The following is a 576,716-nucleotide window of genomic DNA, read 5'->3' on the forward strand; positions in this document are numbered from 1 at the left end:
TTTGGGAAATACTTAGGCTTAAAAAATTATTTATGGTTTCTCTGAAATTCAAATTGAACTGAGAGAGTTGGGGTAGGGAAAATTGGAAGATTGGGATGGACATATACACACTACTATATATAAAATAGATAACTAATAAGGGCCTACTGTATAAGCACAGGGAACTCTACTCAATACTCTGTAATGACCTATTTGTGGAAAGAATCTAAAAAAGAGTGGGTATATTTATATGTATAACTGATGCACTTTGCTGTACACCTGAAACTAACATAACATTGTAAATCAAATATACTCCAATAAAAAAATTTTTTAAATGCACAAAAAACCCCCCCAAAAAACACAAAAAAAACCCAAATTGAACTGAGAGTCCTGTATTTTTATTTACTAAACCTGACAACCCCCCCAGTGCCAGCAATTCATCACCCCCTGCCTCAGCCTCCTCAGGGCAGGACTTCATTTTAATACAAGAAGAAACAGCAAATACACATCAGACAGATGCTGTGTCCAAGGCCTTTCACTCTTGTTGGCTTAGAGTTCTCTTTGTGTGAGGGATGATCAAAAGTAGCTACAGAAGCATTTCTTTTTAATTAATTAATTTATTTTTGTCCACTTGGGTCTTTGCTGCTGCGCACGGGCTTTCTCTAGTTGTGGTGAGCTGGGGCTACTCTTCGTTGCTGTGTGCGGGCTTCTCATTGCGGTGGCTTCTCTTGTTGCAGAGCACGGGGTCAGTAGTTGTGGCACACAGGCTTCAGTAGTTGTGGCTCGCAGGCTCTAGAGCACAGGCTCAGTAGTTGTGGTGCACAGGCTTAGTTGCTCCACGGCATGTGGGATCTTCCCGGACCAGGGCTCAAACCCACATTCCCTGCATTGGCAGGTGGATTCTTAACCACTGTGCCACCAGGGAAGCCCTTCCAGAAGCATTTTAAAGCTTCTAAATCTGACATGTATGGATTGAGGAGTGCAGATCCTAAACTTTTATGTTTGGAGGGATTCATGATTTGACTTTTAACGCAGAGAATCACTGTAGAGTAATTAAGAATATAGCTGAAAGAAGGGGGACATATATACAATGGAATACTACTCAGCCATAAAAACTGAAATAATGCCATTTGCAGCAACATGAATGGACCTAGAGATTATCTGACTAAGTGAAGTAAGTCAGACAGAAATACAAATACCATAAGATACCATTTATATGTGGAATCTAAAATATGACACAAATGAACTTATCTACGAAAGAGAAACAGACTCACAGACACAGAGAACAGACTTGTGGTTGCCAAGAGGGAGGGGATTGGGGGAGGGAAAGATTGGGAGTTTGGGGTTAGAAGACGCAAACTATTATATATAAAATGGATAAACAACAAGGTCCTGCTGTATAAGACAGGGAACTGTATTCAATATCCTGTGATAAACCATAAGGGAAAGAATATGAATAAGATTTATATATATAAAGTATATAGCTGAATATGATATCTGATGTGATTATGTGTGTGTGTATGTCTATGTGTGTTGAATAAGTGTATGAGCGTGTGTGTATGTTGTGTTGAATTTGGGTATATTTGTGTGCGTTTGTGCATGAGGGCATGTGTGTATGTTAAGCACATCGCGCACTTGCATATGAGTGTGTACACGCTTTTGTGTAGAGTGTGTGCATGTTTCTATAGATGTGTGTGCATATGTGTGTGCATATGTGTGAGACACTGTAACTTAGGGGTCATGAGTGAGGGTCAAAGCCAGCCTGCCCTGGGGGGAGATCTCACTTCTTCCCCAGTCACCCGTATGAACCACAGCAGCCCCTTCAAATGCACATGCTTGGGTGGCCTCACGTGTTGAAGTGAATAACAGAATCTATATCATGAAGGGATTGAAACTATTTAATAAGCAAACATACCTAATACAGATCAAGTGGTTAGAATGATGTCTGTTATATAATAAACCCTCAGTAAATGTTGGTTATCATTATTTCTGTTGTTATCATCGGTAAGGTCGAATGCACAGGAAATTTTTCCCCTGGGAAATCAGTTACACTCTTTGTGCCTTTGATTCTTCATCTGTACATTGTGGATAATAATAGTTCCTACCTCGCAGGGTTGTTGGGAGGGTGAAATGGTTAATTCACATCACTTGCTTGGGGGGCAAGGGAAGTTCTTCCTTGAGAATGGGGAATCTGGAGCAGACGGCCTAAGGGTGAGTCCCACCTTCACCAACTATTGGCTGTGTGATCCTGGACAATCAGCCTCTCTGAGCCGCAGCCTTCTCATCTTTGAGTTGGGGGTAGTCCGAGAACCCATTTCCTGGGGTCACTGTGAGGGTGAAATGTAACCATGTAAAGTTCTAAGAATAGCACATAGTCAGTGTCATGTAATTGGTGAAGGGACTTGAAAGCGTTCCTTTCCACTCTCCCTCCCCTGGGTCACGGCCCCCCCTGCTCCACTGCTAAGCCGTGTACGTAGCCATGAGTTTTTCTGAGCATAAACCAGCTCATCTGTCTCCAGGCAAGGACAGGAAACTGCTGTCCCCTTTAAAAGAGAGAAGGTTTGCAGTGACGCGGTTATACGTTGAAGGAAGAGGTTTACTGTCATGAAAGATCACGATTAGGTGTTGCCTTGAAAATAATCCCTCATCATGGTTGATACACTCCGTCCTGGTCCAGGTGGGACAGAACGTTATTCAATGAAAACACAGGTTCCAGAGACAGATGGTCTGGGTTCAAACCCTGCCTCCACTGTTTACCAGCTGTGCTCTTTGTGTGTATTTCTCTACTTCCAGAATCCTGTTCTTTGCATTCAAAACACAGATATTAAACTAACTGTATACACCTCAAACAACTTTAAAAAATGTTTTCATTTTTATGCAAATTAAAGGTTACTTTCCATTTACAGCTATTACAAAATTATTGACTATATTCCCCATGTGGTCCAGTACATCCTTGAGCCTATTTTATACTAAATGGTTTATTCCTCCCACGCCCCCACCCCTATATTGCCCCTTCCCCCTCCCTGCAGCCTCATATACATATATTCAGAGTCCCCAAAGGAAAGTTGGGGCAGAAAAATAGTTTAAAAAACAATGGCCAGGACCTCCCTGGTGGTGCAGTGGTTAAGAATCTGCCTGCCAATGCAAGGGACACAGGTTCGAGCCCTGGTCCAGGAAGATCCCACATGCCACGGAGCAACTAAGCCCATGTGCCACAACTACTGAAGCCTGCGTTCTAGAGCCTGTGAGCCACAACTACTGAGTCCGTGCGCCACAACTACTGAACCCACATGCCGCAACTACTGAACCCGCATGCCACAACTACTGAAGCTTGCACGCCTAGAGCCCGTTCTCCGCAACAAAAGAAGCCACCACAATGAGAAGCCCGCGCACTGCAATGAAGAGTAGCCCCCGCTCGCCACAACTAGAGAAAGCCCGCGTGCAGCAACAAAGACCCAATGCAGCCAAAAATAAATAAATATAAATAAATAAATTTATTTTTAAAAACCTATAACTCTACTTATACTTCAGCATATTCTAAAACACCATATAATTGATGTAATTAATTTAGTTACACATATATACAGCCAAATGATTAATAGAATAAATGAAATTCATACATACACATGCATATGTGTACACAAATACCGGGTACTTGTTTAAGTTAAAATGTCCTATTAGGGACTTCCCTGGCGGTCCAGTGGTTAGGACTCCATGCTTCCACCGCAGGGGACATGGGTTTGATCCCTGGTCGGGGAACTAAGATCCCGCATGCTGTGGCACAGCTAAAAAAAGGAAAAAAAAGTGAAAAAAAAAATTAAATGTCCTATTATTTTTTTCCTTTTGAATCAGTTTTTCTTTGAATAAATTTAACTCATTGCCTTTCACAAACTCAATTTATTTCAATTAACCATAAACCGGTACTATGAGTATTTTGTGTTTTAATGCTCAAGATTTTCACAACTGGGCCAGCATGAGTCTTTCGTTAAAGATCTCTTCCCCTTTAGAATTCCTTCCCATGTTTTAAAAATATTCTTGCTTTCTGGCAACAACAGCAAGTTGCTGACCTCATTTTTGCCCCAGGGCTTAGAATCAGCCACTTTCCAATAAGTGCTGGGTTCCTTTGGCTGAGTTAGTGTTGGAGACCAGAATCTAGGGTCTAGTGGGCACTGGTGCTCGGCAAATGGGCTGATGTCTTGGTATCTTGCCTATTCTTATGGTTCTTCCAACTACCGTCTCTATGATGATGACTGCCAAATAGGTACCCCCAGGCTGAAACTTTCCTCTGAGATTCAGGTGTACATCACCAGTTATAGAGTAGACCTGGAATTTTAAAATAAGGCTTTCAACAAGTAGAGATGTTTTGCTTCATGTAGGCAAAATATTGGCCTGAAAGAACTCTTTTTAATTCAAATTGTAGTATTCCCAAAAAAGAAATGGAACAAGAAGGAAGATCTATGAAGATCAAAATTCAGCCTAGCTTTGAGGAATAACCTGTTTCATGGATGCTTAAACAGAGAGAAGAAGAAATAAAGAAAAACAGAAACAGTAAAGGGAGGAAGGAAAGAAGGAAAAAGAGGGAAGGAAGGAGGGGAGGGAGGAAGGGAGGGAGGGAGAAAAATAGGAAGATCAGAAGGAAAAGATGAAGAGAAGAGGGAGGAAAAAATCAGAAAATCCTAGCAAATGAGCTAGGATTTTTCCTTTGCACAGCAATGGAAACTATAAACAAGACGAAAAGACAACCCTCAGAATGGGAGAAAATAATTGCAAACGAATCAACGGACAAAGGATTAATCTCCAAAATATATAAACAGCTCATGCAGCTCAATATTAAAAAAACAAACAACCCAATCCAAAAATGGGCAGAAGACCTAAATAGACATTTCTCCAAAGAAGACATACAGATGTCCAAGAAGCACATGAAAGAATGCTCAACATCACTAATCATTAGAGAAATGCAAATCAAAACTACAATGAGGTATCACCTCACACCAGTCAGAATGGCCATCATCAAAAAATCTACAAACAATAAATGCTGGAGAGGGTGTGGAGAAAAGGGAACCCTCTTGCACTGTTGGTGGGAATGTAAATTGATACAGCCACTATAGAGAACAGTATGGAGGTTCCTTAGAAAACTAAAAATAGAATTACCATATGACCCAGCAATCCCACTACTGGGCATATACCCAGAGAAAACCATAACTCAAAAAGACACATGCACCCCAATGTTCACTGCAGCACTATTTACAATAGCCAGGACATGGAAGCAACCTAAATGCCCATTGATAGACGAATGGATAAAGAAGATGTGGTACATATATACAATGGAGTATTACTCAGCCGTAAAAAGGAACGAAACTGAGTCATTTGTAGAGACGTGGATGGACCTAGAGACTGTCATACAGAGTGAAGTAAGGCAGAAAGAGAAAAACAAATATCGTATATTAACACATATACGTGGAATCTGGAAAAATGGTACAGATGATCCAGTTTGCAAGGCAGAAATAGAGACACAGATGTAGAGAACAAACGTATGGACACCAAGGGGGGAAAACGGGGTGGGAGGGAATTGTGGTGGTGGGATGAATTGGGAGATTGGGATTGACATATATGCACTAATATGTATAAAATAGATAACTAAAAGAACCTGCTGTATAAAAATAAATTAATTAAATTTAAAAAGAAAAATATATTTGGGAGACAGAATCCACAAAAAAATAGTAAATAAATAAAATAAAATAAAATTATGGGAGTCGAGTGGCAAAGGAAGCCACAGATCAAGATTCAGGTTTATGCTGGAAGTTTTCTTGGGCAAATTACTTCAACTCTTATAATTTTTAGTTTTTTCTTCTCTAAAATGATGATGCAAACATATGCAAACTTAAAAACAAATATGAGTGAACCTAACCAAACACCTGGCTATTTAGCACGAAATTCACCTCTGTCAAAATACCCAGATAATGAGTGAATCGATGACATACACCTGGGAAGTGGATGCTAAGGTCCTAGACCATGTGCGTCACCATTGGACGCTGCTCTGCCTGGTTCCATGCCTTCAACGGCTGTGAAGAGAGATTGGTGATGAGATGTCATTAAATGTGAATTGCGCTTTTGTTAGTTCATACCGTTTATGATTCACTCAAAATAGTATATTTAACCTGAGTGTACCTTAGCCCCTTAGATGTTACAAAAGGAAAATTATTTTTTATGTGTGCCAACAAGGCTAAATATTGTTAAATGGTTTTAAAACAACAGCGTTGAACCACAGAATTAAATACTTTCCATCTGTCCTTCATGGCCACTAAATTATAGTTTGGGTACTAATAGCTGATTGAAATTAAAATTAGAACAGTCCCTTGATTAGATCCTTTGATCTTTCCTCCATCTTCCCTCCACCCTTTTAAAGGGTATAATTTAACGACCAATAATGGGACAAGGTAATTTTTCCAGTGGCTAGTGAGTATAAGGAACTCACTGTCTTTAAAGTCTGGGCCACTGAGGTTTGAAATTGGCAAACGAGGGATTTCAGTAAATGAATGAGGGTGTGCAAGAAAATGGCCTTAAGTGTATTTCAGAAAGACTTGTATAAGAAGTTTTATAAGTCCACAGCCCAAATCTACAGGCAACCCACAGGGGACACTGTCCTCAATCAGGGTGGAAAGTGAGAGAAGATGCCCAATGGGGGCGTAAGTGCGGGGTCTGTGCCTTGGGCGAGACACCAGGCAGGGTGAACCGCAACAACGGAGAGCAACCTCACCTGCCAATGGGACCCATCAGCTGTAATCTCATCATGATTAAGTATTTCTCCTTTCAGTCCTGTTTTGCTTACAATTCATATTGTACCAATCCCCCCTTCCCCATGATGAAGCGGGAAACACACTTAGGCTTTGGTCTGTCTCCTTCATCCCCTACTTCCCCAATTCTCCAACTCCAAAACTAGAAAAAAAAAAAAAACCCAACTTAACCCACCAACCTAACTTTTAAAGTCCTCTTCTAAAGGTTGCCATCCTGCAGCTTCCAGCATAGAGAGGGTACCCGGGTTAGCTATTTGCAGATTAAATAATGGGCGCATTTGGAATCTCAGTCTTTCCCAGGAGTAAGGCTGAAGTCTGCTTATCTCTACTTAGCGTCTCTTGTTTGCCTACCTCTTGAGTTTCTAGCACAATCTCTGTGGAGGGTTGACGTACTGAAGGGACCACAGTTTAATAGCTAGATAATCCAGTCACAATGACAGGCGGACTTTCGGAAAGGCGAAAATCTCCTAGCACTAGGACTTAGCTCTGTAAAGCTTTTCAAAGACCAGCTGGCTCCACAAAGAAAGCGGCCTCTGCGCTGATAAGGGGGAGATTTCCAGTCAGTGCCCCTGATAATTAAATGGCCTTGTCAGAAGGCTGAGATACACACTGATGCATTGGGGAATATTTCATTTTAAAAAGATATAAACACAGAAAGGAGAATAAAAAAGAATTTTAAAGAATTGTCTTTGACTCTTTTGATGTCAATCAAACTTAAAACGTGTTGCTACCAAAAGACATCCAATCCTTTACTTTGAGGTTCTTTTAGGAAAATGTGGGACTTGACGAAAGCTTAAAACGTGCTTGTGTACGCTTGTTAACTTTTATATATGTGCATCGTTGAATTTTTATCATGTAAATCTGGCTTGGGTAAGGACGCAGCCTGCTTCTTTAGCAAATGTAAACAAGGGACATTTTAGGCAATTAGAATAGAAAGAACATTTGGCCAAGGTAGATCCAGGCTGATGGTGGAAATTGCTTTGCCGCTGGAACACACTTGGGCAGCCACATGGAAGGTTAAACGCGCCACCTTCTTCAAAACGAGTGATCCTTATGAAGTCTGCCATTACCTGATTAATTTATTGCAAGCAAGAGGGATCTTGTCAACAGCTTTTATTGCTGTACATACCGATTTATAAACAGAAAACAATAGTTCTACGTTATTCTGGAGGGTTTGCTGGCAACTGAGTAGCTGTCATGGTAGATGATGTTTAATCTACGCCGGTTTTGCGTCGTGAAGCATTGCGGCTTTGTGAAACCCTGCAGCCGGGGGTCCAGAGGGACTTAGGAGCCTGTGTTCAAATCCTGGCTCTGCCACTTCTTAGCTGTGCACACCTGCGCGACGTCATCAACCTCCATGGCCTCATTTTTCTGTTCTGTGACACAGGGATGATGTTAAAGCTACTGCCCATGTTAATAAGTTAATGAACGTGAAGAGCTTAGTCTGGTGTCCAGCACCTTGTGCTCTGTACGTGCGAACCGTCATCATCCCCTAAGGACCAGCCATGTAGACACCTAGTGCCTCTCTGGCTTCTGTTTTCCACTCGTCTTATACCTTCCAAAAGGCAATGAACAGAGGGCTGCCTCTGGTGAACAGCAAAGGGGAGAAAAAAGAGAAACTCCGAGGAGAAGATTATTACAAAATGGTAACATTGCAGAATGTTATTTTAGCCACAAAATACTGTGAGAAAATGCCAAGGGAATTTTCATTCTCTGTGCTTATGTTCTGGTGCCTTAAATGAAATTTTATGTGAAAAATTACTTATGTGGCTTCATTTTTCATATGCGAAAAGAGGCAAAGAAATTTGTGCATTGACTACTTGGAGTGTCCAGAGGCTATGGGCGACTGAAGATTCTTTTTCTCCCCCGCCTCCTTCTTTCCATCCCTTCTTCCTTCTTCTCCCTCTCTCTCTCTTCTCTTTCTCCTCTTCCTTCATTCCACTATTATTACTTGATATTCCCCAAGAGCCAGTAGTGCTGTTTTGACCGTACAAAAATAGATTCCTCCAAATGGCTTTGTCTCCCCTAAGAGATGATAGGTTGCTTTTTCCCCTCGGTACAAACCAGAAATTGAAACAGATGACCTGTCTTCAGCAGTGTCAGGCAAAGGGATCTGGCTCATGGAGAGTCCGTCTCTGGACATATTTGGAAAACAGTAAGAGAAGGAAGTGATATTGGTCCACAACTGGATGTGGAGATGAGGGTCCACGCTCTCTAGGGCTCTCTTCTAATGGCATCCTCACTGTACTATATGCCTTTTTATTGTTTTTGCACAATCTTCTCAAAATAACAACAGTTTGACTGTTCAGGGTATCAAAAAACAAAAGAGTAAATTTTAAGGTCTAATTGGCTTTATTAAATGATTCATGAATTGGGCAACATCTCACCTAGCAAACGGCATGGGGGTAGCTTTTATAGTAAGAAGGGTGGGACAAGGAAAGGAAGTCATCAGCGAGGAAAAAAATGAAAGTTCATTGGAGGAAAGTAGACGTTCAGGTGACCACGGCTTCTCATTGGCTGAGCTGCGGCATTTCCCATTGGCTGGGAAGGAAGAAAGTCTTCTTCCTCCTGTTGGGATAGTGAGTAGCTGGACTTCCTGTTTAGGAGTGCCGGTGTCTCTTCCTGATGGTGTCAGTAACTGATGTCTTCCTGTTTCGGATAATTGCTGACGGGTGCTGGGATTTGAGAGTTCTCTATACAGGCCTTCCAACCACAATTTTAGTTGACGTCTTCTTTTATGCATTTTCACAAGCGGTAAATAAATCAATTCAGTGGATTTAGGGAATTTATTATCATTACTCACAGTACTCTCAGGGTCATTCAGGGGTGTATTCAGAGCAGCAAAAAATCTAAGTCGCCAATGTGCAGGGTCCCAGGTAAGGTCGAATAAGGTGACACTCTGCCTTCTGTCTCAGCTCTCTTACTGTAAACAAGCACCCTTTTCATGACCTATGTGTTGCTACTGGTTTTTTTTTTTTTTTTTTGCATTTTTGTTGATGATTTCTGGTTTAAAATGGACCCTAAATAGTGCTTAGAGCTGAAGTACTGCCATGTGCCTTAAAGAGAATCATCAATACATAAGGATGAGTTTTGGTGCTAGTTCTCACACCGAGAATTCAATGTTAATGAATTAACAATATATATTAAATAAGTTGTCTTTAAACATAAACACACATTTTAAAACGTTATGGGACTTCCCTGGTGGCGCAGTGGTTAGGAATCTGCCTATCAGTGCAGAGGACACGGGTTCGAGCCCTGGTCCGGGAAGATCCCACATGCCACGGAACAACTAAGCCCGTGTGCCACAACTACTGAGCCTGAGCTCTAGAGCCGGCGAGTCACAGCTACTGAGCCCGCGTGCCTAGAGCCTGTGCTCCACAACAAGAGAAGCCTCCGCAACGAGAAGCCCGAGCACTCCAACAAACAGTAGCCCTTGCTCTCCGCAACTAGAGAAATGACAAGAGCCGCCCAGGAATCCATATCTGTATTTCCTCTAGAATCACTAGCTCCGTATTCGCTAATTCAATGTTCACGATGACTGTATACAACACAACCACCACGGACAACAAGCATTGACTTCTATTTGGGGAAACAGTGAACTCGGTTATTCCTGCTTCTCCGTCTTTGCAGATTTTTTGATTCAAAGAAATAGAAAGTCAGTTCAGGGTTAACATTTGCCCCACCATCTATGGGGGCTACATTCTTTTCAATCCATTGACTTTTCTTTCAGAGCTGGCTTAATTAAAACTGCAACAAGAACGTTATGACAGGGAACGGTGTTTCCAGGCTTGTGCATATGGTAACCGGCCGTGTTCTTAGCTGCTTGTGATATTTATTGTTCTTGGTCTGTTGGCGTTTTTATGATGCTGTGACTCAAATTTTATAGCTGTTTGACCAGGCTAATTTTCCATGTTGCATTTCGTCAGCCCACCCCAGACACCCAACTAGTTCACTCTGAATCACTTGTGCTGTGAACTGCATCACTCGCGTCGTCCAGAAAGCCTCTGGCACACTCTGGCTTCTCTCCAGCAGCTTGGAAACAGAGGTCAGGGAGGAGAAAAATGCAACATAAAAAGTTCCCCCCAACCTTTTCTCATATAATTACTAGAAGATGATAATTCCTAGTAATTCCCATGAATATTTCTAGCTGTTGTGACAGCTGTAAAGAGTACCTACAAGACGAATGGGATAAATGTTGAATTACGCACCCGGTCTCCACCATAATAGTTAACATGGCTGAGTTAATATTCTCCCCTCCTCTGATAAAGATCCTTTGTGAAATCTCATCGTGATGTGGCTCAGATCAAGGAGGATTTTGTTTTCAGTTCCAGAAACAGCAAAAGGACCGTGACATTTTGTTTCAAAACATGACACTTGATTTGAAGACCAGGGACCCCATCTTCTTCAGTGCCCCCAACCATAATGAACTCATATATATTTTTTAATCGAAGTATAGTTGATTTACAATGTGTTAATTTCTGCTGTACAGCAAAGTGATTCAATTATACATATATATACATTCTTGATCTATAATTTTCCATTATGATTTATCACAGGATATTGAACACAGTTCCGTGTGCTCTACAGTAGGACCTTGTTATTTATACATTCTACATGTAGTAGTTTGCATCTGCTAACCCCCAACTCCCAATCCACCCCTCCCCTGCTCCCCTCCCCCTTGGCAACCACAAGTCTGTTCTTTATGTCTGTATGAACTCATGTGTTTTAAATCCACACTCTGATCTGACTTTGACTATGTGCAGATAAACCGGGTTGGGCTCCTTCCTTTGAGCAGCTCCAATTCCGTTCTCGTGGTCTGCACATCCTCCAGGTAGAGAACTGCATGCGGTGGATATTAGCTCTTTGTGTCTGAATATGAGAAAGCCAAACAAAAAATATTCTAAACCTAGGGGGGCGACCCCTGCAGTATGGTTGAGACTGGGTTTTTTCCCCACGACAAGGGGCTTTCGGTGCTTAAACTGGGAAAGTCCCAGAAAAACTAAGAGGAGTTGGATCCTTAATGCAATTAGGTATCTTGCAAATCAGTCGTGCTCTGCCTTCTTTTGGGTGTCTCCGTAAGAGAACTTTAATTAATCAATTAGATAGATTATATCTATCTATTTGGCTGTGCCTGAGCTTAGTTGCAGCATGTGGGATCTATTTCCCTGACCAGGGATGGAACCCGGACCCCCTGCATTGGGAGCACGGAGTCCTAACTACTGGACCACCAGGGAAGTCCCCATAACAGAAGTTTAAAAAGGAATTCCAGAACATAGCCAGAAGGCCAAAGAGGAATACTGAAGTGTGGGCCCTTTTGTTTGTGAACTTACTCTGGACGATGCCTCAAGAAAGCCCTAGATGTCACCCAGTGTTCATCTCCTTGGACACAGTGTCTGAGAGCAGGAAGGGACATTAAGGGGTCACCCCCTCATCCAATACTGAAGTTCCTTCAATTTTGAGGCTTCAAATAGACTTGAAAGAAATAAGAAATACAAAATGAGGTTAAAATTCGAATCTATGTTCTCATTTTGTTTTAGTTTTTTAAAAATTGCTTTCATTTAGCGTATGTACATTTAAAAGAGCCAAGGAGGAATTTAAGTCTCTGAGCTGGGGTCTGTCCTCACTGGTCCCAGGACTCTCCAGGCTCTAGCCACACTGTCGTAGAAGAGAAGCTCTGGTCTGGAGTTTCCGGCCAAGGACTTATTAATTCAAGACTCAACACTTCTGAAGCCTGTTTCCATTAGTGGCCACATTTGAAAAGACCCAGATCGGCACACTCATTCATATTCTTACCAACGTACTTTGGTTCTAAATAATAGACGATCTTGAACATTTCCCAGGTAGTTTTATTTTGTATCATATATTTTATTCAAACTTCTTTGAATTATTTAGTTAGAATTTTAAAAGGCAGTAATCATGCCATTTACCTCTTCTGATTTTCCCACTCAGCAGGATCTTAAATTATTCCAATATTTTGCATCACCAACAGAAATAAATAGTCCTATATAAAATTTAGGTCACATCAAGATTTTCTGACCCAATAAAAATGTCAGTTGTCTGAGAAATACTTCCAGCCAATTTTAAATATGTCAAAATGTGTAAAAGCATGGCATTTGAGATTGAGTCGAGAGTAAGCATTTAAAAGTGGTTGTAGGGCTTCCCTGGTGGTGCAGTGGTTGAGAGTCCGCTTGCCGATGCCGGGGACATGGCTTCGTGCCCTGGTCCGGGAAGATCCCACATGCCGCGGAGTGGCTGGGCCCGTGAGCCATGGCTGCTGAGCCTGCGCGTCCAGAGCCTGTGCTCCGCAACGGGAGAGGCCACAACAGTGAGAGGCCCGCGTACCACAGGAAAAAAAAAAAAAAAAAAGTGGTTGTAAACAATTATATTTACAATTAAATATATGCTTAAATATACACACCTCTGTGTACTCTTGAGAGCTGGCATAACCAAAATCCAACTTTGAGATGAGAGTCACAGTTGGCTAAGCAAGGTTTTGAAGGTGATCAGGAAATTTAAAACGATCATAATAATATTGATAATATGAGTTCAATTGGGTTTCAGGAGAAGATGGGGAAGGGTGAACATCTTTCTGTTCCCAAATCTTGAGATTATAGGATTTGTCAGCCCAGTCTGTGAAGCATTGGAATTTTTAAAATATATTTTTTAAATTAATTAATTAATTTTATTTTTGGCTGCATTGGGTCTTTGCTGCTGTGCGGGCTTTCTCTAGCTGCGGTGAGCGGGGTCTACTCTTTGTTGCAGTGCGCGGGCTTCTCATTGGGTGGCTTCTCTTGTTGCAGAGCACGGGCTCTAGGTGCGTGGGCTTCAGTAGTTGTGCCACTCGAGCTCAGTAGTTGCAGCACGCAGGCTTAGTTGCTCCGCGGCATGTGGGATCTTTCCGGAGCAGGGCTCGAACCCCCTGTTCCCTGCATTGGCACGCAGATTCTTAACCACTGTGCCACCAGGGAAACCCCAAGCATTGGGTTTTATATTTAATATTTATGGAGGTCAGAAGAACTACTTTGTATAAAATAAGTAAGCTACAAGGATATATTATACAACACACAGAAGATAGCCAATATTTTACATTAACTACAAATGTAGTATAACTTTAAAAAATTGTGAATCAGTCTGTTGTACATCTGAAACATATAATAATTGTACATCAACTATACCTCAATAAAAAACATAAAAAGGAGAATTGGAGCACCTGAAACGGGATGAATTGAGAAATTTTCACCGTCAGTAAATTTCAGCCTGTAGGATACCTTTTGTTTTACATGAGCTGTATTTCTATGACTTTCGTGGGTCAGTAGTTGAGACTTTAAGGGTCATAGTTTATGGACACAGATGTCCACTTGTGTCTGTTTATTGAACTTCTTACAACCACAACTGAAATAAAACAGAACCTTTTCTCCACTGCCCCCTGACAAATGGGTTTTAGCCCTATTGATGACCAGGTCACGTGTCATAAATTCTTATTGAATTGACCAGGAGTGGGGTCCAGACATGGGAGAATTTTTCAAGTTCCGTAGATAATTCTAACATATACTCAGGGCTGAGAACCATTTCCAAACGATGGAAGATGTATATTTGTCCCCCTTTCAAGAACAAAGCTTACACTGTAGGTTTCTCTCCTAGAAATCTACATTTCCCTTGTGTCAGGGAATAGAGAAGAAGGTTTGGATTTCAAAAGTCTGAGTTCTCCCTGGTGGCTAGCTGAATCTTCCCTAGAAAAGAGGGTTCTAGGTGTTCCATCAGAGGGGGTGTAGCCTATTTAGAGGGTTACCAAGGCAAGTGACGCAATTTGTAGGAGGAAGAGCTGTAATTTAGGGGACCAGCTGTCCTGGTTTACCCAGGATTGGTGGGTTCCTGGGAAGTGAGACTTTCTGACTTTCTGTGCTAAAATAAGAGTCCTGGGCAAACTGGGCTGGTTGGTCACTCTGTCTTGTAACTCAAGGACAGCATCCTAAGGGGCGGCAAGTGGGGACCTTCCCAGGCAGGGCGGACACAACTTCTCTGGCCCCAGGGTGGCTTAAAAGGAGGGAGCTGATGTCTCTGAGCAGATGCTGTGAACCTAGGTTGGAGGCACCAAGGAGCAGCAGCCACGAAGGATGGAAGGCCAGAGGGTTTCCTTAATTTCTGCAAGCTCCGGGAATCTAGAAAGTTCCATGACAGATGGGGTAAAGAGTCCCCTGAAAATTACCAGGATTGATTTCTCGCCAAACCAGATGGATGGAGCAGAGCCAGAACTGGGCGGCACTAAGAAAAATAATCAATGTGATACGTGTTGCTCGTTAGCACACAACGCATTCAGTTTCTTAAACTCCTGCATTAGCGGAAATGAAGAAAGCAGAAAGACCACTTAAAGAAGCAATGGGATTCTTTTGCTTCTCCCTGTGTTACACAGTCCTGGGGAAAGCGCAAATGGCTTAGATGCTCGTTCCTGTGAACCAGCTAACAGCTTACTTATCAAGACTTGCTTCAAGTCTGCCCTCCGTTGTGCCCACCAATTCAAAACCATTGTGGCAAAGCAGCAGAGGGCTCTATGCGACTCTCTCTGGGAGCCATTATGTGCCTGAGCGTGATTCTTAGTGGGGCCCAAGCTGGAGTCCGCGATGAGCCTGCTTTCCACTGAAAAGCTTCCAAATGCCTCCACATAACCAGACCTGGAACACAGGGTTTCTTCTGTTCTGGATTGAGCATCACAAGCGTTCTGGAGAGTTCCACGACTAGCCTGAATTCCCATCAAACCAAGAATTCAAATCCAACACTTTTGCTCCCGGATGAAGAGGAAACATTTTATCTCAAAGATGGAGGGACCAAACAAAACCCATTTGCCCACAACCTGTTTCTAACAACTAAATCTCCGATATCATTTGTGATAAGTGAAGGTCAGACAGCTGTTCAGAAACCCAACATCACAATGACAGGTGCCCAGATCTGGGAGCAGAAGCTAGGCTCAAGAACCCTCCTGAGGGTCCAGGAGAAGTGGCAGGGACCCCTGGCCCCTGTAACAACAGAAATGTTACAAGCAAAGATTTTCACATCTGGCCGTGACGAGACGCCACTCAGCCACAACCTGAGCTGTAGTATTAACGCAGCAGGCCAGCGTGTTGGGTCCAGAGGGAACAAGCCTGTTGGATTATGACAACCGCCTTCTGCCAGGGATCCAGGGATTTTGCCCGGCGTGCCACCTGCTAAGCTGAGAGAGAGCTGCTGGACCAGGAGGAAAAGTAGTGCATGGTGAGGATGGATGCATAGCATAGGAGGTGATGCTGGGCCGGAATGCACACGGAGGGAGGGTCCGTGCTTTGCGGAGCTGGAAAGGAGGAAGGACGTAAGGTGTAGATCCGATGAGCTCCAGAACCCCTCCTGAGCATCTGAACTATGTGCACCATTCCATGGTGTGTCGGGATCACTGAGACAGAGAATTGATTTCCCCAGGCAAAACGCCAAGGGATGTCCCCGGAGACCCTGTGTCCCTGTCAAGCAGGACCACCTGAAGGACCCATGATGCACAGACTGCGGGACTCCGGAAGAGCAGGACACGATGCCGCTTATCATCATACACTGACGCTGTGCTGTGCTGTGCTGTGCTGTGGACACCCGTATCTGGTCCAAAGTGGCCCTTCCCCTCAGCAGCACCAGAATGGCCTCGAGGCTCTGCGATTGTTCTGTGTGAGCAAAAGGTAAAGCAAACTTTTCTCCAAAAGCACAGCCAGGGACAGTGAAACCTGGCAGGGTGAAGCCGTGCGATGGGCTGCCTCTTGTTTCTACGGCTCAGTATTGAGTCGGGCTGATGTTGCCTAGGCTTCCGGCCAAGGGACAACAGGGGGGTGAGAGCGTGTGTGCACTGGGTCAGGTCCCACCAGCTTCCCGCCTCACAGGACCTGCCACAGCAGATCACCCATCCCTGGCTCTAACCCTCTGAGGACTCTGCCCTGCTCTCCCATTTGTAAACTGCACCATCGAGATGACGTTCTCCTGACGGTGAGCCCAAAATACTTAGCTGTGCTTGACCAACACATTCTTCTGTGTGTCCTTCTGATGTTGATAAACAAGGAAATCCTTCTCTACTTAAAAGTCTTTAAATGCTAGAGATGACACAGATGCCAGCCCAGAGAGACTTTGAAAGGGCACAGACAACACTTACCCTAAGGGAAGGAGGGGGAGGGTCGACTGGCATCTTTGATGTCTCGATTTCCATAACCATGAACGTGGGAGTCTGTGACTCCAGGTGAAAGGAGTCAAACCAAGTGATGAGAAATGATCATCATACAAGTTCTTTTCATTTGGCTGAAAGTTGGGGAAAAAAAGAAGAATCCCATTGGGTTCCACTGTGTCATGCAGTTGGAAACCCTTCTTTCATTTTTGTTTCAAAAGAAGTTCCAGAAATTAACTTCCATTTTAAAATAAAAGGACAAGGACGTTTGTTTGTTTGTTTATTTATTTATTTATTTTTGGCTGCATTGGGTCTTCGTTGCTGTGCATGGCCTTTTCTCTAGTTGTGGCGAGCGGGGGCTATTCTTCGTTGTGCCGCACAGGCTTCTCATTGCGGTGGTTTCTCTTGTTGCGGAGCACAGGCTCTAGGCACGCGGGCTTCAGTAGTTTTGGCACTCTGGCTCAGTAGTTGTGGCTCGCGGGCTCTAGCGCGCAGGCTCAGTAGTTTGTGGCACACAGGCTCAGTTGCCCTGCAGCATGTGGGATCTGCGCGGGCCACAGCTCGAACCTGTGTCCCCTGCATTGGCAGGCGGATTCTTAATCACTGCGCCACCAGGGAAGCCCAAGGACAGGACATTTGTAAGAGCGAATTTCCAGGGAATGATATAAAAATGTAGAAATTATTTTTCTTCTTGTAGTCAGGATCCGAGTTATTTTCTAAATATATGCAAATGTAAGATTCCTGAGCCTTTTTTTTTTTTTTTTACAATGCTGACATAGTATTTATTTCCTACAAGTTTAGATGAGGAGTGTCTTGATATGATAGTGAAACCATTCTGATACGATGTTAAGAAAATGCATTCCTGACTCCAAATGGGCATAGAGCTGACATTGCTCATTTACATATTCAGATGTGAGAAATTATTCTATTTTTTCCCAGGAGTATAATGATGTATTGATTTTTAAAATCAATGTTGAATTTTATAAAGAAGGATTTGCCTCTTAGTAGTAAAGCTGATGGGCAGACACACCAACTTTGTCTCTTAATTATCTGCAACCTTCTACCTGTATACAGTAATGACTTTTGGGTGAGACCTTTCTTAGTTATTTTGTATTTGCCTGGTAATCCCTGTGTCTGACTGCTTCCATTTTAACTGTATTTTAAGTCCTTACTGGGAGAGCAGCTTATATTCAAAATGATTGCTAGTTACAGGTTGTTAATTAGTGGCTGCCTAATGAGAAACTACAAAACAATTTGGTCCCTTCAGGGAGATGAGTGACCAGAGAACAACTGCTATTTAGGGACAGTGTGTTTTTCGTTCAACTTCCTTCCTGCAGACAAGAGTTCCAATGATGATAGCCTGTTTGGAACGTGGCAGAGTACAAGTAGGAGAGAAAACAAGGCAGAGGGGTGTCCTAGTCTTTCACATTCAGAAAAGGCCAGAAGAATCAAAGAGAGGTCTGAGACTTAAGACCAACCCCAATCCAGTGTGACCAGTCATGAGCATCTAGGAATTCTTCAGAACGACAGCCTCCATGGACACCCAGGGATGGTGTCTACAACCCAAGCCTCCATGGAAAGGTCACATTGAAAGGCAATTCTTTGACCCTATTGGTCTTCAGGGCTGTTGGCAACATTGCAAAAACATCTGCTTTGTTCTCCTTCGCCTTCTCCTTGCCATCCAGACTAGTCATCATGAGCCAGGATCCTTCTTACCAGATGATAAATGAGAAGCGAATTCATTAGAATTGAATGAACATTATCAGGACATGTGGGCTTAGTGACTTGCCTGCAAATGTCATGTCTGTGTGTGTGAGGCATTCATTCTAGCACTTGTTTTAATTTAGTCTGCTCAAGGCAAGGATTCACTCCTTACATACACAAGCAGGAGGAAATACCAGCTGAAAATGACAGCGCCTCTGAGATCAACATGGCACATGATCCCCCAGAGGTTGCTACCTTCTTTGAACTTGCCTACAGACGCTTCTGGAAAGGAGCAACCCATAACATGCTTTCTAGTACGCTGTTATGTTAATGGTTCACTTATGAAGATATTACAGGTCAATGGTCATCAACATAAGAACCACCTGGAAGGCTTGTGAAAGCAGAGACCCCAGGGTTTCTGGTGTGATTGCTCTAGGACCTGAGAATTTGTACCTCAGGCAGGATGCCGCTTGTCCAGAGACTACTCTGGAAACCATTGCTATAGGTTAGGAAGGGCATTTCAGGAAACTGAACATTTCATTGGAAGATATGGGAAGTTCAAGTTAAAAAAATTGTTTTCCCTGTTGCTCTCACCGCGGTCCTGATATACAAGGGCTCTTTGCAGCCCCAGTGAATATAGTCTGTTTGCATGGGATATAAGCACGGGGAGAGAAAGGGTAGCAAGCCTGCTGCTTCTCATAAGAACTTAAATTTAGAAACGGCAGTGGCACTGGAGGAGAAGAGACTGAAGCCAACAGAAGGGAAGAGACTAAGGGGCACTTAATTATGGAAATCATACTCACTCCTGTGATAGAGGATTTGAAAAATCAATAGGCAGAATGTAGGAGCACATCAGCCCAGCCTTTGGGGTCACATCGTCTCAGGATCCTGGCTCCATGACTCAGCTGGCCCTGTGAACTTGGTGCGGGTCCTTAAACAAAGTAAGCCTAGTTCTTTCTCTATAAAATGAAAATAGCAGTACTACCTGTGTTGCAGAGGTATGGTGGAAATCGAATGGACCACTTAGCTTAGCCTATAGTGAGAGCTCAATAAGTGTTAGGTACTGTCATCAACATCATCATCATCTTCAAGCTATCAGGAGGAAAATATAGGTGAGTAGAAAATTTATTTTTTGAATAAGATTTTACTTAGTTGTGAAATAAGCTATTTATGTATTTATTTGACAATTCTTTATTAATCAAATCATCATGCCAATGAGTGAATAAGTATAAAAAGAGATGTGTTTCCTGGGGAAAAAAAAAAGAAATGAGGTTGTTTGTGCAGTTAAAACATGGGGAAAATTGGCCCACACAGAGGGCTGGATTTTCTAGAGACAAAGTACAAAGGAGATGAGATTCTAGGCGTGGCATTGAAGAGAAGTCCCAACACTTGATGGCAAAGTACACAAGGATGAACCTACAATTGACACTGATACTTTATGACCCCCAACTTAGTTCATGAAATCCAGGAGAGCAAAAAATAAGTCACCTCTGCATTATTCAAGGCTCCCTGTGTATGATCTTCAACCTCCCTTGCCCCACCATGCACTTCTAACTCACCTGGATTAAAAAAAAAAAATTGTTCACCAGAATATTCTGACCTCTGCACCTTATTTTGTTCCAAACCTTCCTCCTATGTTGAATATCCTTTACTATCCCTCAATCTGCTCACCTGTAAAATTCAGATAATAATACCGTCCCGTAAGATTGGTGAATAAAGTATTTAGACGTACCTGGTTTGCAGTAAACGTGGTATAAATGCTTGCTGCTATTATTATTATTATTATTACCTTCTCCATCATTTATTTCAAATGTCAACATGAAGCTGGCAGCCGCAGCCGTGGGATCATTTCCTCCCTGGATATGACAGAGAGCATTGACCGGAAGGTCAACCTATCAGACTGAAGCTGAGAAAGTATATTGTTGTATAGAATGAGCCTATAAAGGAGGTTTGGTTATTATTTTTGCAAAACTGTAGCTCTAGAGAGGTATTTTGACTTTCCTTTTAAACTGAGGAGCGTCACATAAGGGAATGCAGAAGAAAACGACGTATCATCAGGGAAGACATTGGAAGAATCTGTGGCAGAAAACAGAGGGGCTGGAATTTGTATATTACCTCAACTCTCAGAGCAGAGAGTCTGCAGTGAGACACATCCCGAAGCATCACACCGGGTTGCCCTGGCAACAGGCATCTCCTGTTCTCACAGTGAAGATGTTATAATGAGAAAAAGGTATATTCCGAAGAAGTGACCGTGATGGGAGGGGCACAGCAGCACGTGGTCTGTCAGCTCCTTTTTAGGGACAGTTGGAGAGGGAGTTTCAGAGAAGTTGTCAGAGGCAATGAAAATTAAAGGGTCTGATGAACAACGAAATTGCTTGCTGGCATCCCTGGGCTGCCACCTGCGCACCAGTTCTCTAGAACACCGAAGGTGATCCCACACTGCTCCCCGCGCCCTGTCTGCATCTGTATGAGCAGATGCCTTTGGCTCCAAGTAATGATGTAACATAATGGAAAAGTTTTTCATTATTCCACTGATTGCCTAGTTGTTTAATTCTTTGGCTTCCTAATGGAGCCGGTGTAGAATTTTATTGCCTGCACTTCTGTATTAGAAAATAAAGGGAGAGAAGCATTTGAGGACTACATTAGATTAAGTTAAAACAGATTGATTTCTCCATATATATTAGCTCCTGTTAATGAAAGACAGGAAGTCTACCCTCAACAGGGGATGGCTGGTCCACAGCTGAGCTGCTGGAGCTCAGAATATGCTTGTGTGGATTCGGCTGCTGGTCAGTACACTGTGGTCTGAAGGCCCTGTCCAATCTTCCACCCACATCTGCATGACCCATGAACTAAGAATGATTTTTACATTATGAAATGGCTGAAATTAAATCAAAAGAAGATAGTATTTTGTGACATTTGAAAGTAATGTGACATTGACATTTCCGTGTTTATAAATAAAGTTTTATTGGGACACAGCCAGGCTCCACCATTTATGGATGGTCTATGGCTACTTTTGTGCTGTAACAGCGGGGCTGTACCACAGAAACCTAAGCTGTTTACTATACGGCTCTTTACAGAAAAAGTTTGCCAACTTCTAGATTAGGGAAAAGGTTTCTGAAATCTCACTTCCTTTCACTTTGAGCAATAATTTCCCCCTTCCTTTCATGTGTCGATTGATTCATTCAACAAAAAGTGAAGGGTCCCTGATTTGTTCCTGCCACTGAGCTCAATCCTGTGGCTTCAGGAAGAGACAGTGTGAGCCCTGATGATGAGAGTTACGGTCGAGGACTGGGGGAATGTGCATCCCAGGGCACAGGCTTCGCTGTGTCCTCACTGTCGTTCAAATGCTCCTCTCAGCTGACACGCACGGCCAAGCAGCCGTGCCTCCTGTGTTAGCCGTAACTGTTCCCCCTCATGAACTTAGACCTTTTGGGACACTTGGAGAATATAGAAAGGGAGGAAGACAGTCCCTTCCCACGTGGAACTTGTAGTCACCTGGACAGTCCAGTGTTGCAAAATTGAGATGAGGGAGCACAAGAGCATTGGCTTATCAGGGGTTTAATCAGGTCGTCATAAAGGGTATGAAGGTCTTTAAACTGGGCCTGAGCCATTCCGTGTTCACAGCAACAAAGAATCATTAAGGGGTTGGGAAATGCTCGTGGTCTCCTGAAGGTGTTCTGATTTTTGTTACCTGTTCCTGGACTAGAGATCCTCCTGTCTTTGCTTGGACCATTTCTGCTCATTACAGGCATCATATACCCTGATAATTGCCCCCTGACCAACACAGTCTGCATTAAGACCCCCTCCTTTGGGCCCTCACAGTTCTTCGGCCATTTCTCTAAGAGACGGCCATCACTGTTGGAATCGACCCTTGGCTACACCCTTTCTGTGACTGATTCTGCGCTCTTTGAGGAAAGGGTTGAGTTCTCTTCATCTGCATTTCCAGGGCTTGGTACAGTAACCCTGGGACATCATAGGTGGTTAAATACTGTTGATGAATGAACATGGGAAGGGGTCACGCAACCAGAGGTTTTCAGGGACCAGGCGTGACGCATAGTTAGCAGTCTAGGTGAAAGAGACAAGAGGGAGTGGTGGCAAGTTGAGTGGGAGCCCCATTTAAAGGAGCAGCTGCTCTTCCACTCTACCTGTGTAAGCGAGTAGGACCCTATGGGGCTGTCCTAAGACAGACCCTCTCCCCTACATCCTCTGCTTTAGCTCCTCTCTGAAGTACCTAGATAACAGTATCTCATGCACATTTCCTGAGTTGCTTTCCAGATGCTAAAACCCCGATCAAGTGGAAGAAATTAACTACTTGATTGCCACGAGCACGTAGCCCCCAGACTTATTGGTGCCTGAGGATTGATAATATGAACCCCTGTAACACCACCCTGTTACCACGCCATCAACCAATCAGAGAATTGTACACGAGCTGATCACACACCCTGGGATGCCCCTCCCTCACCTGGCCTTTAAAAATGCTTTGCTGAGGGCTTCCCTGGTGGCTCAGTGGTTGAGAGTCCGCCTGCCGATGCAGGGGACATGGGTTCGTGCCCCGGTCCGGGAAGATCCCACATGCTGCGGAGCGGCTGGGCCCGTGAGCCATGGCCGCTGAGCCTGTGCGTCTGGAGCCTGTGCTCCACGCCGGGAGAGGCCACAACAGTGAGAGGCCCGCGTATCGCTACAAAAAAAGAGTCTTGGCTGCTGGATGCAGAACCCTGGGTCTTATCATCTCCAGGCTCCATGTGGACAAACAGTCACCATCGTGTCCTCTAGAAAGTTCCAGGAGTGGGTGCAGTGTGGGGTCACATGCTGATCTCTGGGAGGGAAGTGAAACAGGAGCAGAGAAAGACAGCTTCTCCGGTCCAGCGGCTGAAGGTTAAGTGTGAACGACCTGAACGTGACATTTAAGTCCTAAACGTATCCACTAAGTGGATTTCAGGAAGTTAAAGTGTACAACGAGAGAGAAAACGATCATTACGCTAACGACTCATAAGTAAGCCAAACATGACCTTGCACCTTTTCAGCTATTTTCATAGAAAATGCTCTTCGTTGTGGTCAGAGGGGAAGAAGTTCCAAAAAGGAAAAAGAAAGAGGCGCGTGCGCACGGGCACGCGCACAAGAATTGCACTGGCTCCGAAGCCTTGGAGATTACGCTGTTTGCGCAAAGACAGACGAAGGGTATCATGATATAAGGACATCTCTGCCATGAATACCGATCGTTCCGTGAGATTAATGTCTTTAAGTACAGTGGGCTTGATTTGAATGTGCCCCCTGCCTTCTTTCCGGGCAAAGAGAATTATCAGGGAACTGGGCAGGGGAAGAATATTAGTGTTAATAAAACAGTTTATTCCATTGCCCTCCGCTGGCTTCAAAAAAGGGAGTTGTCTAATGACAATTACTTCCCTCAACTGAACGGAGAAGGAATTTCCAAGGAATAAGAACCATTGGTCGTGGCTTCCTGCTTTCTTGTCAAAACACTCTTTTCAGCCCATTGGGCCGTATTTTCAGCAGAAGGGTGGGCTGGCGTGGCTGATATCTCTTCTCCACGCCTGCTCGGCACCATTCACCCATCCTCTACCCACGTTTCCCCCCACCCCAGGTTCCCCAACAGGAGAGGCAGGGACTGCAATGAGGAAGAGAATGTGTCCCACCCAAGGGGGACAGCTGTTATTCTGTGAGCATGAGGTCCCAGTGGTGCCACAGCCCTGATTTTCCAAAGGAGAGGTCCTGAAATTGAAGCCAACACATAGGAGAACAGAGAAAGAGAGACTCCAATCCTTAACTGAGTCCTTTGACCAAGCAGTGCCTAAACCGATACTCAAAACGATTCATTTAGAGACCCAGGTCATAGCCCCATTTTTTTTTCTTTTTGACTAAGGCGGTTTGAGTTGGGTTTCTGTTTCCAGCAACACAAAGGGGATGGACGTCAACCATGACATCAGTGTTCCAAGAGGCCAAGCGTTAGGTAAGTTGAAGACTGAGACATCCCTGGACCCGTGTCAATCAAGGATGGGAAGTCTTCATGGAAGAGGTGGCATTTGGCCTGGATGGGGCTCAATCATAGAAGAGGGATATCGAAGGAGAGTGGACAGTAAGAGATCAAGCAGGGGAAAAGGCTGCTTAGCAGGATGTCCCTACATCTCGTTTTGCCCCGGCAGTGCTGACACATGCTGCTGTCCTAAGATGGTGTTCATAGCGCCCCCTCCCATGGCTTAGAGAACCTGAAAGTACCCAGGCTCCCGACGCCCTGATTCCCAACTGTCCCATATTTAGTGTTCAGCTTTCAGTGTCACTGTGCTGTGATCTTGAGCTCCGTCCAGGAAATCCAGAGAGAGAGAGAGATCCTTAAAGTGGGCCAGGGATGAGCTCATTCTGGAACTAGATGAGCGAAATTTGCCTTCCTGAAAATAGCAATGCTCGGAGGGCGGCTCCACAGCGAAGATGACTCACTTGTGAGTTGCATGCTTGCCATAAGTCTGTCTCTGAACTAATTATTGTCTGCCGATAAATGACAGGCATTAAAACAATAAAAGTAAACTCAGTTCAAGGACACACACCAAAAAGGAGCAATTAACATTCTGAAAGGGCCTTTAGTGCAGGAGGCTTAGGATACATCTTTTCTTGTCAACTCTTCATCACTTTTGGCATTTCAGAGCCAGGGTTATGAGTCTTGTGTTGGCTAATAGCTAAACAGTACTCACATAGTGTGTCCCAAGAGACCAGGGTCAGAGCTTTAGAATAAGTGTCTGGGTTTGCAAAATATATGCTTTCTCAAGCTGCATGTGTGTGTGTGTATGTGTGTGTGTGTGTGTGTGTGTGAGAGAGAGAGAGAGAGAGAGAGAACCACTATTTGACTTTGTGTGTGAACATACGTCATTCTATGCATGTGCGGTTTCCCTCCTAAAGGAATATTGTACTCTACAGGGTAAACGTGTAAAAATTATTTTTAATCTAATGATGCATGCTATTACATTGTACTCCAGTGTGTATTAAAAACATCCAGAAACTAGGTTCTAAGGATTGGGAAGTGCTTCCGAGAATTCAGAAATATTTGCAAGTACCCTACACTCCTGTGTAACTGAAACAAATGATTTTTTTCTTCCTTGGATTTCAAGCCCCTGATTCTTGAAATAGCTTCCTGATTTTCCATGGTCGAGACCACCCCCATCACACAGGGACTCCAGATGCCCTCCAGGGTAGGACTGTAACCCAGGAAAAGCCAATCCAAGTAGTCTATCAAATTGGCAACTGTGACTGGCTCAGTGTGGTCGTGTGACCCATCAGAGTCCCACTTGCTGTGGGACCACCTGCCAAGGGATGAAGGTACATGGGAAGTAAAGCATCCCTGCACACCCAGAGGCCTTGCAGGAGCCCTGTGCCGTATGGAATGTCAGCCTGCCTCTGACATTTGCCACAATCCAACCATATTGGGCTTAGCCTGCCTTGGGCTCGTCCGATTTGGGTCAGAAGACAGTTCCTGTTGTCATAGGCCTTGTTTTCTCATGAAGGCTTAATTAATTGCACCAACATTTCTAGCCTTGATTTTTCCTATTTAGTTTCAGTTTGTGAATTAGCAATTCCTTGCCAGGCACAGCTTGGAAGGCAGTGTCTTGAAGAGTCACGTCATAGAATCCAGCAGTTCACTCCAGCCCTTTCCGGTCTAAGGTGGCGTCCACCAGGTGTTCCTGCCGGATGGATTCTCACTAAATCTGCAAGAGAGAAGATGTGTAGTCTCTCTCGGGAAAGCCTCAGGTTGGGTTCTCTCTGAGATTGGAGACCAGCCCAGTGGCCTGAGGCTGCTGGCATCCCTCCCAATGACCCTGAATGGGATGTCCGGATCCAGGGAGAGTCCGAGGCTATTTCCGCCTTAGGACAAGGCAAAAAGCTTCTCGCACCTCACTTCAGCCAGACCAGAGCCATCGACCCTTCCTTGGCCACCCTGAGGCAGGAAATGGCTTCTGCCCATGGGAAGGCCACAACTCGGAGAGATTTCATGGGCTGACTGGAAAAATCAGACACAAATAAAATGAGTCCTCCAAAATCGACGTTTGCACCGCTGTGGTGTCCTCCCATCTGGGCAGGCTTAGAGAGCCCAGGACAGTGGTAACTCAGAAAACGGGCAAGGAGAAAATGGTTAGAGCTAGAATGTGTCTAGATTATAGAACGTTCATTTGCAGGTACCACCTCAGTGGACATTCCATTTCCTAGACCTAAACCATGGGTCAACTCTTAATGAGCTCCGACATTAATTTAAGAGACTTCTATCATATTTTAAGTGCATAGAATAGAATTTTAAAAAATCAGAGTATATTCTTGGAACAAAGGTACATATTCTTTCAAATAAATTTTTCATTTAAATTGTGTGTGTGTGTGTGTGTGTGTGTGTGTGTGTGTGTGGTGAGTCCCAATATAAAATGCATTTCTCCTTGTGGATTATGATAAAGAAGCTGAAAAGCACAAGCTGACCAGCTGTTCCTGACCTTGGTCATCCTTCAAGACCTAGATAGTGTCATCATTTCCAACAGGCGCCCTTTCTACTCCAGCTTGAACTGCCTCCTTCCATCTCTGAATGTTCTGAACCAGCCAATTTAAAGCCCAATTTTACACGTCCCCGTCTGGATCTTTATTATTCAGCATAAATCTTCCATCAATCATTCAGTCAGCAAGTGTTTCCTCTCCCACATGACTGTTCCTCCTTCGAGCAGGTCCTCTGATATAACATAGAGCCCTATAGCAGGTGCCCAAGCAGAAATAACCTCAGGCCAGCCTGGGAAGTCAGTGAGAGTAGCAGAATAGACCCCTTGTGGCACAGCCACGATTTGCCTACGAGACGTGAAGGAAGAGTGGTCATTGCCACAAAGAAGGCTCCCTTCCTTTCTGCCGGAAACACACGGGCCACTCCAGTTTTAAAATTTCTCACTCGGATAGGGACATTGACACATGAAATATTTCATGCTTCTCTCAGCTCTCCTGTAAGAAAATAACAGCTCAGGTGCAATGATAAATGGCACTGATGCTCAGTTTCTACGACAGGGAACAACAGGGAGAGATGGGGACTGTAGTCAGGTGGAGAATGCATGACAATTGCTACTCGGTGGGCGTGTAGGACCAGTGGTACCACAGCATCAGTTTTCCCAAGGAAAACCCCCAACCATCTGTCTGTGGACCACCGGGATCTCATCCGTGCCTTAAGGGAACAGACTCCTGCTGGGGATATGCATGATGGATACTGATTGATGGGACAGGGCTGTGCTCAGCAACAGCCCTGGGGTGACGGCAACCTCTAGGTTTTTGCCTGGGATGAAGTTTCACGTTAAAGGAACACGCATGTGTGAAGGTGCACTAACGCATGTTTTTTTATAAGATCTGTTGCTTCTTAAAGGAAATCACACAAGCAAAGCCGACTTCTACTGCCCGGGGACTGTATGAACCCTCGTTAGCATGTTTATCTGGAACAGATAATTATCTGCATATATATTCTCATCATGGACACTGCTTACCGTACACCGTCAGGTGCCGTTTCTCAGTTTCCTTCCTCCCCAGATACGTGAGCTCCTTTTAAGGTTAAAAGAACAATTATTTCCCCCTCTTGCCCAGCTCTATGTTAAGCAAGTTCTGAAGGTACTTCAGCTCCCTTACAGGATTACAGAGGCTTGAATCCCACCCAGCACCCTCCCTGCAGTGTTGGACGTTGGTAAATTCAGCCACTTATATCCAGCTTCTCAGGCTCTGTAGTTGCCACAAGGTTCTCAAAGACGGTCCCTAACTCCCTTTAGGGGCGGGGGCATTTCCCAGAGGAAAGTGAAGCTTTGGGATGGAAAAGTGGCCATCCTACACGGTGTGTTGCACTGGGCTCTCCAATCCCTCCTCTGATGCCCAGTGGGTAGGGGTGTAACAGAGAAGAGCAAACCGGACTCTATGTTGGATCTATTCCTTTAGCTCTAACCCTTGTGTCCTGTTGCCTGTGCTGAGTCATGCTGGCTCTGCACCTTTTGTAAAAGAATGTTGCCTAGAGCCTGAAATATACAGGAGAGCTCATTCTCAAGGCCCTGACCTTTAAAGGTGTAACACTTTTCCATTCATATAGATAAAAATTGCCGAACAGAAAATGACAATAGTCTTGTGGAGGTTTATAGGAACATGGTGACCTGACCTACATGCACAGCTGAAAGAACAAAGGATTCCTGCACCAATAAGTTTGCAAGGACCAGCCACAGCCCCTCCCCTTTCAGCACAAAAGAAACCTGAAATCTAACTCGCGTAAGATACTTCTTTGGGATGCTACTCCACTATCTTCCCGGTCTGCTAGCTTTCCAGATAAAGTCGCTATTCATTGCCCCTGCACCTCGTCTCTCCATTTATTGGCGTGTCGTGTGAGCAGTAGAGATCCGACTTGGTAACAGGGGCATCCTTCTTCCCAGAGGCTGCCTTTGTTTCCCACCCCTGGTGGCCTCTGTCATTACACCCCAAGCCCTGGAGTGTAACATAAGCCAGAGGTGAGACACTGTTTTCTGGGCAAAATTACAGAGAAAGAACTATCATTTTGGTGAGGGTCCTCTAAGCTCATTGGGGCCTCCCCTTGGAAAAGGAATCTGAGTGCCTAAGCTCCTCCTCGGGTGGCAGCTAGCAGAAACACTTATGGGGGAGGCCGATTGGGGTCATAATTGTGAAGTATGGCCCGAGAGAAGGGAAGCTATGAGACCGTGATCAGATGCTGAAACCAGATGCTGCTGGTCTTCCGTATCAGAACAGGCCCCGGACATACGTTACCCAAGAAGCAATGATGCAGTTTGTCCCATTTTTCTTACTCTTACCTGTTCTTGGGGGTTATGGTATTAATCCAGGCTTGGGATTTGAAGAATGAAAATCACTTCAGGGCCAAAGCTGGTGGCCTGAGGATTAATATCCCATCTGTTTATGGCTCACTCGTCACTTAGTTTGGCGGCGTCTTCTTTTATTAATTCAATGGATATTATTTTTTAAATTATAAAATCACATACATTCATTGGGAAAAGATAAAACTAAAAAATATACAGGAAAATAGACTACTTAAAGATAGCCGACTCATGTTTTAATGAACCACATCTCATCCTCTTTCTTCGCAAGTGGAGGCACACACACACACACACACACATACGCGCACGCACACACATCAGCTAAAGCCAATCTGACCTTCGATATTTAGCTAATTAGCTAACCCTCCTTTTCCACATCTTTAGGAGAGTTCGTTATCTTCACTCTGAATTTCCATGCGTGCTAAGGGAATTAAATTTCATTTTGTTTATTCACTCCATAATGTCTTTTGGGTGCCAGGTTCCCTGTAGCATACACAGTAGGCAGATGAGCCCCTGCATCATGGGTCTTTCACCGCAGAGGATTTTCCGGTGATTTCCAACTCTGTGCCTAACTAGATTCTTGGTTTCTCTTCTAACTTCAACTCGTTTCCTGCTCCACTGCGGCTTTCATGGGATACAGCCACTTGGACTTGATTTCTGCCTCCCAGCCATGAATTCACCCTTTTTGCTTGGCCTATGCGATGCTTAATGTTAGGTGTCAACATGAATGCGCTAACGGATGCCCAGAGAGCTGGCAAAGCATTATTTCTGTGTGTCTGTCTGTGAGGGTATTTCTGGAAGAGATCAGCATCTGATTCAGGACACTAAGAAGATCACTGTCACCAATGTGGGTGGTTATTCCCCTCTGCTCTGAGGGCCCAAATAGAACAGAAGTCAAAGGAAGGGCAAGTTCTCTCCTCTGGAACTGGGACATCCACCTTCCCCTGCCCTCGGTCATTGGAACTCCGGGTTCTCAGGCCTTCGGACTTGGGTTGAATTACACCACCAGCTTTCCTGGTTCTCCGGCCTGCAGATGGTAGATGGTGGGACTTCTAGGCCTCTGGAACCAGGTGAGCTAACTCCTGTATAAATCTCCTCTTCTGTACATCTCTCTGTATATCCAATTGGTTCTGTGTCTCTGGAGAACCCTGTATAGTACAGTCTGCAAAAATGAATCTGGGCCCTTATTTTTTTTCCCCTTTACCAGCTGACACTGAAGCTTTGTCTGTAGAGGGCGGTGGAGAGGCACTGCAGAAGACATGTATGTTGCTCCTAGGTTCCAGAATGAGAGGAAGGCACTGGAGGATAGGGGTGGGGGGAATGCTTGGAGCGAGGGCCGTCAGTCAGGATCACGAAAGGCTTCTGAGAAGTTTTTAGATGGGGGACAATGCAGTAACGTAGGGGCATAGAGCAATCGCAATTGACCTTTACTGTTTCCTTCTGCAAAATGAAAATAAAAGTTCCCAAGTTGTCTAAATTCAGTGTAATTAGCTCTCTGGGGTGATGTGTTAGATGATTAAATACTTTAAAAACGTTGCCTCCTGGATCATCCAGAAATAGGCCAATGTTACCGTTCATTATTCCACTGTCTACCTGGACAGCGCTCTCATTGGCCTGGGTCACAAAAAAAGGGAGGCGGGTGGATTTTGTTGAGTCTTTTTATCCTGGTTGAATTGACCAGAGCTAGATCTGTGAGATCAGAGTCAGCAGTTTAATTATCCTAAGTTCTTGAGTAAAATCAATGCCTTTGGCAAACTAGTTTATATCATTAAAGTCATCTGTTTGTTTTCCAAACATTGTCTACCAAATATAGCTGTCAGTAACAGCACTCACAGGTTCATGGTTAAAAATCAACAGTCCTGGGCTTCCCTGGTGGCACAGTGGTTGAGAGTCCACCTGCCGATTCAGGGGACACGGGTTCATGCCCTGGTCCGGGAGGATCCCACATGCCGCGGAGCGCTGGGCCCGTGAGCCACGGCTGCTGGGCCTGCGCGTCCGGAGCCTGTGCTCCGCAATGGGAGAGGTCACAACAGTGAGAGGCCCACGTACCAGAAAAAAAAAAAAAAAACAACAGTCCTTTTAATCATTAAATACAAATACATATATCAATATTACAAGAACATCATTTGCCTTTTTTTAGAAACAAACTCAAATTTATGATGACATGATACAGAATAAGAATAAATCTGATTTAAATGTTAAGATAAAGGTGGAATGTAAATGTTGGCTAGCTTTTCCTTTTATTTATGTAAATATTCATGTCAATAGCTTCTGACTGTTTCTCTGAAAGTTGTTAGACAATTCTGTGGTTTTGTCTTTACTTTTTTTTTTTTTTTTTTTTTTGCGGTATGCGGGCCTCTCACTGTTGTGGCCTCTCCCGTTGCGGAGCACAGGCTCCAGACGCGCAGGCCCAGCGGCCATGGCTCACGGGCCCAGCCGCTCCGCGGCATGTGGGATCTTCCCGGACCGGGGCACGAACCCGCGTCCCCTGCATCGGCAGGCGGACTCTCAACCACTGCGCCACCAGGGAAGCCCCTTGTCTTTCCTTTTAATCATGGCTGAATTAAGAATTTTGCAGTTGACATATAATTGCAGTTGACATATAACAGTTTTTTCTGTTTATATTTTGTTGCTGATCAACCTCTCTAATCAAATATTTTCACCTCCCACTTCGTTCAAGTTGTGATACGTTTGCTAGCTTTTTCTCAAAAGCAACTCATCTAAAAATTATCGTATATCCAGGCAACCCATGTTACAGGTTGAAAGCGAGTATGTCCCTCCCACCTCTGATATGAGCTGGACAGTGGATTTCAAAGTGGCAGCCATGTTGCTAGTTCCCTGTGGCCAAGAATGCAAACCCAAAACGTCAGAGTAAAGACAGCAACCCCACATCTTAGGCTGGTTTGCTTCACATAAATAGTAAGACCTGGGATACCCAGACAGTTACAGGTAGCATTTGGGTTACTTCCTGTCTGTGTTTGGTTTATATTTATTTCTGCTGCAATGTATGTCTCAAACAGTAATAGAAATTCTTGATCAAGCTAGCTTTTCCCAGATTTCATTTAATGATCCCTTATTGCCTGTTCTATACTAATAGAAATATATATTTTCGGGGAGATAAATATTTTTTCTGCGTGGATGAGCATGGCCTTGGAATTTCATCCAGTTGGGTTTTATTCCCTGTCTGCGTTTTCTACTGAAATACTGATTTTGTCTACATTAATCTGACAACCTGGGTGAGAATTCATTCAAAATTTATATTTTTGTTGGTTTTGTTGCTTGATTTACCCTGACTACAAGCACAGTATAGGAATTCATACTAATGTCATTTATTTTACAGTGTACTTTGCTTTTTAGTTACCAGTATTCTATGAACTACCATACTGGCCTTTTGTTATCATAACGATACATGTAAGGAATAGGTCCATTTCACTGGCACAGCTGTGGTATTTCTTCTGCTGTATTCCAGTATTATTCGCTGATGTATTTCTTTTAACTATGTGATTTTATAATTTTTCAGCACTGGTTGGCTATTATTTCAACTCCAGAACTGTTTCCTCATATATAATATACAGCATATTGTATTTACATGAGCAACGTTATATATTTTTCCTACAAAACAATTTTAAAATCATTTCCCAACCGTGTATGATGTAAAGTACTTGGATTTTCCACCATAAATATCTGTCTTAAAGAAATGAGTGTGTTTTATACTCGGTTATGTCTTATGGACTAGAAAATAAACTATTTCTGCAAGGCATACTGAATGAATAACAGGACAGTAGCATTTACCAAGCACAGAATTTTTGTAAAACATAGGGCAGCTAGTTAAATTTGAATTTCATAGAAATGACAACTTTGGGTTTTTTTAGTATAAGTATATCCCAAATATTACATAGGATATACTTGCACTAAAATTATTTATTGTTTATCTGAAATTCAAAGTGAACTGAATGTCCTCTATTTTCTTTGTTAAATCTGGTATCTCTATCCTCAGACAACCCTGTCTGGCCCCAACTTGCATTTTTTTTTTCTCTTTCCTCCCCTTCTATATCCCTTTTCCTCACCAAAGAAGAGATTTCTTTGGAGAATGTGGGAAACTTGAAATAGCTTCCAAAATAAAGACTTGGAAGCTTAAGATTTTAAATGAGGGTATTCATAGCATTGCCCCTTATGTCTGAAAATGTAGCAAAATAAAGACTATCTTCACTTTATAGAGCATAGGATTATGGACTTCTAAATTAGAATAACAGAATGTTCATGCTGGAAGCAATCTTGGGAGTCGCCTCACTCGCCAACCTTGTTTCACAGATGGAGGGCAGGTGCCCAAGGTCCCCTCTAGCAGCAGGCTATCTCCAGTTAGGGGGATATTTCCAACAGAGGGGTTTTTGCCAAAATATGATTCATGTAAAGAGTGTGAAATAATTTTGAGGTGACACACTGACAACGGAGAAAGTTACACAGGCTGAGGCCATACCGTGTGTGGAGCTGGGGAAGGAAGAAGCAGAGCTGGAAGCAGGAAAGGTGGGCTGAAGAAGACCTCATATTTCCTTAGCGGCTCCTAGACCCTTGTGAGAGGTTCCCCACCCTCTCCACCCGTTCCTCCACTTTTCTTGGGACCACCACCAATAAAAAAAGAGCTCCCTGTTTTGCACAGCAAAGGAAACCATAAGCAAAACGAAAAGACAACCTAGAGAGAAAATCTTTGCGAACAATGCTACCGACAAGGGACTAATTTCCAAAACGTACAAACAGCTCAGACAGCTTTAATATTAGAAAAACAAACAACCCAAACAAAAAATGGGTGGAAGACCTAAATAGACATCTCTCCAAAGAAGACAGACGGATGGCCAACAGACACATGAAAAGATGCTCAATATCGTTAATTATTAGAGAAATGCAAACCAAAACTAAAATGAGGTATCACCTCACACTGGTCAGAATGGCCACCATTAAAAAGTCACAAATAATAAATGCTGGAGAGGGTGCAAAGAAAAAGGGAACCCTCCTACACTGTTGGTGGGAATGTAAACTGGTACAGCCACTATGGAGAACAGTACGGAGGTTCCTCAAAAAACTAAAAATAGTTACTTTATCATCCAGCAATCCCACTCCTTGGCATAGACTCGGAGAAAAACATAATTCAAAGAGATACATGTGCCCCAATGTTCATTGCAGCACTATTCACGATAGCCAAGACATGGAAACAACCTAAATGTCCATCGACAGATGTATGGATAAAGAAGATGTGGTACATATGCACAGTGGAATATTACTCAGCCATAAAAAAGAATAAAATAATGCCATTTGCAGCAACATGAACGGACCTTGAGATGATCATATTAAGTAAGTCAGACAGAGAAAGTGAAATATCGTATGATTTCATTTATATGTGGAATCTTTAAAAAATGATATAAATGCATTTATTTACAAAATATAGACTCTCAGACATAGAAAACAAACTTATGGTTACCAAAGGGGATATCGGGGGTGAGGGATAAATTAGGAGTTTGGGATTAACAGATACACACGACTATATATAAAATACATAAATGACAAGGACCTACTGTAGAACACAGGGAACTATATTCAGTATCTTGTAATAACCTACAATGGAAAAGAACCTGAAAAAGAACGTATCTATGTGAATCACTTTGAATCTGAATCACTTTGCTTTACACCTGAAACTAACATGACATTGCAAATTAACTACACTTAAAAAATGGTAATGGGGCTTCCCTGGTGGCCCAGTGGTTGAGAATCTGCCTGCTAATGCAGGGGACACAGGTTCGAGCCCTGGTCTGAGAGGATCTCACATGCCGCGGAGCAACTAGGCCCGTGAGCCACAACTACTGAGCCTGCGCGTCTGGAGCCTGTGCTCCGCAACAAGAGAGGCCGCGATAGTGAGAGGCCCGCACACCGCGATGAAGAGTGGCCACTGCTTGCCACAACTAGAGAAAGCCCACGCACAGAAACGAAGACCCAACACAGCCAAAAATTAAAAAATTAATTAATTTTTTAAAAATGGTAACAAATAAATAAAGGTCCAGAGCAAAGGAAAAAAAAAGTTTGCTAGAATTTACCTGTTGCAGGGGAGGGAATAAAGGAGGCCCCTGGGGACAGGTCTCTCTTTAATATCCACGTTCCTTTCAAAGAGAAGCCAAAAGGCATTTCACGTCACAGACACCTCCTTCAGCCACTGGGATATAATTCTGATAACTCTTATTCCTCTTTTTAAAATTAACAGAAAACATCACCTGTGTCTTTGAATCTCCAATGCAAACCTAACATGTCAGCTTTACGTTGCTCATGCTTGCACAAGCCAGCTTTTAAATCCTGTTCCGCTCCAAATGAAGAGTCAGCGACGGGCTAGACGTTTATAGCTCATGATCTGTAAGCGGATATAATGCTGCGGACCAGGAGTGCTAACACTGAAAGAAAGAAAGGGAATCTTTGATTGGACTGTGAATAAGCATCACAGTATTTATTAATTCTCCAAACGCCAGCTTTCACACTCAAAGTGCTGTCAGAGTTGGGCCCAGCTGGGGAGTGATTCATCTGAGTACACATCTCCACCCCCCAGACAAAACTTGAATCTCTAGTTCAAGGATAGTTACAACTGGACATGGCGCCAAGTAGCTTGCAAGAGCGCAGAACGGAGTACAGGAAGCACACATTCAGAGCCCTGAGGGCTTTCTGAATTGGTGGAATGATTTTTTTTTTTTTTAATAAATTAAAACTAGGGAGAATGTTGGTGACCCAGCGTCTGATGCCTGCATTTGTGAAAGCATTTGGAGTTTTCAAACTAATTAGTTTTCAAACTAATTTCTCTGTACCTCTCCTGCTGACGTTTTTATTACAAACATCTCTTCATATGGATCTCAGTGGAGGACTCTATTCCCCAGGGACATATGGACCCAATTATCTGTGTTTTTGTTACAAATGTCTCCTCTTTTTTAAAAGCGCTGGATAGAAAAAAAAAGCTTTTGTTTTTCTCCCTAACCAGGACTTTTAGTCTGTGGAAATGAAACTCAAAACCCCAGGATGTTCTGTGAAGAAGCAACACACACCATAAAGAAGCGGACATGTTATTTGTTTGTCCTTCTGGAGCAGATCTGAACAGAAATTTCAATCCATTAAAAAATCTGACTCCTGTCACTCCTGCCCAGTTCCAGGAACAGTCACTGAGCAGTGAAGAGAACATCTTTCAAATGTTAATCTCAGATGTCCTCTTAAATCGTTAACTTTGTGACCACCTAGAGGGGTGGGATAGGGAGGGTGGGAGGGAGACGCAAGAGGGAGGGGATATGAGGATATATGTATACGTATAGCTGATGCACTTTGTTATACAGCAGAAACTAAGACACCATTGTAAAGCAATTATACTCCAATAAAGGTGTTTTTTTTTTTAAGAGTACAAAGTAAAAGAGAAAAAAAAAAAGTTGATGCAAATGCTTGGCTTGTGTCAATGTATTCAAATTTACACTTGAGATACACTGTAAAGACAGTTCCGAGGGAAGAAATGGGATTTGTGTGTAGTTTTTAAAGGCAGACAATGGCCATTTCAAAATCCAGTTGTTTTTAAATAAAACCAAATATGTCCAATAGTCTGACATGGGGAGGGAACCAAAGGCTGATCTTTTTGGAATCATTTGATTTTTTAAATTTAATTATTATCTTACATTATAGCTGATTTACAAAGTTGTGTTAGTTTCAGGTGTACAGCTAAGTGATTCAGTTATACATGTACATATATCCTTTTTTTTTTTTTTTAATTTCGGTACGCGGGCCTCTCACGGCTCCGGACGCGCAGGCTTAGCGGCCATGGCTCAAGGGCCCAGCAGCTCCACGGCACGTGGGATCTTCCCGGACCAGGGCACGAACCCGCGTTCCCTGCATCGGCAGGCGGACTCTCAACCACTGCGCCACCAGGGAAGCCCCCATTATTATTAGTTTTTAAATTTATTTTTGGCTGCATTGGGTCTTCATTGCTGCGCGCGGGCTTTCTCTAGTCGCGGCGAGCGGGTGGGTGCTACTCTTTGCTGCGGTGCGAGGGCTTCTCATTGCGGTGGCTTCTCTTGCTGCAGAGCACAGGCTCTAGGCGTCCGGGCTCAGTAGTTGTGGCACGTGAGCTGAGTAATTGTGGCTCGCAGGCTCTAGAGCGCAGGCTCAGTAGTTGTGGCGCACAGGCTTAGTTGCTCCACGGCACGTGGGATCTTCCCGGACCAGGGCTGGAATCCGTGTCCCCTGAGTTGGCAGGCGGATTCTTAACCACTGCGCCACCAGGCAAGTCCCCATATATCCATTCTTTTTCACTCTTCTCCCATATAGGTTATTACAGTTATTGAGCAGAGTTCCTTGTGCTATACAGTAGGTCATCTGATGTTTACTTTTGGAGTTTGTTTGGTACCAGAGAGTCAGTGGTGAGATGGAGGGAAATCTGGGTGTAGGGATGTCACCTGGCCCCTGGAGCACTTGGACTGACGTCATGAGGATGCAACCCATCTGACTTCCTCCAGGCCCTGCCTCATGGCCACAGCCTGGCACACCTTCCGGAACAGCCATGAGGTGTGGTCCCTGTTCCCTGACACGGGCACCCCTGTTGGCCGGAGATGAAGGATGCTGCAGGGCTGAGGACCGCTCGGCATCCAGGTGCACAACGGGTGTGCAAAGGGTTCACGCTCACAGGGTGAAACTATGACCGATGGAAGGTGGTGGGGGATGAAATCGACTTCCTTCCTCCTTCACGGTGGACCGCCTCAGCCCCCCTCCTTCCCGCCCCCTCTCAGGAGCCGGCGCCACGGGTGGAACAATGATTCCTGCTGGACGCCAGGCAGCGGCCAACTTGGCAAAGCCCCTCCTCCCTCCCACCTCCCCTGCTTCCCCTGGGTCCTGCCCAGCCCCACCCCCAGTTTGCACAGCCTAATAACGTCAGCCTGCTGAGACATCACGGTGGTCTCACCCCGGATGTAGGCACTGGTGGGCCTGCCACCCAGGGTCTGGTTAGACGTCTGCTGGGGAGGACATCCCTTCCTAAATAAACCCCCAAGCTCCACAGGCAGGCTTGCTGTCTTTGCGCCCTGCTCCCCTCCACCTGCCTGGAAAACAGACAAGATACCTGCAGGTACAATAGCCATCTCACCATGGTGACATGACAAGCCAACCTGCTAATGATGGGGGCAGAAAATGGAACGGTCCTGGGTTCTTATGAACTGAGCCATTGTCTGAATCCTGGGCTCCCTACCTCCACACTCCTTGTTATGTGAGTCAAACAAACGCTTACTTGTTTACGTCTAATAATCGGTTCTGCTAACTCTGCCCCATCCTACCTCGTACCCTAGCCCTGTGTATCTTTCTGATTTCCATGAATGTTCTAATCCATCCCAAAGGCACACTTGCTTCCTTAATCAGAGATGGAGAAGGCGGTGAGAGGCAATTTCTCCCGGGCTTCTGAGTTCTCAGCGTCCAAGGGCACATCCGGGGGGAGATGAAAATGAGGATCCCTTTCCCAGCCATGTCAGGGGTCGCAACTCCGTCGCCCAGCTCCTTCTAGCTCACATTAATGACTCCATCTTCTCGTCCCCTCCTCTACCCGTTACAGCACATCTGAATTCAGAGCTTCAATCCCCACAGCAAACCTGGACGGACCTAGAGATTATCATGGAAAGTGAAGCAAGTCAGACAGAGAAAGACAAATACCATATGATATCACCTACATGTGGAATCTAAAATATCACACAAACGAACCTATCTACGAAACAGAAACAGGCTCACAGAGGTAGAGAACAGATTTGTGCATGCCAAGGGGGAGGGGAAGGTGGGGGAGGGATGGATTGGGAGTTTGGGGTCAGCAGATGCAAACTAGTATATATAGAATGGAGAAACAAGGTCCTACTGTACAGCACGGGGAACTATATGCAATATCCTGTGATAAACCATGCAAGAAAGAGCCGTCCCTGCTGCTACGTGTGGCCACGGGCAGCTACGTCCACTGAGTCTTCTCCACATGAAGTGGAGAACTGGGAAATTAGCGTACTTCGTTGAAAAATTAATTTTCTGCTCGCATCTAGAACTATAAGAATCAGTATTTTAGAGTTAACCTTTTTGGTTGGAAGCGTTTTCTTAGCTGCGCTCTGCTCCTGGCCGGCAAGTAGAATTAATTTTTCCCCAATCTCAACCGTCCAGTCCCCTTCCTGAGGCAACCACTATCTCCCAGTGCTGTGTGGCCACACACAATTGTGTGCTTTTACACACACACACACACGCACACACAGTTTTTGCCCCATTCTAATTCCAGACATCCGAACATCTCGAAGAGTGTCGACCACCCTCCCCCTCCCGCAGTGACTTGGTGAGCCGTATCAGAACTCACCAGGGCTACGCAGCGGGGAGGTAAGGCACGAAGGTGCACAAAGTAGGGTTTAGCGGCAGAGAAGCGAATTTCTGAAGGTCCTATGGAAACCGCCCCTCTCCCCTTCGCTCTTTCTCTCCCGAAGCTTCTGGCGGCCTAGAGGGATGCTCTCCCGCGGGTGGGCGCACTTTCTCACACCACCTCCGGCGGGGCGGGGCCGGGGCGGGCGGAGCGCCTGTGGGCGGGGCCGGGGAAGGGGTGGGGCCAGGGTGGGGCGGGGCCGAGAGTCCCGAGGGTCCGGAGCCTGGGAGGCCAGAGACTGGAGAAAAGTTGTGGGATCCGAGCCCCAGCCGTCGCCAGAGCCGGAGCCGCCGGGGCGAGGACCACCCAGCGGGGATCCGGCACGACCTACGGAGACGCAGCCGGACCCGCCCAGTTCGGCTGCCCGGGTAGCGCCGGGGTCGGGGGCAGCCGCGGGGGCCGCGGGCGGGAGGCGTGAACCCGGGGGCTGCATGATGCGCTCCAAACACAGGGCCCCGGGGCTGTGCGGGGCACCCTGCCGGGTAGAGGTAAGGCAGGGATGGGGGCGTCTGTCGCGCCGGCCCTTGGGCGGGGGTCGCTTGAACTTGGGGTTTGTTGGGGAAATCTGGAGAGGGCGCTGCTGCCACCGGCAGCGCCTCTGTGGGGCCCCTTCCCTGGATGGGCAGACCCTGGGGCAGCCTCGTCGGGGGCTGGGGCAAACGTGTCCGTTCCAGGATCTTCAGAACCCCGACCTGAAGCCATCTGAAGCACCTGGAGTCGGAGAGGAGGGGGCGTGGCTGAGGGCATGGGTTTACTGCAGCCCACTCGGGCTTTCGTGGGGTCTACACCTGGGATCCAGTAAGCGGGGTCCGATTATGTGAGCCCCTTTTCCGCCAAGCATAGGATTACCTCCAACCCCCCATCTGCACCTTGTCAAACTGGGACTGGCGGAGAGCCTGGCTTTTCGCACCCCTTCTGCCCAACCCCAGGTCCCAGAGCTGCTCGTGGATAACGGAGGAAGGCGCGCTCACAACGCAGCTACAGCAAACCCGGGCTTGGCCGGGTTTGAATTCGGGGACTCCCCCTGACACCCCAGATTCGGTCCGATGTGATTTGGGGGGTGCAGGTAGTGGGTGTCGGGCCCAGAGACGCTGGTGGGTGCGAGTCTCTGGAACAGAACCGGGCTTCCCAGGAGTCCCCTACCTGCAGCCTTTCACCCCAGGGGAACGCGCGGCCTCTTGGAGTGGAGGGAATGTCATGGACACATCGGACACAGCCCAGAGCCTGGAGCATTCACTAGAAGACCAGCTGGTGATACGACTACTGTTATTTTCACTGTGCACACTTGGGGCGGGGATCACCGCGCCGACTCGGCGGGTGGGGCGGGAGAGTGGTCTCCAAGCTCCTGGCGCAGGTGGCATCAAGCGCCTTTTCTCGCCCAGCACTGGCTTTGGTGGCCCTGGGGACCTGCGAGGGGACAGGCCTCAGCCCCGCAGGGACGCAGGCGGCGCACGGCTTCTGCCAGGGTCCTGGGGTGCGGATGCAGGACAGAAAGTGAAAATGTGTTTGTCTTGCCGCCTGCGCAGTAGCGAAGGGTCTGCAGGGCCGCATGGGTTAAAGGCACTGGCAGCGGGGCCAGGGCATCTCTGCGTCTTGCTTCCCTGCCCAGGCTCCACTCCAGCCCCTGCATGAGCTGACGGTCAAAAACTAAATCCAACTCAATGGGAATCTTTTTTTCTCTTCTTCCTGAGACTCTTTAAGCTGAGCTTGATGCACTTTGATAGATACTGAGACACACCACCAACTGATGTTAAAAAGTTGCATTTGCTCTTCAGAAATCCACCTTTCCTGAAATTTGAAATTCTCCTTCTATCAGTCTAGTCTTGAGACAGCTTTCAGTCTCCGTGTGTTTGTGCACAAGTTGTGTGTGTGTGTATGTATACCTGCTGTTTTTTTGTTGTTTTTTTGTTTTTGCGGTACGCAGGCCTCTCACTGTTGTGGCCTCTCCCGTTGTGGAGCACAGGCTCCGGACGCGCAGGCTCAGCGGCCATGGCTCACGGGCCCAGCCGCTCCGCGGCATGTGGGATCTTCCCGGACCGGGGCACGAACCCGCGTCCCCTGCGTCGGCAGGCGGACTCTCAACCACTGCGCCACCAGGGAAGCCCCTGCTGTTGTTTTTTTAAATGTGCCTAAACTCAAGTTCATCTAGAGATGGGCCAAAGAAACAATAGTCTGACACAACACTCCAGAAGAAGCTGGCCATTCTGGATTTATTAAGAGGTGGAATTGTTCTGTTCTTTATGGGCAATTTAAGGTGCTTTTCAGGCATAATCTTGACTGCATACTTTAGAAATTGACATCCTTATATGAGGAGGAGAGATTTTAACAAGCTGTTTAAACAAACTGGAGTGTGTGGTGTCCCTGTAATTTATGCTCAACTAAGCAGGCCCTTCCAGGAAAAAAACTAAGGTGCCAACATCAGGTGAAACATAAATCTTCTAAGATCTGCTGTTTGAAAGAGTCACTCCACAACTGGGCCAACACTCAGCGTATAAAACAGTGTATAAAATCTTGAGAAAGTTCTGTCTTCATCACTATTCTAAACCCCCTCCCACTTCCAGTGCAGATAAATATTCTTATTCAAGGAGACTGTACAGAAAAAAAGAAACACTTTGATTCTATTCCAAGCCAACCAGTAGTCCAGATCAGAGGAAATAGCTGTGTAACCGGAGCAACTATGTCAAGTGCGAGTATCACATGGGATCAGGGATGAGGAAACTGCACATTGAATGGAAGGATTGCTAAATTCTCTCAGCTCATGGGACTACATGTGATTTATTTAGAATCAAACATCGATCATCCAGAAAGGCATATATTAAAAAGCAAAATTGTCCTCCATTTCTCCCTATTTCTAGCCTTGCTCCTAAGGGGAGCCATTTAAAACTCTTTATCAGTTTTTGTTTTTTATTTCTTTTGGCCATCGCCTCCTAGTAGAGCTGTTTATCAATGTGGCCAACTCTAATGCTACTCTATCTGTAATCATTTTCCTACCTTCTTCACTTAAAGAATCCAGATTGTGTTTGCAACCCAGTATGCCCAGCTCAGGATAAAAAAATACTACATTTCCCAGACACCCTTGCAGAAATGAACGGTCACATGACATGAATATGCCCAATGAGATGCAAGTGTCGGTTCTGGGGCGGGGCTTCTGGGGGAAGCCCAGCGTCCCGGATCTAAGAGCGTGGCACAGAAGACGCGCTGGGCCTGGGGAGGCCGACTCTCAACGCCAGGGCTTGTGAGAAGGCTACACGGTCCGGGTGGGTTTCTCTCCCTTCTGGTGCGGGCTTGCGTAGACAGCTCGGGCAGCCCCTGGGTTCTTGGTCTCCCAGCTTCTTGCATTAGCATCAGGTTTCCTCCTCAGAGAGAGTTTCCTGTCCCTGTGGGTTGCATGGGGATCCCTGAATTAATTTCTATGGTCACGTCGGGCTGACTTTGCCCAAACCCTTGTACTACTTGGACTTCAGTGGATCCCAGCTCTGAGGCCAGGAGGCTGAGAGTCTCCTGGTGGGCAGAGACCTGGATTCCATGGCAAATTTACCCAAGGATGGAGGAAGGGGCATGAAAGTTAAAAAGAAGTGATGTTTGGGCCCAGGGTCCTGGCTGCTCACCAAAAATGAACTCTGAGTGAGAGAAGAGGATATAAAAGACCGTTCGTATACATTTTAGACACATGCAAGTGATCACTCATGCAAATTCCACTTCACACACGTATGTAGTGTGCAGGCTGTTTCCAAGGATGCTACCACGTTACTCATGTACCACGGAGAGTCATTTCCTGCAAATTACAGAACAAATTCCTTTCACAGACATATGACATCACTAACGAAGTGCAGCTCAGATTTCTCTACTTCATTTGTAAACTGCTTTTTGATCTAACTCAGCATCTTTCTTTTTCTTTCCTTCGTCTTCCTACTTAGCCATAGAAGACCAAGGAGGCCATTGACATCATACAAAGATTGTTCTCACTGTGAACTCTCTTCCTGTGACAGGTCACATCCTCAGAGCAGATATCACCTTCCTGGAAGAAACCAGTGTTTTCTGAGGAACTCAAGTTCACAGTGCAGAGGTAAGTCATAATTTATATTCAAAGCTAATTGGTTGCCAGTGTTACATGCAAGCTATCCTTACGGGCTAGTATTTTTCTTTTGGAGAATACTTTCTTTTTGGGGGATTAATGCCGGATTTAAGCTTTTGAAGGCAAACATGTTAGTTGCATTTTAATAGGAACTCAGAAGTTCATGTGAGGTGTGTCATTTGCCTGAGCTGATCCAAAGTGCAGATTATTTTCTACATTGAAGAAATAGATTAGGAAGACCAAGCATCATGGGAAAATTGCTGTGCTTTTCAGAGGTGTCAGACTGTGTCATGGGATTGGAACTTCTGTTCAAATGAGGATACCAGCTCCTGTCCAGAAGGTTCAGTTTTCTCACAGGGGTTGCTTTAAGATGTCTGTGGGCCCATCAGAAGGGAGTCTTGAAGGCTCATTTCCAAGTGCAGCTAGGTGAGCACTGTACCATCAGTAATATCAGGATGGGCGGTGCTGTCCAGCTAGGGAAGGAGACGCTGGATGAAATCATGTTCCACTTGCAGAGAGGTTGGCACCCTTGGCCTTTATGGGGCCCGGAACATTCTCAGCTCAGCGGGCTGTAGTTGGAGACAAAGTTGTCATCGGGGCATTGCCAAACAGGAAGACGTGGTGGTCAGTGCCCTCATGACTATCACTGATTTGTTCATTGTGAGATACTTGCCCTGGGGTCGGCCAGTGGTTGAAGGCATGAAGCAGGTGAGATTTTTGCCCAGGGCTCGGGAGATGTATGTTCAAGAAGAGAAAAAATAGTTTCTAATGTCAGAAAGCCTTTGGCGTGAGACTGAAGGACAAATCATGTGCATGTACAGAAATACAGTCTAAACCTAAAGGGAGGGAGTGGGCCAGCAGGGATACCAGTAGAAAGACAGGACAGTGACGTGGCCACTTAGACCTTGTGTTCTCATTGAAGGGGAGGAGGCTGTCACCTTCTTTTGCAGAAATGAGAATACTAGCTGAAAGGTCGAATGCATGCAGCAAGAGGGTGTAAGAAGAAGATCTAAGTATTTTGACATCACATTCTGGGTTAAAAAAACGCTGAGACTAACACCTATTTTTTTTACTTGTTGAGATAGAGTGTTAGCACATTAAAACCTGGGAAAGTCTCAATTATTAGGGTGACATGACAGTGGCAGACTAACAGAAGGCTGTCCACAAGAAAATTACTCAGCAGAGGTATATCATGTCTTAATTAAAAAGCAAACAGTCATTTTTCAATGTATGGTACTGGGGTCATTGGACATCAATGGCAAAATAAATGAACCTTGACCTTAATGTCACACTTTTTACAAAAATTAACTCAGAATGGATCACAGATTTAAATGTAAAATGTAAACTAATACAACTTTTATCAGGAAACCTAGAACCTCTTTAGGACCTAAGACTTGGTGAGCAATTCTTAAACTTGACACTGAGAGCTTGATGCATAAAAGAGAAAAAAAAGATAAATGGGACCTCATCAAAATTAAAGATATTTAATCTGCAAAAGACTCTGTTAAGATGGTGAAAAGAAATTATAGACTGAAAGTATTTGCAAACAACATATCTGACGGAAAAAAATCAAAGTTCAATAATATTTAAAAAAAGGTGTATTTTGGCAAGATTGGGCAAACAACAAGAAAAGACATTTCATTGAACAAAAATATGAATGGCAAGTAAGCATATGAAAAAGATGTTTTACATTACTAGCAATTGGGGAAATACAAAGTAAGACCAAGACGAGATGAGAAATAACTACACACCTATTAAGATAGCTAAAATTTATACGTGTATGTATATCATCATTTATTTTATATATATTTATGCGTGTGTGCACACACACACACACTGCCAGATGTTTGTGTGAATTTGGAGAAATGGATTTCTCACGCGTGTTGCTGGGAATGTAAAATGGTACAGCCAATGTGGAAAACGGTTGCGCAGTTTCTTCGAAATTCAAACATGAAATTCAGACATTTACCATGCAAGCCAGCAATGGCACTCCTGGGCGTTTACTTCTTTTATTACTTATTTACCTGTGCATGAATGTTCATAGCAGCTTTATTTGTAATAACCTTAAACTGGAAACAATCCACAGGTCCTTTAACGGGTGAATAGTTAATACATAGAACATCCGTACCATGGGACACTACTCGGCAATAAAAGGAGTTTAAGAAAAATTGTTTTGTTTGTCCGAGCGTCGGGGCATGCGGGGATCTTAGTTCTCCCACCAGGGTCCGAACCCCGGCCGCCTGCAGTGGAAGTGCGGAGTCCTAACCACTGGACGGCCAGGGAAGTCCCGGGAGGTACTGTTGATACAACAGCTTGAATTGATCTCAAGGGCTTTAGGTTGAGTGAAAAAAAACCACCCCAAAAGGGCCAGAAAGGCCATGCATACTGTTTCCCCATATATAACAGTTTTTGAAATGACAGGTTTATAGAGCTGGAGAGGAAATTGTTGGTCACCAAGAGTTCGGGGTGGTGGTGAATTGCTGGATTCCAGAAGGTCATGAGTGTTGCCCTTGAAGCTGTCTCTGGGCCTCCCCCAGAGACAGTGTCTGTTGGCACTGCCAGGTCAGGAGATCTTCGCCCAGAAGTTTCTCTCTGCCCGGTGCACACCATGGACTCTGGCTGTCTTTCCAAACTCTGCACTTAGTTCTCTCCTGGGCTCCTAGTCAGGGTAGTGACAAGGGTGGGGTGGGAAAGCAATCTCAGGAAACATGGGACCACATAGAGCTTCATTTCTCATTCAGCACATGGACGTCGGTTGTAACACCCACTGAGTGACTGGCCACTGCACTGAATTTTGAGATTAAACGGAGGGAGGATGGCTTGTGCGAGCACGAGGCATTTATCGGTACACATCCCTGTGGCTTCATGACATGTTCCTACATTCTGATACAGCATTTTGTGGTCAGCTGGCTCTGGGACAAAATGAGGATCTGCCAGCAGATGTTTATGACTTTCAATATAAGCTTTCAGACAAAATTTGCCTTCCGTTTGGCTTGAGGTGTGGTGGATCAGAAGTCTAAAGCTCCTAGAATTCCCAGAAGGATTTGCCACATGAATTGCGAGAGAGGACAGAGCCTTAAATTTTTTGTAAATCGATCTTTAGGAGATGTCATAAACCTGTCTGTAATTAAAGCTTACTTAAGAGTTGCATTTCCTTTAATTGCCTTTTCTGTATTTAAAACACAGGGAGAATTTAAAGATCTGCTTAGAAGGTTCAGTCTGAATGTTTTAGTCTCAAGTCTGTCTGGCGGTGTGTCTGCTCCCTTCAAATGGAAAATATTCTTGTGCTACAGCAGGGGTTTTAAGGAAGGTTGCCTAGCCCTATACTTCCATCTCAAGGTCTCAGTGCTAGGCGTGCTGGTTGCTACTGAGGTATCATTGTTCCTAAGCCAACTTAGTAAAGAGAGCTACGAAATGTACATATGCATACTAGCCCTTGTATCCACATACACACACATCCATCTATCTATCTGTCTATCCATCCAGCCATCCATCTATCCATCCATCCATCCATTCACCCATCATCCATTCATCCATCCATCATCCATCCATTCATCTATCCATCCATCATCCATCCATCCATTCATCCATTATCCATCCACCCATCTGTCATCCATCCATTCATCTATCCATTCATCATCCATTCATCCATTCACCCATCATCCATCCACCCATCCATCATCCATCCATTCATCTATCCATCCATCCATTCATCCATTATCCATCCACCCATCCGTCATCCGTCCATTCATCCGTCCCTCATCTCTCCCCCGCCAAAACATGATTCATATTGATAACACTGATTCTAATAAATCACCAGGGTTCACGCTAACCTTCCCCCTTTCCTTATTTTTAACTTCTTTTTCTGACGGTGAGAAACCTGGTTTTCATGTTCTCACACATTTACGTATTTCTTCAATCCTAGTGTGTGTGGTTTCAGAATTGCTAGTTGTTTATAGCCTTACACTATCCAATGAATACAGTGTCTAAAGTTACTTAGACTAGATCTTTTCTTTCTCGCTTCCTTTAGGGTGGCAGGTTGCTCGTGTGTACTATAGTTTGGCTCATTATTACCATTTATATTCCATTTTGGGTTGTCCTACATCCTGAGTTTTAAAAAATCATGTGTTTACTTTTAGAATATCTGAAACGCTGCTCTGGTTCTGAGTCAGAGCTATACAAATTGTCTGCTCAGAGAGGTGCGCCTTCCCCCTTCATCCCTACTCCCCCGTTCCCATACCCCCCTTCTTTCCACACCAATCTCTTTAGTTTCTGGTTTTCCTTCCTATAACGATTCTGCACCAGTAAGTAGATACCCGTGCATTTTCTTAGATCTTCTTTCTGCCATGAACCAGAGTGTATTATGGGCGCACTTCTGTGCACTTAACAGTATAGCGTGGAAATTCCTCCAGTTCGGGTCCTCATTCTTTCTTCATCCCCCTTTTAAATAGATGTTGTGTTTTAAAGCAGTTTTAGGGACGTCCTCAGTGGTCCAGTGGTTAGGACTCCGCACTTTCACTGCTGAGGGTGCGGGTTCAATCCCTGGTCGGGGAACTTAGATACCACATGATGCAAGGTGCAGCCAAAACAACAACAACAACAGCAACAAAAAACCAGCAGTTCTAGGTTCACAGCAAAGCTGCACAGAAAGTACAGAGAGTTCCCGTATACCCCCCGCACACGTCTCAACTTCCCCTGCCGTGAACATCCCACACCCCATTCTTTTTTATACCTGTGTAATGCTTCATTTATAGACGCGCCACCGGCTCTTCAGACCCTCCCCTATGTGGAGATATCTTTTATTGTTTCCAATATTTTGCAGCTACAAACAGTGCTGCAAGGAGTAAACTTGTATGCATGGATTTTTAGGTATTTGGAGGAATATCTTCAGGGTGGCTTCCTAGAAACGGGATTTCTGGGTCAAAACATGTAAGTGCGTATGACGTTTTCTTACGTTTCGCCAAGTTTCCCTCCAGAGGGGCGGTGCCAGTCTGGACTCTCGCCATCCATATACGAGAACGTTTCCACTCAGCCTCGCCAGCAGAATGTGTTGGGGTGCTTTTTAATTTTTGCCAGTGTGTTAGGTGAGAAATGGTATCTCAGTGTTGTTTCAGATTGCATCTAATTATAAAGTCAGTCTGAACCCTTTTTCTTATGTTTGGGAGCCATTTTTGTACCTTGTGAATTTTCTGCTCACATATTAGTTACATTGCTGTTTCAGTTTGAGTTTGAGAAGTGCGGATTTCAGGGGGAATTCAATTTCTTGTTCAAAAACATGTAATTGGTTTCAGGTTAAGTACTGGTACCTGAATCTGACAGTGCCCTGAGAAACTTTCAGCAGTGGCCGTGACATGTGGTTTGGAGGGTGTGCGCTGCTGGGGGCTGGGCAGCGTTGCATTGGGATCGGACTGGTCTTGGTACCAAGAGAGTTTGAAAGAGATCTTGGGGAAGTTCATTCCTGATTTCTAATGGCAGTCCTTCTTCCCATCACAGAGAGACCCTTCAGATCTGAGAAACCTCATAGGACAGTGGGGCAGAGAGGTTCAGAGTGAGGACTAAATTCCAGCTGCCTGGGTGTGAATGCCAGTCACCCCCCAACTACCTGTGCAACCTTGGGCTTGCCATGTGTCCTCTTGGTGGTCAGTGCACGTTTGTTGGGGGAACAGTTGAATTTAGACGTAGTGTAAGACTCTGATCCGAAAATGAAGTATGTGGGATTGTCAACGCCAGAAGGATGGGTGACACAGCAAATAAAAGTGTAATGGGTATGAAAGCTTAGGACCTTTAGGGACATTTGTCTAATTCTGGGAAAGGTTTCCTCCTCCTGCCTGGCATTAGAGATGATTTATCATTTCAAGTATATATGCTTTGTCTTGTGTTTCCATAATGCCAACCATCTACCATTTTGGTGACTTTACTTTTTGTCATATCAGTGATGGGCCTGATCTATTTTCTTTTTTTTAATTAGAGCGTATTTGGTTTACAATGTTGTGTTAATTTCTGCTGTACAAAAAGTGACTCAGTTATACATATATATACATTCTTTTATATATTCTTTTCCATTATGTTTTATCCCAGGACATTGAATATAGTTCCCTGTGCTCTACAGTAGGACCTTGTTGTCCGTCCATTATGATTGGTCATCTTCATGAATTTAACTATGATATGCACCCCATGTAGAATCATTTACTCACAACTTAAGTCAACTCACTTTAAAAAACATATAAATTCATCTAAAAAGGAAGCTTGACATCCACCACCGTAAATAGAAAACTGACTTGTGATAAAGAAAAGGTTATCATAAATATAAATACCACATATGCAAAGCAACAATATTGAATTCCATCTAGGCACCATTGCTTACAGAAGGGCCTGGGCTGGAGGCCTGCTGTCTCTATTTCAAAGGAGAAGAGTCAGTGTTACAGAAAGGTTAGCAATGAACTGAGACTTCTCCTTGACGTCTCAATACAGAGGGTTGCAGGAGAACTTGAAGGAGACAGCTGTCTTACTCGGTCACTCGATGTTATTTAAGATCTGGTCTGTGCATCAAACCATATCTAGAACCAGGAGCAATGTCAGGCCTTGGAAAAACTGGCCCACAATTTCTTCATCATCAGAAATTAGAAAAACTGAGGCTCAGATGTACCCAAGTCAGCCCCTTGGTGGTCAGCCTCAATGGTCCAAGATCCCTGACTCAGACTCAAGAAATCTAGTCGACTCCTTCAGGGTTTGTAGTTTGTAGTTCCTAGAGATGGCTAGAATGTAGTTTTCATTTTACAGGTATTTTCTGACCATCTCTTATGTGCAAATTCTGGTTAATTTCCCCCCTACCTCTCTTAGTTTGTTCATCCATTCGTTCGTTCGTTCATTCATTCATTCCTTCCCTTCTTCTCTCCCTCCCTCCCTTCCTCTCTCTCTTTCTCTCTCTCTCTCTTTTTTTTTTTCTGATAAATAATCCTGACCCTCATGGAACTCACAGACTCTCTAGAGGTAGAGAGAAGGCAAATGTGTAAATTAACAAATATTCTTCCCTAGGCAAAAATGTAGCTATTGAATAAATGAATCCAGAAATAGATATGATAGCAGAATTCAACATTCCATTTAGGAATTCTAGAATGAGATGAAGCAATACTGATGAGCTTCTGCAGGAGGCATCAGGATTTTCTTGCTGAACCAAAGAAGACTGTCCATCAACATGAGTCAGCAGAGTACCTACTATGGAGGCCTGTGTGGCAGCTTCAAGGGAGACGGAAACCTCTGAGCTGGGGGTTCTCTGACCATACAAGCTGCTGTTCAAGCCCCCGAGGAAGTGTTGTGGACAGGAAGTGACCTGAGAAAGAGAAGAGAGAGGACAGTGAAGTCCAGGTGGAAAACCAGAGGAGCCTTCCTGGAGGAGGAGGCTTGGGAGGATGAGTGGGGCTTGGCTTGATGAATGCAAGCTGGTGAAGGTCCACTGCTCTTCGTGGGGCATTAGTAAAATGGGATTGGAAGTTCCACTCCCTGGAATGTCAACTCTGCCTGTTTCAGCATCTCGAAAGTTCCTAAAAACTTTTTGTCCACCCGTCTAAATTCCTCACAACAGTTTTCAGAAGTACTCATGAGAAAGCCCCCCACTTTCCAGATGAGAAAAAGGAAGGTCAGGAAAGTGAAGTGCTTTCACAAGAGAGCAAAGTTAAGGAAGCTGGTTTGAAGCCAGCTCTTTCCGTCCCCGGAGTCTGATTTCGCACTCTTGTGCTCTGTTCAGAAAGGCAGCATCACAGAGCGTTTAAGCCCAAATGCACACCAGCAGGCGAATGGAGATGCAGGTGCGCCTGTGTTTATCCAAGGACGCATTCACCGGCCATGGAGAGTATAATTAGCGCCGCGCGTTTCAACTTGGACCCGCCTTTAAAGCATAAGACTGAATAGAAAAACGGAAAAGCAAGTTGTCAGAGTGTACCTAGACCAAGATGTCACCGCACGAGCTTAAAACGTGCAAAGTAATTTCATGCATTTCTGTGAGTACATATGTATGTGGTAAAAGTAGAAAATAAAAAATATGCATGGAAATAATACATATAAACGTCAGGTTGTCTCTGGGGAGGGCAGGGGGTGGGTGGGATGAGGTGGGTGTCCCCAGGGAACCTTAGGGCCTCTCTGAGACTTACTTCCTAAGCTAGGTGGTGGGACAGAATGGTTGGTATTTGCAGTATTTAGCTGCCTGATGTATTTAACCATTTTCAAGCGATGGCCATATAGTGGTCACACTGGCACATTTTCTGTGGACTTTGAGACGAGGAACTTGAAGGGGTTGGAGACATATAGATGAATTTACATGGGCTCTGGCTCAGTTTTGCATGTAATACACATCAACTATTTGATCCACTGGGCTGCATCCTGCATCGGGGACCCCCACCCGTCAGCTGAGGCTTTCTTAGAGGCAAAGTACAATGAGTCTGTTCTTGGCACTTGTTTCTGAGGGAATTAGACTGAGAAAGTTGTATACAGCTGTGTTCACTATTCCCAAATCAAAGAACCAGAATTCAAACTAAATACTCAGCTCCAAACATAAGATCCAGGAAGAACAACAGTACTGAGGCTGGGAATGGGAGTGTCATTCATTCGTTCAATCAATATTTCCTGAGCAAACATAAGATCCAGGAAGAACAACAGTACTGAGGCTGGGAATGGGAGTGTCATTCATCCGTTCAATCCATATTTCCTGAGCAAACATAAGATCCAGGAAGAACAACAGTACTGAGGCTGGGAATGGGAGTGTCATTCATCCATTCAATCCATATTTCCTGAGCAAACATAAGATCCAGGAAGAACAACAGTACTGAGGCTGGGAATGGGAGTGTCATTCATCCATTCAATCCATATTTCCTGAGCAAACATAAGATCCAGGAAGAACAACAGTACTGAGGCTGGGAATGGGAGTGTCATTCATCCGTTCAATCCATATTTCCTGAGTGCTGACAGCGTGTCAGGAATTCTACCAGGCATTGGGGCTACAGCAGGAAACAATAGCAATGTGATCCTTGCCCTGGTGGAAACTTACACTCTATCAGGGGAAACACCTCCTCCCTCCAAAGTAAGCAAACCTATAGAGATAATCAGTACAGACATTAGTTAAACCATTGCCAAAATACATACGTATATTTGCCAAATCTGATTTGCTTGCAATAAAATAACACATATCTATTTTTCATTTATTAAATGTTCGTTGAGCACCTACTCTGTGCTAGCCACTGTCCTAAACACTGAGGTTGCAGCAAAGATCCTGAGGCTGCCTCTGATTGGCCTGATTTGAGGCAGAAGCTCATCTCTGAACCAATGACTGTAAACCCAAAAGATGGGATACTCTGATTGGCTAAGTCTGGTCACATGTCCACTAAGCCTGGTCACATGTCCACCCCTAGAAAATGTGGGCTCGGGTCAAACCACACGGGCCGAATCAAGCCAGGGTGGCTTCTCAGAAAGAAAGTAGGAGACTTTTCCGTGAACGGTGGAGGATACTAGATGTTAGTGATGAGATGCCGCTGAAACGATCTCCAAGCTCTTTCTCTGAGGTTCACCACAGCCTTTCCTTTTGCCCTGTTACTTCAGAAACACATTCTGAACTAGAACTCCTTGCTCAACTTGTGCTTTCCGTCTTGGGCTCCTGGCTGGGTGGTTTCCAAGAATAGCATGCCAGGAGCCTGGACTCACAGGAGACATAAAGGGCTCCCTTCTCTGGGGTGCTTTCTTTTGATGTTATGGTTAATCATACACATGCGTGTGCCTGGGGCGTCTCCAAGGCAGGACGCCCCATCTGCTGCAGTGCACTCAGATGACAGAGAAGCCAATGCACTGTCTATTTTTAATGTTCCTGGCGTGCCAATCAGGTTGCAGCTCATCGATGAAGACATCTGATGACAACCCCTGCTGCTCTCTTTACAAAGGCACACTTACCGATTCACGAGTCTCCCGAAAGGTTGACCAGCCCTGTCATCTAGGCAAAACGGTATTTCCTCTCTAAATCTGCAGTCGTCCTTTGCTCCTGCCGTAACAAGTGACCACGGACTTAGTGCCTGAAAACCACACACATTTACTGCCTCACAGTTCTGTAGGCCAGAAGTCCAATGTGAGTCTCATCCAGGTGTCGGCAGCGCCGCATTCCTTCTGGAGGCTCTCGGGGAGAATACGGTTTCTTGCTCATTCAGGTTGTTTCTTATGGTTGTGGGCTGAGGTCCCTGTTTCTTGGCTGGCCGTCCACTGTCCTCAGCTTCCAGAGGATGCCCTCATTCCTCGCCTCAGAGCCCCCTTGGTACATCTTCAAAGCCAGTCGTGGTGGGTTGGTCCCTCCCATGCTTCCAGTATCTTCTGCCTCTTCTTCTGCTACGGCACCTCTGTGTCTGACTCTTTGGCCTTCCTCTTCCGCGTTTAATGGTTCACGTGATTACATTGGGGCTGCAGGGATAATCCAGGCTAACCTCCCTTTTGTAAGGTCCCTAACCTCAATTCCATCTGCAAAGATCCTTTTGCCACAGGACGTAACATATTCATGGGGTTCAGGGATTTGATCAGGGGCATCTTTGGGGGGACACTGCCTACCACAAAAGCCTCAGAATGCTGGAGGATCACGGATGGACAGGGTCGGGGTGGAAGGTTGAGGTCACGGAGTCCCCCCACTGATGTGAGCTTCTGTCCTCCTGATCTCTCCCGTACGTACTGGGAGCCTGCTGCTAACGGAGCAGGTGTATTTCTGTGCCCTCTCCCCTGGGTCACAGAAAGAGCCCAGCCTGGCCCGGCGAGGCCGGCACCCTAACTCCTCTGTGAGGGCCTTCGCACTTGGGTGTGAACAAAGGGGCGGTCCAGCCTGCTGGTTAGGACTGTCTGGGTAGGAATCCCAGCACGATACTCTCCAGCTCTGCGACTCCGAACAAGCCACCTAACTCCTCTGCCTTGGTTTCTTCTGCAGTGTGGGGAGACTCCAGGGCTTTCTCTGTTTTCAGGCTCAGTTCCGGGCCGCATGGATATAGTGCGAACCAAGGCTGATCAAGTCCTTCTCTCAAGGTGTTTCTACTGTAGCGGGAAAGTCAGCATCGAAACACAGTTGTACAGAAATCCACAGGCTGATTTCAAATGGTAGAAAGGAGTTTGAAGACTAAGCCCGAGTACTGTGAACAGAGTGATGAGCAGGGCTTAGGTGGGGAGGAGAGCTTATCAGAAAACGTCATCTAGGAAGGGAAGCTCTGTTAAGGGATGAAGCAGAGAACTGAACGGTGGGAAGCTGCCAGCCACGGAGGGCTCCAGGGAGAGGATTGCAGATGAAGCCACGAAGTGTCAAGGCCCTGAGGCAGGAGCATTTCCCAAGAGATCCCTGTGAGGAGGGAGATGAGAGAGGCTCAGAGCACAGAAAAGGGGCAAATGCCCCGCCCCTTGCCCCCTGCCCCGCCCCCGCTCTTGGGAGGAAGTGGAGAGAGACCAAATATCGAATTTGGATTTTGTTTTTTGTTTCACAGTTGCTGAAAGAAAAAACCTGCCTCTGCGTAAAGGCAGAAGCGAGGCTCTGAATTCCAGAGTCCTGGAGGTGAAGACAGGGTTGTTTCCTGAGGGCCTCAGAAGGCTTTCTCAGTTTTCCATGTGCATTTCCAGGAAACCCTTCTTTTTGCTCACTTGAGAGTTTTTTACTTAAACAAATAGCAACAGCAAAAGCCCGTGGTCTGCTGAATCGACCTATTACATTTTTGCATTTGGTTCCTGTGTAGATAGCTGTTTCTGTTTGTTTCTCCCACTTTTTATAGTTTCATGGCTGCTTAACAATGATTTGTGCAGTAAACAATGTAAAAAAATTCAAAGGGACAGCGCTACTCAGGGGTATAAGGCACATACTGTGATTTTTATCCTAATTAGAGGGGTGTTGTTTGGTGAGAATTGGATTTCTTCTATAAATGGAATATACCTTTATCGCTATTAACTTCATTTTAAAAAACCCTCTACTTCTGTTGTGTTTTAGGTTGACTGTCGCTCAGTGTCATTTAGACAGGACTTCAAAGACCACTTAATGAGTGAAAAGAAGAAGATAATGTATTCCATATTGTTATAATTTATAATCCCTAATTATGAAATTAGATATTTTAATTATGGTAATTGGCACAGTTTTTGAGCCATGTAGCCGAAATCCACAAAGCTCTTTGCAAATAATTATTCACACTACCTTCTTTGTTCCCTTTATATTTTATTCAAAACACTAGAACTTACTATCTAAATTTGTGTCATCCTTTGATTATGTGCTCCTTGCTGACAGTTGCTGACTGGTTGCTTCTACATCCCCAGCCCAAGACTCGCAGCTTGTTAGAGCTCATTAAATATTTGCTGAATTGAATTAAATTTGAAATACTGTATTAAAAATCTTGCATGAAACTCCAGGGTCCTCAGTGGTGATTTTGTTCTCACCATAGCAATGCACTTGCACTTCAGACTTAATAAATATATTGGAGCTTTCCCTCTAAATGGAAATCAGAACTTTTATACCATACTTGTACTTCACTGGGTTTGGCTAAAGATTCTTTCCACCTGCCCTTGGGGTCGGCACATCGGGATCAATGTTATAGGAGCTGTTTCTCTGGAGGAAAGAGAAATTCTACTGAGCCAGCAAAGTGATCATTTTGAATTGCTTGGGATCCGACTTCATTTTTTTTTTGCATATTGGAAGTTTTGCATATTGGAAATCTGGCTTGGGTGTCAAATAGAGAGGCCGATTTTTTTCTCTGCCCATTTGAGAAAGATTTGGCTGTGAACAGATGAGTGGTGATGGAACAGGAGGAAAATTCAATCCCAGGGCTCAGAAACTCGAATACTTCTCCAAACATTGTTATCCGCCCTCACTTGCTCCCATAAGCCCCCTTCCTTGCTCCTGCGCTCCAGCCACGTGGGCCTTCTGTGGGCTCCATGGGTCACCAAGCTGGTTCCCATCTCAAGACGTTCTGTTCTTCTGCTCTTCATCTAGAATGCATGGCTGGTTTCTCATCATCATTGAGTGTAATGAGCCTTCCTATGCCATCCCAGAGAGACTCATCCAGTCACACTCTCCCATTACCCAGCTTTACTTTTTCCATAGCATTCATCACTCCCTGAAATAATCCTACTTATTTCTTTAGCATCCGTGGCGCTCTCACCATGACGTCAGCTTTGTGCAGGCAGGGACGGTGCCTGAAGTACTGAAATTTTCCCCAAGGCTAAGAACACTGCTTGACATGTAAATATTTGTGGCATAAGTAATGCATGATCAACTCATGTGCTGTGGTACCTTGTGATAGAAAGCAAGAAATACGGTTTCATAAATCCTATCAGATTCAAGTTTCTCCAAGTCAGAGCCCCTGGCCGTGTCCTGTCCGTCTGACCCATATTTTGCGTAACTATTCCTCACCAGTTTGACGATTTCCGGAGGGCAGATGTTACTTGTGGGATGGATCGACTTGTTGGCGCCTCTGCTGGGCAGAGGCTCCCGGTCTGATCTTTGGAATTCCTAATGAGGGATCTTCCTTTAGGCTGGGTGTGGAAGAAATTGTTAGCAAGAAAAGAAAGGTATTCTCATGCTCCTCTCACTTCCTGAAATTCATCTCCCTGGAATAACTTCTTCCTTAAAATCTGAAATACCAGGATCTCTCCCTCTGTTAGGGAAGGTCAAGAGAATGAACGCGTGAGCCATAGACACACCCAGTTCAGCCAGACCATCAGGAGGGCACTTGAGGGGCGGAGACTTGTCTGTGATTATCTTACTTGACTGCATAGCCTGTATTCTGCTTCCACTTACCAGTGGTTAGATCTTGGACGTGACACAATTTCTTTGAGCCTCGGTGTCTGCACCTTCCTATACCAAGATTTGGTGGAGCCAGTTTAGAGACACTAAAAATAGGCCATTTGCTTCTTTGGGCAAAGTTGCCAGAGGGTTGGACGAAAGATACAAGGCAGAGGGTGTGACGTGAAACTGAGTCAAGCAGAGCCTCTTAGGAAAGACTTTCCCACATCACGAATGTGAGACCGCTGATAACTGGCCTTTTATACTCAGAGGATGGTACTCATCAATGGAATGATGTCCATCTAAAGCAGTGGTTCTCCAAACTAGTGGGTTCCAGTGGGGAGGGGCAGTATAGGGGTATGGGATGAAGATGTACAAACTATTGTGTATAAAATAAGCTACAAGGATGTATTGTACAGCACAGGGAATATAGCCGATATTTTATAATAACTCTAAATGGACTCTCAACCACTGCGCCACCAGGGAAGCCCAAAAAGTGGTCATTTTAAATTAAATTGTTATTTATATTAACACTTAACAGTTTATTGCTATTTTTCATTGGGTTAATGAATTTTAAAAAATTTCTCCAGGGACCTCCCTGGTGGCGCAGTGTTTGAGAACTGCCTGCCAGTGCAGGGGACACGGGTTCAAGCCCTGGTCCGGGAAGATCCCACATGCCGCAGAGCAAGGCCTGCGCTCTAGAGCCCGTGAGCCACAACTACTGAACCCGCGTGCTACAACTACTGAAGCCCGTGTGCCTAGAGCCCGTGCTCCACAACAAGAGAAGCCACCGCAATGAGAAGCCCATGCACCACGCTGCAACTAGAGAAAGCCCGCGTGCAGCAATGAGGACCCGACGCAGCCAAAAATAAATAAACAAATGTCCTTGTCCTGTTATTTAAACATGGAGGTTAATTTCTGGAACTTCTTTTGAAACAAAAATGAAAGAAGGGTTTCCAACTGCATGACACAGTGGAACCCAATGGGATTCTTCTTTTTTTCCCCAACTTTCAGCCAAATGAAAAGAACTTGTATGATGATCATTTCTCATCACTTGGTTTGACTCCTTTCACCTGCAGTCACAGACTCCCACGTTCATGGTTATGGAAATCGAGACGTCAAAGATGCCAGTCGACCCTCCCCCTCCTTCCCTTAGGATAAGTGTTGTCTGTGCCCTTTCAAAGTCTCTCTGGGCTGGCACCTGTGTCATCTCTAGCATTTAAAGACTTTTAAGTAGAGAAGGATTTCCTTGTTTATCAACATCAGAAGGACACACAGAAGAATGTGTTGGTCAAGCACAGCTAAGTATTTTGGACTCACTGTCAGGAGAACATCATCTCGATGGTGCAGTTTACAAATGGGAGAGCAGAGCAGAGTCCTCAGAGGGTTAGAGCCAGGGATGGGTGATCTGCTGTGGTAGGTCCTGTGAGGCGGGAAGCTGGTGGGACCTGACCCAGTGCACACACGCTCTCACCCCCCTGTTGTCCCTTGGCCGGAAGCCTAGGCAACATCAGCCCGACTCAATACTGAGCCGTAGAAACAAGAGGCAGCCCATCGCACGGCTTCACCCCGCCAGGTTTCACTGTCCCTGGCTGTGCTTTTGGAGAAAAGTTTGCTTTACCTTTTGCTCACACAGAACAATCGCAGAGCCTCGAGGCCATTCTGGTGCTGCTAAGGGGAAGGGCCACTTTGGACCAGATACGGGTGTCCACAGCACAGCACAGCACAGCACAGCGTCAGTGTATGATGATAAGCGGCATCGTGTCCTGCTCTTCCCGAGTCCCGCAGTCTGTGCATCATGGGTCCTTCAGGTGGTCCTGCTTGACAGGGACACAGGGTCTCCGGGGACATCCCTTGGCGTTTTGCCTGGGGAAATCAATTCTCTGTCTCAGTGATCCCGACACACCATGGAATGGTGCACATAGTTCAGATGCTCAGGAGGGGTTCTGGAGCTCATCGGATCTACACCTTACGTCCTTCCTCCTTTCCAGCTCCGCAAAGCACGGACCCTCCCTCCATGTGCATTCCGGCCCAGCATCACCTCCTATGCTATGCATCCATCCTCACCATGCACTACTTTTCCTCCTGGTCCAGCAGCTCTCTCTCAGCTTAGCAGGTGGCACGCCGGGCAAAATCCCTGGATCCCTGGCAGAAGGCGGTTGTCATAATCCAACAGGCTTGTTCCCTCTGGACCCAACACGCTGGCCTGCTGCGTTAATACTACAGCTCAGGTTGTGGCTGAGTGGTGTCTCGTCACGGCCAGATGTGAAAATCTTTGCTTGTAACATTTCTGTTGTTACAGGGGCCAGGGGTCCCTGCCACTTCTCTGGGACCCTCAGGAGGGTTCTTGAGCCTAGCTTCTGCTCCCAGATCTGGGCACCTGTCATTGTGATGTTGGGTTTCTGAACAGCTGTCTGACCTTCACTTATCACAAATGATATCGGAGATTTAGTTGTTAGAAACAGGTTGTGAGCAAATGGGTTTTGTTTGGTCCCTCCATCTTCGAGATAAAATGTTTCCTCTTCATCTGGGAGCAGAAGTGTTGGATTTGGATTCTTGGTTTGATGGGAATTCAGGCTAGTCGTGGAACTCTCCAGAACGCTTGTGATGCTCAATCCAGAACAGAAGAAACCCTGTGTTCCATGTCTGGTTATGTGGAGGCATTTGGAAGCTTTTCAGTGGAAAGCAGGCTCATCGCGGACTCCAGCTTGGGCCCCACTAAGAATCACGCTTAGCCCTCGCTCACCGCACCTAGAGGAGCCCGCGTGTAGCAACGAAGACCCAACGCAGCCAAAAATAAATAAATGTATTTATTTTATTTACTTATGTAATAAACCGTTAAGTGTTAATATAAATAACAATTTAATTAAAAATGACCACTTAATTAAAAATGACCACTTTAATTAAAAATGACCACTTTTTTATGTAAATAAATGTATTTATTTTATTTACTTATTTTTTTAATAAATGTATTTACTTTAAAATACATTTATTAAAAAAATAAGTAAATAAAATTTCTCCAAAAAATCTGAACTGACTTTTGAACCTTGAATTCCACTGAAGGCAGCTGGTCTTAAAGGTGCTGGTGACTTGGCCAGTCATTTATCAATTCTATGAGTCCTAGTCTAGGTTGCCAGGGTTCACCCTGAAACTCGGAGAGAGGAGGGAAGATTATCTCCCTAAGGAAGTTTCTGGGCTGTTCATCCAAGGCTCCCTAATGCAGCTTCTACTGCAGAGTTCCAGGCCCCCTCCCCCATCTTTTTTTTTTTTTTTTTCTGGCCTAGACTTGCTGCTGGCCCGGTATTTTGAAGTTTGAATGCGTCAACCTGTACCTTTTTGTGCTCCTGGCCAGTGATCATTAGGTACCGGAATGAAGGGAAGAAAGGAGAACATTTGTGGCTTGATGGAAATTGATACTGGGTGGATATTTCCAATGCTTCTTACAGCATAAATTCAATAACTGAATTCTGGCGGTTTCCTGTTGTGGAAAAAAAAAAAAAGCCATGAGGAGTTAGATACTATTTTGCAGCAGGGCTGGAGTGCACAGCTGGAATCCAGAGCATCGGGTACGGCATTTCCATCACCGAGAACGTTCATAAAGCCCCTGATAGGATTTGCTGATCCACAGACCAAGGCGTAGCAGCAGTTGTTCGCCACGTGTATGTAAATTTCGCATATAATGGATATTGTCTCAGAAACTTTATTGCAATTGGAACACAATGCACTATAATATTTGAGCTGAGACCGGAAAAGAGACAGCCTGTGTGTATATGTGCATGTGAAAAACCCAGCTCCTGGGTTTTTCTGTAAAAAATCCTGGATTCCTGTAAGAAACTCAATCTCCGATCTCAAATCTCTGATCACAGTGATTGAGCTCAGTTAAAAATACAGCAGCCGCTCACAAGCTGGGAGGCGGGGAATGAACTTTGAGTGGAGACGAAACATCTAAGCCGCGTCTTATTAATAGCTCTTAGAATGCAGCGCCAATGTATAGTATATCAGCGATGCCTCCAGTGACTGTAAAAAGTGCTGTTATGCGAGTGAAGGACAGATATTTCTGGAGTTAATTATAGCCAGTCATAGAATAGGGACACATTGTTCTTTGCTTTTTTTATTGTAAAGAGAATGGACTGCCATGAGGAAATCCACAGATCAGGATTCAAGTGTGTGGGTGTCATTTAGTTACATGATTAATTAGTTCCAAAATTATGTATGTATTTATATATATTTTGTTACATAATTAATGTCAGGAGAGGAAGGGGCAGCTAGTGGCTGCCACCTCTTTTTAAGAAGTATAGATCGCACTCCACACTCCATCATTAATAGGGTTTTCTTGCTGTAGCTGAACTATTTCATAGTGATGGTCGGTGGAGAGAGAATGTGATAGGCTGACTTTTAGCCAGACTGGCCTCGAAAGTAAAGCACCTTCTCTGTAGCCGTGTGTTTTAATCTCTTCTTCCTCCTTCAAGTGGCCACACTGGGAAGTTGCCTTAGAATCAGTTTTGGTGCTACTGGAGACAAGAGATACCTGATCTTCTTTTTAATTTCAGGTGATAAAATCTCAGAGTGTTGAGATAACCTGAACCCAGCGCACACGGCTAACGTCTGCTCGAAATGCTTTCGCTGCCAAGTAAAAGAAAACTCCAGTGGCTTAACCTACTTGAGATCGTGCTTGATTTTGCTGACTTAGCAGGATGTCTGGATCTAGGCATCTGCTGGTGTCAGTTTAGTGGTTCAGATATATTAGGCCTGCAGTCGCTATGGTGGGCTCTGACCTTCCCTCTTGGTCGCAGGATGGCTTCTGGAATTCCGAGCATCACAGCCATATTTAAGGCAGGAAGTATGGAAAGAGCCAAGCCCTGATACTCGTCTTACTTATCAGGGAAGTAAAGCAGTCCCAGTAGCCCCAGCAGGTACCTCGGTCTGTCTCACAGTGTGGTCAGCACAGCCCGCCTCCCCCTCGGTGCCCTGGATGGCACGGCCCCTGTGACCTCTCAGACCCTCCCACCTCATGGGGGCCCTTCCCGTCCCCAGGGGCAGAACCGGCCCCCAGATTCCATCCACGCCTGCCAGACACATCCGTCTCATCTCCGTCACTTTTCTGAAGCAGAAAGTGATTTGGTTCTCAGACTCCGATTAAACAGAAAATGAACACACGTGGCAAAGTGCTGGAGCTCCTACTTCCGGGTGTTGGTAAATAAAAGGACGTTTTCAAAGACAAAACCGTCTTTGGTCGCCCTGCCCGTATCTCCAGAGGAAAGGGGAGACATAGATTGTCTTCCCCTAGGGACCAGCTCTTGCCTCACCATCTATTTAGAACCAAAGGACCGTTTGGATACATTTTCCGACGAGCACACTGAAGTGCAGGAGTAAAGACGTCTCTGTAAAAGTCAGCAAATAAGGCCAGTGGGAGATCCTGGGAAACAGAAACGAGCTGCATTTAGAGAACTATCTTCCGCCATCCCTCACCTGTGTGGCCGCAGTCCAGACACAGAGAACAGCTGAAACCCTCAAGGCAGCAGAAAGTGCCCGCGAGACCCGATAGCAGAACGATGCATCATTGCACCTCTGTAGCGTGATGCCCCTCGACGTGACCAGCACAGCTGAGTCCTGCAGCTTCTGAATGGCTCCATGGCAGGCCTGTGAGGCTTTTATTCTTTGGCCTTTTATACACAGATGACTTAATTTGATTTAAGGTGGCAAGAGTTACTTGGGTTCACGTTTGTCATAGGGAAGATTCTGGTAACGATATTGTAAAAATTTATCGTTCTTTTTTTTTTTTAACATCTTTATTGGTGTATAATTGCTTTACAATGTTGTGTTAGTTGCTGCTGTATAACAAAGTGAATCAGCTATACATATACATATATCCCCGTATCCCCTCCCTCTTGCTTCTCCCTCCCACCCTCCCTATCCCACCCCTCTAGGTGGTCACAAAGCACCGAGCTGATCTCCCTGTGCTGTGCGGCTGCTTCCCACTAGGTATCTAGTTTATACTTGGTAGTGTATATATGTCCATGCCACTCTGTCGTTCTTGTTATTTTTACTGTGTTTGGCAGTACAGAGTTGAGGACTGAAACGGAAAAATTAGACACGGCTAGAGAGCCGACAGCAAAGGTCACACCTTGATGTGCAAAGCTGGGGTAGCGCCCCTGTGGGGTCATTGGTCCCTTGGGCTCACGCTTGTCACCCTGCGTCTTGAGCACCTGGGTACGTCCTGGCTTTTTAGTGAGAGTGAAAACATCTCACGATTTCAGAACAGTGACCCAGGTGAGCGTTGCATTTCTGGTGGGCATCCTTTCTTCTCTGTCTTGAAGGTCATTCTTGGAGTTGACGGGGACTCACCTGGAAGCAGAAAAAGGTCATGATGGAAGCTGCGCATCATCCAATAGGCAAAACAAGTTGTGGTCCCTGTTGCAAAAGGCATCTACCCGATCCTCTTGTGCTTCCCATTCACTGAGCGCCTCTCCTAGGGGCTGCTCAAGCGGTCAGGCCAGTGGGCCACTCTGGGCTAGGCCCTCCCTTGCTTTCAAATCACTGTCAACTCACAGGCCATTCGGTTTGGGGTTTGGTGCTTATCGCCATATATTTTGTTACAATTTGTTATCTGTTTCTCTTCTCTAGGCCGTAAATACCTTTTTAAAAATTTTTTGTTATTTATTTTATTTTTTGGCTGCATTGGGTCTTCGTTGCTGCACACGGGCTTTCTCTAGTTGCGGCGAGCGGGGGCCCCTCTTCGTTGCGGTGCGCGGGTTTCTCATTGCGGTGGCTTCTCTTGTTGCAGAGCACGGGCTCTAGGTGCGTGGGCTTCAGTAGTTGTGGCTCGTGGGCTCAGTAGCTGTGGCTCACGGGCTTAGTTGCTCCGTGGCACATGGGATCTTCCCGGACCAGGGCTCGAACCCGCGTCCTCTGCATTGGCAGGCGGATTCTTAACCACTGCGCCACCAGGGAAGTCCCTAGACTATAATCACTTTTAAATTCAGTGTTGGAAACAAAGTGATGCTTAATAAACTATTTTGTGTGAATGACTCACTGACTGAATGAATGAATGAGTGAATGAATGAGGAATTGCATAATGGATAGAACTCGCCTTTTCCAGTGGGTATAGACAGGGACGCTACATTCTTGGTAGACTGAAGCAAACGTTATCCAGCGATGTCTTCTGCCTTCTTTTCAAGTTTTATTTCAAGGGAAAAAGTGACCCAGTAATCCAATGCCTCCTACTTCAAGATCTACATCCGGGTCAGCATCCATTACAGCTACTGAAAGAGACTGGCCGTCTGCCACCTCATTTAAACTATAGCACTTTGGGAAATCTCTGTTTGCTGCTGAACAGTTTCAAACCTCGAGTGAAAAATACATGGGAAAGAGCCCTTACTTCAGCAGTTTGCTTTCAACTGCATGAGACAGACACCTGCTTAACAGTGGCTGAAACAAGAGGGGATTGTTACCTCTCATAATAAGTCCAGCGGTAGGTAGTTCCACGGTTGGTTGATTCTGCAGCCAAATCATGCCACCCAGAGGCTTTCTCTGTCATTCCACTCAACCACATCAGTAGGCTGGCTCCCTCATGATCTCAAGATGGCTGCAGAGCCTCCAGACATCACAAACACACACAGCTCTTTCAGCAAGAGAGGACCTTGTCTTCAAGCATCTCATATTTAACCATGGAGGAAAATACTTCCCACAATTTGAAAATTACCTTTGAAAAGAAATCCATAATTTGGTTATTTCCTAACTGTTTGCCTGGGCAATAATGTTGTAATCGACATCTCTGCACTCCTGCACAGAATAAATACTTGTAAATTTTTTTAAATATGTATTTTATTTGACTATATGACTGATTGAGTTGTAATATTTTTTTAAAAAAAGAGTAATGTAAAATCATTTTGGTTTGTGAGGATTAATTCTTCTTCTCTTTAGCTGGGATAAAAGGTTATGTGAGGGGAAAAAGAAACCTTTAAGCAAAGTAACATAGATATGAGACCTTTCGCATTTCAATATCCTTTCTTCTCCTTCTTCCTGTTACCTATTTGAGCCCACCTGGGCCATAAGAAGTGCTTTTTTTCCTTTCAAATGATATTTTATGCCTGGCTAATATCCCTGTAAAATCCATTTAACATGTGAAAAAATAATTGCCTCTTTTTGTTGGTTGTCATTGGATGATGCTATCAAATGAGATGTGACGCGTGTGCTCAACAGAATGAATGTACTGGGCTGCAAACCGGGTGGATATGAATATATTCCCAAGAGAGCACAGCACAAAAAGCTGCAATCTCTGCATTCTGTCTCAACCTTGGGCGCAGTGTAGTTACAACAATATAAGGTGCAAAGTGCCTGAAAGAAGTTTTCAAGTGTTGTGAAGAGTGCTCATGGATGAGAATCTCCTACATTTTCTGCTCTTGCTTTTTAGCCTGTAAACCTGAAATTTATCTAAAAAAATAAAATCTACTAATTAAAAAAGAGTGTTATAAGGAAAGACTTGGTGGATTCTGTTTAAAGAAAAAGAAAAAACTCTTCATTTGAAATATTTTTGTGGACTCATTGTGAAGAGATGTGAGCGATGAAAGTATAAGCCATGTAGTAAAGAGCAGTGTTGCCAAAGTGGAAGAGATTAGAGACAGCAAGCAAGGCTCAGAGTGTTCTGACAGGTAACATGGGACCAAAGGAGATGCAGGCCACCCAGGGGACGTGTCCTGCGGAGACCCTGTTCCACCAGCTAGCACGCACAGGGCATTGTTCGCTGAACGACTGTTGTCTGTGTCATTGGGAAGCAATTCTCAAAGGAAGTAAACTGCATCTTCTTATGTGACCAGAAACCATCCTACAGAGCCTGACTTGACCTTAACAATGGGAATAGAGACTGACTGAAAAGCTCAGTGGTCCGGCCCAGGAAGAAAAGTTTGTGCTTCTTTATGGTCTAGAAGAATAGAAGAACCCTTTAAAAATTCCCACCCACTTTGTTCTATCATAATCCCAACTCAAGATACGATTAAGACCAAAGGCATATTCTCCCTGCTCTCCTGTTTGGAAATCCAAAACCAATCTTTCAGGGGGTTCTGTTTGCATAGGTAGGGGTATTAATCCAGCAAAATATTTGAAGCGGTTAAGGGGAGGCTAGGATCACATTGCTGAGTAACTTGAGACCCACTGCTTTTTGTGCAATGAAAGCATTGATAGTGGCTGGGGATGGAGGCTTTGGGGATGGAGCTTCTGGGGAGAGCGGGCCTGGAAGGGAGGGCTACTTTGAGGAGATGAATCAGTCCCTTACGAGGGTGGGCGTAAGTTTCAGAAGCAGTTAGATGCAGATACCACTGGGTTAAACACTAAGGATGCGACTCCGGAGGCCATGTGGAACGTTTGGATGGATTCCAGGCAGTAAGAGCCCTGTGCTGAGAACGGGCTTGATGTAACATCCCCTGTGACACATCCCACGAGGTAGGAATCCAAGTCGAGAACACTCATGCCGACAAACTCAAGGATTTCTGATGGAGGTCAAGAGAGTTAATCCAGAGAAACCAGTCTCTGGCGGCATCAAAGGCACTCAGTACATACTGCTTTTACTCTCTCCTGTGTCTTCTCGTCACCCTTTCTTCTTTCCCCACCCACCCGACCTAGAGATGTTTGCGTCTGTGACACGGTCCCAGGTCTCTGGGATATTCACAGTGATCTCACCAGGGAAGGACCATGCTCCTGCTGCCATCTGGGGCGTCTCCTCTGGAGGGCTTTCTCAGCCCTGGAGCTCAGCTGTGTCCAGTTCTGTCGTGTCGCGCCCTGCTGCTGTCACGCAGATTAAGCACGCAGGGCATTCATAGTATACACATGTCGTGTCGCGCCCTGCTGCTGTCACGCAGATTAAGCACGCAGGGCATTCATAGTGTACACATGTCGTGTCGCGCCCTGCTGCTGTCACGCAGATTAAGCACGCAGGGCATTCATAGTGTACACACATGCAACATGCACATGTTTCATCTGAAACACTTGCGGAAAAGAGAGAAACTACAGTAATGAGGTAGACACAATGCAGCCAGTTCTCACCACCATTCCGCTCGAGAGGCGTCTGCTGTAGAATTGGTGTAGGGTGCGGAAGTGGCTCTGTCCTTCCCCTGCTTAACCTCAGTTTGTCCAGCAAGTGCACGGCCGCCGCTTCTCCCCACGTGTGTGATTCTGGTGTTTATGGGTCTACAAACAAGCTAGTTACTTAAAACCTAGTTCTCAAAAAAAAAAAAAGGGTGGTCCTTTCCTAGTAAAAGCTACAAATTAGGTGCATTACGTCCAGTTTAAGGGATATTCAAAGGAAGTGGAAATAATAGGCCCCCCCTTTTTTTTTTACCTTATGCACATGTAAGGGTTAAACTCTCACATAAGATTCAAATCCATTCTCCTACCTTTCCAAGACTTTCTAAGAATCTGACCTATTTTTAAAAATTGAGAAGGCAATACTCTTTAACAGAAGCTAATAGGTGTGGGAGCTTCAGGTTTGCAATGGGGGTCGTTAGTCTAACAGGAAACTTTAACAGGGTTTGCTACAGATAGGAGACAAGCCAGGGTCAAGTCTCAGACAGGTGCAACACTTAAAGAGCCGGGGAAGCTAAGCAAAACCATCTCCTGTTAAGAAACAAAGCAAAACTGGAAGCAAATAGAAAAAGAAAAAAAAGATAGTTACTTTCAACCATGCTGTGGGTTCATAGGTGTGCCTTGGAAACAAAGGTTTCTACTAAAATTGTGTTTTTAACTTTAAAAAAAGTTATGAATTACTTGAACCATACTTAAATATACACTCTAGCTTTGTTACAGATTAACATTCTGCCATACTGGCTTCAGAAACCTATTTTTTAAAAGGCAGAAAACGGGACTTCCCTGGAGATCCAGTGGTTAGGACTCTGCGCTTCTACTGCAGGGGCTGTGGGTTCAATCCCTGGTGGGGGAGCTAAGATCCAGCATGCCGCAGAAGACATGAGAATTACGGTTGACTGTTAACTCCCTTCCTGTAAGGAACCAAGCCTTATATTGCGGTGCGAAGGGCCATTCTGGACACAGGCTGGGGGCGGGGGGGGTGTGTGGACTCATTTGATTTTGCTTCTCCTTCTTGTACCAAGACCTGGGAAGAGGTAATAAGTCCATTCCCACTGTTGCTGGCAACCCAAGTCAGTTCACAAAGGCCACCTCACCAGGAGAGCAAACCCTGCTGTCTCTTTATTCTGGCTGTATTAATGTTATTTCCCGTGCTACCTTGACCTCAGGCAGGACAGACAAGACAACGCAGATTCACAAACATTTGCTTTAGGAGGTTTGTTATGTAAGAAAAGCCAAAGAGGGCCCCTGTTTACTGGCCCTCTGTTGCTCACTTCTTCACAGCGAAATTCATTTGCTATAAGGCCTGCTGGCACCCAAATCAGATTTCTGTACATGCAGTTGTTTTAAATATAACCCAACTAAACATATTTTAAAACAAAGTATAGTTGATCTACAGTGTTGTGTCAATCTCTGCTGTACAGCGAAGTGACTCAGTTATACACATGTAGACACTCTTTTTCATATTCTCTCCCATGATGGTTTATCACAGGATACTGAATAGAGTTCCCTGTGCTCTACAGTAGGACCTTGTTGTTTATCCATTCTATATATACCAGTTTGCGTCTGCTCATCCCGACTTCCACTCCATCCCTCCCCCAGCCCCCTCCCCCTTGGCAACCATCAGTCTGTTCTCTATGTCCGTGATTATGTTTCTGTTTCATAGATAAGTTCATTTGTGTCATATTTCAGATTCCACTATAAGTGATATCGTATGATATTTGTCTTTCTCTTTCTGACTGACTTCACTTAGTACGATCATCTCTAGGTCCATCCATGTTGCTGCAAATGGCATTATTTCATTCCTTTTTATGGCTGTGTAGTATTCCATTGTATATATGTACCACATCTTCTTTATCCATTCAACTGTCGATGGACATTTAGGTTGTTTCCACGTCCTGGCTGTTGTGAATAGTGCTGCTGTGAACATAGGGGTGCATGTGTCTTTCTGAATTAGAGCCCAAGGAGTGGGATGGCTGGATCCTATGGTAGTTCTATTTTAATTTTCTGAGGAACCTCCGTACTGTTCTCCACAGTGGCTGCACCAACTTACCTTCCCACCAACAGCGTGGGAGGGCTCCCTTTTCTCCACACCCTCTCCAGCATTTGTTACCAAATAAACAGATTTTTAGCCACCTAGCGCCTGCCTGCTTTGCATAACTCACAAAACTGCAGTCAGCGTCTGCTAGCCATAGATAAGACCCTAAGCCATTGCTGCCCTTAGGAGCTCTCTGACTCAGAGATTCCCCGCCAGGCGCTGAGAGACATTGCCTAGAAATGTGAGGTCCTTTCCAGTTGCCCTCTACCCCAGCCTTCCTCTCCTGGCCGGTGGGCCCTGCACTTCAGCAGGAAAGTCCCACACTGAGAGGGACTTCCCCTACCTGCCATCCTGTCCTCGTGCCCAAATAAACGCATTGTGTGTTGCTGCCGTCTCGTGGTTATGTATTTCACTTGATGGGCCCCCAAATCCCCACAACACACTACAGAGACGGATGGACACTGAGCTACGGACCACAAGGCTTGTTGCTGTCCCTCTTCTAGGAACAATTCAGGTCGATCTTCTGATAAATTCATCTTTTGTCTGTTATACACCCTCCTCCCAAACGCCTCTGTTATCCTGTGCTTATGTGAGACTAGCCATCCTGGGGCTCCAGGCCTGATTACTTACTTCAAACATGACCGTGTAACGTAGCGTCGTTAGAAGGAGGAGGGCACATAAGAGCTTGGGTACCGGCCGTTGGAGACCCTGCAGTTCAGGTAGACTGGAGGCTCCTTCCACACTTAGTAAGCCACCCGAGCTAATCCTGGCTCGCTCACTCCGGAGGTCGTAGGAGTGCAAACCCTGTAGCTTTCTTCTTGGCCTCACGTTCTTCCAGTGTCTCACCGGCCAAGAGCCGACCTGCAAGATTGACTGAAAACATGTGTTTTCTCACTGAATCGAACACACGGTCCCTCCTCCAGTACAATCCGCCTCAGTCTTGGACAGAACCGTGTCTCCATTTCCACTTCTTTCACCTTGTAGCCACGAGTCAGCGGGGGAGCAGCAGTTGCAAGGTGATTCCAGAGCTTCTTTGGGGGCCAGTGCTGTTAGTCAGTGTTTTCATTGGCACAGGATTTGAAGGAAACCCGTTCCATTGGGGTCAGGCTACTTGGTGTCACTTGCAAGTTATTCACCAAGAAAGGTCCGGACCATGATTTTAATAAAATCCAATCTAGATCTCTCTCAGAAGAACTTGACATTACCAGTTGTTTAAAAGGCTGCGCTAATGCAACTGGTGAACGGTGTTAATGTGAAACCAGCTGAACTCCTTCTGACCACAGGGTCTTCTAGGCTGGGAAGAGATGGGGTGAAGCTGGGGCAGCTGCAAAAGTGATGGAGGGTCTGACTCAAATCTTCTTGGATTCACGATGTCAGACGTCTTCTTGGTGAAGTAATGTACAGCGTTAACTTTTGGATTTGGGGGAAGAGCAGAAGTTAGAGGCGGCATAGAGGATGATACTGTCATTTTTCCAAGTTGATGTTGTGACTTTTTTTTTTTTTACGTCTTTATTGGAGTATAATTGCTTTACAATGGTGTGTTAGTTTCTGCTTTATAACAAAGTGAATCAGTTATACATATACATTTTTTTTACATCTTTATTGGAGTATAATTGCTTTACAATGGCGTGTTAGTTTCTGCTTTATAACAAAGTGAATCAGTTATACATATACATTTTTGTTTTACATCCTTACATCCATCCTTTTACATCCTTACAATGGCGTGGATGTTGTGATGTTTTGTAAACGCCCTTAAACAGACAACAAACCTCTCAGCATCTTGTGTCGTCCTTATATTCCTACTTTCGAACACAGGCTGTCACACATGAGGTTCTCAGTGACCACTGCAGAATTAACAACTGTCTGTTTTTCAGAATTAAACGCCGTCTGAGTAAATATCAGCCATCCTTCATGTTTTATGGCCTGCAGCACACTGGGTAATTTTGCTGTGGCTCTAATATCTTCTTGTATAAAGCAGTCAATTGACCTGAGAATGGCTCAGAATATATTGCTCATTAAATTGAGTTCCAGACAAGACTGCAAGGGTATTAGCCTGACGCTCCAAAGTAGCAGGAAGCCTCAAGGGCATAGTGTAATCATTCATTTGCTAAATAACACACACACACAACGGCTTAATTACAGCATTTTGCAGCGAAAAAGAATTGGGGTGATTTCCACATTAGAGTATCTCATTAATGAGATTTGCTAACTGTTATTGGCAATATTCTGAAATGCCCTTTTGTTTTAAATTGTTTCTTAAATGGCTAATGTCATTTGGGGGAGAGGAAATTTCCCAAAACCTCTCATGGACGTGAAATGTTAGTGATTCAGAGACTCCTCAATGTTAATTTCTTCCGGGTTGGCAGGACTCTACGGTATGAAAAAAAAGGCATTTTTAACATCTCTCTGTGTCTCCACATCACCACCGTTGAAGTTATTACAAGCAGTAAGGATCCAGGTGAAAGAAGGAATGCAAATGTGAGGGTTCTTTCACCAAGAGTTCGCAAACCCAAGCACACTGAAGGTCACAGGTCATGCCTTTGTATCCCAGCTCTGCCACTAGTGATCTATGCCAGCGGTCCCCAACTTTTTTGGCACCAGGGACCGGTTTCATGGAAGACCATTTTTCCACGGATGGGGGTGGAGGTGGGGGATGGTCACCTCCTGCTGTGCGGCCCGGTTCCTAACCGGTATTGGTCCGTGGCCTGGGGGTTGGGGACCCCTGATCTATGCGACCCCCATCAAGATACTTCACATTTCTGGGCCCCAGTTTACTTTTCTATAGCATAACTAGGTTCGTTCACTGATTCAACAGATATTTCTAGATTGTTCCAAATTCTTCTAGGCACTAAGAATACAGCAGCAAATGGGACTAGACCAGGCTTCTGACTTCCAAGAGCTTATTTTCTAGTAGAAAAGAAAGATAATAAGCTTCTCACTGAATGTATACCTGACCTAGTTCAAGCTAGGTATAATTTTATTAGGCCAATTAAATTGGGTAATTCCACTTAGAAGTACTTGGGCATTCCTACTACAGGAGGGTGGCCAGGGGAAGCCTCTTGAGGATACTGGCCTCCTAGCAGAAATTTGAATAATAAAAAGGAGTCAGATTTAGAAGTTTCCTAAGAAGAACATTCTAGGATGAGGGAATACCTAAGACAGAACCCAGGATAGGAGTTCTTTGATCTCTTAAAGTGACATCAAGCAGTCAAATTCAATGGTTCCGACACGGGGCATTTCAAAATAGTGTCTCATCTTTTTCCCTGGTTAGTCAGTGATATTCTAGGTCATCCTTTTACATGGGTTTTATTTTATTGTCCTTATTTGGACTTAGATTTTTCATTCTTAAGTAAATGTGTGTGTGTGTGTGTGTGTGTGTGTGTGTGCGCGCGCGCGCGCGCGCGCGCAGGTATTTTAAGCCCAGCTTCCTGGACTCCATTTACGTCATTCTTTGACAACACCCATCCCTCTTAGTCACTCACTGTGACCAGAACAAAAAAATTCTTCCAATCACACCTTCTTAGAGATCGCCATTTCTTGCTTTCCTCCTAGTAACTTGGAATTGCTAAGAAAATGGATGGAATTGAAAGGATATCATTTACCTATTATTTTTAGTCAGTTCTGAATATAAAAAGAGCAAAACTTAGATTCTGGTCTTTGTCATTTCAGACCCTGTTGCCAGCCGTGGAGTTCTTTCTCCTTGTTAATCCATGTTCCATGAAACTCTCTTGGCACCTTTAGGTTCCAGACCCTGTAGAGAGCAGTGGGTTTAGGTTTCCTCTCACTCCACAAGAAAGCCACCTCCATAAAAGCAGGGGCTGTTTTCTCCACCCCTTACCTCTGGAGTCTAGAACATTTCTAGGACCAGAGTTAGCACTCAAAAAGCATTCATTGAATGAATGAGCCTCGTCATCAGATCAGATGAGTTGTTTGTTTGTTTTGTTTTTTTTTGCGGTACGCGGGCCTCCCACTGTTGCGGCCTCTCCCGTTGCGGAGCACAGGCTCCGGACGCGCAGGCTCAGCGGCCATGGCTCACGGGCCCAGCCGCTCCGCAGCATGTGGGATCTTCGTGGACCGGGGCACGAACCCGTGTCCCCTGCATCGGCAGGCGGACTCCCAACCACTGCACCACCAGGGAAGCCCCCGATGACGTTTTATTGTGACGTGGCTGGGTAAGGCCACATAGGAAGGCTGGAATTCAGAGCAATAATGACTTGAAATTATCTCACAGATAATTATCACATTCAGCTTTTTTTTTTTTTCCCTGCCTTTATTGAGATATAATTAGCATACTATGTAATTTTAAGGTATACAATGCAGTGATTTTTTTCTGTTTTTCTTTTTCTTTTATGGAAGTACAGGTGGTTTACAGTGTTGTGTTAGTTTCAGGTGTACAGCAGAGTGATTAAGTTATACGTGATATATATATACCTATTCTTTTTTATTTAATTTTTATTAGAGTAAAATTGATTTAAAATGTTGCATGTTTTGTAGGTGTACAAAATCTTTTCTAGTTATACATATACATATATCTACTCATCTTCAGATACTTTTTTTTTCCCCCGGTGACTTTAACTTTTTATTTTCTATTGGAGAATAGCTGATTAACAATGTTGTGATAGTGTCAGGTGCACAGCAAAGCGACTCTGCCATGCATATACATGTATCCATTCTCCCCCAGACTCCCCTCCCATCCAGGCTGCCACATAACATTGAGCAGAGCTCCCTGTGCCGTACAGTAGGTCCTTGTTGTTTATCTGTTTTATATATAGTAGTGTGTATCTGCTAATCCCAAACTCCTAATTTATTTCTCCCCCTCCCTTTCCCCTTTGGTAACCATAAGTTTGTTTTCTATGTCTGTGGGTCTATTTCTGTTTTGTAAAGTTCATTTGTATCATTGTTTTAGATTCCACACATAAGCGATATCCTATGTGATACACATCATATGTGATACAGTGCAGTGCTTTTATATGTGTATATATTGCAGAATAATTACCACAATAAAATTATTGAACACATCTATTGCCTGACATGATTACAGTGTTTTTTTGCGTGGTGAGAACTTTTAAAATCTACTCTCTTAGCAACTCTCAAATGCGCAATACAATATTGTTAACTGTAGTCCGCATGCTGTACAGTACATTGCCGGCACGTATTCGTCTTATGATTAAAAGTTTGTACACTTTGGCCTCCTTCACCTACTTTCCCCTCTCTCCATCTCCCCACCTCTGGCAATCACCAGTCTGTTCCCTGTTTCTGTGAGTTTGTTTTTTTTTAGATTCTATATATAAGTGGAATTATTCAGCCAGGAGAACGAAGGAAACCCTGCCGTTTGCGACAACTTGGATGAACTCCTTATTTTTTGCTTTTGTTCCTCTCTCTGTCATTTGAAGTCAGGTGTGCAGATCTGAGGTAGCGAGTGTACAGTATTCCTTAGGTTATTTCATGAAAACTACCAACTAAACTTAATAAAGTCAAATTTTTGATAAATAGGCTTATGAACAACTTCCACAAAAACGGATGGGCTTAACGGGTGCAACTTAAAGAGGGGAGATTTAAGGGAACAGGATCTAATACATCTGCACTAATTTATTCCTGCCTTGTGAGTGACGAGCGTAAATCAAGTAGCTTGATAATCCCTTGACAGACTAATAAATGAGAACCAGATTTTTTTAAATGGAAAATGGATATAATTAGAAAGCTATTAACTTTTTTTCCCACTCCAACATCATGGGATAAGTAAGCCATAGGGGACCTGTCCTTCAAAATAATTAAATTTCCAAATTAGCTTTTTGGTTTAAGAACGATTTGATTTAATCATTGTGTTAAGTTGAAATATATAAATGTGACTATTTGCAGGTCTGTTTCCTGCTTTTTTCCCGTCCCTGTAATTTTGCGAGCTCTAAAGCGCGCATCCCGGGATTACTATGGGCTACGCCCGAGCCTCCTGCTCTGTAGGGTGTTGCGGGAGGTAGTATTACTATCCCATTTACAGGCAGGGAAACTGATGCACTGAAGTTGCATTTACTAACAGCCCTGGGGTTTGAATTCACGTTCTTATCTTAACTCACTACACTGTCCTGTTAACTAAATACATAAGCAAGTAGGAAAGTAGAGAACGGATCTTGGACTAAACCTCAGGCAGAAAAACCCAGAATCCTTGAAAGGGGCTGAATGGAGTCACCCTTGACGTTCCAGACTAATTCCTCAGGTCACAACTGTAGGAGTCCAAGAACAAATTCCAATGAGACCAGCGGCTCAAGCACCTCTGACTGTCTTTGGTGCCTCCTTCTTGAAGCTCTTTTTCAGGAAGACTTTTCTATGTTTTCTCATCTCGCTCACCCCCAAAGGGGTGCTGGTGACTGTGTGACAGTGTGTGCCTCAGGGGACAGTGAGAGGGGATTGCATCAGTGTCATGAACAGGTAGACTCAGGTGCCCAAGGAATGTTTTTAAGATTCTGACTGTCCATCTCAGAGCTCTGCTTTCTTCTGTGTTACCTTCCTTTTAAGGCAGTTTCCTCATATGTTGAAAGACAGCCACCAGTATCTGTAGATTGTCTTCCACCAGCTTAGTATCCAGGAGAGAGAATATATAAAAAGTTCTAGTAAATAGCCCCGAGTGGATAGCACTTCACATTGATTGGTCAGGGTTAGGCCACGCCTCCTCCTGTACAGACGTGTGTGTAGGGAGCCTGCGGTGCCATCATCGACCACCCCTGACAAGTGCAAAATTGTTTGTAATTGTTCATAGTTACATGAGAGGCTCTCTTTTTTTAACAAAGTACCTTACCCTCATTACATGTCAACAGGTATCTATTTATAGCCTAATAAGTGTCAGTCACTAATGGATATTAGCTTACGACAGTATTAAAGCTTGTTAAAGCTTTCTCTCTTCAGTGTGTACCGTCTGCCGTCACCTAGAGCCTCTTGTGATACTTGGTTATGTTCATTTCCTTTTCTACTGTAGAAAATTACTATAAACTTAGTGGCTTAGAACAGCACACATATAATACCTTACGGTTTTGTAGGCTAGAACTCAATAAGGGTCTCACTGGCTTAAAAGCAAGGTGTTGACAGGGCTGTATTCCTTCTGGAGGCCCAGGGGGAACCCATATCCTTCCTCTTTCCACCTTCTGCAAGCTACTCCCTTTCTTCACCTTCCTCTTTGTTTTGTTTTGTTTTGTTTTGCGGTACGCGGGCCTCTCACTGTTGTGGCCTCTCCCGTTGCGGAGCACAGGCTCCGGACGCGCAGGCTCAGCGGCCATGGCCCACGGGCCCAGCCGCTCCGCGGCACGTGGGATCTTCCCGGACCGGGGCACGAACCCGCGTCCCCTGCATCGGCAGGCGGACTCTCAACCACTGCGCCACCAGGGAAGCCCTTTCCTCTATCTTTGAAGCTGGCAATAGCGGGTCTAGTCCTTGTCACACTGCCTGCCCTGGTTCCTCTTCTACCCCCTCTTCCACATTTAAGGACCTTATGATTACATTGGGACAATCCGGGACCATCTCCCCATCTCAGGGTCAGCTGATTAGTAACCTTAATTCCGTCTGCAGCCTTCATTCGTCTTTTCCATGTAACCTAGCCTATTCATAGTCCCAGGGATTACGATGGGGGTAGGGCTAATATAATAAAAATAATAATGATAATGGCCCAAAGGGGCCATTATTTTGCCTACCAGAGTGGGACAGGAACCTGACATAAGAAGCCACAGGAAAACATGCAGTGACTTGTACAAGGTTTTATGAGTCCGGGGCAGAATCTGATAGGTGTTGCTCTCCCTATTTTATCTTCCCTTCAAAACGATGAGATTTCTCTTTGTTTGTTTCGTTTCACGTCATTTGCTCGTAGAAATATTCCAACTGCAACTGTTTAATGAAATGGCCGTCTGGATGTTGAGGAGTTTGTGCAAAAGGGAAAGGGGCGTTCTCCTTTCTTTTCTTTCCACTTGGGAATTGTGCATTAGTGTGTTGGTATCAGGAACTGAGCAGCATTTGCTGTGCCTCACAGCTGTGAACTTTCCTCCGTGTTTCCCATAAGAGCTTCTGTGGGGTCGGTGCAGCCAGATTTGCTCAGGGAGACATTTTCCAACAAGAGTAGCCAAGACAGGGATGACTTCATAAGTCCCCAGCATTAAAATACAACTTATTTTATCTTTTGATCATCATTTCTGGAAGGCATGCAGAAGTTAAAAGTCCCAGTTTGCTGGTTAGAGCTGGGAACGCCCCATGGCTGAGTTACATTCCTGTGAAATGGATTGTATAAATGGGTCTAATAGCAAATTTCTTTTCTTCTCCTCTAATCTCTGTATATGAGCTACTGCATGAAGGCTCTTTATGAACTGCACCTTAAAAGCATCTTTTCATAGAGAACAGACTTGTGGTTGCCAAGTGGGGGAGGGGGGAGAGGGATGGGGTGGGAGTTTGGGAGGAGCAGATGCAAACGAGTATATATAGGATGGATAAACAACAGGTCGTACTGCAGAGCACAGAGAACTATATTCAATATTCCGTAATAAACCATAATGGAAAAGAGTATGAAAAAGAATATCTATATAGTATCAATATATTATACATATGTATATATGTATACAGTGTAACTGAATCACTTTTCTGTACATCAGAAACTAACACAACATTGTAAATCAACTATACGTCAATAAAAAGTAGATGTGGGGCTTCCCTAGTGGCACTGTGGTAGGGGGTCCGCCTGCCGATGCAGGGGACACGGGTTTGAGCCCTACTCTGGGAAGATCCCACATGCCACAGAGCAACTAAGCCTGTGCGCCACAACTACTGAGCCTGCGCTCTAGAGCCCGTGAGCCACAACTACTGAAACCCACGTGCCTAGAGCCCGTGGTCCCGGGAGAAGCCACTACAATGAGAAGCCCGTGCACCGCAAGGAAGAGGAGCCCCCACTCGCCGCAACTAGAGAAGGCCTGCGCGCAGCAACGAAGACCCAATGCAGCCAAAAAAATTAAAAAAAAAAAAAAAGTTTGAAAAACATCGTCTTTTATTGTTGTTAAATTTGTAGAGCAAGAAATAGCAGAGAGAAATTGTAAATAAGAGATGCTTGTTAATGCCATTTTGAAAATGAATTATGATGGGGGAGGTCTCATTTGGGGGATTAGCTCCTTCTCCAGATTTCCTAATTATTTGTAAGACAGAAACAAAATGATTTGTGTCCTTTGACAACTTTTAAGTTTGCGCTTTCCTCTGGGAGTCTTTTTTTTTGCTTTTGGAAGCCAGTCACCCCTTACGATGACAGTTTCTCCAAATGCTCCTTTTCATGGAGAATGAATTAAAGGAGAAAGACGTACTCTTGTCCAACAGACGTAAAATTGAATGGAAGGCCCTTCTTCTACCGCCGTCAGCTGTCAACCTGAATACTTTCTTTGCAGTCCTGGCTGGAAGGTAAAAGCTACGGTTTTGAGCTAGTAGACTCATGCCCGGCTGTGCATTGTTAAATATTTTGATGGTTTCCCTACTTGGAGGTGAGGTTGAATGACATCAAAGTGCCTGAGGGTGACAGCAAGTTCTTTGTCAGTTTTCCTTTCCCCTCCCCTGCTTCTTTTGAAGGTGGGGAATATTTTGAAAGGGGACGTCCCTGAGAGGCAAAGGTAGCATCTTCCTTTGATACTGAGCGTGAACGCGGCTGCCAAGCCCCCAGAGCACGCACTAAGGATGGGGTTTCTTCTACGGAGGATTGAATGTGACTGTCCGAAGCAGGTCTTAGCCTTTCACGTAGCATGATTGCAAGAGCTGTGGTGAAATCTTCAGGCCAAGCCAAATGACATCATACGGTTCACCAGTGCAGGGGCCCCCAGTTACATCCACGTACAGTACGTTCTAGTAGTAAGTGTTCCGAGGACTTCTCTTTGATAGAAAGCACGAAGATGATTCTAGAGTTATAGTTGTCTCTGCATTTTCTACTACGTAGCATAATTATAATTCAGTCATTCCGTTCCCCGTGTGCTCTGGGGTGTGGTGAGTTCTGCAGACAAGTCATCAGATGAACAGTATGTCTTACATTACATTTGAGTAGGCCTGCGTTATACAACTCTGCACTCAAACCAGGTCACACGGCATACACCATTGTGCCTTACCTTGGGTAGAAATTATCATAGCACTACCTGCTGGGTCTGTACCATGGAGGGAATGATACATGAGACTTCTGGGCTGCTTAACTGTTAGAGACCATTTGGCCTGGCTGAAAGAGTCCCTGGCCGGTCTCATCATTTTATGTGCAGCTGGTCGCATATGTTGAAATGATGTACCCAAAGGGGAAAATTCTACCCTGTGGGATTTTTAGAGCACATGCTATCTGGTCTACACTTTGCTCAGAACATCGTGTATATAATTCAGTTGAATCCTCCGACCTCCTATCAAGGTTGGCATTAACCTTATTCCCACTTTAAAGATGTGGAAATTGAAACTTAGAAAGTGAAGTAACTTTTCTAAGGCCACCCAGGCATCGGGTAGGGTCTGGGAGGCAAGAGTCAAATCCAAGTCTGACTGCAAAGGTCACGCTTTTTCCTACATCTGTACGCTTCTACGTCTATATACCTATCTATATTTTATCTATCTATCTATCTATCTAAATAAGTAAATAACTGGGTCTAGCTTACCCTCCTGCTACAAACAATGAGAAAAATAAACAGTATGAGCTATTAGGAAAATGTAAACTAAAACCACAGTAAGATACCACTACACATCCATTAGATCATCTAAAATTAACAGGCTGACCGTATCAAGCATTGGCCACTATGTAGAAGGGCGAGAACTCTCAGACGCTGCTGGTGGGAATGTAAAATGGCACAAGCACTTGGTAAATAACTACGTTCAACATGACTGATTCACACTGCTGTATATTATATGTGAAAGTTGTTAAAAGAGTAGCTCCTGAGTTCTCATCGCAAGGCAAAATATATTTTTCTTTTCTTCTGTGTCTATAGGAAGTGATGGATGTTCGCTAAACTTACTGTGATAATCATCTCATGAGGTACGTAAGTCAAACCGTTATGCTGCGCACCTTAAACTTGTACAGTATTGTATGTCAATTATATCTCAATAATACTGGGGAAAAAATGAAGTGGTTTGGTGGTTTCTCAAAACGCTGAACCTAATGGAATCCCATAAGGTCAAGGACGTTAGACTACTGTACAAAAGATCTATGTAGAAAGTTCAAAACCAAAAAACTGTTTATCTTAACATACCCTCCATTACAAGACCAAAGAGGAAAACTGAAGACCAGAAATTCATGCAAGAATGTTTCTGCAAATAATGAGACAGTCAAGGATCAAGGCCTATTTGGGGGAACATAACATCATGAAAGAGTGCACGAATGTACCAATATGGTGTACTGATGGTTTTCCATTAAAAGCTCCCCTAGTAGGTCAGAGGACTGATGGACTCCTACACGTGAACCTGGATGCGGGGTAGTTTCTGGCCCATTGGTCCCTACCTCTGTGCGTGAGGTTCACAGGTGAATCAGTCATGATGACCTGTACCAACTTGGCAAAACCTTCCAAACATAATTAGGGCATCATGTGACCGTAACTGAGGAGATGCACCAGAGTCTAAAACAAATCAAGGCACCGTCAAAAATCTCTCTCTCCTCTTCCTCTCAAGCCCAGACTTTCGTCTAAAGGTGGAAGACAAGTTTGAAGAGATGAATTCACCCTTATTCCGCCAGACATCAGATGCTTCTAATTAGCTGTCTAAAAGGCATGAAACAATATTTGGAGGACACTTCAAGACACGAAGAAGAATTTTAAAAGCAGCCATCAGAAGGGATGTCGTGAGACAGATGAAAGGGAGCTGCCATCACAAAAACTTAATGAGCCAAAAAGCAGTTGTGACAGATGTGCCAAAGGAAACCTTCCCATCCCAGTTCCGGGGTCGGGGGAGGAGAGAGAAGAGCGAGGTGAAAGACCACAGACCTCAAATATAGGCAACCAAATGGCCACTTTCTTTAAAAAGATGATTACCCCTCTTTGGCCAATTTTCACCCTTTTCTTACACTTTTCTGGCACTCTGATGTATTTCTTGACTTCACAGCCCTTCTGAGAGCCGCCCTTAGAGTTTTCCTTTTAGCTGAACTGTTGGCCTGAGAGAAAACCTTCCCATTTTAGCAAATTACAATAGTTCTGCTTTAAATATTGTATTTATTTGACCCGTAATGGCGTCAGGGAGAGAGAGAGGCAGTCTGATGCCCCCTCTCAAGATTATGATTAGAGGCAGATGGACTGCAGTGGAAATGCCAGGTCATTATTAAAAGCAGAGCATTGGAGGGAGGTCAAGGAATCCTTTCCTCTCGGGCTCTGGAGCTGGGTAAACTTCTGGCCTTATTATTACAACTTTCGATTTCATAAGTGAGCCCAGCATACCGTCAACAAATCCTGTGCTTTGCTTAGTCTAGCTATGATGGTGCTGTGTTCTTCTCAAGGTAACATCCCCTTTCCAGATAAGAGTCGAAGCTCTCCCTAGAGCTCCAGTCAGCCTAGCGCACAAAAACAGAGTCCATGCTATCCACTCTAAGAAAGAAGCAAATTAAAATCCCAAATACCCAGTTAATTATGTTTGAATTTTACCAAATATGTCAACAGCTGATCAACATTAACTAAAACTGAAAGAACGTAAGTTTCCCAAAGCTAAATAAAATTTATTTCAGTAAGAACCATAATAAAGGCCCTAGAAACAAATGTATCTGTTTTACTGAGAAAGAAAAAGAAGGTGAATAAAGAATGATCTCCCCTAGAGAAATACTTCTGCTGAATTCTCTCTCATGAGGCCAGAGCGTTGGCTAAGTGAGACACAAAGAATCTATCCAATAAATCCTAATAGTTCTACCACTTTGCTATTTGGTCAGCTCATTTCCTTTTTTCTGATAAACTTTGGACATGATTTACGACATGATTGCTTTTGAGTTTGACCCTTTTGGTGACTCATTCTCACACCTCTACGTGAAAGTAAAATATATAGTATTCTTAAAAAAGGGGTATGAATTTGAGTTTGATTTCAAACACAGTGGGAGGAATGTGTACAGGCCCTGAAGACACAGGTTATCGTTTGTGTGCGGTAGATGAGAGCTTGGCGCTAATAGAGCTGGCATAGAATCGGAATTGTTTCCTTAGTCTAATTGCAAGTGTCCAGGCATCTGGGCATATATCCAGACAAAACTCTAATTCAAAAAGATACACACATGCCTATGTTCACAGCAGCACTATTCACAATAGCCAAGACATGGGAACAACCTAAGTGTCCATCAGCATATGAATGGATAAAGAAGATGTGGTACATATAGACAATGGAATACTACTCAGCCATGTAAAACAATGAAATAATGCCATTTGCGGCAACATGGATACAACTAGAGATTATCATACTAAGTGAAGTCAGAAAGAGAAAGACAAATACCATATGATATCACTTATATGTGGAATCTAAAATATGGCACAAATGAACTTATTTATGAAACAGAATCACGGACATAGAGAACAGACTGATGGTTGCCAAAGGGGAGGAGGTTGGGGGAGGGATGGAGTGGGAGTTTGGGGTCAGCAGATGTAAGCTTTTATACATAGAATGGATAAACAACAAGGTCCTACTGTAGAGCACAGGGAACTATGTTCAATATCCTGTGATAAACCATCATGGAAAAGAATATAAAAAAGAATGTGTATATATATTATATGTGTGTGTGTATAAGTGAATCACTTTGCTGTACAGCAGAAATTAGCATTGTAAATCAACTATACTTCAGTAAAAAACTTTTTTAAAAAAAGTGACCAAGCATCCTCTTCCAAAACACCCTCAACACTCCACATCGAGTGAGTTCCCATCCACCCCCAAATGTAAAATGGTGTGGGGAGGAAGATTGGTTTTATGATGTTTCTCACGAATTATTTCACACCTTTTTGCCCAAGTCTCACCATGATGTATGAAATTAGAATAAAATTTTAGATTCCTTTCCACAGAGTTACATGTGTGAGAAAGTCAAGTTTTAAATAGTAGTGGTTCCTAGGAGACAGATGTTCCAACTTGTGTTACCTTTCTGAATTAAGCAACTATTTTATTACTACTAAAAAAATCTTATCTTTCATTCTTTTACACTGCGCATCATAATTTTTTCTTATTTTTTTACCCCCTTTTATCATTTTCTTTCCCCAGATATTCACTAAAACATATTGTGATGTAATTACATGTGCAGAGTTGATGTGACATTACATTAGCATCTGATGCCAACTTAAAAGCCAGCATGAATTTTACAACAATGTTTATACCCACAGGTGTAGAGCGGCAACAGTAGCAACATTAAGAGAAGCTTAACCAATGTTTCAAACGATACCATGGTGCTCCAGCACATCCCTGACCAATAAAACTTTCTGCGATGGTGGCAATGTTCTATATCCGTGCTGTTGAACATGGTAGCCACCGGCCATGGAAGCTTATTACTTATCTTTTAGCAAGAAGGGACTTAACGCATAATCATCTGGCCCAGTTCCCCTGTTTCAGGCTGGTCTGGTATACCGACCCCCTTTTTATGGTCAAATCTTGTGACTATCATGAAGCAGCATGAAAGGCCTGGGTTCAAGTCCCCAGACCCTTCAGATGGTGTCTGGGAGCCATGGAGAGGGCACCCCAGTCCACGTGTAATCAGGGCTGGCGCTAGGATGCAGGTGTGTGGGGCGTGTTTAACACCCCGAGAGCCACAGCCTCTGTGATGCCGCCTGCTAAGAACATCGCCTGTTGCTGTGTTCTGTCCTAGTCTCTGAAGTTGACAATTCTGTGATGCTGAACAAGGATATTCTTACCCCTCCTTAAAGAGTGCGAGACAAGGCTAAGTGAAGTTTCGTAACTCATCCGAGGTCACATAGGTAGTTTCTGACTAAATCACATATCACCTGGGAAGTAACTGCGCAATCAGGACTCCCATGATTACACATGACAGAAAACCCAACTCTTAATGGCTTGAGTAATAAAGATCATTATAGGCTCAGGGAACTAAAAAGCCCAGGCACCCAAATGAGTTGAAAACTTATGTCCTCACAAAAACCTGCACAAGGATGTTTATAGCAGCTTTGTTCAGAATTACCAGAACTTGGAAGCAATCAAGATGTCCCTTAGTAGGTGAATGGATAAATAAATGGTCCATGCAGACATTGGCATGGTATTCAGAGCTAAAAAGAAATGAGCTCTCAAGCCATGAAAAGACATGGAGGAACCTTGCTGCTAAGTGAAAGAAGCCAATCTGAAAAGGCTGCATAATGTGTGATTCCAACGTTATGACATTCTAGAAAAGGCAAAGTTACAGAGACAGTTATAAGATCACTGCTTGCCAGGAGCCGGCAGGGAGGGATGGAGAGTCAGAACACAGAGGATGTTGAGGACAGTGAAACTACTCTGTATGATACCGTAACGGTAGATGCGTATCTTTATATATTTGCCAAAACTCATAGAACATACCAGAAGAGTGAACTCTGTGGACTTCGGGTGACAATGATGAGTCAGTGTAGGTGCATCGACTGTAACAAATGCAGGATGTTGCTAATGGGGAGAGGCTGTGCACGTGTGTGGTCGGAGGTAGCTGGGAAATCTCTGTACCTTCTGCTCAATTTTGTTGTGAGTCTAAAACTTCTCTAAAACACAAAGTCTATTAAAAAACTAAAACCCAGGCATAATGGGTCGAGGGTCTCAAACGTTTACATCATGACCAACTTTTTAACCATCTCTGGGCCATACCTCCTCTGTGTCTCTGGCAGACTTTCTTCATGTACCAACACCTGGCAGCTCCAGACTCAGGTCCCTATAGCTCTAAATCCCGAAAGGACAGAGAGGTGTGCTTTACCGACAACTCCTAAAAGTTTCTTTTAACGTCCTGCACGTGGTGCTTTGTCCCCATAGGGTCTCGTGGGCTCCTCTGCCTACGTGGATGGGATGCTCTGATGCGCTTGCCTGAGGCCATGTGGCCCTCCCTGTGTTAGGAAGTGGGGTCAGTTCCATCCACACTACACGGAAGAGAGCAGGGCTGGGATTGGAACTATTCGGGAACCAGCTAGTGGACCCTGCAGTAACACACGTGGCCCACAATTTATAGATGGATATACGTCTAGTGTAGAGCAGTTTCATTCCTGGCAACTGCCTCCAGCCTGGGAGAATTCGTCCCCAGATGCTCAGGGACTGTTTACTTCTTGTGACGAGTCTAAACAGAGACCCTTGAGAGCTGCATAGGAAGATCGCAGCGGTGAGTTTTTATCAGAACCTGGGCAGATGCCTTGGAAGGAGGACCTGTCAGTTACACTGTTCATGTGGAGGTGGCGCTTATAATTAAAATTATGGTCTCATGACCATTTAACTAGTAAGCGACTAGTTTGCAATTTCTAAACTATTTGCAAAATGTGACCTTGGAAAGAAAGAAAAAGTTAGACTTTAGCAGAATGTCTATCGCCTGGTTCCATTCTGCAATTTTTTGACTCAAGAACCAGTGTATTTTAATTATCCCTATGGTAGGGAGATGATAGCCCTTTCCCTATGGTGTAAGGAAGTGTCCTGGTCAGATGGCTGGGCAAATAATTAGGACAATAAATACAAATTTAATTTAAATGAGGCTCTTAAGAGTTGAAGCTTGACATTTACCACTTAGCATTATTAGTTATATGTGTAACAATCTGTTGCACTAAAAACAAAATGACGATAGATCAGCTAGTGTAATTTAGAAGATCCCGTTTACTCCATGTGTAGTTTGCGGCTCCCCTCTCTTGCTAGTTAAGTCTGTTAAGCATAATAGCCATTCTTGGCTGGTGGTGTTTAATCACGTTTTGAAGGCGATTAGCAGCATGTATCGGCGATAAATGGCATGCGTTTCTGACAGAGAAATGACTGAGATTAGGCCATCTGTATGCAGTCATCTTTTTTACCCTGTGATTTACACACCAGCCTGGCTGGCTGGTCCTGGGTAGAGGAGCTCAGAGGGCAGCATTCAGAGTTCACGTTCTAGCTGCTAAGCCTTGATTCCCTGGAGGAGAAAGGGGAGCCCTAGAGGGCACTAATCACTGCAAAAGGGCAAGCCTCCTTCACTCTGAGGTTCAGTCCTGATGCTCTGCGTCCTTTCTTGCTCAGGAGACGTGAGCATTGGCGTCCGACTGGATTAACCCCATAGGTGGCTTGATGGCAACATTAGCACATTTCCTGGGAAGACGAACACTCCCTTGGCTTTAAACTCCCCAAACTGTATTGCTAACGTCTGGAGACTTTCACCTGCACCTCTCCCTGCCCTGACTATTTTGGGTTGAGATTTCTTGTATTCTGCGTGAACAAAGGCAAAAAAATATATTAAAGTTGGGCTTCCATCATTTAGATGTTCTGTGTCTTATTTTCATTTGTCCACTCACATGGGAACTACAATGACAAGAGTTTGGGATGGGAGCAAAGAGCTGGCCACCCACAGATACAAGAAATCAAAGTCATCTTGTCCTGCACTCGGGGCACGTCTTCAGTCATAACTCTGTGTCCCGGATCAAAATAACAGATGAACAGAGTGAACTAGGGAGGAAATCAAGGTCAGGATATTCTGGAATGCTCCAGGGAGATTTACTATTTTTCTCGCTTTTACTTTGAACAGGGAAGTCATAGATGAGTTTGGGCTTGAGAATTGTAACTATCCAAGGGGTCACTCCTCCCAAAGAAGAACAATGATGCTTTGAAATGTTAGAGCAGGAGTACAGCAACAATTTTCATCTATGCTGGAGTTAGTCGGATTCCTGGAACTCTGGAGAACGGCTCCATCAGAGGGGAGGGTGACACGTCACAGAGCACTGTCAGAATTACTGCATATGGAAGGAGGTGATGCCTGCTGTGGGTTGACACCCGACTTTTGACGGATGAGAGAAATCTACTGGTTGAATTCATCTGGAGGTATGCAGATCCTGTATTGTTTTTGGGGGTGCCAGGAAAGTAAGCCCCCAAAGTGGATGCGGTTCTAGCTCAGAGGTAACATGGTGCAGTAGAAAGAACATGAATTTTGAAGTCAGAGTTGTTTTGAATCTTGGCTCAACTACTTATTGACTGGGATACCTTAGGCTTGCCACTTAACTTTTCCAATTCAATTTCATTTTGTACCATTTGATGGTAATAGTAGCGTCCTCAGAGTGTTCTTTTGAGACGTAAATGAAAAAGGCATCTTGCCCAGCTACTTGGGGGATACAGAGGGATGTGATTGAAAACACTAAGTTTCAGGGCCCTCATTGGAGTGGTAAATAGCACCTCATGGGGGAAACCTGCACAATTCTTGGTTGTCTAGTTATTTTCGTAGTTGAGCTGTATCTTGCTATTAATCTGTGCCAATGGTCAGTCACAAGGTGTTAGGTCTCTGCATCCAAAGGAGGACCAAAGTTCAGCCTGCCCCCTGGAAAATGCAGCCAGTGCTTGGATGGTGCAATGTTTTACCGAATTGACTTAACCACCGATGGACTGGATCTCCTGGATGTGCCTGCAGGGGGGCCAAGGGCAGCCCTTCCTCACCTCCTGCCTCCTTCTTGTCTCTTTCCATCCGAGTCTTTGTGTAAGGGTGTGTGTACAGATTGCTTGGACATGACATGCTGTTCCTACCCCAGGACCTTTTCTCCTGATGTTTCTGTGTCTCCAGCCCTGAGATTGCAGCTCCAGTCGAAGGCTCTCAGAGAAGCTTCCCTTCACGACTATATCTAAATTATCCTTCTCTCCTTCACATCTTTGTCTTTGCATTATCTCTGTATCAGTTAAACAGACTAGTTTATGCTGAGATGTCAAACAACCTTAAAATCGTTGAATAACACAGGCTTATTTCTCCCTTGTGCCACGGGGCCATCTCAGGTCAGCTGGACGACTCTGATGGCCGTCGTTGCCCAGGGAACTAGGCTGAAGCAGCAGCCGCCATGTTGTACGTCACCGGTCCTCGGAGGGTCTTGTATGAGCAATGAAACGCTCCTGCCGGCAACAGAGACACATCAGTTCTGCTCATAAAGTGCTCAGAGAACCAGTCCCAGGGCCACCCAACCACAGGGGCCAGGAAGTGCAGTCCTGCTGTGTGCTGAGCAGGCTGTGTGAGCTGAAGGTATCTGAGAAGGGCACTCATGTCTATCCCATTCACTACGGTTACTTGTCTCCTCCCACTAGTATATAAGGAACTATACACACAGCCACCCTTGCCTTGTTCTCTGCTGTCTACTCAGTGCCTAGGACAGAGCCTGACATGCAGTAGCTGTTCAAGATGGGCTGTGTGTCCACTGGATGTGTGTCTGCCCAAGGCACGTGCATGTGTAGACTGGCCTTGGTGATTGTGTGTCTTCAGTGTCTTGTTTCATCCTAGGGATGTTGGCCTGGGCTTTCTAGGACTATCCTAACTTCAAATATGATGCTCCTTTAATAAGGTACCACCTAATAGACCACGTGTTCTGATTCTGTATTCAAGGAGCGTGGTTTCCAGACTCAAACCCTCTCATTAAGGTGAGTCAGCCCCCCCCCCAGATCAGAGAGAAGACACGTTTCTGCTCTGGGACACAACCCTTTTCAAAAATATGGGCTCTCAGGGCTCTGACCTTGAATGTTCAGAGCTGGAGCAGAAATCGGCTCTTTGTTGAGATTTGGGGCCTGAGACCCAACGCCCCAGGAGGCTGAGCTTGTTTCCAGAGCACCCTTGACCCTCCCCTGCGGCAGCAAGTTGGGTAGAAAGTGGAGGCGTGCTCACAATGGCAAAGGTCGGTCTCCCGGAGGACCATCACACGGCCCCCGGCCCCTCACTAGTGCAGCATGGGCAGAGTCAGCCCAGCTCACCCATTAAAAGGGACATCACCTTGCATTCCGGGGCCTGCCTCCTCCAGAATCTGGCCTGGGACTGACTCCCATCCGGATTTTGGTATTACCTGGAATTCTTGTCATATGAAAATGCACTACGGATGCTATCTCTCAATCCATCTTTATCATCTCTCTTATGTGCTCCGGAGCACTGAGTGAATTCATTTTCCCCTCTCCTGGGATCCAGAAAAACAGCTCCTCAAGTAATGAACATGGAGGCCGTTCCTTATACGGAGCCTCTTTCTGTTTTCATGTCCCATAACTGGAGCCATGAGCAAGTCTTAAGGGACAAAAGAGAAATGTATTACTTTTTATCCCTACTTGCCATCACCTCATACAGGCATTTCACTCATAATTACTCAGAACAAATGCATTTTTCCGAATAAAACTACTGCAGATGGAAGCGTGAGCACAGTCCCACGGATGATATTTCAGGGGCGTTTGAATGGCTGTAACCAGCAAAGAACAAGTAAGAAAAGTTATATCCCCATAGTCCTTTCTAACTGTGTGGTTAGATTGAATTACTTTAGAATAATTGTCCAAGGTCAGTGGTTTGCAGAGGGGGGCATTTTGTCCCCAAGGGGACAGTGGACAATCTGTGGCTACACCATTGGTTGTCACACAGGGATGTTACTGGCCTCTAGTTGGTGGAAGCCAGGAAAACTGTTCAGCATCCTACAAGGCACAGGACAGTCCCCCTTACAAAAAATAATGATCTAGTCTATTGAATCAATAGTGCCCAGAATGAGAAACCCTGTCTGGTAAGAACGAGTTTGAAACTACAGTGTCATCCTTTGTGTGTGAAGATCTTGATGCTGAGATGCCAGGGCAGGTGAAGAGTGAGAACAAATTGGTACTGATGTCAGATGCAGCTGCTATTTCGTCCCCTGGTGACCAGCATAGCCTGCAGGTGGCTGGCGTTTTGGTCACCCTCCAAGGTCTCTGTGGAGAAGCTAGCTAACCAGCATGCAAAGGAGTTGGTACTCTGGCCACAGCTGTTCTTATCTGGAGAAGTCAGCCTGCCCTCTAGGTGATGAAGGTACCAGAGCTAGTGAGGCTCTTCCTAATGCCGGGGCAGAGCAACCTTGCTCAACATAGCAGAGGATCGCGTCATGTGGAAGCAGACATTTTTGGAAAAGTCGAGGGTGCTCTGCTTCCTTAACTGTATGTGTTGCCATGACTGAGATGGGGCCGAGTTCTCAATAAAAGGGAAATCCATGAGACGGTGACGGGAGAGTTACGATCAGGTTCTGAGTCCTCGGGGAAGGCTGTGGACTCTGGCTCCTCTAAGCCTTGATGTCCTCATGTTAATGATGCTGTTCACCAAGCATTCCTGCTCTTTTAACTTCTGGGCAGATGGTAGGGTTGAGTTGCTGGCTCCCTTGTGGTCAAAGGTGGCATGTGGCTGCTCTGGCTAGTGAGGCTGTAGTGGAAATGATGGACATCACTTCCAGGCCAGGGCTTTCCTTGGTCTGTGTGGAGAACTGCCAGGGCACCTTCTGCCTTTGGGCCAGTCCGAGTGTTACAGATGTGCACAGTCAACACCATTGTTTTAGATGCGCTGATTATCTCTGTCAGGTTCGTAAAGAAACTGATAATAACACTGTTGACATGAAGAGGGGGGTGTAGAGGAGCTAGGGTACAGGAACGGGAGGCCAACTTTTCACTGTGTAATTTCTGAGCTTCTCACCATGTGAGAATGTGTTATTTATCTGAAACATCATTAAATGAAACAAATCAAAATGCAAATCCCCAAGATCCTGGCTCAGACAAATCCCGTAACATCCACCTCTGGGATAATGAGGAGAACCACTGCAGTCACACCCACCCATTACGGATAGTGTGAGGGTCTGTCACATTCTTTCATAAGCCGATAAGCATGGGTTTCATTTTTTATGTTAGGAGACTTAAAAAGGAGCATTTGCTTACAGAGGAAATTTAAATTATTATGCACGATAAGAGCTTTCATTCTGGACCTTAACGTGGAGAATGGAGAGAAGAACAGCTCCTAAAGCCTGCATTTAGAGAATCAGCGCAAGATGCTTTCTGTACCTGCATTTTCTAGAAGGGGTTGGGGATATCATCAAAGACAAAGAGAGACAGAAAAAACTGTATAATTGGGTCAGTTGTCTAAGATGTCCCCAGACGTGTCATGGTGATTTCTACACAGCCGCGTGAGCTGGAAGTGAGGACGAGCTATTAGTATGAGAAACAGTTGTAGATCTGGCAGAGAAAACCGAAACCCCTGACGTTTGCTCGTTATTGGGATTTATTGTTTTGGATTCTGGAGAAGTGTTAGCTCAGCAAAAATGAGGTCACTCAAACCAATCCGCAAGGTAGGTGCTTCTTTAATGGAAAAAAATAAAACAGAGAAGAAGAAGAAAAAGAACCCCCTATATTTTTCCTATGGTTGTAAAATATTATGAGATGAATTAGGAGTCAGATAGGAGTTTTCTTGGAGAATTTCTGATAAAAATATGTTGTTTAGACTCAAACAACACCAGTGCAATCCACCAAACCACAGAGAGTTGGGATGATGATAGCTTTCTATTTTTAAATTCAGTATTTCCAGTTTACAGAACACTAAAGAATAGAGCATAACAAACCCCATGGACCTGTCATTCGGTTTGTCAAATCCTAATACTTTTGTCAAACGTCCTGTAGTTTAAAAGAAAGAAAACACGACAGATAAAATTGAAGCCTTAACATACCAATTCTGGCTGCATTTTCTCATCTCCCTCCCAGGAGGTAGCTATTCTTCCAAACTTGGTCATTCTGAGGAATGTGTGTGTATGTATATATATATATATATATATATATATATATATATATATACATACACACATATATGTATATAGAATGCTGTATTTATAAATAGAAAGCTATCATCCCAACTCTCTATGGTTTGGGGGTAATAGTATTGATATTATACTATTATACTGTGACGATCCATTTGCAATTGGCTTTCTCTTTAAAATTCTTATGTTTTATGTGTGTGCATGTGTACAAACACATTATATATATGTGTACGCACAGATACATATACGTGTATCTGTATGTGTATACACATATGTACAGCCACATACATACAGTCAGGAGTAGGAGTTCTGATTTGCAGGACAAGCGCGGCTTCAACTTCACTACATATCCCTAAATTGTACCCCCAAAGGGTGATGCCGATTTACCCTCCCATCAGCAATGTGTGAGCGTTCCTCTTCTCTACATCGTCTCCAAAAATGCCTGACATTTTCATCCTGGCACATGTTCACAGCTGAATCCTCTTTCGTGAGCATTTTTCTAGGTTTTGGCAGACGTGTTACACACATTAAGTTCCTGGGAGAGGGGCTGGCAGGGCTGGCAGGGCTGAGTACGTCAGAGCTCTTCAGCATCAGGCTTTTGGAGAGATTATTCCTGTTCCAGGGAGAAGACTATCCTGATAAAATTTCTGGCACAGAGGATAAAACCATTTTTGCTAGTAATGGCGTCCTCTCTTGTGATGCGTCCTGAACGCTCGACTTACAGAACACGGGCGCCCATTTGCTGGGTCAGTCCTCATGGTGTGGAAGCTGATTGAGAGGCAAGAGGACACAACTGGGAGGGAAGGAGCCTATGAAACTTTGGGAGAAGGAATGAAGCAGACCTTGAGTCCTCTGTTTTATAGAGGGACAGGGTAAGTTGGGAGGGGCTGTTCTAAACAAAAAGTCCATTGGAGGAAACTGGGAGATTGATGTATAGTGGCCTTTCATTGGCTGAGTTGTGATGGTCTCTCATTGGCTGAGCTGTTGCTAGGCATAGAGAAAATTTTTCTTCCTTCTGCTGCAGGTGGTAACGTAGTGTCATTTCCTGATGGAGATGCAGAATTTGTCTCTTCCTCTTGGGATCTGTATTGACATTTAGTGGTATGTGCATGAGAGCTCCCCTTTCTGGTCTTCCGACTCCATCTCAGTGAGGTTTCCCTTTATTAATTTGCACAGTAGGAAATATGATGGTTTTCTCGGAATTGCAGAAGTGTGAATGCATTTCTTCTTTTTGACTTTTCTGTGCTTTCTAACTGTTATACAACTAACACTAATTATGCAACATAATTAAAAACTTATGCTTTAAAGTGGCTATATCTCTTTACCAACTAGAGTTTGGTGAGCTTTTAGGTACCTCTTAGATTATACTTGCACTATGAAAATTGAGAGAGTCATGATCTTTTCTTAATGATTTTTTAAACCGTAATGAAGTAACATTGAAGTGAACTAACAAGCACAATGTGTGCAGTTTGCTGTTCTGACATGTAAACACCCAAAGCTACATCATCGCAATGAAGATAAGAAATATCTCTATTGCCCCCAGAAGTTCCTCATACCTATTTTTACTCATCCAGCCTCATCCCCAGGCAGCTACTGATCGATTGGTATCAGTAGCTAGATACCAAGCTAGATTGGTTTGCTTCTCCCAGAACTTTATACCAGTGGGCATTATGAAATCTAATTTGCATGGCTTCTTTCACTCAGTATAATGATTTTGAGACTCACCGATGTTTTCTCCTTTTTCTTGCCGATTATACTCCATTAGATGGACATACCAAAATGTGTTTTTCCATTCATCTGTCAATAGACATTGGAGTTGTCTCTAGTTTTTGGTTTCAAAAATAAAGCCGCTATGAACATTCGTAAACAAGTCTTTGTGGGCATGTGCGTTTTTTTGCTCTTAGGTAAACAAGAGGAATATGTCAGTCATATTTACTTAACATTAAAAAACGCTAAACTGTTTTCCAAAGTTGTTGGCCATTTAATAGTTCCACCAGCAGTATGTCAGAGTTCCACTTGTATGGCATCTTTGCCAACAGTTGGCAAGGTCAGTTTGTTTGTTTTAAAATTTAGCCATGAGAATAGGTTTGCTGTGTTATCTCGTTTTGATACTAATGTGCATTTGTCTATTGTCTAATGATTTTGAACATCTGTGCTTACTGACAACTCATGTTTCTTCTTTATAAAGTGTCTTTTCACATTCTTTGTCCACGTTCTTATTGGGTTGTTTCTTTTGTTGATTTTGTTGTTGATTTTAAGAGCTCTTTTTTTTTTTTTTTTGCGGTACGCTGGCCTCTCACTGTTGTGGCCTCTCCCGTTGCGGAGCACAGGCTCCGGACGCGCAGGCTCAGCAGCCATGGCTTACGGGCCCAGCCGCTCCGTGGCATGTGGGATCTTCCCAGACCGGGGCACGAACCCACGTCCCCTGCATCGGCAGGCGGACTCTCAACCACCGCGCCACCAAGGAAGCCCTTAAGAGCTCTTTATAGATTGTCTTCATCTGATACAAGTGTTGTGAATATTTTCTCTAAGTTGGTTGCTTGCTTTTTTGATTTCTTAATGGTATTTTAAAAAGATCAAAACTTTAACATTTTTATGAAGTCTAATACATTTTTTTGTGATTCATACATTTAGTGTTTTATCTAAGAAATATTTCCATAGCCAAATTTGCCCCCAAAATGCCATATATTTTCTTCTAGAAATTTTATACCTTTACAAGATTGTATTTAGTTATATGATACATTTATGTTTTATCTGTGGTATGAAATAAGGGTTTTTTTTTCTAATATGGATAGCTAGTTGATCCATCACCATTTGTTGAAAAAACTTTCTTCTCTCTATTGAATTCTCTTGGCACCTTTGTCAAAAATCAGGACCATTCATAGATGGATCTATCTCTGAGTACTATCCTGTGATGTTGATGATTATATGTATTTTTTTTTAATGTATCTGCCCTGAGTATTGTAACTTCAGAGTAAGTCTTGAAATCAAATAAGTCCTCCAACTTTTCTCTGGTTTGGGTTGTTTTGTTTTGTGGTTGTTTGAATTTCCATGAGAATTGTAGAATCAGTTGGTGAATTTCTACCAACAGCCTGCTGGAATTTGTATGTGGATTACTTGAATTTATAGATCAGTATGGGGAGAATTAACATCTTAATCATACTGAAGTTTTCCACTTCAATGAACATGGTATACATTTCTATATATGTAGGTCTTTTTTTTTTTTTAGCATTTTTTTAAAATTTATTTTTACCTGCATTGGGTCTTCATTGCTGGGCCCAGGCTTCCTCTCTAGTTGCGGCAAGCGGGGGCTACTCTTCATTGAGGTTCACGGACTTCTCATTGCAGTAGCTTCTCTTGTTGCGGAGCATGAGCTCTAGGTGCGAGGGCTTCAGTAGTTGTGGCACATGGCCCCTAGAGCATGCGGGTTTCAGTAGTTGCGGTGCGTGGGCTCAGTAGTTGTGGCTCATGAGCTCTAGAGCGCAGGCTCAGTAGTTGTGGCTTAGTTGCTCCGTGGCATGTGGGATCTTCCCGGACCAGGGATCAAACCCATGTCCCCTGCAATGGCAGGCAGATTCTTAACCACTGTGCCACCAGGGAAATCCCTATGTAGGTCTTCTTTAATTTCTCTCAGCAGTGTTTTGTAGCATCCAAGTCCCAAATGTATCTGTTAGACTTATTCCTAGGTATTTTATATTTTGGGTCTTCTATGACTTTTAAAAAATTTCATTTTCCAATTGGCTGCTGCAAGTAAATCCAACTGATTATTTTTTAATCTTGTATGCATAACCTTGCAGAAATCTTTTTAAAAATTAGTAACCATTTTGTAGATTCCCTGGGATTTTCTATCACCTGTAAATAAGGACAATTTCATGTCTTTTTTTTTTTAATTAATAAATTTATTTATTTATTTATTTTTGGGTGTGTTGGGTCTTTGTTTCTGTGCGAGGGCTTTCTCTAGTTGCGGCGAACGGGGGCCACTCTTCATCGTGGTGCACGGGTCTCTCACTGTCGTGGCCTCTCTTGTTGCGGAGCACAGGCTCCAGACACGCAGGCTCAGTAGTTGTGGCTCACGGGCCTAGTTGCTCCGTGGCATGTGGGATCTTCCCAGACCAGGGCTCGAACCTGTGTCCCCTGCATTGGCAGGCAGATTCTCAACCACTGTGCCACCAGGGAAGCCCAACAATTTCATGTCTTGCTGACTGCCAGACCGATTTTCCTTATGTTATGACATTTTATTTTATGTTATTTTGTATTTTAAAATTGTTATGTTATTCTATTCTACTCTATTTTAGAATTAATAGAATAATTCTTTTTTTTTTTTTTTTTTTTTGCAGTGGCTAAAATCTTCAGAACAATGTTGAATAAAAGTACTGTAGTGAGAGCAAGTATCCTTGCCTTGGTTCTGATCTCGGGGGGCTGGGGGGGAACAACTCAGTCTTTCATCGTTGAGTCTGATGTTTATTAAGATGTAACATAACTGTCCATTTCCATTCCTTTGGGTGGGGTATCCTATCCTATTCCTATTTTCTTAGAGCTTTTATTATGGATAGTACTAGGAGTAGGGCCATTTCTAAGAAATCTGCTTAGAAAAGCTGGTGTGGAATTCCAGGCCGACTTGTCAACCTTCCCAGTTTCCCATGAACCATCTCTGGCTCTGGAACATTTCCACCCTTGGCTGATAAACCAAATCGTTCTAAGTGATGATTATAAGGTCCTGCTCTGTCTCCAAGGGGGAGAGGAGAGCTTGCAGATGGAAGCAGTAAATTAGCACACTAATCTGCCTTTTTGGCAGAGGGAACCTACTGGGACAGAACACAGTCTAATCTCCTAGGATGGAAGGGGCCTCCACACTGTGATTTTATGTCCACATCAGAGTTTGCCTGTGACTCTCCCTTACGAGCCTAGTCAGTATTTACATTGCAGATGTAGTCATGCAAAACAGTCAGATTTTTTTTGAGTAGTGGGTTGGGACAGGGTATGAGAAGGCTGTCCTTGGTGCTGAATTTCAAGCTGGCTCTCACCTTTCTATTCCTTTGACCTGCCAAGTTTTGAGGAAATGGTCCCAGAGCTCTGGCCTTTCCGGGTGTGGCCGCATCAGCTGTCATCTCTAGGAGGGTGTGCTGACCGACCCTGCTCGGCGTAGTGATGAGTCTATGGTAGGAGGAAACTGCGATTAACTTAGAAGAGAGAGGATCTCCATGGAGGACTCACCATTCTGAATCCCCACACTGTAAAGGGCAGTGAAACTCAACTAAAGAGGAACACTGATCTATAGATTTCTAAGGCACTACTGGGTCTCCTGTACCATCAGCTCCCGAGGGCGCGACCGTGGTCAAATGTTCCAAAAATTCTCATGGTGCTCAGCACAGGGCTTCACACACCGTCAGTGCAAGAATCTTACAATGAAATTTCCTGAGAATCAGGCGTGTAAGGTGGATGAGTGAATGGGGTGGGGTGTAAGCAAAATTTTAAGGAATAACAGAGACAGATGACCTAGAGAACACTTTTCCATTTAAATAAAAGAGGCACCAGGACTGATTCCAACTGATGGTTTACATGTGGGGATGGGAGTGCAGGATGGCCAGACCCTCCAATTTCTTTTTTAAGACAAGCAAAAACCAACTGGCCATTTATAAAATGTCCAACAAGCAAACAAACAAAAAGTACATTTGCAACCTTTGGAGGTGGTTATTTGTCAATCCTAGCCCTCTTAGAGAGCACAGGCTATGCATTTTTCTTTGTTTTTTTCATCTCTGAAGCCTCCAGAGCTGCTACAACGATGCTAAGTGTAGGACCGCGAGGACTGGGTTTGGGGGTCCCCAGGGAGTGGTTGGCAGGGTCCTTGCAGCATCTGTAAACGTGTCTCAGGGTCCTGCCATATTGTTTTAAAATCCTGTACAGATGGGACCTGGTCTGGCTGAGACTTGAGGGTCCGTTACCCTCACTGACCAAGACATTGAAACAGGGCACCTGAGCCACCGCACAGCTGAAAGGAGGGTGTGAAATAGTCTCTGGGCCCAAGGAAACACGTGCTGGCCCCAGGGCGTCACTGCAGGCGACGCTGGTGGGTGGCTGCCCACAGCGTCCTCCCAACGTTGAGGATGGTTGTAGGAAGTTCATGAGAGGAACCCAATATGCTGAGATTGAAGCCAAATCCAGCCTCTGCACCCCAGCACCGAATTAAATCTCAGAGACAGGGTTTTGGGTAAAGTAGACAAGAATAGCTTCATTGCTTTTCCAGGCAAAGGGGGCCACAGCGGGCTAACTGTGGGTCCCAACCTGGAGGAGGCAGGGAGCAGTTTTATAGCAATGGTTCAAAGAGGAGGGCGTGGTCAACTCGTGGACCTTCTTCTGATTGGTTGGTGGGGACGTAATCGGGAGTCGGCATCACCAACCTTCTGTGCATAAGTGAAAAGAAACGTCTAAAAGGATAGACATTAAACTGACAACACTGCTTACCCAGAAGTGACAGTGACTGAAGGAGAAGGGTCAGGAGAGACTGACTTCATCTGTAATGCTTGCGTTTTATAGCACAAATGTAGTCATGCAATACTTTTGTAAAGAAAAATATTTAAAGATTAATACATTATAAAGAAAAAACCAAATATTTTTCAGTTTAATACAGATTTTTAAGAGTTTAGATTAATATTCCTTCAAACATTTCTCCCACAACAGTACCATTAATTATAAGCCCTTTCTCATGGCCTAGAACAGATGAATCTAAATACTTATTATTTGCCAGTGAACATTGTGAAGTATTATTGTGACTACATTAATTATAAAACAAATTGAAATTATTACAAAGGAGAAAACATTTATATATGCTCTGTTGTGGGCCAGGAGCTGAGCTGGGTGCATTACAAACCGGTCTGGGGTCTACGTGCTTGTGGGCAGCCAACAGTTAACTTCTCCCACCTGATGGGGGTTTCAGTATCTGCAACATGGCTCAAAGATATTGTTCTGTGTATCCCTTGAGGGGGAGCCAGGACCTGCCCCAAGGCTGCACTCTTGTCTCCTGACTGCTCCTCCCTTGTCTCTGCATCCCATCTCTTCCTTTACTAACAACTGCTTGAACCTGCCCGTTGGAACTCAGGGAAGGTCATGGAGGCTGAATGAAGCCTATTTCCTGTAATCAAGAAACGGGGGACACAGAAAGGCTTTTGTGCCCAGGAGCCCCACAGGGTCCTGCTCAGTATCAAGATGGGTTCACAGATTGTAGAGACTGGACCTCCCTGATACTGGACCTCATGGATTCTTCTGATTGTAAAGCCCTCTGTGAATGTGGCTTTATCAGAATGACAAACCCCTGTATCGAAGTTCTCAACTGGGGTGATTCTGCCACCAGATCAGGCTTAGCGATGTCTGCAGACGTCTTTGGCATTCTCCCCGAGGGTGAGGAGATTGCTATTGGCACTCATTGGGTAGAGGCCACGCCAGCACCCGACCCTGCAGAGGACAGCCCTTCATGACAGGGAATCGCGTCTGGCCCCAGAGGTCAGCGGCACACAGGTGAAGAGAGCCTGCCCCAATCATCCCAGGACCATGTTATGTTGTGGTCACTCTGGTTAATTTGCATACAGGGACCTCGTGTAAGTGTTTATTCAGGTTTGTAAGTAGAACTCGGTGAAGACAGTGAATTCAGCCCTTTGGTGAGGGGGCTATAGAAACTCTCTGGATCATTCTGTATCTGCACCGGCTGGAATCGGTCTGTGGACCTCCAGCTTGCACGAGCTGCTTTCTGCATTGTTCCTTCCACAAAGGGCTGAGCTAATTTCTCTTTAGCGTCAAGAGGTTTCCATTGAGCTCCAACATGGATCCTGTTCTCTAGGAGTGTGAACATCGATGGCCTGGTTTGGGTCTCAGTAGCGGTTCCAGTTTCCATCCGGCCAACACTGTACTGACTCTTCCTTCAGCCACTCCAGCTGAGCCTGGACCACTTTTCTAGCCTAGAGGTTCAGTGCACAGACAACTGGCTACCACTTACTAGGCTTCTCCCATTGGGGAAGCTGCGAAATGCCTGTGTATTCGTTTTCACATCTGCAAAATGGGATCGGTATTAATATTCAGTTCACATGTTGGTTGCAAAGATGACATTAGTTAATTCAGTGCCTAGAACAGTGCTGGAAAATGCTAAGTATATGCTCTTTATTCATCATCGCCATTATCTTCTACAGGCAAGTTCTTTATCAGGGGAATTGCTGGCGAATAATCAAAATAACAACACGATAAAATCTTACTATTTTGTGGCATTTCTCAACATCATTGGGCAGATCCTCAGGCATCTTCCAGCGTGAAGGACCCGAGGAGCGGGGTGGCGGGGTGAAGTACTCTCTTACTTTAGCTCAGATAAGGACCGACTTTGTAGAGTCCTGTAAGGAAGGCCATGTCCCTCTGGACACAAGCTAGGTTTCGGGGGAGAAAGCGGACATTTCTTCCTTTTTCTACCAATTCTACCACCTTCTGAAAAGTATGGACTTGGGACATAATTTTAAGAAAATAATTCTTTGAAAAAAATAGCTCTGAAAAGCCAGCTAATTTTAATCCTCTAATGAAGTTTTCTAGACCTAAAGGAGGGTTGTACTATGTGCCTGGAGGGAAATTATAAAAAAGGAGGCAGGGCAGTCTCTGCCTGCGGCCTGCTGAGCCACCAGCACGTCCATGCAAATACCAATCAGGGAATCATTAGACGCTGGGGCTGAGAGAAGGAGAAACCTGTTAGCGTTCTTTCCTCTTTGGGACTGAACCCTGCTGTGGTGATGAACAATTGTCCTGCGAAGAATGAATCTTGGAAAGGCTCCTTGTCCCTCCAGAGATGTTTCAGATGGCAGCCCTGAGCCCACTGCTTTAAGGAGAAGGCTCCAGTCTCTTTTTAATACTTGTCGACTAAAAAAAAGAAAGTACAACCTAAAAGTTGAGACTCGTGTCTTCTTTGGCAGACAACACTGAGGACTTAAGCCCGGGACACAGCGTCTCAGAGAGCTCTGAGGGACTGCTCTGAAGAGGCCAGGGGGAAGAGTCAGGATGTGCAGGAGTTTTTGCAATAAAGACCAGGTCATCGGAACATCGGAAGATTACTGTTCATGGAAGAAAATCGGATATCTCACGTTAAGGAATTTAGCACTTTTCTTTGTATGGGGAGATGCAAGAGTCTAGGCTCACGGACACCCTTCCTTTGATGTGCACCTCAGCTCTCTGGGGCCAGCATCCTGTGCTTTCTTATCCGGAGTCTCCTCGGGGTGCATGTCGAGGGGAGACTGCAGTGGCTGAGGGCTTGTTGGAGGGGCATCCTGTTTGTTTCTTTTTTTTTTTTTTTGGGCCGTGCCTTGTGACTTGTGGGATCTCAGTTCCCCAACCAGGGATTGAACCCGGGCCATGCCAGTGAAAGCCTGGAATCCTAACCACTAGGCCACCAGGGAACTCCCCAGGGCATCCTGTTTCTATGCTGACTTCCCTCAGGGCTCACCCCTGAGGCAGCTGTAATGTGATGGCTTGATGCCTGCAGCATGGTGTGTTTACCAGTACGGCAGGCAATATTTTTCATTCACATACTCTCTACAGGTGTCTCTGAAAACGGAGAAATAACATTTTCAGTTGGCAGGCAATTCCCATTCATGACCACTGACCCTTATAAGCGAAGCCCAAAGAGAGTGTGTTTGTCTTTTTCAAGGAACATGGAAAAGCCAGAACTCAAAATAAGTGATGAGGTTTGTTGAGTGAATACAAAAGCCAGTGATACCTCTGCCGCTTTCGATTCTTTCTGTTAAGGAAGAAGGGATGAAGAACAGAGAGAAGGAGAGAGAAAGCCCTTGCATCAGGTCCTGACAGCATCATCAGACAGGGTGAGTAGGATCTGCCCCAGCCAGCACCTTCCTGGGACGTTCCAGCAGGAAAGCAGGTGAGGATGGGAAATGGTACCTTGCAGTCATTCAGTGGGCTCTGAGCCAGCTCACTGTGTTTAATTAAACATGGATGTAGCACATGATGTATACAGATCCAAACAGAGATGTCTGCAGGGGAAACAACAGCTTTTACTTAATACTTAGCAGGCACATGGCCAGCACAGGCTGCTGAAAGCTCGGTCATTCCATTACAGGCTGTTTCTCTGTGCTAAAGGCAGAGGCAGGCAGGTTAGGAAGCAGATACTCCTGCCTGGGGCTGCTTAAGGCCCGATGGAGACATGGGCCCGGTTGTCACTTCGGCTGTTGTCTGTCTCTGGGCAGGGCAGGTTGAAGAGCAGATAGGCTGGACGAGAAGCAGGAGAGAAGCCCTCCTTAAGTGGATGGTTTTGGGATTCGGGAAAACCTAGCTTCAAGTGCCTGCTTTGCCCCTTACAGGCTACAGGCACTGGGCGAGTCTCTCCATCTCCCTGAGCCTCAACATTCCCACCCGGTTCCGGGGGTGATACTGCCCGGCTCAGAGGGCACGTCAGAGCCCCTGGGGATTAGTGGACAGGATAAATTGTAGAAGGAGCCGCGTCGTTGCCAGGCTTTCGCTAAGCGCGCGCGCCTGCCTCACCGCAGGCGATGTGCGTTTTGGGTTCTGTGCTCTGGGGAGACCCTGTGTATCTCTAGTTTTATCATCCACCACTGTGATAGGAAGGGGTTAAAGCAGGGAGGTCTGATCGTAGGTGCATCCAGACTGTAGTTTTCAAACACACATGCTTATTCATACAGAACAGCTGCTGTGTCTGCGTGCAATTCTGTGAGAGCTCTAGTTTGATGAAAGGGGGACCCACCGTGGTCCCTGACAGGCAGAATTCAGGCTGGGAGAGCATGCGCCGTGGGACAAGCCAGGCAGGCATTTGCATCCTGGTTCTTCTACATCCCAGCTGTGGTGTCCTTGTGAAGTTACCCAAATCCTTCAAGCATCAGTTTCTTCATTGACAGAATTCACTAAGTACGTTATTCGGTGAATGCTTTCTGGGTCCTTATGACATCCAAGCGCTGTCCTAGGCACAGTGGGTAGAGCAGTAAACAAAACAAATGTGGTCCTTGACCTCACAGAACTAATAGCTTAGTGCTGTAGTATCTTTTCTTTTCTTTAAACATATTTATTGGAATATAATTCTTTACAGTGGTGTGTTAGTTTCTGCTTTATAACAAAGTGAATCAACTATACATATACATATATCCCCATATCTCCTCCCTCTTGCATCTCCCTCCCACCCTCCCTTTTTGTTCTGCAGATCCTTTTGGTGTCTGATGGAAGCTGTAGACTCATCTCACATTAATGCTTTTTTTTTTTGCGGTACGCGGGCCTCTCACTGTTGTGGCCTCTCCCGTTGCGGAGCGCATGCTCCGGACGCGCAGGCTCAGCGGCCATGGCTCACGGGCCCAGCCGCTCCGCGGCATGTGGGATCTTCCCGGACCGGGGCACGAACCCGTGTCCCCTGCATTGGCAGGCAGACTCTCAACCACTGTGCCACCAGGGGAGCCCCACATTAATGCTTTTAAATGCATAAAATAAAGCACATAGCATTACAAAGGGAACGAATTATACTAGGATGTAGCATCAAAATCTGTGAAATAGTAAAACACGCACTTCTTTATCACTATGTTATAATAGTAACAAGCTCTAGTGGCAGGTCTAATAGCTACTATAATTTTGAAGTAGTGGTGAGTATAACTGACATTTTGAAACATCTGTTATAACTGTAATATGATATGAAAATATCTTTAATTTCTCCTGGTGACAAAGTCACAGACACTGCTAATACTACAATGTTTTGTTGCCTATATTTATAATAGAATATTTGAGGGAAATGTTACATTTACAGTAGAAGTCCACGGACATAAAATTATCATTTTTATTGCACCCAAGATTATGAAATCCATCCCTGGGCTCCCAAGTGTCTTCAGGTTAATAACCCTTAGAGTGTGAAGAGGTACACAATAGATAGATAAAAAATATATGCAATAGCAGGGTTTTAAAGTATTATAAATACAAATAAAGCAGGGAGGGGGGTACAGTGATGGGGGTGACGGTGGCACTTTATGAAAGTGGTCCTGGAAAGCTTCTCGGATAAGGTGGTACCTGAGCAGAGAGCTGAAGGAAGTGAAGGAGTGAGCAATGTTTTCATCTGGAAGGGAGCCTTTCCCGGGGGGGAGCAGGAAGTGCAAAGGCCCTGAGGTGCGGGTCATGTTTGGTGTGTTGCGAGAACGGTAAAGGTGTCGGTGTTCAGGGTGGGTTGAGCTAAGGGGAGAAGGGGGCGTGATCAGACCGTCCACATGGGCGCAGGCATACAGCGTGGGCTTACCAAATGGGGATGCTTGTACCCCCTTCAAAGTGCTGTTGGGGAACCAAATATGCTGAGTGACCGTGGACTTTGAGGTTTCCACGGTTGCTGACACCCCCGGGACAGGGTGCCGCGTGGCGTTCCAAGTGGGACCACGCAGACTACAGTGCTTTAAGCTGTGTCAAGGACTCTGTAAGAGGAGTTAAGTGCCCTTTCAGTTCCCTCTTTCTCTCTAACAGATTTTAACTGTTAGAGCAGTTTTAGGGTCATGGCAACATTGAATGGAAAGTCCAGAGAGTCCCTGAATACACCCCTGACACACACACACACACACACACACACACACACACAGTCTCCCCGACCTTCGACATCTACAGCAGAGTGACGCTTTTGCTACCGTCTGTGAGCCTACATTATTTAGCCACCACTGTCAACTCTGCTCCCTGTCGTTTCTGGTTGTTAGCTCAAGGAGTCACAGCTGCTTACTTAAGTGTCTTGGATAAGCGACAGGACCCACTTTCCACTGAATAGCCCTGTTTTTCTTTCGTGAAATTCAAGTTTCTTTTATCGATGACAAGTGGTACTGACATTTTCCATTGATGCAAAGGGAGACTTTATTTAAGAATACGTTTATTTAAGTGCAAATAAAGAAAGAAGGCAACTGAGAGGAAAATACGATGCGAGTGATAGTAGCTACACAGTGATGGCAGAGCTGTGAACGGTACGTGGATGCCTGGGGTGAGGGAAGTGTTGCTGTGGGTGTACAGAGCCAATGAAGCTGGCTGAGCGTAGGTGTGGCTGCTTCTCTGAGGTGGTGTCTGCTTAGAAAATCCAGCCTCTTCCCAGAACTGCTTCCCCAGATGCCACCTCAAGGATGGCCTGGCCCTAATCTAGGCGGTGGTTCAGGAGCTTTCTTTCCAGGCTTCCTGCTCTGGTGAAGAAGCCCATGCAGGGGGCACTGCTGCTCTTAGCACCGGCATCCTCCCACAGGGTTGATCCCAGCCGGAGGTGAGCCATCCAGGCCTGGGGTGGGGGGTCGGGGGTCACAGAAGATAAACATTCACCTGCTCAGGTACAGTGGTAGACGGTGGGTGGGGGTGAGAGGTCTTGTCTTGGAAGGGAACACACTGCTTAACACAGGAATTCGGGGGGTGTGAGGACACCAGGCTGGGGACTGAGGGAGGCTGTGCCCTATTCACTCTGAGGGTGTTTTTCTCTTCCACCAGCACTTCTGTTAGGTCTGCACTCCTGTCTACCTTGCTGTGTGACCTTGGGTGAAATACTCCCTGTCTCTGGGCCTCAATTTCCTTTTCTGGGAAAAGAGAGATTGAATCAGATGGTTTGTTTCTTTCATTTATTGTTGTTTTTGTTCTCCCAGTTTTTCTAATCCCCCACATATGCAATGTATCCCACCCTGTGTGTATCCTTCTGTAATTTTCTTCATGTCTATAGAAATGTATTCAGAGAGATTAGTTCAAGATGGCGGAGAAGAAGGACGTGTTCTCACTCCCTCTTGTGAGAGCACTGGAATCACAACTAACTGCTGAACAATCATCAACAGGAAGACACTGGAACTCACCAAAAAAGATAGCCCACATCCAAAGACAAAGGAAAAGCCACAATGAGACAGTAGGAGGGGCGCAATCACAATAAAATCAAATCCCATAACTGCTGGGTGGGTGACTCACAAACTGGAGAGGACTTATACCACAGAAGTCCACCCACTGGAGTGAAGGTTGTGAGTGCTACGTCAGGCTTCCCAACCTGGGGGTCCGGCAACGGGAGGAGGAATTCCTAGAGAATCAGACTTTGAAGGCTAGTGGGATTTGACTGCAAGACTTTGACAGGACTGGGGGAAACAGAGACTCCACTCTTGGAGGGCACACACAAACTACTGTGGGCATCGGGACCCAGGGGAGGAGCAGTGACCCCACAGGGGACTGAACCAGACCTACCTGCTAGTGTTGGAGGGTCTCCTGCTGAGGCGGGGGATGGCTGTGGCTCACTGTGGGGACAAGGTCACTGGCAGCAGAAGTTCTGGGAAGTACTCCTTGGCATGAGCCCTCCCAGAGTCCACCATTAGCCCCACCAGAGGGCCCAGGTAGGTTCCAGTGTTGGGTTGCCTCAGGCCAAACAACCAACAGGGAGGGAACTCAGCCCCACCCATCAGCAGACAAGTGGATTAAAGTTTTACTGAGCTCTGCCCACCAGAGCAACACCCAGCCCTACCCACCACCAGTCCCTTCCATCAAGAAGCTTGCACAAGCCTCTTAGATAGCCTCATCCACCAGAGGGAAGATAGCAGAAGCAAGAAGAACTACAATCCTGCAGCCTGTGGAACAAAAACCACATTCGCAGGAAGATAGACAAGATGAAAAGGCAGAGGACTTTGTACCAGATGATGGAACAAGATAAAACAACTGAATGAAGTGGAGATAGGCAACCTTCCAGAAAAAGAATTCAGAATAATGATAGTGAAGATGATCCAGGGCCTCGGAAAAAGAATGGAGGCAAAGATCAAGAAGATGCAAGAAATGTTTAACAAAGACCTAGAAGAATTAAAGAACAAACAAACAGAGATGAACAATACAATAACTGAAATGAAAAATACACTAGAAGGAATCAATAGCAGAATAACTGAGGCAGAAGAATGGAAAGGGACCTGGAAGACAAAATGGTGGAATTCACTGCCATGTAACAGAATAAAGAAAAAAGAATGAAAAGAAATAAAGACAGCCTAAGAGACCTCTGGGACAACATTAAATGCACCAACATTCACATTATAGGGGTCCCAGAAGGAAAAGAAAGAGAGAAAGGACACGAGAAAATATTTGTAGAGATAATAGTCGAAAACTTCCCTAACATGGGAAAGGAAATAGCCACCCAAGTCCAGGAAGCACAGAGTCCCAGTCAGGATAAACCCAAGGAGAAACATGCTGAGATGCATAGTAATCAAATTGACAAAAATTAAAGACAAAGAAAAATTATTAAAAGCAGCAAGGGAAAAACAACAAATAACATACAAGGGAACTCCCATAAGGTTAACAGCTGATTTCTCAGCAGAAACTCTACAAGCCAGAAGGGAGTGGCATGATATATTTAAAGTGATGAAAGGGAAGAACCTACAATCAAGATTATTCTACCCGGCAAGGATCTCATTCAGATTCAGCTGAGAAATCAAAAGCTTTACAGACAAAGCAAAAATAAGAGAATTCAGCACCACCAAACCAGCTCTACAACAAATGCTAAAGAAACTTCTCTAAGTGGGCAACACAAGAGAAGAAAAGAACCTACAAAAACAAACCCATAACAATTAAGAAAATGGTCATAGGAACATACATATTGATAATTACCTTATACATGAATGGATTAAATGCTCCAACCAAAAGACACAGGCTCACTGAATGGATACAAAAACAAGACCCATATATATGCTGTCTACAAGAAACCCACTTCAGATCTAGGGACACATACAGACTGAAAGTGAGGGGATGGAAAAAGATATTCCATGCAAATGGGAATCAAAAGAAAGCTGCTATAGCAATAGTCGTATCAGATAAAATAGACTTTAAAATAAAGAATGTTACAAGAGACAAGGAAGGACACCACATAATGGTCAACGGATCAATCCAAGAAGAAAATATAACAATTATAAACATATATGCACCCAACATAGGAGCACCTCAATACATAAGGCAAATGCTAACAGCTATAAAAGAGGAAATTGACAGTAACACAATAATAGTGGGGGACTTTAACACCTCACTTACACCAATGGACAGATCATCCAGACAGAAAATGAATAAAGAAACACAAACTTCAAATGACACAATAGACCAGATAGATTTAATTGATATTTACAGGAATTTCCATCCAAAAGCAGCAGAATACACTTTCTTCTCAAGTGCACATGGAACATTCTCCAGGATAGATCACATCTTGGGTCACAAATCAAGCCTAAGTAAATTTAAGAAAATTGAAATCATATCAGGCATCATTTCTGACCAAAACGCTATGAGATTAGAAATCAATTACAGGGAAAAAAACCGTAAAAAGCACACACTCATGGAGGCTAAACAATACATTGCTAAATAACCGAGAAATCACTGAAGAAATCAAAGAGGAAGTCAAAAAATACCTAGAGACAAATGACAATGAGAACACGACGATCCAAAACCTATGGGATGCAGGAAAAGCAGTTCTAAGGGAAGTTTATAGCAATACAAGTCTACCTAAGAAACAAGAAAAATCTCAAATAAACAATCTAACCTTATACCTAAAGGAACTAGAGAAAGAAGAACAAACAAAACCCAAAGTTAGTAGAAGGAAAGAAATCATAAAGATCAGAGCAGAAATAAGTGAAACTGAAACAAAGAAAACAATAGCAAAGATCAATAAAACTAAAAGCTGGTTCTTTGAGAAGATAAACAAAATTTATAAACCTTAAGCCAGACTCGTCAAGAAAGAGAGGGAGAGGACTCAAATCAATAAAATTAGAAATGAAAAAGGAGAAGTTACAACGGACACCGCAGAAATACAAAGCATCATAAGAAACTACTACAAGCAACTCTATACCAATAAAAATGGAAGAAATGGACAAATTCTTAGAAAGATATAACCTTCCAAGGCTATACCTTCCAAGGTTATAACCTTGAAGAAATGGACAAATTCTTAGAAAGGTATAATTTTCCAAGACTGAACCAGGAAGAAAGAGAAAATATGAACAGACCAATTACAAGCAATGAAATTGAAACTGTGATTAAAAATCTTCCAACAGAGACTTCCCTGGTGGCACAGTGGTTGAGAGTCTGCCTGCTGAGGCAGGGGACATGGGTTCATGCCCCGGTCCAGGAAGATCCCACATGCCGCGGAGCGGCTGGGCCCGTGAGCCATGGCTGCTGAGCCTGCACGTCTGGAGCCTGTGCTCCACAACGGGAGAGGCCACAACAGTGTGAGGCCCACGTACCTCAAAAAAAAGAAAAAACAAATCTTCTAACAAACAAGAGTCCAGGACCAGATGGCTTCACAGGTGAATTCTATCAGACATTTAGAGAAGAGCTGACACCCATCTTTCTCAAACTCTTCCAAAAAATTGCAGAGGAAGGAACACTCCCAAACGCATTCTAGGAGGCCACCATCACCCTGACACTGAAACCAGACAAAGATACTACAAAAAAAGACCAATATCAGACCAATATCACTGATGAATATAGATGCAAAAATTCCCAACAAAATACTAGCAAACAGAATCCAACAACACATTAAAAGAATCATATACCATGATCAAGTAGGGTTTATCTGAGGGATGCAAGGGTTCTTCAATATAAGCAAATTAATCAATGTGATACACCATATTAACAAATTGAAGAATAAAAACCATATGATCATCTCAATAGATACAGAAAAGCTTTTGACAATATTCAACACCTATTTATGATAAAAAAAATCTTGAGAAAGTGGGCATAGAGGGAATCTACATCAACATAATAAAGGCCATATACAACAAACCCACAGCAATCATCATTCTCAATGGTGAAAAACTGAAGGCATTTCCTTTAAGATCAGGAATAAGACAAGGATGTCCACTCTCACCACTGTTATTCAACATAGTTTTGGAAGTCCTAGCCACAGCAATCAGAGAAGAAAAAGAAATAAAAGGAATCCAAATTGGAAAAGAAGAAGTAAAACTGTCACTGTTTGCAGATGACATGATACTATACATAGAGAATCCTAAAGATTCTACCAGAAAACTACTAGAGCTAATCAATGAATTTGGCAAAGTTGCAGGATACAAAATTAATGCACAGAAATCTCTTGCATTTCTATACACTAACAACGAAAGATCAGAAGGAGAAGTTAAGGAAACAATCCCATTCACCATTGCAGCAAAAAGAATAAAATACCTAGGAGTTAACCTACCTAAGGAGGTAAAAGACCTGTACTCAGAAAACTATAAGACACTGATGAAAGAAATCAAAGATGACACAAACAGGTGGAGAGATATACCATGTTCTTGGATTGGAAGAATCAATATTGTGAAAACGACTATACTACCCAAATCTACAGATTCAATGCAAACCTTATCAAATTACCAATGGCATTTTTTACAGAACTAGAACAAAAAATCTTAAAATTTGTATGGAGACCCAAAAGACTCCAAATAACTAAAGTAATCTCGAGGGAAAAAAAAAGAGCTGGAGGAATCAGACTCCCTGACTTCAGACTATACTACAAAGCTACAGTAATCAAGACAATATAGTACTGGCACAGAAACAGAAACATAGATCAATGGAACAAGATAGAAAGCCCAGAGATAAACCCACGCACCTATGGTCAACTAATCTATGCCAAAGGAGGCAAGGATATACAATGGAGAAAAGACTGTCCCTTCAATAAGTGGTGCTGGGAAAACTGGACAGCTACAGGTAAAAGAATGAAATTAGAACACTCCTCAACACCATGCACAAAAATAAACTCAAAATGGATTAAAGACCTAAATGTAAGACTGGACACTATCAAACTCTTAGAGGAAAACACAGAAAGAACACTCTTTGACATAACTCACAGCAAGATCTTTTTTGATCCACCTCCTAGAGCAATGGAAATAAAAACAAAAATAAACAAATGGGCCCTAATGAAACTTGAAAGCATTTGTGCGGCAAAGGAAACTATAAACAAGATGAAAATACAACCCTCAGAATGGGAGAAAATAATTGCAAATGTATCAACAGACAAAGGATTAATCTCCAAAATATATAAACAGCTCATGCAGCTCAATATTAAAAAAACAAACGACCCAACCCAAAAATGGGCAGAAGACCTAAATAGACATTTCTCCAAAGAAGACATACAGATGGCCAAGAAGCACATGAAAAGCTGCTCAACATCCCTCATTATTAGAGAAATGCAAATCAAAACTACAATGAGGTATCACCTCACACCAGTTAGACTGGGCATCATCAGAAAATCTACAAACAACAAATGCTGGAGACAGTGTGGAGAAAAGGGAACCCTCTTGCACTGTTGGTAGGAATGTAAATTGATACAGCCACTATGGAGAACAGTATGGAGGTTCCTTAAAAAACTAAAAATAGGAGGGCTTCCCTGGTGGCGCAGTGGTTGAGAGTCCGCCTGCCGATGCAGGGGACATGGGTTCGTGCCCTGGTCCAGGAAGATCCCACATGCCGTGGAGCGGCTGGGCCCGTGAGCCATGGCCGCTGAGCCTGCGCGTCCGGAGCCTGTGCTCCGCAAATGGGAGAGGCCACAACAGTGAGAGGCCCGCATGCTGCAAAAAAACCCCTAAAACTAGGCTTACCATATGACCCAGCAATCCCAATACTGGGCATATACCCAGAGAAAACCATAATTCAAAAAGACACATGCACCCCAAAGTTCATTGCAGCACTGTTGCATTAGCCAGGACATACTGTTGCATTAGCAGCACTGTTGCATTAGCCAGGACCTAAATGCCCATTGACAGACGAATGGATAAAGAAGATGTGGTACATATATACAATGAAATATTACTCAGCCATAAAAAGGAACGAAATTGAGTCATTTGTAGAGACGTGGATAGATCTAGAGACTGTCATGCCGAGTGAGGCAAGTCAGAAAGAGAAAAACAAATATTGTATATTAACTCATATATGTGCAACCTAGAAAAATGGTACAGATGAACTGGTTTGCAGGGCAGAAATAGAGACACAGATGTAGAGAATGAACATATGGACACCAAGGTGGGAAAGTGGCGGGGGGGTGGTGGTGGGATGAACTGGGAGATTGGAATTGACATATATACATGAATATGTATTAAATAGATAACTAATAGGAACCTGCAGTATAAAAAAATAAAGTTCAAAAAAAAGAGAAATATATGCAGACATCTGCATATATATGCATATACACACACACACATACACATTTACAGGGTTTCATTGTTTCTGATATTGATTTTTTATTTATTTTTGTACCAGAATGGTGCAGAGAAGAAGCAGCTGGTCCCCTGAGGGGCAGATCAGACTTGGGCTCCGGGGGTGGTGAAGGAGTGGGGCACAGAGCAGTGACAACTCAGGTCCCACAGGTGGCAGTGCGCCATGGCATCCCAATCGTGGGGAGGGGGCACAGCAGCCTCTGGGGCTCTGTGGGCAGGTCCCAGCGCAGCCCCAGCTCCAGCCCCAGAGAGAAGATGCAGAGGCAGGGACTCACCTGCTCTGTCATCTGGGCTCAGCGTTGGTGAGGACTGGGGCCTTGGTGGGTCCTCGGTAGCAAAGGCCACAAATGTCCATGGTGCTGAGACTGGTAGGGTTCCCCTTCCCCCTTTTCCCTGTGGGCGAAATCCCTCCAAGGGGATCCCTCTTGGCATTGAGTGGCACTGGGCTGGGGTTGGGGTGACACAGGTAAAATGCTTCCTTGGCTTTTCTACACAGCCATTCTGGGTTTTGAATTCTGCAGCATTTCTACTGCTTCTTTGTTGTAACCCAGAGCTTTCCCAGAGCTATTTTTTGTTGGTTATGGTTCTCTACCATTTTTATTGTTTTTGTGAGGGAAATGAGCACAGGGACCTCCTGGCCTCCATCTTTCTGAGGTCATCCTTGTCCCCTATATTTTCTTCAAGGAGTTTCAGGTCTTATGTTTAGGTGTTTATTTCATTTTGAATTGATTTTTGTGTATAGTGGAAGATGGGGGTTGCATTTCCTTCTTTTGCATGTGGATATCATTTTCCCAACACCATTTGTTGTAGAGACTATCCTTTCCCTGTTGTGTGTTCTCAGCTCCCCTGTCAAAGATCAGTTGACTGACGCATGGGTTTATTTCTGAGCACTCTATCCTGTTCCATTGTCCCATGTGTCTGTCCTTATGTCAGCACCATGCTGATTTGATTACTATAGTTTTGTAATATATTTTGAAGTCAGGACGTGTGAATTCTTCAGCTTTGTTCTTCTTTCTAAGGATAGGGTTTTTATTTGTTTGTTTTTTGAAGACAGATTCTGTGTGAATGTCGGCAGTTTGAACACAAGGTGAGCATGCATTATACACCCTAATCACTAGGTTTGGTAATTTTGCTTCTATCCTTCAGTCATGCATCCACTGCCTCCCAATGTCTGACACAAGTCTTTAAATTGAAGTATCAGGACTTTCTTGGTGGTCCAGTGGGTAAGACTCCACGCTCCCAAAGCAGGGGATCCCTGGTCGGGGAACTAGATCTCACATGCATGTCACAACTAAGAAGCCTGCATGCTGTAGTGAAGATCCTGCATGCTACAACTAAGACCTGGCACAGCCTAAATAAATAAATAAATAATTAAAAAAATAAATAAATAAATTGAAGTATCAAGTGAGAGCATGGATTTTTTTGCCCTGTCCAGTAGCAGGATCAACTCGAATAAAGTAACTAAAATTGCTGGCCTGAGGTCCCCCCTTCAAATGGAATTTATGAGTTCGTGTCCATGAGCCACACACCTGACAGAAATTACCAAACTGCTTTTGGTACCTTGCCCCCGTTTAATTACTATTTCTTCTCATTTCCGTCTCTAGCAGAGACTAGCACAGCTGGCACACACCCCAAAACAAAGGTATTTAAAGCCTTCAATTCCTGTTGACCCCTGCATGCCCGCTGGTGGCCCCTTTTAGATAAGAGCATGTGATTATTAGTATCGAAGAGGAAAGAATTACTTCTTGGACAGTGCTAAATTAATGGTCCATTCCTCTTATAAAAGTAGACAGGCATCCTATCCCAGCATAAATTCTTTGAAAGCAATAGTAAAACCTTCCAGATTACTAAGCGTTTGTAAATTGCTGAACACCATGATTTGCATTTAAGAAAAAGAGACACCTGCATTGGACAATCCATCCTTCTGCATTTTAAGACTCCTTTGTGAAATAAGAAAAGCAAGCAACCAAACAAAACAATGGTTTCCTTCTCTTTTGTTAAAGAATTAGAAAGAGTGGGCATTCCCCCCCCCCCATACTATCCAGGACAGTATCCACTGATCACATGTGGCAATTTACATTAAAATCATTTAAAAATTTTGTTTCTCAGTCCTTCTAGCCACGTGTCAGGTGTTCAGTAGCCACAACTCTGCTTTGATAAACAGAGTCTAGAACATTTTCATCATTGCAGAAAGTCCTATTGGGCAGCACTGCTCTAAGACTTAAGAAATGATAGGGTTGGATTTGATGTGATGTGGGAACATGAAAACAGCTTTGCAGCAAAAGCCAATTTCATTAATATGTATCTATGTCCTGAAATATTATGTGTAAATGTATGAAAAGCACGTCAGAATTTCTTTGAATTATAATAATTTGGCAAAGCCTGTGATTTATATGTTAAGCTGGCTAACCCGATTAATAGTGCTTTACTTTTCTATCTGAAGGAAAAGGTAGTGAATAATTTATCACACAGAAAAAATGCTTGTCATCACTGTCATCATAATTTTTATTTTTAGATGAAGCATTAGAATTCTCTCATGGTACCTCTGATCTGTCCAGCTCCCCCTAACTTCATGTTTCCTTTTGGTGAGTTCAATGAGGAAGAAATAGTTATATAATTTATCGTATAGAATTATATATAATTTATTGAGAGTATAATTTTCAAAGAATCCTGTTCCTTATTATTTTCTTTCTTCTTTTTACAGCTTTATTAAAAAGTGTAAGTGGCCTGGTTATTCTACATCATGTAAACTCCTTATCCTATTCAAATATTCGCCCATCCCCAAAAATCCAATTTTGTGTCTGTTTATTGCAGAAGTATGTGCAGTCTTTTAAGATTTGAGCATGACATTTGACCCCCCCATTCTTTTATTGCATGTACTTTGACTTTCTCTGTTGGACATAGTTTATCTGTTTTCCATTGAATTTGATAATTGCCTGAGTCCATGTTAGCGGAAAATGTACACACTTCATTTCCCGAAGCCTAACACTTACATTTATTTATCTATCTGTTTGTTTATTACCTTTTGAACCCCTTCGCATTTCTCCCACCCCTGACCACCCCATCACTGGCAACCAGCAGTCTGTTCTCCGTATCTATGAGCTTGAGGTTTTGGACGTTTTTTGTTTCTACATATAAGTGAGATCATACAGTATTTGTCTATCTGTCTGACTTATTTCGCTTATTTCATAACGCCCTCAAGTTCCACCCATGTTGTCGCAAATGGCAAGATTTTATTATTTTTATAGCTGAGTAATATTCCATCGTGTGTGTGTGTGTGTGTGTGTGTGTGTGTACACATCTTCTTTATCCTTTCATCCATCCATGGACACTTAGGTTGTTTTCATATATTGGCTACTATAAATAATGCTGGTATGTACATGAAGGTGCATATATCTTTATGAGTTAGTGTGTTTGTTTCCTTTGGGTATATTTTCAGAAGTGGAATTGCTGTATCCTCTGGTAATTCTATGTTAAATTTTCTGAGGAACCTGCATCCTGTTTTCCACAGTGGCTGCACCAATCTACGTTCCTACATTCCAGTGCACGAGGGTTCCCTTGTCTCCCACCCTGGCCAGCACTTGATGTTTGTTACAGTCTGATGATAGCCCTTCTGGTATCTCAGTGTGGTTTTTTTTCTTTTTTTTTTTTTTTTGCGTGGCCTCTCCCGTTGCGGAGCACAGGCTCCGGACGCGCAGGCTCAGCGGCCATGGCTCACGGGCCCAGCTGCTCCACGGCATGTGGGATCCTCCCGGACCGGGGCACGAACCCGCGTCCCCTGCATCGGCAGGCGGACTCTCAACCACTGCGCCCCAGGGAAGCGCTCAGTGTGGTTTTGATTTGCATTTCCCTGATGATTAGTGATGTTGAGCACATCTTCGTGTACCTGTTGGCCGGCCATCTGTATGTCTTTGCCATTTTCTTATTTAAAAGAAAGAAATTACATTGTTTTGGGGGAATGAGAGGGATCAGAGTTCTCTCTCAAATTTTCCCTAAAGGACGTTGTTTTGTTTTGTCTTCTTTGCTCTGCTTTGCTTTTCTGCAGTAGTTTATTCCGCAAATGGTTTTTCATTATTCATGGTCTAAGATGCATCTTAGATGTCGGGTTTTGGGTCACCGTGGCAGGTCCAGGTTTAAAGGAGGAGACAGCAGGGTTTGTCCTTCCTCCACGTTACTCCCACTTAGTACCTCAATCTCAGACAGTTGCATCTGTGAGAAATGAGAGGTTGCTGTGATACTTTGTGTTTTGTTTGAAGCTCCCTCTCACTTTGAAGCCCTTTACTGCGCTCCGACTTACAAAATTAATTTATACCCATTCTTTACCTTGAAGGGGCTCCCAGTACAGCCAAGAGGCAGACAGAGACGGGGCCTGTGTGAGCGACAGAGGTCTCAGGCCAAGACTAGCCGTTGGAACCCCCATGGCACCGACCAATTTACAGCTTCTACTACTTATTTAAATAAAGTCTTTATTTCAAGGATTGATTTTTCACAGTTTTATGCTTTCCCTTTGGAGTGTGTCTCTCTGTAGAGCCAACTAATCAAGTTTAAATTTTAATTAAACAGCTGTCATGTGCTTGTTAGTCCTATGACAACCTGATGTTTTATGAAATTTTAATTCAGCCCAAACTGGGTAAGAAGATTTCTTCCGACAACAAAAGAATGCTATTAATAGGGTACAGTGGAGATGAAGCCGAGTTTGCTCAAGTGCTAAGAGATGCAGGTACAGGGAAGGAATGAAAAGTAAGCACTTGTGTAATTATTGTTAAGCGGTTGGAGCCGGGGTGTGTGAAGCCCAGACTGAACCGTTGGAAGCACAGGTCAGAGAAACACAGGTGAACTAGATCCAAGTTTACACTAGAATGTTCTCTGCCTTCCTTTGTCTTTATTTCCTTCCACTTCAAGTCTCTGTCTTTCTCTCTGTCTCTGCCTCTAAGCATCTTTCAGCCTCTCTTTCTCTCTCTGTCAGTCTGTAGCTGTTTGTCTCTGTTTATCTACAGATCTAATGGTTTACTTGTTTCCTCCACCCCCTCGCCGCCTTCTGTCCAGGGTCTTGATCTGAGCATCCCAGGCTCCAAAGGGCTGGAGGCCAAGCTGGCCCCGATTAGGAGTGAGTGATGACAGGGACTCGCCCGGGATCGGGAGGGAGCTGCAGCTGGCGACACTGCTTCCCTCCCCCTGGAATAGACAGCTTGCACATTAGCAAGTGAGCTTGCTAATCCCCCTCTCGGGGGATAATGCATTCTCACACCACCGTCACAGTTTTTGCCAACTGGACTGCACATAACATTGTGCCTTTGTGTACTTATTATTTTTTTTAATTAATTCACCTTTTATTTTTTAATTGAAGTATAGTTGATGTACAATATTATATAAGTTTCGGGGGTACAGCATAGTTCTGCACAATTTTTAAAGGTTATGCTCCATTTATGGTTATTATAACTATTGGCTGTATTCTGTGTGCTGTATAATATACCCTTGTAGCTCATTTATTTTATACATAGTAGTTTGTACCTCTTAGTCCCCTTCCCCTAGATTGCCACTACCCCCTTCCCTCTCCCCACTGGTAACCACTAGTTTGTTCTCTATATCTGTGAGTTCTTTTTTGTTATACTCACTAGTTTGTTTTATTTTTTAGATTCTACATATAAGTGATAACATACAGTATTTGTCTTTCTCTAACTTATTTCACTGGCGTAATACCCTCCAAGTCTGTCTGTGCTGTTGTACATGGTGAATTAATTCACCTTTTAGACTTTAAAAACACCCTATATTTAGCCACACTCCAAATCTATAATCCATGAAGACATGAGTTTTGTGTGTTATATTTCTTAATACACATTAAAATGTTAAAAGTTAAAAAAAAAGAAACCAAAGACAAATTCATCTACGCATCACCTAAAATAATGTTAAGTATTACCAGCGTTAAAAATCCCATCGTTTGGGGACTTCCCTGGTGGCTCAGTGGTTAAGAATCCACCTGCCAATGCAGGGGACACGGGTTCGAGCCCTGGTCTGGGAAGATCCCACATGCTGTGGAGCAGCTAAGCCCGTGTACCACAACTACTGAGCCTGTGCTCTAGAGCCCACAAGCCACAACTACTGAGCCCACGTGCCACAACTACTGAAGCCTGTGTGCCTAGAGTCCGTGCTCTGCAACAAGAGAAGCCACTGCGATGAGAAGCCCACGCACCGCAACAAAAAGTAGCCCCCCGCTCGCCGCAACCAGAGAAAGCCCGCCTGCAGCAGCTAAGACCCAACACAGCCAAAAGTAAATAAATTACATACGTTTTTTTAAAAATGCCATAGTTTGGCAAACTCTTATAAAGCACTTTCCACTTTTTGTTAGTTGGCTAGTTAAAATCTTAATTTTTCCTCTAATTTTATTTGGCTGTGTCTACAAATACGCCAGCTTCCCGTCCCTGGCTCTGTCATGCTATTTGCAGGAGTCTGCTCGAACTCCAAACATTTCTGAGTGTTTTGAACACACTGGTTGGAGTTTTCCTTTTGCCCTTAAAAGATCTGGGGAAAATGTTGAGGTTTCAGTATCACCTGTCCTCCTTTAAGTTGTTAAAAGAATCTCTTAAGTTCCAATCTATTAATTCATTTTAGGAAAATCAGAACAGTTCTGAGTTCTGTTACCATACATGATCCCCCTGCTCTTAATACAGCACTTGAGTTTAGATTTAGCTCAGGCATAGCCAAATCAATCTTTAAGATAGAAATAAAAGCCTGATTTCAGCTCCCTTTCTACAGTAGATCAGGGGAGGAGATGTTTTCTTCCTGTTTCAGCCTACTCTTCAGGGTGAAGCATCTGAAGGAGGCTGCACCTTGAACCAGAGACAACTTCGATAGCAGACCTATACAAATGGGCCATTTCAAACAGAAAACTCGATTTCTGCTTTTCTCAAGAAGCTTGAGGTAGGCTTGCATTCCTGCTTGGTGACGTCACCGGGGATTGAATAGCCACTGAGCCTGTTACACAGCACCCAGTTGACCTCAGTCCCCACCAGGCCCTCTAGCCTCTCCCGCATGAAGGCTGGGGGACACACGTCATTTCTCGTCCCACTTGTACTGCTCGTTTTCTAAGAATAGAGTTCACGGAAGAATGGAAACTCAGCGCACACTGGTCTCTATATAAAACGGGCAAATAATGAATAGCCCTCCCTCCGCCACTGTGTCCTAGAATTCTGTTTCATTCCAGGTTATAAAAGTCACACTGGGAAATTGCAATGTGCTCATTCAGAGAGTGTCCAGGGGGCTGAGGGTCCTTGAAATCAGATTGCAGAAGAAACGTGCTCAGCTGAGTGAGGGGAAAGCAAAAGGGCCCAGGGGTGAGTGATGGGGGAGGCGTGGGAGCTTTCTGTAAGCACTGAAAGGGCCATTGTGTAGATGATGGAGGAGAATTATTCTTTCTTTCTGGGTCTCTAAAGTAGAAACTCAAAGGAAACCAACTTTAGCTCGTTATAAAGAAATAGACATTTCAGAAGCAGGGTTTTATGATGGCTAAATTTTTTAGACATTGGTTCGAATGTGACGTCATCACTTTCTAGCTATTTAACCTTTTGGCAAGTTACGTTAACTCCTGAGATCTTAATTTCTTATGTGTGACATGGAGATGTTAAAGGTCTAGTGGTTTGTACCTAATCCAGAGGTTAGTTCTAAATCAGAGTGCTTACGGCCTAAACTACCATTAATCATAAAGAACCTTCAAAATTCCTTCAGTTAAACTTACAATACGAGGACTTGAGCACTTTGAATCTCAAAACCAAAGAACTAATTTTCTTTCCTGTCCTTGCATTTCACTGTTGCTTATTCCTTAGGTCCTTATAGGTCAAAGTCTGGTTTAAAAGGGGGTGTAAGGGGCTTCCCTGGTGGCGCAGTGGTTGAGAGTCCGCCTGCCGATGCAGGAGACACGGGTTCGTGCCCCGGTCCGGGAAGATCCCACGTGCCGCGGAGCAGCTGGGCCCGTGAGCCATGGCCGCTGAGCGTGCGCATCCGGAGCCTGTGCTCCGCAACGGGAGAGGCCACAACAGTGAGAGGCCCACGTACCGAAAAAAAAAAAAAAAAAAGCGGGTGTAGGAAGAATCACACATAGGTTTTCTATTTTTCTCACTTTCTGTTATTCTCAGCGTATATAATTGAATTGTCACATGCACACACATTTAATGCCATTGGGGGAGAATAAAGTAAGATTGTGTTTGTAAAAGGACCTCACGATGTTTGACCTTCAGTATGTGGGTATTTGTATGTATATCGTACGTTGTAACATCAGGTTGATTGGAAGCTTCGTGGACTCTTGGACTGTGTTACATTAAGTAGTGGACTCTCCATGGCTTAGCAGAGTGCCTGGAACACTGTAGAGATTCAGTGAAAATAGTTGGAAGAAAGAGAAGGAGGAGGGGAGGAAGGATCCAATGAGGGAAGGAGTAGCTTGCATGCTGTGTGTTTTCTGGAACAACTCCTGTGAATTCCTTTTCACTGGAGGTAAGCGAAGGAATATGGAACCTGTCTAGTCCAATGGGTTTTCACTGGAGGTAAGAAAAGGAATATGGAAGCTGTCTAGTCCAATGGGTTTTCACTGGGTGCAGACTTAGATCTAAGTAGTTACCTCAGTTTTCTTTGGTTCTCATGGAATGCGTTTATTCCACAAATAGTCACTGAACATCTGTGTGCAGGGTAATGCTCGTAAAATTTAGAGAGCTACAAAAGTGGAATCCTCTGGCTTCTGCCCTTAGTAGCCTGCAGTGTAGATAATGGATATCAGTAGCTAAATTTTATTATTGGCCAAACACTATTATAAGCACGTTATCAGTATCGACTTATGTATGCCTCAAACAAGACTTTAAGAGAGGTAATTACTATTTACATTCGGGTGGGCGAGTAGGGGTGCAAGCTATTGGGTGTAAGACAGGCTACAAGTATCTATTGTATGACACAGGGAATACGGTCAATATTCTGTAATAACTGTCATTGGAGTGTAACCTTTAAAAATTGTATAAAAAATAAATACATTTAAAACAATTTACAGATGAGGAATCAGAGGGTAAGAGGGTAAATAACTTCCCCAAGGTCACCCAGCTGGTGGGTGGTGGAGACACAGGGTTCCCAGCTATGAACCACTCTGAGCCTGACCTCCTAACCCCTGTGCTTTATCGCTTTGTCAACCTTTAAGGCTGTGGACAACATGGCGAGAGGGGTGTCTTAGGAGCTGTAGCAAAGTACTAGTCCTACTGCTTCTCCATCTGAAGGGTTGGCTGGTGGATAATGAGCTTTTCTGAATTTTATACACACTGCTGTTTTCAACCACTTCACCTGAAAAGCATGTTTTCTTCTCATTGCCAAGTTTCTTTGAAGGTCTTCACAGGAAGCGTGAAACATATATTTCTGGGGTGGTCATCACGTTTCTCCTTCTGGCAAAATGATGGGTTTTTGCTTTTATGGGCTGGTGGTTACAATGTTTATCCATAAATTGTGGCTTCCAGGACCCCAGAAGCCTGTCCCACATCATTAGCAGGTGCTTAGCTATTTCATTCTTGGAAAAGAAATGGAAATAAATCCATGCTGGCACAGAAATAGTGCCCACCAACTTATCTCTGCAATCATTGTGCCCAGGGTTCTGGTTTCAGCTGGACTAGACAATAGTGAGCTGCTAATGACCTAATAAAAAGACGTTAATATGTTTAAGTCTCCCCTGCCTCAGGGAAGCACTTTGTGAATCTGGCTTAAGGCAGTGTCTTCTGATGGATGGGCTGTCATATTGGAAAATTAAAATTGTCCTGCTCCTTGCTTAGAAATGTGTAACCAGCTGGCTCCTAAATAGAAAACAAAACAAAACAAAACAAAAAAACTCTGGCTTTGAAATAGCATCTGCATTGCCTGGATGAAGGCACAGCATCTAGAAAGAGCTCGCTGACCAAGGTTTCCGGAAGGGTTGGGTTTACAGAGAGGGGAAGATGGCAGGTGCATGGTTTCTGAATGAGAGCCTCTAGAGGCGACACTTGGAACTGCAATAATGGAGTCCAAGGCATCATGGAAGGTTTAGGAGAACGTGGGCAGGTGTGGCGGACAGCAGGATCTGGTAGGTCTCACACACATCCCTACATTCATTGGACTTCTTTGGTTACAAATTATGAAAACTCAAGTCAAAATTTGTTAAACCAAATAAGGCAATTAGCTGGATCATGCACCTGAAAAGGGCCACTATGTTATACTGCAAAGTTGGACTGAGGGCTTTCTTAGGACTTTGTTTCTTTCCATTTCTCAATACGGATTTCCTCTGTGTTGTGTTCAGACCCAGTCAGGCTCTTACTGTGGGGTGGCCCCCAACAGTTTCAGGGTTTCTATCTTTCTAATTTCAAATCTAGCAGATGGAAAGATTTTTATTTCCAGACATTTCACCGAGAATTCCACCCCCCCCCATTTTTTTTTGGAGCAGTGAAAGGTTGATTGCAGGGCGAGCAAGGAGAATGGGTGGCTCGTCCTCAAAAATTCTGAGCTCCCAAGAATCCCTTGTTGAACAGACTTGGTCCTTGTGTTCATCCCTGAGCGAGTAGCACCCTGGACGTATTGTGAATATTTAAATCGTGTATCCGAACGTGCAGCCAGGAGTGAGAGTTCAAACTCTTCATCCTCAGGGTAGAATTGAGAAAACAACAAATGAGAGATACGGACCGGACGGGCAAAGAGTGACCATTATTCATGAAGTTTCCCATGAAGACTCCCTATGAATATCACCTACATTCTTTTAGGAAGAATGTAGTCAGGAGTGTTGATAGAAAGTCTGCCATGTGGCGGGCACCATGGCAAGTCTTCAGAGACATCTGCAAACTGTTGGAGAAGCACTTTAGCCACTAAATACTTACTGAGTGTCTAATTGTGCTCATTATATATTGCTGCCTCCCAAGTCACCCGCAATTTAGCAACTTAGAAAAATAAGCCTGTGTTTAAACAAACCTTCTGTGGGTCAGGAATCTGGGAGTGGCTCCACTGCGTGCCTCTGGCCCAGGGTCTCCAGTGGGCTCGCAGTTAAGATGTGATGGGGGCTGCAGTCAACTCGAGTCTTGTCTGGGGCTGGAGAATCCCCTTCCGGAATGGGTCCCTCACGGAGCTGTCAGGTTCACGCTGGGTGTTATCAGAGCCTCTGTTCCTTACCCCGTGGCCTCTTCGTGGAGCCACTTAACTGTTCTCATGACACGGCAGCTGGATTTCCCCAACGTGAGGGATTTAAGAGAGAAGGGAAGGTGGGATTCGCAGTGATTTTCATGTCCTAATTTCAGAGACACAGACTGTCCCTTCTCACATGTTGCATTCACGACAAATGAGTCATTAACTCAGCCCACGCTCAATGCCAGGGGAATTAGTCTCCACCTATTAGAGGGGAGGAGAGTTGAAGAATTTGTGAACATATTTTAAAAGAACCACAGTCTACCCTCTGGCCGTAGATTATTCCTGTTCTTCCTCTGTGCAAAATACTCACCTCCCAAGATCTCCTGAAAAGCTCACCCTTTCAGAGCATCAACTCAAAATCCAAGACATTGGGATCAACACGAGGTCCAGGTACAGATGAGGTCCTCGATCCTAAGCGGTTCAGTGTGATCCATTAAGGAAGCATATTTATCCCAGAAAACTATACCCCTAATTATGGGAAAAAGACAAAGATTTGGAGGTAATCTGATCTTTGCTCTGTCATCACCCTCTGAGGAGTATTATGCAATCCGCTGTACACAGTGAGCAGCAGAGACCACCTTTGTATATAACAACATCCATGATGGTTTGCACTGATTGGGCACTAAATGTATGCCAGTGTACCAGGCACTATTCTCACTGCTTCCTGTGTTTTAACTCGCTTAATCCTCACCGCAACACCGTGGGGGTAATACTGTTATGAATCCCATTTTATAGATGGGAAAACTGATGCACAGAAAAGTGATGTCATTTATCACAGGTAACCCAATTGGCCAGGCGCAGAGTAGGGGTTTGAATTCCAGAGCGTGTGATCTTACCCGTCACGTGAAGAGAGCACTCCAATTTTCCACAAAACACAGCCCAAGGTGAAGAGAGATGTTGCTCATTTCGAGGACACTTCTATTTCTTTTATTTTCTTGCTTTTGGATTGTCTACAAAAGGACTTGTTTTAAGTAAAATGTGAGAGTTGAAAGTTATTGTCTGTCAGAGATGAACATGTGTTCTTCTTCCCCTAAACCATTGCAGATGAATGAATATATACTGGCTTATACTAGGAATTAAGGAACACACAAAGAAATACCACAAAGAAGAACCTGAAATTCTTTTCTAGTCAGAAAGTATTTGCACCAATAGAGGCAGAGATGAGAGAATTCTTTTGATTAAATCATATTGCTCCCCAAATCTGCAGGGACTTTAGTGACTGAATGACTCTTTACTGATGTATCTCACTTGGATAATACGGGTGCTCGAAAGGAGTTCCTGGCTTTAGGAGCTCGAGGAAACAGAAATCATGGCTGAGCTGAGAACCCCGTGAGATTATAAAGCAAGGGGAGGATTCAGACTTACACAACTCATCCATTAAACAAGGAGGAAATTCTCTCTTTCAGTTTTATTGGCAAGTGGGAGTAGCAGCAAATGATCATTTCTGTTCATATCCTTTATTCATTCTTTTCTAATCACATCTTCTACACTGCTGTTTAGATTTCATTTACCGATGAAGTCGCGTTACCACGTATGGGCTAAGCTACACGGACAAGAAACTCACACAGATTCCAATGTGCTGCCTTATTTTTAACTTCTCTTCTTCCCTGTAGGATCAGGTTAACTTTCATAAGGATTCACCTCTCCCAGAAAAATAAAAAGGTCGGCTAGTAACGTGTCTTTATGTTATTGGTCTCTTCTAGAAGCAAGTTTTCCAAGCCCTGCATGATTTCATTTTTTCCTAATTAAAGCAGGGACCCCAAGCACTGCCCAACAAAGACAACTTTCTATGGTCTTTCCTGCCAAAAGCGATTCCTATTAACTAAGGGTTTCTATCTTACAGTTTCCCAGGAAGTATGTTGCCAAACTCAGTGTAACAAATAAATCAAATACTACCCAACATCCTTTGAGTGCATCATTCAATGAATATTGGGGCTACTATCAACTTTTTTTTGAGTACAGTTGTGCAAACACACACTAGTCATCCATTTTCGGGGTTTTCTCTGGATCTGAAAACCCACTTTGGGGGACTGTGCATTTCCCATACTCCTTATAGACAGCCCTGTGGGGTGGTGATAATAGTGCTAAGAAGAACTGCAGAGTTGCCAGTTATAGTTACCCTTCCTTTCTCCATAGCTACAACTGGGGCAGAAGGAACTGTGGTCTAGCATATTGGGTCTGTACCAGAAACATTTGGCAGTATAAACAAGATGGATAAAATAAGCAACTGTATTAGGGTTCTCCAGAGAAACAGAACCAATAGGATACATGTTTGGTAGCTATATAGAAAGAGGTTTATTATGAGAGATTGACTTAGGTGTTATGGAGGCTAAGAAGCTCCATGATCTTGCGTCTGCAAGCTGGAGTCCCAGGAAAGCTGGTGGTGTAATTCCAGTCCAAACCCAAAGGCCTGAGGATTAGGGGAGCCAGTGGTGTAAGGTCCTGTCCAGTCTGAACACCCACAAACCGGGCGTGCTGATGTCTGAGGGCAAAGGGAGATAGATGTCCCAGCTCAAGCAGAGAGAGAAAATTCACCCTTCCTCTGCCTTTTGGTCCTATTCAGGCCCTCAACAGATTGGGTGATGCCCACCCCTGTTGGTGAGGGAGATCTTTATTCAGTTCACCGGTTCAAATGTTAATCTCATCCAGAAACACCCACACAAACACACCAAGAAAGAATGTTTACCAGCTCTCTGGGCACCCCTTAGCCCAGTCCAGTCAACGCATAAAATGAACCATCGCAAAAGTATATTAAAAAGGCCTATTACAGGGTCTGACATGTGGTAAACCATTAATATTTGTTCCCCCTCATCATTATCGTTCCACATTGTTTCCATATGGACGTGTTTATAAACGGATGGTGGAAAAGGCAAGAGATCAGGCTGTCAGGAGATGATGCTTCACCTCCTTTGCCACCTGGATGCTGTCCGCCATCAGCAAGACACTTAGCATTTCTGGCTTCAGTCTACTCTTCGGCCAAAAAGTAGTGGTAGTATCTGGTATCCTACGGCCCCTAACCATCTCCAGAACTTCGAGGAGGCTTCATCTCCCCACACAAAATGTGTGCTGTCATGTAATTGCAAGAAAAAGACCATTACAGTTGTACATCGTCATCATACCATTATCCTATGATCAGAGAGCAGGGGCCATGACCAACACTTTTTTTATTGTCTGTAGTAAAGTACTAGGTCCATATAATATATTAAATCCAAATTTGTCAATTTCCTTATTAGCAATTATTTGTTGAAAAAGCCCCACTTTCTGCCTTCTCCTATCGCTCTTCCTCAACCCCCTTCATTCAGAACAGGAGAGAATGGAGGCCCAAATTTGTTGAATACCTTCCAGGTGCTTGACACTTCTAGCACGTCCTCTGGGTAGGCTGTTTCATGGGAAAGTCCTTATAATGAGTAATAGCATCTCTGTCTTACGGACAAGGAGCTGAAGGCTTAGAGAAGTTTAATGTCTCATGGAAATGGGTCTTGATTTTGGGTTTACCTTATCCCAGGATATGTGTTCTGTTGGGTGTGTGATGCTGGTTTTAATATGTTCTAAAAAAAACTTTTGAAAGAGTAAAAACTTACGAAAGAGTTGATGGAGCTCAAGGGATTTTCACTGGGGTTCGGGGGTGCTCTTTGAGGTGTGGAGATGATGGGAGGGACCCAGTAAGTTTAGCTGAATGACAGCTTTACAATGAAGGCTAGATTGCGGTACCCATGTGTGCTGTGACTATTCACGGCTCTAGAATGAGAATCTGATTCCCTCAAAAAGACTGGGGAAGAACAAACATATATATGGGACCACACCCAAGACAGAGTTATTCTCTCCATAGAGCAATTGCATTTTACTGTTTTGCTGAAATTAATTACACAGAAAACTAAACAGAGATGTTTCCTTGTTAAAGGAGACGTGCCTTTTATTTGAACTAATGGGAATCTATATGTGTTCTGCATTGTTCACTGGTTCACTAGAAAATCAGGTAATTGGTGATTCGCACCAATCTATAGAACTTTAGTGACCGATGCCTCTTAGACAGCACAGACCCTGCAGACTGTAGAAAAGTAAACATCCACTCTAAATGAAGAATGTGATATTTAAAGTTAAATCAATAGGCCCACATTTCTAAGCTGAATAAAACGTTAATCCTTAATAGAGTTATTTCAGAAAGTCGATTCTAACGGTCCCTGTAGTTCAAAGATTTAACTCTAAAGATAGGGCTGTAATGACTACAAGAATAGGAACGAAATAAGGGGATGAAAGAAAGGCATTTGACATTTGCTCCAGTGTAAGCAATGTGCAAATGAAAACCAATTTACGTGAAGCAAAATATTCCCCCTTTGTAGTATAGATACCGTGAGGTGACACCATTTATTCCTGACAATGTTTATTCTCCCCGCCAGGGAGAGCAGAGTATTCAGACGCAGGGCATGACCTTCAGAATTAGAAGTAGAAGCGAATTAATACAGTGTCCTAGTAATAAGTGGCGGTCATTGTAACTCACCTCCCAGAACAAACGGGCAAGGAGGAGCTTATCCATTCTCAAAGTAAGTAGAAGATCAAATGGCCTTCACAATGAGAATTACAGGAAAATGATACAACCTAAGTGTCCATCAACAGATGAATGGATAAAGAAGATGTGGTACATATATAAAATGGAATATTCCTCAGCCATAAAAAGAAACGAAATTGAATTATTTGTTGTGAGGTGGATGGACCTAGAGTCTGTCATACAGAGTGAAGTAAGTCAGAAAGAGAAAAACAAATACCGTATGCTAACACATATATATGGAATCTAAAAAAAATGGTACCGATGAACCTAGTGACAGGGCAGGAATAAAGACGCAGACATAGAGAATGGACTTGAGGACACGGGGAGAGGGGAAGGGGAAGATAGGGCAAAGTGAGAGTATCCACTCCCAAATGTAAAATAGATAGCTAGTGGGAAGCAGCCGCATAGCACAGGGAGATCAGCTGGGTGCTTTGCAAGGACTTAGAGAGTGGGATAGGGAGGATGGGAGGGAGGCTTAAGAGGGAGGAGATGTGGGGATATATGTGTGCAAATGGTTGATTCACTTTGTTGTACAACAGACACTAACACAGCATTGTGAAGCAGCTGTACTCCAATAAAGATGTATGAAAACGAAATAAGCTACAATATGGTACCATATAGTACAGCACAAAGGATGTAACCAGTACTTTACAATAACCATAAATGGAGTATAATCTCTAAAAATTTTGAATCACCATGTTGTACACCTGAAACTAATATGTTGCAAATCAACTATACTTCAATTAAAAAATGAATGCTATAAAAAAAAAAAAAAAGAAAATGAGCCATGTCCAGATACTTCCTGGGTTCTTCTTTGTTGTTTTGTTGCTGTCATTTTTGTGCCTGGTCTTCATTTCCCCAGAGAAACTTTTCCACAAGGAAGGGATTGAGGCCAAATACAGACCTAGCCTCATATTTGTACAACCTTGTAACCAAAAACAAATTTTTTTCTCACCAGTTTCAGTTCAAAGCCTCCTAAAGAAGCGCTCTCACCTGCTTGGGTTACCAGCCCAGCCCCTTGGCCAGCTGCCGTGGTGGGGGAAGGGTGAGCGTACTGAGGGGCTGGTGACGGGTTGGTCCTTCTTGGGTCATGTGTCCATTCCTGTGTACAGTGGTTTATGGCTGGAAGGAAGTGGAAGAATTGCCATGCAGTCACAAAAGATGAGATCCCTTCTGAGGTTTTTTGCTTCAGAGAAGCAAGATGAAGACTTTAAGCTGTTTCCAAATTTAGCCCTTGATTTGGGAAATCGGCACATACAGACATTACACTAAATGACCTGGACTGCCTCTGGAAATTTAGACGGGGAAGAAAAGTAAACATAGAACAGAGTTTACTGAACTTTATTTTGATGACTTGGGGAAAAGTGGAACTTGGTCTTGATGGTTATAGGAGAGTTAACTAGTAGTTAGTGGAAAAAAAAATTCCTCCTGCAGGAGGACCAGCTTTGATAGAATCATACCTCCCTGGCAGAGATGCATAGGTGATAGGGGGTTGATCAGGAGGTAAGATTGGAAGGACATATAGGGCTAAACTGTGATGGTCACTTCAGCCAAGGCAAGGACTTTGCTGCATTTTGTCACCACTGGAAAAGCACTGGAATATTTAATCAGAAGAGAATTTTGAGAAAATCCTTGAAAGCAGATGAAATTTTGGCAGGATGTGGATTGGAGAAGAGAAAGAATCCTTGAAAAGTTTCTTCTTCTATCTTAGGAAAGAAAACTCCACTGGACCACTTAAATGGGGAACTAAAAAAATATTTATGAGATAATTAGGTTGCAAGGTTAAAGAACCAGCAGAAAGAGAACCACATGGTCATTACAAGTTCACGTTTTCCTTTATGTACAGCATGGCCAACGAGGACCTGCAAGACCCACCTCTGAGAACAGCCCCTGGTCAATCTCTCTCCATCCCACTGTCAAGAATCATGAAGAGTCTGAGATTCTGCTCTACCGACAGCCTACCAGTTGCTCTTCCACAGTCTCAGGAATGCCAGCAGAAGACACGAGACTCCAGGGTCAGAGACAAAAGACTCTACTACTCACAGCGTACTTCATCTTTACCACAGTTTCCTTTGCCCCCCATAGATTTCCACAGGGGTGGTCCAGAGGGGCATGTGTTTATATGGAGAAGCAAAACTCATTCCTCTTGCAATGTTTCTCTCAGTCGCTCTAGACAAAGCTTAATGTTGTACCGGCTAGCAATGGAGAAATATTCAAAGGGCCCACGTCCACTTTGGCAATGCAGATGATAAAGAGTGAATTTGGCAATGAGGGAAAATAAATTAATAACTAACACACTGCCCCAAAGACTCTCTGGTAGTCAAATGACGTAGTTCAGTGTTCTCAAAAGTGAGGTGAAACGATTTTAGAAGATGCCGAGACCAACTTTTTAAAAATAATAGTTGGGTAATTGTTTCATTATATACAGTCACTGATGAGTGCTTTAGCCTTTGGTTAAAAATAAAGTCAACTTAGGGCTTCCCTGGTGGCGCAGTGGTTGAGAGTCCGCCTGCCGATGCAGGGGACACGGGCTCGTGCCCTGGTCTGGGAGGATCCCACATGCCAGGGAGCGGCTGGGCCCGTGAGCCATGGCCGCTGAGCCTGCGCGTCCGGAGCCTGTGCTCCGCAACGGGAGAGGCCACAACAGTGAGAGGCCCGTGTACCGCAAAAAAAATAAAGTCAACTTAAAGGAAATTCTTATGAAGTATTGAGTGAGTCACATTCAAAGTGGTATAAGGGCATGGAAAATTCTTGAATACAGTATGGAATCACCACAGTGATTACATGAACTCATCTTAAAATGTGATTAATTATTATTAAGATACGGGAGAGAGAAAAAGAAACAAAGCAGCAGAGATTTTAGTACCCAGCGGCACATTTGGGATTTTTGTGTGACGTGAGTTTCCTTCCTCTCCTTTTGGAACAACTAACTGTACTCTTGCTGGACAAAGGGAGTGGGACTCAGACTGGAGCGCAGAATCTCTGTGAACAAAATCCAGGCAAAGAACCAGAACCCATTTGCCTGAGAAGCTCTATCATGTGTGTTCTGCAGGTTCTTCTGGGCCCTGAAGACGCCCAGCCTCTCTGCCTGCTGTGGCATCTAACTGGGCAACTGGCCTCATTATGGCAGGCAGTGCTGGTGATTTATTCTGACAAGGATACCTAGAAGCTATTAGGCATGGGTGTCCATGTATTACAAATGACTACTGTGATTTCAAATTGTGCTTCTCTGTGATAAAGGGGAGAATCAATAACTAGTTCCATTTGTATAGGAATAAAAGGGGATCATGCAGGCTGCAATCTTGTTAAAATAAAACTGCTCTGCACAGGGAATTAGCAGCTGGTATTTAGGGTATAAGAACTGTGTGTCACACCATCTGTTTGAGCTACCTTCATGACGCTCACTGAGGAGATGCTGTATACCCGGGGCTTCAGTTTAATCATCCATGAAATAGATGTCCTCAAGTCAATGGCATCTTCTCAGTGATTGTTGGGTCATCCGTGTGATGTGTCAAACGGTGTGCTTTCAAGAACAAATCACTTAAATCATTATTTCCTCAAGCATGGTGCATGTGCCCTGATGGTTTATAACATGGCTTTCAATGATAAAGGGACAAACTTTAAAAAAAATTATTTAATACTCATATTTATTTGAATATGTATTGAAAATTAATGTAAGTTTAACATGAAAACAATGGCCAATGGATGGTATTGCTTGAATTATAGGTGTATAGTCAGGTGTGCACAGGGATGTAAAACTTTGGCAAGTTGCTTTCTGCCTCAGAAGGATGGAGAGATCTGATCCCACAAATCACAATAGAGCTTCTCACTTTCTAAATTTAAAGCACCACGCTATGCCGTGTTCTTTTCAGTGACACTTAAAAATTGTAAGTCACTTTTGGAATGCTGGTACAGCAGAACTTGTGAAAGTACCACATGAATAACTGAAGTCTGGGGAAGTTTGACCTAAGAGATGCCATTGAATCAAATTTGTGTGTCATCCAAGGTAACTGCTTCATTCATCTGCTCATTCATTCAACAAACACAGAATCTGGTTCTGTCTAGATGCTAGGTATACACAGGTAATGAAGACATAAATTATGCCCTTGAAAGGCTCACGATGTATTATGGGAAGCATAATACAATTTGAAAAAGTTTCCTGTAAACGTGGACACAAAATTTAGCGGGAGCATAGAGAAATTGAGATCAGATGTCTAGGACAGATATACAAAGTATATATATATATAGGGGTAGGGTGGGAGGAGGGACAGCTAGGGAGTTTGGGATTGACATGTCCACACGGCTATATGTAAAATGGATAACCAGCAAGGACCCTCTGTATAGCACAGGGAACTCTGCTCAATGTTCTGTAACAATATAATTGGGAAAAGTATTTGGAAACGAATAGATACATGTATATGTATAACTGGATCACTTTGTTGTAAACCTGCAACTAACACAACATTGTTAATCAACTATACTCCAATATAAAATAATAAGTTAAAAAATGAGATATATATATATGCATATATAGAAAGGATATACAAATATCACCATATTTGAGCTGAATGTTGAATGTTGAATACCTGGCAAACAGCAGAAAGAACGGATTGCATGTTAGACAGTGGTACTCATTATCAAAAATTTGGAAGAATGTGGGAACATGGTGAGTGAGAAACCTCTTCTTATACACGTGTGTGGGGAAGGAGAGGTTGTGTAAGATACATATTGGAAGAAAGGGATCGGCAGTGTAGTATGCTATAAATGTAAGTAGGGTCTTCCAAAGCTTTGAAATATATGTTGGAATTTGGATTTTATTTGTGAGCCCAGATGGTAGAGATAAGACTTGCATGTCACCACTACCTAGCATGTGCTCATGGTAGACATAACTAATCGATCCCAGCACTGCTTCCTGCTAGAGCCCACTCCATCTCAAGACAGAACTCTCTCCAGCTGCCACTACTACCTGATTTGAAATGGCAAGTGAGATGAAACCTACTTCCTATTTCTGGCAGAGTCTGTGGAGCTGGAAAGAGCTTTTAATGTTGCAAAAGAGGCCAACCAGTATCTGTACCCTAAAGTTTTATATATTTAAAACAATCAAACAAACAGATGAAAAACAACATATCCACCTCAGAGCCTTTCCAGTAGAATCAGGATCACACAATCAGGGTAACCTTAGGCCAGAGGTTAAAATGCAGTGACTGTTGAGGCAAATACGGCTCAAGATTTGCATTGTTTGCTTTAAAAAACATTTAATTACCTACTGATAATTTTAAAAAATAGATTATCAATCTCTTGTTTTTCTTGAAAAATTTGAAAATTCGGAAACACTGTGTCAGCATTCCCGCCTGGCAGCAATCCAGTTCATCCGATCAGTGGCTGTCCCTTTGGCAGTATGTTCACTCCTGTTTGCCACAGTTGATGGCATTCCCTGTTATTATCTTTTATGCTGTGGTTCTTGCTTATTTATCTTAATAGTATCTCATGAAATATTCCTGGATACGGGCTCTGAGAAAATTATGGATAAACGGCAATTTGTAAGTGAATTCTGTTACAGATACATTAGATAAAATTGTGATGTTTGGGTTTTTGTTTTGGTTTGGTTTTGCCTTTTTTTTTCTTCTCATGCAAATTCAGGTTTTCCCATATCAGAACTTTTCAAATTAAGGAACTCTTACATTTGGTTATGGGAGGTTAATTTCTCCAGCTTTGTTGAACAAGAACATTTACAGGTAGAGGTTTTAACCAGTCTTTCTAATGATAAATGCCACTGAACGTGGTATCTTCTAACAAGGCTTTCATTTCCTTTGTATAAAATGAGGCTTAAGATTTCCAAAGCTTAATCTAAAAAATGGTACAAATGAACCTATTTACAAGACAGAAATAGAGTCACAGATGCAGAAAAAAAACTTAGAGTTACCAAGGGGGAAAGAGGGGAAGGAGGAATAAATCGGGAGATTGGGATTGACATATACACACTACTATATATAAAGCAGATAACTAATAAGGACCTACGGTATTGCACCGGGAACTCTACTCAATACTCTGTAATGACCTCTACGGGAAAAGGATCTAAAAAGAGTGGATATAGGTATATGTATAACTGATTCACTTTGTTGTATTGCAGAAACTAACATAACATTGTAAATCAACTATACTCCAATAAAAATTAATTTAAAAAAAGATTTTCAAAGCTGGCTCTGATCCTATAGTTATGAGATGGAATGAAAATGCCTTGAGATACTGGTCAGAAGGTACAAACTTCCAGTTATAAGATGAATAAGTTCTGGTGATCTAGTTTACAGCATGTTAATAATACTGTCTTGGGCATTTGAAATTTGCTAAGATCGTAAGTGTTCTCACCACACACACATTAGCTATGAGATGACGGATGTATCACATAGCTTGATAGTGGTAATCATTTCACCATGCATACATATATCAACTCATCACACTGCACACCGCACACATACACGCTTTTACTTGTCAATTATACCCCAATAAAGCTGGAAGACATGTCTTGAATCAGGAATTTGGGGGGGGAAGTAAACAGACATGGAACATATAGTGGCAAATAAGAATGAGAAATCCTTCAAATGAAGTAATATAGGCAGTGTTCCTAGGAAGGGGAAAGTTCTAGAAATAGATGATGAAACCTGAAAAGCAGGGGAAGGTGAGGGGCAGAACTCCTGTGATAACATTTTATTTCATCAACACAAAGCCTGTCTCACTGTTAGGTGAGGACAGAAGATGATGGTAAGATGGAACCCTGAGTCCTGGCATCTGAAGCAGGTGTCTCACCTCAGCTGCTCCCAGCCCAGGCTCCAGAGAGGGAGAGGGGTGCCCTAATGGGGTGTCCTCAGTCTCCCTGTTACCAAATGCAAGTTCATGTGACTGATGCACAGTGAGGCTAAACAAACCAAAACGTTGGCGTTTGGGGTAGAGAAAGGTTTATTGCAGGGCCCAGCAAGGAGAATGGGTGGTTCATGCCCCCAAAACTCCAAACTCCCCAAAGGGTTTCAGGAAAGTATTTTGAAAGACCAGATGAGGGAGGGACTTTCCAGGACATGTGATCAGCTCATGCAAAGTTCTCTGATTGGTTGATGATGAGGTAACAGGGCAGTGTCACAGGGGTTAACACTATCAGTCCTTAGGCGCCAGTGGGTCTTGGGGGGGCTACGCGCTCATGGTCATCAAGTAGTTAATTTCTTCCATTTGGTGGTGGTTTTAGCATCTGAAAAATTCAGGAAGTATGCATGAGATGCTATTATAAAGGTACTGCAGAAAGGAGCAAAAGCAGAGGATATGGGAGACAGGTCTGTCTGGGGAAGGTCCCCTAGGGTTCTGCTTGGGTACATCCGCACAGTACCTGAAGCAACGGCACCTGGGCTCCTCGTTGTGTCAGCAACATGTGCTGTTAATGTAACAAGAAAATAGTCAGCTCTTCTGCCGGGAATTCTTACTGAAACCCCTGTTAACATTTCCTCTTTACAATCCTGGACACAATAATGAGGTTTTAAATCCTTCAAACACACTCTAAAAGGCAGCTACGGGCTTTGTTAGCGTGACATTTTCAGCGCCCTGTGACTTACATGGCTGGTCATTTGTCTTCTTTCTTTTTAAATAATGGTCATCAAAGGGAGGGATGGGAGAGTCGGGAGTGGTGTTCAGTGGGGACAGGAAAGGTTCACGAATGCCTCACTCCCCATCACAGCCTTTGGTGTTTAAACGACCTGACCAGGTTTTATTTGACAGTAAGTTGTTTCTAGGAAACCTGTGTAACTGCAAATCTAGGAAAACATCCACACCCACACTCCTATGCTGCATCATTGGCCTTGGTGTTTGACAGACACCATTTATTCTTTTTTTTTTTTTTCTAGGAGGGAATTGAATTCTTTCTCAGATAGCCTCTGATAATATTCTTTCAAAAAAATTGTATTTTATTGAAATATAGTTGATTTACAATGTTGTGTTAATTTCTACTGTACAGCAAAGCGATTCCGATATATATATATATATATGTATATATACACATTCTTTTTCATATTATTTCCATGATGGTTTATCACAGGATATTGATTATAGTTCCCTGTGCTATACGGTAGGACCTTGTTGTTTATCCATCAAGATGGATATATGGATATATGGATAGTATTGTATACTATCCATATAATAGTTTGTATCTGCTAATCCCATGTCTGTTCTCTATGTCTGTGCGTCTGTTTCTGTATCATAGATAAGTTCATTTGTGTCAGGTTTTAGATTCCACTTATAACTGATATCATATGGTATTTGTCTTTCTCTTTCTGACTTGCTTCACTTAGTATAATCACCTCTAGGTCCATCCATGTTGCTGCAAATGGCATTATTTCATTCTTTTTTATGGCTGGGTAGTATTCTATTGGATATATATGTACCACGTCTTCTTTACTCTGATAAATAGCTTTAGGAGACGCTGAATCTTCAAGTAATTGATTAAAAAAAAATCCCACTCTATTCAGGTATGATTAACATACAAAACGCTGTACATGTTTAATGTATACACCCAGATGAGTTTGCAGTTAAGTATCCATCCCCGAAACCGTGACCACAATCTATGCCATAAGCATGTCCATCGCCTCCAAGAGTCTCCTCCCACCCTCTTTATTATCATTGTATTCCTTTCTTTGTGATGAAAACACTCAAGGAATTCCAGAGTCTCCTGCTTTAATAACTGCTGCTCCCCGGAGCTGTGCTATAATCAGTTTAAGAAGGCTCTTCCTGTCTTAATGTGAACTATTTTGTTTGGGAGAAATTTCTTCAATGGTGTCGTTTATCTTTATACAATTGACCCTTGAACAACACAGGTTGGAACTGCCTGGTCCATTTATACTCAAACTTTTCAATAGTAAATATTACAGTGCTACACGGCCTGAGGTTGATTTGAATCCTTGGAAGCAGAACCTCGAGTACAGAGGAAGAGGACTGTGTATAAGGAGGGCTGACTACAAGTTACACATTGATTTTTGACTGTACAGAGGGGTCAGTGCCCTTAACCCCCAAGTTGTTCAAGGGTTAGTAGTCATAGAAATCTTTTTAAGATCTCAAGAAACCCCAGCCAATTTTGATGGCCATAGATTCGAGTACCTGAACTGTAATCCCACTAATTTACTGTCTGTCTTATTCTCCGATTCTTCCTCACATCTTTGTCATAAACGCCTATAGGAGAAGGGCTAGATGTTACTCTTCCTCAGTGCCTGGTCCCCTGTCCCAGGTCCAGGTGAACAAGTATTGAGCAAAGATCACAAAGCCTGATGCCTATAGGAGTTGGGGTGGGGATAGCACATTGGATGAAAAGGGTCAATTTGCTTTGCTTTATTTTTGCCTAAAAAAAGAGACCTATTATTCACTTTATAAAGCACTAAGTCAACTCTACAGTTTTTCTTCTAAAACGCATCCCTGTGTGGTTACCTGTGATATCCCCACAGTTGAGGGAAGTGTGGACACAGAACTAACATGATGATAAACAACAGCTCAGTGGTGAAGCCCCATCAGGACCCCAGGGCCCTCATGTTAAAACAGACAGTTATCTGTTCCAGCCAGCTGGCGCCATGTGGGGCCGCTGATTTAGTTTCCAATTATTCTACTTTTTCAAGAGAGTCTAACATGTTGAATTTTTAAGGGAAACTTGCCAATTTAAAAATACTGTCTCAGGGCTTCCCTGGTGGCGCAGTGGTTGAGAGTCCGCCTGCCGATGCAGGGGACGCGGGTTCGTGCCCCGGTCCGGGAAGATCCCACGTGCCGCGGAGCGGCTGGACCCGTGAGCCATGGCCGCTGAGCCTGCGCGTCTGGAGCCTGTGCTCCGCAACGGGAGAGGCCGCAACAGTGAGAGGCCCGCGTACCGCAAAAAAACCCAAAAAAAACTCTCAAATACTTTTGAACTGCTCAGTATAAACAAAACAAACTGTTGGGCAAGATACATCCGTGAACCCAACACACTGACAACTCCTGGTGCAGACAAATGCCTGAAACTAGTATCAAGAAATATCTGTGCATGTGTGCTCATGGAAATTCTGTGCACAGAATTTCATTTTGAACAGATTTCCAGCTACTTTTGTTAGCTTACAATGTATCTGTATTTATCTGACATATAGAAGTCATCTATCAAAGACTACATATTCAAGTAGATGTTAGAGGCATATACGTGCATATTTGTATATGTAATACATGTGATCATATATTGTTTTGACATAGAATTGAAGTCATATTTGGTTCTCAAGAATACATGCTGATTGCGCAGTTTAATTAGGTTTGGTGAGAACCTAAAATGAAAAGCATGACCTATTATTCAAAATAGATTTTATACCCTTGGTTGACATTTTTTCACTAGCTCTTATCACTGCCTCATTTATTTAACTTTTTTTTTTTGCCTGTCTCAGATCGTTGGAGTGTCTTTAAGCCATAATTTTTTTCTGAAGGGATAGGAAGTCAAAAGCAAACGTGTGCAGCCAAAAGAAAGAACAGCTGTTTCCCCTGAGGTGAGGTGTGTCAGTGTGTGTTACAGGCAAAAAAACACTTCAGGGTCTGGGGAAAAAAAGATAAAACACAAATGACAGGATGATCTGTTTTCACAGCACTCGGAGATATTCAGCAACTTGGCCTCAGAAGCATATTACTAACACAGCTCAGAAAATATTTTTGTTACTTGAACTGAGGAGATTTTTTTCCATGAAGAGAAACCTTTCACAATGGTATTCGATGAATACAGTCCACCTGCAGTAGAAGAGAATCATCTTAATTTGGTTTGATCCTGAACAGTCTAGGCAGGTATATTTTCTCTGTGCCCTGACACTGCAGTGTTTAAGAATGTGATCTATGGGGGAGAAAAACATGATCTACAGCCTGAAAACGAGAAGGATTTAAGAAAATATGCGTCTTGATGTTTTTGAGACTCCATTTAAAATTTTTGACTCAAAATAAGAATATATGCATTGAGAAATATTATTTTATCCCATTTATCCCCACCCTATGGTCTCCCATCTGAAAGGAAATAAATCTATTAATTCATATATAGTCTCTTTGTTTTATTATGCAAATAAAAGCAAATAAGGATGTACTTATCCTTATATCCCCAGCCCCTGGTTCTTATACAAGATGTAGCATCCTGTACCTGTTTCTGTACTTTGTTTCGCTTCATAATACATCCTGGCAAAGAGGAAATGGGACAGGGGAGGGATAAATTAAGAGTTTGGGATTAACATATACACACTACTGTATATAAAATAGATGAAGAAGCACCTACTGTATAGCACAGGGAACTATATTCAATACCTATCTATCTATCCTGAAGATCTTTCCTCAGCTATAGATAGTGACTGGTTCCCTTGTTACAGCGCCTGGTGTCGCAGCGTGGGATGCCCCAGACCTGGCTCTCGATTTGTTAATCCCCTTGTGTCAATCAAGCTTGTTCTGCTTTCACCGCTCCAAGCAGGGCGTGGCCTGATATTTATTTAGGAAGTCACCATTTCCAAACTCCCCTGAGTTCCAAGAGCTTTGTAAAGCTAGGCATCAATACCCACTTTCACAGGTGTCACTGAGGCTGCACAGCTGCTAAGTGATATCGTCACGGGTCCCGCCCCGCCATCCTGCATCCTCTGTCCTCCGGTCTCTGCGCCCTGCGCCCCTCTTGCGGGGGCCGCGTCTTAGCCCTCACTCCACGCTCTTGGACCTTGATTTGTTACTTGCCTTTGAGATCTCCAACTCTCATGAACTCAATTTTAGTCTTTTGAGCCCAAAATGTCCATTGTAACGGAGTGGGCTTGAAGCCCCCCCACTAGTTCACGAGGCCCCCTGACATTCAAGTATTCTTCAAGGACAAGGGAGAGCAGTCAGCTGATGAACAACTAGAAGCCAGAGGACCAGGTGGTGGGTCGGGGGACGGGCGCCCTGGTGGGGTTTGGGGGGCTCCACCGGACACCCCAGGCCGCCCCTCTTCCCGCCGCCAAAGCATGCGTTGTGATCCCCAGGTGACTCCCGGCTGCCTAAGGAGGGGCCGGGGCAGGTGGGCACAGCGGAAACGCTGCCCTTAGGGGTGCGAGGGTACATTATGGGGAACTTCCCAGAAGGAGCCTAGAGTCAGTCGAACCTCTTCAGCTAGAAGTCAAGGAGAAAGATGGAAGTGACAGAGTTGAAGGAACAGATGGAAATGGGGCTGCAGAGAGGATGCAGAAATGCCAGCGGAATGCGTTCGTCTGGATTGAACCGGAAATGACCGTTTACTGGCAAGAGCCATGCAATTAAAGGGGCTGATTGAAATTAAACAAACAAACGCTTGCCTGAATGGAGTCACCCCTTGCATATTGGTTTTCTTCTCCTTTCACTTTCTCTGGTCCCCTCCTTCCGAGAGCACAAAGATGGGTCCCTGGCCCCAGATAAAGAAGGACTGAGCTAACTCGTAGTTTTGAGTATAAAGGATTACCCACCTCCCCACCCCAAGTCATAATCACAGCAGTGACCTTCTTCTGCACGTCTCTGCAGTTCATAAAAAGACGACACGTTGACTTCTTTGATGCTAAGGACAGGCACCAGATGGGCAAGGGATGGTCATTGTTATCTTTTCCTTTACAAGGTATAGAAATGGAATAGTTTCAGAGAGGTGCAGTATCTTGCCGTGGTCACACAGCTAGTTAGCGATAGAAGCAAGCGTCCGAACAGGTCTTCTGTCTTAGAATCTTACGTCCCACCAACTAGACCAGGGTTTCTGCGTTGCAACCACCTGAAAAGGCTTTTTTGTTTTAAAGGAAATTCTATGACCTCATCCCTTAGAGAGTCTAATTTAGTTGGTATGAGCTGGGGCTCTGGAAATTAGAGAGTTTTCAGAAAATTCTCCCTGGTAATGATAAGATTTGGAAATCACTGGATCCTCCACTATTTGTCCCAGAGCTGAGCTTCCCATGGAGAAAATGTTTCCCCACTCAACCCCAGGATGCCGCTCTTACGGCAAACATTCTCCTTCCCAGCATTTAGAAAAGAAATGAGTAATATTTTTGTGATTTCCTACTGTGCCCTTTCTCGTGTGATTGTCATTCTTGTGCTCTGAGTCGCACAGTCTTTGTTTTTATTTTCCTTTTTGTTTTATAACATTCACTGACTTACTCATTCAGAAATAAATATTTTAGCTGTTTCTAAGAGCAAACCACTGTGGGATGCCCCAATAGGAATAAACCAATGAATAAATCATGGTTCCTTCACTCAAAGCCTACATGCATCATGTCTATACCTTCTAGAAAAGAAATATACCATTAATAATGTCCTTGCCAGTATCAGAAAATAGTGACTTATTTTCCAATACACCTTTAACTCTGGGAGTGAACTTGCTGAGGGCTCTGCCCATCCTTGCATTTGAGGAGGTGCTGAAGAGTTTATCCAAAGGAATTAGGGTGACCAGACTGGGAGAATGTGAGTCAGGAAAGGATGTGGAACCAGGGGGAAGTAGACATGGCCACAGAGAGGACACCCAAGCCGAGTGAAACACTGCAGCTGTCTGTACATTCCCTGTCAATTGCAGTGGGTTAGCGGTAACAGATGGTTTTATCTGGGGAAAAAAAGAATGAGCTGGAAATAAAGATGCAGCAAAGAGATATAGAAAACCTAAACATCTTTTTTTTTTTAATTTGTAGAAAGTTTAAAAAAAATTTTAAGGTTAAAAATATTGGGGCTTCCCTGGTGGCGCAGTGGTTGAGAGTCCGCCTGCCGATGCAGGGGACACAGGTTCGTGCCCCGGTCCGGGAAGATCCCGCATGCCGCGGAGCGGCTGGACCTGTGAGCCATGGCCGCTGAGCCTGCGCGTCCGGAGCCTGTGCTCCACAACGGGAGAGGCCACAACAGTGAGAGGCCCGCGTACGGCAAAAAAAAAATTGAAGCAAATGTGATCATGAAAGTGCCCAATGCAGGGATGGTTGCCTCAATTGGGAATACACACGCATGCATATGAGTGTGTGTTGGTTTTGTTGGGGGAGGGGACGGAACAGGTAAGAGAACGCTGTTGGGAGACACAGAAGTGTCCTCCAGACCACCAGCCAGTGGTGGATGCTACGAACCTCCAAGCATCCCCTTCATGGAGTAGCAGCCACTGGCTGGTGGACTCTATGGGGCTCTGTGCGGGGGAGGGAAGATGGACTCTGTGCTTGAGGTGGGAGATTGGGGTCTCAGGATGAAGATGCCTTCCTGCAGGCCCAGCATCCTATGAAATGTCATCCTTCCCTAGGATCCAAACCTCTCAGTGAGTGGAGAAGCGGGTCGAGCAGGACTTACCTAGAAAATAATTGCTTCATTTTTGTCATGTGTATGGATGTTAAGAGAGAACGTTTTTGGTGTCGATTTCTGTTGTTTTGCCTTTTAAAGCAGCAGGGATAGAGTCCTGACGGGCGCACTCAGGACTCCTTCTTCCAACCTTGGCCTCTTCCTGGGTGACCACATCTCATCCACCCTGCACTTCTGCTGCATTTGCATACCCAGGACCCCAGCGGAGTTCTTAGGACGAGGCAGGGGATGCACTTGGGATAAAACCCAGGGTATGTGCCCTTCCTCTTCTCTGTGATTAGTACACGCTGCACATCTGGAGGGCATATGGGATGGATGTGAGTCCAGAGTCACAGTCCCACTTTGCAGAAGGTGAATGTTGTGCCCCAGAGCAGGGAAGTGACCAGTTTAGACCTGGTTGCATTGGCAGTGGAAGGCGGGGCACAGTTATATATAGCAATATATATATATATGTCCCTGGTTAGCAAATGGGAGAGTCCACGTCCTGGGAGCCCTGGTCCCACAGAACAGCAGAGCCCAGAAAGGCTGCAGAGCCGGGCGACGGAGGAATAAGGTGTGGGTAGAACACAGGATTCAGGCCAGTGTCCCAGGCTGTCCCACTCAGATTATCGTACTCGTGCCTCCCCTTCACCCAGAGAACTGATCACCTTGGCTACAACCTACCTTTCACTGCAGGGCGTCACCTCAGGGTTGGAGCTCAAAGCTGGGGCGGGGGGTGACTCAGATGGGGTCGTGTGGTTTCAATTCTAATTTTGCCATAAAACAATTTAAAGCCACCGCAATTCGCTTTTATAGCAGCAGTTCCCCAACCAATGTGTCAGAGAGCCTATGAAAGAGAGATGCATTGTAAACACATTAGGAATAAAAGAAAAAAAATTCCCCAAGCACCATCCGATGTAAGTGTTTTCTTTTACTTAGTTTTGGAAATCGTTATCTGCTCAAGAAATCAAATGTTTTGAGGCAGCGAAGTCCCCAGCACGGGGGCATAATGAGAGAAGATGCCCGCCTCGGGAGCAATAGCTGATTTTCAAGTCAGGAAGAAAAACGGGGATGGAGCGCAGAGTCTGCTCTCCCATTGGGCAGCAGCAGAGTGAATTAAATGAGAGACGCTCTGTGCTGAATAACGTCTTCGAGTTCCTTATGCGGATGGTGCTCTCTCTGAGAAGACGAGGTCTGCTGCCAATGTTTGCTCTGCGCATCCCTCAGCTCTGGCAGCTGCTCAGGTTATAAAAGGAAAGAGAGAAGGGTCGTGCTTTCTGACCAAGCCGTTCTTGAGGCTGCGAGTGATGGGCTACCTGCCTCTGTACTGCAGGATTCTGCTGCCTCTTGCAGCTGGTGTGTGACCGGAACAAGGAAGTAAGGGCAGTTATGATAAAGGCTAAGATTTTCCCAAGAGCTGACCGTGTGGGTCTTTCTGCATCCTCTATTTGTGTTCACTTATTGAATGTGTCACAATAACCGCAGGCAGTTAATATTTTATTAGCCCCATTTTACAGATGGGGGTCTGGAGCAGATAGCTGAAATATTCTACCCCAAACCCTCCGTGGAGCTGTGTAAAGACGGGATGTGAAGTCAAGCTGTTGGGCATCGAATCGTCCTGTCTCTTGGTAACAGACCTTTCCAGGGAGATCAGAGGCTTATTCGTGAGCTCCCGATTCTCTGTGGGTTTTTGTCTCCCCTCCTATTTCTTGTTTGAATTTTCTCTGCCCACAGATTTGCCTCTGGCCTTGGTTATAGAAGATACCTCTGGGGTTTCCTTCAGCCTTTTCTGAAGTTGTCTTTTACTCGGGATATTCACAGGGGAGCAGTCACGGGGCACGCAGCCGCTCTCTGAAGATGATGCGCTCACACCTTGAGACTTCTTTCATGTTTAAACTATGCCTGGGAACGCTTGGTTTCCCCAAGAGGCTCCATTCGCATTCAGCCTAACAGAGTTTGGGAAAACGCATCTGAAGTAGTTAAGACTCTGATTGCAACTCAAGGAAATCCAGCGCAAACCAGCATAAGGAAAAGGCGTGTTTTATGTTGGTATTATCCGTAGACTGTTGTACGGGCAGAGGTTGAGTAGAGACTCCTGTCTGCAGCAGGGAAGAAACGGCAACTATGAACTGGGGTGTGTTTGTGCCTCTCCAATCAGGAAATCACCCGCTTGAGAAGGAGAATCCGAGAACCAAGGTTGCAGTACATAAAGGTGTCAGTTGAGTCTGGCGGCTGGTAACATGTGACCTCTAATACCTGGACCACCTTAAAGGTTAGCTTGTTGTCATTTATTTAAAACCATCCAGCAGCTTACGTAAGGAAAGGCAATTTTGAGGAACACATCCATGTTGAAGCAGCGTGATGATGCAGAGTTTGAGATTTGGACTAAAAACCCGTGTTCAAGTTTATCCAAAGCCATTGTTAATTGGATGACTTTGATTTAGGTCAGGGACTCGCTCATCTCTGAGCCTCGCCGTCAGTTCTCCCCGGGCTGTTCTCACTGCCCGACTCCCCTCACCGGGACTCTCACATCGCCATGGCTTTTCCAGCCAGGCCTTCCTTCACCCGCTCCCATAACCCATCACTCCCATAACCACTCAGCCCATTACTGTCATCCTCCTTCATGTGTTTGTTTATGTATGTATCTCCCCCAGCAGGATGTTAGCTTCCTGAGGGTGGGACCTAGCTTGTCCATCCTTGTATTTCCAGTGACTAGAACAATGAGTAGATGTAAAAAAAGAGAAAAAGGAATGTTTTAATTTTACCAATAAGAAATTTGAGTTCCAGAGATGTTAAATCTTTCTGCAAATCTAAAAAGTGGCAGAAATTGGATTAAAACCTACCCAGTCTTTCCATTTCGTAGCTCTGTGCTCTTTTCACTTTACAGTATTTCCATTATATAGTATTTTTTCAACTTTTCTGGCCATGGCCTAGAACGAAATATGGAGTGGACTAAGCAGAAAGAGAAAAACAAATACCGTATGCTGACACATATATGTGGAATCTAAAAAAAAAGAATGGTTCTTAAGAACCTAGGGCCAGGACAGGAATAAAGACGCAGACATAGAGAATGGACTTGAGGACACGGGGAGGGGGAAGGGTAAGCTGGGATGAAGTGAGAGAGTGGCGTGGACATATATACACTACCAAACGTAAGGTAGATAGCTAGTGGGAAGCAGCCGCATAGGGAGATCAGCTCGGTGCTTTGTGACTGCCTGGAGGGGTGGGATAGGGAGGGTGGGAGGGAGGGAGACGCAAGAGGGAGGGGATATGGGGATATATGTATACATATAGTTGATTCACTTTGTTATAAAGCAGAAACTAACACAACATTGTAAAGCAATTATACCCAATAAAGATGGTTAAAAAATTTCGTATATCACACAAAACACACAGACACAATTTTTTAAAAATCTTACAGAAAATAATTCCACTTACTAATTAAACTAAAATAAAATGATTTAACTTTAATATCCAATATGATTTTATTACTATAGAACTGTAACATGCTATCCTATGTTATCTTTTTGATAGTTCAGTCAAGTTCAGGACCCACGAATGGCTTGTGATTGCTAGTTTGAGAAACACTGCATTGCTTTGTCTTCAGGAAGGTCTATGAATTGGACGGTAATCGAGGATATGTCTTATTTCTCTTCATGTGGACATTAGCTAGTTGAGGACCTTACTCAAGTCACCATATGCAGTTGGTCTGCAAATTCTGTTATTCCGTCTCCTAAACATCACTTGAATCCATCTTGTCTTCTCTTCCTCTGCCTCTTTTTGTAAATAAAATTTTGGAAATAAACTTCTGCTGGAACAGACACGCTCCTTTGTGCTGCCGCAGCAGAGTTGAATAGTTGTGTCTAAGTCCACACGGCTCATAAAGGCTAGTGTGTTTACTCTTAGGCCTTCTTCAGAAGAAGGTTTGCCGGGATGATTCCAGGCACGTGGCCACAGACCTCAGCACTGGAACCTCTGACTGCTTGTCAGGAGTCACATCATTCAGATGCAGGGTCCAAACCTGGTCACAGGCCCACTGGTCTAAGACTCAAGGGAGACCCTGTCTTATCATTCACCGCCGACGTTCAGCCCTTTAGATCTGGCACGTGGTAGGAATGGCATGATCACGAAATGTCTCTCCAAGCTGGTCCCCTTTCCTGAGCCTGCCCCCGAATCTCTGACTTTCTCTGGAGTAAACTCTCCCTGTGATAAACCGGATCACGGCATTCCCTTGCTTAACGTCCTGCAGTGGCTTTTCATTTCCAGCACACTAGAGTCAAAGCAGACGGGCCTGTGCAAACCTCCATCCCCATTTCCAGTACCCCGCCCCCACCCCAAATAACAGTAACCATGGTGACGGCTGGCATGGATGCTGGGCTGGCCAGAAGCCAAGTGCTCTGCTAAGCACTTTGCGTGAACACAATGAGGTTGGGCAGTAAATGCCCTGATTATCCGTTATCTCCGTTTACACATGAGGACCTAAAGCTGAGCCGGACCGGCTTACCCAAGGTCACTCAGCTGGCAACTGACGGAACCTGGCGGCGTGGCCCCCTCTCCGCCTCTTCAGCCAGACTGACTATCGTTGTGTCCCCAGATGGACCACAGTTTCTCTCTTTTCCAGAGTCCTTTCACGTGTCGTTGCCCTTCCTAGAATATCCTCCCACCTCTCTGCCTGGTAGGTTCTCTTATCTTTTAGAAAGATAGTCTAGAATAGAGTTTGAGATCATGAGTGCGGGGACCAGACTGCCTCTGTGTAAACCTAACCCTGCGTCTTCGGCTAAGATGCATCATCTCTCTGAGCCTCAGTTTCCTCATCTGCAGAATGGAGTTGATAGGAATATCCACCTCATAGGGACACCACTGTATCACTATCGTGGACCTGGCTTGCAGCTGGTGGCCGATTTGTCTCTTTCCCTGGAGCCTCACAGGGTGGACTAAAGAGCTAATTTCAACAGGGGATTGTCCAGGACGTTCCACAAGCCCCACACAGCTGGGATTCCCAGAGGGCCTCTGTCCCCCGTCAGATGAGACCTCTTCTCTCTCTTGGTTATCACATCCTGCAAAGGAGATCTACGGCCCTCATAGCTATGACTGGTGATTCTCGAAGCTTCTGCCTGCTTCTTCCTGCTTCTCATCCTGTCTGTCCTGTCTCTGAAAGACATACGCAGTGGGCACGGATCACTTTTACTCTTACGTGCTTTTATCTGCCAACCACAGGTCCACGTGCCGTGTACTTTCCAGTGGGCTTATCTGTGCGAGACCCCGTCTGCTGCTAGAGTGTGGCTGGAGGATTACAGTTCTCTACTTTTTTGTCTGCCACTTTGATAGTGGGGAGTTCAGTTTCACCTCCTTGAACAAGCATAACTAATGGGCTCCGAATTGCTGTAATAATTGTCAAGACTCCAATGTCCCGCCATCTTTAAGATTTAAGCAAATAGTTATAAAAAAAAATACTTGGGTCACTGTGTCTTTCAAGCACACAAATCTCCCACCAGTATCTTTCCCAGGCACTTCGGGTCAGCACATATGTTGTTTGTTCAGGTACCAACATCTGGTTCTCCTGGCCTTTGACATTCTTTCTTATTTATTTATTTACTTTTATTCTCTTTTTTTCTCTTGTAAATATATAGGGGGAAATGTTCAGGCTTTTCTTAGAGATCTGTTTGCTTTACATAAGCGGTTTGTTTGGTGGAACTTACCATATAAGGTGTCCATTTTTATTTAGTTTGCTCCATTTTTTTATACGTTGGAGTTTAGAGACAGTATCCAAAAAGCTTGCTTTCAATCTGACCTGCCTTCTTTTCTTCTTTAAAGCCTCTGTATCATTGGACAATGGGATTTTTTATGTCATCCTTATGTTGTATGATAAACACAATTGGAGGTCACATCAGGACAGCATTACTTCAGTAATAATCAATGTTCTGAGAAAGCAGGACATAGTTGCCCATGGCCAGATACACAGATTTCACAATGTACAAGGAGATTCTCTCTAAAATCTGTCCCTGTGTCAAACTCAGAAGCACATGCAATTCTTTCAACACTTTTATGCAAATTTAAGTTCAAGAGGGGTGCAATTTTAAACACTTCTTGTAGAAATTCTAAAGTTAACATAAAACAGATTTACTAAGAAAACTCAGAATCATGTACAAACTCTTGGAAACAGTCACTGCTTGTCAACTCTTAGTATCTTTACTTATCATTAAACCAAACCATCATGGTATGGTTTTCATGCCACCCTGAGAGTGATCACGAGATAAGCCCATCTGGTTGAACTCCCATATATAAACAGAAGACTGCTTGCTAGGGGTTCTGGTTCTAACATCTCAATGGGGATTTTTAAAACCACTAATTAATCTAACTACTAATTGTTAATGAGAATTGCCTTTTAGCAACTATATTTTGCACGTAGTTTGGGAAGTTTAGGAGAAGCTTGTGAACCACCAGCAGGCTTATTTTTGTCCTCTGACAGTTGGAAAATGATGGGGAAATAGTGGAGCACATCTCTAGGAGGAGAATAAAGCTTCAATTAAGTTGGCTGAATTTATGAAATCACTTTATAGTTAATATATGGTATTACCCGAAGCAAACAAAAGTTACCACTGATGAGCATGAAAGAGAAATGGTCTAGGAAATAACTTCAGATCAAAGCTGTCAATACACCAGAAAGAAAAGAATGATGATTGTCTTTCCCTGCACTTACAAACCCATCTGTGAAATGAGTGCAATTGTGCCTCTGAGAAGATACAACTTTACGGGTTGTGCAATAAGGGGGAAAAGCAATGGGTATTTTCAAAAGTTGTAAAACACAAATGGCTTCCAAAGTTTAAGAAGCAGCCGTTGTGAAAAACACAGAGGATAGCAAATCAAAGCGCAAGGGAAAAAGAAATATAAAGGGCTGTGCGAAATTTTTAAATAGAAACTATCCGTGCAAGAATAACATCAATGGCCTTAAGCAAAATAAGGATTCCAGATTAGGAATATGGTACAAGATGTCCATTGTTCACGATGGGCTAGCTGCTAAAACAAGCATTGGCCTCCAGTGGCTTACTGTGGCCTCTGCTGGGCCATTGGCATCTCTGAGAAATAGAATATTAAGGACTCAGAGTGGCTTCCAGCATCAGGATGTCATGGGAGTAGGCTCCGCGACTCCAAATGACTGATTACTGAGCTATTCAGAGCAGCTCAGCCTTCCTCTTGTAATAGGTTTTCATGGGTGGCAGCCCTGCAAAACCGGCCTCTTCCCAAGTCTCGTGACACTGACACACCGGAAGATCTTTTTTCTCCTGTTGATGGCGTTACCTTGTGTTTGTGAACCAGGTACAAATCCCAGTCATCATAGAATTTTACTGTGGCTTGTTTTTCCCTTGCTGGTTGTTCTTTTGATGAACAAAAGTTCTTAATTTTAATGTAGTTGAATTTATTAACTATTTTTCTCCACAAATTATGTGTTTATATTTCTTGTTTAAGAAATCCTCTGTAAACTGAGATCATGAAGATATTCTCCTGTCTTCTAAATATTTTAAAGCTTTCTTTCTCTTTTTTTTTTAAGTTCTTTACAAATCCTTTCGGTAAGAGTTTATTCCATTCTTAATATATCCAAATTAACTATTGAGGAAAATAGATAAACAACTTTTAAATCATAAAGCAATACTCCTGGAAGCAGGACTAAGAAATTGTCCCTATCATTGAACAAGATAATACTTTTATCTATTTTAATGGGAATATATATATACAGATTGGAGTATAATTGCTTTACAATGGTGTTAGTTTCTGCTGTATAACAAAGTGAATCAGCTTTACGTATACATATATCCCCATATCCCCTCCCTCTTGCATCTCCCTCCCACCCTCCCTATCCCACCCCTCTAGGTGGTCACAGAGCACCAAGCTGATCTCCCTGTGCTATGCAGTTTCTTCCCACTAGCTATCTATACATTTCGTAGTGTATATATGTCAATGCTACTCTCTCACTTTGTCTCAGCTTACCCTTCCCCCTCCCCGTGTCCTCAAGTCCAGTCTCTACGTCTGCATCTTTATTCCTGTCCTGCCCCTAGGTTCTTCAGAACCATTTTCTTTTTTTCTTAGATTCCATATATATGCGTTAGCATACGGTATTTGTCTTTCTCTTTCTGACTTGCTTCACTCTGTATGACAGACTCTAGGTCCATCCACCTCACTACGAATAACTCAATTTTGTTTCTTTTTATGGCTGAGTAATATTTCATTGTATATATGTGCCACATCTTCTTTATCTATTCATCCAATGATGGACACTTAGGTTGCTTCCATGTCCTGGCTATGGTAAATAGAGCTGCAGTGAACATTGTGGTACATGACTCTTTTTGAATTATGGTTTTCTCAGGGCATATGCCCAGTAGTGGGTTGCTGGGACATATGGTAGTTCTCTTTTTAGTTTTTTAAGGAACCTCCATACTGTTCTCCGTAGCGGCTGTATCAATTTACATTCCCACCAACAGTGCAAGAGGGTTTCCTTTTCTCCACACCCTCTCCAGCATTTATTGTCTGTAGATTTTTTGATGATGGCCATTCTGACCAGTGTTAGGTGATACCTTATTGTAGTTTTGATTTGCATTTCTCTAATGATTAGTGATGTTGAGCATCCTTTCATGTGTTTGTTGGCAATCTGTATATCTTCTTTGGAGAAATGTCTATTTAGCTCTTCTGCCCATTTCTGGATTGGGTTGTTTGTTTGTTTTGATGTTGAGCTGCATGAGCTGCTTGTAAATTTTGGAGATTAATCCTTTGTTGCTTCATTTGCAAATATTTTCTCCCTTTCTGAAGGTTGTCTTTTCATCTTGTTTATGTTTTCCTTTGCTGTGCAAAAGCTGTTAAGTTTCATTAGGTCCCATTTGTTTATTTTTATTTCCATTACTCTAGGAGATGGGTCAAAAAGGATCTTGCTGTGATTTATGTCATAGAGTGTTCTGCCTATGTCTTCCTCTAAGAGTTTGATAGTGTCTGGCCTTACATTTAAGTCTTTAATCATTTTGAGTTTATTTTTGTGTATGGTGTTAGGGAGTGTTCTAATTTCATGCTTTTACATGTAGCTGTCCAGTTTTCCCAGAACCACTTATTGAAGAGGTTGTCTTTTCTCCATTGTATATTCTTGCCTCCTTTATCAAAAATAAGGTGACCATATGTGCATGGGTTTATCTCTGGGCTTTCTATCCTGTTCCATTGATCTATATTTCTGTTTTTGTGCCAGTACATTACTGTCTTGATTACTGTAGCTTTGTAGTATAGTCTGAAGTCCGGGAGCCAGTTTCCTCCAGCTCCATTTTTCTTTCTCAAGATTGCTTTGGCTATTCGGCTATTCTTTTGTGTTTCCATACAAATTGTGAAATTTTTTGTTCTAGTTCTGTGAAAAGTGCCATTGGTAGTTTGATAGGGATTGCATTGAATCTGTAGATTGCTTTGGGTAGTAGAGTCATTTTCACAATGTTGATTCTTCCAATCCAAGAACATGATATATCTCTCCATCTGTTTGTATCATCTTTAATTTCTTTCATCAAGGTCTTATAGTTTTCTGCATACAGGTCTTTTGTCTCCTTAGGTAGGTTTATTCTTAGGTATTTTATTCTTTTTATTGCAATGGTATATGGCAGTGTTTCCTTAATTTCTCTTTCATACTTTCATCATTAGTGTATAGGAATGCAAGAGATTTCTGTGCATTAATTTTGTATCCTGCTACTTTACCAAATTCATTGATTAGCTCTTAAAGCTTTCTTTTTTTTCACATTAAGTTCTTATTCCATTTGAAATTAATTTTTATGTATGGTGTGAGATGTAGATCCAATTTTCTTTGTTCGCTTCTTTTGTTTTGAAATAAGAATACCTCTTCTTCCTGAGCCCCGGATGAGTTGTTTCCAAAATATTATAAGTGCGGTTGGAAACTGAGACAGATAAAGCCAAAGTACTTTCAAATTGATTAGAGCATTTCTTAACCTCATGGTGATTTTGTTCCCCAGGGGACAGTTGGTAATATCTAGAAACATCTTTGATGGCCAGGATTGGGGTGGAGGGGAGCTGGAATGGATGCCACCAGCATCTAGTCAGCAAAGACCAGGAATACTGCTAACCATCCTACAGCATACGGCGCCCCTTGCCACCTCTTAAACTAAAAACAGAAAAAAATAATTTGCTGGCCCCAAACGCTAATCACGTGAGGCTGAAAAACCCTGGTCTAGAGAATGAATCCAGGAGATCTGTGTACTTTTCCAAAACGGAGAGGAGGCCCTCAGCCCACTGGGATGGACCACAAAGATGTGATTCTACTGGCTCTTTTTTTAAAAAAATTATTTTTTTAAGTTTTTTTTTTTTTTTTTTTTCTGTACACGGGTCTCTCACTGCTGTGGCCTCTCCCGCTGCGGAGCACAGGCTCCGGATGCACAGGCTCAGCGGCCATGGCTCACGGGCCCAGCTGCTCCACGGCATGTGGGATCTTCCCGGACCGGGGCACGAACCGGTGTCCCCTGCATTGGCAGGCAGACTGTCAACCACTGCGCCACCAGGGAAGCCCCTATTTTTTTAAGTATTTTTGTTAAGTCTTTATTGAATTTGTTACAATATTGCTTCTGTTTTCTGTTTTGGTGTTTTGGCCGAGAGGCATGTGGGATCTTAACTCCCTCACCAAGGATGGAACCCGCACCCCCTGCATTGGAAGGGGAAGTCCCTCCACTTGCTCTTTTCAAAAGATGTTTTCAATTTTTCTCTATTCGGATCCTCAAGAATGGAAAAGCCATTATAGGACTCCATTTCTGTATCCAAATCGCCTAAGCAAAATAAGGGCTGAGTGGCCCAGCCGGCCATCTCTGCTTGGAGAGTGGACTTTGTTGGGGGGCGGGGCACATCGTAGATGGAGCGCACCAATGGGAATTAGATAGCGATGGGGGCTGTGATTAAAACCACGTGCAAAATACAGCAGTTCCCGCGGATGACGTATTGTAGGAAGCCAACTCGGGGCACTGAAAGGTGGCAACGATTCTCAACAGGGCTGGGGATGCATCGCCTGGGAAGACCGCTGTGTGGAGATGGATAAGAGAGGGTTACCAAGAGCAACGCGGGTATCAGCGCAGTCACCATTTTTACTCTTAAAACTTGATCTGTTCAAAGTGAAGAAACAAACAGCAGGTCTGAGGATCAAACAAAAACTCAGTGGGAGATAAGGGTAACTTTTAACTCGTCTCCGTATCAGCACGGATAATAGTCAGACAGAAAGTCGTTAAATGTTGATCGGCTCTAATTGTTTCCGGCTAATTTAATTAGGCGTCCGAGTTGTAGCTGTCCCTGAATTGATCTGGGTTTTTAGCGTATGAGATGTCAAATTATTTTTGGAAAAATCGATTTGATTCTCCCCAGAACGTATCCTGTCTTTTCTACCGGTTGGAGTGGCTTAGACTAACGCTGAGGCAGGTACTAATATTCCTCTTGACGGGACAAACCAGTTAACTTCCTGAGGTCACAAGATGGGCGGTACAGATTCTAGAAGAAGACCACACCCAAAACGTGGGAATAGGTGAGGCCAGATTCCCTGCCCCAGAGATGCTGCTCTAGAAATCTATCCAAACATATATGGATGGAGAAGCGGTGGTCCCAGAAAGGTACCAGAGTTTAAACTCAGAGCTGCGTGAAATTGGAGAAAAGGCAGATTTTGACATTTTTCTTTTCTAGGAATGATCAGCTTCTTTAGCAAGCCACAGAACTGTGAAAGATGTCTTTACGTTTTACGTGAAGAATGTGGGGGTCACAGTGATGACTGTGTCTTTGGGAGAATGGCTTGTTCCAAGAGCAGCAAATACTCGTGGATTTTCCCACCTGGAATTTACATGTAATTGAGACAGGTTTTTTCTCCACTCAGATAATAAATCTACTTTTCATTCTTTCTGTGGATACAGCACAAATGTCTCTTAAACCAAGCGGACCTTCTTCTATAAAATCAGCCCTGTATAATATAATGCATATCATCTTTTCCACAAAAGAGTGCTATTTAAATGGATGGCGGAAAGTTACACACAAATATAAATGATAGAGCTTTGTGTATGCGTTGTAGGGAATATACTGAACCACTAAAAGGGGCATTGGAATAGGAGTGTCTCTAAATAAAAGCCTGCATTGGAAGGACAGCCTTCGGGCTGACTCTGTAACTTAAGGCATTTATAGTGTCTGAAATATAGTAACTGTGACCTGCAAGGCAGTGACCCTGCAGCAAGACAAAAATCTCACCTAATATTGTTGCCATCTTACTATGTTTTAGCTACATGGACCTTTTGCCAGTTTCTGTCTTTGTGCTTTAAAACACACCCCAATCGCTCCCAACTAAGAGTCTTTTTATCTGCTGTTCTGTTTGACTAGTGCAAGCTTCCTGATCTTTGCCTAGTTGAGCCTACATTGTATTTATTTCTCAACTCAAATGCCGTGAGTTTGGGAAGTTTCATCATAAGGGCTTCCCAGGTAGCATCATCCACCACCACTGGTCACATTATTCTAGGTCCTGGCGTTATTTTCTTCACATCATGTGACACTTGCTGACATAAACTTGTTACATTTAATTTTAAAATAAAATATAACACTATAGTTATATAATGTAGATCATATATCAACATATTCAAGAGCATATGCCGTTTATATGACCTATAGTATATTCACAAACATATAAATATGTCCTTATAATATATTTATTATTATATATTAATACACACATATTGCATTTACATCTCATAACTCCCGAGGAGTGAATAAGTTTGGATAGTAAACATCATTGGTTGCTAAGATTAAATAACAGATTAAAGCTGCACTTTGTAAAACACTATAATTTTTCCAAATACCTTAAAACTGAGTCTTACCCAGTCTCTGGATTCAGCTGCCCGTATTCAGGGAACATAAAAGAAAGAGAAACCTGGGATCTTGGAAATCTTACAGGCCAAGGGGTTCAGAGTCTTCATTAGATAAATTTAAAGGAGTTAAAGGGAAGGGATGGAGGATAAGTCTTATGTGAAAAGAGATTTAAAGGATATCCAGTTTTTGAAAAAGTAGGCAAGACTCAACTGCTTGGAATAGGGATGCAAAGTGAGTGATAAACTGTCAAAAGAAAAGGGGCTGCTCTTTAAGGCTGTAGGTGGGGACTCGATTACCCATCTGCCTCTTGGCAAGAAACCGAGTCAGTGGCAGGTCTTCAAGTGTCCTTCCGTCTCATACTCGCCCTTCTGAGGGGCCCAGGAATCTGAAGAAATAAACAGTGACAAGAGTTCTGAGCCTTTTCTGTTACTGTAGCAAGTAGACCAGGGTCACTGCCCTTCTGGTTCTTTTCTGTCAGGAGCTTCTCCATGTGTCCTGAAGGACGCGGATGCATTCGAGCCACCCCGAGCCCAGAATGTTTCAAGAGGTGCAGAACTTGGGAGAGCGCACATAGTCAGACTTGGGGCTTCTGCTCATGTGGGTATGGTACTTACGGCAAGCTTTGGTGAAGAAACAAATATTCTTTATTAATAAGCTGTTCTTCTTTATGGTATCATCTAACCAAATCAAATGCTGTTGAAAGAATGACCTAATCATAATCCAATGATAGCTACATCTGCATCTACATGTGTATATCATCTATATCTGTATCATCTATATATCTCTCTATATATCATCTGTATCTATATCAGTATCTGTATATCTGTATCTATAGATCTATTTACTGATGGGTAGAGACTATATATATATATATATATACACACACACACACACACACACACACACATTTGTTCCTCTTCTAAAATACTGATTTCTATCCAAAAAGCAGAAGAAATAAAATAAAATAAAATAGCAAAATATATTTAAGGTGGTTTTATTCATAACCCAATCTATTCACAACTGGGCAAGATCACTACCACAGTATGTCACTGTGTCCACCCAAAAGGCAGCCATGGGCACATCTCACAGACAACTTGCTTTGTCTGAGCATCAGAGCAAAAGCCCCTGAACTGACATCCACGAGGACAGTATTTATATGAATATTGTGGGTCGAGGCGCTACACGCTGATAAAAGATGGAAGGCAAACTAGAAACTTCTCTTTGGAAATTGCTTTAGGGGCTCAATTACTATGGCAATTCCACACTTCTAGCTTCTCACGGAGGCTGCAATCACTTCAGTTTCATCCAGCTTTTAGGGAAAGTGCTCTCAGGAAAGGTTACAGATATTCAAAGGAAAGTAGAAAATGCTGTATTCATGTCTTCTCTGGAAGCAGCACAGGGAGAAAAAGAGAGGGCGGGGCATTCATTGGAATGTGAGTTGAGTTTGTATATTAGCTGTTGATTAATTTTTCTTCTTTCTTACAACAAATATGGACTGAGTACCTACCACGTGGCAGTCATTTTTCCAGGAATTAGGACATGATGTTAAACAATTAAAGATACTTCTCTCATGGCGTTTGTATAGCTATGGGTGTGCATGTGTGTCAGGGGCAGGAAAATAATAAAAACGTAACAAGTGAATGCATTAGGTCAGGTGGGGTAAAGGTCTATGAAGAAATATAAAGGAGGGAAAGGTGCATTGAAAGCACCCAGTGGTGGAGACAATAATTGAAAAGGGAATGATTAGAAAAGACTCACTGAGGGACTTCCCTGGCGGTCCAGTGGTTAAGACGCTGAGCTTCCACTGCAGGGGGCACGGGTTCGATCCCTGGCCTGCGAACCAAGATCTCGCATGCTGCGCAGGGCGACCAAAAAATAGGGAAAAAAAAAAAAGTGTCGCTGATAAGCTGACAGTTGGGCACAGACCTCCAGCAAATGAGTTGATAGCCAAGTGATAGCTGGAGGAAAGGCTTGCTCCGAAGAGAGGGAAGAAAATTTCAAAGGTCTTTTTTTTTGTTGTTGTTGTTGTTGTTGTTGCGGTATGCGGGCGTCTCACAGGTGTGGCCTCTCCCATTGCGGGGTACAGGCTCCGGACGCGCAGGCTCAGCGGCCATGGCTCACCGGCCCAGCTGCTCCGCGGCATGTGGGACCTTCCCGGACCGGGGCACGAACCCGTATCCCCTGCGTTGGCAGGCGGACTCTCAACCACTGCGCCACCAGGGTTACACGGTGAGCATGGCTGCTGTGTTCAAGGAACAATAAAAGATCCAGTGCTGTACCCAAGGGGAAAGGGTATGAGAGGAAGTTGGATGAACTGAGGAAATGGTTCAGAGCGTGTAGGGTTTTCCAACCCACCGTAGACGGGATGATGGTAGTGATGTCGGTGGTATAAACAATTGTAAATTACATCTCTCCACCACATACTCCACCCCTACCTTACAGCATACATAACATCTGCTCGCATGAATAGGGCAGGAGTAACCCCACGCTGACACACAAACACAGGGTGCCCGCAGTTATCATCTTATCATCATGATTCTTGTCAGGAAAGGGTGGACTCGACTAATACTCATCATAACAATGATATTAGGAATTCTACACAGACTTTGTTTTTTGCTTAGGTAGTGGGCAATCAAAAATCTTTGGAGACTACTACCAAGAGAAATAATACAGCATTTGAGCAAAACATAATTATTATTACCAACCAAGTAATACCTGGCCTTCTGATGTGACTGGAGCAGACTGAGGGCTTTCTGAAGTGATTTTGGATAAATTGATGTCAAGTAACACCATGATTAAAAATGCATCGTAAGAATTTCCTGTCTAGTCCAAAAACAGGATAATGTAACCTAAATTTGAAGAGAGAAAAATCAAGAATTTAAAACAGACTCAAATAACTGAATTAGTAGAGAAGGATATTAAAACAAATATTATGACTTTATTATACACAATTAAGAAGCTATAGGAAAGACTGAACATATTAAATAAAATCATGTATCTTTTAATTTTTATTATTTTTTTAATCTTTATTGGAGTACAATTGCTTTACAATGTTGGGTTAGTTTATGCTGTATAACAAAGTGAGTCAGCTATATGTATACATATATCCCCATATCCCTTCCCTCTTGCGTCTCCCTCCCACCCTCCCTATCCCACCCCTCTAGGTGGTCACAAAGCACCGAGCTGATCTCCCTGTGCTATGCAGCTGCTTCCCACTAGCTATCTATTTTACATTTGGTAGTGTATATATGTCAATGCCACTCTCTCACCTCGTCCCAGCTTACCCTTTCATGTATCTTTTTAAAAATCACATTTTAGGGACGAAAACGACAATATCTGAGATGAAAAATACATCAGGCAGGATGAATGGTAGATATTGAGGGCGAATAAAAGATTAATGAAGTTGAAGACATATCAGTAGAAACTATTCAAAAATGGAACACTAAGAATAAAAAACTTGGAAAAATATAAACAGAGCCTTAATAAACAGTACAAAATTTTCAAGTGGCCAAATGTACATGTATTTGGATTTCCTGAAACAAAGGAGAGAGAAACATAAATAAAAGTTTGAAGAACTTATAGCAGGTCATTTTCCAAATCTGATTTTATAAAAGCAAAAAACCAAAGAACAAAACCACCTATAAACCTAGAGAATCAAAAAGGTCAATGGACACCAACCAAGACACATCATAATCAAATTGCTTGAAAGCAATGAGCTCTCTGATAAACAGAAATCCTGAAAACAGACAGAATAAAAAGGTACAGTTCCTATAGAGGAACAGAGAGAGATGACGGGAGATTTTTTTTATTGGAAACAATGCAAACTAGAAATGAGAACAACATCTTCACAGCACGGAAAAAAACAAAAACCGAAAGCAATTGTCAACCTAGAAATTTTGCCCAATGAAAGTGTCTTTCAGAACAAAGGTGAACATTTTCTTCACCAGAATTACACTACAAAAAAAAAATAATAATAAAGTTCTTCAAGTAGACGAAACCTGGAGTTACCAAAAAGAAATTAAGAGCACTGGAAATCATACTTTATACGTAAATATAAAGACATTTTGTCTTATGACCTAAATCACTTCAAAATGTGATCAATTGTTTAAAGCAAATATAGCAAACATATATCATCACACAAAACCACTGCTGATGCATTCATCTTACATGCAAATATATTTTGAATGATACATCAGATTTACAACTATACCAAAAGATGATTTATTTAATATTGTAAATAACTATATTTAAATGACAAACTTTTCCTTTGTTCCGGGAATCAGTACACTCTTCCATTTTGTTGGGCTAATATCATCGTGTGATGACACACTGTAATTACCGAGGATTTGATAGAAAGTAACATTTCCTTTGTTACCTGTAGCTCTAGCAGATAGAATGTCTTAGGCCAGCTCAGAAGTCTTCCGGCTCTGTCAGCTTTCTTGATACAGCCAGGTAGAATGTCAGAGTGATACTGACCAGGGCTCTTGGCCTCCCCGCAATCAATGGAAACTGATTAGCGTCCAGACAAGAAGCTCAGCAAGGCTTTATTGGGACCCCTGCTGCAGCGGTCGGGAAGCGAAAACAAGTGACAGTTTCCCTTGCTCACTGGCTCGGGGTGGGGCAGGGGCGTGGCGAGCTGTTTCCTTATATCAGATGAGGGTAGGGGTGGGTTCAGGGGTCAGGCCAGAGAGATGGCTTAGGTGTTTTGCCCACCGCTTTGGTGGCGTGGTATGCAGGGGGCATGCACAGTACCCTGCTTTTCTCCTGACACCCTGCATTTGCTCGTGGCTCTTCAGAAGTGGCAGCTGGGTTTTTTTTGTTTGGTTGGTTGGTTGGTTTGGTTGGGTCTTTTTGTATCTTGTCCATAATTTGCCCCAACTGCGCATACATGCAGTTATTTTTAGTCCCTTATAATTTCTTTGTATTTTGTTGCTGGAGGAGACATTCATTCAGGTGCAAGCCCTGCAGCAGAGGGTCCCAGGTCCCAGGTCCCAGCCCGTCTCAAAAGCACATTGAGAATGGCTTTCCATAGCTCCCTGTGACATTCTAGACCCGGGTCATGGGATCAACAGCCAAGTATAATTATGAACTGATAATAGGATTCAGGTTGATTAGCTGTGAAAACCATTATTTGCTCTAATGGAAAGTTTACATTTCTCTTCTTGAGCACAATTTGAGTTGTGGAGAGGTCTATGGATGTGCGTGTGTGTGTGTGTGTGTGTGTGTGTGTGCGCGTTTGTCCTACAAACTTCAGCTCAGCCAGAGCACTGTGTGTTAGGGGGTGTGTGTGGGGCAAACACAGCCTGAATCAGCGTGAGGTGAGTGGCGCAGAATGGTGCAAGTGCGGGTTCAGAGTCTGCTCTTGTTTAACATGTTGACACTGTCCATCGTAGATATTTTAGATGAATTTTGACTTAAAAAATATTTCATTAAAATGTCCTTTATCTAGATGACTGAGTTCTTTGGTGCCCCCTTAAAATTTGCACCTGAGACTAGCCTCACTCTCGTCACCCTGGTCCTGGCCTGAGCACCAAGGGCTGTGTGTGTGAGCTACATGCCCAATCCGATTTCCTTTTTTTTTGGCCGTGCCTCACAGCACGTGGGATCTTAGTTCCCCGACCAGGGATTGAACCCACGCCTCCTGCAGTGGAAGCGCAGAGTCCCAACCACTGGACTGCCAGGGAAGTCCCTAATCCTATATCATAATAACCGCAACAGCAGTGAGAGGCACACGGGCTGCTTGGCTGTGCTCCATTCAATGCACAGGACTCCCTGGAGGGGCTGCCAGGAGAAAACAAGCCACGAGTGTTTTCCTCCGGACAAGTTCTGCTCCATCAGGACTGAACTGCCCTGTACCCTCTGGTTTCACCACCTACCCCTAGCAGCCCCATCTCACTGCAGGGAGGTGCTCCGGGGAGGAGACAGGAGAGCCTAGGAACTACAGGTGTTCCTCAGATGTCCAGGAGAAGGCTCAGGACGCCCAGGACAAATGGCTGGTGGAGCTCTGGCAGTGACAGAATAAACTGAGAGGATATTAGTCACCCTCCAGAGTTCTCTGGTTATTTTTTTGAGGTTGCTTTGCTTTTGTTTCTGTTTTGTGTGTGTATTTTGTCCAGGTTTTACTTGTCATCTATGGGGAAAACAAGCTGTGAGGGACTTACTCCATCTTCCCCTGAAGTGTTAATTATGAATGGAAACAATGGTCAGGACCCCAATTAAGCAAAGTTTGGTCTATTACCTAACAGTAAGCATAGACGTCATGAGGTCTGCTGGACTTTTCATGCAGGGACAGGGGAAAATTATCCCTTAATACATTTGAAAGGTCCAGGGGAGGAAACGTTGTGTTTTGTCACATGATATCTATTTATGTTCAGTGTGTCATATGCTCATGGAATTGGGAGGAAATATGAAGAGATATGGTGTTACAAATAGCATCGTGATGTCAAAATCGTGATCAGCCTCCCCTTCTCTGGTCCATCCTGTCCTTGGGACTCCCCATCCCGACGAGGGTATGGCACGGCTGAGACTGGCTGCGGCTTTGGGGCCACAAGAGTAGGACCTGATGGGGGCCAAATCTTAGAGCTACTTAGCACTTTGCAAAGCGCTTCGCGCACTCATCTCATGCGACTTTTGCAAGGCCCTTGGGAAGGTCAGATTGGAGTTAACATTTACTTTATGAGTGGAGAGACCAAGCAGGTGTAGCTTGCCTAAATTTCCCATGAGTTGATGCAAGATCCCTGGTCAGAACTCAAGCCCTCAGACTCTCGGGTTGTTGATCGTTCCGCTAATCCCCGAGTGGTACTCAATAGAGAATGAGGCTCTCAAGCTGTGGAGATAAGGACAGGGGTGATTCAGCGTCACTCTTGTGCCATGCATGAAATGCTTTGGTTGGGGGAACGACTGGGGTTGTCTTCAAGGATGCAAGTGAAAGAAAACCTCAAGCTCCCTTGAGTTGAGACACTTCCCATGCAGCTCAGAAAGTGTAGGCAAAACCCATCCATGTCACCCCTCCCGACAAAGAGGCAGGGAGAGACTGAAGTTGGAAGAGGGGAATTAAGATATTTCAACAGATCCCCTAAACCACAGTCCAGCAGTAAGACATTTTCCTCCCATCAGTGTTGTCAGATGCAGTCTATTTAGCGTGACAGGACAAGCTGGAAGAAGAGCTCAGAGAATCCATGATCACGAGTGGTCTCAGGAAGTTTGGGAACTCGTTCTGAATCGATTAAAATTTTATTGGAATAACATGCACATGTTATATATTTTATTCCCAAGCCTTTCTGTAATATCCGACGAGGTTTTCTCCTGTGGATTGCCTGGTGGCAGTTGGCTGGCTGATCATACCCAGAGGAAGAAGTGAGAGTGTTATTTTTAATTCCTCATTATGGGAGGAAACACACACATTTGGAACATCGTGTGGGTGACTGTCAGCTGTTCAGCTGAAAAATGGCCTGGGGTCGGCCATGCATCACTCCCCAGCTATTCTGATACCGCTCACTGACGTAGACACTTACAGGCATCTAAAACCCAGACTATTTAATCTCCCTAAATTATATCCTCTCAATCTGTCATGCAGCAATTTTTAAATGAAATCTCTACTTTCATCAGGCGGTGAAACTAAGACGGATGACATTCTGACAGGTGTATAAGCCCACGGTGGATGCAGTAGGAGACTCAGCTGGAGGGGAGGGCATCCAATCACACGAAATGTCTAGACAGGATTGATGTCAGCCCGGGATCTGAGAAAGGATGGATATTTCTGAACTGTAAGAAAAAAATATTTTTTGTATTTATAGTTACGGGGGATTGGATTTTTTACAAGTCTATTTACCAGGCAGACGAAAGGAAGCTTCATGTGTATATTTTCTTCCCCCTCCACCCGCCCGCTCCCCCGTCCAGCTTTATTGAGATACAATTCTCAGATAACATTGTGTAAGTTTAAGGTGTACAGTGTGATGATTTGATACGCATGTATATTGTGAAATGATCTCCACAATCAAGGTAACACATCTTCTATGTCACCTAATTACCATTTTGTTATTGTTGTTACTGTGATAACATTTAAAAGTTACTCTCGCAGCAACTTGCAAGTATACAATACAGTATTGTTAATTATAATCACCTTGCTGTATATTCAATTCCCATCACTTTAACTAGAAGTTTGTGATTAACGTCACCTCATCCCTCCCCACCCACCGGGCCTCAGCTCCTGGCAACAACCAATCTACTCTGTTTCTATGAGTTCAACATTTTTAGATTCCACCTATAAGTCAGATCATGCAGCATTGGGTTTTCTCTATCTCTCTTATTTCACTTAGCATAATACCCTCTAGGTCCATCCGTGTTGTCCCATTCCATGTACATACCACATCTTCTTTATCCATTCAGCTACTGATGGACACTCAGGCTGTTTCCATGCCTTGGTTGTTATGATTAATACTGTAATGAATATGGAGGTGCAAATATCTCTACAAGATAGTGATTTTATTTCCTCTGGGTGAATACCCGGAAGTGGGATCACTGGATCCTCTGGTAGCTCTATTTTTGGTTTCTGAAGAAACTCCATACTGTTTTCCATGGTGGCTGCATCAGTTTACATTCCCAGCAGCAGCGCACGAGGGTTCCCTTTTCTCCGCACCCTCGCCAGCATTTATCTCTTGTCTTTTTGATGATAACCGTTTTAACAGATATGAGGTGATATGTCATTGTGGTTTTGATTTCCCTGATGATTAGTGATTTTGAGCTCCTTTTCTTGTAATTTTTGGCCATTTGCATGTCATCTTTGAAAAAATGTCTGTTCGGGTCCTCACCCGTTTTTCAATCAGATTTTTTGGCTATATTGAGTTCTAAGATTTCCTTATATATTTTGGATATTAACCTCTTATCAGATATATGATTTGCGAATATTTTCTCCCATTCCTTACATTGTCATTTTGTTGATTCTCTTCCGTGCAGAATCTTTTTAGTTTGACGTAGTCCCACTATTTATTTTTACCTTTGTTTCTTTTAGTGTCAGACTCAAAAAAATCCTTCCCAAGACTATTGCCAAGGAGGTTTTTCCATATGTTGTCTTTTAGGAGTTTTATACTTTCAGATCTTATAGTTAAGTCCTTGATCTATTTTGAGTTAATTTTTGTGAGTGGTGTAAGAGAGGGGTCTAATTTCATCCTTTTGCATGTGAATGTCTAGTTTTCCCAGTACCATTTATTGAAGAGACTATCCTTTCCCCATTGAGTATTCTTGGCTCCCCTGTCAAATATTAGTTGACCTTATATGTATGGGTTTCTTTCTGGGCTCTCAGTTCTGTTCCATTGATCTATACGTCTGCTTTTATGCTAGTACCATATTGTTTTGAGTATTGTAGCTTGGTGATAGAGCTTGAAGTAAGGAAGTGCGGTGCCTCTGGCTGTATTTTTTTCTCAATATTGATTTGGCTATTTGGGGTCTTTTGTGGTTCCATACAAATTGTAGGAATGTTTTTTTACAATTTTGTGAAAAATGCCCTTGGAATTTGGGTAGGGATTGCATGGAATCTATAAATGATTTTGGGTAGTAGGGACTTTTTAACAATGTTAACACATAAAACTTGAACATGGATATCTTCCTATTTATTTGTGTTCATGTATATATTTTCTATGTGAACTTCTGACAGTTGATGGTATAGCATGATTACACCTAACACATGGGATCGAAAGAAGTCAGGCAGATTCCTTTACCCATTCAGCTCCACACACCCATGGTTTTGTTTGCGTCTGGCAGTCTTCATTGAGACTCTCCACCCTGTGCATCCACGTCAGAATAAGAGCATCTGAGGTATCTGTCCACGGTCAAGTGTTTCATGAGGACACACAGCAGCGTTCACGCTCACACAGGCAGGGGATAGCATTTTGAAATTGCTCTGAGAAAGACAGGTCTACTGTGCCAGGGTCAATTTCATGCTTAACACGCATAGGCAGTGTTTTACCTTTTGCATTTTTAGGGTCTCAGGAAAGGTCACATCCAACCCTTGACTATCTTCTTCATTCACCTCAAAGATTTTGGAATTTCACACTGGAAGCTCAGCTTCTTTGTGTATCCTCTGATGCTACCCTGTGACAATAACAGAATATTCAACCAGAATGTTTCAAACAAAAAGTTATTATTAACACACCAAAAAGCCTGGAAGTTTCAGATCAGGTCCAGCAGTTCTCCCAGGTCTCCAAGAACTCAGGTTCCCTCTGTCTTTCTACTGAACCCACTGCATATTGGTTGCTCCTTAGTCTTGTCTCCTTGTGGTCACAACATGGCTGCCAGAGATCCTCACATCAATCACATCCTCACTTGTTTGCATTCAAAGACAGGAAGATGGCAAACTTTTGTCTCCTTTTTTTTTTTTCTTTAAGTAAGGAAAAGCTTTACTGAAGCCCCCATGGATGCCCTCTAGTATTTCCGGCCACATTATTGATGTGATGACCAAAGGTCTTGGCATAACGCTTGGGGCATTGTTGGAGCTTAGTAATGGCAGCCTGCAAGCTGGCTACATTTTTCTTAAAATACAGTCACCTATTTGTTGCTCAGGATGCCATCAGCCTATCCATTAAGGTATCTCTGATATAAAACTCATGGTAATGAACAGGGTCATGTTATAAGTTTATTAACAAAACATTTGGTGAGCAAATCCAAATTAGTTGTACAAACAAGGGTAAAGAGTGGGAATATTACAACATCCAAGGGAAAATAATCATGGAAAGAAAGATGAAAACAGGCTATTGACCCCAAAGGATAATGAGAATTCATTATCATTATTCATTATCATCATTCATTATTCATTGTTTCCTAACGTTGAACAGTCTTATTTGAATTATCTTAGCTACTGTATTTGACAGCAAAGCCATATCTCTTTTCTAAATTTCATAATTCAAACTTTAACACGATCTTAAATTCCCCTTAATTAACACTGAAGAGGTTTAGCTGAACTTCTGAATCCGTAATGGAGTTTTCTTTGAAAAAGAGATGCAAGACTCCAGAAAGAGAGAACCCTGCATTCAGTCACACTCAAACCTGCCTGGCCCCGTCAGTTCTTCCAGAAAAATGTCTTCTCCTCTTTCATCTTAGGCTCAAGATCAGTAAAGGGGTAACAGGAAGTTGTCCATCCTAGAGTCGTAACCTGTGCTCCAGCGTGTCTTGATACAGGGAATGAGCCCGTGTTTTGTCTTGGGGAAGCTGGCTGCGAGTTTCATACTAAAGACACAGCCTCAGATCCAGTGTGGCGCCCAGGAGGCCTCCGAGGACAGAAGAGGTTCTCTGCTCTCGGAGGGATGGATTCAGAGTACTCCTGCCTGAGACAGGACGGTGGGCTGTGAGATAAACACCGAGCAAACTTCGTACGGGCCTGGGTCCTGCTGGAACGGGGTCTTGCCCCTCCCCTGATCCGCGGGGCGGATCGTGGTTGCCCTAAGCCGCGGTGACCCCACCCGCTTTGTTCCGTGCCTGGACCACGGTTGGGCATGTGATGCAGTCCTAGCCCAAGACAGACAGGGGCTCAGAGGTGGGAGGAAAGCTCCTAGATAAACCAGTCTTTTCAGGAGAAAGCCTTTCCAGGCGTGAGGGAAGGGGTGACCTTACCCATCACATTTCATGTTTGGGAGGCTAATGCCTGCGGGTTTGATGTTTGAAGTCACCCATTTCCAGGCCTTCTGGACAGACTAACAGAAATGCAGAGACAGGGCCCGAGATCTCTGATACCTTCCAGGAGCTGAAAAACCTTGGAGACCCCCTCTCCCCCGCCTCCCCCCACAGGCTGCTGCTCATGGGAAGAATTTTTTAAAATCTCTGTTATTACGGCACTGTCCCTTGGGACTCTGATCACCTCAGTGACACAAAATGTAATTGCTACTAACAGACTTTTCTAGTTAGATTCTTCTGCTTCTTGCAAAGGCTCTGGGCTTAAGGCCAGGTCTCTCTAGGTTAAAAACAGTATTAGCAAATGTTAGAGCTGTTCAGGATTTCTGCCTTCAAAATGATTTTTTCCCCTTGTTATAATGGAAAGGATTGAAAGAGAATTGAAGAGAGAATACAATTTCTCACTATATGGTTCTCAGTTCTAATGTTCTGTCTGGGGCCGGGGAGGGAGGTCCCCTAAAATCACACTGGGCACCACCCAGGGGAGTCCCAACACTTTAGGAAATGCTGTTTAATATATAGTGAGTAGACTCAACATTCTTTTTTTCTACAATACCAAGGAAAACGAAATATTTAGGTTAAAACAGAAGGTTTCAGAGGGTATGAACTCTTGCATTACTCATCACGACTTTTGTAAATGGTGGTTTTAGTAATTACGGAATGCACACAGGCACACAAGACTGTGGATTATTTTATTTATTTTAATTTTTTTGATTCAATAGTTGTATAGATTATACTCCATTTAAAGTTATTACAAAATACTGGCTATATCTCCCTATGCTGTGTACAATATATCTTTGCTGCTTACCTGTTTTATACATAATAGTTTGTACCTCTTCATCCCATACTCCATCTTGCCCCTCCCCGCTTCCCTCTCCCCACTGGTTTCTTCTCTATATCTGTGAGTTTGTTAGATACATCTTTTTGTCTTCTTCTTACAGCTTTTCCTCACTTTCAGCATTTTAGATCACATTGTTGACTTTTGCCTTATTTACCACAATATAACAAATACTAGTATTAATGTTACTTAAAATTATCTTGAAACAGGCTTATTTAACTTAAATACAGAGAATTAGGAAATGGCATCTACCCTACAGTTGGAAAACCACTGTCACTCACTGTAAGAAGAAGACAATTATAAATTAAATACAACTTGGGCAGTCTACAAATAATAAATGCTGGAGAGGGTGTGGAGAAAAGGGAACCCTCCTGCACTGATGGGAATGTAAATTGGTGCAGACCCTATGGAAAACAGTATGGAGGTTCCTAAAAAAACTAAAAATAGAGCTACCATGTGATCGAGCAATCCCACTCCTGGGCATATATCTGGAGAAGACTCTAGTTAGAAAAGATACATGCACCCCAATGTTAATAGTAGCACTATTTACAATAGCCAAGACATGGAAACAACCTAAATGTCCATCAACAGTTGAATAGATAAAGAAGATGCAAGATATATATATGTGTATGTGTGCGTGTGTGTGTGTGTGTGTGTGCGCGCGCACGCGCGTAATGGAATATAAATATAATGGAATATTACTCAGCCATAAAAGAGAATGAAATAATGCAACTTTCAGCAACATGGATGGATCTAGAGATTATCATGCTAAGTGAAGTAAATCAGATAAAGACAGATATACGATATTTGATCACTTATATGTGGAATCTCAAAAAGTGATACAAATGAACTTACTTACAAAACAGAAATAGACTCACAGACTTACAGAACGGACTTGTGGTTACCAAAGGGGGAGAGGGCGTGGGGAAGGGATAAATTAGGAGTTTGGGATTAGCAGATACAAACTACTATATATGAAATAGATAAACAACAAGATCCTGTTGTATAGCACGGGGACCTAGATTCAGTATCCTGTAATAAACTACAATGGAGAATAATCTGAAATTTGGAGACTGGTTATCACGTTTGAATTTCTGTCTTTATTTCAAAGTCAGGTTTCACTGCCAATGAGCAGCCATGTTAAGACAGTGTAGGTCCCGTGATTTGATCATCTTTTGCTACAAGCAAAGGCCCTGTGCATCTGGGTTTTGATTCTAGAAAAGGTTGCGGTAGAAGGTGGCTGCCCCAACTCTTTCCAAGAAGAAAGATAGTAACTGGACCCCTGCAGTCCTCTGGGTTGAGCTGAAGGGGGAGGAGAAGCAGTAAAAGAGAGCGAAGTGAGCACATTTCTCAGGCAGGGTTTCCAAGTTTGTTTTGACAGTTGGACGGGTTTACGTCAGTGACCGCTACTGCTGCTGCAAGTACCTGCATTTATGTTCCGATCACACTGACAGAGCGGAGAGCGCCAGAGCCAGCAATTTCTGTGCCGTAGGCGGAGGATGGCTCCCGGTGAATTTCAGATTCTTAAAGCGTTTTACTTTAGTGGATCCACGGCACAAAGAATTGGGGGAGAAACACATTAGAGGAAAAGCACATCCCAAATGAGAACAGTTGAGGATAGGAGGCTCCCGCCATTTATTGGGTTCGTTACAGAACATTACAGCAGGCTGTAGTATTTGTTCTGCTGCTGTGGTGTAACTGGTGAAATGAAAAGGTGCGTCAGGGGAGTGCGCAGAGGACGTTGTTCTTATTTCTTTCATCTTCTTAAAGGGCTGGGCGGATTCTACCAAGGCAGGGCTAGAAAGTCATATCACATTCATTTAATATGGGAAACAACAGTCAGGTTATGAGCCAGAGATATTTTGGCCTCGGAACAATAACTCCATTGATTGGGTCAAATGTGTTTAACTCCGACAGCAAGACATCCCGTCTACGTGAAATTATTGTGACTGCAAACAGCCAACAGAGGCAGGTGCAACCTCTGAGCTAGAGGGAGTGTGGCGGGTAGACCAGATGTCCCAAATGCCTGGATTTCTGTTTTGACTTGTGTGTGGGTACTGATGGATTGGCATAGATAGAGATCCCACAGATACTGGAGGATAGTCCCAAAGTCCCCCAGTTAGAATTTCTCGAGGGCTTTAAGGTCGGAACCCCAGCTACCAAATCCATATGGGTGCCTGGGGGCCATTTTGAGACCACGTGTGGAACATGAAAAGTACAACACGTAACGTTTCTCTCCACATCCACAATAGCACATACAGGGGGCATCTGGGTTGGAGCCATCTCACGTCTGTATAATCACATTCAGAGGTGATGGGCCCAACTGGCCTGTGGGTTGAAGTTAAATCAGAATTTTGCCCAAGAGGGAGAGGAAGAGCAAAAGGCACATAGGTAATTGGCTCAAGTAACATATTACACTTCTTGAGAGTCACAAGGAATGGAAATTGGAATGTGTAAATGAGAGAACAGTGGTTAGAGTTCACAGGAGCCCCGCTCACACACCTGAGAGATCCTGCTTCTTCCCCGTCCTGCAGTGCAGCCTCACTCGCTCCCTGCCATGCATCAGACACTTTTCCTTCCCTCTCATGTGCCCGTCAGTGGTTGGAGTCTGAGTTTCTCAGTCAATAAAGTTTGTTGAATTTTGTCAGAGGCTGCTGCTGAGAAAAGCAGGAACTATTCCAGAGTGTAGCTAGAGAGGTGAATAAAATGTGTTTCCCCGGGGGAAACAAAAGATGCTCTCGTGATCCTAGAATGTCCAAAATCAAGGTAAGACTCTCTAGGTTTTCCTCTTTGGGGCTACCGGCCCCATCTTAGGCTAGCATTTTCTTTCCGTGGGCATTTAACAAGTTATTGCCCACAGAGGCTGCAGGATAGATGGTCCTGCTAATCTTTAAAACCAGAGAAGTCATGACACCTCCCTAAACAGAGAGAATCATGGAACATTAATGCTGTTGTTAATATCAAGCATCCAAACCCATGGGATGGTGTTACAAGGACACACGCCTCTCCTTGTGGGACCCAATGTGGCAATCACAGGATTTCCTTCTCCTCCACTTTCCTCCTGTTTGCACATCCCATCTATCTCTGTCAATGGTCAGGACCAGAAGGTCCAATCTCATTGGACACATTGTTTATCGGCTGAAAAAGTAAGAAATGTGGAAAGGTGGGTCCTTGTGAAAGGCTCCCAGAGATGACAGATCAGTGTTTCCTGAACTTCTCTCCACCAAGGATGACTTTATTTTCCCCTACACCGTACCCATGATTTAAAAGGGAACAATCATCATGATGATACTAACCTCCTTTACGAAGCACTTGCCACGGGCCAGGAACTCTTTTAAGAGCTGGATATCTCTAGCTCATTTTAACTTCACGGCAACCCTGGGAAGCCGGTCCTGTTATTGTCACAGATGTTCTGAAAAGAAGCAGGAGGAAGTAAATGACTTCCCATGTCACGGGGACAGTGGGAAGCCAAGGCAGGACTCTTGAGTTCCGTCTGTTTTTGGACACACAAACGTATCCATTCTCTACTGTATTATAAGGAAGACAGAGGGTGCTTCAGGGCATGGACGCTAGAGCCAGATTGGCTGGGTCAATGCCTGTCTTCGCAGCTTATCACCTGTGTGACCTTGGGCAAAAGCTTCGTAATTCTCTGCTCCCTAGTTTCTGTATCTGTAAATGAAGACTCAATGAGGTAAAGTGTTAGGACAGTAGTGGTACCCACTAAGTACTATATAGGTGTTTATTATTATTGTAACTATTGTTATCATCATCATCATCAATTTATTTGGGTTTTTCTGTGTTTCTACTCCCAAGCTGTTCAAATGTCACCTTCTCAGGGAAGCATTTCCAAGCTACCTGATTTAAAATAACAGTCTCCACCGACAAAAATCCCAATCCCCCTTATGGCTTTATTCATCTGTATTTGTGTTCCTGTGACGTACAATATACTTTATCTCGTTGGCTTTTCTACCTTCCTCTTCTCAAACGGAAGCTCCGTGAAGGCAGAATCCTTTGTCTGCTTTTCTCCCTGCCACCTCTGCCTGCCTAGAACAGTGCCCCATGAAGGGGTTCAATCGACATTTGGTGGATAGATTTAACGCGACACTGGGAGCCCAATCAGGGTTGCTCACTGCCAACCTCAGAAGCCCTCGCTGGGCTTTTCCCAGAAGGCACTGCTCGGTTCGGCAAGATGGCCTTTGGGGGAGCCACTTGGCCCTCAAGAAACCCCTCCTCCCTCTTGGCCAAAGATCCTGCACAACCTCTGGCACCATTTTGCCACATCCCACAACTTGCAAATCGACTGTTCTACAGCAAACTGTAATATTAGTCTCGCTGTCTGCTAGAGGAAACGGCCTTCTACAACAAGGTTTTCCAAACTTTAGAGCTCCAGGATCAGAATTAATTCAGTGACAACGTCATGACATTCTGGCTGCACGATGGTTTCTAGGAAGCAAGGTGGTAATGCTAAGAACCAAACGGAAGAGTGTGTGCATAAAAGGAGACTTCACAGATGCACAGAGGCTTGGCATTCGCAGGTTAGATAGTATAGGAAGGTATGTTGAATATAAACTTTGCCTTATGCCCAGCTGGAGAGTATGAAGGGCATGCCCCTTGGGTGAAGGAGTCAACATGATCTTCTTGAGGACCCTGAGGAGAGAGAAGGGCGGGGGCCGCCCTCAGCTGTCATTTCACAGAGCCCCCTGGCCTGTGCGCTTTCAGATGAGGGCTTGGAGCTCCTGAACAAACCTCTTCAAAGGCTGGGGTGGGCTGTGACATGCTGCCTTACGTGGAAAACCAGACAACAGAGCAGTGAGTGCCGTTCACATGCCAAGCCCCAGCTGTGTCAGTTTTATCCCACCGAGATCTTAGATCGTTAGCAGCTAATCATTCGTCCTCTGTCTCTGGGACCAAATGGTATCTTTTTGTCCTCTCTCTGTGTTTTTCATTTCCAAACTGTGCCTCAGTTCTATAGTTTGCAAAATGGCTATAACAATACCAACTTCACAGGTGGTTGTGAAGATTAAATATATTAATATTTAAAGTACTTAGAATAAAGTCTGGGACCTAGTATGTGCTTATGGAGTCTATGCTATTACTGTTATTATTATCCTTTTTTTTCATGCTGTCATCGCGTTTTCTCCGTCTGGTTTCTCAGCTGCCCCTTGGCTTTGAGGTTTCCGGGTACAAAGTAAGCCCATGTCACTGATGGAGGGACTATCAAGGAGACAGCATCTGATTGGCCTGGCTGAGGTCAGGTGTTCATTTCTGGACCAATCATCTGGGACCGGGAGATGAGGTCAGAATGTAATAAGAGTAGGGAGGCTTCCGTCAGGCCCTGGGTGGGGCTCACTTTCGAAAATGGAGTAATGGAGGGGACGGATGATGGGCATTTCTTGTTCAGCAGTTCTTTAATTTCACGTAGTTTTTCCCTATCTGGAGTGCAAGCTCCTTAGAGGTCACAACTGTGCACCTGTGTTCTCGAGCACCTGAGCAGCCCAGGGCTTTGCATATATTACGCACTTAGCACTCTAGACCTCATGGACACACGTGTCTCTGTATGACCTGTTCCCCATCCACCTCTCTGCTCCCTGCTCTCAAGCCACCATGGCCCTTCCAGCTCTTTCCTCAACAAGCCAAGCTCATTCCTACCTCAGGACCTTAGCACATGCTATTTGCTATTCTCTCCCCCTTTGTACTCCTGATTCTTACATTGATGACTTTTTCTGATTTCTTAGGTCTTACCTGGAACGGCAGCTCCTCAGAGAGCCCCTTCCAAAATGGCCTGGAACTCAGTCACTCTCCTATCTCATGCATCTCAAAATAATCACTATGCTCTGTAATTATCCCACCCCTTTACTTTTTACTTGTTCTCGTTCTCCCCTACCTTGACTGTAAACCCCATAAAGAGATGGACCCTGTTTCTATCGTTTGTCATCATTTAACCCAGAACAATGCCAGACATATAACAGATGCCCTAAACATAATTCTTAAATAAATGAATAGACAATTATAGATTCTCTCTTATCAGTGGAAAATTCTTTACACCGTCTCCCCCCTCTTTTCCTAAAAATATCACATATGACTTATACTGCAGATTCTCATGAGCTTAGGGGTGGCAACAGCCAATAATTTTTCATGTTTTCACTCAGATTCTCATGTACCACCTTAACCTGAAACTGAACTAAAACCACACCTTTTGGTCAGTCTATCTTTACTAAGTAATTGGAGTCAGGATTAATAACCCCAATTCCCATGTATCCAGAATCACCAGGAAGTTCTGTTGAACAGAGAGGTACTGACATCCCTGAGAAGCCCACCTGGGCTTGCAGGACTGAGAACCAGCCCCTCTGCATCCTGAGTGTGCTGTTCTTGGACTTAGCAGCCCCTGCCCCACGTGATGTGGTGACCCCTGTGCTTGGCTGACTTTTTAATTATGGGGGACTCAGGAAGTGGTGGGTCTGGCTGACATGTTCTCTCTGGCTCAGGGCCCAGTGCAGAGCTGGTGCCCAGTAAATATCTGCTGAATAAATGAATGTGAGAATATATGTGAATAAAGTCTGCACTTGTTTTTCTTTTGCAAGAAACTCAGTAAGTGTATTAGTTATCCATTATTGTATAAAACTCACCTCCAGAAATGAGAGGTTTCATGTCATGATCTTTGATAATCACTTATGGTGTCTGTGGGTGAGGGATTCAGGAATGGCTTGATCAGGCCGTTCTGCTTCTCCATCTCTCATGATGTTGGTATCAGGTTTGGGCTGGGGCTTCAGTTATCTGAAGGTCTGACTGGGGTTAGTTACTAGGTAGGAAAATCCACTCCCAAAGTGACACTCATCTGACTGGGAAGTTAGTGCTGACACGTTAATCAGAAGCTGTCTGTGAACAGCATTAAAGGTGGATTAACTACAGCCTTTTAACTAAATATGGCCATGGATCTGACAGTTTCCCAAAGCCAACGCAACCATGTTTGGTGTTTCTCTTTTTACTTTTATCTGTAATTTTTTTTAAAAAACTTGCCTGTTGAGGAAATGAACATTGACAAATAACAGAATAAACAGACAATCCTCACAAGCACCAGATAGATTTCATCTTTCATACAACTCTAATTATATCTTCCTCTTTAATACCTATCAACAAATACTATAAAACACAGACATCAGCCTCCGATAATACATTTTCCTACCTTCCAGGCACCGGAAATTCTGCAGAGTTGAGAGAGAGTAAACACCAATTTGGCCAGACCCTCTGGAAAGCTAACAGCAGCCTTTTTTTTTTTTTTTTGCGGTACGCGGGCCTCTCACTGCTGTGGCCTCTCCCGTTGCGGAGCACAGGCTCCGGACCAGCGGCCATGGCTCATGGGCCCAGCAGCTCCGCGGATGGGATCTTCCTGGACCGGGGCACGAACCCGTGTCCCCTGCATCGGCAGGCGGACTCTCAACCACTGCACCATAAGGGAAGCCCACAGCAGCCATTTTTAATTTGTCCTGGGGCCAAATGATATTTCAACAATTTATTCAAATATAGTTATCCCCAAATAGCACTTGATTTGGTGCATCTGAGGTTAGAAGAATGGAAAGAGCGGGGAACTTCTAACACTGACCTCATCCTCAACGTGTGTCCACCACGATATCTGTGCCCTGAACCTTATGTTCCAGCAAAACTGAAAAGACCTTGTATCCCACTGGACTGGAGTCTGTGTTGGGTCCCTTGTCTGAAGACACTGAAATGTGGGCCAGGGGCGTCCATCTCAAGTACTTACAAGGGCTTGGTCGTATCTCTCTATAAAATGTTCTGATATTTCTAAAAGGGGCACATTTTGGGGGCATACAAGACACTCAGGGTAATAATTCTATACTTTCACAGAAACATATGAGCTCTACCCCTTTTCTGTAAAAAATCGACCCTATTGGTCTAGATTTTGTTTATCCACTTTGGAAAGTAAACATAGGAGAAAAAAAACCTCACTTTCCCCTTAACTCGATTTCAAGTAAGAGCAAAAGTAGAGCCTAAGGATGAATTGGAACTCACCTCCCCCCTCAGATGAAGGCACATGGTGGGTCAGGGGAGGGACCTGGTAACTGGAGAGCAGGTGCCTCTTCTCCCCCCGACCCCCTGCTGTTGTCCTGGTGTCTATATGCGGATTGTTGTACATATATAAGGACTTACCAGAAATAGAGAGAATCACTATGTTTGCCTTTCTGCCTTGTTTCCACGTTAGACACAGCTTGCATCCGTTTGCGCTGTGCTCCATCTGGCCAAGTCCCAGGAGTGTCAGCGATGTGCCTGACGTCAATGGCTGATCACTGCTATCATTTCGGATCTCTCCCAGCTCTGCCCTGGCTCTGAGAGACTCATGTCATAGGTTGTGTCTCCTAATCTTGCTTCTCTTCCATATCCCAGGGTCTGGACCAGGATGGTTGGGGGCTGTCAGAGGAGAAAGGTGGAATCAGGGGGGTTGAAGTTGGAGAGAGGAAAAGCGTGGAGCCACCCCTCTCCATGTAAAGCCCCCTCCCCGGATCCTAAAAATGGGAAAAGGCAGAAAAACAGATTTCCCCTCGAGCGTCCAGAAGGATCCAGCCTTAGCTGTATCTTGATTGTACCTACTGAGACCCAGGTCAGACTTCTCACCTCCAGAACTGTAAGAGGATGATTTTGTGTTGTTTTAGGGAGGATGGAGTTTCAAGAGGATAGATTTACTTGGGGTCTGTAGACTACTGTTGCCATCTTGAGGGCAATTGGGGGAGAGTGTGAGCCACGGGAAGAAAAAGGGACAGAGAACAGCTCCCCCAGACTCCTGCAAAGTGCTTGTTCAGACCAGGGCAATATTTTTGGTATCTTTATTTTGCGCCCAATCTTTGGCGCATTGTGGATCTCAAGTCAAAGGGAAGAATGAATGAAACTTCCCTTAAAGTGAAGTTGAGGTCTTTTCTCTAGAGACTGAGACAAACGGGCCTACTTGTTGCTAATGCAGCTCTGGGATTGAAACACTCATGGATACTGAAAAATATTTCCATGTCCAAATAAAATAAGAACCGAGATGTGCCAGACATGAATTGTGTGTTCCAGAGAGGAAATGCAGGTGGTCAATAGGCACAAGAAAAGACGCTCAACATCCCGTCATCGGGGAAAATGCAAATCAAAACCACAATGAGATATCACCTCACACTTGTCAGAATGGCTGTCATCACAAAGACGATAAATAATAAATTTTGGCAAAAGGATATGGAGACAAGGAAAGCCTCACACACTGTTGGTGGGAATGTAAATTGGTGCAGCCATTATGGAAAGCAATATGGAGGTTTCTCGAAAAACTAAAACCAGGACTACCATATGATCCAACAATTCCACTTCTGGGCGTATATCCGTAAAACACCAAAACCACTAAATTAAAAAGATATCTGCACCCCAACGTTCATAGCAGCACTATTTACAATAGGCAAGATATGGAAGCAACCTGAGTGTCCATCAACAGATGAATGGATAAAAAAGATATGGCGCGCGCACACACACACACACACACACACACACTGGAATACTACTCGGCCATAAAAAAGAATGAAATTTTGCCATTTGCAGCAACATAGATGGACTTTGAAGGCATTATGAGGTAGGGGAGGGGAGGGTACAAGCTATTGGGTGTAACGTAGGCTGAAGGCTGTATGTGCAACAGAGGAATATAGCCAATGTTTTGTAATAACTGTAATGGAAAGTAACCTTTAAAAATTGTATATTGAGAGTCCGCCTGCCGATGCGGGGGACGCGGGTTCGTGCCCCGGTCCGGGAAGATCCCACATGCCGCGGAGCGGCTGGGCCCGTGAGCCATGGCCGCTGAGCCTGCGCGTCCGGAGCCTGTGCTCCGCAACGGGAGAGGCCACAACAGTGAGAGGCCCGCGTACCGCAAAAAAAAAAAAAAAAATTGTATAAAAATTTTTTTAAATAAAAAAAAGTAAAACAAATAACATTACCTCATTAAAACAACCTTAACTGTGTGATGGGCACTGCCCTGTGTATTTTATCTCATTAACCACCCGCACACACCAGGGAGAGTTCGCCGTTTTATCACTTTATAGATGAGGACTGAGGCTTAAAGGGGAAGCGAAAGCTCCCTTGGGTCACAGAGCAAGTTAGTGGTGAAGTCAGGATTGAGACCCAGGCTTCTCAAATCCAGAATCCAAGATTTTAACCACAAGGTTTAATCTCAAGGGCGACATCACACAGAATAAGGTCATAATGCCACCACTTCCCTTTCCAGGCCAAATACAAAGAATCGGAGAGTAGAAGGTGAACGATAGTCAGTCAGTGGTTTTCTGGATCGTAAAGGATCCCAGTCTTAAAAATGTCAGTAACAGTTACACGTGGGACTTTTTCACATTTTTTCAACTTTTTAAGGTATTCCCTTTGGTTCCTAAAATGTGGTGAAAGATTAGTACTTAGATAACCTGGAAGATAATGATTGAACTAGAAATTTCACACTCAGGGAGCTTTCAGGGTGAACTTCTGGGGAAGGGTCAATTACGGAGACATTACAGCAACCTTTCCTGGGGCCTGAAGGGAACCAACACCCTGGGTTCACACACCCTACCTCCCCTGGAGGAATGCATTTGAGACTCATACACATTTATTTTACGTATTAGAGGAAATGTCAGCTTTTTTTTTCTCTCCTGTTAACTTAACATGCAGGAAAGTAGATGACCCGTAAAGAAGAAGAAATGATTTTCTGCACCATGAAAACCTTTAAATATGCAAACATTTCAGTACCTGATAGAGCAGGTCATAAAGTGAGTTAGGTGCGTTTTCTTGACAGAGGTTTTACAAGGGTTTACAAGGGTTTTGGTTGCGGAGCACAGGCTCCGGACGCGCAGGCTCAGCGGCCATGGCTCACGGGCCCAGCTGCTCCGCGGCATGTGGGATCTTCCCGGACCGGGGCACGAACCCGTGTCCCCTGCATTGATAGGCGGACTCTCAACCATTGAGCCACCAGGGAAGCCCTATATGACTGCATTTTGAAGCCTGTTATTGGGCAGCACGTATGGCAAGGCATTGACAGCTCTATAAATGGTGTGTGTTGGTATAGAGACTGAACACTGATCGGTTGCTGAACCCATAATAAGTCTAATTGGAGTGACGGGGATTATTCTTTTAAAGATGCCTGGCAATTTTAGGGATTGAAGCTTTAATTTAAAATTGAGGGTGCAAGTGCTTATTCTCTGGGACATTGATCTATTATTCAGGTCTGCCCTGTATTAGTTTAAAATAAGGGTGGCTGTAGACACAGATACACTCTTGCATCTCAGTGGTTTAACCCAGACAGAGTCCAATGAGCTCGGGGGCATGGGGTATTCTGTTCCACACAGTCACTCAGGGACCCAGGCCCCTTTCATGCTCTGGCCCTGTCATCCCTAGGGCTGAGAGTCCTCTGCTGGGGCTGTGCATCCTGCCAGCCGAAGGAGAGAGAGAACAGGAAGAGGAGGAGTCTACAGGCCAAGCCCAAAAGCAGCTCCCGTGACTCCACCACTTCCATTGGACAGAGCCTGGTCACGTGACATCTCCTAACTGCAAAGGATGCCGAGACATGCCGCACAGCTAGCTGGGAGCCCAGGAGGAAATGGAATTAGATTCTTGTAACCATCTATCACTTTACTCCAGTTTAAAACTCTACTTCTGGCTAACATCTGTTGTGAGTTGATATCCCCAACACAGAGTCCGGAAGATGATGTTCTCAGTTTCCTGCGTGCAGCGCTGTGAGCACGTGAACCCAGTTCGTCTTCAGGCACACCCGCGGGAGGCGTTGCTGAGCAACCAGACAGAAGCACAGAGCATCTGTTTGTGGGTATAGATGGTGGAAGCCGCGTATTTCTGGGGTCAAGGATAGCGATGGAGGCTTCCGTGATGGCAGAGTCTTTGGGGTTCCCGTCGCAAGCCAGTCCTATTAAGTGGTTCTGGGGGGTGTTCCTGGAAGCTCCGTCTAGAATCTCTCCCTCCCTCGCCTTCAGTCATTCTGTGAGGCTCTTTATGCCCGTCGGTAAATCTCTGCTGCTTCAATGAGAGTGAATCTACTTTCCTGCACTTACGAATGTTGTTTTTTTACCCATTTGTTTTTGAGGGAAAAAAGCAACAAAACGCATATATCTTAGAATTTGAAACATGAAGCCTTTGACCAGCCAAGACGTTTTATTTGAATATTTTCATTGATTTACTAATGTTTAATGGTTGTGAGATCTCATACAATATTTTGGTGTCTGCCTTTTTTTGAAAACGAAAAGATTTAGTAAATTTAAGAAAAGGCAAAAGGGACTTTACGAGGAACACATACTCAATATGGATTTATTCTCCCAGAAAACATGTGTCAGATGCCCTGGGGTTTCCCAGCCCTGGGCTACAGGGGTGAATAAGGCTCAGGGGGCAGATGGAAAGATGCTCCCTTTCCTGGCCTGAAATTGACATCTTTGGGGGATTTCGTCTACTCAAGACTTCGACAGATAGTAATAATAGTTCAGTAGAGGCTGACTCTTAACAGACATTCTTGCAAGCTCTTGATTATCTTGAATCTCTTAAAATCTTTATAAAATAAGTGCTACAACTTCCTTTCAGTCAAGTAATTAAGAGAGGCACAGAGAATTTAGATAACTTCTCTGATCCACACAGCTGGGAAGGGGAAGAATTGGGATTGAAACCTAAACAGTTTCAGCGCCAGACATGGTCCTAAGTGTTGTGGAGACTGTCCCTCTGTCCTAATACCCATGGGTGTTCAAACCTAATTGTCCGTTACTATCACCAGTTAAGTGTTGTAAAACATCATGAGTTGTACGGATAAGCCTTGAGAACAGGATGCTAAGTGAAAGACGCCAGACACAAGAGGCCATATACTGTATGATTCCTTTTATATGAAATGTCCAGAATATGCAACTTATTTTTAAAAATTATTATCTCATAACTATTCCAGAAGGATACTTCCAGGAATGGGTCAGTGGATCAATGATGTCATCAAGACATAAGATTTTTTCATCTTTTTAGCTCGTAAGTCTTATGGTCAGATTGTTTCCTCATGGTCTCAAAGTGGCTACTGCTGCTCTAGGGCAACACTGTCTCCCATGATAATAACACCAAAAGAGGGAGAAGGAGGAGGGGAGGAGACCTCAGGGTGCGTTTCTGTTTTGTTTTTGTTTTTGTTTTTGCGGTACGCAGGCCTCTCACTGCTGTGGCCTCTCCCGTTGTGGAGCATCGGCAGGCGGACCCTCAACCACTGTGCCACCAGGGAAGCCCGCGTTTCTGTTTTTATTGGACAGAAAATATTTTCCCAGAAGCACCAAAATGCTCCTTAGCCTCTCACTGGTCAGAATTGAGCCACTTGCTCACCTGTGCCTTCAAAGGAGGTTGCAAATGTGAGTATCTGTGATTTTTAAGCCAAAATTGTAGGAGATGGGCTCAGCCTACAAGGACTAGAAAAAGTGATGAAAGCCTCCAGATTAGACTGCCCATCTTCTGTTTGTGGCAATTTTCACTTTATGATTTTGTTCTGGATCTTCTCAACATAGTTAGGAAGGCAGAGGAAAACGACAGGAAAAAAAGGTTTCCCTTGTTAATTTAAATAAGTACGGCTCATGTTCAGTGGTGCAGGCCTTGTCAGTGACTTTATGAGAAACATGGCTATTGTAAATAGCCAAGACGAATCCAGTTTAGACGGAGTAGGAGGGAGAACTCAGAGGTGGGGCAGGAAATGCAGGCTGGGGCCATCTTTAGAAAGTCTTGGAATCCAGTCTCAGAAGTGGGTAGGTATGTAATAGTCTAGGGAAGATAGAATATAGAGGTGACAGTAAGGGGTACAGATTTCCACAACTCTGGCTGCTGAACTTTGCTTGTGGACATTGCCAGGGAAACACGTCTTTGCTCTGTGTCTGTGCACGGGTATATGTTGTGTCTGTGTGATGTGTGTGCATGTACCTATATGTAGGTGTGTGCAAGTGTAAGTGTGTGTGCATGGGTATAGGTTGTGTTTGTGTGTGCATGTACATATATGCAGGTTTGTGTGCACATGTGTTTCTGTGTGAGTGTTTACTGCATGTGTGTGTGACTTTGACCTTGACCTTGAGATCACTCACTATCATTTTTTGAAACTTACCTTCTGGCTGAACCAAAGTCCGTGGTCATAGCAGAGGCATAGACCCCCGTGAATCAGCTGAGCTGCCTCACAATTGCTTCTGTGGAATATATAGATTTAGGTCTCAGGATCTTCTGTTCTAAGCCTCATGCTGTGAATATTGGGGGAAATGCACTTTTCAGAACATGAGTTTTTATTCGTGGCTATTTGGACCAACCCGTGGTCATTTTAAACTTCCCCAAACTAATCAAAATTTATCAGTCACCCTTAGACCTCATTTGAAGACCAAGAGGCCTTCTTCTTAGAGGTGAAAGTTACCATGCACGTCAAGTTACATAATACAAGTTTTCTAACACATCACAACCAAATAAACGGCAAACGGAGAAGAAAGTGAACCGACACGGCCTCCCCTTCAACAGACTTCCGTTTTAGGACTACCCTCATTTTGTGGAATGCTATTCTTCTCAATGAAGATGATTAAATAAATACATAATTAAATGTGATTCAGGGCTTCCATCATTGGAAATCTTTTCCTCGTTATCCATTCGCAATGTAGAATACAGACGGCACGTGGCCTGTGTTTCGTTTTGGCAAGTAAGATCAACTCCGTTCATCCAGGTTGTCTTTTTTTTTTTTTTTGCATCTTTATTGGAGTATAATTGCTTTACAATGGTGTGTTAGGTTTTGCTTTATAACAAATGAATCAGTTATACATATACATATGTTCCCATATCTCTTCCCTCTTGCGTCTCCCTCCCTCCCACCCTCCCTATCTGCCCTGTTTCTTATACAGGTTGCCCGGGGTTTGGCTGGGACCTGCTGGACCTTGGCATTTGCATAAGATGGTTTGAAAGTCCCTTTTTTCACTGTGAATGTCTAAAGCCTTACCCCAGTGTTATGAGGATTCCTGAGGCTTATCATCCTATAGTCACGTCTCCCTTTGGCTTTTGTTTCTAAGCTTTTCTCTCATTTACAAGCTGAAAACCCCAGGTTTAAAACTCAGTGCCTTCCTTCATTTTCACACCATCTTTACTTACACAAAGCATTTATGAGTTGTGTAGAATCTGCTGAAGTGGGGTGGTGGGCAGAGGAGGCAAAGGAAGGGTTTCCATTACAGAAACATGCAAACTGAATGTAAGGCATCTCTGTTCATAAACCTACACTTAAAACATCCTCTGGTTTCTCACCCATAGGGAAACGTCTTCGGAATCCCTTGTTCCAACTATCTATGGGACTCCTCTCTCTTGGCCAAGTCCACTAAACTTGAATATGCAGGGCGTAAGAGCACCAGCAGAAAGGCTAGGCAGGGGCAGAAATTCACCCCATGCTCTGCTTACCAACATCCTGGGGTGGGCTAGCCCGTGCTCGGTGTCTCCCCTGCCCTTCCCTGCCTAACACACTCTATTCCCACCCTAAATCTTAGACGTAGTGCCACAATTCTTATTTTCTCATGAGGAACAGTCAAACAATGCTTTTTGTTTTGCTTTGGTTTGCTTGTTTCTTTTGTGTTAATACCTATAATCCCAAGATATTCAGCCCAAACACCTAGCCATGTGTGTTCTAATGCAAAAGGGATTGAGAATACAGGAGGGACATGATAAGGAACACAGGTTTCCAAGACTGTAAGTAAACTATGGGAAACACCAACAGAAACCCTTTGCCTAGATACTCTTTTTAATGGCGGCCCTACAGCAGACACTAATTCCACCTACTTTGACCATCTTTACATTTCATAATTCCTAGTACTAAGCGATTCTTTTAAAGATTCTTGTGTACTAGAATGAATGTTCTATCAAAAGCAACTTCCTTTCTGCATGAATACTTCTTATCTGCAGGATGTCTTTGAGTTTCAGCAGTAATACTTTAGCCTTGCGTCATCAGTTCGATATCTCCATGTTAAACACTTAAATTGTACTCCTTGAAGTCGTTTTGAAATGGATTCTGTCCGGTAATGGGATCGAACCAGCTGGCTGTGTGCAGCAGTTTTATAATTTCACTTTTTCACCTTTGAGCTGACTGTATTCTGATGAATCTGGACTCGTCTTGGCCATAATCCCACAGAGCAGGGTGAATTCATGGACAAGATTATTTGAACTATGAGAAGTCAGGCTCTTTTAAGGGATTATCAAATGGTTCAACATGTCACAACCATTTTTCAATGAAAATCTAAACTTTTGGAAGAAAACTTGGAAAGAAATGGCATGAATGTTTAAAAAAAGTCGAAGTTAGACATTTACAACCTCATAGAGTCAAATAATTCAGTAAGGCTTATTATTTATATTTTTTACCCCAAACTCTTACTAATTCTAAGTGATTTGTTTTTAGAGTAATTTCGACATCCAGTATCTTCTGATTATATCCCTATGTCTTTTTCTTTTTCTTTTTAATTTTATTTTCAGCTACGTTGGGTCTTCGCTGCTGCGTGCGGGCTTTCTCTAGTTGCGGCGAGCAGGGGCTACTCTTCGTTGCGGTGCACGGGCTTCTCATCGCGGTGGCTTCTCTTGTTGCAGAGCACGGCTCTAGGCCCGTGGGCTTCAGTAGTTGTGGCACACGGGCTCAGTAGTTGTGTCACGGGCTCTGGAGTGCAGGCTCAGTAGTTGTGGCCCACGGGCTCTGGAGTGCAGGCTCAGTAGTTGTGGCGCACGGGCTTAGTTGCTCCGTGGCATGTGGGCCCAGACCAGTGATCGAACCCGTGTCCCCTGCATTGGCAGGCGGATTGCTTAACCACTGTGCCACCAGGGAAGCCCCCATCCCTAGGTCTTGATCTTTATTTATTTTTCTTTTATAAATTTTCTTCTCTCTGCAAAGCTGTAATTCCTTCAGGTTGCTTTTCGTTATGTGCTTGCTTGTTTCAGTGTGTACCTTTGGGCTGGAAGATTTCCTCATGGATGTGAACCCCGCTGACTCCCATTTACGAGTAAGGGACATGGTGGAGAATGTCCAGTGCAGGCTGGGCTGGGCTATTTCATTGAACCGTTGATGCCAGTACCTTGGTGTCTTTCCCAGCTGCTCCTGCAATTCCTCAGAGGTGTCTTGTGAACACGGTGTGGAAGGCGTGGTCTGGCAGTCATCACTCTGGAGCCCAGCTGGTGAGGAGGGCTGTGCGTCTCATCAGGGTTCAGAAAGCCCTGATGGTATTGAGTATAATAGCTCACCTTCAAGTGTACCTGAGCCCCCTCCCTTTTCAGTCATCACAGGAAAGAAATCATGTGTTCTGCCACATTTGGGAAGGATGAAAGGCGGTAGAGAAGGGATCCAGCTTCTTCAGCAAATGCTCTTGCTGCCAGCCCTGCCTGTCCAGCTGCTTCTGGTGTCAGGATTCCTGAACCTCTGAGGGGTTCTTTGGAATAAGCTGGGTTGACGCTTAGCTTTTCCCTGTTGGAATATGATTGAGCTTAGCGTCCAGCGGTTTTTGTTCCTGTGGTCTCCTTTGTCTCTCTCAGTCTTTCTTGATTTACTCCTTAAAAATAAAATCAATTCACAGTTATTGTTGCAGCAATTTGGGAGGGAGTGAAAATAATTCACGGAGGCAACCTTCCACTTTAATCAAACACAGATCCTCTGATTTTTAACACATTTTGTCTGCATGAATGAACTTGGCATAAATAGCATTCTAAAGCAGTGTTAATTTCAAACTTTCCGTATGAATTCATTCAACTTAAAGTCTTTTTTAGCCCCTTAAATTGTCAGTCTCGCCTATTCCACGATGTTCTAGTTTCACCTTTTAGTGTCTTTTAATCAGAAAAAAAAAGAACAAAGACATAAGTATTTAATATCATAGCTTCCTTGTTTAATTTTCTTTTTTTTATTAGTTGGTCAGAGTTTGAATGCAAGCCAGGTTTCTAAGACAAAAAAAAAAGCAAAGAGCAAGCACAAAAGTAAAGACATATTGTTTTTCTTCTCTGACTTGCTATCTGCAAGTTTCCCTGTGCCCTTCATTCTGGCAAAAATTAAAATTCATCTCAGTCAAGGAACACACACAGCATAGCACCTGTATAGTCTAGTGAGACCAAGGCAAAAGGCCACCGATAACGTGCATTTTCCATCTAAAAGACAACTTCATTCAATGGATTTTTTATACTAAATAATGATAATTAATCCTTGGATCTAAGCACACTAATACCACATGCTGATTAATTATCCAGTGACAAATAAGTAACATTTACATTTTACTGGACAGAATCAACCTAACAGAAATAGCCTTGGCCAGTGAATAAATGGATCCTTTTTTCTCAACAATTCAAATTATTACTGAACGTCTGTTAACTCCCTTGCCTTCTAAGAATTATTTTCAGCCCTCTCCCCATCACTCACCTCATGGAAGAGGATACATCTACAAAGTGATGGATTGTTGATATGTTTTTACACCTTTTACACTAAAAAAGTTCATCATTTATTGGGAAAATGGAAAATCAGCATTAGAGGTAAGATTTTTACCCCTCCCTCCCTCCTTCCATTCTTCTCTTCTTTTTCTCAGTGTTAGGTTTATGAGAAAGAGAAGAAGAAAAGAGAAAGAGAGCAAGAAAACAAAAAGGGAACGTTCTACCTTACAGTTAATTCCCTCTTGTGAATTATAAATCTGCCATCTTTCCCTTTACATCCATGGTTTGCATTTTCTCAAGTCACAGCATTGTTTCACTCCATCCACTTGATCCTTTCTCTAGAGCTACAACCTTACTTTCATTTTCTCCAAAGCTGCCCTTGAAAACTTTCTGAGAAACTCAGATTTTATCTCAATTTTACAGTGATTGCTATCTTGTTTCCAAAAAAAAAAACCAAATTGAGTCAGGAGAAAAACCAGATGACCATGCTGATGGAATCTCACACAAGGAGATTAATTGCAGCCGCTTTGGAAGACTTGGGTGAAGTGATGAGCAATCCACAGAGTGCAGAGGAAACGAGAGTTAGCGGCGTTTGCAGTGCGCAGACTCCTTGGTATTTGTAAATATCCTCTCGCTGGGCTGGTACATTGGGAACAGCCATCTGGATGTTCCGCTACATTTTTCATTTTTTTAGGTGGATTTTTAGATAGATAGAACTTTCAGCTTGATAGCATTTTTTTAGGTGGATTTTTAGATAGATAGAACTTTCAGCTTGACTTCTTATTCTTTTGGGTCTCGATAGCGGCAAGGCATGACACAATAAATTCAACAATGTTTTAAAATTCACACAGTACCAGACAACGAAATCCACAGTGTGGTGTGAATCAGTATCTGTTAAGAGGTGTCACTGTATGTAGCTATAGCACAAGAACCTATGTAAAAATATTGTCATGTGTTAGAAGTATGAATTCAGAGAAAATAAACAGTTGAAACATATCACAGTTTCTGTAATCTGATTTTGGCATCCCACTGTTAAAACATTTAGTGTGTTATGTCAAAATGGAATCACCTAGGTCTCCATCAACCTGTGATGGGACCGATTCCTTAAGAAACCCACTTATATACACACTACTGTATATAAAATAGATAATCAACAAGGACCTACTGTATAGCACAGGGAACTCTACTCAATATTCTGTAATAACCTATAATGGAAAAGAACCTGAAAAATAATGGATATATGTATACTATAATTGAAACATTTTTGCTGTACACCTGAAACTAACACCACATTGTAAATCAACTATACCCTAATATAAAATAAAAATTAAATTAAAAAAAAAAGGGATCCACAGATAATCCGATGGAATGATGGTGAAAGAAGTCTAGTGCCTGGAAGTGGGGTGAAACTTTTCCTATTCTCATATAATCCTGAATTTACATCCACACAACAATGCAGGAGTGTCTGCACACAGAAGCCTGGAGCCCCCAGCACCCTCATCTTCTCTCGAGCAAGAACTTTCTTCTCCATCATGGGGTGAGGATAACAGCCTCCCTCGGCACTGGCTAGAGAGGCTGATGACGAAGCAGGCATCACTGCGTCTGTACAGATGAGTGAACGGTACAGCAGACGAGGAGCAGTCATCACTCAGAGTGGCATGGCCTCCACACCCCGGTGCTGCAGCCCTGATCTCAGGACTCTGAGCTTTGAGGACCAAGTGGAGAGAGAGCGGCACAGAGATGATGCCCAGAGACGCCCTCCAGCACTTTGGCACACACACAGCTGGCCATGACCCACAGCCGTGGCAGACAGCGCTGATCCCACCCCCACATTTATTCCAGAACACTGTAATATCTCTTACTTCAAGAATTATTATATTTAGTGAAATCCATTTTAATCAGAGAGGGGTGATGCCTCCCATTCTGAGGCTCCTTCAAAATATGTAAAATATTGACCAGAGTAGCTTTCACAGATTGTTCACAAACAGACCCTTGAGGGGCGATATCCCTTTCATGTGTTTTAAAATTATATTTTTCCCCAGGTCCAAAGAAAAAATTGGCCAGAGTATACAATAGCGTCTAAAGATGAAAGTGTCCGATGCAGTTATTGCAGAGTGAAAACATTTTCTTCTGAAACTCTATAGATCTCAGTTTCTGCAAACAGTGCTTCTCTATACAAATGTAAGCAGTCAACATGCAGTTTCCTAAAGAAGGATATTCATTCTAGGATCAGATGTTTTCTGATGAAATGTTTATTGCATTCTCTGAGGGCTTAAATAAATGTTGGCCTTTGACAGTCAGGTACAAGGGGATGTTTCCACTTCCCTTCAAGGATGTTAAATGTTCCCTCCAAGAATGACATGTGACAGCCCCTCCTCCACAATGCCATACACCCGTGGTGTTACAGCTCATCTCCTCACCCCGTTTTCTGGATAAGTTAAAAATGAAGGGTAAGGGCTTCCCTGGTGGCGCAGTGGTTGAGAGTCTGCCTGCCGATGCAGGGGACGCGGGTTCGTGCCCCGGTCCGGGAGGATCCCACATGCCGCGGAGCGGCTGGACCCATGAGCCATGGAATGAAGGGTAAATGCTGATACGTCCCATTTATACCCAAGACACCCACAAAACACTTATTTACTTATACATTTCCCAGAGTTTCCAGTTTACCTGCTTGTATATACAAAATAGGCATATAGATTTTACCCAAACATCATTATTATTATTATTATTTTTTTTTTTTTTGCGGTACGTGGGCCTCTCACTGTTGTGGCCTCTCCCGCTGCGGAGCACAGGCTCCGGACGCGCAGGCTCAGCGGCCATGGCTCACGGGCCCAGCCGCTCCGCAGCATGTGGGATCCTCCTGGACCGGGGCATGAACCCGTGTCCCCTGCATCGGCAGGCGGACTCTCAACCACTGCGCCACCAGGGAAGCCCCAAACATTATTTTTTATAAGCTCTATTGCCACCAACCACTACAGAGCACAAGGTAATCTTTTTGCCGAGTGAAGCGATGTGAATCCTCCCTGCAGCTTTCTGTGACTTTATCACAGCCATCAGTTATTTCAACTCTCTCCTCTGCCCCCCATAGAGTATTCTAAATTCTCTTCGCGTATCAAGGGCGCTGCTAGCAATACTGTAGGACTGGAAAACAGGGCACAGAAATCACTAAAACCTGTAATTAGAGGAAAAATTCCCACTTTATATTTAAACAGACTTTTTCATTTGACAGAAACAAGCACTTTGTCACATGTTAAGTTAATATTAATTATGAACACTGAATTATTTGCAAGGAAACAATACAAAGGTAGAGTCTGTGTTTCTATCTGGGTTAGCGTGAATTCATGACAGATACGATATAGACCATTTTTTAAGCCTCTTAATTTGTCAGTGTTCCTGGTGGCAAATGATGTATTAGACCAAGTAATTAAGGTAATGAAATAGATTGTCTTTTTATGAAATATTAGTATCCATTAGATCTGATAACCCTCAGTCTAAATGTGAAATCTCCCCTTTTTGAATCATCTCACCTGCTATTGAAGGTGATGTGTTCAAAGCCAAGGAGAATTGCGAACTCCTAATTAAAGGAATCCAAGAGGATGCTTAAAACCAGATTTAGGATAGTAGTTCCATCAGGGGAAAAAAGAGAGAATAAAATTGGAGAAGGGCCCCCAGGAGGCTTCAACAGTGTTCATAATATTTTAACCAAATTCTGCTCCGTGTATACGGGCATTGGTTATATTATTCTTTATTCTTGTAACATCTCTATGTGGGAATTCTTCTGGATCAAGAAAACAATGGGAAACAAGTACACCCACTTTCCGAAGTGAGGTGCTGACTACCATGTATAAAGTAAGCTTGAGAATGTAAAAGGATTGAAGTTGAAGAGTTCTGAAAATCAGGCCAAAAAGAGGGCATATCTTTGGAGAAAGTTGTCTGTGTGCTGAAGTTGGCTCTGAGGGTCAACAAGACCTTCTGATTGCTCTTCTCAAGTTTGCTCAACTTAGAAATGACTTGAGTGAAATTTTGGGTGGAAGATTGGGGGAATGATGGAAAAGTTGCTGGATTTTGATCTAGAGCAGAACAAAAGAAGACAGCCTGGGGATTCAGATATGTGAGACGGTGGAGATCACAGCTTCTGGAGTGTGACTATAGAAGAAACCCCACAAACATAAATTTACTGAGGTTTTGCAAATATCTTAAGGAGAGCACGGGACATCCCAGAGACTGTGGAGAAGAAAAATCACTACTTTTCAGTGTCAAGGACTGCATGACCACAGGTACGATTTGAATTGTACAGCCACTGTCATTTTACTTTTAAATGGAATGGCATTTACCGACTAGGCTGTAAACTCCACACGGGTAGGTGATATCTCTATTTCCACTGTTGCCTTCCTAGTTCCCTGCACATTTTGTAGATTGAAGGGCAAAGGAAGGCAATGATGTTGTTACTGAACTCAGGTTCGGTTGCTGGTCACTCAAGAATCCAATACTGAGAGTCAAGTGTTGGGTAAAAGCAAAGATAGCTTCATTGAGGAAGCTGGCAATCCTCGGGAGAAGGTGGACTCATGTCCCAAAAAACCAACTCCCCACTCCTCAGATTTCACTTGGAGATAATACAGGGAAAAGAGGAAGGGGCTACATGCGGAGGAGAGGGTTGTGGGGAGTGTGATCAGCTTGTGGACATTCTTCTGATTGGATGGTGGTGAGGTAACTGGGAGTCACCATCATCGACCTTCTGGTCCCAGCTGGTCTGGGGTCTACATGCTTGTGGGCATCATATAGTTAACTTCTTCCATCTGGTGGAGGTTTCAATACCTGCAAAGCAGCTCAAAGGACATAGTTCAGAATATTATCTATAGTCTTTGAGGAGGAACTCAAGGTCCTTGACTTTGTTAATGTAGCCATTAAGTATTACTATTTTGTCCTGTTTGACTGTTTTCCTTTGCTTCTGAATTTTCTTACATCTCTGATTAAACTTATTCTTTGGCTAAAGTTTTTCTACTGACAAGAGGCAGGCAGAGGACATGGGTGTGGGTGGCATCTGTCCTGGTTACAGAGGGTCCTGCTCAGTAGCAGTGTTACTAAATCCCAGTATCACCCAGTGGAGATAGACCCTCAAAAGACATGTCGAGTGGGAGACAGAGGTTGGAGGGGAGTCAGCCACTGCTGCAAACCTGGCCTGAGGAAAAGAACAAAGGGGAGGAACACCCTGGACTCTTTCTTCCTCCTGCCTGACAGTCTAGCATCAGTGCCTTCCATTGGCTAAGTCCAGTCTTTAATTGAGATATAATTCACATACCATTAAATTCACCCTTTTAAAATATACAATTTGGGCTTCCCTGGTGGCGCAGTGATTAAGAACCCGCCTGCCAGTGCCGGGGACATGGGTTCGAGCCCTGGCCCGGGAAGATCCCACATGCCACGGGACAACTAAGCCCGTGCACCACAAATACTGAACCCGTGCTCTAGAGGCCACGAGTCACAACTACTGAGCCCGTGTGCCACAACTACTGAACTCATGTGCCACAACTACTGAAGCCCGTGCGCCTAGAGCCCGTGCTCTGCAACGAGAGAAGCCACCACAATGAGAGGCCCGTGCACCCCAACGAAGAGTAGCCCCTGCTCAGCGCAACTAGAGAAAGCCCGCACACAGCAACGAAGACCCAATGCAGCCAAAATAAATAAATAATAAATAAATTTATTTAAAAATATATAAAATAAAATATACAATTTAAGTCAAAGTTTATTTTATTAGTATATTCACAGAATTGAACAACATCATCAAACCTGACTTTAGAACATTTTCATCGCCCCAAAGAGAAACCGTGTTCCCATTAGCAGTCATTCCCCGTCACCCCGCACCACATCCAGCCCTGGGCAACCACCCATCTTCTGTCTCTATGGATTTGACTATTGTGGACATTTCACGTAAATGTAAGTGCACAATACGTTGTCTTTTGTGCCCGGCTTATTTCCTTTAGCGTCGTGTTTCCAAGGCCCGTCCACACCATAGCCTGGGTCACTGCTTCATTCCTTTAAGAACTGAATGCTATTCCATGGTATGAATAGACCACATTTTGTTTATCCGAACTTTGGGGATTTTTCCATCCAAATGCTAATTATTAACTTTCTATTTCTCTACAATTCATTTTAACAATGTGGACGAAAATGGAAGGTGGCAGAGCATTTTTAATAAAATATCTTAAAATATGTTTTGATATCATACAAATGTTAACATTGGAGGAGGTCTTAAATGTTTTCCAGGGCACAATTTTTTGCATTTCCACATATATCACATTTTATATATGGAAGTAACTTATAAAGGGAGATAAAATAATTAGGTTTGAGAAGGGATTGTCTAAAACATGTCACTTAGCTTAAGCTGAATATCTAAATTTGAGTAAATTGAATTCCTGGAACCAAAAGGTAAAAATCTCCTGAAAGAAATTGGTAATTTAGCCCATGAAAAATCCTAATTAAAGGAAAATAAGAATTCCCTGAGATTTTGCATTAATGAATCTTCTGGCTTGAGAATGTAGTCCCCTTATAGAGCCAGAGAGATAGAGCTTTTATTAAAAATGATATTATAAACTATTTGAATTATCCCAAGTTTGGGTTTGATACTGTTTATATTGGTGATCTTTTCTATTTCAGGTTAACAATAGCTGGTTGAAATTTTTCTTTTTTTTTTTTTCCCTCAAGAGCCATGGGTCAAGGCCCAAGTATTCAAATGTGACACCTCTTTTCCTAAAAATAAATGGTGCTTTGGGTATTCCCTGTTATATTCATGCTGTTTTCTTGGCCCTGTAGCCAGACATCCATTACTGAGATAGAAATGGTTGGGGGCTTTTTTTTTTTAATGAAGTACCAGCTGGAATAGGCACCCATTCACTCACCATCAGAAGTCACCAGGGCATCATTCTAAGTGACCCTCTTCACCTCTGTCTCTAAATATTTCCCCAAGTGTGGGCTTGTAGAGGGAACTCCTGTCGCTCTGAATAATAATGAAATCCTATTCGAAATCCCAGCTATATCGTTATTTTGTCAAATTCCCAGAATGCCCTGTTTTAAAGAGTACCCACAGCTTTCCAAATAGCTTCACGGGCATGTTTTTCAGCCAATGTGTGGACTTTCTCCCATTGTTCACAAGCTAGTCACATGGGCAACTCATGGCCTGGGGAGATGCCAACCTTAGCCACTCTGGAGACGTCTTTTGCTCGCCCTTTTAGAAAAGGTAAGCGGGGCTTCCCTGGTGGCGCAGTGGTTGAGAGTCCGCCTGCCGATGCAGGGGACACGGGTTCGTGCCCCGGTCCGGGAAGATCCCACGTGCCGCGGAGCGGCTGGGCCCGTGAGCCATGGCCGCTGAGCCTGCGCGTCCGGAGCCTGTTGCTCCGCAATGGGAGAGGCCACAACAGTGAGAGGCCCGCGTACCGCAAAAAAAAATAAAAAATAAAAAAAGGTAAGCGACTCACAGCCCACAGAAATTCTAATCAAGAGCTCCAGGCTCCCAAGACAATGGAGACACGAGGCACCTGACATCCAGTGGGTTCGTCCCACTTATCGTCCAGTCATTTTCACGCACCATCAGCATGGCTACTGCAGAGCCGTATTCTTCACTCCCAGAAGGATTCGATTTAGGGAACCAGCAAAGTACCACTCAGCCCAATTATCAAGAAAGCTTTTTTCAAACTTCAAAAGAGAGGAGGAAGTTAAAACATGAAAGGTGATGCACCACAAAGCAAAAGGACTTTTTGTTTTGTTTCCATATGACTTTCCCATCAACTCTGCTTTCTTAAATGACCTGAAAAACTGCTTTATGGAGGGACAAATGTATTTTCTTCAAATAAGTCCATGCTCCTATACGTTTCCTAGTCCTTTTTCATTTTGACTGTTAATGCAAAATTTGTTTTCCATACTATTAATAGTTGCTCCCTAAATTCAGACAAATGATTTTTTAAAATAAGAGATAATGCCTAGAGTAATGTAACACCATTTAAATGGGCATGGAATCATTCTCACTCATAAAAATATCTGTAACTAGGTAACTGAATTGCTCATCTGTCAACTACATGTGATGCAGACCTATTTATGCCTATCGTCCTAGCTAATTATTTATAGCACTCTCCGTTCACACTCAGAAATGTCCAAGGGTGGGGAATAAGTTATGTCACCATCCTAATTATAAGGTTCTTTCAGGGCTTTGCTTTCTTGGGGGTTTACTCTATCATTTGATTTAAGATGCTTTTTGGAATCCTTTTGGCTGAGAATAGGAGGTACATTCTCTGACCCTGTGTATATGACTTTGTGCTTTGTGAGTGGGAGGAAGTAGGGTGAAGGCTGGGATGCTGGTGTAGTATGTGGGCAGCATCATTTAGGTGTGAGGTTCACACATGGCGTTAAAGGCTGGGATGCTTCAAGACAACCAGGCTATCAGGCTTCTGGTCCTGGAAACGTGTGACATATACTGATACGTAAGGGCCAATGTTCACCAATAGAACTTTTTTTTAAAAGAAAACAAACAACAATAGCAACAAAATTAATATTTTTATTCTTTACCACCCAAAGTAATTAATAGATTTGAGGATTCCGTGTTTATGCTGCCCTGTCTGTTTTGCCACAGAGAGAAAGAAGGCTCTTGGTCATTGTAGTTCAAGGCCATGTCAAAGAAGTCAAGCTTCCCCCCGAAAGGCCGGTGCCCCCCTTCATCAGTTCTCGGAGAGAACAAACTCCTTCAAAGACCCCAGATGGAACTTGGTTTCACGGACCCTGCTACCAAACTCAGGTTCAGCTGCCCGCAGCTTGAAAACCAATACTCAAGAGACAGTGTTGGTAGGAAAGGAAAGCTTGCTTTATTCAGGAGGCCAGCAACCTGGGGAGAAGGCGAACTTGTGTCCACAGCCAGACTCCCAACTGCCCATCAGGGGGCAAGAACTTTTAAAGGGAAGTTTCAGGGGTGCACAGGTGGAGGGAGGGGGCTACCTGCAGAAACAGCACAGGCAGCTCCAACAGGCATCTTGAACTTGGTCATCGGTGGTCTGATCAGCGTCATCTTGATGGTTTTAGGTACAGTTAGTCTTCAGTTCCAGGGTCAATTCCCATTTATTTGAGGCCAGTTCTCGGAATTGTGGCAGCTTATGTCATGGCTACAGTCCGGTCATCATGTAGTTAACATCTGCACCTGGCAGGGGTTTCAGTGTCTACAAGACGGCTCCCAGGACACGGCTCAGAATACGATCTCTAGCCCTTGAGGAGGAACGAAAGGGCCCTGACTATGCTTAGTGACTGAACTATTATTATTTTGTCTTGTTAGACTGATTTTCCATCGCGTCTGCATTTTTCTCATTTCTCTGATTAAATTTATTCTTTGGCTAAAGTTTTTCTACAGACAAGAGGCAGGCGGAGGACATGAGGGGTTGGGGTCCTATGCCAGGAAAGCCCCGTAGGGTCCTGATTGGTCACAGCCTGATCTGAGGGTCCAGAGTGCCCTGTGGTTGGTACCTCCCCCTGGGCAGGTGGCATCAGGTTCACTTCCTTACAGGGCCCTGAGGATCACAAGCTAGGGTTCTAGCTGGCTGTTCTCCCCTGGCACTCCTTCTTACACTCTGTACACATTTATTTATATGTTTTGTTTGTTTGTTTTTAAATTTATTTATTATTTATTTTTGGCTGCATTGGGTCTTCGTTGCTGCACGCGGGCTTTCTCTAGTTGTGGCAAGCAGTGGCTTCTCTTGTGGAGCACGGGCTCTAGGCGCGCGGACTTCAGTAGTTGTGGCACACGGGCTCAGTAGTTGCGGCTCACAGGCTCTAGAGCACAGGCTCAGTAGTTTTGGCGCACGGGCTTGGTAGCTCCGCGGCATGTGGGATCTTCCCGGACCAGGGCTCGAACCCGTGTCCCCTGCATCGGCAGGCGGATTCTTAACCACTGCACCGCCAGGGAAGCCCTATTTATGTGTTATGTGTCTGTTTGTTTAAGCTCTGTCTCTCTACGGTATGAGGGCTGGGATTACTTTGTCCGTTTTTCTTTTTGCTTATTTTTCACTTTTGTCTTTTTGGAGGGGGGTCATTTGTCATCACATCACCGAGAGCTGGGCACAGAATAGGTGCCCATTGAGGTAGGTGGCCACAAATTTCACCTCCGCTTATTCACACGCCTTTGCAAATGACTTTTCCACTGCTCCCACTGAAAGTGGGACTATTCCTTCACATCTTGTGTCTGGACTTGGCCTTGGGGATCGCTCTGCCTGTTAGTAAATTAGTAAATATTGCTTAAACAGAGGATTAAACAGCACTTGCCCTCTCTTGCTCTGGAAATCCTGTTGGCTGCCCTCCACCCCCCAGTAAGCCTGGGTGAGCCTGTGAATGTGAACAGCACGTGGCCTGTGACCTCCATCAGCTTCGCTGAGAGCCGGCCCCAGCTGCCAAACACCTGATGAGGCCACTGGACCCTGGTGACTGTCAGCATAGGGTAAGCCCATCGCAGCTGAGGCCAGACCACATCTCCAGCCTGGAGCATCACGTGTAAACAGATAGTTGTATTTAAAGCTACTTTGGTTGTTCATCGTTTGTCATGCAAGAAAAGCTAATTGGCGTACCCAATAAATATTTATGGAACGAATGAATAATGGTCTCAGAACTTACAAAAAACAAGACATCTGTGTATGTATATTTATTCATTTTTGCACACATACAGAAAGGTGGGTATTATACATGTTTTATTCCCTCCTGGCGTGCACAAAGGAAGTACAAGATTCCTATTTGTATTAGTCAGGGTTCTCCAGAGGAACAGTCCCAATGGGAGATATACATAGACGTATGGGGATTTACTATGAGAAATTGGCTCAGTTGATGGTGGAGGCTGAGAGGCCCCAAGATTTGCAGGGTTAGGGTTAGGGCTAGGGTTAACGTTAGGGTTAGGGTTAGGGTTAGGGTTAGGGTTAGGGTTAGTTTTAGGTCTGCAGGCTGGACACCCAGGAAAGTTGGGGTGATTCAAGTCACAGTTTGATGGCCTGAGAACCTAAATGTAAGTCCAGTCCAAGGCAGGGGAAAAAGGTGTCTCAGGTGAACCTTAGGCGGGCAGGAAGGGGCCCTTTGCTGTATTCAGGCCCTCAACATTGGCCGATGGCCACCCACACTGGGGAGGGCCATATACAGAGACACTAATTCCGTGGCTAATCTCACCCGTGAACACCCTCAGAGAAACACCCAGAAACAATGTTTTATCTGGTCCCCCGCCCCGGCCATGGCCCAGTCGTGTTGACACATCCAGTTAACTCTTGCACAGTTAAAATACTCACTTTACCAGTTGTCTCTCTATAGCTATTGCCTACCAAAAATGACCAGGATAGATATTTCCAGCTGGCATCTGAATATTGTCAACTATAGGATCCAGAAGTTAGAGGTGAAGAAACTGAGAGGTCAAGGGAGGATTGGGGGCAGGCCTGAGGTCATGGGGCCATCAGCAATGGGCAGGTCTCAGATCCAGAGGCTAGAGCTCACAGTCTGGACGCTGTCAGGCTTTAGGGACAGTGTGGCTTCCCCAAGTTCCAAGGGAGGCAAAGTCCGCGCCCCTCACCCTCGGGCTTGAGTTCGTGATACGCTAGGAGGCCTTGAAGAATAAGAAGGGCAGGTGTGGTGGAGATGACGGTGGTGGTCAGGGGTAGGATGCTGTGTTTGCCTGTGCACCCTCCTCCCTTGAAACTTGTGGAAGATTCAGGTGTAGAACGTCCTGTTACTCAGAGAAGAGCAACACGCATCCCTGGTCCCTGTAGGAGTGGAAGCAAAGCTGCTCATTCCATCCCTGTGTTTTCTTAGCAGCTTCTACGAACGGCCACTTGTTGACAAGGTGTAGGTGCAGCGGTATCATTGCACGAGGAAAACTCTGTGAGAAAAAGAAAAATGTTTACTGAAAGACAGCGGCCTTTGGGGTATGTATCTAGTATTATCAACTCATCTGACGTTTTACTGACTTCTCGCCTCGGCCTCCATCTTTTTCTCTTTAGAGTTTTGAATTTTGTCTCCATTTGTTCAGGAGAAAGAGTTCTGATAACGCATGTAATCTCAGAAGGAAATCACACAAGCAAACGCTATAAAATCATAATTTGTCCATATGCGGAATTCCCATTAGTGCATGACTTAAGATACGCAATTTGCTAATTAAAAATACTTTTTTTCTGGCTCATTAGGTTTCTGGTAAATAATGTGTATATATATTTTGTTTGTTTGTTGTTTTGGGGTTTTTTCAATTTTTTATACAATTTTTAAAATTACTTTCCATTTACACTTATTACACAATATTGGCTATATTCTCTGTGTTGTACAATACATCCTTTAGCCTATCTTGCGCCCAGGAGTGTGTGCCTCTCACCACCCCCCGACCTTTATCTTTCCCCCACCACTCCCCACTGGTAACCACTAGGTTGTTCTCTGTATCTGTGAATCTGCTTCTTTTTTGTTATATTCACTACTTTGTTGTATTTTTTAGATTCCACATACAGGTGACATCATACAGTATTTGTCTTTCTCCGTCTTCTTTCACTTAGCATAATGCCTTCCGAGTCCATCCATGTTGCTGCAAATGGCAAAATTTTGCATGTATATATATATTTTATTGTGGTGGTCAGACGCAGCCACAGAAGGAGACACAGGGGAGACTCAGCAAAAACAAAGGTTATTATACTCACAAGTCCTAGAGTTGGGAGACACACATAACATGCAGGACCACATGGAAAGACACCAGGGCAGTCAGGAGGTGTAAGACGGTGAGGGGAAGTTTTCCCCAGGAAACTCCCGTGACCTTTATGGGTGTTTGCTGGGGAAAGGCAAAGACAGCAGAGTAAACAGTTCAGGGTTGACTCATTGGAAAACTTCTGTGCTACAGGGATGGTCCCCTGCTTACGGCACCTGGCCCTGGGATGATTAAAATAGGGGAAGAATGCCTCCTGGGGTGTAGGTCTGGCTGTGGGTTGGTTATTTTGTGTATTAGAGGCAAACTCCCATCTGGGCCCTTTATTATCTCTAAGAATTGTTTAGTCCCTGGAGGGGTGGTCCTTTCTCAGCCAGAAAGGATTTTTAATATGTCAAAATATCATAATATGCAGAAAGAATTTAAAATATTTATAATACAGTTTGCATTTCTTATTTAAAAATTTATAATAAAGACAAAAGAGAAGATGAACAAAGAAAAGTCAAATTTATAAATACCCATACGTAATCAGGTTTGTTTAAAACTACTCTTAATTTCTGGGTGTCAGAGAGGCTCGAGGATGTATCGTACACCATGGGGAATATAACCCCAATATTTTGTAAAAACCGTAAATGGACAGTGACCTTTTAAAATTATATAAAAATTAAAAATACTATTAATTTGAAGCAAGAAAGGAATAAATACCTTATACAAAAAAACTCACAATTCAATTGGTATAAATTATTGCCAACTGCTGGCCCGATACCCCCTCTCCCAAAGAGAGAGAGAGATTTTTAAATTTCTACAAAATAATTTCTTTCTTTCTTTCTTTTTTTTTTTTTTTGGTGTGTATGAGGACAGGAAGAGGTAGGAAAATTGCTGTGCAGTCTTAGTTGTTCAAGATTTTACTGAGGTCCCCTAACGCCTGCCTGCCTGGTCCACAGCTCTGTCTAATCAGCATGGCGTCATGTTAAATTGGCCGTTTCTGGGAGTCAGAAGGCATCCAGTCTTACAATGACAATGCGTCACCCAGATATAAAGCAGCTGGCGATTCTGTGGACAATGGATTATTGATCTCAATACAGGAGACATATTTAGAAGGTATAGGTTGACCTCGGGAGGATTTTACAGCGGATTGTAAAATTGTGTCTGAGAAACAGAGCCACAAAGAGCTACAAGCCTAACAGGGCTTCCCCTGGGATGTGGCTGAGCCCAGACCCAAGAGATGTAAACAGGTGGTCGCAGAGGCCGGGCTGCGGAACACGTGTCCATCCCATAAACTCCTTCAGGCGTCGAGGGAAACGTCTGACTCATTGCTTTTCCATGTGTGGGTTGAAATTTCATGTTTCTGTGTCTTGGAAGAGTTATTTGAAATTGCATGTACTTGAAAATTGTTGAAAACAAACAAACCTGTATAACACTATATTTTAGGTGTATATTTGTCCGAGAAAAGTCACCAAACTATCAACTGTTTTTGCCTCTTGGTGACAGGGTATTAGTGACTTTCAATCTTCTTTCTCTTAAAAATAATCTGCATGTTGTGATGATTCTAAAACGATGGTATTTCATGTAATTCAGAGTATTTACAGGAAAATGGAACGGTGACTTTAAAACACAGCACGTTATCAGTTTGAAAATGAGGCGGCAGGCTAGTCCTTGTGAGCACATTCTCTTATCCACCTGCTTGGTGTTCTAATTCAGTCTGATATGGAAAAACGCTGCTCTTCACTGCTGTGATTGCTTCACGTTCATTTATGTTCACCTTCCCTTAGTCTCATGACTCACACAAACTCACACTTTTTTCCCTGAAATGCACTGAAGGCATGAATCATTGCTGAGCGCCTCCGTGATTTAGGGCATGCTGGTGGCAGAGATGGCTGAATGAGTACGATGGCCATTTCCTTATGCACCTAGTCAGAGATCAGCCACAAATCTGTCCACGACGAGTTCACATGGACTTGATTAACGTTCATACGGAATGAATTTCAGGGCATATGCATTTGCAGTGCACGTGTGTGACACACAGATGTCATACTTACCATAATTACTCCCATCACAATACATGAATTTTGTCCCGTTCTCTTTTTTTTAGTATACAGTTGTTAAGTTGGCAAATTTATCATTGTGACTGTGCTTCCAACTTGAAACAAATGCCTGAAACTTTTTTAATGACTGTGCAATATGACGTCATTAAATGATCAAGTTTAGTAAGACCTAGAAAACCGCAGAGGTGCCAATGAAATAACTGTTCTTAACATAAAGTCCTCCTCAGCCACTTCGAAGGGTCTCGATTTCCTAAGTGACTTTGAAAGAATTCTATCTCTGCCTTTCAGAATCAAAACGGACCCCCAATAATCCTATAATTCAGCTCTGAAAAAAATGCTTTTTGCTTCTAGTGAATTGATGTGCCTTTAAGATGGTCACATCTTATTGAGATAAAGAGCTCATCCCTCCTTGTTGGATGAAATGAGAAAGATAAACCTTGGGAAGAATTAGGGTACAGTTCCGAAAAAAATTAAGGAGCGGTATTTATTAACTGCGATATGCTCTCTCCTTGAGAGTAAAGTCAATTTTGAACTTAATTTGTGTGTATTAAAAAATATATATATATATATATACACACAATAAAAACTTTTCTAAAGTCCTCGCAAAAAATATTTTCCCACTTCTTCCTCTCTCTGACCTTAACTGCCAGAAAACTAGTGCTGAAAAGCCCTCAGATCTATTGGTCTCCTGTGGCTTCACTGTTATTGGCTCTTCCACAGCTGTGCTCCTTTCCCTGCTGCCAGGACCCTGATTTGGTCAGGCTGCCCTGTTCCCAGGCCCTGAAGATGAATCAAGTCTAGTCTAAGTCATCGCAACCCGGTGCTCCTTTGTGATTGGTCTAGACATGAGCATGTGACCCACTTATGGCCAAGGAGAGAGGAGGGGAAGTGATCTTGGGGCCCTGGGAAATACTTTTCTCCTTAATAAACAAAAAATACTCACACAGGGTAAAGAGCTTCCTGCCACCGTCCTGTGCCTTCCTGCTGTATATACAGTTTTGGAGGATGTGACACCTGGATGGGAGACTGCCATGCTGGGATCACGAGGGATTGAGCCTTGGAAAACAGGCTGTGTACCAAGAACTGTGGAATGGAAGGAAGAAAGAAGACTTCCAGTTACTTCCAGGTCAATCCTGAGAACACCCACTGTGGTGGGCAAAACAGTCGCAAAAGTGTACGTCTTCATGCCCAGAACCTGGGAATATGCTACATTACACGGCAGAAGAGAAGTAAGGTAACAGATGGAATGAAGGTTGTTGACCAGGCAGATTATCTTGGATTAACAGGGCGGATCCCATGTCATCACAGGGTTCTTAAATGTGAAAAAGGGAAGCAGAGGAGTCATTGTCACAGTGATGCCATGAGAGAAAGACTGGACTGGCCATGGCTGGCTTTGAAGATGGAGGACGTGCCCACGGGCCAAGGAATGCCAGAAGCCGCTTGACACTGGAAAATACAGGGAATGGGATTTTCCTCTAGAACCTCCAGAAAGGAACGCAGCTCTGCAGACATCTGATTTTAGCCCCGTGATGATCTCGGAGAGGCAGCAGTGAGTGATGGCATGAAGCGAGATCTTAATTCACTGCCCGGGACTTGAACCTGGGGAGCCTGGATGCAAACTAGGAATCCCAGCCACCACACCCCCTGGCTCTTGCCCCCGGTGAAAAATGCATTTCTCATGGAGGCAAAACTGTAAAAACAGGTGCAAAGTTTATTATTAGAGACACAGCACAACAACAAGTGGGAGAGCACACAGGGAAACAGTTTGTTTGGTTAAGACAGAAGCAGGGCAGAGATGCACACCCGGAGAGCAAGGGTGTGGGTGTCCCCCCTAACGAGGAGGACCCCAGTAAAGAGGCGGTTAGGTCACTTATATAGGGCAGGTCTTCCGGGTCTCTGTTCACCTCTGGCCAATTATCTGGTTGCCTTCTCCACATCTGCTCTGCCCTAGGACCCTCCCTAACACGCGTGGGCAGCTTCTTTCCAAGATGGATCCCAGCCCAGAGGCCTATGGGACGACCTTAGCATCACCTATTATGGGGTGGTGCCCCCTCCTTTTTGACCCCCAAAGAGTTTTTCTGTGCATGTGCAGTGTCTCCCTTGCCCCAAGGATGGGAGATGTATGGCCTCTTGATCTTTTAACAGGGTTTAGTCCCACTCTGTTCCTGCCACAAAAATGTCCAATGTCTGGTTATTTACCCTATTTCTCTTACTGGTTTTTATATCGAGGTGCAGATCTCAAAATATAGACAGGAGTCCGGTCATAAATATGTATTCCTGGAGCCCGTTTGTCTCTTGCTTCAGGAAATGTAAACAGGGGGCTGGTAATGAATGTCTGGCCTGGAGCCCATCTTCTTCTCCCCCCAGAAGTGTGAACAGGAGGCCAGTTGTAAATGTCTCACCTGGAGCCCATCTATCTCCTGCCTCAGTGACACCCATTTAAGACTTCTGACCCCCTGAACTGTAAGACAATAAATTTGTTTTGATTTAAGTCACTAAGTCTATGGTAATTCATTACAGCAGCAACAGATAACTAATTATGGATGTTCAATTTGGGGAGACTGTCTATTTGAAGCCGTTGTGAGCTCAGTTTTCTGTTAATTACAGCCAAACACCACCTAGCAGATATGCCACTCCATCATCTATTTGAGTTAATATTATTTTTAAGACCATTACCTTTGTTCCAAAGAGATCATTACATGGTTCCCTGGCTAAATGATGTGTCTCTCAAGGCAGGAAACGCTGAACCTTTCACTACTGTATTCTCACCAAAACCCCGGGTCCTTCCCCAAATATGACTTACTTTCTGTGGAATCTGAAGATCCATGAAAGAAAGATGAAAACCACCGATTTATATAAAAAACAGAGCAAGTGTGTTAAATCACATGCGGGGTCACTTCTTTATAGTAGGTTTTGAAGAATTAATTCACATGGAACAAAATTATTATATAAAATTTTGTATCAAATTGACGCTGTCCTAGTAACATAAAAAAAAAAATCAGAACAGAATTCCAAATTCGCTTTCTGAAATTGGTTGCTATCAACGATGTTTTTGGTCCTTTGTTATTCCAAACTTTGAAAACTTAATGAATAAATTTCGTTCCTGGGGTCTGTATGTTGAATGATATCACCTGTACGTGTACTATATGTCACGTAGATTATAATTACCTTTCCCATTTGTCATTTAATCTTTACAAGAACCTATTTCTCAGGCCAGTGGGAATTAGTAACCATGACAAGCTTTCTTCCACTTGTGTGGCTTTGTCAATTTCTTTGTTTACTTTATACCATTAATATCCTATGGCTGTGTGGCTGTGTGTTATTCACAGAAAACAGTGTTCTAGTGAATGTGGTGTGTTCTCCAGGCCAAGGGCGATCTGTGATTAAAAAAGCTCTAGGTATGCAGGATATCAAGCCACCCACCGACCCATAATTGGATGTAGATGCGAAGTACTACATCGAGGTTCCAGGAGCCTAGCCCCTCAGGGTCCCCGGTGTGAGGACCACACAGGCCCCTCCCTTGTTAATCTTCAAGCTGACGTTGCAGACTGCCCATTCATTCCTCAAGAACCTCTCGCAGCCCCGGGTTCAGGCAGGCGCTCTCTGATTTAGGGATCTGCCCTATACCTAGCCTCTCTGTCTCTGTAGAACCCCTCCGTTCCTTGTCACCATCAAGGCGGAGTGGCTGCAGTGCAGTGGCCATCGAGAGAGTGGAGGCTGAGGTTAACCCATTGGCAGAGGCGCCCCCTGTGTGGTGGAGGCGGACCCAGGCTTCCCTGGGACCCAGACGTCCAGCATCAGAGCCAGACGCCTGCTGGGCAAGGCTGCCCCCGTGGTGGGAGAGGTGCATCTCCAGGTGGAGAGTTGGGTTGTGTGCTACCTGCAGAGAATCCCTCCGCTTCTTCCCCGGCAGCTCACGCCTGCCTTGTTCTGCTGATCCGTGCGCGTCCACAGGCCTCCGCGCCCATCTGAGGAGCCCAGTCTGCCTGTGGTCACTCAGGACCCAGTGGGATGAGAGGGCGGGAAGCTGCCAGTTACAGAAATTTCCTCTGGCAAAAGAGAAAGGCTACTGTGGTCCTACCTCTTTCAATAGGCCTCTGTGTTGCCATCCATCTATCTTAAATATAGGTGATCTGTAGGCATTTAGGTTCATTTTCAGCATTTTCTAATGATTTAAATGATCTTGCTTTATGACTGACCAAGCTTTAAAGATAGAGAAATCGGGTTCGGGGTGCAGAGTGCGGGCTCAGCAAGGCTGTTTTTTGTTGTCTGTCTGAAAATCTTCTTCAACATGGAACCCTTAGCGACTGAATGGCCAGTAACCAGACTGGCTATACTTCCCCGTCCAGCAAGGGCCAGATGGCTTCCATTCTCAGAGAAGGGCCGCAAACGTGCATCTGTAATTCCCTGCAGCCTGCACTGCTTTTTTATGAAATCTGCTGCTACTTGTTCTGTGTGGGACAGCAAGTGACCTGTCAACGGCATAAAATATAAACACAGCAGGTCTCCCTCGCCCCAGGAGCCCGTCCTCAGTCTCATGTCACAGCTTCCCTTGGGGAACAAAACCGAGCATATACATGACAGCATCTTTTTTACCCACGTTCAGATGAATGGCATTTGTTAGCGTCCTTCAGCCTCTGTAAAATTAGAGTATCATTTTCCTGTTTGGAGCGTGAGAAACATAGGCAGTTTTGAGTTACTGGAGTGTGAGGTTTTGACGTTCGGTTCACATTGATCTCTTCCCCAGTTGCGTCGCCATGCTCCTGCAAAAGCGTCTAGATTGATCTCGGAGAGAAAGGCACAGCAGGTCCTTATTCTGAATGTCTTGGAGCCAGTAGGGGGCAGTGTTCTCGGCACCAGTGGCGTGGGCAAGTTTCCCACAGTGCACTTCGCTCTGCTCCAGCAGATGGGCTACTCTAGCACCAGAGCACAGAGGTTGCCATGCATACAGCTGCCCTCACAGGCGTGTAAACCTCCCCACTGGTGAGTGACCCACATGCAGGAGACTCAGGACCATCTGACAGAGGGTATTTAGGGTTCTGATTAAGAAAATTCACAAGGTAGGGCTTCCCTGGTGGTGCAGTGGTTAAGAATTCACCTGCCAATTCAGGGGACACGGGTTCGAGCCCTAGTCTGGAAAGATCCCACATGCCGTGGAGCAACTAAGCCCGTGCGCCGCAACTACTGAGCCTGCGCTCTAATGCCCGCAAGCAACCACTGAGCTCACGCACCACAACTACTGAAGCCCACGCGCCTAGAGCCCGTGCTCCGCAACAAGAGAAGCCACCACAGTGAGAAGCCCGCGCACCACAACGAAGACCCAATGAAGTAAACAATAAATTAATCAATATAAAAAAATTCACAAGGTAGAAAAACTGCAAAAGTTGAATATTTGAAACTACGGGACTGTAGCTTTCGTTTACTTTTCCTTCACTCATTTTTTGTTCAAGGGATTTCCTTCTCTGAGGAGGCAGAGGAAGTGGAAAGGGCTGTCAGGGAGATGCAAAAATAGAAGAGGGGTTCAACATAAAGCGACGGGGAAAGAATAGATTTCTGAAGCATGGTGGCTGGGAATGTCAGTGAAGAGAAAGTGGTGAAGGATGGATGGGACGGTCTCTCCCTTTGACCCTGATCGATGGACAGTATCCAGGGGGTACTCAGCAGTCAATAAGAAAAGGAGAAACGCTGAGCAATACAATACTGGACCAGGTATAACGGTCTCTGCAGTTTTACGTAAGGAAAATGATTTCAGTAACACTTCTAATGTAACTGAACCAAGTTCGTTTACCCCCATAACAAACCAAATGCTGAGACACCAAGGTTTTGCAGCAGAGAAAAGGTTTATTCACGAGGCAGCCAAGCAAAGAGACAGATCTCAAATCCACCTCCCTGAAGGTGAGGGGTTCAGGATATTTATGGGATAAAGAAGCAGGGTGGCTATATATAAAATAGATAAACAGCAAGGTCCTACTGTACAGCACAGGGAACTATATTCAGTATCTTGTAATAAACTGTAATGGAAAAGAATATATGTATAACTGAATCATTTTGCTGTGCACCTGAAACTAACACATTGTAAATGAACTATACTTCAATATAAAAAAAAAAAAGAAGCAGGGTGGGTGGTCTGAGGCATATGAGGAGTGTGGGGAAAGGTGATTGGAGAAAAGGAAAGGGTGAGGTCATTGTCATTCTATGCAGGTGCAGCTAAGCTACAGGCCTGCATGTTCAGAAAGTGCAGGCGTTATCATCTTTTGAGTGTGGGGTTTTGGCCTCTAGTGTTGAGGTAGTCTCGACCAATCTTAGCCGGCCCGACTCAAACTGGAACCAGCTGACTCCAAGTTCCTGAAAAACAGCTTGGGCAAACATCTTATTGTTTAGGCTACATGATGTTTGGAGGACACACACATTTTTGTAAACACAATTAAAATTAGCTTGGTAAGTGAAGGCAGGTTACAATTCATTATTTATTAAGCAAGTTACAGTTTAATGGGTCTGATGACCACCCTCAGTTTCATTAAGTGAGCTGGAACTGGTGCAGTTCCACCACTGTGGAAACCTGTGTGACACAATTAACTCACGTTAAGGAGATGCCAGCAAGTCTCTTCCAAGTTATCTGAGTGCCTATCAAAACATAGTTACAGGGTCGGGTGAGGGATGGATTGGGAGTTTGGGATTAGCAGATGCAAAGTAGTACGTATAGGATGGATAAACAACAAGGTCCTACTGTAGAGCACAGGGAACTCTATTCAATCTCCTGTGATAAACCATCATGGAAAAGAATATGGAAAAGCATGTATATATAAGTATAACTGAATCACTTTGCTGTACAGTAGAAATTAACACAACATTACACATCAACTATACTTGAAGAGACAGGCAAGTACAGTTGACCCTTGAACAACCTGGGAGGGGGGTGTATAGTTAGGGGCGCCAACCCTCCCAGTAGTTGAAAAATCTGCATATAACTTATAGTTGACCCTCAGTATTCCAAGTTCCTCTGTATCCGAGGTTACACATCCACAGATTCAACCAACCTCGGAGTGTGCAGTATTTACTGTCATATTTATTACTGAAAAAAATCCCTGTATGAATGGATCCGTGCAGTTCAAAACTATGTTTTTTTAAGGGTCAGTCTACTTAAATCAGTCAAGTTTCCTCATCTCCCCCAAAGACACCAACGCTCAGTTGAAAATAGAGGCTACTAGTAGCTTGGCATATTGATGCAGAGAAGCTGACTAAACCGCTGGTCTTTCGAAACACGGCTGCAGATAGAAAGTGGTGAATGTTTTGGGAAAGCTGGGGACTGATTCTTCAAGGCCAGAAACCATGCTGTTCTAGTAAATAAAATCTTAAGTTCCATGCACAGACTGTTTTGTCGGGAGTGCATTTAGCTTGGTAACATCGCCTTGGACTAACACCAGGAGTCAGTGGTATGTAGACTTGATAACACAGCCGCTTCTCAAAGGGACAGAGGCTGCAGGCAGATTGGAGGCTGCAGGCAGATTGGAGGCTGCGGGCAGATCGGAGGCTGCGGGCAGATTGGAGGCTGCAGGCAGCCTGTAGGCTGTAGGCAGATTGGAGGCTGCAGGCAGATTGGAGGCTGCAGGCAGCCTGTAGGCTGTAGGCAGATTGGAGGCTGCGGGCAGATTGGAGGCTGCAGGCAGATTGGAGAACGTTTATTAGAAAAGGAAGCAGAAAGAATAAAAATACCCTATCATTCCACAGGGCAGAAAGAAACATGCCATTGCTATTTATTAAATATAAGTTAATGTCTGCTTAATGAGTCCTATTGCATTTACCTTTTCTTTCTGAAAGTCTAACACTTCTGAATGTCTAACACTTAGGGATCTTAAGAATATTCAACGGCAGAGCCTATAAAATTTAAATCTCCAATAAAGAGTTAAAAAGCCGTTAAAGTAAATTGTTTTGGAGAACAGAGACATTGCGAAATATCATTACATGTTCTCACACATGTTACTTGTTTAATTAGTCCGATATTAATTACTCTGCCACTTTTATTTATTTATCTATTTATTTTTTTCCTTTTACTTAATACCATTTACATAACATAAAAGTAAATGATACAAAATAATATATAATTTATATGATTATTATTTTTAATATACAATGTGCAGATATCCACTTTATATTTATGTTAAATTAAAAAAAGTATGTGCATAATTATTTATTACATTTATATTATATAATTTATCAGTTAGCAACACTAGTAATATTATACTATTATATAATTATATATCACATTATATTTATTTCATATTATATTATTATTGTTTCTTTTTAAGTCTGGTAGGTTATGTACTGGCTTTTTTTTTTTTTTTGCGGTACACGGGCCTCTCACCGCTGTGGCCTCTCCCGTTGCGGAGCACAGGCTCCGGACTCGCAGGCCCAGCGGCCATGGCTCACGGGCCCAGCCGCTCCACGGCATGTGGGATCTTCCCAGACCGGGGCACGAACCCGTGTCCCCTGCATCGGCAGGCGGACTCTCAACCACTGCTCCACCAGGGAAGCCCTGGAATAGTGCTTTTTGAAGTTAAATTTGCTAATTGCAAATAAAACCAGATAATCATCAAAAAAGAAAAAAAAAGGAAGAAGAGAAAATGTACTTCCGTTTCTACAAGGTCTGTTGGAGAATAACCTATGTTCTCTGAAGTTGCAGATACAGACAGGAAACAGGAGCCGTGATGAGGACTCCGGCAGGTCGGCCACGCGTGGCTGAAGAAGGACAAGAGACACAGCGTCCATCTGCTACTGTCACACCCCCAGCAGGTCATTCTTCTCCACTTCAGAGAACTAGTCAGTCGACAGCTTAAACAGTGTGGCTTTTAAGACCCATGTACCCCAAGATGCAGGGAAATGAGAATATGAGAAAATGATTCACAGCAGGTTTAGGTTCAGACTCTACCTGGGCCAGATAATGCCCTGCTCTGTCCCTCCCACCCCAGAATGGGACACTTGGAAATGGAGAGATCTGAGCTGTCGCATTGACTATGGAACCCTTTTGGCATTTAGGGCCTGGGATGGTGAGAGCCTGAAATGACCAGAATGGGACCTCACTATGAAAATGGTGCACCCCAAACACCTATAGCGTCTCCCACAGAAAAGCACCGGAACAGAGACAATGGGATCATTTGCTCTTCTTGCCTGGGAACCTCTCACACCAACGGGTGAACCTACTGACCACCTCCCTAATGAAGTTCAACTGCATCCATCAACCATGGTGATAATATAAACACAATTACTATATGAACCACTTTGCTGCGCACCTGAAACTAACACAATATTGTAAATCAACTATACTTCAATTAAAAAAAATTATTACTATAAAAATATCCAGTCTTTCCCATCCCACGCCCACAAAATAAAGAAGATTCCGACATGGCATGTTAAGTTTCTGACCCTCTCCCTACAGAGGGACCAGCCTGGCCAGATGCTCCTTTGAGATTTGTAGCAGGAAATAAGAAGGCAAGTGAGCAAAACAGGGAGTATTCGGGCAAGAGCAGAAAAGAAAGTTTTCAAGGAGTTGTTAGGGTGACAAAGGAGCCACAGCAGTGTCTGTGTGTGGAGGAAGAGACCAGCGAGGAAAAAGGGAATTTAGAAAATATCACCATGGTTTACAAGGACCCTGCATTCTTGGTGTCTGTGAAATATAATACATGTGTTTTGAAATGAAACTTTAGTGTTTTTTTTAACAGAGGTATAGGTTAGCAATTATGAAAGTACTTTTTAAACTTTTTATGTTTTCTAGGATTGAAAAAATACATAGATATATTGCAGAGCCAGATTTCTTAATGTTGGAGAAAAAGGTTATATATATGGAAATGGAGAGGATGGGAGTCAATCCCATGGCATTAGACTGGAATCAGGTATTAGTATAAAGTACTACACACACACATACACACACACACACACAAATATAGATATATGTGTGTGCACAGGTTGGTATACACACGTGTATACCAACATTTCCTAGCTCTGTCCTCTAAGAGGACTTAGAAGCAGTGACACCCCCGTAACAATGAGAACACCTAATGCTCAGATCTTGGTTTCTAATACCAATTTTTAATAATAGGAATCAGGGCTCTTGGGAAAAAAAATGCTGACCCCAGGGCTGAGGCAGAAGAATTACTGGATGAACCTGGAGCATCTTGTGGTACAAGGAAGGTACAAGGAAGTGCTCAGATGTGACAGAAATACATGGAAAGATTACAAGAACCAACCTGAAGGAACTCAGAATGTTCAAAGCCAGAACAATGAGTACAACAAAATAACTATGACAGTGTTGGCTAATAACCCATAGAATAAAATAAGTATCCATGAATTGATATAATATCAATCAATCAATTAATGGTACAGAAGAGCCAGTGTGTCTGAGAGTAGAATCCCAATGAAAAAAGCAAAAACTATGCGTGAAATGGAAAATCCCCATTAGACTAATGTTACAGGAATGAATGTTGTGAGCAGGTACCACCAAGTGATGCTAAAATAACACATGCACAGACCCCGAAGAGCTACCCGTGGGAAACACTGAAATCACTAAAGATCATGACATCTATAGACATCTGGGAACTTCCGCAATGACGCTCCCCTAGAAGGAGTCATTAATATCCAAAAATGGCTGCCCAGCCTCTAGCATTAAACCATTGGGCTGTTTGAAGGCAGAATGTATCTTATGTGACATCCGATGAGCAAAACATCTGGAGAAACAAATTGGGGTGAGGCCTTTCCAAGTGTGCTAATGAAACACATGCTGTCAGGATAAGGCAGAAGAAAAGACAAGGTCAGGAAGCCCTGGGGCTTAATTGATTTGTCTTCTAGGAAAAGATGGCAGTGGGCAGAGTGACTCACGCCCAGGTATCAGGGGAACGTCATTAAAAGCTTATTAGGACACTAGTCCCAGGCAGCAGACCAGAGCATAAAGTTGGTCCACCACTAGCTCTGTCAGAATCTTGTTTTCTCATACAAGCATCCTATTGTGTTTCTGTGCCCAAAGTCATTAACATAATATAACAGCTTCACGCCCAAGAATTTCTGTGCCTGAAGCCGGAAGCTGCTGTATAGGGAAGGGAAAATTAAGTTATCAGACTCTGGATTTTGAATGCACAAAACTGAAAAGGGAATTTTTCTCCAAACATGGCGTTTATTCCAAATGGCCTGTTAGGATGCCTTTGATGAATGGCATCTCAAATATCTGGGAACGTGTGGCAGAGACAGGGAGTGCCTCACGTATATCGATATACCTCCCTATACATCTTTCCTTGCCTCTCTTGCAGCTACACTGGGACTGATGACTTGCTCTGGGAGGGCAAGTAACATATATGGCTTCTGAGAAGAGGTATTTAAAATCCAGTGTTTCTTCTATCACTCTTTCCCCTGATGTGAGGACCTAGTGGACCACTTGCAGTAGCGCAGCTACTAGGGAGGAGATGCCAGAGGCGCATCACAGGTGCATGAAGAGTCAACCTTTACAATTTCAAGCCACTGAGATTTCAGAGTGTGTGTGATTCTGGCGATAAACACCCTGACTCTTCCAAAATGCCTCCTCCCAAGCCCACTGCAGCAGATACAGGAATGCCTGTTTTTCAGTCAACACCATCCAGGAATAAAATTTCTGTGCTTCAGCCAGAGGTGACTGCAGAGGTGACAGAAATGTTAGTTACCAGACTCGAAAATAGCCTTTGTCTGGTCACAAGGACACGATTCCCAAATCTGACAGAGGGCTGGAGCTCCCTGGGCTTGGAGTGATGAATTATGTTCACGTGAGCTAAGCAGATTCCATAAATCATAAGAAATTTTTACCGAATCTACTGTGAATACAGCTGGAGCCCCAAGTCTGACACGTCACACATCTTAAATTGAGAATAATGGGTCCTTCTTTGACCATTTACCCAATAGGTAGAATAAAATATCAGAGCTGAAAGGGCTTTTAAAAATGATCTTAATGAATCCCTTCAGTTTATTGCAAATGTTTTATTATGTGCCATGGACTGTGCTAGAAACTGGGAATTCAGGTATAAGTGAGACCCACTCCCTTTCCTCAAGGAGTTTATGTTTTAAGTGAAAACCGAATACAGAAACTACATAATGAGATGCACACAATAGACATATAAAGGGCACGGTGGGGCTTGCTGGAGGGGTAATTAGTGCAGCTTGGGGTAGAGAGAAAGCTTTGTGAAGGGATGATGCCCCATTGGGTCATAAGAATGCCTGGCAAAAAATATGGGACAAGAGAGATTCGTGCAGGCGGAGGCATGAAAGTATGAAAGAGCATGGTAGGGAAAGAGATAATAAAATTCTCAAAAACAGGTGATCAGAGCATGGTCTAAGTTCTTTGTACCCACGCCTGTCACCACATTTAATTGGCTGTTGCTTGAATATAAGGTGGAGAAATGGCAGTGTGTGAAGCTGGACAGTATTGAACAGAAGGAAAATCTATTTCTGTGAAGATGTGATATAATCTAGGTTAAGTGATTAGTAAACCATAAACGTGTTTAAAGGATTCAGGGGCACTAGTATGTGATACTACAGGATAGGAAACACTGTATAATTTTAAATAGATTGAATGATACCAGTATTTTTAGAAGGCGGTATCTTGGTTTGTAGTACTTTTTTTTTTAATTGCTCATCAATTTTTACTCCTGCTTTTTTCATCCAGAACATAGTATATTTAAATGAAGAGTTTTACCCCTTATCCATTTTGTTTGTACGTTAAGATAATTTAATTTGCTTCTAAGCTAGACTATAACAATGCATGTATAAAAGCTTGCAGGAAAAACAAGCCCTGGCGTGGGGGGGTGGGGGGAAGAGAAGAAAGAACTAAGTATAGCTATTCTTTTTCTGAAATTAACTTCTTTGTGTTGCCGGGTCCCAACCTCCACTTATGCATTTAAAATTGTTACAAAGACTTGCAAAAAAGTTCAATGGAATTTGGCACCTTCTGAAAAATCAAAAGAGAAACTACAATTAAAATGTGCAGAAAGAAAATTCACATTTTCCCAGGCAAGGGAGTGAAGAGGCAACTGCAGGGAGGCTGCATTCTTCTAATGACAAAAAGTAAGTGATTCGAATAGGTAATTGGACTTGAATCTGGTGAATGCAGACACCTTGGCTAGAACGGAAGCGTCTCTCTAGAGGAGCAGCAGTTAAAAGACCTCCTCCTCATGCTAATGACGTCATGCACCAAAACCAAGTCGGTGACACCAACAGAAATCAGTGCCGCAATGATGTTGCAGGCTCCCCTTTGGGAGAAGGACTGGGGTAGAGTTTGGGAAGCATTTCAGCTAAAGATAAAGAGTGGATTCCTATGGGAATGGGCTGGGTAGTTAACACATTAGCTGAACTGAGCCTGTGAGGTTAGAACACTTGCACCAGGTCTCCTCAAATCACATGGGGAGTCAGAGCTCTTAACCAAGGACATGAAAGTATAAGGAGGCAGAGAAAGAGAAAGCTGAACCCCGTCTCTTAGACGGAGAATCCCTGATGGAAGAATGTATCCCAGACTTTAGACAACTTGGCAAGAGCTGTTCTGTGAAGAGCGTCACAGCCTGGGAATGCGCGTGTGCCCTAATCCGGATGCACCTGCTAATTTCAAGATAAGGACTGTTGAGCCGTTTCAAGGCGTAAAAAGACCGTAATCTGATTTTGTACTTTCCTAGTGCTTTGTTTTTATGCTTCTCATCTTGCTTTTTCTTATCACTGAGACATGATATATTCAACCTGTGCAAGTAGCAAGATCGTATGTGAATAAAACATCCCAATTCTATGACATAACTCACAGCAAGATCCTTTCTGACCCACCTCCTAGAGAAATGGAAATAAAAACAAAAATGAACAAATGGGACCTAATGAAACTTCAAAGCTTTTGCACAGCAAAGGAAACCATAAACAAGACCAAAAGACAACCCTCAGAATGGGAGAAAATATTTGCAAATGAAGCAACGGACAAAGGATTAATCTCCAAAATTTACAAGCAGCTCATGCAGCTCAATATCAAAAAAACATACAACCCAATCCAATAATGGGCAGAAGACCTAAATAGACATTTCTCCAAAGAAGATATACAGATTACCAACAAACACATGAAAGGATGCTCAACATCACTAATCATTAGAGTAATGCAAATCAAAACTACAATGAGGTATCACCTCACACTGGTCAGAATGGCCATCATCAAAAAGTCTACAAACAACAAATGCTGGAGAGGGTGTGGAGAAAAGGGAACCCTCTTGCACTGCTGGTGGGAATGCGAATTGGTACAGCCACTACGGAGAACAGTATGGAGGTTCCTTAAAAAACTACAAATAGAACTACCATATGACCCAGCAATCCCACTACTGGGCATATGCCCTGAGAAAACCATATTGAAAAAGAGTCATGTACCAAAATGTTCATTGCAGCTCTATTTACAATAGCCAGGAGACGGAAACAACCTAAGTGTCCATCATCGGATGAATGGATAAAGAAGATGTGGCACATATATATGGAATGGAATGGAATATTACTCAGCCATAAAAAGAAACAAAATTGAGCTATTTGTAATGAGGTGGGTAGACCTAGAGTCTGTCATACAGAGTGAAGTAAGTCAGAAAGAGAAAGACAAATACCGTATGCTAACACATATATATGGAATTTAAGAAAAAAAAATAATGTCATGAAGAACCTTGGGGTAAGACGGGAATAAAGACACAGACCTACTAGAGAATGGACTTGAAGATATGGGGAGGGGGAAGGGTGAGCTGTGACAAAGTGAGAGAGTGGCATGGACATATATACACTACCAAACGTAAGGTAGATAGCTAGTGGGAAGCAGCCGTATAGCACAGGGAGATCAGCTCGGTGCTTTGTGCCACCTAGAGGGGTGGGATAGGGAGGGTGGGAGGGAGGGAGACACAAGAGGGAAGAGATATGGGAACATATGTGTATGTATAACTGATTCACTTTGTTATAAAGCATAAACTAACACAACATTGTAAAGCAATTATACTCCAATAAAGATGTAAAAAATAAAAAATCCCTGATCATACGCAGATGGCCTGATTCTCAAATAGCGTCCTCGTATTTTGGAATGTAATGTCATATATTTCAAACTGTGGCGCACTTACAATGAGGAGAAGATCATTGTAAGAAATATTATGTCCATATTGTTAAATATGAAATCTGTGTTAAGATGGAATTTTATGTGTTTCCAAGTATGGTATAGACTATAAACCCTTGGTTGATGTCTAATAGATAAAGAACTCTAACAGGTGGAAAAGGAAAAATCAAAGATATAGATAGAAAATATGACCAAGAAGAAAAAGAATTGAAAAATAAACTTTGACCTTTCCAATAACAAAACATATTAAGTATACCATCTCTACTGATAATATTTTAGTTATGTATCAAATGATTTGCACAAACATGGAACAGTCCAACTTTGTAGTTATGTCACAGCAAAAAGAAATGCTCTGAAAACTAATATTTCTGACTAAAAAGAGGGGAAAAAAGAAAAAAAAGGAAATCAGGTGATGGAATATTGAAGAACTTTCTAAAATAATTTATGGTTGTTTGTCATTGAGTTCAGGTATCCAGACTGGATTCACTGGGCTTCTAACGGCCAATTTTATCCCGATGGATTGCACTGAAGGTTGACCACCAAAGCAAACACAAATCAACATTTTAATTTATGGTCTTTAAAGGAAAATATATATTAAAGTGTCTGTCGTGCTGTACCCCTCAGTGGAAGGTATTTGAAACTAATTACTCTAAGTGCTAGAAGAAGTTTGATTAGTACAATGGCTTTATCCACGTTAATCAGTATCACTCTCCAGAAACTGTGTGCTCTTTGGTGTCACTGGTTGAAGCTTTATTCAATTCAAACTCAAGTTATTAAACCGAGGCTCAGGGGCTCCCACTATCTGGCCAGTAGAGAACTCAGGTACCACTTATAGCTTTAGGGGTTTCTCTCTGTTATCCCTGTGTTTTCTCATAAAGGTGGGCATTTACAGTCTACAGTGGGAGGGGAGAGGACAAGGGGGGCTCTGCACCCCAAGACCCAGGCCCAGGGGTGTCAAAACTCATCTGACTGTACTTAACATGGGTGCATCTTATTGTCTATTAATTACACTCCCCAAGGTTGATTTAAAACAGGTAATGGAGAAAACACATAAAGATTCTTGGCAACGAGTAAATGAAATAAGCTCCAAGTTATACAAAACATCTTTTCTACGCTGGGTAACGTTCTTTCCAATTTTCTGTAAATGCCTAAGAGGGCTGTCCTGAACATCATTTTGTTCGTTGAAAACTCCCGAGTTTCTCTCCCCAAACCTAGAGCTGTACACTGTTGCCCAAATATATTTACTAATTTGGGAACTTAACGGCTGCTTCTTGGAGTTGCCCCTTAGTTACTTCATCTGAAGCACAGCAGGGTCCCAGGAAAACAAGGTTATCTCTCCTCCAGTCTCTAGAAGCAAGAAGAAGGAGGAAGGAAAATCAATAGTCTGATCATCATTCTTCTCCACATAGACTATATAGGTTGGGGTGGGTCATTATTCATCTGTGCCGGTGGAAATTGGATTCTAAATATTGGAGAAGCAGAAAGCAAATTTTGAGAGCAAAATATGCCGTTAACTTCACGGCTGAACGGCCTGCGGAGGGACCTTTAATTGCATATGCCACAGTTTCAAGATCCGTGGCACATTCCAAGATGATCCTGGGTCTGTGGTTTCTACGTTGTTATTCCTTTCGAAAAATCAATTATGAAATTTACAGTCTATCATCTTCCCCACACATAAGTGTCTTCAGGTGGACTCCTGAGAAGTGTTTGGAATTAAATATGGGAAGACCTATTTTTCAGTGTAGCTTTTGCCACCGGTTAAACAATGCAAAGAGCCCAAAGGGAGGCATTGTTTTTGCTTTGTTTTGTTGTTGGTTTTTGCTTGTTCTAGATCAAGGGTCAGCACTTTTTTTTTTTTTCTGCAAAGGGCCAAATAGGAAATCTATTGGCGGGCCAGAAAAGGCAAACTCGAGAACATTATATAATTATTTCTATATTCATTTAAAAGGTAAAAACATTTTTAGCATGTGGGCTTTGCAGGACTAGAAGCTGCCCACAGGCCACAGTTGCTGACCCTGTTTTCGATGGTCTCTAAGGCCTGAACCGACCCTGACCATGGAAATGTCCGTGGCTTGCTCCACACTACCCACAGCTAATTAGAGCACTTAGACTAACTCAGGTCCCTGTGATTTTCCCCAATATGCATAGTTCATTAGATGTCCCTTGGTGCTATAACAAATTATCACACACTTGGCGGTTTAAAACAACAAATTTATTGTCTAACAGTTCTGGAAATCAGGAATAGGAAAGGGGCATTTTGTGGGTAAAATCAAGGTGTCGGGCAAGGCTAGTTTCTCCCAGAGGCACCAGGGGAGAATCTGTGTCTCACCTTCTCCAGCATCTAGAGGCTGCCCGCGTTCCTTGGATCATGGCCCCTCCTGCATCTCGAAAACGAGTACTGTAGCATTTCAAATCCCTCTGTGACATTGACCCCTCTTCTATTTCCTCTTTGAATTATAAGTGTAACAGAGAAGAGCAAACGTGACTGTGTTGGATCTATTCCTTTAGCTCTAACCCTTGTGCTCTGTTGCCTGTGCTGAGTCATGCTGGCTCTGCGCCTTTGGTAAAAGAATGTTGCCTAGAGCCTGAAATACACATGGTAGCCTAGTACATATTTGTGGATGATACGGACAACAACAAATACATCAGAAGGGACTTTCAAAGCTAGCAAACATCTGCATTTCCCTGGCAGTCCAGTAGTTAAGACCTCGTGGTTCCACTGGAGGCGGCACGGGTTCGATCCCTGGTCGGAGATCCCGCATGCTGCGCAGCAAAAAAAAAAAAAAAAAAAAAATTGCTAGCAAACACCTGCTAACATTTTGCCTTCACATTTCCCATCCCATCCCTAAGATGAGGATGGTGAGCTAACCATTTTGATATTTGGAGCTCAAGCAATCTGCCAGTGTTAGACCCTGGAGCAGTTTTGTGTAATCTTGAAGCATTTGAATGTCCCTTCCCTAGCAGGCCAATATTGAGTTTAAAGCTTTGTGTCTGTATGTGCGATGGGAAATCCTCTCATGGCTTATTCAAAATCACAGGTACAAAAAAGCCTTGGAATGAACCATTTGCCCCTAGTAAGACATTCTTAATGAATGCAATAAGAGTCAGTTTTAAGGAGACAATATAGACCGTTTCACTTCCTCTTGCAAATCTTCTTGGGAAAATGATGGGAGGGCATGTCCTCCTGAGACAATCTGATGGGTCCTGAGGGATTAGAGGTTAGAAAAATTAAGAGCCTTTGTTTCAGTATCCACCCTAACCTTCCCACACCCTGGCTGCCAGGTCCCCTGCCTCTCCGCCTGATGTTTACAAGTGTAGCTGCTGTTCTGTGATGAATTCATTACACGCACCTCATGTCAAACTGTCTAGGACAGAAACCATTAAAAATGAGCTCCTTTGTTTTAAATTAGACACTCGGAAAGCCCATTTTCAAGTACAAATGAATAATGGTGTTTTTACGACCAGGGAGAATTCGTTTTCCTCCTGCCATCTTGTTCAAGGCACAGTCACCTGTTCACTAATTTTCATTTATCTGGATGTTCATTTTTCTAAATTGGACCACTCTTCTCTATCGCAAAACTTATTCAAGTGGCAAAGCATCGAGAAAGCACAGCACTCTTTGCAGAACAAGAAAGATCACGATATTGTCAGAAAATAGCCAAGTTAGTGTTCTGTGCTAAATTAGGTGCCGTTGGACCCTGGGTTTTTAACTCTGCTACGGCAACAAAACTCCTGTCTTTCCTAGAATCCCTCCCCACTTTTTGTTATATTAGCCAAAATCAGTTTTTGTTGCTTTTACTAAAGGTTCGGCTTAACTTCCTTCTCCACGCCATTGTTTTCTGTCATCCAGTCTCCTTTTCATAGATATCTGAGATGAAGCCGTCTCATGTTCTAGAACTTTCCCCAAACAAGCCATCAAAACATAAACAGTTAGAGGATCAGCAGGAAATGCACAGGCACAGAAAACTGGAGGATGGTTTGAAAGCCATTAATGAATTTTCACCTCTCTGTGCAGTATATAAACGTGTCACCTAAAAGTATGGCTAGAAAGACATCCTTGTCAAGATAAAGGCTTTCAGCACAGTCAGGACTGTGGGGATTATATTAAAATGTCACCACTAGTAAAGATGGAGTTTGCCAGTCCTGCAAAAAAAAACGTCTCCACAAATGCCGTAGGAAATACCACACAATCTCCATCTTAGTCTACATTTAAAATAAATTTTATTTTTTAAGACAGCCTTTGGTTTACGGAAAATTGTGCAGAAAATATAGCGAGTTTCCATACGCTCCTTTTCTCTACACAGCTTCTTCCACTACTAGTGTGATGCGTTTCTCACAAAGGATGAACTCACATCGTGTCATTATTAACTACAGTCCGTAGTTTACATTAGGGTTCACTTTTCGTGTTGTACACGTCTGTGGTTTTGACAGATGCAAGATGCCCTGTATCCACCATTACAGTGTCACACATGTAAGGTGCACCGCCCCCCAGATCCTCTGTGTTCCACCTCTTCGTCACTCTCCCCCCAACTCCTGGCCACTACCCATCGTCTTACTGTCGCCATAACTTTGCTTTTCCCAGAACGACAGGGGTTGGAATCATGCAGTATGCAGCCTTTCGGATTGGCTTCTTTCACTTAACATTCTAAGGTTCCTCCATGTCTCGCCGTAGCTCTGTAGCACATTTCTTTTTAAATCTCTATTCTAGTCTATGAGTATTTTTTCCAGTTTTATTGAGAAATAATTGATATACATCGCTACGTTTAAGGCGTACAGTGTGGTGGTTTGATTTGCATATACGGTGAGATGATTATTGCAATAGTACATGTATCATTTTAAATGAAAATCTGACTTTTCCTTGTCACCTGTTTGTTGGGGAACGCTCTTCCATGGATCTCTCACAGGTCATAATGGCTTGCTGCCGCTCAGTAAGAGTTGAAACCAACATTTTATGTACGTATGTGTATGTGTATTTCTTTATTTATTGAAACCAACATTTTACGTGAAGTATTATAGAACAGGACAGAACAAAATAGAACAGAAAAGAAAGAAGAAAATATTGAAGCTCATTGCATGTAACAAAGAAATTAAAGATTTGTAAAATTTTGCTTCCGTTGTACAAGAGTGTGTGTTTGCATGGGTAGTGAGACATGAAATATATTTCTTACCACAGTTGTCTGTGTATCTGGGGGATTGATTCCAGGAACTCCCTCCGCGGATAACAAACACAATGGATGCTGGAGTTCCTTATATAAAATAGCATAGTATTTGCACATAACCTATGCACATTCTCCTTATACTTTAAATCGCCTCCAGGTTACTTATAATACCTCATACAATGTAAATGGGGTGGCAAATGCAAGTTCTGCTTTTTGGAACTTGCTGAGATTCTTTTCTCGGATACTTTTGATCCGTGGTTGGTAGAATCCACAGATGTGGAAGCTGTAGATGTGGATCCGGAGGGGTGACTGCATGTGTTTTTCACTGTGAGTTGTAGCAAACAATCCGATCACTCAGTTCTGGTGGACTCTGTTACACAGATACAGTAAAGTAGAACAGGTGACGAGACGACGACTTTTATAATTTTCTTATATTGTTGTTATCTACGTGGCCATGTTTTTAAATAAAGTGAACATGCTTTGGGTTTTTATGGGGTAGTGAGAAAATACCTATAATTGTTAAACATATATACGTGTATTCCTATATAAGTTTATTATGAGCTGTTGTGATGTAAAACATGTGTAAAACACCATTTACAATTAATAATAAAAATATGTTATTTATCGTAAAGTCCATCTAGCTAATTGATACTCAGTTAATACTTTTGTTGATTTTTGTGGGTCTTGTCTCTCAGGAGACAACATGGTTGCAGCTTAACCATGACTTGACCGATGGCCGGGCATCTCACTCTGTTCTTCCCATTAAGCATATCGTCGCTGTATCTGATCTGTGATCTACTTGAAATGATTTTTCACCTTCAAATGATTTAGATTCATTAGACGGAAACCTCTTTCAGCTTCAGCACTGCTCATTGCGGTAGTGCCAACTATCTCTATTGCCTTCGGAAGAGTTGCAGGGGAACGGATCATTGTTCGGTTTTAAATTAGTTGATAATGGTTGTATTTACAACAAGCTCACAGAATGCTTGGGAATCAGCTCTTGCAAGCTGGCATGACCTGGCTTTCAGCATATCACTCTTACCAACTAAGTTGCCTTTATTTTGAAATATGGGAAGGCTTAGGTGTAAAAATGGCTGTGAATTTTTTTATTACCTCCATTCATTTGTGAAGGGGTTTACATAATCCTCTTTGATTATATATAAATCATCCCTGTTCCTGCCTGGTTTTTCTTCATTGTCTGGATAAGAGACGCTGCACACTAATTATTCATACATAAGAGCAGACTGGTTGGTGCGCAGCAAAAGCTTTTCTAACGGATTCATTGAAAGTATCACTGGGTGCTTGGAGAACTCAGCAAATGACTTTGAACAAGCACTTCTCACAGTGAGCGGTGATAATGCAAAGTAAATTGTGTAATAAATTCCACCACTGACATGGCAATTGGAAAAATCGCTAGCCTGAGAAGTCCCCATTTTGGATTTTAGAAGTAGAAAACTGCAATTTCCTGAAGCCAAATTGTCCCAGGTCAAATCCCAGATGTGCTACTTACTTACTTGCTAGACTTCAGGCAAATTACAATCTATATGCCTCAGTCTCCTCATCTGTAAAATGGGTGTAGTATCAATAGTTCCCAAGCATTTATGACAGCACGGCATGAAGTAAGCCATAGGTAAGTGCCGGCTGTAGCTATCACTGTGTTACTGGGTCCAAGCTCGTCCTGCCGTCTGCATGACGGGCCAATCAATCAAGAAAGGAGGTGTTGGGGCAAGGAATAGCGACTTTATTCAGAAAGCCCTCAGACCTAGGAGCTGGTGGACTCGTGTCCCAGAGAACCGTCTTGCCCAGGTTTGGGTGCTAGTTTCTTTTACAGAACAACAAGATGGAAGTGAGGAAGGAAGTAAAGTAAAAAAGGCAAATACGGGGGCTTCCCTGGTGGCGCAGTGGCTGAGAGCCTGCCTGCCGATGCGGGGGACACGGGTTCGTGCCCCGGTCCGGGAAGATCCCACATGCCGCAGAGCGGCTGGGCCCGTGAGCCATGGCCGTTGAGCCTGCGCGTCCGGAGTCTGTGCTCCGCAACGGGAGAGGCCACAACAGTGAGAGGCCCGCGTACCACAAAAAAAAAAAAAAAAAAAAAAAAAGGCAAATACGTTGCTGCAAATATTGTCTGGTCCTCATCAGACTCCAGAGGGGATGCAGTAATTTCTTCTTTCCTGCAGCCATTCACAGGTGGGCCTGATCAGGATGTTTCCTGTGAGCTTAAATGAAGATATTTTAGCTTAGCACTCAGGCGTGGGAGGCAGGGGACTGGAGATGGGCCATTATGCATACCTTAAGCAATAGGCAACATCCCTTTAGTGATTAACTTGTAACGAAAGCAATAAAACACAAAGGTTAAAGTAAAAGAAACAGATCCATTATGGAGTCAGATTTGTTCCTCCGTATTGCAATTGTGCATGAAATGTAACAGTCATGATCCTAGAAAGACCGTATGTCATACACAAGTGGGTGATCAAATATTAATACGCAGGAGCCCTTAAACGGGTGTGGACAGGATTAAGGTAACCAATGAAGTATGATGAAGCCCCCAAGACCTAGCAAGAGTGGGAAGCAGTTACTCCTCCAAAGCTTAAAGAGCAAGAGGAAAACGTTATTCCCAGGATGCAATGAGACGCCTGTCGGATCTGTGGCCTTTGCAAGAGGAGGCTGACGCCTTGGAACTCCGCCAGGCACACGGTTGGGTGTAACACTGCTGCGGACTGCTCCGTGCACTCGGAGATAAGGCTCTTTCTATCGTGTGGTTCCACCATCTCACGAGCCTTCAGTCCCACCCTGCACGCAGAAGAGACAGGACAGCGCAGGGCAGCAGCCCATGCATTTTTGAAGCCTGAAAGCGACATGTATCACTCCAGCCCATATTTCGTTGACTAGAATTTTGTCATATGGACCTTAAAGAATCGCAGGAGCTACAGAATACAATCCTCCTGTGCTCGGGAAAAACAGTGACTGAATTTGGTGAACATCTGGCGTGAAAAATGTAGACACAAAAATTAATCAAGAGCCGATCTAAGAAAGAAATTGAAAACTTTACTTGAGCCAACCTGAAGATTATAACCTGGGAGACAGCCTTTTAGAAAGCTCTGAGGATATTTCCGAAGAGGTAAGTGGTGGGGGGAGATCAGTATAGATGTGAGTTTGGCGAAGGGGTACCTCTAATCAAGGGGTGTGTGTAATCACATCTTGGTAAAAGGTTACTATGTTCATGAGGAACAGATATTTTAGTTCATGGTTTTAGTGCTTTTAATGCTTTTCCAGGTATGGGAAGATGCAAGAAACTGGGTTCATAGCATTTTCTCTTGAAAATATCTGTCTTATGGCCACTTCTGCATTTTCTCAGAGCACAAAATGTCTCATCTTGACCTTCACCCTGAATCCCTTTCAGGGTGTCTCGTACATCAGCAAACACGGTGACTAACGACTTGATTCTTGTTGAACTGGATGGTGGGCAACATTCTTTCTTTTACAATCCCCTCCCTTTTGGTCTTAATTTCAACCAAGGTTTGGGAGGCATTTCAGGACCTATCTGTCTCATGGTGCTGGGAATGCTCATTCCCAGTTCAGGAGGATTTCGTTGATGGGCCATGCAGTGTGCTCTTACTGTACTAAGCCCCTGTTAACAGTCATCAAAGGCCTCTGGGCCACCTGCCATACTGGTCTGTTACGGTCCAGGAAATGGTTCCCTTTTGTTGCTTCTTCCCACATTTAGAGCTACACTATTACAATCATTGATCTCATAGAAATGTATAATTGGTCAATTGTTCCAAGCTGCATAGTCATCATTATTTTTATTGGAGGCTAAATGAAACAATAATCAATAATAAACAGAAACAATAATCCCGTAAACTAGGCAGAACACAAGGAATATAGCTAGTGACACTACTAATGTCATAAGTAAGTCTTGAAGCCAAGAACTTCCATTAGGTGTGGCCCAGTGTCTCCCCAGGTCGTCTGACCAGCCTGTTTTGTTTGCACCAATCTTTATCTTTAAGGGAGTTGATACACTGGCATTGTACAGAAAGCTCACCAGAGATGTCTGCACGGACAAGGCGAATGGTGGGTCATCATGAGCCTTTATAGGATTGAAAGAGGAATCTTATCTCCTAACCAGTTACATGGCTGGTGCCAGAAGGAGAAAAATTGATCTTTATGGTTGAGCAGATATTTCTGCTACTGGGGAGGTCTGGTTAATGCACACTGCAGCCGCACAAGGCACGCTGGAGGGGAGGGAGGAGGCCACATCGAGCAGAGAAAAGATTCTGTTTAATGTTGTTTCTCTTGCCTTTGATGAATTTTTATTTCATCAGAACAAAACGGTGAATTGCCTACATGGTAAGCAACTGATAAAAATCAGCACTCTCTTCTTGTTTGCAGTCTTTTGACTGAGATGCACACGTGTATATTTCAATGACCATAAAATAGAACTATATGCATTAAAGGTAGGATAAACAAGGTATACTTTCACTTCCTGTGTAAATTTAATCCGCTATCCTACTGGGGTTTTATACCACAGGTCATTAGTTCTTACCATGTTTACATCATACACGCTTTAAAAACATGCTACGTAAAATCAGTGTCAATGTAGTAGAAAGTTTCCAAGTGAAGGTGCCAGTGGGACAATTAGACTTGCCAATTTCAGATCATTGGAATCAATATCAGAATTTTGTAACAGGTGACAGCCTTTACTGCCTTTGATCGCCTCAGTCTTCTAATTTTATTTATTTTTCTTATTAATTGTTATTGGAGTATGGTTGCTTTACAACTTCTAATTTTAAAATAGAGATAAAGCACCTATCCCTCAGGATTATTTTCACGATTTAATGAAGTAATTCCATGTTTGTGTATATACATAGATATAAACGTTCAACACATTTTAATCACTTATTTACTTTATCTCCATTATTCTTAAAATCAGGGAGAGTAGGATACCAGCTTCTGCTTGGCAACGGCTATGCAGATCGGGGACCTTTGAAAAACTTTTAAAAACACATTCGTTTTAATTTTTTTTAAAAAAATGAAGCAATCAACCATAGAGTTTCACTTTGGGCAGATTTATAATATGTTTTAAAATCTAAGAACGATGTGTTTATAGTAGCATATTTATGAAAAGACTGTGGCGCTTTTTTTCTATTTTATCATGCTACCATAACAATTCTTTCGAAAAATTAAGCAATAGATGAGGCTTCCTTTGTACCTCAAGGTCTGTTGAAGGAAATAAATGAGATTAGGAGGATATTGAGAGAGGGTGTTCTTCAATGCACTTTCAGCCGGTGCCATTCATGGCTAAATAAGGAAAGAAAAACTAGTGTGAACAGGCTTATACCCTCCTACTCTGCCCTCCTGCCTCTCCACGCTTCTTCTGTATGTGTGTGTGCACACGTATATGCGTATATGTATGTGTGTGCATACACACACGTGTATCTATGTACACACACAAACACGGATCTTGTCACTTGGAGTGTAGAGAATACTTAAATTCTGCAGAAACACAATGGAAATGGATAGCTATGGAAGGATTTTTTTTTACTACATGTTCAAAGGCAGAACTCATGCTGAAAATGTAGTCATGGGTTTAAATGGACAAAGGATACCTCAGTTTCAGAGATTTTACAAGAAGCACATAGCTATCATAGAGATCAGAGTACATTTGAATACGGCATCAAAGAGGATGCTGGAAAGTAGCAGAAGGACCATTGGACAGGGCGGTGATGTAGGCTGGTGTGAGGAAGAGCTCTTGAACTGGCTGTGTTAAATCGTGTTTAAACTGGAATCATTTTCTAATAAGCCTGTCCACGCCCTGGTGGCAATATGGCGGCCTTCGCAGAGCCCAAGACACAAGCCAATGGGAGTATTTGTAATACTCGAGTATTACTCAAGTAATACTCGAGTATTACTCAAGTAATACTCAAGCATGAGTATTTTAGCAAAATAAATGGAGGTGACCACACTAGTTGACTCTGGTTTGTGTCTTTTTTGGCAGATCTTACTAGGAACGGAACATCTTCCTTTTTGTGATTTCTCCCATTGTGGAAACACGAACTGTGAACAGCATGGAAGGATCTGGAGACTCAGTCCTTGAAATGATATATTTCCACTCTTAGCTAAAGGGACTTGTCTGTTCTTTTTGCCTCATTAACCACTTCTTCAAACTCTCTGGAAATTCACGTTCATCATATAGTTTCTGTCTTCCAGAAAGACTCTAGGTTAAAACAGAGGGAAATCTGAGCCTTTGGGAATTTACACTGGGAAGGGAGACGCAGAATGGGACAATGTTAGTCATGCATTTTGCCTCTGAAGCTACTTGTAAAAGTTCTTCTCTGTCTTCCTTGACACAGCTCAGGTGTAACGGGAAGCAGCTACTGGCAGAGACCCTGAATTTCAAGTACATACCATGTGGCGTGTCAAATACTGCAGAAACAGGGAGTGCAAGTTAGGGGACCAGCTGCGTGAGTTTCTAGTCCAGCAAATTCAGCTTGCTGGACCTCAGTTTCCTTGTACATGAAGTGAGAGGTCTCTAAGATCCAGTTAGTACTGAAACTATATTAGTAAATTTTAAAATCAAAAAAGGCAAATTGTCTCATGTAACTGGAAAAGCCAGGTGTGATACAGGCTTCAGGCAAAGTTAAATTCCAGGGGAGGGAGGTGTGGCAGAAACATCATCAGATCTGCCTTCTTCTGTGTGATGACATCAAATCTATGAAGTCCCTTCACATTAGTGGCAGTGATGTCTTCAGAGAATTCCAAACTTCATCGTTACAGCTTCCGATCCAAAAGAGAAAAAATGTGTATTTAAAAAAGAATCATCTTAAGTTCAAAAAGTCCTATGCAGTTGGTTACAGATCATCATTACTGATATCTTTATAGCTTATGATCCAAGAGGAAAGCTACAATAATCCCTAAGAGAAATGATAAACGGAGTGCTATGGGGGTCAGAAGACTCAATACTGTTAAGATGCCATTTTTCCCCAAATTGATTTATACATTCAGTGAAATCCAGTCACAACCCTGGAAGGCTTTCGCAAGCTGAGCGTGGCGTCAGGATTCAAGACATCCCCGTGACTGTGTCCTCTACATATTCGTGCCTCTGTGTGTCCTCTCCCCTTGAGTGTGGATCGAATCAGTGACTTGATTCTAACAAAAGTGATGGACGCCACTCTGAATTGCGTATTAGGTAGGACTCCATCTCGCTAGTAGACATGGCTAGATTACTGCTACTTGCTAGTCGTAGTTCCTAGATTCACTCTACGATCTCTCATTTGCTGGCTTCGGAGAAGCAAACTTCTGTGAATTCAGCTGCAAGGAAATGAATCTGCCAACAACCTGAGGGATCAGGGACGTGGACCCTTTACTAGTCAAGCTTCCAGATGAGGACCCGGGCCTGGCAGCCTTCTTCCGTCGCGGTCTGGTGAGACCCTAAGCTGAGGATCCAGGAGCCTGTGCCACATTCCTGACCCACAGAACCTGTCCGACTGTGGATGAACTGTTTTAAGATGCACGTCTCTGGTAACGTGCTAGGCAGCAATGGGTACCACTCTACCGCGTCTTAATTTCATGCAGAAATGCAAAGGCTCCAGGATAACCAGATAGGGTGGGAAAAAATTTCCCTTCCTCCCTTCTAGGTTCTATGGCTGGTCTAATAGTTAAATTGACATAAGACGGTAACAGGAGAAAAATACAAAATTTGTATGTATAGGTGCCCCATAAAAATGTGAAACTCCCTGGCTGTAAGGTAATTGGGGCCTATATACCACCTTGAGCTAAAGTTAAGCAACTGCTCTTAACCACAAAGGGCAGCCGCTTTCTAAAATAGAGGGTTGTACATCACGTCATTGAATATGTGATCGGGCTGCAGGAGAACAAAATGTGCCACCCTGGAATGTTTTGGCATGTGGATGATTTCCAGCCGAAAACAATCAAGGCCCAAAAGACTCAGGGAGAAACTTTGACCTACCCCCTAACTTCTTAAAAGATTATAGATTGAGGACCTGTTCCAGGAAGGGAGCGTCACCATAGGTAACCATAGTATGAACTAGCTGTGGAGACGGGGTGGGGGAACCCAGCAGTCTGTTTGTTAGAATTCTTCTGTGTCCCACTGTCCCTGCTTGGCTCAGCAAACATCTATTTACCAGACATTTGCTTTTCCATCTCCATGTGAATTGCCTTCCTCTAACCTCAGCATCTTCTTTGGTCTTTAGCTGAAGATGGTATTTAAGGTGAGGGTCTCGGCCATGTTGGCAACTTACTCAGTTTCCCTGGGTCTCTCCCATGTATACATGGGATTAAACTTGTGTTTGATTTTTCTCCTGTTCATCTGTCTCATGTCAATTTAATTCTTAGACCAGCCAGAAGAACCTCGAAAGGGAGAGGAAAATTTCTTCCTGCCCAACAGGACTCAAATAAGACGGGTGAATATGAAACTCTGCATCTGGGTGGTATATAGGGAATTAAGAACTTTGAACCCACATGCTTGCTAGGACAAGACAAGTAAAAGTAAATTGACCAGACGAAAGAGAAAGCGGTAAGGCCCCTGGGGAGGCACATCCCGCAGCCGTCTAGACACAGACACTGTCTCTTTACTTCTCAGGTGTGTTGCTCTGCAGATATGAAGTCCCAGGGTTATCAGGTAAAATCGTTTCTCCAAGAGAAGCAGAGTTGAATGTGAAATCTCCCAGTTTCAAATTCAGACTATCCAACTCTCTTTTGATTTTTAACACGGCACAGGTTAACACTGAAGGGGTTATGAGAAAGAGAACGCGGCTCTTAGAGAAATTACGGCCTGCGGAGATCAGCTTAAAACCTCCAGCTTCGGTGTCTGGTTTGGGATGTGAGCTGCAGGGCATAGTTTCACACAAGTGGTCTGGGCGCTGTGAGCACAGCCGGATGGGCCCAGGGGCTCTGGGTTCTGAGTGGCTCCCTCCTAACTCAAGGCCACGGAGACGGGCTCCAGCTACTTAAGACATGAACTTCACATCTGAGCCCGGAGGCGTGGAAGAATGAACTTGCATAATTGATCATTAGCCACAGAGCGCAAAGCCTCCCAGCATATTAAGGGCATTATCACTTGAAGATGGATGGATGTCCTTCCATCCTCCGCTCATGTCTCAGCTCTGCGAGGAACTTGAACCTCAGCTTTGAATTAAAAATTTCATAAGAATGCCAATGATAGGGGAAAAGTAAGTTTAAGTAAGTACACGAATTCTCCTGGGTTAGATTCAGGGCAAGCTTCCTTGCCTATGAGTGGGCATAGTTCCTATTAAACGAATAAGATTTGCAAGTGCCACTGAGGTCCATAAACAAATGAGGTCCAAAAGTCTATGCTGCCCTTCTATGAGGACTGATCTCAGCTTGTCCCCATTTAACCTTTCACCTGCTCTCTTGTAATCCTACATAGAACCATGGCATATGTTTTAGCAAAGCATTGAAAATAAAATCAAGTTTGACTTGAAAATCTATTGACTTTTTTTCCTGTGGAAAGAAATAAAGTAATTTCGTGTTTTTTTTAACTCAAAGAAGTACTGTTCTCTGTCAGTTCCAATTGAATGTCCAAAGAAGAAAAATGATTCCGTATCTCAGTGAAAGACTGAGTCGAATCGAGGGTCATGGTCTTTTTTTAGGGACTGAAATCCATCAATAAACGCCCACAAAAAGAAAAAAAAATGTCAGTGCAATTTTTTTTTTATTTGAAGTAAGCTACGTGCTTTTGCTTTGATGTGGACTAAGAATTTGTGTTGTGTGGTTGCTGTGTTATTATTACTCTTGTTTCGCTGTACTTTTTAAACAAATCAGCCATTAGGTTTTACATTCCACAAGGGCAGGTACCAAAAACCATTTGCTAAACCAAAGTCTGATGCAAATCACCTTGCAGAATGCTGGGAATGTAGCTGGTTTCCAAACTCAAGTGACGTCGTGCTGGGGTTGCTCGGGGCCTCTTAGCTTGTGTTCTAGGCTCCAAGCGTCACGCATACCTGAACACCTTGACGCTCTTAAACACATATTGGGATGTTCTTGAATTTAGAGATGCTCGAGATTTAGAAAATACAGAAATTACGGAAATGAGTTACGCCTCCACCCAAATCTTGGATAAATCTCCTTCCCTTCCTGGGCTTCCTTTCCACTTGTTCGATCAGATCCGTGTTTCCTAGCACGGAGGAGCGTGGCTCAGTCACCATACAAGCTAGTGTTAGGTGGCACTTGGCACGGCATAAAATAACATTAAATCACTTAGAGAGAAATGATCTCCATTTCAATTACCTTTTGATTTTGGTTCCATTAAGAGGAGAGTCTCTTTGGTCCCGGCAGGATTTTTACACTTTTTAATCTCCCTGTTTAGCGAAGAGAGACGCAACTTCAGGCTTGGAATCTTTTCTATGTAAGAGTCCCGCAAGAATTTTATATTGTTGAATGATTTTATTGTATTTTACAATTATCTTCTGCATCCATCAGGATCCCATCAGAGAAGCATAGCTAAAATGAGTATCGTAGAATAAGAATCAATTATAGGAATAAGAGGTGATACCAGTGTTTCAATCAGGGAAACGTCAGCTGTTCCCCCAGGAGACATTTTTGCTTGTGGTACTGGCATTTAGCATCTCATGGTGGAGGCCAGGGATGCTGTTGAACATCCTACCTTGTCTAGGACAGATCACCACAACGAAGATTATCTGCTCCCAAATATCGATAGTACTGTCAGAAAAACTAGGCCTGATAGAGCTGTGAGAGTAGCTGGTAGAGCGTGGAAGCATCTGTAAAGGGCCGTGACTCTGCCCTAGGGGCAAAGCGGTTTTCCATTTACTGTGTAACATAAAGTTCTCTTTGCAAACAAAATCAACTTAAACAAATGAGTACATTCAAAGGCAAACACTAAGAAAAGGAAGACAGACGTGGTACTCAAAAAAGGTCAAAAATCTGTAAGTCATGCATAATTAACATGCTTGTGAAATATTAAAATTAACTCTAATATTCCTCCCAGTCTTACCTTAACATTCAGTCTTTTCGAGGCCAACGCTCCAGTGTTACCTAAGCAATGTCCATTCATCCTGGGTGTCATACTTAAGGTGCTCTGACAGGTCGGGGTAGCCATAGGCCAAGGTCAAAATAAAGACTAGTATTCACAGTCTTGCTTACAGACAGAAACGGCCAGGTGACTATTTTTGGACAGTGAGATTTAAACGGAAGCTATTGAGTAGGACTTCTAGGAAAGCTCTGTAAAAGAATGCTGACTCCTGGGCTTCCCTGGTGGCAAAGTGGTTGAGAGTCCGCCTGCCGGTGCAGGGGACGCGGGTTCGTGCCCTGGTCCGGGAAGATCCCACATGCCGCGGAGCGGCTGGGCCCATGAGCCATGGCCGCTGAGCCTGCGCGTCCGGAGCCTGTGCTCCGCAACGGGAGAGGCCACAACAGTGAGAGAGGCCCGCGTACCGCAAAAAAAAAATAGTTTTCCCGTTCCTCGGGATGCTGATGCAGTGGCCGGTGCAATAGAAGCCTGTTGTCACAATGAGACAACTGTGAGGATAAAAGCAGGTGATAAAGATGGCAAAGTGGAAAGATAGAATGAGTCTAAAATATAATGGCAATGAAGTTCCTCTGCACTAGCTCTGGACTCCCCACTGCAGGATTCCATGTTAGACAATAGGAAGAAAAAACAGGTCTGTCTTATTGAATTTAAGCCTCTCCTGTTCTATGTTATTAGTATATGCAACTCTAACTCTCATACTCACTGTGTTCTAAGTCTGTGGCTCATAACTCTCCCTCACTTTCCTAATTTAAGGCATGCACAAACTGTTTACCATTATTGCATCTCCACCTTTCAGCTTCACCTTTAAACTCTCCATTTCCAGTAAACGATATTGAGAGCTTTTGTTGTGCCTTTTTCTTTCACAATTCCGTGAGAAGTACAATTTATTTGCAGAAAAACCCTGAGTGCTTCACTTTGATATTCCAATTGCTAAACCAGAGGGACTTGCCTCCTGAAAAAAAGGTGAACCTTGCTCATTGTCTGTCTCTGAACTCTGCTATTGTACCTGAGCAGGACCCTCTGGGATCTTCCGGGGACAGACCCTCCCCCATAGCCTGGGCTTTAACTCCTCTCTGAAGTACCCAGATAATAGTATCTGATGCACATTCCTGAGTTGTCTTACAGATGCTAAAACCCCCACCAAATGGAAGATGTTAACCACTTGATGACCACGAGCACGTAGCCCCCAGATCTACTGGAGCCTGAGGATGGATAACGTGACCCCCTGTGACACCATCCTGTTACCTCACCATCAGCCAATCAGAGACCTGTGCATGAGCTGATCACACACCCTGGGACCCCCTCCTTCACCCGGTCTTTAAAAATGCTTTGCTGAAACCCACTGGGAAGTTCAGGTCTTTTGAACACCAGTGGCCCTGGACTCCTTGCTTGGCACCTGCAATAAGCACTGCAGTTTCCTTCACCACAACCTGGTGTCAGTAGGTTGGCCTTACTGTGCACGGGTGAGTGGACCCAAGCTTGGTTCAACAACACTGCTATTTAATGGGAAAAGAAATCCGTGGCATTACCTACCACTAAGCATCTGAAGCAGTGCTTCCCACCCGGGGCCTGGAAAGTTGGTCCCCTTGAGAAAATCTGGCAACTTGAAGACGTTTTTGGTCGTGCCCATGTGGGGTTTGGAGTAGAGGGTAGAGCGCAGGGATGCTGACAACATCCTACAATGTACAGGACGGCCCCCAACAAAGGACCATCTGGCCCAGGGTCCGGAGCTCATGTTGGGAAACCCTAAACGGTCTAAATGTTAGAGATTTGTCACCTGAGGGAGACATGACCATGTGAGAATCAGGAAGCTGCTCTCTTTCCATGAGGTGAAAACTATTTTAAAAACATGTTCTCGTCAGTGGTCATCGCTGCTCCAAGCCCTCCCAGGAGACAACGACCAAATTTCTGTTCGTTCCCAGAGAGAAAGGTGAAGTGTTCCTCTTGGCAAAGAGTTTAATTTCTCAGCACGTTCCTGGCAGCAAGAATTAGCAGTGGGTGACCGACTTGTGCAGGGACTTGTAATCAAAAGCTCCCAGTTACTGCGTAGACAGTGTTGAGATTGGGTTTAAAGATTAGTCTGGGTAATAAGGAGGGTTCAGTGATTGACAGCTTTCACTAAGGGCTCTAAATTGCAAATCAATGTTCTTTGCTTCCATAAATGTATGTGTTAAGGAGAAAAAAAAAATCCATAGGTGTCCCTTGAAAAATTTTGCAAAAACCTAATTCAACTCTTAAGAAACCAAACCTTGGCATCACGAGTACCAGATATTTTCAGAGAACGAAAAGCTAAAGATGATTAAACATTATAAGGAAACCTGTACGTTCCTGCCCAAATAGTAATATATTTTTCAACCATGAGATCGTTTGGTGAAAAACGTCAGTTCACAGAAGTGACAGGCAACTATTGACTTTACTTGCCTAAATTTTCTATTAGAGTGAAACAGTGAAAGGACAATTCTGACTCTTCTCACTATCATAGTTTAACTTGACACTCATGGATGTTTTGACCATATTCCCAAACAGGCCTACTGTAGGCGGACAGTCCCATAGTGGCGAATATCCGGGAACTTATCCCCAGAGGCCACATAAGGAAGAGCTTGGGAGGACCCCCGAGTATTCCCCCAGAGCATAAGAGGGTGGGATGCCTGGAGGGTCTGGTCTGAGACCACCGCCCATGGCATTTTGTCCTACCTCCGTCAAAATGGAGCAGAGGCCCCAGGAACAGGGTGGCAGTCACCTGGCCCCTTGAGGTGTAGGACCAGGCTTATGGGGAACGAGCTCTTATTGTCACCGGTAGTGGGCTCCGGCCCCTCGCTGCTCGAAAGCTACTAAAGAGGCCAGGTTGGTGGAAAGGAAAGTTTGCTTTAATTTGGATGCCGGCAACCTGGGGAGGGGGACGCCCGTCCAAAGGACGCTGACAGTCGTGGGCAAGCGCTTTTATAGACGGAGGGAGGGGGCTGCGTGCAGAAACAACACAGGAAGCTCCCACAGGCTTCTTGAACTTGGTCATTGGTGGTCTGACCAGTGTCATCTTGATTGTTTTAGGCACAGTTGGTTGGTTGTTCCCATTCCTTTGAGGCCAGTTCTCAGAACTGTGGCAGATTTTGTCATGGCTACAGTCTGGTCGTCATGCAGTTAACTTCTTCCACCTGGTAGGGTTTCAGTATCTGCAAAACAGCTCCCAGGACACGGCTCAGAATATGATCTCTAGCCCTTGAGGGGGAACTAAAGGGCCTTGACGATGCTTAGTGACTAAACTATTATTATTTGGTCTCCTTTGACTGTTTTCCTTTGTTTCCACATTTTCTTACTTCTCTGATTAAACTTATTCTTTGGCTAATGCTTTTCCAGAGACAAAAAGCAGGCAGAGGACATCAGGGGGAAGGACCACAGGGTCCTGCTTTGTTTCACTGTATCTATTTGTCCTTTTCCATCTATGTGAGTGATACACCGTCTGAATCTAAAGGCAGCCTCTGTGTCTTTATCACTGCAATCTGTCTGGCCTTCACCTCGGCCTTGCCTTGTGTGGTGTGCTGGCATCCCAGGCTCACAATGAAGAAGAGCCCATCCAGGACATCGGGGATTTAGTTATCCCACCAAGCAGGGAAAGAGATTAGGATGCTGACTTGAGATAGCTCCTACTCGTGGAAACTCAAATGCCAGTAGGTTCCAGGGAAGGCAATGAAAGGAAGGGAAATGGGGTTATTATCCACAATTAGGGAATCGTGGACACCATGTGGAACTAAAGGTATTTGCTCCTTTCTGAAAGAGGGCTGGGCCCAGTTCTAGGCAATTGTTGCCCTGGAGAAACATGAGCCTGAAATGACTGCATCTTCTGACCATTCTCCCAGCACATAAAGCACATTTGAGTCCATATGGTCAACCACTTTATATAAGGGTGTTCATTCTGACCTGATTTCACCTGCAGAACTAAGTTCAGTTCCTAGACCTACTCTGTTGTACTAGACACATAACTTTTGTTTAGTTTTGTTTCCTATGTATGTGGAAGAATGCTGGCTTTTATAAGTTTAGGTTATTTCACATATAAAAAAATTGAAATCACAGAAATTTGAATTCATACTGCCTGAAGAAAGAAGGAAATTTGTCTTTTCACATAATAATGAGTCCAGTGTATCACAGGCAAAGGGTTCCATGGCCGGTTGGTTCAGGGGCTGGAGGTTTTAGACAAAGCAATTATGCAAGAAAGTAAAAATGTAAGGTATCCAGATTAAAAAGGAAGGTGGTGTCATGAAAACATACGCTGTCAGAGGTAAAGGGAACTTTTAGAATGATCTCCTTCCTACTCTGCACTGGGAAAAGGCAATGGCTGAGCCCAGAGAGGGTGCTGAGTCACCAGGACACAGAGCTTGAGGAGAGAGGGCAGATCAGGGAAGACCATAGATTACGTAGATTGAATTATACATTTAAAACCTTCTCATAAAGTCCAGGCCCAGACACAGAGCTTCACTGGTGAATTCCAAATATTTCAGAAGAATTAATACTAATTCTTCACAAAATCTTTCCCAAAATTTAAAGCGGAAGGAACACTTCTCTGTTTATTCTTGAGGCCCAGATTACCTGATACCAAATCCTGCAAACACCTCACCAGAAAAGAAAACTACAGACCAATATCTCTTCAGTAGAGATGCAAAAATCCTCAACAAAGTAGTAGTAAACTAATCCAGTGACATATGGAAAATAATATATACCATGGCCAACTGGGATTTATCTCAGCAAAGGAAAGTCATTTTAACATCTGGAAACCAATTAATGTAGTACAGTCTACCGACAGAAAAAATGTCAGTGACCCAATGATTATCTCAATAGACTCAGAAAATATTCTGTGAAATTCAGTACCCTATTATAATAAGAAGCTTAACAAAGTAAGAATGTAACAGAGTTTCCTTGAAACTGAAAATATCATCTACAAACATTCCACAGTTAACATCAAACTTGATGGTTCTGAATGTTTCTTCTTAATCATGAAAGACACAGAAGTTTCCTCCTGCATGTTCCTTTCAACACTGTACTGGAGGTTTTAGCCAAGGCAATTAGGCAAGAAAATAAAAATGTAAGGTATCCAGATTAAAAAGGAAGGCGTGAAATGGTGCAATTTGCAGATGGCATGATTTTGTATTTAGAAACTGCTTAGAAATTCATTTTTAAAAACCTTTTAGAACTAATGAAAGAGTTCAGCAATGCAGCAAGCTTGCAGGAGATAAGATACATATACAAAAAAAACTGTATTTCTATACACTAGGAATGAATAATATAAATTAAATCAAGCAAACAATTCAATTTGCAACAGCTTCATAAGAAAAAAAATGCTTGAGAGAAATGTGACAGAAGAATCACGAAACTTGTACTCTGAAAGCTACAAAACAGTGTTGAAACAATAAATGCTGGAGAGGGCGTGGAGAAAAGGGAACCCTCTTGCACTGTTGGTGGGGATGTAAATTGATACAGCCACTATGGAGAACAGTAGGGACGTTCCTTAAAAAACTAAAAATAGAACTATCATACGACCCAGCAATCCCACTACTGGGTATATACCCTGAGAAAACCATCATTCAAAAAGAGTCATGTACCACAATGTTCATTGCAGCACTATTCACAATAGTCAGGACATGGAAGCAGCCTAAGTGTCCATTGACAGATGAATGGATAAAGAAGATGTGGCACATATATACAATGGAATATTACTCAGCCATAAAAGGGAAAAAAACTGAGTTATTTGTAGTGAGGTGGATGGACCTAGAGTCTGTCATACAGAGTGAAGTAAGTCAGAAAGAGAAAAACAAATACTGTATGCTAACACATATATATGGAATCTAAAACAAAAAAAAGAAAGGTTCTGAAGAACCTAGGGTAGGACAGGAATAAAGACCCAGACTTAGAGAATGGACTTGAGGACACGGGGAGGGGGAAGGGTAAGGTGGGACGAAGTGAGAGAGTGGCATGGACATATATACACTAACAGATATAGAATGGATGGCTGGTGGGAAGCAGCTGCATAGCCCAGGGATATCAACTCAGTGCTTTGTGACCACCTAGAGGGGTGGGATAGGGAGGGTGGGAGGGAGACGCAAGAGGGAGGGGATACGGGGATATGTGTATACGTAAGGCTGATTCACTTTGTTATACAGCAGAAGCTAATGCACCACTGTAGAGCAATTATATTCCAATAAAGATGTTGAAAAAAAAGTGTTGAAAGAAATTAATTTTATAGCTCAGGCATACAGTCAAGAAAACACAACACAAGACATCAAAATTGGAAAAGGAAAAGTAAAACTATACCTACATGCAGATGTCATAATCTTATACATAGAAAATCCTAACAAATCCATATGAAAACTCTTAGAAATAGTAAATGAGTTCAGCAAGGTTTCAAATCAGTTGTATTTCTAGACAGTAGCAATGAGCAAACTGAGAATAAAATTCCAAAAAAACCCATTTATAATGGCAGGAAAAATATGAAATACAAGTACATTTTAACAAGAAGTACAAACATATATTCAAAACTAAAAACATGGTTGAAAGAAATTAAGGACGATCTAAATAAACAGAAAGATAGCCCATGATTCTGGATCAAAAGACTTAATACTGTTAAGATGATGATACTCCCAAATTGATCTAAAGATTAAACACAACCAAAATTTTAGCTGACTTCTTTGTGGAAATTGACAAGCTCACTGTAAGTTTCAGATAAAAACACAAAGGACCCAGAATAGCCAAACAACCTTGAAAATAGGAGAACAGAGTTGGAGGATTCACATTTCTCTATTTCAAGACTTAATACAAAACAACAGGACAGAAGCAAGGGAGGAACTTACAGATAAATGCAATAGAAGACCAATAACAGCAAGTGTTGTTGAGCCATTGGTTGAATCTCAACAATGGTTCACCGTTGATAGGACTGCAAAGTGGTACAGCTGCTTTGGAAAATAGTTTGTCAATTCTTGAAAATAATAAGTATAGCATTACTATATGACCTAGTATTTACCCAAGAGAAGTGAAGACACATATGCACACAAAGACTTGGGCCTTAATGCTTATAATAGTATTATTAATAATAGCACAAAATGGAAACAACTCAACGTCCACCAGTGATGAATAGATAATGAAAATACAATGGATAATATTCAGCTATTAAAAGGAAAGAAGGGGCTTCCCTGGTGGCGCAATGGTTGAGAGTCCGCCTGCCGATGCAGGGGACACGGGTTCGTGCCCGGGTCCAGGAGAATCCCACATGCCGTGGAGCGGCTGGGCCCGTCAGCCGTGGCCGCTGAGCCTGTGCATCCGGAGCCTGTGCTCCGCAACGGGAGAGGCCACGGCGGTGGGAGGCCCGCGTACCGCAAAAAAAAAAAAAAGAAAGAAAGAAAGAAAGAAGTACGTGCTACACCATGGATGAAACTTAAAGATGTGATGCCAAGCGAAATACGCTATTCACAAAAGTTCGCATTCTGCATGATTTCATTTGTGTGAAGTGTCTAGAACAGGTAAATCTACAGAGTCAGAAAGTAGCTTAATGATCACCTGGAAGCTATGCAAGGACACTTTTTAAAATAGGTGATGAGGCGGTGTCACATTTATTCTGTTTTCACAGATTCCATTCACTGGGTGAAACCTGGAGCAAAAGGCATTTTAATGAAATGCTTTGCAAACCAAAACTGAAAAAAAATGATCCGCATCACTGTTCAACATTGTTGAGTTGACTAAACCATGATTACTTTTCTGAAAATAAAAATCTTTGCGTGAATACAAAAAATAATTGTAATTAGGGCTTTTGGAAGAGCAAGAACTGATTAAAAATGCTCATCTTTTATTCATCACATACATTTTTCATCAGGGGACTATTTTTATTAACTCAGGCTAATATAGAAAACATTATTTTATGAAATTGTGGGAACAATTGGCCCATGACAATTTAATACTGTTTTCCAAAACTCTCGTTTTGCAGGAGCTTAGATAAGCCAAGTTCACAGGGGTGTTTTCTTAATTTCTTAAGCACAGACCCTCTGTGAGGCAGTTGTCACAAGCCAGTAATTGACATGCAGTCATGGTGTGTTACTATCTCCCACGTAATACTCCTTAATTTCCACTAGGATCCTCTGAGTAGGAAGAAAACAAAAAGCTATGACATGGGGAACTGACCACAGGGCTTCCTGGGGTGTGTCCCCTCCCCCCCAACATGAAAGCTCACATTTTCTGAGCTAAATCACATAAAAAAAAAATGCTTCTTGAATGGCTGCAGATTAGAAGGGCAACACTGAATGCTTAGAGAACTGGAATATTTTAATTATCCTTGATCTGTACACTGCATAAGACTTCACAGACACAGAACAACCAAGAAATAGAGCAATTTGCACAAACTTGGCAGATACTGCAAGGGAGACACAGATAAGAAACTTCAACCTTCACTTATCGTCCTCTTTCCACTGTACCCCATGCTCCTGTGTTGATAGGTAGGAAATGGAGTTTTCTAGTAATCATGGAGAAGGATAATAAGAAAAGGTATGCTTTGGGGAGATTCTTTATTGAGAGAACACAGAGAATTAAGTCCAAGGCTCTTAATGAGGGGGAGGTACGGTAAGATTATGTTTTCAGCTCTGGGTAACATAAATCCCTGTTACAGTTTATAAATATATAAAGAACTTAGGTTTTCTTGTAGTAAGAAGCCTGGATATGGGCAGTTTATAGATGAAGTGGTCGTTCATGTTGTCATCAAGAGTCCAGATCCTTCCCTCATTTTCCCCCCAATTCAGCAGGTGATTCCTGCCACATGGTCACAAAATGACTGCTATATCTCCATCCTTTACATCTATATTCCAGGGAGAGAAAAGGGGGTGGTGCCAACAGACTTCTTCTCACAGGTCTTTGCTTTTTATTAGAATAGGTTTGCTTTCCCTAAAAAATTTCAAGTATGTGACCTTGATTCAAACTGGGTCACGTGACGCCTAGTTACAAGAGAATCCAGAAAATATTTTTGCTTCCCGGTCTCTGTGGTAAAGAATGGCAGGGAAGGAACAGGATGGCTGTAAAGTGGCCAACTCAAAGTGTTTACCACTGAACTGAGTCCTACAGTAAAACAAGGAATGCTCCCAGGCCCATGAAAGAGTGAACAAAAATTTTAATCTCTACTTTCAGTGAATTTGATTTCATCTTATCTTAGAAATGATCGTGGATACTGATGGAACTCGATTTTGACAGTTTCCTTTATCAACATTCCATTAACCAAAAGCAACTGATTGTTTTGGGAGGCACACATCCGTTAAAATGAGTGTGTGGGGGGAGAAGACAATCAGAAGACAGAAATGAAGAATTATTGCGAAATGTGAAATCACCGTCCAAAGAGAAATAGCAGAAAGAATTGCTGGCATTAATTACTAGGTATGTAGCACTTCAACGCCCCTCAAAAATAAATGAATAACGTGTGGAGAGCTAACACAGCTAAGAGTGGGGTGACGTTTTGCCATCCAGTGGAGACCTGAGTGTGTTACAGCATTTAAGTAAAATCTGCTTTCTGAGAGAGGCTGTCATTCACCCCAACGAGATGGGATGCTTCTGTGGCATGAGCTCTGTTTATTTTGCAATCAGATGGTAACTTCTACACTTTCGCTTTTGAAGGTCAACAATCTATCTTTGTTTTGTGGAGGTATTTTTGTGCTCAGTAGAATGGCTTAAAGGGATGATAATTAACAGGAGGTGAGGACCAAGAACAAATGAACTGTGAGTTTCTGGAAAAGCCCCAGCTGTATTCTAAAAGAAGATGTTTGACGCAAATTGGCAGTATAAATCAAGGTCTTCTGAAGCTTGAAGTGGTGTGTTCGCATGCTGACCTATCAGGTTCCTTTGAATCTTCTGTCACTGTGGCCTTCGTCTTCCCTGGTCAACAAGAGAAGGACATTTGCATGGAAAGAAAAATGGAGCCCTAGGACATGTTAAGAGCAGAAGAATGGGTGCTCTTGATGGAAACTGAAAACCAATTGAATGTGCTATTTTTTTCCTGGAAACTTCTCAGTCTTTAACTAGTGTCTCCCTCTTACCATCCGGTCTCCATCCTAATGTCACCTCCTCAGGGAAGCCCTCCCACCTAGCACACCACTATTCCCAAGCGACCACGTTTATTTATATCTTTCCTAAAGTTTTCACAGTTTGTTCTTAGTTTGTTAATGTCCCCATTTATCTGTTTAGTTTGTCTCTCCCACTAGTTTTCCAATGAACTGACAGCAGGAACCATGCTCATTTATTATTTTAAAATATGCATTTGATCGTCTCCAATTTCTTTCATCCCTGTCTTACAGTTGTCAGAGTCCAGGTCTTTTGCCTCCTTAGGTAGGTTTCTTGTTATAGGTATTTCATTCTTTTTGATGTGATGCTAAATGGGCTTGTTTTCTTAATTTCTCCTCTGATACCCTCTAAGGCTTAGATAGACATCAGTTTACAGGCAAATTTTGTATCGGGTTTGATTCTAAGTGCGCCTAACTCCTAGACTGCCACAAACAATTTAAAATCTTACTGGGGCAGTGAACGCTTATACCTGAGTGAGAAGCAAGGGGTGGGAGGCATGGGAAATCATCGGGACTGGGGTGAACTGGGGGTCCTTATTCTCAGACCCAGCTGATTGTTGCCACATAGGAATTCCGGCCAGGATTAAGGAAATCTAACAGAAGGAGAGAGGGCTGAAATATGGTTGTTTATCTAAAAATCTCACTCTTAAAAAAAAATTGGGAACTAATTAAGATCAAGTTTAACCACAGTGCACCTAAACGGAGTTTTATAGAGCACCTATCGTTTATCTGAAAATTGCCAGTTTTCAATCTCTGACCTCCATATTTTCACTCTTTCAAAAAGCCAAAGCTTCTTTTAGAGACTACGGTATCATTAGATTAAAGCTCCCCTTCCATCCCATGAAGCTGATATAATGATTCCAACGTACTTTGTACTCAACTTTTAAAAATGTTTATATGGCTAGACGTAGTTATATGGGGAAATTCGATTTCTATCAGAAACCACCCTTTGTGTTAGAAAATTAAGTAAATCCGGTGTGAGAAATCGGAGCTACGATATGTACCATGTAGAAGAATTACACATATATTTAAATCTGTTCTGCTCCTTCAGCTAATAAAATTGTAAAATGCTATTTTGCACTCATGGTTACAGTCAGATGGGGGTTGAAGGGCTTTCTGGAAAACGGTGTATAAAATTACTTATTTGGAGTGTTTAATTTTAATATTGCAAATAGTGCGCTGCTTTTTAGAGTTTGTACCTACATGAAGCTGGCTTAAAGAATAAGAATTTGAAAATAGGCCTGCTTCCCCTAGACAGGCGTTATTGCAATGCATATCTGTATCGAATGAATTTAATTGTACATAGACATCTTCAATGATTGTTAACTCACCGGCATTTTTATTACATTATCCGGAATTAAGGATGGCTGAATAATCTATACTATCACAAACAGGCTTGTAAATCATGGTTTTAGAATTTTTTATTTTTCACAGTGGAGACTTGCTTGCGCTTCTGGTATAATTCCTAATTTTCTTAGAGTTGCATCACGAGTTGAAGTAACCAAGCAGGGACATAGTTCAGAGAGTGGAATCCTTTCTGCTATAAAATACGGCGGAATAAAGTGCTTGGATGTTACATTTTCAGCTTATTATTTACTATTTACAAATCTTAATTTCCTTGTGTTGAATTTTATTTATTTAGTTATTTATTTTTGGCTGTGTTGGGTCTTCGTTGCTGCATGCGGGCTTTCTCTAGTTGTGGCGAGCGGCAGCTACTCTTCGTTGCAGTGAGCGGGCTTCTCATTGCGGTGGCTTCTCTCGTTGCGGAGCACGGGTTTTAGGTGCCTGGGCTTCTGTAGTTGTGGCACATGGGCTCAGTAGTTGTGGCTTGCGGGCTCTAGAGCGCAGGCTCAGTAGTTGTGGCGCAAGGGCCCAGTTGCTCTGTGGCATGTGGCCTCTTCCTGGACCAGGGCTCGAACCCGTGTCCCTTGCATCGGCAGGCGGATTCCCAACCACTGCACCACCAGGGAAGCCCTGGGTTGAATTTTAAAAGTTTTATTTTATATTTTCATAGGGATTGTCATTTCTATCTTTCCCCCCCCTTTTTTGGAGTGATTGATGAAACACTACTGAAATGTTTAGCAAGAATGTGGTGAACACTCGTCAGGGTGAAAGATAATGGCCTCATTGTGGTCCTGATGGCCACAGCGGTTTGACCTGTGTCCTCCCCTTTCTTATGGATTCAAGGAGAGTTGTTCATTTTTCAGTCTGTTCAGGTTTTTACTCGTTAGGAGGGAGGGGCACCTTCTTTACATGCAGAGCTCTTGAGTGTAATTGATGCACAAAAGTAGCTGTGCGTGAGTCAGGCATATGATTTGATGAGTTTGGACATATGTACGGTAAGTCCCCTATATACGAACCTTCAAGTTGCGAACTTTCAAACATGCGAACGTGCGCTCAGGCGTGAGTGCAATTGCAGCTCGCCCTCCATCCCCTATTGCTGACAATCCTTCAGCTCTACTATCTCCCACCTCCTCTCCCTCCTCCAGTCAGTAACTCTTCTTGCTTGTTCACTGGATGCCAGCCCCTGGATGCCAGCTGTTGTACTGTACTACTGTACTTTTCAAGGGACTGTGATGTAAGATTAAAAATGTTTTCTTTATTTTTGTGTGTTTGTTTTTATGTACAGTGTATTATTTGTGTGAAAAGTATTATAAACCTATTAGAGTACAGTACTCTGTAGCCAATTGTGTTAGTTGGGTACCTAGGCTAACTTTGTTGGACTTACGAACAAATGGGACCTCCACATGTGCTCTCGGAACAGAACTTGTTTGTATGTAGGAGACGTACTGTATATACCCATGATACTATCACTACCATCAAGGTATTAAACATGTCCATCACCTCCAAAAGTTTCCTCTTGTCTCTTTTATTTGGTTTGGTTTTGTTTTGTGTTAGCATGAGATCTACCCCCTTAAAATTATTTTAAGTACACAACATCGTATTGTTAACCATAGAACCTACATGACACAGCAGCTTTCTAGAATTTATTCCTCTTGTATAACTGAGACTTTATGCCCATTGGCCAATAAGTCACCATTTCCCCCCCCAACCTCCATCTATGAGCTTGTCTATTTTAGATACATCATATAAATGGGATTACGCAGCATTCGTCCTTCTGTTTCTGGCTTATTTCACTTAGAATAATGTCCTCCAGGTCCATCCCATGCTGTTACATATGGCAGGACTTCCTTCTTTTTAAATACTGAATAATATTCCATTGTATGTAGGTATCATGTTTTCTTTACACATTCATCTGTTGATGGACATTTGGGCTGTTTCCATGTCCTGACTATTGTGAATAATTCTGCAATGAAAATAGGTGTAGAATATCTCTTTGAGATCCCTTCAGTTCTTTTGAATATATACCCAGAAGTGGAATTGCTGGGTCATACAGTAACTCTGTTTTTAATTTTTTTGAGGAACCTCCGCACTGTTTTCTCTAGTGGATACACCATTTGACACTGCCACCAACAGAGCACAAGGGTCATGATATCTCCACCTCCTCCCCAACACTTGGTATCTTTGTTTTTTTGGTAATAACCAGCCTAACAGATGCGAGGTGATATCTCATCTTGGTTTCGATTTTCTTTATCCCTAGTGTTTAGTGATGTTGAGAACCTTTTCATAGACCTGGTGGCCATTTGTATATCGTCTTTGGAGAAACGTTTATTCAGGTCCTTTGCCCATTTTATAATTGTCTTTTTTGTGTGTGTGTGGTACACGGGCCTCTCACTGCTGTGGCCTCTCCCGCTGCGGAGCACAGGCTCCGGACGCGCAGGCTCAGCGGCCATGGCTCACGGGCCCAGCCGCTCTGCGGCATGTGGGATCTTCCCGGACCGGGGCACGAACCCGTGTCCCCTGCATTGGCAGGCGGACTCTCAACCACTGCGCCACCAGGGAAGCCCCTATAATTGTCATTTTTAATTGTGTATTTATTTATTTTTTCTGTTATTGAGTTGTAGGAGTTCCTTAGAAGCTGTTTTACCAGTTTAAACTTGAAGGCTGTCAGCTGGATTCAGCTGGTGGGCCCCAGTGTAAATTATGAAATATAACACATCTGTAAATGTTGGTATGTCAAGAAGTCTATAGGCACACAAATATGGGAGACATTAGCTCTGCCTGTGTGTGTATATCCACAAGGAGACAGGAAAGGTTACATAGTGAAGATGCTCTTGGGAGTAAGTCTTGTAGGATGGCCCACAGTTTGCAGAGAAAGGACGATCTCGTGCTCCTGGAGGCCCAGTCACCCTCTAAGAAGGCTGGAGATGTTTCCATTGCTGTGCCCTTATCAGTTCACTTCAGAACAGTGGAAAGAAGGAAAAGACTTGTCAGGAATGATTTGCAGAAGTGTTGGAGAAGAGCCTTAGTACAAATGTTAACCTGGAGAAAACAATCAAACACATGCATTTCAAGGGTGAAAAGATGCACATCTTTTTCTGATGTTTCCCCCTCTCCTCTTAATGAAGGTGAATTATTTAACGGTCGATAATTCTCCAGTTTCCAATTTAATGAGACTTTAGCAGCCCTACGTTTGGCACGTTCTTTTCTGTTAAGCTTTTCTCAACTAAACCCCAGAGATAAAAGGTGTTTTACTTCAAAGAAATCTGATTTTTCTTTCGTCTAGTAAATTCAACTGGCATGAATTCAAGCACGCCATATCAGACCTCAGTGAAATCCACGTGAGCTGTTTCCCTGTTTGTTCTCAAAGTCCTTAGGAACAGTTCTCTTCTGGGCTATAATTGGCCTTTGTGAATGAAATCAGTAACATTTGAGTGTGTAGATAAACACATTTGTAGAAGTCTGCGGATTGAGGGCCCGACTATTAAGGCAGATCTGGAAAATATAAGAGAATAGCTTAGAGAATTAACAAAATATTGGATAATATAATAGGATTAAAAAAAAACAGAAAGTCAAATTTATCTGGATTGGGAACCGTGAAAAGTCTAGTCGCAGACACTGGATTGAAAGGTCGCTGTATGCTTTGGGGGTTCTGTTTCCAGGGTCCCCCAAGTGCTGCCTACAGCAGACACAGCTGGGGGTGGAGGACAGGAGACAGAGGGGAGGCAGGGACCACCTTTGTCACTGACCACTGGCGTCCCACTCATGCCAACAGAGGGGGAACCCCACAGGCTTGAACTATTTGCGCTGGGAGATGTGATGGAACTTCCTTTCCCTCGTCTTTGCTGGAATAGGATGTGCGTCCCGTATCTTTATGACCTGGGGTCGAAGTTTGGTTTGAAATTAGATGATGGAGTTGCTCTCTGCCCCCGCTGCCCCGATCCCTTGTTCAGAGTCAGAACACAAGCACGATCTTTGGCATGGAGAAGATTTGATTCAGACTTGGCCTTGGCAAAGCACCATTAAATGTCTTTGATCATGGTGCCTCTCTCCTCTCCTCCCAACTTTCTCCTTGATAAATACAGGTGGAAAAAAAAAAGGCGGGGGGCTTTGGAAAGTTGGAGGAGAACCCAGGTGAGAAAGAAATGTGACAACAACAGACAGGAGGCCCTCAAGACTGTCACACACTAAGAGACATCAAATATTACAATATAACGACTGTATTTATACTCTTGTGGGAGAATAGATGGTGGAAGTGCAGAATTTAAAACCCCCACTTTTGATTCATAAAGACTGAACAGTAAGAAAGAAGGAGACGTGTCCCCCGCACCCACAGGTTGAGTCCATCATAATCCACATCGCAAGACGTCAAAATTGCAGACTTTCTTTTCCACCTGAATTTGCCCCAAATGTCACCCATTCCTTGACTCATTCCAAAGATTCTTTGTGATCTTCAGGGGAGAAAGAGCTTTTCATTCATCAGCAAGATGGCTTTGCAATGAAACTTAATACGCATTTGAAAGGAGGTCAATATTTTTTTTAAAAGAGATCAAATATACCTTTGAAAATAAAAGGAGTCCCAGTATTTGTGCAGAAGAAGAAAAAGGAGTGACCTTTGAAGATCTATAAAGGAGCCATGATGGCTGTTTGATGGAGAGTAAGAGTAAAGATTTTTTTTTTAATTAATTGGGTTTTTAGACAAATTAATGACAGGAAATTCTTTTGACTTATGGAACCAGTTGCCCACATCAGTATTCCCAGGGGCTAAGTGTTCGATACAGAAATCTTGGCTAGAACCATCAAAGCCAAGAATTCAACATTCACGTCAACCTCATGACCTGTGATACTGCTTATTATCAACTATTTCCAGGATGAGCTAACTGGGGCACTGAGACAATAAATAACTTGCCCAAAGTCCCCAGGTGAGAAAACAGTAGAGCTGGGATTTGAACCCAAGAAGTCTGATCTCAGAGTCTGAGCCCTCAACTTCTCAAAGTGATGTGTCCGGAGGGGAGAGAGAAAGGAATCAGAATAAAGCAGGAGCAAGATATGTGAGAAGAGAGAAAAGAAGGGCACGTGGCTTTGGCCATCAGAAGGTCATCAGTGATCTTCTAGGGGCAATTTCAGAAGAACATCTGGATGGGAAGCATGAGAATGAGAATGGGAAGAATGAAGAATAAAGGAGAAGACAGGATGTCGAGGTGAGACCTGGTCCATTGAAACCAACAAGGTGATAATTTCCCGAATGTGATAGCAGGTAAAGACAAGGAGTGAGTCAGGAAACAAAGGACCATCCCACCTGATAGTCTCTGTTGCTTCCAAGACTTGGGAGGCAGGAGTTTCCCTGAGAGCTGGGAGTGTGGGAAATGATTCAGAGATTGGGAAAGGGACTTGTTGAGGAAGATACCTGGATTCATGTCCTGGGAGAGTTGAGTGGCCGTGGGGGTCAGCTCAGGGCTGGAGACCAGGAACTAGTAGAGAAATCAAGAATATCTTGAGAGATTGTCCTCTAGCCCCTGACAGCCTGGGCATGGGTATGGCCTAGGTAGGTGTTTGAAGTCCTCAGGAGTTTTGAATTGGCTGGGTAAGCATAGTGGAAAGACGAGAGGACCAGGTCGTGATGGTCTTTGCACAAGGATAATTAAGAGGCTTGCTCGTGAGATCCACAGAGGACAGAAAGTTCATCAAGAAGGGATGTAACAGGGCTTCCCTGGTGGCGCAGTGGTTGAGAGTCCGCCTGCCGATGCAGGGGACACGGGTTCGTGCCCCGGTCCGGGAAGATCCCACATGCCGCGGAGCGGCTGGGGCCGTGAGCCATGGCCGCTGAGCCTACGCGTCCGGAGCCTGTGCTCCGCAGCGGGAGAGGCCACAACAGTGAGAGGCCCACATACTGCAAAAAAAAAAAGAAGGATGTAACGCACAGGAAAAACAGGGAAGGGTTGAAAGAGAATGGGGCTTTGTGAGGTTTAAGGGCAGATATAATGAAGGAGGGCACGAGAGTGGTGCTGTCTGTAGCGGGTGTGACTTGGGATGAGGGTTCACTGCTACAGCATCTCAGTGAGGGTCTGCGCAGGTGGGACAGGGTTTAAGTCTGACGTGCAATCCGCAGGATTCTGTAGGCTTCCCGGGGACACGCCAGGCTGGGGTGAGGTTCTGAGTTCATCTCCGCATCTTGCCTGAGGGGTTCCTTGTCTCCCTCCCGAGGCTAAATGTGTCAGCGAGGTGCCCATTTAGCCGGTAAAAAGAAAACATTCCAGTCACTCCTGGATGACTTTGGATTTATCACGTTCTGAATTGTAGGTTTCTGGTTTTTTTTTTCAGGAATGATCCTCTCAGGTGAAATGTTTTCTTTTCACATGTTTATATATTTTTAAATATTTAATTTTATTTAGATGAGATCATATGAACTGATTTAGAAACTGATTTTACTACTCTGAATTTGGGTTAAATGGTCTATAAAATGAAGACCATCATAACACCCACATCACCAAGTAGCATAAAGATAAACTGAGATCGTATTGTTAAAAATACTCATACGTAATGTCTCCCTTCTCTGGTTCAGATCCCAAGCCCTGATGTCAGGGAGAATGAGTTGAAAATTGCTGGTGTTTTTATTTTCCTGGCGAAATTGGTGCCATAATGGAGCAGTAACATTAGCTAAGTTTACAATCTATTCAGCCAATCAGCTGTGAAGTAACTTGGTTCTTGAAGATTTATTTCTAATTTACGTGACACCCATTATTCCCAGTTATTCAAATACAGTCCTATTGAATTCGCGTTTCTTATCACACACTGGTTAAACTATGTTTCAAATTTGAATAAAATATAACTTCCAAATGTATTTGCAAAGCTGGAAGTTTTCTGCTCCCTTATTGGTTTACATGAGACCTTTCCCAGGGAAATGTCTTGGCAAGTCCCCTTGGGCTGGGGACGTCTCTGTGGGACGAGTTACTAAGTGAACGGCTATAAAGATTCAGGGAGGGCAGGGTGTTGCTCAGTGGGGAGCTCTGGCAAAGAGCCCATTTGTCCTGAGGTCAAGGGGAATGGAGAGCTCTGAGGGCAGAGGGATGTGAGGGTGGAGAGAGCTGGGGTGGGAACCAGGGGGGTGGCAGGAGGCAGAGTGATGGGCCTTTTCCCCACAGCCCTGGATGCCCTCAGCAAAGGGACTAAATAAGGGTGTGTCCACTTTGGCCCTATTGACATCTGCGGTCGGATAACTCTGTGTTGTGGGAAGGCTGTCCTGCGCATTGTAGGCTGTTTAACAGCATCCCTGGCCTCTATCTACCTACTGTCATCCCCTTGCAGGACACGACAACCAGAAATGTCTCCAGAGAGTGCCAAATATCCCCTGGCCAAGGGTGCAGAAGTTACCCCGTTTGGGAACCACTGAACTAAACCTCTGAAATCCTTGTTAGGATGGGACGTTATTGAACCAGAAAATCAGGCTCAGTTTGGTGTCTGGATTGACACAGGGAAAAGAGAAAGAAACACCGGACAGAAGAATTGCACAGAAGTGACCATGGGGAAGTGAGGCCCTCAGGTATTTGCAGATGGGGTGTGTGAGTAGGGGAGGGCTGTTTGTGGGTGCAGGGAGGGGAGCATCTCATGTTCTGGCCGAGGGTCACCACGTACAGTTGTGCAGGTTGCGAGCAACTCTGGGGGGGTCATAGTTCATATTCACAGTGATCTTAGATTTTCAAAATACTCAGGACAATATTCTGGTAGACTGTGGCAAACTTTCTTGAGAAAGGCGTTTTTCTATTTGTTTGTCTTTTTTTTTTTTTTCCTAATCCACCCTTTAAAAGTACCGCTGGGGTGAGCTATGGAGCTGTATATGAGAAATCAAATTACATTGATGTAAATATTTAGAGAAAGGGAGCTTTATTAGAAATGGCCGGGTGGGCTGCAGAGTGAGTGAAAGAGTGAGATTTGGAAGAACGTGTAAGAAGTTCTTAACAGTACTTCCAACTGGAGTTGGAAGCTCTGGTTGAGCTCTGGACCCAATGATCTTCGGGCGACTTTCTCCTTATATATCTATGAATCAACTGGGTACGACTTCTGCAATTAAAAACAACAAAAATCAGTTAAAAATGCAATAAATTTGAAAAGTACCTTTATAATTAAAATCACGCAAATTATCTCTGTGTTTCAAAGGAGCCACAAGCATGTTGGGGGCTTTAAGTGGCATAAATGACTTCAGAGAATTAGGATTTTCCCCAAACGACTACTTCTGCAGGACAATTTTGAACATTTCCAGACCCCATCGCAGGCTTGCTGTGACTTGTCTCTGCAAAGCCAGATGGAAGCTCTTTTACGTGGAAACTGACTGAGGATTTTCTTCTGGTCCACGTGTAACAAGGAGATGCTGCCCTTCCTCACCTCCTGCCAATTTCCAGGTGATGGATGTGCTGGGTCGAATCCCATTCATTTGCAATTGTATTTAGGGAATGCAATCGATTAAATGGAAAGGTGTTTGATGATGAAAATGATACACTTCTCACATCCACAGACTCTATGAACCCGGATTTTATTAGGTGTCAAAAGTTAGTCCATCGTAGGTCAAATTCACCCTCAGATTTCCCATTACCTCCTAACAAGTTAAGGTCCAGCTAAGGGATCCAGGCTCCTTGAAGGAAAGGGATTGCCAAATACTGCAATTTTATCTTCATACTCATCAAGAACCTTGTTATAAGACAAAAAGAATGGAAATTACTTCCTATACCTCCAACTCAGTGGTGCAACGGGAGTGGCCTGGTGCCCTCCAGGCCCCTTACGTACAGCTCAGAAACACATTTTTCAAGGGTTTTAAATTGGTTCCTGAGTTTGTACATCCCTTTCAAAGGAACCTCTTATTTAGATTCTTTGTCTTTTAAATCAGACTCCGATGTTAATCAGGCAACCCAGCAGGATGGGTGGAATGTTTCTTATTCCACGGGATTTCATAGGCTTTTAAAACTTGTCTGTTGTTTTTTTTTAACTCGTTTTTGATGCCTATGCCTGGAGCTCCTGCCCACACATCTCTCACATAAACAGAAGCCACTACTGAAATCTTTCTGCTATTAAAAAAATATATATGTATGGAAGAATAAAATGTTTGGGGTATTACTTGGAAAAACAATACACCCGAGAGTTGCCTAACTGTGGTCTTGAACTAAGGGTAGGCAAGAGACTCACAGATCATCCATTCTTTTTTAAAAAAATTTTATTGCAGTATAGTTGTTTTACAATGTTGTGTTTGTTTCAGGTGTACAGCTAAGTGAATCAGTTATACATCTATCCACTCGTTTTAAGATTCTTTTATGGCTAAAAAGCACATGAAAAGATGCTCAACATCACTAATTATCAGAGAAATGCAAATCAAAATTACAGTATCACCTCACAGTGGTCAGAATGGCCATCATCAAAAAATCTACAAATGATAAATGCTGGAGAGGGTGTGGAGAAAAGGGAACCCTCTTGCACTGTTGGTGGGAATGTAAATTGATACAGCCACTATGGAGAACAGTATGGAGGTTCCTCAAAAAGCTAAAACTAGAGCTACCATCCATTCTTAAAACAAAATTATGTCTTTGATCAGATCAAAGAATTTAAACAATCTCATGCAATCATTCATTCTCTAAGCATTTATCGAGTGTCTCATATTACCCGCTGGCTAGGTTTCCTGATTCACAAGCTCCTGGGGTCAAAGGCTAGTGAAGAGATGGTTCTCTTACACGGTGAGTACTTTATCCGGACCCTGAACACGGTATCTCAGGAATCCCTAGGAATGTAACTTGGAGGCTTCTCAGGAAAATCTCGGTTCCCAAATTGGACTCCCATCTGCCTTTTATGTTTTTTTAACCCCTCCAAGGGAAGAGATGATGGTAATAGATGGTGTCAAACTCATCACACTCATTCCTATAAAATATCTATATTGCAACACACAGGGCACGTGGATAAGATGCGATTCATTTCCTCAACCTCCTTTGATGTGTTCAAGCACTTTTGGCAGAAAAGTGGCCCTGAATAAATCAGAGAGGGACGTATCCCTTTGTGTCTCAAATGATGCAAAAGAAAGTTGAAACTGGATTTTATGGATGCAGGAAATAATGGATTTGGGCTTAGATAGAGGATGCTAACAAATATCAATGATGTACAGCTCCTTCCCTGGAGGGAGAAGTTCCTTTTTTTCCCAACAGGGCAGAGGGTCCCCCACGGCACTTAGGTAGTCGGCTGCAGCATACCCCGTCTCCTACCCACAGCTGTAAGAAAAGCCAGCTCAGAGATTCAGGACCGACAACTGGAAGTTTCTCCTTCCATGGAGAAGGTAGCAGTCTGGGTGCTGCATGTGAAAGCAATTGAGTGGAAGGTAACCCCGTTGGACCACTTTCTGCCTCCATCTCCTTGGGATCCAACAAATGAAATTATTCAGCCCAGAAGCATTTTTAACTGTGACATCTCTTTAAAAAAAAATTTAGTAAGGGTCAAGGGAGCATTCCTCTAGGGAGGATGCCTCTAGGTTGAATAATAGAAAATTAAGGTTGGAGGAGAAACAGATGGGGATGTATTTGAATAGTGAAAGGTGGACCAGGCAGAAAGAAAAGGACATGTCCATTCTTCAAAGATGGGAGTTGCTTAGCTCAGGACCTGCGGAGATTTCAATGTGGCTTGAGGCTGGGCTGCAAAGGAAACAGTTGTGTATCACCAGACAGGACGGGAAAGAGGGGCTGGATCTTTCGGGGACCTATAATCAATGAAGGCGTTTGGACTCTAGCCAAGAGCGATGAGGAACCTTCAAAGATTTAAAAAAAAATAGATGGTCAAGGTCAGCATTCAACCTTGAAGCATCACTCTGGAGAATGTAAAGAGAAGGAATTCAGATGACTCGACAGAGGAAGCCAGAAGTGCTAGTCTGTCCTGAGTCTCCCCAGCTGCATGTGTGTGTTCTCCTCCCAACTTCTGGCCACACTCAAGAAGCAGGGACTGAATCCTTACATCGGACTCTTAGGCAGTTCCCAGGACTCATGTGATCTCTTCCCTACAATCCATCTTACATTTTGTATCATTTGCTTTATCTCTTCTTCTCTGATAAAACCCTGACTTCTGCAGACATGCATAAACTTCAAAGAACATTTAGCCCAGTGTGACATTTATACCACGAGGTGAGAGATATTAAGATATATGGATAAACATTTGATTTCATCATTATGGTGACGTTCATTCTTGTTCTATATAAAAAGAAGCATGATTGGGACATCAGATGCATAATTGTATAGATGTTTTGGCCTATTACAAAGGGAAAATAAGTATTAAAGTTTAAAAAAGTCAATTTATAGTAAAAAAAAAATTATAAGAACAAGGTAAATAATAGAACATGTGTTCCTTGTAGAGAGCAGAGTATGACACGTGAATGACCTCAGTGTGGGAAACTGAGTCTCAGAAAACTAAGAACCTTAAACAAAGGGTATTTCACCAAAGCTTTGAGTTTCTCAAATTATCCATATGATGCAATATTATCCTATAAACAGAAGCTCTTCAAAATTAAAAGGAATGCTCTGTGCACTTGCACTATACTTAAGAAAATGTTAAAATTATGTATGTTTTAGATTTAGATTTTCTTTCCCAGTGGTTTTTCTGGAGCAGGTGAATTTCAGCAGGACCTAGCATCCAACGACACACAGGAAGTGCCCATCTGGAAGCAAGAGTACCCACACATCTGACCGCGTGGCCCCCTTGTCACTGATGGGGGGACCGGGTCTGTGTTCTGGGGGGCAGGGACTGGGGTAACTATTCCAACGTTCTCAGGAATTTCAAGAGCCTGGGTGTAATCGAGGTCCTGACTCAGCCCAGGCATCTGGATCGAGATCCCCCTCAGTTCCTGCTGTGTTTTGTTCCTGAGGCTTGGAAGTGGTGTCACATAATAAACTTCGTCACGGCACAGCTGTCCTGGCAGTAACATGACACCAAAATCACAGGCAACAAAGGCAAAAATAGAGAAGTGGGACTCCAGAAAATGAAAAGGCTTCCGCACAACCATGGAAACCATCCACAGAATGAAAAGGCAACCTACAGGATGGGAAAATATATTTGCAAACCATCTATCTGATAAAGGAGCTAGTATCCAAACTAGATAAGAAAACAACTGGTGTTTTTTAAGGTAATTCCACAAATGTTCATGGAACTGCCGTTGCATTCCCAATACACCCCAGATACTTAGAAGGATTCAATACAATGTTTTCAGACTCCTGCTGCACTCGGAGCTGGGAGTAGGGAGACGTCCGGGGGCTTGGTGTGATTGGGCGGTTTAGGACATATAGGATGGAGAGGCACAGGCTGGAGATGAAAGGAGGCTCCTTTCTCCACAAGGCCTTGGAACAAGCATTTCTGTCCTTGTTACAAGGCAGCAGGGAGGAGCTCACAAGCATCTCAACAGAAGCATCTCAACAAGAGAAGTTATCTGCAGATCTAAAGAAAGGGAAAGGCAGGAGGCAGGAGCTTTCGAGACTATGACCCTTCCTCTTTCATTTTGCCTGGAGTAGCGTCCTGGGGAGTGGAGCTGGCTTGTATCAAAACATAGTTTTCGGGCTTCCCTGGTGGCGCAGTGGTTGAGAGTCCGCCTGCCGATGCAGGGGACACGGGTTCGTGCCCCGGTCCGGGAAGATCCCACATGCCGTGGAGCGGCTGGGCCCGTGAGCCATGGCCGCTGAGCCTGCGCGTCCGGAGCCTGTGCTCCGCAACGGGAGAGGCCACGACAGTGAGAGGCCCGCGTACCGCAAAAAACAAACAAAACAAAACAAAAAACCATAGTTTTCATTTCTGGATGCTCACGTACTGTCGTGGAGGTTCTGTGGTCGCGAACAGGCTTGAAAACGCTCATTCCACCTTTATTAACCATACGAATTTAGCTTCCCTGAGGGCACTTACAGAAATGACTGCAAGTACCGTGACAGGGTGGAAAACCCAGAAAACAAATGTACTTGAGCAAACTCCAGTACAGAAACCACACGTTAGGCATGTTGGTTATTTGTGGTTTTAGCTTTAATTTCTGCAAAGTGGATATCTTCTCAATAACTTCAAGGTCCTAGGACTTTCTGGTCGGTGAGGGCTTCACTCTCATCTAAGTCATAGCAGTCATTTTTATTGCCATCTGGTGCAAGCTGTTAATATTAACATTTATTTGCCCAGACAGATTTCGGGAGCTTGTTACATCGAAGGGTGAGTAAACTTCCCAATTTGAATGAAGAGGTGTTTACAGAAAATGAAGACCCTATTATAATTACTCAATATCATCTCCCTGTTTGCAGTCAAAGTGCATGATAATTTTGGACCCAGGCAATCAGGCTTGAGTCGGCTAGATGTGTAAATGCACCTGCTAACAAATGTCACACACACACACACACACACACACACACACACACACACACACGAATGGAAGTTGAAAACCTATTTATAATAGCAACTGCTTGGGAACCATAACCCAGACCCACCCTGATGGGATGTGGATCTGGAAGACAGGTGGTTGCTTCATCCATAAATCCTTACAGATCCCACGGGAAAGGGACATGGACTTACATGAACTCTGGGGAGGCGTGAGCTACAGGAGTCGTGGGATGTGAAGGAAGCGGGGATTCACACCCTCACATTAACTCATTAGCTGAGACCCTGAGTGATTTGACGTCACGGAGTAACTAATCTCTAGTCCGTATATGATCATTATCTCCTTCACATATATTAGGGATGAGAAAATTAAATGAGATTGTCCACGAAAATCAGTAGAAATGTGCTTTTCGCATGCAGCTCAAGTAACATTGGCTACTGCTACTATTTTTGTCATATCATAACCATTCTTTCTAGAGTATAAAACCCCCACGGACTCTAACACAGAAGCAGATTTACATTGGAGAGGGAAGTCTTTTCTCTGAAAGTGTTTTGTAACATTTTGTGTTGTTTGTGCCAATATTCACGGCTTCATTCATTCCATTTCTTATCCACTGCAGAAGGTTTGCCGTTTTCCAACACGCTCAACCCCCATTGGGGCCTCCCAGGAGACCTCCACGAATAGTTTATTTTCCTAAAGTTTCCGGAGGTTAATTTACTTCTTAAGGCTTTTTTTTCCTTTTTGAGGTACGCGGGCCTCTCACTGTTGTGACCTCTCCCGTTGTGGAGCACAGGCTCCGGACGCGCAAGCTCAGCAGCCATGGCTCACGGGCCCAGCCGCTCCGCGGCACGTGGGATCCTCCTGGACCGGGGCACGACCACGTGTCCCCTGCATCGGCAGGCGGACTGTCAACCACTGCGCCACCAGGGAAGTCCCATAAAGCTTTTTAATTGATATAATTTTTTTCTGTTCTCTTAGGTACCAAGAAGCTGGGGTCTGGGAATATTGTCATCCATTAATGATCCTCTAAGTGAGCTTGTTTCCAGAAAAAGAAAAAAAAAAAAAGCAGCAATATTTCTAACGCTGCCCAACCAGCTTTTCCCTTAATTAACAGTGAGCTCCCCGACAAGTCATGGTGGTTAGGGATAGAAATGCATTAGCAAAATAAACAAGCTGATAAACTTTTACTAGACACGGTGGAAAACATCCCCCCCTCCCCCGCCGTGTGTTCAAAATTGAAAGCTGATTGCCATTTCATCTGTAATTACAGGACCCTCTTACACAGGCAGGCACTTAAGAGAACTTCTGCAATTGCTGAAATTGAGAGGATTACCCTGATAGCCCTGGTCAGAGCTGAGTGGAAAATGCACTTTCTTAAATGCACTATTCTTAAAATAGATGAGGCAGACTCTTCTCGGGCCAGGAGGTGAAGCGAGAGTGTATGTAAGTGGAAGGTGGCAGGTGGCAGAGAGGAAATGTTTTTTGCTTTTTCCTAATTTTCGGTTATCACTGTCTTGAATGTACAGGGTCGTTTAGTCTCAGCCCTAATGGCATAAATTGAACCATCAACAGTACCACCCAACAAAGGATGGTGAATTCTACACATCGTACATGGGAAGTGTTTAGGGAAACTCATTTTATGTGGTTTTCCAAAGCTGAATGGAATCCAGTTATTTTGAGTGGCTTAAGCAGATATCTGCTATGTTTCTCAGACAGACAAATATGGCAAATATCTGCAGAGGACAGACGTCTGTCCTCTTTCCGAGGGACATCCAAGGAGACTCAGAAGCTGGGCAGCCGACCCAAGGTCACACTTCCTGGGGACACAGGGCAGAAGTTAGAAGACAGGGCTGCTTCAGGGGGCAAGGAAGGCAACCTGGAGCCTTTGTCTTCCTGTGGAACAGAATCCATAGATAATTTGGGGCAAAAATAACACTCCTGGGCTTCCCTGGTGGCGCAGTGGTTGGGAGTCCGCCTGCCGATGCAGGGGACACGGGTTCGTGCCCCGGTCCGGGAAGATCCCACATGCCGCAGAGCGGCTGGGCCCGTGAGCCATGGCTGCTGAGCCTGTGCTCCGCAACGGGAGAGGCCACAACAGTGAGAGGCCCGCGTACCGAAAAAAAAATAAAAAATAACACTCCTGATATTCATCAACTGAGTCAAAAAGCAGAGCTATATCTAGAATGGGGTGAATTAGGGTGAATTAGGATATCCTCAACATCCTTGTGAAGTTGCAAGCACAGCCTTTCTTTCTCAACTTTTTTTTTTTTTAAACCGGGTTGTCCTGTCCTAATAAGCTTATTTATGGCTGCGTTGGATCATCATTGCCACACGCGGGCTTTCTCTAGCTGTGGCGAGTGGGGGCTACCCTTCGTTGTGGTGCGCGGGCTTCTCATTGCGGTGGCTTCTCTTGTTGCGGAGCACGGGCTCTAGGCGCGCGGGCTTCAGTAGTTGTGGCGCGCGGGCCTAGTTGCTCCACGGCATGTGGGATCTTCCCAGACCAGGGCTCAAACCGGTGTCCCCTGCATTGGCAGGTGGATTCTTAACCACTGCCCCACCAGGGAAGTCCTCTTTCTCAACTCTTATGGAAAACGTCTTCTGCCATAAGGCGATGAAGAGGGGTTACCCATAGTCTGGACCCAATGGGCAGGGTAAAATATTTTTAAATTAGTTAATAAAAATAAGGGTGGGAGGTGTCACATAAAAATCGAGGTTTCTAGATCCTGTTGAAATCATAGGATCTGGTGCCCCTAGTCTGTCTTCTCACATGACAGTGGGACCCAGGACTGGGTCTCAAGTCTCCCTCCCCTTAGATGGTGCATGGTCCCTACTTGATAAACTTGTAACCTGGTGAGGCCGGTAACGAACCCAAGTTTAGATGCTCGCTGCTTGAAAGGCCAATACTTGAGAGGCAAGTGTTTGTAGAAAAGGGAAATTTGCTTTATCCAGGAGGCCAGCAACCCGGGAAGATGTTGGACTAATGTCCTAAGACCATCTCCAAGTTACCGGTCGGGAGACAAAGGTTTTAAAGGCAGTGGGAGGGAGGGGGAGGGGGCTGCAGGCGACATGATCAGCTCGTGCTCAGTTCTCGGATGGGCTGGCATCAAGGTTGAAGCTTTGAGCATCGCCAATTTTCTGGTTTCAGCTGGTCTGGGGTGTACGTGCTTTCGGTCAGAAGTTTTCAGCTGGTGGAGGTAAAAAAAAACAAACAAACAACTTAGGAATGTGAGTTACACCTTTATCTCCATCTTTTAGGAAACTGGGAGCTCAGTGACTCTACTATGGGGCTGGCTTGTAGTCTAGATTGTTACCAGTTTCCCGGGCCAACAGGCATTCTTTGTTTTCCCATCTTCACATTTCCTAATCACTCACTCTTGAGCCAGTGTTTTGAGACTCAGCGCAGGCCTGGCCTTTACTTTAGACACAGGGACACAGGGGCTTGTGTGCAATTTCCATCCCCTCTTTTCTCTGATACTCCTCAGTCTTGAGGGGAACAGTGTTGGATGAGAAAGGGAATGACATTTTGGGTAGAGAGGTTAATCATAAACTCAGCAGAGGAGCTCAGTTTTAGGGGGACTTGGTTTCACACTCATCACTTAGTGGGGATCACTTACTTATATTTTGGGTCTGGATCCCCCAGGCGTTTGAGTCCCCAGAGAAAAAGGGACGTATAAAAAGGATGTATAGCTGTGAGTTAAGTTTTATTTGGGGCAAAGAGCCTCCGATTCTGGAGGCTCTTGTAATTCTCATTCCATGTGGTTTTTCCCAGACCCAGAGCGTGGCAGGGGCTTCAGTGGGGTAAAAAGACAGCTTCTCTTGGAAGGGGCTATTGTATGACTGTGCTCTGTGGGCTTGTTGGTTATATTCTGTCAGATCAACGCTTTTGGGGGGAGCACCGTTGCCTAGAATGTTACCACTTTTCTTAATAAACACTTTTATGTTACCTGGGCAAACCTAACACAACTTCCTTGCACATCTGTCAAGTTAATCCATTGGCTGTCACCTTGTATTTTGAGTCAAAACAAATACACAGACTGATCTTTAATTTATAGCAGGAATTTCTTTAAATCATATGGGGCTAAAGGAGACGCTTTATTGTTTTTTTATCCCAACATGCATTCTGTGAGCATCACTTAAGATCACATTTGTTCAACAGGGTGAATAAATCCAACTGCTCTGTTTGCTGCCAGGGTTATTCAATTTACTCTGTCTTTTAATCCTCCTATTTCTTCCCAAATTGTTTGCTGAGAAAAAAATTCTCCTCTGTCAAAAAGAAATATTTAGGTCACTTCCTGAAGTCATCTTTGCCCTGAAAACTTAATTACAGAACGGTTCCGGTTTTCTTGTATGTTATTAAATGATGGCATGCCTTGTTTGGACTTAATAGGTCTGTTCCACAATCAAATGAAAGCCAGTTAACAGGAAGTATAATTACTGCTATTATGCTGTAGTTATCACATCACGAGACAGCTACTCCCCCAAATGCGATCCTTCTCATGAAAAAGTGGCCCTTTTTATTTAAAAAATAAATAAATTTGGAGTCTGAACTGCAGAGGGATCTAAGGTTTGTGAATTTCCCTAGTTTGGGGATATTATTTCTAACCAATTAGCACGCACAGAGACAGCGTTCGGTGCCAGGATAGATGGGTCCCCGCATTTCTGCATGCACCCACTTTCCCTGTGCTGTGAGTTTCTGTAGATGTGTCCACTAAAAGGCAGCAGAAGTGGGTGTCATGAAAGGAGGCACATTTTGCACTGAGTGCATTTTTGATGTTGAAAAGACCTGCATTTTTTTTTTTTTTTTGTGGTATGTGGGCCTCTCACTGTTGTGGCCTCTCCCGTTGCGGAGCACAGGCTCAGCGGCCATGGTTCACGGGCCCAGCCGCTCTGCGGCATGTGGGATCTTCCCGGACCGGGGCACGAACCTGTGTCCCCTGCATCGGCAGGCGGACTCTCAACCACTGCGCCACCAGGGAAGCCCAAGACCTTCATTTTTTATACGACATAATCCCTTAACAATTACAATAATGATCTATGTGCACTTTAGCAGTAACCCTGGTTCTGCTGGGCTTATGGAGCTATTTTGACTAGACATGGTTTTTATCTTATTCTCCTCTTTAGAACCCAGACCTGCCACAGGATGCAGCTTCATCCACCCTCTCACTGTGTCCAGAATGCTCTTTCTGCCCATTTCTTCCACAAGGAATCAAACCTCTTTCATCTCCACCCCTGAAGTATGTTAGGGTATTCCTGCATGATTTATTCTTCCAGATCCCAATAAGAAGTGCTTTTGCTTTCAAAAGAGAAGACTTGGAAAGGCAGTGGTTCATCTTCAGGAAGGGGCTGGGAACGCTATTTCTCTCTCCCTCGGTTCTCGGAAAGCAGGGCATTTCCTGGTGGACGTCGTGGCCAAGAGACATAATTTCTCATTTCCCCTGGGGAAGGCCCCCCATGCTTGCCCAGGGGGAATTGCTCTCTTTTACCAAAGAATGCAAAGACCATAACGCGGGGGGAAGAGGGTGGCACTTGTCTAAACCTCCAAGGTCCACCCACGGGTATTCAGGTGGCAGAGACATAGCAGAGGGGTCAGCGGGACACAGGAGTCACAGCTGATGGCCCGTCTATCCAAGCCACTGTTATGGGGACCGGGAGGGAGCATTGGTGTGGAGTGACAGAGCTGAGCCAGCGGACTCAAGACCAAAGCCTTCCTGTGCCATGTGCAGCACACACATAAGACACAGCCACAGGCTGGACTTCTCAGGTCTCTGGATGAAGCGTCTGGTGAAGATGGCGCTGACCCTGGGTGGTCAACCCATCCATTATCTCCCTTTTTAACTGCCTCTGAGCAATGACGTGTCCAGCCTCAGGGTGTGGATTCTGATTGGCTGTGGTTAGTCATGGCGCTCCAGATGGCTTTGCTGGACATTTTCTTGTCCTTCCTGGCAGTGGTCAGGTGACCTGAGAAGATATAGTAGGAAGTGGCCGAGACCCAGCCCCTACCTGATAAAACTGAGGCCACGCTTTGTCTTCAGGTTTCCTTCTCCAGGAGACACGAGTGTCAGGAAGTTACGCGTGGACCTGCCTCCAGCATCTTGTTACCGTGAGGCGACAGCATGAGGATGAAAGGCCAACTGGGAAAGTATGACAGCAAGCAAGGAAGGAAACAGGCCAAGCGACATCAAGGAGAGGCTGAACAGTCACAAAACCACCACCCTCTGCACTCCCTGCAAATGAAACGTTTCTTGGTCTATGGCTTAATCACTACTGCTTGAGTGGTTCTATTGCTATAGGTGAAACATCCTACAGGGTACAGATGGGATTTTGTTTTTCTTTTTTTCTTAACCTTGGATGTGTCGACTTAAAAAAAAATGCACAACGTGAGAGGTGCGAGTTAAGTTTTATTTGGGGCAAAATGAGGACTGCAGCCCGGGAGACAGCGTTTCAGGTAGCTCTGAGGACCTGCTCAAAGAGACGGGGAGAAGGTCAGAATATATGTGATTTTGGTGAAGGGGGGGTACATGCAACTGAGCACTTATTCTTTGCAGAAGGTTTCTGCTAGTCTCAAGGAGCGGTCGTCACCGTGAAGGATTTTAGGGCTTTTCTAGATACGAGGAGACACAAGAATTGGGCTCATAAAATCAGCTCCTGAAAATCTCTAACTCTCTGAAGACCTGTTCTGCCAGTTTTTCCCAGAGCACAGAGGGCCTCCTTCCTGCTCTCCACCCTGAACTCCTTTCAGGGGCCGCTGAAAGTCAGCGGCTGCAGCATCACATGATTTAATCCTTGTAGAGGTAGATGGCAAGAGCCAATGGTGAGTGCCCATTTCTAGTTGACAGAAGTAAAACATCTTTATTCCTGAAGATTTAAGAAAAACAACAAAGTAGGCAAGGAAAACAATCACCTCTGACCTCGAGATGATAAGGCTTCCCATGCTTGGACGCCTGATATTCACATGTCTCTAAATTCCCTTTCTCTGGATCAAAGCAAGAAACACACATGATCTTGCTGTCTCTGCCCTCAGGCTTCCCCTTGATCCTTCAAATTCCAAGGGAGAAAAATGGAAACATTAAATAAATGCAAAAGCTTAGCTTTAAAATTCCTCTTTCCTGAGTAGCCTTCTGCAAGGACCCTTGTCCCATAGTTCCTGGCACGTAAAAGTCACCCAGTAGCTGTTCTCTGGCAGAATAAGGACCATATTGGATTCCCCATCTTTCTCATCTTTCCAGCTGAGAAGCTGGGACTTGCTAATTGACACATAAAGAAAGTCACTCATTGGCCTTCTTTCAGGCGCGAGTCACTTTGGAAGATTAGTATGCTTAGGTGATCCCATTTTAACAGCGAGATAATCTTGTACAATGACAGGCAGCTCTTCAGAAACGCAAAAATCACCGCACACTAAAGATTTGGTTCTGAATAGCAATTGATGAACAAGGCACAGCTCTTTCAGGAACCCTCACTAGCCACACAAAGGAAAGAGTCTTGGTGCCGTGAGGGAGGACTCTCAGATCAATGAGGGTGATAAGTAAGTGGCCTTTGCAGAAAGTCTGTATGTTCACTGATGCAGCTTTGAATATTTGGCTTTAAAAAGAAAAATAATCTAGAATGCGAAAATACAGACGCTGATTCTACGACCACTGTTAATGTCAACTGCTTGGAAACCCAAGGCTAAAATAAGCCACGCAAACCCTTGATTTAAGCGCTGTTATAAAATGTGGCTGTGCTTGACAAAAGCTTGAAAGGTACTTTCGTTGAGTTTCGTGATGTTTATGTATGTGCCTTGCTGAATTTTTAGATGTAAATCTGTTCTCCATAAGGATGCAGGCTAGTTATTTTTTAAAATGCCCTGACAGGCATTTTAGAAAATAGAGTTAGAGTGGAGGGAAGCCCACTGGCCAGGATACACCCACGCCAGAGGTAGAAATTGCTTCATCTCTAGACTATATCAGGGCAGTGACAACGTTAAAAATCGTCACCTTAACTACTTCAAAACAAACGAGACTTCTAAACTCTGCAATTAGTTCATTACACTATTATAGGTAACACGGCTCTATTAATAACATTTATTTCTGCACATCCTAATTATTTCACAGCAAACTTATTATTCTATATAATAGCTGAGTAATTGCTTGAATCTAAGTAGCTGCAAAGGTTAGTTATGTTTACTTTATGTGGTTAAGTGAGTTTAGGGAGTGTAGCAGTCAGCAAAGGCAAGCATATACAGAGTAACAAATAACCCACAAGTCACTGCAGCCTAACACACACCAGAAAAGGCCAATTTCTCACATATTGTGGATAGCCCTCTAACTAATCTCAACTCTGTGGCTCTGATTACCAGGAGGTAAGAAGTAAACAGATTCATATACAGCAGCCAGACTTTGTAGAGTGTGGTCTCATTGGAAGTGATCTCCAAATTCTGTAAGTGAAACTGTAAGGCTCCTTTGATTATGGAGAGGACCACACTCTGGGAAAGGAGGGGTGCAAATATGAATCTAAAGACCAAGATGTATAGAAAATAGAATCTTAAAAAAAGAAATGAGATCTACTTTAATCCCATTGACTTTCTCATTTAAGTCTTGAGAGTATACAATTTTAGGGACCATCTCTAAGAAAAAAAAATTAAAATTACAAATAAAAATCAGGAATGGATGTGCATATTTACTTAGGAAGAGAACCTAAACCACAACAGGTTAAATATCGTAAAAAGTTGATCAATGCCACAGATATCACAAAATTTCAGGAAATGAATGCAATATCATTAAGTAATGGCCCGACGCACCTCTGTAATACTGTTCTTACACATATTTTTTGAGTACTCCTTGAGAGCTTCTTTACATGACAATGATTTTGAAATACAATTTTCGTATAATGATATACAAATCAAGCATTCCTTACATTTTTTAACATTGATATTTATGATGTCTAATACATGTGACATGTCTGCTATGTGCTGTATGGCTTTGCATTTTCTGATAAAGTTTATTTTGTGCAATTTTCATAAAAGAAGAAAAATATATGATGTGTTATCCTAGTACATGCTGCGTAGTCAGGTAAACTCTTATAATAGGGAATTTCCATTTTGATTAGATGTCAAAGAGGATTGAATCCTCTACTTTTTTAATATTTTAATTTTTTTAAACCAAAATATAGTTGATTTACAATGCTGTGTTAATTACCACTGTACAGCAAAGTGATTCAGTTATATACATTCTTTTTTTTCATATTCTTTTCCATTATTGTGTATTGTAGGATACTGAATATAGTTCTCTGTGCTATATAGTGGGACCTTGTTGTCTACCCATTCTCTCTATAAAAGCTCACATCCGCTAACCTCAACCTCCCACTCCCTCCCTCCCCCAACCCCTTCCCCCTTGGCAACCACGAATCTGTTCTCTATGTCCGTGTGAATCCTCTCCTTTCAATATTCCTTGCCTGATAATTGGGAAGGACAACCACCTCTCACCCATGGGGCTGGACCCAGTCCCAGCGAGGAGACCCAGGCTTCTCCTCCATCTCTTGCTAATGCGTGTGGGCAAATCTCAGCCACACAAGAGAGTATTTAGTGCCTTCTTTTGGGTGGGAAACAAGAGGGCTGGAGGGTTACACCAGGTCCCTCTGCCAGAGTCCCACATGTGGCCATTACTACCCTTCAGTACCAAGGAGGCATGAGGGACTCCACGTGGGAATGGAGAACAAACAGGATGGGTAACAGGCTGCTTCTGTTTTCAGGCTCCCAAACTATATAGGGGATGCATCACTCAACCACCATCAGCTTAGAACACCTCCTAATCGTGCTTGCTTTTCTCTCAGATCGTCTCACCGTCCCCCAGGCATGTGGATTGTTTATTCCAGGTGAACAAGAGAAACTCATTCTGACAAATCCCATTTTCTTCTTTCCCTACTGCTTAGATCAGAACCTAAAATCTGAAATTCAAGAGAACAAGATTCTTCTGACTCAACGCCCACCCCTCTCCCCATCCTCTGACTTTGTGCTGTCTGGAGAGCATTGGCTCTGTCTTGAGTTTAAAATTTCTGTGATGAATCTCAAAAGTTATAGCCATAGACTTGTTTGCCTTTTATTTGCATCTCTTCCATAACTGTTGTCATTTGGGCAATAAGCCAGAAATGCCCCAGCTGCCTGGTTGTAAACAAAAGTGCAAAGGAATGTGGGGAAAATGCATACCTAGTTTAATATTTCATATCATCCAGACACAGGTGTAGTTGTGTGACCGACAGAGGGACCACAAACGCTTGGAAGGCAGCCAATTCCAACAAAGTTCTGTATCCCAAACCCAGATGCTCCCTATCTGGGTGGGGCCTGGTTAATTTCAGTGTGGCTTCCCCAGGGCAGGAGATGCTGTGGTTAATAGAAAAATCAGCCTAGAAGGGGAAAACCAAGATTACTCCCAGAGAGAAGCCAGACGGGATTAAACAAGCCTCTTCCTTCCCTAGTGTGTGTTATATTCATTTAAATATTTACTTAGAGCAAATACATTTTAATGAATTTTCAGTTAAAGTTAAATCGACTCATTAAACCACATTTAAGAGATGAGCAATGCACGAACAGCAGTGGGAGTGACTTGCTAATTTCTGAGTCTGTTTGACTTGAACCCGGGGGAAAACGGTCCGTGTGAGGGTGGGGATCTTCTTAGAACAGACACAGCCCTTTTTAGTATACAAGGCATTTCACACCCATAACCGAGCAAGGCTGGGGTGAGCATTCCCAGTATTCAGGACCTCAGAGAAGTTGAATAACGGCAGGGATTCTCAGCCAGCAAATACCAGAAAGCAGACAGAAGTGACTCAGAAGCTTTTCAGAACCAGCCTCCCTGCCCGCAAGTGGGAAACACCCCGAGGAAAACTCAGTTTCCCTTTCTCAAACATTCGCAACAAGATCTATTTTCTGGCCATTTTTTTTTTTTTTTGGATGTCAGATTTTTAATCCTGATTATTTAGCATTTACCAATCCAGATGTACTCTATTACACTGCAACTATGACATCCTTCTTTTTTTTATTGGAGTATAATTGGAGTATAACAATGTTGTGTTAGGTTCTGCTGTACGATGACGTGTACAGCCTTTCTGAACCTTAGAAAGTTGACCTTTATCTTCTGCCTTCCAATTGGGTTTGGCCAATGGGAAGCACCAACCAGACCACAGACAGCAGGAGGAGAGACGTATCAGGGTATTTCTTTCCTGCTTCTCTGATTTGGTGACAAGACTCTGACAGTAATCCCACCACTCCAAGATTACAGCCCCTAGAAGAAGATTAGCCCTCCTCCAAGGCTCCAGCCCTGAGTTCTGGTGACACTGGCTTCTCCTCTTGCCCTTTCAAAGATAAATGAAATACATCATATGAAAAATGCTAACAATAAAAATGCTTATCATAAAAAGCTATAGAAATTTTTTTAAATGTGGCTGGTGTTTCACCAGACTCAAATGTATTTACAGAGTTGTAAAAAAATATCACCACCATATATATTGAGTTTCAAAGCTATGGCCAATGTATGAGGATAAAAATAATTTCTCTCCAATTCCTTGCTCTGAACTCAAGAAGACATAGTTCTGTCTCAAAGAAGGTTTTGCAGAAGCTGACTAATAAAGCAGGTCACCTCAAAGATCACTGGAAGAGGGCTTCCCTGGTGGCGCAGTGGTTGAGAGTCCGCCTGCCGATGCAGGGGACGTGGGTTCGTGTCCCGGTCTGGGAAGATCCCACATGCCGCGGAGTGGCTGGGCCCGTGAGCCATGGCCACTGAGCCTGCGCGTCCGGAGCCTGTGCTCCGCGACGGGAGAGGCCACAGCAGTGAGAGGCCCGCGTACCGCAAAAAAAAAAAAAAAAAAAAAAAGTAAATTCAGCTCAGTTACAAAAGCGTTTTTTTTTTTCATTAGAAAATTGAGAGACATTCATAAAAGAATAAAATAAGGAAGTAATGCTGGTCCCTATGTGTTTCAGGGGTTCCCAAGACCAGCCCCATGTTCAGAGACCCTCTAGAAAGACTCACAGGAATTGGCAGAGAGATGTTCGCACAGCTGAGGTGTAGCTCAGTGGCGTAGATATGATATTCAGGGGGGCTGTAAGGGACAGTGGTGGGTCTGGGGGTGTCCACATGCAGCCCCCTTGTGCTGTCCCTCCAATGAGGGCCACACAGACACACTTGCTCCCAGCTATAAGAATGCGGCAGCATGCACGCTGGGTTTCTGCCCAGACTCAGACTCAGGGCTTTTACTGGGGGCTGGTGACTTAGGGCACCATCTGCCTGGCTTGGCCAAAATTCCAGACAGTGACAAGGACAGCAGGTGTTCAGCACGAACCGTATCATTTGCACAGACAGCCTAGGCACAGTGAGCCCCTTTTATTAACTATCGGCTAGGAGCCGTTCGACACTGAGAGTCAACTTAGCTCTCTGACGCCAGCCAACCTTGCAAGCCGTTTTCCTGTTCCAAGGATAACAGTCTCGGGCCCCCTATGATAACTTTTCTCTGCACACCATGTATTCAGAGCCCACCTTGAAGGAGACCCCTCCCCTATGCCACGTCATTCAATTTAATCCTCGCACACGTATAGACTAGGAGCTGTTACTGTTCCCATTTTACTGACAAGGCACAGGAGAGTCAAGCACCGTGACTGTGTGAGCAAATCACACAGCCAGCCCGAGGTAGAGATGGGATTCAAAGGAGGGGGTCTCACTCTTGATGAGACCCCCCCCCCTTCATGCCCCACCAAGAAGCCTGATGGAAGAGTCAGGGTTAGAGCCTCCCATTGCCTTTCAGTTGGCCCTCGTGGCAAAGCCCTCCTTTCCTTTGACTTCTCCCAAAATGAAAACACAAGGTGTCTTGCCAGCTATGTGATTATGGGTTGTTTCCCATAGGTACACCCCTGCAGGGGTTAATCGTATGTAAACCGAGGGACCACCTGTTTCATGGCGTTCTTCTGAGTATTGAAAGCCAGTGTGTGATAAGGAGGGATCTCTTTCTTTGGCAGTACTGGAGGGTAGACAAAGGCCAGGAATCTGCAAAGTACCCGCCTCTGCATAGGAGGCTGATGGGAAGAGGCAGGAGAAGGGCAGGCTAAGGTTCCCGCGCTGGGGCTACTCCACTCTCTCACCCAGCGTCCAGGATCCAGACACCTTCGTCCAAAAGACAAAGTTCCATCCAAGTCTTTCTAACTGAGCTGCTGCCCCCCCAAGACTCCTCTCCTTCCAGACCTGGTCTCATGACCGATCGAGTGTAATCAGACCCAGATCAATCCAGCCTTGTTCGTATTCTTCCTTACCTACTTTGGTTTTCAATAATCTATGTTCTTATGTTTTTCTCATGTAGCGTTGATTCTCATGGCATGTGTTATATTGTGCACTTGAGATGTTAATTTCATTTCGCTAGAATTTTAAAAGGCAGAAATCAGGCCGTCCCCATTTTTGTCTTCTCATTTTCTCACGCGTTGCTTAAGAACTTAAATTACTCTAGTTTGCATTCACCACAGAAATAAATGGAATGTGGCAGATAAAGTTTAGGTTATGTCAAGTTCTTATGGCCCATAAAAAGCGCAAACCATCTAAAAAACCTTTCCAGGAAATTATAAGAATGTGAGAACACCTGGGAGGCATTGGAGATGAGTCCCGGTAATCCCGTGAAGGCAGTTGTAAATGCATTCATTTATGATTAAGTGTACACCCTCCTCGGCGCTGCCTAGAGCTGAGGGAGCCAAATCCAACTGTGAAAACCCTTTAGAGAAGAAAAGCATTGCTTGAGAAGCAAGGGTTTGAAGAAATCAGTGAATTTTTAAATACATACATGTTGATAATTTAAATCTAAAGGAGTTCTGGGGAGAGATGGTGGTGGGACGGCCCCTTCCAGTCAGTAATCCTGAGATCAGAGGGTCTGTCAGTCTGGATTGCGTTGCATATGTTTAATATTAGTATTTCCTTCCCAGTGCACCGGAGCACAATTTAGTCAAACTCTCTGGGCAAAACTAGGAAGATCATGGGATAATACTTTCAGGTATTAAAATATACAATGCACATCTTCCAAAATGGATGTATTTTGTATTGCACTCTTCCTAGCACAAAAATTGCCAAAACCTTTATGTATAAATATGGGGTTAATGTGCTTATGTTTGAGATCTGCAGATGATCCGTCATGGAGGCAATAAGCTCATCTCCCTGTTCTACAGAAAATGAGTCCAGGGACTTGTAATTTGTCCAACCTTTTCCCCAAGTTAGAAATAACAAGGCCAAGTAAACTGCATTTTCTAAGACATTGAACGAGGCTACCTTTATGAATGAATCGTGGCTTACCGGTGGATTGGCAGAGAGAGAGAGAAGAAGAAGAAGGAGAAGTGGAAGGGGAAACGGAAGGAGAGGGGAAGGGGGGGGAGGGATTTTGCCTTCTTTGGCCTAAAAGATAGTCATATTGTTTACATCCATTTTGTGCTTCAAATTGGAGTATTCATTCATTTTATTTTTAGATTCAGTTGATTTTGTAGGTAGTGCATATTGTAGGACACAAGTCATCAGCTCGGAGGAAACAAATTTCATTCATTCTATCCTAGCGCTACTTCTAATACACAGGACAGCCCGTGCAGCCGGGGGCCTGGGAAGCAGGTGTGAGATATCAGGGCAGTCCTGCTCCGTCCCATAGTTCATTTCAGCGGTTTCGTCGGTTTTCAAATATATCTTTTTCTCCTTGTATCGAGGGGCCTAGTTCGACGGCTTTGCACTGCATTGCTTGGTCGAGCACAGTGCCTGATACTGACATTTCCTCGAGTCAGAGAGAAGGAGCCGGGCTTATTCCACACGTGCTGTGGTGTCTGTGCTACTTATTCACGGCACAAAATGTTTACAGTGATGATGCCAGTTTCTGGGTCTGCTGACCATCTCCTGTACCTGATCACCACGGGCTTGAGCCTCTGACAGACAGGGAATGGGGTCCTCAGAGCCACCTGAGTCGTGTTCCTGCAGGAGCCCTTCCTTGTCCGCACAGCGGTCCCAGCCAGCCGCCTGCCCAGAATCAGACACAAACATTAAACACGACTCCAAGTGGAAAACTTCCCACCACCTCCGGGAGGCACGCTCCGAAGATCCCGAGAAGGCTCCCATGGAAGGTCTAGACTGCCACACCCAGAGGCCTCCGCAGCCCCTGGTACGATACTTGGAGAAATACCCAGATGTTGCCTTTAATACCTTTTCTCTTGAGGAAAAAGTATCAGGCAGTCTGTGTGCTTTTTTCCCATCATTTAATAGAATCTCAGTAGAACGTCAAGAACAGGAAAATCTGTAACAGAACAAAGCAAGAAGCCAACAGTGTGTACTCAGGCACATGTCATTTTCAGCAGGTTCAAAGGTCACAAGCCTAACCCCGGTACCAGGGGCTCCTTAAATGTCTGTGCCATAAATGATACCAGGGATGCCCTCTTTTTATAGTTAAATATGTCCTATGATTAGAAAATGTGAATTCCCATTGTCAAAAACCTTTGTCTCTCCATATCATATGATATTGCTTATATGTGGAATCTAAAAAAAGGGTACAAATGAACTTATCTACAAAACAAATAGAGTTACAGATGTAGAAAACAAACTTATGGTTACTAGGGGGTGAGGGAAGAGAGGGGTAAATTGGGAGATTGGGATTAACATTTACACACTGCTATATATAAAATTGATAACTAATAAGGACCTACTGTATAGTACGGGGAACTCTACTCAATACTCTGTAATGACTATATGGGAAAAGAATCTAAAAGAGTGGATATAGGTATATGTATAACAGAGTCACTTTGTTGTACAGCAGAAACTAACTCAGAGGGTAGGAGTGGGAGTTTGAGTTTAGCAGACGCCAGCTATTATAAATACAATGGATAAGCAACAAGGTCCTACTGTACAGCACAGGGAACTATACTCAGTATCCTGTAATAAACCATCATGGAAAAGAATATGAAAAAGAATGTGTATATATATGTATGTATAACTGAGTCACTTTCCTGTATAGCAGTAATTAACACAACATTGTAATTCAACAAAAAATAAAGAAATGAACAAACAAATAAAAAGAGCTAGGCCTTTGAAACCACCTCCAGCCGGGTTCAGATTCTGTCCCCCACTACTCAGCGACCCCATGACTTTGGATGAAGGACAGTGATAGCTCCATGAGCAGAATTTCTTGGCATTTGACACGTAGTACCTGTTATACTTGTTATTAATTGTGCTTATGTACTAATAAAATATACAGTGAAATCTTTAAAAAAAATCTATGAATTTGAGTCAAAAGTAGTGAAATGAAGTGAAGGGAAAATACATACTTCATAGATGTTGTCTGGGTTTGGTTAAAACCTGGCAAACCCAAAGATGTTCTCCTGGAGTTCAACCACATGGTGTTGCAGTTTCTTGGAGAAAGCAATCTCGTTTTTATTTTTTACATGATAAGCTAAGAGAGAACCAATCTACATATTTAAATAACATGACAGTGACATTCCTAAATGATAATTTACTGAAAATTAGCTGGAAATATTGAAAATCATTATTTTCCACTAGTCATCTGAAGCTGAATTCTTTTCTATCTATATGCAAATGTTGGGTTCCTTTGTCTACTTTTTTTTTTACAATACTATAATATTGCCTATTTCATAAAGTTAAAATTAATAAAGTTCTGTTACGGATCGTGAGACTTTTTGATAGCAGGTTTGAAAGATTCATACCTGAATGTAAATGTTGCTATCATATGCTACTTTTGCTAGCATGAAGCTATAATTTCCATTTTGGTATTTAAATATAATGAATTATTTTAATATCTTCCCATCACTACAAGGATTTATTGATTTTTTTTTTTTTTTGCGGTACGCGGGCCTCTCACTGTTATGGCCTCTCCCGTTGTGGAGCACAGGCTCCGGACGCGCAGGCCCAGCGGCCATGGCTCACGGGCCCAGCCGCTCCGCGGCACGTGGGATCTTCCCGGACCGGGGCACGAACCCACGTCCCCTGCATCGGCAGGCGGACTCCCAACCACTGCGCCACCAGGCAAGCCCGGATTTGTTGATTCTTTAAAAAAAAATCAGACTTACGTTTTAAACTGAACGTCACCTTCTTAGAAGTAAAGTCAAGCAGTCAGATCTCCGAGTTTATCTCTAATTATCTGAAACCTGCTCTCCGTGCCAGGATCTTTGGAGATTTCTCTTTGTTCCTTGTTATTTCCCTGGGTTTTATGTGACTGTCTAATTTTTAACTGTAATTTAAGTCCTCTTTGGGAGAGCAGCATATAATTAAAATTGGTCCTAATTGTGTGTTTTTATTTCACTGCTACTTAATAAGAAATTATAAAACAATTTGGCGCACACTGGGAGATCCGAGCCCAGAGAGAAGTTGCAGTCGGGGGAAGCTTTCTGTCTTTTTAAACCACAAGATGCAGACTAAAGCCCAGGTGGTCCCAGCATGTTTACAGGACTCAGCGCTATGGAAATGCACCAGAGGACACAGGGCTATCAGCTTTTGCCTGCGTTCCTCATCAGCATCTAGATTCAGAAAAGGACTGGAAAATTGGAGACTTCATGTGACTCCAGTGTATGACCAGATCCAGTTACTGCAGCCAAAATTTCTGCTGACCCTCTAGCTGTGCAACCCAGGTGGCTTTTAAGATGTTATGTACACCGTGCATGTTTGTTTATTTCTTTATTCCATTCATTGCCTCCTTTTCAGCCCCATTCCTCGTTAATCAGGATCCTTCCTATAAGATTATTAATGAGAGGAGAATCCCATCAGCGTAAACAATATCACAGCTTGCGTGTGTAATGACTTGCCTGAAAAAATCTTTGTATCTGCGTTACATTCATTATAGCCCTCGTTTTAATACAGTGTAATCAAGACAGGAAAAGTGCCTCATGGCAAAGCCAAAATAAATAAATAAGAGGGAGGGAGGGAGAGAGAGAAGGTGGGAGGGGGAGAAAAAGTAACAGGTGGAAGATATATTGTGTCTGTGATCATCAACCTGTCAGAGTCTGCAGAGACTTCTATGGGTATAACTTGTGGAAGCTTTTGTACAGAAGTAATGACACAGGCTAGCATTCTGTTACAATACCTTTCTGTGTCAATAATTTTAACTCTTTACTTATGATACCGTAGCTGTTAATGAGGTTCTGGTAATTGTGAGGGAATCCATCTAGCCAAAAAAAAAAAAAAAAAAAAAAGAAGTTCAAGTTTTTCACTGTGATTACTGCCACTGCCCCAATTTTCAAGGGTTCGCTACAGTCCAGGATTGTGGCTGGGACATACACAAGCAATTCAGGTGAAGAAAAGGTGGTAAGCGTTTCCTGAATGTTTTCCAAATTAGTTCCTAAAAAATTGTGACAGCAAATAGAGACAAGGACAGGATGCTTCAGACATAGAGAAGGGATATCAAGGCCTGGGGAACACAGTTCAGCCCATAACAAAAGGGTTCAATTATTGTATGCCTCGTCTCACCTCCAAAAATGTATTCAGGGTTCTGCTCCCTGTTGGACACTTGCCCTGCCAAGTCTCACTTATATTCTCAAGTCACTTGGCCTAATGTTTCTACGCAACATCTGTATCCCTGGCCAGGACTTTGGCATAAATCCCTATGTCCTCTACCTAGGTAGCTTGTCTAAATGTAGGGGAAAATGTATACTGTTTCTTAATTTAATCTGGTTTCCCCAAGGCTACTCTGGAAGTGCCAAAGAAGGAAGACACAGTGCCCCTCACTTTTCCTTCTCCAGCCTTGGCTTTCTCTCACCGGGCCCCAGCCCACCCAGCGCTCACGGGGGAAGCGGCACCATTGTGAGTGTTCATTGGAGAGAGAAACTTTTCTGTTGGGAGTGACATAGGAAAAGACCTGTGGCCAACAGAACACAGGGACATAGCCGCTTCATTATGGACATTATATTCCTTCTTTCTTTTTATTAAAGTATAGTTGATTTATTTTTTAATTTAATTTAATTTTATTTTTGGCCACACTATGTGGCATATGGGAGCTTAGTTCCCCAACCGGGGATCGAACCCACGCCTTCTGCATTGGAAAGGCAGAGTCTTAACCACTGGACCACCAGGGAAGTCCCTGAAATATAGCTGATTTACAATGTTGTGTTATATTCTTTCTTTTGAGAGACATTTAGGCAAATAACTAGCAAGTATTAATTCCTAATTAAGTAATAATTAATAATTAAGCTCTAGATTAATCAGGCCAGTCTTTGGAGTCAAAGAGCCTCTGAATTCTGACTCCTGGCTTTCATGATCATGTTGGAACCAACACTGAAAAATTCTGACATCTAATTGCTGAGTACAGGAGTCAAAAGCCTCCAACAGAAACTTACCTGTTATAAACCAAAAGGAGGAAGAAAACTCAGGGAAGTGTGGAATCAAGAAAATCAGTGGAAGAGAGGGTTTCAGGAAGGAGCAGGTAGATTGGAACAAATGCTTTGAAATACACCTACTAGAGTTAGGAAAACGACAGGTATGGAGTACGATGAAGAGATATTTTGAGTGAGCGATGAAGGAATAGGGGAGTCAGGTGGCAAGAGCTCAAAAACCATGTGCTGAGTCAGAAATACGTAGACAGATTGTTTCATCACGCCAAGAAGTGTTATGCTGAAGAGCAAGTGAGAGAAAGTGATGGAGGCGGATACGGAGTCGAAGAAAGTCTGCTTTGCTTGTAGTTGATTTGAACAGAGAAAACTACACACGTTAGTAAAGACATGGGAAGAATCGAGCTGAGAGGTTGATTATGAGAAAGAAGAATGACCATGTAAGGCCCTAGAGAGGATGTCTGGAATGGGCAACAGCCAACAGGCGAAGGAACTGACTCTAGAAAGGAAGACAGTCCCTTCTTTTTTCTTTTTCTTTTGCGCGGTACGCGGGCCTCTCACTGCTGTGGCCTCTCCCGTTGCGGAGCAAAGGCTCCGGATGCGCAGGCTCAGCGGCCATGGCTCACGGGCCCAGCCGCTCCGCGGCACATGGGATCTTCCCGGACCGGGGCACGAACCCATGTCCCCTGCATCGGCAGGCGGACTCTCAACCACTGCGCCACCAGGGAAGCCCTGGGAGAACATTTTGAAGTGCTTAATTACCTCTGTGAAATAAGAGACACACTCCTCTGCTGAAAATAAGATGGTAGGTGAGGATAGAAGGGAATAGAGGGGGACGTGGAAATGTATTTTCAGCATGAGAGGGAGAAGAAGATGTGGCGGGCTTTCTGCACCTCGGGGAGGACGTTGATTTCAAATTATGAAGATGTGCCTTCTTGCATGACTTTACCCAGTGGAGTTTGGCCACTTAGATCCAGGCAGAGAAATTAGATCCTAATTTTTATTCAAGGTTGTAAACAGAAGGGCCAGGGAGTCTGGAGTGCTGTCAAGAATGTTTTACACATACATATGTAAGGCGCAGACTTAAGCATTGTTACTGGGCAGATAGTAAGCTAGTCCACACGACAAGCTTCAGGCTGAGATGTTTTTATGTTTTGTGTTTTGTGTTTAAAAATGAGAAAATTTCTTTCTTTTTTTAATAGGGGCCCGTGGCATCTTTAGGAGACTGTTATAGTACAAAGCAGGATGTCTCTTAAGACTGAGATTATAGGGGTTCTCCTGACAGCGTATTTAAAATGATACTGGCCCTACTTCATCCAGCCATGGGAATGAAGACTCAACAAGGGTCACTCTTAGCTATATAAATATCTATTTGCTTAAAATCCTTATATAACAAACGTCTAAGTCACTTCATTCATCATCCATTTATTTCATTGAAAGGTTGGGCTTCTACTCAAATCAGTAAATGGGGTTATGAAAGGACAGAGTGTATTCCCTCATAAAGCTTCTATTCCAATGGCTGAGCAAAAATGGCATCACTCTCTTGGTTTACAAAATTAATTCTGGAAAGTAAAGGGCTCAGTTTTCATAAGGAATCCAGGACCTCCTGGTCAGGTAGAAGTGAATACCCTAATTAATCTACTCAGAGGGGTACATTTACCCAAAATAAAATCAACTCATGGAAAATGCAAGTCTCGGCCAGTGACCCGGCTCAGCTAAAGGTCATACAGATCCATTCAGAGAGTTGTTTTCAAAATAACACACAGCTGGGCTTCCCTGGTGGCGCAGTGGTTGGGAGTCCGCCTGCTGATGCAGGGGACGGGGGTTCGTGCCCCAGTCCGGGAAGATCCCACGTGCAGCGGAGCTGCTGGGCCCGTGGGCCATGGCCGCTGAGCCTACACGTCCGGAGCCTGTGCTCCGCAACGGGAGAGGCCACAGCAGTGAGAGGCCCGCGTACCGAAAACAAAACAAAACAAAACAAAACACACAGCTGATTCTGGGAGTATTTATCAGAGATAGTATAATCTAGCAGGACCCTATGAGGCCTTCCCAGAATAGACACCCCCTCATGTCCTCCACCTGCCTTTTGTCTGTAGAAAAACTTTAGTCAAAGAAGAAATTTAATCAGAGAAGTGAGAACATGCAGAAAGGAAAATTGTCAAGCAAGACAAAAGAATAATACTTTAGCTATTAAACAAAGTCAAGGACCTTTAGTTCCTCCTCAAGGGCTATAGGTAATATTCTGAGCCATGTCCTTCGAGCTGTTCTGCAGATACTTGAAAGCCCCACCAGGTGGGAGAAGTCACCTGTACGCTGATCACAAGCATGTAGACGTCAGACGGGTTGGAACCAGAAGGCTGATGATGCCGACTCCCGATTACCTCACCACCAACCAATCAGAAGACTGTTCAAAGCTGACCACGCCCTCCCCTTTGAACCATTGCTATAAAACTCCTCACTACCCCCTCCAGGGGCGTTTTGAGGGCATTAGCCTGCTGTGGCCCCCCTTTGCCTGGCAAAACCATAGAAGCTACTCTTTTCTGCTTCACCCAAAACTCTGTCTCTGCGTTTCTATTTGGTACCCGTGAACAGAGGCCGAGTTTCAACAACCATGGTGATCTAGAGAAGAATGGCTAAAACTGCACATGAACTAAAAAGACCCGTACCGTGGCACGCAACCGTGGCCTGAACCTTGGTATCTGAGCAGCAGCGAATTAGTTTGCAGATCCTCACAGAACCTCTCTTCAACACTGCCCCCTGTGGCCCTGTGGAGTAATGACAGAAGTTCCTTTTCTGCTTGATACTTAACAAGAAGACGATTGTTTTTGAACTATAAAAGCAACCATGGATACTGAAGGCTTTAGTATGGGAGGAAATCAAGACGGGAATTGTTACCTTTACTAATGAGGCTTGTATTTCTTGAGGAATTACTTGGTGCTGGTAGTGGTGTGGTACGGCAACGTATGTTTCTCATCTTTATGAGAAGAGTCAGACTGCTTGCTTCTTTCATGCTAACAATGTCGAAACTTTATTCAGAAACCAACTGAGGGACTTGCCTGGTGGCGCAGTGGTTAAGAATCCACCTGCTAATGCAGGGGACGCGGGTTCGAGCCCTGGTCCGGGAAGATCCCACATGCTGCGGAGCAACTAAGCCCGTGCACCACAACTACTGAGCCCGCGTGCCACAACTATTGAAGCCAGCGCGTCTAGAGCCCGTGCTCCGCAACAAGAGAAGCCACTGCAATGAGAGGCCCGCGCACCGCAACAAAGAGAAGCCCCCGCTCGCCGCAACTAGAGAAAGCCCGCGTGCAGCCACGAAGACCCAACGCAGCCAAAAATAAATTAATTAAGAAAAAAGCATCATGCACGTCTAGTTGATGTCTTATCTCAAATGTAATTAAATGATTAATTTTGAAATTCATTGTTTCATATCTGGCTTTTTACTTGATAGTAGATTTCACCAAGGGGGCAGGGATCAAGTGTTTTGCTCATCCCCTGACACATAATGGAGGGCCTGATAAAATTGTTGATACTCAAAAACACCTGCCAAATAAAAGTTGGATGAGCCAAAGAAATGTTATTTCACACTTCTATTAAACATTGAACATTGTTACCAAATTCCAGGGCAGGCTACATTTCAACTCAAAGGCAACGGGCACCTTCCAGGTGAACAAGCTACGGAAAGTACATCTTGGAATTGAAATTATTCCTCCAAACTTTTGATGTATAAGAAACCGGTGCCCAGTTCAGACTTCAGCAATTGCTCGTGTTTGATTGATTGTGTTTCTTCAGAGGTGAAAGTTACAAACTGGCTCTAAAGGAGAAACTTATCAAGGAGGTATTGATTTTCTCTAAGTGTCTCAGAGGCAAGGCTGGTCCCTAAGACAGGCAGCAGGAGGCTGCCATCTCCTCTAAAGCATTCAGAAAACCAGCATCATTAGTGCCATTGTTGGTGTTTTCCACTGAAATCTTATGACTATTGCACTGAATTGGCCAGCATCTTTCCAATCATGGATTGAGTATCCCAAACCACGTTGGCTCTTCCAAGTATATCATTTGTCTCAAGACTGTTTGCACAGAATGAATAGATTTGCAAGAGCTGAACCCTCAAACTTGGATTGCAGAGGGAGAGTTATAGCCACTTGATCATAGGCTGGGGCTTGTTTGGCTACAGTTTCCAAAAGAGAGTTCCCACTCAGTGCAGACAGGACCTCTCAGGGAGAGGGAAGGGAAGATTGCTTGTAATTTAGCACTGCATGGGTTATAAACATGGCTATTTACATATATTCATGTAATCTTGAAAGATTTATTTTCCCTATTTTCCAAAGGACAAAATTGAGACTTACAGGAGTTGTACTGTGTACATTCACCTGGATAGCAGGTGACAGGTGGAGCTGGTGTTTGAACTCAGAACCACTGAACTCTCAAGTTCCAATCCTTTCCATAAAGAATGACAATGACACTTCAGTTCATATCACAAATCCAAAAGCATGGTTCACTGCCCAGAGGTGTACTGAGATTTTTCTGAAGGGGCATCTGGAGTTAGAAGGAAAAGTATCAAGATTGACTAATAATGAGGCCCAGCTTAATAAGAACTACTTATTTGTTATTCCAGTGCCAAAGCATAATTAGTTTCCAAATGTGGTTTCACTCATGTTTGTTCTGTTATTCTAGATTCAGGCTTTTTTTTTTTTTTTTTACATTCACTAATTTTAGTAGATTTTTAAAAAATCACTCAGTAATTATAATATCTAATTATATTACAGAGAATAACCTCATTCTTTTCTGGAAGTAAACATGTGCCTTATATTAAGGCAGTCAAAGCATCTTATTGGCATGGCCCCAGAAGGCCAGGGGTGGCCTTTGACCCCATGAGATGAGGAAGCAAAGCAATCTATTTTATTTTGTTTTATTTATTTAGTTATTGGCTAATTTTTGTTTTTTTTTTTTTGCTGTACGCGGGCCTCTCACTGTTGTGGCCTCTCCCGTTGCGGAGAACAGGCTCCGGACGCGCAGGCTCAGCGGCCATGGCTCACGGGCCCAGCCACTCCACGGCATGTGGGATCTTCCCGGACCGGGGCACGAACCCGTGTCCCCTGCATCGGCAGGTGGACTCTCAACCAGTGCGCCACCAGGGCAGCCCTATTGGCTAGTTTTGAGAAGGAAGACATGCGTTTAACAGGACTTGAGCTGAAACGCAGAGCCCTTCCCTGTGGCATCTTGCTGCCGTGTGAAGCTTGACAATTACATCAACATGGACGAGAGAAGAGCCAGGAGGAGAAGATGAGTCCTGGTGCCATTGTTTGAGCCACCGATCCCTGCCCTGTCTAAATGCAATGCTCCTCACAGGCAGTTACACCAATAAACTCCCTTTTGTACCATTGCTATTTTGAATTAGATGTTCTGTGTTGCTCAAATAGTCAGGCAAGTAGCCTGAAGAATTTGCAGCACGGGGGCACCCTTGTCGTACTCAGGATGCCGACCACCTTGGGTTTGTCTTAAAAGGTAGAATAAGTGTTGTATTTAGCCATTTTCATCCATCCATCCATCCATTCACTAAATATTTACTGACTGTGCCTTTGTTGGCTTTGTCCTTCTCACGTGCGGCTTCCTACTGTCTGAGTTCCGTCTCTGTCTGAACCCCTCACGTCAACTGGCTCCCCTTCTGGCATTTCAAATTTCCATAAACAAAAACACCATGCCCAGGTCTGAAATCCAGTCTGTCAAGGATCCCCTCCACGGGGACACATTTGCTGGTGCTGTCACTGTCACTATTCTGTGCATGTAGGATGTGCTGTCAGAGATACTCCCTTTCTGGGCTACAAGAATCATGCTGACCTCCTTCTGGGTGTGCCCATGTTGACCCTGATAGTAATCCCACCTCTGTCTCACGGATACAGTATCTCTTCTGTGATATTCACTCCCAGGGATCCTTCTCCATGAGCACCGCTGATGTGCAGATCAGACACTTCTTATTTTTATCAGCACAAATAATGTGCGGAGTTTACCGATGCCCACACTCTGTGATGTTCAATCACTAGTCAAGTGCTTTGATCCTGGATGTTCCAATCAGGTATCCGAACACAGTGTAACCACCCAAGCAGACTTCTTCAACAGCTTAGATCCTCAGCCCCTAATTAGTGAAGATGATGAAAATTTCCCCCCAACCATGAATTTTTTTTGCAAGAGTCAGTACATTAGGCAACGGGCGGGGGCACTCAACAGCCTCTTTCCTTTGACTGTTAAACTATTTTGGGGGGAGGTTTTACCATATATCTTGAAGTCACTTTGACCTACAAGTAGCTACAAAACAAACGGCCAAAACAGAGAGCATTCCGTTATTTGTCCATCTGAATGGGCTGGAATTTGTTATGGTTGATTTCTTTGATCTACATGTTGCTAAACCACTCAATCAAATGATTTCCTCTTTCCTTGCAGGGGATTGGGCGAATCACCCTTCTTCATGTTAGCATGTGCTGTAGAGAGAATTGCCAGTGGCACTCAGGGGGACTAGTGGCTCTCAATCTTTCCCAAGCCTAGCTTCCACCCAAGTAAGCAGTGCTCCCCAAACGAGTCCCGCATCACCATGCCCACCACAGCAGCCATGGCTGACAGCCGTTCCCAGATGTACCCTCTCCTCCCGCACATTCCTCACCTCTTCATTCAACCTTCCACCGGTATATAGTTTTTGGATCCTCCACTGTATTGCGAGCGCTCTCCTTGGTGCTGAAGATACATCAGTGGAAAAAAATAGAGGAAACGTGCTCAGAGATCTTACATTTCATAAAAGGGTAAACAACAAAATATAAACCTCAGAAGTAATTAAGTTGTGTTAAATTCTGAAAGGTCATAAGTACAGTGGCGAATAAAAAGGGAAGAGATAGTGGCGATCCGGGTTGCTAGTGATGGGAATGGGTGACATTTTGAAACAGGAGGTGACAAGAGTCTTTAAGAATATATTTGAGGGCTTCCCTGGTGGCGCAGTGCTTGAGAATCTGCCTGCTAATGCAGGGAACACGGGTTCGAGCCCTGATCCGGGAGGATTCCACATGCTGCGGAGCAACTAGGCCCATGAGCCACAACTAATGAGCCTGCGCGTCTGGAGCCTGTGCTCCACAACAAGAGAGACCGCGACAGTGAGAGGGCCGCGCACCGCGATGAAGAGTGGACCCCGCTTGCCGCAACTAGAGAAAGCCCTCGCACAGAAACGAAGACCCAACACAGCCAAAATAAATAAATAAATTAATAAACTCCTATCCCCAACATCTTCAAAAAAAGAGAAGAATATATTTGAGCAAACACCTGAAGAAAAGGAGAGATTTAGCCATGTGACTATCTGTGTCTCAAAGTATCACCATTGAAACGGTGACAGTAACACCCTTCACCTCATAGGCTTGTGGTGAAGGTCAGAATGACTCATGCACATGAAATGTTTAGAAAAATACCTGGCCCATGGGAAAGGTCAGTAAGTATTAGTACTTAATTATCTGTAACATCATATGCAGGGGTGGGGTGAGGTTGACAGCATCCATGTTATACATCCACACAATATGCAGAGTCTACAAATGGTGGCTGTTTTCAGTATTGTTGTACTAGCTGTTACAGTTCATGAGCAGAAAATGCCTGCATTTCAGTGCCTGATGTCTAGCTGGATAGAATGTTTCATTCCCCGCCTCGGGCTAAGAGAAGTCACCGCATGGGATGCAGGTATCAGCTCCATCAGGAAATTAATGAGAAATGCAGCCTCTCAGGTCCCAATGCAAACCTACCAAATCAGAATCTATGTTATTAATATGTACATGTTATTAACATTCCCAGGAAAGGCACAGGCATGTTAAATATTGAGCTGTTCTTTTATGAGTAGCGAGGATGGTGGTAGTAAATTGGGATGGGCTGGCCATCTTCTGAGCTGTCTCAGGCATGTGGCTGGGACAGAGGCTGTTTCCATGTCTGTAGCCTGTATCCGTGTCTGCTCTTTGTATCCCCGATCCATGAAGGGGACTCTAAGCTCTCAGATCGATCACAATCACCTAAAGAAAGTTGGTAAAGGATGACAGTGAAGGGTGGAAGCATCTTTTTTATTTTTAACATCTTTATTGGGGTATAATTGCTTTACAATGGTGTGTTAGTTTCTGCTTTATAACAAAGTGAATCAGTTATACATATACCTATGTTCCCAGATCTCTTCCCTCTTGCGTCTCCCTCCCTCCCACCCTCCCTATCTCACCCCTCCAGGTGGTCACAAAGCACCGAGCTGATATCCCTGTGCTATGCGGCTGCTAGGGTGGAAGCATCTTAAATGAGGAATCATCCCAAGTCCACGCTTGAGAGGAAACTGGCTTGAAGTCAAGATTACTTTGCTTTTTACATGTGGAGATGCAGCCACTCAGAAAAAGGCCACAAAAAGGCACAGCAAATCACTGTAATACACTTCGTCTTACAAAACCCATTCTCTCTTTAAAATTTTGCATTTCTCACTGTTTCCCTATAAATCCTCCAGGCTCAAAGAAAGAGTTGTTCACCAGGAATCAAGAGCCCTGAATGTTTTAAACTCCTGTGACTTGTGTTGTTTTATCTATCCCTCAGTTTGCTAATGATCAATCCAATGAATAGCATACTTGAAAAAATTGTGGCAATAGCTTCTTGGAGTTGTCCCCAAGGCTGCTACTCAAGGATACACCAAAACAAAACAAAATAAACAAAAATTTGAGCCGCTGGTATTATATTTAATGTTCAACCCAGAATGAAGCAAAGAAGTTTGGGTTCGTTTACAACAGTCTGTTTATTTTTATAATTTAGTTTTTTTATTGAAGTATGGTTGATGTACAATGTCATACCAATCTCTGCGGTACAGCAAAGTGACTCAGTTATACACACGTAGACATTCTTTTTTTTCATATTCTTTTCCATTATGGTTTATCACAGGATATTGAATAGAATTCCATGTGCTATATAGTAGGACCGTATCATTTATCCATCCTATATATAATAGTTTACCTCTGCTAATCCCAAACTCCCAGTCCTACCCTCCCCTACCTTCCACCCCCTTGGCAACCACAAGTCTGTTCTCTATGTCTGTGGGTCTGTTTCTGTTTTGTAGATAGGTTCATCTGTGCCATATTTTAAATTCCACATATGAGTGATATCATATGATACTTGTCTTTCTCCGTCAGACTTACTTCACTTAGTATGATAATCACTAGGTTCATCCATTTTGCTGCAAATGGCATTATCTTTTTTATGGCTGCGTAGTATTCCACTGTGCATATGTACCACAACTTCTTTATCCATTCATCTGCTGATGGACATTTAGGTTGTTTCCATGTCTTGGCTATTGTGAATAGTGATGCAATGAACATAGGGGTGCATGTATCTTTTTGAAGTATAGTTTTGTCCAGGTATAGGCCCAGGAGTGGAATTGCTGGATCATATGGTAGTTCTATTTTTAGTTTTCTGAGGAACCTCCATACTGTTTTCCATAGTAGCTGCACCAACTTACATTCCCACCAACAGTGTAGGAGGGTTCCCTTTTCTCCACACCTTCTCCAGCATTTGTTATTTGTAGACTTTTTAATGATGCCCATTCTGACAGGTGTGAGGTGGTACTTCATTGTAGGTTTTTTTTTAAAAAAAATTTATTTATTTATTTATTTTTGGCTGTGTTGGGTCTTTGTTTCTGTGCGTGGGCTTTCTCTAGTTGCGGTGAGCAGGGCCCACTCTTCATCGTGGTGCGCGGGCCTCTCACTCTCGTGGCCTCTCTTGTTGTGGAGCACAGGCTCCAGACGCGCAGGCTCAGTAGCTGTGGCTCACGGGCCTAGTTGCTCCGCGGCATGTGAGATCCTCCCAGACCAGGGCTCGAGCTCATGTCCCCTGCACTGGCAGGCAGATTCTCAACCACGGTGCCACCAGGGAAGCCCCATTGTAGTTTTGATTTGCATTTCTCTAGTAATTAGCAAGGTACAACAATCTGTTGACGACCTGCTTCCACTGTCTCTGGTCACCCTGTGAATGGAGTGTATGTGTCCCTCATTGTGTTAAGAGCTACTCTACTTGTCAGCAAGCAAGATCCATCTTTCTCCAAAAGCCACATCTTTTTACCCCATGTCTAGTGAACCAGGAGAGCCTGTTGAAAACCCAGCAGGGAAGGAGACAGGAAGAGCGGGTTTCCAGACTATGGTAACATCGTTACCTCTAGTGGCAAAAAATGGAAACACAAACATCACAGAAAAGATTGGAGACAGATTCCCATCCTAGCATGATTTTCTATATAAGTAACACCCCGTTATCCACCCAACGAATCAGAGCTAGAATTTGGGTTATTTCCTTACGAGATTTAAATTTAAATTTCTCACTACCACAAGCCAAGGCTTCAAGAGGAATGGAATTTCTAGGATGTTCTTGAAGCTACGTTTCAAGCTAGTTTCTATTACAATTCTTTTTTTCTCCCCTGCCACTGGTTAGTCTGTGAATAATAGCCAGAAAAATATTGGCTTTTACTGCATGCATAAGAATGACCTTGGGTTTCCTTCAGCTCGATTTTTTACTGTATGTCTTGCACTGATTTATACAGAAATATTGGCTTGTCAACATTTCCTCCAGCAAACCTGTGTGGGAATTCAGTCCAACGTATGTTTTCGTTTTGCTTAATTTCTTCGCTTGCCAACAGAGCCATTCATTTTTATCCCATCCAATTTTATATTGTGACTTGCTTTTCAGGCACCCATATTTTCTGAATCACAGTGCTGCCGTTTGCTTTTATAATACCACAAATAAAATATAAGAATCCATTTACCAGCAATATTTTGTGGCATTTCTTCCCCTGATTTGTACCCATATCCACTTAAGCCAACATATTTCTTTTATTTATGTAATTTTACACCTTTTTAAAATTAGAGCTAATGGACCGTTCTGTTATATTCCCATCAGTTCCCTGCTACATTCCAATATAGATTATGATGTATTTACACGGGCAGAAGAATATGTTTTCTCTACAAAATTCTTTCATAGCTCTTTCAGCGAATTCACCGTAAAAATCACTCAGATCCTCCTACAAATATTTCGCATTAAATCAGAATGTTTTACACTGTGGTATGCTTTAAATGTTGGAAAGTAAAGTACTTGCGACTTCTTCTTAAAGGGGCCCTCCGTGAGTGACACGGAACCGGGGTTTGCTGGACACAGACGCCTCTTTGCATGAAATATTTTATTTAATTTCCCAAACCCTGAGGTTCTGTTGGTACCTACGAGTGTGGACCTCAGAAGAAAGACCACAACCCGGGGGTTGGTGCTGCCTCCAGAGGGTGCAAGACGGAACCCCTCTGGGGCTGAGACCCAGACTTCTGAGGAGGTGGCCCTGCCCAGGGTGGGTTGGTGTCTCCTAAGCTTGTGATGAGGCTGGTTCTAGGAGTGTGAAAAGAAGCGGAAGTTACCAAAAAACAGTTTTGTTTGATGTAGAAAGTTCTAGCAAGTAAAATCTGACCCAGAGATGAGCAAGCAAATAGGAGGCAACAGAACCTGAGACAGGCTGGGACCTGGGACCCCTTACTGGAGGGCTCGCACCTGGATGAACCGCCTCTGCAAGCAACAGATACAAAGAAACTGTAAGGGGCTAAAAGTAACCGCACACAGGCGCAGTTGGGGCAAATGATGAACAACAAGATACAAAAAGGCCAAAACCCAGCTGCCACTTCTGAGGTACCTGGAACAAAAGCAGGACACCGCGCATGCCCCCTGCACACAGCATCCCCAAGGGGGTGCACAGACCACCTAAGCTGCCCCTCCAGCCCGACTCCTGGACCCACCCTTCTTCTCAGGGAGCGAGCGCCCCAAGGGAGCCTGCCACTTGATTTCACTCTCCCCTGCTGCAGCAGGATCCCCAAAACGCCTTGCCTGAATGTCTCTTCCAGCCTCTTATCAATTGCTAGTTATTAAAGAGTCCAAGGGCCCTGGTCGGTAACAAAGCCATCGGCGTGTCATGCAGTAAGGGTGGGACACAACTTCTGGAAACACCCGGGCACCGAGCTGCCTGGTGAATGTGAAGTCAGAAGCCTCCTGCCTGGGATGGATTCAGCTCCAGCCCCCGCCACCTGTGTGACCCTGGACAAACGACTGGACATCTTTAAGCATCTGTTTCCTTGACTGTAAAATGGCTCTAAGGGGAGCATATACCTGTAGCGTTTGCATAAAGATTCAATGCGTCAACTCACTCCTTATGCCCAGAAGAGCATCTAACTTATGTGCTCCAAAATACTATTGTCATTGCAAGCTAGGCCATTTTAATTTAATATTTCTGAATCCTGGTTTCTTGAGTGGTAAAATGGATAATATGCAGAGCTTTACAAGAATAATTCACCCAACAAATGGTCACGAGTTACACACTATGCCGGGCATGGCTCCAGGAGCTGCAGGGTTGAATCGTCATGCTCCGTGGAGCTTTCATTGAGGGCTGGACGGGTGGCCCTGGGGACAAATAAGCAAGTAAACAAATAAATGAACAACAAAATGAAGCAAGGAAGGCCCATAACAAGTGCTCAGTAAATCGTAGTTACAACTGGATGGGGCATAGGATGGACTAAATCTTTATCCAGAAAGAGAGAGAGAGAGAAACAGAGGGTGTGAGGATACGTTAGAAGGAAGATAAACGTGGGCATCACAGTCAGAAAGGGGTTTTTTATTTTCCCCGTGGTATTTTGGACTGGGAACTGCATTAGTTCTACAACTTGGAGAGAGTAATATTCAGCGCTGGAAGGTTAGAGATGATAGGGAAGCAGGAAGTGCAGACTGTAAGCCTGCAGAGAAGAGGGAAAGGCAGGGGGGAAGCTGGATACATTTTTAGGGCTATTTTTACGGTTTTGTTGTTCATATGATCTTATAGGAGGAGGGAAAGGTGAACAGCCTGATTCATCAGCCAGTATAACGCACTCTTGGATGAATTCAGAAGGTGAGAAACGTGTGTGTGTGTGTGTGTATGTGTGTGTGTGTGTGTGTGTGTGTTTGGGCTGGGGAGAGAGAGAGTGATAGAGAGAGAGAGAGAGAGAGAGAGAGAGAGAGGAGTAGCAGAAGCAGATACAGAAGAAGATAGCCCTGCTGTTTTAGGGGCACCAGACAGCCCACATGTGTTTTATAACTGCATCTGCTTCTGAGGTCACATCTAGGCTAGCCAAATGGAAGGAATCTTGGGAAATTATCAGCAAGAGTTTTCTTTCTTTTTTTTTTTTTTAAACAAAGACAAGCAAACAGTAAAAGCCACAAGCCTCGCTCCCCAGACCTATGAGAGCTGGCATTTAACTATGACCCCTCGGGCCTGTGTCCTGTGTCCCAGGCTGCCTTCTCCCACTGCCGCCAAGTGGAATCAACGTGGGGACCCAGTGAGCTGCCTTCACCCCAGCCTGGGTCCAGATTTCCAAAGGTGATCTCCTGGGGGACCTGCCCCACGCTGACTGCATTGCCCAGCCCACCCCCAGCTCCTCCGAGGCCTGGCACCTCCGTGTGCCCGAGTCTGGGGACACAAAAGCATTTTCAGTTGCTCATTTTCTCTCTCTTTGATTCTCATCCACTCACGGGATTTTAAGTTTTCTTTTCTTTTGAAAAGCTTTCTGGGCTCAGGATGCCCTCGGTCGCAGAAAGATGGTGACACAGGGCACAGTCAGCTTGGCTTCCTTTCCGAGGCTAGACTGAGCCTCCGGAGAGAGAAGGGCGGCCTGAGCCCTGTCCCAGAAGAGGAGATGAAGGAGGCTGTCCCAGCGCTGGGCCAGGGGCGCGGGGAAGGGGTGGCAGCAGGGGTCTCTGCGCTGGTGTATTGTCAGGAGGCGGGTCGCTCTACCTCCCACTCACCCCCAGACCGACAGGAACAGGAAGCACCTGATCGGGCGGCACCTGAGGCAACCGCGAGGGGAGAAGCTGGGGGCGCTGGTGAAAATCTGGGGGAAAGAGGAGGGGATGAGGGGCGGTGGGAAGTTGAGCTGAAAATGCTATTGCGGGAACAATTCTGCAGGAGAGGGGGCTCTTCCCTCCTGAATAGTTAACTGAAGCACATTGCGTTAAAACTCCATGAGTAAACAAGGGTCACTAGTGAACAGTTAACCTTTCTTCCATTAGCAGTTAACGGTGTATTTCTACACGTATGTTTTGAGTCTTAACACACGCGTACCTAAAATACAGGTAAATGTCCATCTATATAAGCATAGATCCCTTGTTCACTGTTGTGTATTCTCTTAGTGGGCCGAAGATGGTTACACATCAGATGAATGGGATTTTTAATTCCTGAAATCGCGAGCTCCCAAGACAGCAGAGCAATTTACAAGTGGGAGGCGCCCATAGCCTGCCCCAAGGGACGGCCGGCAGGTGGGGAAAGGATCCGCATCACAGTAGCAGGTACCCGGCGCAGAATTCCAGCGCCGCAGGGGCGAAGGACCGAGTCTGCGAACTTGCAGTTTCTTCGCGGGTGGAGCCGGTTTGCGCGGACGAGCTGTGCGGGTCACCGGTGAGAGCCGCCCCGGCACGTCCATCTGCCTCCGGCAGTGCCACTTCCCCAGCGCACAAGCACCCTGCATCCCCGCCCGCGCGCTTCTCCCCCTGCGCCCCGCTCACCTCCAGCCCAGCATCCGCGCGGGAGGGGCCCCGCCCCTGGGCCGGGGATAGTCCTGGAGGCCCCGGGCGGGGACAGAGACGGGGGTGGGACCGGGGGGCGGCGGCAGTAGAAAAGTTGCTGGTGGCAGAGCGCGGGCAGCGGCGAGGGCACCGAGGGACCGGGGCGCAGGCATCCGAGACGCTGCCGGGCTTGGGGCTCAGCCGCGGGGTCCTCCACTCGCGCGGGTCAGCGGCGGGATGCGAACGGCGGTACCTCAAGATGCGCCCCGAGGGTGCGCCCCGGGGCTGTGCCGGCCGCTGAGCTGGATGCTGGCGCGCCGGGAAAGGCGAGGCAGGAGCGCGGCTGTCTCTCTCCTCCACCCCGCCCCCAGCGCTGGGCAATTTCCTCCAGGCTTCCAGGGGCACCGGAGAGAACCTGAACTTGAGTTCATTCTCCGGGCTCTGGCAAGGGAGTTGGTCCCATTTGGAGCCCCTCGGCGGGGGGCCCCATCCCTGGAATTGCGGACCCCATTGGGTTCTGCGTACCGGGTCTCCCCTACCTGAGACCACCTGCAGACCGGTTCCTGATCCATGGGTGTACAAGGCAGCGAAGGAAGGGGTGCTGAACACGGTTTGCCGAGCACCCCAATACTCTGAGGGACTGTGGGACTCGGAATGGGGAGCCGAGTTTTTTGCACTCTTTCCCCAAATCCCGGGGCCCCATCCGTCTCTCACCTCAATTATGTCAAACTGGGACTGGGAATCCAAGGGGTGAGCCGGTCTCTGAACCCGTCTTTCCCCAGCCTTCTGCTCCCGAGAGCCGGCCTAGACCCTCGGAAATGACTCGCGCTCCCAGCGCAGCTCGCGGGGAGCCCCCCTCTTGGCCGAGGTGTGGGATCATCCCCGCGGGCAACTCCCCGGGTCCAAGGCGGTTGGGAGAGTGCTCATCGGGACTGTGGGGCTCACTGGTATCTGGGAGCAGTGGGTGCATCTCCAGATCAGAGGCGAGCTTATTACCTTTGCTGTTTTTATGATGCACACGTGGCATCGGGGTGGAGCCGAGCAGACCCAGATCAGTAGGGAAGGAGGCGGCTTCCACGCCCAGGAGCAGCCGACCACGTGTGCCCTCCACGCCCCGCTCAGGCTCGGGTGAGCGCGGGGCTGGAGAGGAGAGAGGCTCGCCTCCATCCGGATTGAGGCTGTGCTCACAGTGGGTCTTCAGGGGTCCCGGGACGCCTGGGCGCGGGCATGAGGTGAGAAAAATACTTCCCTCGCCACCAGGCGAAAGGTCTACAGGTTCCTGACTCTGATCTTGGTGGGACCTGAAGGTTAAACTCATTCGCAGTGGGGCACAAGGTCTGCTTTCAGCGCCCAGGGTTCTACCCCAGCCCAGAGAGAAAGATACACACTACTATATATAAAAAAGATAACCAACAAGGACCTACTGTATAGCACAGGGAATTATATTCAGTACCTTGTAATATCCTATAATGGAAAAGAATCTGAAAAAAAATATATATCTATCTCTATATGACTGAATCACTTTGTTGTACACCTGAAACTAACACAACATTGTAAATCAACTATACTTCAATACAAATAAGTAAACAAATAAATTTAAAAAAAAGCTTATGGCAATACAGAAGAAAGACTGAAATCAATACTGAACACACCAAGGGCAAGTGGGGATTTATAGCCGAAGGACAGGCTGAGGGGGATCAGTGGGGGGGAAATCAGAAGTCAAGGGAAGGGGGCTTCTTGCTCAACTGTCTTAACAAGATTCTTGCTAAAGATAAGCCAAAGGCCTAGCCGTCAAAGATGGGGGAAGAGGAATGTGATCAGAAAATGACTGAATGTTTGTCTCTCCCACCACCTAAAAAGAGTCGTATGTTGAAATCCTAACCCCCAATGTGATGGTGTAGGAGGTGGTGTTGGCGGGAGGTCATTAGGTCATGGGGGTGGAGTCCTTGTGAATGGGATTAGTGCCCTTATAAAAAGAGACCCTCCAAAGCCCCCTCACCTCTTTCCTCCATGTGAGAACACAGTGAGGAGATGGCCATCTGTGACCCAGAAGGCAGACCCTCGCTAGGTACCAAATGTGCCAGAGCCTTGATCTTGGATCTTGGACTTCCCAGCCCCAGAGCTGTGAGAGCCATATTTCTGGTGTTTAAGTCCCCCAGTCTACTGTATCTCCATTATGGCAACCCTAACAGACTAAGACAGAAATCAAGGGTGTGAAGATCCTTGACGAACTGATTTAGCAGCCTAAGGACATGGAAGGCCAACGTTCAGAACTTGTAGAGAAGAAGACTCCTTTACAAAGGAGTCTGGCTGAAGTTTGATCAAGGAGGGAGCCTTTGTCAGTGTTAAAATGGAAAAGCCAGAAGTCAGGCCCCATCAGAAACCCCTTCTCTTGTTCCCCTAACCTCATGGTTTTGAATTCTTAAGAACCCATGTATTCTTAAGAACCCATGAGGCCACATCTGAGAACAAAGTGATGCATGAGGTTCCAGAACCTGAAACCTAAGGGGCTGATGGGTCACAAAGATAATAAACCCATGGGAATGCCCCATGCTCAATGCCTTTTGTGACTTTTAAAAGGTGTCCAAATGTATTCTAGCCTGTGTTGCCCTGCCGGGCTGAGACCAAAGAATGAGGTCACAAACCTAAATGATCATAACGGAATCAGCAAGAATATTTACTACTCAGACAGAGTTAATAGTGTCCCCCCAGATTCACATCCATCTGGAAGTTCCAATGTGACCTTATTTGGAAATAGGATCTTTGCTGATATCATTAGTTCAGGATCTTGAGATGAAATTGTTCTGGATTTAAGGAGGTACCTGAATCAGATAACTGATGTCCTTCCAGGAAGAGGCGAGAACAGTTAGCTCGTTTGGACACAGAAGTTCTGTTGTGGTATAGGAGAGCGTCCCGGCCATAAAGCTGGGAGAACAATTAGAAAACCAGTAAGGGATGATTGAACATAAATGAGAATATTACAAGTTGTTGGCTTGACATGCCTCCATTAAGCATTATTAGTCAGAAATTGCACCGCATATGGTGCCACAATCTACTTTACTGAGAAAAAACCATATATAGAGACTCTCTAGCTATGCCAGTGTAATGAAAGGCATCCTTCTAGTGAATTTTAAAGCATCCAATTTACTCAGACTGTACTTTGCAGTTCCCTACACTTACTAATCAGGCTGTCAAGTATAATAGCCATGTGGCGCTAGAAGTATTTAATCTTGTGTGAATAGGCTTATCGGAATGTCTTAGGAAAACAATATGTGACTTCCTGGCAAAGAAATGGCTGCAATTAGGTGGTAATTATGCAATGTCTTGTCACTATAGTTTTAAAAATTTACCAGGCTAATTCTGTGGTAGAGGAATTCAGAAGTTACCACCGAGGGTTCAGAGTATGATTACGCTGGGGATGGGAGAGTTCTTGGAAGACATTTGTTCAAGGCCCATGGGGCTCTTAACTGTAGAGTTTAGTTCTGAAATCTCTGAGTCCATCTGTGCTGAGAAAGTATTGGCTTTGACACCTGACTCTATGGATGCTGAATTGTACAGCTGACATGGTACCCAAAGTCCTGGGAAGAGCTGATGCCCCTGTTGGCCTTACAGGGCCCTGGTATGTATGGCCTGCACCCTCTAGCTATTTGGGGACTGGATTCCTTGTGTTCTGTGTGAGCAAAGGCACATATATTTAGGGTGGAATGAGGTCATTTAGCATCTTGGGTTATGAGCTCTGTTTTCTCTCCATTTATTAAGGGGACACCAGTTATCACAATCTTTTTGAATAGGGGCAGAATGTCTACAGCACCTGATCTCCTGACACAGAACAGTTGACCCTTTCCAGAGGACCAGAATGGTGGGCTTAGGAATTGACAGCAGCAGTGGCCTGGCCTGGACCCCCACGGGATAGGAGGCAGGTGAATTGTCTGATGATTGAACCAACGGTTATGCATTTTTCATCAGATAACATTCGCGGACATGCATCCTTGCTTTGAAAAGCATGTGTCACCACAATAATTCTCTTGCCTTCTTTTATTATTAAAAGAAACATGAAATCTTTTATAGTTCCTATTTCCCAAGTAGGTGATGCAAGTTGTCTAAACGAGAAAAATACATTCCAGTAGCGTTTCATTTACCACTTACGCCATGAGTGTTCTTTGGAAACCATACAGCTCTTCAGTTTAAATCCTTTTTCATTTGTAGATACTACAGAACTGGCTCCTGTAGAGAACCTATTGTTTATGACCTTCATCTTCATGTACATCAAGACGAAGGTCTACAATGACTGAAGATGGTTTCATTGAAGGGTATTCGGGACACAGGGCAGACACAGCAGTTTTGTAAGTCAGGAAACCAGCCCCCCTGGTGATCAGCTTTGCTCTGAGAATCTCCTAGCCTCTCGGGGAATGGAAAAGTCTGAAATGCAAATGCAGTTAAAGAGCCTTGTGGGGAGCTGACCAGCTGAGTATGGAGAGGGTCCCAGAGTTCATCTTGTGTTTCTGTTTCATTGGCCCGGATGTGACCAGATTTCTTCTCCCAAGCATGGTTGAAGCTCCATATACAACAAGGCTCAGAGGCCACATCTGAGAACAAAGTGATGCGTGAGGTTCCAGAACCTGAAACCTAAGGGGCTGATGGGTCACAAAGATAATAAACCCGTGGGAATGCCCCATGCTCAATGCCTTTTGTGACTTTTAAAAGGTGTCCAAATGTATTCTAGCCTGTGTTGCCCTGCCGGGCTGAGACCAAAGAATGAGGTCACAAACCTACATGATCATAACGGAATCAGCAAGAATATTTACTACTCAGACAGAGTTAATAGTGTCCCCCCAGATTCACATCCATCTGGAAGTTCCAATGTGACCTTATTTGGAAATAGGATCTTTGCTGATATCATTAGTTCAGGATCTTGAGATGAAATTGTTCTGCATTTAAGGAGGTACTTAAATCAGATAACGGATGTCCTTCCAGGAAGAGGCGAGAACAGTTAGAGACACACAGGGAGGAGAAGGCGTGTGACCGCAAGGGCAGAGATTGGAGGGATGCTGCCACAGCTAAGGATGCCTGGGGCCACCAGAAGCTGGAAGAGGCAGGGAGGATTCTTTCTTGGAAAGCACGGTCTTGCCGACCCCTTGATTTGAAGCTCCTGGCCTCCAGGTGGTGAGAAAGTACATTATGTTGTTTGTTTGAAGCCACCAAGTTGATGGTACCTTGTCTTGACAGCTCTAGGAAGTGAATACGCCATCACTCAGGTGTCAGATGGCAGAATCGAGATCCATTTTGCATTCTAATCAAAACTGATCAGGTAACGTTTCAAGACTTGCCTCTGCAGGGAATTCCCTCGTCCAGGGGTTAGGACTCTGCGCTTTCACTGCCAAGGGTGCAGGTTCGATCGCTGGTCAGGGGAACTAAGATCTCACAAGCCACACAGCACGGCCAAAACTAACTAAATTAATTAAAAAAAAAAAAAAAGACTTGCTTCTGCAAAAGCGATTCTCAGGCTGTTGTACTTGATTCTTTTCTCTTCCAGAGACTTGCTTCCCGAAATTTCCCCAGACTTGGCTCCTGTTTAATAAGCTCTCAGCAGAAATGCCATCTCCTTAGAGATGCCATCCCCAACCTGCTCAGCTAAGGTAGCTCCGTCTGCCCCTCCTCACTCATCGCTCTCTTCACTTTATTACACTGTTTTATTCTCTGCATGGCTATGACTCTTTTAAGAGATTTGTCCCTGGTGGGTCCTCATCCCAGACGTAAAAGTCAAGTAGGGAAGGGACTTGGCTGTTTTGTACCCACGGTGGGGCGCTGTCCCCATTGTCTCAGCACCTCCGATGATACCTGGCACAGGTAGGCATGCTGTAAATATTCGTTGAATGAATGAATGAACGAATGAGAGGACCTGACGCTTTAATTCAAGCTTGCAGGGACACCTAGTTCTTGGGGACTGAGGGAAGATGTCCCCATCAATCAGCAGAATCTGTGTTTGGATTTTGGTGACTTCGTGGCACAGCAGGAAATGAACTTGCTAAGGGGCAGAGATGGATGGTGGTGGATTCTAGGGCAGAATGATGCTGCCCTGCATTTTTGCCCCTTGGAGCTCTTCTGTAAATTCTCTGGAAGAACGTGGTTTGGACTGAGACACGTGTCATCTCCTTAAGCTAAACTCCCACGAATGAATCCTAAGTAGATGGAAGAAGTTTCCATGCTTCACCTGTAGCCTCCACTCACTGTGGGTCCTGAAGCCCCCCCAATATTGCAGAGGGGGAATTTTAAAGGAGAGCGTCGTGCCTCTCAACGGGCAGTTATGAGCACCCAGAGGAAATGGGAAGTATGCGAGCTTATGGCCAGGGCCGTGGGACCAGGACCTAAGGGAGGACCTCGGGCTCTCAACACAACCCAGTTCTAATTGTGCCTTGACCACTGACAAGCTGAGGGATTTTGTCCTGTGCCTTCCCTTCTCTGGGTGCATTTTCGTGTATGCATTCCTTCAACGGATTTTTTTTTTTATATTTACTTATTTATTTGGTTGTGCGGGGTCTTAGTTGCAGCAGGCAGGCTCCTTAGTTGCGGCATGAATGTGGGATCTAGTTTCCTGACCAGGGATCGAACCCGGGCCCCCTGCATTGGGAGTGCGGAGTCTTAACCACTGCGCCACCAGGGAAGTTCCTCAACCGATGTTTCTTGAGCCCTTACTATGTACCAGGAAGCATCTAGGTGCGAAGGAGTTAAAGATGAACAAAACGAAGTCCCTACTCTCACGGAGAGCCTATTCCTTTTTTTTTTTTTTTTTTTTTTTTTTGCGGTACGCGGGCCTCTCACTGTTGTGGCCTCTCCCGTTGCGGAGCACAGGCTCCGGACGCGCAGGCTCAGTGGCCATGGCTCACGGGCCCAGCTGCTCCGCGGCACGTGGGATCCTCCCGGACCAGGGCACGAACCCGCGTCCCCTGCATCGGCAGGCGGACTCCCAACCACTGCGCCACCAGGGAAGCCCGGAGAGCCTATTCTTTTAGGGCGTGAACCATCAACAGATGAATGGATAGAAAATGTGGTTCTCATAGTGGTAAGAGCTCTGAAACAAATAGCACAGAGAGAGAGGCTTGCGACGGAAGGGGTAGGATTTACTGCTGTAAATAAGGGGCAGCAAAGCCCTCTCTGAGGAGTGAGCTGTCTGTGTAGAGGCTGGAAATAATATATTATGTACATTATTTAAAATATACGTTTTAAAATAATGTACATTTTTAAAATAAGTCACTCTATGTGAGTTACCCTTTGCATACAATGATATGATTTTTTTTGCTTTAATTTCCTCTTTTTAATTTAAAAATTTTTTGTCTTTTTTTGTCTTGGTACAATGATATGTTTCTGATGAATTTCCTTACTAGTATAAATAGATCCGTCGCTCCTTTTTTTTTTTTTTCACCTGCTGCATAGTATTTTAGAGTATAGTTGTACCAACATGTATTCGGATTTCTCCTATTGATAACCGTTTAGGTTGTTTCTGTTCTCAATTTTTTGGCTGCTACAGTGCAGTCTTGTTAAGCCCTATCTGATGGGGGCAGAAAATTGGCTGGAGGGTGGCACTTTGACACTTGGGCTGGAAGGATTCTCAGGTCTACTCTGGGTTCAACGGAAAGAACTGTAGGATTGATAAGCAATCTGACCTCGTCCACAGGAAGTGAGCAATGATGCTTCCGGCACCGTGTGTCTGCCGTGCTGTTCCTGCATCCGCTTCTGGGATCGACCCACTTCCCTGTCCCTCAATGAACGTTCAGAATCATGACTTCAAAGGCAGCCAGTGATCATCAACAACCATAAGAAAGTTAGTGGTTGTGGCTGAATTCTGTGTGTCAAACAAGAAATAGGTTTTCATATATTTGGAATTTATTTTACTTTAACTCTCACTCCAAAAGACCACCGAGATACTGCCTGCATCTCTCTTTGCTGCAAAGCAAGCTGGTCAGTGATTTTTTTTGAGGCCGTCTAGCATCTAGTGGTCTATCTGCTGTTTGGGGGAGGGTTTCCAGAATAAACTTCAAGCAGGTGGTGCTTTTATGTTCTCCTATAAACCAGAATGAGTGAGGTGCTCTGCAAACAGCTGTTATCTCAGTTATATAAAAATGATTTCACAGCTGAAAGGAGCAATTGTAAAATGTCAAGGAGAGTGGATGTCCGCTGGGTACACCGAGCACATGACCAGAAATAACCACCTTTGTCCGACGAGATTAAACACTGTGCACTTTCTAAATGTTCTTTTATGTGTGTGCTCAAGAGTGGGTGGCCACACTTCAAATCTTCCAACAGTATCCAACTCTCTACAGCTAAGTATTGCCTCAGTATATGAGCCCTAATGATTGTATTCAGTAAACTTATTATGTCAACGTGTGCATAATAAGGTTTAGATGTTTTGTCATTTCCTAGCACACATCAAAATAGAAAAGCATAAAAGGATTTTTCCCAGAAAATGAACTGGATTCAGCAAAGTGGAGAAGACAGACAAAAACCATGAAGGTGTGCGTCGTTATTGATCTGCCTGTATTCAGACAAACCTTTGCTAACACATATTTTTTCAAGGTGGAAGACGGAAAACAAAGCCAGTTTCAAACGTTGAGGAAAGAAATTGGTCGTTGTTGGTCTGTCTTAGTCAGTGATAGATTCTGGGTATTTCTATGGCAGGAATGTGACGTGACACATTTTTAGAGCTTTTATTGATACTATATATTAATACTGATGGGGAACTCTATTCAATATCCTGAGATAAAACATCATGGAAAAGAATATAAAAAACAAGGTATGTATATGCATAACTGAATCACTTTGCTGGACAGCAGAAACTAACACAACACTGTAAATTGACTACATTCCAATAAAAAAATATTTATATGTTCAAAAAATCGCTATTGAGTGACACATCCTTTCAACATTTGTGTTTGTAAATGGAGTTTGATTGACATACAGCCACGACCATTTATTCTCTTTGCTACTTTTACACTACAACACAGAGTAGTTGGGAGAGAGATGGTGGGGCCCCAAGTCTAAATTATTTTCTAACTGGCTCATTATGGAGAAAAGTTTGCTGACCTCTGATAACCTGTACAGTAAGTCCCTATATCCGAACCTTCAAGTTGTGAACTTTCAAAGATGCGTACGTGCGTGCGCATGTCCAATCACGTAAGCTAGTTCACGTGTCTGGTGTACATTGTCACATGCGTGCATCCTCTGCAAGTGGTTGTGCTTTTGTGTACTTTACGATGCAGTGCTGTATAGAGTACAGCAGTACAGTACCTTTATTTCAAGCCCAGGGTGTCCGGACGCAAGTATAAAAGCAGTGGTGATGTAGCTGGTGCTACTGTACTTTACAAGGTCCTGTACTGTAAGATTAAAAATGTTTTCTTTATTTCTTGTGTTTGTTTTTTATGTATTATTTGTGTGAAAAGTATTATAAACCTATTACAGTACAGTACTACGTAGCCGATTGTGTTAGTTGGGTACCTAGGCTAACTTTGTTGGGCTTACGAACTAATTGGACTTATGAATGTCCTCTCAGAATGGAACTTGTTTGTGTGTAGGGGACTTACTATACTCAGCTGCCTAGATTCAACCCCAGCTCTCCATTTACTAGCTCCATGACCTTAGGGAATCTACACAGGCTCTGGAGTCTTGGTTTCTAAACAGGGTAAAATAATTCCTACTAGAATATCCCCACTGGTGTATCTGGGGGATTAAATGTGGTAATTCAGGCATAGCTCTTGGCAAAATGCCCAATATGCAGGGAGAACACAGTTAATTTATAATGAAATTACTTTCATTATTAATTCTGTGTGCTCATAAAAGAGGGGGGCCTGTCAAGATATTTATCAGCAAAGATAGCAGAGCTTGGACCAATCAGAAATGGCCCCAGCCCACAGCCTGTGGCACAGCTGTGACCGTGGCTGCTGGCTGTGCATCAGCCCTGCCCAGGAGAGATGCAGAGAAAGATGGCAAAACACTTTCGATCACAGTGCACTCCAGAGCCTGGTAAACTTCTTTCATGGTCTTAATTTTGAAACTGAGCAGGACCCTACGGGGCCTTCCCGGGACAGCCCCCTGTGTCTCCTGTCTGCCTATTGTTTGTAGAAAACCTTTAGCCTCCTTTAGGCTTCCCCTAGTTCCAAAGAGCAGATTTAATCCGAGAAATGAGAAAGTGCAGGAATGAAGGAAAACAGTCAAGCAAGACAAAATAATAATGGTTTAGCCATAAAACAAAGTCAAGGACCTTTAGTTCCTCCTCAGGGGCTACAGATACTATTCGGAGCCGTATCCTCAAGTTGTTTTGCAGGTACTGAAACCCGCACCAGGTGGAAGAAGTTAACTGCATGCTGCCCACAAGCATGGAGACCCCACACCGGGTGGAACCAGAAGGTTGATGATGTTGACTCCTGATGACCTCACCACTGACCAATCAGAATAGTGTCTATGAGCTGATCAGGTACCCGGCAACCCTCTTCCTCACACTGTCTTTAAAAACCTTTCCCTAGATAAACAACAAGGACCTACTGTACAGCACAGGGAACTCTATTCAATATCTTGTAATAACCTATAATGGAAAAGAATCTGAAAAAGCATATATGTATGTATACATACATGACTTTGTATGTATGACTTTGCTGAACATCTGAAACATTGTAAATCAACTACATTTCAATTTAAGAAAGAAAAAAAGAAGCAATTAAAAAAAAAGAATAAAAACCTTCCCTGAAAGCCATCGGGCGTTTGGGTCTTTTGAGCATGAGCTGCTCGTGCTCTTTGATTGGCCTCATGTTGGACGCCCTGAAGTAATCGCTGTGCTTTCCTTCACCACCACCCTGTGACGGTGGATTGGCTCTACTGTGCGTGGGCGAGCGGACCCTAGCTTGGTTCCCTAACAATTTTACAAACTGTCCAGATGACAGTTTTAACTGTGCTTGCTTTATCCCATTTCTAGCTTGTGGATAGATGGGGCCTTACGCATTTTTCACTGGCGTGTTAGCACTTATATTAAAATAATGCTTTATTATAAAAAATTCGAAATAACATCACAAGGTGAGACCAAATGTTCTCTCAGATTAAAGCACCCTAAAACCATTAGTGGTATTAGCAAGTTATCATTTGACTACATAGGGCTACAAGGAGATAGATAGGAATGCACAGAGGGAAGGACATAATATATGTTTAAAAAATTATATTCTGTGTGTGTTTGATAAAATGTGCTAAATTCAGCATTGCTTGTATCTCACAGAAGACAAAGTATCCAAAATGAAATTGCTGGACTTCAAGTAAATGTTAGTTGACCCCAGAGATACTGGTGTTGAAAACCTTCTGGTGAGACTGAGGCGGGGAAAGCTTATGGTGAAATTAATGTTTAGAGCCATCATTGAAAGTGTTGGTTCTGTTATTGTCTTCAACGTCTTGAGCTCATTGTAGCTAATAAACTGAGTCCCATTTTTAGAAGGCGAAGGGATGACCAGCCTCTTATTTCTTCCCTCTATTACTAATCAGTATGATCTGCGTTACTTGTTAAAGTTTATCGCATTGTATTTCCAATCGCCCCATTCCTGAAGTCTTAGTCCTAAATGAAGATTATCCTGCCTCTTCCATCACTGACCTTGGCTTCATCTGCTTTCCATCTGCCAGAGGTGTTTTAGGTGTCTTCTTTATCTACTGTGACTCCTCAGCAAGTCCCCTCAAATAACTTGCAGAGGGGGATTTCATCATTTCTTCCCTTCACCATCATTTTTATGTGGCAAAAAGGAGATCAAACCATGGGTTCAATCCACTGTCTTGGATTGGGAATCTCAAAAGGTGCCTAAAAAGTAAGATGCTATACAATGATAAGGTATTTCCATTCAATCATCTTTTCAATAACCATTGCTTAGTGGCCTGTGTGCTAGGCTGGGCCTAGGGCAACGTTTATTACTCAGTTGTCGGCGTCCATGAGTGCACTGAGAAGTGTTTCCTGCCCAATGACAGACTTGTCCTCCTATCTGGAGGAAATTTCTCTAATCAGAAATGAAGGATTATCCCATAATTAAACTCTGAGCCTGAAACACTGATCCCCCCAGGGGAAGTAACTGTGCCTTCATTTATTCAGAATCTGGTGGAGAAGTGCTGGGTTCTTTCCAGAGTACAGAAGAAGGAAGGATGAGGGATATTTAGGAAAAAAGAGTAAGAAGAGGGAGGAGACGGAGACGAGGGGGAGGGGGAGGGGGAGGGAGAGGAGGAGAAGAAACAGGTATTGCGCAGGCTCAGCGGCCATGGCTCACGGACCCAGCTGCTCCGCGGCACGTGGGATCTTCCCGGACCGGGGCACGAACCCGTGGCCCCTGCATCGGCAGGCGGACTCTCAACCACTGCGCCACCGGGGAAGCCCAATGCCAGTCTTTTCAATCTCCCCAGAAACACCTCTTCTTCTGAAAAATTGTTACCTTTGGCTGATGAGGCAGCCTATTTATAGATGATGATTATAAACTTCTGTTCTCAATGGTGGTTGCCAAGCGGGAGGGGGTTGGGAGAGGGATGGTGTGGGAGTTTGGGGTGAGCAGATGTCAGCTTTTATATATAGAATGGATGAACAACAAGGTCCTACCGTAGAGCACAGGGAAGTATATTCAATATCCCGTGATAAGCCATAATGGAAAAGAATATAAAAAAGAGAAACTAATGTATATATATGTATAACTGAATCACTTTGCTGTACAACAGTAATTAACAAGACATTGTAAATCAGCTATTCTTCAATAAAAACACGTAAAGTGCTCTTATCTCTCTTGGGGAGGGGAGCTTGGAGAGAGAGGCAGTAACTCAGCACAATGAAACCTAATGGAACAGAACACGGTCTGATTCCTGGGAGATCCGTGCAGCCACTCTGGGATTTTACAGCCACATTTGACTTGCCCTGTGGGGTCCCCTCTAGGGCTGCTCAAAATTCCCAGCTGAGAGACAGTCACGTAAAACCAGGCTGGCTTCTGCAGGGAGATGAGTTGGGTCTGGTTACAGAAGAGACTCCTGTTTCCTGTTAGCTTGGTCTCTGCTGGGGACATGAGGGGCGGGTGCTCAGAACAGTGTCCCTCAAGGTGTTCTGGAATGCATCCATCTTTGCTACAAGGTGTTGACTGCACTGTATAACGAGATGTCAAAGTTCAAATGCATCGTTTACCAAGGAGAATGACATCAATCTGATTTCTTAAAGTATAAAGGAACAGGAAAACTCAAATAGGCAAACACGGGGGCTGGCTAGTTCCTCTTGTTCGCTGGCGTTTCCATTTTGCCTTCTGTGCTGAGAGCGCCATAGGTCAGGGTTTAAAATAACGTTTCTCCAGGCAACCAGGCTTGTAATCTCAGTGAAGGACAAGTACGCGTGTGAGAGGAAATAGGAAGTAAGGAGACAGAGACCTGGAGAACATAACCACTTGTTCCCACGTGTGACCCAAGATTGTTGGTTCCTCCAAGGGCTTTCAAAACAAATCTGCAATCTATTATTGAGCTATTGTTCTTATTTTTTTAATAATCATTTTTTCTTTTTAAAAATATTTATTTTATTTATTAATTTTATTTACATATTTATTTTGGGGGCTGCATCGGGTCTTAGTTGCGGCACGCTGTCCCTTTGTTGTGGCACGCGGGTTCCAGAGGGCGTGGGTGCTGTAGTTTGAGGCACGTGGCGTCCCTTGTTGAGGCCCGAGAGCTCAGTAGTTACGGCACGTGGGCTTAGTTGCCCCGCGGCACGTGGGATCTTAATTCCTAGACCAGGGATCAAACCCGCATCCCCTGCATTAGAAGGCGGATTCTTTACCACTGGACCACCAGGGACGTCCCGAGCTATTTTTTTGTTTGTTTTTTTTGTGGTTTTTTTTGCGGTATGTGGGCCTCTCACTGCCGTGGCCTCTCCCGCTTGCGGAGCACAGGCTCCGGACGCGCAGGCCCAGTGGCCATGGCTCACGGGCCCAGCCGCTCCACAGCATGTGGGATCTTTCTGGACCGGGGCACGAACCCGCGTCCCCTGCATCGGCAGGCGGACTCCCAACCACTGCACCACCAGGGAAGCCCCGAGCTATTGTTTTTAATGTGAAACATTCCCATTATTAAATGTGACTTTAGCCAATAAACAAACACAAACATCCATGAGTGGCCAGTTTTGCAAACTCTTAAGTGTGGTTATTTTTTCCATTTCTGTACCATGCACATCACCCATCATGACACTTGGTGTGAGGGACCATGTTGATATCACTGATTTTCTGGCAAAGCCCTTGGGCCACTGCATCGCCCTGCTAAGCTATTTATAAAATCACGTACAATAAAAGGCCAAGGGTGGCTGAAACAGTTAGGTCCTCAAGTGCATTAGTTTTTAAACTCTACCACATTTACCGAAACGTAGTGGCTTAAAACAACATGACTATATCATTTTGCTGTTTTTCAGGTCAAAGATTTGAAAATGGGTCTTAACAGGCTAAAACCAAGGTGGTGACAAGGCTGTGTTTCTGGAGGTTCTAGGGGAGCATCTGCTTCCCTTTCATTCAGGTAGTTGCAGAATTCAGCTCTTGGAGGTTGTAAGAAAGGCTTCTTTTATACTTAAAGGAGCAAGGCTGTGGCTGGTTGTTGCTAACTTCTCCGTGCAGGAATCCTTTGTTCTTGTAGCTGTGCACGAAGGTCAGGTCAAGACAGATGTTCTTGTAAACCTCCAACAAGACAAATGTTATTCTCTGTTCTGAAACTTTTACCCCTGTATGAATGGGAAAATGTTATGCCTTTAAAGGTCAGAGCCTTGAGAATGGGCTCTCCTGAGTATTTCAGGCTCTAGGCAACATTCTTGTAGCAAAAGCAATAGAATACAAAAGTTAAAGGAAAAGAAATGAATCCGATATGGAGTCAGATTTGTTTTTCCTTATTACAAGACCCCTTCTCAAGGGGAGACCCTGACCACTAGCTCAGGTGTCTCTGTGACCTGAGTTGACATGAAAGTCAAGCACCTGTGTGTTCTGGACTGGACTATGTAGAAATAAAGCACCAATGGTCACTCACATTTATGTTCAGGGCATCCCCTTTAAAGTTGCCTTCAACCAACAGAAAATGAAGAGCCCCATGGAAGATTCTAAGAAGAAACCCTTCTGAGACGTGCACAGAAAGTCACTACAGGAGAGACACTTTGACAGCTGCTGTGACATATTGGGTATCGTTGTGGGTCTTTAAAAAAATGCTCGCTGTGATAACAAGCAATCTGTTGGAACAGCTGCCAGGAAACGTTAAGGTTAATCTCCTTTATTAATGAAGATGAACGCATCTCTGAGTGCCTGCCTCCCTGGCTCTATGGCACTAGAGATGAGGAAGTTCTGTGTCCTGTGCCCATCTGAACTTGAGATCAGTCTTCCTCTCAGACCCTGCTGTGTTGAGTTAAGGATTTCTTTGTCAAGTTGCTTACTCACAGTGTTTAGGAGGGAGGGTTAGGGTTTTTTGCCCCATTGAAGAGAGAAGTTGGAAAAGGATGCTAGCAGCCCCCTCCTTGCCCCACACTCCACACTCCATGCTCCGGAGAAAAGTGGCACAGAGCTTCTGAATCTTCCAGAGACACTGATCAGTCATCACCCTCATCTAAAGGATCACGGGAAAGGCAGACAGGATGGGGGACGCCAAGCACTGTGCTGGGAGACACATTTCATGTTTCTCTCCTTGGCTGAATTGGTACATGATGGGCGGTACATTGAGGTACATTGAGGTACATTGAGGAATGAGGTACATTCCTCAACCTCACAGTTTTCATTTCCTCTGTGAGAAACTGAATTTCTACCAAGTTTATCAACTAACCATTTAGCCAATAGTCTCATACAGAGCAGAGTTCTACCAGTTATAGGGTAAGGATCCGCAGAATAGGAAGCAGCCCACAGACCTACTGGTGCCTAAAGATTGATAAAGTTAACCCCTGTTACCTCACCATCACCCAATCAGAGAATTGTGCACGGGCCGATCACGTACCCTGGGACTCCCCCTCCGTCACCTAGCCTTTAAAAATGCTTCCTGAAACCCATCAGGGAGTTCGGGTCTTTTGAGCACTAGCTACCCACACTCCTTATTTCATACCTGCAGTAGATCCTGCCCCTTCCTTCACGACAACCAGGTGTCAGTAGTTTGGCTTTACTGCACTTAGGCAAGCGGACCCAAGCCTGGTTCCGTAACATCAACACTGCCTGATGTTGCAATCTGAATTTGTTTGAACTTGATGGCTTAAAAACAAAACAACTGCGATCTTAGACCCTTAGCAGCTCCAGTTTTCATTGGCTTGCTGTGAAAAATTTAGACTTTACAATTCCAAATTAGGGTTCATCGTTTGCATTACAGAAGGACTGTTTCCTTTGAAAAAAAAAGAGATTCAGCCTTAGATCCAGTTCTAAGAGACAGTTCTTGTGCATTCAACTCTTTAAGGACAGAGTTTGAAGCATTTAGTATTTGATCTGAATGAAAGAAGAAGGGGCAAGGGAACATGCATTTAAAATGTGAGAAGCTTATAAGGAGTGAAGAGGAGACCAGCAGTACTTTCATTAAGAAAATAAGAGCTTCTTAATGAACATGCGTGCATCAAACCAATCTTACATGCCAGGCGCTGCACATTTTGTATTAAGAGGTTTGATGCTGAGGATGTTGGGGGGTTTTCTTGCCGTACTTTGAAAGAGAATTAGATCCTTAGTTGAAACTAATGCCTAAAACCTGAGGCCAGTGGAGACATCAGATACTGATAGATATGCTAAAAAAGCAAAAGGAAACGAGTTATGTCTAGGAAAACGATAGTTTGCCCAGGGAAGTCAGGTGAGCGGTCCGGAACAACTTCTCTGGCAGGTGGCCTTTGAATCAAGACTAAAATGAAGACAGTCATGCTATAACCTGGGGGAGAATCTTGCAGAGAGTGGAAACAGCCAAGCAAACACCCTGCCTCATGTACACTCCCATGACATGAGGACAACGGAAAGCCAAGGTGGCTGGTGCAGAGGGAGAGAGGGGCATGAGTGTGGACAGTGTGCTGGGCAGGGAGCAGAGGAGAGAGACCTTGTGGGCTGTGGTCATTAATCTAGATTTACTCTAAGCAAAAGGAGCATCTGGGGAGCAGCCTTATGGAGAGCCTAAAAATTCCTTCACCCTTTTCTACATGATACCGTTGTCCAGCAGAACAAAGAGTGGCATGAGAGTGTGTATACATGTGCACGTACTGTTGTGGCCTAGAATGAGGGCAGTGATGTCAGTACTAATTTGCAGGGGTACAAGCAAAAATACTCAATGAGTGCACATTCCAACCCTGAATATAAGACCTCTTCTTATGAAAATCTATGATGTTTTCAAATACTATCAGCTTAGCCCTGGCTGGGACCACAGAGCACAGCCGGTCTCTGTTGTGATCCCCATGACCAGCCCTGGATAAGCCCATCCTCAAAGGGGAAGGGGCTGCAGAAACTCATTTTTTGAGTCAGAGGAAACACGAGGACAGATCTGCCCTCAGGGCTCTGCATTCCATGTTTCCGATGCTAACACGGATGTCTGCCCACAGTCGCTATGGTGGGAGAGGACATGTGGACTTATCCAGGGTGGATCCAAGGATGAGCAAGTGACAGTGTCTTTCCAGAAGCAAATGATGGGATAAAGAGTCCTAGGTTGTTGCAGAGCTATGACTGTATGTAGATAGGGGTGCTCTTGCCTTGGCAGGATTATACTTAACAAGCTGTGTGACTTTGAATAAACCAGGCAACGTCTCTGATCCTCAGTGTACTCACCTAGTGATTACAATAGCACTTTCCCTACCTGCCTCCCAGGGTTGTTGTTGGACCCATAGATGTGAAGGTAGTTTGACAGGTGTGACATGTGGAAATGAAGGCATGGTTCTTATTAGAAGGTGGGAGGTGAGTGGAGGTATAAATAGGTCAGGGAATGGGTGGTAGCTGTTTGTGCATGCAGGTCCAGTGGTGTGCACTCACAGAAAACCAAGAGAAGTGCTCTTGCCTCTAAATGAAACTGACTTTCTAAATGAAGATTCCATTTTAAATTAGACAGTGACTGAACTGGTGCCCGTACTTGTTAGGAGGGTTTCCCTGTGTTTGCTGGCAAATTGGATCAGGGGCTGACATATTTGGTTCTGCTGATATTTGAACAACTGACAACACTTTGCAGCCCGTCAGAAGCTTGGAGGGTGAATTCCAGCCCTGTCACTCTCTGACTTTGTGGCTTTGGGCTGCACGCCCAGCAGATCTATCTTCAGCATTCCCATAGGAAATCAGATAGCGAGATCTCTGGTGGGGCATGGCGGGGGGTGATGCAGTGTCGGTTAAAGATCTGTCCTTGGGCAGAAAACTTTGGGTGGCAAATGATGGTATCATCAAGTCCAAGCTCATACTGTTCACCACACAACAGGCCAATAAGTCAAGAGATGAGGTGTTGGGGGCAAGGAATAGTGACTTTATTTGGAAAGCCAGCAGACAGAGAAGATGGTGGACTAGTGTCCCAAAGAACCTTCTTCAATGACTTAGAATTCAGGCTTCTTTTATACTAAAAGGGAATGGGGTGTGGCTGGTTGTTGCTAACTTCCGGTGCCAGCCAGACCTGGAGGGGATGTGATAATCCTTTGTTCTTGCAGCTGTCCATGTAGGTCAGGTCAAGATAGACGTTCTTGTAAATCTCCAACAAGAGAAGCGTTATTCTCTGTTCTGCAACTTTTTGTCTCTATATGAATGGAAAGTGCTATACTTTTACCAGTCAAGCCTGGGAGGCAGAGCCTTGAGAGTGGGTTATCCTGTATATTTCAGGCTCTAGGCAACATTCTTTTGCAAAAGGTGCAGAGCCAGCATGACTCAGCACAGGCAAGAGGACACAAGGGTTAGACCTAAAGGAATAGATTCCATATAGATCAGCTTTTCTCTTCTCTGTTACAATAAGAAACCCATTCTGATTGGATAAATGGAGTCACACGCTGTTCTTGAACCAATCACAAAGGGCCAGGATAATTCCAGGCTCTGATTGATTGGGGATCTGGACCCCAAACCCCAGTTTTGGAGCTGGGTCCATGGTGACCAAGTCCTTGAGGCTGAAGGAAATCAGGGTAAATTGGGGGACAGTGTTTCTCTGACCTGCCCACACTCATCTTAATGTGGACGTTGCCCCTTCTCCTGAAATAATGTCACCTGCCTTCTTCCACTCTGTGGAGTTTATAACACAACACTTTTAGCAGCACTGGTGAAATCCATTTCCAATTTCCATCTTCACAAATGAAAACAGAGATTATGTTCACTAAGGGAGTCTGTGAGATTCCAGAACGTCACACAGTCTAAATTACTCGACACGGTATCTTCATTTCTTTTCTTTGGTCACAGTCCACATGCCTTCTCAATGCACAAACCAGCTCCTTACATTAAAGTATTAAGTGAGGGCATGGATTTTTTTCTTCCTTTCTGGTAGCCAGATAAGCTTAGATCAGATATCTATATCTCCTTGTCTGCCCCTCCCTTGCCAAATGGAATTTAGAGGCGTTCATGTCTGTGAGCCTCAAACCTTGCCTTATAAAAGTATCTCATTTATATATATATTTTTTAACATCTTTATTGGAGTATAATTGCTTTACAATGGTGTGCTAGTTTCTGCTTTATAACAAAGTGAATCAGTTATACATATACACATGTTCCCTTATCCCCTCCCTCTTGCGTCTCCCTCACTCCCACCCTCCCTATCCCACCCCTCTAGGTGGCACAAAGCACCGAGCTGATCTCCCTGTGCTATGCGGCTGCTTCCCACTAGCTAGCTATTTTACGTTTGGTAGTGTATATATGTCCATGCCACTCTCTCGCTTTGTCACAGCTTACCCTCCCCCTTCCCCATGTCCTCAAGTCCATGCTCTAGTAGTTCTGTGTCTTTATTCCTGTCTTACCCCTAGGTTCTTCATGACCTTTTTTTTTTTTTCTTAGATTCCATATATATGTGTTAGCATACGGTATTTGTCTTTCTCTTTCTGACTTACTTCACTCTGTATGACAGACTCTAGGTCCATCCACCTCACCACAAATAACTCAACTTCGTTTCTTTTTATGGCTAATATTCCATTGTATATATGTGCCACATCTTCTTTATCCATTCATCTGTTGATGGACACTTAGGTTGCTTCCATGTCCTGGCTATTGTAAATAGAGCTGCAGTGAACATTTTGGTACATGACTCTTTTGAATTATGGTTTTCTCAGGTTATATGCCCTGTAGTGGGATTGCTGGGTCATGTGGTAGTTCTATTTGTAGCTTTTTAAGGAACCTCCATACTGTTCTCCATAGTGGCTGTATCAATTTACATTCCCACCAACAGTGCAAGAGGGTTCCCTTTTCTCCACACCCTCTCCAGAATTTATTGTTTCTAGATTTTTAAATGATGGCCATTCTGACTGGTGTGAGATGATATCTCATTGTAGTTTTGATTTGCATTTCTCTAATGATTAGTGATGTTGAGCATCCTTTCATGTGTTTGTTGGCCACCTGTATATCTTCTTTGGAGAAATGTCTATTTAGGTCTTCTGCCCATTTTTGGATTGGGTTGTATGTTTTTTTGTTACTGAGCTCCATGAGCTGCTTGTAAATTCTGGAGATTAATCCTTTGTCAGTTGCTTCATTTGCAAATATTTTCTCCCATTCTGAGGGTTGTCTTTTGGTCTTGTTTATGGTTTCCTTCGTTGTGCAAAAGCTTTGAAGTTTCATTAGGTCCCATTTGTTTATTTTTATTTCCATTTCTCTAGGATGTGGCAGAATTAATGGACAGGGAATTGCTGAGCTGCATTTAGTGACCTGCCCTCGTGTAACCATAAACATTTTCCTTTTCCTTTTCCCCAGGAGTTTAGCAGAGTTAATATTCCTATTATTAAATACAGTTTAGTAATGTTTCCCTCTGTATGGCACTGAGAGGATGTTACAAAATAGGTTTCTCCAACCGGCAGTTCTTTTTGACCTCTGAATCCCAGGGGTGATTATTTTTCAGGGAAGTGTGTGTAATTGACAGCATTTGAGAGAACAGTGCTATTCTGTGGAGACAGAGAAGTTAAGAGTCCTTTCCTTTCATGAAAATAGACAAGCATCATTACCTGGGATATACCCCTTGGAAGTAAAATTGAAACGTTTAAGATTGCCCTGAGTTTTTAGGTCATTGAATATTATAATCCCTAGTATAGATAAGGAAGCACAGATCATGGGATAATTATTCCCCACCACTGAGGCAAGAAACTTATGAGTTTTCTATCAAATGCCCCATGAATCAGTCATTAACTTGAATCGTCGTTAATGATCATTAACATAGGATCTCTTGGATGGAGACTTTTATTTGGAAAAAAAAATCAATGTTTACATTTTTCTATTTCCTGATACCTAGTGTGATGCTTTCACATAGCTTTCATTAGGCTGGATACTTACAGTAGCAAATGGCAGAAAATTTAATTCAGACCGACTTATACAAGGCAGCTCACACAGCTGACATTCCAGAGATAAGGGCTTCAGACACAGCTTGATCCAGCATCTCAGACACTGTTCCCAAGAATAGGACTGTCTCCACCCCTTGAAGATGACTTCCTTCATTTGGAATTCAAGCAAGATCTTTAACCTTGAAAGGCTCCTAGCACCTCCCAACCTGTACCCTTATAGTTTAGAAAAGCCTCATTGAAAGAGAACTGCTTATTTGTTTTTCTCCAAAATAGTTCCAGCCCAAATCATAGGACTTAAATGTCGTTAATCTGACTCAGGTCACATGATCACACCTGAACCCATCAATCAGGGACTAGAATACCGTGATTCTTTAGACTTGAGTTATGTGTCCAAACTCAAATCTGTGAGTGGATGCCCTGGGCTCTGTCTTACCCAGGATATGTGCACAGATGATGGGAGAAGATGGCATCTGAGGGATTGCCACAATGCTGGTATTGAAAGCTATGGGATTGAGTCTTCATAGACATAATCGTGGACACTAAGAACTGATTTATAAAAGCAAAACTAAGTTTATAATTGCAAGTTGTGGAAATACTATGCTGAGAAATCCTGGGTTCTATGAGAGGATGAATCTTGGGGTGCTCAGAGAAAAATAGTTGGGCGTCCAACTTTTTCCTGGCTGCAGTCAGGTTTACTATGCCTCTTTGTCAGGTGTTTCTGACCTGCTCCCTTAAAAGCCTCTCTTTGGTAGAAGTGTGACAACACGAAACCTGCAGATCTTTCTCTCTTTTTCCTGTGATAAATTTATGTGCAAACTCTGAACCCTAGGATAGTGGTTTCAGCACATGTGCAAACAGCACGTAATTAAAAGTGTTTCTATAAACATGTTTAATGTTTACAGCAATATGAGTGATGCAAGAAGCTTCATGGTACCGTATGCTGGGTTTTAACCAGGGAAACAGGTCTGAATCCCTTTTGAGGATATCATTTGATGCATAAGAAGTGCTTGGATCCTTTCCTAAGCTAACAGGTGTTGATGGTGTTTTAATGTCCAAATCCAGGGATAAAATGCTATAACTATAAGAGCAATGGGATAGGTCCATTTCTGGCCAAGATGCAATAACAGGAACCGGATCAGACCTCCTACCTGAAACAATGAAAAAGTGGGAAAAATACAGGAAACAATGGTTTTCAGACATTGGTGACAAGGCAACACAGGGTTTAGATCTCTGATATAGGGATGCAAATTAATTGGGTCCTGTGATGGCCCTACCTTGTTGCTGTGTTCCCAGCACAGAGAGGGCACTCCAGGCAGAGCCTGGTAGTTTCCAGAGCTGAGGAGTTAGAGATAGTGGTCTGAGGAGTAGAAAGAAGCTAGAGCTCATAGAACAGAGTACAGGAGGAGAGAACTCCCCAGGGATCTTCAGGGGGTCCTCTTCAAACTTTCAGCAAAGTCCTGAACAGTGCATAGATGTGAGGTAAAAACCTCACATTATGGGAAAATGCAGAAAAAGAGTAGACGAAAGGATAATTGGGTCCTAAGAAAGCTGAAAAGCAAGTATCACATTGTTTTGAATAAGCTTAAGTGTCTCATGACACAACTCAAGAATAATTACAGAAAAAATCTATTTTAACATATGTAAATTTCAGTATCTGTCAAAAAAGAATGCAAATGGATGTAGGATTAGTAGACGAAGATATTAAAACATTATTAATATAGTCCATATGTTTAAGGTAAGGATTGAGTAGAGGCATGAAAAATGTAAAAAAGAATCAAGTTGGGGCTTCCCTGGTGGCACAGTGGTTGAGAGTCCGCCTGCTGATGCAGGGGACACAGGTTTGTGCCCCGGTCCAGGAAGATCCCACATGCTGCGGACCGGCTGGGCCTGTGAGCCATGGCTGCTGAGCCTGCGCGTCTGGAGCCTGTGCTCCGCAATGGGAGAGGCCACAACAGTGAGAGGCCCGCGTACCGCAAAAAAAAAAAAAAAAAAAAAAAAAAAAAAAAAAAAAAAAATCAAGTTGAACTGTCAGAGATGAATACGACATTAACAGGAATGAAAATGACACTGGGTGGGATTAACAGCAGAACAGATAATACAGAATAGCAAAGACCAGTGAACTTGAAGACATGGCAGTAAAAGTAATTCGAGATGAAACACAGAGAGAAAAAAGACTGGGAAAAAAGAAAAAAGAACAGAGTGTAAAACCTGTAACTTTAGTCTCACTATCTACTCCATGCTGGAAATTTCCAAAGAGGGACTGAAGATTCCTACACCCAAGAAAGGGGTCAAGTTGAGCTGAATGGACTTTCTTTTGGTTCATCTTACCTGAGAGATTTTCAGAATCAGCAGCTGGACCAAGAATAACTTTGGTGAACCTGAAGCTTGGGAAATAGCTCTTTGTTACCTCTAACATAGATTCTGTTTTAAATTCCTAATAAAATCTTAGCTGTGTTGTGGCAGTCATCACTGACTGCTTGGGAGAGGAGAGTGGGAATTGAGGTTAGAAAGGGCACATGGGAGTTTTCCGCGTATCTGTAATGTTCTGTCTCTTGACCTTTGTAGGGTGTACATGTGCCTGTTTTTATGTTATTTTACTCCACTTCTCTCTTGCCCACCAAATTCTGATTTTGCTTAGTTGTGGGTAGAGAATCTTGTTCTCAAGGAAGGAAGCATCCCTCCCTGGTCCAATCCTCAGATTTTTTTTTTTAATAAAATAACATGTATTTCAAAAAACATAATTCCAATGTCTTCTAGACTCCATAGTTTTTGGGTTTTTTTTCTAATTTTTAATTGAAATATAGTTGATTTACAATGTTGTGTTAGTTTCAGGTATACAGAAAAGTGATTCAGTTATACGTATATGGACTCCATAGTTTCTGATAAGAAAGCTACAATAATTAAAATCCCCCTTCACCCTTCCCCCTCCTCCAGTATGTAATGTGATTCTTCCCTAGCTACTTTCAAGATTTAAAAAGTTTATCTCTGGTGTTCAGCATTTTCATCATGATATGTCTGGGTGTGGTTTTCTTTAAGTTTATCTTGTTTGGTTCACTGAGGTTCTTGGATCTATACATGTAACTGGTCCTAATCATTCCTTTCTCCATGGGTCTGGAGATTGGCATGCAATCCACTTCTAGCCCATGAAACACAAGGGGAAGCTCTGGGAGGCTTCTGGGAAATATCTTCTTCCTGGACAGGAAGAGCTTTGGTCAGAAAGAGCCCTTTATCCATCTGCTGAGATCAGTATCATAGGACAGTAGCAGGAGCTTACAACCACAAGACAACAAGCTCCGTATCACAAAGACATTTTCTGAAAATGGCAGAATGTAAAGGCAGGAAGTGACATCACAGAGCTGCTGAACCCAATGGAACCACGTATCCCCACACTTCTGCCATATGAGGTAATTGGACGCCATCACTGCAGACTCCACAATCAGTCAGAGCACAGAGGAAAGGTTGATGGGAAAGCTTCTAAGTAGACAAGAGAAGTCTTGATTCTTAAAGGCCAACTGTGGAATAACGCCACACCTAAGAAGTCCTTGGAGCCCCAGATACAAGGGAAGGTTGCATGTACTGACCATCTCTTTCTCACAGGTCTCCTTCTGGTGCTCATGAAAAAGACTGGGGACCCGGCAGGGCGCCTGGGAGACCGCTTGGTGGCTCAGGTACCAAGGCTTAAGAATGAAGAAGTAGCACCTGGGGCAGCTGACTCGTGTTCCAGAACGTCCATGGAGACAGGTGGCGAACAGATGCTGCTGGCTGACAGGCACAGAACACACGCACAGCTTGGATCCTTATCCAGCACAAAGCAAAAACCATCTGCCACCAGGCGAGGGCAAGAAACACACCCAAATCCCTCGTACACTGTCGATGGGAATGTGAATTGGTGCAGCCAGTGTGGAAAACCGTATGGACATTTCTCAAAAAACCAAAAATAAAACTACCATATAACCCAGCAATCCCATTCTTATCTGAAAGAACAAAACAAAACAAAACTCTGACTCAAAAAGATACATGCACCCTAATGGTCACAGCAGCACTATTTACAATAGCCAAGTCATGGAAGCAACCATCCACAGATGAACAGATAAAGAAGATGTTTTACACACACACACACACGCATACATACATACAATGGAGTATTACTCAGCCACAAAAAAGAATGAAAGTTTGCCATTTGCAAAAACATGGATGGACTTGGAAGATATTATGCTAAGTGAAATAAGTCAGACAGAGACAAACAAATACTGTATCACTTATATGTGGGATCTAAAAAAAGACAACAAACTAGTGAATATAACAAAAAAGAAACAGACTCACAGATAGAGAGAACAAACTAGGGGTTACCAGTGGGCAGAGGGAAGTGGGGTTTAAGAGGTACAAACTATTAGGTATAAAATAAAGTACAAGGATATATTGTACAACATGGGAGATAGAGTCAATATTTTATAATGACTATCAATAGAGGATAACCATTAAAAATTGTGAATCACTATATTGCACACCTGTAACATATAATATTGTACATTAAATATACTTCAGTTGAAAAAGAAATTAAAAAAAAAAAAGAAATGCACCCAAGCCTGGTCCCTGACGCTCCTTTGACCTGAAGGCTGGTGTGGCATGCGATCACCTTGGCTATAAAACTACAATACAGCACAGCTGCTCATATAGCAGAGTTTGCTCATTGCTTTGAAGTGCATTTGTGACTTCTTGTTTCCTAATTTTGTCATAAATTTTTTTTCCAGTAACAGCAATTCACTTTGCTCATAGTATTTCCTTAGCTATTATTTCAGGGAGCCTATTAAAGACAGGTAGGTTCATGTCAACACACCGGAGGGGAAAAAAGAAAAGAAAAAGAAAACTTCCCCAAATCCCATAAAGAAATATGTGATTAGTGGTTTTTTGTTGTTGTTTTTGCGTTGGCTTTAGAAATAGGTATTGGCTCAAGAAATCAAACAGTTTTGCGTCAGTGGATTCCCCAGCAGGTGAGTGAGATGAGAGGTATGGAGACAATGATTGCTGGGGCTGAATATCTAATTTTAAGGCAGGAGAAAAGCTTAAGTGATGGCATGAATGTATCTACGTTTCGGGTAAACAGAGAGTGGGTGAGCGGTAAAGAAACTTGTGTCAAGGGCTTCCCTGGTGGCGCAGTGGTTGAGAGTCTGCCTGCCGATGCAGGGGACACGGGTTCGTGCCCCGGTCCGGGAAGATCCCACATGCCGCGGAGCGGCTGGGCCCATAAGCCATGGCCGCTGTGCCTGCGCGTCCGGAGCCTGTGCTCCGCAACGAGAGAGGCCACAGCAGTGAGAGGCCTGCGTACCGCAAAAAATAAATAAAAAATAATAACAATAAAAAGGATAGAAGAGAACAGACACATGCTTCGTGATCAGTCCAGTCATTGGGGATGCTTAGGTGATAAGGATGATAAAACAAATGCATTACCGAGCTCTGAAAATGTGTCAGCTCTAACTCGGTTGTTCTAAGCAGCGTTTTGCATGAATTCGCTCAGTTAATCTTCCCGATAATCTCCTCAATTGAGGCTCTGGCATTATCACCATTTCTCAGGTGTGGAAACGGAGGCGCAGGAAGTTGAGGTGCACTGCTGTCCTATTCCAGGAAAGGCTGGGATTTGAAACCGTGAACTTGTGGTCCGGAACTCACACTCTGAGCATCTCAACTCATCAATCTCTTAGTAACTGTCCTCTCCAGGGAAGCAGAGGCTTCTTTGTGCGTTCATGGATTGAGATTAACTAGCGACCCCACTTAGGTCTGGTTTAAATGTCTTTCTTTCCAATGCTTTGCCTCTGACCTTGATTTCCAAAACCCAGATGGAAAATAATATTTGCTTCTTTTACCTAAGTTTTTCCTCAAGATTGTGAGTGGGAAGGATTTCATGTCTCCCCCTCTTAGAAGATCACAGAATCCCCTACTGAGACCTGTTTTGCCTTCACGCCACAGGCCAGCATTTCTCCAACTTTTTCTAGGAACCCTGATGTTCCTCAAGAAATAATCTTGGCATTCTGTCTGGGTTTCTCAGGACTCTGGTAGCAAAGGAGGAAAGCTTAGACTAGGTCAAGTTAAGCAAAACTGGGTAATTTCTTGCCTCATAAAGTTGTTCTATGTGGAGGTGAGCTGGCCTTGATAACACTCCCTCAGATTCTGGGACTTAAAACACCACTAGAAATTGTTCTTCTCATCTCTCCCTCTTGTCTTTCTTCCCTTCCTCGTTTCTACAAACTGGTTTCATTCTCTGTGCCGCAAACATGCCCTTTCCAACCTAAGGAAAATGTGACTGCATGAAGCCCTTTGCTCAAATAGTAGCAGAACCGTCAGGGTTCGGGAGGTGGGGGGCAAGGGGGTCATTTCTATCAGCTTCAGGTTGGAAAATCCTAGAGAAGGACAGTGAGTGAGCCAGCATGGGTCCCCTGCCCATCCTTCTGAAACAGAGCAGGACCCTACGGTCCTTCCCCCTCATGACTTCCGCCCGCCTTTCGTCTGTAGAAAAACTTTAGTCAAAGAATATGTTTAATCAGAGAAGTTAGAAAAAGCAGAAGGCAAGGTAAACAGTCCAACAAGACCAAGTAATAATAGTTTAGTCACTAAGCAAAGCCAGGGCCCTTTAGTTCCTGCTCAACGGCTAGAGATCATATTCTGAGCCGTGTCCTGGGAGCCGTCTTATCGATGCTGAAACCCCCATCAGGTGGAGAAGTTAACTACGCGATGACCAGGCTGTAGCCATGACATAAGCTGCCACAATTGCGAGAACTGGCCTCAAATGGACCCTGGAGCTAAAAATTAACTGTTCTCAAAACGATCAAGGTGGTGCTGATCAGACGACCACATGACCACCTTCACGATGCCTGTCGGAGCTGCCTGTGCTGGTTCTGCATGGAGCCCCTCCTCTGCCTGTGCACCCCTGAAACTCCCCTTTAAAAGCTCTTGCCCACTGATTGTCAGAGGGGGAAGTCAGCCTTTGGAGGCGGGTCCATCCTCTCCCCCAGTTGCCAGCCTCCAGGATAAAGCAAACTTTCCTTTCCACCAAGCTTGCCTCTTGAGTATTGGCGTTTGAGTGGTGAGCAGCCAGACCCCACTTTTGGTAACACTTCCGCCAAACACGGTGGCTAGGGGGGTGGACGCGATGATTGGTCTGCCCTGTGCCCACTCCTCTCAGTAGGCAGAGCCTGTTTATTGGATGACAGAAGGGGGGCTGGGGGCCTAGGTCAAGTGCACAGCATCCACTGCTATCTCAGCCAAGTGAGATGACTCATCCAAAGTTTTAGTTCCCTCCTTGGTAGGCAGAATAATAGCCCCCAAAGACGCCCACGTCCCAACTCGCAGAACCGGTGACTATGTTACTTTACATGGCAAAGGGGAATTAAGGTTGCAGATGGGATTAAAGTTGCAAATAAGCTGATGTTAAAGTCAGGAGAGTACCCTGGATTATCCAGGGGAGCCCAGCCTAGTCACAAGGGCCCTTAAAATCAGAACAGGGAGGCAGAAGTGGAGAGTCAAAGCAAGACATGTGATGGCGGGTCCAGCTGTAGAGATGAGACGTTGCTGGCTTTAAAATATGGAGGAAGTGGCTTCTGTGGAGGAATGCGGGGGCCTCTGGGTACTGGAACCAGCAAACAAACAGATTGTCCTCTACAGACATCACAAAGGAACGCAGCCTGCTGACACCTTGATTTTAGCCCAGTGAGACCCATGACAGACTTGTGATTTCCAGAACTCTAGGGGAATAAACTGGGGTTAATGTAGGCCACCTGCTTTTTGGAAATTTGTTACAGCAGGAATAGAAAACTGATTCACCGCCTATCTGGTCATGGGTGTGTTTTACGTTGGTGATATAAGTAGGCTTACTGCACAGTTAGAGATTGATTAGAGAGGCTTCTCTTTGCCGCAGAGAAGAAAAAGTAGCAACTTTGTGTCCTGGGGTCTTGAGCCTTTCTAGTCAGGGAAACCATTTATTTGAGAAAGAGACAGAGCATCTTGAATGCAGCTGTCAGTATAAGACATCGGTTGCACTTGGCCGCGCCCTTCAGACAGGTTCACAGTTCAGGCTTGTTACTGACTCAAAGGAAGCCACTGACTTTCAGGAAATAGGCAGCTTTAAGGAACCCGATTCATAATATGGCCACGTGGAGACATAGGCAGGCTTAAGATTTGGGCTCAAAAAATTGGGGAGTTTATGTTGCTCCAAGGTTATGGGTCAGATGGGTGATTTAGGCAAAACTCTTAACCTCTCTGAGCCCTTCATCAACAATGAAATGAGAGTAATAACACGAGCCAGTACCATCCCACTGGATTGTGGTTAGAAACAGTAAACTAACACTGGTGATGTGACCTCATTATGCAGGAAAAACTAAGTTACAACACAGATGAAACCAGCACGTTCCCACCAGTATGACTCTCTACTATCTGTGTATTACGAATAAAGATAGGGAACCCCTGAATGTTTTTACTGTCTAACCTTGAAGCTGAACCATTTTGCTGTACTTGGACTTGGGCAGTGGAGCCCACTTTTTGAAAGTTTAAGATTCCATTTTTCGCACAAAATATAAAATTACCAGAGAGTCTTAACAGACACAGAGCACAGACTTGTGGTTGACAAGGGGGAGGGGGGTGGCGGAGGGATGCACTGGGAGTTTGGGATGAGCAGATACAAACTTGCATCTATAGGATGGATAAACAACAAGGTCCTACTGTAGAGCACAGGGAACTCTGTTCAACATCCTGTGATAAACCATCATGGAAAAGAATATGAAAAATAATATACATGTATAACTGAATCACTTTGCTGTACAGCAGAAATTAACACAACACTGTAAATCAACTATACGTCAATAAAATAAATTTAAAAAAATTACCAGAGTCTTACGTTTTATCTTTTCTGTTATACTACTGAAAATCTTTTCTGGCTAATATTGATAGGATAATAGTTTGGAGATTGAATATTAGATATTCTTAATAAAACAGTAAAAAGTTACTGTACAATGTTAGTCCACAATTGAACTGTTTTCTAATGTCTGTTTTACCCAAAGCTGGTTTAGTGGTGATGCCTTCTTCTCCAGAATTAATTTGCAAATAGATGTTTAATTGAAAGGACTGATGTCTTTAGGTGATTAAGATTTTGTCTCCACTGTGATTTCCTGGGGCACTCAAGAATGTCATCAGGGGCTTCCCTGGTGGCGCAGTGGTTGAGAGTCCGCCTGCCGATGCAGGGGACGCGGGTTTGTGCCCCGGTCCGAGAAGATCCCACATGCCGCGGAGCGGATGGGCCCGTGAGCCATGGCCGCTGAGCCTGCACATCCGGAGCCTGTGCTCCGCAACAGGAGGGGCCACAACAGTGAGAGACCCGCGCACCACAAAAAAAAAAAAAAAAAAAAAAAGAATGTCATCAGGGCTTGCCCATCGTTGTTTCATAAATATCTGAGCCAATCAGAAGCAGAAGACGATGGCTAAACACCATTCTTTAAATAGATTTATTACACTTGTATCATTCTCTGAGCATACATTCTTTTTTTTTTTTTTTTTTTTTTTTGCAGTGCGCGGGCCACTGCGCCACCAGGGAAGCCCCCATATTCATTTTTTAATGTAATGATTCATGTACTTTGAATACCCTGTGCCAAGGTGTGTATTATTTTTGAATTTTTAAATTACTGCCACTAAAATAATCCAAAACTTTTATAAAGAAGACACTGTTATTATAGTTTGAATCAAAGACCAAAAATGAAGTAGGTTGTTCTTTTTAGAAATCCTTTATTTGGCCGGTGAAATCAGTTAATTATGAAATGCTTTAATAAACCAGTTCAGCAAATGTGTTCTTTTGGCAGTCAATTAGTAAACTGTTTTGGTATAAATATCAATTACAAAGTTGCAAATGGTTATAATAAAGTTGTGATTAAAAATAAAACATCCATGGGATTATAATGGTTGATTTTCTTACACGTTGAATTTCAGCTTCAGGAGTTTTTGTTTGTAGGACGATGTGAAGCAGACACTTTCCTCCTCAACCTTGAACGTTCTCCCTCCCTCTCCAGCTCCATCGTGGCTGAGATGCAGTGATTTTCCTGGCAAACCTGTAACCATCACAGACCTGGGTGCATAGCCGGAAGCTGGTTTACCTCTCTCCTTAAATTTCCACCAAACCCTCTGAAACGAAGCAGGACCCCGTGGGGCTCCTGGGCACAAAAGTCTTTCTGTGTCCCGCATTTTCTGATTACAGGAAATAGGCTTCATTCAGCCTCCAAGATCTTCCCTGAGTTCCAAAGGGCACGTTCTAACAGTTGCTAATTAGGGGATGCCGAGACAAGGGAGGAGCAGTCAGGAGACAATAGTGCAGCCTTGGGGCAGGGTCCTGGCTCCCCCTCAAGGGATGCACAGAACAATATCTTTGAGCTGTTTTGCAGATACTGAAACCCCCATCAGGTGGGAGAAGTTAACTGCATGCTGCCCACAAGCACGGAGACCCCAGACCAATAGGAACCAGAAGGTTGATGATGCCGACTCCCAATTACATCCCCACCAACCAATCAGAAGAAGATCCATGAGCTGACCACGCCCTCCTCTTTGAACCATTGCTATAAAACTCCTCATTACCCCCTGGCGGGGGGAACACACAGTTTTGAGGGCATTAGCCCACCATGGCCCCGCTTGCCTGGCAAAGCAATAAAGCCATTCTTTTCTACTTCACCCAAAAATCTGTCTCTGAGATTCAATTCGGGGTACAGAGACGGAGTTTTGGCTAGAAGACAACAGTGGTTTCCTGGGATTATCTTCAAGTTTCTAAAGAGGTGTGATTCCCAGACATCCTGAGACCTTGGATAATGGGTAACTAATCCTTCAACTCTAATATCCCACAAGGTCGGGGGGGCAGCATAGACTCGCAGCTGAGACTGGCACGTCTTTGAGAGCAGCATTCCATGACGTGACGATGCTTCCTCTTCTATGCTTTTTATATGTTTATCACAGGTCCATATGCCATATAGACAGAATATTTGGGAAATTGAGAACATCAACACAGATAGAAAAATGTATCTTTTGTCTTATTACCCCATCTTTAGACTATGTACATTTTTAAAAAGTTTTAACCTTTATTTGAAAACCAGCTATTGTAGATTCTTATCATAATTCTTATTTAACCCTTTTGTAAAGGTGTTCTGTTTTATGTGCAGATTTTGGGAATTCCAGGGTAAGCTGTAGCTGTTAGAACTACTCTGCATGCACGTGTGCACACACACACCTACACACACACACACACACACACACACACACACCCCTCACACAGTTCTGAACCAGGAAGGTTGTGTTTTTTTCTTCATTTCAGCCACTTCAATAATTTCATCACATCCCCGCCTTCAATCTCTGTGTTGACACAGGGTAAAAGGTTTTTAAACTAAGTGATGATTCCTCTGGGAAAATCACCTTGTAGAATGAAATACACGTCATTCCTTGTACAGAAGAGCGGCGCATTAAATGGGTGGTGGAAAAGTTAGGGCAAAATGTGGATGACGGAATTGCTTGTGTGCAGTAAACTGCAACACTGAAAGGTGTATGTCTTGGAATAATTACATTTTTATATTATATCATGCAAAGCTATACATTTTATTTTATTTTATTTTATTTTATTTATTTATTTTTTGCGGTACGCGGGCCTCTCACTGTTGTGGCCTCTCCCGTTGCGGAGCACAGGCTCCGGACGCACAGGCTCAGCGGCCACGGCTCACGGGCCCAGCCGCTCCGCGGCATGTGGGATCTTCCCAGACCGGGGCACGAACCTGTGTCCCCTGCATCGGCAGGCGGACTCTCAACCACTGCACCACCAGGGAAGCCCTACATTTTATTTTAAATTAATTTTTATTAGAGTATATTTGCTTTACAGTGTGGTGTTAGTTTCTGCTGTACAGCAAAGTGAATCAGTTATACGTATAAATATATCCCCTCTTCTTCGGATTTCCTTCCCATTTAGGTCACCACAGAGAACTGAGTAGAGTTCCCTGTGCTACACAGTAGGTTCTCATTAGTTATCTATTTCCTACATAGTAGTGTATAATGTCAGTCCCAATGTCCCAATTCATCCCACCCCTCGTCCCTTCTCGCCCTGGTATCCATAAAGCTATGTGTTTTAAACCTTCAACATCCCACTCTGCAGTATTTCAACTGATGGGGGGAAGACATGTACTGGATGAGGACATCACAAAATGCACCGATTCCAGGGATTCTCACCTGGAAAGGGTGTGGCCTGTGTCAGGATTGTAGATGGAATTGGAAAGTGACTTCATTTTCCAAGATAAATGCTTCTTCTCACCACAGGGTAAATCATCATTTTTAACATGAAAATGTACATTTCAACATTCTTCTATTGAATTCCATCCACATATATTTTTGCTTTTCAAATGCAGCCATTCACAAGCACATCATGACAGGGAGAAACCCCTCTGACCTCCCAACGCCTGAGGCACACACAAACTTGGGACGCAGGGGAGAGGCTCAGAATTTCAGACAAAAAGGAACCGTCCCTGCTGTGGTGAGTGCTGGGGTCTACATCCAACACTGAACACCCCTCCAGATGTCACTGACATACGCGTACCACGTGGATACTCACGGCTCCGTGCAAGGTTTTTGGGAAACAGGAGGCGACCTTTGCTTCATCCAGATGCTCAGAGATCACGAAGCTGGGCTTGTGCTCCTTGTTTCCCAGCTGCCTGAAATGAGGAAAAGCAAATCTCCGTATGATTGGGCACTAGTTTTCTAGGCACGCGTTTCTCTCCTTCCAGAAAGTTCAGTGCCTGTGTTTCAGAACTTGAGATAATAGACACAGGTTTTAAAAAGAAAGCACCAAGAAATGTCACCTCTAAAAATTGATCTTTCGTTTTGTTCCTTAGCAGCCTGGGTACAAATGTTTCCAGATGCTCCAACGTGGCGATAAGAGAAAGAGCCCCAATGTTTCTCACTTTCCAGTCCAGGAACCAAACTACCTTACCGCTCAGGTGTAGTGATGGATGAGACCATGACCCCCTTTTCCCTCTGGCTTTGAGTTACTGGTTTGATTTTGTCTGTGGGAAGAGGAGGGCAGGGGAATTCGTGTGGGGCCGGGAGTGACAAGGCGCTGGTGGCTCAGACACGCGGAGCTCTGGAGGGATAAGAAAAGCTCGAGACTACGGGGGATTCTGCTTGGATCCCCAAAGATGGCTGCAGACATTTCAACTGAAAGATCATGGTATGTTACTGAGCAAATTCTTCTCGGGCTATTTTTGTCCACGTGTGCGCTTCATGGGCCTGGCAGCATCACAGCATCATCTTTGCCACGTGGTCAATGCCGTCCCTTGTCGTTATTATGGAAAGGGAGCTCTCTCTGGCAATCCAGCGTTTGGATAGCTTCATACGTCTTCATTATCGCTGCTTACCAAGCTCGGCTCTTTCCCCAGACCTTGCGGGTATCCTATAATAATGGACATACAACATGAAAATTGCCTTTGTGACACTAATCTGTGAAGCAGCATGCTTTCATGCTTCTAAAAAGCTGGCAGGAAAGGAACCAAATTGCTCCCCCAGATTTGCAAATCCACTCTCTCTCCCATCCACCTTTTTGCTCAGCACTTTATTTATTTACTTTTGGCTAAGTTGGGTCTTTCTTGCCGTGCGCGGGCTTCTCATTGCGATGGCTTCTCTTGTTGCGGAGCACGGGCTCTAGGCACACTAGGCTTCAGTAGTTGTGGCTCGCGGACTCAGTAGTTGTGGTTCATGGGCTCTAGAGCGCAGGCTCAGTAGTTGTGGCCCATGGGCTTAGTTGCTCTGTGGCATGTGGGATCTTCACGGAGCAGGGCTCGAACCCGTGTCCCCTGCATCGGCAGGCGGATTCTCAACCACTGAGCCACCAGGGAAGCCCTCGGCACTTTTTATAATTGTCTCCTACTAACAGCTTTATCCCGTCCTTTTGGTCCTGGGATATTGGAGGCCTGAGCCACAGACACCAGTGAGTCCTCACCAGGTGTCTCTATGATTGTAAGTAAATGTGGATCCAAAAAGAGAAGGGAAAGTGGAATTTTGAAAATGGCATTCAGGAAAAAATGAACACCTTTTATTTTGAGGGTTTCTTGTTTACAAAATGCAAACACTACCTTTTCGATTTCTTGTGGATGAACTGTGGTAGTACCCACCAATGATCTCTATGAATTTATTTAAGTTATTCTGGTATATTTACGGTTTAGATTTTTTAAATAGAAGAGAAAGTTCACAGGACAATATGACCTGGGCTTCGGTGTTTTTATAGGGTACTCTGACTCAGGGTGGTCAGGTCACTACTATTTTCCAGATGGAAAATGAAGATCCAAGGGCTTTGGAGTCCATTAGGGTAATTATCCTCCCGGTCCAAGAAAGCAATAGCGTTTTCAATTCATAATACTGGACCATCTTCATGTTCTACGAGATGCCTTCAAAATGTCATTGCTACACTAGGTCAGTTTTTCAGATGAAATATATATATATATATGTGTGTGTTTATATATAAATATTTATATATGTACATACATATTTAAAAAAATTTTTTTTTCAAAATACGAGGCTGTCTCTTTAGGTCCTGCAAAGGCTGAGAGGAAAAAAAAGAAAACCTTCTTATACATTTGCATTACCCGTAGGAATAAAGCACTTTGCAAACAGTAAAATGGACAATGCTTTTTATTTTGTTGTCCATGTGATTATGACTTTTTGCTTCATTAGATGGTTTAAGTCACTTTTTACATGATACATTGCCGTGGCCGCTGAGCCTGCGCGTCCGGAGCCTGTGCTCCGCAACGGGAGAGGCCACAACAGTGAGAGGCCCGCGTACCGCAAAAACAACAACAACAACAACAAAAACAACAAAAAACTTCTATCACTCAGGAAATCCTAGGGTTTGGGGAGCTCTGGGCCAGTACGTGGGCACGAAGACCAAACATGTTTATTATACCACATACACATATTCTATGACTTAGCGATTTAACTTCTAGGTATTTTCCCAAGAGAAATCACCATCAATTTGAAGGAATCCCCAGTTATCTTCTTACTACCTGAAAAACCCTTGTCATTTATTTATCTGTGCTCTTGAAGAGCAAGGACTGTCTTATTCACAGCTGTGTCTCTGATTACCAAAACGGTGTTTGGAATGTGGCAGTTTCTAAATAAATATTTGCAGAATATAGGAAGGCATATAATCTCATATTAACACTGTGAAGTAGACTCTCACTCCTATTTTACAGATAGGAATACTGAGGCACAGGGCAATGATTAACTTGCCCATGATCACTTAACCAGTAAGTGGAAGAGTTGGGATTTGAACCAATGGTGATATTTCCATCAAAACAACCCTCGAAAGCCAGCCTGGAGATTTGCTCGACTTCTTTGAGGTCCTTAAAGATGCAGCTGTGCGTCGAAAGTCAAGCTGCTATCTCTTTAGTCATTGTGATTTAGTAGAATATTTTTGTTTGTGGTCACCCACTAACCGCTTTCTCAAGCCAGCCCCCTCAACCCCTCTTCCTCATGGAAGCTGCAATTTCCTTAGTCTGCATCAAAGCTTTTCACCAGTCAGCTGGAAAATGTAATAGAATTCACAGGAAGAAATAAATACCGAATTGGGACCTTTTTGGAAGCAGGAGAGAGCAGGGGAGGGCAGATCTCCCAAACTGCAGGTGAGTTGGGTTTGTGAGGTAGATGTTTATGTGTCCGATGATAAATGCTTATTGAACACCTGCTCTGTGACTGTCCTTGCTTAGGTGCCGGGGATATAAAGTAAACAGAACAGACAGAAAAGATGTCTGGTCTCTGAGAGCTTGTATTCTTGTAGAGGAAAAAAAACACATAAAAATTCGCAAGTAAATATGTATGGATAGGGCAGATAGTAAAATGTGCTTTTGAGAAGATTACCCAAGAAAAAGGCATATGAAAAGCTGGTGGCCAGGGCAGGGATTATTATTTCAAAGTGATTGTCAACACACACCCTTTGGTAAGGTGTCATTTGAGCAAAGACTTGAAGGAGAAAAGGGAGTGAGACATGCGACCATCTGCAGAAAAATACTGTTTCAGCATTGATGCTAAAAATCAGAATTTTCCTTGGGCATCTCAAAAAAAGGACAAGACGAGAGACTCTCTTTGCAAGTCCAGTGCGGCCAGTTTCCCCTCCCGTATTGGAGCAGGTTGCCGTATCTACAGCCGAGCCCCAAATGCACAGGATGGCTGACACTCCAGGACCATGTTGTATGAACATGCCATGGCCATGTTAAGGATCAGGCTAAGGGATGTCGGAGCCCAAACAGAGGGACAGCAGGATCCCTGCATGTACTCTGTGCTCAGCTGGGGGCATCTGCTCACTGCGTAGTCAGTGGGTAGCACTGTCTAAACCACCTAGATGATCATCTTTCTCTTTATGGACTCCTCCTTCCATGGCTTCTCTTTCTCTGTTGTTGTTGTTGTTGTTTTCTATCTCTTTCTCTCTCACTCTCCTATACATATATGACCATGTAATTCCAAGATACCTATAGTTCTTGGAGCTGATCAGCTCCTCGGGTTGGAGCTGATCACCAGAAATAACAAGTGATTAGAGGGTTAGGGCTTTGACCTCTGGGAAGGGGAAGGTTGGAGAGATGAAGATTTAGCTCTATAAAAACCCTTGAACAATGAGAGCTGAACGTGTGGAGAGGCTGGGAGGATGGTAAGTCCAGATAGGGCATGGAAGTTCCATGCTCCTTCCCCCGTACCTCAGCCTATGAATAAAGCCACAGATTTATTTTACATTTGTGAAAGTCAAAAAAAAAAGAGTGTGAGGGAAAGAACTTCTTAAGAGCTACCTACAGATGACCTGGACTTCCCTGTGAGTCTCTGGCAGGACCCAGGGAGGCTGAATGACCCCCTGCTATCATATCAGCCATTGGGTTGCAAACAATGGCAACAGGGCTGGTGTAACTTAAATAGAAAATGAATGTATTGAAATTAATGGGCGGCTTTCAGAATCCACAAGAGTAGAAGACACCGTGACTCAGGAAACCAGCAGGGACCAATGGGCTGGAGGGTAGTTAGATGATGTAGCCTAGTTCTATCACACCTGCAACATGGCGTGACCTGACTATAGAGCTGCCACCACTGGGCGCTCACTCTTTGTCCCACACTGATATCCCTCCTTCTGGACTCACATATCACGGCAGGATGTTCAGTGAGTCAGGTCTCATTTTCCCCTTTCTATTCCTGAGCTGGCAGAAAGGAGGAAGAGAATTGCTGGCCTCTTCTGACCCCTTCAAAGAGAAGCAGAGCCCTGTCTTTATCAAAACTCATGCGGTGGGATTCACCCTGCAAAGGAAGTCTGATGAGATGCAAGGCAGCCTTGCTTCCCAAACTGAACAAACATCCCCGAAAGGGAGCAGTATTACGGAAAGCACTTCTGAATTGGCTACTTTATAGAATAGATAACCTTCAAATTGTCTTCCTAAGTTTATAAGCAAGAATTATTTAAAGCTAGAATCTATGGGAGATGTGTGTACAATCTCTCTAATTTGCAAGAAAAAGCAAACTGTACTGATCTATGGCAAATTATTATGGCTCTGGTTTTAATTGACCAGGCTATCTGGTTTTAGCCATTACCAATCCGAGACCCACTGGCCACTTAAAGTTCTGTATTTGCATGTAACAGAGACCATAAAGAGTTAGCAAAGCTCAGAAGGAGAATGAGTTATAAGAAACAGGGTGTCCCATGGGATACGCAGGTGAAGCTGAAACGTGGCCCCAGCAGCAGGGAACTGGGAAGCTCTCAGGAACCCCAGGAGTTTTTGTCTCTGCCTCTTCCCTCTTGGCACTGCCCTGTGATGCTGCAGACGTGCTGTCTCTTCATGGCAGGCAGAAGAGGACCTCTCCGATTCTCAAGGGTGAATGCTATGGTCTGGCTAGGTCAGATCTTTGGGGAGCGGCCCGATTTTCCATTGTTTCTATGTAAATGAAATCAACCGTACAGCATGTTTTCCCAGACCTGCAGCAGAACTCTGCCCATGTGAGGAGCTTGACATTCAGGTACCTCTTCTAGGACACAGTGCCTCCCGGGACAGGACATTTCATTTTTAAGCCACAATCAAACTTGACATCCAATTTCAGTCACTGTTGGCTCCGAATACAATTTTACAATAATTAAGGTGCCGAAGTACCACTAACAAATCCAGTTAAGTAACATACATTTCACCTTGTTATGCACAACTGTGACATGTGAAGGACAGTGGGGGACACTTTTAGATGAGTTTTTTTTTTATTTCTAATAGTAGTTATTCTCCCCTGGGGAAGGAAACAGCATCTTCTCGTAAATGGGATGCTTTCGTTGGAGAAGAAGGAAACTTTTATTATTTTTCAGCTTTACCGATGTATAATCGACAAATACAAATGGTCTCATTTCAGGTACAACTTGACGTTTTAGAATACATTTAAATATATACATTGTGAAATAATCACGACAATCAAGATAATTAACATCCATCAGCTCTCATAGTTTGAGTGTGTGCATGTGTGTGTGCGTGTGTGTGTGTGTGTGTGTGCGTGTATGGTAAGAACACTTAAGATCTGCACTCCTAGCAAGTTTCAAGTGTGCAATACAGTACTGTTAACTGTAGTCACCATGCTGTACATGAGATCTCTGGAATTTATTCAACTTGCATCACTGAAATTTTATACCCTTTGAGGAACACTGCCCCATTTCCTCCCAGCCCCTGGTAGCGTGAATTTACTCTCTCCTTCTGTGAGTTTGACTATTTTAGATTCCACACACAAGTGAGATCATGCAGTAATTGAAATGAGTCGTCTTTACTACCTCAGTATATTGGGTCTGTTAGTTACCCTGGAATATAGAAATGTCTATTAGCCTCTCTCTCTATCTGTCTATTATCTATTTATATATACATTAGCTCTACGTGAAGAATTTTGGGCTTTGAGGAAAATAGAAAATCTTGGCTCTGGGATCTGTTAAATGATCAGAGAACTGGCATTACGATACAGGAAGAGCCTTCATTACAATGAAATATTTCTTTATCTGTGTTAAATAATCTCTCTAGAAAATAATAATATCAAACTACTTAGCATCAAAGTATTTCAGAAAGCAAGGGAGAGAGAGAGAGAGGGAAGAAGGAAGGAAGGGAGGAAGGGAGGGAGAAAGGGGTTTATTCTTGCTACTTATGGTTTCCTGACCCTGCAGGAAGTGGTTTATATAAAAAGTTTCTGAATCAGACACGGTGTAAATACAGCAACAGTGGGTCTATAGCAACCACAACAACATAATAATAATTAATACTAATAAGGATCTTCTTTTATTATAAGTCCTCCTACAAAGATTTTCAATCTAATTCTCACACTTAAGGACTATAACAATATCTATTAGGCTATATGCCGGGCACAGTGCTAAGCACGTCACCTTCATAGGTGGTTCTCAACTGAGGTCAGGTTTGCCCCCAAGGGGGTATTTGCAGAAGTCTGGAGACAGTTGTGGTCGTTACAACTGGAGAGATGCTTCTGGCATCAAGTGGGTAGAGTCCAGGGATGCTGTTACATATGGTACAACGCATAGCGTATCTCCTCTCAGTAAAGAGCTATCTGGTCCCAAATGCCAATAGTGCTGTGGTTAAGAAACCCTGGCCTGCATTCTCTCCTTTTAATCTTCTCACCCCTTACTCCCATGGGGCAGGTAATATTATTGTGGCTCAGACTGGTTTCAAGGTCACCAAACCATTTCCCTTTTCCTCCTGGGCCACACCCAGAGAGTATTTCTCAGAAGCCATAGGACTGATTTCTGACCAATGAAATGCAGGTGCAAGTGACGACACCTCCGTTTTGGATTTATAAAACCTCCTACTCAGTCCACCCTGTTCTCTCTCTTCCCCTTTTGATTGGCCAGCTGCAACTGACCCAGGGGAGGGCTCTGAGTAGCCCATAAGAGATAGAGGAGCCCAAACATGGAAGGAGTCTGGGCCCCTGAATGGCTGCATGGAGTAGAACCCCCTCTCCGATTCACACTGGACCACGAGTAAGAAGTGAATCTTCAGGCTTCCCTGGTGGCGCAGTGGTTGAGAGTCTGCCTGCTGATGCAGGGGACGTGGGTTCGTGCCCCGGTCCGGGAAGATCCCACATGCTGCGGAGCGGCTGGGCCCGTGAGCCATGGTCGCTGAGCCTGCGCGACCAGAGCCTGTGCTCCGCAACGGGAGAGGCCACAGCAGTGAGAGGCCCGCGTACCGCAAAAAAAAAAAAAAAAAAAAAAAAGAAGTAAATCTTTCTTGCATTGAGAGTCTGTGGTTGTTTGTTGACTCATTCATCCTATTTTAAGTGACATAATTATGATGCCCATTTTCCAGATGAGGAAAAATAAAGGCTGCCAGAGGCGATGCTTGATCAGAGGTTTGGTTCGATTTCTCTGTTATTCTCTTAGCTCTGCCTCCTTGGTCCACATTACTGCTTCAATTCCAGGCATCACTGAACCACATTGCCCTGAATGTCCCATCCTCAGCACAGGAAAAGTATTGACATCGCTGACTGACCCAGTTCGGGTTACTTGCCGACCCTAGTCCCACGGCCGGGGCAGTCAGTGCTGTGCAAGGATGACCTTGGGTTATCTGCCTCAAGCAGCCATGGAGACCAGGTGAGAATGGAGTCATGTTGATTGACATTCCAGCCTCGATGTTGGGGCTACACTCAACCCACTCAAGCATTATGGCTCCTGTACTGTTTGCTACGGGGCTCTAATTCATCGGGATATGCCTTTGGTTTCTCAGGTCACAGAGAACCTTGAGAGAGTCACCCTGTACCCTGAAGCAACAGGGACCGAGCTTTGCTGAAAGTTTCACTCATCTAGGTGAGAACGTGATGTCTAATTGGACGTTTATACTCAGAGATATGACCACCAAGCTGTATGTATCAGACACAATGAAAAGGACTCTATCCATGGCCCTGACCATCTCCACTGTGGCTGTCACCAAAAGGCATTACTTCTAAGTCAATTTCTCAATGCTTGTATGTCAGAAATCTAACATGTCGATCATTGCCTGGTGAGAAAACATTGGTTTCCATTGTAGGTAAAGAGAGAATATCAAGAATTATAAAACCCCAGAAATTCTGAGTGAGCCAGGAGACCCCAGACCATCTAGGGTCCACCCAGGAGAAGCACACGTACACACTCCGTATCTGACTGGTATTGGATTTCTATTCTTGAACTGTTTAGCACAGACATAACGTATTTTCTATTGTATCATTTTATCTATGTGGAAGTTTCTCATTAGTTTCATTCAGCTGATTTAAAGTAAAAATTGGTCTTAAACCAGGGCGGAAGATGGATTGGGATGGCCAGCAACTGGGACTTCATTATTTCATCAAATTCATTAGATGCCATTACCCGAAATGATTTTCTAGAAGCCAAAAGATGTTCCTTGTATAAATCTATTTGGATAATAACAAATGTCTCTTGACCTGGCCACACTTGAGATTAGAATATTGTGATTTTCAGCTCTCCTTCCTGATCAGTCAGGGGGAAATCACTTGCAAAGAATAAACATTTTGAGAAGGATAGGAGATGTTTATTCATGGGATTTTCACGGACAGGGTTGTAATGAACAGTTGTTCAGGTTGATCACTGAATAAAGCCATCCCGGAGAAGGAGTAAGGGGGGGATGATGGTATTTAGCTCTCACACTCTGTGTCAGATTAAAGACAGTCACATAATCTTCCCAGAGACGGGGGTGGGTCCATATTACATCCTCTGGAGTGTGGACCAGTTCTATGATTAGTTGACAAAGGTCACAAAGTAAGCAAGTGTTGGAACTCCACGTCACATCCAAGCCCTCTAAATCCAGAACTTGACTGTTAACTACTCAGCTCTGTCAAAGATAGATATCCATGAACATACTGTAAATCCAACTCGCCACCTTGCATCAACCTTACCACAAATACAAATAGATCAAGGAATCAAAGTTTAGGGACATTCAGATTTAATGGTTTTGTTGTAGAGGTTTATACTCCAGGAAAGGTCATTATCATCCGCCTGGGTGACATTTTACAGTTTTGCAACCTCCTGTGACATTTCTTTAATGAATAAAAGGTGGTGAGTGATTATTATCTAGAGAACAATAGAACAATTGAACTAGAATGTCAATCACAGGAAAAGGTCAATAATCATGATATCCCAAGAACCTTTTCTGAATCTTAAGGAGAGACACATTTTGGAATTCACGCCTACTTCACCAAACCACTGCAGCTCATGCATATTTGTATCAGGTGACATATTAGGGTGAATGGCATCTTAGACATTTGTTTCACTCCTTAGTTTAACACAGTAAAGTAAATGACCCATAAAGAAAAAAATTATTATTTTTCAATAAAATGTTATAGATATGCAAACAATATAATATCTAGTAGAGCATGCAAAAAAAGAAGTTTATGGCATTTTCTCAATGGAAATTGTACGAAGCCTTTAGAGGCAGTTGGGTTACTGAGAATGCTTAAGACTTCATTATATTACATTCTGTAATCTGCGTTTCTGATGATTGTCACCACTGCAGTATGAACAGTATTATGAATGTTACAGGGTGTTAAGACAAAGACCGAACCCCACCGACTTTATGAAACTTTAGTGATTAAACTTGCGGGATGATGGAGATTGTCTTTTCAGTGCTGTCATAGTTTATCCTAATTCTTTCGAGGTTTAATTGTGTATCACTAGATTAAATCATTGTACTCTGTATTAATTAAAGCAATCTAGCAGCAGTAACAGATAAATTCATTGTCAACCCAAGGAAGCATATTTAGACTCTAATTAGCTGCTGGGGTGTGAGGGGCTCTGCGCCATATGGTCCCTTGGGGATCTAGGCTTCTGCCGTCTTGTGACTACAGCATCTTCTCTGATCTCAAAGACATTGGCTGCCTTCCTTGCCTTTGGCCAATGGATGAGGAAAGAGAGTGGTAAGATAATTATTTGGGAGGCTACTAGGGATTCTGCCACATACGGATTCTGCTCACATGTAGCTAACTAGAACCAGGGCACATACTCCACTTACTGCAATAGAGGCTGTGAGATGCAGTTTACCTGTGTACCCAGGAAGGAAACAATCCGATATTGTAGACATGTAGGATACACCTTCATTGTACATTTTGATGGAGCCGTTCATTGTGAATCTAGCTTCCTAAAATAGAAAAAAAACACAAAAACCCCTCTATTTTCCAGCCGCACTGTCCAGAATGTGAGGGCATGTGACTAGGGCTTTGTTAATTAGACAATTTTCTGTGAGATTCTGATATGAGAGGTACATTAGGAGAGACAGGCGTGAGGCAGGCATGGTGAACGTGCAGCACATTTCTTGGGTCAATGGTGGTGGTGGCTTTCCAAGGGTCATAGCTGTGATGGCTCCCTCCTATTTGGAGGGTCCTCCCATCCCATGGTTTCTCCCATCTTATGGCTCCTCCAATAGGATGGCTCCCCTATCCCATGGCTCCTCCAATAAGATGGCTCCCCTATCCCATGGCTCCTCCAATAAGATGGCGCCCCTATCCCATGGCTCCTCCAATAAGATGGCTCCCCTATCCCATGGCTCCTCCAATAACATGGCTCCCCTATCCCATGGTCCCTCCCATCTCATGGCTTGGCCCATCTTCGTTCTTTCTTTGCCATTCTGGCTCTACGGAGAGTCTCTGAAAGTTGTTGCTGGAAGCTTAAACGAGAGCCTCGTCTTGTTTCCCCTTGCTTGGAACCATTCTTGAGCCTCCTAGTATCCCTTAATAAGTCCTTTCCTGATTAAATTAAGTAGAGTGACTCTTCTCTGCAACTAATGACGATGAAGTATAATAGTCCTTTGTTTTGAGGAAAATAAATACAAACAGCAAATACACACGCCTTAATACTGGTGGGTCACTCTGTCTTTGACCATCAGAAGAATTTGGGTTTTTTTAAAGCCACGCAACATATTATTGCTAAATAATTTAATTATAATTTTTTTTTTTTTTTTTCGGTACGCGGGCCTCTCACTGCTGTGGCCTCTCCCGTTGCAGAGCACAGGCTCCGGACGCGCAGGCTCAGCGGCCATGGCTCACGGGCCCCGCCGCTCCGCGGCATGTGGGATCTTCCCAGACCAGGGCACGAACCTGTGTCCCCTGCATCAGTAGGCGGACTCTCAACCACTGCGCCACCAGGGAAGCCCTAATTATAATTTTCAAATCATAAAGTTTCATCTCTAAACCCTGGTATCTGGCTTCATTTTTTAAAAATGGAAATATTTGCCATATTTGAGAAAAAATATAGGGGACACTTCATTCCTTTATTCATCAGTCATGTATTTAATGCCTATAATTTACCAAATGTTGGCAAAAGAAATAAAATTTCAAGTCATTTTCTTGTGGTCAAATTGTGTCATCTGATGCAGATGTATGTATTATCTCTTGTGCGATAGTCAATAATGTCTCAAAGAACCTACTTCCATTTTCTTTAATGAAGATGGAGCTCAGTGAATGGATTCCTGACCCTTATTGCCCAGATAGATTTCAAATGCGAGACTATGTTTTGCAGCCACAGGTGCACATTCCCACAATCACGTGAGTTGTTATCCTTCCTGAAACTGAATCAGCATCATTCAGATTTGTGTTTCACTCCTGGTCATTTTCAATGGACCAAAGTATGGACCTCCATGAAATGGCTTTATGGCGACTGGATTGCTCTTGTCCTTTGGGAATTATTGGGGTCCCAAAGATCTTAATCACTGGGGCAGGTAGAAGGGGGGTGTGTTCTTGGTTATTTAAGTTCTTGATGACACAAGCCGCATTTTGCTCTTATTTTTAAAAAATTTTTACTGGCATATAGTTGATTTACAATGTCGTGTTACTTTCTGCTGTACAGCAAAGTGAATCAGTTATACATATACATATATTCACTCTTTTTTAGATTATTTTCCCATTTAGGTCATTACAGAGTATTGATTAGAGTTCCCTGTGCTACATAGAGTAGGTCCTTATTAGTTATCTATTTTACATATAGTAGTGTGTATATGTCAAGCCCAATCTCCCATTTATCCCTCCCCCCGCTTTTCTCCTGGTAACCATAAAACTGTTTTCTACATCTTTGACTCTATTTCTGTTTTGTAAATAAGTTCATTTGTACCATTTTTTTTTTTAGATTCCACATATAAGCGATATCCTATGATCTATATCTTTCTGTCTGATGTACTTCACTTAGTATGACAGTTTCTAGGTCCATCCATGTTGCTGCAAATGGCATTATTTTGTTCTTTTTTATGGCTGAGTTGAAGGAGAATTTCCTGAGGCTACGTAAATGTGTTTAATACAAAGCACAAAAATATTAATGTTCAGAGGGCTCTGGGTTGTGCATATCTGGTATAAAGCAGGGTTTCTCAATCTTGAGAAGATTGGCTTTCGGGAAGGATTCTTGCGGTAGGGACTGCCCTGTGCACTGTAGGATGCTTACAAGTAGCCCTAACCTCTACCCACCAGATGCCACAAACATTCTCCATTCAGTTATAACAACCCAAATTTCTCCAGACATTACCAAATTCTCCTGTGAGATAAAGCACTCTCTCGTTAAGAACCTCTGGTTTAAGAACTAAGTTTTTTTGAGGGGAGGGTTACTTCTATGATGATGCCATAGGACGAAGATTTGAAATCACACACTCCTCAAATTCTCTGGAGGCGTTTTGCTGTCTTCACACACATTCCCTGCTCCCACGCTACAAGGCCACCAAGAGTTCTTGGTTTTCCTCTCCCCCTCCTACCCTCTTCTGTGGTGGGCATTGCAGATGGAGAAGGAAAGGAAAGACACATCAAATCCTGTGGAAAAGACTGGATTGAGGGTCCTGGGCTCCAGTCCCCTCTCCTCCCCATTCAGCTACACGATCTGGGGAAGACAGTCACCTATCTGAGCCTCACTTCCCTCGTCTGTGAAAACAGATGGTGATGATCAAGTTTAACTCATAAAGCAGTTTGTGAGGATTTGGCGGCAATCAAGCTAGTTTATTCCAATTGTTCAAAAGAAAAAATAAATGAATTCCACATTTGAAAAACTGAATACAGATTATAAAGTACATTGTATAAGCAACTCATGAAAGGTGAACTGCACATGGCCAGTAAAATTAATTTTTAAAATGTAAATTCACTAGTAATTGATGACATGGAAATTAAAGTAATAGTGTGATGACAAATTATATCACCTTTGGGGTAATAGAGCTGAGTCTATTCCATATTCTTTCCCTTTCCCTTTATTCTTCCATCAGTTGATTACAAAGGAAGATGAAGCCTAAGATATGACAGAGCCACAAGAGGGAAGGAACCTGGGTCCCTGAGTGACTGCATGGAGCAGAAATGCCCACCATCCCACAGTGAGCTATAGGGTAAGCAAAAACCCAACCTCACCGATTGAATCCAGTGAGATCATACAGTCCCCAATAACTGAATAATCCTATGTGACCTCAATGTCCCAACTGGCATCTTATTTGGAGTCACATTAGTACCAAATATGCCCTAAAATAAATTTTGCAACCTCTCAGAAGCAGGATGGACCTCAGAGGTGTTCTCTTCAGTCAGCACAATGTTGAATTAGCTACAAATTTTTTAAAGTCCAGAGATGTTATACAGAATATGGATTTCTAGTACTCTGTGGAAAGTTTGGCGCTATCAGGGTCCTATAATGATGGGAGGTGAGCAGCAAGTGCCTTGTAATACACTAAGTTTCCCATTCACCCTCTCAGGGTCACCCTCACGCAATTCCATTCACTGTTCTCTCTCCTGACTTTGTGACACCCGCCACAGACTGACAGCGAATAACTAGTAATTCAGGTTTTTCTCTACTTGTAATTAGAGAATTATTCCTGCGATATCAAAATTCTATTCTAACCTTTAAAAGGAGTCTAAATGCTTCTTAACTTGAAGACATAGAAGCTTCATTCATCTCTTTTCCATGTCTGCACTTCTAAAAGTTGGCTCACTCAAAAGCAAGGGATGACTTAACCATTTGATTTCTTCCCTAAAAGAAGTTTTGTTGAAATCCAGACCCATAACTCTTCTCTCTTTTTCTCTTGTGTGGCAAGACCCAAAAAAAAGGGGGGGGGGCTTTCCTGGTGGCACAGTGGTTAAGAATCTGCCTGCCAATGCAAGGGACATGGGTTCGAGCCCTGGTCTGGGAAGATCCCACATGCTGGGGAGCAACTAAGCCCGTGCACCACAACTACTGAGCCTGCACTCTAGACCCCGCAAGCCACAACTGCTGAGCCCGCGCACCACAACTACTGACGCCCACGTGCCTAGAGCCCGTGCTCCGCAACAAGAGAAGCCACCGCAATGAGAAGCCCGGGCACCGCAACGAAGAGTAGCCTCCGCTCGCCGCAACTAGAGAAAGCCCGCGCGCAGCAACGAAGACCCAACGCAGCCAAAACTAAAATAATTAAAATAAATAAATTAAAAAAAAATCCAGGACCAATGTCCAATGAATAGGTCATTGGATATAAATATCCACCATCTCAGATTCAATAGGAGGCTTTGATTAAGGTTCTCCTGAAGCATGAAATCTAATTCAGTATTGTTTTTAGAAATGATTTCTCGAGGGTGTCAGCCTAGAACAAGTTTCTTTACCAAAACCTACTGCTTTGTATTATTCATAATCCAATTAAAATGTACTTTTTCATAATAGTGATGCTTTGAGGGTGGTGTTTTAGTTTCAGATATATTAATGTATTTGACTGTGCATTTTATTTAATGGGTGGCATCTTTTGGGAATAAGATTTCTATAGAGAATTTCAGGCTTCCTCTTTAAACCCTCCTGGTTGTCAGATCGTCTATTCAGCGAAAACTTAAGGTTTATTCTCACTCTCATCTCTACCACTCATCTTATTCCTCCCTCCTTTCCTTCAAACCTTTCTTCAATGTCTTCTCCTGTTTTCCAAGAAAACAGTATCCCATGATTAATTCTAATAGGTCCTGACTCGATGGGATAAATAAATTATGTCTCATTTGCAAGTGAAAAAAAATTCATTTGGTCTAGACAAAACAAGGGAATATATAGGCTTGCAAAACAAGCATCCAGGGAAGCTCTGAGGTGCAGGTATGGCTGTATCTAGTGGCTTAGCAGAATGTGGTTTCTCTTTTTCCATCTCTCAACTTTTTCTTCTGTTGTGTCAATTCCAAGGAGAGATACACTTTTTAGTAAAGGCAATATGGGCTGCCTAAAGTTCTAGGCTCACACTCCTCCAGCCATAATGTCTAGTGGAAATGAAAGTTATTTTTCCTCCCCGAGCTTGAACATATCTTGGGTGAAGTAAAAAATAATATCGCGGTCCTGAGAGTGCTGTCCTTTGAGAGGCCAGTTTACAAGGTTAGCCCTTGGCTGGTATGTTGAAAGTTGGATTTCAGGAGGGTTCCCCCCATTCCCTGATAAGAATGGCTCACTTTGTCAAAATGATTTATGTAGACAATATAGTTTATGCTGACAACCTGCTTTCCTTAAGGGAGTCTGGGATTTTGGTATGTGCCAAGCAGAGGATGCCTACATGATCAGCTCCCCGATAAAAACACCTGGGCAATGAGTCACTAATGAGCTTCCCTGGTAGACAACATTTCAGTTGTATTGTTACATGTTGCTGGAGGAATTAAGTACACTTTTTGTGACTCCACCCGGATGACTCCACAAGCAGATGCCCAAGCTTGTGTTCCCTATGGGATGCTCACTGTGCCCAAGACTCTATTTGACTGTCTGCAGTGAAAATCCCAGCATCAGGGAGGGGCAAGTACCCAGATGCATGGGACCTGGAAGGAGGTAGAACTCTGTGGAATAAATTAGATTTCTGTGTGGCTCCCTTCTCTTTCCCCATTAGGATAGGATTCTGCTTTCTTACTATCATCAACTTTCAATAATTGTTGCTGTTTTTCCTGTTACATCTTCTCCCTTTCCATTTGTCCCTTGGATTTATGCCTTAAAGGTGAAACCAATACTCTTATTTTACTGGTGTTTGGGAAGGTGTGGGAGAAAAAAAACTGTTAACTTTCACGTTTTACTGAAAGCTGATTCACTGAGTATTAAGCATTTTTATCTGAATAATTTAATATTGTACAGACCACATTATAATGGGTTGCACAATGCAACTTTTAATGTATTTTCTGCCCCCTATGATTACTATCAATTTCTTGATTATTCCATTATGACACATTCTCAGCTTTTAGTGCCTTTTAATTGCCAATAAAAAACATAAAAATTAAGCACTGAGGGTTCATGATGACAAAATCAATTTTTTTTCTCCTAGTAGGTACAATTTGTTTGTAAAACAAGCTTTTATGGAGCGGGAGGGAGAAAAAGAACGAGAATGTAAAAACATATTAACATATTTTTCCTGCCTACACTTGCTTGATTCATAATTCCTTGTACCCTTCAATGCTCTGAACCCCTAAAAAATCCATTTTAATCAGGGTACCTCCATAACTTTACTCCCTGAAGTCCTGTGGAGCACAGGCAAAAGGTCAAAATGTATTCATAACGCACATTTTCATTCTAAAGATATATTTCTTGAATGGATTTTATGCCAAGTAATAGCTAGACCTAATCCCTAAGTCTTATCATGTTAATGCTACGCCATGATTAATGAGCTTGCAAAGAATAAGTAACGTTTACCTTTTCTATATACCACCAACCCAACAGGGAAATAAGAGAATGTTTTTGATATTCAGCTCACCCAGTGAATGAAAGCACCACTGTAGCTTGTAAATTAAAATAATGTCTGTATACTTGACTCTTTTCACATTTTTCTCTTTATTACTATTTTCATCCTATTAGCTGTCACTAGCTTCAAAGAAAGTGATACATTCTCTACAGGATAAAGACATTTTATTATGATTTGCAAGATTCATATTAAATGATTAAAGACTTATACGTTTTTTATTGGCAAAATCCCCTACGAGTGCAATGTCATAGGGAAGGTTCTTCCTTCTTTCCAACCTTCTTTCTTTCCTTCCTCCATTTCTTCCTCCCTTCCTTCTTTCCTTCCTCTCCCTCCCCCACCCCCTTTTCTCTTTCTCTCTTTCTTCACATACACCTTAGTATTTTTTTTTTAATGAACAAAGAGAGAGAAAAAAGAAATGACCAAAGGAAAAACTACTCAATTAGCTCAAATTAACTCATTCTTGTGTTTTATGAATCAGCCATGATTTTAATTTTGTATCCAGTATTTGAAATTCTTAGCCACACTTTGTTTTCCTCCATCAACTTTATCCCTTCCCTAAAGCCTTTCTTTCCTTTACTGTCTTAGGAGTCACATTTTATAATTTACTAGGAAGTCAAATCTCTATTTTAATTTTACAATGATTGCTATATACCTCCCTAATTAAAAAGGAGTTAAGAGAAGCTGATGAAATCCCACACATAGGAGGCTAATTTCATCTACCTGAAGGCGCTGGGCTAAGGACAGCAATCCTCAGAACCAGAGGGAACCTGGGCAGGAAGCATCTGAGCTGTTAAACATCTGAGCATTTATCCTCACACTGGGATGGGAAAATGTTCTCTTCACATGGATTTTTAAGAGTCTCATGAAGAGAGTAGCTAACTCAGCTCACCTTTCTTGATTTTAGGAGCATCAATAAATGATACAGAGAACTAGACGTATTTTGTAATTTGCAGTGGTGGGAAGGGGAACCCTTACTAGCATCTTCAGATTCCAAATGGCATCTCTCTACCATAGACTCATAATAAAATGTCCAATTCACTCTTTTTTGGAAGTTTTATTTCCGTAAATGCATCCTTCAGTTACCAGAATTCATTTTACATCTAAAACTATGTTCTGAGAAGACATTAGCCCTTTCATGCCATCCTTCCAAATGCATTTCCTCTGGTCCTAGGAGAGCCTAGGGAACATCAAGGCAGACCTTGTGTGATGGAGCCAGGAACCAATGGCTGGATTACGGTTTCTTGGCATTGATGGCACGGTATCCTGCCCAGGGATTTGCAGTTTTATTTCCTAAATCCACCCTAACAGTGAAGTTGATTTCATGTATTAGCCCTCCTGCCAAACTCCCCTCTGGATCTTATTTCGGACATGCCCACCAGCCTGCATGGTGAGTTCTGTTCTATATCTTTGTACACCTGAGTCAGACAGGAATGCCATATGTGGAACGCCATAGCAGCCAAGAGAGCAAAACAGAGGTCAAATTAAAGGCAGGACAGCCCATGCATCCGTCATTATTAAAAACACATAATTCATTAAACCTCAGGGATTCATACACTCTATAAGCAACCAAACTCTATTTCAATCACTTTCATGGGTATCCTTCCAAAATGTCTTCTCCTTTCATGCTCTCGAAGCAGAATGTTATGACTATAGGATAATGTTTGTGTGTGTGTATGTGACTGTGTGCGTGTGTCACTGAGAGTCGTCACTATACACACTGGCAGTCTGGATAACCACTTGGATGCAGCGATTATCTCTGGAGCTAATTCTCTAATCCTGCTTGTTCCTTTATTCCATTGTCTAGGACAAACAAGCCTTATAGATTCTTCTCTTTGATTTTTATAGTTTCACCTCCCAGTCTTACCACCATGTGCTGTCACTTTTCATTGCTTTTAACATGCTTTCTTAAAAGTTCGGCCCATGCAAATTTGCTTCTTGCAAACGACTTTGGCCTGAGAATATTTATTTTCTACAAGTTCCAAAAAAGAAGGATCTCTTTTCTCTTGCTCATCTAGGACCTGACACATAGCTAGGCTATACCGAGAGCCCTTTAATATTCCTCTCACAGATAACCAATTCCATTGTAGTTGTGTGCAAAGTAAGAATAAATAGTTCTGAGAGTCCAAGTGGCTTTACTTTGCTCACAGTTTAGGAGTTTAAACACAAACCTGGTGGGTCGATATTGGCTTCTAAGGGGTTTTTGAAAAATCTCAGTTTTTGGTTATGCCTTTGGGAAGTGTGTTTTCTTGTCACAAATTCTCCTAACATTATCATCATTGTTATTATTATTTTATGTATTTATTTTTATCCAAATATCCTTGCCCACTTCTGGGGAATTCTCCTTCCCCTTCTCTATCCAAGTGGTTCTAGAAAAGTCTGTAATGATTGACCTGTGAGAGATCCCCAGTCAGGGACTTGACTGGGGGAGCGATCCTCCAAGAGGATCACTCATTCCCTCTTGCATCTGTTTCCTACTCCACTTGACTTTAATTCCCTTGCACTTCTCCAAACTCTCTGAGTGCCCTCCTGGCTTATTCACAGCCGTTTAATTCCATTTAAATCTCTCCACACCAACAAAGCCTCTTATTTTGTTTGGGTAATTTACTGGCCCAGATGTTACTGCTTGCAGATTTTTTTTGCAAGTTAATCCAAGGTCTGGTATTTTTTTCTTTTCTACCCTGTGCATCAATTCTTCTACAGAAAACATGGGGAGCTCACATGATGGGGGGACAGTTGATAGGTTCTTTTGCCAACGCTTTCCATTTTATTGGAGAATTTTCCTTCATCTCACTAATGGAGATGTCTCACCTTCAATGCAATGACGTAACGTGATGATGATTCTTATTGTTAAAAGGAAGATTATCTTTCAATCATTTTGTCCAATCCAATTATACTTATCTACTTTGTTCAATTTAATTTTTCAATTTCAGAAGTCGTCTTAAAGTTCTATTAGACTGAAGACGATCCCAACTCCATGCCTTCTACAAAGTTATTTGTCCCTTTAAAAATGTACAGTAAGCATCATAATATAGTTTGATAACGAGCTTTACTAACAATTGCTATTGCTAAGATAGTTCCCCTAAATATGTTATATTTGTCTTACCCCATGAGAAATTCACTTCAAAAATGGTAAATGTCAAATAATTCAGTGTTATCATTTTTAAAATATTGTCTCATAAATGATAGTTTTCTAAACCATTTCTTGTCAAAGGAAATGCATTTACCTTGGGTTATGGATTACATGTTTGCTTTCTGTTTGGTTTTTTTATTCTTTGAGAATAAATCTGGCAGACAACAGATATGGAAGTAGGTTATTTAAATATCTTTCCCAGGCATCTCATTCTCTGTAGGCTGACATTTCTAAGACACCAGAAAGGCATAGCTAAGATGGAAAGAATTTCGCAGGACTTGTTCGCATATTTGCTAGAAAAAGTGGTAGGAAGGGGCAAGTGTTTCATGGGTAGGTGATGCTTTGGGCTACAGGGGTAGGAATGACAGACTAGGAAAATTTTGAAATATTTTACCACTTGAAAAATTTAACAATTTGAGAGACTGTGAATTAGCTCTGAGAGAAGTTAGAAAAGGAATGAGGGGTTTATTCAAGTCAGGTAAAAAGAGAACTCACGTCTAACTTTTCTGTTTGCATTTTTATGTGTGCTTTAGTATGTTTGGGGGCTCTTCCTGTGATACCTCTGTTCTGATTTGGGGATTCTGACATCATGTGCACACATGTGGCATCTATCATGGATGTGATAAATGTTGCAAAGAGAACTCTGAAACTTGGGAGCTTTATCTCGGAAGAGAGACTTACTAGGCAAACTGGGGCAAGTTTTGGGACCTCACGTTTCACACCTAGAAATTGGTTTACGATCTCTGCCTTACATATTTACAGGAATACGGGAATAGCGTGAGAAGCAAATAAGTTATCGGATGTGACAAAACATGGACAGAAATCATATAAATGGAAGGAAACATTTTTAATTATTCAAACCCTCTAAACTGTACGTGCTGGGACAGTACTCCTCCAAATGTGATTAGGGAAACCCTTGAGGGTCTCAGAAAACCACTTTAGGAAGATAGTGAGATCAGAAAAATGTTTAGCATAATACAGTGGAATTTTCTAGAGGCTACGTGATGTGTGATGACATCACCACTGTGAAGACTAATGGATTGTTTCTGTGTGTTCCTGTGCTTTCTAAAATGTTCTAAAGGAGGCAATTCGGAGCAAAGGTATGCACATTTCCAGAGAATAACTCAGCTTGTTTTCAGTACTCTCACTGGGCTTGCACTACGTATCTTTAGCTCTACCAGCTAAATCTTTGCAACTTCCCTTTCATTCAATAAAACATTATTGTGAAAACACAAACTTGTCCTGGAACCTGTAAGAAAACACAAGAAGTGCAATGCTGCCTTATTTTGAAACAATATATTAATGCTTTCCAAAAAGTCTTTTCTGAAAAGTGATTTTATGATTCAATAATATTTTCTTTTAACATGTCAGAATATTTCTTATATTTAAAGTTGCATAGTTGGATTTCAAAATGGCGACTCGAATATTTGCTTTTTTCAATCTAAAGCTTTAAAATCTGGATAAAAATGCTGAAAAACTTGAAACTGACTTAGGAGCTAGTTTTCTATCTCATGAAAGGAACAAATCTACTAAAAAAAAATCTAGCTTGACCTTTAAATGAGAAACAAAACATGACAAAATCTGTCTTTCCCTTTAGCTTTATACGAGTTAATTTCTTGTCTTATTCCCTAGAAAATCTCAAATAATAATATAGTGGCAGATTTTGTCATCTTTCAGAGTGTAAAGAAGACGGAATTGAACCTTTTTCATGTAGATGCTGTGTGCTTATTGAGAGTCAAAACTTAATTGGTGCTTTTTTTCCTATTAGAAGAAAAAAAAAAGACATGGCTGCATCTTAAGGATGACTCACCATATTGCATTTACTGAAGAGGTGCACACGATAGGTGAGACGAATATAATACTTTGCAGAGCTGACATTACCAAATTTCTGATGGAAGAAAAAGTAGTACAACCGATTACAGAACTGCAGCTTTCTGTGACTCTGCTTTGCATTTCAGTTGTTCCTCTGAACTTCGATTTCCTCCCCCGACCATAGAGTACCTTTCATTAAAATCATCCTTAGCAAAGTCCTGCCATGGGGGCTAGAGGCCACTGAAATTAGCATTCTTCAGACCTATCATTATAGGGAATTTAACTGGTTTTTGGCACTTAAGCAAAACTCGTCGTTGGACAGCATCAAATAGCTGTCACATTTTAAACCAGAGTTAATTGTGAATTATGGCTTGTTTGCAAGAATACAGCATAAAAGTAATTACTGGGACTCTTTCCAAAGTTGGGGTGAATTTATGACACATTTGGTATTGGCTAATTATTTATAAAGTCTATTAACTTTGTCAGGACTGCTGATGGGAAAAGATTTATTAGAACCAATGTAAAATGTAATGAAATAGATTGACTCCTTATGAAATATTAATATTCATTAGCTCTGGTCATTGTAAGTCTACATTTGTAATCGCTCCTTCGTGGATACTCTTAAGTCAAGCTGCAGATGCTGCTTTAAGCTCTCATGCCAGGATCACCCAAATTGCTAAAGAGAAAGCTTCTGAGAATGACAAACATCAAATTCAGGATAGTGGTTATATCTTACAGCAAAAGATCACAGCCGGGGAAGAGAAAACGGTAAACTTCAACTCTCTTTATAAATATAAAGTATATATATATAAAAGCTTTACTTTATATGCATATATAAAGTAGATGTATATGTGTGTGTGTGTGTGTGTGTGTGTGTATATACACATACATACATACACAGGTAGATTGATATCAACTACATCCATCTGCCAACTGTACCGTATCTCTTGCTTACTTTCTACTAGGCATTTTAATTGGGTGTTAACATCTTTAGGATGGAGCCTGTCTTGTTTATTGCATCTAATATAACGTTTAGCAGAGAGAAGAGCCCCAATCAGTCAGGGTGAACCAGACTGTGCCCCCAAATCAAAATCTCACCAGCTTATAACAACAAAAGAATACTTATCCAATGTGTTGAATGACTAACATGGATCAATGGGGTGAGAGGTTCTGTCTCTGTAGTTGCTCATGGACCCAGGATGGTGAAGGCTCAATTAAAAAACAAGATTTCACAAAAATAGAGTTGCCACATGATCCAGCAATCCCACTCCTGGGCAGATATCTGAACAGAACTATAATTTGAAAAGATACATGCACCCCTATATTCATAGCAGCACTATTTATAGCCAAGACATGGAAGCGACCTAAGTGTCCATCGACAGATGAATGGGTAAAGAAGATGTGGCACATATATACAATGGAATACTACTCAGCCATAAAAAAGAATGAAATAATGCCATTTGCAGCAACATGGGTGGGCCTAGAAATTGTCATACTGAGTGAAGTAAGTCAGACAGAGAAAGACAGATGCCATATGATATCGCTTATATGTGGAACCTAAAAAAAAAAAAGGTACAAATGAATTTATTTACAAAACAGAAATAGAGTCACAGATGTAGAACACAAACTTATGTTTACCAGGGTGGAAAGGGGGCCAGGGATAAATTGGGAGATTAGGACTGACATATACACACTACTATATATAAAACAGATAACAAATAAGGACCTACTGTATAGCACAGGGAACTCTACTCAATACTCTGTAATGACCTATATGGGAAAAAAATCTACAAAAGAGTGCATATATGCATACGTTTAATTGATTCACTTTGCTGTACACCTGAAACTAACACAACATTGTAAATCAATTATACTCCAATAAAAGTTTTTTAAAAAAGAAAGAGGAAATGATATCACTATATGTGACATCTAAAATATGACACAAATGAACTTATCTATGAAACAGAAACAGACTCAGGGACATAGAGAACAGACTGGTAGCTGCCAAAGGAGAAGGGGGTGGGGAGGGATGGATTAGAAGTTTGGGATGAGCAGATGCAAACTATTGTATATAGAGTAGATAAACAACAAGGTCCTACTGTAGAGCACAGGGAACTATATTCAATATCCTGTGATGAACCATAAAGGAAAAGGACATGAAAAAGAATGTATATACATGTATAACTGAGACACTTTGCTGCACAGTAGAAATGAACACAACATTGTAAATCAACTATACTTCAATAAATTAAAAAAAAAAACAAGATTTCATAATCATGGAGGCAAAGAAGTGAGGTGGAGAGTCAAGACCAAGCAAGAGAGTGCTTCCATTTTTCATTTTCCATCAGCTCAAACAATTCACATGATCCCACCTCCTTGCAAAAAAGGGCAATCAGATGACCAGCTGTGTTCTCAGAAGGACACTGGAAAGGGTACCTGTGAATAGTTCTAAGGTTTGCTTATTTACTCAACAAATATATACTTGCTGAATGAACAAATTGATCAAATACTGAGTGCTGTTTCTGAACTTGATTCTCTTACTGAGAAATACTTATTAACAATTTACTCTGTACCAGACAGTATACAGGGCACCAGGGAATGAACGCTGAACAAAACTGTGAAACAATGAAATAGAGGGAAACTGTTCTTATTCTATCTGCTTATACATGAATTCTATGTATTCACTGTTTTACATTGAACCTTGCAAATTTCAGTACCAGGGGATGGCTTTATTTTGAAAATGTGGAATCAATATGTGGACCAGCGATTTTCTTTACATGCAAACATTTTTTTTTTTTTTTTTTTTTTTTTTTTGCGGTACGCGGGCCTCTCACTGTTGTGGCCTCTCCCGTTGCGGAGCACAGGCTCCGGATGCACAGGCTCAGCGGCCATGGCTCACGGGCCCAGCCCCTCCGCGGCATGTGGGATCTTCCCGGACCGAGGCACGAACCCGCGTCCCCTGCATCGGCAGGCGGACTCTCAACCACTGCGCCACCAGGGAAGCCCCATGCAAACATTTTTTTAATGATACACTACTGTGGGTCTTTCCTGTTCATCATTGACAATAAGCAAATACATTCGATGTGCCTTAAAGTCAGCAGTTTTCTGCCCATCAAAATATGGTGAAAAACTCTGTTGTCAATGACATTTTTTAAAAGCAGGACTGGCAGAAACTTGGCATACTTTTTAACTGGCACCCTACCACTCCTGTCCACGTTGCACTGGCCAAAGTGAATCTACGGTCAAGCCGGACATCACTAGGGCAGAAAGCATACCTATCCCATGTGTTCGGGGGAGGCACGGAGAGCTCTCTGCTGAACAATCTTCCTCATGAATGACATCATCACTATAATCACTGTCACTATCTGTCACTATTATTTACGGCTCTTATTAGTAATACTATCCTCCCTTCCCATCGGAACCCCCTCGTTATCTGCTTCGTGGTCCTCACTTGCCCCTCAAAATCCAATTGCACTAAATTGTCAGTGACTGCACGTGACAAAAGGGATGGGCTTTTGCCTTTTTTATAACACCTTACACCATGTGACAATGTGGCCAGCAGATAGATAGTCCCCAGGAAATATCTGTTGTCTGAGTGGATGAACATAAGTCTAGGAACTTTCAAAGAAAGTACAAAGATATGTTGTGTATGTCTATTTATAACATGTATTATATACTTAAAATATGAATATTACATTGCATATAGTATATGTTTGTATACATGCGTGCATATTATATGTGTGTAAGTACATACGTGTATACATGTATAAACAGTTGTTAAAATGCTTTCGGGAATTGTATTAGCGATAGAGTCAGGCTACCTTTGTTTGTCTGGTGGTTTTTGAAGATTTAGGCAGGACTTGAGGAAAAACAAGTCGTGTTGATGGCGATGATGCTAACGGTGGAGTTGATTGAAATTGAAAACTGCGAAACTGTTAGATGCAAAATGGAGCGTTGCACGGCTCAGAGGAGGGCGATATGAATCCCAGATGCCTACAAAACTGCAAATCAAGCTTCTCATTCCATCCTCCTGTTGCCTTAATGACCTCCACAAACCAAGCTGTTGCCCAGGGTACTGGGACACATCAATATAACTACAGCAGGAAAAACATAATACAATAAAATCCTGGAAAATTAGTTCCTAACAAAAACAACTCGCATCATTATTTGTAACTAGTCCCTCATCAACTCATCCAGTTTTGCGTTAACTCCTTGCCTTAGCTGCTATCTAACTTGCCTTATGCTGTATTTCAAGTTTGGACATTTTTTTCAAGAAAAATAAATTGATTTGTAATGACCACTCAGACAAAACTTTTCAAGACCAACATGCAGAATCATAATTTCCATATTCATCATTTCCAAAAGTGCTCTACTTGGCTTTGCAATTTTTTTAATCCAAAGAAAATGCATTAGTCTTTCATTCATTAAGTTTCAGTTGGAGCGTGGTTATATTTCTTATTAAAACTTTTCTAAGTAGTGAAAAAAAGAAGACAGACATAGAAAAATCAAACCTCATAAGTGCTTATCCATCAGCAGTTTTGATAAAAAGCTATCATTAAGAAAGAAAAAATGCAAATTACAGAATCAAGGTCACAATTTAATTGATATAAATTGTAGCCACCTGCTTATCTTATTTCCGAGGGAAATGATTTTGCGTGTGCAATGAAGTCATTTCTTTGTAAGAAAGAAAAGTCGCTTGGCCATCTTTGTTGCTTAGGCATTTATTTAAATCTCCTGAATCCAGCCCACGTGGTTCCTGCACCATCTGACCAGCACGTGAGCATCTGCGACTGACTTTGAAGTCAAAACAGCAGCCCCATTTCAAATGGCAAAATCCACTCCCCAGGCCATGAGGAGCTAGAGAAGCCACTGGGTAATTAGTTACTGATTTTAAATAGGAGGACAGATTCAAAGGGTCTTGGATTGAAAACCAACGTACAGTTACCAAAGGGAAAAAGCGGGGGGGAGGAGAGATACATTGGGAATGTAGGTTTAACAGATACACACTACTATATATCAACTATATATCAACAAGGACCAACTGTATAGCACAGGGAAATATATTCAGTGTCTTGTAATAACCTATAATGGAAAAGAATTGAAAAAGCAAAGCGAATATATATATATATATATATGTATTCACTTTCCACCTGAAACATTGTAAATCAACTATACTTTAATAAAAAATAAAGAATGATAAAAAAAAAACAAGCCCAAAAGGTCTTAGACTGGCTTGTGAAAACCACAGTATGACTTATAATAGAGCTGGGTTAAGAGGGATACAGGTTCAGAGAGCTACAAGTTTAAAATCTGGATACGATTTCATGCAGGTACATAAGGAATAGCAAACCATGCTGTAGTCATGTTATACACATACACACACATGTATATATAGATATCTATCCTGTAAACTCAGGTCCAGTACTCATCAGTAATAAGTCCAAGAAATGTCTGACTTTTTAATTTTCCCGTGTGACATTTTGCCTGAAAGTGTACCTTTTTGTATGCATGCCATTCTTTTGGAAATGCTATTTGAAACCAAATTATTTAGAAACTGAAGCCAACATTCACGTTCATAAAACCCTAGATAACCATTTACTACTGAACGGGAAGATTTGCCAATTACTAATAGATTTTCCCCTTTGGGAGGTAGGATTTTAATCATTTAAATTTTGTTTTTATTTTCTAATTTTCATTTTCAATTTCTTTCTAAAATTTGTTACCTAATTGAAATGCTTTAAATTTCAAAAATATTTTAAAGCATTTTTTTTCTAAAGGAGAGAGGCTTTTCATTAATTTGGAAAGGAGAAAACTGCAGGCTTGTCAAACAGCAATGACATATTTACTATGTATCTTCCTTGCTGTTGCATTTTAGTCTAATCGAAAATGACTGTTTACATGGCTACAATTAGTTTCCAACAATTTATATTCACCCTTGCTGGGGCTCTTACTTCACTCATCTGTTTAATTCCTTTCAAAGCATGAAAGAGGTTTTGCCTCACTGGAAAGAGCACTGCTTTCAACTTAGCAATGAAAAAGGTCAACTACACCAAAAATCACGACTTTTATCTAACCTATCAGACAACTGATATTGTTGGGTAGTTATACATCCTAAAGTCCGCTCAGGGTCAGCCCTTCAGCTAAGGACAATTGGATGGCATGATCTGTTTCTATTGAAGCAGAGCTCGAGGGGGAGGGATGGCTACCTGAACTGGGTAACAGCAATTTTAACAAATTGCTCAAAGCTGGGAGTGGGCTACTGTGAAGTTATGGAACCTCTAACTGCCCTGGATATGGAGAAATTCGCACGCACCTGCAGGATCTTTTGTACAGACCCTCCTCTTCATTCTGATGAGAAAGGTTGAGGGCAGGAGTGAAAATAGAGCAAACCCATACAAAGAATGCATACAACTCAACAGCAAAAGAAAAAAAAAAAGAATTTTAGAAATGGACAGAGGATCGGAACAGACATTTTTCCAAAGAAGACATACAGATAGCCAACAGGTGAATGAAAAGATGCTCAACGTCACTAATCATCAGAGAAATGCAAATCCAGAGTAAAATGAGATATCACCTCACACCTGTCAGAATAGTCATCATCAAAAGATGACAAAACTGTTGGTGAGGGTGTGGGGAAAAGGGAACCCTTGTGCACTGTTGATGGGAATGTAAATTGGTGCAGCCACTGTGGAAAACAGTATGGAGGTTCCTCAAAAAATTAAAAATAGAACTATCATATGATCCAGCAATCCCACTCCTGGGTATTTATCTGAAGATTAAAAAAAAACACTAATTAGAAAAGATCTATACACCCCTATGTTAATTGCAGCATTATTTACAATTGCCAAGATGGGCAACCTAAGTGCCCATCAACAGATGAGTGGATAAAGAAGATGTGGTATATATATATATATACAAAATGGAATATTACTCAGCCATAAAAAGGAATGACATCTTGCCATTTGTGGCAACACGGATGGACCTAGAGGGCATTATGCTAAGCGAAATAAGTCAGAGAGAGAAAGACAAATACTGTATGATATCACTTACATGCGGAATCTAAAAAACAAAGCAAATGAACAAACATAACCAAACAGAAACAGAGTTATAGATACAGCAAACAAGCAGGTGGTTGTTCAAGAGGGGAGAGGTGTGGTGGGGGGAGGGACATAGGTGAGGGAGAGTAGGAGGTACAAACTTTCAGGTGCAAAATAAGTGAGTTACGGTGATGAAATGTACTGTGTGGGGAATATGGTCAATAACTGTGTAATATCTTCGTATGGTGACATATTTAATGTCACTAGACTTAATCATGGTGATCCTTTGAAATGTACAGAAATATAGAATCATTAGGACATGTAATAGGAACTAACATAGTATCGTAAGTCAATTATACTTCAAAAACAAACAAACTCACTCATAGAAAAAGAGATCAGAATTGTGGTTACCAGAAGGAGGGGTGGGGGAGGGGGAATTGGGTGAAGGTGGTCAAGTACACCCCCAATACTTACTTATCTTATAACGCAGAGATTGCACCTCCCAGTTCTAAGATAAATAAGTCCTGAAGATGTGATGTACAATGTGATAGATATAATTAGCGCTGCTGTAAGTTAGATACGAAAGTTAAGAGAGTAAATCCTAAGAGATCTCATCACAAGGAAATTTTTTTTTTTTAATTTTTTTTGGCTGCGTTGGGTCTTCGTTGCTGCGCACGGGCTTTCTCTAGTTGCGGCGAGCGGGGGCTATTCTACATTGGGGTGCGCGGGCTGCTCATTGCGTGGCTTCTCTTGTTGCGGAGCACGGGCTCTAGGTGTGTGGGCTTCAGTAGTTGTGGCTCGTGGGCTCTAGAGCACAGGCTCAGTAGTTGTGGCGCACGGGCTTAGCTGCTCCGCGGCATGTGTAATCTTCCCCAACCAGGGCTCGAACCCGTGCCCCATGCATTGGTAGGGGGATTCTTAACCACTGCGCCACGAGAGAAGCCGGAAACATTTTTTTTTATTTCTTTAATTTTGGATCCATGGGACATGATGGACGTTTGTTAAACATATTGCGATAATCATTTCATGATGTGAGCCAAATCATTATGCTGTACACCTTAAACTTATATAGTGCTGTAGGTCAATTACATCTTAGTAAAAATTTAAGAAATAAAGAACAGAAAATGGAGCACACCTTTCCTGCTGCTGCAGGAAAAGCCTGAAGCCCTACACCTGCCCCTCTCTGCACCCTTTCCTCATAGGAAGCAAAAGCCTTGAGGTTAATGGCCTGCCCAGCATCATGCATGACTTTGCACTGGGGAGTTCTTTCGGGCATGGGGAAGGTGTGTGTAAGTACCACAGTGGAGGGAAAACCAGACTGAAGCCTGGGCCAGCTTCCTGAAAGAGAGACACTTCCTTCTCCAGAGCTTCCTGAATTCCTCGGTAGAGCTTTTGACTAAGTTGGGACAGTAGCTAATGGTAACCGTCATTGCCTTGTTTAGATTCCGTGTCTGAGGCTGCTCTTTACTCCATCCCTGGTCCTTGATCAAACAGCAGCGTGCATGAGACAGTCTTGGGTTGTTGTTCCCAATACTAGCAGTCACCTCTGTTTGAGAGCACATTATGGCAAAAACTTTTTACCTAACCAAGTGTGAAAGAGAAAAGCCATTACGTGTCTATTGACTGTTGTCATATACACTATTTTATTTAACAGCAACTTATTTTCCACAAGTGATTAATACAAGGAAACATAAACTATGCATATATTTGGAAAAACCCAATTATCCAGCTGAAAAACCCTATTACAGCTTCATTGTCTTGGCTGTGCTACAGTTTCCATTTGGAGGTCCTGAAAGGTGATTTTTGCCCTTGGCAGAGAGAGGATGCTCTTCCCAAGTTCATGTGTGTTGAATGCCATGTCACTGAGAAGACGTAAATTATTTGTTCAGGATCCAATGGGAAATCAAACTCAGGTTTATACAGTGAGGTTTAAATTTGAGTGTAAAGGCTCTTTAAAATACACCAAGTGTTTATCGAATGTGTATTATGTCCCAGGCACTGTGGAACTCAATGCTCGACAAAATCCCAGCCTTCGAACAGCTCGTGCCTGAATAGGGAATAGAGTCAATGAGCCATTAAACGACGAGGTGATGAATTCTATGATGGGAGGTGCAAGCAATCCTGGGACATTGCAGAGGGGCACCAATCAGGACGTCAGGGCTAAGGAAAGGCTTTCTTAGAGAAGTATGTCCATGTTGAAGAACAAGGCTGATTGGAAGTAGGCTCAGCTAAGGAAGAGAGGGAGGTCTTTGGGCAGACAAAACTGGAGGTGTAGCAGATGCCGCCAGGGCCACACCCACAGACCTGCCTCATCATTCCTGCCACCTTCCAACTGGTCCTTTATGCATCTCCTGTGCTTGAAGGCTCTCCCCCATCTCTCTAGCTGCTGAAAGCTGCAAAGCAGGACAAAGGAAAGAACACTCCTCCTTCCTAGAAGCCCTCAATCTATAAATATTTTCCAACCCTTTCCAAACTTGAATTTGTGTGGCCACGTGACTTATTTTAGTCAAGTGTGGCGATGGGCCATTTCTGCGTCTAGCTGCAGGAGGGCTTTCAGGCTTCTGCTTTTTTCTTGAACCTCTGTCTCTAGCATGAGAATAAGCCTGGGCTCACCTGCTCAGGGTGAGAGACCAGGTAAAGCATAGCCATTTTATCCTAAATTTGCCCACAGTCAGCTGACAGCCAGGCATGGAAATGAATGTCAGGCAAAACTGGGGAAACAAACAAACAAAATGCTAAGGTAATACCAGTCAAGATCAGCACAATTGCTCAGTTTACCCATAGTCTTATGAATAATAATAAGTGGTTATTGTTTAAAGTTACTGAATTGGGGGATTACTTATTACACAGCATTATGATGGCAACAGCTAACTGGTACAAAACATATCATGACTTTAGCTGGGCTTATTGAAGATATGGAGCCAAATGAACATGGAAACACAGTCTATCAAAATTTGTGGGATACAGCAAAAGCAGTGCCTAAAGGGAGATTCATAGCACTGAATGCATATATTAGGAAAGAAAATATACTGAAAATCAGTAACCTAAGTTCTCACCTTAGGAAACTAGAAAGAGAAGAGCAAACTAAATCCAAAGTAAGAAGAAGAAAATAAATAATTAAGAATTAGAGCAGAAGTCAGTGAAATTGAAAACAGGAAATCGGTAGAGGAAATCATTGAAACCCAAATCTGGTTCTTTGAAAAGGTCCAAAAAATTGATAAGCCTCTAAGCAGGCTAAGAAAGAAAGAGAAAGGCCACAAATTACTGATATCAGAAATGAATGAGGGGACATCACTGCAGATCCCATGGACATTAAAAGACATTAAAGAATTACTATGAACAATTCTATACTGACAAATTTTATAACCTAGATGAAATGGACCAATCCTGGACACAGTTTGCCAAAACTCAACAAGAAGAAATAGACACTCTGACTAAGCTTATAACTATTAAAGAAATTGAATCAAAATTCATAACGTTCCAAAACAGAAAGCTCCAGGCCCGGAATCAACATGAATGGATAAATTAATGGCGGTACACCCAGCAGATGGAATATTATTTGGTGTTAAAAAGAAGTGAGATATCAAGGCACAAAAATACACGGAGGAAACTGAAATGCAAATTACTAAGTGCAAGAAGCCAATCCGAAAAGACTACTCTTCAGGCTACATACTGTGCAACTCCAGTTATATGATATCCTGGAAAAGGCAAAACTAATCATGGTCTGTGATTTGCCAGGGTTTGGAGGTAGGAGGGTTGGATAAGCAGAACACAGAGGATTCTTAGGGCGGTGAAAATATTCTGTATGAGACCATAATGACGAAAAGAAAAGTCATTATACATTTGTCCGTATCTACAGAATGGACAATACCAAGTTGACCCTAATGCAGACCGTGGACTCTTGGTGATTATGAAGTGTCAATGTAGGTTTATCATTTGTTACAGATGTTCTTCTCTGGTTCTTTTTTTTTTTTTGCGGTATGTGGCCCTCTCACTGTTGTGGCCTCTCCCGTTGCGGAGCACAGGCTCCGGACGCGCAGGCTCAGCGGCCATGGCTCATGGGCCCAGCCGCTCCGCGGCATGTGGGATCTTCCCAGACCGGGGCACGAACCCGCGTCCCCTGCATCGGCAGGCGGGCTCTCAACCACTGCGCCACCAGGGAAGCCCCTCTGGTTCTTCTATATGGGAATCTTTGCACTTTCCCCTCAATTTTGCTGTGACCCTAAAAGTACTCTAAAACAAAATCTTAACTGAAAAAAGAAAGAAAGAAATTGAAGTTTAGGGAGGTTAATAAGTAAAGGAAGCAGGAATTCAGTTTAGATTTGTGAGTTTTCCTTCCAGAATCTGGGAGCTCAGTGACTCAGCTACACAGACCTGCTTCCCATTTAGCTACCTGCTGACTTGCTGCCAGGTTGGTGTCCCCATCTGACTAGCATATGGTCAGCTCAGCCCTTCCCTTGTCTACTTCAGACTGTCTTGCTCTATGTCTGGCCACCCTAAGGAAATTTACCAGTTCTGATCTCTACCAGAATAGCTTTGGATAGCGAAGAGCCTGCTACTGAGAATGAATCAGTGGCAGGCACAGAATTCATTAGAAGATGCATCTCACATTTATGCAAGAAAACTGCAAGGTGGTAAACAGGGCTCTTTCTGCTTTTCTGTTCAATGTTTTATTATGGTCCTCCTCAACTTCATGCATGAAGACCGCAGAGAGCTTTGAAAATTAATATCTGTACCGTATCAATACCGACTTTCCTTCCCCCTAAAAACCACGGGAAGGTTTAGATGTAAAAATAGCTGTTAAATCTTTTATTCTTCCCACCACTTTGAAAAGGAGTTCACAAAATCCTCTATGGTTGTGTATAAATCATCCCTGTTCCTACGTAGTTGTACTGTTTGGAAAGGAGAAAATTCGACGCTACCCACTAATCGCCCACAGCAAGCACATATCAGTTGTGGAGGATCTCAGCTAACGACTTCGGAAAAGCACTCTAGACAATTAATGGTGACTAATGAAACGAAATAGTATAATAAATACTGGGGCTGACACTTTGATAGGCAAAGTCACCAGCCACAGCGGAAAAGCTGTGCTTACCTCCTAGGGTCTCTGTATTTCCCTGGAGCCAGGCCTGGAGTTCATTGTTAATGTCTTAGTGCCCTATTGCATTCATGGAAATTTTTCAATTATTCCTTTGTTTACTTTTGTTCATCTATTTCTAACTGTCTTCACTGAGAGCACTGGCCTTCCCAGAATCATAAATACAGAGTACATGTTGCTTTTTTATTTAGCATATCTTGGTTTCTTATAAAATTGATCATTACCCATAGGCTTAGTAGCCATTTAATCTATTTTGTGATAATTATATTTTTGAATATCCTACCAATGGGAATTCATCAATCCAGAAGTATCTCTAACGACTTCTATTCTCACCACTGGGACAGTGCAGATAAAGATGCTGTATTTTGGCCATGACAGTAAGTGATGATGGTTAAATCTAAAGCCAAGCTCATTTTAGAAATTATATGAATAATGATCAGATCCTCCAGCCCTCCGTCTTAAACGTATTGTTCCTGGGTCCCTACAGATGCTACCTATTTCCAGAGTGGACTGGCTAATTCCCAGCAGAAGAGATATTTCTCAGTTGTTGCTACGGTTGAACCATTGACATAGGGAGGGTAATTAAAATCCACAGATTAACAATACAAATAGAATGTTCTTTCAATCTGATGTCAAGTACTGCTTCAAAGCATCATCAGAAAGTTTCTTTTCTTAAGTAGGTCATTCATTTCTCCTTCCCCTTATACCATGAAATAACATGAAGCATTAAAAATGGTTAAATGCTTTGGTACTAAGGAGACTTGGGTTTGAATTTCAAAGGTACTAGAATAAGGGTGGCATTGAACAAGTTTCTTAACCTGAATCTCATTTTTTTTCTTTTTGTTTTTTGATTGTTTGTGTTTTGTTTTCCATTTGTAAACAGGATATTAACATAATAAATCTTGCTGAGATGTTCTAAATATCGGAAGTAAATTTTGGCCAGAAGGAGATTCTGGTCTAGGATGGATACTCCAAATGGTAGTTGATATTAATATAATTCAATTTGTAAAAAGAACGGATTGTCTTGCTTAGTATATTTAATAAAGATGATTACTTTACGTGAGTTTATTGTGGCTTGGCATTTAGTGGATTAGAGATGTTTTCAAACATATCCTTTTCCTCATGGCTATTAGTAGACTCATGATCTTCTGACCTCTGCGCCTTTGCATAGACTGCTCCTTACCTCTGGGATGCCATTCCCTGTCTTTGATTTTCAGAGCCCTGTACATTTTTTTTCCTATTTCGTGGCACTTTCATTGAAGATTCCAACTTAACAGAGAGTCTTCCACTATTTGTGCTCCTGGATAATTTTATTAAGACCTTTTATAGCAACTTCTTTCCCTTGTAGTAGAATTACCTACTTCCCTTCTCCTAGGTAGTAAATTCCTGAAAAATATAGGCATTTCTTTGTACCATTGTTTACTAGGGTGGGATATATTGAGTTACTGCACCTTATTTAAATATATGAATAATTACAAATAAGTAACAAATATGTATTTTAATGGGTATGAATACGTGGTATCAGAATTTCATAGATAGCCTTGCTTATCAGGTGGCTGAGTAGGTGGAGAATGTTGAAGCTCCTTGAGCTGTCTAACGGGGTACAGGTGTGGCACGCCATGAGTATTTATACCTTAACATATGCTTCCTACTTTAGGAAATTACCAACTATGATTTCAGATAGAGATCTGCTTGACAGAGCATACATGTGAAATATGGTATTAATATTCTGAGAGTAGGAGTTATTCTTTCTGGAGCTTCTATTTATCTATAAAACAGGCACATGTCACATCTTCAAGTGATGTTTATAAGCCACCTTGTATCGTTTGCACAACCTTCCAGTTGACTGCAGTCTACCTGCTTCATTCATTCACTGAAGTCACTTCTTGGGTGATGGGGACCCTTAGAAAATTCCACAAACTGTGTATTATTTGCACCCATGATCCGTGCTACAAAGGGAAAAACAAAACCAAAAAACAACAGGGAGGGGCTTCCCTGGTGGCGCAGTGGTTGAGAGTCCGCCTGCCGATGCAGGGGACACGGGTTCGTGCCCCGGTCCGGGAAGATCCCACATGCCGCGGAGCGGCTGGGCCCGTGAGCCATGGCCGCTGAGCCTGCGTGTCCGGAGCCTGTGCTCCGCAACGGGAGAGGCCACAACAGTAAGAGGGCCGCGTACAGCAAAAAAAACAAAAAGCAAAAAAACAGGGAGTTGGCACAGCTTACTTGGTCTCAGTTTCAACCCCTGGTAATTCCACGAAGTCAGGTTGAAGGCATAAACAATGGACACGGCTGGCAGGTGAAACTTCCCACTGTGTTTGACACAGAGAAGGAATTTCAAGCCCCATTAAATTGGGACTCATCTTTGCTTGGTGATGTACATATTATTCTGTCTAAATACATTGATTTCCATGAGCTAATATGCATCAGAAGTTGTGTGCACCAAGGTTGATTGGGACGTTCTAGTTATTCTGAAGGGTTTTAAAGCTGTTGAAACAATGTGCCTGTGGCTGAGAATGAGGTAAATCCCGATATTTCAACTTTAAGATGCTAAGCCATTACAGTATTTGATTATTTAGCTGTCGTAAGGCAGTTGTTCCCAGGCCTGCCATATTAGTTGACTTGACATTCCAAAATTTACGCTAAAAATAGAACTACCACAGGACCCAGCAATTCCACTCCTGGGTATATATCCAAACAAAACAAAACAAAACAAAAACAAAAATACTAATTCGAAAAGATACATGCACCCCAATGTTCATAGCAGCACTATTTACAATTGCCAAGATATGCAAACAATCTAAGTGTCTATCAACAGATGAATGGATAAACAGGATGTGGTATATTTGTTTTTCTCTTTCTGACTTACTTCACTCTGTATGACAGTCTCTAGGTCCATCCACATCTCTGCAAATGGCACAATTTCTTTCCTTTTTATGGCTGAGTAATCGTCCACTGTATATATGTACCACATCTTCTTTACCCATTCCTCGGGTGATGGGCATTTAGGTTGCTTCCATGACCTGGCTATTGTAAATAGTGCTGCAATGAACACTGGGGTGCATGTATCTTTTTGAATTATGGTTTTCTCCGGGTATATGCCTAGGAGTGGGATTGCTGGGTTGTATGGTAGTTCTCTTTTTAGTTGGAAGGGGAATGGGGAGTTAGTGTTTGACGGGGACAGAGTTTCAGTCTAGGAAGGTGAAAAATTCAGGAGATGGAAGATGGTGACAGTTGCACAACAATGTGAATGTACTTAGTGCCGCCGAATTGTACAGACATAGTTAAAATAGTATGTTTTATATGATATGACTTTTACCACAATAAAAAACAACGTTAAAAAAAGATGTGGTATATATATCTACATAACCACTTCCCGCAGTCCCCTGCAATTTGAGAAGCTTTGTATCTGCTCACTTAGTGCCAGCTGGGGCTCAGATCAGCTGAGGCTGAGGGCAGCTCCCTCACATGCTGGTCGTTGATGTTGGGGATCACCAGGGATGGGGCTGGACCATAGACAAGAGGCTACTTGGCTTCCTCACACCATGAGGTCTGTGTCCCAAGGGTTAGCAAACAAGCTAAGCAAGAGCTGAGGGGAAGCCATATCTCCTTTCCCAACCCAGCCTTGGAAGTCACACACAGTCATGTCCCCTGCTTTCTCTTCCTTGAGATAATCACAAATTCAGCCCAGTTTCAGGGGAAAGGAAAACAGAGTCCACCTCTGGATGGAGGAGTCATGAGGTTCTGGAGAGAATGGGAAACTAGAAATATCAGTAAGGCAAATTTTTGGAAAACAGAATTTGAAAATCTTTTGATACATGTTGATAATTACCTTATTTTTAAAAACGGACCTTATCAATTAAAACAAATTTAAAACTTTAGTTTCGATTTGAGTTCAGTTTAAATTTAGATTTAAAGAAAACTGAGAGGATAGTAAGAGATTCTATATATACCCTACACTAAGCTTCTTCTATTTTAGATTCTAATGGCTTAATAATGCAACTTTAGTTTTCTTCTACCCCTGTATCATTTCTTTTAAAATGGAGAAGATAAAAAATAATTTTAAAAGGAATTTAAATATAAAATAGATAACGAATATCGATTTGAGTCCCTAATACTTAAAGACCTTTCATTATGTGAATTAACCTACAAGTGCTCATTAGTTCAGATTTCAATCATCACTAAAACCATACCTGTGCATTAGCTCTTCTTTTTCGGAGGAGATTTAACACTTTGACGCTACGTAATCAGACTGCTCCACGCTCTCATTCTAGCATTTTGAAGCACTATTAACTATCCCTGACAATGATGACACTCCTCTCTTTTACTGGTAGAAAGATCAATATCAATTTTTAAAAGAAATGATAGACTTAAATAGAAAAATGATCCTAGAAGACGGAACAATCAACAGAGATTGGCTCTATGGCGGGTTTACCAAAATGATATGTGATTCAAAGTTCTTGTTATCGGAATACCAAAGTCTCCAGTTTGTACGGATTTCCCAGGAAACACAGTTCCACCCAGCCAGAGTCATCTGTGCTTTTTAACGGTCCTGGTTATGAGGACTGTGGTCGCTTAACGTCGACTCTGGACTAAGCTCCCTCATGCACTGTGTCTTCTTTGAACTTGAGTCCGAAGGAGAAAATATGGGTCCTTCCGGATGGATTCTCATCCTCTGATTTGCAGCTGCTAACTCAGAATTTCTGATGCTTAAATGAGGCTTCACCTGGCACCTCCTCCAAAGTGATGGATAAAATCCTTACACCTGAGGACCCAGTCTGCAAGCATCATTTGTGCCAGTCCATTTGCTGTCTGTCTTATTTCTCTTATCTCAGACCTTAGAACTTCTGCACATCTACTGAATCTGTATGTGTTTCCATGGCAACTGCATCAGAAGATCAGAGCCAGGGAGCAAGGAATTCAGGGTATAATAATTTCACACAGGTCACTGAAATGTGGGAACACAAGTGTCTGAGTTGGCAAACAATCAATAGCTTCCTTTCCTTAAAAAAAAAAATTGCCTGGAAGCTTTCCTATTGGTCATAGGAAAACTAGTCAGACGAATATCTGTTCGTCCAATCTCAAGACCAATTGCATTAAGTCTGAGTGTATGTCATGCATAAATAAAGTAAGTAATGTAATGTTTTTATTATAGAGTCTGATGTGATTTTTGGAAAAGATTCTAACAATTTTGAAATGCACAGTAAAGAAAATAAAAGATGTTCCTCTTTCCCCCACCATCTTATCCCCCCAAAATAACTACTGCTGGCATTCCAGTGTCCAGCCTTGTAGCCCAAATTCACTCAGACAAAAGCAGATGATTAACAGAGCTAGGTAAGTTTTATTTATATGGTGTTATGCCAGATACTCTAAAGATATTTGTGATTCATCTTCCCTCTGCCTGAAATATATTATTCTCCCACGCCTGCATTTCATTCAAGTCTTTGATAAAATATTGTAATAGTGAAGAACAAATCTGACTCCATATTGGATCCGTTTCTTTTACTTTGACCTTTGTATTCTAATGCTTTTGCTATAAGTTAAAAATGTTGCCTATAGCCTGAAATACACAGGACAGCCCATTCTCAAGGCTCTGACCTTTAAAGGTATAATACTTTCCCATTCACATAGAGATAAAAAGTTGCAGAACAGAGAATAACATTTGTCTTGTTGGAGGTTTATAGGAACATGGTGACCAGACCTACCTGGACAGCTGCAAGAACAAAGGATTCTGACACCGTAAGTTTTCAACAACTAGCCACACCCCCTCCCCTTTTAGTATAAAAGAAGCCTGAATTCTAACTCGGGGAAGATGGGCCATTGGGTCACGAGTCCACCATCTTCTCGGTCTGCTGGTTTTCTGAATACAGTCGCTATTCCTTGCCTCAACACATCATCTCTTGATTTATTGGCCTGCCGTGTGGCGAGCAGTACGTGCTTGGACTCGGTAACGATATTGCATTCACAAAGACTTTGCTGACCACCCTAACTGAAATAGCGACCACTCCCTCTCCAGGCATCTCTACCTTTCCTCTGCTTTATGTTTCTTTACAGCACGGTCACCCTCTGGGGGTTATTACATACTTGTCTGGGTATTTGTTTTATTGACCATCTTCTCCTACTTGAACATAAACCTTATGAGGACAGAGACTTTGTCCCTCTGGGTCACAGTGTATCACAGCATCACTACGCCAGACACAGGCTGGGACCTTGATACACACGTTTGTTAAACCAATGAAAAATGGAAGAATGCTATGTGTATCTCTTCTCTCCTACCTGTGCTCAGAGCAGACATGTCTAATCACTTGCATGATTCCATCTTCCCATTAGGTCTGCTTATCATTTGAAAACTCTTCCCCACCCGGTGCTCCCAGAAGCTACCACGACGGCACTGGAACTGCTAATGACTAGAAAACACTGTCCTTGCTGGTCTCAGGTCTAATACCTGTGATTGAGAACTGCAGAACACCAATGGATCAGAGGCTAGTATGATTGTTAAAGTCATTCCTAGTCCTTCCTCATCACTTTCAAAAGTGAAAAATGAGGGCTTCCTTGGTGGCTCAGTGGTTGAGAGTCCGCCTGCCGATGCAGGGGACACGGGTTCGTGCCTCGGTCTGGGAAGATCCCACATGCCGCAGAGTGGCTGGGCCCGTGAGCCATGGCCGCTGAGCCTGCGCGTCCGGAGCCTGTGCTCCGCAACGGGAGGGGTCACATCAGTGAGAGGCCCGCGTACCGCAAAAAAAAAAAAAAAAAAAAAGGGAAAAATGATGTGTCTATGTCAATCCCAATCTCCCAATTTATCCCTCCCTCCCCTTACCCCCTGGTAACCATAAGTTTGTTTTCTGTATCTGTAATTCTATTTCTGTTTTGTAGAGAAGTTCATTTGTACCCTTTTTTTTTCATTCCACATATAAGCGATACCATATGATATTTGTCTTTCTCTGTCTGAATTACTTCACTCAGTATGACAATCTCTAGGTCCATCCATGTTGCTGCAAATGGCATTATTTCATTCTTTTTTATGGTATGACACATACACACTACTGTATATAAAATAGATAACTAATAAGGACCTACTGTATAGCACAGGGAACTCTACTCAGTACTCTGTAATGACCTATATGTGAAAAGAATCTGAAAAAGAGTGGATTAATGTATAACTGATTCACTTTGCTGTACACCTGAAACTAACACAACATTGTAAATCAACTACACTCCAATAAAATTTTAAAAATAAACAAATGAGACCTAAAAAAAGTGAGTGAACCTTCAGTCTCCATTGGGACAGAAGGAAACACTGTCAAGGAGACAGCACGAACAGCCACATTACAAGAAAAACAGACCCTCTGCCTGTTTTTGAATTGTTTTCCCAACTTGCTACCTTCTTTTTACTGATTTTTTTGACCCTAAAATTGGGATAGTAATAGACTTACCCCTCAGAGTTGAGTTGTAGAATTCAATGCTAAGATATGTAGAGCACTTAGAAATCTGGTACATGAGAATTTTATATATTTGCTATTATCATTATAGGTTGTTATTGTTATTATTTTAACATTAAGAACCTGTGTTATTACCATCACTCAATACATAGGTTTTCTTTGATTTTAGTATGAATATTCCCGATTATAAGTTCTAAAGAGTTGGATTTCAAATATTTTGGCCACAACTCACTAAAGAAATACATTTTATACTTTTTTTTTTTTTTGCGGTACGCGGGCCTCTCACTGTTGTGGCCTCTCCCGTTGCGGAGCACAGGCTCCGGACGCGCAGGCTCAGCGGCCATGGCTCACGGGCCCAGCCGCTCCGCGGCACGTGGGATCCTCCCGGACCGGGGCACGAACCCGTGTCCCCTGCATCGGCAGGCGGACTCTCACCCACTGCGCCACCAGGGAAGCCCTACATTTTATACTTTGAGCAATACATGTCTGCACAAAAATGTATACACACACATACTAAAACAAAATCTCGCAAAACTATTTTTATCCTTACTAGTTGCAATGTTGTCAAGTACATCCTATTCTATTCAGTTCTATTCTATTCTAACCTAGGATATTCTATGTGATTTGAAAAATAAATGTTGGTCCCAATGCATTAACTTGTTTTACACCACTGGTGTGCTGTGGACTGTGGTTTGAAAGACACTACCCGGTAAGAAGATCTGGGCTCTTAGAGCCACAAAGCTCATTGTATATTTACTTTTCCTTATTCTCTGATTTCTAATGGCTTCATCACATTTTCTGTATTCAATTTTACTTTTCCCATTGGTTTCAAATTATGTTTTATTTATATTAGCTTAGTGGTTAATCTTAAATTTTTAAACACAATTTAGGTTTCACCTAGGCAATTTTAATAGCAAAATACATACTCCTTTTTTAAAAATTTGTGTTCCTGGGTCTGTGCGTATTCCTCCTGATATATTCTAATATTCAAATTGTCTCTTTTACACTCTTACAGAAAAATTTCAATTCTTGGGCATGGATAATATATTTTTTTCAAAACTAGAACAAATAGTAATTAGAACTCCCCACCAGGGAGATGTGTCAGACACTGACTCAGGCATATTTGCCTCAAATATCCTCAGGTTTAATTAGACAAAAGTCACAGCTGTGGATACTGTTTCTGATTTGGGAAATGTATCAGAAGGCATGAAAAATTAGCAAGACATACGTGGAAACTAATCCACCAAATTAAAAGGATTCTGTTTGAGTCCCTGTTCAGCAGATACTGGCCAAATGATTTTGGACACTTCTTTTAATCTTTTGATATGTCAGGTGCATTATGTGTAAAATAGAGGTGCTCACTGCTACCGAGTAATGTTGTTACGGAGATGAACAGAATTTCCTCCCCTGTGTTGTGGAGAAACATAGTGTACTTCAGACAAAGAAGACATTCAAATAAAAAAGTTATGGCTCCAAACAAACACAAAGGGACAAAGGAAACTCATCAAGGTGTTGATTATGTCTGTTATCTTGATTGTGGTGATGGTATCACAGGTGTTTGCATATGTTTACATTCATCAAATTGTACACATTAAGTATGTGCAGTTCTGTCTATGTCAATTATTTTAAAAAATCCATTTTTTAAATAAAAAAGTATGGATCATTCGATTATTTTTCTTTAACTGGAGGTTTCCAAATAACTCATGACCACAAAAAATGTTTATCGAGGACCTCAAAAAGTTTTGAACTGTTTTGTGGAGCTTACAAAATGAGTTGTTAAACAAAACGTCTGCCTTCTGAAATTTTTTGTCTGATAAAATGGATTCAATTATTTTATATAAGACCTCACTTTTATCTGACGTTTTCCATAAATGATTATCATTATTTTATAACACAAAATAACTAAGTTGTTTTAGAAGTATATTAGTCAATGAAGTTATTCCCCATCAGCAACAATTTAGGATGCGGGCAAGGCTTTATGAATAAAGAGACAGACTCTTTTCATATTGCCTTGAAAGGGACTCGTTACATGCACCATAATCTGGGTTCCAGGAATAAACTTTCACTGGGGCTTTGTTTATATCCCTGTATTGCTGTCAGGGCTGAAGAAAAGAGCCCTTTGTAACCCTTCTGTCCATATAAAGGGGCACTCAATGGGGAAACAGAATTCAACATAAGGAATTTCACTTTACAACCAAACTTACTATAACTCATTCATTTGTATTGCAAAAGCCAAAGGGATCCTTATATGTAAATGTAAAAAGGAAAAACTAAAAAGCAGAGATTATACCATCTTCATGAGACCTTCACAAAAGACGTGTTTAGAGTGATTTAAAAGGAATTATTTTTATAGCAGTAAAACTCTAAGACCATTAATTTCCAATGGTGAAGATTCCATGATTAGTCGGAAAGGTCAGGGGTGGTTTTGCAAATATAAAGTGTGCAAACACAAAAACATTATTTTTTAATAGTCATAGAAAAACCTCCACTGCTTTTTTTTTTTTTTTTTTGGGTGCATTGGGTCTTCATTGCTGCACGCCAGCTTTCTCTAGTTGCGGTGTGCGGGCTTCTCATAAGCATAAAGGAATTTAAGTAATGTGGACAAGAGATGCAACATGATAAAGTTTCAACTGGCCGTGGCTTCAAAGACAGAAGAAGGGATCATGAGCCCAGGGATGTGGGAAACTTCTAACACCTGGAAGAGGCAAGGAAACAGATTCGCCCCTAGAACCTCCAGAAGTGATGCAGGCTTCTGGCACCGTGCTTTTAACCCGGAGAGGCCCGTGTAGGACCTGTTACCCACGGAGCCGTAAGATCATGACCTCGTGTTATTTTAAGCCACTAAGATTGTGGCCATTTGCGACAGCACCAGAAAACCAGTACAGGATGTGTGATCTGAGAATCTGTAAAGATTAAATCACATTGGAAATAAACATATTTTCCTAAATTGGTGAGTGAGATTTTGATCCAGTTTAACGGTGACATCAAGTACCTTATTTCTTTGTATGAGGAGTCTGCCCCAAGTTATGGACACTACCTAATAGATGCTACACTACTCTGTAAGGCTCGCATGCAACAAACGTGCAATACCCATGACCCAGTGAAGAGAGCTTTGGCCCCAAATTCTGTTCATAAAATAGTGCGGAGATCATTCTTTCCAGAATGAAAATCTCAGGCCTGGAACCGTCGAAGCCAAAACTGACATCAAGATCACAGTGGGGAAAAAACAAGATGACAAATTTTAGTGGTTATGTGCTATCTCCTAGGATGCAGGTACTGCAAGGGGATGAGTAATTATAACCACGAAAATGCACTGGTTGAACTTTAAATTACTCATTTCTTTATATAAAAATCATATAAGGAGGGGTAGGCAGTGACCTCCACCCACTCAGGCTCTAAGCCCCTGGTGCTGCATTTAAACACCGGACTTTTAAAAACAGAAGTAAATAAGGGAAAAACAAAATCATAGAAGATATTTTGGGAAATTCATTTTCCTAAATCTTTCTCTATGTCTGTCTCTCTGCCTTGGTGTTCCTAACCCTTGATCTCTCTCTGTAACACACACATACACACACACACACACACACACACACACACACACACACAAACACACACACACACCTTACCTAACCATGTATTGTCATGTAGGGACACTGGCCGAGAAAATCTAAGAAGAATAACAGGAATTCGGGGGATCTGAATCTCCAGGTTCATCCAAAATACCTTCACCAGGGAGCAGATCCTCAATGGCTGAGATATGGCTCCTCAGCAGTAAACAGGGGAGACTTCTGTACCAATAAAACACGGAACAAACTGAGTCAGCAGAGTCTGTTGCATTCCCTTCGCATTTCATTATTAACCAGCGCCACAGGAAAACCTTGTTCGGTTTTACTCTGGGCATCCTTGGGTTTGCTAAGGAGGACAGCAGGGATGCCTGAGATGCCTCTGTTGCTATAGATCTCGCCCAAGTTCCCAGAACGCTAATTAAATACCTTGAGCTGCAGGGCATGGGTTAGAACTGCCAGGCAGAGGGAATGTGAGCTCTAATCTGTCTTAAAATCCCATCCCTGGTCTCCCCCCCACCCCCATTCCAGTAAATGTGCTTGAAAGTGGGAAGAAACAGGGCAGGGATGTGGTTCAGGGGGAACTGGAGTGCCGCGCTGTGGAGATGCTCAGAGAGCCGGCACTCCCCACATCACTTGCCCATTTTCACCCTCATGACCATCTGATTCAGCTTATCAAGTGTAGATATTTTGGAACGAGGTGTGGCAGAGGGTAAAGTTGTTATAATTCCACCCACCACGTGATTGCAGGAGACTCAGTGTATCTCCCTGCCTTCTCCAGGTAAAAGTGACCAAGAGGGTCTCTTCACAGTAATGGACCTTCTTGGCCATTTCCCGCCTGCTGTCTGGTGACAAATCCGGACAGTGGCTAATCTCTCCCTTTTCCCTCTGCAAGAGGATGCACGCAGATCGGGGAAGTGGCTCATTTAATCATTTATCTATTATACGAGTTCCCCGCAATTGAAACAAGCATAGTGCACATGAATGAGTGTACAAGATTTACACCATGTCCTATAATATCTGCTTCTACCTGGATGGGGTGAAAACACACTTTTGGGGTACCCTTCTGCCATGCATCCCACCATCACACCACACGTGCCCACTTCTCAGCGTCTCTATGAGCAAAGAGCTACATCTCACACAAAACGGGCTTCTATCAGAGAAACAGACGTGCTTGCTCATAAAGGGGATGAAAAGTGAAGCCATTATGAGCTACTGTGGCATAAATGAGTGCAAATTACATTGTCAGCGCTACTTACAATTTCACATGGCACAGAGCCCTGGAATCGTGTCTATTCAGTTATTTCATTCAGAGGACTTCTCTGTAAGGGTCTCACGATGGCCGAAACCCATTTGGAAGCTGGACATGGGAGTCTGAGCCTGCTGCAAATGTTAGGGTGCTTTGTATTCAGAAACCAAATGGTGGCTCAAGGCTTTAAGGAGGAACCAGTTTCTGAAGAAGAAGAGAAGCTCAAAGTTTAGATTCCACACTTAAAGGTTGCGGTCTGGGTGGTAGGAGAATTGAAATATTGCGTTAAACTCCCAATATAGTTGTCAGGTCAGCCTAAGTCTTCTCAGAGAAAGTAAAACCTTGGTGATAAGCTGAGACCATGGGTTCTTATCAGCTCTGAAAATCTTCTGAATAGTTATTTGATATATCATAAGTATATGGCTCAGTTTATGACTAAGGACACACATAAGCATACTTTCAGGACTTATAAGTTAAGGACACCTGAAAATAACCACAATATAATGATCTCACTTAAAATGAATTCTTCTCAGAGTGAAAGACAAATACCATATGATATCACTGATATGTGTGCAATCTAAAATATGACACAACTGAACTTATCTACAAAACAGAAACAGACTTACAGACATAGAGAACAGACTTGTGGTTGCCAAGGGGTTGGGAGAGGGATGGATTGGGAGTTTGGGATTAGCAGATGCAAACTATTCTATACAGAATGGATAAACAACAAGGTCCTACTGTATAGCAAAGGGAACTATATTCAATATCCTGTGATAAACCATCATGGAAAAGAATATTAAAAAGAATGTATATATACATATATATATATATGTAACTGAATCACTTTGCCGTATAGCAGAAATTAACACAATATTGTAAGTCAACCGTACTTCAATAAAAAAGGAAAATGAATACTTCTTAGTATTACAAATTTCGTGTAAATATAAAAAATACCCCAGGGGCTTCCCTGGTGGCGCAGTGGTTGAGAGTCCGCCTGCCGATGCAGGGGACACAGGTTCGTGCCCCGGTCCGCGAAGATCCCACATGCCGCGGAGCGGCTGGGCCCGTGAGCCATGGCCGCTGAGCCTGCGCATCCGGAGCCTGTGCTCCGCAACGGGAGGGGCCACAATAGTGAGAGGCCCGCATATAGCAAAAAAAAAAAAAAAAAAAATACCCCAAATTTAGTTATATCGTAAGTTGATAATATGGGTTTGCCCCCCACCCAAATTAACGTCAGGCTTGTTTTCTTTAAACTCAACAAATCTTGGGATTAGATTATTTTTCTCTAAACTGCTCATGGCTGCTTGTTCTGACAGAGCTTAGTTTGTAGCTGGAGTTAATCTAAATAGCTCAACAGAGAAAACAACGCTTGGTTCTGTCTAAAAGCTTTTTGTCATCATCCTTATGGAAAATTCAAGTATTGACTGGAAGAAGTAAAATCAACTTTCATCATAATAGGACTGAACACAAAGTTTCCAGCTACTCCAGCAAAGGTAAGGATTACAACCACAGGCGGGAAAACGAACAATAATTTTGTCTTCGTCTATGGAATTTCCAGGGCAAAGTCCCACAACCCCAGATGTCACGGGACGACATGGAGCTATTATCACCCCCATTTTACAGACAAAAACACTGAGGTTCAGAGAGGCTGAGGGGGGTTCACGGGGCCGGGAGGAGCAAGACCTGGGATCAGACCCCAGCAGTCTGGCTCTGGAGTCTGAGCTCCTGTCCACATTCTGACTTGGGGACCTGCTGGGCTAGCCAGCACCCAGGTGACCTTGAATCTGGTTTTTCTTGGCCTTGCCGCGCAGCTTCTGGGATCTTAGTGCCTCAACCAGGGATCAAACCCGTGTCCCAGGCAGTGAAAGTGCAGAGTCCTAACCACTGGACCACCAGGGAATTCCCAAGTGACCTTGAATCTTAAAAGTACGTATCATGGGATAACACTGTTTAACTTGTGAATATCATTGAGATAGTATATAGGTTGTCAAGTTGTAATAGCCTGGGCACTAGAGGTTCAGCCTTTTACTCATGCCAGGCTGGGCAGCCCTATGTGCCTGATTCCACCTGGGCCGCCCTGTCTCTCTGCCCCTCTCTCTGTGCCCAGCACACACTACCCATCTGAGTGAGCTGCTCCCTCATGCTGCCTTCCGCACCAATGCATCTCCATCCCTCCCCTCTTGTCACTTCTTCCACCTGAAATGTTCGCTCTAGGAATCTATGAACTTTCCACTCTTAAAGGACCCCATTAACCTTGTGACTCCAAACGGCACACACCGTCTTGTTTCTGAGTTCTGTCTACACTATCTATGTGCTTGTGTCTTGTCTTCCCAACCAAAGTGCAAGGTCTCCAAGTGGCAACCAGGAGGTTGATTACTATATCTAAGGCACCCAGCATAGAGCAGATTTTGCTTCCAGTGGGCGAAGGTACTAGATACTGAATTCGGATTGATCTGACTATGTCACTGATGGATGTTCCAGCCACCTGGACCACTGTTATTGATCACTTTATTCCAAAGCTAATATAGATATTGTTCCACATTTTATTCACTGTTACCAACTCATTACTCTTAATTCCCTAACAAGAGTGTGGTGGGATCCCCAAGACCTTTGGGGGCCAGGCAAACCCAAACATAACCAGGTGGACTCTGCATTTTGCAAATGGATGACAAATATATATCTTTCCATTCATTTAATGCAAATTTCTTCGTCAAGGGGTTTCCATTCAGGCTGAAGAGATGTATCTGTGAGAAAGATGACGTTAAGTATTTGGGGGGTGTATTTTATTTAATTTATTTTTTTAATTGAAGTATAGTTGACTTAAGGTATTTTTAAATGAAAGTTTAGGTAATTATGGAAACAACTGAAAACTCAGAAATGTAAGAACACAGTAGCCCATCTTAGAATTACAGCCCCATCTCTAAAAACTGTGGCACGTGTGATTACGAATCCTCTGTAGGTCATCCAGTTGTAAAGGGAGGAATGGACTTGGCTTTTAAAATTATCTTTTGGCTTCAGCAACACTTAGAAGCCAATTTCCACCGGCAGGGATGAGTCATGTCTCTCCCCGGCACTCTCACAGGTGGTTGGAAGAGCAATCAAGTGTATTGATGTGTCTGACTTCCTGCCTATTCATGTTTTCAAGAGACGTGTGGGAAACACATTTCCTTTGACAGCGCTGTGCTTCCGATCAAGTGAAAACCGCTGAGAAAAATCAGAAGCACCCATTAAGTTCCAACCCTACTCAAAGCTCCTGAATACATGGGGAGTAGTGTAAAGGATGGGTTTCCAGAGACGGAAGGATTTTGCTCTAATAAAATTATGTTCATCAGAAACGCCTTATTCATTTAATGGAACCTGCAAACATCATCCACCTAAAAATATTGTTTTACTGACTACTTAGCCAAACAAAGTTTCTCTCTTTGTTCCCCAAATTCCTTTTTAAGAAGTTACTGTGGGGCTTCCCTGGTGGCGCAGTGGTTGAGAGTCTGCCTGCCGATGCAGGGTACACGGGTTCGTGCCCCGTTCCGGGAAGATCCCACATGCCGCGGAGCGGCTGGGCCCGTGAGCCATGGCCGCTGAGCCTGCGCGTCCGGAGCCTGCGCTCCACAACGGGAGAGGCCACAACAGTGAGAGGCCCACGTACCACAAAAAAAAAAAAAAAAAAAAAAAAGAAGTTACTGTGAAAAATGTCCAGTGTACAAAAAGACATAAAGAATAACAGAAGATGGGGGGGGATGGATTGGGAGTTTGGGATTAGCAGATGCAAACTCTTGTATATAGAATGGATAAGCAACAAGGTCCTACTGTAGAGCACAGGGAACTCTATTCAGTATCCTGTGATAAGCCATCATGGAAAAGAATACGACAAAGAATGTATATCTATGTGTAACTGAGTCACTTTGCTGTACAGCAGAAATTAACACAACATTGTAAATAAATTATACTTCAATGAAATTTTTAAAAAGAAGAATATAACAGAAAAGTTATTTTTCACTGACCTCAAAGAAGATAAAAATAAAAAGTACAAGTGCGATTAAACCTTCTGTATACGCTTTCCAAATTTCATTCTGCTGCTTCTCCTCCAGAGGTAAAAAAAAAAATATCCTAAGTGTGGTGTTTGTTTTTTGCTCTCTCTGTATGCTTCTAATTATCAACAGAAATCAAGCTTCAGTAAAGAATCACCACGGAAGGACACGTCACTGGCCCAGCGCAAGTGAGCACAGATGTTTGGCCATGACCTTTCCTCTCTGTGGTCTGCTCGATGCTGGGCTGAGAAAGGATCACAGGCTCCAGCTCCTTGGCCTAGCCCCACGTGAAGAAGACAAATGGACCCCTAAACCCCCGCCAGTCACTTTGCAGCTATGTCCATCAGGGGGTGCTAACGATGGCAATGGACAGTCAAAAACATTTCCAAAACCAGAAAATTATAAATGGTGAAATCTTATGATCATGTTTACAGAGCAATGCTCAGTTCGGTCGTTCAAGACTTCATTTTAGGAATTCCCTGGTGGCGCAGTGGTTAGGAATCCGCCTGTGAGTGCAGGGGACACAGGTTCGAGCCCTGGTCCAGGAAGATCCCACATGCCGCAGAGCAACTGAGCCCGGGCGCCACAACTACTGAGCCTGCGCTCTAGAGCCCGTGAGCCACAACCACTGAGCCCATGCGCCACAACTACTGAAGCCCGCGCGCCTAGAGCCCGTGCTCCACAACAAGGGAAGCCACTGCAATGAAAAGCCCGCGCACCGCGACAAAGAGTAGCCCCCACTCACCGCAACTAGAGAAAGCCCGCACTCAGCAACAAAAACCCAACACAACCAAAAATAAATAAATAAAATGTATTTTTTTAAAAAAAGACTTCATTTTACTCTCGATTTCTGGAAAATCTCATTTACTTCCAACCACACCCCCAGGCTACCCAGAGAGTCTTCTTTAAAGCATTTTGTTCTTTTTCTTTATTTTTAATGTAACAGAATCTGAAGCTTGATAACATTATGTGGAAAAGGGGATATGAAAAGGGGAGCTGGGACTGTGGTTGATGCTAAAGTAATGAGTCTTTTTACATTTTTTTTTCCCATTTTTGCACAACTTTGTTCAAGTTTCTGTGTTCCAGGCGACAGAATCCTGTGATGTGTCTTGGCTAACATACATCTCTATTGGCCTTTTCCACCAAGAGAAAATTCAGTGTGGAGAGACTTTTATTTCAAAACAAAACAAAAACCTAGGTGTCTGTTAACGAAAGAAAGAGGAACAGATGTTGTCATCTAAAAAAATATTTCTCTAAGTCACCAGGTGAATGGAGAACCGGAATGATAAAGCAACAAATGGTATTTTTAAAGTTTACTTTATGCCCAGACTAAAGGTAGATAATGATTAATGATAATAGGTGAAGGTGGCAAGCTGTGAAAACTTCCAGATACAAGATGAATACGCTCTGGGGATGCAGAACCCAGGGGTACCAGCTGTACTTTAAGCACTCTTGGGATTTGCATCAAGATATATCCGGAAATAACTTGGGATAAAAGGGATGAGAGAAGATGTTTTTCACAGGCATCCTCAGTTTTCTCAAGCTTATTTGATTTGAGTTTTGATTGCTGGAATTACCTTGAGCTGTTAACTGCTTATTTTCAACATAAATACCTTGTTGTCTTTGGTTCATTCTTTAGATCCCCATCTTTTTTCACATGGAGAGCAACCAGCTTGAAGTAATTGTTCTAGGATCTATTTCCAGCAAAGTATAATTCCTCTGAAGGAGGGACTGACTTGAACACTAGTAGGAAACCCTTTTGGAGAGTTTCAAGGTGAGAGATAGCCAGGAGCATCTGTCAGGGAAAACAGTAGCCTCTGCTGGGAAAATTGAGTCCTTTATAGCACAGACCAGTGGTCCCTCACTCTGGCTAAGCATTGAAATGATCTATGGGGGATTTTCTGAAATAACAATTTCTGGGGGATTCTGATTTGGTTCATATAAATCTGTATGTTGCACACTCTTCCCAAGTAACTGAAACCAGTCAGGTTTGGGACCCACTGGAAGGACACATCAGCCTTCCATCTGCCTTTCTCCCCTCACTGATTCAAAACGTGTTGACATGCGATAAGCACAGCATAAGCCAAAATACATGCTGAGGGATTTTACTTGCTAAAACCACATTTCTCTCCAGAAAGAGGGAGGCATCTAACATTAGAGTTCTTTGTAAAGCTGCTTACATGGCTGAGTTCTCTGACACTTTATCTTAGTTGACAGCAATAAGAAATACTGTGTGGAGAAAGAATATTCAACCTGAAATGACCTAAACGCGGGGTTTAGATGCTTAGAGATAGTATAATATAATTGGCCAAATAAGAAGAGGAGAGGGATGAGAGAGAAGAGGGAGGAGAAGAAAGCGAGGAAAGATGGAAAGAAAGGAAGGGGAAAGGGATGAAGGATGGAGGAGAGAGAGAGAGATTGCAATTTTACAGAGTTTGCACTTTCTGGGGATATGACTTCACAGTTGTGAAGTATTCAACGCTTTTGCTATCCACAAGCTTTAAAAAGATTATTGGGACTTCCCTGGCGGTCCAGTGGTTAGGACTCCATGCTTTCACTGTCGAGGGCACGGGTTTGATCCCTGGTGGGGGAAATAAGATCCCCCAAGCCACGCGGCAAGGCCAAAAAATAAAAATAAAAGGATTATTGAGAGAAAGAAATAGGCGAGTGATGGCAGTACAATCGTATGTGCATGCCTCCTGGGCATGAAACATGTGTCTACATACACAAACAGGTGTGCATAGCTTGAGACACCTTGACAACTCAGATACTGATTTCCAATGTCCTCTCTTGCAAACAATCTAGCGAAACGTGAAAATGATTGTGTTCCTCAAACTTGCATTAAAGTGCTCTAGGCTGACATGACGTCAAAAACATGAACGGAAGATGGCAGCAGAAAAGACACTATTTCCACATGTACTGATTTACAATACGTCTCTGTGATTCGTTGGCTAAAGTAATTGTTAGAAATAGATATTTGACTTTTTTTCTGTATGGTTAAAGTTGATGCCTTCAAGGTTTTTCTTATCCTCTCATTGTGAAAATGAAGAAATGCCTGAAATTGCTAATCATCTTGTTTTGATTCTATTATATGTAATAAATACATGATTATATATTTATTACATACAAATATAAGTTTATAAGAAAACTTTCCAGGTTTCCGGAAAGCCACAAGACAACTTTTTATTTCAGCTGATGAGGAGAATGCAGGGTTCATGTTAAGGATGCAGACCCCAGTTTCACAGGCTCTGGCCTGCACCTCTCTTTTGTCACCCCTCTCTGCAGCGTGCAGCCCACTACTTTATGGGAACTACAGCAGTGATTGCCTTCCACTCTGTAGGAATTAGCCTACCACCTAGGGGACTGTTTTCATTGCTCTTGGCTGTTCAAAGAATCTATGCATCTGTAAACATATGCAATGTTGATATGTCAATTAGACCTCCATAACGCTGTTTAAAAATAAAGTAAATGAAAGAGAGAAAGCATTTTTTCTTTACACCCACGAAGATAAAAAGTGAACCCACCAGCATCACATGGCCAGCTTGTTTCTGTGGAGTACACTGCTGTTGTCAAGATGAAACAGCAATCACGCGTTTCTAAGACTTTTCCATGAATTCAGCTCTGCTCTCCGTAATGTGAGCTGCAGTTAAACAGGGTGTTAGTCTTTCTGTACTCACAGATGAAATATACTTATTTGCAGTTAGACTGTTCTTGAGTCACCCCACAGAACTGTGAGAAAGAGTAATTTGGGAATTTGCTCTTATCCAAGACTTTTGGGTCTCCTGCTGCAGGCGTTGAATACAGGAATAAATCCCTTGGCAGTGGTCCAGCCTGACCCCACTCTCCTCCACTGCCTTTCACTGCGTCTCCTCTCTCTGCTCACTGCTGAGCCGACAAGGACTCTCCAGAAATGATTTTACTTTAAGTGCTCTAATGTAAACTCTGGTTTCTTTGTGTAAAATGGCTATCGACTGAGAGAGAAAGATTCAGTGGAGGTTAGAAAGTACCAGAACCTATGCAGGAAGAGTTCTGTTGAAAGGTTGTCTGGGGTAGAGCCAAGAAGCTGTGCACGTGTTTCCATCCCTGCTGAGGAGGGTTTCCTGTTACATCAGCATGTGTTTATTGAACACCTACTGTGTGCCAGGTCTTGTGCTGGGCAGTGGTGAGTCATGGAAGTATTTAAGCTACTCTTTGCTATCACACCACCCACAACTATATCAGAGGTGGGGATATAAAGACAATTCTTAATACTGTAAGGTAAAGTGCTAGCAGAAGGAAAGATAAGTTAAATCTGAAGGACAGAATGAAGACCGACAAGGAAGACTCATTACTGAAATGAATCTGAAAATTCATTTTAGAAACTGAGCGGAAATCCTACAGGCAGGTAAGGAGGGCCCGGGGAAATATGGCTGAGCTAAGAATATAAGCAAAGGCACAGAAAAGCCTGTCATGTCGCAGGGAGAGGAAACAGCCCAGTGCGTCTGAGGGCAGTTCGCCTGTAGGGTAATGTAATAAATTTGGGATGTCTACTTTCAATAACCTCCTTGCGCCCCTCATTCTGTCCTTAACAAATCAAGCAGGGGAGCCAAATGGATCTGTGTTTCCCTCCAGCTTCTTTTTTAATGACACGATTATCAAAAGTTGTGATGTTGTATGTAAAGATGATAGAAATGAAGCCCAGAGATGTTAAGTTTACCCGGGCAGCACTCAGGTCTCAAGCTTCCCTGTACAGTACCTCATCAATACGGGAGATTCTGCATACTCCTCAGCCATAAAAAGGAACAAAATAATGCCCTTTGCTGCAACACGGATGCAACTAGAGATGATCATACTGTGATGTCACTCAGACAAAGACAAACACCGTATGATATCGCTTCTATGTGGAACGTAAAATGTGACACAAATGAACCTATCTATGAAACAGAAACAGACTCACAGACATAGAGAACAGACTTGTGGTTGTCAAGGGGGAGGGAGAGGTGGGAGAGGAAAGGTTTGGGAGTTTGGGATGAGCAGAAGCAAAATAGGATTCAGAGAATGGATAAACAACAAGGTCTCACTGTAGAGCACAGGGAACTATATTCAGTATCCTGTGATAAATCATCAAGGAAAAGAATATGAAAAAGAATATGTATGTGTATAACTAAATCACTTTGCTGTACAGTAGAAATTAACACAACAAACTAACACCCCATTGTAAAGCAAGTATACTCCAATAAAGATGTAAAACTATATATATATAGGAGATTCCTCAATTTATTCCTTCTAATTTATAGAAGGCAGCGTGCATGAGAAACCATTTTGATTGGAATCAGAAGCCAGCAGAAAGTCAAGGTCACTTTTCAGGAAACCTTGTCCATGCTCAGATTTAACCTACTTTGCCTAAGAAAAGCCCCCCGAACTCCTTGTCTGCAGATGCCTGGGGATTTGTGTCTAGTATTCCCTCCAAAACACTTTGCTGACTCAACAAATGAGCACCACAGCTGGAGGAAAATAATAACATTTTTCTGACACCGTGTCCAAGATAAAGATTCCACATTTAACAAGACCAAATACCCTCTTTCCCCTACCCAGGTTTAAAAGTAGGTCAAGAAATTAGGCTAAGGAAGTCAGAAGCCCCATGTTATCTCTGTGCCTTGAATTTCAAGGGCGTGAAGCATGTGTTGGCCTCATACAACCACAGGAGGCTGCAGGGTTTGAAGGTAATTATGGACTCTTCCTTCCCTGTTCACTTGGCTCTGGACAGGTGACCCTTTGGAGAAAAATCTCAAACTAGCATGTCAATTTCCACTAACTTTCTATAATAGAAAAAAAAACACAACACTATTGAAACTCTGGGAAGAAAAAAAAGCAGTTTTTGCGTTCAGAGCTCTTTACTTGCCACCTGACAGCATAAGGCACGAGTTTTGGGTGTGACATGTCAATCCATTGTGCTCCACGCTCGCTAGCAATGCTGCTCTCCCTCGAGGCTCCAGCCTGGGAGAACTCTATTCAGGTGAGTTTTTGCAGAGGTCTCAATGTTCAGGAAAAAAAAAAAAAAAAAGTGCTCTCTGGGATGGAGATTAACAGGAAGGAAAGCCAAAATCTAGAGATGAGGCTTGACCTTCCGACTGGCCAGACAGTGTGAGTCAATTGAATAGTCCGAGTCGGGACTTTATAAGACCTAAGCCAGCCAGAAGAGGCAGCCCCGGGATTCCAGAAAAGTGACATCGATCAACGCCATCTGGCCACTGTATTCATTATGCTCACTCTAGCAATGGAAAGAATGTATTTTAGTTTCAAATGACATCATATTTGCAACACGATGAAAGTGTGATTTGTATTCTCTCTTCATGGAAGAACTAAATTATAATGTTGAGGTTTGGCGGCAAGAGCCGGATTAAGACTCCTTCTTTCTATATGATTCATCGGGACCAAACTGGGTTCTGAATGAGGCAATGTCCCCAGAAGGATTTCTGACTTTTGGAAAACAGCTTCATAAATTCATTCAGAGACTCTTATCCAGGGTTCCACCAGCACATGGCAACCAGGAAAGAATGGTTCTTCTTACTTTTTAAGTGATTTACCACTACCATGGTAAATTAATCTAACCACCTTTATAGCTTAGTCCAACTGTGTAAAATGATTTATGCACAGCAAAAATAAAATAGAGATATAACTAACATGGCGTGAAATCTATACTGTCTCTTTCAAATCGGTCATATATGAAAGGGCAGTCACCTAAAAGCAAAACAAACCAAACAGCAAACAAACAAACGTGAACATGTTAAGCTAAGAAGGGGTTTTATAATTGCTACCACTGATACAATTTAATGGTAGCCTCAGATTAATAGTCTCAAAAACTTTGTTACAGAAATAATTCATACACTTTTTTAATGGCTACAAAAGAAAAATATATTCATTGCAGAAAATTTAGGAAATGTAAATAACTTGTGATATCAGTCATGCACCCACCAAGAATAACTGTATTGATTATATATTCTTGTATGCTTATAGTATTTGTATAAATGCATACATTTCTTTATCATGCTGTGTATGTAAAATTAGAGCCCACTCTTTTCACGTAACAATAAATCTAGTGAGAGGTCGATGGGCAAACTAGCCAGAGCGCCGTAAGACAGAAGGAGAAAGGAAAACCAGACTGGGGGGACTCCATGATTCTTCTCCAAGGTATTTCTAACTGGGCTTAGGATATTAGCATGCTTCATTTCCAGAATGTTTCTGCAGTGATTCAGTGGCTCACCTTTGAGGGGGATGTTCAAGATGGTAGATGTGGAGATCACCTTTCTCCCCACAAATACATCAAAAATACATCTACAAGTGGAACAACTCCTAGAGAACACCTACTGAACGCTGGCAGAAGACCTCAGACTTCCCCAAAGCTTTGTGGCTGACAGGCTCTTGATGCTCCGGCCTGGTGTCAGGTCTGAGCCTCCGAGGTAGGAAAGTTCAGGACATTGGACCACCAGAGACCTCCCTGCCCAAGTAACATCAATAGGCGAAAGCTCTCCCAGAGATCTCCATCTCAATGCTAAGATCCAGCTCCACCAAACAGCCAACAAGCTCCAGTGCTGGACGCCCCATGACAAACAACTAGCAAGACAGGAACACAGCCCCACCCATTAGCAGAGAGGCTGCCTAAAATAATACTAAGGTCACAGACACCCCAAAACACACCACTGGATGCAGGCCTGCCCACCAGGAAGACAAGATCCACCCCACCCACCAGAACAGAGGCACCAGTCCCCTCACCAGGAAGCCTACACAAGCCACTGAACCAACCTCACTCACTGGGGGCAGACACCAAAAACAATGGGAACTATGAACCAGCACCCTGCGAAAAGGAGGCCCCAAACACAGTAAGTTAAACAAAATGAGAAGATGGAGAAATACACAGCAGATGAAGGAGCAAGGTAAAAACCCACCAGACCAAACAAATGAAGAGGAAATAGGCAGTCTACCTGAAAAAGAATTCAGAGTAATGATAGTAAAGATGATCCAGAATCTTGGAAATAGAACGGAGAAAATACAAGAAATGTTTAACAAGGAGGTAGAAGAACTAAAGACCAAACAATGATGAACAATACAATAGATGAAATTAAAAATACTCTAGAAGGAATCAATAACAGAATAACTGAGGCAGAAGAACAGATAAGTGACCTGGAAGATAAAATAGTGGAAATAACTACTGCAGAGCAGAATAAAGATAAAAGAATGAAAAGAATTCAGGACAGTCTCAGAGACTTCTGGGACAACATTAAACACACCAACATTCAAATTATAGGGGTCCCAGAAGAAGAAGAGAAGAAGAAAGGCTCTGAGAAAATATATGAAGAGATTATAGTTGAAAACTTCCCTAACATGGGAAAGGAAATAGTCAGTCAAGTCAAGAAAGTGCAGAGAGTCTCATACAGGATAAATCCAAAGTGAAACACTCCAAGACACATATTAATCAAACTATCAAAAATAAAATACAAAGAAAAAATATTAAAAGCAGCAAGGGAAAAGCAACAAATAACATACAAGGGAATTCCCATAAGGTTAACAGCTGATCTTTCAGCAGAAACTCTGTAAGCCAGAAGGGAGTGGCAGGACATATTTAAAGTGATGAAAGGGAAAAACCTACAACCAAGATTACTCTACCCAGCAAGGATCTCGTCAGATTCGACAGAGAAATTAAAACCTTTACAGACAAGCAAAAGCTAAGAGAATTCAGCACCACCAAACCAGCTCTACAACAAATGCTAAAGGAACTTCTCTAGGCAGGAAACACAAGAGAAGGAAAAGACCTACAATAAGAAACCTAAAACAATTAAGAAAATGGTAATAGGAACATACATATTGATAACTACCTTAAATATAAATGGATTAAATGCTCCAACCAAAAGACATAGACTGACTAAATGGATACATAAACAAGACCCATATATGCTGTCTACAAGGGACCGACTTCAGACCTAGGGACACATACAGACTGAAAGTGAGGGGATCAAAAAAGATATTCCATGCAAATGGAAATCAAAAGAAAGCTGCAGTAGGAATTCTCATATCAGACAAAACAGATTTAAAATAAAGATTATTACAAGAGACAAAGAAGGACACTATAAAATGATAAACGGATCAATCCAAGAAGAAGATATACAATTGTAAATATTTATGCACCCAACATAGGAGCACCTCAATACATAAGGCACATGCTAACAGCCGTAAAAGGGGAAATTGACAGTAACACAATAATAGCAGGGGACTTTAACACCCCACTTTCACCAATGGACAGATCATCCAAAATGAAAATAAATAAGGAAGCACAAGCTTTAAATGACACATTAGACAAGATGGACTTCACTGATATTTATAGGACATTCCATCCAAAAACACCAGAATACACTTTCTTCTCAAGTGCTCATGGAAGATTCTCCAGGACAGGTCATATCTTGGGTCACAAATCAAGCCTTGGTAAATTTCAGAAAATTGAAATCATATCCAGTATTTTTTCTGACCACAATGCTATGAGACTAGATAGCAATTAAAGGAAAAAATCTGTAAAAAATACAAACACATGGAGGCTAAATAATATGATACTAAATAACCAAGTGATCACTGGAGAAATCAAAGAGGAAATCAAAAAATACCTAGAAACAAATGACAATGAAAACACACGACCCAAAACCTATGGAATGCAGCAAAATCTGTACTAAGAGGGAAGTTTAGAGCAATAAAATCCATCTCAAGAAACAAGAAATATCTCAAATAAACAACCTAACCTTAAACCTAAGCAATTAGAGAAAGAAGAACAAAAAACCCCCAAAGTTAGCCGAAGGAAAGAAATCACAAAGATCAGCTCAGAAATAAATGAAAAAGAAATGAAGGAAACAATAGCAAAGATCAATAAAACTAAAAGCTGGTTCTTTGAGAAGATAAACAAAATTGATAAACCATTAGCCAGACTCATCAAGAAAAAAAGGGAGAAGACTCAAATCAACAGAATTACAAATGAAAAAGGAGAAGTAACAACTGACACTGCAGAAATACAAAGGATCCTGAGAGATTACTAAAAACAACTATATGCCAATAAAATGGACAACCTGGAAGAAATGGACAAATTCTTAGAAAGGCATGACCTTCCGAGACTGAACCAGGAAGAAATAGAAAATATAAACAGATAAATCACAAGCACTGAAATTGAAACTGTGATTAAAAATCTTCCAACAGGGCTTCCCTGGTGGCGCAGTGGTTGGGAGTCCGCCTGCCAATGCAGGGGACATCAGTTCGTGCCCTGGTCCGGGAAGATCCCACATGCTGTGGAGAGGCTGGGCCCGTGAGCCATGGCCGCTGAGCCCGTGTGTCCAGAGCCTGTGCTCCGCAACGGGAGAGGCCACAACAGCGAGAGGCCCGTGTACCACAAAAAAAAAAAAAAAAAATCTTCCAACAAACAAAAGCCCAGGACCAGATGGCTTCCGAGGCAAATTCTATCAAACATTTAGAGAAGACTTAACACCTATCCTTCTCAAAATCTTCCAAAATATAGCAGAGGGAGGAACCCTCCCAAACTCATTCTACGAGGCCACCACCACCCTGATACCAAAACCAGACAAAGATGTCACAATAAAAGAAAAGTACAGGCCAGTATCACTGATGAACATAGATGCAAAAATCCTCGACAAAATACCTGTAAACAGAATCCAGCAGCACATTAAAAGGATCATACACCATGATCAACTGGGGTTTATCCCAGGAATGCAAGGATTCTTCAATATACTCAAAGCAATCAATGTGATAAACCATATTAACAAACTGAAGAAGAAAAACCATATGATAACCTCAATAGATGCAGAAAAAGCTTTCAACAAAATTCAACACCCATTTATGATAAAAACTCTCCAGAAAGTAGGCATAGAGGGAAACTACCTCAACATAATAAAAGCCATATATGACAAACCCACAGCCAACGTCATTCTCAATGGTGAAAAACTGAAACCATTTCCTCTAAGATCAGGAACAAGACAACGTTGTCCACTCTCACCACTATTATTCAACATAGTTTTGGAAGTTTTAGCCACAGCAATCAGAGAAGAAAAAGAAATAAAAGGAATCCAAATTGGAAAAGAAGAAGTAAAACTGTCACTGTTTGCAGATGACATGATACTATATACAGAGGATCCTAAAGGTGCTACCAGAAAACTACTAGAGCTAATCAATGAATTTGGTAAAGTAGCAGGATACAAAATTAATGTACAGAAATCTCTTGCATTCCTATACACTAACGACAAAAATCAAAGCAAAATGGGAACATATGTATATGTCTAACTGATTCACTTTGTTATAAAGCAGAAACTAACACACCATTGTAAAGCAATTATACTCCAATAAAGAATTTTTAAAAAAATCTTAAGGAGAAATTAAGGAAACACTCCCATTTAACATTGCAAGAAAAAGAATAAAATACCTAGGGATAAACCTACCTAAGGAGACAAAAGACCTGTATGCAGAAAACTATGCACTGATGAAAGAAAATAAAGATGATACAAACAGATGGAGAGATATACCATGTTCTTGGATTGGAAGAATCAACATTGTGAAAATGACTATACTACCCAAAGCAATCTACAGATTCAATGCAATCCCTATCAAACTACCTATGGCATTTTTCACAGAACTAGAACAAAAAATTTCACAATTTTTATGGAAACACAAAAGACCCCGAATAGCCAAAGCAATCGTGAGAAAGATAAACGGAACTGGAGGAATCAGGCTCCCAGACTTCAGACTATACCAGAAAGCTACAGTAATCAAGACAGTATGGTACTGGCACAAAAACAGAAATATAGATCAATGGAACAGGATAGAAAGCCCAGAGATAAACCCACGCACATATGGTCACCTAATCTTTGATAAAGGAGGCAACAACATACAATGGAGAAAACACAGCCTCTTCAATAAGTGGTGCTGGGAAAACTGGACAGCTACATGTAAAGAATGAAATTAGAACGCTCCCTAACACCATACACAAAAATAAGCTCAAAATGGATTAAAGACTTAAATGTGAGGGCAGACACTATAAAACTCTTAGAGGAGAACATAGGCAGAACACTCTATGACATACATCACAGCAAGATCCTTTTTGACCCACCCCCTAGAGAAAGGGAAATAAAAGCAAAAATAAACAAATGGGACCTAATGAAACTTAGAAGCTTTTGCACAGCAAAGGAAACCATAAACAAGAGGAAAAGACAACCCTCAGAATGTTAAAAAAAAATTTGCAAACGAAGCAACAGACAAAGGATTAATCTCCAAAATATACAAGCAGCTCATGCAGCTCAATATCAAAGAAAGAAACAACCCAATCCAAAAATGGGCAGAAGACCTAAGTAGACATTTCTCCCTAGAAGCTATACAGATTGTCAACAAACACATGAAAGGATGTTCAACATCACTAATCATTAGAGAAATGCAAATCAAAACTGCAACGAGGTATCACCTCACACTGGTCAGAATGGCCATCGTCAAAAAATCTACAAACAATAAATGCTGGAGAGGGTGTGGAGAAAAGGGAACCCTCTTGCACTGTTGGTGGGAATGTAAATTGATACAACCACCATGGAGAGCAGTATGGAGTTTCCTTAAAAAACTAAAAATAGAACTACCATACAAGCCACCAATCCCACTACTGGGCATATACACTGAGAAAACCATAATTCAAAAAGTGTCATGTACCAGAATGTTCACTGCAGCTCTATTTACAATAGCCAGGACATGGAAGCAACCTAAGTGTCCATCGACATATGAATGGATAAAGAAGATGTGGCACATATATACAATGGAATATTACTCAGCCATGAAAAGAAATGAAATTGAGTTATTTGTAGTGAGGTGGATGGACCTAGAGACTGTCATACAGAGTGAAGTAAGTCAGAAAGAGAAAAATAAATACTGTATGCTAACACATATATATGGAATCTAAAAAAAAAAAAAAAAAAAAAAAACAATGGTTCTGAGGAACCTAGGGCAGGACAGGAATAAAGACCCAGACTTAGAGAATGGACTTGAGGACATAAGGAGGGGGAAGGGTAAGCTGGGACGAAGTGAGAGAGTGGCATGGACATATATACACTACTAAATGTAAAATTGATACCTAGTGGGAAGCAGCCGTATAGCACAGGGAGATCAGCTTGGGGCTTTGTGACCACCTTGAGGGGTGAGGTAGGGTGGGTGGGAGGGAGACATAAGAGAGAAGGATATTGGGATATATGTATATGTATAGCTGATTTGTTTTGTTATACAGCAGAAACTAACACAAGATTGTAAAGCAATTATACTCCAATAAAGATGTTAAAAAATAAAAAAACAATAAATCATGAATCTGTACAATGTATTAACTATTTTTTCTACAGCATCTGTTTTAATGCCTTAATTGAATTCAACTGAAAATAGATTATATTTTATGTATCTAGTTTCATAATGTTGAAACTGTAGACTAGCTCCTATTCTCAAAATCATATGCATGTCTTTGATAATTACATTATTCACAATATCTTGGAACATGTGTCCAATTATACCCTGGGATAATTTCTAGAAGTGGAATTTCTGGGATTTCCCCACATTTGGATACATTTGCCCATCCAAAAGTACTGTTAAGAGTGTTTCTCAACATCTATTCATTTTACCCTGGGCAGAGATTGTCCTCCTGCAATTGTCCCCTGGGTTTGTGGATTAACATCCCGTGGAAAACTACAGGCTTGTGGCAGCAAACTAGATAAAGCCTAGAGCCTCTGTATGAAGGGGCCGCCCACTCTCTTCCTAAGACTGGCTCAATGCCGTCTCTCTTGAGTTTGCAGACAAAGAGCTGAGGGCTCCTGCGAGATCCAGGGAGAACCTCGGGACAGCTCATCCCCCAGGACACGGTTAGGAGGGAGAAAGTTTCCCAGTCTCTCCCCAGCCAGCAGAAAGCTCTGTGTGCTCTGTGTCTGTGTCTGTGTGCATTGTAGAACATTCGGGCATCACAGATATAAAAGGCAAAAAACATACAAACCAGAACAACATTTAAGAAACAAATTCAGGATTGAACGAAGTTCAATCCAATGAAACGATATCACAGGTATTTAGAGCACGATGAATAACTCACAAGATGACTGCACCTGTGAGACCAGCTTCCAGCTCAAGAAACAGCGTGTGGCCAGCCCGGGTGGCCCATGCTCCCTTCCTGTTACCACCCATTTAAAGACACCCACTACCCTCACTTCTAACAGCAACAGGGGTTGATTCTGCCCGTTAGCCAGATAGGTGTATCTGGCTTTTTTTGCAAAACATTATGTTGCCAGAGCTGCTCCAGATCTTTGCTCAAAACCCGTCAACCCCACCTTTAGCAGGAGTTACCATAAATCTTTAAGTTCAAGGCTCCAAAGATAAGAAAGGAAGCTACAAACAAGCGAAAAACCCACATGGAGCCAGCTGGGACCAAGATGGTGAAGAACCTGACCTCCAACAGACCCTGTGTCATTATACGCTGATTTGACTACATTAATATATTAAGTGACACACCTACCAGCAACCAGGACCAGACATGAAGAACCAAAAAAGCATAGAAGGGGGGTGGCACCCCTCTCCCTTGAAAAGCCCTGTCCCTGCCCCAGTAGTCTAATGCACATGCCTCCCGATCAAGCCTTACTTACCTCTTCCCTTTGTCTTTACTATTTAAAATGAAATCCCTCTTCCCAGGCGGGCAAGAAGTTGATCTGTGAACTTAGTTCCCCTTCTCCATTCTTTGGCCACTGAATAAAGCTTATGCTTCTGATTCATTAGTTGGCTGATCTCGAAACTGAATGGAAAAAAAAGCCTCCGCCAGGGTAGAGCCCAAGCAGGGTCCATACAATTGAATTCGGTAACAATTATGGTACATGGAGTTATGGATAATTTCTTCCTGTTGATGTAGAGTATTCCTGAGTACGAAGGTCATTTTAGTTTTTTTAGTTTAAAGTGTACAGTCTGATGAATGTTTACGTATAAATGTCGTAGCTATATGATACCTATAGCCAGCTAGCTATCCATCTACTCTATCTATCCAGCCATCTATCTTTCTATATATCTACATCCAGCCATCTTTATCTATGTATGTGTGCATGTATCTATCTATGCATTATCTATCTACCTATCATCTACTCCATCTATCCATCATCCATGTATATATATATATCTATGTCCATCCATGTTTATGTTTGTGTGTATGTTTTTATGTATGTATCTATCTATCCACCTATTCTACCTGTCCATCCATATCTATAAATCTATATCCATCCATATGTATGTATCTATCCATCTACTCTAACCATACATTCATCTATCTATGTACCTATATCCATCCTTATATATGTCTGTCTGTCTGTATGCATGTATGTATCTATCTATGTCCCTAATACCAAAGGATTGTTTTGCCCTAATATGTTATGTCATCAGAATGAATACAAATATATACTTTCATCTAAGTCACTTCCAATTGAGACCACTCTTACTGTGAATTAAAGTGGGTGTGTCCTTTAGATATAATAGTCTTCAATGCCAACGATAAATGACATAGTGCATCAAGTCATTTTCCCCAATGAAAGCAATATCTCCCAGTAAGAGTGAGCATGGAGTGATGCATAAGCCTCTTCAGAAGCTGATCTCATGCAGCTGAGCTGTGGACCACAGTAGGTGCTTTTGTTAGCTCAGGGGAACGATCAGATGGAAGAAACTCCTCATGGAAGAACTAGGCAGGATATCAAAGATTTGCAGGGACAAAGGAGTTGAATTTCTGATAAAATAAAAATGAAGCATGTCTCCCCTTTTAACGATAATGACCAGAATTAAGTGAGCGCAGTGTTGTCTAATGAGGGAGTGATCTTTCAGCATCCCCTAAAAGGAGTAACCAGGCTTGAATGAAACGCAGCATCACACAGTCCACATCAGAGGGCAACCGGCTTCTTTCCAGGTTCCTCTCATGAAAGATACAACTTAAGAAGTGCAGGAGATCCCCATCCCCTTCCTATACAGAGTAAGACAGCTGAGATGTGTCCAAGGGACCCGCTAATATATCTTAACATAATGACTCACCAGCTTTTGTTTTGGGTCTGTGCTTAAATAAATAAACCTGAACATCTGTTCCTGGAGTTTGACAAAAATCACTAAGTCCAGAGCCGACTCATCTAGGATGGATTCCCTGATTGGGGACAGTTTTAGTCATTACTGCTCTAAAGACCAGCTCTTTTTTTAAAAAAAAAAAAAGGAAAGAATAACAGGCACAAATACACACCACTTATCATTTTTCCTTTCCTTTCCTTTTAAACTGTGAGTTTGAGTCCTCTGCATTTAAAATTTTACATCCAATTTGTAGATTTCTTTAAAAATATTTCAAATGCTATTTAAACAACATCCTTATATTTCTCTGAACCCCTTCTATACTTGCAGTGTTGTAAACAATGGGTGGGCAGTAAAAGAAAGTTTACTTAGCCAAGCTACAGTTCTCCAAGGAAGCATAGCTGTTTCTGTAAATGCTTCAACATTTTATTTTCATTAATTACAGAGAAGAAAAACCAAAACAACACCTCCCCAAACAAACCCAAAATAAAGACACATACACACACACACACACACACAATGTAGAACTATTTAACTGCTCCTTGTTTATCCTATTTTCTCCCTGTAGGACTTTCACTTCTGTAGATTTCAGTATGGCTCAATACCTTACATTTGGAAAAATTCCATTGCACAGAAACACAAGAGAGCATCAAATTACTTAATGTCTCCCTGCTTGTAGAAGATATGTGTGTTTTGTTTTGTTTTTGTTTTGTGTTCCTAGTTTTTCTCTCTTCCCATAGCCAACCCCCCTTTTGGTATTAGCACCTGATTTCTTTCTTTTTTTTTTTTTTTTGCGGTATGCGGGCCTCTCACTGTTGTGGCCTCTCCCGTTGCGGAGCACAGGCACCGGACGCGCAGGCTCAGTGGCCATGGCTCACGGGCCCAGCTGCTCCGCGGCATGTGGGATCTTCCCGGACCGGGGCACGAACCCGTGTCCCCTGGCATCGGCAGGCAGACCCTCAACCACTGCGCCACCAGGGAAGCCCAGCACCTGATTTCTTTTGGGGATGCACTTTCCCCATCCACTGCATCTCCCTGGATCTCGTTCAGAGCCTGGGGGGTGGGGGGGGCGGGGCGCGCTGATCTCAACCTCAGGATGCAGGAGGTCACCTGACCCAAACCTGGCCAATCAGTGCATCACACCACATAGAGACTATATAAACGGGTCTATTGAGAGGAAGTTGTTCTTAATTCACTCAAGTTTCTCATCCGATAGGTGGGTAGTTTGGAATTGCATGGGCCTATCTTGTTTTCACTTGGGAAGGGTCTACCTGAGAATTCCAGCATAAAACAGAGCCAAAAAGATGGAAGTCCCATTACCTGAAAACAATTTTTGAGAGCTTGGTTCTCTCCTGCACTTTTCAGCAACAGCAAGCAATGCATTTTCATTTTTATTTATTTAATTTTGATGTTTGCTTACTCATGGTTGAGTTAGGTCTTGGTCGCTTGCATAGAAGAGTCCTGACAAATACACGCAGGGCAGACCCTGTGCCTTAATTGCCCTCAGTAAACTCTCTCCTGCTTCTGTACCTTGAAAGCACTGCTTCCTACTTCCAAGATGTCCAAGATGCTTTTCCCTTTTTTCAGTCTGGAAACATTGCAGCAGGGGTTCAAGTAAATGCCACCTCTTCTCCTATTCTCCCATGATGGGCTGACAGGCCCTCCTTATGGCTCGTAAGACTTTGATCTATCCCAGTGGAGTATGAATGACAGAAGATAGAGAGGGTGTCTGGGCCCTTCACTTCTGCAGCCTCCAGCACATGGCTGGCCACGGAATAACTCAACAACATGCTGTCTATTCACAGTAACCGAGACATGGAAACAACCTAAATGTTCATGGACAGGTGCATGAATAAAGATGATGTGATGTATAAATACACACACACACACACACACACACACAAACACACACACACACACACACACAATGGAATACTACTCAGCCATCAAAAAGAATGAAATAATGCCATTTGTATCGACATGGATGGACCTAGAGATTTTCATACTAAGTAAAGTAAGTCAGACAGACAAAGACAAATACCATACGATATCACTTATATGTGGAATCTAAAATATGACACAGGGTTTCCCTGGTGGCACAGTGGTTGAGAATCTGTCTGCCAATGCAGGGGACACGGGTTCGTGCCCTGGTCCGGGAAGATCCCACATGCCGCAGAGTGGCTGGGCCCGTGAGCCATGGCCGCTGAGCCTGCGCGTCCGGAGCCTGTGCTCCGCAACGGGAGAGGCCACAACAGTGAGAGGCCCGCGTACCGCAAAAAAAAAAAAAAAAAAAGACACAAATGAACTTATCTATGAAAACAGAAATGGACTCAGGGACATAGAGAACAGACTTGCAGTTGCCGAGGGGGAGGGGAGGTAGGGGAGGGAAGAATTGGGAGTTTGGGGTTAGCAGATGCAAACTACTGTACATAAAATGGATAAACAACAACTTCCTACTGTATAGTGCAGGAAACTATATTCAAAATCCTGTGATAAACCATAGTGGAAAGAATATGAAAAAGAATGTATATATATGTATAATGGAATCACTTTGCTGTATAGCAGAGATTGACACAACATTGTAAATCAACTCTACTCCGATAAAAAAAATAAATAACATGCTGAGAGAGAGAGGAGGTACCATCTAACGTTCTTTATGGATTTGATCTCTGTCAGGTGCCCGGCTGTCTGAAAAAACTCTCCTACGTTTCCCAGGATTTCTGAGTGCCTTTCTCTTTCAGCTCTCCATTACAAGGGGAGCAGAGCCGACCACTCCATGTCCATTCAGTCTGCTGTTTTGGGGGATTTGAGACATTTACCTCCCAGAATTCTGGGGGCTGGAAGTCAGAGATCAGGGTGCCAAGCACTGTCCTAAAAGCATTACTTTAAACAATTCTTTTAATAGTTCAACAAATAGGCACTAGTAGAATCACTGTCTTACAGGAAGGAATCAGAAACCCTGAGAGGTAAATTTGTCAAGATTACACTTGACAAATTATATGATTATATATAATCTATAGAACAGATACATATTAATATATATAAGACATATATATCCTAATATTTATATAATATATATCCTTATGCGTATAATTATATTATATATCCTAATGAATAAATAATAATATATTATATAATATGCTACATAATATATTGTTCCTAATACATATATTATTATTAGTTAATATGTTAGGAGCAAGTGCTGGCTTTGAACCCAAGCAGCCTTGGGTTCCAGAGTTCCTGTTCTTAACCACTACTTTTATATTGACCATCTTAAACAGGATCTGCTCTTAAAAAATCTCCCTATATAAATACAATGTGATTATTAGATATAAGAATGAATTACGAGGGGATGGGATGATTAGAAGTATCCCAGGACACTGGTTCTTACCTTTGGGTACACATTGAAATCGCCTGGGAGAACGACCAACCTCTCAATTCTGTGCAGGAATAGCTGATGTTTCTGTTTGTCAGCCCAGGTGGTGCCGCCCTGCAGTGATGGCTTAACCACATTCTACAACTAGTTTTACCTGCACACTTTGATTTTGTGCAATTATGAAAAAGACCGCTTTTTGTGTAAGTATCATTTCACAGTATATGCATACATTGAGACTCAGTGATATCCATAAATCCCACAACTGGTATTTGCAAAAGTCACATTTCACCTATTGTCATAAAAATAAACAATAATTTGGGAGGTTCCCTCTTCCTCATGATATTTCAGAGCAAACAGGAGTCCTGTGGGATATTGCTGGGTAGTTCGATTTCAGTTTTGAAAACAAGATCATCTGTCTTATCAATTTTTCCAGGGGTGCCTGTCAATCAGGATGGACTTCTCTTCCCTCTAAGGTTACCATGGGACCCCTCCAGGAGGGAGTTCAGCAATGTTTTAGACCCTCCATAACCACTCCCCAACCCCCAAGCAAAGCCCATTCAGAGTCAGGATAAGAGGAAAACACACAGAGGGCATCCCAGCTGGTTCCAGCCTCCAGGGAACCCAATTTCTGCTAAAGAAGATAAGATTCATTCCCCAGAACAAAACAGAATAATCTGAGATTATAAATTAGAGGTAGCAACGTGGTGTTATGAGGTCTGGTTTTGTGTCATGATGTTGGGCCATGTCTTACTGCCAAAAAAGAAAACTTGATGACATTTGAAACATCAGAATATTCTATGCAAAATCCAGATCCCTGGCTTCTCTTGAAAAATCCGAAGTCTCATCGATACCCGCCCTGCATTCCCACATGGCGACATTTAGTTGAGTTGAACAAAGGCCCCCAAGTATTTCCGCTCCCTAAACCCCAGAACCTGTGAATATGCCAGGTTCACAGACTTATGAAATGGAGTGTTACCCTTCTCTTTGCTGTAACCAATGAGGGCAGATGGGAATAATCATAATAGTACCACTTTCCATAGCCCCATCAACCTATTATCCAATTTGGCATCCTATTTCAGGAGTGCCCCTCGAACCAATGAGTGGTGAATTATTTATATGCACAGCTGTTGCCAAGTATGTTCCAGCTGTTGCTTCATGAAGAGCATTATGTGTTAGTAAAATTGTGCCCAAGGCCCATGTAAGAAACCAAAGTCAACATCAAGTGTAAGGGATTTCTTATCTCGTGTTCAAAGTTAAAGACATAGTCACACACTGAGACCCTCCCTATGCAAAGCTAAAATATCAGTCCTTCCTGTCCAATTTTAGCTTTACAGTTGCAAGCTAGGACTCTTTATTTGCTATCGTATTCTCTGCAAGATCTGGTCTTATAAGGAAACCCAAGTGCAAATTCTTCCACCATCAAACGCAGACACTCTGAGGGGGTCAGTCATAGGTTAGAACTCACCACATCACGCAGCAGAACTCACAGGATGGGGCTCCTCCAGTACTTTGACATTCCCTTCATTTGCAAAATATCACTTATGAACATGCACACTTTCATGTTAACCAGAGCAAAACTTTACTGGGAAGTCAAAATATTGACAGCTTCTAAAGAAATGAGTTGAGGTATTTGCAACTTTCTACTCAATGACTTCCCACATCAAAACTCATCCATTCATTGTATCATCTCAATAGCCCTTTTCCATTCCCAAGATGGCGGGTTGGTAACAGGGCAATGTATTTGGAATCGTCTATTCAGTAATCCTTAGCAGATTGATTGAATTTAGGAGACAGAGTTCCATTTTAATGGGAAATTTGGGGACTGTAAGGCGGGCTGTACTGGTGAGAATTTTATCAACAGTCACAAAAATGGTAACGAGAAGTATGATTGTCTAGATGGTGTTTGGGAGGACTCAAGTGTCCATCGATGGATGACGAGTGGATAAGCAGAGTGTGGTCTATCCATACAGTGGAATGATATTCAGCCTTAAAATAGAAGGAAATTCTGACACAGACTACAATACAGATGAACCTTGAGGACATTACGTGAAAATAACTAGTCACAAAAAGACAAATACTGTATGATTCCAGTTACATGAGGTCCCTACAGTAGTCAAAATCATAGGGGCAGAATGTAGAATGGTGGTTGCCAGGAACTGGAGGGAGGGTGGAAGGGGAGTTAGTGTTTAATGGGAACAGACTTTCAGTTTTATAAGATGAAAAGAGTTCTAGACACATTATGAATGTATTTCATACCACTGAACTGTCCACCTAAAATGGTTAAGATGGTAAAATTCATGTTATGTGTATTTACCACAATAAAACAATGGAGAAACAAAGATAATAAAGATATAATATTCCTTAAAGGAATTTTGAAAAGAATTCGGCCTATGGATGTGTTTATGTGGTTCAGGAAGAATGGGGCTACTACCCCCAAGAAAAATGAAAGCTTTGCTTCTTCTATCTCCCACTTTGTTTATTTGTTATTACTGAAAACATTTAAATTGTTAATTTAATACACTTCTTAAAATTTTATTGAAGTTTAGTTGGTTTACAATGTTGTGTTAATTTCTGCTGTACAGCAAAGTGACTCAGTCATACACATATATATTCATTTTCATATTCTTTTCCATGACGGCTTATCACGGTGTCACTGGTCGACCAACTAACAGTCCCCTCAGGTCACCGGTCAGCATCTGTTGAGATTCCGAAACCTGATAATGTCACGTCGTACAACAGCAACGATATGTTGATTTTATTTAAATGTATAAACATTGAGTAGGCTTTAAATCCTTCCTTATATGTAATAAAATACCAAATCCTATCAGTTCCATCTCGAAACTAGTTGGCAAATCAGACTACATGTCACCATGGGCATTGCCACCATCCAGGCCCACAGCGCTATCATCCCTTCTGGGACATTTATAAGAACCCCAATCTGTTTCCATGATTCCTTTTTTGCCCTTTGACAGAGACATCACTTTAATTTTAAAAAATTCTTCTTTTTTTTTTTTTTTGCGGTACGCGGGCCTCTCACTGCTGTGGCCTCTCCCGTTGCGGAGCACAGGCTCCGGACGCGCAGGCTCAGCGGCCATGGCCACTGGCCCAGCCACTCTGCGGCATGTGGGACCCTCCCGGACCGGGGCACGAACCTGTGTCCCCTGCATCGGCAGGCGGACTCTCAACCACTGCGCCACCAGGGAAGCCCAAAAAAATTCTTTTTTTATTGAAGTATAGTTCATTTACAATGTTGAGTTAATTTCTGCCGTACAGTAAAGTGATTCAGTTATACATATATATACATGCTTTTTCGTATTCTTCTCCATTCCGGTTTATCACAGGATGTTGAATAGAGTTCCCTGTGCTCTACAGTAGGACCTTGTTGTTTATCCATTCTATATATAATAGTTTGTATCTTCTCATCCCAAACCCCCAATCCTTCTCTCCCCCGAATACCTCCCCCCAACCTTGGCAACCACCCTTCTGCTCCAAATGTCTGTAGTTCTGTTTTGTAGATAGGTTCATTGGAGACATCACTTTAAATGTGAAATGGCAGCATGCCACGATCCCTCTTCCCAGCCTTCAAGGACATACCATTCCACTTTGACTTTTTAAAAATCCCAAGTGGTCACTGAGGCTCTGAGTGACCCGACCCCACTCACTCCATCTCCTGTCGCCTCCCTCTTCCTCACTGACCACAGTTACCTGGTGTTAATTCCCGGATGCAAAGCAATGTTGACCTTTTCAGAAAGAGAATCTTGGTTTCAGATGCTTTTATAAGAGAAAGCCTAGAAACCTCACTAGGCCTCCAGAGAGTCATGACTGACTGTCTTGAGCAACTCTGTGTAAAAAGCCAAATGGGTGGAGAAAGCTTGTTTTGGGCCGTTCCGGGAAGACGCGCGTGGGTCACAGGTGGGACGAGGTGGCAGCTGCCGGCGCACACGGCACTGAGGGCGCAGGAGCGGGGACGCTTCTAAGCATTTCATCAATCTTGGCAGCGAGGCCGCGATGCTGATGGAGCAGCGAGCGCGGGGAGATGAAAGACGCTCCAGGACTTTCATCTTGGCGTCGTCTTTTCTCCAGACACCAGGGCAGTGGAGCGCCTGCTTCCGCAGGTGACGCGGATGCTGTACCTGCAGCTACCATCACACTGGTGACTGCGCGGCACTTCGATGGTGTATTTGACCGTCCGCGATCGACTGCGCACTGACGGAAGGCTAGGGTTGCAGGCTTTCGTACGTAAGAATGCAGTACATCCAGCTCAATTTGAATCTCAGATAAATGGAGAATATATTTTCAGTCTAAGCATGTCCCATGCCTATCCCGCACATATGGTATCAATTGGGAATCACACGGTACCTGGCACTGGACAGGGGCTGATTCTGATGAATGATGAATGGACAGAGCTTTGGAAGCGGCGTTTAGCTAATTACCTAAAGGTGGGCATGCCTCTGGTTCTACAGCAAGCCTGTGTAAACCTTGCCACGGTGAAATCGGCACAGCGATCATTTTTGCTCAGTGACAAGACATTCAAGGTGCACGATCTTCGGGGAACGCACTGGCTATCTGTCAGGTGTGATCGTCACCTTTCAGGGCAGTAACATGGAAATCATAGCACGGCCGAGACAATGAAGCCATGATCAGCTTGCGGCGGGTGAATAACCTAATCTCTAAGCACCCACGTGTTTTGTGTCTCTTTGTGTTAAATCGTTCAAGGAAGCAATTGTGTTATTAAATTTAATCGAATGTAATGATAGTCAGTAGTCTCACAAAGGTTACTTCCCTCTTCATTGGTCAGTTAAGAAATTCACCCTGGGGACTTCCTGGTGGTCCAGTGGTTGAGACTCTGCCCTCCTGATGCAGAGGACACGGGTTCCATCCCTGGTTGGGGAACTAGGATCCCGCACCTCACGGCAAAAAAGAAAGAGAGAGAAGGAAAGGAAGCAAAGTAAAGAAAGTCGCCTTGATATCCTGTCCAAGATAAGTGATGCCTTTTATAAGGCGAAAGTTCGCTGCTGTTGGGGAGGTGATCGTATAGGACACGGAGTCCCAGGCCACCAGCAGACACCCACAGACCATGTGAAACTGACAATGCCTTTCAGCTTCTGTCAACCTTTTCCACTGCAAATTTACCTGATTAAGGAATTTCACTCCATCCCCTGGAACTTTTATGAAAATTGTACATGTTTTCTGTTTCTATGTATCTGTGCGTGCTGATATCTGATTACTAGAATGGCTTTTATTCCCCCCAGTCTGAGGGCTGTGCGTGAAAATCCTTCCAGAAAGAACAGACGGATAAAAGCAAAGGCACCAATCCCTGCACTCCTTGTAGAGCTGCTGGGAAGGCTCCTTCTCTGAGAATTCAGAGAAGACACTACGCGCCTTGCGTACAATTTACTGTCCCGGAAATCCTGACTCAGAGGCTGACCTCTGGTGGGAGATGTAACAGCCTTGACGTTGACACATTGACATATAGGGAACTCAATCACACCTTCCATCAGGGGCAGACGTGGCCACAGTAAGCAAGGAAACTACATGTATGGGTCTTTTGGCAGCAGGAAAGTGAACCTTTCTAAATAATGGTGTAAATGATACAGGATTCCAAAAATGGAAGTTTCAGCTGTGCACCAAGACAATAGATGAGACATTTCTGTGATTTTTTTTTTCTTTTCGGTACACGGGCTTCTCACTGTTGTGGCCTCTCCCGTTGCGGAGCACAGGCTCTGGACGTGCAGGCTCAGCGGCCGTGGCTCACGGGCCCAGCCGCTCTGCGGCATGTGGGATCTTCCCGGACCGGGGCACGAACCCATGTTCCCTGCATCGGCAGGCGGACTCTCAACCACTGCACCACCAGGGAAGCCCCGATGAGACATTTCTTAGTAAAGGGAAGAGCTGATCCAAGAATAGCCATCTTCTTATCTCCGCTTAATATTTACAAATGTGCTTCAGTGCCCATCAGAGTATAAAAGAAGTCTAAGAACCAGAGTCCATAAAGGAAATTAGGTTCAGTTCATTTGATGAATCCCTACCCTGTCACTGGTCCTGGGAAGCAATGGGCTTACTGAACTCTAGCATAAGACTGGTAAAGAGCTGATATATTTAAGCTAGGAATTAATATTAATGTAAATGATTATTGATAAATGAGATTTTTGCAACTTAGTAATGGTGTGAGAAACCATTTTTTTTTTCCTACCGTGGACAATTAACCATGAAGAGAATAATTATAGACCTCATAAAAGTAAAAATCAAATTCGTTTGATACGCTTAGGGAATTAGAAAATGTCCTACTCATTAGTTTTCATAATGAAGAGCAAGAAACATAAATCTGCTTAATCATATACTGATAAATAATTTAATCTTTTATTTTGACTCTCCATTATGGTAAATTAGGAAGAAAATGAGATAAAAGGGGGGACTGAGACTCCGGATGTGGGTTTAAGAAAGAGCTGAGTGTCTAGAGGCCTGGCGTCTGATGAGTCTGGGCTTCATCACAAGAGTTATCTCTGTTGCACAAGTCTATTAAACTCGGTGCACTCTTTGGCCTCATTTAGATCTATCTGTGGACTGGGTTCAGGAAAGAGAGAGATTAAAAAAGAGAGGGCTTCCCTGGTGGCGCAGTGGTTGAGAGTCCGCCTGCCGATGCAGGGGACACGGGTTCGTGCCCCGGTCCGGGAAGCTCCCACGTGCCGCGGAGCGGCTGGGCCTGTGAGCCATGGCCGCTGAGCCTGTGCGTCCGGAGCCTGTGCTCCGCAACGGGAGAGGCCACGGCGGTGAGAGGTCCGCGTACCGCAAAAAAAAAAAAAAGAGAGGGAGAGAGAGAGATGCTTCAGTAACTCTTTCGATGATTGACACAAGTGGAAAACGTCCTCTCAAGTGCTCATGGATGTATGGATATAGATCATATTCTGGATCCTAATCAAAGATTCAAGTAATTTTAAAGCTTTAAAATAATATGATTTATATTCCCTGACCAAAATGGAACTAAATTAGAAATCAATACCGGATCTATGAAAAATTCCCAGATATTTGGGAATTAAAGAACACAATTTTAAAGACGAACTCAAACCAGACATTAGTGTTTTGAACTGAATGACAATGAAATGTAGCATATCAAAATTGATTTGATCGGGTTTGCTAAACTGGGAGAAGGTAAGAATGGCTTCTGGGTGTTGGCCACAGGTGGATAGTAGCTTTGAATAACTTTAAACACAATTTCGCTTCCAGATGGATGGGGAGGTGATGAAGGAAGACGTTTAGGGGTGTTAACTATCAAAAGGGCTATTCATGATCACCAATTAAGATAAAACATTGCCCGTGGTCATTCTTTGCCCTCAAGGAGAAAAACAATACAGGTGGTAATGAACTGCTTTCTTAATTTAAGCCTGCATTTTCATAGAAGTTCCCTTTCTGGCCATGTCTCATCTAAAAAAACTGAGCTCTTTGTTCAAATTAAATGTGATCCCCAAAGCTACATCAATCCATTAGCATCTGTCTTAGCCCCCTTGTGCCGTTATAATAGAATACCACGGACTGGGTGCCTTATTTTTCACACTCCTGGGGGCCGAAAGTCTGAGATGAATATGCCCACAGGTTTGGTGTTTGGTGACAACCTGCTTCCTGGTTCATAGAAAGCTGCCTTCCCTCTGTGTCCTTACTTGGTGGAAGGCGTGAGGGAACTCTCTGGGGTCTCTTTTATAAGGGCATTAATCCCATTTCTGAGGGCTCCACCCTCATGACCTAATCACCTTCCAAAGGCCCCACCTCCCAAAACCATCACCTTGAGGAATAGGGCTTCAACACGTGAATATGGACATTCAGTCTATAGCAGCAGTCAGATTTTGGGGAGTGAAATGATAAAAATTTTTAAATAAAGTTTGATTTTGAAGTGTGGACAAATAAAATTCTTTCATAATTTCCTGAGCAAACCAAGAAACTATGAAACACTTTTAGGCAGAGGGGGAAATTTTATTTTATATTCAAACAAACAGATATGATTTGTAATTACATTATCAGTTGAGTTTTCCAGATTAATTCTGATCATTCCATGACAAATCATATAGCACAGTCATGTAAGGAGTCAGGGTGGTTCATTGTGAAGTGGAAACACAACCATGATGATAAACTTGGCAATTAAGTCAAATATATCCTGACAAATAATATGCAAAATTCATGCATTGTGGGGTCCTAATTCTGGAGGATCACATTCATTTCTCCTGGATGACTCAGATGGGATGTGGAATTGAGCCTTGATGAGTTTATTGTGGTTACGGGGATAGCGAAATCACTGATGAGAGACATCAGGAAATAATCATCACACTCATTCAGACCTTTCTGCGACAGTTGTGAAGTCAGTGATTTATGTATCTGCAACTTTTAAGGGATTTAAAAAAAAAATTATTTATTTTATTTTTATTTATTTTGGGCTGTGTTGGGTCTTCGTTGCTGCACGCGGGCTTTCTCTAGTTGCGGCGAGCGGGGGCTACTCTTTGTTGCGGTGCGCGGGCATCTCATTGCAGTGGCTTCTCTTGTTGCGGAGCACGGGCTCTAGGCACGCGGGCTTCTGTAGTTGTGGCACGCAGACTCAGTAGTTGTGGCTCGCTGGCTCTAGAGCACAGGCTCAGTAGTTGTGGCACACGGGCTTAGTTGCTCCGCGGCATGTGGGATCTTCCTGGACCAGGACTCGAACCCATGTCCCCTGCATTGGCAGGTGGATTCTTAACCACTGCGTCACCAGGGAAGCCCATAAGGGAGTTTTTTTTTTTTAAATGAGGTCACGGGAAGCATAAGCCCAGGTGAGGGTGGTGGAAATTGACCTGAATGAATCATGGTCATGGCAAGCGTCGTTTGCCCATGAGCCGCAGTTCCAGGGGAGACATTAGATGTGAACATCCACAGAGGCAGGCCTCCAACTTCCCTTCTGCAAATTAGTGACCTCTATCCTTCCTTTGAAAAATATTTTTATCTTACTTAAAAAATAGTTAATACATAAATACACATTTATTTTTAAAATAACATTAAACACAGATTAGAAAAGATAATGAAAATCATTAAATTCCGACCATCTGGGGGAAAAGATGTTTATATGCCGGTAATCTTTTCACTGATATGTGGATGGATATAAAATATATAAAATGTGTGTTGTAACCACAGGGTGCCTTCGGTGACTAAAATAAGGGTGTGTACAAATAGCATTTCAAGAATAATACCACAAATACAAAATAATCAGATGTGGTTTCTCACTTTTCCTACTGATGGGTCCTGGGCTGGAGTCGATGTGACAAATGCATATTTTACAGACCGACTCTGCCTTTTCTGTGTGAGCTCAACCACATCTCCGGAAGCAGCTTGAAAAGGCATGACTCTCTGCAGCTTTACGCATCTTTAACTCAGCTTTATAAGCCGTTCTGTAATTAGCCACAGGCCAAATCGACATCTTATAAATGTGTCCCCAGGACTGAAATCAGTAACCCATTAACACAATGCACTGTCTGGCTTCTCTACGTCTGGGCAATGTGATGCTATTTTTAAATGGTATCAGCCAGATGTCTTTTGGCCCTAAAAGCTGACCACTTACAGGCGGCCACTTGCCGTTCTGGGTCAGGTTAGAGGTGAGCACTGGGGGCTTAAACAGCAAAGCTCCAACAACACTGCATCTAAGAAATTGATCTGTATTTCACAAACGCTCTGGAAATGAGTGAGCAGGTGGCTGCAATTTATATCCATTCACTTTTCCCTGTTTTTTTCCCTTTTTCTGCCTGGCTGACAGCTTTTTAACAAATTGCTAATATACAAGTAGTTATGCTGTTTGTTTTTTTCCACGTCCGTGTGCTTCTTTGCCTCCATTCTGGAAAGTTTTCATCAGAAATGTAAGCACGGTCTACTGGAAAACCCAACAAGCAAAATAACAAAACTATGTCCTTTTTTGAAAGAAAAAAAAATACACATATATAAATAGATCACTTGTGGAAAATTAACAACAAGGACAGATTATGATTCTTCATTGTGGAACTGTGTGACTCTTTCTTCTGCCAGGCCCTGAGTTTTCTTATAATCGAAATTCTTCTTCTTCAAAAACCAAGATGAAATTTCTAAATTTCTAAAGAGTGCAGGATGGAAGCAGATAGTAAGAAATGCAAAATTTCACGGGAAAAAAAAATTTTTTTTGGCCGCCCCACGCAGCTTGTGGGATTTTAGTTCCCTCACCAGGGATTGAACCTGGGACCCTGGGCAGTGAAAGCACCGAGTCCTAACCACTGGACCATCAGGGAATTCCCTGGAAATTTTAGATGGGTAGATGACACTGACTAAAAGGTTACAAAAGGTAAGGAGGTCTTCCATTGTCTGGTAACTTTATTACTCATCCTCTTGCAGAGATACTGAAGGGCCTGAGTTGCTGTTGGTAAAAGTCATGGCATGAGTTGAACAGAAGCAGCCGCTTCGTCTACACTTCTGTAGACAGCAGGAACGAGCATCTTCCTCTCCCCAATGCGAGTGGTACGGATTGGCGTAGCTTCCATGTTCAAGGCAGAAGCATGACCCCACGCTACTACCCACACTACTACCACCACCATCATCACCGCTTTCCCAGCAGATGCTCCCAGTGGTCTGGCTAAGCCATTGCCTCTTTAGGGATAACACCAACCCCGGCACAAATACAACAGCCCCCAGCGCTAACGCCGCTCCCCCCGACTGTTAGTCTCCAACTCCACCTGCAAGACTTCCTTGATTGCAATCCCACCTCCAGCAAGTGACAGCATAGTCCACGCCTTATTGGACTCAGTGAACTTACAGAAGAAACCCCGGAGAGCTCCCTTGCCCCCTTCCCCACTGAGAACACAGCGAGAAGATGGCATCTATCAGCCAGGAAACGGGCTCTCACCAGACACGGAACCTCTGGGCATCTTGATCTTGGACTTCCAGCCTCCAGAATTATGAGAAACAAATGTCTGTTGTTTAGAAGCTACCCACTTGATGGTGTTTTGTTATAGCAGCTCGAACAGACTAAAACCCCATTTCTGAAAAGCCTCTTTCGTCAAATGATGCTAAACCCACTGAGGAAGGTAGACTCAGGAAGAACTTTATAATTAGGATGACCAAATGCTTCATCATCCAAACTGGGACACTTGTGAAAATGAAAGGGCCACACTGAGTAACCACGGCAGGATGGTGGCTGTACACTGGAGCTGCCCTCCGCCCACCAGGCCATATGGTCCCCGAGTGATCATGACATTACCTGCAAAAAAAAAGACTGTTCAGGGGTCCTCAGTCATCCAGTGACATGTGTTTTCCATTCCATTATGAGTATTAACTTAGACAATTATTAGCCAACGTTGGAAAACCACACTGTTTAACATAAAAATCTACATTTCAGGCCTCTCTTAAAAAGAAGGAAAATCTGGTTCTCTGGGCTCACGTTCCCAGGATAATCCTGAGCTGCGAGCAGCGGCCACAGTCAGATGGGGATTTGCTTTTCTGATGCCACAGTCCCCACTCCTCCCTATTGTCACAGCTGGCTCATCTCCTCCTTGGGGGCTGTAGGTGTGTACTTGGAACCTGCCCTTCTCTTCTGCTCTGGGGTCCCTCCTCTGAGATGAATGACATCCTTGAGTGCCATCCCACCATCTTTGCCAGGACCGCAGAGCAGGCTCTCAGTTGGTACGTGCCCACAGGCTTTCCTCCAGACCCTAGCAGGATAAAAAGACTGTGGAGCCCAAAGAGAAGAGAGATGGACAGGGAAGCCTACAACAAGGAGCTGATAAGACACTGTGGCCAAGAGGTCAGGGCTCTTCCTTTCTCTCACTCAGGGATTCTACTTCAAATCCCAGTTTTGCTTCCTACACTGACCAGTACCATCTGTGGCTAAAATGTGAATATCAGTGCTGTGATGGGTGTATCAGTGTCTCTGTTGGTCATCTTTTCAGCCTAATTCACAGCATGAAGTTTTGGGAAACCCTGCTGGAATTCCCTGGCATGGAATCTTCCATGCTCCTTCCTCTATACACCCACAGCATGTCTTAAGGTCCCTCTAGTTTTGTTGTGCCACTTTCCTGTCTGTCTGTGGGTCATTCTTGAGTCCTGCATCCCTCACATCCAATGCAGCAGCAAGTCTTATCATTTGAACCAGTAAAAGGTCCTGCTCTCTCCATCTACTCTTTGCTCTCATCTTCTTATGCTTGGACTAGTGCAGTAGCCTCCCCCCTGTTGTATCACACACAGTCCACTCTGGTCCCATCAAACATTCTCCACACAGGGATCACAGGGATCTCTGTAAATTGCAAAGTGTCTTAACTTCACTCTCTTGCTGGGAAACCAACAACAGCTTCGCAATACACTTTGAAAGTATCAACCCTAGCCAACCTCTCCTGTCTACCCTGACCATCTTCTGGGTCCAGGAAAACAGGCTACTTCATCTTTCTAAAACTTATCAGGCTGTGGCTGACTCAAGGCTCTTGCATTTGCTATTCCCTGTGCCTAAATGCTCTTCCCCTGAATTTAGCACATCTGACTTTCACATCCTTCAGATCTCTGCTCCAATGCCCTCCTCAGAGAGGCCTTCCCTGAGAACCCCACATAAGAGCAGCCCCATTGCTTCAGCCGCTTTCCATCACATGACCCCATGTTACTGTTTTCCCATGTATATTATTCTCTGAAACCATCTGGTTTATTTCTTTACTTACTTACTCACAGTTGACCTCTCCCAAGGAAACGTGAGATTCATAACACAGCCCGTCCTCACCGAAGCAAGCACAGTAATCATCCCTCACCCACCACGTCCCACCGGAAGCCAGGACACCAAGATGGCAACAGCACGTTAGTGGTGGGATTACAAGCAATGAATACTTTCTTCTCCGAAGGTGATATATGTGACTGTTGTAGTCAAGAAAGGATTTCCGTTAAAGGAACTCTGTCATCAATGCTTTTCTCACTAAGTGTCCTAACGATCTAGGAGATGTTACGTCTTTCACACCAAGAAGCATACAGGCAGAGCAGGCAACGTGAGTGGAATCACCTAGGACGAGCAGTCAGAACAAGTTCCTGGGCACATTCTGGTCGACTCGTCCTAAGGCTAGGTGATGAGAGGGCTTCTGAGAGCAGGTGTGATCTCAGAGAGTGCTGTGATTGACTGGTGACTCTCGGGCCCAAGGGAGGGCTGAACAAGAGCCTTCCTCCTACTACTTCTCAACTCCCGTTTAGAATACTGTGATGGCATTCACATCTGCAGCAACACGGATGGACCTGGAGATGATCACACTAAGTGAAGCCAGACAGAGAAAGACAACTCTCACGTGATATCACTTCTATGTGGAATCTAAAATAGGACACAAAGGAACTTATCTATGAAACAGAAACAAACTCACAGACGTAGAGAACAGAGCTATACTTGCCAAGGGGGAGGCGGATGAGGGAGGGAAGGATTGGGAGTTTAGGATGAGCAGATGCAAACTATTATATATTATATAAAATGGATAAACAACAAGGTCCTACTGTACAGCACAGGGAACTATATTCAATATCCTGTGATAAACCACAATGAAAAAAGAATATGAAAAAGAATGTGTATGTATAGGTACAACTGAATCACTTGGTGGGACCGTAGAAATTAATACAACATTGTAAATCAACAAAACTTCAATAAAATAAATTTTTAAAAAAATAAATAAAATACTAAAAAAAAAAGGAATGCTACGATGGTATTCATACAGCTGAGAGACTGCCGTTCTACCTGATATTTGCCAAAGGCTGCATGTTTTGAGAAGTTAATGATGTGTTTCTACACAAGTTAATAACCCCGACTGTAATATTATCAATGTAATTGCACAGCTGTTCATAGATGAAAATCATGTTCCTAGGTAACTCATCGGAAAGGTAACCTTGTCAACCCAACCCTAAGCTGAAAATTATTTGATTGTCTTTCTTTTAAGAAACAAGTAGTGACTTCCCTGGTGGCCCAGTGGGTAAGACTGGGTGCCCCTAATGCAGGGGGCCAGCATTCGATCCCTGGTCAGGGAACTAGATTCCACATGCCACAGCTAAGAGTCTGCAACTAAAGAGCCTGCATGCAGCAACTAAGACCCAGTGCAGCCAAAATAAAAACAAATACATATTTTTAAAAAAGGAAACAAGTAGCCTATGGAAAATATTAATCTGATAAACTACAAAGTAAGTTAGATTAAGCAAATCAATTACTCTGTTTTCTTATTTTAAATAGGGTCACATGTTTGTCAGAAAATTCCTATAATTCCTAAATTAATATAATTAATTATATAACAATTATATATAATATATATTACATATATAATAGTATAATAATTAATTAATATACTAAAAATATAATAAATTCTAAAATTCCTAAATAATAATTTATTTCTGCGTTTAAATGATGTTAAGTCCTCTTTTAAAATATCTGTTTTTCACTCCAGTGATATTACTTAAATTTATAGAAATAGATTTAAATTTGGCACACAAATTAGATTTTGCACTTATGCTCAAAGGAGAAAAGGACTAGTGTGTACGAGCATACAAACAATGACAGAACATGGAATTTTTTATTTGGTGGGGAGAGGGGTCTCTTTTAAAGATGGGAGAATTGATACAAGAGTCTTATTTCTAAATATAAGTCCAGGAAGCACACATCTGGTCCATTTGTTCTGTTATGCATCATCTTCCATGTTTAGCTTTATGCGTTCTTGCAATTTTGCAGTTTGAGGAAAGCATTTCTAATCATGAGAATCAGTAGAACTCAGCTCATTCCCGAAATCCCATCACTTCCTCAGTGACAGAGCAGTGGTGTTGAAAGTGTATAAAAAATAATGAGGCTACGGCTTACTTTGAAATTTGTATCCTATTAACTCACATTTAATTTTCCTACTTTCTATTAATCATGAGCTGGAAAACTATCTTTCATTTCTGCTAACCATCAGAAAATAGAAAATAGTAGCTTTCTCAGTATGTAGAAAATAACTTCTTGTGCAGTGAAATCCACAGATTTATACTGGATGTAAGCAGTCCTAATGGGTGGCTTGAAAAATGTTCCTGGTTTGTTTAACACCAGAGATTGTCTGCCAGTGTCGGATAATAATAAAATAATATTAATAATAATAATTTATCTCATTCAGCGTGTATTTACCCAGCAATCACCTATGCTCTCAACGCTGATGTATTGTTGGGGTAGCCTGCTTGTTGCCACCCCATCATACACACATCCTTGGTCTTCTCTTTTTCACTAACGATATCCCCAATTTTAGCTGGCTGTGCAGAACGAACACTGCATTCACCCACCTCCCTTGCAGCTATATGTAGTCATGTGATGAAATTCTGGTTCTCTGGATATGGAAAGCAATGCACACATCTTCTGGGTCATAGCTTTAAAAGGAGAGGACATATCTTCCACTTTCATCATCTCCTCTCCCTCCACCAGCTGTAATAGGATGTGAAGGTGCATCTTACTGAAGCATTTAGTTAATGATAATCCTTAAGAGATAAGCAGCAAAAGAGAACGTGCTCTCACATGAACATTTCTTAAAGAATGCTTAATGTTTCCAGAGCCTCAGATAAGTATGAAATGATCACCAGTCTACACACGAGGTAAAGTATCTTCATCACTGTTTGAAAGCTGTAGAATCTGGCCATCAGAAAGATACACGTTGATGATGCCGTTTGCAGCAACATGGATGGACCTAAAGATGATCATACTAAGTACGCCACACAGAGAAAGACAAATAATCATACGATACCGCTTATATGTGGAAGCTAAAACAATGATACCAACGAACTTACTTACAAAACCGAAAGTCACTCACAGACATAGAAATCAAACTTAGGGTTACCAAAGTGGATAGTGGGGAGGGAGGGATAAATTAGGAGTTTGGGATGAACAGATACACACAACTATATATAAAAGAGATAAAAGAAAAAAAAGAGAGATAAAAGGACCTACTGTAGAACACAGGGAATTATATTCAATATCTTGTACACTAATAACCTATAATGGAAAAGAATATGAAAGTGATATATATAAATGAATCACTTTGCTGTAGACCTGAAAGTAACACAACATTGTAAATTAACTATACTTCGATTTTTTTTTAATGTTTAAAAAAAACAAAAATGGTACCTGTCGAGTTAAACACCAGACCTGGAAGTTAGATTTTCCAACTAGGGCGTTTGATAAGGTGGTGACAGGGCAAGAGAAGAGTTTTAAAAGCTAACAAAGGCGAATTTCCTGTGAGACCCCTTATATCACTCTAACAAGCAAATGATTTAATATAGAGGGTGGTGAGACAATCCATCAGGGCTGAAAAGAGCTTTAAATTCCTGAGTAACAAGTGAAGATCTCAGAGTCCACCAGTATTACAGGTAATAAACAACATTTTCCTCTCATTCCTCCCCATAATGACTCCTGCACAGACAGACAGCATCACTGCCCACCCCTTGCAATTAGAGAATGGATACTTGGATGTCAGAAGAGTTTGGCCAAGGGCCATATGTGATAAAATAAAAGCAGAGAGAACCAAGGTTACTTATTTTTTCTCTGTCCACGGACAACTTTCCCTACCGTGATGCCCTTGCTTTGCTCATGAATAGGGACTATACTTTCCATACACATTTGGTTCCAATCAAGTTGGGGTGTGGCATACCCTTTCTTTACTCTCATAGATGAGAATAAAAGTGGGTTTCCTTTCTGCAAACATAAAGCTGAAAAACACACCTACTGCCTCTCTGTACTAATATACACCCTGTGTCATCCTGGCAGCCCAGGCTCTGAATTAGACGGTATGTCTGCTATAGGTTGGATCATTACTATTTTTTTTAAGCGAGCGAGAGGAAGATTTCTAGAATGGCTGGGCTGGGCAGCTGCCCAGGTGTTTGGTCTTGTATGGAGACACACAGAGCCTAGTGGGAGAAAATCCCTCATGTTGCCTGCAGACAAATCTCTAAACCTTTTTGGACAGCTGTTCATGAATGTTCAATTGGGCCTTCTGGGGCATGGGTGAGACACTGATACGGAGACTTCTGATAAGATTTGATTACTCACATTGAAAGTTTCCTGGTCCTTTTTATTTTAAAAGATGCTTCTGATGGCCTTTTATGGAATGAAATCAGCAAACAATTCTAGCCCAGGAATGAATGTCTGCCTATAGGGTCAAGTAAACAGCTAAATTAAATACCAAGAAGGGATACCCAGAATACCACTAATTTTCCTGAAAAGAGGTCTGGACTTGACACTTGGCCCTTAACACTTAACCCTAAAGTGAAAAAGAGTATTTTCTCAACTATTATAATATATATTACATATTATATATATACAGATATATGTATATATATATAAAATTTTGACCATACATAACCAAATTGTTAATAACATATATTTGACCATACGTATCCTAATTTGGATATGTATGTGTATATATATATATATATATATATACACATATATATATTATAATAGTTGAGAAAATATTAGGTACATGATTGATGATACTCTTTTTCAGTAAAATTTCCAATAATGGTACTGAATTCTACCTTTAGTACTTTGTTGGAATCCATTCTCAAATCAATAGCTTTGTGAAGACCGAGACTAAGACCCTGGGAATTCAGGTTTTCTTTAATTAGAATACAAAGGAGTAAATAAAATTTTATTTTAAGGGACTTCATCATTGGATTACAGCAAGTCAATTTTGAAGAGTATTCTAAATACATTTTTAATAAATTGAGTCCACTTTGGTCCATAACTGACTCTGTTACTGTGTGTTGTAGGTAGTTCCATCATAAAAGACACTCTCTGTGGAAAGGCAGGTATCAGGTTGAGGACATTGGAAAAATTCTCCAGTGTTGAACTTTCAGATGTTAATGTGGGTTTTAAGATAGCCTAGAGACACCAGGCTTTTCCTGTATCTTTTGGGTGTCCCCTCCTCCAACACATTTTTATAAGGGATTAGAGAGAAGTGTTGGACTATATGGAATATTAAAACAGCCACTTGCGATTTTATCGATGTCCCTCTATTTTCAGTGAAGGTTGGTTTTTCTCTAAGCTGAATCTTCCAGAAACCTTGTGTTTACAGTGACACCAAAACAGTGAGCTGTTTGGGGATTTGTGCCTCAACTGTACCACGTGGAAGAGAAAAGTACACCTTTGCTCCCAGGTGATGTGTTATCTACTTGTACCTACAGAGGAAGGAGTTATTTTTGTTGACATTTGAGACATGTTTTAAGCTGTCGCTTTCATTAGGGTTTTTGTCATAAGCCCATCATGATTAAAGCCTCGTGGGGTGCAGAGATCAGTAGGAGAGTTTGGTGGTAGATGCAGCACAGATTTTGGTTTACATACAAACTACTGTACATAAGAGAGATAAGCAACAAGGACCTACTGTGTAGCACAGGACACTATATTTAATATCTTGCAATAAATTATAATGGAAAAGAATCTGAAAAAAAAATATATGTAACTGAATCACTGCTGTATACCTGAGACTCACACCATATTGTACATCAACTATATTTATTTTTTGTTTTTTAAACTATATTTAAATTTTTAAAAAGTTAAACATAGTTATCCTATTATCCAGAAATTCCACCCCTAAGTAATTACCCAAGATATTTTAAAATGGATGTCCACTAAAACTTGTGCATAAATGTTCATGGCAGAATTATTCATAATTGTCAAAATGTGGAAACAACCCAAATGTCCATTAACTGAAAAATAAACCAAAGGCTTGTATCCCCACAATGGAATTGTAGACAGTCATAAAAAGGAATGAAATAGTGATACATATTATAACATGAATGGAGCTTAAAAACATGATGCTACGTGAAAGATGCCAGTCAGAAAAGGCCACATGTTATGTGATGACATGCATATGAAATGACCACAATCGGCAAATCCAGAGACACAGAAAACCGACGAGTGGTTTCCAGAGGGGGTGAGGAAGAGGAGAGGGACTGCTAATGGGTGTGAGGTTCCTTTTGCGGGGTGATGAAAATGTTCTGGAATTACATACTGGTGATGGTTTCAACCTTAGGTATATACTAAACACATGGAATGGTCCACTTCAAAAGGTGAATCCTATGAAATGGTGATTTTATCTCAGTTTTTAAAAAAGAAATTATTAAAGCATCCCTGCTTGTCTTCTTTCCCTTCCCTGAGTCACTCCTCTCTCCACCGATGTTTCCTGGGGACGCCTCCCACATAAATTACTTGTATTGGAATACTTGTTTCAAGGTTTGATTTTGAGGGAGGGCAAATTGAGGCAAAAATCCATCTGACTCCCAGTTTAAGGTGAAAGGCAGGTGCCCCCTGCTGGTCGCGCAGGGAGGAGCAGGGGTTACAACAGAGGATGTTCTCCAGACGAATCCCCTCTAATGTTTGGCTTCCTGGACTGTCACTCTTTGTGCACCCTCAAGATTTGTAGGCGCCATCTTTACAAAGATGGTCTAGCATCTCTCTTTGGAAAGTTGGGGTTCTCACGTCCCCATTGCTTTGTTGAACCCTGAAGCATCCCTTTATAATATTCTATTAGAAGTGTCAGAATAACGTAGCGACTTTCCATAGTGACTCAGAAATAAAACGATACAAATACAGCCACTTGAATACGCTTTGTCTGTGCATCACCATCCTGAATTTGATGTTTGTCATTTTTTGTAGCTCTTTTAACTTCAGGGTTTGGTGGGCTTCTTGGCATGAGAGCTTAAACACATCTCTCACAATTTGAAAAAAAAAAAGTACCCATGAAGTTGAGATTTCAAATCTAGAATTAACAATGGCCAGATCTCATGCGTTTTCATTTTTCATAAAGAAACAATCTATTTCATTAGCATTTCATTTATTTGGCCTAACAAATCCTCATTCACAGGCTAGGCTGACAAATTCAACAGATTTTAGAAACCGTTCATCAATATCCAGTTTGTCATAAATTCACTCCAACTTTGGAAACAGGCCCAGAAGCTAATTTTGTATCGCTTCTTGCAAATGATCTATAATTCATAATTACTGTTTCCTTCAAACGTGACAGGTATTTGATTCTGTAAAATGGCAACATTTGCTGACCACTCACACACGCAAACACACACACACACACACACACACTTCCATCAAAAATAAAGGGGGGAGGGTAGGTATTCTCCGAGGACAGGCCATTGCCAGCCACTCTTTTAAAAATACTCTAGGGGAGGGGGCTTCCCTGGTGGTGCAGTGGCTAAGAATCCTCCTGCCAATGCAGGGGACACGAGTTCGAGCCCTGGTCCGGGAAGACCCCACATGCTGCAGAGCAACTGAGCCCGTGAGCCACAGCTACTGAGCCTGTGCTCTAGAGCCCACGAGCCACAACTACTGAGCCCGCGAGCCACAACTACTGAAGCCTGCACGCCTAGAGCCTGTGCTCTGCAACAAGAGAAGCCACCGCAATGAGAAGCCCACGCACTGCAACGAAAAGTAGCCCCCGCTCGCCGCAACTAGAGAAAGCCTGTGCGCAGCAACGAAGACCCAACGCAGCCAAAAATTAAATAAATGAATAAATAAATAAATTTATAAAAATAAATAGATAAAAATACTCCAGGGGAAATAAAAACAACTTTTAGAGGAAAAAAATTAAAACATGTCTGAGTAACAGGAAGCTACAAGGAGAATTCCCATTGCTTATTTCAGCAAAAAGATGTTAGTTTCAGCTTTATGACTGTTGGTGGTATGTGACCCAGAGTAACATTTTTTGTCAAAAATTGCAATTTATTTCAGGTGTTCAGATAGGTAAATTGAAAGCTCTGGGAATTTTTAGCACCATGAATTACTGCTGTGGCTTTGGAATAAATAGGGCTGTATTGACTTCATTCTTTCTTTCTAACCCAAGAAATTATTTATTGAGCCTAGGCATGGGAAGTAGCAATCCACGGACCTGTTCAATGTTGACAGAGACCACATATGTATGCTATCCCCCTTGGAGCACTTAACCTCCTTGAAAATATGTGAAAAATACCTTAAAAAATATTTGACTATTTTGTGGACTCAAAGGAAACAACTCATTTAAGCCTCAGAGACCATATAACAAGTTCTTCCTCATTAAAAATGTGATCATAAAACCAATATATTCCTCTTTGGAGGATGGGATGTGATGGCTAGGATAGTTTCTCTCTAGAGACATTGAGAGCTATATAGAAACAGCCCGAAAATGCTTTAAATGGCAAAATCTAGATCAAACAACTCTACACTTCTAGACATTTCATGTTCAGAAGCCATTGGATCAACTCCCAATTAATTCTTCAGACCTTAGAAATAATATTCTTTAAAAAACAATAAGAGTGTTACCAATACTCACTAGTCACTTGCCAACCTGTTCAGCCTCAACCAGTCTAAAACTTTACACTGAAAAGCTTCTGTGGTCAATACTCTATTCATTGGAAATGGTCCACATTTCCAAGATAGGCAAAATCTTCTTCCTAAGGCAAATGGAACTCACAACATATGTTGATTTCTGCGTGAGAGATATTTCAGGAATCAATAAGTGAATGTGGTACAGGGACCAGTGGACTCTGACCAGGGTTGCCTGTGTCTATGGATTGAGGTCCAGCAGGCATCTCTGAGCCTGATGGACACAGGGGCTGCCCAGCTGTGCTTCATGGTGTGCTTGGAGGGAAGGTGTCTTTAGTTCACTGCTGAGTGGGAAGAAAAGAACCTGACCACTGTGCTGCTTCCTTTTTTAAAAAATTTTATTGAAATATAGTTGATTTACAATGTTGTGTTAATTTCTTCTGTACAGCAAAGTGACTCAGTTATACATATATAGTCCTTTTCATATTCTTTTCCATTGTGGTTTATCACAGGATGTTGAGTATACTTCCCTATGCTATATACAGTAGGACCTTGTTTATCCATTCTATACATAATAGTTTGCATCTGCTAATCCCAAACTTCCAATCCACCTCTCCCCCACCCCTCTCCCCCTTGGCAACCACAAGTCTGCTGTCTATGTCTGTGAGTCTGTTTAGTAGATAAGTTCATTTGTATCATTTTTTTTAGATTCCACATATAAGTGATGTCATATGGTATTTGTCTTTCTTTGTCTGACTTACTTCACTTAGTATGATAATCTCTAGGTCCATCCATGTTGCTGCAAATGGCATTATTTCCTTCTTTTCTATGGCTGAGTAGTATTCCATTGTATATATGCACCACATCTTCTTTATCCGTTCATCTGTCAGTGGACATTTAGGTTGTTTCCATATCTTGGCTTTTGTACATAGTGCTGCTATGAACATGGGCCCAACCTGCTTGTTGACTGGTCAAGTTGTTGCTGGCAACTGGATACACCCATCCTCATGGTGACCTTCTCCTAGCATGACATCCACGTCGTCTACACACATAGATTATATCACAGTGAGCAGCTGTGTTCTATATCAGGGTCTAGAGAGGTCTGGACAACCCCATTTTGAAGATGCGTAATATTTTCACTAATTTAAAGATAGAAAATATGGTAATGTTTCAATGAAGAAATGGCAATCGATGGTTTAAGAAACCGCGGTACATTTTAAATATATACATTTCCCAAAATAATTCCTTCAACACATAGAGATTTTTTTTTGTAAATATGCTCTTCACAAGATAACCATGACATTTGAAAATGTGAATTAGGGACACATGGTAGATATTTTCGTTTGATGACGGCACATAATTTTAAGATAATTGAATATCTTTTTTTTTTTTTTTTTTTTTTGCGGTACGTGGGTCTCTCACTGTCGTGGTCTCTCCCGTTGCGGAGCACAGGCTCCGGACGCGCAGGCTCAGCGGCCATGGCTCACGGGCCCAGCCGCTCCGCGGTATGTGGGATCCTCCCGGACCGGGGCACGAACCCGTGTCGCCCCCATCGGCAGGCGGACTCTCAACATTTTTTTTGCGTACCGCAAAAAAAAAAAAAAGAACAGCTCTGGAAAAAATAAACGTTTTCCAGGTTTATACCTTTTAGTACAGAACCTGAACCTATTCAGCAAAATAATGTCCATTTTTTTCCCAGCAGACTCTCAGCCCAATGTGTCAAAGCAACACTGGCTGGATTTCATGCCAATTTTCAAGTCTGCAACTTTCCCATTATCTCTAGGGCCTTGTTTTTAGCAGAAAACATTTGTGCTGAAAATGGACATTCTGAAAGAACACAAGAAAGTCTTAACTCAGGTTCTGATGTTGTTATCAGTTTCAAATTTTTCAGACAATTACTGGCAAGAAAGCAAGAGGGTTCCGTTGATTTGGAGAAATTTGAATTGATGTAACTAGCAGCAAATAAGACACTAAAATACTTGAAACTTTAAAATATGAGAATGGTTACAAAGGTCATGTTTTGTGGAGGAAAAAAAAACCATGAAGCTTGGGTGATTATTTTTCTGTAAGGGTTTCTCCCTAGTCTGAATACAAAACAACACACATAGGAAAATGTAATTGTTGTCTGGGGATACTGACGCGGAAGATGTGTATTGAATTGCATAGATGGAGAAGGAAAAATAATTTCCCAAGAGATGTGGAAAGGAGAAGGGTGCAGCAAAGTTGTGGTACCCATGGTGTGCAATATCACATCCCCTGCCCCCCAGAAAGAGCTAAAAATCAAGAAGCATTTTTAAAACCTCTTAAAAGAAATTTGTGTCTTGAACCCTTGAACTTTGAACAAAGGGCACTCCTTTGAATTCTTGAGACCCATGTATTCTTACTTCACACACAGTTGGGACACATTGGGCTATTCATTCAACAAACATTTATTGATTATTTAAAAATGCCCTGGTGCTGTACTAACTGGGTGCTGGAGGAACAAGCTGGACACAGATTCTTCCTTGGGGAGCTTACAGTCTAGATAGAGGTCGTGTGGTTTCCTAGGCAAAAGTGGTTTATAAATTAGACAGTCAGTATAGGACCTGATATGGGGAAAAAACAAGGAGGAGCAGGGAGAAGTGACAGCAGACAGTGGATGACAGCAACACCATAAACATCAAAGGTGAAATTCCAAAGAGCTCGTCCTTTGGGTCATTTATAAGGCAACAAGCTGGCTTAGACCAATGGCTCCAGTGACAGTCAGTGTTTTCTGCATGGGTCACAGCAATAACCAGTGCCCACGGGGTGACCCTCAGTCCTGCACCTGAATTTAGCTTAAATCCTCCCTCCATTAAGACGGCAAGGAAGTGGAATGCTTTTAAGTCGGTTGACTCTCCATGAAACATGATTAATATTTAAAGGCATTCACTTTTGTTATAATATGTATAGAATCACTCAGTTTTTTATTAAAGTATAGTTGATTTATAATGTTGTGTTAGTTTCTGGTGTACAGCAAAGTGATTCAGTTATACATATATATACATATTCTTTTTCATATTCTTTTCCATGATGGTTTATTACAGAATATGGAATATAGTTCCCTGTGCTGTACAGTAGGACCTTGTTGTTTATCTATTTTATATATAGTAGTATGTATCTGCTAATCCCAAACTCCTAATTTATCTCCCTCACCCCTTTCCCCTTTGGTCACCATAAGTTTGTCCTCTATGTCTGTGAGTGTTTCTGTTTCGTAAATAAGTTCACTGGTAGAATCACTCGGCTTTAACGTTACTGGGAACAGGAGATTTCTCGTCATTATCCGACAACAGTCTGGTTCTTTTTGTCATCACGGCATGCTATTTTACCTAGAACACTTTTTATTGCCCATCCAACTAGGCCAGTGGCTCTGATATACCATTGTGTCCACTGATTCACCACATCGAGGACGGGAAGATTGAGATGAGGGTTGGAAGACCCTTCCACAGCCCCATGTTTGTTCTGTAAGCACAAACCTGCATGCTGAGACCAGAGGAACATGCATGTGAAGGCAGCCCGCACACACCCTGCCCCAGTGCCGCAGACGACTGAAAGGGTATAATGGCATTTCAGAGAAAGTGTATAAATAGAAAACAAATCCTAGGAACTGAGGACTTATTTCCAGGAATAGGTTTATTACTGAAGAAGAATTGGAAACTTAATTAAACAGATGGCAGTCAGGCATATTCCCTTTAGGAATTAAAATCACTAAACTTCTTTTTAAAAGCAGAACCATTCCTGCATGGCAACTTGGGGACAGACCTTCAGGCTGGGGTAAGCTAAGTGCCAACATTGCTATCCAGAAAAGAGTTCTAAAATGATAAACTACACATAGCTATAAGGTAGGCAGAAGCCCACTGTTGCAATGTGTAAAATATCGTTGAATTTCCTGAAACATTCACTGCTAACTACCCTGACCCAGAAATGTGAGTAGGACTAAGATCTGTCTCTGTAATGCTCCAGACATCCATACGAAATGTACAGATGTCAGCACAGTATTCAGATGATTGGTCGATGTGTTACCAATCCCAGGATGAGGATGTTTAAAACCCCAGGTGCCTGACATCACAGACACATGGCTAACTGCATTCTGGGGGGTGGCTCATGTCACATTCACCCTCATCCTCCAGATTGGTACCAATTAGTCATAACTGTGTGAGATTGCATTAGCTTCTCTGTTATCCATGGAAGCAGAAAGCAGTCACTGCAAAAATAAGTCAAGTAGAGGAAAAAAGGTGACTCTTATGAAAATAAATTTCAGATCATGGCTGTATTCAAAGGGTGAAGTAGATGGAGTGAGAAAGCGTGTGACTTTCCAAAATTCAAATACCGAAATAGAAATTAAAGGTGAGAGCTGGTTTAGCGTACACAAGGTCAACTAGTCATAAAAAACAGTAATCAGGGTTCCTTAGACCCTCTCTCATCTACTTCTACTTTTTTCATGGAAAAAAACCAAATACCTAAGTGTTTGGTAAGAAAGGGGTGGCAGGGGAGTGTGGGAGGAAATAAGGGAGAAATATATACATCGCCTTTGATGTTTCGCTTTTGATCTTGTCAATAAAAAGCCAATAATCCTGTAAAGAATTGAAATAATGTAGTATTAAACTTGTGAAATATACCCAAATCCACCATCTTCTATGGAATGTATAAATTTGTATGGATTGAGTACACTAATATGGTAATAACAGTGAAATAAAACCTTTAAAAGATGCCAAGAGAATTAATCATTTGAATTGTTCAAGTAAAATGAACAGTTTATTCCCTGGACAGTTTCCATATTCAAATGTGATCTTATTTCCCTGTTAAGATGAATCTCTACGGACCTTGCAAATATTTGCTACTTAACACGGGGTCATTCATCATTGTGCAGCGTTAGCGATTGAAGACTTTGGGATTAATTGTTACTTGACACAGAAGTTCATCCAGCCAACTGAGCTTGAGGTGGAAAATGCAATCTGTACAGGCAGTTGCCCCTTGCCTCTGTTCCGCAGCCTCCAGGGAGCAAAGTCACGTGAGTAGCTTGCTGGACACGGATTTGCCTGTCCATTTAGCAGACTGGAGTGTATAGAGAACACACTCTAGCAAGCCTAGGCAGAAAATTAATAAGTGCACCCACGTTTATTTCCTTGCTAGCTCTGTTTTTCCTCCTTCTTTTCCTTTTTATTCATGGCTTGAATTTTTGTTATTTCTGTCCCTCTTTTCTTTTTCTTCTGTTTTTACTTTATACTGATGAGTAGGCACTAAAATCTAAGAAATCTGACACGCTGAAAGAAGAGGCTTGAAACTACCAGGGAATCAAATTGTCATTTAGACATTCACATGTTTGGTGCTGTTTTCAGATCACCTACATAATTGAAATCATTCAAACAAAAATGTGAAGACTTTAGGGAATCAGGATTTTCACTTTCTCCCCTAATGAAGATTAAGGGGAAAACACGTTAATCTTATTTTTCTTTTGGGGCCAAATATAATATATAAGGACAGAAGGGACAGAAGGGGTTTCAGAGGGACACAGTTTGGAAACTAAAGAAAATGCCAAATGTGAGGCAATCCAAGAAGAAACCCAGTTTATTTCATGGAGACCCTAAAAAGAAATAAACAACAAACCAGGTCCCTCCGGGGCCCTAAAAACACAGACCCACTAAGCAAACCCTTCCTGGCCCAGCTGGCTAACCAGAATGGCTCAGAAAGGCGAGGCAGGGAAGTCAGCCCCGTGTACCCCCTGGACCAGATAAGGCCTTTTATCTGCTGATCGCTTCCAACCTAACCCCGCTCAGCTCTGTCCCAGGAAGAATAATGGGCTCCTCTCACCTGGGCATGCTGCCCCCTTGGGCAGGGTCTCGTATGAAATACTCCCAGGCTAGTATCCCTACCCCTATGTGTGATCTATTATGGGTCCCAGGACTTGCACAACTTTAGCCACCATCAGAGAGAGGCACCCTCTGTCCTCTGCTTCCCCAGGGACAGCTCTCTGTGCTGCCACCAAAGGCTGCTTTAGCTTTCTCAGTGGGTAGGACCCCTGTCCACTATGCCCGCCTCCCCCCAGGGAATACACCTCCAGCTCTGCCAGTGGCCTAGTCAAGATGCTCTCACCAGCCAGGTTAGGGCTGGGGTTAGGGTTAGGGTCACAGTTCAGCTTTGTCCAAATGAACCTTCCCCACCTCTCCTCCATCACCCCATCCTGGCCCATTACCACTTCCAACAAGGGAGAGTCATCTCACTGGTCATCAGTAAGTGACTTTGAGACGTCCACATGGTGGCCTGTCTCAAAATTCACCAGGGGATCTGTTATCTACCCCTTCTGGGTGGGTACCTTAGTCCAAGCTCCCAATAAACCATTCTGTTACCATAATTCATAGAAAATTTCTGTTGACTAGTCCACCTCTCCCAACAGATTGGGAATCTTTAAAGTCAGAGGCGATATTGTATTCATGGCTGTGTCACTAGGTTCCAACACAGAGATGACCGCAAAGCAGGTTCTCAGTAACTGCTTATGAATTTAATGCCGAAGCACCTTATCACTGAGGAAATAACAAGAGCATGATGAGGAAGGGTCTGAAATTGAGGTGCTGTAACTGTACATAAACGGTTGTACAGGTTGTGCACTGCTTAACTAAGAAGGCTCTATTCACGTACATGATCATATAAAAGATGTTTCCTATTGTTGATTAGGGTTTAACGTGAACAGTCTCCCAGAAAAGCCCTGTATGGGTCAGACGAACTTATCTGTCTCTCTTAATCTCTTTCCCTTCTCAGGTGGCATCTCCACTAAGGTAATTGAAGGTCTGTCAGAACACAGTTGACTCAAAGATGAAAAAGTGAACCAGAAAATGGAGTCATCAATCCATGGGTGTGAGCTCATAACCTGGACTCTTTTCAACAAAATCACCTTCAAAACTATCTTAAAAAAATATGGTTTCATATCAAGATAGAAAATTAATTGCACAAAGACCAACAGTCATGTGGATCTCAAAAGAGTTGATGATACAGTCATGAAGAATCATTCCATATTAGGAGTGAGAAAACTGTTCTTGATTCTGCATACAAATGCAGCAAAAACTTCAAAAAAATCTCTTCACTAGGAATGATGAGATGTAAAGACAGGCAAAGTAGTGAAATTATTCTCTGCTGCACTGCAAGAAAATGTAGCCGTTAAAAGGAATATTTCTACGGCTTGTTTTGTTGTTTTCCACAGTTGATTTAAAGTCATAAACTGAATTGTTTGTTTCAAAGGAAGTTTCTACACAGAGGACTTTTCGAAAGTATTTCTGAAGCCAGTAGTTTGTGGTAGTGTCACGGAAATCTTTCTTGAATGACGGTGCTGCCCTGTGGCAGAGCCTGGCCTGGGCACAGCTGGGGGGATCAAGAAGCAGAATGGGCATAAGTGAATTAACAAGCAGAAAACTTCTTCAAACTACAAGGCTCTGGCATTGAAGAAAACGGAAGACAACAACAGCAAAAAGACCCTCACTGAGAAGGAAATGACTCTTCTTGGAAGGACGCTAAGTTATGTTCATAAGCTGTATAAACAACGAGACACAACAAAGTAAAATCGCTGCCATTTGAAGGATAGAAATAAGCTGATTTTTTTCTTTTAATAAATTTATTTATTTTTGGCTGCGTTGGGTCTTCGTTGCTGTGCGCGGGCTTTCTCTAGCTGCAGCGAGCGGGGGCTACTCTTCATTGTGGAGCACTGGCTTCTCATTGTGGTGGCTTCTCTTGTTGCAGAGCATGGGCTCTAGGCGCGCGGGCTTCAGTAGTTGCAGCACGTGGGCTGCAGTAGTTGTGGCTCGCGAGCTCTAGAGCACAGGCTCAGTAGTTGTGGCACACGGGGCTAGTTGCTCCGCTGCACGTGGGATCTTCCCAGACCAGGGCTTGAACCCGTGTCCCCTGCATTGACAGGTGGATTCTTAACCACTGTGCCACTAGAGAAGTCCAGAAATAAATTCTTAAACTTCCTATAAGTGAATGGAAAAACTGGGGGAAAAAAACTGAACACGTAACTCCAAAGAAGGCAGGAATGAAGGGGGAAAATAAGCATTAAAAAAAGAGGCAGGGGGCTTCCCTGGTGGCGCAGTGGTTGAGAGTCCGCCTGCCGATGCAGGGGACACGGGTTCGTGTCCCGGTCCGGGAGGATCCCACATGCCGCAGAGCGGCTGGGCCCGTGAACCATGGCCACTGAGCTTGCGCGTCCGGAGCCTGTGCTCCGCAACGGGAGGGGTCACATCAGTGAGAGGCCCGCGTACCGCAAAAAAAAAAAAAAAAAAAAGAGAGGAACTTCCCTGGCAGTCCAGTGGTTAAGACTCTGCGCTTCCACTGCAGGGGGCATGGGTTCCATTCCTGGTCAGGGAACTAAGATCCCGCATGCCACACAGCGCAACCAAAAAAAAAAAAAAAAAAAGAGAGAGAGAGAAGTCCCTTTCTCGCAAACGGTCTTCACTTCTCTCTACTTGATCATCCTGAGTCATCCATCCAGGCCCACCTCAAGCCACCCCATCTGGGAGGCCCCTCTAACACTTTATGGCAAAGTGACTTGGTTCCCTCTTACCCTGATCCTAAAGGCCACACCTGCCTGCCTTATAACATCTAGAATGTTTTTACTACCATCATTTGATATCTTCTTGTTTTGGACACCCAGAATGCATTGCGTCTTTTGCAGATTGTGGCTTGTGGGTAGGTTTAGAGAGAACAGCTCTCCTCCCCATTCCTGCTCCAATACGGCACCACTCAGGCTTTACGGTGAACCACGGGAAGACCACGCGTGCCCAGAATCTCCTTGGAGGGTCCTAGTGACCGCCATAACTGGGTCAGAGATAAACACATGACCTAGGAACCCCATAGAGGCCAGCATGGGCAACTTGGGGGCAATGAGCCCTCCGATGCATGAATCTGAAAGCAGTTACAATTTACTGCAGTGAACACAAGCATACGTGTCTCAGGAGACAGCAGACTGGGAGCCATTCAGTGAATGGCTTCTTGATTCTTCCATTCCATTTAGAACTGGAAGTGAGGACGTTCTGACTGTTCAAGCTGAGGTCTTCGTAGCTTTTAGGGAGTCCTGAGTGAGGCTCCCTAAGCTTTTCATTTCCCCAACCCCATCGCCCTAAAACTCTGCCCTGATTAGTTGCAGATCTGCAGAAGTTGACCTTGGTCATCCACCCTGTCAGAATCTAACACTCAAGGTCAGTTTCCATTTCTTTTTTTTTTTTTTTTAAGAAGATGTTGGGGGTAGGAGTTTATTAATTAATTAATTTATTATTGCTGTGTTGGGTCTTCGTTTCTGTGCGAGGGCTTTCTCTAGTTGTGGCAAGCGGGGGCCACTCTTTATCGCGGTGCGTAGGCCTCTCACTATCGCGGGCTCTCTTGTTGCGGAGCGCAGGCTCCAGACGCACAGGCTCAGTAGTTGTGGCTCACGGGCCTAGTTGCTCCGCGGCATGTGGGATCCTCCCAGACCAGGGCTCGAACCCGTGTTCCCTGCATTAGCAGGCAGATTCTCAACCACTGAGTCACCAGGGAAGCCCTCCATTTCTTACTACCCTTCCTGTACCATCTTTCTAAATGGCCCACATGTAATGAACACTGATTAATTGATAGCACATCTTCCCAGATGATTTGCAACTAATTCCAATACCCAGTCTATGGACAGACACCACCACCTCAAGACCTAAGAAGGGCTAAGCCTGGGAAGGCCGGACCCATACTGCAATCAGAGTGAAACCCAGAATTTGATGGGTGCTGGTGAAAGCGAAGAAAAATAGCTTCTTTTCCACTGGACATAAGCCTGGAGAGAGGTCATTCTGGATCTGCATACAGCCCAGGTTACCACATGTTGGAGGAGTCTGTGTGACAATGGAGCCAACACAGCAGAAGGAAGAGCTGGGAGGTAGAACAAGAGAAACCATGTCTCATTAGCCCCTGGATACAGCTGTGCCTGCAATCCAAATTGCCAACAGACGTTCCAGGACCTGAGCTAAAAACCCTCCTTTTTTAAAACCATATCCATTTTTGTGTGTCACCTGCAAAATAGTTACATGATTCCAGAGAGTCAGGACCACGTGTTTATCTTGGTCTCTCTGCCTTTTAAAACATGAGAAAATACTGAAGAAAGAAGGGAATGATGAAGAAAAGAGAAAAAAAGGAAGGAAGGCGTAGCAAGAGTGATTTTTAGATTTTAATTGAACAGGCAAACTAAGAAATAGAAAGGATATAAGCTAGCAGCCTGATAATCTCCAGAAACGCTTGTTCTACCCCAAGAGATGCTGCCCATGAAGTAAAAGGCACTGTTTATAAGCTTTATATCACAGTCCCATGGGTGTTTTACATTCTAAACCTCTTCTTTTAAAATCTCATTATTATTTCAAAAAGTAATTTTAGTTGGATTGTGAATTATTTGGATCAGTGGGTTTTGATAAACAAGCTTGTTCTAAACTGATACACCAGAAAAACCATTTCTAAGAACAATTAAAACTGAATTGCTTTTTTCATGCATCAAGAGAACCCTCCGTGGAGGTCTCATAGGGGACCCAGGTGGGAGATATTTATAACCTCAGCACAGGCAACCCACTGCTAACTCACTGATCCCAAAATTTCAGTTCTGTATGACCACACAGAGCAAAATGAAATGAAGGATTCTGGGTCTGTATTCAAGCAAAACTTCTTTTAGAAAACTAGAAATGTCTGGGCATCCCTGGCTTTTGAAAGAGGCAAGGTGGGGAAAGGCAGACGTGGAGAAGAGGAGAATGAAGACCAGTTTTACAAATTTGGGATTTTTTTTTTTTTTTTTTTTTGCGGTACGCGGGCCTCTCACCGTTGCGGCCTCTCTCGTTGCGGAGCACAGGCTCCGGACGTGCAGGCTCAGCAGCCACAGCTACAGGCCCAGCCGCTCCGCGGCATGTGGGATCTTCCCGGACCGGGGCACGAACCTGCGTCCCCTGCATCGGCAGGCGGACTCTCAACCACTGCGCCACCAGGGAAGCCCAGGACTCACCCTCTTTTACAATCAGCCAATGGATGGGAGAGAGAGAATATGGAAAGGTCAGACCTGCTCTTAATTACTTGAGCCCAAAGGTGTCACACATGACCTCTGCTCACATCCCATTGGTAAGAACTAATGATAGGGCTCGGGTGAGTGTAGGGAAAATGGAGAAATCGATCTGCTATGTACTCAGGAGAGGGCACCAGAAGAATGTGCCACAAAGATTAACAAAGTGATCCAAAATATGCTTTTATTACTGGAAAAAATTAATAATGGCGGTGTGACTAAAAATCATCACAGAAACAATGGGCTATGGGGAATGTACTTGTGGATTTCAATTTGCGAATTTGAATTAGAAGATAGTTGGCTGATTATCCTTATTCATTAAAGCCTTTGGGGTATCTGGAAAGCCTAATCTGATTAACAAAATGATTAATTTAAATGCAACTCCCAGAAACCTGGAACATCAAAACAAAGGGTGGTCTCTATAGTGGAGAAAACGTTGACTGTCCAGGAGAACAGAGAAAAGAGGAGTGGCCAGAGCCTGCTGGCTGTTCCCACAATTTCCCTTCTCCTTTTCCACCTTTGTAACTGAGATTAAAGTTATTTGGTGAGAAGGGAGCTGTGCTGAGCTAACAGACTTCCTTTCCCAGCCTCCATTACAGCTGGGTTTGGGGCTGAGAGCTGGCCACAGGAATATAAGTGGACTTATTGGGTGCAGCTTCTGGAAAGGGTCTTAGACTGGGTGACTCAGACAGAGGATGCACTGGGGGACAGTCATGCCCTGGGGGCACGGGTTAGAAGACAACCTGACGGTCCATGCGGTTGTTTGTGGTGGTGGTATAATTTTTCATATCTATCTATCATCTATCTATCTATCTATCTATCTATCTATCTACCCATCCATCATATCTATCTATCTATTATCTGCCTATCTATCATCCATCTATTACCTATCATCCATCTATCATCTATCTATCTTATTATTATCTATCTACCTACCTATTATCTATTTATCTACCTATCAATCTATTATCTATCATCTTTCTATCTACTTATCAGTTTATCCACCTATTTATCTAGATATATTTAGATAGATTTTTATTTTTCTTAATTGATATGTATGTATGTCAATAATATAATATTTAACTAAACCTCTTTTTTGAGACATTTATGTTGCTTAAAATTTTGTACTGTCGTGGTTATAAGAAAGCACTGCAAATAAGCTTTCCATCCATGTCTTTACACATCTCTATTTTCTTAGCATAATTCCAAAGAAACAAAATTACTTGGTTAAAAGGCATGCTCACTTATAGGTACAAAGATTGTCCCAATTCTTTCCTGAAACTTGCACTTCCAACAAAAAGGTTTGAAATGCACTTTTACATTTTTGTAAAGTTATTGGCAATCTGGTTAGCATACATTGAGATCTAGTAATTGCTTTCATTTATATTTAATGATTATTGAATTTGAACTTTAAATAATGCATCCTTTGAGCATGTGTAGTTCATGCTTCAGAGATTTCCTATACAATATACTTTGTGATTTGTATTCCATTGCTTCAAAAACTGGGGGATGTATTTTAAACGGTGGGGTTCATTTTCTGATTGCATTCAGATCCTCACCAAGAGCACTTTGAACTGGATGTGGTCATCGCAGTCTATAGCTACAAGCGAAGACACAGATGCTCAGAGCGGTTAAATGTCTCACCCAACACTGTGTGTGGAGTGGTGAGGATGTGAATCCAAAGCCCTGACTCCCATAGTCTTTTTCAGAAGAGGATATGATTTCCTCCTGCCTCTTCTCCTCTGAAACCTCCACCACAAATAGATGCTTGTTCAGCTCGTAAGACTGAGGTGGGAACAAAAAATAAGACAATCCTTGGCCAAGTCCTTGTAGTGTGAGGGTCAGGAATCTGCATGAAGGTGGCACAGGATGGAAGGCAAGCAGTTGACTAGGGAACAGGAAACAGGTTCAATCCTTGCTGGACTCTGATCTGAGTAAGTCAGCCTCTGAGTCTCACTTTCCTCATCTTAAAACGAAGGTCATGATACCTTTGCTGTTTACTTCAGTCAGGTAAAAATCAGGTAATGAAATCGGGAGGGCAGCATAAAAGCAGGTATGAGAGCACTGAAAGGGAGTCATCATTAGACATAAAGACGCTGCCCTCGATGTGCCAGCCAATGAGATAATTGATATGAAATGATTTTGAAAGTGTGAGATGTTCAGTATAAATATACAAAACTGTGACTTAATGACTACCCCTCTTGAGTGTCTGTGCTAAGTGTCAAGCTGAATGACCCCAACACATTTGCAAATCTTAATTTTTTTTCATCTAGTATGTTCATCCTTAGAAGCAAAATTTCTCCAAAATGAAAAATAGAAACCATACGATCATCTCAATAGATGCAGAAAACGCTTTTGACAAAATTCAACATCGATTTATGGTAAAAACTCTCAACAAAGTGGGTATAGAGGGAAGAGACCTCAACATAATAAAAGCCACATATGACAAACCCACAGCCAACGTCATACTCAATGGCAAAAAACTGAAAACATTTTCTCTAAAATCAGGAACAAGACAAGGATGCCCACTCTCGCCACTTTTATTCAACATAGTATTAGAAGTCCTGGCCACAGCAATAAGACAAGAAAAAGAAATAAAAGGCATCCAAATTGGCATGGAAGAAGTAAAACTGTCACTGCTTAGGATGACATGATGCAATATATAGGAAATCCTAAAGATGCATCAAAAGCTATGAGAACTCATCAACAAATTCTATAAGCTGCAGGACACAAAATTAACATGCAGATATTTGTTGCATGTCTATACACAAATCACAAACTTTCTGAAAGAAAAATTGAGAAAACAATCCCATTTAGAGTCGCATGAAGAAGAATAAAATACCTAAAAGTGAAAGATAAGAACAGGATAAAAGCTTTGCTTGAAGAAAATAGTAACGAGCTGTTAAGGTTGTGTTTCATGGGAAGTTAACTCTCAGGTGGAGATTAGCACAGAGGAAGCCTACCTGCAAGTGCCCCCAGGATGAACACCTGCAGAAGGATGGTGGCATTATTTGGAAGAGGCAGAAGATGTGCTACCTTGTAGAATCAATGCTGGCCTCAGTTAATCCCATGGGGAGCTCTGAGGCAGGCCTCCCCAGGAAGAGATGCACACCCAGCATCTGGGACAATAATTCCTTCCATCTTTAAGAGAGAGTCTGTGTGGTGCATTACAGCAGCATGACAAGGAAACACTGTCTCAGCTGTGGGCAGCTTCTCTAACTGCCCGCTGCACTTCTGCCCAGAGATGCCCCTTCCCACACTCAAACCCTCCTAAACTGTCTTTGGATGGGAAACCCATTCAGCAGCAGTTGGGGGAGGGGGATTGAGGCTGGGGGAAAAGATAGTAGGTAGAGAGGAAACAGCCTCTCCGACCCCTGCAGGATGCTATTAAACACCATCTGCGGCTCATCTCTTACCTCTTGAAATCCAAGTTCAAATGCTTGTCATTAGTGGAGTTTGTGTAGATGTTATACAGACAAGACCAATGACAAACTGATGATCATACTCTCTTCCTGATCAAATAGGTGCCCCGGGTCTGTCCCACGTGACTGTTGTCTATTAATAACCAGAGCAGCTGCAATCCTAGGCTGGACCACACTGCATGAAAAGCCCACATTGTCCCCAAGTTCTGTCTCAATTAGGGGCATCAAGACTTAAGTACCAAAGAGCCACCATCTGCATCAGACGTCCTCTATAATGAACACCAAATACACGCCTTCACTAGCCTATTACGGCACAGAACTCATGGGCAGCCTAAGAATGCTGTTTATCTAAAATAATAAGAACAACATCTGAGTGTTTATAGCGGGCGTCGTTTTCAAAAGGGGATTTTTTGGCGGTACTTAGGATATGGATACAGTGAGTCAGAGGAGTTTCCCTCTTTCCTGCCCTAGGCAGACGTGGAGGATTTGCAATGCAGGAAATAAAACAAAACAAAAAAGGCCACATGGCAGTGAGGTCTCAGCAGTAGGTTTCGAGATGGAAACAGAAGTACACAACTGTTGAAGCCCCATGTTCCCATTCCACAGCTTCTGGAAACACTTCCACCCACAGGGAAGGAATGTTGGCAAATATTGGATTCAGCAAGTTTCTGGGATATAGAAACCAGAATTAATGGGACATGGTACCAGGATTGTTGGATACAATATAGGATAACCCAGTAAAATTGCAATTTCAGATGAATGGCAAATGCATTTTCAGTATAAATATGTCCCAAACATCACATGGGACATACTTACACTAAAAAGCATTGTTTATCTGAAATTCAAGTTTACTTTAGCATCTAGTAGTTTTACTGGCCAAATCTGCAACCGTAGTATAACCCAAAGGTAAAAGCTTAAATGAAACAGGCCACTCACTGGCATAGAAACCAGATTCAGAGTTTGGTAGAGTGTGGACTCTGGATTGAAGTGAGCCTAAATTTAAATTCTAACACGTCCACTTACTATATAAATATCCTTGGTTCAATCAATTTCACCCTATTCAATATTCAATTTTCTCATCTGGAAATTGACTATAATAATGATCTCAATCAACCTAGATGAATTGCTATAACAGCCCTTCAAGCTAATGGCTGAACACCAGAAAGGTTCATTTCTCATTCATATCAGGGTCTAATATGGTCAGTGACTGCCCCCTGAGGTCATCCAGGGTCCCATGATTCTTCTGCCATGCTCATTTCTCACCTGAGTCCTCTTGGCCGGACAGCAGGTCACACCTATGAGCCATGACTTTTATTAGGTATGATTATTACACCTTAAAATATTTTACAAACTCCTAGCACAGAGGAAGATGCTTCACAGGTCTCACTTATTATGACAACTATTTAAATTATTATGATTCCATACCATTGTGTTTGTAGAAAGATTACACCCATGCTTTTACCCCAACCTAAAGAGAACAGTGTGGGTAAGAAAGCCATATTCTCGAGCTAAGATTCACAGATGGGGACTTCTCTTTCTTCTCTTCAATGTGTATCCGCTTTTGCACCATTTCTGTGATGGTTTTCGAAGAGACTCTGGAATTTATCCCAGTAATAATTAAATGTTGTTCATGCCATGTCCCGTGTTCACCTAATTGTCTCCTTTGTGTGCTGGAATAATACATAATAATCAGAAAATTAGCCTTGTGGCACAACGTAGGAGGAAAAAGTGGCTTGCAAGCCTGGGGACAAGAATTAGGATTTTGCTCAAAAGTGCCCACGATGTGGGCTCTCTGAGGATGTGAACTGGGGTAGCAGAGGGGAGGAAAATTCACAATCAAATGGACAGAGAGAGCAACAGGATAGGCCTCTCTTATTATTTGTTTTCTATAATAGATTCCTTGGTTGAAAGAGAAATTAATCATGAAGAAGGACGAATGACCAAGGAAAAGCCAATGGCATTGGGTCCATGGTTGACAGTTTGCTGTGATCGAGGAAACTGTTTCACAATAAGGATGATTTAATGAGGCTGACTGATCAGGCCACAAGTCTTACAAACCAGCCCCTACTGGAAAAATTACTAGAACTATAATACGGCCTCAGGAATAGAGCAAAACTTATTCCTGTTTGCCTGGGACTTTCCTCTTTTTTTGCCCTGAAATTCCTGAGACCTGGGGAACCCTGCCGTCATGGGCAAGCCAGGACAGTGGGTCACCCTGCTCAGGAGAAGGTTATGCATTTATTCCAGAGAGTAGCAAAGCCAGTGGTGATTTGCAAACGGTGTGGAATTTGCACATTCAAAGGCTCTCCATCTGTGTGGCCACTGCTTTCCCCGGACTGGAAGGGCTTTAGGGGCAGAGACGGAGCCTTATTCATCTCTGCGCTGGGGACATGGGGCCTGGCACAGAGCAAGCACTCATTCAAAGTTTGTTTCAATTATGAATTGCACTTCATTGAATGAATTCATATAGACATTAATTAAATTCAATCGGAAAGACCTCAAGGCTAAGGTCGTGAAATCTGACCTGTCCCGGGTCTGATTCTGTGACCCTAACGCACCTGAACAGCCCTGTTGCTTTTAGCCCCTTACTTTGAGGGAAGCGACCCTCATGTCCCCTCACATCTAGGGCCAGGCCAGGAACCCAAGTGGCTTTCAGAACCAGGTAGGTGACATCACACGATGAATAGGACCTTGAGGTCAGGGAAGCTGGGGCATCACAGAAATCTTCCCCAGGCAGGAGAAAAGATTAAGAATCTAAAAACGTTTCTTGTGATTTTTCAATCCATTCATTACCCCAAATAGTTTGCCTTTCGCTTTAAAAAGTACAAAATTGGGACTTCCCTGTGGTCCGGTGGTTAAGACTCTGCCCTTCCACCACAGGGGGCCCGGGTTCCATCCCTGGGCGGGAACTAAGATCCCACATGCCGAGCGGCGAGGCCAAAAAAATTAAAATAAAGTAATATAAAATAAAAAGTTCAAAATTGATTCGCCTGAGTCTTTAGTAAAACCATTCTTGCTTTACTGGTGAGGCAGCTGCAGGTACACAGAGTCGAGATGTTGTGCTGTTCTTTACTGGGAGGATTCAACCGTGAAAGTGCATTTTAATTCTTCATTGCAATATGATACATGACGTCACAAGGACGATTTATACAACCACACCACAGAAAAGGAAACATGACAGATGGTCCACACGTCCTCCTTACCAGAACTCTCAATCCTGGACCCCTATATCCTTCCCAGAGGCAAATATAGCTATAATGTGCGTGTGTGTGTGTGTGTGTGTGTGTGTGTGTGTGTGCGCGCGCATGTTTTTCTTTTCTCTGCAACCTGCTTGGTGACTGAGAAGGGTGCTTTGATCTTGAATGTTTAACCCAAGCCTTCCTTAGTGAATTTGGTTCAGGGGCAGCCTCTTCCCCTGGAGGGAGCAGGTAGATGATGGAGTGAAGATGGAGCTGACTGGCTGGGTCAGGGCCAGGCATGGAGGGCACTTTGCCTCCTCCCCAGTGATTCCACCGTCCTGCTCCAGAGAGAAACCTCTCTGTTGTTCCCTGCCCTGGAATAAGACACAGGGAGGAAAGACACACCTCCTGATGTCAGGCACTCATAGAAACAGCAGAGCTGGGGCAAGTAATGAGCCTAGAGTAATAACCAGCCATGAACGAGGACGCCAGTTCTGTTCCTGACACCACGTGGAAAGAGCCAGGTGGAGAGAAACACAGACGGATGCTCTCTGTGTGTTTTATGTAAAAACGAGGCCAGCATAGGTGCACAGCAATGATCTGCATTTTCTGCAGGCCCATATATGTGCAGAAATGCCCAGATAAAGATTTGGAATAATCCGCACAAAAATGCCTGCTGACACGTGGCAGGAAATTCTCACACTCATTCACAGAGAGGGAATCATCATCATCATTAGGATGGATATCCATTAAGGCTCATTAAGGCTTCCCTAGGGACCTTAGAGTGCGGTCCTTTGGCCAGGGTGCCTGATGGTCAAGGTTCCCTCTGCCCAGCCATCACTCATCTCCATGAGTGCCTGTCTGCCATGTCACAGCTTCTCCAGGATAATGTCATATGTACAGTGTCTGGGAGACCTATATCATACACATATGTGTGTATCATACATGTGTACCTATGTACACATATATATATTCCTAAATATGTACCTAATATATATTCCTATTATCTGTCTACATAAATATATATATATACTCCTATATATACATTCATATAGATATACGTATTCCTGTACACTATATCTATCTGATTATCTATCTATTCCTGTAGACATAAGTGTATGTGTATGTATATGTATATAGATATATACCTTTGCAGTAAACTGAAAAGAATTCTGCTCTGACAACAGTAAAGACAGTTTGCTTCCCAGACAGCACCAGTTTCCTGGTTTAGTGCTAGTTAACATTTCCGTTAATAATTAGTGAAACACAGCTAACGGTTTCATTCCCGAGGACAAAACCCTTCCCACGATGGGACCCTCAGGCTGGACATCTGTCTTCTCATTCTCTCCTGGGCTGTCACCCCACACTTTGAAAAATGAAGATACATCAACGAGAGTAATGCCCCATGCAAAAGGCAACCCTAAGATGAGACGTGCAGATCCCAGGACCCTGTTCATCGCTGCGTCAGACGCAAAGCGCTGCGGGGTTCGTGTCTCACGGCTGCTACTCCATCACAGCTAAAGAAGCTCCTATAGACTTTGGGAGATCAGAATGTGTCCATGTATGTTCATCAACTGTACAAAGGTACCATAACTAAATAAGGAGCTCCATATAGAGTTGAGGACGATACCATAAACCTAGTTTTCCATAACGTGCTGTCTAATGGGTGCTTTGGTTTTGCACGCGGCCCCCAGCTCTGCTCTGTGCGGAATTTCTTCCAGAAATGAATTGCAAAATGCCGAGGGGGCCTGACAACTCGGACTTCAGAGGCTGGAGGGGCCAGAGCAGGCAGTGGAGGAGGCGTGGGCGGGGTAAGGCCTTGGAGAGTGCAAGTAAGGAGATTCCCTGAATGAAGGCGTCTGTGTCCTGAGTCAAGGCTGGATCTGCAGGCTGCAGGACGCAGCAGAGGTTGGCGTCACCCAGGCAGGGAGCCCAGTCCTTGGCCTTGACCAATAGGAAGGAAGTGTCTGTGGCTGATTCTGTGGAGTTGACTGGTCCCTCCCAGCAGCATCATGGGGATGAACTGAGATGCCGAGTGTGATGTCTGTAGCTCAGAGCTCAGCTGGGAGGGGCCCTCCCCATGGGGTTCAGGACCCAGCATTTGGGCGGATCTGCACAGAGCACAGTGCAGGCTGGGGAAGTAGCCTCCCGGGACCTGGTGTTTCCCGGACTCCTAATGGATCATTAGCTGTCTGTGATTTTTATCGGTCTTGAGCTGGGAGGAAAATGCAAATTAAGGGAAAGCCATCAGCCAACAGAAGCACGGTTCCCGCAACTTAGCGGGGCCGTGGCTGACTCACCTTCCCCCGGCTCCTGCCCCATTCCTCTTTGCTTCTGCAACCACTTTAATGCATAATTTATGGATGAAATTAATAGACCAATCAAGCAAGGCTCTGCACACAGTGCCGAGTTCAACAACAGATGTTTCCAATAGTGATTATGTTAGAATAATAACAACACGGAAAAAACGCCTGGTCATCAGTACTGTACTGGGAGCGCTAACAAGACTGACGGTCTCGCCAATCACACTCCAGCGAGGGGCCTATGGCTGCTGGCGGTGCCGATTCTCTGTCTGCCGCGAGATCAGCCAGCCCCGCTCCCTATGCCTCAGTTTTAGTTTATTCCCACGACCCTGCGTCCCAGGGCAATTGGTAGCTTATTCCCACGACCCTGCAACCCAGGGCAGTTGGTAGTTTATTCCCAGGACCCTGCATCCCAGGGAGAAAGTGGAGGCATATTCTTCAGGCCAACAGAGTAGCCAGCAGGGTCCTCCTGTTAATTACCTGTCTGCCTCTGGGCTCTAGGATGGGGAGCTGCCCCCTGCCCACCTCCTGTGGCGCAGCCGGCAGCTCAGTGAGGTGCTGTGTTTCCCTCTCCCCTCCTCCTGAAGACTCACGGGGTGACCCTTGGGTAAGAGAAGCGGGTCTGGGTCCTCACCCCACTGTGGCTCCTGAGATGGAGGGTGATGCACTTTTCTATATCTCTCAGCCCCTCGGCTTCCTCATCAATAACACCTCCTATTGTGAAGGTTACAGGGTGTCACACAGGTGAAACACTAGAGGGCCCACCTGACCCATAGCAAAGGCTCCCCAAGCTCAGCTGAGGTCACTCCTATTTTCTAGGGAGCTTCCCGTAAGCCCGTGCTGGGTCCCCACGAGCAACAGCAGTGAAGACCCAGACTCCTTCATCCAGTGACCACATTGCCTGGAGACATCAAGAAGTTTGGGTTTGCGCCTCACGTTCATGAAAGATGGCAGAATTACACTTTTGAATCTGTCTCTAAAGGAGGCTGCAAGCCCAGTGACAGATCACACAGGGTGGATTGCTGCAAAATCCTTTCATCGTGCTACTTAAAACTCGCACCCATCACGAGACCCAATTTCCCCTTGAAACTGGGACAGTTGAGTCTTGAACAACTGGGGGATTAGAGGCTCCACGGATCCTCCATGGAGTCGAAAATCTGCATAGAATTTATAGTCGGCCCTGGTATAAATGGTTTATCTGTATCCACACCCCTGGATTCAACCAAGGGAAGACAGTGTAATATTATAGTATTTACTATTGAAAAAACATCCATGTGTAAGTAGACTCGTGCAGTTAAACCCGTGTTGTTCAAGGATCAACTGTATCTCCAACACATCTTTTCATTGTAACGTTTGCATTTAAGAGCATTCACTTGTTCATTGTGAGCAGTTAAGCTATACCAATATTCTGAAACCTGATTTTGTCTATTCTCCATTTATTTATTGAAACTGGACTTTGGGGGGGAAAGAGCAGTATTTAAAATGCCCTCGTTCTTTTGTTACATCCAAGAGGTTCTGCTAAGATACTGAGTGAGGACATTTACAGCTGAGAGAAAGAGGGGCCTATGAAATCCTGAAATTACAGGCTGAATTCTGTATGATTTTGTGCCATTTCCTGGGGAAACTTCCACTACTTTAATTAGATAATGGGAAGTGGCGGGAAAGGGCAGAACAGGAAAGAAAGAGGCGCATATATAGTGGGAGAAGGCAGCCGGAAGCCCTGCAGAGGGGGAGGTGGCCAGAGGTGTCCGTCAGCTGGAGCCCAAGGTCCCCAGGGACCATGCTATGAAGGGCAAAGTGCCCGGCACTGATTGATCTCAGGCTCTGGTCAAAGGCAAGTCCACCTTCCTTTATGGAGCCCTTCTCCAGCTGAGCAAGGTCACAGTGCCCTCTGCAAGGACTCTGGATAACCTAAGACTGGGTTCATGTCCAAGTCCATCCCTCTCTAGCCGTGCAACGTTGATGTGATGGCCTAACCTCTGAGCCTCAGTTTCCTCCACTGGAAAATGAGGGTGTTGATTCTCCAAACTGATGGCACAAACATCACCGACGGAGCAGTCCCCTGCCCCGCCCTCTCGCTGGGCCCGGGTTCGGATGCTTCAGTCCTGGTGTTGCTTTCTTCTACTCCCTAATCAGGAGAACTGATACCCACCATCAAAGCTGAAGGTCAGGAGTTGAAATTGTGAACCAAGCTCCAAAGCATCAAGGATAAATGTATCTCTGCACCCCAATGTTCACAGCAGCACTATTTACGACAGCCAAGATAGAGAAGAAATCTAAGTGTCCATCAATAGAAGAATGGATAAAGGAGATGTGGCATATGTATATATATTACTCAGCCATAAAAAGGAACGAAACAATGCCATTTGCAGCAACTTGCATGGACCTAGAGATTGTCACACTAACTGAAGTACGTCAGGCAGAGAAAGACAAATACCATAGGATATTGCTTATATGTGGAATCTAAAAAAAAGGATACAAATGAACTTATTTACAAAATAGAAATAGACTCACAGACAGAAAACAAACATATGGTTACCAAGGGGGAAAGGAGGGGGAGGGATAAAGCAGGAATTTGGAATTAACAGATACACACTACTATAGAAAAACAACAAGGTCCTACTGTATAGCTCAGGGAGCTATATTCAATATCTTGTAATAACCTGGAATGGAAAAGACTCTGAAAAAGAATAGATTCATATTCTATTCTACTATACTAATATTATATTACATAATAACGGAATCACTTTGCTGTACACCTGAAACTAACACAACATTTTAAATCAATTATACTTCAATTTTTTTAAAAAAGGATAAATGTGTCTCCAGGGGACACAGGCGTAGTGTCTGTAGTTGACCCTGCCTGATATTTGAGATACAGTCACAGACCAGGACCCCAGTAACCGCCCGCCCCCGGCCTTTCCCTGAGCAGGCCTGATGGAGAGGAGGAGGGAGCTTGCAGCTCTGATAACTGAGGGCCCGAAGCCGAAGCCGGGCGGCTGCAGATCTACAATGGCTAGTCCCAAGGTCTCTCCGCATGATGCCCAAACAATTCCAGAACGTTAGTTCTTCATTAGAGATGCTAAAGACAGAAAGGAACAAAAGATCTCATTAATATTGAAATCTGAACGATGCTGACAGGAACAAAAGGTTGGGGATGGAGCAGTATCTATCCTCTGGCCAACAGAAAATATATGACACATCTCCCATCAGAATGGAACAACGCAAGTCCAAATTACCAGCAACAAGGAGGACAAAATGAGGCAATGACGTCCAAACTGCCTGACAACTTATTCTTAGCTGCCTGGCTCCCGGTGACGGGTGAAGGGGAGGAAATTCATGCCGAGAAACAGAAGAACGGTGTTTCCTGTAGGCATGTTTGCCAAGCCTTTGCCAAAAGAGAAAGAAATGGGCTTAAACCACTTTTGGATTTTTCTCCATCTCCTTCTAATGACATCAGGACCCGTCTGAGGGTTTCTCCGGAAGCCCGTTGGAGCCCACAGCAGACAAGGGCCCTTTGGAGATAAGTCAGTGCAGAGAGACTGTCCTGAACCTATTTCATCAGCACTGCGGGATCCCCACAATGTCCTCAATCCCACCCCCCAGGTGCCTGGGCCTCACCTTCCATTAGGTTGATCTCCTCCTACGGTGCAGGACACGTGGAAGATGAGAACCACAGCCCCCGGGCAAAACGCGTCTGCACATCTCTTTCAACTGGATGACTTGCCAACAATCAAAAGTCTTACATAAAATGTGGACTTTCAGAAACACCTGTCTTTAATTCTGTCTTTACAGGAGAGAGGAAATAGGAAGGGACTGTGTGTCCACTTTTCGGTACCATGAATTCGCACATGCAGTGGACTAATGCTTACTCACCACCCACTGAGCCCAGACACAAACTGAAGCCCAGCTTCAGTTTCTGGGCTGTAAAATGGGCATAAGAGTGGTACCTACTCTGTCGGGGTGCTGGGGGGGTCGGAGGCTGCAATGTGTAAAGAACCAGTGGACCAGAGTCTGGTGTGGTGTCACCGTGGGCTGTGGCTGTTCTCGCTGCTCCTTCTAACAGACCCTTCGGGGCAGGAAGACAAGTGAGACACGGACCTGCCCTCCAGGGGCAAACCTGCCACCTGTACAGGGACACACGACATGCTGAGTCCCTAATACACCTACACAGGGCACAGAAGCACAGAGGTGAGGACCCCGGTGTGGGAGGCGGGATGCAGAACGGCAGGAAGGAGGCGGCTGCACAGATCCCAGGGGCACCTGAGCCAGAGTCCAGAGGACACAGCTGGGGCGTGTCCAGATGCAGGGAGTCGGGGAGGGACGCTGGGCCCAGGAAGTAGTACGGGCCCAGAAAAACGATGCGCAAAGCCTCCACCTGTGTGGGGACCTAGGTAGGGGTCCAGTGTTCTTGGGATACGGGAATATCCCTGGTGAATAAACCCTCCCTCACTCTCTCATGCCTAGACCGGGTGCTTTCGGCTAAAGTGGTCCCACCTCTAGCCCCACAGGTGGGCGTTTGACCCAAGCAAGACCAAGGCGTATATTCTCTCCTACGGCCACAGAACTACAGGATCAAGGATGGACACGCGAGCCAGTTCCATTCACATCTGGGATCCTGCTGCAAGCATTAGGGAAGAGAAGCTTCGTTTTTCTGGACTTGAATATGAAATGACATAAACCTCTGGGCGCCAGAGGCCATATATAGAAGGAGTCCCAGCAACGGGAATGCAACTAGAGATAATCATCTAAGTGAAGTCAGTCAGAAAGAGAAAGACAAATATCATATGATATCACTTATGTATGGAATCTAAAGTACAACACAAATGAACCTTCTGCAAAACAGAAACAGACTCACACATATGGAGAACAGACTTGTGGTTGCCAAGGGGGAGGGGATTGGGGGAGGGATGGATTGGGAGTTTGGGATTAGCAGATGCAAACTAGTATATATAGGATGGCTAAAAAACAAGGTCGTACTGTACAGCACAGGGAACTATATTCAATATCCTGTGATAAACTACAGTGGAAAAGAATACGAGAAGAATATGTGTATATATATATGTATAACTGACTCACTTTGCCGTACAGCAGAAATGAACACAATATTGTAAATCAACTATATTTCAAGAAAAAATAAATGTATAGAAAGAGTCCATCTGAGAATAAATACAAGATAGAAGATAACAGGACTAAGGGATGGAGAGAAACCAAAACCTAACGAGCTTCTGATCCAATTTTGCTTGAGGTCCTTATGGCCACTTTTAGTTACGTGAACCAATATACTCTCTTTCCTGGTTCAAGCAAGTGAGATTTGGTTTTCTGTTCCTTATCAACAAACAAAATGCCCAGATATAACTAGGGAGGGAATTCAGGTGATAACTGCCAGACCCCACGGGCTATCACAGCTGTGCAATCCTACCCACTGGATAACGCTATGTTTCAGGCAATGAGTGTCGTTCAATCATGTCTCTCTAGAGCACCGGTTCCAAGAAATATATTCCCTATGATATTACAGCTCTCGAGATTCCAATTTGAGGAAGACTTCGTCCCACAGCCCCTTGGTAACTGCTGAAAATTAGCCCAGGAAATTCTGCTGATTTATCAAAGCTGCTATTTCTTCCAGAGGTGACATGGGACTCTAGTAACCGCGCAGTGTGTGTAAGCAGCAGGGAAATTCTGATTTCCCTCTGACAGCCCATCCATCAGAAGACTCTGCCTTCAACGTTGGCAGGCCAGGTTTGAACACACGATGCCTCCCAGGGGATGGGGAGGCTTTAGGATGTGAACATGCTCTTTTGTTAGTCCTTTTGCGCCTCTTTGCTGCTAGTCGAGTTGATACTGGAAGCTGAGAAACTCAGTTGTGGCAGGGATAAGACGGAGGGCAGCATCCTTGAGACGGGGCACCCACCCCACCAGTACACATGATTGTATTTTTATTTCTCTCCGAGAGTAAAGAGTTCATCCCCTATCAGTGATGAATGACTGGCTTCTGGGGTTCTGGGAACTATAGTTCATTGACAAACATCACAGTTATTAGTCGCAGAAAAACAAGAGCCCGCCAGCATGAGCTAGCAAGAAGGACGCTCAAAAATTACAATATAATATAAAATAGATAACTAGCAAGGACCTACACTATAGCCCAGGGAACTATACTCAATATTTTGTGATAACCTATAAGGGTAAAGAATCTGAAAAAGAAAAAAAAAATATATGTATATCACTTTGCTGTATACCTAAAACTAACACAACATTGTAAATCAGCTATACTTCAATATAAATAAATAAATATCGATAAATAAAATGTTTAAGAAATTACAATATAGTCACTCTCTAAAATGGTATTTTCCCCATATGGCATCACTTATATGTTTAATCTAAAATACTACGAATGAACATATCTGTCATATCAAACAGAAACAGACTCACAGACACAGAAAACAGAGTTGTGGTTGCCAAGGGGGGGGGGAGGGAGGGAAGGATTGTGAATTTGGGATTAGCAGATGCAAACTAGTATATATAGGACGGATAAACAACAAAGTCCTATTGTATAGCACAGGGAACTATATTTAACATCCTATGATAAACCATAACGGAAAAGAATATGAAAACGAATACGCGTTTACCTGAGTCACTTTGCTGTACAGCAGAAATTAACATAACATTGTAAGTCAACTATACTTCAATAAAATTTTTTAAAAATTAAAAAAAAAGTATCATATTTTACCCTCCTCCAAAATTCCACATTGAGATTGTATCACACACCATTTCAACCATTTAATGAAAATTCAATTATTTGTGTTCAGAATAAGTGTAGATTTCCATCTGACAACACATCCATCAGAAGATAGGAAGAAAAGACTAGAATAAAGAGGGAAAAATTCGCGTTATCCTCAACGTCTCCCAAATCTTATCTAAGATTCCCCTCAACACCACCTGTAAAGGTAGATCTCGCCATACACTGCCACAGGAAGTGTGCGAGGCTCAAATGCAAGGAATTGGAAACAAAAGCAAGCAAATAGACAAACCCCAAGTGTCTTTTGAACTTTTAGAAGCTCAGGTGTTCTTTAAAGGATTTTCAAGGATTACTTTGATTATGGGTAGCTCTGCCTTACATGCCCTAACAAATCTCTGCTGATCTTTCCACTGTCCTATCATCATTCCATTTTATAGATAAGAAAACTGGGCTCAAGGAGATTCAGTCATTTTCCCCAGGTCAAACAGAAAAGATGGAACCAGGATTGGAACCAACATCATTTGCCTGAAAGCGTAACCAGGAATTCACTCCCCCTGCATTCTTTTTCTTTATCGGGAGCCTAAACTTCCTCTTTAACTTTCACTGTTGGAACCTAAAAAGCACAAATCTACTCCGCATTCCGAAGGAGGGCCCTTGAAAGACTTCAGAAGAGCTGTCATGTTTCTCTCTTCACCTCTCCCTGGGCCTTTTCTTCTCACCACCAGGCTCAACACTCACACTTCCTTCAATCATTTCTCCTGTGATTTGATTTCAAGGGCCCTCAGCCCCTCAGACACTCTTTGATCCAATACTATCCAATTTCCAGCTTCCTCTTATGCCTAGAAAGACACAGAATTCTCCATCAGAGGGACGAGTGACATGTATCATCTTTGACTTATAGAGACCAGGGGACAATAAATAGCTCCCTTTCCTCTGAAACCTACTATCAAAAAACCAGCTGCACAAGTGTGACGAGAAATCACAGATGTCCCTCCACCTCCACGCGGGAGGCAAGAGGAAAGGGTGGAGACTGCGGTGACCTGGATGCACCGGCCTTACGCACAGGGGCGTCCTCTGCTCACTTCCGGGTTGAGGGTCACAGGAAGCAGTGTGGGCCCAGGGCTACTCAACTTTGTGAATTTCATAAGAGGCTAGAAATCCTGATTTCTATGTGATTTGCCAATTTTTACAGGATGGCAGCAAATTAAATACACACACACACACTCCTCTGAACCAGATGCAGCCTGCAGTCTGCCCACCTGTGACCTCTGTTCTGGGGTCACGCACCCATTAATGCCAACAAAAATCATATCAGCCTGTGGCAGCCGCTTCAGACAGGTGGTTCCACAGGGAATTAGAGCCATGATCTTGTAATAACTTTTAATGGAGTATAAGCTGTAAAAATATGGAATCACCATGCTGTACACCTGAAACTAATACAATAGTGTAAATCCACGATACTTCAATTAAAAAACACAGCTGGTTCATCAGATCTCACTGTGAACAAAACGGCCAAGGTTTCTTGCACACACACACATGCAATTAATATGCATCTTCTATGTATGTTTTTTTTTAACACAGAAGTACTTGTCCACTTAAAATGTGACACAGATGGCTTCCAATCTTGCCAAGGTTCCAGCCCTTCAAAATCCTTTATGTCCTCAGATTCATTCCCCCTGATGTCATACGGTCCCAAGTCGAAGAAGCCAATTTGTGTATCACTACAATTAACACCGTCCTGAATTTATACCTTGTCCCTTACCTAAGTCACAATCCCAACGCTCAGAATTGCCATCGCATGACGATCTTTGGTGAAACCTGCAAGACTCTCCCTGGGGAATCACACAGTGTTTCCTGCACCGTGAGGAAGTGACTGGCTGACAAATCCACAGACCAAGGGGGTCTCTCCCTGGGGTGCTAATGAGCATCCACGTGTTTAGGTGCCCCTGGGGTGACACCCAGGCCAGCGGACAGCTCTGAGGACGACGCTGTACATCTTAGCGTTATGACAAAATTTATGACAAATATTGACACGAAAGCTGTGACAAATGCATCACAGCCATTTAGTGAATCCCCCTCAATTGACCCAGGCGCCAGGATTTGCAACGGAGCCTGGGCTCCCCTAGAAACGTCTTACAGCAGCTCTGCACTTGGGGATCTGCACACTCTCGTTTGCTAAGATCAGGCCACAGTTCGCTAGAGGAGAGCCCCATCTTCATGAGGCCACGAAAGCGACCGCTGAGCCAGAAACTACGCCTTCCAAAGCAATTTCTCTCTCAGGCTCAGGGGAGGATGCTTTTAGTATATTTCCACAAAGGGGAGACAGCCAAGTACACGGCAACGATGGGATCCATGAACTTGGGCTTGCCTCTGTAGGGTAGAGCTCTCCAGGGCAGGACAGTGGAGGTCCCGCCCGGGGGGCTCCACACCAGGCTCTCGGGAGGGAACAAGGCTGAGGGGTCTACAGAGCTGAGCCATCTGTTTGAGCCCAGGGTGGCATAACCACACAGATGCCACCTCCATGTGCCATCCCAATGTCTCCCTCCTGGAATGACGGGGGATGGTAAGTAACAGGCATTTTCAAAGGCAACCAAGGGCAATGAATCAATATTTTTCATTCTGTGCAGATGAGTTTGTATGACTTGGCTCAGATCTTTCTAGACTCAGAATATCGAAGGCTTTAGATTTGTTTAATCAAACCTGCCCACAGAGTCCGAGGCCTGCCAGGAGCCCCAGGGCAAGGCTGTGTGTCCTTTGAAGCCAGTCCACCTTCTGTCTCGAGGGGAGAATTAACATTCCGCCCAGAAAGAAGGCGATGTCAAATCGGGGTTTCCTAAGGATTAATTTTGTTTGTAATTAGGCCTCACAGACACATCAATTCTTCCTTATCAAAACCATCTCCAGCTTAAGGCACAGCCTCCTGCAGGTCCAAGTAAGAAGGAAGGAATTCCTTCCAGATCTTTTCCGCCACAGGGAAAACCCTGCAGGATTTTCTGTCCACCACAGAGTTCTTCAGACGGGGACCAAGTTTCATTTCACCTCTGAACAGGAGCCCGCAGAGCAGAAAGAAGGAAGAACTCAGCGGTGCTGTGTTTTCCTAAAATGAACGAAGACATAGGACCTGGGAGCTCTCTTCGCAGCTTAGAGGAGGAAGGATCATTCTGAAGATGGAAGTCCTTTCTCTCGGGGTCTCTGCTGCAAGAGGGAACTGCCGATCAGGGCGCCAAGAAAAAACGGGCAGAAACTCTAAATTCAGTGACTCAAACAGACCCCTGCACAGACATGGAAAAACATCGTGGGCCGGTTCCTGGCTGAATATGGAGTCCTAAATCCAGCTAATTAGGATGCAGGACGCAGCAGAAATGTGCCACGGCCAGATTTCCCCAGACTGTGAGCTGTGTCCCACTGGTACCCAAGTGAAGTTAGGGGGCACATGGATGGACTTTTCAAAAAGTTAATAGTCGTTTATTTTTATGTATATTAAGAAAAAGTTAGTACATCAAGCTCATGGATTTTATTGTCTTCTAATGAGACATTTAAGATATTTAAGGTTGAAAAGTGAGGCACTTAAAGAAAATATAGTGAGTAAATGATATTATTTGGCACAGGAAGTTGGCAAAAATTGCGAAGATGGCAGGTAGCTGGCTAAAATTCAGGAAATATTGTCCTATGAGCAAAAGAATGGGAAGAGAATTGTTTCCGCTCAAGATTAAGACGGGCGAAGGAAGCAGCACGGCGCGTGCAGCCTCCTCTTATTCCAGGCGAGTCCCTGCCATCACTCCCTCCGTCCTCAGCATCCTCATCCCGGTCTCAGCCCTTCGGAGCCTGGGATGCTCAGAGCAGCCCCGAGACAGAAAGGGAGGGAAAGGACCGAATGCCTGGGGATCTGGAGGTAAAGCCCGCCGTACCTTGACGACGTCTTCATCCGCAGACCTGCATTCCACAGCCTCCGACACGTCCACCACCGAACCGTCCTCTTGAACGGCCACGACCTTGACGGGAACCGAAACAACCTTTCCGGTGAGAATGGCCGTGTTCAGAACCTCCGTGTCCTGTGCGGGAGAAAAGAGGGCGCGTGTCAGCCCCAGGCACGCCCGTGAGCCCCGGGAGGGGTCTCCAGCAGGCTACTTCAAGCTGGCTGGTCAGCTGGCGGTCACATCCTTTCCGTGACGTCTTCCAACACAACTCATTCAATTTCATGTATGTTTGTTTCAATTTCATGTATGTTTGTGTATATCGGAAAGCTATTCATTTTTCCCGCCCAGCATGTCACACCCAGTCACTATCTCTTCTCCTTTTTTTTTTCTTGGCCAAAAGCTGCACGGCTTTCGGGATCTTAGTTCCCCGACCAGGGGTCAAACCCCCGCCCTCTGGAGTGAAAGCAGGAAGAGTCCTAACCACTGGACTGCCAAGGAATTCCCTCCACCTCTTTCTTTTAATAACAACCTTACATTTTTCATTTGGGTACCACACATTCCTGGCAGAAGTATAGATCTTCTCTGGCTTACGATGGGGTTTGTTGAGGAAGATAATCAATAAGCTATCAAGAAGACTAGAAAAGAGTTTTACCTGAGCCAAACTGGCGTCTAGCCTGGAAGCCTGCTTCCCAGATGATTCTGAGAAGCTGCTCCAGAAAAGCAGGGTTTTCAGCACAGTTTTATATCATGTCAGAACAAAGAACGTTAAACAAGTCAGGGATACATTTCTTCAAGGTTTCAAGAAAATAAAAATAAAAACAGACCGGTACGTACAGGCACAGCACATACAGCAAGGCCTTGGCATCTGGGAAGGGGGGCTTATCATCAAAGGAACACCAGCATTGGCGTCCTAGGAAGGGAGGCATTTAATATTTATTTTTAACATGGACATTCTTTACTTCTGGTCAATGCGCCCTTTTCTTTAATAATTAAAGCAGCGTACAATGTCCTTGTTTTTAAATTTTTATTGGCATATAGTTGCTTTACGATGTTGTGTTAGTTTCTGCTGTACAGCAAAGAGAATCAGTTATGCATATATCCCCTTTTTTGGATGTCCTTCCCATGTAGGTCACCACAGAGCACTGAGTAGAGTTCCCTGTGCTACACAGTAGGTTCTCATTAGTTATCTACAATGTCTCTTTGATAGGCCACACACAGGCTATTTTTAGTTAGCATCAAATCCAGGTGAACTCATGTATAAGCCAGAATGACTGCCCCATATCTCACTAGGTGACATTTTCTTTTCTCAGGCTCACGTCCCAATAAGCCCATCCCAAGTTGAAACTATCATTACGTTGAAACGCACTTAATACACCTAAACTGCTAAACATCAGAGCTTAACTTATCTGAGTTTATGTATGCTCAGAACACCTATGTGAGCCTGCAGTTGTGCAAAATCATCTAACAAACACCTATTTTATACTAGAGTGTTGAAGAGCTCCTGTAATATATCAAGTACTGTAATGTAAATGAAAACCAGAATGGCTGTAAATGTATTTTTTATTTAAAAATTTTTTTTTTATTTTTTTAATTTTTTGGCTGCACGACGCAGCGTGCGGGATCTTAGTTCCCCGACCAGAGGTCGAACCCACACCCCCTCCAGTGCAAGTGCAGTGCAGAGTCCTAACGATTGGACCGCCAGGGAAGTCCCTTGGATCAGTCATTGACACTCAAGATTGCACAGCTGGGGCTCGTACCCAGCATCACAGGAGAGGAGGTACCGTGTGTTGACAGCCCGTGAAAAGACCAAAATTCGAAGGTTGCTACTGAGTGCGTGTCATTTTCTCACCCCTGTAAGTCAAGCCATCGTAAGTCGGGGACCATCTGCACGTGTACCTTGGTGGCGGTGACGTCTTCCACTCCAGCGGGCACATGACTCAAACCTGGCCAGTTCATTGCATCCCCTTGACCTGAGTGACTATTTCAATTGATGCTCAAACAAAGAACCACAGAGACAGACGATAATGACTGAGTTCCTGGTTCCAGCTCTACCTGAAGCCTATCACCCCTAGAAACTTAGCTACATAAACAGTTGACTTAGTATACATGGTTTTTTATTTGTTTTTTTACATGTTTTGTTTTGTTCTGCTTTGATATTTGAACCTGAAAGACTTCTTACTAATACAGTATGAATCCAGGCTTACAGTAGCGCTAGGGAAACAGAAAAGATTAAACATCAATCTATTCTCACTAGAAGCTCACTGCCTTTAAAGGGGATCCTGCAATAATAATCCCAAACTGAGTTTCAAAAAAAAGTGACTAGCTTTCAACCCCACCCCCCCCAATCATAAGCTTATGCTTTTCTTACAGTTTTCTTTGCATCCACGTTCACCTAATTCAGCCTGTTCACAAGGGGCTGAGATGTTTACGCTGTTTTTCCCCATGTCCACCAGCAGCCTCTCACGAATCCCAAAGAGAATTCCTACCTATCTTTGGCGCACTAAGTAAACAATTTCCCCATGTTAAATATTTTACTCAAATCATCCCATAGTGTCAGAGACTTCCAAAGTTTCACCATCTACCAAAAGACAAGTATATTTTGTGTGTGTGCTCAAGCTCCGGTTTCACACCTTGAAAGCATGTTTATGTCCTTTTATGGGGACTGATTTCCATTAAGATTGCGTGTTATTCTGAGTAGAGGGACAATGTACTTCCTGCCCCTTCGTGCACTGGGGACGTGAATGCAGGGAGTAGTAGGAAGGCTGAGATCTCCCTGTCAGTTTTGAGTTCAGGTGTGTCAGTGGGAGAAAGTGGGCGGCAGGAGTTCTGTGGCAAGGAGCAGGGACCTGGCAGAACCAGAAGCTAGCACAGGACACCTTCAACAGCTTCTCTGACCAGCTGACATGTTGCCAGAGGGAGGAGCAGCATCGCACAATGAGGTCAGAAGAATGCTTCCACCCTCAGGGCTCCTGTAGCCCAGGAGTATGACAATCCCTCCATCTCTCTTTACGTTGCTTAGATGGTCAATGGTCACAGTGTTTTCAATGACTGTACTTTTTTTTTAGTTGAAGTACAGTTGATTTACAATGTTGTATTAATTTCTGACATACAGCAAAATTTCAGTTATACATACATATATATTCTTTTTCATATTCTTTTCCATGACGGTTTATCACAGGATATAGTTCCCTGTGCTATACAGTCAGACCTTGTTGTTTATCCATTCTCTATACACTAGTTTGCATCTGCTAATCCCAGACTTCCAATCCTTCCCTCCTCCACACTCCTCCCCCTTGAAAACCACAAGTCTGTTCTCTGTGTCTGTGTAAATGACTCTACTTCTGTTGAGTTTCCATCTTAGGAGACCACTGACTCTCAGAGAGATCTCTGGGCTGAGAAGAACTGCAAGATTATGTTGGCTTCAGAAATCTGCCTTCAAGAAGGGAAGGTAGCAATGACTCCTTCTTCCATGTGTAGAAACAGAAGCCCCAGTGGGTTCGTTGAACTACCCACAGCCAATGCAAAGGCAACAGAGAAAACCAGATCCTAGACCTTAGCGCCGCGATGCTGTCACCAGCACCACCACTCAAGAGAGAGAAAATAATTGCTCTGATACAAGTGAGCAGCTGGTATGTGCCAGGAATTATTACAGGGATATATCATCCCATACAATCTTCATGAACAAAGGTACATCAGTGGATCTGTTTTCATCTCCATTTTACACAGGACTCAAGGTACGTGGAGGCTCTAAATAGGAAAGAATATGAACTACCCAGGGCTTCAGCTTCTGGGAACTCAAGAAAAAGGTAGTCAGAGGGAAGTCCGTTCAAGGATGTCCACTGGAGCGTCAGTTTTAACAGGAAGATGTGTCAGAAACAGCCTCTGAATGTCTGTCAGTGAGGGAGCTGCCTAGTGAACTGGTGTGTGTGTGTGTGTGTGTGTGTGTGTGTGTGTGTGTGTGTGTGTGTGTGTTAGAACACGAGGCAGAAGGTAGAACGAAGGTGGATGGATGGTCACTCCATCTCCTGTACCTCAGGCTTTTCACCTGTAAAATAATAAATTTCAAATGGATTCTGACATACGAGGCGGGTGTGTCCACCTGTTCTTCCGAGCATGGGGTCTGATTGCATATGCTGCCCCCTTTGAGTTTTGGCGCTTGGGCAATAAACGGAGTGCAGTCACGTGCTCATGTCCAAACAGAAGTTCCAAGAGCACAAGACCCCTCGCTGGCCCTTTCTCTGCCCCAGTGATGGTGACCACTGTGTCAGCCCGGGTCCTGGAGTGAGGGCAATGCAGAGTGAGGACCCAGCCGACCTGGGCATGGAGTGTGAGGAAGAAGCAACCTCTGCTGTTTTAATGATGAAAACTTAGGGATCACGAGTAACAACTGAGCACATCACTTTTGACTCTGTCATCTCAGTTTAAAGACAACCAAACAAAAACCAAAAACAAAACCCGGGAAAAAGTCTTACACCCACTTAGTAGGCTTGTTTTTTTTTTTTTTTTTTTCCCCACAGAAATGTGAGTTGGCAATTCCAAAATCATTTAGTGTGTCGTAGGATTAGGCAAATCAATACACATATGGTGACTCATGAGAACCTGGCTTTTTTTCACGGAGGGAGGAAGGAGTCACAGGATGGCCAGGGAAGCAGTTAGAATGGACCCGATGCTGTTGCATTGGGATTGGACAGAGAAAGACGTAACACCCTGGGTTAATTAGGGCAGAAGAAGACAAACAGGGAGAGAGAGCCCGAGAGAAGGTAGAGGAAACACCCTTTTTTTTTTTTTAACATCTTTATTGGAGTATAATTGCTTTAGAACGGTGTGTTAGTTTCTGCTGTATAACAAAGTGAATCAGCTATACATAAACATATATCCCCATATCCCCTCCCTCTTGCGTCTCCCTCCCACCCTCCCTATCCCACCCCTCTAGGTGGTCACAAAGCACCGAGCTGATCTCCCTGTGCTATGCGGCTGCTTCCCACTAGCTGTCTGTTTTACATTTGGTAGTGTATATATGTCCATGTCACTCTCTCACTTCGTCCCAGCTTACCCTTCCCCCTCCCCGTGTCCTCAAGTCCATTCTCTATGTCTGCGTCTTTATTCCTGTCCTGCCCCTAGGTTCTTCAGAACCATTCTTTTTTTTTTTTAGATTCCATATATATGTGTTAGCATACAGTATTTATTTTTCTCTTTCTGACTTACTTCACTCTGTATGACAGACCCTAGGCCCATCCACCTCACTACAAATAACTCAATTTTGTTTCTTTCTATGGCTGAGTAATATTTCATTGTATATATGTGCCACATCTTCTTTATCCATTCATCTGTCGATGGACACTTAGGTTGCTTCCATGTCCTGGCTATTATAAATAGAGCTGCAATGAACATTGTGGTACATGACTCTTTTTGAATTATGGTTTTCTCAGGGTATATGCCCAGTAGTGGAATTGCTGGGTCATATGGTAGTCCTATTATTAGTTTGAAACCACACTTTTTTTTGCATTTAAAAAACTTTTCTTAAAAACAACTTTATGGAGGTATAACTGTAATACGTATTTTTAAACAAGTTAGACAGCTAAAGAGTGACAGAGAGGTAGAGAGAAAGACACAACAATGAAGCATAGAGACATAGGAAGTTAAAGACAGTCATGAAGACAAAAACAAGTCAGAGAGAGAGTATTTGTGAGTTGAATCTTGGTCTGTATTCTCTGCATTCTTGTGTCCTCTGCTTCTGCTCATCCAGTGGGCTCTGTTCCTTTATACAACTGAGCTGTGACAGCAAATAATAATTACATAAGTATTTTCTTTAATTTCTATCTTGAACCTTACTATTATCCCTTCACCAAAGACCTGCTTCATTGCAATGGTTCCTCTGTTGTCTGAAATACAGCTCCTTATACATGTTGGGCTAAATTAAAATTGAATGAAGCTTCCGGTTGCCATAGAATCAGCAAACCAATGACAGCTGGTCAATTAAAACCCCAAACTCAAGTCCACGGTCAGAATTTTATTTGAATATAAATAAACCCTTCTGTGCATTTTTTACTGTGAGCTGGCTGGTGCCTTTGTGACCTCACTGACAAGTGAGGACCTTGGCTGGAGCCTTGGGCTGCTTCCCAATCTTTCAGTCAGGGCTTATCCATGGATGGATGGAGAGACGAGGGGAGGGCAGAGCAGGAATTCGAGGAAGGTAAGGACAGAAAATTACAGGGAGAGGCGAAGAGATTGGAAGAGAGAGGAAAGAGACAGTGAGAAGAGAGAGAGAGGACAAGCAAGAAAACATGTGAGCTGAAATGAAGTCAGAAAGAGTCAGAGACAGGCAGAGAGAATGACTGTGTGACAGACTGAGGAAAGGCGTGAGGAGAAGCATGGTAAACAGAAAGTCCTAGAGCTGGTGAGTCAGCTACTGGAGGGCAGCCAAAGAAAAGGTATAATAAAAGACCCAAATGGAAATTCAGGAGATGAAAAATATGGTGTTTGAGTTAAAAAACGCAAAGATGGGATTAGCAGCAGATCACACATTTCAAGAGAAAATAAGTTGAAGACATAACAATATTGAAAACTATTCAAAATGAAGAAGAAAGAGAAGAGACTGAAACAAATCAATTAAAAAGTCAGAGGCCTGGGAGTCAGCATCACACTGTCTAACATACATATAATTGGAGCCTAAGAAGAAAAAGATAAAATATATGTGTGTGTGTGTGTGTATGTGTGTATGTCCAAATCAAGCAATTTCCAAGAAATAATTGTCAAAAATTATCCAAATTTAATAAAAACTGAAACCCTACAGTTCCAGGAAGTTCAAAACTCCCAAAGTAGTCTAAACATTTAAAACAATCACGACACAGACCTACTAGAGAATGGACTTGAGGATATGGGGAGGGGGAAGGGTGAGCTGTGACAAAGTGAGAGAGTGGCATGGACATATATACACTACCAAACGTAAAACAGATAGCTAGTGGGAAGCAGCTGCATAGCACAGGGAGATCAGCTCGGTGCTTTGTGACCGCCTGGAGGGGTGGGATAGGGAGGGTGGGAGGGAGGGAGACGCCAAGAGGGAAGAGATATGGGAACATATGTATATGTATAACTGCTTCACTTTGTTATAAAGCAGAAACTAACACACCATTGTAAAGCAATCATACTCCAATAAAGATGTAAAAAAAATCATATAAGATACATGAAAATCAAACTGCTGAAAATCAGTGATACACAGGAAAATTAAAGGATGTCACAGAAAAAAGAAACATCAGGTATAAAGAAACAGAGATATGAAGTCAGCAGACTTCTCAACAGATGGCTCCTTGATATTTACCCAGGGCGTTTGAAAACATTTCCCTCAAAATATTTGTACACGAATGTTTACAAACATTTTATTCTTCATATCCAAGGCTTAGAAACAATAAATACAAATATATGAGCTGACTCTCATTGACTAACCTGGGTGCTATTAAGTGCAAGGAGTTAAATCATGATGTCACATCATTACAGACACAAGTCTGAATGTACACCTGAACCTGTCATATCCCCTACCCCACCGAGGACAAAAACTCTTCTTAGCATAACTTGTCTAGTTCAGACATTTTTATAAAAAATGTATTAAGTGAAGAAGTTAGCATGTCATTTTGGGCAAATCTGACAGAGAACGGCAACTTATTTTTCCAAGTGTTTGAAATTTCTATCACTGTAAAAAAAAAAACTCTGAAAGAAAAGAGCAAGAAGCAGAACTCAGTAAAAATTCACCCCAAACTCCATGTCTCCCATATTAACTTGCCCAGAGGAACACTGTGATGTTAAGATCAAATCCAACCTTCCATGATTAAAAAATGTAAGTAACAGGATGTATTTTAACATGTGTAGTTTTTTCCATCTGATAAATTATTTACCACCTTTTTCCTTAATGGGCATGTCTATTGAGATTAACAAAATGAATGCTTTGTTAAATTATTATAATCTAAAATAATTCTAATATGCTGATCCAGCATTTATGAATAGCATTTCAAGAATCAAATGCATACGAAAGAACCTGCTAGATATAAATTTATTTTTGTCTCCACAGCTGTATGATATTACATGCAACTTTATAATTTCTTTGCTTGAATCTTTAAGCATCTAAGTGGGCTGATTTCTCAGGACAGACCTGTATCTTGCTAGACAAAGAAACCTCTTTGAACCTTCCCTCAATTTAGAGAAAAAGTTCCATCTTTTTTTTTTATTGTCTATCAATTCACTATGTTGAACAAATTATTATTTTTCTCCATTCGTACAAGCAAACTCAAATTGCAAAAGAATGGATCACCTGTTTTCTTAATTCCTTACCTGAATCATAAGATTCATTAACATCTAAGGAGATTTCGTCCTGCGAGAACTCTGTTTTGTCTAGACTATAGCTCCAAATCATGCTGCCACTGGGAAGTGATTAAACACTAGATCCAGGCTAACAGCTCCTTCACCTGTACCCTTGCCAAAATCTCAGACCAGAGGTCCCTTCTCTCCATCTCTGCTGAGAAAAAAACCCAATCACCCCCGGCTGAACAGTGAACCTTCAGGGACCCAGTAAACTGCATTTGTTCAGGAGACAAACACAAGCTGAGCTATTATTTTCATCTGCATTTTCACCAGGAGGTCAGAGCTGCTACAAATATAATTGTGCCAGTATCTATAATAATATTGCGATCATTATTTTTTTTCTCATTTCACCTGAGAAGAAAATTATAAGGTTATTTTATTAGAGTTTTCAATGAGCTTGGATATTGATGTAGCATAAAAGGTGTCAGGAAATGTTACTACAAGGAAATGAAGGGACAATTGAAAGTTTCCTTCTTTTTCTCACAGAGGAAACTTGGGGCGGTGAATAAGACAAAAAGGGTCCATTTGTCCTTTTGTTGAAGCCATTCTCTCATCTCACAATGTAGATCCTACAGTTAAAACCAGACTCTGGTCACCTATTTAAAAAGTCATATATAGACACTTAAGATTTGAATGTGAATTTTGCCTAGAAAATGTCTTGTTTTCAAAATGCCACTCCCAAATTTATTCTAAGTTTTCGCACGTAGCGTACTTTTAAAATTTTATAAAGACATTAATTTTTATTTTAAAACACTTAGTTCGTAAATAATTATAATTCAGTGCTACAGACCACAGGTCTTATTGGGATGGATGGTAAATAGTTCAGGCCATACAACTGTGGCAACTATTCCATTCTGGTGTTGTATCTCAAAAGGAGCCACTGATAATACTTGAATAGGCATAGATAGGTTCCAATAAAACTTTATTTACAAAACCAGGCAACAGGCCAGATTTGGCCCAATGTCAAAATTTTCTGACCTCTGTTCTCAATGATCATCCTTCTGTGCTCACCAAAGCTACTCCTTAAAGCTTTTCAGTCTCAAATAGCTGTAACTCTACCTTTTCTGGGGGGTTTTTTGGGGGTTTTTTGGTTTTTTTAAATTGAAGTATAGTTGATTTACTATATCATGTTAGTTTCAGGTGTACAGCGCAGCGATTCAGTTATATATGTATATATACTTCAGATCCTCTTGCCTTATAGGTTGTTATAAAATACTGAGTAGAGTTCCCTGTGCCATACAGTAGGTCCTTATTGGTTGTCTATTTTATATATGGTAGTATGTATATGTTAATCCCAACTCCTAATTTATCCACCCCCACACTTTGGTAACCGTAAGTTTGTTTTCTATGTCTGTGAGTCTCTTTCTGTTTTGGAAATAAGTTCATTTGCATCTTTTTTTTTTTTTTAGATTCTACATATAAGTGATATCTTATGATATTTATCTTTCTTCATCTGGCTTACTTCACTTAGTATGATCATCTCCAGGTCCATCCATGTTGCTGCAAATGGCATTCTTTCATTCTTTTTTATGGCTGAGTAGTATTCCATTGTGTATATGTATACCACATCTTCTTTAACCATTCATCCACCAATGGACTATGCTTTCTGTTTTCTGAGTTCTAAATCTTGCTGCCATCATTCTTTCATACCCCATGTGAAATTCTTCAGTGAATCTTCTCAGATCTCCCTTTGCACATCCAGAATATGACCATCCTCACCGAGTCCACCTCCAGAACTACATCCTTGGCCGAAGCTACCATTTACTGCAGCACACGCCTAAGGAATCTGGCTTTTGACTTTATTCCCCCTTCAGTCTTTGCTCAACACGGCAGTCAGAGGAAGACCATTAAAATACCTGTCAGACCTTTCTCTCCTCAAACCCCATCTCACACAAAGATAAGGTCTTTATAAAAAGTCAAGAGAAAGACAAATACCATATGATACCCCTTATATGTAGAATCTATAATATGACAAAAAAGAATCTATGAAACAGAAACAGAATCATGGACATAGAGAACAGACTGGTGGCTACCAAGGAGGAGGAGGTCGGAGCAGGGATGGAGTGGGAGGTTGAGGCTAGCAGATGTAAGCTATTCTATAGAGAACGGATGAACAACCAGGTCCTCCTGTAGAGCACAGGGAACTCTATTCAATCTCCTGTGATGAACCATCATGGAAAAGACTATGAAAAAGAATATAGGCACTTCCCTGGCGGTCCAGCGGTTAAGACTCTGCGCTTCCACTGCAGGGGACACGGGTTCAATCCCTGTTTGGGGAACTAAGATCCTTCATGTGGCGCTGTGCAGCCAAAAAAAAAAAAAAAAAAAAATACAAAAAACCAAAAACCAAAAAAAGAATGTATGTATATATAGATGTATATACATCTATCTATATACCTAAATCACTTTGCTGTACAGCAGAAACTAACACAACATTGTAAATCAACTATACTTCAATTTTTTAAAATACTGATAAGAAAAGTCAAGAGTCCATCATAGGACTTACCAGGCCCCACAGAGCGTTTCCCCGTCTCTCTCCCTACCTTCCCCTTTATCCTCACTGGCCTTGAATGCTCGTCCCACATCCCCTTTGTCTAGTTGTCCTGTTTCCATTTATTAATTCAACAGCCATCTGCAGGACATCAAGTCTGTTTATGATCGTATATTTACTGAGATGACGATATAATGATGCCCCTTCACGCACTCTCTGCGCCCGAGTCCCGTGTGCATCTCTGTAGGAGAACATTCTTTTTGCTCCTTTTACCACCCATGGAACAACCTAAAATGCACCGTCATAAAAAAAAAAAAAAAAAAAGATGGGAGAGCAGAGAACATAAAAGGGAGGGAAAGGGGGGAAAGCAAAAGAAAGAAGGGAAGAAAAGGAGTGGGAAGATGGAGAAAAGGAGACAGATGGTGGTGGACACTTCTCAGAAGACCATATCCATTTAGGAAGCCAAAGTGGCTCAAATAGTTATTTCTGTCCCTCTCTCTGATGCTTCTTTTTCAACAAATATTTATTGAACACCGACCAGATGTCAAGTTGTCTTCTAGGTAGTGAGGAGACAGAAGTATATAAAGACAAACATGACCTTCCCTTAGGGACTAAACATTCCCATGAGAAGAGAGAAGAGAGATAAGTTCGCCAACAAGGTCACGAGATGATTTTGGAGTGCTAAGTGCTATGAAGGAAATAAAAAGGATGGGTGTCATAGAACTGGCAAAGAGACTGGCCAGGGGGTCACTGTGGTCACCCTGGCAAGAGATGATGCCATTGGGCTCAGGTGTTGCCAGGTGAGATGGAGTTGAAATGGTTGGATTCTGGATAGATCTTTGAGGTTCCACATGATGGTTAAATATGGAAAACCGTCATGGATGTCTCCTCGATTTTTGAGTCCTTTTTTTATTATTATTAACTTCTTAAATTGGAGTATAGTTGATTTACAATGTTGTGTTAGTACAGCAAAGTGAATCAGTTACACATATACATATATCCAATCTCTTCTAGACTCCATTCCCATATAGGTCATTACAGAGCAAAAAATAGAGTTCCCTGTGTATACAGTAGGTTCCTATTAGTCATCTTTTGTATACAGTCGTGTGTATATGTCAATTCCAATCTCCCAGTTTATCCCCCCCCCCCCGCCCGCCTTGGTAACCATAAGTTTGTTTTCTACACCTGTGAGTCCATTTTATTCCAAGCACATGGGAGGCGCCATTTGCTGAGACAGGGAAAACTGGTGGGAAACTTCTGTCTGTCAACACAAAGAATGGGACTTGAAGAACATTGTGAACACTGGAATGGCCCAAAGCTTAGTAAACCCTTTACAAATTAGATTTCCAAAACTCAATGCTACTGAAAGAGTTGATTAACAGGAATTTCACTCTATTAGAGGCTTGTTCTCTGAGTTACAAATGAAGCCCTTTGAACTGGAACTCCCATCAGCATCACGGCGTAATCACTCACGGACCGGGAATAAAACACATCATCAATCAGCAACGGAAAGAGAATGCACTTTGGGGGAAACACAAATCACCTCTGTCCCAATGACTGTCTAACAGTGAATGACTTGGGAGGCTTTGGCTGGTCTGATGTGACGAAGGTCCGTGTGCCTTGCCTGGGACGGTGGCACCCAGGAGCTGCACCACTGAAAGGAGTGGCAACCACCCGGCAGAGCCACGGTCCTCTTCACACATGACTCCATGTGGCTATTCTTCGTCCCAGGAAAGATCTGGGATTTGGGAGATAGGAATTTGGGGGTCAGTTCAACTTCTGCCTAGCTGAGTATCATAAACAGATGCTCTCTGAATCTGGAGCAGAACAAGTAAATGACCAGGAAAAGTCACCCCCCCCACATGCCTCAGTTTCTGCGCGAGGCTGAGCTGATTAGATGGTCTCCGATGATGCCATCCAAATCAAATACCATCTGTCAACCTTCAGCTATTGAAATGCATCTGATTGAGACACGGATATAAATTCCATCGTCAGCAAGAGCTGAGTGTGAAAGTGAGTGAAGCAGGCCCGGTTAGGATGGGGGGGGGGGGCTGGGCAGAGAACCAGAAAATGGGGGCGGCAGGGCTGGAGCATGGATTCTGGAGCCAAGCTGCCTTGGACCCTCCCAGCAGCCTCTGGGGACATCCTTGGCTGGAGTGATTGTGCCTTATTGATTTTTCATCTCCATTTGGCAGATGGTGACACTGAGGCTCAGGGATGTCCAGGGTCTTGCCCCAGGTCACACAGCCAGAAAGTGTCAAGGCAAGATTTGAACCTGTGTTTCAGTCTGACCCCAGGTCCCGATGCTCTTAACCGCTGTAATTTAGTGCTTTGCCATCTACTGTCTCTCTGATAGATCCCGTCTTTCACCTCTTCTGCTCAAACTGGCCAAGACAGCAGCTGGACCAGACCCCCCACCTCTGTTCCTCCCTCTGCCTGTATCTCATGCAAACAGCCCCGGATGAAATCAATCATTCCCTCTCTAGCTCCCTCCTTCCTTTCCCAGTGAAGGAGAAGGAAGGATACAGAAGGAAAAACTGGAGAGTCCCTGTGCTCAGTGAGAGCACCATCCATTGTCAACCACCTGCCTGGAAATGTGGCCACTTGGCCACACTGGACTTTACTTCCTTTTAAAAGTTTTAGATAACAATTAAAAATTGGAAATATTTTTCATCTTCAAGTTTCTGGCTGGTCATGGACATGAGGAATGTCGGGCCACCCTGGGCTCCGACTCTCACGTGAAAAGAGTGAAGCTGAGTGGCGACGCCCGCTTTCGGTGGGAATAAGCCCTGTTCTGCTGGCCCCATCCGCGCTCTGCGCTCTCACGCCCAACGCCCAGCCAACCACGTGGGAACCGGTGCTGGAGGATCTGATGTTAAGCCCGGTGACCTGTGGTATCTGCAGCACTGCAGGCACCGCAGGGTTTTATAAACGTGTGACTGTGTGCCTGTCCTCAGGAGGCTTAGGATCCCAAAGACAAGAACCCCGTGGAGCCGCTGGGCGGGGGGACCCGGCCACGTGCTGCGCCTCGCGCTGTTTCCCTGGCCCTTTACCCTTTTCACCTGGGAGATGCAGACTGATGGCCTCCTCCCTGGGGACGATGCCTCATTACCAGCAGCTTCGCTTCGGCTCTGACGTGTGACCGCCCCGAGCGGCAGCGCATCCCCCCTCCCCCAAGCGGCAGCGTATCACCCGCTCCCCCCCCCCCAGCGGCAGCGCATCATCCCCCCGAGGAGGACGCGGCAGGGTCGTCCTCAGTTTATTTCATCCTTCTCTAAAGCAATTCCACACACACACACACACACACACACACACACACAGAGAGAATTCTGTTCCTGGGCACAAAGTCCTTTTGACATCACTGATGCCAAGAACTGTGTCCTTCATCCGTCCTGGTTCCCACCCCCGTGCCTGGCACACGGGCAGGTGTGTGAAGGAATGACCGACAACCTACCCCTTAAACCGGAACCGCGCGCTACGGTTTCTAAAGAAGGTTGGGATTATGGTGGATGAACCACTGGACTAACCTCATTTATCCTCGAGATCACATTATAGTGGGAATAAAGGAATTCAAATGTAATCCCCCAACAGCACCAAAAAAGGGCCATCGGCAGATAAAAGGCATGCACCATCTCTGAGGATGGAAAGCAGCAGATGGCCGGGGGTAACGGATGAAGCGGATGAGGCAAGCAGGACCGGCTTCCCGTAGTCAGAGAGTTGACAGTGAAGGGACGTAGCAACTAGGCTCCACGGAGGGCATCGACGTTACAGACTTTAACAATGTAAAACTTGCAAAACCAATAAATACTCGGATGGGGGAAATGGCAAGAAATCTCAGCGTGCCGTTTCTTCTACTTTCAAATCAAGGAGCCGACGTCACCGGCTAAAATTGTGTCATGGAAGAAATAGAGACGGTGTGGCGATGGACGTGGAGGCGGCAATAGCAGCTATAGTGACAGTAATAAGAATAATAGTAATAATAATAATCGTTCCAAACCTTGGTTTGTTTTTTCCACAAACTTTTCTTTCTTAAATGTACCAAGTAGTTTAAAAATAAAAGTCTCTTCTCGTCGGCTAGCTTTTCTATTTTTGCTCGTTTCTTTTATGAAATACAACTCTACTTCGGATTCTTTGTCCTCTTTATCTGTAAATAATTTAACACCTTCACGAATAAAATACAGCTTTAGAGTAGGATTTCGTTGCTATAAAATATGGTGTCCAACCACCGTCTACTTACCCAGCCAGCCACTCCTCTCGCTGTGGATTCACGGATGTAGACCGCCCCGAATGATGATTCTCCAATATAACTAACGTCATAGGGGGGGTGTTGGGATTTGGGCTTTTTTATTATGTTTAACATTTTTATAATGACTATGTATTATTTCACATTAAAATGATAAAGCCTTTCGAGAAAAGCAGCCACTCGCAGGCTCCATCCAGCCGCAGGGCGGGCGGTGATGCTGGCGGAGAGGCCGTACCTGTCCAAGGGGCCGGAGGCCGCGGGCAACGTGCGAGCCAGGTGCGTCTCAGGTGCTGTGCTGAGCGCTGGGTGGGGCTGCGGGAGGGGCCTTCATTTCTCACACTTGAGGCGACCGGGACTCGCAAGTGAGCAAAGGGCTGGATGAAGCAGTCAGCTGACTGGGGAGAAGACTGGGCCCGGGGGGCAGGTGTGTTCGGGAGCCTTCTGGGGGAGGGGAGCGCAGGCCCAGCGCGGCCACGAACTGGTCGGTCTGTGAGCGCCATCTAGTGGGCACCCCGGGGACTGCCGCCTGTGGTCCCCTCTCCTCGGAGAAAGAGCTCAAGCCAATCAAAAACGCCATCCTGGCAGTTTGCAAAATTAAAGTTATTTAGAAAAAGATGTGCTGGACTCTGCGATAAGCTATGCAAAGAAAAAAAAAACATCGCAACATTTATTTGCCGTTTCTCTCAGGCGGCGCCGCTGTACAGCTGCCCTGGGGGGAGGGGAGGGACTTCGACAATTACAAGCTGCATCTAGTCCCGGGGTCACGTGACAATGCCACCCCGTTATATTTTTAATTTCACCACTATTCTTAAGTGTCTCCCGTTTAATCGTGCTGGCATACTAATAAAAAACAAAGTTGATGACATCTATGATATTCTTACATTGTAACAAGAACTGTACATATGTTGCCTTATTTCATCCTCAGAGTAACCTGTTGAGGTTGTCCTATTACCCCCTTGACAGAGAAGGAAAGCAGGGCTCCAGAAGGATAAGGAGCTGTCTTAGATCCCATGGCGTCGGTAAATGTCCTCACTTGGCCACACAGGCAGCCTCATTTTCCCAGCTGCGGAGAAGGCGGGACTGTTCCTCTATTGATGAGCACGGAGGGGCAGAGAAACTTTGTAGGCAGGGCCCAGGTTTGGCATTTCTAAGCAGAATCCCTAAATTAAAGGAGAACCAGGTGGATCTGGGAGAGAGTTGATGTCTCTCAGCGCTCATAAACATCTGCATATTTATGACTCGACCTTGTGATAAATAACTCAGTTTCTCCCTCAACAGTCAAGGTGATTTTTTTTTTTTCAAAAGGAAAATTATTTGCTCAGAATACAGCCTCCTGATGATGATCTTACCACCTCTGAGGGCGAGTCAAACAGAAACATAAAACCCTTCACGTCATCGCTCTCAACTTTGTCATTCAGGGCTCATCACCCAACAGAACGGAACAATTCCTGAGTGGGAGTCTTTGATGTATGTGCCGCCTGACGGGCTTTTCTTGTGAGATACATCATAAATATTAATGGTATTGACAAAGCCTTAGAAATTTGTCATGTCACCTTCCTGCAACAGAAACACCCACAATTCTGTCACTTTGTTCCTCCGACTGACAGCCCCCACTTTCTTTCCTGAACTCGTTCAGCTGGGTCTGTGTTTTTCCCATCACCTTCACAAACTCTCCATCAGCAAAGGTTTTCCGGAGTGGACACAGGTCACCTGAATTCAACCTCTCAATGGGTTTTGCCTTTTTCTTTTTGATTTTGACTTTCGCCTGCGTTCTGCTCTGCAGCCCTTGGTATTCCTCGGTTTTCGATTGTGGGCTAGTATATGGCATAACCTCACCCTCTCCCCACCCCCCGTTAAGTGAACACAGAAGTAACAGTTTTGCTGAATATGTTCACTGGTGTCCACGTGCTGGGTTATTGGCTGTGGGCAGCTGAACCGCCCTGGACACTTCCAAGTGCACAGGTTCTACAGCAGCAGTTACAAAGTGCAGGGTTTCAAGACCCTCCAAGAATGATGGTTAATGCTGGTATTTGCACAGAGTATTCACTGGATGACTTGGGCTCAGGAAGGGAAGGAGCAAACCTGCTGATAGAAGACAATTTTCAGTATGTCGAATGGGACGGCTCAAGGTGCTGGTCCAGCAGCCTGAACGCCTAACGTAAGGCTGTAGATTAAAAACCACATGATGGTGGGGACTTCCCTGGCAGTCCAGTGCTTAAGAATCCGAGCTCCCAATGCAGGGGGCACCGGTTTGATCCCTGGTGGTTGGGGAACTAAGATCCCGAATGCTGCCCAGTGGGGCAAAATAAAAATATAATAGAATTTTTAAAAAGGACCTGACAGCGAATCACTTACAAGCACACTGCCCTAGCCACAGGCTGCCTCTGCCCTTCAGGCAGGATTTCTCCTCCTTCAGTGCTGTCTGGGTTTCTTGCTTCTCTGGGGAGGCCAGTTTTACGTGTGCTGTGCACACTGCATTTCTGTCGCATTTCAGAGCTGAGTTTTACTTAGGAGGCTCTCCAGAGCGAGCACGGGCTTGCACGTGGTTTGAGTTACCCAGTGCTGGGGTGGCGGTGTGTGTCACAGGGCATTGCTGGGTTCACTGTGAACATTGGCTGTGCCGCGGCTGCAAGTTAGTGGAGCTACTCAATAAAGGGAGATCAAAGTAGGTGGTGTTGCTTCTTAACTTGGTTAATTTTTAATCAGCTCTTTTGGCTGTCTCCAAATTCCATCAACTGCTGAATGGTAGCCTTCTAGAAGATTCTGCCTACTGTAGCTACAGTTAAGGGACTTCTGTATACTTGTTTTACTTTTTACAATTAATCTTCTTATGTTGAAGTAACTATAGACGCGTGGAAAGTTGAAAGATGGGAAAAAGAATCTTGTGTACACTGCCCCCAACGGTGACATCTTACGTAGCCAAGTACAATACATAAAGCCAGAAAACTGACTTCGGTAACATTACTGTTTGTTTGTTTGTTTTTATTGGAGTAGAGTTGATTTACAATGTTGTGTTAGTTTCAGGTGTACGGCACGGTGATTCAGTTTATAAATAGATGGATAGATAGAGAAATAGATATAGATATCCACTCTTTTTCAGAAATTTATCGTTTATAGGTTATTACAAAATATCGAGTATAGTTCCCTCTGCTGTACAGTGGTATATGGTATAGTTAAGCCCACCCTCCTAGTTTATTCTTTCACCCCTTTCCTTTTGGTAACTGACATTGGTAACATTACCGTTAACTTGACTACAGACCTTATTCAACTTCCAACATTTTTTAACCTGCATTCATTGGTGTGTATACGTGTGCATTTCTATGCAATTCAATCCCGTATACAGATCTGTGTACTCAACAGTAAATTAGATGCAGAACTCTGTCATCGTTACAAAGGATCTCTGTGACGTTGCCCATCTGTAGCCACACCCACCAGCCACCCGACCTTCTGCCCATTTCCTCTGGCTACGACTCATCCCTCCTCCATGTCTGTTGTTTTTTCATTTCAAGAATGGTACATAGAGACTTCCCTGGTGGTCCAGTGGGTAAGACTCCATGCTTCCAACACAGGGGGCAAGGGTTTGATCCCTGGTTGGGGAACTAAGATCCCACATGCTGCATGGCATGGTCAATAAAATAATATAAAATTAAATTAAAATAAAAATAATTTAAAATAAAATATAATATTAAATCCCCCTTAAAAAATGGTACATAAAAGGAAACTTAGGGTATGTACCCCTTTCAGATTGGTATTTGTTTTTCACTAAGCAGGACTCCTGCATGTCCATCAAAGCATTTCTTTGTCCCTAGTTATGTCTTTGCCTCACAAATTGGTACTCCACTGTATGGATGTATCAGCCTATGTTCCATTCAACTACTAAAGGACACTTGGGCTATTTTCCTGTATTTTTCCAGTACAAATAAATCTACACATAAACATTTATATTCAGGTTTCCGTGTGAACACAGATCTTCATTTCTATGTGTTAAATGCCAAAGAGTGTGATGATTACTGGGTTGTCTGGTGAGTGAATGTTTAGTTTTGTGAGAAACTCTCACATTGTTTTCCAGAGTAGCTACACCGTTTTACGTTCCCTCCGTTGATGTAAGAGAGAAGCGGTTTCTCTGCACCCTCACCGGCATTTGGTATCAGTGTGCTCTAGTTTAGCCCATTCTAAGAGGTGTGTAGGGTGTTTCATTGTGGTTTTAATTTGCTTTTCCCTAATGGCAAACGACGTTGAACATCTTTTCATGTGTTTATTTCTCATCCATAGCTTCTCCTTGGGAAAATACCTACGTCTTTCACCCATACTCCAATAGGATTTGTTGTCGTCGTCGTTTTTCTGCTGAGTTTTGTGAGTTCTTTATATTGGGTTGGCCAAAACGTTACAGGCAAAACCCGAACGAACTTTTTGGCCAGCCCAATATGTAAGGGCCCCTTGGCCCAGAATTTTTTGTGCTTGGCTGAATTTTTTGTCTCTTTTCGCCTTAAAGGCCAGCTTTTAGAGAGGACTCTCCTGACCACCTGGCTAAATGATTTCCTCCTTTTCTCGCTCTCATAGATCACATCACAGTCTGTAATTCATGCTTACCTGTTTGCTTCCCTATTGGATCACAAGCACTTTGCTTGTTTGCTCAGCAGGTGTTTCTCCAGCACCTAGTGTGGTGCCTCGTACACAGCTGGCGCTCAGTGAACGGTCTGTCTACAAGCAGAACCCTCGCTGGCCAGCTGGATGAGACCCACTTGCCTCGAGCAGGACCCCAACTCTCCCACTTGGCCTTCTTCAGGCTGCTCAGAGCTACACGCCCTTCCCCTCAACACCTGCTCCTCTGTCACTTCCCAAGGCCGTTACCTGCAGCAGCTCACAGCTTAGTGCACCTTTGGGCTGTTGCCAGAGATGCATTCTGTACGTCCTCCACCGGGTACTCCACCTGCCAGGTGATCTGCTGGGCGCCAGCCGGGCCACTGCTGTTGTCAGTTCCAAAGTCCACCTGCAAGATCTCATAGAAGGAGCCATTTGTTCTGCAAAACAAACACACAGTAAAGTGCAGTTTAAAACCTGAGACTCAGCAGAGTGTCAAGAACGCGATAAATGGCCACATTCCTCTTTGTCAACCCAAAGAAGGCTCGCCAAGTCCAACAGGTCACAGGCGGTGTCGACAGAGCCTGATTCCCAGGCTGCCCACAGACGGCCCACACCTCCGAGTGGACAGGCCATCCGTCTTCAGGGCCCTGTCCTTCCCTGAATGAGCAGCTCGGGCAGCACTGCATCTCTGGGCACTGTCACCTCTCAGTCCTCCCCAACCCCACGCCTGCGGACGCCACGATCCAGGTACCACACACGGGACGTGGCCCGACACCGTCACCTAGGGCCACCATTACTCCAATCGTGAGGCACAGCCTGGATTCTGGCTGTTTCTACGTTTACTTGCTGACCTGTGTGGCTGTGGACCCGTGGTGCAAACTCTGAGCTTTAGAATTTGGGGAGAACATTGGTGCCTACGTGGGCTTGTGAAAGCATCGTGAGACCAAGGATGGGAAAGGACCCCATAAGGTGCCTCATCCGTGACATCAACTATGAGCTACATGAATAAGGAGCTATGCCAGGTTCTTCATGTCCTCAGCCTGCAACGGGATGGGGTGGGATGTAAGAAATCCCCCATGAATAAGGAGCTACGCCGGGTTCTTCATGTCCTCAGCCTGCAATGGGATGGGGTGGGATGTAAGAAAACCCCCACCTGGAATGGAAGTTGGTGCAGCCACTGTGGAAAACAGCATGGAGGTTCCTCAGAAAACTAAAAATAGAACTACCATATGAACCAGCAATCCCACTCCTGGGCATGTATCTGGACAAAACTAATAATTCAAAATGATACATGCACCCCTATGTTCATAGCAGCACTGTTCACAATAGCCAAGACATGGAAGCAACCTAAATGTCCATGGACAGAGGAATGGATAAAGAAGATGTGGTACATATATACAATGGAATACTACTCGGCCACAAAAAAGAATGAAATAAAGCCATTTGCAGCAACATGGATGGACACAGAGATTATCCTATTAAATGAAGTAAGTCAGAAAGAGAAAGACAAATACAATATGATATCACTTAAATGTAGAATCTAAAAAAATGACACAAACGAACCTATCTATGAAACAGAAACAGAATCACGGACACAGAGAACAGACTGGTAGTTGCCAAGGGGGGGCGGGTTGGGGGAGGGATGGAGTGGGAGTTTGGGGTCAGCAGATGTAAGCTGTTCTATATAGGATGGATAAACAACAAGGTTCTACTGTATAGCACAGGGAGTTATATTCAATATCCTGTGATAAACCATCATGGAAAAGAATATTTTTAAAAATGTATATATATGTATATCTGAATGACTTTGCTGTACAGCAGAAATTAACACAACACTGTAAATCAACTGTACTTCATAAAAATAAATTAATTAATAATAAATAAATAAAAAGAACCCCCCGCCTGCCTTCATTCATGGAGTGACAACACTGTACGTGTGTTTGGAGGAAGGGGGAGAAGGCGGACGGGGCACGTGTACGGGGCAGCGTCCTTCTCAGCACCTTTCTGCATAGGGGGAGCCTCTCATCATGGACACGGACTTGTAAATCGCGGGCTGACTCTTGCACTGAACAGAGAGTTCAAACAAAAAGCCACCCAGCACAGGCTTTGTGAATGACTTCTGTTGCGTAAGTCTCTGTGCATCACTGTGTTTCTAGCTTTACCCAGATCCAAGGAATATGACAGCAAGGACCTTTATTCTGGTTTCTGTGGGAAGGAATGGGGGAGGCAGAGTAAGCAGGCTTAGGTTCCACTAATTCGAACCATTTCAGAGGACCTGGGACAAAAAGACTGTCCGGGTTGCCTGGCACCTGGCCCTGGGGTGATGAAGGTGGGTGGAGAGTGGCCCTGAGTGTGAGAGCTCAGTAAGGGAAGTGGTTGGGGCAGAGGCTCCAGAGGGACTGGGCTTTACTTGCAAAGCACCCTTCAGGGCTTCCTACTATCTTAGAAATTGGCTGATCTTGGGAAGGGCGGTCCCTTCCATGTCAGCAAGGGCCCAGATGTCAAAGCATCAAGACACAGAAAACAAAAGATGTGGGTACCACAGCCGAACCCACCAGCCTGTCTTCAGGGACCCCTTCCAGCCATCATGACTCAGCTTATCACTCACAGTGACAATAGAGGTTGTTTTGTAAAGGAAAAGGGAGAGAGATACAGAGAGAGAAAAACTTTCCTTGCTCTCTAATGATCTAATGATTATGTCCTCTAATAGATTATTTTACTCTGATGGATTTCAGGACGTGCTGAGGCTGAGATGACAAAGGTTCTCCTACTTTGCATAGTCCTGGAAATGGGACGAGAGAGGTTGCTTCTGGTATTTGGGACTATTCTTTTTCTTTCTTTTTTTTTTTCGTGCTTTTCCCTGAGCATTAAACTTAAGAGCTGACCAAAAACAAGGTAAATACTTTGATGTATTTACCATATCCAAAAGCCATTCAAATACTTTGAATGATGACTTACATCGAACGAACCCAAAGCGTCCTTGACTTCATGTCCCAAATGACCCTCATCCACAAGGTAACTTGTTCAACCTCTGACTTTGTCTGTAGACAGTAACTTTATGAGAACAAAAGTGTGTCTGTGCGGTTCCCGGTTCCATCTTCAAGGGCTGGCATGGTGCCTGGCGATTGCAGGAACTCCTTCAGTATTTGTTTAATTAATTAAATATCCTCAAAGTTCTGGCAGAACGTCCTGTAAAATTCTGGGGATGTAATGTACATTCTGGGAGGCAAGGAACTACCAGTCAACTGAGTCTTGAACTATATTCTTGTGCTTGGCTGGTAAGTATACTTAGATACACTTTCCTTCCCAGGAGAGACTTGTGTCTCTCCTATTAGAACGTTAGTTCTCTGGTGGGGGAAGGGATAGTAGGGAGTTTAAGACTGACGTGTACACCCTGCTATATTTAAAATGGACAACTAATAAGGACTTACTATATAGCACAGGGGACTCTGCTCAATATTATGTAACAACCTAAATGGAAAAGAGTTTGAAAAAGAATGGATACATGTATATGTATAACTGAATCACTTTGCTGTACACCTGAAACTAACACATTGTTAATCAACTCTACTCCAACATTGTTGGGAGCCAAGAAGTTTTCGCCATTAGAAGATGGCCGACACCCTGCTTCTCTTCCTGATTTATGAGATAGAAGTTCGCGCCTAAAATGAAAGCCCGCGCACGCAGCACCAATGATGATTAGCCAAGTACTTCCCTCATTCTGAATCCCGCCCCCCTTTCTCTGCAGTGTATAAATACAGCTACCGCAGCAATAAAAGTTTGAGGCTTGATCAGGATTCTGTCTTGCCTCCATTCTTTCGCGTCTCCTGCCCTTCCCCCTTTTTTCAACCCCCACAGGTTCCTCCTCAGACTCACAAGGATTTGTCCTGCTGGTCGGGACTCCCGGGGACGCCCGGGGCCGTACACACAACATAAAATAAAAACTTAAAAAAAAATAAAGGCACTCCAAAAATTACAATAAAGGGGAAAGCAAAGAACATTGGCTGTCAACTGCAGGCAGTTTGGGGAATATCTGGCCATGCGTGGAGATGAGTTTGGGAGTCGCAGTTTGGGTAACACTACTTAGTGGGTAGAGACTGGAGATGCTGCTAAATATCTTATGAAGGACACGACAGCTGCCTCACACCCTCTGTGATCATTTTCTGGCTCAAAATGTTAATGGTACCAGGGCTGAGAAACCCTACACTGAACTGTAAGTTTTTCAAAGGCAGAGCCTGTTATTAGCACCTTCGTCATTCCAGGGTTTAGCTTAGTAACTGGTAGGTTTATTTGGTCAGTAATTTTTTTTTTTTTTTTTTTTTTGGCCGCACCGCGGTTTGTGGGATCTTAGTTCCCCGACCAGGGATTGAACCCAGGTCCTCGGCAGTGAAAGCGTGGAGTCCTAACCACTGGACCTCCAGGGAATTCCCTGCTCAGTAATATTTACTGAGCACCCACTAAGTGCCAGAAGATGGAAATACAGATGCAGCTGCAAAAGAGATGCAGTGCCTGCCTTAGCAATCATGTAAATTAACCACAAATAGCAGTAACTGTTATCACTAAAATCAAACAGAGGAGTTTAATTTGCATTAAAAAGTTAAACAGCAAATTAAAACCACAAGGAGATACCATGACACACCTATCAGAATGGTTAAAATTAAAGATAGATAGATAGAGAGATATGATGGATGGATAGATAGATAGGTAGATAGAACCAAATGCTGTCAAGGGCTCAAAGAAAATGAATCACTTATAAACCTATATATGAAGGTTCATAGCAGCTTTATTTGAAACAGCCCCAAACTAGAACATTGCTCAAATACAATGGTTATAAAAACTGTAGTATGTACATTCATACCAGGGAACACCAAGAAACAAAAAGGAGCAGCATTGATACAAGCAACAGCTGGGATGGATCTCACGGGACCATTGCAGAGGTAAAGGACAGATTCATGGCTGCAAGGTGCTATGGCCTGAATGTCTGAGTCTCTCACAGATTCCTGTGTTGAATCCTAACCCCCAAGGTGATGGTGTTAGGAGGTGGGGTCTTTGGGAGGTGATCAGATCACGAGGGTGCAGCCCCCATGAGTAGCATTAGTGCCTTTACAAAGACCCCAGAGAGCTCCCGAGCCCCCTCTGTGAGGTGTAGTTACAGGGAAAGCTTGCATCGCCAAATCTCTCTTGTTTGGTGGATTCTGCTGTTATTATTTTAATCTCAAATACAGTTTTCCAGCATGTGTACTCTACAAAATTTCCCATCTGACTCTTTAATGATCTCCTAACAAGTAATCCATCCCCTTGCCCTACTTTCCAACCACAGGAAAATAATCTTTTTCCTCTCTCTCTCACGCTCTTTTTTTTTTTTTAAGTAAAATTTACCTTGTGACTTTATTTTTGCTTTGCCAACACTTCCCAGAGCCGAAAACAATAAATCTTGATAATGAACAAACACTCTGCTTTCTTCTGCTTTCTTGGCTGCCAGATCCACGGCTATTTCTCATGATAACAACTCACACTCACTTCCAGCCTAGCTGATTTTATCAGCAGCATCATGACCAAGTCCTGACACAGCTAAGACAACTGCTGTAATGATTCTTTTCTTTGCCTCTATCTTTCTGACAATATCCCAAACCTCCCCAGAAAGTGATGGTTCAAAATTATTTAAAATGAACTCCCTAAATACAATTTTTGGAAGTTGTCTTTCTTTTTGTTTCCTCCTGTTATTGCTCTTGATAAAAAATACTTATTATGTAGAAAGACTTACAGAATCCATTTCTGAATGAATCTCCCTAAGTTAGAAAAACATCCTAGTCTGGGTGACTTAAGCAACGATGTAGTATGAGCTGGCAACATGCACAGGGGAAGGGCTTTCAGATCTCGTTAACGCTCCTTAAGGATCCTGGGGTAAAAACTTGGGGGTGAATATTCATGGGGCTGTGGGTTTGTCTTAGAGCAGAGCTGGGGATTTGTATTTTTAATTGTATACTGTAGTATCACTTTTTGAATAAAAATAATACACTCTCAGGATTCAAAAACCTAGAAGAAGATAACTGAAAATTCTCCCTTTCATTGTTACACTCCAAACCATCAGCCCAACAGAATTTTGATTCGTTTTCTCATTGGTCCTCCACAGAGAGTCTGGGCACCTACAAGCCTGAACATGAGTGATTCTTTTTGCCTGGTTTTTACAGAAACGGTGTACATTGCACACGCTGTTCTGCCTCTAGAATATTTGATCTCTCACCCAAAGGGAAAGGAGAGCTCTGGTCATTCTCTCCCTGGCAATGAAGTGCTATGGTCTGGAAGTGAGGTCAGAACAAGTCACATGGCCCCATCTGACCACGGGCTCCAGCAAGGACCATCCTTCCGCGAGTCCAGAGGGGAAGGGGTGAGCCACGCTCAGGACTTGGGAACGAGGCAGCCCTGGCTGAGGCAGGAACTGTCCGGGAGGATAAAATTTCCTCTACACTACAGGTTCTCTGGCTGGTCTGAGAATTAAATTGACATGAGACAGATGAACAGGAGAAAATCAAACTTTAATAACCTATATATATATGAGGGAGATCCAGGAAAACTGAGCGACTTGCCAACATGGCTACACCCTCACCTTAAATACCATCTTCAGCTAAAGACAAAAGAAGATGCTGAGGTTAGAGGAAGGCAATTCACTTGGAGATGGAGAAGCAAATGTTTAGTAACTAAATGTTTGCTCGGCCAGACAGAGACAAGGGGACACAGAGTGGACTCTGATCTCTAGGTCCTGTTTCCCCACCACCACACCTAGTCCATATTCCTTGCAGACATCTCCGGTGATAGCTCTATTCTGGGACTAGGCCCTCTGTCTAAATTTTTTAGGCAGTTAGAGGGAAGATCAAAGTTTCTTTGTGTGAGTCTTATGGGCCTTGATGGTTTTCAGCTCAAAACAATTTGCATGCCAAAGAAGTATTTTGTAGTGGCAAATTCTGTTCCCTTCTAGAACTGTTATGCACTATTGGTGAGAATGTAAAGTGGTACAGCCGCTATAGAAAACATTATAGTGATTCCTCAAAAAATTAGAATTACCGTCGGATCCAGCAAAATTCCACTCCTGGTTCGATACCCAAAGGAATTGAAAGCAAGGTCTCAAAGAAATACATGTGCACTCATATGCACAGTGAAGCAGGAGGGAAGGGGTCGGGGCACAACCTTGAAAAGAATGATATAGCCACAGGACAAGCCAAAAACTGGTGAGAACCGACGAGGTCCAAGATGGCAGACGATCCTACTTCCGGTGGACCTGGAGCCTCATTATACGCTCATTGTAATGCATTAGCAACTATATGACACACCCACCAGCGCCATGACAGTTCGGAGGCCGACCATGAAACACCAGAAAGTGAGCGGTGGCCCAATTCCTGGGAATCCCTGCCCCTTCCCCCAAATAATTGGAATACTCCTCCCACTTAGCCAATGAAATGACCAGCCCATTAAAACTAACCACACCATATTTCTGGGCTCTCTCACTTTCTGAGATGGCCCACACTCTGCCTGTGGAGTGTGTTTCTCTCCAAGTAAATCCACTTCTTACCGATCACTTAGTCTCCCAATTCTTTCTCGACAAAGCAAGAAACTTAAATTCACCAGGAACAACAGCAGCGTTATTCACAAGAGATAAAACATGGATGCAACCCAAGTGTCCTCGGAGACCCATGGATGGATTAGCAAAATGTGGTCTGTCCATACAATGGAATATTATTAGCCTTAAAAAGGAGGGAGGGCTCTTTGGTGGGGCTAATGGCGGGCTCTGGGAGGGTTCACGCCAAGGGGTACTTCCCAGAACTTCTGCTGCCAGTGTCCTTGTCACTGCGGTGAGCCACATCCACACCCCGTCTCTGCAGGAGACCCTGCAACACTAGCAGGGAGAGGAATGGTGTGTACTGAAGTACCTCTGTTGACCAAGCGTGTGGCTGACAAGGTCTTGATGCTCCGACCGGGTGTCAGGCCTGAGCTTCTGAGATGGGAGACCCAAGTCAGGATATTGGTCCACCAGAGACCTCCCAGCCCCACATAATATCAAATGGTGAAAGCTCTCCCAGAGATCTCCATCTCAACGCTAAGATCCAGCTCCACTCAATGACCAGCAAGCTACAGTGCTGGACACCCTATGCCAAACAACTAGCAAGACAGGAACACAACCCCACCCATTAGCAGACAGGCTGCATAAAATCATAATAAGGTCACAGACATCCCAAAACACACCACCAGATGCAGTCCTGCCCACCAGAAAGACAAGATCCAGCCTCATCCACCAGAACACAGGCACCAGTCCCCTTCACCAGGAAGCCTACACAATGCACTGAACCAACTTTACCCACTGGGGGCAGACACCAAAAACAACAGGAACTACAAACCTGCAGCCTGCAAAAAGGAGACCCCAAACACAGTAAGATAAGCAAAATGACAAGACAGAGAAATCCACAGCAGATGAAGGAGCAAGATAAAAACCCATCAGACAAAACAAATGAAGAGGAAATAGGCAGTCTACCTGAAAAAGAATTCAGAGTAATGATAGGAAAGATGATCCAAAATCTTGGAAATAGAATGGAGAAAATACAAGAAACATTTAACAATGACCTAGAAGAACTAAAGAGCAAACAAACAATGATGAACAACACAATAACTGAAATTAAAAATTCTCTAGAAGGAATCAATAGCAGAATAACTGAGGCAGAAGAACGGATAAGAGACCTGGAAGATAAAATAGTGGAAATAACTACCAAAGAGCAGAAGAAAGAAAAAAGAATGAAAAGAATCGAGGACAGTCTCAGAGACATCTGGGACACCATTAAATGCACCAGTATTTGAATTATAGAGGTCCCAGCAGAAGAAGAGAAAAAGAAAGGGACTGAGAAAATATTTGAAGAGATTATAGTTGAAAACTTCCCTAATATGGGAAAGGAAATAGTTAATCAAGTCCAGGAAGCACAGAGAGTCCCATACAGGATAAATCCAAGGAGCAACACGCCAAGACACATATTAATCAAACTATCAAAAATTAAATACAAAGAAAAAATATTAAAAGCAGCAAGGGAAAAGCAACAAATAACATACAACAGAATCCCCATAATGTTAACAGCTGATCTTTCAGCAGAAACTCTGCAAGCCAGAAGGTAGTTGCAGGACATATTTAAAGTGATGAAAGGGAAAAACCTACAATCAAGATTACTCTACCCAGCAAGGATCTCACCCGATTCGACAGAGAAATTAAAACCTTTACAGACAAGCAAAAGCTAAGAGAATTCAGCACCACCAAACCAGCTTTACAACAAATGCTAAAGGAACTTCTCTAGGCAGGAAACACAAGAGAAGGAAAAGACCTACAAAAACAAACCCAAAACAATTAAGAAAATGATAATAGGAACATACATACAGGTAATTACTTTAAATGTAAATGGATTAAATGCTCCCACCAAAAGACATAGACTGGCTTAATGGAAACAAAAACAAGACCCATATACATGCTGTCTACAAGAGACCCACTTCAGACCTAGGGTCACTACAGATTGAAAGTGAGGGGATGGAAAAAGATATTCCATGCAAATGGAAATCAAAAGAAAGCTGCAGTAGCAATTCTCATATCAGACAAAATAGACTTTAAAATAAAGACTATTAAAAGAGACAAAGAAGGACAATGCACAATGATCAAAGGATCAATCCAAGAAGAAGATATAACAATTGTAAATATTTATGCACCCAACATAGGAGCACCTCAATACATAAGGCAAATGCTAACAGCCGTAAAAGGGGAAATTGACAGTAACACAATCATAGTAGGGGACTTTAACACCCCACTTTCACCAATAGACAGAGCATCTAAAATGGAAATAAATAAGGAAACACAGCTTTAAATGATACATTAAACGAGATGGACTTAATTGATATTTATAGGACATTCCATCCAAAAACAACAGAATACACTTTCTTCTCAAGTGCTCGTGGAACATTCTCCAGGATAGAGCGTATCTTGGGTCACAAATCAAGCCTTGGTAAATTTAAGAAAATTGAAATTGTATCAAGACTCTTTTCCAACCGCAACGCTATGAGACTAGATATCAGTTACAGGAAAAAATCTGTAAAACATACAAACACATGGAGGCTAAACAATACACTACTACATAACCAAGAGCTCACTGAAGAAATCAAAGAGGAAATAAAAAAAATACCTAGAAACAAATGACAATGAAAACACGACAACCCAAAATCTATGGGATGCAGCAAAAGCAGTTCTAAGAGGGAAGTTTAGAGCAATACAATCCTACCTCAAGAAACAAGAAACATCTCAAATAAACAACCTAACCTTACTCCTAAAGCAATTAGAGAAAGAAGAACAAAAAAACCCAAAGTTAGCAGAAGGAAAGAAATCATAAAGATCAGCTCAGAAATAAATGAAAAAGAAATGAAGGAAACGATAGCAAAGATCAATAAAATTAAAAGCTAGTTCTTTGAGAAGAAAAACAAAATTGATAAACCATTAGCCAGACTCATCAAGAAAAAAAGGGAGAAGACTCAAATCAACAGAATTAGAAATGAAAAAGGAGAAGTAACAACTGACACTGCAGAAATACAAAGGATCATGAGACATTATACAAGCAACTATACGCCAATAAAATGGACAACCTGGAAGAAATGGACAAATTCTTAGAAAAGCGCAACCTTCCTAGACTGAACCAGGAAGAAATAGAAAATATAAACAGAACAATCACAAGCAGTGAAATTGAAACTGTGATTAATTTTCACACAGTTTTCACACAGTTTGTTGTGAACAACAACAAACAAAAGCCCAGTGCCAGATGGCTTCCCAGGCGAATTCTACCAAACATTTAGAGAAGACTTAACACCTATCCTTCTCAAACTCTTCCAAAATATAGCAGAGGGAGGAACAAGCCAAACACATTCTACAAGGCCACCATCACCCTGATACCAAAACCAGACAAAGATGTCCCAAAAAAGGAAAACTACAGGCCAATATCCGTGATGAACATAGGTGCAAAAATCCTCAACAAAATGCTAGCAAACAGAATCCAGCTGCAGACTAAAAGGATCATACACCATGATCAAGTGGGGTTTATCCCAGGAATGCAAGGATTCTTCAATATACACAAATCAATCAATGTGATAAACCATATTAACAAACTAAAGAAGAAAAACCATATGCTCATCTCAATGGACGCAGAAAAAGCTTTAAATAAAATTCAACACCCATTTATAAAACCTCTCCAGAAAGTAGGCATAGAGGGAACCTACCTGAACATAATAAAGGCCATATATGACAAACCCACAGCAAACATCATTCTCAATGGTGAAAAACTGAAACCATTTCACTAAGATCAGGAACAAGATGAGGTTGCCCACTCTCACCACTATTATTCAACATAGTTTTGGAAGTTTTAGCCACAGCAATCAGAGAAGAAAAAGAAATAAAAGGAATCCAAATTGGAAAAGAAGAAGTAAAACTGTCACTGTTTGCAGATGACATGATACTATACATAGAGAATTCTAAAGATGCTACCAGAAAACTACTAGGGCTAATCAATGAATTTGGTAACGTAGCAGGATACAAAAATAATGCACAGAAATCTCTTGCATTCCTATACACTAATGATGAAAAATCTGAAAAAGAAATTAAGGAAATACTCCTATTTACCATTGCAACAAAAAGAATAAAATACCTAGGAATAAACCTACCTAAGGAGACAAAAGACCTGCATGCAGAAACCTATAAGACACTGATGAAAGAAATTAAAGATGATACAAACAGATGGAGAGATAAACCATGTTCTTGGATTGGAAGAATCGACATTGTGAAAATGACTATACTACCCAAAGCAATCTACAGATTCAATGCAATCCCTATCAAACTACCAATGGCATTTTTCACAGAACTAGAACACAAAATTTCACAATTTGTATGGAAACACAAAAGACCCCAAAGAGCCAAAGCAACCTTGAGAAAGAAAAACAGAGCTGGAGGAATCCGGCTCCCTGACTTCAGACTATACTACAAAAGCTACAGTAATCAAGACAGTATGGTACTGGCACAAAAACAGAAATATAAATCAATGGAACAGGATCGAAAACCTAGAGATAAACCCATACACATATAGTCAACTTATTTTTGATAAAGGAGGCAAGAATATACAATGGAGAAAAGACAGCCTCTTCAATAAGTGGTGCTGGGAAAACTGGACAGGTACATGTAAAAGAATGAAATTAGAACACTCCCTAACACCATACACAAAAATGAACTCAAAATGGATTAGAGACCTAAATGTAAGGCCAGACACTATAAAACTCTTAGAGGAGAACATAGGCAGAACACTCTATGACATACATCACAGCAAGATCCTTTTTGACCCACCTCTTAGAGAAATGGAAATAAAAACAAAAATAAACAAATGGGACCTAATGAAACTTAACAGCTTTTGCACAGCAAAGGAAACCATAAACATGATGAAACGACAACCCTCAGAATGGGAGAAAATATTTGCAAACGAAGCAACGGACAAAGGATTAATCTCCAAAATATACAAGCAGCTCATGCAGCTCCATATCCAAAAAACAAACAACCCAATCCAAAAATGGACAGAAGACCTAAATAGACATTTCTCCCAAGAAGATATACAGATTGCCAACAAACACATGAAAGGATGCTCAACATCACTAATCATCAGAGAAATGCAAATCAAAACTACAATGAGGTATCACCTCATACCAGTCAGCATGGCCATCATCAAAGAATCTATAAACAATAAATGCTGGAGAGGGTGTGGAGGAAAGGGAACCCTGTTGCAGTGTTGGTGGGAATGTAAATTGATACAGCCACTATGGAGAACAGTATGGAGGTTCCTTAAAAAACTAAAAATGGAACTATCCTACAACCCAGCAGTCCCACCACTGGTCATATACCCTGAGAAAAGCATAATTCAAAAAGAGTCATGTACCACAATGTTCATTCCAGCTCTATCTAGAATAGTCAGGACATGGGAGCAACCTAGGTGTCTATCGACAGGTGAATGGATAAAGAAGATGTGGCCCATATATACAATGGAATATTACTCAGCCATAAAAGGGACGAAATTGTTATTTGTAGTGAGGTGGGTAGACCTAGAGTCTGTCATACAGAGTGAAGTAAGTCCGAAAGAGAAAAACAAATACCGTATGCTAACACATATATATGGAATCCAAAAAAAAAGGTTCTGAAGAACCTAGGGACAGGACAGGAATAAAGACGCAGACATAGAGAATGGACCTGAGGACACGGGGAAGGGGAAGGGTAAGCTGGGATGAAGTGAGAGAGTAGCATGGACATATATACACTACCAAATGTAAAATAGATAGCTAGTGGGAAGCAGCCGCATAGCACAGGGAGATCAGCTCGGTGCTTTGTGACCACCTAGACGGGTGGGATAGGGAGGGTGGGAGGGAGACACAAGAGGGAGGGGGTATGGGGATATATGTACACGTATAGCTGATATGCTTTGTTATATAGCAGCAACTAACACAACATTGTAAAGCAATGATACTCCATTAAAGATGTTAAATTTAAATAAAAAGGAAGGGAATTCTGGTATCTGCTACAACATGTATGAACCTAGAGGCCATAATGCAGAATGAAATAAGGCAGTCACAAAAAGACTGTGTATATAGTATAGACATATAGTATAGTATAGACATACTAGACATACTATATGATTCCACTTCTATGAGATACTTAGAATGGTGATTGCCAAAGGCTGGAGTGACAGGGTGGAGAAGGTGACATGATTTAATATGTAGAGTTTCAGTCTTACAAAATGAAGAGAGTTATCCAGATGGAGTGTGATGATGGTTGCACAAAATTATAAATGTATTTAATATCGCTGAAATGTACACTTAAAATGGTTAAAACTTTATCACATGTTTACTTTACCACAATAGAAAAAAAAACTGAGAGACACAAAGGGAGAGAGAGCGAAGCTTCGGGAACACATTTACATGCTGAATGTCACCAGTAAGGAATCAGAAGTTATTCTTGTAACTTTCAACCCATCTGCTGGTTTTCAGTACCTCTCAGTTGGGCAGGAATTCAATGGAAGAAACTTTTATAGGCTCCTGAAATCCCAGACGGTATAAATCTGCGTAAGTGAAGAGCCCTCCGTGAGGAAGTGTGCATTCCCAATTAATTAAAGCTCAATGATTCCATCACGTCCCCTACTTGGCCCATTGTATCCACTGCAACAGCCTCCAAAGCCTTCTTAGAGGCCAATTACTCCAAAGTAATTAGGTCTTAAGGCAACCATACTTAAAAGGATTGCGTGCATTTGATTTCTCTAACTTCTTCTTTGCTAATTACAGCTATGCGAATGCTCCCGACATTCTCCTGCTGGAAACGTGGTCTTATCCAGAATGTGTTGATTATGATATTGTTTTGTCTGGCTCATCAAGTATCAGCTAGAATCATGCAGGAGGAAATGGTAAACCACATTAAAGAAAAGTGTGTTTCTCTTTTGTCTTGCAAAACCTGCTCAAGTCCAGTGAGAGAAAGCCAAAATGGGATGGCTCAGGATAGGAAATGACCCCGGTGTTCATCATGAGAGCAGTTCCTTCTCTAGGCTCCAGGAAAGGGAAGCAGGGTCCAGGGAAGGGTTCAGGCACCACTGCTGTGCACCTGCCCCGATGCTCAGCTCACATTAGCAGAACTGGAAAAGCTCATTTTGCGGAAACAGATTCATTAGTGCCTCACAAAGGAATGAGAATGATGTCTGGATAACGATGAAATCTGGGTGTTAAGTACTAGCTCAGCCCTGTAGAGGCAGCAAAATTTGCCACCCAATTTTGTCTCTTTGTGAGACAGGAAGTGGGCAGGGCACAGCCTTTAAAAGAATAACATAGCCATTGAGGACACGACATAAACTGGTTAGAACAAACGAGGTTCAAGATGGCAGACGACTGGTTTCCACTAGACCTTGAGTCTCATTATACACTCAGAGGCACCGTGACGGTTCCGAGGCCAACCATAAAAGGGCAAAAAGTGGGCGGTGGCCCAATTCCTGGAAAGCCCCGTCCCTTCCCCCCAAATAGCTGGAATAATCCTCCCACTGACTACCCAGCCCATAAAAATGAACCCCCCCATATTTCAGGGCCTCTTGCTTTCCCAGATGGCTCACACTCTGTCTATGGAGTATGTGTCTCCCTGAATATACCTGCCTTCACTTTACTATATCCTTCCCTGCACAAAGCCAAGAACCGACACTTGGTGGCCTTCCCAGGGACTCGCCTGAGACCTGGGGTGTGACCATCCTCTCGCACTGTTTTTTTTTCCTGCAACATTTGGAATAAGGATTATTTTAGGCTGATTATTTTTAAGAAAGAGAAGGCTCAGGAAGCCTTTCTTTTTACCTCCCCCTTAGCTGGCTGAAGAATTTAGATAAAGAACCTATTCCTGGAATCGAGCTATCCCCAGAGATACCTGTAAACAATATGGGCTTGGTGTGGTGAGGGCAACGGGTTCCCTCTTGGGGCCCCAGCTGAACTGAATCCCCCCTGGTCAGGCAGGGATCCTTTCCTGCTCAGAGTTATGCTGCCAAGAAGGAAACTGGGTTTGCCGCAAGCAAGGCAGGTTTTTACTCAATGGCCAGAGGATGAAGAAGGGGAATTGATGCTCTAAAGGAAAAGCTCCCGGAAGGGACTGAGGCAGGCTGGGACCTGGGACTTGGGACCCTTTGCTGCAACGCTTGCACCTGGACAAACCTCTCCTTGAGCAACAGAATACAAAGAAAGTATATGGGACTAAAAGTAACTGTGTGCATTTGCAGTTGGGGCAAATTATGGACGAAAAGATACGAAAGACCAAAAAACTCAGCTGCCACTTCTGGAGAGCCGGGGGGCAAAAGCTGGGGGTCGGGAGCCAAAGCAGGGCACCGCGCATGCCCCCTGCACTCACCTCAACCAAAGGGGTGGGCAGACCACCTGAGCCACGCCTCCAGCCCGACCCCGTATAAGGAATAAGCTCACCCCCCCTGAGGTGCGCAAGGGAACCTGTTGTTTGTTCTCACTCCCCTCTGCTGCAGCAGGGGCCCCAGTAAAGCCTTGCCTGAATTTCTTACCTGGCTTCTAGTCAATTTCTATTGATTAAGGAGGCCAAGAGCCCTGGTCGGTATCAGAAGGGGAGTAAGGGAATTTAAGGCGTAGAAGGCAGTCAGGTCATCAGGGCTCTAGGAAAGGGGTGGAGATTTCCAGCAGGCAGTTGGGGCATGCACAGTCTTGCACGCTCCTTTCCTCATGGCACAAATTGTGCAGAGTGTAAACCCCCCTTTGGGTAGAGACCTCAGCACGGTGATGAAGCAAAGGTGACTTTAGGACACCTCCAGGTTGCATCTGCGCAGGTGCGTTCCTGAGGTCAAGCCCGAGCCACTGTATCTAAGGACAGCTGCAAAGCGTGTCTCTCTCTCTCTCTCTCTCTCTCTCTCTCGCCGCCCCCCGTCTCCCTCCCCCCCTTCTCCCTCTCCCCCTCCCCACCCCCCACCCCCGCTGATGTAGCTGTCAGCCTGGTTTTGCTGCAGGCCTTCTGGGCATCCTGTTGGTAAAACACCACCAGCTGGTATATGTAAAAACAGTTGATCTGGCCTGGGGCACGGGCTGCTTAGCATGGGTAACGAACTCGGCAGGGGCTAGAGTTCACAGTCCACTCTGTGCCCCCTTGTCACTGCTGCCTGGCCCAGCAAACATTGGTTTACCAAACATTTGCTTTCCCATCTCCACGTGAATTGCCTCTCTCCCCTCTGAGGTCCCAAACCCCTACCTCAGTATCCTCTTTTGCCTTTAGCTGCGGATGGCATTTAAGGTGAGGGTTTCAGCCATTTTGGCGAGTTGCTCAGATTTCCTGGGTCTCTCCCATGTATACATGTTTTTCAACTTTGATGTTCTCCTGTTAATCTGTCTTAGGTCGGTTTAATTCTTAGACCAGCCAGAAGAACCCAGAAGGGCAGAGGAAAATCTGTTCCTCCCTGACAAGGACACATAGGAATTGGCCAGTGTCTAAGAAATGACAAATGAAGACCAGAGGCCAACTCTGACCCCTAGATCTTCTTCATTCAGCCTACTTAGCATTTGTCAAAGTCAAAATTAAACATGTCATATGAAGCTATGCATTTCTATTGGTCAGAAACTTCACTCTATTACAGGACAGACTATGATCTTACACATGATGATCAAAAGCTTGCCACAGAGAAACACCCTCCAAGGGTCTCAGCTCACGGGGGTGAAGCCCCTCATCAGACACTGTCTCTGCTCTTAACCAAAACTGCTTTTACCTTTTCAATGAAATTTTTAAAAAAGGGCTGACTCTACTGTGGTCTGGGCTCTGACAAAGCAATTATTTTATTTGCTGCCTTGAAGCAGGTAAAGTGAGAACCCAAAGGGGTTTCTGGGAAGAAAAACAAAATACAGATGCAATTATCTTTGAGGCTCTATTTTCATTTACCTAACTGTGTGCTTTCATTACAAAATCAGCTTTTTGGTAATTTCTTTCTTCATGGTTGAAAAAGAAATTAAACCAACAAACAAAAAACACACTGCATTTGGAGTCAATTCTTCAGGGTCCATGTCTGCTGAAAGAAGAAAGCTTTCAGAACAATGTTTCGAAGGCTGGGCCGCTCTTTTTATTTTAATTCATTTAATCCCCACAGTGAGCCTGCAAGGAAATTGCCGCTTCACAGAAGAGGTTCAGAGAGTTTGTCATTTAAATTCACACAACTGTGCAGAGACAGAGGTGTCCCCAAGGAACCCAGCTCTCTACCTTCAAACCCCAGGCTACACCTGCCTCTAAAAAGCCCCCGTTTCCCTGGATCTGAAAGATTCTTTCCAGATCCCACTGGGGGTTGCTTCTGTCACAGCGGGATGCTGGGTGGTGTGCAGGGGGTCTCCAGGCCGGAAGAGCCAGCAGACACCCTCAGAGGGTGAGACCCCTGCAGATACAACACACAAGTGTGGGTCTCGAAAGCAGCAATCAGCTTATTTGCATCTAGAAAACAGCCCTGTTGAAATCCCAGCCTTTTTATTGGTTCATTACGCTTTCCATCAACTATCTTTTCTGTGTATTTATCACAGTGGTGTGAAGGTTTACTTCTAACGGGTTTATAAATGGATTCTTTCAACATTTTATCCGGCATTTGCATATTAATCATATCGGGATAGGCTTCTTTGTGACTAAGAAATGTGCTTTCTCATTTATCTTGAAATGCAGTGCTCTCCTGTCTAGCCTTCCCCCACTTTTGATACAGTGTGGATAATAAAAATGTTAATTTAGTCAATACATATAGGTCCGTCACTCAGTGCTAGGCACTGGTACTAGCACTTTACATGGATAAAATAGTTTAATCCACACAGCACATCTGTTGGGTGATGGGATGGGCATGGCTCCCAACGGTACATGCATTTCCTAATCCCAAGGACCTGTGAATGTGACCTTCTCTGGAAATAGGGTCTTTGCAGATGCAACCAAGTTAAGGATCTTGACATGAGGAGACTGCCCTGGATTACCCAGGTGGGTCCTGTGCTGGGCTGGATGGTCTTTTTAAAAGATATGACCACTTGGAACCTATGAATGTGACCGTATTTGGAAAAAGAGTCTTTACAGATGTAAGTAAGGGACAGATCTTGAGATACACTCACCCTGGATTAGAAAGCTGGGCCCTCAATCCAATAGCCAGTATCCTTATAAGAAGACGAGAAAAAAAACAGAAGAGGGCAGGACCACATAGAGACAGAGGCAGAGACTGAAGTGATGCTGCCACAGCACACGATGCCAGGAGCCACCAGAAACCGGAAAAGGTCAGGAAAGGTTCCTGTGGGCAGGACTTTCCCCTGTGACCTCACGTGGTCTTCGCTCTGTGTGTATCTGTGTCCTAACGTCCTCCTCTTTTAAAAGCATCGGTCAGATTGGCTCAGGGCCCACTCACATGGCCTCATTTTACCTTAATTCCCTCTTTAAAGACCCTATCTCCAAAAACAGACATATTCTGAGGGCCCTGGGAGTTAAGACTTCAGCAGGTGAATTTAGAGAGAACACAGGTCCGCCCATAACAGTTAACTTTGCAATAGTTCACGTGATTGAACAGTGCAAGAGACCCGGCTGTGCTCTTGAAAGCAATGCCTTTTCTCTGCTTTGTACTTTTTATTCCCTCTATTAACTGGAAAATAACAATTTGCTGTAATGAGTCACTCAGAGTCAAAGAACACCAAATCCATCAACCGTTCTTGTTTTTTTGCAAACGAGTAAATATTACTTTCTCTCCGTTTATAGCATCATCTAAGTGACAGCCGATCCATCAGCTTATCTGCTGGTGTTTAACTACAGCATTTTGCATTCATTATTACCTACTTATATCATTCTTTTAAAAAGAGGAATAACTTCATTCTGCCTCTTGACAGTAGGGAAATTAAATGGTGAGCCATAAAGATGAGTGTTACTCTGGAAAATAAAACACCAACTGCAGAACTATAAAACCCAGCCAGATGTGCATCACCCCAAAATAAGATCCACAAGCCGTTGCTTCTGGAAAACTCTCTCATTTCAGAGAGCAAAGAAACCTTCTAACTTCAAATACAACTTGCCAACTGGTACAACCATTTGGGGGAGCAATCTGGCAACACACAAAGTTAAATGTATGTATACCTAAGGATGCAGGGATTCTACTGCTATGTACGGACACTAAAGCCTTGGCATCACCTTTTTTACTGTAACTCACATTGTTAACAAGATTTTGCATGACAACTCAGAATGCACACATATGCACCCGTGCACACGCACGCAAATCTTCATATTCATGAGGATGGACAAAAATATGAAATGACAGTGTTGTCTCAGGACTAGATAACACTCCTTCTTGCTGTCAAAATACAGCCTACAGAGCTCTGGACTCCCTGGACACTGCAATGTCAATGAAAATAATCAATAAACAATCTATAATAAGAATAGAAAAGAGTTTTATTTGAGACAAACTGAGGACTAGCCCAGAAGCCTGCTTCCCAGGTTACTCTGAGAAGCTGCTCCAGAGAAGCAGGGTTTTCAGCACAGTTTTATATCTTGTCAGAACAAAGAACACTAAACAAGTTAGGGTTACATTTCAAGGGAAACACACACACACACACAGACCAGCACATACACAACGAGTCAGCATGGCCTTGGCACCTGGAAGGCAGTCTTATCATCAAAGGAGGACCAGATCGCTGTCCTAGGAAGGGAGGCATTTAATCTTTTTCCTTTTTGGCCGCACTGTGCAGCATGCGAGACCTTAGTTCCCCGACCAAGGATTGAACCCGTGCCCCCCGCAATGGAAGCTCAGAATCTTCACCACTGAACCGCCACGGAAGTCCCATTTAATCTTTATTTTTAACATGGACATTCTTTACTTTTGGTCTAATAACTACAATAGATGTACAATGTCTGTTTCATAGGCCACAAACGGGCTATGTTACTTAGCATAAAATTCAAGTCAACTCATCTATAAGCCAGAACGACTTCCCTATACCTCAATATGTGAACATTTCTTTTATCACCACTGAAGATCATGTTGGTCTAGTACATCAATGACATCGTGCTGATTGGACGGAATGAGTAAAAAAGGTGGCTAGTGCCCTTTACTGGAGGCCCCGGAAAGACACACGTGCTCCAGAGGGCAAGAAGATTCGGGGACACGCGTTTCAGGGAAGTTGTACCACATTTAGTGGTCACAGGCAGGCAGACATCCTCTCTGAAGTGAAAGGCAAAGTGCTGCATCTAATGTCACAATGAGGAAAGCACAGGGTCTAGCTGGTCTCTCCTTGGGTTCTAGAGGAAACACGTTTCACACTCAGGAGCGCTGCACTGGCTCATCTCCCAAGTGACACGCAAGGCTACCGGCTCTGAGCGGAGTCAACAACAGGAAAGGGCACTGCGGTCAGTCCAGGCTTTGGTGCAATCAGTTCTAATGTTTGGGACGAACCATCAGGCAGACTCCATGGTCCCAGAGGTATAACCACGGGGAAGAAGATGCAGCACGGAGCTTATGGAAGTCCCAGTGGGAGAATCACAACACAGGCTCTTGGGATTCTAAAGCAAGACCACACCACCCAAAGCAGCATACTGTATCCATTTTAAGAAGCACAGGGAACTCTACTCAGTATTCTGTAATAACCTTATACGGGTAAAGAATCTGAAAAAGAATGACTGTACGTATATGCGTAACTCAAACACTTTGGTACACCTGAAACTAACACAATATTGTAAATCAACTACACTCCAATAACACTTAAAAAATAATAATAAAAAGAAGCAGTTCTCACCTGGCCCTCCTAGAGATTGAACACTTGGCCACAAGGAAACAGGGGCCCTGGGTCTGGACATCCCCAGTGGCTGGATTCTGTCTGAACTGCCAAGGTTTAAAGTGATAAGGGCACAGTAGCAGCCCTGAGTCTTCCTCGCCCAGCCTGGGTCTAGAATCCCAGCCCCACGGAGCTGAGAGAGGCCACTGATGCTGGGGAGAGCTCTTCAAATCCATCCGTCCTCCCAGGCTTGGCCTCTGGTTCTCTAGGAGGACCTGTCTGGGGGAAAAGAAATGGATCTGCAGTCGTTCTGGATCTCTTTATTGTTTCTTCTTGGGTTTTTTGTTTGTTTTTTGTGTTTTGTTCTGTTTTTAGAGCAATTGAAATCAGGATGCCTGGGGGTTCTCTAGTAACCAGGGAGGATGACACACGCAAAAATCAGGCTTCCTTTCTGCCTTTCTGATATTCCACTGAGCCAACTCAGTGGGAGCTGGGCCACCCGAGCCCTGTGGGTGAGAAGCAGGGACCCTGGGGGGGACGGCCAGATGTTGCTGGTTTGGGGAGGTGGCAGCAACTTGGGTCTAAGTCTCTCTTGGCAGGTTTCTGCCTTCCCATCTGCTCCTTCTACCTATAACAATGTAATAGGGAAGAACAAATCTGACACCATATTGGATTTGTTTCTTTTACTTTAATCTTTTTTTAAAATAAATATATTAATTAATTAATTTATTAATTTATTTTTGGCTGCATTGGGTCTTTGTTGCGGTATGCGGGCTTCTCATTGCCGTGGCTTCTCTTGTTGTGGACCATGGGCTCTAGGTGCACGGGCTTCAGTAGTTGTGGCACGTGGGCTCAGTAGCTGTGGCGCGCAAGGCCTTAGTTGCTTACTTTAACCTTTGTATTCTATTGCTTTTGCTCCCTGTTAAGAATGTTGCCTGTAGCCTGAAATGTACAGGAGAGCCCATGCTCAAGGCTCTGACCTTCAAGAGTGTAACACTTTTCCATTCATATAGAGAGAAAACATTGCAGAACAAAGAATAACATTTGTTGGTTGCAGGTTTACAGGAACACAGTGACCTGACCTATGAGGACAGCTGCAAAGGATTCTGACACCAAGAAGTCTGCACGGACCAACCATGCCCCTCCCTCATCTTTCCCATAAAAGGGCTTTGCTGAAACCCTTCCAGGTGTTCCGGGTTTTTTAAGGCGTGAGCCACCCATCCACTTGCAGGGCCCTGCAATAAAACTTTCTCTGCTCCAAACACCAACATTTCAGTATTGTTTGGCCTCACTGTGGGTGTAGCACATGAACCTGCGTTCGCTAACAATTCAGGAAGCGGTCAGATACCCGCTCCCCGAAGGCTCAGCTTCTCCCAGGGTCTATGAGGGTGAGCATGGGAACCCCACCTGGGTGGCAGCTGGGAGCACCTCCTGAGAGGGGGCAGCTCAGGGAAAACCAGAAAGAAGAGACACTGGGGGGGGGGGGCGGGAGGGGGAGGTCTAACTGCACAGAAACCGCTACTGCAGGGTCAAGGGGGCAGTGGCTCATGTTGTTTGTTTGCTTACTTTTTTCTGAATAGACAAAACAAGCATATTAAGAAAATAAATCAAACAGTACAAAAGAGCATGAATTAACTACTTTTTCTCCTGTCCGCACATCCCAGTCCCCTTCTCGAGGATACCACTGTTCACGGTTCCTGGTGTGACATATGTATGTATAGAGTCCCTATTTTTGCACCTTGTTTTTGCTGTTTAAAAATGCCACTGTAGGGGCTTCCCTGGTGGCGCAGTGGTTAAGAATCCACCTGCCAATGCAGGGGACACGGGTTCGAGCCCTGGTCCGGGAAGATCCCACATGCCACGGAGCAACTAAGTCCGTGAGCCACAACTACTGAGCCCACGTGTCACAACTACTTAAGTCCACGCGCCAAGAACCCATGCTCCGCAACAAGAGAAGCCACTGCAATGAGAAGCCTGCTCACTGCGAGGAAGAGTAGCCCCCGCTTGCCGCAACTAGAGAAAGCCCACGTGCAGCAACAAAGACCCAACGCAGCCAATAAATAAATTAATTAATTAAATTAAATAATAAAATAAATTTATTTTAAAAAATGCAACTGTAAGAGAGTAAATCTTAAAAGTTCTTATCACACACACACACATAATTCTCACACACATAATTCTAACTATGTATGGTGACGTGTCAACCAGACATTGTGGTGATCATTTCACAATGTATACAAATACCAAATCTTTGTGTTGTACGCTTGTAACTAAACATAATGTTGTATGCAATTATGACCAAAAATGATCATTTTTTAAAAAGCAGAATGTGAAAAAATGCAATTATAACTCTTTCCATTTTAAGCCCAATGGGACCTTTTTTCCTTTTTTTTTTTTTTTTTTTTTGGCCACGCTGCCCAGCTTGTGGGATCTTAGTTTCCCGACCAGGGACAGAACCTGTGCCCCCTGCGTTGGAAGGGCAGAGCCCTAACCACTGGCCCGCCAGGGAAGTCCCTGCATGGGACTTTTAATCCCACACTTTTCCCGCTCCCAGGGTGTCACCCAAAATGTGAGGGTTAGGGGGTGCGGACCACTCGCCCTGCAGGGCCGCGGAAAGGTGGAAGGGCCATCTCCAGGTCTGAGTCCCTGGGTATCTCGGTAGAACTCTCTAGGGCTGCGACCCAGAGCGGGAAGGAAGGGAGTGGCCACATGAAGTCCCTCTGTCGGAGGAGAGCATCCTTCTGGAGCACCGCGTCCTCCCCTGTAGGCACCGTTACCTCAGACTCTGGAAGGACGCTCCTTTCTGCGTGCTTCACCCCATGCGCCCTGGCGCTCACCGCCCGACCAGGTGGCTGGCGGGTGGGCGGGACCGGAAGTAACGGACTGGGCAGAGGGAGGTGGGGAGGGACGGTTCCGGAGACGGAGCGGGGCGGGAGGTGTCCGGAGGCCTTGAGGACGGGTAGTCGTAGGTGCGTTGGAACTGAGACAAGACTGACCGGAGAGGCGGGGGAGGCGGGGCGGAGCCGGGGTGGGGCGTGGCCGGGCGTGGCCGGGCGTGGCCGGGCGTGGCCGGGGGCGGTCCGGTCCAAAGCGCGCGAAGCCTAGCCGCCCAGAAGCAGTGGGCCGGGAGGGGCGCGGGCAGCTGCCCTGGGGGGAAGGGGTCTTCTGAGGGGAGGGGGGCCGGGCGCGCCCATCCGAGACGCTGCCGGGCCGGTGACTCGGCTGCGGTGGCGCCCCGGAGTCCGGGGAAGCGGCGGGGGACGCGGGACGCTCTCCGAGGTCACCCCCGGGCAGAGGTAAGGCGAGGGCGGGCGGCCGTCGCGGTGGCGCTCTCGGCTCGGGAAGCTCCCTCCGATCTCCGGGTGCTTCCGGGCGGAGGGCGCCTGAACTGGGAGTTTGTACGCGGGAATCTGGCGAAGCTGGCTGGTCGCCCCGGGAGCGCCTGTGCAGGGGCAGCTCCTCCTCCCTGGATGGACGGGTCCTGTCCGGAGTCTTGCGGCTTTTGGGGGCCACTTTGGCCGCTCCCGCATCTCTAAGTGGTGCCCCAGGGTCGATGAGGGGGTGTGTCCAAGGGGAAGGTTCTGTGGATCGTCTCCCAGCTGCCTACCCCTGGGTCAGTCAAACTGCGGTCCTGGGGTAGGAGTGTTCTGGCTGCTTGCTCATCTGCACCCCAGACGAGGGGTCCCTGCCCTGCTCCCAGCTCAGTCAACCTGTCAGCACGGGGGATGGAGCGAATCTGTGCGCCTCCATTCCTACAGCCGTGGGGTCTCACTCCATCGCCCCCAGGAAATTCAATATTTTGCGCCCCCTTCTCCTCAACCCTGGGGTCCCAAGAGCCGATGTTGGCCCACGGAGGAAGGCAAGATCACAGCGCTAGTCTCTTGCCAGAAATCTGGGACCGCCCGGAGGCATCTGAGATTGAGATCAAAGCAGTTTGGGGGTGCGGGTGCAGACTGGGGGGCTCCCAGGTGGTTGGTGCTGGGAGGAGGTGGGGGCGAGTCTCCGGAACCGGACTCCAAGGCTCAAATGGACCAAGTGTAGTAGAGGGATTTTGATGGGCACGTCGGGCACACAGCACGTCGCCTGGAGCGTCCACTAGCAGGCCAGCTGGTGGCGTGACTGTTGCTGTTTTGTATCACGGGCGCGTGCGGCGGGGGTGGCCGCGTAGATTCGGTGGCACCAGGGCCGGCGGCGAGACGATGGGGGGAGGGGTTCACCCTCTGAGCCCCGGGAGCAGTCAGCCTAGGGCGCCCTTCCCCTAGGATGCAGGCGCCTGTCCGGGGTCTCAGGGTTCCGGCCAAGTGCAGAAAAAGGGAGATTAATGGCCACGCCGAGGTGAAGGGCCTGCAGGTCCGGACTCTGAGTGCGCGGGGGGCTCTGGAGGCTCAACCCACCTGGTTACCGCCTGCGCCCTGCATCCTCTTCGTGGCAGCTGCAGGTTCCGCCCCCGTCCCAGGATGGGCTGATTGCTGTAAGCCTAGAGCACATCGTGAGAATCACGGCCTCTCTCCCGGGAGCCTTTCTGCCTAAAGCTGGCCTATAAACGCGTTGGAAGTGGCATTGCCAAGTGAAATGAAAAAGTTGCTTTTGCTTTTTCCCAAGGTCGCTAGGCACAGCCGGGAATCACCTGGAAATGCAGCTTCTTTGAAGCTGCAGGTTCCCAGACATCGTGACTAGACCCACTTTTTGGAAACATCCTCACTACCGATTTTAAGTTGAAAATTTAAATACCTGGAACTCCAGGTATGCAGGAGTGGGTTGGGGGACGGGGAGGTGAGGAGAAGGCAATTGTTTTCTGTTAACTTGAAAGGCAAACAGATCTCCAGGATCAGGGTGCAGAGGAAGGAAGGTGAATGAATAGCGAAAGACCCGGCTATTTTATTTTGTTTTATTTTAGTTTAGTTTTAATTTTTAAAAACATTTATTTATTTGGCTGCGCTGGGTCTTAGTTGTGGCACGTGGCTTGGGCTCTTCATTGCGGCATGCAGGATCTAGTTCCCTGACCAGGGATTGAACCCGGGTCCCCTGCATTGGGAGCTCAGAGTCTTAACCAGTGGACCACCAGGGAAATCCCTATTTTATTTTATTTTTGTTTGGTTGGGTTTTTTTGGCCGCGCTGCGAGGCTTGTGGAATCTTAGTTCCCCAACCATGGATTGAACCCAGGCCCCCGGCAGTGGACGCTAAGAGTCCTAAACACTGGACCGCCAGGGAATTCCCCGATCTGCCTATTTTAGATTCGGTGGTTTGGAAGGCTTCCTTGAGAAAGCAGACTTTGGAAGGGAAGCATGAATGAGGTGAGGGAGGAAAGCTGTGAATACTGGTCAGGAGCTGTCCAGGCAGGACAGCAGGGCAAATGGAGATGGAATAATCTTGCTCTGTTGGAGAAGTTGCAAGAACAAGTGGCTGGAGCAGAGGAAGGAGAAGAGTCCAGGGAGGTGGGATCAGAAAGATGGGCAAGAATGGCCCCATCCAGGGGCTTCCCTGGTGGCGCAGTGGTTGAGAGTCCACCTGCCGATGCAGGGGACGCGGGTTCGTGCTCCGGTCCGGGAAGATCCCTACATGCCGTGGAGCGGCTGGGCCAGTGAGCCATGGCCGCTGAGCCTGCGCGTCCGGAGCCTGTGCTCCGCAACGGGAGAGGCCACAACGGTGAGAGGCCCGCGTACCGCAAAAAAAAAAAAAAAAAGAATGGCCCCATCCAGACTCTGATAGGCCCTTGGATCTTGTAGAGTCATTTGTTGGCAGTTCCCACAAGGAATATGGCATTTCAAACCAAATGGAGTTCAGAATTTATAGTGCTCATTTGTAAACTACTTGTGGACCTAACGCAGTTGCCAAGATTCCTATTCATAATTCTGAATAGAATTTTATTTCCTCCTTTCCACTTTGGGAACAGAGGACCCAGGGGTCACCATCCACATACAGACTTCCCTCATCACAACCTTACCTGTCCAGGAATCTTCATGTAAGAAGTGCAGAAACCTCCTTTTTCTGAGATCAGGAGTCAGAAAACTACAGTTAGGGGCCAAATCCAGCCCATCATCTGTTTTGTAGATCAACTTTTAGAATACAGCTGCACATTTTCATTTATTCATTCTCTCTGGCTGATTTCCTGCTCCAACAAGAGCTGTGTAGTTGTGACAGAGCCTTAAAATTCTCTTTTCCGTCTTCCATCCTTAAAATATTTGAGTTGTACGAGGTACAGCACAAAGAAGTACTGGCAAGTACTTGTCTTACGAAAGAATTTGTGAGTGGTAAGTGAATGAGAGCATGCGAGATTGGCTGGAGCTTCCTTTCCTGGTGGAATTATACAGTAGGGCTATGTCCTTGCTGACTCCACCGAATCTTGTCTGGGACAGTTTTCTGTCTGCTTTAGAAGATCTCTTTCAACTAGTAAGATCATTGCGCATTTTTGTTAAAACGCCACGAGGTTTTTGGAAAACTGCACGTATCTGATGAGCATTCCCAGAGTCTCGGTTGCAAATACATGGAGAGGGCGTGAGATCTGTGTATTACTGACCATGATGTCAGCTGCAGTTAGTATAATACCACCCCGAAGTGTCTGAAACGATAGGAGTTTATTATATTTCATAACCAGAAGTTCAGAGGCGGTTGGTTCTGTGGTTTGCTAATCCAGTATCACACCAGCATCCTCCAGATGTTCTTGTTTTTCTGCTCCATGATACCCAGTGCACTGGCTGTCATTCTCCCGTGTGTTTCCTTATGATCACAAGATAGCTGCAGCTCTTCTGGACATCACGCACTCACCCAGCTGTATCCAAAGGCAGGAAGAGGGATGTTTCTCCTCATGTGTATCTCTTTATCAGGAAAGAAAACCTCTCCACAAAGCCTTCCACTAGTCTTCAGATCCCACTGTCCTGGATTAAAAGGAGTTTAGTAAGGTGAATATTGGACCTTTGCAGGATTTGTAGCTGGGAGCAGGCCCTGTTGTCAAAGAAAGAATCGACTGCTAGGTAGGTAGCCACTAATCCTCCTCTCTCTCCAAAGGTTGTATCTGTTTGATTCTCTGTTTTTCACAAAGGCCCTGGGTGTTTGTTTCCCCACTTCCTTTTGGTTGCTGCGGTGTTTATCCTGTGGGCTTTGTCCGACTGACGCCTTAGGTACTGCATGAATGAAACCCAAGCAGAAAGGGCGGATTGGTACCAGGGGTGTCTGGATGCAGTATCCTCAGCGACCTGTCTCCTTGTCTTTTCTCTGGGTTGGCATCATCTCCTGCAGGCTCCTCCCTCCTGGTGGCAAGTTGATCACTAGCAGCTCCCAGCGTCCATCCTACCAGCCTGGTCACTTCAGGGAGAACACTGCTCTGCTCCATCAGATCCAGCATAAGTCCTGGGGCTGCTTGTTAGTTGCTCTGCTTGGAGTAACTTGGGTTACGGGCGCACCCAGAACCAATCTCTATAGCCAGCCTTGGAAGTGGAGGAAGGTGGGCGGGCAGTAGATGGACCCTGCCTGGGCTTAGAAATCAGCAGAGGGGTTCTAGTTGGGAAGATACTAGGAGGTCAGAAACAAGAGGGGGCCGGGCTGTCACTGTGGTCTTACCGATCCAGGTATTGGGCCTGAGAAGTCCAGATGTGATTTTCCAACTCTACACCCTCAGAAAATACCGTCTGGGTACAAAATCGCGATATCTGTAGATTTTGTGTGGGGCGTATATTTTCTTACACTATTTGATCAAGTAGTGATGTTGTCAAACTCAGAGAACAACCCAGATGGTGTTTATTACTTCTGTGAGAAAAATGTTGCATTCTTTTTAGAAGAGATAAGAAAGATTGCACGAGAAAAAGTCAATATATAACCAGAGTTATGTAATTAGGAGAAGTCCTCATGTTTCATGCCTCCTCCTCCCCACCTCTATTCCTTATCTTTTCCTCTTCGTCCTTGCTTGTGCTGCTGGAAATGCAGAAACGTTTGCTTTGGGAAGACAGTGTGTGCCTATCTAATATTCCTGCAAAATCTATTCCATAATATTAATAAATATTGCTTATTTTATCCTTTTTGTTGAATTATGCTATCGGATGAGATGTTAAATGCAGGCTCATGGGATGTGTCTGACAGAGTGAGTATATGAATATATTCCTAACAAAACATCCTGCAAAAGCTGTAACCTCTGACTTGTGACAACCTTGGGTGGAATCATCTTAATAGAATATAGCATAGAAACGGCCTGAAATACTGTGATAAGAATTCTAAAATCCGTTCAATGCAGAAACCCAGTGCATTGGGTTAGAAAGGCAGAAAAATCTTGATTTTTAAATAGTATTGTAATGAACATTCATTGTGAGACCATGTGAGTAAATGAATTTGAAAACCACCTGATTACGGAGGAGGACAGAAGAGATTAGAAGAATGAGCACATTGGAAAGTGTTCTAACAGCTAATGCCAAGCCAAAGGAAAGGGGAGTCGAGCTAACAGACTTCTTGCCTGGGGACTAGATACCTCCAGAGAGCTTGGCAAATGGGGCTGTTCCTTACATGAACATTGTCGTCCCTGTTGCCTTGGATACGCCTGAGTATTCCCAGGAATGAAATTACTGGGTCAAAGTATCAATATATGTGCATCTTCAGTTGACCCACAGATGCATAGATCTGTAGTCTGAAGAGCCGCTCTAGCTATTATGAAGACCAGTGATCATGATAATAGATGTTTATTATTTATGCCAACTTGTCGGGGGTGATTTGTTATTCAGCCACAGCTAACTGATACACCCACATTGATCTCTACTGTCTCTTCAATATTTTACCCTTCACTATGTATACAGCATGTTTTAGAAACAGTTTATATGTTAACTCATATTATTTTCTAGCTTCATTAATATATTATTTAAGACTGCAAATGATAGAAACCCAGTTAAAACTGGCTTAATGCACAGGGGCAGTTCATTAACTCACACGATAAGAAATTCATGTGGATCAAGGTGTTGAGATAACATTATTAGGATCTTCTTTTGCTCAGCTTTCTTGGTGTTTATTATTTTTCCTTATTGTGGGAAGGTGAGCCCCCAGAAGCACCTCGCTTTCACTCAGCCAGGTTAGTATCCTCAGAATGAAGCAAAGCTTTTCTTTTTCAATAATTACTTGAAGGATCAGGTTTAATTTTCAGGATCCAGGTGAGCCCTATGTCTTTCTTTGAACTGTGATGATAGAATGGGACCCACTGATTGGCTTATCCGGGGTTTCGAGCCTAACCCCAAAGCTGGCAGTGGTATCACTCCCATTTTAGTTTCCTGGACTGAGAATGGGGAAGGGGCCGTTTGCCACGGGAAGTTTAATATGCTGTTGTCAGAAGAAAGTAAAGGGGATGCCAGGGGAGCTAAAACTATAGACCTTTGTCCACTTGAATCGTCATCTAAATTAGTAATGCTAGGTTAGAGTGTATAAACTGGTATGTTTAATCTAATCGTTTAAATTCCCAAACAGATACATAATCATTTAGTCTCTTATTCATTATTTATTCCATTTTTTAAAACTTGAGTACCTACTGTGTGCCGGCCCCTCCACTGAATTATAATGTATGTTGCTGAACAATCCAGGTATGGTTCCTGTATTCAGGATAATTCTAGTAGAAAAAGAAGTTCTTAAAGACATAAATAATTAACTACAATTATGATAAGAAGGCTTCTCCTTCAGGCTAGGGTGGAATAAATAGATGAATTTACCCTCTACCTGAAACACTCAAAAACAAAATACATATGAAATAATAGTTTTCAAGACCCTGGGTACCAGTCATTTTTGCAAGTTCATCCCTGAGAAAAAACAAAGGAGGTAAACCCTCAGTTGCCCCGGGACGCTGACTTGAGAGCATTCCGAGACCACAGCATGGGAGAGGAGAAGCCGCACAGAGCCTGGTGGACTGCCTGAGTTGAAGAAGTAGAGTTTGAAGTCAAGGGAGACAAAGGCAACTACATTTTTCGGAGTATGGGGGAGAAGAAAGAAACACAAAGATAAAATTCCAGAGATCAGCAGAAGGTTCCTTTGCATATTCTTAAGAGTAGGTATCAGCACCAAGGTGTGAGAAAGCTACCTAAGTCTGGAGACAGAACCAGCACAATGGATTAATGAGAACAGTGGTGACACACAGGGCTGGGAATAGTTCTTGTTTCTACCAGCCAGTCTGGAAAACCTCCTGACTCACAGAGATTGAATAATGCACACAGAAGAGCCATGCCCCAGTAGTGGTGAATAATTAGATGGAGCACGGCTCCACTCCTGACAGACTATCAAGAGTGACACCTCAAAGGACCAAACTATTTCCAAGGAACTTAGTCGTGTCCCCAAACAAACCTCAAGACTATTTATAGGATTACAGAAATACCCAGCACCCGATGAGATAAAATGCACAATGTCTGTCATCTGGTGAAAAATTACCGGATATAAAAAAAAAAATTACCGGATATGCCAAGGAGCAAGACAATACAACCCAATGTGAGAAAAAGCAATCAATCAGTTCCGAGCCAGAATTGGCATGGATGTGAGAATTAGCAAACAAGGAGATTGAAGTAGTTATAACTGTATTCCATATGTTCCAAAGTTACTTAAAGACATGAAAGAGATAAAAAAAGATCTCAAATCAAACTTCTAAAGATGAAAACTACACTGGATGGGGTTAATGGCAGAAGGTTGAACTTGAATGCATAGCAAAAGAAACTATCCAAAAAGATCATTTTATGTATCAAATGTTACATATATCTACATATATATTTAACATGTATGTTATAACAACATAACACATTAATATATGTAATGTATAAATAAAGGAGTTACATGACTCTAGAGAACTCCTGAATATGATTACCACTAGTCCGATTGTGCTTTCTTTCTCTGCATGAAAAGCTTGAATACCTCACCATCAGCAGCTTGTGTACTTCAAACTGGGCCTCCCATGGATGGTGGTGATTCTTCTGTGGGACTGTCTGTATCTTCTTGCCTAAGATCCAATGTCCCTTATTAGTGAATGAACCGGCCAAGGTTAGGCGTGGAATTCGTGCTTCAGGATCGAACGTTTCCTCTGTAAAGCTCACCGCTCATCACAGTGATGGAAATTTTAAACCTTGGTCTCAGGAGCGTCGTGCTCCACCTGGCTTAAAGACAGCAAGGTAAGAATCTAACTCTTATATACTGAGTAATTGCAAAAAGGAAGAGCGCCATGATGATGAGTTCAGTAAAGCTTCCACTTGGTAACTCTTCCAATCCTATCCTGATCCACAGTAGTTAACTCACATCTTACTTGGGTGACAAGTGGGTTTTCGTTGATGGAAGAATATGTTTTCAATGCATATTCGTAATCTGCCAGTATTCATGATGCTGGCGAGAGAACTCACATGATAGTCTACACCCCCTCCTCAATGTTATCATAATAGGGATAGATGGTAATGTTTACACCATTATGGGCATTTCAGAATGCCGTTTCCTCTTGCTTCTTTAAGATAAGGACTCTTGGTTGTTTATAGATATAGACATCCCTTTCTTCCATTTGAGCCCTTTTCATATTTCTTTTTTTTAATTAATTCTTATCGGAGTATAGTTGATCTACAATGTTGTATTAGTTTCAGGCGTACAGCAAAGTGAATCAGTTTTACACATATATACTCTTTTTTATACTCTTTTCCCATATAGGTCATTACAAAGTATTGGGTAGAGTTCCCTGTGCTATACAGTAGGTCCTTATCAGTTACTTATTTTATACATAGAAGCGTGTATATGTCAATCCCAATCTCCCAATTAATCCTTCCCCCACTTTCCCCCTTGGTGACCGTAAGTCTGTTTTCTACATCTGTGACTCTGTTTCTGCTCTGTAAATAGGTTCCTTTGAACCATTCTTTTAGATTCCACATACAAGTGATAGCATATGACATTTGTCTTTCATATGATATTTGTCCTCATATCATAGGATATTTTTCTTCGTATTTATGGAATCAATTTTCTCTGTATGTAGTTGAGATGCCTAGTCATTCCATGGCTGTGAATCGTAGGAAAACTAATATGAGAAAGATCTGGCCCCATGTAGGCAGAGACACTGAAATCTCATCTTTTCCTTGTTGAAAAAGAAGATTTCTAGCCGTGAGCTGCCCAAAGCGCCTGGAGGAGTATAATTAGAAGGGCTGGTGAATACAAGCCTGCTTACTCTTTCCCCTTTGGTCACAGACAAAAGCTCTTAATACCCATTCATTGAAAGGTTGTCCCAATGTTAGTGGTGAGTCATATCAACCAGAAACAAGCTGAACTTCTTCTACCCCCAGGGATCATCTCCTCTGAGATGCAAGACCTTAGAAAGCCTTGGACAGAAGTGAGACCGGAGCTGGTGGTGTTAGGTTTGAGTCTGAACTTTTCTTTGACTGGGTCAACAGGTTGACTGTCTTTTAGATCCTTGGCCAGGTCACCTTCCTCTTTTTTTAAGAAATACAAATTTTATATATGTGTTCCCGAGCTCAGGTCCAGCTGCGTGCTGCTCAGAAATCAATACGCAAGAGAGAGAGACAGATGTTGGCAGAAAGGAAAGATGCTTTTAATCAGAATGCCAGCCCTCTGGGGAGACGGTGGACTCAGTGTCCCCCAGAAACCATCTCCGAAGATTCTGCTCGGCCATGAAAGTTTTTAAAGGGAAGTCATCGCAGTTAGTCACTGAGATGGGGGGTCAGAGTGACCTCCATCCCCCACGGTGGGCAGGCTTGTCAACTTCTTGTGATCTTTCTTTAGATGCTCTCTTGTTCACAGTTTGTTCGCGAGATTACTGAAAGGGAAGCGAGGGAAGAGATCTGGTCAACTGTCACTTATTCTTCATTTCTACTTTGATCTACAGAAAGAACCAACAGGTTAGGCAAGGTATTGTGTGATCAAAATATTGGAAAAGTGTGCTGGGGCGGGAGATAGGTGGAGCATGGGGGTGCCTGGTTGAAGGTTAGTGTCAAGACAAAAGGGGCCTCCTGCAGAGGGCTCCTTCGCGCCGAAAGCTGCTTACATATGTAAGGTGTACAACCTGATAATTATCTGTCTATCGATAGATACAGACATATAGTAACATGATTACTATAGTCAAGGTAATTCGTGTATCATCTCCCCACATAGTTAACATTTTTTGATGTGTGTGTGATGAGAGCATCTGAAATCTTCTCTGTTAGCAAATTTCCATTATTCAATCCAGTATCATCAAGTATAGTCATCATGCTATGCATTAGCTCTGTAGGTCTCTAACATGCTTGCCCTTTGTGTGCCATGTCTGCCTTGAATCACGGAGTGAAATTCTTTTTTCAGCCCTCAGATACCCTATTTCGTGATACTGTTACATCTTTGAGTTGATTGTTTTTTGGTTCTTTATCATCCCTTATGTAGCGAGGTCCACAGTGTGGCCCATGTTCCTCACAGGCCTGGCACGTAGGAGTTCCTCAGTCACTGTTGAATGAGTACACTTGTGTGTTTCATAATCGAAGACAACTTGAGTCTATGTCAGCGGTCAGTTTGCTGTGTGACCTGCAGTTGATCAGGGAGTGTTGCTGAGACACTAATAATGCTTTTGTATGAGGCAGTCCGTTACCCTGAGCAGGGTCCTCAGAATCAGATGATCAGATTTAGTTCCAGACAAGACTGCAAGAGGATAAGCTCAATGCACTCAATTAGCAATAGGTCGCAAGGACACACAGCGTAATTGCTTATTTTCCTAAATAACAGGGACACACTGTGACTTAATTACAATAGTTTCACTGTGAAATAGAATTGGGGTAATTTCCAAGTGAGTATATTTTGCATTAATGAGATTTGCTCAATCTTATTGGCATTACTGTAAAATGCCTTTATGTAGCAAATTATTTTCTAAATTGCTCATGTCTGTGGAAAAAAAACATTTTCAAATTTCCTTCTGGAGGTGGAATGTAGGTGCTTCAGAAAAGTCTCCACACTAAACTTTCGTGGGTGACAAGGCTTGACTGCCCAAAAAAAGAAAACAAAAAACAAGTATGGTCTTTCCAATGTTCGTGTATCTCCAAAGCATGAGCATTCAGTTTACTATCCACCATTAAACATTCAACTGGGAGGAGGTTTTTCATCAGGAGTCTGGAAAGCTGAATCCACCAACAGTCAAGGGTCTTACATTTGAGTCCTAGCTCTGCCTCTGGGTGTCAGGCATTGTTACCAAATGCCCAACACTACCAAAACATTGGAGTTTGGAGCAGAGAGAGGCTTACTGCAGGGCCATGCAAGGAGACACGTGGCTTGTGCCCACAAAACCCCTGAACTCCCCGAAGGGTTTTAGCAAAGCATTTTTAAAGGCCAGGTGAGGGGGAGGTGTGGTTGGTCCTTGCTAACTTCTTGGTGCAGGAATCCTTTGTTCTCGCAGCTGTGCACGTAGGTCAGGTCAGCTGTGCACCACGTTCCTGTAAACCTCCAACAAGACAGACCTTATTCTCTGTTCTGCAACTTTTTATCTCTATGTGAATGGAAAAGTGTTATACCTTTAAGGTCAGAGCCTTGAGGATGGGCTATCCTGTATATTTCGGGCTATACGCAGCATTCTTAACTTGTAGCAAAACGATGGAATACAAAGGTTAAAGTAAAAGAAACTGATCTAATATGGAGTCAGATTTGTTCGTCCCTATTACAACATGACCTTAGACAAATTATTTAACATTCCTTTTCTCCCACTTGTTCACTTATAAAATAAGTGAGCCATTCATTTATTGGGTAACTCCTATGTGCAAGCATTTTTCTAGGCATTAGGACAAGAGCAGCCCATGGGGGTAGACTAGATTCTTAATTTCTTGGAGCTATATTTTAGCAGCAAAGACAAAAAACACATAGATGAATGAATAAATGAATAATTAAGCAAAGGTTAATTTGATGCAAATACAATCAGATGATATAGTTGAGGTGGGGCTTGTGGCTTTGGGAGGAAAGCCCCTCGGAGAATGGTAACATTGGAGTGGCAATTTGAATAATGAGTCAGCTCTAGAAAATTTGGAGTGAGGGCTTCCCTGGTGGCACAGTGGTTGGGAATCTGCCTGCCAAGGCAGTGGACGCGGGTTCGAGCCCTGGTCAGGAAAGATCCCACATGCCACGGAGCAACTGAGCCCGTGCACCACAGCTGCGCTCTAGAGCCCACGAGCCACATCTACTGAAATCCACACACCACGGTGGAGGGTGGCTCCACTCTCCGCCCGCGCGGCAACAAAGACCCAACGTGGCTAAAATTTAATTAATTAATTTAAAAAAAAAGAAAATTTGGAGTGAGAACATTCCAGGCAGACAGAGTGGTACAAAGATCCTTGAGATGGGAATTTATTGATTTCTTAAAATATCTTCAATTATAAATTTCAGTGATATCTATATCTCCTCTTGCAGAAATTTCAAAACAGTGTCCCACCTGTAGCATCCTGGGTTGGACTTAATTGTCCTTATCTTGACTGGGATTTCATTCAAACGATCTCCTTATGAATTGACTGCATCTAATGAATTAAATGTGCCTATGACTCCTCCCCAGATTCCTGGAATTTGTTTCCAACATTCCCAATCCAGCACATACCGCCTTCCTTGCCAGTTTCCTAGTGTGATTAGCCAGATGATACAAAAGCATAGAAGAACAAGAAAACCCTGCTGCTCAAACCTTGTAGATCCTGGTGTCCCGATTCCTTCCCGGTTACCAGCAGTTGCCCAGAAAGTATATCACATTTAAATGTGTCATTCATCTAGTATATACAGCAAGGTATGATGAAGAAACGTCCCAGCACTTCTAGATAGCATTGATAAAATCGACATTGATAGAGATGATTAGAATAAGGCAGCTAATACATATCTCACACATTCGCTGACTCTGTGAAGGGATGCATGATGCTATGATGATGCCTGTTATCTAGAAATACATCAATCGGTAACAATGGCTGGTTCAACTCAGCCCACTCCAAAACAGTCAACAGGAAAGAGTCAGAGTCTGGTTGCTATCACCCCACACCTTGGAGCCAGGAAATGTGCTCCTCCTTTCGATCCATGATTCAGAAAGAAAATGCTTCATCAACACGATAGCTAGTTACTCCTGGAGGTGACCTTGTGAAAAAGACAACTCAACTTTTGCATTCCCCTTAAAATAGGAGGTAATAACAATCTACTTTGCGGACTCCTAAGGCTTAGGTGAATATTATCCCAATGAAGGACCCCTATGGTTATCATCAATTTTCTTCATCATCCTCATCCTTGGTTGTCACCTTTTCCGTTAACGCTTTCCTTGAACACCCAATTTAAAATAACGACTCTCAGCCATGAAAAAGAATGAAATAAAGCCATTTGCAGCAACATGGATGGACCTGGAGATTATCATACTAAGTGAAGTCAGTCAGAAAGAGAAAGACAAATACCATATGATGTCACCTATCTGTGGAATCTAATACATGACACAAATGAACCTATCTACGAAACAGAAACAGACTCACAGACATAGAGAACAAACTTGGGGTTGCCAAGGGGGAGGGAGGGTGGGGGAGGGATGGACTGGGAGTTTGGGGTTAGCAGATGCAAACTATTATATACAGGATGAATAAACAACAAGGTCCTACTGTATAGCACATGGAACTCTATTCAGTATCCTGTGATAAACCATAATGGAAAAGAATATGAAAAAGCATCTATCTATGTATAACTGAGTCACTTTGCTGTACAGTGGAAATTAACACAACATTGTAAATCAACTCTACTTCAGTAAAACAAATGTAAGAAAAAAACAACTCTTCACTCTCGAGTCCCTCATCCTGCTTTATTTGAGTTCTTTGCCTTTATTACCCTTTGACATGTTGTATATTTATTTGATTGTGGTCTGTTTCACTCTGGGGAAAAAAAAAAAAAAACTTCCTTATCATCAAAGTCTAGCTTTCCTCCCTGCAGGATCGTCGGTGTCTAGATAAGTGTGTGGCATACAGCTGGTGCTTAATAAACACATGTGGATCAAACAAATCAACATTATCACAGTCTTATGCCAGGAGGCTGAGGTTGAGCTCTAGGGACTGACCAGTGGCCGAGTTAGATGGATGACGCAGAGACAATTTTCATCTCTTCTCGGCCTATTCACAGCTGGAGAATGAGCTGGAAAAGAATTCGGATCACTAGTGTAGGCTGCCATCTCACGGACCAAGGGCAGCTGGAGCTCTGTAAAAATCAAGTCCTTCTGATATGCTAAGGATTATAGATAGACCATATGACATTATTACATGCCATCATGTGACGTCGGGGAATTCTACCACCTTCCTTTTCTCTGCTGAGCTCAGATTAAACAGAAACCTCGTAGACACCAGCAGGAGAGATCTAGGTTTTGTGGGATTATGAAAGTCCTCTCTTCCACAAGAAGGAGGATGTGAGGAAACAGCTAGAATCGCTTATCCCACTCGAGGGCTGATAGATCATTATTGAAAGTGGAAAAGGAGGATCAGGCAATGGTGATTTGAAGCATCATTTCATGGCTTTGGAAGACATGGCATGTGAATCACGAATCTGGACCCTAATCCTTGAAATTAGTTGAAATACCAACAAGCAGTTTAAAAATGAGAAGGTGATGAATTTAATAAGAATTTGCTGACTGTTGCCTTACTGCGGATTCTCATCTGGAAGTCTTTTGTTTTCCTTGTTTTGATACATGAAATATATTGTCCTCTTGTTTATCTTCTTATAAACGAACTTATTAAAATGCAACAAAAATTAAATCAGCTTAATTAACGTAAGCAAATGTAATATTTTCACGGAATAACCGAAGGGAATAGGACCTAACACACTTATTTATTTCTGTTATGTGCATCAAAAGTATGACTGGCTTAATGATCCTTCTGCAGACCAATACTGTTTTAACAGAAAACAGAGTTAATCATAAAACAATTCCCTCTAGCAACATGGAATGAATAAGTCATGGGAGACTGCCCTTCTTGATGATTAAAGTTCAGATTCAGCCTTCCTTTCTCTTGCAGAAATGTCTGATTTGATCTTCTTTTTGCTGTGCCGCTCAGCTTGTGGGATCTTACTTCCTCAAACCCAGGTCCTTGGCAGTGAAAGCTCGGATTCCTAACCACTGGACCGCCAGGGAATTCCCTGATCAGTTTTAATTTACAGTAAATATCCGCATATTTGGAAGCTAATTTTACTCTTTTTGTTTGTTTGTTTTCTATCCTGTCCTGCACAGCAAGGCTCCATGGGCCTGTGGTTTTCTTGGATGACCTGAGGAGGGGTAGGGATAATAATACCAGTAATTATATGGGACACATCATGTTCCATATAACATGCAACATCAGAGAACATTTATGGGGGGTTGTAACTCTGCTGAGGGCTTCATAGGACTATTCAGTCCTTCCAGCACCCATCTTAGGGATGAGTAAACAGAGGCACTGAAAAGTGAAGTTACCACCTCATAGGCTGAGCTAGGGTTTAAATCTGTAACTTTAAGTTTGTAAACATTTCCTGATAGGTAAATAAGTAGATAGGCCTGGTAAGGATAGAGAATGGATAAAACCCCAAGCAGCAAACTCAGACTCCCTGAATAGAATAGAAAAGAACATCGTTCTACCCAGGTCCATCCTCCAGGGCACAGCTCTGGGATTCCAGGGAGAAGCTGGTCTTTTTCTTTTTTTAATTTTTAAACTTTTTATTGGAATATGGCTGATTTACAACGTTGTGTTAGTTTCAGGTGTACAGCAAAGTGAATCAGTTATATATATACATATATCCACTCTTTTTTAGACTCTTTTCCCATATAGGTCATTACAAAGTATTAAGTAGAGTTCCCTGTGCTATACAGTAGGTCCTTATTAGTTGTCTATCTTCTATATAGTAGTGTATATATGTCAATCCCAATCTCCCAGTTTATCCCTCCCTCCCCGCCCCTTACCCACTGGTAACCATAAGTTTGTTTTCTACATCTGTGACTCTATTTCTGTTTTATAGATAAGTTCACATATAAGCGATATCATATGACACTTGTCTTTCTCTGTCTGACTTACTCCACTCAGTATGACAATCTGTAGGTCCATCCATGTAGCTGCAAAGGGCATTACTTTGTTCTTTTTTATGGCTGAGTAATATTCCATTGTATATATTTACCACATCTTCTTTATCCATTCCTGTTGATGGACACTTAGGTTGCTTCCATATCCTGGCTATTGTAAATAGTGCTGCTGTGAACATTGGGGTGCATGTATCTTTTCACATTATGGTTTTCTCCAGATATATGCCCAGGAGTGGGATTGCTGGATCACATGGTGAGAAGCTGGTCTTGAGCAGGGTACCTGGTGACCACTGGCTCCAGCGCCTGTGGGTGTCTGTGGATCTGGATGTTCAGGGAAAGGGCGGTAGGACTCCGCTCTCCTCCTTTCCATCTTTGAGCTCTGCTACTGTCTGTGCCAGATTCTTCCTCTCCAGGTTTTCCCCATGTGTTGACAGAGACCACCATCCGCATCTATAGGTTTCCCTTCCAGCTTAGCAACTCTGGCTCGAAGGCTCCTGTCAACAGCCATAATGCAGACTTGGGCCCTTTGCTGTATAAAGCAGTCTTGGGACATGGGGTGAAAGTTGAGTGAGGTTTCATAATTAAATATTGGTAATATATCAATGTGAATTTCTTGATTTTATGTCTGTTCTGAGGGTTTGTAGGTTTCATTCTTGTTGTAGGAAAGCACTTCAGTAATTCAGTGATCGGGCCTTAGATTGGCAGTTTCCTCTCAGGTGGTTCAGAGGAGAAAAGAGTTCCTTATACTACACTTAAAAGTGTTATAGGGGACTTCCCTTGGGGCACAGTGGTTAAGAATCCTCCTGCCAATGCAGGGGACACGGGTTCGAGCCCTGGTCTGGGAAGATCCCACATGCCGCGGAGCAACTAAGCCCGTGTGCCACAACTACTGAGCCTGCGTGCCACAACTACTGAAGCCCGCGTGCCACAACTACTGAAGCCCGCGTGCCACAACTACTGAGCCTGTGAACCACAACTACTGAAGCCCGCGTGCCACAACTACTGAAGCCCGTGCGCCTAGAGCCCGTGCTCCGCAACAAGAGACGCCACCGCAATGAAAAGCCCACGCACCACAACGAAGAGTAGCCCCTGCTCGCCACAACTAGAGAGGCTGCATGCAGCAATGAAGACCCAACGCAGCCAAAAATAAATAAATAAATTTATTTATTAAAAAAAACCTGTTATATAACTTTGTGAATATTTCAAACTAAAAACAATATTTAAATTATTAATGTACCATCCCTCAAACGTCTGTGCGTTGGCTGGGTCCCATTGGTGCGGGCTGTGCTCTTGCTAAAGGTGACCCCTCCAGCTGTGTCCCTTGTGTTCCTCTGGCACCAGCAGGCTAGCCCCATCATGCTCTTTTCATGGAGACAGCAGAGGCCCCGGGAGCAGTTGAAACCCACTACCTTTTAAACCCGAGGCTCAGAAGTGGAACACTAACACTTCTGTCTCCTTCTCTTGGCCAAAGTAAGGCTCATGGTTGAACTCCAAGTCAAAAGGACCTTTCAGGGAGATGAACTGACATCATCCCATGGCAACAGGTATGAAGACTGAGGTTAAGGATGCAATCCGTCCCCCTGTTGTAAGCAAAAGGATGGCGGGGGGCATGGGGATGCTGAGAGATGTCCTCCATACCTGTCTAATATGTGTGGAGGAAAGGTTCATTAAATACGTATATAGAACATCCATAGCTAGCAATTAATAAATGTTAGTTCTTTATTTTTAATTTAAATATAGTTGATTTACAATGTTGTGTTAGTTTCAGGTGCAGGGCAAAGTAATTCAGTTATACATATGTATATACTGCTTTTCAGATTCTTTTCCTTCATAGGTTATTACAAGATATTGAGTAGAGTTCCCTGTGCTATACAGTAGGTCCTTGTTGCTTATCTATTCTATATAGAGTAGTGTGTATCTGTTAATCCCAAACTCCTAATTTATCCCTCCCTCGCTTTCCCCTTTGGTAACCATAAGTTTGTTTCCTATGTCTGTTAAATGTTACTTCTTTTTATCTTAATTAGTTCCAATCGCCAACAGTCCATATTTTTAAGAGATGTTGGACTAAGAAGAAAGACTGAAGAAATATCTTAATGCTCCCTGTACCTTCCTTTGTGATGACGAAAATTAATTTTTTTTTTTTAGTTCCAAGCAAATGGTTGGAATTAAAGATCTCCAAAGCATCATGATGTCATTTGCATCATTCATTACACTTTATCCAATATTGCTTTCACAAATCTTGAGTAAAATAGCCGCAAATGGACGCAGCTCTAGTTTTTAGACTCTTTTTAGACTGATGACTTAAACATGCCATCTCTCTGCCTCTCTTATATTTCAAGCGCAATGCACCTGAGTTAAGATTTGGACAGAGTGGTAATAAAAACGGAATTTAAGAATATGATAACGTGAGCCTATTTAGCTTTTTAAAATGTAAAAGACAAACAGGAATCATGTTTGACAATAGTTATAACAATCGCTAGCTTAATGTGCAGGCCTTAGGCTCCCCCTTAAAGCTTGCTTTTCTCATAAACAGCCCCAGTCGATTAGAAAGTATCTGAGAATTCAAGCTAATTACATGCACCGTTTTAGGACTTGGAAATGGTTTGTCTGGAAGTCATAAAGTTTAATCTTCCTCTTCACCCAAATTTATACTTGCTGGTGGATGGGAACTTACCATATATGGAAAGCTGAGTGTCTTTCAGAAGGGGCTGCCTGCTTACAATGAGACTCAAGAAGCCATTATTCTAATGCAGATTTACTACCAGCTCTGCCAGAACCGGTCCCTCTTCGACCACATGCAAAGGATAATTTATGTCCCAGTGGTCTGAACTGCTGACTGCCCCTTGAGTTTTGAATCAAACCTGAATTCCTCTCCTCCTTTTTAGAATGATACGTGTTTTACGATGAGTCAGAACTGGCTGAGTGTATTTAAAAAGGTTTAAATGCAAAGGAGGATCCCCCTCCTAATTTAAACATTCTGTCAGGAGAAAACTGAGCCAACAAGGTAGTGAAATATGCAGTTATTCTGATTTATGGTTCATATTCTGTCTTTCTTAATCCACTTCTTGCCTTCTGAGAGGGAGAATTCTAGAAAAGTATTTAGCTAAAGTAAGTAACTCTTTACTCCACTTGCTTTATCTTTCTCAGTAAAATCCATGTATTTTTTCTAACAGGACCTGAATTTGTCTTTTCCTTTTTGAGGCAAGATTTATTTGATAGGGGGTGTCTTAAATTTTCTTATTAGTTTGAGTTAATATTGATCAACTACGGAGCACTGGGTGGAAATTCAAACGTAATCATCTGGACAGTCCGGATTTTTAATTTGCTTGCTTTGAAAGTGAATATAACAGTAATTTGCTCTCAGGGATTTATGGGGAGTTTGGCTAAATAACACTTTATTATTCTGGTGTAGATGGGGGCTGAATCCTTGAAGAATTGAAAATGCTCCACAAATGCCCCAAAGTGGAGGGCTGGTTTTTTTCTCTGAGCCCACCTTGGATGAAACAACACAATACTTCAAGAAGATCACATTAAAGGGGTAGAAATGAAAAGAGAAACATCTTTTTCTGCGAAACAGGGTCGGACTAAAAAGAGAACTCTAAAGACAGCTGTCAAGATGGAAATACATCCAAGTTAAAAAAAAAAAAAAAAAATGGAGTGGCAGAAAGTTACAAGAAAAGGAGGCCAGTAACCGAGCCATCATCCTTCCGGTCGAAAGTGGCCCATCTTCGAGAGAACCTTGGGATGATCCACAGTTCATGAAATCACCCTCCCCACACCCCGACGGAACCAGCGCACTGAACGGTTATCTCGAGCACGTTGGTCAGAACTCTGATCTGCCAAAGAAGACCAGTGATGACAGCTCAGTCTTTCATCTGTGTCCCAACATCCCATCCAAAGGCTTCTGTTTAAGTGTGTATCAGCGTATGCTCCCCGCAGCGTCCTCCAAATATTGCTTTCTGGCTCCTAGGCAGCTAATTTGACGCGTAGGATGTCCGGCTGCACGTGCATGAATCCTTCTTCCCAAACCTACCTCCTACCTTGTGACACAGGCCAGGGCTCGAAATGAGACGAGAGAGACTGGCACCTCCTTGTTTGTCTTTAGGCTTGGGATGAAGCTCCTTGTGTGTGTTGTGTGTACTGTGTGTATCGGTTTGCAGGCTCCAACACGTCTTGGGTAACTTTCCAAGTCAATGGGATAGTTCTTCCTCATATGTTTAAAACTGCTGAATAATACTCCATACTGTGGATATTTAAACACATTTCCAATTTTTCCTCCCCACTGCAGTCTGTAAAGTCTGGTCCAGTTTGAGGATGGAAGACAGGTTTTGTCTCCTAGGCTAATTGGTTGCCCCCAGGAGCTCCGTGATGAGCAATGCCTGCCTTGAGCGCAGGAGTGGAGTGGATTCTGGGGGCATCATATCGTGGCTGTGTCATCTACGTCTGTGAGTCTGTTCAGGAAATGTATTTTAATTCATATGTAGCAGGAGAACAAGAAACCAAATAGCATTGGTGGGCTTCAAAACTTTGCTCCTTTCAAAGATGAAGTGGGTCTTTTATGATGAAGCCTCAAAGGTCACTTAGTGTAACTTCTACCAGGGCCACAAGTCTGTCCAAGGTCAAGGGGAGGGTCTGTGGACCTCACCTTGGGATAGTAAGAGCGTCAATGTCACATTAAGATAATGTGAGCGAGATATAGAGAACAGACTTGTGGTTGCCAAGGGGGAGGGGAGGTGGGGGAGGGCTGGAGTGGGAGTTTGGGGTCAGCAGATGTAAACTATTATATATAGGATGGATAAACAGCAAGGTCCTACTGTAGAGCACAGAGAACTCTATTCAATATCCTGTGATACACCATCATGGAAAAGAATATATAGATATGTATCCCTGCGTCACTTGGCTATACAATAGAAATTAACACAACATTGTAAATCAACTACACTTCAATAAAATTTTTAAAAAACATAAACAGATAATGTGACTGTATCCTTGCAGACATTTTTGGTCAACCAATGTGTCGTAGGTTTTACCCCACAGTTAAAGGTCATGCGTAAAACTCTGATGCCCTTAGGAGAAGCGCCCCATTCAAGATTAGATGCAGGAAGCTGTAGGCTTTTAATTGAGAGCAGGAAAAAGGGACAGGAGCGCTTGGGGGAGATCCAGAAAAGGACTGCAGAGGACCTCCAGGCAGACTCGGGCGCCTCTCCTGACCTCTGCAGTCATCTCGTTGCTTCTGGAAAACGTTTACCTGTGGCTGATGAGGCAGCTGATTCACGGATAAGGACTGCGAGGCCCCCGCCTCTCCCCAGGGGAGGGCAGTTTGCAGACGGAGACAGTTACTCAGTGCCAGGAGCTGCCCAGGCCATAGGGAACCTAATGGGACAGAACACCGTCTAATTTTCTGGGAAAGCCAGCTAGCCACCCTGTGACTTGACATCCAATCAGAGTTCCCGTTTGGGGCTTCCCGGTGGGCTGTTCAAGATGTGACAGAGCAAGAGAGTGGCATGGACATATATACACTATCAAATGTAAAATAGATAGCTAGTGGGAAGCAGCCGCATAGCACAGGGAGATGAGTAAATAAATAAATAAATAAATGTATCATCAGGAAAAAAAAAAAATTCCCATTGAAGAGGCATCTTTGTAAAACCAAGCTGGCTTCCGCAGAGAGGGAGGGGGCTGCCTCTGGGTGTGTGAGACTGCCCCTGAGATCTGCTTGTTGGTTGTCGGTTTGCCTGACTCTGCCTCCCCCCACACCCCGACCTGCCACGGAATGAAGGCACAGGGGACCCAGAACAGAGTCCCGCAAGTCTGTGTACATCTCTGCTGCATGGAGACGCCAGATGGCTGCAGAGACGAGTGACATGTATACACCAAATACATACATTCTAATAAACAAACCCGTGTTGTGAAAAGGACAGCAATAAAGTGAGTCATCAACACAGCTCGAGAAATGAAGCACTACCAGTGTGGAGACTGACTTGTTTCAGGATATCCATGCTCTTCAGTACTCCGATTGCTATTATCTGCATCTGTTATCTATTAAATGGTTTGAAGTTGAAAAAAATTTCCCAAGAAGGGGCACATTATAATAGGATAAATCCTTTGACGCAAAAACAAATGAACAGGGCTTCCCTGGTGACGCAGTGGTTGAGAGTCCGCCTGCCGATGCAGGGGACACGGATTCGTGCCCCGGTCCGGGAAGGTCCCACATGCCGCGGAGCGGCTGGGCCCGTGAGCCATGGCCGCTGAGCCTGCGCGTCCGGAGCCTGTGCTCCGCAACGGGAGAGGCCACAACAGTGAGAGGCCCGCGTACCGCAAAAAAAAAAAAAAAAAAAAAAAAATCAACAAACCCAACAACAAAAAATTTACTTTTCCAAGAGGATGCCATGATGAAGCCATGATTTCAACTCTAAAAGCAAGGTCAGCTTTGCCTCCATTGCCTCTTCTTGCATCTCAGATGAGCCCCAGTGCTTTATTGTTGGCCAGTGGTACTCCAGACATCCTAGGGCACACATCCTGCCATTGAAAGGGCCCCCAGTATCGGGCATCATCATTGACAAAGAGATTCATCTCTATGGTTGACCAAGGTATTTGTAGACCAACCACTATTTCCATCCCATCGGGTGCTGTCCATGACCCTGCATCCATTTAGGAGAGAGACAGAGAGAGATGTACAAAGTTGATGAGCAAACAGATGTGGTCAGTGTCTACCTGGGAATTTGCAGCAAGGATGCTGACAAAGATGGAAGATTGCATCCTTAAAGCCATTGGGAATATTTTGAACCAGACTGCAACATTTCAGTTGAATGGGATTTCTAAACACAGCACATAGATGGACCCACACCAAAGCAGCCCCATCTGTGGGAGAAACGGCAGCCCCTGTTTAATGATGCTAAAGCAGGAGCTCTGCCAGAATGAGATGCCTCAGACGCAGACCCACTTCATCATGGGCTGTTTCCACACACTTGAGGGTGCACAGCAGATGCTTCTGTCTGGGGTGATGTCCATAAGCCCTGCCCGAGACTGTTCAGTCCTCAGTGGAGATCTCTGGTCCCACCTTCGTTAGTTTGACTATCATCTGTCCCCAGACAGGGGAGGTCGAAGAGGTAGATTTACCAGAGAAAGACCGGGAGAAGAGATGCCAGAGCAGAGTGCATCCAGCCACACTGTTCCTGGGATGCACAGACCTAGGTTCAAATCCCTGCTTTGTCACTTCCTGGATGTGTGACCTCAGCCAGATCCTCCAACCTCTCTGAGCCTTTTTTTTTCTCCCCGTCTGCCAAGTTGAGGTGATACTGTTGAGAGAACAAAGAGGGTGTGGTGAGCAGAGTGCCCTGCCTTTTAGTAAATGCATGAGAAGTCGTAGAGCAATAGTGGCAGGAATTGTAGTAGTCGTAAGAGCATTGAAACTGGACGCTTGTCTCATTTCGTGTAACATATAATTGCAATCTGTAGGCTGGACAAACAGAGCATTTGGGCCCACACAGTATTTTTTTACAGCTTTTGTACATTGAAGATTTGAATTTAATAATGTTAGTTGAAGTCAAGGTTTCTGGCTTATCTTGGGAAAAAAAAAAAAAAAAGAAGGTCTTGCTGAAAGGGATTTGCCTTCCCCTATGGGAGCAAGCAGCTGAAACCCAGGAGCTGCAGCCCCCTGTATACAGGACAGTGCCCTCCAGTGGTCATGGTGATAATCACACCTCAGGAGCAGGCGCTATGCGTTACCCATTTTATAGAGGCGGCCGCTGAAGCTCAGTTTAGAGAAGTTGCCAGAGTCAGATGTCCAGGAAGCAGAAGTCTGCACCAGCATCCCCATTTCCATCATCACACCACATCACCACACCGTATCCAGACCTGCTTCCCCTGCTCACCCACCTGCCTCTCCTTGAAGGCAGAGCGTTTATGCCTGCCTCTAACAGGTGGAATCCAAAGGCAGAGTTCACAGACTGTATCTGATTTGGACGGAGACCTCGGAGATCCTCTAATCAGTTTTAACCTCCGAGTCCCAGGTCTTTATCCTGCTGTTCCCAGGGTTCAGAGAGAACTTTCTGATCCTCAGTCAGTCAGTCAAGAACTGAGCAACCAGGTAACCTGCATCTCCAGACACCTGGCTCTTTCCTGGGTAACCTTTGCCTTCCAGTGGGGAGGGAGACGACCTCTAGGAGGAGGCCTTTGCTGCCTTTAGTCTCACGGGCCGTCCCTTGTCCTCATGCACCCTGTTGTCAGGGCAGCCTATTCAGCCCACCTGACTCGCGATCAAGAGTCATTTGGCAGAAGCCGTTGCCGTTCTCACCAGAAGGCTCCCTCTCATCTCACTCCCCCAACCATCTGAACCTCCTCCCCCAGGCTGTAGCTGATCTGATCCCCCCGTCATTGCCACGTGAGACCCAGTTCATAGGGCAGCGTTTGTGTTGCAGATAGCAAACACCTAATACAGCACAGTGGGTGGATGGCCAGTGGATGTGTGAACATAAAAGATGCTGGACATCATTAGCCATTAGGAAGACACAAAAGCACAGTGAGACACCACTGCACAGCCATCAGAATGGCTACAACTTAAGAAGAGATTGACGATTCCAAGTCTTGGAGAGGATGGGGAGGGATGGGAACTTTCTGCTGGGGAAGGGTAGAACGTACAGCCACTTTGTGTGTGTGTTTTTTTAAATTTTATTGAACTGTAGTTGATTGACAGTGTTGTGTTTAGTTTCTGCCGTATAGCAAAGTGATTCCATTATATATATATTCTTTTCCATGATGGTCTATCACAGGATACTGAATATAGTTCCCTGTGCTATAAGTAGGACCTTGTTGTTTATCCATCCTCTACATACTAGTTTGCCTCTGCTAATCCCAAGCTCCCAGTTATTCCCTTCCCCACCCCTTGCCTTGGCAACCACAAGTCTGTTCTCTAAGTCTGTGTTTCGTAGGTATGTTCATTTGTGTCATAGTTTAGATTCCACATATAAGTGATATAATGATATTTGTCATTCTTTGTCTGACTTACGTTGCTTTGTAGGATCATCTCTAGGTCCATCCATGTTGCTGCAAATGGTAATATTTCGTTCTTTTTATGGCTGAGTAATATTCCATTGTATATATGTACCACATCTTCTTTATCCATTCATCTGTTGATGGACATGTAGGTTGTTTCCATGTCTTGGCTATTGTGAATAGTGGTACAACCACTTTGGAAAACAGTTTGGCAGGTTTTTTTTAAGAGTTGAATATACACCTTCCCTGTAATCTTGCCATTCTACTTATAGATATTTACCTAATGGAGATGAAATGGACTAACCATATAAAGAGTTGTTCATGAATATTGATAGCAGCCTTACTTGCACTTGCCCAAACCTGGAAATAACACAAATGCCCATCAACAGGTGAATGGATAAACAAACAGTGGTGTATTCATACAGGGAAGTACAACTAAACAATGAAAAATACTGATACATGCTACAACATGGATGGATCTGAAAGTAATTATGCTAGATGAAAGAAGTCATGCAGAAGATGTATGATTCAATATTTATGAAATCATAGACTGTGAAAACAAATCTGTAACTTCAGAAATCAGATCAGCAGTTGTGTGCAGATGGGGGTGAGTGTCCCAGGGAGGGGTGGGATGGAGGGATGACAAAGTGGTACCAGTAAACTTCTTTATCCTTATCTCAATTTTAGTCCTTAGTTTGCAGGTTCATACATAGATCAAAACTTACAAAATATTATATATTTAAAATACATGCAGGGACTTCCCTGGGGGTCCAGTGTGTCAGACTCTGAGCTCCCAATGCGGGGGGCCCAGGTTCGATCCCTGGTGGGGGAACTAGATCCTGCATGCGTGCCGCAACTAAGACCCGGCACAGCCAAAATAAATAGAAAGTAAATAATTTTTTAAAATACATGCATTCTATCTTACATCATGTATACCTCAATAAAATTCTTTAAAAAAGCATTTGCCCCACGGTAGATATTTAATAAGTACGTCTAGTGAGGGCATCGCACTGCGTTTGTGGCAAGAACGATTTTATTCCCCTTCCTTTGTGAATACTGGGGAGGATGTGGCCCCCTGGGACATCGGTCGGGGATGGCTGTGGGCTCTGGGTGTCTTGCTCCTAAGAGGGGAGTGAGGTTTTGGGGCCGTTCACTGCAGCTCTGCTCTGCAGACCTCTTCCTTTACGAGACCCGCGTGCGGATGGAGAGGAAATACTTGCGTTCAGATTGCAATCAACAGTTTGAAGCAATCTATGGGAATATGGCTTTAAGCTGTGTCCTACAAGCTGAGCACAAGGACATGTGGGAGAAAAACTCACTGCTGTGGGCACTGTGTGGGCAAAGGCTTGGAGACAGGAGGAAACCCGTTATTTCAGGAATTAGGACGAGACCCTGCGGCTTGTACGCGGTCGCGGTGAATGCTGGAAAGGAACAGAATGAGATTAGGGATGCACGCAGATACCCTATCGTGCGGGGCCTCCCAGGACCCTAGAACAAGTTTTTGGTTTGTTGGTTTGTTTTTCCCTAAGAACAGTAGGAGGTGACTGGAGGATTTTAAGCAGGAGAGTGACTTTATCTTACTTCTGTTTACTTAAAACAGTTCAGTCTGGAAAAGCGGCTGCTGGGTGGGGAGGCAGCTGGAGAATTGAGAGAGTAGAAGGTGGGATTCTGCTTTGGAAGCTGCTGTCGTCATCCGGGTGGGAGGTGATGGTGGCAGGGAAGAGGCTGAGGTCTGTCTTGAAGGGCAGCCCTGAGTTAGTTTCTCCCTGGGAGCTGAGTTGATCTGAGCAAAGCATCGGGGGCATTCTGGCTGGACCAAAGGCTCTGTGTCAGTTATATTTATTGTGACGGGTGATCCTTTTTTTTTTTTTCCCCTTGGCTGCGTTGGTCTTCGTTGCTGCACGTGGGCTTTCTCTAGTTGTGGCTAGTGGGGGCTACTCTTCGTTGCGGTGTGCAGGCTTCTCACTGTGGTGGCTTCTCTTGTTGCGGAGCATGGGCTCTAGGCGCACGGGCTCAGTAGTTGTGGCTCGCGGGCTCTAGAGCGCAGGCTCAGTAGTTGTGGTGCACGGGCTCAGCTGCTCCGCGGCATGTGGGATCTTCCCGGACCAGGGCTCGAACGCGTGTCCCCTGCATTGGCAAGCGGATTCTTAACCACTGCGCCACCAGGGAAGTTCCTGGGGTCTTTTTAAACCCAGCCTGTGCACAGATGGCTTCATTATTTGGCAGCCCTAGGTCAGTGGGTCCCAGGACGCTAGGATCTATATATTGCCCTGAGAGAGAGGCTGTTCCTCCCAAAAGGAGTCTTTTCCCCAGTCTCCTCCATTCTCTTTATTTATTTATTTTTATTTTATTTTATTTTTACATTTTTTAATTGAAGTATAGTTGATTTACAATGTAGTGTTAGTTTCAGGTGTACAGCACAGTGATTCAGTTTTATATATATGTATATATATACATATGTAGATTCTTTTTCAGATTCTTTTCCCTTATAGGTTATTATAAAATTTTGGAGTTCCCTGTGCTATACAGTAGGTCCTTGTTGGTTATCTATTTTATATATACTAGTGCGTATCTCTTAATCCCAAACTCCTAATTTAACTTAGGAGTTTGCGATTGTTTTTCAATTTAAGAGACATTGAAATGGAATGCCAAATAGTTTCCCCAAATTTCTGAAGTATTTGTCAGAGGATGAGAAAGATTTTCTCTCCATGGAGGTGAAGGCCAATAGATACTGTGTTTTTCTAGCAAGATAAATGCCAGGGACTCATTAGTTTCTGTCCCGTTTCACACAGCCTTGAGAAATGAGCCCACTTGCACGCTCTGAGACTTTGGCAGAGAAATGATGGAGTTGGCTTTGCTGTAACATTAGAAATCAGAAATACTGCTGCCGCCAGCAGGTCCATCCGTATGTATTTGTGCCCCGAAGTATGACTCAAAGGTGCTGGGGTAGCATGCCAGGATTGCTTTGGATTATTGTAATTTAGCAAATCATCTAATTTATATATTAAGCTGGCTCAATAGACGTATCCCCCTGTGCCTTCCTCTAAAGAAAAAAAAAAAAGGTGGTGAATAATGATGACATAGGCACAAAGTCACAGGGTCCATTGCTTAAGTGTCCAATGCCTAAATAGAAAGATGGCTGGTGACATAGGCACAAAGTCACAGGGTCCATTGCTTAAGTGTCCAATGCCTAAATAGAAAGATGGCTGGTGACATAGACACAAAGTCACAGGGTCCATTGCTTAAGTGTCCAATGCCTAAATAGAAAGATGGCTGGACCAGAACCCACACTCCACCCGAGAGCATCTGCTTCCAGTGGGTGGCAGTTAGTAGAACAAGAGATAGAATTTTTATAGAATTTGATTTATTGCTACATTCGTTTAGCCTTTTCTGAAGCATAATTCAGGAAGAATTTGGGGGAAAGAAACAGTTTCCCATCAGATTTGCCCATAGTGACACACAACCTTCTTTTCATTATGCAGAGAGATTTTTTTAAATGTCTTAGCCAGACTAACTCTCCTGAGAGGAGTTTGCTTCTTGGTGGGACATGGGAGAGGGCCGGGCAGGCTCAGGATCAAAGGGGAGGCGGGTTGTACATTCAGACCTTCTCTGGCCAAGAAACTGCCACTACTTTCCTGTGGTTCCCCAGCTCACCTGCATTGACCACCCCCACACAGCTCACCTGCATTGACCACCCCCACACAGCTCACCCTCCTAGAGTTCTCTTTCTTTTTTAATTTAATTTTTATTTTATACTGGGGTATTCTTGATTTACAATGTTGTGTTAGTTTCAGGTGTACAGCAGAGTGGCTCAGTTATACATATACAGATATCCATTCTTTTTCAGATTCTTTTCCTATATAGGTTATTATAGAATATTGAATAGAGTTCCCCATGCTCTACAGTAGGTCCTTGTTGTAGAGTTCTTTTTTATCGTTGTATTTATTAAGTTATTCAAGTACCCTCTGTGCTTCAGACCCACTCTGACTCTAGGCATACAAAATTAAATGATACCCATCACTTACCTTCAAGATTTTTACAGTGAAGCTGAGAGATATCTGCTGGCCATGTTCCTATATGTAAGAGGGGGTATTTTACAAGTGATATGGTTACATATTTAAACAAAGAGCTAATTATCCCAAGAGGAAAATGTTTCATCAGGGAAGGCTTTAAAATAAAGACAACATTGAAATGGGGTTTTGAAGGATGGGTAGGAGTTTGTCAGGAAGAACAATGATCTGTGAGTAATGAAACCAACAGCTACTCTTTTTTGTTGTTGTTGTTGTATTCAGTTGGGTCTTTTTTTTTTTTTACATCTTTATTGGAGTATAATTGCTTTACAATGGTATGTTAGTTTCTGCTTTATAACAAAGTGAATCAGTTATACATATACATATGTTCCCATATCTCTTCCCTCTTGCGTCTCCCTCCCTCCCACCCTCCCTATCCCACCCCTCTAGGTGGTCACAAAGCACCGAGCTGATCTCCCTGTGCTATGCGGCTGCTTCCCACTAGCTATCTACCTTACGTTTGGTGGTGTATATATGTCCATGCCACTCTCTCACTTTGTCACAGCTCACCCTTCCCCCTCCCCATGTCCTCAAGTCCATTCTCTAGTAGGTCTGTGTCTTTATTCCTCCAACAGCTACTCTTAACTGAGCACCAGCTGTGTGCCACATGTGCTTTTACTTGTTTGAAATGCCTTATTACTATTAACCATTCAATGGTAGGAGTTATAGAAACTCTTATATCCATTTTACAGATGAGAAAACTGGGGAAATTGACTCTCCCAAGTATAGGTAGCTTTGGAGCAGGCAGACTGTCCTAAAACCTGGGCTCTGAGCTATCACACCCCACTGCTGGGTGTTCCGAGAAGAAGTGTCTGGAAAGAGAGAGAAATCTAATGAAACATGAATGGTTGAAGAAAGTGTGTGCATCTCATGTGCCCGAGGATTGGAATGCGTGTGACTCACCCACCGTGTGACCTGGGGACAGAAAATCAAGCCCCTCTGAAGCTCGGCTCCTTCACAAAGTGGGATGGGCAGTGGCCCTCCCGCCCAGGAGTTTGTGAAAATCCCTTTTCTTTGTGTTCCTCTCTATCTCTATCCCTCCCTCTCCCCCTTTCTTCCTAACACGTGTCTGTTGAGTATCGCTTATTACATGCCAGATACCTGGAAAAGCCCTGGGAATGCAGCTTAGACAGGGCTGGGTAAGGATGGGCCCCAGTGCTGTGGCTCAGGTGACTCAGCCTTGGCTGGCCAGTCAGAGAGCACTTAGTTCCAGGTGTGGATGGGCCAGTGGTCCTCCAGGGAGCCCGGGGCACTGCAGGATGTTGACAGCAGGCATCCCTGGGTCAGAGGGATGACTCTGCTTCTGTATTTCTCTTTGACTCTCTCTCTCTCTGTATCTCTTGATGTGTCTTGCTGTCTCCCTGTTCTGTTGGGTTTTATTTCTTTCTGTGTCCTTAGCTGTCATCTTCTCTCCTGGATTAACTCTCTCTCTTTTTAAAATCAGTCTGGCTTCCTCATTCTTTCTTTTTCTCTCTCTGTTGACTCTATCTTCCTCTGTGTGTTCTCTCTTCCTGCTTGATGTCTTCCTGTCTGTCTTTCTGCTTCTTTGACTCTATTTAGGCATTAGGTTCTCAGTCTATTTCTCTTTCTCTCCCTCTCCCTCTGTGTCTGTTTCTGTCACTGTCTCTCTCTGGTTCCCTCTTCTTTCCAATCTCTTGGTCCAGACACCCAGAAACAGGACTTGTCCAAGGGATGGGAACCAGTCAAAGACCCAGCTGCATTCTCCCCTGTGCCTGGACCCACCAGTAACCAGTTGCAGGAGTCTTACAGCAGGGCTCACTCACCCTTCAGTGAGGTCATTGTTGTGAACTTGAGTTGTATGCCTGTCTTCTGGAGTATTTCTCTCAGTAGCTCTGTCTAATCAGGTTTGGGTGTTAATTAAATGACTGATAAATTTTGCAAGCTAGTTCAGTGGCAACTTGGTGTCATGTTAAATTTTAATTTGGTCTAAGCTGGATAAGAAGATTCCTTCAGTCAACAAAGATGCTTGTATTAGCAGCTTACAGATGTAATTAGGCAGAGCTTGACTGAACCACTAATAGATTCAGGTACCGGGAAGGAATTAGAGATAAACACTCAGACACTAATTATTCAGTGTTGATGCTGGGGTATGTGAATCGGCAGGACCCACCTGAATTATGGAAGCCTGAGCATAAAATGCAGAGTCCCCCCACGTTTAAACTTAGGTGTTCTTGACATTTTCTCCCAGTCTCTCTTTTATTCTTGTTTCTCCACTTGTCTATCCTTCCCTCCTACCAGTCTTTCAGCTTGTGTATTTGCCGTCTTCTCTCTCTCGGTCTGATGGCATATTAGTTTCCTGGGGCCGCTGTAACACATCACCACACAGTGGATGACTCAAAACCACAGAAACATATCCTTTCACAGTTATGGAGGTAGAAGGTCCAGACTCAGCTTGACTGGGCCAGAATCAAGGTCCGCAGCATGGAGCTCCCTCCAGAGGCTCCAGGGGAGAATCAGGTCCTCTGGTTGCCTCCGCTTGTGGCCGCCTCACCCCAGTCTCCACTCCCCAGGTCACCAAAGTTTCAGCACAGATGGATGTGGAACACGGATGGATGTTGAACATGGATGGTTGTTGAACATGGATGGATGTACCTCCCTAATGCAGGTGGGACCTGCTGATTCATAATGGAGCCTGTTGGACTTCCAAAGGATGGAGAGTGATTTGACCATGGTGAGAGGTGGGGGGAGAGTGCAAGAGGGAGAGAGAGAGGATGGAAAAGGAAGGAGAGGGAGGGGATTTGGGAGGGAGGGAGGAGGAGAGAAGAGAGGATCATTATATAGACAAGTAGAGAAAATGACAGTTTCAAACTCTGAAAGGAGCAAGAGTCACCAATAAAAATGTCCCCAAAGACCAAGCAGGTGACGGAGACAAGCAGAACAGCTCAGGTGAACACGGAAGTGGAGATTGGGGTGCTTCGGCCACAAACCAAGGGAACCAGAGGACCAGATTCTCCCCTGGAGCTTCTGGAGAAAACGCCGCCCTGCTGACCTTGCTTTCCGCCAAGTCACCCAGATTTTGGACTTTTGACCTCCAGAGCTGTGAGCAGATATGTTTCTGTTAAGTGACACGTTGTATGGTGATGTGTTACAGCGGCCCCAGGAAACTAACGGGTTTCTTCTATCTGTGCCACAGCGTCCTCTGCCCACCTCCTATAAGGATCCTTGCAGTTGTATTCAGGATAATCTTATCCCCGTCTCAAGACTCTGAACTTAATTACATCTGTAAGTCCCTTTTTAGCCATGAAGGTGACATTTGCAGATTCCATGGATTAGGGAGTGGACCCGGTATTCAGTCCATCACTCCGAATGCTTCTCTGTCTTCCATTTCTTCTCCCTCTCACCACTCCAAGAAGAGGCCTTTCTAAGGAATCCTCAGCTGCTTCTCTCTGGTCCAGAACCAGAAATTAACTGACTTTTAAAACAGAGGAGACAGACAGGAACATCCGTCTTGAGCTGCATCTCCTACTCAGAGCCATGTGGATGGAGACCAGAGCAGGTGAACATAAGAGAACCCCCGACTTCCCTTGACCTTGACTGAAAGAGGCTTTTACCAACACGAACAAAATGATCACATTTGACCTGCCACTTCTGGGACTGTAGAAACCACTTCCTCTCACAAGACGATCTTCATTAAGCTGTGAGAGGCATTAGCCGAGAGCTGGTTCTTTGAAGCTGGGCACTCGACCATCCCCATCCCGCTGCTTATTAGATGTTGGCCGGTAACCACCTCTGAGCCTCAGTTTTCTATCCTGTAAAATGGGCGTAATAACGACGCCTCCTTGGAGGGTTGCTGTGCATTTACAGTTTCTCTGTATTTCCCTCTCCCTTTCTCTCTCTGCTTTGTTTCTGTGACTGTCTTTGTCTCTTTCTTTGTGTCTCAGCTTCCATGTTCTCTGCATTGCAGCCTGTGTTTCACTCTCTCTCGCTGTCTCTCTAGTTGTGGCTAAACGTGCGTTTCCTCTGCCTGCTGTTGCTTTGTTCCTTGGCTTTATTTGAGCAGGTGCATTCTCCTTCTGTCTCAGTTTCTTTGTCTCTCTCTGTCTGCCCATCTCCCGTTTTCTTTCTCACTCACTCTGATGAGGGTTCTTTCACAGAGTGCTCTGCTGGTCCTTCTTGGTACAGAACCAGGAGATTCCTCATCCTTTATCCACCCACAGAAGCCTGACAAACGCCTGTCTCCCAATTCAGAGTCTGCTGATGGAGGTTGGCACTGAGTGATAGAAGACATTTCGACTTCACTATGCCTGTTCTTTATTGTCTTTCCAATAGAGAGAGAGACTCAGCCATGAATGGAATCGACTCAAGCCTCTCATATTTTTTATTCACTGGGACGTGGTACAGTCCTACTGAGATACCAACACAGCAAAGACAATCACACTTGACCTCCAACCTCAATTACTGTGGCTCTGGGGCATCGGTTAAGAGCGTGTGCTTTGGAGTTTGGCAAGTCCCAGCTCAGTGTCTGACCAGGTGTGACCTTAGCTAAGTCACTTCCTTCTCTGAGCCTCAGTTTCCTCTTTTGTAAAATGGGTGTAACAGTAGTACCTCCCTCTGGGGGCACTCTTGTTTTTCCGTCTTCACCTCTGTCCATCACCTGCTTGGTCTTTGGGGACATTTTTTTTTTTTTTTCGCAGTACGCAGGCCTCTCACTGTTGTGGCCTCTCCCGTTGCGGAGCACAGGCTCCGGACGCGCAGGGCCAGCAGCCATGGCTCACGGGTGCAGCTGCTTCGCGGCATGTAGGATCTTCCCGGACCGGGGCATGAACCCGTGTCCCCTGCATCGGCAGGCGGACTCTCGACCACTGCGCCACCAGGGAAGCCCCTTTGGGGACATTTTTGTTGGTGACTCTTGCTCCTTTCAGAGCTCAAAACTGTCTTTTTTCTCTACTTGTCAATATAATGATTCTTTCTTCTCTCCCCCATCCTCTCCACTCCCCTCCCTGTCTCCCTCTTGTACCTTCCCCCCACCTCTCATCATGGTCCAATCACTCTCCATCCTTCGGAAGTCCAACAGGCTCCATTATGACGCCCAATGTTACAGATGAGGGACTGGAGACCAGCGAGATTCTTGTTGGCTTGGAATCACCCAGGAAACTTGCAGCACAGCTGAGAGATGAACCCACGTCCTGTGATTCTCATTTCAGAGCCTCTTTTTTAAAAATTAATTTTTATTAGGTCTAGTTGATTTACGATGTTGTGTTAGTTTCTGCTGTACAGCAAAGTGAATCAGTTATACATATACATACATCCACTTTTTTTTAGATTCTTTTCCCATATAGGTCATTACAGAATATTGAGTAGAGTTCCCTGTGCTGTGCAGTAGGTCCTTGCTGTTGATCTATTTTAAATATAGTAGTGTGTATATGTCAATACCGGTCTCCCAATTTACCCCTCCCCGCTTCAGTGCCTCCTATAATGACTCATCTGACCTTCCTAGCAGTGAGGCCAAGGCTGTGAGCTGGTCGTGTAGGCTCTGGTGTTTGTCTCTCACTGATAAGTGAAAAATGTCTTAAATGCTTCAGGATTATATAAAAAATGTAGAGACTCCAAGTCAGCAACCCTCCCTGCGGACTCAAGATGAAAGAGCACTGATTTTTGTTATTATGATGGCAGAGCGTCTCCTGGACATCAAGGGCAGGAAATTAACCATCCCTTACTCAAGAATGACCTGGAACCAGCCTTGGAGCTTTATTTCTGCTTCTCTCTGCATTTGGCTCTCATTATTGCTCTTCCTACAGAACAACTTTCCCTGCTTTTCAGTTTGTGGAGCCACCAACTGCTCCTAAGTTTATGTCTCTACCTCTCAAAAATAGAGCTAAGACAGACTTCGTCCCTTAATTGCACTCCTGTTGTCTCATTGGCCCGGTTTGGGTCATGTGTTCACCCATAGACCAATCAAAGGCGGCCAAGGTGGGCAGGGTCATTCTTCCCAACATGGCAGCCAAGGTCCCTCTTGCTGTTACCATGGGGATGGCTATCAGGAAAAGAGAAATTCCTAACGAGTATTTAGAACAGCATTGTTTGATGGCTTCACATCCATTTAACACTCATGGGATGACCACATACCATGTGCCAGACATGAAAGTTGGTCTCTACCTTCGTGGGCTTTCCAATTTCTTGGATTTTTCTTGGTTCGGTTCTCCCCACTTTCCAGGGGGAACATTTGTGTTTAGTGTCACTTCTCCAGCTTCAAGCTTTCCGTGGAGGGGTTGCAGACTCATCTGTTTTATATTCTGTTGTACAAATTATGAAGAGAGACTCGATCAAGAAAACTTGCTGAACAATACCTAAAGCCCACCAGCCCACCATCTTCTTTGCAGTCACCCCTTAGAGGGGTCGGATAGGTGGGTGTTACTATCTAGTTCATCTTCACTACTGATGGATGTTCTCTTTCTGCAGGTAGAGTGATAATGGGAGTTTCTTCCTGTTTTTCCCTTTTCCCCATATTAGCTATTACCCCCTTGACACAACAACTGTGCTTTGAGCCCGGCTGAATTTTAATTGAATTTTCCTTTAAGTACTGTCTTTTTAGAAGCGTCTCTCTTCATTTTCTTCAGGGACCAGCAGGTAGCTGGATTTCGAAAGCGTCTACTGCCAGGACAACAGGATAACATGTTATCAAAGACCACAAAAATAGAGTTTAAATGGTGGGCTAGGCAGACTTCAGAGATATCTAAGGCTCAGCACTACAATTAAAAATCATGATTTAAGTTGTAGCCAAAACCCTAGTTTCTCTCGGGCTGAAGTTTACAGCTCTCTTGAAGTTTTATCAGTCATAGCTCAATCACAACATCTGAGGGCAAAGAGAGAAAAATGAAATAAAGTTATCATGAGAGTCCCCTTCAGAGGCTGGCACGGGGAAGCCAGCAGACAGAATACGAGCGAACAGATTTCAGAGTTGGTTATGACTCCTGGGGCTTTCTGAACACAGGAGAATCCAGTGTATAATTAACCACAGGCCTTGTGGTCAGTATTTATGAGCGTTGGCTCTCCTTGTATATCTCTCCTACCAACAGAACTTCACATTGTGCAAAACACATTTAATCAGTTTTGTTGGGCATTTTTGCTTGTTTGTTTGTTTGAATCAAATTTTTAGGAATTTGATTTTTTACATTCAAAGGGTTAGTTTTTGGGGTTAGTTAAGATAAAATTTTAACTTCATTTATCACGAGACATGGCTGGCTGCAGCAATACCATGGCAGCTACAACAGTAAGCATTTACTTCTAAGTGTTTTTGGTCCAATCTTGGCTGTGCCCCTGGGCAGCCAGTGCTTCAACTCTGCCCGCCCAGTGGAACCAGTAGTACGTGCATGTCTTAAGAAAAGAACTGCAAAGAATTGGTCTGTGCAGTCGGAGGTGCTAGCGAGGCAAGTCGGAAATCCACAGGGCAGCTGGAAACTCGGACAGGAGCTGACCTTGCAAAACATGGGCTGAAGTTCTTCCTTTTTTCATGGAAACCTTAGTTCTGCTCCTAAGAACTTCCCTCCACATCTAAACTATTTATTTATTTATTTATTTATTTATTTATGGCTGCGTTGGGTCTTCATTGCTGCACGCAGGCTCTCTCTAGTTGCAGTGAGCGGGGGCTACTGTTTGTTGTGGTGCACGGGCTTCTCATTGTGCTGGCTTCTCTTGTTGCAGAGCACGGGCTCTAGGTGTGCAGGCTTCAGTAGTTGTGGCATGCGGGCTCAGTAGTTGTGGTGCATGGGCTTAGTTGCTCTGCGGTATGTGGGATCTTCCCGGACCAGGGCTTGAACCTGTGTCCCCTGCATTGGCAGGTGGATTCTTAACCACTGCGCCACAGGGAACCCCCACATATATACTTCCGTGTCAACTTTAATGAGTTCTTTTCACCCCCAGTTCCTCAAGGCTTCCTTTCCTTAATGGATATCTGAAATATCTATTTGTGATTGTTTAATCTCCCTGGTGATAATGGACTCTTCCAAGCTTGATCTCTGTACCTTTTGATTGTTTCTTTATTTATCATCTTCATGCCCAGAACAGAAATTTGACAAGAGTATAAGTTCAGATAATACTTGGTGCATGGATGAATGACTACAATTTTAATGCACAGAAATCTCTTGCATTCCTATACACTAACAACTACAGATGAGAAGGAGAAATTAAGGAAACAATCCCTTTCAAAATTGCAACAAAAAGAATAAAATACCTAGGAATGAACCTACCTAAGGAGGTAAAAGACCTGTACTCAGAAAATTATAACACACTGATGAAAGAAATCAAAGATGACAGAAACAGATGGAGAGATATACCATGTTCTTGGATTGGAAGAATCAATATTGTGAACATAAGTACACCACCCAAAGCAATCTACAGATTCAATGCAATCTCTATCAAATTACCAATGGCATTTTTTACAGAGCTACAACAAAAAATCTTAAAATTTGTATGGAGACACAAAAGAACCCAAATAGCCAAAGCAGTCTTGAGGGAAGAAAACGGAGCTGGAAGAATCAGGCTCCCTGACTTCAGACTATACTACAAAACTACAGTAATCAAGACAGTATGGTACTGGCACAAAAACAGAAATACAGATCAGTGGAACAGGATAGAAAGCCCAGTGATAAACCCATGCACATATGGTCAACTTATCTTTGATAAAGGAGGCAAGAATATACAATGGAGAAAAGACAGTCTCTTCAATAAGTTATGCTGGGAAAACTGGACAGTTACACGTAAAGAATGAAATTAGAACACACCCTAACATTATATACAAAAATAAACTCAAAACGGATTAAAGACCTAGATGTAAGACCAGACACTCTAAAACTCTTAGAGAAAAACATAGGAAGAACACTCTTTGACATAAATCACAGCAAGATCTTTTGTAACCCACTTCCTAGAGTAATGGAAATAAAAACAAAAATAAAGAAATGGGACCTAATGAAACTTAAAAGCTTTTGCACAGCAAAGGAAACTATAAGCAACGAAAAGACAACCCTCAGAATGGGAGAAAATATTTGCAAATGAATCAACAGACAAAGGATTAATCTCCAAAATATATAAACAGGTCATACAGCTCAATATTACAAAAACAAACAACCCAATCAAAAAGGGGCAGAAGGCCTAAATAGACTTTTCTCCAAAGAAGACATACAGATGGCCAAGAGGCACGTGAAAAGCTGCTCAACATTACTAATTATTAGAGAAATGCAAATCAAAACTACAATGAGGTATCACCTCACACTGGTTAGAATGGGCCTTATCAGAAAATCTACAAACAACAAATGCTGGAGAGTGTGTGGAGAAAACGGAACCCTCTTGCGCTGTTGGTGGGAATGTAAATTGATACAGCCACTATGGAGAACAGTATGGAGGTTCCTTAAAAAACTAAAAATTGAACTACCATATGACCCAGCAATCCCACTACTAAGCATACACCCAGAGAAAACCATAATTCAAAAAGACAATGCACCCCAATGTTCATTGCAGTGCTATTTACAGTAGCCAGGACACGAAAGCAACTAAATGCCCATTGACAGATGAATGGATAAAGAAGATGTGGTACATGTATACAATGGAATATTACTCAGCCATAAAAAGGAACGAAATTGGGTCATTTGTAGAGACGTGGATGGACCTGGAGACTGTCATACAGAGTGAAGTGAGTCAGAAATAGACAAACAAATATCCTATATTACCGCATATATGTAGAATCTAGAAAAATGGTACAGAAGAACCAGTTTGCAAGGTAGAAATAGAGACACAGATGTAGAGAACAAATGTATGGACACTAAGGGGGGAAAACGGGGTTGGGGGGTGGTGGTGGGATGAACTGGGAGATTGGGATTGACATATATACACTAATATGTACAAAGTAGATAACTAATAAGAACCTGCTGTATAATAAATAAATAAAAGTAAACAAAATAAAACAAAAAAATCAATTTTATTTAGAAGGAACAAAAAATACATGTAAAACACGACAATGCTTCACCTTCTCTAGCCCAATTATCATGTTTTCAGATTTTCACTCCACATTTTCTGTTCTGTTGACAAGTAGCTATCAGTTCCCAATTTAATATCAATGTAAAGCAAATCATCTATATAAAAGAGAAGAAAAAGAGTACTTACCACGTACATTGTCGAGAAGGTTAAGTTAGCACTATAATTACACGTGCCATTTCTCTTCACACTTATTCTGCTTGTTTTCTAAAACGATAGCTCAGAGGAATGTGAACTCTGTAACCCGGTCTCTGTCAAGAGTGAGCCATGAGAAGGTCGAATGGGCAGGACCAGGATTTCAAGAAAGATCTGAGTTGTTGAGGAAATAAAGAGTATCCCTAAATAACTCATTTGCAAAATAAGCATTTGCTCTATCAGAATGTACACTCTAAGACCCATTGGATTGTGGTGTGTGAGCCCTGAATACTCTTGCTTTGGCCAATGCAGGAATCAGGCTTCATGTCCCTTGTCCCTTTGTGCCTCCTCTGTCATTGCAGGTAATGTGACGAGCTCTGATTCATTGCAGTGTGTTCTTTAAGAGGTGTTCATGGTGGTGCCGAGGGGCCCAGACATGAAACCACAGGAGAAACAATGAAAGAAAGCATCAGTGTTTACCGGGTGAGAAAAGAAAAAGGCCCATGGCTTTGACGAAGAAGGGATGGAAACTCTTCTTAAGGATTGGAAGGGCCATCATGTCAATGGAGTCTTTTTTTTTAAGTGAATTCCACTTAAAAGTTCAAGTAGAAGTTAAAAGGCAACCGATTTGAGCCCTAATCCAAGGAAGGAAGAGTGGTCTTTTGTGTCTCTGCCTCTTCTTATAAGGACACAAGTCCTATTAGATTAGGGCCCACCCTTATGACCTCATTTCATTTTCATTACTTCCCTAAAGGTCTTAGGACTTCAATAATTCAGTCCGTAAGAATTTCAGGGAGATTTGCAGCAATGTGGATGCAGCTAGAGATTATCACACTAAGTGAAGGAAGTCAAACAGAGAAAGATAAATCCCAACTGATATCACTTATTTGTGGAATCTAAAATATAACACAAATGAACTTATCTATGAAACAGAAACAGACTCACAGACATAGAGACTTGTGGTTGCCAAGGGGGAGGGATGGAGTGGGGAGTTTGGGTCAGCAGATGAAAGCTATTCTATATAGAATGGATAAACAAGAAGGTCCTACTGTATAGCACAGGGAACTATATTCAAGATCCTGTGACAAACCATCATGGAAAAGAATATTAAAAAAAGAATGTATGTATAACTGACTCACTTTGCTGTACAACAGAAATTAAAGCAACATTGTAAATCAAACTATACCTCAATAAAAGAATGAAAAACATAAACAGGAGAAATTATATCAGAAAAAAAAAAAAGAATTTCGGGGAGACACAATTCAGCCCATAACATTATCCAAAGATGCAGTGAGTGCCTGAGTGGTCACATAGTCTTTGCTAGAACATTTCCAGTGAATGTCCTGACATTGAGAATCATCATAGAAGCGTGGATTGGTATTTGGAAACACCTCATTTATGGTTTGACTTGGGCTTGAGACCTGAGGGATTATGATGTAATAAAATGCTTTCATTCCACCATATTGAATAGATATTGATGACCTTCTCTGAGCAGAATGATGTACAGAGAGCTTTGTGAGACCCCAGGATGGCCTATCTTTGCCTCCTGCCCGTAGAGGGTTATAATAAGGCTAATGAAAAGAAATGGTTAATAATCGGGCTTCCCTGGTGGCGCAGTAGATAGGAATCCGCCTGCCAGTGCAGGGAACACAGGTTCGAGCCCTGGTCCGGGAAGATTCCCACATGCTTCGGAGCAACTAAACCTGTAAGCCACAACTACTGAGCCTGTGCTCTAGAGCCCGCGAACCACAACTACTGAGCCCGCATGCCACAACTACTGAAGCTCGTGCGCCTAGAGCCCGTGCTCGGCAACAAGAGAAGCCACCGCAATGAGAAGCCCACGCACAGCAACAGAGTAGCCCCCGCTCACCGCAACTAGAGAAAGCCAGCGCCCAGCAACAAAGACCCAACGTGGCCAAAAATAAATTTTAAAAAAACGAAATGGTTAATAATTTCTAAGCTGGCACTAGGCACTATTATAAGCATGTTTGATATATTGACTCCTTCAAGCCACAGATCTTTCTGAGGTAGGTATTACACAAAAAATAGTATTTATTGTGTGACTTTACAGATGTGGAGACATTACGTAACTCACCTCAAATCACCCAGCTAATAGGTGGTGGACCCCTAGGTACCCATAGGTGCTTGCTGGCTCCAGAGCTGCCCCTGATCAGCTCTGTGCATGACTGAATTTTCAGTGTGTTGTGTAGATATAGAGCATTCTTAAAACTATTAGAGAGCTTCCCTGGGGGTGCAGTGGTTGAGAGTCCGCCTGCCGATGCAGGGAACACGGGTTCGTGCCCCGGTCCGGGAAGATCCAACACGCCGCGGAGCGGCTGGGCCCGTGAGCCATGGCCGCTGAGCCTGCGCATCCGGAGCCTGTGCTCCGCAACGGGAGAGGCCACGGCAGTGAGAGGCCCGCGTACCGCAAAAAAAAAAAAAAAAAAAAAAAAACTATTAGAAAAAGTACCCCCGGCTACTGCTTTTCCATCAAAGGGATCAGTTTGTTGGAGTTAGCTTTTCTGAATTTTCAAAACGCTTGTGTTTCCAACCACATCCCCTATAAGGCCCATTTTCTTCTTTTTACTAAGGTTCTTTGAAGGTCTTTTGGGGAAGGAAGAAAACTGCGGTTTCCGGGGTGTGATTATATCATAACCTTTGAGAGTCAGTCTTTCAGACTAAAGCATGGGCTCATGTCTTTGTGTTGTTAGGGACTGTATTGCTTGCCAAGGAACCTTGGTTTCAGGAACGCCATAGACCAGTCAAGCATCATCAGCCTGGGACCGGATTTTTTTCGTTCTCAGAGAGAAATAAATAAAACACTATTGCTGCCCAGGAAGAGAGCGCCTGCCAACTTCCTCTGCAATAATTAAGTTTTCAGGCTTCAGTATCAGCTGGACCAGATACTAATGAGATGCTAAAGTGCTCAAAGAAGTTACATCAACATGTTAAAGCTTTCCCTGCCCCAGGGAAGCATCTTAGTTTCAAATGCGGTCTCTGATGGGTAAAGGTGAGGCAGAGTGTCTTCTGATGGATGGGCTGTCAGAGGAAATCTAATGTGACCAGCTGCTTGCTCAGAAATGGAAAGGAAATTGGTCACTAAGTAGAACCTGACGTCACCTCTGGGGAATGTCGGCAGCTCCCTCTGGGTTCACGTGCAGTGTCCACACAAGAGGTGAGTGGTGGGGCTGGAGTTTGAACCCAGGCACGGGGTGTCCTACCCTTCATGCTCGTAGCCACACTCTATTTTGCCTTTAATACAGAAAAGTGAGGCTCCTCTCTTGGCCAGTGACCCTCAGCAAGTCAATTCAACTCTAGGAATCTCAGCTTTTCCTCTTAACAGAAAAGGTAAGCTCGGTCTATCTCCCAAGCCCTGTTGTTCTATGAATATGATATAATATCATTATTTATCAGTCGGTCAGTCAACAAGGGTCCATGCTTCCAGGTTCTTCTTTTTTTTTTTTTTTTTGCACTATGTGGGCCTCTCACTGTTGTGGCCTCTCCCATTGCAGAGCATAGGCTCAGCGAGCCCGCTCCGCGGCATGTGGGATCTTCCCTGACCGGGCCACGAACCCATGTCCCCTGCATCGGCAGGCAGACTCTCAACCACTGCGCCACCAGGGAAGCCCCTCCAGGTGCTTCTTGAGGCATAATGGGCAAAGCAGTGAGTGAGACATTTCATATAATTGACAATTTGTAAAATGCAAATCATGAAGCAGATGTCTTATCATCATCATCATCATCATTATTATTATCAACAGCAGCAGCAGCATCATTTCTGCTCCTGAAAATAACTCAGGGGGCTCCCTGGTTAAGTCTCTGGGATGTTAAAAACCTAAACTAGCGACCACTGTCCAGGTGTGTTGAGGACAGAAGTGGCCATAGCTTAGCTACATTCAGCCCTTATTGGACTCCTTTTACTAAACTTTAAAAGATGCTAATAGTCACAGCATTAAGGCTGTCCAATGCTCCCTCTGTAACCTTTGTTCTAACACAAAGTGCTGCAGACTGTCCTGCAGTCACTTGGTTCCAACCTCTCAGACTCCCCTTAGCCGTGGCACGTAGAGCTGGCTGGCCCTTGACCGCACCCGCTGCGTGGAGCTTGGCCCTCCCTCGGGGCTCCATCTCAGAAAGCTGATCTTTCCGTAACACACCAGCAGTGGAGTGCTTGCAAAGGAGAGAGTGGGGTGCATCTAAGGATGTGTGCAGGCAACTCAAGTTTTCCTGTCTGAGGAATCTCCGCTAGTGGGCATTGAACGAAGCAGTGGCCTGGCCCTTTGCCTGGTGTAGCCCAGATGAGTGGGCAGCTCCCGGGCAGGTGGCCTGAGGACCACGGGGCACATTTGTACTCATTCTGCGTTCCAGGAGGGACCTGATACCTCCTTCGCTCTGATGCTACCGGGAGTCCAGGAGATTTTTTTTTTTTTTTTTGGCGCTTCGCGGGCCTCTCACTGCTGTGGCCTCTCCCGTTGCGGAGCACAGGCTCCGGACGCGCAGGCTCAGCGGCCATGGCTCACGGGCCCAGCCGCTCCGCGGCATGTGGGAACTTCCCAGACCGGGGCATGAACCCACGTCCCCTGCATCGGCAGGCGGACTCTCAACCACTGCTGGAACCTCCTTTTGATTCTTAAATCAGGTTGTGTAAACATTCAGTCTATTCCCCGTAGTCCATCCACTACCTCTCCCCCTGGCCTTTCTGTTTCTTCCTTAGTTCTGTGCCCCTATTTTAATCTCGCCATCAAATACTCCATTCCTTTCTGTTTTATATTGGTGATAATGCATTTCCAGCAGTCTTTGGAACTGTGGTTATATGTGGGTAGATACCCTGCATAGATGTCTATGCAACAGAGTGCAGAGTCTGGAGTCACATGACATAGATTCAAATCCTGGTTCTACTACACTTTCCGTGACCTTGGGCTAGTTGTTTCATCTGTCCAAGCCTTGGTTTCTTTCTCTTTTATTTATTTATTTTTAATTTATTTTTTAAATTTTTGGCTGCGCTGGGTCTTCGTTGCTGCGTGCGGGGGCTACTCTTCGTTGCGGTGCACGGGCTTCTCACTGTGGTGGCTTCTCTTGTTGCAGAGCACGGGCTCTAGGTGCATGGGCTTCAGTAGTTGTGGCTCACAGGCTCAGTAGTTGTGGTGCACGGGCTTAGTTGCTCCGCAGCATGGGGGATCTTCCCGGACCAGGGCTCAAACCCGTGTACCCTGCGTTGGCAGGCGGATTGTTAACCACTGAGCCACCAGGGAAGTCCTCTCCCTTTTTTTTTTATTTTTATTTTATATTGCAATATAGTTGATTTACAATGTTGTGTCAGTTTCAGGTGTACAGCAAAGTGATTCAGTTATACATATATATCTATTCTTTTTCAGATTCTTTTCCCATGTAGATTATTACAGAATATTGAGTGTGTGTGTGTATATATATCTATATATATCTATATATCTGTGCTATGCAGTAGGTCCTTGCCTTCGTTTCTTAATCTTTTCAAAATACTAATTCTATGCAATGGAAGGGTCGTTTGGTTTGTTTTAGGGCCAATATGCGATTTTTCTAAAGTTCCCAAGTTTTTTCAGGTCATCTTTTCTTTACAGCAACCAGGAAGGTAGAGAGTGGAGAACTGAATTTGCTGAGTGATTCTCAGGCACCCGGGTTTTTTGTTTGTTTGTTTTTGTTTTTGTTTTTGTTTGCGGTACGCGGGCCTCTCACTGTCGTGGCCTCTCCCGTTGCGGAGCACAGGCTCTGGACGCGCAGGCTCAGCAGCCATGGCTCACGGGCCCAGCCGCTCCGTGGCATGTGGGATCTTCCCGGACCGGGGCACGAACCCGTGTCCCCTGCATCGGCAGGCGGACTCTCAACCACTGTGCCACCAGGGAAGCCCAGGCACCCGGTTTTTAAAGTGATGGATACAGCAATCCTCTAGGATATAACTGATTTTTTCTCCATTTCACAGTAAGAGACCAAGGCTCTGGAAGTTTACATGCCCAGATCATTCATGAACTAAACAAGTAAAATGAGGTTTGAGTCCCATTCATCCCACTCCAGGGTCTGTGCTTTGTCAGCTATGAGAAAGCATGATGATAAGCATTAAAGAAACACTTAACGAACTTCATGGATGTTTTAATTGGCTGCTGTGTTAGTGGGACGACGCCCTGAATCATGACTGAACTCCCATTTCTTCATGAATGCTGAAAGGTTAAAGTGAACGTACTAAGGTCAATCAGGGGCTTTGACCCTCTGGGGAAGCGTTTGGAAGCAAACCCTTCCGTGTGGAGCCAGATGGATGTCAAGCATCTCATTTCACTGTGTGCAGAAGATGAAATGAGTAGCAAAACGAAACAACACCAAGGCAAAATGAAATGGGAAGCGTTTAGAGGGGGGCTTTCTCTATAAAGAAGGCGTCCCTTGAGGTTAAATCAATACAAGGCTACTCATATTCTGCATTGTAATGGGTTCATTAAAAAATCAGTGGTCTCACCAATCGATAAAGTTTTGGGGAGACACAGGCCTGTCTGACAGCACAGAGGCTGCAAATTGCAGAACAGTAGACGTCTACTCTCCAGGAAGAAGGAGTTCTTTCAAGTCAAATCAATAGGTTCACATCTCCAGCCTACATAAACTGGAACGTTGATGGAGTTGTTTAAAAAACCAAGGCTAATAAGTCCTGTTTTTATTTGTTTAACTTCAGAGGTCAAGATCGTGGGGGAGTCTTGCCTGAAGAGAGCAAAATTAAGAAGGGAAGAAAAGTGTTTTTCACCTGCATGCCAGGGAAGGCCATGAGCAAATAGAAATCAATGACTTTAACATGGAGATGCCCCCTTTGTAGGACGCATGTTTCCGAGATTGACTTGCAGATGTTATTGGTAGGTTTGCTTCACAGGGTGGAGTGTAGCCTGCTGCCTCAGGGCGTGGCCTTCCCAAGTCCCAGACATGAATGCACCAACTGGAATCCTTGTTATAAGCCTTGAGTTCTTACTAAGTCAGGGTTTCTCAACCCTGCCATTTGCGGTCTGATAATCCTTTGTCGTGAGGGTCCATCCTGTGCATTGTACCGTGTTTATCAGCATCCCTAGCCTCTACCCACTAGATGCCAGAGACAACCACTTGCCTGAGTTGTAACAACCAAAAATGTCTCCAGACCTTGCTAAACGTCCCCTGGAAAGTCTTTTACCCTCAGGGTAAAATTGTCCCTGAGTGAGAACTGAATTCGACTTGCAGAAAAAAAGGTGGAAAGGAGGATAATATCTTGGATCTCATAAAATCTCATAAACTAATCTTTAGAAGGTTGGGGGCTTCAGGATGATTGGAACCAGAGATGAAACTGTGACTGGACACTTGCTCCTGTTTCTTGTTTCTATGCATCCGTTTTATTTCTCCAGATAAGCTTCTTCACAAAATAGGGACCATGGCCGCGAGTAGATTGAAGCTCATATCTGTGCAACTCTGTAATAAGGATGGAAAAGAATCTTTTCCAACCGAGTTCAGTCCAAAAGCTCCTAAGAAGGGCTCTAGTCCAGCTTAGGTAACATAACTTACTGCAAGTCAGTTCTGGACCTGTCTGTGTTGGAAGGCAACTGAAGGACTCCAGATGGCTCATACAATCTCCTGTTGGGCAGGGGTTTCCTGCTAAGGAGAAAGGAAGAAGCTTTTCTCATTCATTCATTCATCCATCCCTCCGTCAATCAATCATATACTTTGTACCATTCACGGTCTTGAGCACTGAGGATATGAAGATGAAAGCTCACCTGTGTCCTGCCTCTGAAAGGTTTTCAGTGTGGTTTATTAGATATGCAGCTAAACTGGGACAAAGTGCTAGGTCATGTCAGCAGATGGTGGTAAGAAACTCGATATTTCATGATTTGGGAAATGATTGAAAAGGGTCTGGAAGTAGATATAGGAGGTATGAGGGAGCAGACAGAATTTGATTAGGAAGACAGTGAGAAGTAAGGCGTTCTCATAGTTGAACAAGCCCTGGCCCTTTTTTAATAAATGCTCAACGTGCTTGGGAAAATAGGGGAGGTATCAATTGTCTCAAAACTCCGATTGTAGGGGAAGTGTTGGAGATGATGTCGAAGGACAAGTGTTACCAAGGCTGTCCCCCCAGGATCATACCCCTGCCCCTCCCTCGAATAGAAACCAATTCTCTTATCTAAGTGTCAGAAGGAAGCTGCAAAGAGAAAAAACAAGAACCAGTTAGAACCAGTGATGTCCAAGATGGCAGAAGAGTTGACTTCCAGTAGACCTTGAGCCTTATTATAGGCTTACTGTAGTCCATTAGCTAAATGACACACCCACAGGTGCCATGACAGTTGACAGTTGCCATGACAACAACCAGAAAGCTCAAACAAGAACTAAAAAGGAGAGTTGCATCAATTCCTAGTCCAAACCATGCCCTTGTTCTTGGATAACTCGTGAATATTCTTCCCACTCTTTCCAAATCCCTCCCTTTTACCTTGGCCCTCTTCTGTATATGGTGTCTGCCTGAATGGGCTTGAGGAGTTAATTTGTGAACTAGGTTCCTGCTTCTCCATTCTTTGGCCATTGAATAAAGCCTGTGCTCTTCCAGTCTCAATGTCGGTTTTGTTATATTGAATCAGATCGGAAAAAGAACCTCTCTGGCCGAGACAGGGGGTCTCCACCCAGGCTAGGACCCCGGTGTATGTCTGGTCGACCAATTCGTTAATAGAAGCATGAAGAGCATGCCAGCTGAGCCAAGGAGTTCGGGGTTGACTCTGTGATCAGAGAAGGGTCATTTTAGACAGTGGTCAATGGGTGAGAATTGTTGAAAATCAGCTTTGAAAATAATGAAATTGACAACAATGTAGCATGTGGATAGGATAGAGGAAAGGTTATTTCTAAAGTTCTCTTCCAAAGATCCAAACATTCTATTGGAATTCTTGTTTCCTTTATAGCATTTACCCCTGGCTGGAATTTTTCTTTAACTTGTTTATTTGCTTTGTTCTGTCTTTTGCCCACAATAGAACGTGATCTCTATGGGTTCTCACAAGTCTCTGGGGTTCACTTCTGTATCTACGTCCAGCACAGCATCTGGTATCTACAGGGTGTTCAGTAAATATTCCCTGAGCTTGTTCATTCATCCATCTATTTTTCATTTATTCAGTCATGCATATATCCAGTCATCTGTTCAATGCAGCACTTAATGAATACCTACTCCAGTTGGTTCATGAAAAAAGAGTATTCTTGGTGAATGTGGGGGTATTTGGAAGAAAATAATATCCAGGTTGATAAACAGAAACTGAGATGTTTCCACTGGTGCTTCTGTGTCTCCGTTTATTTATTTTTAAAATATTTTTTTTATGTGGACCATTTTTAAAGTCTTTATTGAATTTGTTACAGTATTGCTTCTGTTTTATGTTTTGGTTTTCTGGCCCCGAGGCATGTGGGAACTTAGTTCCCCGACCAGGGATCGAACCCACACCCCTTGCATAGGAAGGTGAAGTCTTAACCACTGGACCTCCAGGGAAGTCCCTGTGTCTCAGTTTAGATTCTGCAAGTGGTTCCTTATGTAAAATAGGGCATCCTCCCCAATGGAGAATTTTTCCTTTTGATGGACAACCCAAGGAAAGACCTTTCCAAAACGTTTGTTGATGGATGGGTAGAGAAGTCTGGAATGTAACAGTTCATAGCCTCTGTGGAGAGTTTATTCTCAAAATCATAGCTGTCAAGGATTTAGAAATTGGATGGAATACCCATACTGGTAGGAATGTAAAATGAAGCAGCTGCTTTGGGAAACAGTCTGACAGTTTCTCAAAATATTAAACATGGATTTCTCATATGACCCAGAATTCTCACTCCTAGGTATACATCCAAGAGAAATAAAAATATATGTCAACACAAAAACTTATACATGAATCTTCATAGCAACGTTATTCGTAATGTCAAAAAAACCCACCCCAAATGTCCATTTTCTGCATAATTGGATAAACACATATGGTCTATCCATACAATGGACTATTATTCAGTCATTTAGAGGAACTACACACTGTTAGATGCTACCACACGGATGAGCTTTGAAAACCCGCTCAGTGCAAGAAGCCAGTCGTGAAAAGCCATATATTGTATAATTCCGTTTCTATGAAATGTCCAGAAGAGAAAAGTCCACGGAAACAGAAGGTAGATTTGTGGTTGCCAGGGGCTGTAGGCGGGGAAGAAGAAATGAGCAGTGACTGCTAATGAGTAGGACGTTTCCTTTGGGGGTGATGAAAATATCCTAAAATTAGTTAGTCGTGACTATTACACAACTGTGAACCCAAAAAGCCACTAATTTGTACATTTTACAAGGTGAATTTTATGATATGTGAATTTTCTCTTAATCTTAAAAAAATCACAACTCAGTTCTCAGGGGCATGTAACCAGGTTATATGGGAGAAGGACTCAGAGAGACTCTCACCCCTAGGAACCCCGTGAGTCCACAGGGGAAGACAGTTTGTGCAAAGAGCCATGTGGAGCAAGAGTACAAAGGGTTATTACCTTGAAAGAAAGATAGTGGAGAACCTACTGTACAGCACAGGGAACTCTATTCAATACTCTGTAATGACCTATATGGGGATAGATCCTAAAAAAGAGTATATATATATATATATATATATATATACTGATTCACTTGGCCGTAGAGCAAAAAATAACACAACACTATAAATCAACTATACTCCAATAAAAAATTAATTTAAAAAAACCCTTAAAATTGTCAAAAAAAAAAAGAAAGATAGTGGAATTTACAGAGAAATAAGGATACTAAATCATTTGTTAAACAGCACTACCTTTGTGATGTTTGGTTCTTGTGCAATAGAGATGAAGACACCGATCATGGCTACTGAGAAAACATCTTGAATACTTTGTTGTTAGTTGGATTTGAAGACCTTCAGAACCTGTCAAGGAATTTAAACTTGAATTGATAGTAAAAATGGCTGAGACAAAACAAGGAGGCCACAGCTCCCTACAGCACCTGTGCAAGGAAGACATCACTAATTGATCCCCCGAGCGTGTCTTCCTAGAATCAATTCCTTCTCAGGACAGGGCTCCCCCAGGAGCCTGTGTGAGTTCATTTACATTCACAAATGTGATGAATCCTTTAATATGTATGTTAAAGTCCGTGGGAGCAGGAAAAATATTCAATAAGGATTGGAGCGTGATGTCAAAGAGGTGCACTTTTGTGCCAGATGGTTTTATACATTGAAAATAAATACATTAATTAACCCACCTCAGTTTTTTTCTCCAACCCTCAAAATCACACTGTCAAGGAAAGCATTATACCAAAGACCCTAAAACGGCAGCTCTTGAGGCAGATACAGTCCCAAGACTTGTTCTGTTTGACCAACATCATACTTTATTGTTTCCCTGGTGTTGATCAACATTGAAATATGATCGATTTCACCCCAAACCTAGTTTTTCTTTTTCTCTTGAAGAATCAGATGCTCTAGAAAGACACCACCAGCCTCTGTACAATGAAACAACTAGTTCTAGCTGTAGTGGCTGCCCCTCTTGAGTGAAATATGTTCATTCAAGTTTGGTCCTCAGTGTTTCCAATTATATTACACCAGACCTGATGCCATATTGTCTCTCTGAGCCGTGTGGGGTTTTTTGTTTGTTTGTTTTTGTCATTGCTTTCGTCATCTGAATAGCACCTCTTGAACTACCATTCGTGTCCAGGAGCACTGAAAGTTTATGGGTAAATTACCTTTTTGTAAATTGGATTATATTACGGTTGTACAAGATGAGATGATGATAAGTTTGTTCTGTTGTGCTAGTGTCAGTCTGGGTTTTCCATGAAGTAATAAACTGGGATCATTTCACCATGGCAGTATGGGTGCAGGGCAAGGGGCAGGCATTGTAGATGCAGGCTATGCCTCACACTGCCTAACTGAGTCATTTCCACCGGTTCTAAAATATGACACAAATGAACATATCTATGAAACAGACACAGACTCACAGACATAGAGAACAGATTTGTGGTTGCCAAGGGGGAAGGGGTTGGGGGAGGGATGGAGAGGAAGGTTGGAGTTAGCAGATGTAAGCTTTTATATATAGGATGGATAAACAGCAAGGTTCTACTATAGAGCACAGGGAACTCTATTCAATATCCTGTGATAAACCGTAATGGAAAATGATATTAAAAATGCATATATATATATATATATATATGTTTAATTGAATCACTTTGCTGTACAGCAGAAATTAACACAACATTGTAAATCAACTCTACTTCAATAAAAATAAAATAAAGAGTTCTTTCTATTGGTGAGTTCAGTGCTTACAGGCAGAATTTTCTAGGCAGCTCAGAAAAGGTCTCTTAAAGGCAAGGATTTCATTTACCTCTATTCATGGTAGGAAGAACAAAAACTCCACCCACTGTAACACGTTTTATAATGTGGAGCCCACTGCTTGTGCACCAAGAATTTCCTCGTGAAGATACTAGGGTTTGGCTGGATTCTGAATTCCTGGGTCTCCTGAGAAATACTTACCCTGAGGCTTTGAGTTTGAAAGTCCAGCCGTCTGTTGGCAGCAGGGACCACGTCTGTGTCGGCCAGGTCCCGCCAGCTTGGGTTGTTCCAAGCCCCTGTTTTTTACTTTCTGTTTGTGGAATAGGTGTGCGAGGCAACGTTTGTATTTCCTTATTTCCCTTTCCCTGGAATCACAGAAGTAAACTGTCAGTTATTGAGGAAAAAATGCACAACTTAAAAGTTGAGAATTATGTTTTATTTGGTGGGCTGTCTGAGGAGTCAAGTTCAGGAGACAGCCTCTCCGAGAGCTCTGAGGGACCACTCCAAAGTGGTAAGGGCGGAGCCGGGATACATAGGGGTTTTTGCAACAAACCCAGAACATCAAAAGATTACTGTTCGTTAAAGGAAAAGAACAAACAAGTCAATGAATTTAGTGCTTTTTATGTATGGGAAGATGCAAAAGTCTGGGCTCATTGAAATGATTTTGATAGGGACAGAGTAAAGGGACAAAGTAGGTGATTAAATAGTTAATCCCACTAGAGGATTGTAAGTAGAAAAAATACGGGAGACCCCTATAAGTTAATGATGACTCAAGAAAGCAGGTTTGCTTAACCACAAAACCAAGCAGACTAGCTTAGCAACAAGACCATGCAACAGAAGCACGAGACATGCCCCGAAACAATAAAACAATGGTGGCATGAGACCCACATCCTGCCCAGTGAGCTCAGTAAGTTAATGATCCCTAGGACATGCTCTGCTGCACACATTAAAAACAATAACTTAACGGACCTAGCTTGACCATGTAGGGAGAGAAAAAACTCCCCTGCCCAGCCTGGAGGAGGGGCTGATGATGGAAGCATGAGTAGATGGTCATAACATCCTTTGTTTACCGATATGGCAGGTGACGTTCTTTGTCCTGATACCTTAGGTTCACAATGCACAATACACAATTTTCTTTTCTCCAGTGTTTTCTTTTTTCCTATTAGAAACTTTCCTAAGTAGCTTTCATAGGAGTTGGAAAAATTCTGTACACCTCCCTCTTACTTCGCCCCTTGAAAATCTATTGATCCTGCCACAATGCCTTTTTGTTCGTTTGTTTTGTTTTTGCGGTACGCAGGCCTCTCACTGTTGTGGCCTCTCCCGTTGCGGAGCACAGGCTCCGGACGCGCAGGCTCAGCGGCCATGGCTCACGGGCCCATCCGCTCCGCGGCATGTGGGATCTTCCCGGACCGGGGCACGAACCCGTGTCCCCTGCATCGGCAGGCGGACTCTCAACCACTGCGCCACCAGAGAAGCCCCACAATGCCTTTTTTTTAATGTGACTAATTGATGCGCAAACCCCCGAACACCTAAGCTTGTGACTTCTGTGCCGATGGAGCCTTGTTCCCAGCACTTCTCTCCGCCAGGTTCAGTGTCTGCAGTCAGAGCTGGTGCAGGAGGCTGGGCAGCGCGATATGCTGGGCTCTCACCAGATAGACAGCTCTTAATCCCTCCTGGGCCACGGTTTGATGACTAAGAAGTGCTTGGATCTTTTCCTAAACTAACAAGTGTTGGTGTTACCAAACTCAGTTCCAGCTGCTCGCTGCTGAAAACTCAATCCTCGAGAGACAGAGACAAATGTTGGCAAAAAGGAAAGATACTTTTAATCAGAATGCCGGCCATCTGGGGAGACGGTGGATTCAGTGTCCCCAGAAACCATCTCTGAAGATTCTGCTCAGCCGTGAAAGTTTGTAAAGGGAAACAGGGAAGTCATCTCCATTAATCATGGAGACGGGGTCAGAGTCATCTCCATACCCCACTGTGGGCAGGCTTGTCGACTTCCTGTGATCTTTCTTTAGATGAGCTCTTGTTCACACAGTTTGTTCATGCGATTACTGAAGGGGAAGTGAGGAAAGAGATCTGGGCATGTGTTAATTACCTATTCTTCGTTTCTACTTCTTTGATCTATGGAAGGAACCAATCCATAAGGCAAGGTATCGTGTGATCAGAAGGTTGGAAAAGTGTGCTAGGGCCGGAGGTGAGTGGAGCGTGGGGGCGCCTGCTTTGAGTTTCGTGTCAACACAAGGGGCCTCCTGCAGAGAGCTCTTTCCTGCCGAGAGCCGCCGACAGCTCCCCACTAGTCAGAACATCATGGCATTTCTATGGGATGCTGGGTGAAGGCCCCTCTCCTGTAACTTCTTCCCGCTGACATGGGGCGCCTTATTCTCAGAGTGGAAGATGTCGACATGAGTCTGTAGCGTCTCTTTGCTGACAGTTGTAGTTGCCTGTTTACATATATGGGCAGAATGAGCTACAATTATTATTATTATTATTATTTTTTGCTGTACACGGGCCTCTCACTGTTGTGGCCTCTCCCGTTGCGGAGCACAGGCTCCGGACGCGCAGGCTCAGAGGCCATGGCTCATGGGCCCAGCCGCTCCGCGGCATGTGGGATCTTCCTGGACTGGGGCACGAACCCGTGTCCCCTGCATCGGCAGGCGGACTCTCAACCACTGCGCCACCAGAGAAGCCCGAGCTACAGTTATTTTGATGCCCACAAAGATAATAGATTTTTATGAGCAACAGTGTTGCTTAAGGAAACTGGATATTCCCTTAAGGCCAGTTCTTGGAACTGTGCTCACCATAGATTCAGTACTTTTTTTTATAAGCAAGATGCAGGGGACATGGAGGGACCTTTGTACTGAGGAAGGTGGAGCAGGGATCTGCTTGGTTCCATTGGTGCAAGGGATGAAATGCTAAAATGAAAACGTTCCCCAAATAAAGCATATGCTAAACTTTGTACAGAGTCATTGTCTGGGGCCCAGGCTGCTCTGAAATTTGGATAAGGAATAATTTTTGGAAGATACCTGTCTTAAAAGGGTAGAACCTTATTGAAACTGTTTTGGGTAGACTTTTTTCTTTAGGGGAAAACAACTAAAAAGTCTTGGTTTTTCCATCAGAGTGACCCATCAAACAGAATCAAAAAATACTCCCCACCGTCTAATGGAGATTTTAGAGGTCGGAGAGGGGTGTCAGGGACCCTGCTGTGAAGATGTTCTGTGTGCCCCAATTTAAGTTGAGCAGCTTACTCTTCCGGCTCTGGGATGAAAGCCAGTCCGTATGTGCATCTCCTAGGCCCCTTGGGAACTTTGGGGAAATATAGTGAAAAATACCATCTCTGACAGCTCAGAAAACCTCTCCAAAAAAAGGTAGAAGGGAAAAAAATTATTATTGAATAAGTATTAAGCCCAAGTGTGTGCGCGTCGCAGGCGAGTTGCTAAGAGATCACAGAGACAGAAAGCTATCTCACCATTGTATAGGACCAAGCAGATACAACCCATCCCGTACATGTTCTCAAGATGAACAATATCGAGTCCTGTAAGTAAAAGGATTCAACAGCACTGTTTGTCACAGGGGGTCCATCCTAAACTCTCCTGTTAATTAGGGTCGTCACTTGTGTTTGCTAGTCGTCTTTATGCAAAGAAAAATAAATTTCTCAGATTTGTAAGAGGAGGGGTGGGTTTGTAACATGGGGACAGGTATCGGCGGAAGTTAGGCTCTCCCCTTCCACAGAAACTGGGAGATTCAGGTGTTATCCTGTTACTTAACATTGCAGGAAAAAAACAACAAAACATTCCAGACACGTAAAGGTGGCAAATGCTTATTTAGCTTTCGAAATGATTCCTATACGTTGAAAGGAGGCAGGGGAAGAATTCACACGTTGTCTAAAGTAAATTCTCCAAGAAAAAGAGACTCTTTTCGCACCAGGAAAAATCAAAGCTAATTTTTCTTTTTAAAAAATGTATTTGCTCATATAGAACCCCAATTAGTTTATTAATTATTTATTTTGTATACGTGTAGGTTTTAGGAGTGTCAGACCTGGGACACAGCCAGGCAGCAGAAGAGCCCAGGGGGTTCAAGTTTCCTTGGTTTAGTCACTGCCAGAGCTGACAATCCTGCCTCTTGTCCCTGGGCATTTGTGCTAAGGTATTAACCCAAATTTGTTAAGAACACTGGTTTTGCACTCAGCCACCATGAGTTCATATCCTGGCTCTGTCTCTTACTAGCTCTGTACCCTTGACCAATTAGTCTCTCTGAACCTCATTTGTTGCATTACGGTATAAGAATAAGAATACTGGGCTTCCCTGGTGGCGCAGTGGTTGAGAGTCCACCTGCCGATGCAGGGGACACGGGTTCGTGCCCCGGTCCGGGAAGCTCCCACATGCCGCGGAGCGGCTGGGCCCGTGAGCCATGGCCGCCGAGCCTGCACGTCCGGAGCCTGTGCTCCGCAACTGGAGAGGCCACAAGAGTGAGAGGCCCGCGTAAGAATAAGAATACTTTACCTTATTACAACATTATTGTAAGGATTATGTGGCTATTGTATTGTAAGTTGAAAAAACAATGCACAACCTAAAAGTTGAGAATTATGTTTTATTCAGTGGACAAAACTGAGAACTTAAGCCCGGGACGCAGGTTTCTCAGATAGCTCTGAGGGACCGCTCTGAAGAGGTAAGGGAGAAGTCAGGATGTATAGGAGATTTTGCAGCAAAGACCAGGCAGTCAGAACATCAAAGGATTACTGTTGATTAAAGAAAACCAGACATCTCAAGTTAATGAATTTAGCGCCTTTCTATGAATGGCAAGATGCAAGAGTCTGGGCTCATTGAAGTCATTCCTCTGATGTGCACCTTAGCTATCCAGGGCCAGTATCCTGCTTTTCTCCATCCTGAATCCCCTCAGGATCACTGTTGGGGGTGGCTGCAGTGGCGGAGGGCTTGGGAGCTGGCAGCCCCTTTGTCTCCATCCTGAATTCCCTAAGGGCTCACCATCTGGGGCGGCTGTAGTGTCTTGATGGCTACAAAAACCTTTGTTTACTGATATAGCGGGCAACATTTTTCATTCACAGTATATATTAAGTCCTAGGAACAGTGCCCAGTACGTAAGCACTCCGTATAAGGTAGCGATTATTACCCCACTCTTATTTCAGGGGTTACTTGACTATAAGACAAAACGAAAAAAATGATGTAGCTTCTCCCTAAGTGTCAAACACTAAGCAATCACTTTGCAAAACTCTGTAAAGAATGTTCAATATTTGAGTCTTAGGAAAATTGATTATTAAAGGGTTTTTATGTAGTTTGCATATCTTCATACAGATCATATAGATTTTACGTGGATTGCATTTTTGTGTATATGTGAGAAACCATCATCTGATTCTGTAGTTTTTCTTCTTTTAAACATAGTTTCACATTTCTCACATTGAGAGCAGGGTCATGAAGAGGGATTATAATGCAAGACCAGGTGTCCCTCAGTTCAGACAGACCAATGCAGTGGCAAACTCCATGGAGGGAATCACACAGATCAAATTTTTGCTTCTAAAACAAAAAGAAAGCAATGGATATTTCTTATGAGATCCGCAGATGAAAGACACTTTCCTCCAGAGTCCCTTGCTGCTGTTATTGCTCTAGAGTAATACAGTGGCAAGATTTAGGAGGAAAGCAATATCCAAAGACAACTTTTTCTAGATAATATTTGCAGATCGTCTCACATGTGTTCACAGAGTAAAATGGAATAAACCATCCACTTTCTCTATCCAAGTCCTCGTGGCCTTCAGTTCTCTCAGCGTTAGATGCCTTGCGTTTGTTTCTCCTTGTCCTTCTTGGGACTCAGAGAGCCCTGCAGGTGTCATTTAGCTCAGTGACAGGCTGCTGACTATGACATTTGTTCTATGTGTCTACTCCTCCCCCTTCCGTCCGCCTCCATCCCCCGCCAAACCCAATGTTTGATGTGATACAGATGAGACTCAATTCCATGTCAAAAGGCCATATTTGCCCCTTTGGATGCAAAGTCCAACATTTATCTGCTTCCTGGTCAACCTTGTAAAGTTTGGGTTTTATGTCCCTTCCCCACTCTTGGAAAGGATCTTCATTTACCTTAGTGATGAAGACGAGAACTTTCTCTTCTTTCCTCTACACTATTTATTCCCAGTGCACAGAATGAAATAGGGCCAGAGAAAATAGCAAAGATGTATTAATACATCAGTTTATAGTTCTTGAGCACTTTTTGGACTCTTCCAGGATTGGTTAACTCTGCAGTTGCATGAGATCATCAAAGATCCAGATTCTTTTCTTCCTTCACTCCATCCTCCTCAAGTCAAACTTGGTGGTTGGGTTGCAACACTTCCAGGAATCATACCTGATAATAATCCATCCAACAGGAGAAGGAGGTGCCTATGATTGTGTCTCTTTTTAAATCAAATAACCCTTTTCCAGAAGCACCCTCTCTCATTGTCATTGTACTGACTCATGTATCCCCATTCCTAAACCCACCACTGGCAAGAAGAATGAGAGTAAAATGACTGGAAGCCTATGATAAGCGGTTCTTCTAGAAAATAATAAAGTGTTTCTGTGTGTTGGAGCATATAAACGTAGTCATTCAATAAGCCACCAATAATATCTGTGGCTGATATGAATGATAAGGAGGTCCCAGTCAGGGGAAGTTCTGGAAAAACAGTATTCCAAGCAAAGAGACAAACAATTGCCCAAGTCCTTTCATATCTGCATTTTATTCACTAACACGGACAACTCCCAGAGGAAACAGAATAGACCTTGGAAATGACCAGTGGGCATTTGAACTTGGTCACAATCTCAACCAAGGTGTAGCTCCAATCACAACTGCAGTGCCAGATGTGCTATATTTGCTAGAGTATATAAACTTGGCCTCACGTATATTGCCTATCATGGCCAATTAATTTGTTTTATGTATTTTCTGTCCCAATCAGGAAAGAGGATTGGAGATAGTTTGCATTCATGCGGGACAGACAACAATATACACATACAGTTTTCACCCAGGGCTCTATTCAGTTTTCTGTCCTTTTCCAGAATATCTTCCAAAGGGATTTGGGTGATCTGGGTAGGTGACAAAATAGCATATTGATTTGTTACTTTGATAATATCATACTGACTGAACAGGAGGTAGGTTAGCGTGATGGAAATCCAGAAAAGATAATAGACAAGACACAATGAGGGTAGGTTTTGATGGACAGTTGCTGTAGTGACTAGGACTGTTGATCCCACAAGCATCTTTGTTCTAAGTTTGGCATCAGGAATGGAGGTAGACCAGAAGTCCGGAAAAGCTTCTCAACCATCTACTCCCAGTTGAATGGAGAATTGTGTCTGTGTGGCTTGAGGGTGAACTGGGTCCAATACAGAGTGGTGACACTGTGATTTTCCTTCCACACAGGACTTCCTATACATTTGCAAGAGGTGTGGTTAGATAAAACTCTCCAACTCTGAGCTCCTGCAAGATCAACCTCAGCTTTTGCCCCAAGATTTTACTCTTCTTGGTCAGTCTTCATTCAGTGATGAAACAAGGTGATGCTAAGGTCACACACTTCTTGAGGCAGCTTGTAGCCAATGGGTGAGAAAGATGTTTTGTTCTGAATGGTTTTTGTATAGTTTCAGCATTTCATTTCTTATGAATAGAAAGTTCCTCATGGTTTCCAAAGCTGATTCTTTTTCTGATGGTAGGATGCTATTTATAAGTTTGAAGCACGATTATGGGAAGAAAGGAACAAAGAACACATGGGGTTGAACAATGATCAGACTTTTCTCCAAGTGAAGTAAAACTGAATATACAACTGTGGGTTGTAAAGAGGGGAGAGTTCTCGAAATGCATGATGAATACTTTGAACACAGGAGAAGGTGAGAGACAGCCCTCCTGTTACGCATCTCTTTTGGAATTGTTCATTATAGGTGAGCTTTATTTTCTTGTAGGTGAGCTTGCCTGCAATCCCTGGGTCCTAGGGGCTGGTGCATGATGTACTCTCCCTCCGTTTCTCCCAGCCTGTGTTCTGGAGAGACGTATTCTGCAGAGACGCATCTACCATGGGGCTTCTCTGGCTCCTTAAAGAACTTAGAGGAATGGCTGTTAGGTTCAGCTTTGTCAGTATAATAGGGTTTTTGTTTGTTTTTTTAATTTCAATGGAATGTGATTTTATTTTACTTTATTTTATTTTTTTAATTAATTTATTTTTTAACATCTTTATTGGAGTATAATTGCTTTACAATGTTGTGTTAGTTTCTGCTGTGTAACAAAGTGAATCAGCTATATGTATACATATATCCCTATATATCCCCTCCCTCTTGCGCCTCCCTCACGTGTTTTTAAGAAAACAAAAGATGATCATTCATTCCATTTTTAGCTCTGATTGAAAATCCTGCTACGATTATTCTTTGTACAAACCTGGACATGATAATGAAGTTTTAAATCCCCCGAAACTGCTCTATAAACCAGTTAACGGCTCTGTCAGTGTGACCGTTTTAATGTGGTGTAATTTACATGGCTGGTTATTTTGAAAATAGCCGCGGGCATGGATGAGCTGGGCTAGCTCACGGGAGGGGAGGTAGGACAGCTACCAAAACGCCTCTCTGCTCCTCTTAACAGTCTTGTGATGCTAAATGGCTGGACCAGGATGCATTGGCTGTGGGATGCTGTAGGATAATGACAGCCGCAAAAGCTGGATGGCATACAGCCCGTGCTTCCCCAGACATTTTGTCCTTATTGATGTCCTTTTACTAAGAGGGAGGCTAAATTGTCTCCTCAGTGGCCTTTGTTAATGCTCTTAAGAATCTATAATTATTTATATAATTTTAGTATATATATACTATATAGTATACTTATAATTATATATAATTATAATATACATAATTAAAACAAATCACAAATAAATATATTCAGGAGCTGCTGAATGTTCTCAGGAATATAATTATTTATTTATATAATTATAGATATAATATATATCTATAATATATAGATATATATATTTATATCAGATTAGATAGATATAATATATATCTATATATGATCTATATATCTATCTATACTTATATCTATAATTTAGATAATTTATAAATATAATTTTATATAATATATATAAAATTAAAACAAACTAGTATAGATATATTTTTTATTTTAAATGTCTGGAGATTACTATTTAAGTACCAAATACTTTAAAGGATTTAGTTATGGCTTGTGGACTATTCCATTGGAAAATAAACAAGTTAACACTTTAGAAGCTGACATGAATTCCTTTGCTTTAGGGGAATCCTGCAAGTTATATTATTTCTGAGAATTGAACTATTGCCTCTTAGGAACCAAAAAGAGCCAGGATTAGCACACCACCACTTTTACTAACCTGGATTATTAACACACAGTTTCTAAATCTAGGAAATGGTATCTCTGTCATGTTTGGTTGGCATGTTTTTGACTAGAAATGAAATTAGGTATCTTTCGGTACAATTGAAAACGTTTTGTATTTTCTCTTTACTAAACGTTCCTTGACTGTTTTTGTCTTAAAAACTGTAATCTTCATATTATTTTAGTGGATCTGAGTCTCAAAGGACATACCAGAGTAAAGAAGCAGAAAGTAAAGGGATTGGGGCAGCCCAGTCTCTGATCCTGGCAGAGCAAACAAAGGTATAGGACTCACAGATGGGTGCTGTGGGTAGGTGTCTTCATCAGACCATCGCCAGGTCTTGGTTAAGCAGGAAAATGCGAATACCTGGGATTAGCGCTGAAATAGGAGAGGAAAATACACAAAGGGAGCATTTGAACGGACCACCTACTCTGTTTTTCTCACCAGTGTTCTTGTGTCTGCTATATTCCATCTTCTGACAATCATTTTCTTCTGTATCTTTCCTTGAAACTCGTTATTCAGTAAACATTTGTGAAGCACCTACTAGGTGCTAGGCATTTTTTGACGTGCCTGGGACACACCAGTGACCAAAACAGACAAACTGCCTAGTCTAGGGAATATACTGGACCTTACGTGTCTGTTAAAGGTTTTGAGAGCTTTAAAGAGATTTGGAATAACGGTAGGTTCATGGCAACAGGGAGCCCCGTGAACAGCCCAAATCTGACATTGTCTCCAGCCTTGTCATGCTGCTGGGCCTCCATTTCTGTTTTTGAAAAATGAGGTTGGGGGACCCATTTTTGCTTGTGATTCTGGGGAGAACTTTTCTTGGACCTAGCATCTTTTTCATAGGAAGTTATAATTGTTTATGCTTCTCCTCCATCCTTGAGGACCTAGGAAAGAAAGTCATAAAGTGTGGTGTTTGTTCAACAAGAAGATGTGAAGTAAAACAGGGCCTTACTTATTTCATTTTTTTTTTTTTTTTTCTGTACGCAGGCCTCTCACTGTTGTGGCCTCTCCCATTGCGGAGCACAGGCTCCGGACGCGCAGGCTCACAGGCCCAGCCGCTCTGCGGCATGTGGGATCTTCCCGGACCGGGGCACGAACCCGCGTCCCCTGCATCGGCAGGCGGACTCTCAACCACTGCGCCGCCAGGGAAGCCTCACTTATTTCATTCTTAACTTGCTGATTAGTTGGCTCTCAGAAGGCTGAAGACAAAAGTCATAATGAAAATGTCATCCATCACTTTCATTCTACAAAATTACAGTTTCAAGGAGTTAAAAATACCTGCACTCTTTTTTTCAAAGCCTTTGTTGAGCACTTCACCCAGTAGAATTTCAATCTGTCACAAAACTCTACTGTTTAAATTTGTTAAAAGATCCTGTTTCTGGTTGGCATAAAACTATTTCTTAGTTCCATATGGTCAACACTTAGGAATTGTCAGAAGTGGCCCAAGCATAAAATCTGAATGCACCTGAGATTTAATTTATGGAGGACTGAGTACATCTGGTAAGGAACACAGACACACAGACACGCACATACACACAAACATACACACACACACACACACACATACACACACATATTTACACACATACACACATGCATACACATAGAGGCAAAAGAGATTAAGTACTTCCATTAAGTGAGGTCTACAGTTTTGTGAGTCACGATTGATTAGGACAACGTGCTCTTTCTGGAATGCATCTATCGTCATTTGTCACTAACTAGTCCATGAGAACATGTTAGACACAAGTCTGCTTCTCCAACTGTCTTGATGTCCAGTAAATCAGAGCCATCATAGTTTCATGAACCATCATTGTTGTGGATTTTTGCTTGTGTTTTCTGTTTGTTTTGTTTCTGCGGACACATCTCAAGATCCCCTCCTTTCCTAAGGCTGTGATTCCAGTTTTGTGATGGGAAACAGATGAAAAGCAGGGTGGACATGACTGTGAACTTCACCCACCAGTTGGAGGTCGCCATGTGGGCGCCTAGCCTCCCCCTGCAGGTTGAGATCTCAGACATGGAGCGGAGCCAGATCAAAGGGTGGAGGATCCCCGGGGCCTCGGACAGAAGGTGAGGAACCAGAGAGAGGATGGTGGGACCCATCCTGTGTGGGCCCAGGACGCTTTGTAAAGGTGGGACCCAGGCCCCAGGGAAGCAGCATCTGCAGGGGGTGACAGCAGCCTGGGCTTGGGGTCCGACGGCTCTGATGTGCTACCCACTCGTGGCGAGAGAAGCCCAGAACGCAGTGGTGACGGCCTGGACCAGGAGCCAGGCTCTGCCCACCACTAGCAACTTGACTCGAGAATATTATTAACTCCTCTGGGTTAAGTTTTAATATCTGAAGATAGGAGCCGCCATAGCACTGGCCTCACAGGGTGGTTACTACCAGTAAATAAACAACACATGTAAAGATTAGTGCAGGTGTGTGGCATTGGGGGCAGCCCCATAGTTCCATACACTCGTTCCCTGTGGCCCCCCACTGGCCCTTTCTTCTATCGTTTTCCTTTTACTGCTTGTAAAAGGCAGTACACATTTACTGACGGTGGTGTAACTGTGAAGAGGGTGGTGCTGGGCTTGGACTGCTGGGCGTTCGTCCTGCTTCTGCCCCTTAGAGCTCAGTGACCCCAGACAAGTACTTAACCCGCCTATTCCTCAGTTTCCTCGTGTGCAACTGGGGACGATAACACTGCTCCATAGTCTTGTTCTAATAATCCAGTCACTAAATGTATATATGTACATACACATATATATGCTAATATATAGTGCATTATGTGATGCATATATGCATATAAATACAAAATATTTATATTGTATATAAATGAAGTATACATGAAATACACAATAATCCATTATACATACAAATTATATATATAACATAAATATTTACATAAAATGCTTATATAATGCCTACAAATATGAAATACTTATATATTACATGCATAGAAGATATACATGAACTGCACTATAATCCATTAAACATACATAAAAATTATACATATTACTATGTAGTATATTATCTACCTACATATATATTATATATTATATATCATTACTATATATATATATATATATATATATATATACACTACACATACATACCACATATACTTTTGACCCTTGAACAACACGGGTTTGGACTGCGAGGGTCCCCTCATTCTTGGATTTTTTTTTCAATAAATATGTTGGAAAATTGTTCAGAGATTTGTGACAATTTGGAAAAGCTTGCAGACAAAACATGTAGTCCAGTAATATCGAGAAAGTTAAGAAAAAGGTATGTCATGAATGGATAAAATATATGTAGGTACTAGTCTGTTCTTATGTAGGCAAAAAAGTGAGTGATAGTTAACATAGAACTAATAATGTGTTGGTTTTCTTACTGTTGTGTAACTTTGCTTTCGAAGAATTACATTACCTTACAGTATGCCTCTCTCTCTTATAATTGGAGAAACTAACTCTCAGCCTATTATCACAGGTTAAGTGGTTTATTAAAAAATGTAACAAAGTTCCCAATACTGTATTATGAATATGACTGTAATATGTATGCCATAAAAATTGTGTAATGATTTATTTATTGGGGTAGAGGCTAGCCGACCACAAAGCAATCATATTACTGCTTCTTTGCTCAGTGTATGAATCCTGATGCATGTAAATAAGTATGGATTTCTTTTTCACATTATCTTTTCATTTTTGATGTCTAGTGTTAGTAATACGTGTAACATCTATAGCGTTTTGTATCATGTAAGAAAATATTTATTTAGGTACTGACAAATATTTCATGTTCTAAACAGAGGGCATGAACTTACAATGCTGCTAAATACAGTACAGTACTGTAAGTGTATTTTCTCTTCTTTATGATGTTCTTAAAAACATTTTGTTTCTCTAGCTTACTTTATTTGGAAGAATACTGTATGTATACATATGACATACACCATATGTGTTCCTCAACTGTTATCAGTAAAGCTTCCAGTCAACTGTAGGCTCTTTAGTAGTTAAGTTTTGGAGAAGTCAACAGTTAGACGCGGATTTTGGGCTGCACGGGGGTAGGTGCGCCAGCCCCCTTGTTGGTCAAGGTTCAACTGCATATGTGTATACAGTACATAACACAATGCTTAGTACGATCTGATGAAATAAATGCATAACGGCTCCAACAGAGTAGGTATATTTCTCACTCGCATGGCTCTCCCTGGTGGGTACTTGTGTTTGACAGTTGACTTTTGTTCATTTAGTAGTTCAGGGACCCAGAATCCCTCTGTTGGCTGCTGGATGGGAAAAGTGAGTATGGAAAGGCGTGTACACTTTTCTTAAATGTGTCCTAGAAATGGCTTCTCTTTTTTCTCGAATTCTATTGGAGAGAATAGTCACTTGGCCATGCCTGGATGGAAGGGTGTCTGTGAAAGGCGACCCCCAACCTGAGAGCTTGTCCGCAGTTACCAGGGTCTATGGATGGCAGGGAAGCCTACAGCCTCTGCTGCATTTTTTCTAATAGTACTGCAAACTGTAAAGTTCTGTGGGCTCTGTTTCCCCAGTTTGCTGGCTTGCATTGAATCAGTAGGGGATAAAAAGTTCCCTGAGGTCATGTCCAAGGACATGTGGGCTATGAACTCCCCAAGCACCTATGAGCACTGCCCTTTGTTTCTGCCCAGACTATGGTCTTCTTTTTTTTTTTTTTTTTTAATTAATTAATTAATTTTTGGCTGCGTTGGGTCTTCGTTGCTGCGCACAGGCTTTCTCTAGTTGAGGCGAGTGGGGGCTACTCTTCATTGCGGTGCGCGGGCTTCTCATTGCGGTGACTTCTCTTGTTGCAGAGCACGGGCTCTAGATGTGCTGGCTTCAGTAGTTGTGGCATGCAGGCTCAGTAGCTGTGGTGTACGGGCTTAGTTGCTCCACGACATGTGGGATCTTCCCGGACCAGGGCTCGAACCCGTGTCCCCTGCATTGGCAGACGGACTCTAAACCACTGCGCCACCAGGGAAGTCCCTGTGGTCTTCGTAATCAATCATTCTTTATGCCACAAAGAGAACCAGAAGCACCGAATCACACCTGCACAGACACAAGGAAACACAGCAGTGTCCCTTGCAGCCGAGTATCAGTGTGGACCAGTGGTAAAAAATTTCCCAGTTTTGGGGAAAAATACAACAGAAATTCTAGAATAATGTGTCATCACTGCTGAAAAATAAGAGTGAGTGAGTGGTCAATACTATTCATAACCGGGCTGCTTTTTTTTAGAAAATGTTCTCCTGGGTTTACTTCATTCAAGAACTTCATCGAGAAACAAGGTGGCCCAGATTAGAGCAGCAGGGGTAACATTTCCTCCTACCTTTTTGGGTTCTTCTGGCTGCCCTAAAAATTAAATGGACCTGAGACAGAGAAAATCACATTTTAATTTTGTTCAGACGGGAGTTCATAGAAATATGAGGCTCAAAGAAGTGTCCAGAGCAGGTAGCTTTCATACTTTTTAGGCAGAGAAACAACACATTTGTGAAGAATTGACAAGACAAAGGAATTTGGGCTTGGGGTAGTAATTAGTGAAGAAGTAACAAGGTTTGTTTTTACAGCCCTGATTTCCTCCTCTTTGTTGATAAGGATGTCTTTCTATCTCCTGGTAAAGGGAAGGTACCTTTCACGTGGGAGATTTATTTCCTGCTTTCAGAGAGACAGAAGAAAGGGTCAGAGCATCCTTCTTGCAGCAGCTGTTTCTCAAGTAACTTTATTTCAAAGTAATCAATATGCCACTTTGGAACAGCCTGCCCTGAGCCCTTTCCGTAACATTGTCACAAAACAAATTACAGCGACATAAATTTGCTTTTATAATATTTCTTTTCTACAGTGGGTGTTGCAGAGTCTATAAAAAGACATATAGTATAAACACCCTGAGGGGGAGAAAAAGAAGAAGGAAACTTTCCCCAATACCATCATAAATAAGTGATTTTTGTTGTTACTGTTTTGCTTTGACTTTCAAAATAGTTTTCAGCTCCGAGAATCAAGCAGTTTGGAGGCGATGAATTCCCCAGCATGGGAGTATCATGAGAGTGCTGATAACTGCCTGTGGCTGGATATCTGATTTTGAGGCAGAAGAGAGGCTGAAACGAGAAGATAAAGCACCCATCCTGTTGCATAAACAGAAAGTGAATTAAAGAGAAGGACGGTTATGTTCATGGAATCTGACAGCCTCCTAAGTGGACGCTGTTACTGGAGAAGACAGGCTTCTGGGGAAGGGCCTCTGTGCTCACCTCGCTGCTGGGCAACTGCACAGATTTAGAAAGATAGAAGGATGCTTCCATGTCCTGGCTAGTGTGAATAGCGCTGCAGTGAACACTGGGGTGCATGTCTCTTTTCGGATTATGGTCTTCTGCAGATATAAGCCCAGGAGTGGGATTGCTGGATCATACGGTAACTCTATTTTTAGTTTTTTAAGGAACCTCCATACTGTTCTCCATAGTGGCTGTTATCAAATTACATTCCCACCAACAGTGCAAGAGGGTTCCCTTTTCTCCACACCCTCTCCAGCATTATTATTTAAAGACTTTTTAATGATGGCCATTCTGACTGGTGTAAGGAGGGACTTCATTGTGGTTTTGATTTGCATTTCTCTAATAATTAGTGATGTTGAGCATCTTTTCATATGCTTCTTCTACTCAATACTCTGTAATGACCTATATGGGAATAGAATCTAAAAGAGTGGATATATGTATATGTATAACTGATTCACTTTGCTGTACAGCAGAAACTAACACAACATTGTAAATCAATTATACTCCAATAAACATTAATTAAAAATAAATAAATAAAAAGATAGTAGAGAACAGAGTTCTGCTTGGTGACGGAGGGTTGTCGAGGCTGTGGGTGATAGTGGGGGTTCCGATGCCCTCTGTGAGACAGAGGGCAACCGGAAATAGCCCCAAGATTAGAAATCGGGTCTATGTAGGACATAATAACAATGATGTAGCAGGGAATATTCCCCCCACGAGCTGACGACATGTTACAGGCTGTGTGTGAATCGTGATTTATAATAAATAGATATTTTAGTTGTCATCCATTGTTCTGGCTCCCATCTCCCCAGACTCTTAGAATTTAAGCCATAAGAGCCATGGGAGCATCTCTTGTTGTAATCTCTGGCCTTTTGTCCTCAGTTCAGAGCCACAGAGGTGACACGGGGCTTTTGTCATTGCTAACAAGCCCTTCACCCTCAAGTGTTTCCCTAAGGCCCGTGAGTCATCCTTTCTCCGTGTCCCGCAGAGTCTGTGCTGAACCCCGTGAAATCCCTCCTTGCGTCCTTACTAGCCATCACTCTGAAATTCTGTTGAGGGCTGTGTGCTGGCCTCAGGCCAAACACACTGCACATGTTATTTTGTATTTTCCTCAGTGCTACAAAAACCACGTGAGAGGTGGGCACGCCCAGATTTCACATGAAGATCGGGGTGCTCACGCCCTTTGTATGAGTCAGGGTGAATCCGACCGTGGAACTGGGTTGGTTTCATTCTGGAGCTCAAACCAGCGGCTCCCAAGGTTTATTACACACTGGCAACACCAGGGTCTCTTTAAATTTATTTATTAAATTTATTTATTTTTGGCTGTGTTGGGTCTTCGTCGCTGCACGCGGGCTTTCTCTAGCTGTGGCGAGCGGGGTCTACTCTTTGTGGCATTGCACAGGCTTCTCATCACCGTGGCTTCTCTTGTTGTGGAGCACGGGCTCTAGGCGTGCGGGCTCAGTAGTTGTGGCCAAATACCACGTTATGGCAGGTGATCTGTGAGAGGGGAAACTGCCTCAGACCACAACCAAAGGCTCACATGTCTTACTTTTTCTAAAATAAGTAATAATCGATACTTGAAAACTCTATTTCTGCTATTTAAACAAGTATGGCTAACAGGCACCAAATATCTGTTGGCTGATATTAATTATAGCCAACTTGAAACCTCTGCTCCACGGTTAAGCTTGTAGCAAATTCATTTCCATTATACCAAGGTCATTGCGTCTTTCAAGCACATCTGTCCCCATAATACGATACCTCTTTTCTCAGATGCTTCAAATGAGCCTGTCTTCCTAATAAAGGATGCTTGAAGTGATAGTATCTCGAGCAGTAGCCTGATGAGCTGTGCCCAAAAGTGATTCAGAGGCATCACGTGATCTTTTAAACTCTTTTTGGAAGATTCAAAGTCAAATTCTGCTTTATGACGTTCAGTTAGTTCATATACACAGGACTGCATTCATGAAAGTATACAAATTTGTTCCTCATACCCGAGGGGTTATATCACATTATTTATGCCAGGATAATGGATGAAATTTATGGAATGGAAATACAGACACAGAAGATTCGCCGTGAGCGAGCAAGGCGACATCCCCCGTTCCCACGACTGGGTCTGGCTGGGGAACGACGTGGAGCTTTTGGAGAACCCGGTGGACGTGACCCTCCCGTCGGAGGAGTGCATGACCATGATCGACAGGGGGCTGCAGTCCGAGGAGAGGAACTTCCTTCTGAATGGCGGTTCCCAGAAGACTTTCCCTAGTCAGCTGCTCAGACCTTCTGACTTTGTCTATGAGAAAGACGTGAAAAACGAACCTCTGAGTTCGTCCGGCCCAAAGAGGAAGAGGGTCAAGTTTACGCCCTACACCACCATCCTCCCGGAGGATGGCGGTCCGTACACCAACTCCATCCCGTTTGAGAGTGATGACAGCATCCAGTGGGTGTGCCCAGACGTGGGGCTGGGGGCATCCCAGGGCTTCAGAGAGTACATGGAGAGGCTGCAGGACCAGATGTAAACTCCTTTCTCATGTCTGTATTCACCTTTATGCCTTCTGCTTTTTGAATGGTGGAGCCCGAGTCTGACCAGCAATAGGGGATGAGTTAACAAAGCTTCGTCTGTGGCGGTCTGGCGGGATCCCTTTCGAAGCAGCCATCAGGGAGAGCAAAGGCAGCTGGGTTTGAAGCCAGGATGTGCCCCAGACAAGCTCCCAGGGGGTCCTGGGAACCTCATAGGACAATGTTTTTGCACACTTCCTAGGACCGGCTCAGCGCTAATCCAATGAACCAAGAATTCATGGATGTTACTCATTTTCTCTGGGTGACCAGCCTTGGATTTGAGAGTTGATTTTTCGATTCTGAGTCCTTTGTAAAGTTCGGTGGTCGACCCTTGTTTGTGGCCTTAGAGTATACATGTGTAAAAGACAACAGAATGTAGCCACCCTCATTAACAGTGAGCTCTGCTCTTTTTAAAAAATATATTTATTTTTATTGAAGAATAGTTGATTTACAATCTTACGTTAGTTTCAGGTGTACAGCAAAGTGATTCAGTTATACATCTGTATATATTCTTTGTCAGATTCTTTTCCATTATAGTTTATTACAAGATATTGAATATAGTTCCCTGTGCTATACAGTAGGTCTTTGTTGGTTATCTGTTTTATATATAGTAATGTGTATCTGTTAATCCTAAACTCCTAATTTATCCCTCCCCTCTCACCTTTCCCCTTTGGTAACCATAAGTCTGTTCCCTATGTCTGTGAGTCTGTTTCTGCTTTGTAAATAAGTCCATTTGTATCATTTTTTTTAGATTCCACATATGAGTGATATCATATGGTATTTGTCTTTCTCTGTCTGACTTACTTCACTTAGTATGATCATCTCTAGGTCTATCCATGTTGCTGCAAATGGCATTATTTCGTTCTTTTTATGGCTGAGTAATATTCCATTGTGTATATGTACCACATCTTCTTTATCCATTCCTCTGTCGATGGACATTTAGCTTGTTTCCATGTCTTGGCTACTGTAAATAGCGCTGCTGTGAACATGGGGTGCATGTATCTTTTCGAATTTAGGTTTTCTCCAAATATAGGCTCAGGAGTGGGATTGCTGGATCCTATGGTAGTTCTATTTTTAGTTTTTTAAGGAACCTCCATACTGTTCTCCATAGTGGCTGCACCAATTTACATTCCCACCAACAGTGTAGGGGGGTTCCCTTTTCTCCACACTCTCTCCAGCATTTGTTATTTGTTGGCTCTTTGATGATGGCCATTCTGACCAGTGTGAGGTGGGATCTCACTGTAGTGAACTCTGCTCTTGCTTTGATGCACTTATGCAAAGGGCTGGGACTGAGGTCAGGCTGGATGCCAGGGGCGTGCACTGCACAACACTGAGAATAGGGTCCTCATTAAATGTTGTGCCCTCAGTTCCTCATTCCACCCCACCAGTCTCTGTGTTGTGTGTCATCAAAAGCTAGTTTCTTTGGCTTCTGGATTGTTTTAGAAACATGAGCGAGGGTGGGGGGATCAGTCTTTTCTTCCAGGTCTGTTTGATTGGCGTGTAAGTTTAATTCTCTGGGATTTGGCATGTTGTGTCTTTTACTGGGAATCCATGCTGGATGTTGGTTTTCCCCATTTTCCTCACTTCATTGTTCAGGGGTGGTACCTTTACTCTTATCCCTACTTTATCTTTCCTACTTTCCCTTATTGAAATATCTCATATCTGAATTGGACAAGGGGCTTTTATTTAATAAATGAGTGTCAACAAAAGAGGGCTCTTTAACAAATAAGTTTTAAATGCAGCTTTTTTTTAACATGAATTTTGGGGAAATGTAGAGAACCATAAACATGTTTATTGTTTCCCACTGGTAGCGCTAACTCCTTGGGGAACAAATGGGGTTCATTTCTGAGGGTTGAATCTCTCAGTTAAACTACTTTTAGCTCTATTTATACAAGCATCGGTGTGGGCATCATTCTTTTACACCCAACCCAAAATCTAAAAAAAGTATTGGTATGCACAGAAAGGAAATTGCCTAGGAAACAGCCTCAGTGGAGGCTTTGCCATGTGCCTGAATAAAAGTAAAAAGAAAGAAATAGAATAATATTTCCATCTAACAGTATGTACACTTTCTTCTGTATGATGACCAGTAAAATACCCACAGCAGTTTTTCTGGCAGAGACGAAACATTCACAGGATGAGCACAGAGAGAGGTACACACCACACACACACGCACAGACACACACATCATGAGAGAAAACAGCTGCTCCAAGATCAAGAAGTCGTTATTAGGAAAAACACGGGGACTGGAAATCAGCGGCAAAGAAGAAAGAAATTGCATATTGCATGAATCTTGGACAACTTCTAAAAGCTAAAATGCTACTAGATGAACTACAGGAAGGGTGTGAAGCAAAGCAAGAATTCGAGAGTAGGCAGATTTGAAACCATTTTTATTTATTATGATGGAATCTGGGGACTTCCCTGGTGGTCCCAATGCACTTACTCTGCACTCCCAATGCAGGGGGCCCGGGTTTGATCCCTGGTCAGGGAACTAGATCCCACATGCCGCAACTAAGAGTCTGCGTGCCGCAACTAAAAGATCCTGCATGCTGCGACGAAGATCCCGCCTGCTGCATAAGACCCAGCACAGCCAAAATAAATAAATTAATTTTAAAAAATAAATCTTAAAAAAAAAAGATGGAATCTACTGAGATGGGTATTGAGCTAGAACGGCCCATCATGGTCTCTGTCAAGCCATTTCATCTCTAAGAAATAAACTTTTTTGAAGGTATAATAAAAATTTTTCTTATTCTTAATTGATCTAACAGATAACAGTCTGTTCAAAATAATAGTAGCAACAATGTATTCGATTATGTACGCTTAAATATAAGTAATATGAATGACACCAGTGATCAAGGGACAGGAGAGAGGAATTAAGATTTTTAAGCTTTTTAATTTTTAAGCTGAATCAGTAATGCTTTATTTATTGAAAAGAGAACTTAAGCAAAAATGCAAAACTAACATCTTAAATTTCTGTGGTCTGTACATTGGCTTCTTATTATTATTCTGTAATATCAAATCATTTTATAATACAAATTTTAATATGAAAGGTAGAGTTTAGGAGAGCACCCAGTATACCATGACTACTCCAAAAATGTTAGCTACTATTATTCTGACACTGCCTTTCAGATGCAACGCTCTTTTTAAAATTGAAGTATAGTTGATTTTCAGTAAGTTGTATTAGTTTCAGGTGTACAACAAAGTCATTCAGTTATATATATATTATTTTTCAGATTCTTTTCCCTTATAGGTTATTACAAGATATTGAATATAGTTCCCTGTGCTATACAGTAGGTCTTTGTTGGTTATCTATTTTATATATAGTAGTGTGTGTATGTTCATCCCAAACTCCTAATTTATCCTCCCACACCCTTACCCCTTTGGTAACCATAAGTTTGATTTCTATGTCTGTGGGTCTATTTCTATTTTGTAAATAAGTTCATCTGTATCACTTTTTTTTAGATTCCACATATGAGTGATATCATATGATATTTGTCTTTGTCTGACTTACTTCACTTAGTATGATAATCCCTAGGTCCATCCATGTTGCTGCAAATGGCATTATTTCATTCTTTTTATGGCTGAGTAATATTCCACTGTATATATGTACCACAACTTCTTTATCCATGCATCTGTTGATAGACACTTGGGTTGCTTCCATGTCTTGGCTATTGTGAATAGTACTGCTATAACCATCGGGGTGCATGTAACTTTTTGAATTAGACTTTTCTCCGGATATATGCCCAGGATTGGCATGTCCTATGGTAGTTCTATTTTTAGTTTTGAAGGAATCTCCATACTGCTCTCCACAGTGGCTGCACAAATGTACATTCCCACCAACAGTACAAGAGACAGCCCTCTTATCTTAACAATGGTTCTCCCTCCCGCCTTGGCTCTCTTATTAGGGGGATGTCTTATTCTATGTGAGTCAGTTTATGGAGCCTTTTGTCCAGCCTGTGCTCACAGCTAGCTCACATAACCTCAAGGGCAGACCTTGCATATCTGATGACCCAATCTGAGAAATGGAATTTTAAGGAGCAGAGGTTGGAAGGGAGGCCCTACAGTAGTCATTCAAGGCTCAATGGCTGATGACCCAGGGATTCACAACAGGACAGCATCATCCACTTTTAGTCATCATCCGTGGGTGGGAATGTTGAAGCCAGCTTCCAGTACACTCTTCCTGTATCTCTTGTCCGTGTGTGTGTGTGTGTGTGTGTGTGTGTGTGAGAGAGAGAGAGAGAGAGGATAGGGTACAAATCACCTCTTCTGAGTGTTATGATTGGGGTGGAAAAGTGATGCTGGTGAAGATTGATTTTTAAAAAAATTAACTGGAAAATAAAGCCACCAGACCCAAATCATTTGATGTAAAAATAAAAGACATCGCAGTGGGTACGTAGAATCAAGTCTTCCTGTAAGAGCCTCTTAAGACATTATTACCCTGAATATGTGAGCATGGTGACCTAGAGGGAAAAAAAGTTCATTTACCCTTGATTTTTTCTGCTGTGAAAGAGAAGGAAGTTTATGTTATCTTTTAAAAGCCACTACCTCTCACATACATACACTAATATGTATAAAATAGATAAGTAATAAAATAAATAAAAGCCACTACCTCTCATCTATGCTGCACTTGGCCTAATGGGTCCCCATGAGAAAGGAAGGAGTGTCCTATGTTACTGCAGAAATCACCAGTGATTGTGCAAAGCCACTATGGAAATGACAGCTGTAATATACATGCGTCGTGAGGAAGTCCAAATGTGGGTATTTCACAGGATGCTTCGACTCTCCAGACCTGGACCCAAACTGTGGTTCATTCCAAAGTCCTGGATCCTTTGCAATATCCACCTGTCTTAACCCATCATTTTCATGATTATAAAGGAAATGGGTCTTTATCGTGAAATATCTAGAAAATGCATGCATATATAAAAAACAAGTGAAAATGGCCAGAAATCACCACTAAAAACAACAACAGCAAAGGTTGTTTAAAAAGATGGCTAGTGCTTGTAGGAAGAGCTCTCGTGTTAGCCAGGGGGTGATTCCACGGCTCTCCACAGTGACCAGTGGGGAGGTGGCCCCGCGTCGTCGGGTCGTCGACGAGAGAAGTACGTGCTAATGCAACCTAATTATTCAAATGAAGCCTGCCGCTTCTCAGAGGTACTTTCAACGTTCTCTCCATTTGTATGCTTGACATTTGGCCCAGGCATAATGGGAATTCATTTCTGAATAGAAGCATCTAAATTCAATTACAGGATGAGTCATAGTCAGCCAGGCATCCCCCTCTGGAAAGGGAGACTTTGTAGAGTTTGGGGCGGTCGAGGGGGCTTGCATTGGGGGTGGGAAGCAAAGGATATCCCATTAGATGATAGAGGAGCCTGTTGAAAGCAGCTTGCAAATGACAGCAGTTCCCACGGGATGCGTGCTTGGCTTGGTGCAAGAAGCAAACTAAGAATGAAAACATGGCAGAGCTTCCCATCAGCGATGAGACGTACCCCACCTCCCTAAAGAAGGCGTAGTAAGGAGGGAGGACAGAGTAGATCAGCAAGATACCATCAGTCACACTGCGGTTTTGATTTGCATTTCCCTGATGATTAGCAATGTTGAGCATCTTTTCATGCACCTGTGAGCCATCTGGATACCTTCTCTGGAGAAACGTCTCTCAGTTCCTCTGCCCGTTTCTTAAGTGAATTCTCCATTTTTTTGATACTGAGTTGTGTGATTTCTTTAATCATTTGGATTATTCTTCTAATAATTTGGATATTAACCCCTAGCGGTACCTTATTTGCAGATATTTTCTCCCATTCCCTTTTTATTTGGTTGATGGTTCCCTCTGCTGTGCAAAAGCTTTTTTAATTTGCATGTACCTGTGTGCATGCGTGCCTGCACGTACCTGTGTGCTCCTAATGTATATGCGTTTGGGGGAGGGGCAGGGGCTTATATAGGTCCAAGATCGCCAGGGCGTTGATACTTCAGACCAGGCAGAGCTTTAGAGACATGAGAAAACCTAAAACCACTGGAAATTCTAGCTGGATCTGAAGATTTCTGTAGGTGTTTCTGCAGACAGGTGAGTGCCTTTCCCAAGTGCCCTCCAGACTCTGTTAGCTGCACACCCACTTTCAAAACTGCCAGCATCACCTTGGCCGTTTCGGCAAATAGCACATTTTGCTTTCAGGATGAAAAGCAACTCTCCTTGGAAATCCAGGGTTTGAATAGCTTGCTATGTCTTAACAATCCCCCCTAAACCGAGCCTCGTCTTTCTCCAAGCCCCACAGGAGCCTGTGAATAAGTGGACAGAGAGGTAGAGGTCTTTGTGAAGCTGTGTGTGTGAAGCAGCAGTGTGATTTTCTGCTTCAAAAGAGTTGGCAGAATATGAATCGAAATGCTCTCTCTGGTTTCCAAGTCCACTCTTCCCCATCAGCATTATTTCGGAAATATGAAAAAAGATATTTTTCACTAATAGCTTCATCTAGGTCTTTTTCTAACAGAAGACAGGAGGACGGAGCCACTGGCCACCAGGCCTTCCTCCCAAGATCTCAGCCTGTCTATATAACTGTTAGTCTAATTGGATTCAAAAATAGAAGGAACAGAGAAAGTTTAAAATGAGGTTCATAAAAGAAAAAACAGTTTTTATTTAGAAGTTTATGTGCAAAGCGCAAATACTGCACTTAAGTTTTTTTTTGGTTTTGTTTTTGTCTCAAAGTTCTTTAGCACCTACTGAAGAGGTCTTCCTGCATTTATACAATTTATATGCGTTATGGTGGGGTTGCTGTTTGTTTTTAGAAAACTTAAAATATATCGGCAAGTGCAGAGAAGAGGTGAATAGAAACTCTTCCCTCGCTGGAGACCCGTGGAACACTATTACTTTGTAGATGCAAAATAACCATCCAAGGGCATTAAAATCCACCAGGGAAATTTTCCTCTTACTCTAAGAAGCCTGGAATATTATCGATAGCTAAAACCAGCTAATCTTTGTGTTTTAGGAGAATTAGGAAAATGAGTCTGGCTTTAATTGTTGGTCTGGGTCACTTGCTTAGATGAACTGTGTTTATTTTATTTTAGGTTGAGGATGGTCTCAAAATACTGCAGAGGCTGAGAGAGTAGAGGCCACCTTTTTACTCACTGGGATAAAGCACTTTACAGTGAGATGGGGGTTGTTTTGAAATCTGGGGTCTGTGTGTGGCTGACTTTTCTACCCATTTAAAAATATTTTACCAGGTTAAATGGCCAAGGTTATTCTTGACCTATCCCTGTTCCCTTTATTTCTTTGGCCTGAGATTATGTAAAACAAACAGGGAGTTGCTCACAGCTTTGGTATTTTATCACAAGTTTGTTTATTTATTTTTTTAAAATATTTATTTATTTATTTTGGCTGTGCCAGGTCTTAGTTGCAACATGTGGGATCTTTTCATTGCAGCATGTGGACTTGTTAGTTGTGGCATGCGGGATCTAGTTCCCCGACCAGGGATGGAACCCAGGACCCCTGCATTGGGAGCGTGGAGTCTTACCCACTGGACCACCAGGGAAGTCCCTTATTGCAAGTTTAGAATTAAACAACCCATTAAGTTTATGATAAAATCTGACCCAATGAATGAAATGACAAACAATGACAGGTGTAGACACTGGCCTCCCCCATCCCACCTCTTAGGAGCAGTTCCTCAGAGCTCTTTGAGAGGCTGTCTCCCAGCCTATCGTCCTCTGTAAGGTCCTCAAATAAAACAAACTCACAGCTCTCTTGTGCATTTTTTATTTCAGTAAGCAACTTCTAGAAGCGCCATCACTGTAAAGTGCATCTCGAATGATGAAAACAGATGAAAAGACCAACACTCATTCTGGGCGCTGTTCTAAGCGAGCCTCCACACACCATCCGAGGTTCAGGTAAACGCTGAGACCCAGGAAGGGCAGGCGCTGGGAGGGGAGAATCAAATCACAAAGAAATGGTCAAACCCAGGGGAAAAGAAAGGCTTATAAATCAATATGAAGGACACACATCCACCTGTTACTTAATATTTTACCGATGATCCATGCTCTTGGAGGAAAAGGTTATTTATGCAACCAGTGGCAAATTAATGTCAACAACATTGCTTATCTATGACATGTGTTTGAACAACAGGCTATCTTATCACATACAAATGTGTATGCCAGCCATTAGTCCCCAGCCCCAGACTACTGTCTCAGAGCAATGGATTAATTCTGGGCTCCTGGGGCCAGACATGGGCTTACGTACGGACGTATGTATGTATGTATGTATTTAATCTTATTGAAGTACAGTTGATTTACAATGTCATGTTAGTTTCAGGTTACAGCAAAGTGGTTCAGTTATAATATAGAGAGACATATATATATATATATATATATATATATTCTTTTTCAGATTCTTTTTCCATATAGGTTATTACAAAATACAGACTATAGCTCCCTGTGCTATACAGTAGGTCCTTGTTGTTTATTGATTCTTGTTGTTTATTTATCTCTTCCCCCCTCCTTTCCCCTTTTGTAACCATAAGTTTGTTTTCTATGTCTGTGAGTCTATTTCCGTTTAGTAAATAAATTCATTTGTATCATATTCTTAGAGTCCACATATAAGTGAGATTGTATGATATTTGTCTTTCTCTGGTGAGTTTGAGGGAGAATCAGGGTGAAGTCCTCCAGGGCACTGATGAGGGATCCGTGTGAACGCAGCAACCACCAGGGGGAGAGTTAGGCAGAGCTACCGAAGGAGAGCCAGTGGCCTGATGGACGGCTGACATGCTTTTCTTGGTCATGGAAGCTGCAGGACAGAGAATTTCCGAAGGGACCAACGATGTTGTATCAACGTGTACTGGGTCCAGAGAGCATGAAGTTCTTTCACTCAATTAACGGTTCAAGTAAGACTTTTCCTGACCCTGAAGCTCTTCTCGGGATCCCCTGCTCAGACCCTTGGGGGTCACAAAATCACTCAGAGGCTGAGAATTGGCCAAAGGAGAAGACAGGAAGCAAAAACATCTCACCATAAGCTTCCTGTAGAAGGAGACCCAAGCTACGGGAAGGGAGAAGGTTGGCAGATAAATCAAGAACATGGTTTTGATCTGTACCGTGGATGCGATATTTTAATGAAGGAAGTGAGTTTGTGTTCATTACCTCAACTGGCAATGGATGGTCGTACAGAAGGAAGCAAAGAGGGGAAAGTCCCCATGAGACATTTCTGATACCAGCTGTGTTTGGTGGTCTCTGAAAACCACTCCCAGCTTTAATAATGAACTAGAATAAGTTCACAGAACTCAGGAAAGTGCGATTCTTAGGGTTGTAATTTTATTATACCTAAAGGGTACAGTTGGGACCAGTCAAAAGAAGGGATGCTGGGGGAGAGATCCAACTGACCTTTCCCTGCGGAAGCCTGGACAGCATCGCTTCCTCCCACCTGTGATGTGTGACATCATGCACAAAGCATTGCCTTCTGGGAAGCTCACCTGAGCTTCTTTATTGGAACTTCATCACATAGGGATGAGTGATTGAACCATGCCAATATAGCTTTTTAAAATTAATTTTATTGAAGTATAGTTGATTTACAATGTTGTGTTAATTTCTTCTGTACAGCGAAGTGACTCAGTTATACATATATACACATTCTTTTTCCTATTCTTTTCCATGATGGTTTATCACAGGGTATTGGGTCTAGTTCCCTGTGCTCTACAGCAGGACCTTGTTGTTTATCTATCTTTTACATAGTAGTTTGCATGCATCTGCTCATCCCAAACTCCCAATCCGTGTCTCCCCCCACCCCTCTTGGCATCCCCACATCAGTTCTCTACATCTAAGTCTGTTTCTGTTTTGTAGATAGGTTCATCTGCACATGCTGACGTAGGTGACCTCAGTTTCCAGCCCCCTCCCCTCGCTGGGGGTTGGGTTGGCATCACCTGGCTCCAATCCCCAAACCCTGAAGCACCTAACTGGTCATTCTGGCCTGGTCAACCCTGGCACTGGGTCACTTAATTGGCATAAACTCCCAGAAGCGGTCTGAGCAGCCATGACAAAGACACAGTAATCACTAGGGAAATTACAAACCTCCCTTTGAATAAAGTTGAGTCTTTAGTAGCCAAGGGTCTGTTGTTTAAACATGAGCAGAAAAACATGTTGGATCAGGAAAATGTTGTCTCCCTTGAGCAGATTTGAAAGGGGCAGTGGGACAGAAAAATTTGTGTTCCAGTCCCACGTCGCCTGCAGTGCATTCTCGTCAGGCAGACATGGACTTGGGGGGATTAGAGTCGAGATTGTGTCGCAGACTGTGTCACAGCTATGACCACGTGATCTGTGTTTTCTTCTCTCATCCCTTGTGACCCCAGGGAGGTCAGTCACCAGGTGGGGTTTGACGTCTATCTTCATGGGGGGACATCCTGGTCCTGGGGGCTACGGCCCTAAAGAGGGGGACACGGTCAGAGGCAGGGATTGTCAACTTCCGGGTGCTTCCTATCTTGTGAAAAGCTTTCCCACAGTCTCTTTATTTTATCTGGTCAAGAACCTTGGAGGCAGGGAGGTCAGAATATTAGTATTTCGTTTTACGGATGAACTGGCCCCAGCAGTTAGACCTCGCCCACCAGCCCAGCGAGCTGGTGTAGGAATTGGAACCAAGACCCAAGCCTTCCTCTGGATCCATGGCTCATTCTAACAGTCCTGAGTTGAAAGTCCAACACTGCCCTTAGGACACGGAGAGGGAGGCTGCTACGACTCTGAGCACAAGAGGCCATCAGCCTCTCTCTCTGCACCATCCACCCTGTGCTCTGGCTGGAAGAAGGGCTGTAAAGTCAAGCAGATTGTACAGTCAGTCCCTTGAGCTGAGAAATGTTCAGTGCAGCACCGGAAGCTTATGCCAGCATCGTGCTTTTTACCCCCTCAAAGATGGATGAGTTGGGAAGGTGAGTAGGGAATTGAATTATGCTAGCAGGTCCCGAGACTCGGAATCCAATAACAATCCGGTACGAATAAATATTCATCTGGCAGTATGTCCGGTTGCGGTCCATTTAGCATGAAGTTGTGAGCTGCAAGACAAAAGCCCAGGAGCTCATTATCATGAGTCGACTTGGAAAAGTTTGGAGCAAGTTCTGAAGTAATTGAGAGTGCATTTGAATAATAGAATGAACATGCTTATTTCTTTATTGTTGAGCAGCTCCGAGGCACTCAACACCCTTCCCTCCTGTGGAATGCCTAGTAGCAACGGGACAGCTGACCGTCATTTGGCGGAAGAATTAGGAGTGTTATTTTTAACTCCCCATTATTAGAGGAAACACACATCTGGAGCCTTGTAAGGAGTGGTTATTAGCTGTTCAGCTGAGAAATAGCCTTGTGTCTACAATGCATCGTTTTCCAATTATTTTGATATTTTTCAATGCCTTAAATGCTAGAGGCATATAAAATTCAGCTCGTTTAATCTCTCTAAATTATAGTTTCTCCATCTGTCATGGTTTTACAGTTTAATAAAATCATTACTTTTTATAAACCCAGTAAAATCCTGGAAACTATTGGAGGGAGCTCAGCTTCAGCTGGAATTTTTTTTTTTTTTTTTTTTTAGGAAGAATAAATATATCTGAACTGGAAAATAATTTTCATATTTTCAGTCTGCTAAGAGAGTTTGGTGAAATTTACTGGGTCACTCATCAAGCCGACAAAAAGAAATGTACTTTTATATTTGTCTCATGAGATATTTCCAAAGACTGTGGTATCAGAAAGTAGTGCTTTTTGCTGAAATAAAAAGAAATAAGGCAGACTCCTTGACCCCCATAACTCAATTCCACACCCCTATGGTTTTGACTGCATTTATCAATCTTTCTTTATTGAAACTCACATATCCAGCTCAGATCTCTGAAATGTTGAATAGAGGGGTGGAAGGGTCTGTATGTTTTGCTGAATGCATGCCATGAACTAAGCCAATAGTAACATACACGTGAAAAAGTGAAATTTGCACTGTCAAAGAAAGGGTAGTTGTGCTAAGGTCAGTTTCATGCTAAAGCAATGGGAAACGTTCTGCATTTTTAGAACCTCTGGGAAAACTGCAAGGGAGCCCAGAATATATTCTTCACCGGTGCATTATAGTTTGGGGGATGTGACCATTAGAAACTCAGTTTCATTGGGAATCCTCCAATGCACCTTTGTATCAGTGCCCACTAACAAATACTGAAGTAGATGGATTTATAAAATAGGGTTCTGCTATTTCATACAACACAGGTCTAAAGCTGGGTGACCACATCGTTGGTTCAGAAGCTTGTAGATATCTTTGAACACCCAGGATTTTTCCATCTTTCTGCTCCAGTTTCTTCAGTCTATTAGCTTGGCCCTTATGGTCACCGTCTCATGACACCAAAATAGCTGCCAGTGCTCCAAGCATCACGCCCTCATCCGATCATAGTTAAAAGCAGGACAAAGTCAGGGGTCTCTTTAATTAATAAAAAATACCTTTATAGAACCCCTCAATCAGATTTCCCCACAGGTAACTTTGGCAAGGATTTGGTTACATGCTGTTGACAAAGGAGATCAGAAAGACCCTAAGGTAGTGAATTGTATCAGCAAAAGTGAGGAGAGGGCTTCCCTGGTGGCGCAGTGGTTGAGGGTCCGCCTGCCGATGCAGGGGACGCGGGTTCGTGCCCCCGTCCGGGAAGATCCCACATGCCGCAGAGCGGCTGGGCCCGTGAGCCATGGCCGCTGAGCCTGCGCGTCCGGAGCCTGTGCTCCACAGCGGGAGAGGCCACAGCAGTGAGAGGCCCATGTACTGCAAAAAAAAAAATAAAAAGTGAGGAGAAGTAGAATAGCTGGGGATAGGCAACAGAGAGCTTTCCATGTATCTCTAGACATAATTAGGGCATCCTTTGCTCTGACAAAAACACTTTATGACCCATAAACCTCATTAATTCAAATGCTCCTCATTTGAGATTCATGGCAACTTGGTCAAGGAAAAGTTATAAACTAAGAAAATATCTGGTAAGCAAAGAAAAGGTGTGTAAAATAATAGTTCAAAATGACAAAAGTATGGAAATACCACAACCTCTTCTAAGGGCTAAACAAGCCCACATTTATAGCTACCTAATAAGATCGAGTCAATGTAGTGTTTCTTCTAATTATCTCACTGTTTTTCTGTTTTATATCACTGTTATAAACAGAAATTAAATAGAAAAATATTATGCAGATAAAAATGTGACCCACTCTCCTCATTGCCCAACCAAAGCCCTTTCTCCTCTTTCCCTGCCAACTGATCCCAACTTTGTACTGAGTGGTCCCATATCCCACCCCCAGTCCCAGGAATGAAGCCTGATTCGTTCTAAGGAGACCAAGCCCCCTTGCCTGCGATTGGTCTAAGGTTGAGCATGTGACCCAGTAGTGGCCAGAAAGTCAGAAAGGGTGGTCAAAAGTAGAGCTTGTGGGAAAATAAAGAGACAAACCAAAATACGGGGGAAAAAAAAACTTTCCAAGAAGAAAAAGATAGAGTCTTTCAAAGACTTTTGTTGCTCTTGCTGTTCATCTCTTTCCTGCTTGGGAGGCTAATGTGTAAGCATTTCCTGTTTGAAGCCCAGGTAACAATATGTGTCCAGGTAAGAAAAACAAACAACCACATGTACAAGCACAGACTGAGATCTCTGGGAACTGCCTTCCTCCAGACTGCTGGCTGTGCAAGCCAGTTCATCATCTGCTCTGCCCGCTTCAGATGTTCATCGTAGCTAAACATTCTAACTGGTCTAAAGAAATACCACCTGATTCTCGCCAAAGCTACTGGCTGTGATGGTCATTGCTGTCTCTGATGAAAAGGAAAACCAGTAAGGGCTGGAGATGTCAAAGACATCCCACCCTCAAAATGAGACTTTCTCCTCAATATCATGGGGAAGGTTGAAAGAGAATAGAAATAAAAATCGAAACTGAAATAAAATGTCTCATGATGTGACCCTATGTTGTTAAATGCTCCCTGAGCATCACCTAAAGTCATTTTTTACATCACCAATGGGACTGTCTACTGGCTGGAAAACATTGTTAAAATATGTACTAACCAGAATCAATATATTTATGCCTCTGAGACTATTTTAAATATATAGCAAGAAGCAGATTCTTCTGGGTGAGAAATATTGATATTACCCACCATGATTTTTAAAATAGCTTTTGTTTGCATGAACCAGAATGAAGAAACACTATTTAAAACACTGTGTGTATGTGTGTGTAGATGTGTGTGTTATACATGCACATATATCAGTTCATGTATTCTTCTGTCATTTTAGTTCCAAATTTCATAACAAGAAATCAGTAGATGGTTAGTAATGACCTGGAACATATCAAGCTGTTTTCAGAAATAATAAGAATTTTTATTGTTGTTAGTGGCAGAATGCCATTGTTGGCTCAAGTGAATTTTGAAACACAATGTTTTGATGTTTAAATCTACAACAATTTGTGTGTTTGGAGATTTATTGTGGTGGGGTGAGATGCTGTCAGAAGGAAGAAATATCTATTTTGCCTTAGAACTTGATCTAGAGGCAGATTTCATTTTTTCCTTGGGGTCTTGTTGCCTTGCACGCCTATTTCTCTCCCAAACCTTCTCTTCTACTATCGTTTAATCGGCATTTTCCAATTTCAGATTTTTGTTGAACTGTTCTTACAACTTTTCCCACCATCACAATAATATTGGTACTATTATCTACATAATATTTACTTTAAAATTCTTATTTTACTTAAATAAATGTATTTTTAAAGGAAATCTTAAAAACAGGAAACTGCATAAATACTATGAATGGAAAACCATTATGTGTCAAAAATAGCAGGTAATTATGGAAATAAAACAAATACAGAACATCATGACCTAGATGCTGCTACTTGCCTTAGGCTTTGAGCCTGCGTTCTGCTTCCTTTATGTCAGAAAGGAAGCTTCCAGAGTATCAGAAAGGATTCAGAGATATAGAGGCATCAAACGAACAAATTCCTTCATGATGCAAGCAGAAGGTTCCAAAGGGTTATAGAAAGGGAATCACTTAGTCACCTTGAGTTGTAATGTAATTTCAGCTCCACTGCCTATCACCTAGAATCATGCCTGACCCCCTGGTGTAGAGATCCTCTGCTTTGTGACTGACCAGGTTGGGAGCCCACAGTGATGGGCAACATTAGCCCCACCCCCATCCCAGGGGATGTTTCACGATTGGTCTAATCCAATCAGGTAATCCCATTCCCCTGTCAGTGATTGGGCCAGAGATGGGGCATGTGACCATGTTATGGCCAATCAGACATTAGATGTCTTCCGGTTCCTCCTAGGAAACATTTTCCTCTTTGATAGCAATTGTAATAGGAGAAAGCGCCTATTGGCCCCTGTTCTTGTTGGCTGAGTTTTGTGTGCCTCACACCTGACCACATTTACAACGTGTACACATGTCCTTTGTTCATACCTGTTTATGCCGTGGTTATTCCCAGGGTCTGACCTTGTTTGTCCTGTGCTCTCTGCTAGTATAATCTTCCTCTCATTAACCTATACAAATCCCAATCATCTTTTTATCTTCAAAAAGCAGGTGCTAGGAAGACTTCTGTGAGATAAAATATTTCGGGAGGAGATGCCAAGAAGATAAAAATATTACACAACAAAAGCAAAAAAATCCTTTAGGATTTTGTATCAGTCTGGATAGTATATCTGTCTGTATCCAGTATTGGGGGTTTAATAGGTTTACTACTGGAATTAGACTGTGGGCAGACCTGGGAGAGGGAAGGTCTGGAGGCTGCAGCTGGGGGATCAGAGGGAAAGTCACAGTGGTTTCAGCCTGAAGCAGTGGAGCTCAGAGGAAGTCTGATAAGCTGCTCTGAGCTTGTCCAGAGTGCTGTGAAGCCGTCACATCTATCTACCATGGACTCGGGGTGATAATGGCTTTTGCTTCATTTTTGCCTTCCCAATCTCATTTGATTTCCTCTTAGTGGAAGAGACTTCTGGAAAGTAGTCCCCAGGCTTAGAAGGGAGTAGTGGTGGGGTTAAATTGGCAAAAAATAATCCAGTACAGATTTGTATGTACCAAGGGAAGAGAAAAAACAAATTTGGAACCCTCTTTCCTCCTTTCTTTCTTTCTTTTTTTCTCTTTCTTTCTTTCTTTCTTTCTTTCACAGAATATTGGGTAATCATTTACTACACACCAGTACTGTCCTATACTTGGGGTGACAGTGCTAGGGACTGA

At 43.3% G+C, this 576,716-nt stretch overlaps 2 protein-coding genes across 11 annotated transcripts; one reads left to right on the plus strand and one right to left on the minus strand.

The window, feature by feature from the left end:
* The first annotated feature begins 39,992 nt into the window (after nt 1-39,992).
* LOC132598324 (uncharacterized) lies at nt 39,993-115,221 on the plus strand. Its single transcript, XM_060310139.1, has 6 exons — nt 39,993-40,397; nt 43,899-43,975; nt 102,262-102,387; nt 113,804-113,880; nt 114,265-114,299; nt 115,173-115,221. Exons 1-6 carry the CDS (start codon nt 39,993-39,995, stop codon nt 115,182-115,184), a joined length of 732 nt encoding a protein of 243 aa, XP_060166122.1. The 3' UTR covers nt 115,185-115,221.
* Nucleotides 115,222-197,243: 82,022 nt separating this feature from the next.
* On the minus strand, nt 197,244-462,475 carry LOC132598370 (transmembrane protein 132B-like). 10 transcript variants are annotated; one of them, XR_011377962.1, is made up of 5 exons: nt 462,067-462,475; nt 446,978-447,121; nt 325,151-325,250; nt 202,094-202,233; nt 197,244-198,301 (listed from the first exon to the last, which is right to left on the minus strand). XR_011377962.1 is itself a non-coding variant. In XM_060310847.1 (4 exons), exons 1-4 carry the CDS (start codon nt 462,144-462,146, stop codon nt 198,283-198,285), a joined length of 339 nt encoding a protein of 112 aa, XP_060166830.1. In that variant the 5' UTR covers nt 462,147-462,475; the 3' UTR covers nt 197,244-198,282. The 10 variants fall into 10 exon arrangements, 5 of the variants coding, with proteins under 5 accessions (XP_060166830.1, XP_060166828.1, XP_060166829.1 ...); XR_011377964.1 differs by lacking the exons at nt 197,244-198,301; nt 202,094-202,233 and adding exons at nt 259,772-260,406; nt 263,222-263,352; XR_011377963.1 differs by lacking the exons at nt 197,244-198,301; nt 202,094-202,233 and adding exons at nt 259,772-260,406; nt 283,177-283,247.
* Between the last annotated feature and the right edge of the window lie 114,241 nt (nt 462,476-576,716).

Source organism: Globicephala melas, chromosome 13 (assembly GCF_963455315.2).
Source record: "Globicephala melas chromosome 13, mGloMel1.2, whole genome shotgun sequence".
Classification (NCBI taxonomy): Eukaryota; Metazoa; Chordata; class Mammalia; order Artiodactyla; family Delphinidae; genus Globicephala; species Globicephala melas.

Excerpts from the sequence above, each read along its gene's own strand:
- LOC132598324 (XM_060310139.1), top strand. The coding sequence starts at position 39,993 with ATGCTCTCCCGCGGGTGGGCGCACTTTCTCACACCACCTCCGGCGGGG. Across the intron at positions 40,398-43,898 it reads GGGCACCCTGCCGGGTAGAG|GTCACATCCTCAGAGCAGAT; the intron begins GTAAGGCAGGGA and ends TTCCTGTGACAG. Across the intron at positions 43,976-102,261 it reads CTCAAGTTCACAGTGCAGAG|AAGGGATGAAGAACAGAGAG; the intron begins GTAAGTCATAAT and ends CTGTTAAGGAAG.
- LOC132598370 (XM_060310844.1), bottom strand. The coding sequence starts at position 462,189 with ATGTTAAACATAATAAAAAAGCCCAAATCCCAACACCCCCCCTATGAC. Across the intron at positions 447,122-462,066 it reads CGAGAGGAGTGGCTGGCTGG|GACACGGAGGTTCTGAACAC; the intron begins GTAAGTAGACGG and ends TCTCCCGCACAG. Across the intron at positions 260,407-446,977 it reads CGGATGAAGACGTCGTCAAG|CTGAAAACTTCTGACCGAAA; the intron begins GTACGGCGGGCT and ends TACCTCCACCAG.